General features: G+C 40.4%; 1 protein-coding gene across 1 annotated transcript; it reads right to left on the bottom strand.

The window, feature by feature from the left end:
- Positions 1-144,703: 144,703 nt before the first annotated feature.
- On the bottom strand, positions 144,704-391,022 carry SETBP1 (SET binding protein 1). The gene is made up of 6 exons (XM_062512763.1): positions 389,777-391,022; positions 355,917-356,000; positions 284,436-284,507; positions 219,134-222,611; positions 150,656-150,823; positions 144,704-145,260 (listed from the first exon to the last, which is right to left on the bottom strand). Exons 1-6 carry the CDS (start codon positions 390,266-390,268, stop codon positions 144,704-144,706), a joined length of 4,851 nt encoding a protein of 1,616 aa, XP_062368747.1. The 5' UTR covers positions 390,269-391,022.
- Positions 391,023-576,716: the final 185,694 nt, after the last annotated feature.

Genomic DNA, 576,716 nt, shown 5'->3' with positions numbered 1-576,716 from the left:
CTTCCTCTTTCCATCTTTTTTTTTCCCCCTTTGTAGCATAAAGGTGAGTTAACAGCCTTATGTGTTCTGCTGAACTCGAGCTGGATCCAGCTGAACTTCAATTCATCCCAGCAGCAAACTGTTTATTAAAGACCTGTCAAATGCCCATATTCTGTGGATCATCACAGGAGCTGACAGTGTGACAAAGGCTTGAAATCCAGTGCATATCACTGGAGGATGCCATTAAAATGAAAGTGAGACCAAAACCTCGCAGCTGTCAGTCATTATCTAGGACATTCTCACACAGTATATCTCACACACATCCCTTCATCTGGCATGGGTCTCCTCTTCACACTTCTCCATTTTTTTTTTGCTGTAATGAAGCAGCTTTTTAATAAGAAAAGGATTTTTGAAACTAAAAAAAAATTATCCATAAATCTCTACAAGAAGATGTGCATTTCTACTGCATTTGGACTTCTACTACATGCCCAGTTAACCACTGTATCTCTCTTTTTCGTCTCCTGCTGCTTATTTTATAGGCTGTTATAGTTTAGGACCTGAAACACAGCATAAATAAGAATGACTGAATTTCAGCCATTAAAATACACATTTTACAAGAAAAATTGTTCTCAGCCACTTGCCCTTATCTCAGAACAAGCCTGAACATTGTTCCACTTCAAGTGAGACCGGATCATAATGTTTCTGTCCTCATTATTTTTGGGGTTTTCTTTTGTTTTTCCAATTCTGGATCTGCCTGGGGATTTATTGGCTGTGATAGCTGGATCAAGGCTGTGTCAGTGCTGTCAGTGACCAGTCCTTAGTCAGGAGAAATGGCTGGTGTGAGCTCTATGGACCAAAAGTAGGAAACACCTGAAGTCTCATAAATGTGTTCTGAAAAGGCTTGATATCCAGCCTGTCACACCAATTCTACAGCCATGTATCTCTATCAACACCAGAGACACTATGCCAGAGCAAAAAATAATGGAGTGTTGACTCAGCCTTTTAAAATTTTAAAGTCATTCTTGATTTACTTTAGGATACAGCATATTTTATTGCCTCTTGTCTTCACTCTTGAACCCATGTCTCCTCATCACTAGACCAGTGGCTACAGAAATATCCAAATACAACACAAACTATGGCATAATTACTCAACTGCACTCTCATCACATGTCCTACATAATTATGAAATGGTTCCACTTTTTAGGTCTATAATTATTACGAACTCATATCAAAAGGAAGGTCATCCATATTAGCATAGCTTACAGATTTATTACACTACTCTGGCACTGCTTTGATGTAAAAGAGTTTGACAAATATATTTGGTATAAAAAAATATTAACGGTAATTATGTCATTTGCACATAGATTTTTATGATAAAAACATTTTAGAGGCTTAGTGCAGAACTTACCTTACACTGTAATTATTTAAAAATTTTATTTTACTTTATTATGTACAAAACAGCTACAAATATTGTCAGAATAATTCTAGTACAGCTCCAGGTTAAATTCTGTTTCATTAAGAACAGAGAATTAATAATGCCAGTCATACATTTCAACTTAGGGGTAATCATATGCGTTTAAAAATATATTCTAGGTGTAATTACAGTGGAATTACAGTAAAACAGCCATGCAATGAAAAACACTCTATTACCCAGAATACCTGAGGCGGGTGGAAACTTAACTAAATCAGATGACTTAGTATTTCAGCCAGGTACTTTGGAGATTTTTCAGGCATGTCAGTGAATAAACAACAGCAGAAAAAATACTGCAGTTAAACCTAATAGCACACAGCTGCAACAAAATTTTCATGACACAGGCAGTACAAAAAGGTGTAAGAAAATGACGATATTCAGACCACAGGTTTTAATTTTTTTGCCTCAAATTCTAAATGCAAATAAATAAACAGTTTTGTAGAGGAGTTGGACAGCAGTTTTTTAGACTGGAGAAAGAAGAGTGGGGTGGTATGAGGAAAACCTATGTAATGCTACCCAGAAGATGAAGTTCCTGCTAAAAGGATGTCTGGAAATGTGGAAGCCATTCTGGGCACCTCCTGCTTTGCTTAGGAAAATGAGTCATCCTTTCACATACTCTTTATGACTAAAAAGGATGGCACTCATGTATTGCTTGGCTACAGCAGCAATGTTGCCTCCTGACAGAACGGCCCTGGAGGCCCTAAATTCTGATTAATTGCTCATGACATAAGGAGTCATGTTAATATCAGCAGCAGGATCTGGCTCCTGGGGAGAGAAGTGGCAGACTGGTAATTCCTCTTGATCCAAAATGGAGTAAATAGTGGAAATATCATACAGAACGGAGAAACTAAAACAAAAACAAAAACAAGGGAGGAAGATGAAGCAAAAAGGTTTTGAAAGAATATCTGTAAGCATCCCTGAAAGAGCTTAGTGTTGAACTGTATTTGGATAATATAAAATAGTTCCTAGGACAAAAGCTACAAAAAGTCTGAACAGTCCCAGAACCTCTCTGGTAAAGGTCCCACTACTGTAACCTGGCAAGGCAGAGCAGGATGGTGCTGGAGAAAGTCATGGCCTGATCTGTTCCTGGTCCTGCCCAGGGTGTGCGGTGGCACGGGTTCAGGAAGCTGGAAACATCAACTTCTGCAAGAAAGGAGAGGCGTGCAGACCAGCATGTCTGGATGAGTCAGTGGAAGGGGAACGGGGCCAGTTGGAAGATTTGGTAAGACTGGGCACACATATCTTCCACATTGTCTGTAACCAACATCATCCTGGAACAGAAAGGCTGGATTATCCCAGCCTGAGCAACATAGAAGCCAGTTACTTTTGTGTAAGAAAACTCCCTGAGTTCTTGCTTCTGTTTTATTCTATGGTCCAAGTGAAAAACTTGGACACTAGATAAAAAGTGTGTGCGGTAGAAAGGGGAAGGACAGGGGCATTTCCAGGCAGCCAGCTGGATTAGCTCACCTTCAGTGGTACTGCAGCACTGTGTCCCTAGAAAAGAAGCTACATTACCCAAATTTGGTAGAAGCCCTTCGGTGTCGGATGGAAGGACTCCCCTCATCTTTCCAGAGCACACCCAAGAAGACCCCAGCTGAACCTGTAAAGAGCCTGTGGAGACTAATCCTGGCATGCCCAAACTCCACATCCTCAGAGCAGCTGAGGGTTGAAAAAGAACAGAGATCTTCTGGAAGTGGTAATTTAGGATCAGTATAAAGAGGCCTCAGGAGTTCCTTGGTGCAGGTGTATTAAAGAGGAAGGAAATGGGTCACCATCATGCTTGGCAACACATGGACACATGGCCTGACGGTATTGGGTAAGGGGATTTAACACAGCTCATAGAAATTCTGGGACTGACAGGAAGAGCTGTGGGACTTTGGTCTATGATTGAGGGAAACAGGCAACTGGAAAAAATAAAGATTGCAGGAACAAATTAATTAAACACTGACACAGACAAAAGAAACTTCAATCAGTCCAAGGCTGGACTGGACAGATCCTCACCGCTGCCCAGTGAGAGGGGAAAAATCTGTGTTCCAACATGGGAAGTGCAAAGCCCATCTGGGAATTTTACTAATAAATATAAAAATCTGTGAAGGACACAGGGATAACTGGACAAATTTTAAGGGTTGATTTTCATATGATTCTAGAGAAAATTGAGCCCAAACTCATCAGGGATGGAGAAGATTGGCAGGAAGGCTGGAAAAGACTCTGGAAGACTTGAATCCTGTGGTTATTGCAGAAGGCTGCCCACAGGAAAAAATAAACAGTTTGACTGTAATTTTGGTAGGAACTGAGATACAAGAGTAAGCAGCCAACAAATTCAATCTTTAAAAAATAATTTTAAAGAGAATAGTTAATTTTGAGGTATGACTTCTAAGTATTTAGGAATAATAATTGCCATAACCATGACAATGAAAACAATAACAACAGCAATAATAATACAACAATATGTCCTAAAATCATTCTGAATTAAATTCCAGACCTGTACTCTTGCTCTCAGTGAAAATACAGATGATGTTGATGAAGATGGAGTTTGGCACAACAGCACACATTGAGCAGCTACTCCATCATCTCACAGTGTGAAAAAGGATTGAACAAATCCCTGGGGAAAGCCATCAGCATAGTGTGAATTAGCCTTCAATCTGTCCTAAAATCTCACCCCTTTTTTGGCTAAAATGCATAGTGGAAACAGGTCTTCTTGGGAAGACAAAGGATGAAATGCTAGAATCTGCTTTATTTTCAGATAGATGTTGACCAGGATGCTCTAACTGGCCCATTGTCCTTGTGGACATATGTGTAGGGATGTGCAGTGGGAGCGTCAAACAAGGTGAGGAGTGCTGGACAACAGGATGACATCTAAGGCCATCCTGCTTCAAAGTTTTAAATGAGATTAGAGTGAAGCACACTGCAATTTCCCAAGGGTGAGTCACAGGGTCCCTGGGTTTATCAGGACTATGATGCAACTGGAGTGACTGGCTAAGGGGAGGGAATTCTTTGTGGGCTGAGTGCCATTAGGCTCAGAATTGAACCCCAGTTACTGCTTCTCCCCTTGCTTCCAAACTTTCAAGAAAGCTTGCAGACAGCAGTGCTTAGAAACTGGACCCAAGTTCAATGGACCTGGCATAGCAGTGCCATATGAAGAAAAGTTTCCCAAGAAAATATACTGGGCAAAAAACCCCTTTGCTGAAAAGGAAGTTCTGTCTGTGGTTAAATCTGTAAGACACTCTCACCATGGCCTGCAAGGCAGAATAGCTGTGGTCAGATCAGGCCATAGTTTCCTGCACTAGCTCTTTAATTCTGACATCCAGGGGAAACTTGCCAGGTGGTTGGAAAAATTGCCTTGTTTAGATTTCATGGTCATATTGAGGCCTGGGTGTGAAAGCACAGTAAGGCTGATGCTCTTCCAGATGGTGTTATTGGGAAGCTAATTGTAAACATTGTCTCATGCAGGAGTGGGAGGAACCAATTGCTCCAGAGAAGGCTCCTGTTTGGGAAATGTTGAATGTTTCTTTTTTTCTCCCACTTTTTTTCTGCTTAGTTTGAGAAAGTGGAGTGAGGCTGCAGAAAAGAACACTAGAAAAGAACTTCCAGAACCAAAACTTGCTATCAAAACGGAGGGACTAGAAAACTGTTTGGAAAAGAATCCTGAGCATCCAGAAACAGACTATTCCCTGTGTGCTGCTTCTCAATGCATGAGCAATCTCTCACCCTGGTCTGAAGATCCCAAAAAAATAAGATGGTCAAGGCACTGGGGACCATGTATGAAAACTAGGAGAGTTTTCTGGCCTACTGAGAAGAGGCTGTCAGGGAGCTGGATGCCCTGCCTCCTGTCACAAACCTTTCTGATTTATCCCTGGGATTCCCTGCAGTCTTCCTGCTGGTGGGTCTAGCAGTGGAAGATGCTGGATAGGCTCAGGCTGAGATGAAAGTAACACTTGTGAGTGCTTTGCTGTCTCTCTCTCTCTCTGCAGCCAGTAGACCAGGTGCAGAAATGCATATTAATGCCCTCACATATTTTACATCTGGACAGAGGGATAGAGGGAAAAATTAATTTGCTCAGGCAATGCACCCTTGTGAATTTTGCCTCTAGAAGAGGTATAGAGGTTCCCGTCTAGCAATGGTGGAGGAAAAGCTTACTGCTGAATCTCAGTTAAGGATATATTTAATTTTATTTTTTTCCCCAGGTTGTAAATTTAATGCTTAATTGATTTTCCAATTCTTACCAAGGTGGAGGCATCTCTGAGAGGAGCAAGAGAATTTCATTTCAGTAGCCATTTTCTTCTTGCTCCCAGTTCCCAATTCCTTCCCATGAAATATGTTTTACAACTTAGAGCATCAAATCTCAAGGATTCCTTTGGTAACATGTTGAAATTACTTCCTTTTATTGAATATATTTGTTCTTCTTTAATATAACTGTTTTTTTCCAACAAATGAACTATAATTTTTTTCAATTGCTTTTCCTTATGTTTTTTGGGGGGGGGGGGGGGGGGGGTTGTTTTGTTTTGGTTTTTTTTTAACCAAACATCATGCTTCCAGTGGCCACTGAAAATTAAGTAATGCCTTCTGTTTTTTCAACCCTCTTTGAATGAAAATCTATTTAATTTTAGATCACTGGCAGGCTTTATTTCATAATTTAAAACGTTCCTAAGTTAATGAACACTTTTGGTGTGGGTAGTAAAAAATAAGTCTCACAAACTCTTGCATAATTCACATGCACCAGTTCCCCAGGTCCACCCACAATTTAAAGGCAGAATTCAGTCTTTCTCAGGCCCCTTTAGTATCCTTCAAAACACATTTCTTTAAGCTGCACAAGAATGTCTTAGAGGCTGGTGCAACAGCCAGAAGACAAACCAGCACTGTTTTGGGAACAGAGCAGAAAGCATGCAGGCATTAAAACAATTTGGCATGACTAGCATTAATTTACTATACTGTTTATGATTAAAACTGTCCAAACAGTTATTCAGAGGGAGCTGAGTTTGCACAGCTTTGTCTGTATGTCTTGTCTTATTTAGGATCCAGACCTCTGAGGAGCAGGAATGCAGATGTGGAGATGCATTGTGGTACAAAAACACAGAGCAGATGAACTTGTTGGTGCTGGGTGGGTGACAAAATACTGGTTAAAACTCTCCAAGCTGCTTTTACCAAAGGCCATTGCATTAAATTTCAGTTTTACACTAGCCACCTCCTGTAGTTGTTCAAAGCTCTGCCCTACAGTGGGAAGAGAAACATTCCAGTGAGCTGCAGGGGTACAGGTGTTTGAGTTTACCAGCTCTCCAAGTGTTTTTCATTTCTTTTTCCTTCCTGAGATAGTTAAATGCACATTCCTCAGCTGTGTAAAAACAAATGGCTTACTCTCCCACTTGGGGTGGTGCATTTCAAATGAAAGCCAGGCTTCATTAGAGCTTTTGATGGCTTAAGACTTAATGTGTGCCCATTAAACACTAACCATCAATCCTTTACTCTCTGGCTATCAGTGGTCACAGCCAGGCCAATGTGGATTGTGGGACTGTGCTAGTGGGGACAATCTCAGGATCACCATGGCCAACTTGGGAGAGGCCAGTAGCGGACAACCGTTGTGAAGCTTGGGGAAACCTCTCCAGGTCAGAAACACTTGGGTGGTGATCTTTTTTTCTCAGATGGATTTACTGTGGTGTTTGAGCTTGTGGGGAGGTGGAGAAAAGCTCTTGGGGAGGTGGCTCTGGTGGCCAGCATCACTTGGCACTCTGCTGGCCAGCTCTTTGAACTCTGTGGGTCAGTGGTGACATGCACCTGGCAAGGGTCGTGGCTGCAGAGGATGGATTCCTACACTTGTCCCTGTGCAGGAAACACTGCCGGAATTATTGTTCCTATTTTATAGGATGGGGAAGCTGGGGATTAAATGAGTTGTCAAGGGCCACACAGAAAGCCAGGGGCAGAGCAGGCAGAATGCCACGAACCTTCACTGCACTCCGAGGCAGCTCCAGACCACACTGCATCTTGAAGGCAGACATTCAACAACCCTGCGGCTTGTATAGATGCTTAAATGGAAGATAAATTGCAGCATTTTTGCCTTTATTTGAACGGGTAACATCTGTCCAGACTCCTAAACCTGCACAATGACTGGTGAGTAATTCAGCAAAGAAGACATCTACCAGGCAAAATAGACATGCAACACACAGGGATTTATATGTTGAGCTTCCCTGCAAAAATCGCACTGACAGACTTGCAATAAATATATAATTTTATGGCCTATTTCTCAATCATATTCTGCTACATAATATCATGCTAAGAACTGTGAGCTACCTTGCCAATGGAAATATGCAGCTGGCAAGAGGTAAAGTCTCTCCAGAGCTGTTCAAGGAGTCATAAATGTAACAATATAAGCAAATAGATCATCAGCATATACCTTTATGCCTTTTTTCCCCTCTTCTTTTCCTCTCCACCTTCTTGCTCCTCATTTTCCCTTCTCACTTTCATGCATCTGCCCTTCTCCACCATCCCTCCCCCTCAGTCACTCTTCTATTAGTGTTTAGAAGATTTCACAGTTTTCTCCCAACCCTGGAAAGAATGTAAGTTGATGCTGCTGATTGCCTTTGAAAGCATTTGGAACAAATTATGTCTACTTTTGGAATCTGAATAAAAGAATGTGAGCCTCACTGGAGAAATATGAAATACAGGGTGGGATTCACAGAAGGTCTGTAGTATTTTTTCCCCTCTTTTCTTAAAAACAAAAGCCAACAACACTTTTAATTTTTTTTTCTTATTTTTGTTACTTCAGGTTGGAAAAACTTCATGTGGAAATAGTGAAGGGTCTAGAAAAGTGCTTTTTGTGAAGTGACATCTTCATCAGTTCTTTTGAAGGTGACAATGATGATTGGCATGAATCAATTGTTACCATGAACTCTGCAAACCCAATAGGCTTGATGAAGAAATGAAGCAAATTGTATTTTCTGTACCTCTTCAACTGAGGGACATTTTGGGTGACTAAAGTCTCTTCTTTTTTTGCCTTATTCTGCTTTTAGATAGTTTCCCTGCCTGCTGGCTGATGATATTCTGTGGTGTTGTGCAGTTACCTTCAGCAAAACAGGAGAGATCTCCTGGGGAAAGGTGTCGTAGGGACATTTAGGGCAAGTCACACATTTCCAGATTCAGGCTTTCCTACATGTAGAAGTACTTGCATCCAGGATTTTGTTTTGTCTTATTGCAGAAAATGGTGCCAACCACAAAGTTTGGTTCCAAATCATCCTACAAAGGGCTCAAATTTAGTGGAAGGGACTGTGAAGAAGGACTTTTTGTTTTTCTTTTTTTTTTTTTTTCTTAATTACTGCTGATTTGTTTTGGGTTCAGATTCATGCCTAGTGTAAGTGGAAAAACCTCATAGTGAAAAGATGGACAGCTTTTGCACTTCTGCACCAGCCTCTGTGAAATCATCAACTAGCCAAACCACAGCCACATATCTGGGTTTAAGAACATTTCATCCTTTGCTCTTGAGGCTTAATTAAGAGAAAATGAAGACAGAAACTTGCCCTGTAGAGGACCAGCCATCAGAAGCAGTGTTACTGATTCCCCTGGGCCACCATGGCCTGGCACTTCTGGGCTTAACCCTTCCCTGGGGAAATTTACAAACTGGGGATAAGTGACTCACGAGGGTTTTCGGCAGATATCTACTGAGATTCTGCAAAGTGTGCAAAATAAATGGAAAGTAGCGATGACCAAGACATTTTCCCATTTCTCTTCTGCTTTCCTGGAAGCTCTCCAGAGGAGTTGAGGCCTAGCCACACTTAAAAGCTGCTGCAGTTACTGAATTCAACCTGGTAAAAAATGAATATAAAGTGCTGTGAAGATCAAATAATCTTTCTTTCATTCTTTCCTTCTTTCCTTCTTCTTTCCTGTTTATTCTTTTAAGAGCAGATGAAAACTATTTTCTAAAATTTCGACTTTTTGTTTTGTTTCCTTGACTCATAAAGCTTTGGTGAATACTGCTTGTAATTGCCAGAGATGGCAATAGACGCCAAAGCCCTGGCAAGTTTGAATCTGTTCACATAAAACCTGTGGGTGTGAATTTGATTCTTTCCTGTGATTGTTTTGGAATGATTTGTTTTGATCTACTTTCTCTCCTTGCAAACTTTATCCAGGTTGGTTATTGTTTATACAGAGGGACCAAAGGCTATTTTATATGCTGGTATATTATTTCTGATAAATAAGTTAAGGGGAAAAAAAAAACCAGAAAGAAAATAGGTAAAACTCATTATAGGGGAAAAACAAGAGATTTTTGTCCAGACTAGAAAAGTCCCAATGCAAAGAAGAAGGTTGAGAGAGTGACTCCAGCAGTTTTGTCCCTCAGCACTTTAAAAGATAAACATAAGAATATTAGACAGCAGCTGGGAGAAAATCCTTTGTGGACTGGGGAAAAGAAGAGGGATCAGAGGCCAAAATCAAACCTTGTCACAAATTGAAGGGTTGAGAGGTGACCAGGAGAGGAAGGAAGGAAGGAAGGAAGGAAGGAAGGAAGGAAGGAAGGAAGGTCACCTGGAGGGAGTTTGGAGACCATTACCTGGTATTCCCTGATGGAACACAGTCAGTCAGTCACCAGCAGCTGGGCCATGGGGGAGTTTTTGGGAGACCCTCTCCTGGCTGCACTGACAGGCTGTTTGGGCTTGTCAGCACTACTGTAACAACAATAATAGGGATGCTTGGATTCCTGCTTCTTGGAGAGAGAATGTGCCCTACGGAGCTGGGGAGAGATAGGAATCAAGAAGATCATAAAAATGGGAAGGCAAGAGTTGAGGCAGGGAGTCATTAAAAGGAAGTTAATGCTGTTAGTGGGAGGTAGTCTAAGAAAATATATTAAAAGTGGAGATGTAAACTTGAAGGACAAATATAACCCTTTACATCTATGATTTTCAAGAAACTCCTACAGAGTGGCATGCCACAAATTTTTACTGGAAGCTTGACATCTGGTAGCTTTTTATGCCTCTGGTAATCAGCCTTCTCATATATGACAGCTGGGCTGGGAGCAAGTACTTTTCTCCCAGTGTTTGCTGACACTTTGGAGCACCACCATCACGGAGAACAAGACAAACCCTCCTTGTGCTTCCACCAGGGAACTCAGAAAAGATCATTAAGACTACTGGGTTCCCGTGAAACATAGCAGGGAAAGCATCCCTCTGTTAAGTCAGTCTTGAACAACAGTGAAAAAAGAATATAAAAAATGAAACAAAGTAAGAGTGTAAATATGTCTTCAACTCCAGATCTCCTGGACCTTAGGAAATCCACATGAGCATACAGTTCCACTCAGCTTAAAAGCTCACAGCTATGAAATATTACCAATAAAACATCATGAATAGATTTTCACATACAGTAATTGGAATGCGAAAGGTATTTAATCGTCAAGCAGGGCATGCATCATGTCTGAGGCTTGGAAAACCCTGAAAATAGCAGTATTTATAGCCTTTTGCATTTCCTGCATTTCAGTTCTGTGCAAGACAAAGAAATCATCTGCAGGGAAAGTATCAATCCTGTGGCAAAGGTTACAGATTAAACTGCTGCTCTGTAAATATGTATATACATCCACAATGTATGCATTATTCTGAAAGGAAGCCAGTCATCCAGACATTGATTTTTCTGCAAGAAATATAATTCACTGAAGCAGAGTGGCTGCTGCAGTTTAACAAGCACTGCTTCCTTCTCTCATATATGGATTTTTGCAACCAAAGGACATGGTTTGCTTATAAGTTTGTGCGTGTGTGCTGCAGAAGAGGGAAATCTTTACCTAGAAATCTTTATCTTTGCTGAATGCTACTTTTCAGCTAATGAGATTGCTGTCACCTAAATTTTCATTGTTTTAAGAGCAAGTGGCTGCCGACAGTTTCCTTTCAAGCTTGAATGATGAAAGGAAAACACCACGCTGCCTCATCTGGCTAGCTTGCTGTGAGCTAATGAGCCTGAGGCTGCACCCATCTTTGCTATACTAGTGTGACCTTATGTCTGCTAATGCACAGGGAAGGAGTGAAAAATGTACTGCTAGTTCCCTCCAACAGTTCCCTGGGGACATGCTGAATGTGCCAAACAATTTAGTAAATATATATAAGGTTACTGTGTTGAAACATATTCTAAAGTATTGCAACCTCAGGTATCTCAATCAAAAGATCATATTTTATTTTTGCTTATCTTCATACCCCCGTGTTCAACATTTGGTAATTTCTCTCTGAACGGGATATATTTTCTTGGTAATTTTTATGCCTTTCAAAATAACTTTCAAGTAGTGATTAGTTTTGTAATAGGCTATCTGAAAATTTTTAACTGTATTTTTGGTTGGATGTATTTTGTGTTTTGCTTGTCCTTTTCCTTTTCCTCTTCCTTTTCCTTTTCCCAGGTAAATAGAAGTTGATTTTACAAATGATTTACAAAGTGGGTGTGCTATCAGATCTCTCACAGAATGCTTTGTGTTGGAAGGGACCTTAGAGATCACCTCACTCCACCCCCTGCTATGGGCCGGGACACCTTCCACAGCCCCAGGTTGCTCCAAGCTCCATCCAGCCTGGCCTTGGACACTCCCAGGGCTCCAGAGACAGCCCCAGCTGCTCTGGGAAACCTGTGCCAGGGCTTTTCCCTTCTCACAATCAAGGTGTTACTTACTCCAGAAGAAATGATTTATCAGCTGCTGGCAGCAGTACCCTCTGTAGTTTGTTGATTTATGAAGTTTATACACCTCTACACAGAGAAGCAGAATACATGTTTACAGCTATTCCACCCACCCCACAGTTCCCATCTGACTGTTCTCCAGTCAAGTCTCTGTGTCCTCAAAAAACAAATTTCCACCATTTCCCTCTGGAACAGACTTGGCAATGGAAGAAGTGCTTATCTTTTGGGAAGTCACTTCCTTATAGTGAAAGAAAGGTGCTTTTCAAAAGGCAGTCCTGACCCCAGGCAAACTAAAAATGGGGAGAAGGCTGTGCTTTCCCCATTCTGAGGGCAGAGGATGCTAAGAAGGATGATAAGGTTCTTAGCCCTGTGTGGCACAGGAATGACCATGTTTGCCTCCAGCACTGCACTGCCTGCCAGGGCTGTCTCTGCCTTGTGCAAGGAAGCAGCTCTGGGCACAGACCTCCTGCCCTGTGCCTTTGTAATGGGCTGTTTTGTTTTATTTTGTCTGCGGCTGCCAACCAGCATTTTCTCCTCTGCTGCTGGAACAGCAGAAGTGTTGGCTTGTTGGCACAGAAGCTGCTTTTCCCTCTCCCTAAGCCTGTCTGAGTTATTATTGCACTGCAGTCACCCCATCCTTTTTTGCTTTCTGTGGCATCAGCATTTCCCTGCAATAGCAGTTGCAGCGTGCTGTAACCCTGCGGATGTGCTCCATAAGCCCTGAGTCTCAAATCACAGGAGCAATGTTTTCCCCTCTGTGGTCCCTGCCTTCATTTTAAATAAGTATTAGGTCTGAAACACAGGATCCTGTATTTGATTCCCTTTATTTGCTTCCATCCACACCTTCCTGAACTGCTGCGGTAAATCCTTTATGCTAATTATTATCCTTCAAGACTCACAGAACAGCAAATGCTTATACACTGTTTAAAATACAGAGATAGAGCATGGCAGTTATCCAAAAGCTACAATCCAACCAGGACAGGATTAAGTATATTCAAGGCAAACACACCCACAATCTAATCAAGACAAAAGAGGAAATCTTGGCTCAGTTTGAGTCAATGGGAATTTTGCCACTGACTTCAGTGAGGTTAGGATTGCAACCAAGATAAACAAGTATGAGACAAGACAAAATAAAATAGTTTAGAAGTGGGAAGGTTTGTGAATGAGTCATGGGAGAGTAGGGCAAGGGATATTTACTTTCTGGGGGAAATGAAGATGAGGCAAAAATGAATATGTTTATTTATATGTGCTGGAGTGCAGTGAAGGAGAAGCGAGGGGTCTGTATGTGCAGAGCCCACACCTTTCTGACAGCTGCAGGATGGTCACAAGTGGGGTTCCCCAGGGCTCAGTACTGGAGCCAGCCCTGTTTAATATCTTTAGGGATGATCTGGGTGAGAAGATTGAGCGCACTCTCAGCAAATTTTACAAATTTACAAATTTACAAATTTGGTTGGGAGTGTCAGCCTGCTGGAGGGTAGGAGGGCTCTGCAGAGGGTGCTGAAATGTGGCCATGTGGCTCATCCTGCTGGCTCTCTGCTGATGAGAGGCTGACACCACAGACTAGGCAGCAAGACAAATGTCTTCACCAAAACCTCACCAATTATATTTTTCCTCATTGCAGTTTTTCCCTACTGCAAAAATCCTGGAGGGTTCTTTACCAGGCTTTATTTTTCATTTTGTATATGAGAGAGCAATAATAAATGTACTAAATCTAAAAGAACCAAAGAAACTCCTTTAATTAAAATCTAATAGAAATATAATATTTTTTGAAAATAAAACAATCTTTGGGTTTTTGGTTTTTTAATTTTTTTTTGTTCTTTTCCTAATGTATATAGCTTAGCATGCAAATTTTAACTAAAATTATTTTATTTTAAATAAATTTATTTTGGAGGGAAGTGTTTCTTCATGACAGTGTGACTTTATGTTTCATAACTGGGAGAGAACATGATATCTCACTCTTGGTCTTGCTCTTAATAGAAAGTGAAGAGAGGTGATGGTCTTTTGTTAGAAAATTCTGCCTGGCCTCAGCCTCAGGGTACCTGCCACTCTCAGGACCTGTTGCTGGGGACAGGAGCTACCAGTGCCTCATGCCTACCTTCACCTTTTGCTGGGGTGAAATGGTGTCCTAAAGTGGGAAAAAGCCTGTGGCAAACATCAGGAGTCTTGCTGAGGCTGCCATCTGTCTGCAGGGAAAGCTGTGCTGACCCTGATGATGCTTCTCAGAGACACCAGGTCTGAATCACCGTCTGTGAGAATCTGCTGCTACCTCTTGTTGCAATCAGCAGCACAAAGCCCAGAGGGAGACCAGGTGCCCCTGGGAAACAAGAGTGCCAATACTGGGGCCAGCATTATTTAATAACTTCACTGATGCACTGAGAAATAGGACTTAGAAGTCTGGAGAAGGAACCAAACTGAGATACACAGAGATTGGGTGTGGGTGTGGCACTACTGGGAGCATCGGATGGGTCTGCAGGAATCCAGAGAAGCTTAGAAAAGGGAAGTGACAATTCCCTCCCTGGGGAGAAATAACCCCAGGCACTCCACCCCTGGAGATGCTCAAAACCTGACTGGACACAGCCCTGGACATCCTGCTCAGTCTGACCAAGAATGAACAGAAGTTGTACTAGAAAATCTCCAGAAATCCCTTCCAGAGTCAGCTGTTCTGTGTGCTCCCCACAGGACAGTCAGAAGTTTTTTACCAAAATAGGGTAAAGTTAGTCTGTGTATGTACCTGACATGAACAAGATGACTATGTCTAAGTCCTGTGTGTTTGGATAAATAAAAATTTCTTTAACAAATCTGTCTTTGCAACAGAGATACAGAAGAAACCAAAACCAGTAGTCCAAGAAAAGGTCTAAAGACAGCAGAAAGCTCAATAAATGTGGAAAATATTTTCTGTGCTTTTCCATTCTTTCAAGCTGCCTTTCTTTAAAGTGCCCCTGTGTGGTCACACCCACTGCCTTGTACTAAGGAGGAAAAAGTTTGTGGTCAGACCTCATTTCAGAAAGTTCCTGAAAAATTCTTTTTTTCATGTAAAATACATCCTGTTTCCCCTGCCCAAAAACATCACATTCCTGACTACGTCTGGTTATCTGTTACTGAAACCACAACACGGTCATGAAATCCAAACTCACCCTCATGCTGGAGGCATGCCAACATCTCCAAAACTTTTACAACCAGAGTTTTGATCAAGTTATTCATCCACCTAATCAAAAAAAGCTAATAATATATACAATTTTAGGACTTCAAATATGTTTTCTTCTACGCTGGAATACAAACGAAAACACAGTTTTCTTAACACTGGTGATAGCTGACAGCAGCTATTTGATAAAATAACCTCTGCTTGACTCAAATGAAACATACCTCTGTTTGGAAAGTAGAACCATAAGGAAAAATCTAGGTTAAATGGAGAGAATGAAGCAAGATTCAGAGCCCAAATATAAGGGTAGGCATAGCTGTTGCTGTCATATATTAAAAAAAACCAAAACAAAACAAAAACAAAAACCCCAAGGGGTTAACCCAGAGAGATTTCTGTGTTCTGGTCTGAAAACATAGTGCTTGGGGCAAAACTAGAAAAAGCTAAGAAAGCTGATGAAAAAGTCCCTCAACATCCTCATTAAGCCATATTCTGTATTCAGTTCCAAGACTACCTTGGCTGGTTTCTTAAGTAAATGATTCATTCAGATAAAATGAAATCAAGCAAGAGTTGGTGTTCCTAAATTAATTTGGAAATGTTACGCTAATTAATTACTACTTCACATTGGGATGGAAATTGAGGGAGGATTCTAGGAAGCCAGCAATGTTTTCCCCTGTTACATGAAAGAAAATGGAACAAAACCTGGATGCAAATTCCAGCTTTTATTTATTATAGCTTTAGGTTTTAAGGCATGTCAAGTATTTTAGGCAATAACAGTCTGCAGTGTCCTGAATGACAAAATAAGATAGTCTGCTTAATGTGATGAGAGATTCAAGAAAGAGTGAGATTGGTGAACCATTTCTGGATGAGATCCATGAGGAATGGAATTTTAAAAACCTCCTAAAGTACTGGAGGTTATTTTGGAAAGTGCAAATTGACAAAACAATCTTGTTGCATCACTGCTGTTGAGTCTGAAAGCAGGACAAATAAGAACAATCAAAAATGATAACGAGCAAGGGGTGAAAATAAAAAGGTCTAAGCACAGCACAGAAGAATGAGACATCCTCCACCCCTTCTCAAATGGACTTGAAGAAGTTATTGAAATGGACCAGCTGCTTTGGAAACAGAAGGAAAACATCTAGTGAATAGGGGGGCATGTTACTACCTGAATTACAGATGTAAACAGCTGATAGTAGAGAGCATTCATAGTTTGCCCTTCTACTACCACCTTTTCTACTAACAATCTTTTTCCATCAGTTTAGTTTGACTGAGCAGGATTATATACGTATTTTAATTAAATATCCTAACTCAGCAACACATTTCTGCCTTTCCACATTGAAGCTTTATATCAGTTTGTAAAGAAATCTTTCAGGGAAATTGTTTGGAGGAAAATGTCTCCCTCTGCCAGAGGAGAATTTGAAAAGAAAGAATTCCCCCCAATGGAGGAAACCCTCATTTGTGAGGTTAGAACTGTTGCAAGTTTTGTAGGCATATGGAAAAGATCAGGAGATCTTTATTCAGTATAATCCTTACTTGATCACCATGGAGCTATCTCTACTAAAAGCTCATGGTTGAAGTGAGCAGTTATATTTTTCTTACAGTAGATGATACAAACAGCTGGCATAGCAGATGAAAACATTTCAGATGGGAAAAGCATTAAGAATTCTGTGTCCTCAACTACAGCATCAAAGTCTATGTCAGGCATTGAAAAAGATGGGATAGGTTAACATAACTGGGAATTGCAGGATTATACAAGATTATCCCCCTGGAATTATTTAAACAGCATTGCTCTGCTTGTAAAAAGGGTTTTCCCTATGGTTAATCACATTTATTGTTGCTGTTATTAATACTTCTTCCTTCTAAGCTTCCAAAGTCCCAGTGGGATAAAAGCTAATCAGTGGAGACAAGCACAGGGACCACGATGTGAGATTCATAATTAAACTCCTGGACTGCCACCAGACCAAGGCACTAGATGCCATGTCATATGTGATCCCCAGAAAGGGAGAACATCAGCCTTTTGGAGTGACTCCAGAGGAGAACACCAAGTTGATCAGAGGGATGAGTGGCTCTGCTATGAGGAAAGGCTGAGAGAATTGGAATTGTTCAACCTGCAGAAGAGAAGGCTTTGGTGCGACCTAATTGTGGCCTTCCAGTACCTAAAGGGAACCAACAAGATGGCAAGAGATTATTTAGGAGTGCCTAGAGTGAAAGGATGGGGGAATGCCTTCAGACTTGAAGACAATAGGTCCAGGTTAGATATCAGGAAAAAAAAAATTCCCTCTGAGGATGGTAAGGACCTGTCACAGGTAGCCCCCAAGAAAGTTGGCTGTCCCACCCCTGGATGTTTCAAGGCTAGTTTAGGAACAATGTTCTTACCCATGGCAGGGGGTTGAAACTAGAAAAGCTTTAAAGTCCCTTTCAACCCAAACCATTCAGTGATTCTATGAATCTCTGATGAGTATGATTGGCCCATTCATCTGGTCATGCAAAAAAAAAAAACAAAGCCACTTGGTATGTTGTTTAGTAGCTGCTTATAGAATAGAGTGGAACAGAATGGAACTGGATTGAGTAGAAATGAATAGAATAGAATAGAATAGAATAGAATAGAATAGAATAGAATAGAATAGAATAGAATAGAACTTTCAGCTGAAAGTGACACACAATAATCATCTTGTTCAATTGTTTATGGTGTGCTAACCTGGCTACTTGCAGATTGTGGAATTTCACATGGTAGTTTTGTGGTCATGTGTACAGATACAGAAGCCTGTATACTCTCAAAACAGACCTTCAAAAAGCAGAGCAGAGCCTAGAGTCTAATAAACCAAAACATCCTGTTTCATGCTGCCCTGGCATTTTCCTTTAGGAGGCCACTCAAACACATACCAGCGTCTATCCTGCTTGCTGTCCAAAGAGGGGCCAACGGACCAGTCCCTGGTACCTTGTATAACCATTCACACTTGTGAAAGGTCACAGTAAAAGCACAACACAACAGAGCTGTGCTGCTTAACACCCACTGTGTACAGATGTAAATGGCTCACCACTGTGGAAAGCAGCTGAGAGCAGATCCAATATGCTACACTAATTAAATGTCTGACTGGGCACAACGAGAGGAAAACCAGACAAGAAAGAGAACTTAGTTTTTTATTTGTTAACACAAACATTTGGACAACTTTTGTGGCCACAAAGCATATTTACGCTTTCTATAAACTTGAAATAAACAAAACAACAACAAAAAGTTACTGGAATTCTAATTACTTCAGCAGATGTATCAGAATTACTGCGTCCTTAGAATCACAGTTTGGGTTGGAAGGGACCTTAAAGATCATCATGTTCCCTGCCACAGGCAGGGACACCTTCTAGTAGGCCAGGTTTCTCCTAGCTCCATCCAACAAACCCTCTTCCTGATGTTCTGTAAAAAGCAAGCACACTTTTGGCATTGCCTCCATCAGCATATTAAATAAATTATGTTTCTCCTTAGTGCCAAACTCTCAGTTTTCAGATGGTTTAAGAACTTACTTGGTAAAGATGTGTTCACAGAACAGATTGTGCCAGACTGTTCCAATAAATGTCTGGTTTTCCAGAAAAACATAACTGATTTTCTAGGTATAAGAGGCATGAAAATACTCATTTGTTAGGATATTTATACAGCTTTTGATAAAGTGCTACCCAAGACATGAAGAACCAACAGGAAGGGGTAGCACTGAAAGTTGAGTTATTATTCTAGAGTGGCAGTGCTGTTGATCTACATTTTGTTTTTCTGCTCCTGCTGTCATAGGGCAATATTTTTGAGTGATAGTACAGAGGAACATCAAAAAGTGTTATAGACATGACATGAGATTGGAAAGTTGATTAAGAATATCATCATATATCATATCATATCATATCATCATATCATATCATATCAATCATATCATCATATCATATCATATCATATCATATCAATCATATCATCATATCATGCCATATCATATATCACATAAGACAATATCTTGTTGAAGTTGTGGGTGCCTCCTCCCTGAAAGTGCTCCAAGCAAGATTGGATGGAATCCTGAGCAACCTGCTCTGGTGGGAAGTGTCCTTTCCCATGGCAGAGGATTTGAATGAAATTATTTATATTTATCATTTATCATCATCATTTATTTTAACATTTTAATGGTTGTCCTTTCCAGTGAACACCATTCTATGATTCCATGATTCTATATCATTCAACAACAAGGTGCAAAAATCACAAACCCTGAGGGAAAGTATATCAAAATTCAGATATAATGATAATTTGAGAGCTTATCCCTTGGAATGGCAAAGGAAGAGATGGTCCAGAGGCTGTAGCTGATCACAAACAGAAGTTGTAAAATGACAAGTATGATCTAATAGTTTACAAATTAGACTGCAATTTCTAGAGAAAATAAAGTGTTTCTGGTGAGAAGTCCTCTTGAAGATATGTTCAAGTGCTCAAGAAATTGTAGCGCAATAAAATAAAAGAATTCTTGCAAATGTAAGGTAAAACCCAAGCTCATTTAAGATATTTCCTTTTTTGAAGTTTATTAAGTTTATGGAGTGAACTATAGGAGACATTTGTGGTAGTCAAGGCTAAATTCAGTGCTATCCATCTATAGGCACATAATAATTTGTTTCCAAGTTACCTGCTATTGACATTGTCCTAGGTTATGATGTAAAGGTGTGCCCAAAAGTATGTATTCTATCACCATCTGTTGAAACCAGGTGGTGCAGTGATCCTTATCTCTGTAGGAGATATATTTTGTTAATGGGCTACCTGTTAAAAACCAGTGGGGCAGTGTTCTTTGTCTTTTCCACTATCCATTCTTCCTCCAGGAAGATATCTCCTGTTAATGGGCCATTGAGTCCCACAGTATGACTGATAAAATTACATCACCCATTGGGAGATGCTCCACCCAGGGGGAGGAACCAAACCTCCTACCAAATAAAAACTGAGATTTGGAGCACCAAGGTAGCCCTTACCCACTGGTTTCTGGAGAGCTACCAGATCTTTCTACAGGATCACTAATTCAACAAGACCACTTCATCTGGACTGCTACCACCAACCTAACTAGCAGAGTGTCAGATTGTATTCTGACTTTGTCAGTGGTTTTCTTTTGTAAAAGAAAATCTATTGCATATATTTTATTTTTTCTCTCTTCTCTCCTTCCCACCCCCCCCCCCTCCTCCCCCCCCCCCCCCCCATTAAATTGTATTTCTGACTTGGAGTCTCTGACTGGTTTTGCTTTCAAACCATTAGAGACATAAATGGCATTTTTTGCTTAGATGCCCTATCCTTTTCCACCTAATACCTGTTCCTAGTCCCTTTTACTTTAGTAGACTAAAAACTTATACGCTTTTTAGAGCATTCACCTGGTAAGATGGGCAAAAAGTGAAATGACTTCTTGCACAGGTGGTGTATTGCACAGCTCCATTTTAAAGTCTCCTCATGGCAGAACAGTGCCAGCCCCTCCAGCACAATTAATTCCTATACTACCAGCTGTTTAAACAACATGACGGCTTCTAGAGTGGGGCTGGTTCAGTTCTGGGGTGCTTAAAACACTTTCCCATCCAATTAGAGACCCACTCCCAAAAGCTGTGCCTTTCATTTAGGGACCAAAGAGTGGGTTAATTGAAGAGACCACTGAAGCAGGGGCTCTGCAAACACTTGGCCAAAAAAAAATGTGGTAAAAGTCAACGGAACTTATATGTTTGTATCAGGGAAAGTCATATTTTCTGGGAGGCTTGCTCATCAATTCTACGGAACTAGTGGCATGCGCATTTCTTATGTGATTTTTAGAAGACTCTTTGTGGTAATGTGCTGGGCATGTGTCTGAATTTCTTTTTCTTAAATATCAAACAAGAAAGTTTCAGTGGTACAGGTTTAGGGAAATTACTCAGAGAGAAAATTACTAGAGAGGTTGGCAAGAAAGGAATTCTACAGTTCAGCAATTCAGCCCATTAGGCAGTCAATGATTTTGCAGATTCTACCTGACCCAGTTCTGCTATAATTTTTATTTGATTATCTTGTAGACAATATGTCTGTGTCCCTATTAGTATAGCAAATGTTGGTGTAAGCTGAAAATTTCAGTTGTATTTTGAAATATCAAAGTATATTTCTTAATTACAGCATTTCTTTTCCACCTTAGAGTTTCAGTTTATTTTAAAAACTGCCTGCCTATAGTCAATTTTACAGTTAGTCTTCTAACCAACCTGGTTATAGACACAAAGAGCTAAAAGAAAAAAAAAAAAAAGAAAGAATACTAAAAAAGAAACACTGTGTGCTAAATATTCTCATAATTTCAGACCCTCTTTAGACAAAGTAGCTTTGAATTCATTCCTTATTTTCCAGCTCATCAGCTTTAATTGTAAACTCTTCATCATTACAGACTATGGCCAGCATGACATTTTTACCACTACAGAAGCTTTTTAAGCTCAACATACAAACCTTCTATGTAGGTTCTGAAGGGAAGATTTTTAACTGTTTGTGTCCAAATTGGTAACCAGTTCCTGGAACAAGGCTGTGGGAAGGTCTTTGAGATCTCGGGATGGAAAGAAATCCAGTTGGAAAATGTACAAAAACCATAGTTTATTTAAACATGTTTTGTCTGCTCTTTTCTGTAAAGAAAAGCTCTGCACCCTGAGAAGCAAAGAAGACATTTCACTTCTAAGAACTAATTGGCATCACTGCTAATGAACACATCAAAACCTGATGACATAAACACAAAAAAGGTGAGAAATTTTCTTCTTTCATTTAAATCTGTCAGCCTTGAAACTGAGATGGTGGTTCATCAGGCCAAAATAGACAGTTCCAGATTATTAAAGTTCTTATGACCACTCAGCCTACTTCCAAGAAAACATCTCTAGATGAAACCTGTCAGCTTTAGGAACCTATCAACTATGTTCTGTTTGACCATGCTACAAGAATAACCTTCATGAGAAATCTGCTGGCAACAGCAAGTTTGTTAATTTCTGTAGGTTTGTTTGCAGCAATTAAGTCCAGGAGTTTAATCAACTGAAACAATTATTTTATTAATGCTAAGAAATACCTGCTTCAGGGTAGACAGAAACGTTGTGTAGAAATCCTGACTAGAATAAAAGTTTTGGATCAGGGCTCAAGTAATTTTTAGTAAGGCAATGTTTGGTTGTGTTTTTTTTTTTGCCCACAGTCTTTCAAAACTAAGATTTTTTTTTTTTTTGTCTTAATCCCTGGGTTTGTTGACTAGGGCAAGGACAAGGTTAACTTCAACAAGCACAGCTGTAGGCAACAGGAGTGGCCTTCCATCAGTTTGTGGCCAAGGGCTGGGATATTTACCTATGCTGTGAAAAGTCCAGTCCAATTTCCTTTTCTGCTGCTGATGATTGGACTTGGAATATCCCAGGCCAGTGAATTAATGATGATGCCCTGTGGGTTGCCCAGTGGTGATACACTCCTCCCCACTGCCCAGCTCTCAGTCGTGGGTGCTGTTTTATTTTGTATAAATAGTTAATCACAGGTGCTGGGACAGGCTGGCAGACAGCATTGAACCACGGGGTCAGGGAGGGATTCAGAATTTCCCTGGCTCAATTCTTCTTTGAAACACAGCGCAGAGGTTCCAGCAGATGAGATGATGAAGGTCAGCCCTCCCCACAGCCCACAGCCTCTGATTAGGACATTCACTGCAAACTTAGGAGTCATTCATCCAAATCCTTGCTTTGAACTTTTTTCCCTGTTTTTTCATAAGTCTCTCACAGCCATCTTCTCTCAGATTTTTCTTGTGGGAAAAAAATTATGTGTCCCTAGCCCAAAATGCTGTAGGTTTCACAGGTGTTTAGATCGTGTAAGTATAATACAAAAAGCAAAATTAATTAATGGCATAGGTTATTATGTCCCATTGCAAGATGAACCCCCCTGGGGTTACCCAGGTAATCATTGCATGGCCATGCAAACCAGTGGGACAAACACGTGGTGTAACAGGATCCCACTATCATTTGTGAAGTTCCACATGGCCAGTGCTCTGTAAATCAATTCTGACAAGAAGGGTAATAATAATAACACACCATCCACTAGACTGTCTAGTCTTTCCTACCAGAAAGATCTTAATCAGTTATTAGAGATATTTAATGTGTGTTGTGGTTAGGGACAATTTGTGGGTTTCAAACAATGTCTGAAATCAAATGCAGAGGAAGATTCTACCCTCATGGTCCTGGTGATGCCTCAAGTTTTAGCTTTTATATTTTTCAGATACTGTACTGCATTGGTGTGTAACTCTGAACTCCATTTAGAGTAGTAGTGAGACCTCTTCACAGCTTGATCAGACAAAACAATCCTTTCCCAGATGGGAGCCAAGGTCATCATCTCAGCCTCAAGATCATAAATATAAACAAAAGTGAATTGGGAAGAGTAAACTGTAGGAATGTGATTTCCTTACCCAGAGCCATAATTGGACAATTAACCCCTGATATGCCAATAGACCAAGCTTATATCTATCCAAAAACACATGACTGTCATCCAGCTAGGGATCCTCTGAGGCTCCTGCACTGACCCTTTGAAGGCTTTCAACAAATGCCTACTTTATTTTATAACTCTGTCTAGCCTCTGTTCAAGGTAGCCTCTCTAAGACATCACTAGCTGCTGTGGGGTGCTGTAGCAGAGTGACTCAGGCTGTGCTGACTTGTGCTGGTTGAGAACACAGCCCATCATATTTAGAAACATGGTATTAAGAGTGGTTATGCTCTCAAACTTAATGAAATTACAAATTCAAATATCTCTAGTGAAATTAATGATCCAGAATATTACACTTGAGCAGAAGTCAGCCTTGTCTTGAATTTTGAAGGTCATTTGGAAACATAAAAATTCAGTTTTATGCTTTAGAGCTTTGCAACAATAATAATGTGAAGAGGACAGTTGACAATGAGGGGGGAGAAATATCTATTTCCCTTATATTATGACCAATTTGCTGGAAAAAATATGGAGAACTGCAGCCCCGAACAAACCCCACCAAATTCACAAAACCACGGTGACATTCAGAATAAGCTGGTGTTCATTATTTCTTTCAACTCGTCCTCGTGACAGGGCAGAAGAGTGTTCCAAAACAATGACCACATGGAGTAGGTGCCTCAGCACAGACATTTCATGTGGCCCTGTTGCCAACCTGACATACTTTTTCTTCTTCCTACAAACCCATGTTAAGAACCAGACAAATTATGTATTTAGGGAAAAATTAGGATGAATAATAAAATAGCTTGAGTCAAGCCAAGCAAAATAATTAGGTTTATTAAGTGGAATGAATAAAAACCACCCAAAGCCTAACTCAAACAAAAAAAGCCTCCCAGGAAAGCAAAAGGTTTTTTAGGGGGAAAAAAATATTTATTCAGCTTCTAAGCAGTTTTTCTGGTTTTAGAGAAAAAATTGGTTTAGATATTTTCCCTTTCCTCAATTTTGTCAACACCTTATTTTTCTTCTTTTTTTGATTTTTTTTAAAAAGAAAGAAGAAAAAATGTTGCTTCTGAATTGACTAATTTTAAGAAAAAGAACTTTCAATTTTTTGAAAACTTAATGCCTCATTTTGCAGCTTAAAGAATATTTTTTTAATGATAAAGAAGACTCCTGCACAGTCATATGTTAAATTTGAGCAAATTTCCAAATAATTGCTTAATTCACAGTAATATTTTCTCTAGCTTGACCCAAGGCCAACAGAGGGTGAACATATTATTAAGTCCTAAGAGAGAATAAGGATAAATGAGGAATGGACTACTCAAAAATATATTACTTCATAAGGGAGAGAAGATTTGTTGCAAGCAGGGGGAAGATAGGAGTGCATTAAAAAAAATAGCTGATCTTACTGCTCTTGGCCAAAAATATTTGAACAATTTTGGCAAGCTAGTCACAGAATAAAAGACCTTTCAGTAGGAATGCCTCATTCCTTGGTCCAAATCATACGTATAGTAGGGATTAAAGATGTCCCTCCCATGCCACATTTTTCATGTGTTATGTAGGAATAATAAATGTGCTACCTTGATGTCTTGAGAGTTCAGAGATGTGTATGGAGGTAGGGTGAAACCCTAAGCTAACTGAAATGCACAGCAGAATTTCCTCTGGCCTTGTGTTCTTCTCTTCTACTCCTGCTATTGTTCCTCTAGTTTCTCTTTCAGCCAAAAAACCTCAATTTTGAAAAAGTCAGAGTTTGTGCCCATTTCTGCTCTATCAGACCTTGTGCACACACAGAGAGAAATCTTTGCCTCAGATTCCTCACAGCTCCCACCAAAGCAGTGACTGGAGAAAAAGAGATATTTGCTCTTTAGCTTCCAAAGATTGTGGTTTACCTGCTGCCTTCTGGAAGTGAGTTCAGGCCTAGGAATTTGCCAGGAAAGCTTTTGTCCTGGCCCACAAAATCTGAGGTCCATCTAGAGATAGCAATATGCTTTCAGGCCTTTTTACTTTTTCTCACTCTCATGGAAAGAACATTAGTATAGTTAAATTTTTAGAAAAGGCAATATTAACGGAAATGGAAAAGGTAAAACTAAATCAATACAAGGTAATGTTCAAGACAAACTCTGCTGAAATATTATTTTGAAATTTTCAGCCCATGAAAATTTCCCTAGATTGACTTTTTATCTTCAATTTTGCAGGAAAAAGTGCTTTTATAGTCACATTTTCATGGGAAGGGTATATTGTTTTCCATGCAGCTGTATGCTTCAAGTTGACAGCTGCATTTTTCATGCATATGAACACTCAAGCTGAGGTTGTCACTCAAGCAGCTTGAGCTGAGCCCATACAGGGCTTTGAAAATGACCAGAACAACCCTGAAATTATCCTGAAGAGTCCCAGGACAACAAATGTTTCAGGGCCATGTTGCCATCCAGACCCTTTGCTCTGTTCTGAGCCCCAAAGAGCTTTGCATCACTAATTGTAGATTTCCTACATGAGACAAGACAGAATTCATGAATCCAAATCATTGACAGAAACCCAAATTGTTGGTACATGACAGGAGACAGGACTGGATCCTGTTTTTCCTGTGGGCTGTGGTTGCACACTGCTCCAAATCTTACAAATGTCAAAAGTCAGAATGAGAATGCCTTAGAGTTCTGAAAAGATGAGCTAAAAATCTCATGCCAACCCAAGTGTGAAGGCAGGACTGGCACAAGAACTTCTGTCCTTACAGGTTTTGGGTTTTTGCCCAAATGGCCAATTTTGAGAGCTCAGTTTCCATAGAATCCCAGAATAGATAAGGTTGGAAAGGACCAAAATGAGTCATTAGCCCAACCCCCTGCTCCAGCAGGGTCATCCCAGATCCAAAGGCACAGGATTGTGTCTAGATGGCTTTTGAATATCTTCAGTGAGGAAGACTTCACACCCTCTCTAGGTAACGAGTTCCTGTGGTGAGTCACTGAACAGTAAAGAACTTCTTCCTTGTGTTCAGCTGAAACTTCCTGTGCACCAGTTTCTGCCCATTGCCTGTACTGATCTGAAGGGACTCCTGGTTTTTGCTTATTTTCCCAGTTTTAAAATAAAAATTCATTTAATAGAATAAAATTTTAAAAAAAGAAGAGAAAAACTAAACCTAACCACCTTGTCTAATTGAGTCAATGACACCTAGAAGTCAATTGATAAAATTTGTATTGACAGCAAATTAAGGCAGGGATTATCTGGGGAAAAGGGGGACTTGCATTCTCCCTTGACATGCTCTTATGGAGGTCAAACCTACTTCTCTTCATGAAAACATGTGTATAAAGAGGGTTTCCATTTGAGGGTTTCCAAAATGAAAAAACAACTTTCCAAATCTTGTGCACCCTGCTAAGCTGAAGGCATGAAATGTGAGTCGGCCACAGGGTTGCAAGGCATTATAAGTAACCTACATGTGTAACCTGCTCCCTTTCAAATACCTCATCAATCTGGAAGCTACACTCCCCATATGTCTCTTCTGCCAATTCATTTTAACTGTCAAAGAGGCTGTTTTCAAAGGACTCAAGTGACAGGTCAGAAATCCATCTTGGTGGATTGGCAGGGCCTGGAAACTGTGTATCTGAACTGTATAGAGGTCAGATGTTTAATTTCATGCGGGTTCCCATGATTTATAAATGCCCCAGCTCTCGATAGAGAGCAGTCTGTGGTTCCTCTCTTTGCCAGGATGTAATGCCTGCCTAGGGATTTCTCCCTTCTGCATAGCGTGGACAGTTGCAAAGCACAATGTCAGTTCTAAAAGAGATAAACACACTAATATAAATATTAAATCAAAAGAGGAAGCAGGCAGGTGTCCTGTGAACAAAAAAAAAAAAAAAAAATGTGGTGAAAGATGTGTCTTGCTGGATTTTCTCTGGGCACCCCTCTGGATGGCAGTTTGAGCAGTGTTAATAGGCACAGGTGAAATCAGCCCTTGTTACAGGCACAGCAGCTTGTCTGGTAAGATGCACAACTGATAAGAAAGAAATTCACAAATCAGTTCTTGTGAGACAGAGCAGAGCCTTCAAATATTGTGATTCCAGTATGTTTATTTTCTGCACAAATATTGAAATTTTAGAAAGACACAGTGAGGTGGTTTGTCCAGTTTATGTAGCAAAAGACATAGGAAGGTTCTAAAGGATAGTTCCTTTAAAGGAGGGAACCAAGCCCATGACAGATGGGTTGGAACTAGATGACCTTAAATTCCCTTGTAACATGAACCATTCTATTATTCCTGAATTATCAGCTTTGCCTCACTCCAGAGAGTGGAGTCATTCCTATGTTGTTTCCCCCAGTCCTAGGAACAGTGAGCAGAGCTCAAAGTTGTCTTCCAAACGTGGTCTGGAAACACCAAAAGACCAAAAAAAGGTAGGATATGGTTTTGATTACTTTTGATATCAGCAGAATTATTCCACCCCAGAAATGCTCAGACGCTTGGGAAACTACAGAAGGAGAGAGTGTTGGTTTTGGTATTTTTTTTTTATTTTTTTTTTTGTTGGTTGCTTTTTTTTTTTTGGGTCTTCCTGTTTCTTTTTTCCTTAATCTTGCTCTCTGTGATCTTGTATGCTGGGCTACAACATGGGAGGCAGCCTGAACTGAATCTTGCAGAGTAAAAAAGCATCAGACTGAAAAAGCCTCACCAGCACCATCTCAGCAAAGCTCATACATCTCCTGTCTCTCTGTGCCTTGCAGAGCTGCAGCTCTGGTGGCATCAGCAGCCACCTCCTGGAGTGGGTCCATGCATTGAGTGATTATTCTCTCCAGCCCAGACTGATGGAAGGCTTCTTGCCTTGGCAAAATGACTAAGCAATCCGTATATTTCTACTCTTTTTATGACTTGGAAAGTTAAACTGCTTTCTGTCTCAATTATTTGTCTTTGAGTGACTTGTAAAAGAAAAGGCAATAACATAAATGGAACCAATGTGTTGAATTTCAACTCTACTTGATTTCACAACTATTATTTCCCTATTAGTACCAGGCTTTTTTTTTTTTTAACTTGCCTAGCTTGCCCCATTGCTTGGGTGTGATGGAAGAGGAGAGTCAATAAATATAAAATACATTCTTATTTCCTTAAATACCTCTGGTGCTTGTACCAGATCAAGGAGAAATGAGCCAGCCCAGACAATATTCAATATTTGCTTTGTGATGCAGGCAAGTCATGTGTGCACTGCCAAAGACAAACCTTCTCTTGGCTTTTCCTTAAGCTCTCAGTGATTTGGAGGCTCCAGATGAATTTTCTGCTAGCCAAAGTAACCCAGTCAGCAGAAGCATAAACATCTCACAGCAACTGTTTGCACAAGGTGGTTGATAGATCATAAATACAGTCTCATCAATCTCATGGGTCCTTCTGCATCATGGCTGTCTGTGCTGACTTCCCAGGATATTGGGACATATGGCTCTTGGGGAGCTCTCTCTGAGCACCCATCAGCAGCTTGATACCAGCATAGGATGATGAGACCAGTTTTAATTTCTCTTTTGGTGTCTGAACATCACTATCAGGTAAGGACTAGCCAGAAGTGAGCCCAGATCCCCACAGATGTGGGTGCACTCATCTTTGTTATGCCCAAGTATCTGCTCTGCATAGCTGACTTCTGTGACACTGCACAAAGAAGGAGGAATTCAGCTTCTGTCTCCTGCTTTCATCTCTCTCCCAGGGATTGCTGAGTGGGTTGCAAACAGCACCTGCACCAAAAGGTGGTGCTCTGGGTAAATGGTTGTTACTGTTATGGTTCTGGTTGGGACGCTGTGGAGTGAGCCCTGACTTCATGGATTTGCCCTGCTCTTGTGCACCCTCTCAAGTCAGTAACTACAGCAGTGTCAGCACTCAGCAAATGACACCAAACATTTATGTTTGTGAGCAACCATGGCCATTTTCACTCCGTTCAACTCCAAGCATTTCCTTTCCTCCTTTGTAGGTGGTCCAAGTACAGCTTTATATGTGTTTTAACAATCCAAGAGCATCTGCAAAACGTTTATACCATGCTTGGAAACAGAGGAAAGAAGAAGCCTTAAAAAGAATGAGTTCTCATACCATTTTAGGATGTACTGTAAAGAGCCCTCAATATCCTTTCAGGATACCCTGTATTTCATCAGAGGCTCCTGAGTTTTCTTTGAAAGGTTTAGCAGATTAACCACCCTACACCAGAGTTTATCCCAGCACAGAGAAATATTCCTGAAAACAGCTTACTCCTGTGCATGGTGTCAGATTCAAAATTATAGACAGGAAACTTCCTTCCCCTGTGTTCTTGGCACAGAAGCAGGTCATAGCTCTTCAAAGATTAAGTCCAAGATGAAGAACAAAGTTGACTTAGGCAGTGTCCCATTTTACTCTGAGAGCTCACCCTGTGCAAGGCAGATTGATTCCTTGCTGTCTTGGGAGATGTGATTGTGAACCAAAAGAATAAACAAGGGAGCTATGCCTAATACAGCTTTTAATATAGTACTTCACCAGAGTGATCAATTAAATAAGGAATAAGCTACCATTCTCTTAGCTCATGTATTCTCAGTGTAGGGGTACCCTACATAAGTGTTACGGCTACACAGGTTTACATAAAGATTCCATACAGTTTACTGTTTCAAAACAGTGTATTCTGCATTTCCCCTGCACTGAACAACATATTTCCATTTCAGCTGGACATGAAGCTTTCAGAGTCCACACCACACCTGTGTAATTCTCCTGCATTCCCCAAGCAGCATGCCACGTTGCAGAGACACAAACAGTATGCAATCCTTCCCCCAAAGTGCCACAAGCTGGTAAATCTTTCTCTTAAAATAAATGAAAGAGACCTCCACCAACTTTTGTAAATGGCAGCCTCCCATCAAAATCAGAGACTGGGGAAAGGCCAGAAGATGCTTCCCACTTTGTTCTTCTCAACACAGGTAAAATTAAGTCAATGGAGACAGTTTAATCCTTTTAACCATTCTGAGCATAAAACAGCAAGGAACAAATGCAAGAGTATGGAAAATACAAATTTACGGGTTTATTCACACTGAGAGGCATTTTATGGTCAAAATTTGAAAAATTAATCTACAGCAAACAACCACAAAGCAGAATGAGCTATATAGACCAGGATTACTCAGCAGCTGGAAATTTGACTTTTGTTTATGGAAACAATATCTTATAGGAATTACCCAAATCCACAGAGTTCACAATTATTATTACTGGCATTAAGCAATACATTCTGTTACATTGTAGATTTTAAAATTGGCCCTTCACCAACCAGTTACCTAGTGGAACACTCATTAGAACACAGAATTAATTCAGTTCTTTGGAAAAGTGCTCAGGCAAGTGAGTTTTCAGACAGCAGGATAAAAAAAATAAATGGATTGCATTAAGCAAAATGTTTCTGTTTATCCAAAGCAAGCAATATTTTTTATTCCTTTGGATTCCTACAGCTGAAAAGTAAGGGAAAATGTGGTTTAGGGCTCAGCCTAATTTGGGAGGTAGTCCACAAACTGTCAAGAAAACACTACATCACAGCAAAACGTCCAAGTCTGCTTTCTTTCTCTCTTTAAATTGCATTATAGATTTTGTGTTTCTGAAAGAAGATTACAGATGGAGGCAAAAAGCTGTCCTAAAACCCCCAGTCCCACAGAAGAAAATAAAGTAAAACCCCTTGTTATTTTTCTCTCAAAACCCATGGACATGGGCTCACAACTCCTAAATGTGGTTGGGCAGAAATTGAGTCCACACAGAAGAGACCCAGGAGCCCAGAAACAAGGGCCAGCCCTGTCAGTGCCTCATGGTGCTGATGTCTCTTAGGCCATCCCCTGCCCTGCTCAGCAGTGCCAGATTCCAGTTGTTTTCCAGTAAGATCAGACAATCAATTACACAAAAAGATAATGCGGTCTGCCTGCCCATTCCAGCTGGGATCACTCTCCTTGTGTTACCACTTCAGACAAGTGCTGAATCTCTCCAAGAAAAAGTTTTAATACAACAAAGTGGCAGAGTGGCTTAAATTCACCTCTCAGTGGGTGAATGTCTCAACTGGAGGGCACAAACTCTTGAAGCAGTGGTGGCTTTCACAGGGGCCCTCAGTTTCATTGTTTTTGTCCTTCCCACATTCCTTTGCCTCTGATGCCTGCCCTGTCTACCTTGCCCTGTGGGAATCATATTTTCCTATGTGTCCCTGCAAAGTGCCTCACAGTCTGCTGGTGACTCAATTTGTAAACTGCAGTGACCTTTAGGCCACCAGAATATTCAGCACAATCCTATTTACATTAATGCTAAATAATGTGTACAAAAGCAAAAGGAACACTGTATGTAGCATCACTTTTTTTTTTCTTTTTCTTCCTCAGAAGGTTAAATTAGTACACATGCTATGGAATCTCCACAGTTTTCACTTTATCTGCTACAGACCATGAACTTTAGTCTTTAGGTTCAAAGGGAGAAAAATCAATAGGATCATACTGGTACGCAGGAAACTTTATTAAAGCAGCCATGGGCATCTCCACAACCTTACCCTATCAAGCTGGCTTGCTAATTGGTTTGCAATAGTGTGGCAGCCATGAAAATTACCCAGGTCTCTCTTGTGAAAATCTGGCTCTATCAGCATCAAGAACACAAACAGCCAGGGAAGTGGGCAAAGGTCGCTTTCTTGTTGCAGTGAATGGAAAATGAAGCTTGTTAACATTCTGCTGCTGCTTCTTCTAGGGAGGGAAAAAAAAACCCCACATCAGTGCTGCGGGGAGCTTTCCTCTAGAGGATTGAACAAAGATGATCAAGCTTCTCTCTGCTCACTTCCACTCACCCATCAGGTTTTCACTGACAGGGAAGCCTGAAAAAACCTGCCAGACATGTCATTTCATACCTGCCTGAAGTCTTTAGTTTGGAGTGCTTCTCTTATTTGTCCATCACAACACAGTCTCTCTTCCTTTTTACACCTCGTCTCTTCTCTTTGCTGAGCCCTGGCTTGTCGCTGTGCTAAACCAAAGCCAAATTCAAAATGGCCTGAGAGACAGCAGAGTATCAGCAAGAAAGAATTAAAATGTTGTAAAGCTTTTGTAAGAAATGCCAATTATAAATGGAAGAGGAGAGATGCACTCTCACAATACCCCCTTCAACCAAGCTCCAATCCGGAAAAAACTTTGGCTGGCTTCAGGAGTTTACAGTTGTGCCTGTAAGGCAAAAATGTGACTTTAAGGGTGGTATTGCCTCACTGAATCTGTACCAGCAAGAACCTGGAGAAGATCCCAATGCACCTATGTAAGGAGTGACCAGTGCTGATTAACCTCAATTCACATCAGGTGTGTTAATCATGCAACATCAGCACAGAGTTGCTCTTGATTTTGTACCAGAGTTTCTCCACAGGATTATGTGATAGAAAGCCTCTGACATCTTTCTCAATCCATCATCCATAATTTCATCTGAGAGGCCAGATGAACAGTAGAAGATCTTCAAACCTTTTTTTTTTCCCCTTTCAAATCTTTAATTCAGTATGAATTAAAATAAATGAGTCCATTTTACCCCTTAATGATGATGAGGAACTTCAACATAATGCTGAAGCAAGTGAATATGGGGCTCTCCTTGTCTCCAAGAAGTTGAGACCTAAGTAAGCTTTTGTGACCTATGCAATGCTCTGTAAAGACAACTTTTTTGGAGCATGCCACAATTCAGACATAGACTATTAATCCATGTCCTAAAACTTATCCATTGCAATTTCAAATACACAGAAGTTAAATATGGTTTACAGCCAGTTTTGGTCCCTGTTCAATCTCCTGATCATCTTATCCCAGTGATAGGTTCTTCACACTTGGAAACATTCCCTGTTTCTGTGAACATGAAAGAGCTGACAGCACCTCTCTCCCAGGAAAGTGATTTAGGAACCTGGATGTTCACAACAGCTCCCTGTTAACCACATATCCCCAGACAGGAGATCTCAAAGTTAAACTGCCTTTAGGACTCATGTGTGGCCATCCTGCATGTAAGATCTAGCTCATGATCTTAAATCCACCTGACTGCTTATGCCTGAGTAGGACCTTGAAGGCTAACTCAAAAATTTCTATATGTTTTGTTGATGTTGATGTTAAAAAAAGATAATGCAGAGAATTTGTTGCACAAAACATATGTAGTAATCATAGAATGACTAATGCCAAAATGGAATTTTTTTTATCAGTTTACTATGAAGATATTTTTAATTTCTCCAGCCAGGTCCCTGGGGATGATTTCAGCTTTCCCATATGGCAGTGGATGGAAATTAATTTAAGGATCTGCTATGCAAAATCTTCTGTCCTGGCTGGTCCAAAGTATTAAAATCTAAGGAGTCAGTGAATAAGGGAGAAAAAAAACAACTAAGAATGTATGAAATATGGCTTCAGGAACAAGGTTTGAAAGAAATGGAGGATTTCAGTATGAAGTTTGATGTATAATTTTTTTTCTCAATATGGAGTGGTTGTGTCAAAGTACAAAAGCCTCATCTTGTCCTATTCACTTTTCCATTAGCCTACTGACACCGATAGATCATCTTGAATTTCCAGAAAAAAAGAAGAAAGATGAATTTCCTGTCATCATTAAAAGAATTAATACCTCTTTTCAAGGGGAAAAGCAGATTTTTTGTTTTCAGGTGGAGCAGGGGACCCTGGACAAGAAAACAAATTGATTCAGAAGGCCATTGAACTCCCTGAATGGTTCGAACCTCTTCAAATTAATAAGAATTTGCAATAGTTTGTTATTATGCTACCAGAGTCCGCTGAAATGTTTCCTCCAGTACCTCACATACAGATGAACACACTTTAAATACAATATTAAAGATACCCTCGACTAGTAAAGATCCTGTCAAACTATGCTGATTGAATCCAGCTTTGATTTCATGCTTACTTTTCTGCTCATCCCAATTGTAAAGTTAAGCTGTAATTAATACATAAGAGGCTGGTGATTATACAGTATTAGGCTGAACATATAGAGTGAACATACAGCATTCGAGTACAATTCAATAGATCAGACACTGTCAAGAAATAAGATCAACTCACAAGGTCTGGTATTAGCAGGCTGCTAACTTATCTGGGTGAAAATCTTGAGTTCTTGCACTGATCTCCGGCTACAGGTAACATCTTCTGCTCTTTCCCCATTATTGTTTTTTTTAATTTGTAGATTAAAAGAGTTGTTAGATATTTTTTTTGAAAGACACCCACAAACATTATTGAGTCCAACTACTGGCCCTACACAGGGCTGAAGAATCCCATTATATGCCTGAGAGCATTGTCCGAAATATTTCTTAAACTCTGACGGGCTTGGATCTGTGACCACTTCCCTGGGCAGCCTGCTGTGGTGCCTGACTATCCTCTGGGGTTATGTCACCCAGGGAACCATTAATATTTATTTGGAAATGGGTCTGATTGGTGACTGCCGTGGCAGAATGTGTGTCCCTCCAGCAAACAGAGATGGAAGCTGTGCTTCCTCCCTGCCTGCCTGCTCAGAAGAAGGGGAAGAACATGTAAAGGAATAAACCAGCATTAGCCAGCACCCTCCTGTCAAAGAGTACATGAAAACCAGAGCAGTCCCTTCAGACATCTTGTCAAAGACCTGCTAGGATCTTCTTTGCATCCCTCCGCCAGCAGAGGAAAAAAAAAAAAAAAAAAAAAAAAAGAGTTTTCCATAGTTTGAAATACTTAAAACTAGAAGAAAGGACATATAACTCCAAGAAAAACCCTGGGAATCATCATTCAGCTTTATAGCATAGGAAATCACACTAACTGCAATAAATAGTGAATAGCAGTGATGAGGAAAAAGTAGCCCCTTATGATCGTGAGCCTACTTGTTCTTTCTCTGGAGTACATCCGGAGCAATTGCAGTAAAAAGAAACAACAGAGGTCCAGATGCTCAAAGTCAACTTGGCACCATAAAAGTTTAAGGAGTTCATCCTTTGAAGAGCCCTGTGGCTCAAAACATTTTATTAAAAGAAAAGAAAAAAAAAAAAAGGCAGGGAAAGGAAGGTTCTATTGCAAAGAGAGGTTTATTGTGTATGCAGGGACTGACTGCCTTCGGCTGCAGAACCACACCAGAGCCCTGCTGCCACTGCTGTGGCATCCCATCTCCCTGCACCGTAACGAGATCGCATGTGAAAGCCTAAATTATGCAAATGAAAAGGCTCCACTAATACTGTTGAAATATTCCTGGAGTGTACACTTGACAACCTCAAAGTACATTTCACACCACTAATGACTTCATCACTAACACAATTGTCATGAGTCAAGCAGTTTCCATAGCAACGCCCTAGTACAGCTGTTTACCCATATAAAGTACTGCACCTACTTAGTTCCATATACAGACAGATCACTAGATTCCTAGGTACTGAAATTGAAATAATTCAATTTTCAGTGTCTCTCTTTATGAAGTGATTCTGCCAGCTATTGGTATTAGCATATCAATGTGACTTTGACAGGGTCTGCTGCAAAAGACATATTTTGCAGGCACTTCATGTCAATTAGAGCCCTAACTGTTTCATGGAATAATCATTCCTGCCAGATTAAGGTCAGGCTGCAAGGTAATTTAATTGGTGCCATTATATCTAGGGGGAAAAATGCTCTAATAAAGTGCACACACTGTAGCTGCCATAGTCTGAGGATGTGCTATGCGACATGAAAGGGATTGCCTTCCTAAAATGTGTGGGCAAACCATTTAGAGAGGAGGAAATAAGATGGAAACATCTTCAGATGCTTTGTTTCCAACAAAATTCCAGTGTATTTGACCAAAGGGGGCATTTTATTTTACTTGAAGTGTACTATTCATAAGGGAGGAAACACTGAAGAAAAATAAATAAGGAAACTAAAAGGATCCCATCGCTCTCTGCACTTCTTATCTCCTGTGGAATGCTAAACACTGTAATTAAAAATATGAAAAAAATCAAAACAAAGCCTCTTTTTCCTAAGGCTGTGATGTCTGGGATGTAGCAAGCAAGGCAGGAACCTCCCTGGCCTCCCCCTGGGGAGCAGAACTGTGGGATTACTCTTTCCTGCCACAGAAACTTTGAGCCAACAACTTGTTTCAGGAGCAGCATGAATCCAGTTTCCTATGGAGTCAGGTAGATTATCCCCTAGATTTCCCCTACATATCTATAATTCCACTTCCTACAGTTTTTCAAGAGGGTCCCTCCTCCCTGCAACAGCCAGGTCCAGGGACACCCAATGAAGGAGTCACGACATGACTGTGTGTTAATATGGGTTGGGAAAGTCAATGTAGGCATAGTCATTATGGTCTGCTTTCTTCCTCCCTGAAAGCAACAGTAATTCAGATCTTTTTTGGTTCTCCAAGTCTTGATTTCCCCAGAATTCTATTTGATTTTCCTTGAAGCATGTGTTTTGTTTACTGTCTAAAGCCAACTAAATCTTTCAGGGCACTGGCAGATGGGTGGTACAGAGGGTTCTCCAATATGACAGGCTTATAATGTGGGAAGGTGAAGAGAGAATAAGATTTTTAGTTCTGTATCCACATCCCATGATGACTTATCTAATTCAACAAACTGGAGCTGTCCTGGCCAGGGCCAGGAGTTGGACTTTGATGATCCCAGTGGATCCCTTCCAACTCAGGATACTTAAACACCAATACATAAAAGATAAAGCAAACTGAAGGATGTATAGCACTCATCAAAGGCTCGAGGCCTGTTTCTCAGTTATCTCAACTGTCTCATTTTCACAGACTTCATCTAGGCTGCAATGACTTAAATATAGTTGAGGATATTAATAGAATGTTGTGACAGGGTCAAGAACAGCAGAGAAAAGTTGATTTTGATTCTTTATAACACAAAGGGTTTACAAGTCTTTGTCAGGATACTGCAGTCTGAAGCTTTTATGTAGCATTGTTTTATTTTTTTTAAGAAAAAAAACCCCATGTTTCTAAACTGTAATTTCAGACTGGTAAGTTTTACATCCCTAAAATACTTGTGTTTATGACTTAGAGTTGTGCCTAGGATGTTGTGCTGTGAAAATTGATCGTGAGCAACTTAAACTCAAAAACAGAGATGAGAATTTGAGAATAAAAATCTTATTATTTTTTGACTGACAAAAAAATTTTCTGTATCTATCTATATCTATCTATATCTATATCTATCTATATATCTATATCTATATCTATATCTATATCTATATCTATATCTATATCTATATATCTATATATCTATATCTATATCTATATCTATATCATTATATATCTGATCTATATCCATATCATCTATCTATATCTATATCATCATATATATCTATATCATAATCAATTTTACATATATATATATATAATCTATATCTACATAAATGTCTCAGGACATTCTGCCAAAACAGAAAAATTTTGCAAAATTAAAACAATGGAGAAAGATCAGATTCTGAACCCTTTGAATTTCTCTATGAATATTTCAACTCTCTATTCATTATTACTATTTCCTTTTTGCATCCACTCAGGCTTACAGTGGATCTATTTAAGAAAGATATAAGAAGGATTATTTTCTGCTATGAATATTGCATAAAGTAACTGATTAAGGTCAAGCAAAGGTAGATTATAAATGGAAATGAAAGTTTTTGTCATTATTATTTTCCTTTAAATGTCTGCTAGAACATTTTGGTTTGGCATCCCATTCGAATGCATTTGATCAGCCATAAATTATCCATTAAAATCTCCATTAATCCCATTATAGATGTAGTCTATCTTCCTTCATTTGGTTCACCCTTGGTCATGAATGCAGGAACATGGCTAATGGGGTGAAAGATGGCTCTGGGTTTGAGGGCTCAGCAGCTCAAAGAACTTCAAAGTTCTTAGACCATTTTTTTTTTAATCAAAATGAAGGGCTTCATGTTTTTGGGGTGATGTAGTCACAATCAAATAAATTGTAGAACCATTTAGTATAGAAAAGACCTTCAAGATCATCAAGTTCCACCATAAATTTAACACTTCAAGCCCACCACTAACCCATTTCCACAAGTGCCACCTCCACATGACTTTTAAATGCCTCCAGGGGTGGGGATTCCACCACTGCTCTGGGCAACATGTTCTTATGTTTAATAAAGACTCTTGGTGAAGAAATCTGCCCCAATTTCCAATCTAAACCTCCCCTGGCCCAGCCTGAGGCCGTTCCCTCTCCTCCTGTCCCTGGTCCCTGGGATAAGATCCCAAATCCCCCCCAGCTGTCCCCTCCTGTCAGGGAGTTGTGCAGAGCCACAGGGTCCCCCCTGAGCCTCCTCTTCTTAGAAGAGTAAGGTTTAGTGACAGCAAGCACAGATTTAGAAACTTGAACCTGCTTTAACTATGGGGGATCGCCCTTACTCTCACTCTCTACTTATCAAAAATAATAGAAGAGTATAAATAAGTACAGAAGTAGAGTCATCATGTCTTCCATGTTTCCCACATTCCTCTCAACACAGACACTTGGACTATGCTTAATAAAGTGCAAAGTGTAGAAGCAAAATCTAGACCACAGAAAGTCAAGATGCAAAATCCACTGTAGACAACCAGTCACACTGTCAAAAATCTGAAACTGTAAGATGCTCTCTGGTAGAAACTTAAGTTTTGCACTCTAAAAAATATAAAAACAGTTGAAAGTCTGTACGGTTGTCACTGCATCAGCATTGTCATCAATCTTTCTGTTGCAACTGAGAAAAGAAACACAGACTCAGCCTATTTAACAAGAATATTTGATTTGAACTCATGGGACTGACCTGGAGCTTTTCCCTCACCTGAAAGAAAGAAGGATTTGCTTTTAAAGAATCAGACATTGCCTCAGCAGTATAGCAGCAGTGAAATGAGCTGTCTGCTGTGGTCTGGGTGTTGAGCTTCTGCTCTTTTCATGGACAATTTGTCCACATTTATTATGTAACTGCTTTCACCACTGGACCGTGTTCATATGAATGTAGCTTGTGGAAAACATCTTGCTCTTCATTAGAAGATCCTCATGACGGGCTCTGCACTACCGGGTAGGTCAAATGCAGTTCTGCTGTGGCTTTGGCTCCCGTTTTCAAAATTCCATTGTTATGCTGTCTACAGCTTCCAGGTACAGCCATACACCTGCCTGGGGCTGGAGGAGATGAACACAGTCTTGCTGAGATTTTACACTTGCACATACTTTTGCTGGTGAGGCCAATTCCACCCTGCAGGAGCCTCTGGGTAGTGGCTGGCCAGTGATGTGGGAGCTAACAGTGTACAAACAAATTGATTTTCTGCTTGCTTTATGAAGTGTTACAGTTTTTCCTCTTTTCCCTCTTTTTCAGTCTTTTTCTTCAATATTACCTTCCTCTTCAGCTGCTTGTCATAGGAATAAACTTTTTTCTTGAGTCCAGGAAACCTCTGTTTAATGCAAAGATTTAAAGACTATGAAAACCTCTAGATCACATAACTCTTTCTTCCCTTTGTTTTCTTTTTAAATAATTTTTTGAATGACATGGAAAACAGGCAATGGAAAGTTTTCACATTTGTGTAAACATCTTATTTCAAAAGTTGTCAGACAACAAATAAACTAAACAGATGACAAAAGCTGATGAAAACTGGGAAAATATTGTCATAAACAGAATTCATTCAAAAGCACATTTCCATCTGGATGAAATCCCCTTTCATTCTTTTCTTCTAAATTTATTTTGAATGAAATAATTATTTAACAAAATTCTCAGCAGATCTGGAGATATCCCTCTGATACAAAGACCTGGCCTCTTAACTGCCATTGACTTTCTCTTCTTCAGGTGAAGCAAACCAGATGAGTTTGGCCAAGGATATCTTATTTGCCATGAGAAGACCCTTTAAGAAGCAGGCAACATTATTTTGTCTGTACTGTGTTTACAGCCTGAAACAGCCTTTTTTAACCATCAAAGAAACCCATTACCAGAAAAAGACACTTCAGATTTTGACTGCTTGCTTACAGCTGCTATGATGCTTTAAAGAGAGAAAGCAGCTCAGAACACATGCAAAGGAAAAATATATTAAGTTGTAAATTAAGGGAATAAAAAAACCTGAAAAAGGCTTTCATGCCTGATTTATTTTTTACTTTTTACAAAAGGAAGACAACTTGCAAATGTATATCTGTGGAAAAAAGAGGTGGCAGTGGACAAGGACAGTGCATTTCCCAGTAGGAGATGAGTAAGCTGAGGGATAGCTGCAGGATGCCAAGATGTACTCTGCTGTCACAAAGATTTTACACATAGGCTGGACAACCTGTTAAATAAATCAACATGTATCTATCTCTTTTTTTTTTTTTTTTTCCTAGACAACTATGTGGAAACTCGCAGCTGCATTTTAATGTGTGCAGAGTGTTTGTCAACTTGGCATAGCCTTTTCATCATTTCCATCCCTATGCTACCTCTGGGGGGGAGTGAATCATCATTATGTAACAGCACACATGGTACCATGTGATGATCCTCGTCCTTGCTGAGGAAGGAACAAAAAGAAACTGAAAAACCACAGGGCAATATTAATACAGAGGTACACACACGTCCTAGTTATCATAAACAGGATAGACTGGCTGCTGTGTATGTTTTTCTCACCTCTCAAAAACACTTATTGATTTGAGTGGGAAATGTTCTTTCCTAGCTAGTACAGACTCAGGTCTCTGGCGTAATTAAAGGTGATTTTTTTTTTTTAAATCGGCTTTTGCATTGAAAGGAGGAATTTCAGCCTACTCCAGTAGTCAGAGCAGACTTACAATAACCTTTTCCTCATCCTTGTCTTACCCTCTTATGCACTGCACCAATTCATCTCAGAACACAAAATAAAATGAATTTTGGAGATAAGAAGTGTGTTGTAAAGCTGAAGAAGGTCAACTTGTTGGCTGATCTTCTTGTGCAATATAAAAGGAAAGAGTGAGATTGTTGCATAGGGGCAATTATAAACAAAACAGAACAAGACCGAACTTAAAAATTATAAACAGAAACCAAACAAGAAACTGGCTAAAGCAGAGACAAAGTGACTGACTGTTCCATTGCACTAGTAATAGAAAACATCAAGGTTAAAATGCTTAGTAATGAGCAGAAGTTTCCACTGTAACTCAAGCAAATCCAAAAGTGGGCACCTCTGCTGTACCTGTGAAATGTAACCAACAGCCAAAGTGCATTGGAAACTGTCAGACTGGGAGAGAAGGATCAGGATATATGCCTATTTATAACTGAATGGTTTGTTCTCTTGTAAAGACAGACTCAGACATCATGAACTTCTCATGAACTGAGCACTTAATTAATATTTCAAGAAATAATGTCATTTACAGTGGAAACCAACATGATCACCACTGCCACAGGTGACAGCATCGAAATCCTGCCTCAGAAAGCAACAGTAGAACCTGAGATGGAAAATAACAGCATTTCCACTACTGTTGCAAAATAGCTTCAAATATCATAAAACTGTCTCCCCCAGGTTTGAGAAGAGAAAGAAGAAAAACATCCTATCAAGTCCTGATCTTAATATTCAAACTTCCTCAAGAACTTTCAGAAGGTTTAATTTTCTGTAGATGTCTTTGGAACCTCTTATATTCAACAGTTTGCCTTGTCTTGCTGTTTCATGTTTTGTTTTGCAGGTGGACTAACCAAGCTGCTAGCAACCAAAGAACAACATAAAGCACCTTGAGAAAGGAAGAACTGGAAATGGCTAATATGGAATCACAGAATGGTTTGGGTTGGAAGGAGCCTTAAAGGTCATCCAGTTGTCATGGATAGCAACATCTTCCACTAGACCAGGTTTTTTCAAGCCCCATACAACCTGGCCTTGGACACTTCCAGGGATGGGCCACTCCCAACCTCTCTAGGCAGTCTAATATACATATATTTTTTGAAAAATAGTATTGATTTTCATCAAAATGCTGTATTATATCTGACAGTACAAAAACAGGGAGAGGGCCGAAAAGTACATTGCTTCTCTGGTTTACTAAATCAACATGGGATTAAATAGAGACACTGAATTAAAATTTGACTAATTGTCATTCTATTTCTGTCTGGTGTTTACAGTCAAAAATTCTTTCACACAGATTCTTTTAACATTTTTATCAAACTATCACTATGAATTAAAAGAAGGCATGGACACTGATGGAAGTTTTATCTGTCAAAAATGTCATCCTCTAAGTCCACCACTCACCATGTATACAATAGGGAAAAGGAGGGGAAAAGTACCTGCCAAGTTTTCACAACATATTTTCAGACAGTAGGAGTATCACTTAGGTTCGAAAGAATATCAAAATAGGGTATTGCAACGTGTCCAAATACTTCTACATTCCAATATTTAATATTTAAAGAAACAGAAGGAAAAAGTGATTTGCCATGTTTCAGTGGATCAGTTCAGTGGACCAGAGTCATGGAGCTAGTAAACATATTAATATCAGACACAAGACAGTGTGATGCAATGAGCCACATAGAAAATCATGGGATGGTTTTGGTTGAAAGGCATTTTAGAGATCATCTCATTCCAACCCCACTGGCATGGGCAGGCACACATTCCACTAGGCAGGGATGCTCCCTTGCCCTTCTTCCCACACTGTTGAAGGTACAGCTCAGGACACAGAGAGTTTCTGGGCTGTGAGGGCATGTGGCTGGCTCATATTCAGCCTCCCATCAACCAACATCTTCAAATTCTTCTCCCCATTGTAGTTCTCAACCCATTCCCTGCTCAGCCTCTATCTGTGCTGGGCATTGCCCCAAACCACGTGCACTTTGCACTCAGCTATGCTGAACAACTTCAGGTTTGCACATTCTCACCTCTCCATCCTGCCCATGTCCCTCTGGATGCCTCATGACATCCTTTTGTCTCCAGGATGTGGCCTCACCTCACAGCTTGGTGCTCTTGGCAATCATGCTGAGGGTGAATTGATCCCACTGCCCATGTCACCAACAGAGCTGTTGAACAGCACCAGTCCCAATCCCAACCCCTGGAAATGCCACTGACTACTGGCCTCCTCTTGGACATCAAGCTGTTGACTTCAGCTCTTTAAGTGACACCATGCAGCCAGCTCCTTATGCCCTTGATTAATCTGTCAAATCCATGTCTCTCTAGTTTAGGGACAAGGATTTCATGTGAAATCACGTCAATGCTTTGCAGAAGTCCAAGTTGATGCCAAGTCAGATGCCCTTCCATCATCCCCTAACAGTGTAACCACAACAGAGAAGGCCTCTGAATGTGCCAGGCACAATCTGCCCTTAGTGGAACCACGATGGCTGTCACCAGTCACCTCCTTACGTTCCACCTGCTTTAGCACAGTTTCCAGGAAAAGCTGCTCTGTGGTCCTGCCAGACACCTAGGTAAAGACTGACTGGTCTGTAGTTCCTTGGGTCTTCCCAACACCCTTGGGTCTTCTCCCATTTTTATAATGAGGGTTATGTTTTCCCTTTTCTTGTCAGTGCAGATTTCATCACATCACTTCTACATCTATCACCATGATGGATAGTGCCTTAGTAACTCAGTATTCTCCGTATCCACTCTAAACTTACCCTCTGTCAGTTTGAAGCTGTTCCCCCTTGTCCTGTCATACCAGGCCCTTGTAAATAATCCTTCTCCAACAGGCAGGTACAGGAAGGCCACATTTAGGTCACTCCAAAGCCACCTCTTTTTCAGGCTGAACAATCCCAATTCCCTCAGCCTTTCCTCACAGCAGAGCTGTTCCATCCCTCTGATTCATCCTGGTGCCCTCCTCTGGACTGGCTCCAGCAGCTCCACGTCCTTGTGCTGTTGGAGCCCAGGGCTGGAGGCAGCTCTGCAGGTGAGGTCTCACCTGAGCACAGGGGCAGAGGGGCAGAATCCCCCCTGCCCTGCTGCCCACCTGGGGGATCAGCCCAGGATGCCACCCAGGCTGTCTTTGAGCTTCACATTCCTCACCAGCATATCCTTGCTGAGATCCAGAATAAGGAAAATGTATATAAAGGCATGCATGTGTAATAAGACAAACAAATTGGATGTATAGTGTGTTTGCTCAGGGGCACCTTTACAAAAACAACTTAAAATTAAACATAGACAGTGTACAGAAATAGAACTATTGCAAATGAGTGTTCTGAGGGTAGGGGGGACCACATGGCATCGGACCAGGATTTACGGGGGGAGTCAGAGCATTTACAGGCTGGGTTCTTCCTGAGCTGCAGGGAGAGAAATAGCAACTGAACAGCACTGATGTTCTAGAGGAAGTTTCAGAGGTTGAGCTGGGAGTTACTCTATTTTTTTTTTCTAGAAGAAATCTAAAGCATTCTCAATTATCCGAGCATGACCTTAGAATATAATTATGAAAGTTTAAACTCAAATCTTTTTTATAAAAGGTCCATTGTTTCTGAAAGGGTTTTTTTTTTTAATATCATTTTCTTTATGTTTTAATGACGAGCTTTTTTTTTATCTTGTTTTGACTTCATTTGCTAACTTTTGTGCATGAAAAGACAGGTATTGATGATCTATTGTATGCACAGTGTGTTGTCTGAATTTCTTTTTCCAGAAGATAGATTAAACCAAACAATTTTTAGAGAGATACCTTAAAGATTCCAAATAGCAACTAGTAGAAAATATGGTGTAATTTCAGGTTTTAATTTCTCTTACTTTTAATTCCTGAACATTCTTATAAATTGGGTCATGAAAATTAGAATACCCACTTCTGCCTGTTCTGCTGCTATATAATTTCCCCACGTGTCACTAGCCATAAATGCTACTAAAACCACATGGAAAGCCTTTTTTCCCTAACAAAAATAGATAATACTTGCTGTCCATCTGCTTTCCTTTTCTTACTCCATTTTATTTCAAGAAGCCACAGGAAATTTCATAGCTTTTCTAACAATGCTGAATAATGATCAGAGATGAATGAGTGTTTTTTGAATGGGTACTTTAGTTAGGACAAAAATCCCAGCAAACCCATCAAGAAAATATGGCTCCAGAGGGATGTGTGTTATTCATGAAGTGTGGTCAAAATCAACATAAATTTTGTGGCCAAGAGAGCTGAAAGAACATTTGAAAATATCTACTATTTTGTATTTACAGGTTTTGAGGGAGAAATTGCCAATATTCTTTCCAAGTGTCATTTTGTCTGAAAAGTTGGAAAATATTTCCTTGAAAAAGAATTCTGTAATTATAACAGTGACACTATTGAGTATTTTTCATCCTATTTCCTTCCTGGTGTGTTTTGAGACCATATGTATTCAAATATCAATCCTAAATCCCATATTGAGACAGATATTGTCTTATATTTCCTACCTTTGAAATTAATTTCCACTTGGTCTTCTTTATCACTTGTCTTCTATCTTATAAATTTGATCCATAGTTTCTGTTGATGAGTGTTGCACATTTTGTTTTACTCTAGCAGATGTTGAACCTCTGGTCAGGCATTTCACTCATTACTGCACTCATTACTGCTCAACTTAAAACCATTGTGGCATTTTCAGATTCTGCTGGTAAAGATTTATCTCATTGATAGAAATGCTGAAGCGAGCTGGATTAAGTTCCTAATCCCTTGAAGACTGCATTAGCAGCAACTCAACGCATGGATTTCTACATATTAAAAACTCTGTTTCAAGACCTGTCAGACAGGGAGTTTTAATCCATCTAATGTGTGCCCTGTTAATTCAATAAAATGTGCCAGTTTTTAATCTAAAAGTCATGACATACTAAATCAAATTCATTGGAGAAATTCAAGTATGTTATTCAAGTATGTCAACACCATTTATTTTGTTAACCAGACCTTCAACACTGTCAAAAAAAAAAAAAAAAAAGATATTTGTCCATATCTACTTCCATGCAAACATGTTGACTAGTATTAATTATATTTTCAGCCTCTAGTTATTTCTTGGCTGAGTCCTAAATTAGATGTTTCTGTAGTTTGGTCAGACTGACATCTGACTAACCAGTTTACCAAGTCATTTCTTCTGATCTCACTAGCAGGGATTTCACTAACAACCATCTAATCTTTAGGAAATGTCCTCAACTTTTCAAAAACTTGTTAAAATCTGGTTTGGACTGCTACTTCCTTTTGGGTCACCATAACACATATACATCTCTTGTTTAACTTTGTATTTTCCTCTGTACCAGATGGCCTCCACTCTATTGCTGCTTTATCTGTCAAGTTCATTCTCCTGCTTCACATCACGCACAGGACAGAACTACGTGTTTTTATATGACTTTTTATAATTTGATCATTGCTAATATATGATAAAAAACATTTTATAGCATCACTGCATGCACATTGAATAATGAATAAAAAACACTTAAGTTTTTTTTCCCCTGTTGCATTATATAATTGCATTTTTTTATATTTTCATGTGTTAACCTTTCCACATTATGCTGTTTTGGTTTTATTTTTTTCTCGCATGTCCTATAACTTATTTCACACCCTTTTTTAGTAGATATCTCAATACCATATTTTAGATGTCACCAGATTATGAAAAGTATTTCTCAAAATAGAAGACATTAACCAATTCATGAGCAAGGTGGAGAATGGGTTTCTTTTCCTTGTTTCCTGATTTGTGTCTTGTTAAATTTCATTGCATCTTCATCAAACATGGGCGATTTAACTGTAATTTTGCTTCTTTTCTCACAAATAAAACAGATTTCTCAGGCAATAGTATCCAACTTGCAAATTTTCAGGACCTCTTTATTGTTATTAAAAAAATCTAAATCCCCAACCCTATCTGTAACACAGAAAGGTAATTCCATGCCACATTTTTTCAATCACTTCACCAACACTTCTCATTAACTTTTTAAAATTCTCTCTTGATAAGCATGCCAAGAATTTGTGTTTCACCATCACTGTAAGAAAGAGTTCTGTACTCGGGGAAAAGAAGTAATGAAAATTGTATTGTGAGAAAAGACAGAATATGCTGCCATCAAGGTCACAGCCCACACACTCAAAAGAAAGAAGTTGCCAAGGGCCAATTTGCACATTATTGTTTAAATTCTTAAGGAAGGAGAAGATTTGGCCCTAGACTAGCATTTTGTGATCAAATCAATACGCTCAAGTTTGCATGGCTAGTTTAAGAAAAAACAAAATATGTGTCCTATTTCTCTAAAATTAATTCTGTAAGGAAAAAGAGCCTTTTTAGAGTAAGTCAGGTCTCTAAGGTTTGGTGAATCAGAGTACACCAGTTAATGGGAAAACACAGAATGATACAGGTCTTCTACTTTCTGATCGTGGTCCTTGGGACATTATCTGTGGAGCCATCACAGGTCTTGGACTCCCTGGTCTTGAAAATGTTTTGTTCCCACTTTCTTAGGAGGAGTGAAAGGTGATTGTGCCTTTGAAAAGCTGACCCTGCTCCTTCTTACCTGGAACATTTCATTCTCCCAGGCCTTATCTTAGAGGTCTAAAAACTAAAAAGCAGGAGAGTATGGTTTCAATTTGAGGTGATGCATGAATTATATTATTTAACTGATAAAATTATACCTCTTAATATCATGTGTCATAGGGAGTTTTGTTTGCTCATATCCTGGTGAAAAGGCAAAATATCGAAAATATCAAAATATCACCCCGAAATATCAAAAAAACTGAGGGGTGGCATGGACAACTTGTTGGACATAACAGAAGACAAACCAGAAAAAGTGGGGTCCTCTGGGCAAGTCAATGCACAGTGTAGGTATTGACTGAATCTTGGAAGCTGAGCTCTTAACCCAAGACATTGAGTACAAGAACACTGAATCTCCTCTAATACCCTGCAAAAGTGATTCTGAATTCAACACTTCAGCAAAGTTCTAATCTCAACACCAAGAAACTGTCAATTTTATCTCTCTGTCATCCTGCAAAGATCTGTTCAAGATGTACACTTACAATAAATATAGAAATAATAAATCTTCTCTCTGAAGCAGTTTGACTAGCAGTTCATTACTGCCTTCAACAACCTTTATATTGCCTTTCACTATGGTATCTTATCTAGAAAGGAGGTTAAAGTGCCCAGAGCCTGGTTAGAGAAAATGAAAGAAGGAGATATGTTCTTACATGCCTCCTATTTTCATTTCCCCTTTCCTACGGTTATGAGCAAACTTCTCTTCAGTCCATTTCTGTAGATTACTTCCATTTAATCTTTTGTTCCTCTTTACAAGAATACATCTTCACAGTCAATTCAAGCTCTAATACATGACAATTACCAAGGAAGTAAAATACTATTAGCCCACACCTTCAAGGATTTTGGACATATTCTTCTTGGCTTTTCTATTTCCAATATCTAAAGTGCAGAGCTCCTCCAGTGCCCTTGAAGAAGTACTTGTTACATTGCACATTATTTCTTAGCAGCAGAAGGGATAAAAATATCATCTTCAATTTATGAATCATTCTTATCTTTACTTTTCACCTTTAGTTCTCTTTGTGCTTTCTTCTCTCATAGTCTCCTAAATTATTTCTGGAAAACTAGTGTCACTAAATTGGAACACTTTATTTTGCTACTGCTTTTATCCATGTTTTTACTCCTGCCATCTTGAGAAGTTCAGCCTCACTCTTTTGGCACTCAACAACCTTATACCAGAAACCTATTTTTCTCACCCACTGTGGGGTTGTATATTTACTTTAAAAAAAACAAAAAAAAATTTCTCTGTGCCAATGCTTTTTTCTAAACACATTTCTGAACTAAGGTACATTGGCCTTTACTAGAATCACATAGTTGTCTGGCTCTGATTTCCTCAAAAGCTGCATCATGGAGGTATAACCAAAGGACATAATTCACAAGAGACTCTCTTATCTACATAAGAAATGATTGTCAGAGATGCCTGTAGAATGAAATAATAGGGTAGAATTTTAATGTTCTCTAAAGAAGACAAAGATCTATTGATATTAATTTTGTGTATTACTAAACAAGACAAATGTGCAAGCACTCAGCTTGGCCTCAGTGGCAAACTTAAGTGGCAGTTGGACATTTTTCCAATGGACATTGCAAACTTACTAATACAGCCCAGACATATGAAAAAAGGGGATTAATACTGTGAGATGAATATTAAAACACATGGAAATATGAAGGTTACAAAACAAGACAAGAGGCTGGGGCTGACACACTGGACTTCATGAACTGTGTGGGCAAACAGTTTCTTCAAAACCCAAAACCTGAGCAACCTCTGCAAAGACTAGACGTGTTGCAGCTCCCCATCCAGCAGCAGATATAAAATGTGCAGGCTGGCTTCCCCTAGGGAAGATGTGCACACCAAAACAATGAGAGATCAGCCCCTCAGAGCACTCACACAGACAAGATAGAATAGCTGGGCACATTTTCAGTAACATTCTCTGTTTTTATAGCATGTTTCCACTTTGGACAGCTCTCCAAAATGTTAACCAGAACCACATGGCTGACAAGTCACAGATATGAGAGCCACAGTAACCCCCACAAATGCCCCTCTAATACCTCTATTGTATTCTCCTGGAGTATGATAAGATTTCTCAGCATGGACTGAAGCTGTATTAATTCCAAATTGAGTTTCAGAAGGACCTTGCAGGAAGAAGGTAAGTTGCAGTCATGACTTGATATTTCTCTTTTCCTGAGCATTTTGGTGCTACTATGCAAATTCAGAGTCAGTTTTTAAGTCTGATGCATTTATTTCAAAAGTTAGAACATACTTAAGGAATTTTGAGCCACACTGAGCTGCCCACAACTTTCAGCAGTAGAAGCACATTGCTTCTCTCTATCCCAACACAGTATCTGTTGAAGTCAGATGTAATAAAGACCCTACACATGGGAAATGGCCTGAAAGTTCACCAGGGAAGGTTCACATGAAGCACTAGGAAACATGTCCAGGACAATGGTGAAGCCACCATAACTGGAAGCATTAAAAAAATATGTGAATGCACCACTTGAGGATATGGTTTACTGGTGAGAATGATGCTGGGTTGTTGGCTGAGCTTGGTGATCCAAGAGTTCTTTTCCAACCTTAATGATTCTATGATTCCATGGAGCAGGGTGGTGGTCTGCAGCCATACAACCTCTGGTCTGTAAGAGAGCTTATAAACCAGCACAGATTAACCCTGTTCTGTAAATTCTCCAGAACTAACGATGTGGAGCTCCTGGTGCAGTCTTACAACTGTGGTACACACTGGAGTTCTGGAAGGTAGAGTTGCAAGGAAGGAAAAGACAGCAATCCCCATTTTAACACAAAAATCCCAATTTTCATTCAGCAATTCTCATTTTACTTGGAAAACTGGGGCACAAAGAGGCAAACAACCATAAAGCTGACTGCAAAAATATTTCTAAAAATCTTTGAGGATCCACATTGGACTGGTTTGCCTGTGGTCACTCCTAAATGTTGTGGTAGCAAATTTTCCCAACCCTGGAGAAATGAAGTGCCAGTCACAGAAATAGGGTGTTATAATTAATTTTCTCAGTTTTTCAACCTTATTTCTCATTTCATTTCAAATGTACATTTAAACAGCTTTTTGGCAGCTTTAGGAAGGGAAGAAATTGAGAATGATGGAAAAGCAAAGAAACAAGAACAAAATAAATTAAATGGTGAGTGCTGACTCACATATTTTTAAGACATAGATCCCTGTTCATTCAAGGCCAGTGCTGGGTGGGTCACTGAGCAACCTGATGTAATGAGAGATGTCCCTGTCCGTGGCAGAGAGTTGGAATGAAATGAGTGTTAAGATCCCTTCCAGCCCAAACTGTTCTAGGATTCTACAATCTTTGCTGAAAGATGATTCTATAACATGCAAAACTAATGGCTTGGAACTTTACTAGATTTCTAGTGAATATTTTAATATTCTTGTTGATTTAAGCAAACATTTTCAGGCTTGCAGATTGATAAAATGCTCAGAAAAGAAGGAATTATCAAAGCTCTCTGGCAAACCACCTTGAGGAATACTTTGTGGCAAGACTCCACAAATGTGTACCTCAGTTTTAACATGTAGGTTCTTACAATGTGTTGCCCTGTGCTGAGCATATATATGTATGTGTGCATGGCAGATGCAAAAAGCATTTGAAATATTCTTGGAGGAAGACAGTCTCAGAGCTGTTGGATAACAGTTGTGGAAATGAAATGACCCACCGAGTGCAACGACTGCAGAAGATAAGTCTGTGATAAGAAGCAAGATGTAAAAAATGAAATGGCTAGGAAATGAAAAATGTAGATGTTTAAGGATATCAGCTCTGTGTGGGAATGAACAGGTTGGAAAATTAAGAATCAAGGCTAGACATCCTTAAGCTTTGTAACGCTGTGCTGTCAGCACAATACTCATCCTATCTGGATTAATGCAGAGAAGAGCCCCTGATGGTGGAGTTACTCCTAATTTACACCATCATGGTGGTGCTTGAAGTCTCCTGCCTGTAAATGAGAAAGCTGTCAGCACATGTTTGCCTGGTGCTATTTCCAGGTGAAACTAGTGAGGACTTCGTGTTAATGAGGTGTGTGCTAAAGTGGCCAGGGAAAAATCAGACCACTTTTGTTTAAAAAAAAATAAATAAATAAAAAGGGAATAAAATAAGATAATCAAGGTTTGTGTAACTATGTGTATGTGAGAAAAAGTTCTGGTAAGAGAGAGAGAAGTGTGAGGGCAGACGATTTGCTCAAATCGGATAGCATTACTAATACATAACGACCCTGCCAGCGAGGCACTGCGCAGCTGGAATTAATCTGAGAGAATGTGTGCTGCTGCACAGACAAGCGCAGAAAACTTTCCCCATGTGAAGGCAGCGTGAAGCCCTGCCCTGTGGCTTGGAAGCAGTTCATCAGGCCCTGACAGCACCGACATCTTCTTTAGGCCATCAGTTTGGGAAGGGGGGAGAAATGCTCCCTGCCCTGCTCAGAACAACACCCAGGAGGAGGTTTTATTTTGTGATATTGAGCAGTACACCACTGTGTCTCCCCTCCTTGCTTTATCTTTTTTTTTTTTTTTTTTTTTTTAATTACCTGGTTAGTTTTGTTCTTCTCTTGCCTTATTGCATTGGCTCTGAACCCAGCTGAAAAACTGCCATGGGTTATTTACACTGAGCATCTATTCAGGCCAAAAGCAGCTGCTCCATTTAGCCAAGCACCTCTGTGCTACCCAGTTTCTCTCCTTGTTATAATAAGGAGCTTTCTTTTAAACCCACACCGTGAGGAGGTAGTAGTGAAATGTATGCAGCAGATGACTGCTCTCTCTGAAGGAGAGATTTGAAAACTCGGTGAGCCCAGGGTCATTATTAATAAACAATTCCCCAGTAAAAGACAACTCCATCCAGAAATGCACAACAACCACAGATGGTTTTAAGCAGATTCATACATATGTGTGGTTTCTTGCCTCCAAGCCCCTTTTTACTCCAATGTGGACCTGGGAGGTCTCTGATTTGCATCAGTAAGTGATTTACCCTGAAGATTTCAGCTTGCCAGTGTGACCCAGTCCCCCTTTGTCATGTAGCAGAGCTCCTTTGCTGCAAAAATGTAGCCATGAGGAATTGAGGGAAATAAAAAAAGTGCTTTGAAAGGGAAATGATGTGGGTTTAGTGAAGAAAATGAGACAAAATAGGGCTTCTGCAAGGAAAAATATGACTTTGAGGGGAAAGTTTTGTCCTGTTTTTGGTGAAAGCAAGGGCAGACTTGCTTGTTCATATGCACACATATAGCTTAGCTTGAAAACATTGATTTAATTTTCATTTCACCCTTAATTATCCTCCTAATAGCTATCAAAAGTCTCACATAGTCACCAAATTGAAAATAACTTCCTGTGTGCCACTTCCAGTGACTGCAGGAATTATGGCTTTATTGCCATTCTTAACCTTCCCCAGCTATAATGTATGCCTGGCCTTGAGCTACCCCAATGTAGGGGCCAGTGACTCCTGCATAGTTTGTAAAATTATTCTCTTGGATTTTACTTCTCTCCAGATCTTCATCCCAGTCTGACTCTCCAGCCTCACCCCCTAAGTATTGTTTCTACATTTAACACCACTCCTCTTCCAACTTCCACTTTTTCTTGATTGCTGTAAAATTTTCCTGCGTTTCTTTGAGACTTCCCACCATTCCCAGGATCTTGACCTAATCCTTTGGTTCCTCAGTTTCTGGTCAAAGATTTCCCAAGTCTCAGAAGATTCCTTCAGGTATTATACATCCAGCATATCTATCTCTAAAAACACTTGTTCCAATTCATTGGATTGGGGTCTTGCCAGGGCCATCCCAGATAGGAAAGAGCTGCTGGAAAAGCCAGAGGTTGACTGCAGGAGCCAGCAGAAAGTCACAGACCTCCACCAGGCACTTCCACAGATCTCACCATGCACTTCTGTGAGATAACTGAGCCAAGCTGCGGAACTGGTGTTTGCCTTAGTGAATAATTTGTGTTTGCCTGTAGTCTAAAATGAGCTGATGGTGGAGTCAGTGCTAGATTGACTTTTCTGGCTGAAAAAACCCCAGGAAATAAGCAAACAAATGAGTTAAAAATCCCACCCCCTCCCCCAAATAAACACAAAAAAATCCCTGCCAATCTCAAATTCTGTGCCTGATTTCTCATTTGAGTTTACCAAGCTTCAGCTTCTAGGCTAGTTAAACCTTTCTCATAGCTTTTTAAGAGTTTTGGTAGTTTTCTTTTTTTTTTTTCTTCCAGAGGTACTCAATTAACTCCATATAGTCTCTTTGAAAAGTTAAGCAGATTGTAAACCCAAAGTCTCTGAGTAGGAGGCACTTTTGCTAACTCTTAAGTAATTGAGTGACTTTCTTCTGTAATTCCAGCATTTCAACACACAGTTTTTCATGTAGAAACATAAGTGTCTGATGTCTGTATGGGATCTCAGTTTTACTATAAAAATACATAAATCATGAAGCCATGGGGAAGGAAGAAGACCTACAATCCTTTTCCCACCAAGGTGTCCCACACCTGCCTTGATCACTCATCTTTACAACTTATCATCATGTTTCCTACTATTTGTCTCATGGCCTGTTTGGTTTCTTCTGTGATTCCCATATACTGACAGTAAAGTCAGGATTGCTCTTACCTCACCTTTGGTGCAAAAAACGAGAGTTTGTCCTCTTTGATATCAAGAGGCAGACCCTGATAAAAAGGCATTCAGCATTTATTGGGTATCCACTTCTTTTGCCACTGATCACAGTTTTAGGTAGCTATTTATCCCCCTGGATGTACCCACTAGATATCTATCACATATTAGACTGTATATTCTGGGCTGGGAACCAGATTCCTCACCCTGTTATTGAGGATAATATCAAACACTTGATATAGCAATGCCAAACACATATTTCTTGATTATGAGAAGCTTAAGGAGAACAAGCTGATTAAAGCTCTGCTTCAAAGGATATTGAATCTCTAGGTGAGGCTGCACAGGGCTTCAAGGTCAGGTTGGATGGAACTGAGCAACCTGGTCTAGTGTAAGGTGTCCCTGGCCATGGCAGCGAGTTGGACTAGATGGCCTTTAAAAGGGTCATTCTAACCCGAACTGTTCCATGATTTCAATATGCAATACAACCACTATCAGTGTGCAGTTGGAGTGTGTGGTTTTACTGCAGTGTAGTTGAGGCAGGCAAGTAGGCAAGGGTGTAGGAATGTCTTGGCTAGGACTGGTTGCTGTAGGACAGGGAGATTACAGGACATGGTGGACGTGGCTGCATGGCTGCACAGCCTCTCCAGAATAGAATATTGTCGTGCACAGCCCTGCACGTTGAGATTCTGAGTAATGGTTCTCTACTCACAAGGGTTTTAAAGACCATGGGATGGAAGAAGAATGATTAATAACAGTAATTTGCAAAGGTTATGTTTGCATATCATCATTTATTTGAAGGCTCCAAATGGCAGCTGATCTCTCTAAATGGGAACTGAAGTGGGGAGTCTTAAAAGGATTTTAGCCAAAAGTTTCATCATGGACTTGAGGGCTTGTGGGATTTCACTGCCAGTGGAATGACCAAAAGTTCCAGAGATTTTTCCAGCAATACAAAGCACCATGCATTTCTGGAAGTCCTGTACTAAGGGTTATTTTCCCATAAATAGCACAGCATATCACCACACCCACCAGTTCTCCTGGGAAGACAAGACCGAATTTTAAAGATGCCTGAAGGCTTTTTTTTGGTGCTTTTTCATGTATTTTGTCTTCCCTTGCAATGGATGCAGAAGAAAAACTCCAAGCAATTCTTAAAAAGCATTTATATATTTATAAGCACATAAGCAAATGAGAGGGCTTGTAGAGAGAGTGATCTGCTCCTGAAATGCAGTTGTAAATCAGGTGGACTGTGGCTACTAATAAGAAGCTAAAGACAATGTATGCAATAATTGAAGCTGGCAAATCAAGAAAAAGAATGCGATTTCGAACTGCAAGAAGAGAACCTGCAGAACCCCTTTATAGAGGTTCCATTACTTCTTCTCTGTATTCAATTTTGAGGACACTTCACTGCAAGTCTACAGTCAATAAAACCTCCTCTTGGGTTGCAGAATCATTGCTAGGGTCACAGTACTGCAGGTACAACATTTTCACTGGATTTACTGTAGATATATTTTAGAAAACCAAATCTAACATTCCTCTGCACTGTACTTTTTGTTAGGGGTTGCATTAGCCACTCTAATGATACTGCGCTTACACCAAACTGCTTTGAGATAATCAAAGATGCTCTCTACAAACACACATCTGCTTGCAATGGGTTCTCTCCTTCATTCTCCTTCCCTGAGGTTCCTCTCCCATCAGCTGGTTCATCACCAAAGCACAGAAAGTTGGTTTTGTGGGAAACACATTGATTCAATTTCTTATCTGTGAAATCAAAGTGTATAATGAATCAGTCTGCAAGCAGTGCTCCCTGACAAACAGCATCCCTGCCAAACACAAGAACTGGCCAGAAATCAAATTTCTAGGTGTTACTGTTTACTAAGCAAAATCATCAGATTGTCTTTATTCCCACAAGAGTCTATAAAGCCCCAGTTTGATTTCTACTTAATAAAAACAAGATGTTGTGGTAAGGGGGAAATAATTCAAATCTTCTAATGTTGTTTGGGCTTACTGTCGTTGAATGGAATTAATTTAATATTATGGATTTTCATCTTTGCCCCTCATTTGATACAATACATTAGGAAACAAACACTAGATACTAATTTATTCATGCTGTTAAACATATTTTTAATTGTCAAATGGTCAAACAATATTTGGTCAGCTAGCTTAAAAAAAGGCTTCTATGTAAATAAATGCAACCAATTCTATCTTTTTAGATATATAAAGGATTTTTTTACCATTGCTGTTACTATTTACTCCCCTAAGCTTCTTACATGCATTAAATGTACACTTTTCTAATCTGACACTGCAACAAAAGAGTACAGAAGAAATATTCTCCATATTTTAACTGTTGGAAACAAAAGCTCAAACAGGTTGTAGCCTAGAGCCTCAAGACAACTTTGGTAGTTAAATCCCTAAGTTTTCAACAGAAATCTTAGAAGGTTGAGGATCTGGGTTCAGGTGATTTATGCAGCCATAGAGGAAATATATGGTGCAGAAGCAGATGAGCTGTAGAACTGAACTGTAGACCTGAACCAACCTTAGATCTGCAGCCATTTTCTAATCCAGGATGATCCTTTTCCTGTCTGTTGAATAGTGTTTTCTTCTCAAGGGGCAAAATCACAATGGAGGCAAGAATTTTTCTTATTCCTAAAAATAACTTTGGTTTGGATATTCATAAATGGAAAAATACCAAATGTTGTCAATACTTTTTTCAGGTCTCTTTTTTTCAGTTCTTAGAAGAGGAATTTGAAGGTGGTCATAACCAAAGGCAACAGGAGACACTGTATTTCCTGGGCTATGAGTATACTTCCAGATCTGGGCCTTCTGTCACAAGTGTCATGAGAGTAATCTGCATGATTAAGGAGCAACAGAAGTAATTTAATTTTTATTTATTTATTTATTTATTGTATTCCTGCCACCTCTGTAACCGTAGAGTGTCCTGATTCAGAAGGGACCCACAAGGTCCATCCAGTCCAGCCCCTGTCCCTGCACAGACACCCCAACAATCCCAGCCTGTGCATCCCTGGGAGCAGTGTCCAAAATCTCCTGGAGCTCTGGCAGAGTCCAGCCCCTGTCCCTGCACAGACACCCCAACAATCCCAGCCTGTGCATCCCTGGGAGCAGTGTCCAAACTCTCCTGGAGCTCTGGCAGCCTCAGGGCTGTGCCCATTCCCTGGGGAGCCTGGGCAGTGCCTGACCACTCCCTGGGGAAACAACATTTTCCTGATGTCCAGCCTAACCCTTCCCTGACACAGGTCCAGCCGTTCACTCGGTTTCTCTCACTGGTCACCAGAGAGGAGCAACTGGTGCTGCCATTCCTCTTCCCCTCACGAGGATTTTGAAGATCACAATGAGGTCCCCTCTCAGTCTCCTCTTCTCCAGGCTGAACAGACCAAGTGCCCTCAGCCACTCCTTGTGTGGCTTCCCCTCCAGACCCTCCACCAACATTCAAGCACTGTAATCTGTAAGAACATGTATTTTTTCAATAATGCCCTTTGGAAGACACCTAGAAATCTTGGGACAGCTTTGAAATCCATGGATTTGAAGGCTTTTGTCCTTTTGGGGTACAAAGCCCAAAGACTAATTACCAGGAATCAGCTGCTGGGCTCCTCCAGCAGCGTGGGCTCTCTTCACAGTGCCAGGCTGGACACAGAGCATGCAGGTAACTTAGAGGGAAAGATCAGCTACAGCACAAATCATGTTAGAAAGGATCTCAGGCACTTCAGGTTCTTTAAGAACTATTCCATTTCTGCTATGGCCCTCAAAAGCACAGAAAGAAATAGATGTGGTTTAATGGCAGGACTAAGGGATGCTGAAGGACTGTGTGTGCTCAACAGGCTGCTTCTCAAAGAGCTCATCTCCTTGTACTGCCTGTTAATGGCAGAATCGTTCTTCATCAGCTCAATCCCACAAAATCTTTAGTATGTGCTTAACTTTCTGAACTCTGAGCAGTCCCTCTGACTTCAGCACAGCTACCCCAGTGCAAAATTAAGTGCAGACATAAATCATTGCAGGACTGAGCCTGGAGTGTTGCATGGTGAATAGTTTCTCTTCAGGAAAGCATTTATTTCCTGAAAGCACTGTTTCAGCTTGAAGTTTTCATGTATTTGGTTTATACTTCAGTTGGGAAGTAGAATTAAAGGACAACTAGAAATGTACAAAATATACATTATTAAATATAATATTTTCAAGCTGGAGTGACAGGCTCACAAAGGAATTCAGATGCCACAACAGTCTCAAAAAGAAGTGTCAAAGAAATTTGTACTTTTTTATCTTAGCTCAAATGACTAGGGGTAATCGTCTGGGAAGAAGAAGGTTGAAGTTTAAATTTCCTCTTTGCTGGAAAGTATGATTGTGAATTTAAGTTTCCAACACCCTGAGGAAATTATATCTTAAACAATGAACTGTGGAATCTGGAAAGGTTGCATAAGGCCAGGTTTGTGAATCCAGTCCTCCTGTGACTTTAGCGGCCACTTGCAAATGTGAAATATATGTTGAAAGTTACTAATTTAAAAAGAGAGAGAGAAAAAAGGAAAAAAAGGAAGAAATGGGAGTGGGGGGGGGGAGGGAATTAAAAAGTTAGAAAGAAGAAAACAGTGCCATATTGCCAGAGTGTTTAAAAGCAAGGTCATATCACATCTTGTGCTATGGCTGGAGCAAACAATAAGATATTTTTCCCAAAGTTCTAGCTATTACAGTGGTGACTCCCAGTCAGGACTTTAAGGTACTCTCAGTGTCTCAATGTTAAATATTTATCATAGTTCTGTAAAGTTTCACATTCATTGTGCTGCTTGCTTGTTTTACCTGGACCTCAAGGGACAAAGAGAATTCTGTAGTTGCTTCCCCTTTCAAGCACATCAAATAGCTTTTTTTCATAATAGCCCTATTAAACCATGCCTCCCCAGTTTCTCATAGATTGTCACTGAGTCATGTCAGTGTCAGTGCAGAAACCCCAGCTGAGTCTCACTGATGTCTGTCAGAAAAGGGATGGAAATAAAATTACCAAACCCTAGAATTTTTATAATTGCTGGAGTCAGCAAGACAGTCCTTAGTCAAGTTGCTCATGCTGAATTGTAACTTCCTTTTCTGCATTTGCATGTTGATTGTCAATGCTTTCTTATCTGTATAGTGTCATGCTTATTGCCAGCATGACACAAATAAACGAGCTAATGAATAAATAATGGCAATCAATAGAAACAAACATAAGACTGACTAACCTCCTCATTGTTCTCACTGAAAGAGATGCCAAAAGTAATCAGGCAGCATAAATTATAAAATAGAAGTTCAGCATAAGAAAGTTTCAATGTTTTAAGGAAAAGTGTGGTGTGAATAAGGCAATGTACTGCCTACAAACATTTCCCCAGGTTTGTTTTGCTTTCAGCAAATGTCCATTTCTTCTCTCACTGAAGTAAAAAACAAGTTTCCTGGTGCAGAACAGCTTCCAAAATCTTTCAAAATGGTTTCTAAGAAATTAAGTGCTTATATTTTTTTTTTTTTATGGTGAAATTTCCTCCTGTGAGGGATTGGTGTGTTACTGAAAATAATTTTTATCCATTTTGCCAAGGACCTGAGGACTTAAGGCACATTTGTCAGCAGACACTCTCTGCAAGTGGTGAGTAGTGAAATATTCTTATGGAAATAGTTATTCTTGAAATAACATTGAAATAACTGCTATCAACAGAGGCACTACTTCTTCTACTATGTTCTTTTAAGTATTCCCACTCCTCTTGAATCTTTACATCACCCTTTTCTTTTGTCCTTTTCATACAAATACACAGAGAACCCCTGTTTTGATGTGCATTGCCTGCTACAAGCCAGCTCTAACTCAGTGACAATGCTACTTCTCACAGTTTCTGTAATTTCTTCCTATCACTAATGACCCATTGGTCATATATTTACATGCAAGGAGAAACCCCACTGAGAAGCACAAGAGCAGTGAAAGATTTTTGCATCAATCCAGCACAAGGGAGCCATGATGCCCAGACTTACCGTGACAGATATACATTTAAAAAAACACAGCAAGAAAACGAACAAACAAAATTTAAAAATATACTCAGCAAATAAACAAACAACAACAAAAAAAACCAAACCCCAAAAATAAATTCTCCAAGCACAAAGAACTGTATTAATAAAGTGCCTTGAACCTCCCCTTCACCACTGGATGGAAAATTGTGCTCTATTAGCCAAAGAGGGCTGTAGAAGACAAAACCCAAAAGACTACAAAGGCCCATGTTGCAGCCATGTTCTGTAGTGCCATATGATAATTTACAGTCCGTGTGTATTCAGATAATGCCACGGGGTATTTTTCTCCAGTAGAATGCATATCTATTGTTAAGTAACTGATGACAAAGGCTGGCACATTATTAAAGGCTGGACTGAGTTCAGAATTTGAAATTCCCCTCACATTTCAAGCAATTTTCAATGTCCACAACTGTCATCCAACATTGTTTCCAAGTGGCAATTCAGTGGGAGAAAAATAGCAATCCATGTAGGGCTTCACAGTGACACATCTGTTATGTTATTTATCTTAAGTGTGAAGACAGGAATGAACCAACTTCCAGCCTCATGAATCAAAACCCAACATAATAGAAATTAAAAGGAGAAGAGAAAGGGACAGCATCTTTGTGTGAATGTAGGTTAATGGAATATCATGTGAAACTGCTTTTCCAGAATTACTCTCTCTGATTGCTTCCAAGTCTACTTATCATGATGTAAATCAGGAGGAGCTTCATTAAGTGAATTAACTCACTTTGGCGCAAACAACTGTAAAAGAGGTCTAAAAGAGGCACAGTATCACTGCAAGGGGTGAGTTGTCCAAAGACTTTCCACAACTAAAACGGCGAGACAAGCACTTTAACCTTTCAGATCTGAAATATATTTGTCTTCCAAGGCATCTGCCCAACACTGTATTTAAAAAAAAAACATTTCCTTCTTTACACTTCTGTATTTTGGGGCTTGCCCTTCCCACCCCTTGCCCGCAGTCCCCGCACACAATTTCATGGAACTTCCAAATATTTCCTGCGGAGAAAAAAACCCCAAACTTTCTGAACTCTATTTTGCTTTGGGGCATCTAATCTTGAAAGTTATGTGTGCTGTTAAAAATTGGCTTTCAAATCATGGAACGAGGAGGCCCTTAGGGATACTTTCTTTATCTTTTCTTCACCTTCCCCCCCCCTCCCCCACCCGCTCTTCATAAGAAGTTTCAGAGCTGCAGAGCCTCAAGCCAAAAGAAATAGTTGTACAGGCAAGTTTTCTACAGAACAAGAGGCATGCTGGGGTGCTTGCTGGAGGCTGTTTTACCCTCCTGCATTCACATGCCTCCCACAAGGATCCATGTAGCAGATATGAAAATGAGAACATGAACTCTTGGGTGAACTTTTAGGTTGGCCTCACTTCCTCCTCTCATCTTGGCCATTTCACAGATTTATGGAATAATTTTGGTTGGAAGGGATTTTAAAGACCTCATTCCAGCCCTCCTGACATGGCAGGGACACCTTCCACTATCCCAGGCTGCTCCAAGCCCCAATGTCCAACCTGTCCTTGGACTCTCCCAGGGATCCAGGGACAGCCACAGCTGCTCTGGGCACCCTGTGCCAGGGCCTGCCCACCCTCACAGGGAAGGATTTCTTCCTAATATCCAATCTAAACCTACTCTATGGCAGTGGGAAGCCATTCCCCCTTGTCCTGTAACTCCATGCCCATGTAGAGTCTCTCTCTATCTTTTTTGTCAGCTCCCTTCAGGTACTGGAAGAGCAGAATTAGGTCACCCTGAAGCTTCCCTTCTATAGCCTGTGTTGGCATTATCATTTTCATCTAAGCAGGATGGGACTTATTCAGAATATATTGATTTGGTTTTTTGTTTTTTTTTTTTTAATTAAGGTATTGCAGTTTCTGGTGTGGTTTAGCCTAGCAGTTAATGCCCCACAGATTCTTGCTGTCTTCTTCCCTCTCAATGGGGTGGTGGACAGAGTTGCGGGGGGAAAAAAAAGCAGTATAATTTGTGTGTTGAGATAAGGGTAGCAGTTCATTAAAGCAGAGAAGGAAAAGGTAATAATAATGATGATGATGACATAATAATTATAGTAATAATAGTAATAACAACAACAACAAAAAAGACATACAGAAAAAGTTATTACATTTTTCACTACCTGCCATCTCCTTACTGATATGTATTTAGAAAACAGAATTCTTACCCACAAATTATCAGATCATTAATTGTTTTTTGTGTTATATTCGATAGAGAGAAGGCTGTGTTAGAATTTTTTTTTTTTTTTTTTTACAGAAGACACTATGCATATTCTCTTTCCTACAGCTTAGGGCCAGAAGAGATTACTATTTTTCTCTGGCGTGACCTCCTCTGACATTGAAAATAAAGCCTTTAAATTTTGCTCTGCAGCCCTGAAATGGCAAAATTTAATTGAAGAAGATGAATGAATGCTGTTCAGATTTCTCGTTAAAAATGGCTTTTCAATGATCCGTGCACAAAGGGAAATGCTTAATTAAGTGTTTCACACACCAAACAGGATGTTAGATGGAAGACTTTTATTTTGGTCCTATTATTATTATTATTATTATTATTATTATTACTACTACTATTAATTATTATTATTTATTGTTCATTACAGCTCTGCCCCCAGTACTGCCGTTGTAATAAAAGACAGATTCTCTTTCCCTCTCCCTCCCTGACTCTGAGTGATTGCAAACAAAGGCTCTGACCATGCCAAGCTTCACACCCATGGTGAATCTCACACACAGCATGTTTCCTCTGAAAACCATCACTGTATACAGACCAAGGCAGATGATGTCACAACTATGTGTTTGTGCCCACAAAAGCACAATTGTACAGTTGGTGGGAAATGTTAAGTACTTGCTCATGTCTTTCTATACTATTTTTACATGGAATGCAAAAAATATTTTTCTGATACTTAAACCAGGGAAATTCTTTGGTCAACAGAGTTCACAGCCTTCACTGATCTGAATACTGGAAGGCAGGTATGGGGGTCAGGTGTGAGATGTTTCTGTTTCCCCATCCCAATAACGCATAGGGACCGAAGATAAACTTTCTTTCATACATTGATGAGCTCTGGCACAGTGCAAATGCATTTCTTGCCCCCAAACTGCCAGCTAGCAACACAGCAACTGGAAAAATGCGTTTCTTCACCTCCTGGGGTCACACTGCTTGCATGGTGGCCTGTCCTGCGTGAGTGAACCAGAGTACAAATATGCCTTTTTTTTCCCTGTGTGTTGATCTCTCATTTAGCTTACCTACACAGAAGGTTTTTCAAATGCACTTAAAGGGTATTAACTTGTAGTTTCCTTACAACTCTCCAGTCAGGCTGCTGAGCAATTAATCGCATACTTTCTTTTCAGAAACTCAGACAGGGACTCCAAGGACTAAATCAACCTAAAGTGCAGAAATTTGTTCTACCACAGCTAATTATCCAATGAAAACTCTCAGTTCAGCAATATACTGAAAACAGAGTGCTTGGACAGCCAACCTAGTATTTCAGTCTATTTATAATATAAAGCTTCACTATAGCCAACATTGTTAAGGGGTTTTTATGGTATATAACATGAAGTTTTGGTCTTTAATTACTCCTTTAATCTTTGCTGGGCTTGTTCCTGAGAACAAGTTACTCCTGCTTTTTACAGGATAAACAGCTTCCAGGAATGCATCAGACTGCCACAGGGGTCAGAGAGTGCATTTATTGAACACCACTCTATTTCAGCCTAAATACTGACTGATTTGTTTTTTTTTTTTAGTGGAAGTGTAATTAATATAACAAATTAATGACTGAGTGTTGACCGCCCCAATTTTTTTTTCTTTTTTCCTTTTTTTCTTTTTTTTTTTTCAGGGTATGGTTACACATCCTCGTTTCTTTCGTGTGGTTCCTCTTCCACCTGGACAGGTCAGCTGTTTGGGGGATTGTTAAATCCCTTAAGTTAATTTGAAAATTATGCTAAATAATGCTAAATATATGTTAATATGGGGATTAAATTAAATTTTAAAAACATACTGATACTGCCTATTTGTTGTCAGATGCGTGTCTCATAGGACTACAGCATTTATTTTATTTTATTACACTTTCAAACCACAAACAGGGGTCCGGGTGACTCTTCGACTACTGGAACAAACTCACATGAGGTTCTCAAATATAAGGTTTTTTGTCTACAGTCCTGCAGTATGACAGGGAGACAGATGATTTCACAGTGATATGATATGTTCCCAGCTTCTGGTAAGCCATGGAGCAACAACTCTACTTTTTTTCTGGATACCGCTCAAAACTGGTTTGAGATTCTGAGTAAGGAGAGAATGAGGCCTTGTTGCAATTATAGAGCTTCCAATAAGAAGAGAACTCTTTTATTTACCATGTATCCCCAAGTCATTATTAGCCAAAGACAAACATCAAAGGAAAAAGGGATATTTACTACATTTTTTACATTTGATTCTGAAACAAATACTCTGAGTGACAATTGTCTACATCTTTGTTCCCTCCATCGCAGCTTCCATTCTCAAGCAAAAAGGTGCATGAATTGCCTTGTGGAAGAGGGTTCTGATCTGGAAATCCCTTGCTGACTTAACTTCTCCTTGGGACTCAAATATTCTCCTCTGGGAGCACTTCTCAGGACTACAGAAATGCCAGCAACACTTGAGCACAGCAAATCAGAGAAATCCCCTTGCCTGCAACACAGTTGTTGGAAACTCTGTCACCCATTGGAAGGAAACACGGTTTTTCTTGCCAGAAGGTCAATCATTCATGCATAACTTTTGTTTTCTCAAAATCCCTATTTCATATATAGTGATGGTTGACCTATATTCATGTGTTCAAGTGACACTTCATGCGTGTGGTTAGCTCTTAATTCTTGGACAAGATTCTTGGGCTCAGCTGTAGCTGGATAAGGATTTGACAGTTTTCTGGAGTGCTGACACCTCATCCTGCTTTGACCAATGTCTGTCTGTTGTAAAGTCATTGTGCAGCACTGGAAACTCACTGGTTGGTCACCAAAGGCACATGGACCACATCAGTTCACCACACTGCATTGGATTAGAATTTAGAGTAGTGCACAGTCACCACACTGGTTTTCTGGAAACTGCTGAACATCACAGAGAAAGAAAGGAAGAGTTGTGAAGAAGTAGTTAGAGCTCTTATTAGAGGCAGCATATGATGGATGGATGGATGGATGGATGGATGGATGGATGGATGGATGGATGGATGGATGGATGGATGGACTCAGAAGAACATTACTGACATCATTCCATACAAAGCTGTGGACTTGTACTGAAGAATTATTGATTGTGACTAATAAAATAGGATTGAGAAAATGAGTTAGAGGAAATAAAAGCAGAAATGCAAGTCATGGAAGCACATAAAACAAAAGTGTATGCTAATAGTTGATAATTAATTGATTGGTTTGATAGCCGTAAAGGTAAAATCTGCTAAACCATGAGCACTAGTAGACCATACTTGATGCAATGATTCTGCAGTAGTATTCCTCTGACCACAAATCCACAAGAGTTCTGGAAGCACATGACAAATGGTCTGTGCAACTGCACTAAAGAATAAAATGTATTATGTTTTTCTTTTATAGCTGTACAAGTTGCCTGTGATCAGCTTATTTAAATTGCTGAGGCTAACCGAGCTCATGCATGATTTGTATGTTTGTCCAAATGGGTTTTTAACTCCAAGAGTAGCCTCCCCCTCAGAGTAGTCTGAATGGTGGCCATCAATACTTTGTGTAGGTACTTTTATTCTTAGAAATTGTTTGCAACACAGTATTGATTTTTGAAAATTGATTCATTTATATACATTCACTAAGCAGCTTTGACCAACAGTTTCTGAAGTATGAGGCATCCATGAATGGCACCTGCTCACTTTGAAATGTACATTACATGTCATGTTTTATTTCAATCATAGGGTACTGTCCCCAGACTGGTCAGTTTAAATGCAATTAATGACTGGATGGCTAAAGAATTAAGGCCCATTTTGAATCATGAATGACATATAAATATTCAGAAAAGCTTCTTTTGGGGAACACAAGGGACCTGAAAACAGACTCAGAACAGACTCTGGTCATTCGTGTGCTCATAAATAATGTTATGAGACCTCAGAGGAGCAGAGGAGTATATCCATATAATAATATGTGCCTAACCTCATTTTATTATTCCAAGGACTGTAATCTAACTCATACGGATATCATTTACATGAAAGAATCATTAGATAAAGTGTATAAACAGCCTTTGAAAGAGAGATTAACACACATCTACCTCCTTCCCAAAGCTGGCATCTGACACGGTAAATTTGAGAGCTCTACAGTCAATTGATGTCTCTTTCAGACTAAAAAAAAAGAAAAAAGTCTTGAATAATTTCTTCATCAGCTTCACCATTTCCACCAAAAAAAGAAAAAAAGGTGCCAAGTTTAATGTAGTATAATCTGGTGCCTGCGGAGCTCCATGTAGGAGTCACAAGGTCTATTTTGAATCTGTTAAGGTAAACATGAACTCAGACCTAGGCTTCACATAGAGCCCCATGCTTCAAATATTACTGCTAGCTTCATTTATAAAGGATGTGCAATATCAGTAGCTTTTCATCTACCTACCTTGCAAAGAAAGAAAGGATTCTCATGTTATAAAACCTTACTGTATTTTAGAACACTTGCAGGAAAAAAAAAATTAGATACAGAGATCACTGTGGGGTTTTCTTCCTAAAGAAGTCATTGATGGAGTTCACATTTATTCAATATTAGCTGGCACTTCAGATAATATTTTCAGAGTTGAAATTTTGAGGAAAGGTACTGCTCAGTATGATTGAGCAGGTTCTATCGAAACAAAGTGATACAGTCAGGGATACAGTCAGCATTCAGCTGATTGCAAATGATATTTCTGTCTAGATACCTGTGAAAAATGGCAGTGCACAGAAACAAATCTTTAAAAAATCAGAGTCCTGACAAGTGGAGACAATTGAGAACCATAATATGCGGTCATCTGTTGAATAATTTCCAAAGCTGTTCTTTGACTCACCAGAGGCAATTGAGGGTTAAATGTTAACTTCCTTATCAAATTGTGAAATATTAATTAAAAAAAACAACCATAAAAAAACCTAATAACCAACAAACCCAACACACATCACAGCACTTTCGGGGCCAAACTTCCCAAGGGTTGTGATGATAAGATTATGATAAGGATATACAGAAAAGAAATAATCCAAACTAATGAGATTAAGCAGGGTGAGATCATCCATTGATGAATTTATCCCATGACTGAGAACAATGTAATGGGATTAATGACAAGGATTTTTGATCATAATAAGACGTGGGCTGATGCCTGAGCAAAAGTTCAGTGGTGGTAACAACTGCAGCAAGCCCCATGTGTAAAGACAATGCAGTAAACCTTAATTGGCAAAACACCTTGTGGTAAAGTGACACCTTTGCTGCTGTTTTATGGGGAAGTTCTACAGGATTTAACAGAAAACTGCAATCTTTCTTTATTTTTTCTCCTTTCTGGCAGGATCATCTAAGTGAAATGGAAAATCTGTATCCATGTCAAAGATTTCTATAAAGCTAAAGCATCCTCCCAAGTCACCTTACTGGATAGAGGCTTTGGACAGACTCTACCATTTCTCGGTGAGACTGACACAAACTTCATCACCTGGGGACATTTCCAGCAGATATTCCTTGGGGAACACCTAAAGACTGTGTGATACAGGGAAGTCCAGCATGATCAGGACTGTGCTGGTCTCAGTCAGAGTCTTCATCTCACCTAGACATGAGCTGGTCAGCCCAGGTTTTCATTGTGGTGGATGAAGAGGAACAGGGCATGCTGTCGAAGTTAATTTGACCAATGTAAGAAGATTGATTTACGATGGTATAATTTGTCTTTGAAAAGATCCATCTTTTCAACCACAAAGTGGAAACAGAGGAACTAATTCAAGAAGACAGGTGTATTTGTTCAGGTGATAATGAAGGATTGTTCTGTGACTTGCCTCTTTTTCTCTAATATATGAGATAAACTTGATCAATGTGATTAGTACTGTTAGTGAAACTAGAAGGATACAATGGAAAAAAAAACAAAAAAGAAACAAAAACAAACAAACAAAAAAAACCAAAAAAAACCCCAACCATCAAATCTTAGGTTTCTGATTGTAAAATCTGTGAAATGAGACAGTCTCACAAAAGTCCAGTATTTGATAAAAAAAGAAAGACACCGTTTTGCTCTAGGAAAAGAACAACCGAGAAAAAATTGTAACACTGTTATATTATTAGCTGAACTCAGAGAGATCCTGTGACATAATTGTCCTACTTTATTAATGGGTAAACACAGATGTCAAAAGATGACATGGGGAGCACTTTGAAATTATTGGGAATAATTTTCAGGAAGTTCTTCTTTAGGGACACATCACTTAGAAGAGCATCAACATGTGAAATATAACTACACCCTCTCCAAAGCAGGATTGCAGACTCCTAAAATATCCATTTTAATGGACTTCATTCAAAAAAAAGGCACAGTAACAAGTAGCAATCAGTGAGTGCATACAGCTACGTAGACAGCAAAAGGAAAAAAATGTCTTGGCTTGTATGTGTTTTGAAGTTTTCCATATAACTACATTTTCATAAAGAGAGGCCACACAGGCTCTATTGAACCCAAATGACATGTCTGAAACAGCCCATGTACTGAGAGCTTTCAGGGAATGTGTTTTGCCAATATCATATTTATGTTTATGATACATTTAAAAGTCAGCATCTTTTTTTAGTTTTCTTTGCTTGATTTAGACCAAACACAGTTCTTCAAATAATTACCGTCTTTACAGCTCCGAAATCCTGTATGCATACTTGCCTCTGGATTTCAGCCTAATAATATCCGAAATAATCTTATTAATAATACCAAAGTATTTGCTAACGCTACCATGCATTAACTTTTTATGGCATGTAAACACTTCATGTTTTACTGACATATTCAGAAAACATGTACAGAGGGACTAACTAGGTATGGGAGCAAGGGAGTTATCCTAATTGATAATTTCCTGTTGTTGTAAATTATACCTTCTCTGCATCTTTACGGCCTCCTTCTATCTCGAAATGTTATTACCCTGCTCTTCTGTTAACTTATGCACCTTAAATGTTGTAAAAGTATCTTTAAAGTCAGTAAAATATACAATAGCACTGCCTCAATCAACCCAATGGAGGAATCTCTACTGAGCAAACAAGCTAAAACAAAACTGCACCGTGTTGGGATTCATTGAAGATATGGATCAGAAAAATAAAAGTTTGTTTTTATTTTTTCCCTCCAATCTTAGTTATTACCAGCAACTTAATTTATAGAGGAGTTACTTTGATGTTATCTCTAGTCCTGTAAAGATGCTGCCAGTGCAAGAAGTGATAATGTCTTGTGTTGTACTGGTAACACATGGGCTACCCATGATTATCCTAAATGCACAACAGAACAGACATTGCCACAAAATAAGTCCACTTTTATTTATGAGAAAACATAGGTAAGAATGTGGGTTTTTGTTTGTCTGTTTGAAATTTTTTTATTATCTATTTGCTTTATTTTTGTCTGTGTCTGTTTTGTGGGGGGTTTTTGTTATTTCTGGGGTGTTTTTGCACTTATTTTGTGTGTGCTTTTAGTGTTTTTTGTTTGGTTTTGTATTTGTTTTTGGTTTTTAACTGTTTGGTTTTTTTTTTTTCTCCCAGGGGGAAGAGCATAACAGCTTTGACAAGAGGGGAAGCCTAAAGTCATCTCTCCGCACTACAATCTAGGTGACTTCTCTCAGGAACCTGTTGGCCCAGAGCTTCACCACTTTAACAATCTTTGTTATGTTTTTTGTCTCTGCATTTCTGTGGTCTCTTCATGGACCCAGTCTAGATTTCATCTGACCTGTCAAGCAAATAACTCACAGCAAACTGTGTTGATTTCAGCCCCGATTATAAATTCACATTTGAAGGTAGAATTTTATAGAGAAGGCAAAATTTGGAAAGTTCCTCACAGGAGCACCAGAATGGATCAGAATCAGAGCAGAGAGGAAGCCAGCTTCTCAGTGATGTGGACATCAAAGAGTAGAGATTGGAAAATTTCAGGGCCAGTGTGGGTATTTGTTTTTTTTCTTCTCCATTGAATTTTGTTATATATGTCTGGGAATAAAATAACTTCTACAAGAATCCAGAGTCCAATTTACCATTTTAGTAAATATGGTAATTTGATCCTAAGATAATCCTAACACATAGCACATAAATAAGCAATCATAAACTATGTCATCATAAATAAAAGCGTAATTGAGCTCAGGCAATGAAAACCAATCAATAGAGGACACTCATCCCCAGTGAAAGCAGCTGCTAATGCTCTGTGGTTCCTGGTGGATACTCTGTCATTGTGTTTTAAAACCACAAGGAATTCTCTGTGTCATCAGCAATGACCACTTTATTGCTGGTGAATTAGGAAATTAGGAGGGCTAAGGGTGCATCTGAAATCCAGGGGCTCATTCATTTAGCCCATCTTCCAATGTGGGAGATCACATGGATTTCTCATGGATTTGGACAGGTTCAGAGTAGCAAATTTGGATCTTCCTGTAGTTTCAATGTACACGTGATACCAGAGAGAATGGTGGAGCTTGTTCTTCCAAACACAAGAAGGAAATAAGGAACTGATTATCCGTGAAAAAAAAAAAATATATATATATTTTGCTGATTAGCAGTCACATTTTTATTCCTCTGGTTATTTCAGTCAAAAAATGAATCATCAAGGAAAACTTTCCTAAATTTTCTAGAAGCATTACTCTTCTTAACATTAAGTAGATTGAATATACCCTTTTTAAAGAGCAAATTTTTCTGTTTCAAAGTAGCTCTATTCATTTTTCATGAGACGAGCTTTTTGAACATGAAGAGTTCCAACTTGAAATGAATAATTTTATCTATATTTAAAAAAGCTATTTCATTCAACTTGAAACCCCATATAACACCCCAAACCCCCTCAACCCCAGTATGTTTTTTATAGAATGAAATATTTTTAATGAATAAGAAGTTTCAGCAAATGGAATAATATATATGATAATTGGGCATTTCTACTATTTGTCCCATGATGAATACTATGCGACTACTATCAAATGCATTAAATCAAGCTTATTTAGACCAAAAGTGATCAAACTTCATTTAAACAATGCAATTCCTTTTGAAAGTATTAGAGGGGAGAAGAACAACAAATTCAAATCATTCATTTCTCTCTTGCTTAATGAATTATTGATTTGTGCTTCCTTTTTGAATGATAGTGCTCTGATGTGATAAACATTGATTTGAATCTTTATACAAATATTGTATATCATCAGCATGTTATGGCAACAGAATAATACATAGTCAAATAGAGCTGAAGGGATGGAATACCATGAAAAAAAAAACCATCATGAGCTGCCACAGCTGTGTGTATATATATGTGTGAGGGTGCACATGTAAAATAGCAACCGGAAACGAAAGCAATAAATAAATAAATGAAAAAGTAATAAATAAATAATAAGTAAATGAAACCTGGAGAGGTGGGCAGGGGGTTTGATAATGATGCAGAATTATAGAAAGTTTACATTTGGGTTAACACTGAACAGACAACCTTGGAAATGAAAAATAATTACTTTGTAGTACTAGTAATTCTTCTAACTTGACATTTCCTGCAATCACGAGTGCAGAGCTGTCACAGGTTTAAAGGGAGAGCCCTCTCATACCCTGCTTGTGTTCAGCAGTTTCGCTTCATGCTCAGCTATTCACACCAACGGGAGCTACACAGTCAAAAGACAAAAGAAAAGTGCTGAGAGCGGTAAACACATAGATAATCCTGTCCACCAAACAATTTTGCATTTCCTTTATGCACCATTTATTTCAGACAAAAAAGCTGCTGAGAGATTTACGCCAAAGTGATTTCCACAGCTCAGCTGCTCAAGTCTGGGGAGATGATTGAAGTGCTGAGCTGCACTTTCCTGGGGACCATTGCATCCCCCTGCCCTGCCCTGCTCTTCCTCAGGCAAGTTAATTTCCAGCATCAGCTGGGTGGTTTTTGGCAGCCTGGATGAATGGAAGGATCCTGTGACTACTGAGACATGAAGGAACAAATCTCTGTTTTCTCTTGGAGAGCAGTGGATCTCCAACACTTGTTGTTCCTCCTGCCACACCCTAGGTGGGCAGGCTGGGAAGGTGTTCCTTGTCCTGAGTCTTCTGCAACGTAGAGAGCATCCCTCTCACATCTGTGCGGGAGATAGCTGTGGCTGGGGCTCACAAAGGCCCAAAACATTCAGGCTTTTCATAACACAACACAAAACATCCATATCTCAATGGAACATATTAATGCCAAAACCCTCAAATGAGCATGGCTGCAATGGGGCAATGAGTGTTTGTGCTGTCATACACTTTCACAGTGAATTAGTCTTGCAACAAATGATCTATAACTATTACCCACCAGGGCAGCATTGAGATTCTTTTCCTACAAGGCTACAAAGGGTGAGAACTAAACCAGCATTCAGGGACTAACCAGATGCAATCCCATCTCAACAGATTGCAAAGTGGGACCAGGGAGCCATGGAAGCTGAGCTCCTTCTCTCTGTCACATCACAAGTATCACACCCAGTGTGGGTACTGTCATTTATCCTGCTGTATGACAACAGCAGGATACGATTCCTTAGGGTAGGAAACAATCTGGCTTTCCTGTGACCACCCTCAAAGGCAATATGGATAATTTACTTGAAAATCCTGGCTTAATGAAATACTTCTTGGTATAAGCTACAAAAAGGTAAATGAGACTAGGGAAAGTGTTCAAATAAACATGTCCAAATTAATTTGTAAATAATATATTTAACATTTTTTTTCCCTGTACACATGTTTTAGTGCATGGTTCTGCTCTTTTAAAGCTTCCCTCAATGGACTCAACAGAATAAGACCCCCCTGAAAATTTGTGCATGAGATAGCTCCCAAGGAGCAGGTGGCTAAGTCAGAGTTGCCTTTTGCTTTTTCTAGTCTCTATAAAATCAGGCATCTTATTTCTATCACTCAATAAAAATTAGTTCTCCTTTCCCAGAAAATGGTTCCTGTATTAATTCGGAGAATTAAACACTTTTTTTGGTGGTTATCAGTAAAAAAACCCAAACAGTCCATTTAAAACCTATTAGAAAGCATAAGAGGGCTAAAGAAGGCATAATTAACGTACTTCCCCCCCCCCCCCCCCTTTCCACATATTTAACAGTGTTTTGGAACACGATCCTTAACATACACAGCTCTGATTGTAAGGAGTTAGATCAACATCCTGCCCCAATGCTCTTACATATGGAGTGGGAAAATGAAACTTGAACCTTCAGTTTACAAGTAGCAGGGGAAAAAATACAGATCACAGGGTTGAAAACTTGCAATTATTATGGCATTTGCATTATGAAAAATTAAAAACTGATATTCTAGGTTATGGACAGTGCTATAAAGCTGATATTCTACACTGTGTATTGCAAGCTCATTTGAAATGTACTCTTCCACGCCATGATGAGAACACAAATTATAATTAGGGAAGTAACCCAAGCAGAAAATTAGTCTGGAAGACTAGTCTGAATGTGCTCCTGCAGACAAAGCCATCCTGTGTCCTAACTTTACTGTCTCAGTGTAGGGAGAGATTGATGCAGAAGATAAAGAGAGATATGGCTTTCCGGGAGGGGGAGAAAAATAAAAGGCTTTGCAAGTATGATCCATGGTGTTTCAGTTGTGCAAGCACACACAAAGGGAAGCCCCAGCAGATCCTGTCTTTGCTGAGTTACCCAGAGCCCAGGCTGCCACAGCTGCACCCTACAGGTCTGTACCTGGAGTTTTGTTCCCATAACCTCATTCATAGGCAAAACCCCACATTTATCAGCACAGATAAGGTCTGCTGACCCCATCCTGAACCCAGAGCCTACTTGCACAAGTAAATGTACCTCACATTTGTAACCAACAAAGGATTAGCTGTAAAGGTAATGATCTGAGAAAAAAAAAAAAAAAAACATGGTTCAAAATTACATTATTAAACAAAAGAACTCATAACCCTCCTATCCCCCACCCTCCCCACCTCCCAAAAAAATGAAAGTGTCAAAAGTTCTTACTACTGCTAAGTAATAAACCATATAAATAATTTTGAAAAGACTTAAAGGCAAACAAGACACACATCTGAAAACATTTGCATTTGAAGTTTTCTTTTCTGTAAATGTTTTGTGGGGTTTAAAACCCAAATGGTTTTCTACAAATCAGTTGGCATCTCTGTCCTTTTTCTAGATGGGCTGCAACAAAACCATTCTTGGGAAAATTATACCTACCTTTCACATGTCTTCGTGTGGTAAGGGGACCTGTATACTAGACACTGGTTACATTGCACTCAAAGGAAAGGTTCATAATTTTCTATTAAATCTTTCTTTGTATTTTCTGTGAGGGTTAGTTTTCTTGAGGTAACTCTTGCTACTTCATTTTAAGGGCACCCATGACTTCCCTATACCTTACAGGGAAGATTATTCCTTTTTTAGAAAAGGACCAAAAGGAAAGCAAAAAATTCTACTGAGACAAGGAACCAGATCAACAGTTGCCATTAGAAAAAAAATTAACAAACTAAACAAAACAAGAGGAACAGATGTTGTAGGTGAGACAAAAGAAAACCTCTTAGGGAAGAATTTCCCACCTCCTTTTGGTGAGACAGAAGTTACTTGATATTTAGTATATCAGTAAATCAGCATTTAAAATATATCCCACCAACCCAGACTTAGATTCAAATCCATCACCTTGACTCTGCAAAAACCAAGATCATCTGCAGCAGCTCCTGATGGTAACTGGGGCTCTGCCACATTTATCTACTCAGTACATTTTCTTTACTCTCATACTTACCAGAGACTCTCACTTCAATGGTGGAATGGTGCAGAGATTTAGTCTCAGGTTGGTGACAATGATAAAAAATCCAAACCAGGAAAAAGCTCCAGGAGGAGTTTCTTGGACCTGAATGAAAGAAGGTTGATTAAGGTTAGTTTTTCTTCTCACTTAAAGGCTGTGGTGAATTTTAGTTTACTCGTTTCAGATTATTTCATATGTAAATTTCAAAAATATTGGTCTGCATCCCTTATGTCCAAGAGCTCAGGAAAATGGAATTATGATTTCACATACAATAATGCATGTTCTGAAACAGGGTGTGTATGAGTTTTGTGTGTATTTGAATCTGCTCCTGGTCAGAATATTTCCCAGGAGCAATGTTTAGTACAGGTTTCAATAATGTGTTTCTGTTCATTTGGGCGTGATTTAAAACCATGTCTGGAGTAAGCACATGTTTATTAACTGTTGTTTGGGGCACAGATATTTCCTGAATTAGGCTATAGAAGAAACCAGAATTTTTCAAAACCAAAAGCAAAACTCAAAGTAATTGCTTATATTTGAAAAGCAAATAAACACACCTGAGGTCAAATCTCCTCCTTTAAACTTCATCACTGGGGTATGTGTTGAGAATTTGCAGTGCCCATTTTGAAAACTTTTAGGCATAGTATTTTTTTTTTAATATTCAAAATGTGAAAAACCTTTATAGGAGAGCACCTCTATAATGAAAAAATTGGGAAAAGGTTTACAAATTCATATTCATTGCTTGTCAGAGCACTCATGCAGGATTTAGTTTTAGTGAAAAGGAAGAAATACGCAGTCTTCAAAAACAAAACCAGCAATGATGATGTAGAATATTTAGGCAACTTAAAGTTTCATTGTTTGTTACTGATTCCTGAATTTTCATTCTTCCTCTATATTTTTTCAGAGAATCTACTTATAGAAAGGAGCTATGTATTATGAGCTAATTCAGTTTTAAAACTCTAGTTTGGTGACACTTACAGGATATTTAACACTTTCCCAAACTGTGACAGAATTTATATTCATGGACATCGTTTCAGGAACCTAATTTTAAGTTTAAAAATACTGACTCATAGGTTTCTTGAGAAATGTCCTACAGAACATTCATAAGATGATAAGAAGAATAAAGGTGTTGGCTTAAAAAAAATACCTGGAGAAATAAAAATCCACCAGGAAAAGCATTAATTGCCTCATGTGAAACTGCCCTGAGCAGCCTGAAACCTCCTTAGGTGAGGTTTCTAGCCAAAGCGTGTCTTCATTTGTACAGATTTTTTGAGCTGGAACTTATAAAGTCTGACTTAACAAGCCCTCAGTTGAGGGTGCACTAGCTAGGATGTAAGCCAGCAGAAGGGAAAGTTGGTTATTAAGATTTTGTTATTGAACCAGGCAATATTTGTAAAAGTTTTGGAGCTCCCTGAGTCTCAGAAGCAGGATAAATATTCCCCATGAAAAGAGTTTTGCATGTAGGCAGCATTTAAGGTACCTGGTGTTGTCATATTGACCTGGATTCAGGTGATAACACAATATCTGATTTTATTATGAACCAGAACCCCAAATAAAACTCAGACAAAAATATGTTCAGTACTAATAATAATGGCTGAAAGTTAAAAAAAACCAAAAAATAACCAGAAATAAAACCAAAAAAACCCTAAGTAAAATATTTATTGAGCAGCCCTTACAGTTGTGTTTGCAGAGAGCAAGACAGAACCAAACCTGTTTTTTGCCAAAAAAAGCTGCTTATCATCTGAACAGCTTTGAGTATTTTAGAAATTACTGGGTTACTCAGTAGATTTCTGAAAGCTTGAGAAATCATACCACAACATATTTTTTGGCAAATTTTCCATCACTTGGTTAGATTGAAGAAAATAGAAATTCTGCTTTCCTGGGGTTTCAGCCCCTCCTCCTTGCAGTCCCCCTACAGACGAAAAATGGCATGATACAGCAAGACTGCCCAGGAGAAAGAAAGTACAGAAATGTGTTTCAGAGCTCATGCTTTCAAACTCCAAAAGACGGGGATGAAATCTCCAGACTCAAGTGCAGCTGTGCTGTTAGAAAACATAGCCCCAAGATTGTGTGTAATGCCCACCTGAAAACTCTCCCCTTCAATTTGAAACTCCCAAGCTCCTCGCTTCTGCCTTCCCCTTGCTGCCCAAGTCCCCCAGTTTTAATTAATGGCACAATTATGTACCTCCACCCCAATTTAAGAGACCTTGTCAGGCGCTGTGCAGGAGCACTTGGAAGGAGACCTCCAGACAAATGAGAACTGAGATTGCTCTTCCTCTGTTAACCCTTCCCTAAAATGTATGTGGACATATAGAATATAGACATATTGCAGATTTCTCAAGTGAAATCTGTACCTGCACTAATGGTTTTCAACAGCTGACATAGGTTGAAGAGGAGTAAGCACAAAAAAAGCTCAGATTAATTTCTGCCTTTGGAGTACACCCTTTCCGATCCAGCTTCTACGTACAGATCCTTCCCTGCCTTTCCATGGGGACAATTCAGAAATCCCAGTGAGTTACCAGTGGCCAAAATCATGTATCTGAATAGAATTTAATTGTATTGCCCTTCATAACTTTCTTTTCCCCTAATGATTTGTTTTAGTTTTCAGTACCCCTAAGATGGTCAGGCAGTCAGATTAAATGGTCAGTGGAGGTCCCTTGCAACAGAAATCTCTCCTCTCCTCTCCTCTCCTCTCCTCTCCTCTCCTCTCCTCTCCTCTCCTCTCCTCTCCTCTCCTCTCCTCTCCTCTCCTCTCCTCTCCTCTCCTCTCCTCTCCTCTCCTCTCCTCTCCTCTCCTCTCCTCTCCTCTCCTCTCCTCTCCTCTCCTCTCCTCTCCTCTCCTCTCCTCTCCTCTCCTCTCCTCTCCTCTCCTCTCCTCTCCTCTCCTCTCCTCTCCTCTCCTCTCCTCTCCTCTCCTCTCCTCTCCTCTCCTCTCCTCTCCTCTCCTCTCCTCTCCTCTTCCTCTCCCTCTCCATTGCCATCCCCAAATTCAGATCAGTACCTTATCAAAAGCTTCCTGTCTACCTCTGAAGCTTCTTGCCTCTAAGGACAGTTCTGGGAATGCAGCTTTAAGAGCCAGGCATTGACAGGGTGAGGGTGAGATGCCCCAGCCTGATCTGGGAGGTTTTCTTGACATCCATCTAATGTTGTTCCTTATCTCCATCTCCTGTACCGACAGATAGGTCCTGCTACATCATTTCTGTCCCTGACCACTATCAGTAGACTTCGATTTACTGATTGCCTTATCTTTGCCACAGCTTCATTTTACTCAATACACCCTGCAAGTTTTCAACCTCTGCTGGTCCCACAAGTTTCTCAAGACAGCATGTGCCAATAAAATGTCCGTGTGAAGCTGAAATGCCCCAGAGATATAGGAAAAGGTTGGTTCTCTGGCCTGTGACACAATGTTATATCAAAGCGTCATTACTCATAGGTAAATTCCCTTTTGCTTTACTGCACATAAACCTCTGTCAGAGTAAAACTAAGCTATTTTTTCTCTAAAGGAAAATATGGGAAGGATGCATGTAAACAGTTTTACTCTGCCTGTTCATTCACCATCACTGTTAATCAGACACATCACTGTTAATCAGACACTTTTAACTGAAAGAAGCCCAAAAGTATCATCACTGTGGCCATAACAGCAGAGAAGTGAGGTAAGGGAATCTACAACACCACTCATGGATTATCACAGATCAAAGAAGATCTTTCTTTCTTTCTTTCTTTCTTTCTTTCTTTCTTTCTTTCTTTCTTTCTTTCTTTCTTTCTTTCTTTCTTTCTTTCTTTCTTTCTTTCTTTCTTTCTTTCTTTCTTTCTTTCTTTCTTTCTTTCTTTCTTTCTTTCTTTCTTCCTTTCTTTCTTTCTTCCTTTCTTTTTCTTCCTTCCTTTCTTTCTTTCTTTCTTTCTTTCTTTCTTTCTTTCTTTCTTTCTTTCTTTCTTTCTTTCTTTTCTTTCTTTCTTTCTTTCTTTCTTTCTTTCTTTCTTCCTTTCTTTCTTTCTTTCTTCCTTTCTTTTTCTTTCTTTCTTTCTTTCTTTCTTTCTTTCTTTCTTTCTTTCTTTCTTTCTTTCTTTCTTTCTTTCTTTCTTTCTTTCTATGTTAGCTCAGTATTCAGGTGCAAGAGGCAAATAAATAGAAGATCCTTACTGCAGCATAAAATGAGAGAGTGAGGAGTGAAAAGAAAGAGAGAAACATCTCTAGTCCTGTTTTATTTAACAGTGATTTCCAACATGCTGCAAATCTACTCATGTCCCTTTAAGAATACTCTTAGTTTATAAAAGCTAACAGCATTAAAAATACAGTAATTAACATGTTCATAATGTAAATGCTAATAATTTAACATGTCAAGCATCCTCATCCCCTCCTGAATCAATATGAATTATTAAAACCGACTCTTTAAGACCTTTAAAATCAGCTCTCAAAGCATGCACCAACAATTACACCGCTTGCATACAGGAGCACCAAGTTACAAATTCATGTGTAAGACTGTCTGACGCACTTGTTCTCTTTGATGCAAAAAAAAAAAAGCCAAAAAAGCCTCTCCTCAAATTCTTATGTTTGGAACTTCATAATCTGCATGTGTAAGTAAAATTTTGGGCGTTTTTTTCTCTGAGATTTTCTAAGCTTCTTAGACATAAACCTTATTGAGAGGTTATGGAGTAATTTTTTCCATTACAAAGTCATGTGACAATCAAAAATGTTCCTGAATCAATAAGGAGCAGAAAGATAATTTAAAAATAAACTAGTCTAATAAAGTAAAAGTTCCTAGATTTAGATGAGTTTCTCTCAAGGTTGTTGGTCATGAAGAAGACATTTTGAGTTTCTCTCAAGGTTGTTGGTCATGAAGAAGACATTTAGAAATTGATTTTATAAATTTTAAATTTTATATATATAAATAAAATTTTATAAATAAAGAGTAACCCTTAACATTTGTTCCCATGTTTACTGAATAAAATAAAAGAATAAGTTGGGGTTTTTTTCAAACATCTGTGAAATAAAGATGGAATTATTAGATGGATGCATCTTACCTCACAGCCTGCTCGAGACACTTTGGGAAAGGCTCACAAAGCCTCCTTTGTGTTTATATATGGAGACACAGCCAAATGCCTGCAGGAGATGGTTGTTTCCTGGTCAGCCCATTGAAAGAAGATGGCAGATATGATCTCTTTTTTCATTTGTTACAGATACAAAATACAGTTTTGCAATTGAGTACAAAACCCATCACATCAACTGTGGCTTTCAAACGCTTATCCTATCAAATTGTGCAATGCTCATGTTAATGTCTTGCTCCACTTGAACAATCAGATAATGGACTGGAGGCCAATAGGCCAGAGGTTGTTCTTCCTTTGGGAGAACGTTCTGTGCCCAGGAAGTTCACTGGTAGCTGTTTTTCACAATGCCATGGTCCCCCACTACAGCCACACCAGAGTTGCAGCCCCCTTCAGACCAGAGCACAGTCCCTCTGCACTCCATAAGCCTGGATTGACTCAGACCAGCTGGGAATCCAGCCTTAGTTCCTTTTGATCCTCCCAATCGCTGTTGAAAGTTCTACAACAGGCATTGCTAAACCCCCTCTTTACTGTAAGAAAGGAGGAAACTAATTTCAGAGAGGTTAAAATTTTACAAAGTTTGTGTACTCAGGAATAGTTTGTGAGGGATTTTTTGTCTGATAGGAGATAAGAGCTCATGAACCTTTGTTTCCTAGCATGAGAAAAAGGTCTTAACCTCCTACCGCCCCTCTCCAAAAGAAAATAAAAACCAAAACGACTGACCAGCCTGGAAAATTCAGTACACTTCCTCAGATGCTTTGAGATTAGAAAAACTTACAGGCAAACAGGAGATGGAGGATTCCACATCTGGGTCAACTGCAGTTAGGGAGGTTTTCTGTGGCTGTTGAGAGGATAATAATTTAATATTGAGGGACATGTATTTCTTCCAGTCCCTAGTGTATAGTAAAAACCTTTCACAATAGGATGAAGAGCACGCATGAGATGTGAGTACAGTGCCACACTTTGTGATCTCTTAAACCATTCCAGCTGCACTTAAATTATTTTTGAGTACTCAGAAGTATCATTATGGCAAGACCTTGTCTGAATTCCTATTTCAATTTCCCAGTTTCTTAAGGCTACACAGTAATCAGCTAGACAGGAGCACTTGATGATCTAATAACTGCTTCTGGAGATAAACACAAGACACACTTCAAAGTTCTGCAAAAGATGGGAAAGCTGAAACAAAACTCTTTCTATATTGCCCTAGTTTATCTTCTCACTACCTAAATGTGAGATAACTTTTCTTTCCTTTTTGTCCTTTTTTTCCTTTTTTTTTTAGAATTTATAAACCTTCAATTAACATTCCTGAAGATAAGAGATACAGAGCCAAAAGATCCACATAAATGCAAACAGAACTGCAGAAAGGCAAATCACAAACAAAAAAGAATTACGAGGACATTAATTTTTGCAGGATATTATTTATTTTGCTCTTTCACACCACAATGCACATAAGGAGCAAGCATTAGGGCACAAGTTTACTTAAGCAGTCAGGGAAAACACATTAAAGCAAGAAACCAAGCACCAGGGGGAAAGTTTGGGAATAAAAGTGAACCTCCTTAGCCTTGAGCAGTACCAAGAAGTATGAGCCAACTGGATTTTCATTTATACCACTGAAGGGAATAATTTTCCCAGACAGAGAGTGAAGGTTGGAGCCATGAAGAATGGGAAGGGACAAGAGGGACAAATGAGGGAGATGCTACAGGTGAGGGGGATGCTCTTTGGAAGGGAAAGCTGAGTTGGTGACTGTAGGTACAACCAAATAGCATGATTTTAAGCCACTCCTGGACTGTAATTATGTAATGGAAATAACAGTCCTGAAGGAGAGCAGAGAGCAGAAATCCCTCAATAAGGATAAAGCACAGATGCTAGAAACAAGAATCTTCTGTAATGCACTTCAGATCCTACAAAAAGAGGAGATCCTAGAGCCTGCCAGTATAAAACTCATCAGTAGATATGTGGGAATATGAGATTAAATACAAAATGGCAGTTCAGTGGATTTATTTGCTATTTCTAAGATTCCTGATACTGTGAGTTGTTGTCTATGACTGACCCTCCCAGGAGCTTGCACTGCACTGAAGTTGTCTTGCACTTGATGATTTGCTATGATTTAATTCTGCAGAGATGCAAATGGGCACAGCAGTATCAGAACGTGATAAAAGGATTATCATCTGGAAAAGCTCACACTAGTGACAAGGGAAGTAGGACAGAAAACAAGGAAATGTACAGTAGAATTCTGATGAGATTACTTGATCATTTATAAACCCAAACTGAGTCTCTCTAACATAAGGAATTTTTCTTTAGGGAAAGAAGCATGGAGCAACAGAACATACTGTTTGTTTAAAGTCCATAACTTCCCCCCTGCCCAAGATCTAGTTTTTAAGATTACATTTTTTTGTTCCATAATGATGGTAGTTTTTTCATTACCACATGAGGAAATCAGTGATGAAGTACAACCTTAAGTAGGCATGGCTATAATTTAAACAAATACAGTATCAAGGGAAGGTATCAGCATAACATAACAGCTTGGTAATGTTCAAGTATTTGCACATTTGCAAAGAAGGAACTAGGAAAAAATGCTAAAACTTGCCTTATGATTTTCTGTCAGCTTTAAGTATCTACTGACTTAGCAGAGGTATGGCCAATAGTTTGTCATTTCCACAGAAGAGTTACTGTGAGTGACATTTCTATTAGGCATGCAGACATGGTGAGCTATACCACATCTCCAGTGACAAACTGACTGCTGAGAAGAAAAATCAGGTGGTTGTCATGCATATCTGATCCTGTAATTACACATGTAGATTTAGACACTGTTGAAAGAAGGGGCTTCTCTGAGACACAATTCTTCCAGCAGTACTGCACTTGCAAACCTCTGTCCGTTTCAGGGTATGAAGACAAATCTTAAAAGATTTGTTAGCAGAATAGTCTGGTATTCTCAGATAGAGGAATTAAAGATAGAAACAGAAAGGAAATGAAGTAAAACAGCAGCATGTTTAGAAGACATGGATAAAGGCCAATGTCCTTTGAAGGTATCCAGAAGTCTGAAATGGATTAGCACAATGGGGCAAAACCTAGAAGTTTGCAAATTTGACTTTCAGCTGAATTACTTTTAGCTATAGCAGACTTTCAGTGTCACCTACCTTAAAATTTACCATCAGCTAAAGAGGACCTGTCACCTCTGAAAGTCAACTTGTCTTATTCCATTATTCCCTTCAAGACTGCACACAAATTTAACATATCAGGTAAGTTAACTGACTGCAGAGTGCAGACATATACCAAACTTAAATTCAAGCTGTATACTTCTTGTGATTCTTCTGCTACAGTGAACAAAAGAATCAGAACCTTCATCTCACCTGTAAGTTTTATACACAAAATATTCATTTTTTATTGCACACCAGTAAAAATCTAGGTCATAAATACTGGGATGGAGGAACAGAGAAGGAAGAATAAACTTCAGCAGAGTTATGTGACATCGTTCCACATTTCCTGAAAAGCTTTCATTGACCACCATCATCCTCATGAGTTGTGATGGTCACTTTTCCAGCATGTGACATAAAAAGCAGACTCATTCCAGCATCTGATGCAGTTAGGACTGTGAAAAGAAATATGAACAAAACCTTGCTATTACCCCTCCTAACTGATGAAAAGGAAAATGTTTTTTACACCATTTTTGGAAACTGCTGCATGCTGCTGTTAGAGAGCTTGGGAGTGAAAGACTGCCAAAGCAGTCACTGCATTTACACATTGGGAAAATGAAACATGGAGAAATTTCTAAATGTCTGCTGGAGTAAAAAGAGAGGGAATCATTCTTCCTGAGCTGAGGCTTGCCTGGGATTCCTTAGAGCCCTTCCCAAACATCATGTCTTTAGAACTTGTCTATGTGAAAAGGTGACTGAAATCCTTCCTGTTCTCTTTGATTCTTTCCAATGAATCACAGGAACTCTAGGTGCCACACTGTCATCAGCAAGAGTTCAGTACTCAATACTTGCAGGCAGGCCAGCCTGTAAAGCTCATTCTTTCTCCTCTCTGGTCCATTCTAACAAGAAGCCAAGTGCGCCAAGCCAGGAGAAATTGCAAGATGAGCTCCAGAGAGTTGGAGACTTTGAGGAGAGTTTTCAGAGCAGATCAGCAATACTTCAGGACTTGTGCATATGTGCTAGTCTGAACTACTGGACTGTCATGATCTTGATCTTGTCCAAATCCACCACAGTCAGGTCTGTAGCTGCAGATAAAGGAGTAGAGGAAGCCAAGCAAGATGAATCTCACTGAATGAGGTTGGAAGGCTGGTCCTGGGATGTTCAATTTGTTGGAAACACCTGATGGCAGAGAAAAGAAACAAAGCACACACAGAGATGTTTGGGCTGTCACTGCATCAAAGATGTTGAGAGGCTGGTGAAGGGTCTAGGAGGGGACACCTTCTTGCCTTCTAAGACTGTCTGACAGGAGGTTGTATCCAGGTGTGGGTGGGTCTATTCTGCCAGGCAACAAGTGACAGAACCAGTGGAAATGGCCTCAAGTTATCGCAGGGAAAGTTTAGGGTATTAGGAGAAATTTCTTGTCAAGATCTGGAGAAGACTTCCCAGGGCACTGTTGGAGCCACCATCCCTGGAAGTGTTCAAAAGCAGGTGGATGTGGCACTTGGGGACATGGTTTAGTGGTGAGCATGGTGGTGCTGGGTTAATGGCTGGACTGGATGATCTAAATTATTCTGTGATTCTTTCCCACACCTTTTTTGGCCAAATGTGGTGTCAGTGAGAGAGCGTGGGTACAAGATACCAGAAAGCAGAAAAAGTCATAGGCTTTTCAAATTTCTAGAGTACCAACAGGAAGCGTGGCAGCTCAGAACTGGAGGAAATGTACCAAACTGGTTTTCCTCTGCCTCCTGTGAGCCAGATTCCTTTATTCCATATGAAACAAATGTTTTTGGTGGGATCAGTTAGCAGAGTAAGGACACATTAAATATGTGCTCCTGCTTGCCAGCAACACTAGCCCAACAAAGAGAGATCATCTCAAAATCACTCCTCCTCCTACAAGGAAATTTTTTTGTTTGTTTTGTTTTTTGTTTTTTTTTTTCCTGTAGAAATGATGCTATTTCAAGAAGAGGAGCCTGCATTAAATAATTTGTTGTGTTCTTGCCATGACAGAGTTTTATTTACCTATCTTGCTATTTTCCATGCAAGCTTTCTGGCTGGCCTGTGTTTAAAGGTGTATCACACCCCTTAACATAAGCCTCACACCTCTGTAGGTAGTAGACAAAATGTAAGAAAACAGTTACTGCATCTCTGACTGTAACCGGTTCCATCCTGACTCACCTTCCCCTACAATTTCACTTTCGTCACCAAATCCTCTGCTGAAATATGAGCCTTAAGGACTCAGAGCTGTAACACAGCTGTAACACAGCTGTAACTCACACTGTAACACAAAAACAGTGTACTTGGCCGTGACCAGAATGGCCATGTGTGACCATTCTGGTGTTTCACTTGGTCATTTTTCAGCTAAAAATATTAGGTAAAATGATGTCAGTGTATTCAGGATTTGATGTCTCCCACAAATAATTTTCAAAAACATTTTAAATTTTCTTCAAGGAAAATATTTTTTTCAAAATTAAAAAAAAAAAAAACCACTTTCTTTTCCATCGAAACTGTCAACGTGAATGCTATTGCCGTATAAGACATCGGTATAAATGAAATGTGTACAGTGATCGAGTAGGCTTTGCTAGAACATAGCAATGAACTAAATTCCCTCAGCTGTCTGCAGTTTTGTTGAAAAGTTTAATTTCATTTTGGTTTTCTTAAAGTCATAGAACAGTTTGGGTTGGAAGGGACCCTAAAGACCATCCAGTTTCATCCCCCCTTTCCAGAAAACAGGCACAACTTTCACAAAACAGGAACACCTTCCTCAAATCCAGGTTTCTCCTAGTCCCATCCAACCTAGCCTTATTCAGAAAAATGTCTCTTTCTCTTTTACCTCTGCATTTAGCCTTACATAGTACCAGCACAATACACATGCACAGATAGATGATTCCAAGGAACAAAATTTTTAGAGCTTAATGACAGTTTTTAATCAAAGACCTACTGAGATTTATAAGTCCTACCCACATTTAGCTGAATTTTTCTCCTATCTACCCCAGCTGCATGGCAGGGAGTCTGGCACCAGCAGGGTTTTATTTTTCTGCTCAGCTTCCAGAAAAATTCTTCTCTTGACTATTTTAACAGTTTTGTCTTCAGGGAGTGCCGTATTGTTTTTGACTCTGAGGAAGATTGGGCAACTTACAGCAGAAAGGCCCAGGGGATGTGTGTTTGTACCTTTGCTGTATCACAAACACTGCTTGTGTGGATGCTGATATGAGGGGTAGCTTCCCTCTGTCTGCACCTCTTCTCTCTGAAAAAGCAGACATGCAGCTGTCATCATTAAGCTGCAGAAGAGCTATCAATTAGAGTAACTCATGAAATCTGTACAAGTACCTCAAAGAAAGCAAGAACAAGCACATTTCTTACTATTTGCCATTCTGTTTCCATGTCCACTAACTACAGGGGCTACTGAGAAAAACAGAAACACAACTGTCTCCTCACTTCAAGTGAGATCATTCATGTCAGAAGGTAAAGGAAATAAACAGCTGACAGAGCACTGAGGTGGAGGTGTGTTTTTCCTTTGGAACTGCTGTTTAAAATGTGTACTCTGTGGAACATGCTTATTTACTGCCTTTGGAATAGCTCTTGCACTCAGAGTGAATTTTACTGTGTTGTCCTCAGAGAACAGCAGGGAGCACATACGTTTTTCATACAAAACTTTTTGAGATGCCTCTTGAGATTCAGGCCTTCTTTAGCAGCTCCTCTCCATCTCTTGGGTGCAAAAGGACATGTGTAACCACCTTCCTCTCCCTGAAGTCTGTAAATTTAGTGAATTAAGAGAATTCTTTTTTTTTCTTTCTTTCTTTCTTTTTTTTTTTTTTTAAAGAATAGTAGATAACAGATAAATGGCTTTAGGCAGCAGTGCAAAATAGAACACTTCATGCAGAGCTCTCACAAGTGCATTCTCTCATCCACCTCCCTCCAAGTGTCTTTGGCTTCAAGTGCACATGGCTTTTCAAACATCTTTGCTGGCACTTTCTGCTCTATTTTGCACCTTTTTGGGGACCACCAGGGCACACCAGAAGCACTTTGATTAATTTTTAAACCCATGTAATCATATGGGGCCATGAGACATGTATAACTCATAAATGTGGAGCAATAGGGAATCTGGGATGTGCCTCTGAGAACACCAAATGTGCTTTACCAATTTATCAATTCCCTGCCTGGTCCTCCAGCTTGTCTTTGAGCAGTTGGGACACGGGAATATTTTGAGATGACTTGGGACAAGCTGTTTGACTGATTTCTTACTCTTTACAACAACGTATTTGACTAATTGCTCCAGCAACTCTCCAAGTGGAGATTTTAGATGATCCTGTAGATACCCCAGCTCAAAGAGTCCCTGATGGGCCCAGACCAATTCACAGACACCACTTGTATGCATCTTTACATAAATGTGTCAGTATTGTGGATTGCCAATGTAATCTGTCCTACAGACACAGAAGTTGTCACATAGTACAGGGTTTTTCACTTATTTTGGAGTCATGGTGTACATATTTTCAGCAATTCAAGAGCAATGGGTCTGGTGTGAACATGTAGGACCATTGGCTGGCTGTTTATAAGGACAGAGGAGAGCAGAAATCTGGTGACTAAACTGCTCATCAGGGTCATAATTCCTGCAACTTTTAGTGTCACTCTTAAAAACATAAAAGGGGATTTCCCCTTTTAGCTTTAGAAGATGGCATGCCACCAAACACCTTTATCCACCGCCAGGTCACTTTATCCAACATTATCTTGAATAATGTAAGTATTATTTTTCTGTGAGTGCTTTAGAAAGTAGGAAAGAAGTCTGAAGAACTTCAGCCCCTAAGACTCAAGTTATTTGCTAGGTACTGTGGAATTAAACATGAATTGCCTGAAGCACCTTGTATGTTCAAGAAGTTCTGTATTATCTCATGGAAAAGTGAAGCACTAACACATGTGTAGGTATGTCTGTGTGTGAGAGCAATGAATGGGAGATATTACTGATATATATGAGCAAAAAGAGAGAAAGGGGATTCTTTTTTCCTAAAAAATAAGACTCTGCATTTGCTCAGTGAAGTGCTATTCCATCTCAGAACTAGTTCCAGAAGACGAATTTACTGAAAAGCCTTTTATTCTTTTTTTTTTTCCCTTGGCCTGGAACCTTTCAAGAGTGTTTGGGAAATGCCATGAAGGAATTTGCATGCACAGAGCTCTCCAAAAAGTGAAAAATGATGCTTCACATTCCCATGTGAAGAAATCTGACTATATCTGTTCTAGGGGAGATGGAATATGTAACACATACGTTCCTGTAGCAGAGGAAATTCATTTTAATTAATGGAGACCTCAGAAATCAAGTGCCAAAGACATTAATCAGTTAAGTATCTTTCCATGGTGTTGGTTTTACCAACCAACCTGTGCTCCTTAATGACTCCATTTAGTGTGTGCAACATTTAACAGCTGGGACAGTATCAGAACTCAAGTTAGGAAACTGCTGCCAATAGAAGGTGCTGGATCCTGTCATTAAATCAAAGCATTGGTTCCCTTCCTATTACCCAGAGGATGATAAAGGATCCTTTTCTTTTTTATTTTTGACAGGGAAATATACGTAAAATAAATAAACTGTCAGGACTGACTTCTTTCCTTCATGACTTGTGTTAATACATGGAAGCAAGATGGAATTAAATGGAAATATGGCTGAGACATGACACTCTGCTTCTATGTCAGTCACCAGTAATGTACGATGTATCATCCTTATGAAAATATCACAGAGTTTAAGATGAATGGGGAATAATTTGAGCATCAAAATCCATGAATTCAAAATGTTTTTTTTTTCTCTCCTGCCCACTGGGTTAAGTAATGCATAATGCTGAATGCATGCCTTCCTAGACACCAGAGAATCCACAAAATCCCCTTGAATGAGCAAAGGCCTCTTTGCTGTGTTGAGTTTAAAGTATTTCTGATTTTACCTTTCTTCTTAAAAATATATTTTTATCTCTGGATATTTAATTTGTTGATTTATTTTTTTCTTCTTTTTGGGGGAATTAATCCAGTGTTTTCCACCAGGCAGTTGATTCTTACCAAGGGGACTTTGTATCTCAGCATCACTTACTCTGTCAGATCTGCAGCTGATGAATGGATCCAGCAGTTATTAAATGGGACTGACAGGCACAAGGATCATTCAAGCCTCATTTCCTGAAGAAACCAGGCTAAAAATTGTTCAGTAATTATCCTTAATTGTCCAGGATGCATCTCCACTATTCAGTGAGGAACATTTAATATGGTATTTATGTTTTGGCGCTTTTCTACCTACAAAAATAAAGCAACCTTTTATCTTCGCCTCACATCTTCCCAGTTGTTCCTCCAAAAACCTCCTCAGACAGCCATCTTTTGCATTTCTCTATTCAGATTCCTCCAACATGAATATTTAGGGTTCTCTTAAAAGCAAGATAATCTTGAACTAGAAAATAACTCCTGAACAATTTCCTCAGGCAGTTGACATAACAGAGTAACTGAGACTTCTAACAATCCAAGTGAGAATGGACTTGAATTCTCAAAGTCAGCAGTACCTGAAAGTTGATGGAATCAACTTTATCAATTCTTAAACAAGCTGAAACCATCCACCCAAAAGTCTTGAGTGTCTCATTCTTAATTAGACCACTCTTTATTTAGGCCATGAGAAACTAACAAATTTCTCACGTGTCAACAACTCAGATTTACTGGGATGTAAAGCAGCAAGAACAGCTCTGTTTTTGAGAAATGTTGTCTTAATAAGTCAGGAAATCATAGAATCAAGTTTGGATTGGAAGGGACCTTAAAGTTCATCTCCTTCCACCCTCTACCATGAGCAAGGACATCTTCCACTATCCCAGGCTGCTCCAAGCCCCAATGTCCAACCTGTCCTTGGGCACTGCCAGGGATCCAGGGACAGCCACAGCTGCTCTGGGCACCCTGTGCCAGGGCCTGCCCACCCTCCCAGCCAGCAATTCCCAATTCCCAATATCTCATCCATCCCTGCCCTCTGCCAGTGGGAAGCCATTGTCTGTGTCCTGTCCCTCAAGGCCCTTGCCCAAAGTCCCTCTCCTTGGAGCCCCTTGGATAGGGAAGAGGAATATGCTCAAAGTTCTCCTCAGAGCCTTCTCATTTGTAGGATGAACAAGCCAATATAGCACTGAATGCAATCCGAGCATATTTAGATGCCCACTTCCAACTGAGATTCAGTCCTGGTCTCCAGTGAGTTCCAGACATGGATTACAGGATCCGTTGCAAAGTTTCTGTGTATATTTGTACATTTAAATGTACTCAAATTGTCATTTATGATGTGGAATTCAGTTGCAGTTAAGCAGTTAACATCAGTTGCACATTTCTGTGCATTGCAAGTGTTTTTTATAGAGTAGGGGAAAAAAAAGAGCCCCAATAACAACAAGAACAAGGTCTTGTAATTTCAACATCTGAACCACATGACTTCATTGAGAATTCAGCTTCAAATTTAAAAGAGAACAGAATGAAATTTCCCAGTCCTGTCATTTCCATTTAAATTGTTAATGGGCACACATCCAGTGATGGGGAGGAGCAGGAAAGAGGGATGGTTCTTCCTGCATGTGAAAGGGAAGACAGGATCTTTCTGTGGGGAGCACTGCTGCATGAGTACACCTCAACTCTGAAAAATAAGTTTCAAAAGAGGGCTTTGGGATAAACTGTAGTCTTTATTTAAATTTAGCCCATCTTTTCACAGCTACTGGCACATAAATATTTCATGCTACAAAGATATGACATGGCTTGATTGCACTCTAAATAGGACCCTAAAAGTAGTTTTCTGATATTCTGGCATGTAAATTTAAAGAACTTCAAATAATTATTTCCTTGGGGAAATGTGAGGGGAAACAGAGGGGTTAGAGATATTTATGTGGTGAATAAAGAGAGATCAGAACAGTGTCTTCCAAAGGGGCGAGGTAGCAGCACTTCACTGGAGTCAAACAGAAATAACCAGGACTGCAAAGACCATGTGGGAAAGATTTAGAGAAAAAAATATTTATACTTTTGGTTTTGCAAAGGAGAATTCATGGCAGGGAATAATGGGGTGAAATAGCAAGGAATTAGAGAGAAATTTCTTTTTGTGAGTTCTTGTTTCAGTTATTCAGTTCATTACAAGGCCAATGTTTCCAGGACAGGATTCCCATCTATGACAAAATTATATTTTATCGTAGTCTTTGGATTTCAGCCTGGCTCAAAGGGAGCAAAAGTGCTGAATATAGAAGAGAAATACATATTTTAAGTATAATTTTACCATTTCTATATTTCTTTATTTCTAAAAAGATAAGAGTCCTACAAGTAACCTATTATTTTCTTTGAGAGACTTGGCTTATGACATTTTCAAATAACTCAAAATTTTAAACATATGTCTCTAATTAAGTAGCATTTTTCTACTAAGAACAACGATTACAGTGTCTGAAAGTGCTGTTATGTAGATATGATTCATATCTCCCTCCTAAGAAGCTTTTCTTATGTCCTGAAATTTGAGATTTGCAAATCCTTTAGCTAAACATTTATATCTGCTAGGATTGTGCAGGTGCTTAACTTTGCAATGTTTTGCTGAGGTTGATCTGTAAATGCATAACAGACGTCTAAGTGTTCTGCAAGCCTGGGAACTTTTCTGTCAAGGCTTTTCCAGTTTCAGGTAATGTATTGAGTTCTGTCTCCTGTGCCATACATTTTACACTTAAAAAAAAAAAAAAGTCTCACGTGAAAAATTACTTTCCTGCACTGACTGCCAACTACTTTCCTCAAATTATAAAATAAGCAAAGAAAGATGTTTGATTGAAAACAACAAAAAGTACAAAAAGTACAAAAAGAAAAATTGTTTCTTTAAATTTTAATTTTAGGTAAGTATTAAGGTCTCTTGGTCTGACTTTGGTAGTTTTTGTCACTTAATAAGAAGTACCTTTTCCTGTATTTTTCGTGTATATATGTATACACTTTTTATGTGTATGTGTATGTGTATGTGTATGTGTATGTACACACATACATATATATATATTTTCCTATATTGCCACAGAATCATAGAATAAGCTGAATTGGAATTGCACCATGAGAATCATTGAGTCCAACTCATGGTCCTGCACAGCACCATCCCCAGGAGTCACTCCATGTTCTTGACAGTATTGTCCAAGTACTTTTGAACTCCATCAGGTTTGGTGCTGTGACCATTCCCTGGGGCTTGTTCCAGAGGCCCTCCAGACCCTTCACCGTCTTTGTTGCCCTCCTTTGGACACTCTCTAATGGCTTGAGACCTTTCTTACATTGAGGCGCCCAAAACTGCTCCCAGTATTCGAGGTGAGGCAGCCCCAGGTCAGAGCAGAGTGGGACAATCCCCTCCCGTGCCCGGCTGGCCGTGCTGTGCCTGGTGTCCCCCAGGACAGGGATGTCCCTCCTGGCTGCCAGGGCACTGCTGGCTCACGTTCAGCTTGACACTCACCAGGACTCCCAGATTCCTCTCCATGGCACTGCTTTCCAGCACCTCATTCCCAGTCTGTCCATACATCCACGGTTGCCCCATTCCAGGTGCATATTCTGTGAACCTGTGAGAATTTAGGATCTTCTCAGCAGACAGAATTTCCTGTCCCTGGAGCCTAAGGGGTTGAGTTAATGACTCAGTTTGAATTTGATATAGGGTTTTTCTGGTCAAATATTTAAACACTATCAAAATAGCATTTTTGGACACACAGAGAAAATAAATATTTGGAATTTCACTAACTCATATTTTTACGTTGAAATTTGAATATATTTGTAGTTTAAAACAATGTAAGAGAAGGTAAAATTTTGAAGCTGTTATAATAAAATTTTTTATTTGGGGTGCACTCATATATTTTTCACTTCAATTTGCAAATGTATTTGGGGTTTTAAGATTTAATCCCTCATTGGAATGAAAATGGAGAACGAAATAGCATTCATGCAGTTTCTCATGACGTCTCTGCATGACACATTACTGAAGAGTAATTCACCTGAAGTATTTTTGCTTTGTACAAAAAAAAAAAAGCTATTTGTTTGTTTGGTTGGTTTTGTTTTTTTTATGAAAGGATTTATCTTGAATGGATTTTTTCACCCTCTGGTGTACATTATTTTGCTGCCTTCTTCAAGACTGATAGATAACAAACACATTCTCCTCCAGGACCTTCAGGAAGGCATGCACTCTGAGTGAACTCAAGTAAGGGATGAGTTCAGGTGAAGAATAATTCTTTAATATGTGGTGTTTTCCAGTTTTATGACCTTGCTGTAACTTTAGGCCTGTCTTCTTTCTCCATGTAATTATTTTTCAAAAAGAGAAAGGGAGAGAAAAAAGATACCCCCTAGGCATTGGTTTATAATCTAAACAACAACATTGCAATATTTAATATGGTGAGTTGCAAAGGAATAAATTTCCTCCATAGAATGTAAATGTTGAAGAGGAAAGACTTAGAAGTGTTTCAGAACTGACCCCACCTGATGCAGATTCAGAAATGAGTTTGGTATCTGTAGCAATTGCTGAAAACCAGATCTCCTCTAAACTTTTTGACATATTTAGTCTCAAACTTTGAAAGTCATCTTTTTGGTTTAAATCAAACTGATCATTTAGGCAAAACTAAGAGACATTGAGGCAAGTATCAATCATGAAAATTATCCTCTCCCTCAGAAGGATAAGGCTAAGAGGTAGAAATCTGAACTATAAAAGTAGTTGATGACATTTTAGGCTCAGTAACTTCCCTGCACTTACTTAAGTGTGACCGTTTCAATGTGACCATGCTCTAATGTGATTATTGCCATTTACGTTGGTCTGGTGCACTTACAAGGAGCCTAAGTGTCTTCAGTGCTGTTCTCTTTTGGCCCTACCAACTGCTGACCCATATCAAAGCCTTGAGCATGGGTGCCAAAAGCTCCAGATGTGATGAAGTGTATGTGGAAAATATGCAAATCATCGTCAAGAAAAATTTCCATTTCTGTACCAGTAGTTTGCAGTTTTATCCTTACGTCTTGAAGATTTCATTTCCTTGGAAGAAGGGGGAGGAAGGGGAAGGATAATCATTCTCTAGTTCCATTTCTGTTGTTGCAGAACCCTGATACTGAGATCCCATTTCTCAAGAGTTTTTGACTTTGATAAAAGCCTGTGATGAGCTGAATTTGCTCTCACTTTAAGTATAGCTATAGAATTATGGATTTCCTGACAAAATGATTAATATTTCCACGTCTTGCTTTCTCTTTATGTATGTGTGGGAACCCAATAAGTTCACTTATAAAGTGTTTTAATGCAACTTCTATCCAAAAACACTAGAATTCTTTTTGTCTCATAAACTTCCAGGAGAAATGGCTCAGATAATCTCTGCCTTGCTCCACTAGACACAAGTAATACAACTCAATCTAATTAGTGTTCTTGCTGTATTTGATGACAATAGTTCATCTTGAATAGGAAAGAAAAAAATTGCTTTATTTGCCTTCCTGCATTTATTATATTCTTTATCATAATTTGAAAATCTATTGCAACGAAATACTTTATGTTCTGGATACAAAAAACATTTAGTTGGAAACAAAATTGTTCTGTAGCTGGGGAATGGTCCAGTCATTTTAGTGACTTAGAAACTGGGGCCAAACTTTTAAAGATGCATGGGAAAGCTACGGTAAAGCCAAGAAATGTACCTCCTGGTGAAATTCTATGAAACAGACATTTAAGGAACATAACACAATTTTACAATTTTCCGTGGGTCAGCTGCACTGTGGTTATTATTGTCGTGTTCACTTCTAGTCTACACTCTTAAAATGTAATGAAGGTTACCTTAATGACCTTAATTATTGATTAAGACAAGACAGAGGATCCCACACCAGCACCAGACCAAGAGTTCACAAGGGTTGCCTCTGTATGATAACTCTGTAAGCCATGGAATACTGGTTTGATGTTTGACTTCTCAGTCTGGGGAGAAGAGCATGAACCTGCTTCTTCTTTCTTTTACCAGGCACCCCCAAAATTGAGCTCCTAACTCCGGTGTTGTCATCACTTCTCAAAGTAGGGAAAGGTATCCTGAGGGCTGCTGACCCATGTGCAAAATGAAATCTAAACTGATATTTCAACAGTGAAGAGTCAAGGGTTTTCAGTAGTCACTCTGGGTCAGTGCTCATGTTTTCCAAGCATGGACATGCTGTCTTTCAGGACTTCCCCTTCCCTTTCCTTACACACTCAGGAAAACTTTAGACATATGATGATTTCATTGAATAGAATAACATAAAAAAATTAGATGCAGAAATTCCAGAGAAAGGAATATCAATAAAAATTTATTATACAGAGGCAATCTTTTTACCTCGAAGAACTTTCGTTTTCCTCAAAGATCCAAATTTCAGTGCTTAAGGCAGAAAGGGTAATAATGTGCTCAGTCCATCTGTTTCTCACAATTACACAAGCAGGAAAACAAGGACAATGAAGAAGAATTGTGCCATGTTAAGGAAAACAGAATATTTCATGCTTTTCCTGGGGAACTGATTTCCCAGTATTTCTACCTCTCTAGCACCCAGACATCATTTCTCATGCCATGTCAGATCTCCACATTCAGCTAGGTTGTCTTTCCTCTGCACTGTCAGATATCTCTGTAGGGTGAACAAACCACAGCAAATGCTCTGACCTACACTGCCTGATCCCTTCCTCATTGCCTTTTATCTGCTGGAGTGCCTTCTGTTTATTTATTCATTTATTTCTTTCCTGAGACCCTTTGGAGATTTGTGGTTGATGATGACTTGTTTGATACAAAAGCCTTTTACAATGGGGTCCTGGAGTAAATTTTATGTCACCAAGAGAATGAAAGAATAGAATGAAGTCAGTGCTAAAAGAAGCCAAAGGCTTCTTTAGAAAAGTTACAGCTTTCTGTTCTATGGCTATAGATTTTCAACAGAAAAACAGGCACCATTAAACCAATGAACCAAAAAATAATCATTTTGAAGAAGACTTAAAAAATAAAACATTTCCTCAACAATAGTTTATATAATTTAAGCGTAACAGTTAACTTTACTGAAGATTTATTTGTTGAAGATTTATTAATGTTAGTAATAACTGGATTGAACAATACCTCTGTACTAGATAAAATCCATAATGATTTTATTAATATAAGATGATATAACTCCTGAAGCCCAGCTCTAAAATATTACCCTCACAACAATGGCAGAACTCTATTTCATGTTGATTTTATATTCTGAGTTTAAGGGGGCAGTTATATATTTGAAAACATCAGAAAGTAGCTATGTAGGAGGAAGAAACTGTAACTAACTCTACTCCCTGTGGCTCCCATTATAGAACTGGGAACTTCCCAAGCTGTGCAGAGTTAGGTCCTCTTCACATCTAAGACACATTTCTCTGAAAGTTCATAAAATCATAGAATGGTTTAGTTTGAAAGGGATCTTATTCTCACTCCAAGCCCCTGCCATGGGCAAGGACACCTTCCAATAGACCAGATTGCTCAAAGCACTGTCCATCCTGGCCTTGGAGGGTTGCTTTTAACCTCCTCGGTATCAAAGACTCATCCACTATACCCTGCAGTAGGGTTGAGTGTGAACTTCTGCGACAGCAAGATGCCTCCTGGATGGGTTCTTATTGGAGAGCTTTAAGGAAGTTTAAAGACACAAAAGAGTTCTTCTCTTTTAATGTCCTGCTCATTGTGTCTCCTGGGAGGGTGCATTTCATTAATTTGTAGTCCCTACTGTTTTGTCTCTGGTTTGGTGGGAACAAAGTAATTGGAGGTGCAATTGAATGACATAATCTTTCTGCCCATGATATGTTAGAAGGTTCAGGTTGTATCACTTCAAACACTTTAGCTTGCTTCACAATATGTGGCTTGTCCTGGGGGAACTAAGTCATCCTTAACAAAATTTCCAGCTATAGGCATTGCAAAGCCTCTACAATTCAATATTGAGATTTGGACCAGGTTTCTGTCAAAGACTTCCTTGAGCTCATTTATGAGCAACCTAGAAATTTGATCTGTCAAACTCATGGCTTAAGTATGAAGATGTGGTGTGGCCAAATTCCCACTCTCATATAATTAACAAAAGTCACAGGCAGAAAGCTAGGATCGCAGTCTGAATTTAAATGTCTTGTGATACTTTGATTTCTGAACTACTACCTGGCTTGCCTTATTCCAGTAGTTCTGTCAAGCAGCTCATCTCTTCCCTGGATGTTCAAGTATGAATATATTTCTAATAGCTTGGAATGAAATGGTCTCTTCTGTGTCCTGCTTCTTTTTATCTCCTGCAAGGATTTACACTTAAGGTGTCTCTTTGCCTGCTCAGCTTTTTCCCTAGCGCCTCTCATGCTGACCAGGTTCCTGATGTCCTTGGCCATATTTAGCCAGGATACTGGTTTGGTAGGGTTGTTTTTTGTCCTGTTTTGCACTCCCAAGACAGCCTGTGATCATGTTGTGATCATGGTGTTATAATTCAACTGACTACTTCTGCAATGGTACTGTGTGTCCTTTATTCACATATCACAATGCTTCCAGCATTTCTGAGAGCTGACTTGGCCTTCTTCTGTGTGACTGTCAGCTCTAACAGAAGAGTGCATTGACAGCTGGATGTATTTCTTGGTAGATAATAATAATATCTTTCACATGCAAGCCAGCTTGGCGGAGAATTTGCATATCTTTTCATGTTTTCTTTAGTTTCCCCCAGTTGAGAATCTCGTATGCTAGTTTATTTTCATATTTCCAATGTGTAAAGTTGTCTAGATGAGGAAGCAACTTTATACGTCTCATTTCATTACACATGACACTGCAGACTCAGTAGCATACATTGAATTCACGCTGAAAATGGCTTTTAGCCATGCTGTGAAATTACAGAATGGTTTGGATTGGGAGGGGCCTTAAAGCTCACCCTATTCCACACCCTGACATGAGCAGGGACACCTTCCAGCAGACTGGGTTGCTCAAGGTCCTATCCAACCGGGCCTTAGACACTTCCAGGGAATTGTTTTTTCGTTTCCCCTCATGTGTTTTGAAACATCATTTAGGTGAACCAAGTAGCTCTTTCATGTAACATATTTATTACTATTTATGTTGACATAACAAGGATTCAAAGACATTGAATGAGTTTAGGAGATGCTCACTTAAAAAATCCTAAAACTAATAATAAAATAAAATCATTTCTGAGGAGGTATTTACAGTAAAAATTCCATACTTGAGGGGTGTCTGGGAAGCCATTGGAGCAGATGAAGCTTTCAATCCCTCATACCTCAACCAGTTGCAATCTTGTCTCAATTTTGTTTGTATTAAATTTCAAATGTATTCAGCGAGTTGAGAACAGATGGGGTTGTGATTGTGACCTGCCACAGCTTCTGTCACACTGCCTCAGTGGGTTATGCAGGGATGTAGGTGGATTTACATACATACATAAGTGCTGAGCTGGAGACAGTGATGAGTGACTCAAAGCAACTCTCAGACAGGGCTCCCACTGCCTGTTTTCCTGTGGAAACAAGCAGGGACTAACCTGTTGTGGAAGACTAACGGAGGTATGGCAACATGTCCCTGGTAAGGGAAAGGTAAAGAGGTAAAAGTCATTGAAGCCGTTGTCAAAGACTTTGAGGAGGACCAATCTGCAACACTGGATATAGCCTTGCAGCACTCCCACCATGAATGTAAGAATGCATTTGCTTCTTGAACCCTCCAGCACTGCTTTTTAGTGAGGTGACATCCTGTTTTTTTTCTCCCAGACAAAAGAAGACAATAAGAATAAGAACTGAAACATACCCTGAAGGAGAGCTTTAGAATAAGAAAAATTGAAGTGGATCCTGAACCTGAGGAGCCAAGACCAGTCCCAAACAAATCAAGGCACAGAAGATGAAAACAAAAACCTTGACCTGTGCCTGCTTAAATCTGCAAATAAGGTGCACAAGAATGAGCTGTTAAAGGAGATGAGAAAGAAAAAATACAAGGAGGTTTACAAGCACAGAGAGGAAACAGGACTGTCAAATTCAATACTACATTCTGAAAGAGTTTAGAAGTCAGAGAATGGTGGTATCAATGCTGTTTTGAATAAGGACAAGGCTATATATTTGCTGCACTGTTCTGAAAAAGTGAAAATCTGTGAACTGAATCCAATCTTAAATAATCAGTTACAGTGAGAATTATTGGAACCTTGGGTTTTTCATGCAAGTGGGACTTGCACAAGGAGGAACATTTAAGCCTTGCAACAAGATATCATTCTGATCCACTGATGTGTGAGTCATGGCCACAGTACAAGTAATAAAGGACAATAAAGAAAATGTGTGAGTGTCTATATCTGGGGTTTTGGAAAATACAATTTGCATTCCTGCTGTCTAATTTATTTATTTAGAAAGAAATTGTGAGATATGGGCATTGAAGAAGAGAGGAGTAATTAGGCTAGAACAAAATAATTAAGACTGCTCAAAAATCAGCAAAAAGGTGAAATGCTTGCTCTGGATTGAAAAAAAAAGGTCTAACAAAAAAAAGAGAAAAAAATTGGCATGATTATCTACTCTTTTACCTAATGAAGGGAACAAAATTAATATTTTCAATGTGAAAAACTTTAGATTTGCTGAAAAACTGATTTTCCACAAGGGAACAATAATTAGAAAATTTGAAAATTGATATAATTCTTCAGGATAGTTCTGATATTTCCTTCTCTCTGTACAGGTAATTTTTTGAAGAGTATTTCCATAAAATTAAAAAAGGACATTGTGGTTTGGTACTTTTCCAACACTGCTTTGGGAAACTCTCTTTCTCTCTAAAAAAGTTGACGCTAAAAATTTTGGTCTTGGAGGAAAAATAAAACAAACCCAAGAACCCATTTTCTCAAACAGTTTCACTGGCCAGTAATTTTGTCATTCTACTTTTTCAGTGCTGTCATATGACAAGTATAGCATAATTTATAATTATAAAGTCCTACTGCTGGGGAAGGAACAGTTCAACTCCCCCAGTTCATAATGTTCCCTGCATGTGACATGTCCTGTCCCTTGCCTTCTCTACAGCAGTTTTGAATAGGTTATTTTTAGTCTTATTATATTTTTTCTTGCTCTCTGTGCTTTCAAGCTTCCCTCTGACTTTAATTAAAGTGTCCTTAGGCTTGTGCATGTAAAAAGCGAACAAGTTCACCCAGTCAAGATCTCTCCTAATTATAATGCAAAGTAGGAGTTCAAGTGAGGAGAACATCAAACAGTTTTTATGTGACATATGAGAGCTTGACACTGTATTTTGACAGGCCTGTTGCAGAATACACGATGTCACTGAAATACATTTTAAAAGTAATATCCCAGCTTACACATCATCCACAAAACAAGCCTTTGGTGCAGAGAGCAAGCTGTACAACATGCTGCATAGAGCAAAAGACAGTGTTTGGTGTGTTATTGATGTGTTATATAAACAGTGTTAAGATCCAAAATGCGACGACTTCAGGGTTTGCTTCCTAAATACAGTGACACTTAAAGATGCACCAAGTCCATGGGCCAGTTCTTCAAATGTTGATGCCTGCAATGCAGCTGCTTAATGAAAATTGGTACAGCGGACCTTCCCCATCACACAACAAACACAGCCTGCTACAGCTGAGATAAACTGTGCAGCTTCTCTGGGAGGGAATAAGGGAAAACCACATTTTTGGTAGGTGTGGCACAGACAGAAGACACAATAGAACCCCAGTAGTGTAGGATTCTATGCACAAAAAGCAGATTACTTTCATCACAAATGCCTTTAGATAATCATAAAGCCATCAAGGTTTCAAAAGACCTTTGAGATCATCAAGTCCATCACCCAGCACCCAACTTGTTCACTACTAACCCACATCCTCAAGTACCTCATCCACACAGCTTTTCAATTCCTTTGGAGGGGGGGGGGGGGACTACACCACTGCCCTGGGCAGCCTGTGCAAGTGCTTGACAACCTGTTCCATGAGGAAATTTGCCCAAATAACCAATTTGAACCTCCCCTGGCACAGTTTGGCGCTGTTTCTTCTCCTCCTGACCCTGTTCCCTGGGAGCAGATCAACACATCTTGACCCCAGCTGTCCCCTCCTGTCAGGGAGTTGTGCAGAGCCACAAGGTCCCCCCTGATCCTCCTTTTCTCCAGGCTCAGCCCCTTTCCCAGCTCCCTCAGCCTCTCCTGGGGCTCCAGCCCCTTCCCCAGCTCCGTTCCCTTCCCTGGACACGCTCCAGCCCCTCGCTGTCTCTCTTGTCCTGAGGGTCCCAGAGCTGTCCCCAGCACTGGAGGTGTCCCAGCAGTGCCAGCACACGAGCCACTGACCTCCTTGGTCACATGCGTACCCTTCCATCCATGACCACAGTAATTATTATCACAATAACCTGTAGGTTTCACTCTACTTAGAGTTTTAGACATGCTTAGAGGCTGTGAACCAAGCATACTGGTTTCATTTTAGGCTGCACTTCATACACTGTAGACTGAGACTAATCATGCCAAGTTGTTTAATTTTTTCCCACTGGTTGGAAGAGGAGTCAGAGGTGAATATCTGATATATCAGTGTTACAGACATAAAACCACAGAATTATAGTTTGGGTTGGAAGAGACCTTGGAGATAATTTCATAATTACAGAATATAAACTAGTTGTGGAAGAGAAACTGAGAACTGGAGAAAGGAAGAAGGAGGATGATTATGTTTAGTGTGTATTATTAGAGCCAAAGCAGACACATTTTTACTGAGAGTTTTCTCCTTTCCATGGAATGTTTGCTGCTGTTGCTAAAATTGGAATTTTCTTGGAAAAATATATGGTTTGGTTGAAGACTTGAGTTACTGCAAATAAGATTGAGAAACAAACTGAGACGTGTGAAGAAAAAATCAGTCAGAATCATGAGGGGTTCATTTCCTGACATTAGCTTTAGTCATAACTCACCACCATCAGCAGTGTCGTGATTGCCCTGCAGTCAGAGCAGACACGACAAGAGCAGGAGTGGGTGAGTCAAACCTGTGGGTGTGCAGATGATTGTTCAGTACTCCAGCATGACAAGCACCTTTCATCCCACCAGTCATGGTGCCACTCAGCACTCAGCAGTGACTTCTGCAGTTGCAGGATCAATATCCCGAGTGAGAATGGAAAAATGCAAGAGAAAGAAGGAGCAGCAATGCACAGAGTACCAGGCAAAGGAAAGAATGAGATCTGCAGCGTGAAAAATAATGAGTTGGTTTTTTATAAGTTGTACAGAGGTAACCATATATCCTTTTGGTCAAGGGTGACTTTCCTCTGAGATTCTCACAGTACTTCATCTGCAGTTCCTACATGCCACTGTCAATATGAGAGTGATGGTAAAAAGATTATTTCACGCACTATATTGAAGCTTAAATACTTGGCACCTTAATTTCAGAGCACCCAAACTGCCAAGCAGTCACTTCTTTGAGAAAAATTTAGGGCAGGGCAGCAGAAGTGCTCTGTACTGCCTCACAGTTCAGGCCAAAAGGAGGCAATAACCACCAAATGTTGCTTTCTGCTCAACCCTGTCTGAGAAAAGCAATGATCTCTTCAGAATCAAATTGAAGTACAAAATATGCTCAGAGGCAAAATAATGTGCAGAGACTGGAAACACAGTGTCTCATATCTTAGAACACCTTAGGTACCCGCTTATTAGAGCTGCATTTACCTAAATGTATTTCAGTGTGGATTGTCTTGTAAGGAGGGGATGTCGACAGCACTGCAGTGATTGTAACAGCCACAGGGCCTCCCCAAATGGCACAGCACAACATACTGTACTTAATGTTGACACTGTTCACTGAAACAATTATTACAATCAATTTGACTTCTAATGTGACTTCTCTTGTAAATCTCTGGGTCATTAACCTTAACAACATCAATGTACTGTCAGTATCCAATTCCACCAAATTAGTGTCCGAGGTAATAGGAGAAGGAATGTATTAATGTGTTATCGGTGACTAATAAAGACAGCAATCCTCTAATGTGCTATGAAGAACAGCTGAAGCATGCAAGGGAAGAGGAAATACACAAAGTCAGGGCAGCAGACACCTTTGGTGGTGTATGTCAGATCCTCAGATTAAGTGGCAAACAGATTGACCTCATTACCACTGAATCAACAGGAGCAGCGATAGGGATGGTCCATGGCAGATGGTTTAAGGCCAATTTTATGAGGTTCAACAAGGCCAAGTGTTGGAATCTGATGGGTCGCACCAACCCCTGCAGCTCCAGCTGGGGCAGAGGGGCTGAAAAGGGCCCTTTGGGAAAGGCCCTGGGGGTGCTGGGGACAGTGGATGGACAGGAGCCCAGGGTGCCCAGGTGGGCAAGAGGCCAGTGGCCCCTGGGCTGTCCCAGGCAGGGTGTGACACAGCCCCAGGGCAGTGCCCGTCCCCTGGGCTGGCACTGCTGGGACACCTCCAGTGCTGGGGACAGCTCTGGGACCCTCAGGACAAGAGAGACAGCGAGGGGCTGGAGCGTGTCCAGGGAAGGGAACGGAGCTGGGGAAGGGGCTGGAGCCCCAGGAGAGGCTGAGGGAGCTGGGAAAGGGGCTGAGCCTGGAGAAAAGGAGGATCAGGGGGGACCTTGTGGCTCTGCACAGCTCCCTGGCAGGAGGGGACAGCTGGGGGAAAGTCTGCAGCCAGGGGAGCTCTCCACCTAGGTAAGAGGTGAAAAGGCAAGAGGCTTCAATTTGCACCATGGGGGTTTAGATTGGATATTATTATTTTTATTATTATTATTAATGGAAAATAATAATTTTGTCAAGTATTGGAAAGGCCTGCCCAGAGCAATGGTGTAGTCTCTACAGGGATTGAAAAGATGTGTGGAAGTGGCACTTGGGGACAGGGGTTAGTGTTGGTCTTGACAGTGCTAGTGGAACAGTTGGATTTGATGATATTAGAGGGTTTATCTAAACTTATTTTTTGTGTCATTCTACATTTCTATACGACAAATGAAAAGTGCATTTCATTTTGGAGTGGTTACAAGACATTTTCTTCACAGCTTTATTTCATATTCCAGTAGATGAGAAGCTGCACCATAAAAAATCATCTGGTTGTACTAGAATGAAAGGGAAAACACCTATCTATGATGGTATTAGATTTTTAGCCTCCATCATAAACCATGAGGTAGCTTGCACTTCAGAGAACTGAAGTTACTCTAGACTGATAAAAATAGACTTTCCATCAGTGCCATCCAATTTCTCTTCCAGCTGGAAGGCTCTAAGTGACCTGTCCTGGTATTTTTTGAGACTGCTCTTTACTGAGATGAGAGGTGTCACAGCCCATGACATCTAGCACTACGAAGGAGCTCTGAGTGCTCACAACCCAGCAGGAAAGTGAGCACCAAGGCTCTGGAGGGAGTTGGGAATCCACTGACAGGAAGGAACACCCTGTTTTAGGGTGACTCCTGCCAGCTTGAATTAGCAACAAGTAGTGGGTGAATGTGACATGACACAGGCATGATTTGGATCCTCTCTGATGCCCTGAAATATCAGTCTTTACCTGTAATTGCAGATGGCTAATACATTCCTCTTCCTTTAAAATCAATCTTTCAAAGCAGAAGAAAGGGGCATGAAGAACTTATAACAAGTTTAATTATGAAGGCAATATTTCTTGAACAAAATAAATTAGGCACTTTATTTGGGGATTGTCAGGATCATCAGGTTAATATCTTTTCCTATTAAAAAAGTGCTACAGGATTTTAAATTGTATCCTATAATTAGGATTCTTGTCTTCAGGCTGAAAAACTGTCTCCTGGTAGGGCACTTCCCCTGATGCTTAAACTCTATTCTGTAAATCCATACACAAAGGTAAAGAAAAATCAATAGCAATAATAAAATGATTCTTATATTTTGGTGAAGCTGATACTAAATATATAAAAATGCAAACAAATAACTAAACCAAGTTTTATATTTCTAAAAACTTTTGTCCTGCACTGTTGGTCAAACCACATGGCTATTTATTTGCTAAAAATTCCAATTTTCTTCTACCATGGACACTTGATGAAACATGTAATTGAAAACTCATAATGAGTGAAATTTTTAACCACCTCTATGCTCAAAAAGACAAAAAAATCCACCTCTGCTGTGATAGGCTGATGCCAAAAGTATTGATGAAATGCATGTGAGGCTTTTTGCTTGCAGTTAAGCTTACAATTAGTCTCATCAAATGTGATTAGTTTAATCTGACCAGTCATCTAAGTGATAGTGACTAAACTGAGATATCTAAATAATCATCTTCTATAACCAGCAGCTTTAGATAAATCCCCTTAGGTGCAGTGAGGGGCAGAAAGAGTTGCTGTTATCTGAGGTAGGTAAAGTTTAAGGAAAAGGACCATGTATTTCTATAGATTCATGGAGGATGGAACTGAGATACCTACTTTAAACTGATTAAAACTTTCACTTTAATATGACTACATGCACCTGTGAGAAGAGTCATACTTCTGGTCAATTACCTTGTGAGGTGGGCCAGTAGCATGCCACAGAATGCTCTGGTGGCAGTTACAGAAAATATGCGTACATAATTAAAAATAATATAGAAAGGGTGGTTTCATCATTATGGTGCACATTCTTTTGTTTTATTGTGCTGCATATGCTATAATTTTGGTTTTCTCTCTCTCCTGGATGCTGAATTCACCCAACCTTCGTATTTCCTTCCTTGCATTTTTAAATTCTACAAGAACATGGATTTTGACACTCATACTGTTTTGCCTTGGGCTCTGTCTGTGAGAGGAGTGGAGGCAACAGCTCTACTATCAGCGATGTGTAGGCTAAAAACTGGGTTTATTTGGGAGGATCTGATGATGTAGAATGTTGGGTGTTTTTCTAGGCCATGTTCATGGCATGGGCTAGTGTTAACAGTAAGAGTGACTACTGCACATTTGAGAATGTGTTACTGCATAAGATCCAGTAGTGGGGAGACAGGGAGGATGATACTCAGTTTTAAATCACATGAAGAAACAGTGAATTTTAAGCATGTGTACAGACTATCATTTTGATTTGTGCTTCTGTTTTTGTCACTTGGGGAAAACAATTCTGTTCTGTTTCATGGAAACTTATGTATGGATTAATTGGTATGCCAAATGTTGTTAGTAATACCCAGTGCATGATAGTAGTTTCCTTCAATATAATAATTTATGAACACTGGGTGGTATTGCTTCTTGAGATTCAGCCTCTTTGCAGCACTCAGCTTCAAAAAAACCCCTGAAATCACTAGAAACAACCAAACAACACAAACCAGCAGGTTCGTGTATGCTAATCTGAAATAGCATAAACCAACATTGCTGTTGAAAAATCTCCCATCATTTATCCCTACCCAGGCCCTGCAATCCAGCCAACAAAAACCCCAAGCACTGAACTGATTTAATTTTAATCGTCTGCCTTAACCTGTTGGGTGTGCGGTTGTACAGTGCTTGTGTTGGCAGGTGGAAGGAGGTGCCACAGGGACATGGGAGGGTGAGGATCACTCCCAAATTCCTGCAGAGGCTCCTGAACCAATAGTGAGCATTGCACTCTCAACTCTACCGTGGGGCTGTGCCTGGAGGAACAGGTGCAAGGGAGATCTTCTCCCACCCTGAATATTGGCCAAGCTGCAATTTGCTGTCTGCTCAGAAGAGAAGTGGACTCTACCAGCACTGAACCTTCAAAGCCAAGAAGGGCTGCTCTAGTGAAATAACTCTGTTAGTTAAACACAAATTAGTGGGCTCCATGCAGCAGCAACCGAATACAATTTTTATTGCCTGCCTTATGCCAGAGGTCAGACTCAATGAGATAATCCTCTTTTATGGCCTTAAAGTGTATAAAACCAGATAAAATTAATCCAGAGGACACTCTTGTGCCTGTTGATGCCTAGCAAGATATCTGCTCTATCTGACTTTTAGTATTTGGGGTCATTTTAATTCTCAAGCTTTTATTTTTCTTCCATTATTGGATTTTCTGTCCTTGCTGCTCTCAGCCTTTATGGCTCATAGGCAGAAGTAATGAGTGAGAAATGTGAGCAGCATCTTTCTTTGCACTCTCTGCCAACCTGGAAGGCAGCCACAGGCTCCTCAGTTTTAAAGAGTTTTAATTTTCTACATCCATGAGGAAAGTCAGAACAATTCCTGGGCGGAATACAAACTACAACACACAGGTCAAGGGCCATTACTCTAACACACAGCTTCTCTGGAAGAAGGATCCCACATAGGTATTGGGCCCAGCTTTCCTGTTTTGGATTAATATAAAAGCAAGACTTTTCATCTCTGTCATTGTCAAAAGTTTGTTCAATGATAAAATGTTGGTTTTTTTTTTTTTTTTTTTTAATGTGGACTGAACACGATATTTTGTTGTATACTTGCAGCTCATCACAGTAGCATATGAATAATAATGCTTCTTGACAGGTATTAGTTATTTTTCCTTTCAGCTCTCAGCAGACATGAACAAGTGCTACTTTTTGTTGTTGTTTGTTTCTTTTTTTTATTGTTTGTTTGTTTGTTTGTTTTTACAGAAAGTGTGCTGGTTTTACCTTGAAAGCACCTGAGGGGAGGGCACACCGGGAAGTTTTTCTCCATGAGAACTTCCTCTGTGAATTGATGGGACCAATTGGAATCTGGTTTAGTTGTTGACAGCCTGAGAAACCAACTGGAGAAGTCGGTTCGCTCCGTGAATGCCATTTGAAGCAAGCAAACCCCGGGAAAGCTCTCTTGCATTTCCAGCCTTTCCCGAGGTAACGCCGACCTGGCCCGGGCCCCGGGGCAGGCAGGGCTGGGCTCTGGAGGCTGCCGGGCCCCGTTTTTAACCGGGGGCCCCGATAACCAAAAAGAAGCCGAGCCCATGGCCGAGACCCTCGCCGTCCCCGCCGTGGCCGTGGCTCGGGGGGCCCTGCCCTGCCCCGGCTCGGAGCAGCCCTGGGGTGGCCGAGCCCGCCCGGCCGCCCTCACGGGCTGGGGGGAGGCAGCCGGGCCCGGTTCGGGAGAGCCCCCAGGGCTTTGTGTGCTGGGCAGGGCAGAGGGAGAACCCCCGGGCTGCGGCTGGAGCTGGGGGCGGGCAGCGCCGGGGGAACCGTGGAGACACAGCCTTGGCACCCATTTCTCCTCTGGATGCGCTTTGCAGTTTTCATCCGGCCCTTTCGGCGTGGCCTGGGCACCCTGAGATCCTGACACAGCTCCGGCACGGCCTGGCACAGCCCCTGCAACTTCTGGGTGAGATTTTAACTTTTCCAAATGCTCAGATAAGACTTACAGACCTTCCATCCTTCCTTGGGTGAGAGGCAGAAGAACAGAAAGGATGCGCCAAAGTCAATGAAGTAAAGGCTGAGTTTTAGATGGAAGGAGAATGAGGAGACCGTGAAGGTTGGCTGAAATATCTTTTTGTAAGCTACAGGGGTGGACTGTACTACACGAAAAAATTCCTGTAAACCATGAAAAAGAAAAAAATTACACTGGGGGCAGGGAGTGAAGTGTAAAGAGTGTAAAGTGTTTGGAAGATCTTTGTCCCGAGGGAAAAAGGGGAGATCTCTGTTCCTGGGAATGAAGAATGAACAGACAGAAGTGTGCTAAAGAGAACTTTTGCCTTTGAGCAGCTCATCCTTAAAAGTAATACCCCCTGACTTTACCATGGCCCACAAACACAGCTCTGGGAAGGCTGTGAAGGTGGGAGGAGATTCATGATGGCAGATCCCGGGCAGCTGTTAATCATGGAAAAGTGGAGTCAGGAGAGAACTGGTTATTTCCTCTCTTGAAAAGATCCTTATAGCTAAACAAGATGAAACTCCTCTCCCTAAAGTGAACTGAAAAAGATTATTTAAATAAGGAATTGACTGAAGTGTCTCTGTGTGTTGTTAAGGTGTGACAAAGGGGAAAAAGGAAGTGGTCTGAAAATCTGTTCTGAATTTATTATTACTTTCCTTTGTGTTGTTAATAAAGTTTTTCTTTATCCCCTGTTAAATTTTGAACCTGCTTTGCTTTTACTCTTAATTCTATTTCACTACAAAAGGTAAATATGTTACAATTGGCAAACCCAAACTATGACAGAAATCAAGGTGCAAGTATCTTGCCTTATAATAACACTTTAATTCATTCACAAGAGTTGGGAACCAGACATACCTGAACTTGACTCCCTGTCTGGATCTGTAATCAAAGCACCAACCGTCAGTAAATTAAAACCTCAATACAACAAATGAATGTGAAAAACACACAAATCATCAAATAGATGAAATCTTTCTGGAAGTTTCCACAATACATTTTTTTAAAATTTATTTTTAGTTTTAGATCTTTCCACTAGAAATGCATGACCCATTTCCCAAGTACAAAAAGAAATGTGGACAGTCAAAGAATACCAACTCGTGGAAATAAATGAGAGGGGAGCCTTGGCTCTCAATTACACATATCCTTTGTCACAGCTCAAGTGTGTTCTTTTGGCCTGCGAATGAGATGGTTTTCTTACTAAGTCAGGCACTGGCAGAGTTTTTATCTTCATCATTTTAATGGAGCATGTCCATTATTCGATGAGTTAATTTCAGAAAGGGGGCCAAGTTTGGAAAGATTAAGTGCCAGCTAAAGAAATAAACCTATATTGCTTGGGGAGGGATTTGTGGGGAGGAAATTGGTGCAGCTTTCTATGCATGTGCTCTTTTCCAAGTGCCTTCATAAGACATGATGTGACAAAGGCTGTCAAGTATTTAGCACAATAAATGAAACCACATTTTAAACTTAATAAAAACCCAATGAAATCAGCTGCTTTTAAAGCCACCCATCTTTAGCACAGCACATTAGAGACTTTTTAATAGAAAAGCAAAATAAAAGAATAAAAGGCATTTATACATATATATATATATAAAATCTCAAGCATCTATACAGGCTTGCAAGCACAGGGTCATTAGTGGAAATAAAAAAAACAACAACAACAACAAAAACCAGATTTAAAGTTACTGCTTAAAAGGTGGTAGTAAAAGAAGATGTGTGCTCAAGGGAAGAAATCTCCATGGTAGAGCTAAAGATGTAGGGAAAAGCAGGCAACACCTGATGGTGTGAGCTTTACCCCTAAAGAAACATGGAAGGTCAGACTGGTCTTCATCTCCTTGGGAAACAAAGCCAGTATTAAATGGTTATGAAATTTTTGTCTGCAACTAGGAGAAAGATTCTCCCTCTGGCCACTCATTGTCTGGTCCAGTGTAGCTTAGCAAAGGAAATGGTTGTGGACCAGAGAAAAAGAGCTGTGAGGATGATTCAGAGATGCTGTTTGATTTGAGACTGCACAAATACCTTATCTTCCAATAGAACCAGCATACAGATGGGATAAAAGGTGAGGGCCATGGGAGAAGAAGAATGAGGGGAAGGGAGCAGATTCATTTCTGTGGTGCCCACTGACAGGATAAGAGCAGTGGGCAGAAACTGTAAGACAGGAAAAGCTTCTTCACTGTGAAGGTTCCTAGCATGAGAACGGGCTGCCCAGAGAAGTGGTGGAGTCTTCTTTTCTGGACATACTCAAATCCTGTCTGGGCATGATCCTGCTCTAGATGAGTCTGCTTTACACAGGGGAGATGGGGCTGGATGTCCTCCAGAGGCCACTTCCAGCATCAACCACTCTGTCATCTGTGTCCTTGGAGAAAACCTTTCTGTGCTCCATATTCCTGTAGGTCCCCAGCGCAGAGAAACAACATTCCTCATGATCATAATTTCCCCCCTAAATTGAGGGACAGGAAATTCCCAAAGCTGTGGTGGAATACACATATTGAAGGGTTTCCTTATGTGTTTATGTCCAGGTCAGGTTACCTGATCACCAAGCTGAGATGCTAGAAATTCTGAAACTGAAGACTGGTAAGTATATTACTGAGAGGGTTTTTTATGTTACTGGTTCAGACAGAAAAGAAGACATTCCAATTCTGTTAAAGTAAGTGTTTTCAGTTTAAATGTCTGTATATGTGTATATTTAGAAACAGGCATGATTGATACACTTCTCTGGTCTTACCTTCAGCTATAGGGGAAGAAAAGATTCTGCTGGAAGCAGTACATTTGTCTTTATCTTCTACCAGTAAAAGGTTTCTCTGAGAAACTTATAAACAATTCTGCAGGTTAAAAGGGCTCCAGGGTACATCTAACATAACACTGATGGCCCAGACTGGAGAGCCATAAATGACTTCTCCCTTTCTTCCACATGTCCAAAATGAAGTGCAGAAAAGTGTGATGCACCTATAAAAGCTTTGAAATGTGTGTGGCTTCTGAAAAGAAGTATTTCTTCAGAATTCATCATAGAGTTGCATGGTGAAGAAACAGCTCCATACATTCATAGTATGGAATGGAAAAGTTTTTAAAGGTCCTGCCTTCTCTGCTCCTCCCTCCCAAGGGGTACAAGAAGGAAAAATAGGCCAGTGCGTGTAATCTGGCACCCTCTTTCCGTAATTTCTTTCTAATACTGACTTCAGGGCTCAGAGAGCAGAGGAAAGTCTTTTTCTATTCAAATCACAGAATCATAGAATGGCCTGTGGTGGAAAGCAGGATGATCTTATTCCATCCCCTGCCCTGGCCAGGGACACTTTCCACCAGTTCAGGTTGTCCCATCCAACGTGGCCTGGGACACTTCCTGAAATGGGACATCCTCAAATTCCCTGGGCAACCAGGGCTTCATAAAGCGTCATAGTAAATAATTTTTTCCCAATATATCCATGCCATTGGTGTTGTACCATTTGCAAAAGGTATTAGTCAAATAAAATATAACTAACCAGAAGATCATGTTGATGATGATGCTACCTCCTTCTTTAAGATTTTTTTATTTTTTACTTTTATATAATATCTTATTTTTGTGTGGCCTGATGGAAATACTAAGTAGTTAGGTCTCCACAGAAACTTTCAATGTGTCAGAAGTTTCCAGACTGACAGGATCCTTCAGCCACACTCCTTTTGGTTTAGTGAAAATGACATTTTCTGTTGTTGTTTGAGGTAACTTCAGCTTTATATTTTTCAGAAGAACCAGTTTCTTGGAAAGGACTGGATTGAATGTAAATCAGTGTCCTGAAGCAGCCTGCAAATTTTCCAGACATCTAGTCTGACATTTTTAGGTTCCCAGGTGTCATCTTACGGGAATAAAAACAGCAATAAAGATGCTTGTAGTTTGTAAACAATGGCAAGAAGAACATCCTGACAGGAGGCTGTAATGTGATATTTTTCTCTTAGTTATTTACTTGCTGAAGAGTGAGGTTTTTTCCTCCAGTCCCTTCCATGATGATAGGATCCTGTTCCGTGCACCACAAAAATATTCAATATTTGCCTGCATGAAGCAAGCAAAGAGAAGCCTTGGGGCTCCTGCCTTGGCAACCTCCCCTGAAAATGGGACCTGCAGAGACACAGTCCCCTGTAGCAGAATTTGGTGTTTCCCCACTATTTCAATGTTGTAGCAGCATTGCACATCCAGATCTCAGAGTCCCAAAGATAATAGGGCCCTTTCCAAAATGTGGTAACTATAACAAGTCCATCGATGATCTAGTCATAGCCAGGAAGTAAACAAATCAGACAGTGATGGGTTCATTCAACATGTGGAAGGAAACAAAGTGTAGAGACATTCTCAGTGCTGGAGACAGTTGTGTGTGTGGCCTTGGTGTTTGTCAGGGGGATCCCAGCACTGACTGTGCCATGTAATTCTGCCTTCAGATGGTATAGAAGGACAACATCAGCTTGTGCCTTCAGATGGAAGATGTATGGATGCAAAGACACAGCCTGATACATCACAAACCATGCTCATTGCAGGTGTATTGGACTAGATGGTCCTAAATGGCTCCTTCCAGCCTAAACCACATTGTGACTCTATGATTCCATGCTTCTTTGATTCTCTGATTCAATTAAATGTGCTTCTTTGCAAAGTCTAATGAGTTTTTTTGAGTTGCTGCAGAAGCTATGCCTTCAGCTTTCAGCCATTATCTTTAACTAGATTTAACAGACCAGGGATTTTGCTTACAAATATTTCAACATAAGGCTTTTCAGTTGTTATGAAATGAGTCAAATGTGACTAGATAGAGCCAGCTGTCATGCAAGCTTCTCCCCATGCTTTTGCCAGGCTGTCGCTGAGTGCAGTACCTATAAACCACCATACAACATCTTGGCTGTTACAGCTTTGTACAGCAAGGCTGAAGATACAAGCTGGCCCTGAATGTTTTCAGTCTTAAAGAGCTGTATTATAGAGCTCCAAATATAACAGATGCAAACCAATTGTCACCTTAAAGAAGACATGTTGCACTGGTAAGCCAATGGCATTACTAACAGCTCTGGGAGAAATTAGACCTTCCCCTTCTCTGTGTTATCTATCTGTTTAAATCCCTGGGAGATCCTCATCATACAGATTCACAGATAATATTTTAGAGCAACCAATTCAGCACTATAAGTCTGGTAATGTTGTAACTTTCATGATCCCAAATTCACAAATGGTGCGATTTCAACATTAGGAGTGACAGATTCGCAAATAGTGAGATTTGTTGTTTGCTGCAAGAGAGTGAAGTTCAGAAACTGCCATTGATACATACGCTGATATCAGAATACATAAGCAATAGTATTACCAGAGAAAAAAACTTACCCAGTTGGCATCTTTGTGGGATAGGAGATGGGGACAGCCCACCAGCCATCCCAGAAGTCTCTTCTAAGATCCCTTCCCCCTTTAGCTTTACCTATATTGTTGAGTGTGGGGGAAAGATAAAATTTCAGCTGATGTAATTTCATGTTTAGGTAGAGATTTTACTTTGTTAGTATGTGCAAGGATGTAAAAGATAATATGTATTTTTCAGTTAATGAAACAACGTATGGTCACTGGTTAGTCCATTCCTTTGGCTTAGTTCCCAAAAGTTCCACAGTTGAAACTGAGCATGACTGCAACACCTCTGTGCCATTCCATCCTTTGTCTCATTCCTTTCTCAGGGAAGTACAACAAACTTCCTGTGTTCCTCTTCTTCAAGTTGCAGACAATTTGTTTCTACTGAACTGTTGCCAGCATGGACTTCTCCTTGAGCTTTGTCTTACAGTATTTTTCCACAAGTGCGAATTTAGTTAATGGAAACAAACATGCACATTTTCTTAAGGAGGTTAAGGAACCATCACATTATATCACTTTGGAGAATTTTTACAGACATGTCATTTGGGGAACCTCACAGACAAATATGTGGGGTGATCAGCAAAAAGCAACCTCATCTGCCCAAAACCTAGACTTTCTTTAATTGGTCTTATTTTTAACTGTGTCTTCTTCTCTGTTATTTTCTGAGTCTGTAAATTCAGGTTCCATCTATGCTAAAATCCACTATCATAGATGCTTCACTTTTGAAAAAGGGATTGGTAGAAACAAAAAAGTTTGATTTTTAGGGTGTCACCACTTGTATCATCAAATGGTGAAACAGCATAAAGACCTGGTGCACTAAGGCTATAACCCTGTCATAGAAGCTCACCAAATTTGTCAGGCATGATTTTGCCTTTGTTGATTGTTGCCAATCGCATCTTTGTTTTCCATGTGTATAATTTCCAAGAGAATCTGCTCTGTGATCTGCCTGGCACAGAGGTGAGATTGACTAGCATGTAGTTCCCAGGATCTTCTACTTTCTCCTTGTTAAAGAATTGGAGCTATATCTCCCTTTTTCCAGTCATGAGGGAATTCACCTGGCTGACACTATTTTTCAAAAATGATGTTCTGCTCTCTCAGGACACACAGATGAATCTCATCAGGTCCCACAGACTTGTGCCCCTTCAGGATCCTTAGATGGTCTCAAACCTGATCCTCTCTGAGTGGGTTTAGGGTCTTCATTCCCCCAGTCCCTGCATTTGCCTTGTTGGACCTTGTTGGGTGGTATGGCTGTAGCACTTGCCATTGAAAACTGAGGCATGGAGGTCGTTGGAAACCTTGGATTTCTCTTTGCCCAAGGCAGCCAGGTCTCCTGTTTCCTTACTGAGAGACCCCACATTATCCCTAATTTTTATCTTGCTTGCAACATATCCTTAGAAGCCCTTCCTGTTTTCCTTAATATCTCTGCTCAGACTCGGTCCTAGCTGGGCTGTGACTTCCCTAAACTTGTCCCTAACTTCCCACACGATTTCACTGTAGTCCTCCCTGGACACTTCTCCTTCTTTCCACTTCCTGAGAGCTTCTTTTTTCTCTCCAAGTTTGCACAGCAGCTCCATATCCTTGGAGATCTCATGGCATTTTCATGCAATTTCCTCATATTTTAGGCGCGTTGGTACTGAGCTTGGAGGAGGGTATCCTTTAAAGTCAGCCACATTTTTGGGCCTCTCTGCTCTCCAGGGTTCTACCCTATGGGATGCTAACCAGTATGTCCTTGAAGAGACCAAAGTTTACTCTCCTGAAGTCCAGGGCAGAGAGCTCACTGCAAGCCCTTCTTGCTGCCCTGAGGATAAGTTAGGTAAATTCAGGACTTCAAGTTCCAGAGCTTCAGTGGAGCAGTTTTCATCAGCACAGAACAAAACTCCTTGCTTCCCTCACTTGCCACTTGCCAATGAACCTCTGAAGGATGCTGAAACTTTTATAGCAGCTTCCTGCTTGATCCTGAAAACCAGAACTACACTTCATGCACTGTTCAGGTGGAATGGGCCAAATCCCCGGCTGTTGTAAACCAGAGGCAATACTTTACATTACTCTACATTTATATTAACCTCTAGGAGCTTTCTCCAGCAGGAGACATGGCCCTTTAGCCTTGACATCTTTTAAAGTACACATATTGAAGAAAATAAAACAACAGCATCAGGGCAGTGCACGTAGAATTGCAGATTTAAAATATTTTCATACTTACCCCAAACAGAGCACAAAAGGAAAGATAAATGACAATTTGTTGCAAGCGGGGAACAGTTGATAAAAGTGTAGGGCTCATGATCTAGTGTAAGACATTTTCTTTTACTTTGCCTGGGGAAAATAAAATAAAATAGATCCAGATAACTAACAGCTCAGCCGTTTTCCTCCATAGCCAGCTGCCCTCACCTGATTGCATCATGAAAAGACTGACTCACATGAGGAGAACTGCCCATTCCCAGGCTCAGCTTCCTCGCAGGAGGGCAGGTTGAAGATGCTGCTTTTTTCTTTTCTTCCCCTCTGACGCGCCTTCTTCTGGTGTGTCATCTTGGTGCTGCTCTTTTTGTGTATGTGGGATTTCATCTCCCTGCTCTGTGCTCCCTGTTAGATGTCTCTAATGAGATAATTTGGACTTTGGTTTCAGCTGACTCTGGTGACCCCCAGGCTCAAACGTCTGAAGAAAAAATGTGGGATATATTAATATTTTAATTTTTCCTCTTCCTCTCCTCCCCTCCCCACTTTTGCTTGCTTTGTTGAGACCTTTATATATGTTTTTTTGTTTGTTTGTTTGCTTGTGGGGATTTTGGGAGGGTTGATCTTTGTTGTTGTTTTGAGGGAAAAAGGACTAAGGAAAAATATAAAAAGAAAATTAGTGTATTTTCATATGAGATTGAAAACTTGGCTTAACTGAAACCTTCAAGAACTTAGGGCATGGTTTATTTTAGAAATCAGAGTTGGACTTTTCACTTAGTCATTGGAATACCATCTTGGTATTTCTTTCCAGTTCACATTTTATACTGCCTTTCTTTCTCATTCTTTCCTTTCCAAGCCACAAGAAATTTCTTTTTGGAGAAGGGTCTGGGGAAATTAATGGTACTCATCCTCTCTAAGGAGTGGTGGGATGCTCCCTCCTCCCCATTCCTCCCCATTCCTCCCCATTCCTTTGGTTCCAGACCTGTTAGAGAGTTTCTGTAAGTCATTATTGACTAATGTCAGTCTGGTTTGTCCTTGAGCATAATATATTGGTGAGTGAATAAAGTCGTCATCCTAGTCCCCAGTTTACAATGAGCCCATCCTGGAAGAGGAGGTGATAATTAGCTGCTCTGCTGGCATTCTTAGAAGAAGAAGTAGGGATTGATTGGGCTCTGTAGCCCAAATTACCTCCTTGCCTCTAAAAGAAAGATCTGAGCATTGTTTCAGAATAATGTAAGAGGCTGGTGCTGCTCCCATTCAGGCAGAGTGGAGTGAGATAGATCTTGTGTGGTGCAAGCAAGCAATGGTCCATTGAAGAGAAATTCAATAGGTGATCTTGTCTGGTACAAAGGTTTGTTTCAGCTCATGAATTATGCACGAGGCTCACTCATTTTGAAGACCATTTCATGCTCCCTTCTCAGCATGGCTCAGCCAGCCATGTCACAGGGCAAGGACGTGCCAATGTGACAGCATGCAGCATTGTGTGACCCCAGACTCAAGCCCAGCCCGAAGATGCTGCCTTTCCCAGAAAGTCCCTCCCTATCACCACGTGCATTGGGTGCAAATATAAATCAGACACTACAGGATTAAATGGCTGTGGTGCCAGTTTGGTGCTTTCCATGAACAACAAAATCACCACAAAATTTAAATATATAATAAACTAGTGTAGGTAAAAGACCGAATGTTTGTTTGTTTGCTTTTTTCTTAATAAAATTCTACTTTTCATGTTGTACCTAATAGAATTCTTAGCTTTTACCCCCAGAATATTTGTAGGTAAGGTTTATTTCCTGCCAGCTAGCAGTAATGGCTACAACAACAATATTGCAGGAAAATAGTACAAACCACAATGGAACATCCAAAAGCTTGGCTTGTTTTAGCCTGTTTTCTGCACAGCAGGCCCTGTCTTTAATATTGCATCTTAACAGAGAACAATTTTTCTGGGAAAAGCAATAATCATGCAATTTGCTCACTGTGCCTCTGTATAGTTGCAGGTTCTCAATGGGAAAGGAGAAAAATAATTTGGATGTCTGTTTTAATTGGATGTAGCACTGAAAGAAAGAGACACTGGTGAGACCTTCAGATGTGTTCATCTTATATTTGGTTGTGGACCAACCTCCTTTTCCTCAGAGACACCTCAAGTTAATGGTTAAAGTTCTTAAATGTGCAGTGTGGGAAAGGAGATAAAACCAGATTTTTTCCTCAAGAATCCTTTGTCAAAGCCAAAGGTGAAAGTAGTAAGGCAGGAATGCTCACAAGGCAATTTGCATGTCATGCAGGTAACAGAAAACAACTTGTGCCAAATGGTCTCTCTGATAAGGTAGCTGAGGTAATTGCCTGTACTGGTGCACAGGTTGATGCTGATTTGGGCAGTGTAGGCAAAACCTTTCAGTCTCTTCCCAATAATTCACCCCCCTGGTGTCTGGCATTGTACTGTGTCCTTCAGTGATCACCCAGGAGATTTTATCCATCCCAAACTTCTCTGCCTTATAAATCCCACTTCCATTCTGACAGCTCACTACCATTCCTGTGATTATATGTTTTCAAGACTATTCAAGCACAGTGAAGAAACAGAAAATCACCCTTGGGAGCACCTAGTTGCTCAGCACTGCTGGATGTTTGTGCTGTAAGTGGCATCTCATTGCCTCCAGCACTGGGACCATCTGGCTGCAGCTCCTGTGACCACCCAGGGCTGTAGACTCTCACAGAGACATCCAGAGATAGAAGGGGAGCACCCATGGAGGCAGAAATATTGGAGGAAGAGTGAGACCAACAGATGTGGTTAATTACAGTCAAAAAATTCCAGATCCTCACTACATGCTAAAACACTGATTAAACCTTGCCTTATAATTTACTTTCTCCTTTTAAAGTGTGAATTTAGTGCTGTGTAAAGTGCCTGAGTGGTAGATCTGAGGAGCTGAGGCCAGTGTCCCTAGGACAGAGGGAAGAAACTGAGCAAGCTTTTCTTCACACAAGCCTGCAAAGGTGTTCCATCTCCAGCCTTGCAGCTGGCCCAGGAGCAACGGGGAGCAGGAGCCGTTCGAAGGGGAATCCCATGGCTATTCTGGATCATGGAATCACAGAATAATTTGGATTGGAAGAGATCCGAAAGCTCATCTCCACCCCCTGCCATAGGCAGGGACATGTCCCTCTTATCCCAGGTTGCTCCAAGTCCCATCCAGCTTGGCCCTGGACATTTCCAGGGATGGGGCAGACACTGCTGATCTGGGAAACCTGTGCCAGGGCCTCCCAGGGAAGAATTCCTTCCCAATATCCCACCTAACACTGCTCTGTCAGCATGAAGCCTTTCCCCCTTTTCCTGTCCCTCAAATCTCCTGTCCAAAGTCGCTCTCCTGTAACCCCTGTACATGTAGGAAGGTAGCAATAAAATTATTCTGAAGCCTTCTCTTCTTCACACTGAATGATCTCAATTCTTTCAGCCTTTCCTCATAGGAGAATTGCTCTAATCATCTTTGTGGATACGCAGAGCCAGCAGTGTAGGTGAGCAGTTGAGCACAAATTAAAGTGCAAAATAGTTTAACTGCGAGGTTAGCTGTTTTTCCAAGTCAGGAATAACAAGCTGGCTACATTTCACACCCCTGGTTCTGATGGGTGGCTGAGCAGTGTTGGCTGTAGTAGGTCCTACAGGGAGGTTTACAAGGATCCTTCTAGACCCTCATGATTTCATGGTACCCTGAGGGCTTGTTTCACACTAGTGTTACTTCCACTGGTGCAAAAATCGGTTTAATTTGGGGTTGAAACATGAAGCTGATGCATTTCTTTTTCCAACACGGCTTATCACTTGTTTATTAGGTCCTGCAGCTGCAAGAGTTGGGCTGGATAGCAGCTCCTGTCATCCTGGACAGAGCGTTATCATTCTGCTATGGGCCTCTCTCCTCCCAGCCCTGCCAGCATCAGTCACTGCCACCCTCCCACCCCTCTATGTGTCTCAGGATGGATCTTTGAGTGCTGCCAGCTTTTCCTCCCAGCAATGTCTGTGAAGCCCTGGCTGCTCAGGCCTGAGCAACAGCCCCATGCCGAGCCCTGAAGGGCCACATGCAGCTCAGCAGCCGTGCCCTTGGCTCCGGAGCTGGGGAGCTGGCGCATGGTTCACATCAAATTCCTGTGTTTTATTTTCCCTGGTTGTTTTATTAATGGCTGTCTCTAAGTAGACTTCCTGAGCTGCTTTCACAATGCACTTGCTAGTTTTAAACTCCAGTGTGTTCACACCTCCAGCTGCTTACATGGATACTGCATTTCCATGCCTTAGTTGTCCCTGGGTCTGTTTTTTGCTGACTGGAAGACTGTATTTATCTCAAATTTCCACCAGAACCACTGAGGAGTTGTATGAACACAAGAAAGCAGCTGCCAAAGTGGTGTCACAGTGTCACAGTGTTGTTTTAATAAAAACAAAATTAAAATAAGGTTTTATTTATTATCCAATATAATTTTTGCAAAACAAAGTTATTTCCCAGTGCTTGAATACACCCTGTGTTTTTCTGCTACCTTTTGTTTAATTTTTCCTTTTGAGATCAATTACTATTTCCTTAGATCTTTTACTAAATTGAGCAGCTGCTTTACTTTCTAATTGGGATATCAAGTAGAGGTTTTCAGAGCAGTGGGCAGCTTTGGCTAAGGACAGCACTTTGCCCTTTGGAGATGAGGCAATATATTTTAACATTTCCATGTAACTAAGACCTTTCTTTAAATCATGGAGAGGACTGGGAAATCAGCCATAATATGTTAGATCCACATCTAATAATGTCGAATCATGGAAACATAGAATACTATTCTAGGATCATAGAATAATTTTGGTTGGAAGTGACCTTAAGGATCATCCCATTCCAATACCTTGCCATGGGCAGGGACACCTTCCCCTAGACCAGGTTGCTCAGAGAATGGCTCTTACAACTGGATGTTATCATACATTGCCCAAATAATATGCAGCCCTGAAAATACTGGTGGACTCAGTTATTATTTTATGATGCCTGACCCCTTTGAACTTTAAAGCTTGCAGTCTGTGGAAATTGGTGTCTGAGGAGATTCATGTCTAGTACCCAGAGTGGTGGCTCCTTGAATTCTGATGTGTAGTCTGCTTGTCTCCAGTCCAAAAGTTTGTTTTAAGTAAAAGTAGAACTTTATAAGTGTTTTTTTAATGCTGGATGGTTTTATAGCAGTTGGCATGCAGACATTCCAGTGACTGAGAAAGGTAGACATTCTATCAGGTTCATGATGCAGAGGGGAAATGCCTCTATAGAAATGTATTTGCATTTTTGTGACACATCAGGATCATTATTCTTAATTATGAATTCCTTAGAACAAAATGGGAGAAATTCACCAGACAATATTTACTTACCCTTTCCTGTTCTAAAATAATTAATTTCAAGTCCAAGCAGAACGGTGGGGTTCATCTTCTTTTTGCTACCACAGAATGTGGAATTATTCAGAATTTCCTACACCAAGCTCTGCTATCAAAACCTTGACAAAATACTCAAAAGGTTAGGAAAAAAATATCTCCTCTATTCTGGGCAAGGTATTCCAGTGGTTAATTACCTATACATGCTGTGGGTAGAAACTGACCTTTTTAAGAAGTGAAAATGCTGTAAGAGTCAAATTTTTAACTGCATTTTCCCATTCATTTGTTACAGAGTCTTTTGAAGGGGAATTTCATGTTAATTTAGTCTTGCGTAAATTTAATACTTGGGGAAAATAGGAAGTTAATAGCACTGATTTCTTCCAGGTGTACAACGAAAATGGATTTGCAACATTAATTATGCTGCTAGTGTGCAGTGTTTTAGAAATTTGCTTCATTTACCATTAAAATGAATATTTTAGCGGCAGAGGTGAGCACAAAAGTATGTCTGAGCAGGGCAGCACATAAAATGGAAGGTTTACATCATCATCTACTGTCAATGACTGCTGTTCCACACTGGACACCAAGGTGAGAGTCAGACAAAATCATCATTAGGAAGAGAAGCGCTAAGAGCGGTTTTCAAAAATATGTAGATGGAAATCATTGTGCAAATAGTAAAAGATATTAAAAATATCAAAGCAAAACAATAACAACAACAACAACAAACAACAAAAACCAAACAGGAAAGCACAGAACAAAATTTAAATCATAATGAAGAAAAGTATCTGAAATAACCAACAATCCCCTTGCAAGCAGGAGGGTGAAGAATTGGTAAATTATTAAAGTACCTTGCACTATTCTTCCTGAAGTAAAATGCTGTTTAGCTTTTCTACCACCAGATAGCTGGTTTTGTTGTGCATAGAAATGAATCTACATCATATCTTTGCCTAGGCTACTACACTTGAATGAGGTCTGATAACTATGCTAATTGCATCTCGAAAACAAAGGATGTGACATTCAGGCAAAGCCACTTCTGTTTCTACAGTCCAAATGAGCAAGTATCTAATCAGAGCTGGTTAGTAGGCAACATTTTCAGACTGAAAATTAATTTTTAAACCAGAGCATGTTCTTTGCATGATCTTTATTACTTATCCTCTACTGAAATTGCAAGTTGAAAAATCAGTTTATTTTGGAAACTACACAGGTGCCACATTAAGAAATGCATAGTCTGAGAAAAGCAGTTTACAAATCCATATGGTCTATTTGGATATTGAATAAACCACTAATTATCCTGCAAGTTGTATTACCAGCAGATGCCTAAGGAAAAAAAAATGTAGGAAAAAGCCCCATTCAGCTTCCTAAGGTACTTTTTGAGCCAGACATTGAATTGACATTAGTTTGTTCAGTAATTATAAATGGGCCTGGGAAAACACATAAATAATTTGGACAATTTATCTGAAAATATCTTCTTTTACACATCTATGAATTAATATCTTTGGGCTACTGATAGAAGAGCAGAAATTGTATGGAAATTATTAAACATAACATCAAATCCTATGATTAATAATTATTTTTGAATATTAAATAGGAGACACCAAATAATAAGATGAAGCCAGCAAAGTAATGCAGTTAAGGAAAGTACACGAGACACACTGATGAATAGGACAAGAGATACATCTTGAAAAGGAAGCACATAAAATCTCCTGGAGAACATGTACAACATGTAGAACTGATCATGGCCAGGAACATAAAAGATTTCTTAGAAGACAAGGTTTTCTCGGAACTCATTTAGATAATGTGCTAAACCATAAAATTAACGCCAGCTCTGCTATACATTTCACTAGGAGAGCAGGAAATGTTCCAGTAAAAATCATTCAAGACATCTTTGAAACAGCCATGTCAGTCTGTAATTGTGTCAAAGTTGTTAATCCTTGAGTGGAATGAAGTTTTTCATCTTCCAAAGGCTGATGCTGTTCATAAGACCTCAGCTGTGTCTGCCTAAATCACCATGACACGCTGGGATGTGACAGGTATGAGGTGTGATTGTATCTTTGGCACTAAGTTTTAAAAAGGCAACTAAGGATTCAAAGTCTAAATTAAATTTCTGTGAAGTGAGCAACAAAAACTTAACCAAAGTTTTATTGCCGATGAAGTTCTGTGGAGATATATTCAGTACTGTAGCAGTTTAAGCAATTAATTGAAGTATAAAAGAGTAGATCTACCTGCTAAGATTGAAAATGATGTGAAAGTAAAAAGAAATCAAGGATGCAAGACCCCCTGGGGTTTAGAATTCAAGCTGATCTCATAAAAACTGGTGTAACTGAGGAGAAAGGACACATTTCAGGCAAAAGAGTAGGGAACAGCTGTACAAAAAAAATAATCCATAAAATTTCTCAATGGAGAATGACTAGTCCAACCCTGCAGAAAATACCTGTCACAGGAAATAGGAAGCTGAACAAATTCAACACAATTATTGGTGATTAAAAAGAAAAAAAGGTATTACCTTACTGGGATGCGTAAATAAAAGAAATGAGGCTGCCTCATGAGCATTGTAGGAACGTTAACAAATGGACATCACTGATCAGTTTTGATCCTTATGAATGGAGGAAGTTTGGAACCAAGTGGAGGCTGGAAGAAATTCAGGATACGGTAACAAAAATGGTCTGGGGTTTAGAGACTGGAACATCTGGGAAAAATTGAAACAACTATAGTTATTTAATTTATAAAGAGACCAGGAGTAGACATCATAACAATTTTCAAGCACATAAAAAATATTGTGTTAGGAGGAAGAAGTAAAGCAAAAACTGTTGTCCTTTTTTTCCGAGGTGTAGGATGAGTAATAATGGGCTGAAATTGCAGCAGGATTTTTCATAGTCTAATATCAGTGAGGGATTTATTATTGTATTATATTACCTAGGGATATTGAGAAAGTCTTCAATAAGATGTTAGGAAAACATCTGCATGGATGACATAATCGATTCAGTTCTGTTTAAGGCATGGGAATGACCTATACAGTCTGTGATGCTCCTTTTTTTTTTTTAACTCTCAACCATATAATTATAATGGAAAGGGAAAATCAGGCATTCTGCAAGAGAGAGAAAGTTGACAATTTCAATGAGTCGTAAGATCAAAGATGGATATCCTACATCTTAGAAGCTGAGTATGATCCAGGACTTTATGCATATTGCTTGTCACCCTACTATATTTTGGGGATGTGATGTGGTTAGGGAAGAAAAATAGTGCATACATTAATAGGAGAGTCAAGAATGGTGTCAGAAAATACTCAGACCTCACAATGAAAAGGTTTTTTTATAAAAATGCATATTCAAACTCTCTAGAATTTATGAATGCTACCGAAGTATAATAGCTCAGCGAAAAAAACCCATTGCCAAGTTCTTAATTGAACTAATAGCTGAAAAAGTGGCAGTAGTGGCAATTAATCATAAAGGTTTTTTCTCATACTTCTAGTTTTTTTCAAGGGAAACAAGAGTTCCATGAGGTCAAATCTCCAACAAAACTACTTTTGTTGGGGAAATGTAGCAAGACCATTTGTCAACATTGAGAATGCTCATTTTGGCTGAAACCAAATTACCTAGGGATCCAAAGAATGATAAATTTACAGATGGTTGATGTCAAGGCAAGTTGCCAGATTCTTTTCCCTGGCCTTTTCTCTGGGAACAAAACAATGTTGAATTGATACCTCGAGCACCTTTTCTCTTCTTTCCTCAATGCATCTAACAAATAACAGGCAAATAAAATAACATATGGTCAATATAACTAAATAACAAATTAAACTGATATACAACTCGGTATGTGCACATTTCCCATTATAAGTTTTAATAGTCATTTTTAGAGATGGTATGTTTTGCCTGTGTGTGATTAATTATAAAATAATTATCCTCATCTCTGAGAATGGGAAACAGTAATTGGGCCATAAAATCTAAACAAACACAGAAGCTGTTGCCATTTCTTTAAATCACAACTAAAAATATTTACTGCAGTGGTAAAAGGGATCCTGAACCAGCCTGCACAGTTGGTCAAAGTAAGCTAGCAATTATAACACCAAACACTGCTGAGTAAGAGGTGTGCTGGCATCTTAACCCCTTATGTTTCTATTTTTGGTAGATCTTGCATTAACCTAACAAATAAAATAACTGGAAAAAAAAGAGAAAAGTTCTTTCTCTCCCCAGCATGACTGTGTGGAAAACAGTCAGTGAATGAGCACTGCTTCTGCCTGCTGAGGGACTATCCAGGACTAATTTTTTCTGACTGCACACTTACCCTGTATTTATTTCTCTATGTTCTTACATATCAACATTGAATCATAACATGGTTTGAGTTGGAAGGGATCTTAAATACCATCTTGTTCCACCTCCTATAATGGACAGGGACACCTTTCATTATCATAAGTTGCTCCAAGCCCTGTCCAACCTGGCCTTAGACACTTCCAGGGGTGTGGAAAGCTTCTCTGGGCATGATGTGCCAGGGCTGCACTACCTTCTGAGTAATGAGCTTCTCCCTGATATTCTCTATAAGAAAATATCCCCCAAACTGGTGATATTTCACTCACTGACATTGATGAAAATCTTAAAATCAGAACAGAAATACAATGGCCACAAGTGTAACCCTCTGGTGTGAGAGTGTTGACACAACTGATTAGTTCTCACTGAGAAGATTATGGTCTTCTCCATTCACAGGACATTCCTGAAACCCTTGGGGTTGGCCCGTATAATTACCAAGCTTGCCTTGAATCTGGACTGCTTTTTTTTCCCATCTAGATCACAAAAGTCTATTAAATCATCCACTGGAAGGATGTGTATAAACATTGACAGGACTCAGTACGTAACATGAGCACTTAAAAATTGCTAGAATGTGAATTATTGCATACAGACACTCAAAATGTCTTGTTACAAGTCAATCCATTCCAGCCATTGGTATTTCTGGATAAAACAAGAATTCAAGTGTAATTTTCCAGTAAGATTTTGGGAAGGTAAAATCCTCTTTTTTTTTTTTTTTTTCCCCATACAATGTCTGTTTTCTGTCTTGAGTACTGGACAAGTGTGAGTGCAGGTGTGTATGTATGTGTCTTTTTTACTGGAGGTAACAGCTTTTACTGTTGGGGGTAAGAAGGCTTGTGTTTCAAAGATAATTTTCATATTTAAATTCAGTTTCCACCATGAGGAAACTCTACTGCTTCCAAGTACAAAATCTGGTGAAAGACCTTTTAATGAAACCAAGTGTGTGGGTCCTACAAAGTTTCATTCTCTCTCCTCTCTTATACTAGCTTTATAAAAAAAAATAAATAAAAAGCCACCCAAAAAAAAAATCAAAACCCAAACCAAAACAAACCCCAAAACATGATTAAAGAAACCTCTTTGCACTCAGAAAGGAAGCTCACAAGGTGAAGATATTTATGCACAGTCAATATCTCTAATGGCAGGCAAATCTCATACACTGTGTGTATAAACTCTTTTGAATTTGTCCGAGCCTGTCACCTAAAAAAACCCTTTCCTAATGAAAAATCAGATAAAACCTCCCCAAAGAAATACTAATTTCCTGGTGTTCCCTCTTCTCAGAGCTGTGTCAGGAACATTGGAAGTTATCTTTATTAGGTTTGCTTCAAGCCTCTACGATGTCCAGGGTGTCCCTCTGTTAACTCATCTTCTATCCTTCACAGTGCAATCAACAAATTACAGGCAGAAAATGGATAGAGGATTAGGTGTGTGTTATGAAAGTGATTATTTTTTACCATGTCCTTACTTGGAACAAAATGGATTGAAGTGAGCTGATTTTCATGGAAAATATCAAGTCCAGCACAGAGATCAGTTTTGATCATGACAGCAATTATCAATGACCTTCAGAATTAGCCCTGCTCTCATTTTTTCTTATTTGGGCCTCATTTTACAGCTGGTCTCTTTCCAGTTGCTCCTATTGATCTTGCTAGCACTTGAAACTTATTACAGCTGGGAGCAAAATAAATGTTCTTATTCCCTAGAACATCACAGCCTACTTCTGTGGGCAAGCCTTTGTTATCCTTCTTTTGCTCCAGACATGCAATACTCTGAAAACACCACTTCTGCCTTCAAAACTGAACCCAGGTGTCTTTATTGAACCCACTTGACCAAACTCCTTTACACCTCCAATTTTAATTGAAAAAGCAGTGCCTCACTATTCCAAGACCACAATGCAGTTTTTCTCCTAAAGCTTATAACTGAACATTTCTTTCTGTTCCCCTGTTCTGAAAGCCTAGTGTCAAGATGACCCAATAAAGACCCTGTGAACAATGTGGTTCAGAGGATATTCCACAGTGAATGGGTGGATATGAACTTTCGAGTGGGAGGTGTGTAGCCTACATAGGCACAGAACAGCACAGAAAAACAAGCTCTGCTGCTTAGTTCTCCCTTCACCAGTTTTAATGCCTTGCCCTCGAACCTCAGCCCTCTTATCTGCTTTTACAGCTTCTCACATTGCCCCTGTCAGTTCCACTGAATAAATGATGTCATCCCTGTCTGCTTGAATGTTTACTTCTTTCTGCACTGCCTTTGGCACACAATACTCTTCCCAAAACTAATCCATCCTGAAAGCCATTTTTCTTTTCCTTCCGATCTACCCTCGAGCCCTGTGGTAAAATGGCAACTGCAAGTGGCTAAGCAGATGCTAAGAACGCAAAAGCTTTTTTTGAAGTATCTGCCTGCCAAAGCCAGCTCTGTAACCTCAAAGGGAGCACCTGAACTCCCAGTGCAGGAAGGGGAATACCTAGGAAAGTCGAGATAGGTCTGGCTGCAGAAGGCAGAGAGGAGAGATGATTAGTGCTAGCTGCTGAGCAGACAGCTTTGGAACCTGCTCTGGGCTGGTGAGCATGACTGAGAAAACACTACAGACTTCACACCTTGGTTATCTCATCCCCAGCTTCAGGGACATATTCCCCACCGTGCCCTGATCAAAGTCCACAACCCCCCATGAAAAGAAGCCAAGGAAACTGCTTTGCTGGACAATGGAAGGAAGCGACAGCAGCAGCTGAGGCTGATGCCATGTGTTTGTGCACCAGCTCTCTGGCTGGGCTCTTCCGCCAGCAGAGAGAAGGGAAGGACCTGCTCTCGGGTTTCTTGGCACGCCAGGAACATCCAAGCCTTTGTCATGCTTTGAAAGAAACAAGTAGGGAAAACTTCCTCTGGCAGTCATATGCCACAACATACGTGAAATACAAGCCATCCCCCTCTAACAAACTTGCCAGGAGGAAAACCTGTGAGCTTCTAAAACAGAAAAAATCCGTTAGATATTTGGGGTGAGGTGTTGACTTGGAAGGGTGTACCTTGCCAGGGATTGAAGTCACAAGATTACTCCAGTTTTCTCGAGGATTATATAATTTGAAAAAAATGGAGGTTACCAAGGTTTCCAGCATACCATTTCCTCAGTCTTTCTGCCTTAACGTGCAATTACTCACTATTTGTAAGTTTACTACTGCTCTTTTGAAGACTATGTATTTATACATTGTCCAGTATAATGAGACGGTCACTAAGTGTTTTGGGAAGGATTAATATAAATTATATTAATAATAATATGAGAAATGGAAAAAGCTATGAATTTGGATAAAAAAAATCCCTGCTTCTGTCCTGAGTACTTGTTCCTTCTTTATGAGTTCTGCTTCGTATGAGTTCTGTGTGATTCTGTGCAAGGTTCTCTGTGTGTTCTTCATATGACACAGCATAACCTGAAATAAAAAATTAAAAAGCATTTTCTCTTTATCTTCTTACTTACATGTACCAAAAAGCCACCAAGTGAGCCATTCAAATAAAGTATACTACTTACCCTTAATTGAATTTACTAGTTTCGATATAATTGCAGATTCAGCACCATTATTTAATTTCAGGATTTAATGAATGTTGTCAGATCTCCTGAAGGGATACACATGAGGCTGATGAACTGATTCCTGGTTCAGTTATGCTGTGTAGTCTCAAATTTCATTTAACTAAAGAAAGGTTTCTTTCTTTGACCTATATGACACTTCTCTGAACATCTTTGTGTGTTGCACCTGTAGCAAAGGGGTCCCTTGCACATGCAGCCCCCTTACACATTCAGGGTAATTGCCAGCCTCTTATTCTTCCTTGCAGCTTCTGTTCATCATCACAGAAGCAGAAGAAAACACGTTCTGCCTGGATTCAATTTGTCCACTGTTTCCAGGTGTATCTGCGTGATTGGGACATCACCCAAGCCTGCTGGGTTTGGTGTGGCAATACAGCGCAGCTCCTATTCCCACATGGAGGCATTCCATGACTTATCAGTGCAATCATTCAAAGCCTCCCTGCTCTCCCACCTTCCCCATTATCACATCTCCACTGTGCTGGTTCATGGCACAGTTTTGGGAGGTGATAAGGGCATGTGATGTATGGAAACTCACAGTACTGCTGCACAGGACAGGCATGGATGTACTGCTGAATGCCATAATAAAGGTAGTTAACAAAGACTAATGAGAAAATGGTTTTGAGCTGTATCATGGGACTATTCCCCATTTTTTAAAAGAACACTTTATTATAAGTTTAGACATCAAATAAATTTTGTAAAAAACTTTTTGGAGTTCTGGTGGTAGTTGAAGCTTGGCTCACTATCATCTCTATGACCAACTAAACCAGTCAGTGTCTCAGAACACAGATATGAGTTTTTGTTCCTCCTTCCCTTTGAAACCATAAGCATCCTATTTTATATATATAAAAATTATTTTTCCTTTAAAAAACAAGAAAGAATATAAAATAAAGAAAATAAATTATTTTCCCAAAATATTAAGTTTTTTCATATAACAATGCTATTAAGAACCTAACCTCCTTAAAGAAGTGAAAGATAATAACCTAATGAAAGAAAGTCTGGATCAACTATGGCAAATGAATTACTTTTTTAAAGTACACTGAGCACAAATTATGATACAGAATGAGGGAGCAACACATTTCTCTTCATCTTTGCATAATGTTACACCAATACTAAAGAAAAATGGTTTAAATAAGAAATTAGAACTAGTAAAAGAGATGAAAAGGAGGGGAAGAAATACTGATAAAAGTTGATATGTGGAATAAATATAAGCAAGAGGTAAGGAAAGAAAAAAAGGGTATAGGAGAACAATCATACATATGTCACGTTGCTTCTAAGGCCAATTCAATCTTACAGATAAATTAAGAGAAGATATGGCTGTAAATATGCTTGGAAGTTTTAAATGTTATGTTCATTGAACAAAATCTCCAAGGCAGTGCCAACCTAAGTACCCCTTGGTGTGGAGATATTAGTTTAGATGACAACAATACAACCAGACTTCATGACTCTGTCCCTTAGGTGAGGTAATTAAATACATAATTACACCATTTCTGATTTCAGAGCTGGCTCTCTTGATGCATATATAGCCTGCAGTCATTTCACCAAGCTATTTATGCAGATAACTAGATCATGTTGGACATATCTGCTGTCCATTTCACTGGGATTACTTGGAACTGATTGAAAATCAGAACCTTTTAATGAAGAGTTCAGAAATTTAGCAGTAAGAGCTTGCTACCATAGTGAGCTTTTACTCTAATAATAAAAGAGGTTAACAAATATCTATGAGAGCTCAGGGGAAAGCAGGGATTTATTTACCCTTCAGTCAGCCTATGAAAACAAGAAGGAGTTTGTGTAGAGCAAGCACAATTTTGCTGTGTGGCTTCCATTTGATCACACACTCCTAGTTACTCAACAATTGAGCCAGCTACAAAATAATTTAGAATTAAAGACGTCTGCTTTTAATAGGTTAATGTCAACGAGTTAAAAAGATCGGCAGTAACTACTGGTCATAGTTCATGTTCAAAGAATATCCTGAGTTGAAAGGAGTTCACAAGGATGATCAAGTCCAGCCCCTGTCCCTGCACAGACACCCCAACAATCCCAGCCTGTGCATCCCTGGGAGCAGTGTCCAAACTCTCCTGGAGCTCTGGCAGCCTCAGGGCTGTGCCCATTCCCTGGGGAGCCTGGGCAGTGCCCAGCACCCTCTGGGGAAAGAAACTTCCCTGTCAGCCAAACTAAACTCCCCTGACAAAACTCTAGCTGTTCCCTGGCATCCTGTCACTTGTCACCTGAGAGATCAGTGACTGTCCCTCCAATTCCCTTCACGGGGAAACTTCAGACCATGATGAGGCTTTCCCTTATCCTCAGTCTGAATTGCTGCTTTTGTTAAAGAACATGTCCATCTTCCCTTCAATTGTTTTCCAGATGGAATATATTTGAGAATCACAGGAAATCCAAATATGTGAGGAAGATCAGAAAACTTTTATAAATAAAAAGAATAAAAATTACTGAGCAGAACCTTACTGTTATCTAAAACATCTTGCCCCTCCTGTTTTAATCACGGCCACACAGTCTAGCACTGCCAGCAATAGTGTGTTGGATGCTATCATCTCACCTTCTTGGAAGCACTGGACAGATGTGTTTTCTGAGGCACTGTCTCAGCCCAGTCGTATGCACTTTTGCAAAGATTTTAAAATGACTCTTTTTTTTGGATGAAAGGAGCGCTGATTGTCTCTTTCTCTCATCTATAGCTGTCAGTCTGTAATGATCACAGCTGAAGGCACTTCCCTGCCAGGGAATTTGTTTAAATTTAAAATTAAACTTTAGCTATGATGTTCCAAATATGAGATCCAAACTATGAGATCCAAAGCTGATGCTGATGAACTGTTTTGATGCTGCCACTCCATCATTCAAGTATGATATATGTTGCCTTTGTACTGTCTTTCTCCAAACCATGTTCTACTCGAGCATCAACCCTGTCTCTGACTACAAGTAAGGAATTTTTCTTTTCTTGCATCAGGTATTTTCCTGTAATTGCATATCCTTCTCTCATCAGTGACAAGCCTTTTCTCAAGAAGATGCCTGCCTTGAACATCCCTAGGAAGGATCTTTGTGTGGATTTGCAAACAGAGTGCTGTTAACCATTGTTTTCTCACAGAAACTGCTTTGAGTGTTGGGTTTAGTGTCTCTGACACTCTGATCTATCCCACAGGAAACATGAAAATGTCATTTTGGGTAAAGTACACTGCAATTTCTTTACAGGAAGCTTTCTATGCTAGGTTTTTCTATTGTTACCAAAGAAAAGGAATTGAAACACCTCCCCTCCTCCTACCTCTCCCCTTCCCCCCCACCTTGGGCTTGATTTTGTTTCTGAAACTTGCTCTAAAAATTTCCAGTAAAACAATGTAATGGAATTAAGGACCACAGACCCATTAAAGAACCTGGATTCTCTGCTGATATATGATGTCACTGATATACAGTGTCATTGCTCCTGGGACTCTTCTTCACCTTGGTGGTATTTTTGCTGCTTCTGACCTGCGGCTGCCTCTCTTCTCCAAATTAGAATGTAATGTGCCCCAGAAGCTTCACTGAGTGTCTCCTGTCACAGGCTACGTCAGTATTAAGTTGGATAACAGAATAATAAACAAACAAGACTGTTGAGTTTTTACATATTTTTGTGTCTCATCTGACCCTGAGTAAATGCAGTTTCTCTAATCATAACTTGACCATGAGCAGTCCCATCTGTTTCTCTAAAGCCTGAAAGAGAGGAGTTGGAGATCACAGACAGAAGCAGAAAATAGGAATAAACCCAGAAACCACCAGAGTGCAGAGATGGAACTGCAAACAAAGAGTCTATTAGGTCCTGTACTTCTACTACTCTTCCAGTGCAGCTGCTTTTTATCCTCCTATACCTCCAAAGAATCATATATTGCAATGTCACTGCATGAGAAACAACACTGTACTGCTTGCTTGACCTGGGGTCCCTTTTTCTGCTTTTACAACAGTCAGAGATTAATGCTGTGGTTGGTGGCTGGGTGCTGTGTGTGGTGGCATCCAGCTGGGGGCTGCTCCAGAATTTCCTCCTCCTCTCTCTCAATCCTTCTGATGTATTACAATTAAAATCTGGGTGTTTATTCCAAGTCATCAGACCGTGTCATTTAACAGTGTTTGGCAAGTTTTATTTACTATTTTTTTTCCAACAAAAGCCCGTAAGGCAACAGAAAAGTAAAGCGTAAAATACATTTGACTTAATTGGCAGCAGCAGACTGCATGCGTCAGAAGGAATTAACCTCCAATAAAGCAGGATGTGCAGGAAACACAATGTACTAGTTTGATATGGTCTTTCAAAGCTACCACTTCCTGAAACAGAGGCAGAAACACAGGTTGGCTAAGCCTGCAAAAGGCCTTTGGGTTGATGTGTGTGCAACAGTTCTCAAAGGTCCCACACGTACCTCTCTAGAAACCTAGTGAGATGGAATTCAGGATTCTCTAGCCATGTCAGGGATTTCATACCCTTTTTCACATTCAGTGTTTGAATCCAAGGCAGATGGAACAACATTTATGCTTCCCCTCCTGTGATTCAGCCTCAATATCCTTGCCCAGTCTATCATCTGAATATGGAAGCAGCAGGAGCAGACAGATATAATTTCTGGGACACCCTCATCAGTGAAGACACAAAGAGATGGCTGATCCAAAACTGCACAGCTTGCATCTTCAGAAATCCACCCAGTGTGAACAGGGTGTCTTGAGGACTGTTTATAGAAAGGAAATTATTTCATGGGGGTTTTGGATTTTTTTTTTAAGTTAATGAAGGATGGACAGAAACATATGGCTGCAGTAAAAAAGGACAAGGAAACCTGTGGCCTGGTTTAAAGATTCATTTTCACTTTGCTGTGTAAATGACATGGACCCATTTTTCATGGTTAAAAGAAATAAGGAAAGAAGCTGACTTGGAGACAATGCGCTGTCATTAAAGTCCTGATAAGGATGGTCTCTAACAAGTTGCACATCTCCAGCAAGGAAGTCACATCATTTTGGTAATGTTAGCAAATAGTCCTTCATGGTATGCAAAGACTACTCATGGTAAACTGAGGCCCAGGGCTAGGAACTGTGAGATTGTTTGAAACAGAAGTCTATTGATTCCTATTTCCACTCGATAAAATAATTGAATTTAATCTTGGATGATGGGACTAGGTGTTGGAACTGAAAACCAGGTTCATTCTTGTAAGAGCAGTTAATAATCTACTTAATGTGTTTATATCATGTTGATATTAGTGGGACTAAACCAAAGGTTAAACATACATTCATGTTTATACTTCATCCCGAATTTCCATGAGCATGACAATGGGATTTTCAAAATTAAGATGACAGTGGTTCAGATCTCAGAGAAGTTGTGCCTCTTTGCTCCCCCTTTTCTTCATTAAGAAAAGCAAAATCATTCTTGGCTGAATGACCCTCAGGGTCACCATGGCAATTCTGGAGATGACATTCTGATGAAGCACCATTTGAAAGCAAAGCAAAACAAAAATTCTTCTCATGATACCTTGAGCAAAAACATAATAACTGGCTCACAGCCAAATTCTTAAATTTTTATTTTATTCAGACTTTTACAAAAATCACCAAGATACAAGTTTTGGAAAGCTTGGACCTAATAAGCTGCTCCATTAAAACCATGGGCTTTTGGTATATTTAGAAAACACAGAGGCATATGTGGATCTTTAAAATGGAAGCACCCAATGGCACTGTGAAATCTGGATGATGTGGACAGTGTTTCTCTTGCCTTCTCTAACATATGGGATGCTGTAGTGGTTGTTCTTGGGCACAAAGTTCTTTCCATCCCTATGGGAAGATATGATAATGAGACACCTTCACAGGTGCAGGTGTGTGATCCTCAGGTTATTTGGGGCAGGTGTTCAATTTGCCCATGAGAATCATGGAATGGTTTAGGTTGGAAGAGACCATAAAAATGATTTAATTCCAACTCCCCTGTCCCGGGACAGGGATGCCTTCCACTAAACCAGAAGCTACGGGATCAACCTAAACATTATCTATATTATCTCTGCAGTAAATGAGGCTCAGAGATGCCTCATTTAATCAGAGATGGCATCCCCCTGAGTTCTCATCTTTGCAGGCAGGCTTCTGAACAACTGCTGTCTTTACTGTCAGACCTTTGCTGTTATTTGCTGATCCTGGACCAGAATTTTGGGAAACTGCAACTATCAATAATTCAAGCAAAGACACTTTTACTTCTTGCAGCAGTTATCTTCAGTTTAAAGAGGGAGAGAATTGAGGCCTAATGGTCACTAACTATGCCCTGATGGTAGCTGTTTAATGAGGATAAATGGCTAGTGCTGTGTCAGCTTAGAACACTGGCAGTAATCTTCTGTCTCAAGATCCATTTTTATACTCTCTCCATGACCTAGATCTTCATATCCTCCATCCTCTCCCTCATTTCAGTGAGTGCCCTTTTGTGTTCCTGAATGCCTTTCTTCCCCTTCAAGTGGTGCTGTCTTATTTTTTCCTGTCTTCAAGAAAACTAAGCAGTGCGCTCCTTTGCCACTGGCTTCATTACAGCTCTGCCACATTATAATTTGCTTCCTTAAGAGATCTCTCACTTTTTATCCCTTCTTTAATTGTGTTCTTGCAATGCTCTGAAAAGGCCCAACACAGATGCTTTTCTCATGCTCTCTTCCTTGCCTTTACCTTGAAGGAATTTTTATGGTTCTCTCCTCTAATCTAATTTTGTGCTTGATGTGCTTGCTCTCTGAGAATATAAACTGGATGTCAGGACAGGCAAGGGTTGTTAGGGTCCCCACATAGTATTGTGGCACAGCAAATGAGGGAGAGGTGGTGGGAGTTTTGCTCCATTTGAGGAAAAAAAATCTTAATTTGATTGGAGCCTTATTTGCCAACAATATTTTTTGTGACAGTTTGAGAACTACCAGATATGGTCATGTTTTAGAGTGGGATGGAGACAGGTAAGAAATTTTGCTGCCTCATGGAAGATGCTCAGGGACAACCAATTATACCTGTGATTTTTTTCTGGAGCCAGTAACCTGGAAAAGTATAGAGAGAATAAGGTCCCTGCTCTGTGATTTCCAACACTGCCTGGGGGATGTCCACAAGAGGATAAATCCTGTAAGGAAAACAGGTGCCATAAAAGCTGCACCTATTTCAAGCATTGTAGAAGAAAAACTGGGCTTCCTATATATCTGACTCATGCAGGACTGAGGCATTCATGATTTTTAGGACATGGAATTCTTTTTTTTCTGTTTATTTTTGTAGTACAACAAAGTCATGAGAAGTAGATATTGATACTTAAATTAACCTCCTGGTGCAGAGAACACTCTTTCATCTTTCTCCCAAGGACTCTCCACTTCTTTTGTCCTCTTCCTTCCACCACAGCACTAATGAAACTGTGATGAGTTGGCTACTCAAGCTCCTGAACCAGTTTCCAAACACTTGAATCTTTAACAAAGACCCATTTTCTCAATATGACACTTCTTATGGGCAACAAACAAGAGTTTATATTGCATCCTGCTACTAGTAGCACTCCAAAGCCACTTTGGGATGAATAGTTTCCACAAATAAAATGAAAGCAGGTCTTTTGCTCCTGTAAGCTGATTTAAAACAATTGAAACTGATAGCACTGCTCTGCATAAGCTCAGTGTGTGAACCAGCGTGTCTTGCTCTGTGTTACAAAGAAAGTTGGTTGTCATAATGAAATGACTTATGATTGCACTAACATTTTGTCAAAGTCCTCCTACAACTCTGGTGGTGCTTTCACACCAGTTTTTCCTGCAGCTCCCAGTTTGATATGCCACACTTTATTGTAATTTCAATACTTGCTATTAGCTCTTAACCCCCTACATAAGCGCACCAGTGACGTAGTTCATAAATTGTTCATAAAAGACCACACTTTTTTTTTTATGTTGACATCTATGCTTCCCTTTGCTTTCTAGAGCTTGCCAGATGGTATCTGCTGAAGGGCTTTAAGTAGGGTCCTGTCACCGAACCACTCAAGGTCACTGGAACTTTTCTTCTACTCAGTCAGTAACAGTACCATTGTTCTAAAATTATGTGCATGCATTGTGTTACAGAAAACCAAATAATGTTGTCATGGGCTCACACAACTTGCACACAAGCTGCAAGCATCTCCACCAACCAAGCTTTTCTTGACACAAAATAAATTCAACATATGAGATAGCTCAGGAACTTGGTGGGGAATGGTACTATGAGAATGAGGGGGAGAAGGTTGAGGTTTGCCTTGTCTCTGCCAGAGGAGAATGAGTTTCCACCTTGGAAAAGCTTCTTATCCCAGGCCACACAAACATTCTCTGCTATCAAAAGTGAATTAAGATTATGCTTTGCCTCAAGAGGTAGCACTCATCTCATCCATACCTCAAGGGTGGAGTGTGAAATTCCCTCATAAATTCAAACTCCTATAATATGGAGGATGGTCAAAGAAGGTTTGGGCAGATCTTCACAACTTTTATGAGCAAAGGAGGCTCAGAAAAAAAAGGACAATATTTATAAAACAATACTATTTCTCCATCACTCTTGATGTTTTCATTATTTGTAATTATTTCAGGGCAGAGATTAATAGTGAAAGTATTGTAATTTGAAAAACATTGAACTCTGGAAAACTGAGACAAGATAACAATATCTCACAGAATGGGCAAGATTGGAAGGGACCACTGGAGGACATCTGGTCCAAGCCCCTTCTCAAGCAATTTCCCTAGAGCATTCTGCTTAGGATTGAGACAGGGAAGAAGACTTCAATATCATTAAACAAAAAGTGCCTAGAAAAAGTTACACCCTATCAGAGCTTGTGAATATCCTGTACTTTGTTTCTAAGGCTTCCTAAATTTTTTCTCAGAGATGCTGTAATCCATAGGACCAGACAGAGCTGAAGTAGTTACAGATGAAACACTGGCAGAGGGATCCTAGATAAAGTGTGATCCTTAGGCAGCAGTCTGGGGTGATGACCAGAGGATCTTCTCTGCCCAGGAGGAGACTGGTGAGGAGTGTGGTCTTCTGACACTACATGCTGCCAGCCTTGTGGAAAAAAAAGAGCCCAGAGGCAAGAAAGCATGAACACCTCACAGATGAAGTATCTCATGCCCTTGCCTGATCCAGTGACAGAAACTCAACATCCCCAACTTTGTTCCACAACCCATCGCTACTCCATGGCTGTGAGGTGGCACCACCAAAGCACAGTGGAGTTGTGGTGATGAGAGGTAAACCTCAAAAAAGAGTTGTCAGGAGGAGAGAACAGTCCTGAGATGCTGCAGCAGCAAACACAAAACTTGGCAGTTCACAGATGCTTCCTAAGGAGCTTTACCACAGACCTTACTGAAATGTGGTGAGAGTTGGAGACCAGTAGCTTATACATCACATAAAAAACTGACTGAAAATGTCAGCACTTCTTCAAACTGTTGTCAAAAGCTGGGGCTATGCATATCTTAAAGAGAAAGAAAGGGAAAGAAGAGAAAGAAAATAAGCTCCATCATATTTGAGATCTTTGGAGCAGATCTACTTCAGTAACAGGAAGCAACATAAAACAGCAGCCAGAGGGGTTGTCTTTACAGTTGGATGATTTGCTTCCACCAAGGCAATCTATCCCACAAAGCTTGAGAAGGGAAGAATGAGAGAGGACCTTAAGTTATCTATCCTGCCTGGACATCACTAACTTCTCCAGGAGGTGAGATTTAATTTCCACAAGGTTGCTGAGCTGTTAGGGAAGGTGGTGAACTCTCTCTGAGGAGGAAAAAGATGAAACCTGGCATCCTCCTGTTGAAGAACTCGTGGATGTTGAGGCTGACTGTCTACAATGGCAGCAAGACCACTCTCAGCAGCAATTTGGAAAGGAAACTTAAAACCATACAACAAGCAGTGCCCTGTGCCATTGTCACAGCTTGAGGCTCCAATGAATGGAAAATACCCCTTGGCCTTCAGCCCTTCCTCTCTGATGCTCAGTGAGGAGAGAGTTGGCTTCTGTCACCCCCTTGTTGACAGCCCAGCCCCTGGGACTGCCTTCCCTGCAGGGATCTGGAGAGGGATGCTCCATCTGCTTCTGGAATGGAAATCCCACCTGGGTGGCAAGTTCCACTCTACTGGTGCCTGAGGACACAATTTGGACCAGAGAAGTTTCTATCCACTTAGTGATAGGCACAGCACTAAAATGCGAATCCCCTTTCTGCCCATGGGGCCCGTGGCACAGTCCATTTTTAACTTTTAAGGATATTCTGGGAAAAAAAAAATGAGAGAGAGAGAGAAAGAAAATAAAAAAGAACAGAACCAAAGCATGTTTTTCTCCATTACCATAAAGAGGGCTTGTGAATGCATGGTATTAGTATCCCAAAAGCTATTAAACTCCTTAGTGATGGGAAACAGATGGAAAATAAGACAAAAGAATTCACAACTCATGTTAGACTGAATTGAATTCCTTTAATTTCACACAATGAATAACATATGAATAGGATTAACATTTTTTTTTCTTTTTTTTTTTAGTTAAGTGCTCTATACTGTGCTAACCTGATTTGGTAGCGAAAAGACTGAGCTTTGTTTTAGAAAAAAATGTTTAAAAACCAACATCTAAGATCATGAAGGAGCATGACATTAAAGCATGCCAGATGTATCTAAGCCTCAAAGAACATCAAGTCCATATCCATTTTTAAATGTACAAAAATGCTTCATGAATAAAAACTGTTACAAAAAGAACATTTCAAACAATGTACAAGTTTTTTTCTTGCCTCTATATTCAATAAAATACAAATACATTTTTTTGCTCTAAAATATGTTTACATACAATCAAAGTAGAACATGCAAATTACACTTTAAAAAAGGCTTTTAAAAACCACTTATGAATACAAACTAAAAATTAGCCAGCACGACTTATAGAACAATCTTGTGCCCCATTTGTTTGATTTTTTAATTTTTTTTGAAATACAGTATATACATATTTAACACTTCATGTGCATTTATTATTTAAGAAATAGCTTAAAAAAATAAAGAAAAAGAAAAGTAAAACAAAACAACATGGGATTGAACTGCTTCCCCATGTTGTCCAATTGGCAGCTCTTTTCATGTTTTTATATTTTTTTCTTTTTCTTTTTTTTTCTATGTAGTGTTTTATGCAACCTAGGCAGGCATCTTAAGGAGATCTCCAATATGTGTCCTTTGTTGAAATGTGCTTCTAATTATCTCAGAACTGCTGCACCCCAGTTTTTGGATGTTATGGAAAGAAGAGGCATTAAAAAGGTAAGATATTTATTTTTTTCAATTTAGAAAACCATCCTGGTTTTGTTTTTTTAGATTTTTGTTTTGTTTTGTTTCCCTTTTCTCTATATTCTTTTAGTTGTTCTTCAAACCCTTCAGGATGCTCCATAGATATGCTTAAATGCAGTCCTGAATCAGGGCCTGTAAAATAAAGAGTTAGGGAAATCCTTGTGTTTGGAACAGTGATTTCTGTGTATTTGGTGCATTATTGTAGTGCTCAGAATCCCTCGTGATGCACCAGCACCCCATTGCACCAGATACAACCCAAATATCCACATATCCACAATTAGAATATTGTATGTTCCACAACATTTCTGCCAAATGGGCCATGTAGGATACCTGGGTAGCTGGTGATTATTTTCACCTCTTTTTAATTTATTTTTTCCATTTTTTTTAAGTGATCCAAAAACATGAAAGGTGCTTCACAGAAAATTTAATATTGAAGGGCTCAAGAAACTGGCAGCATGAAGGTCTTGGAGACACAAGTGGTAATGTTTTTTCTTTTTTCCGTTTTTTTTTTTTTTTTTTTTTTTTTTTTTTTCCTCTCTCCCTGAATATTTATCCCCATTTCTGGTTTTACACTGGATTGAGGAATAAAAGACCCACAGAGTGGATGCAAACCCGTGGCCTCATTTCATATGGCTCACAGCCACATGATACTGTTTTTTGTTTTTATTGAAGCATGCTCAGATGAGTGCTAATCTGTGACACAGTGGAGGTGTTTGAAAGGTTTTTTTGGTCTTAGTAAGCAAAAGGGCTTTCACCCTCATTTTATACAGTATTTGGAAATGTGTGGAGAGAATCTAGAGAGTTCCTCAGTAAATCTTCCTTGTGGTAAGGGAAAAAAATAAAAAAGCTCATTACTAGAATATTGTTGGGTAATAAATGGCAGGAGTGGGATTTTAGCCTTAAGCCCTAAAACTAAATCCTTTATGATCTGCATGTAGTACATCGCCTTAAAATATTATTCTGTCAGCAACTTGCTTATCATCTTTATAGACTATGCAACATGCAGAACACAAATTCTGAGTGCCATCTAACAGTATTTTCAGTCTGCTTTTTATGACATTAGGAAGCTACTCTTCCTGTCAGCCCAGGACCAGCTGCATGAGGATGTTGTGTGGACAAACAGCCAAAGCTGTGCCACAGCACCACGCTTCACCAGCACCTTCTTGCGTTGAAAAAACAAACCTTGAGTTTCTGGATAGGGCCCATAACATGCTGAGAGCTTTTAGCTACCAAGTCCTGAACTTAGCTTCTCTAGGACAAACTGGACCTCTTCATGGTTTTGCTCAGTGAAGGGTCTGTGGGGTTGTTGCCTCCAAGTGGATGCTCTCCTTAAACACTGTGCCTCTAGCAGATTTGTGGATAGCACTTTTTGGAAGGATAAGAGTGTTCCTTTCCCAAAGCTCAGGGGCATGGGAGGCAGCAGCCACTCAATTATCCTTCCTTGGGGCAGTTTTATCCCAGTGTGTCCAGAAAGGTCCAGCCCAAGTACAGCTCTTATGGGCACTCTGATCCTCTTGAAGCCATGATGGCTGTTCGATGACAGAATCTGTTGCCTTCAGACCTTTCTTTCACTTGCTACACACTTAAATGTCCTTCAGTGCTAGGAAAGACATCACTGGAGATAAAATTAAGGATAAATTGTTGTCTGGCTTAATTTCAGCTACCTGGAATACCACACTTACGATTTTTTTCTGTCATTTTAAGTGACTGTCACATATTTTCAAGCCCAAAGGAGATTGGATAAAAAAGAATTATAAATTAACTAAACCTCAATCCAATGTTTTTTAAGGAAGAAGAGAGGAGTTCTATGAGGTTTAGGGTTTTTATTCTGCAGGCCTACAACTTCAGTCAATAACACTGTGCTAATTCAAGAGAGCTGAAAAGCAAAATTGGTTTTAACAGAACGAGCAACCAGCCAATTTATTTCTAAGCTGCATTAATTGGAAAACAAAAAGCACAAATAGGTATGATGAATGATGCAAAACAAATTGGAAACAAAATTCTGCGATCCCTCTTATCAGTTTTAAGGAGTTAGGACCTCAAAATTTGTTCCAGTCTTAAAAAATAAAAAAATAATACATCCCCTCTTCCAGCTCCCCGACGCAATCCTATCCCCATATGCGTTCAGTTTTAATAAGCTAAGGTGCTATCACAGAAGAAAAATCAGTCTCTAAAAAACAACGAGTTGTATGTTTACAGTGTTCCTCTAACACCATAGTCTTGATATGATTTTTGTAAATAAATAACAGAATAGAAACACAATATTTTTTGTGGGGACTTTTTGTTGGGTTTATTGTTTTGTTTTTTTGGTGGGATTTTCTTGTGGTTCTTTTTTTCTTTCTTTTTTTTTTTTTTTTTTTTTTTTTTAAGTGTCGTGCTATATGAAGCTTCCTTGGCAATAAACCAATTCAAGATTTCTCAAGAAAGGGAATAGCATTTGGCTTGTAAGCCATTAAGTAATTCCAATCCCCCCTCCCTTGGTGGAATCTTCCCTCCCCATTCCCATTTTAATATCCATCTTGCCATGCTAGGTGTTAAGTGCATCGCAGGATTTAAAAAGAAAGGAAATAAAGTTGAAAGTACCTATTTCAAATTTCAACAATTGACTTTTTTTTTTTTTTAAAAGCATTGACACTGCAATGGAACAGCTTTTTTCAGTCTTTGTTTTAGCTAAAGATTTTAATTGGGCTGTGGAAATGGAGCTTGGGTATTTTACCCAAGTTCAATCAATGGCTAATGGACAACTCGAATGAGAAATGTACAATTTGAACTGACCATTTAAAGAGACGATTTGTCACACACAGTTTGCATCCATGCAGACTGAGAGCTTTATAATTACATTATGTACAAAAAAAAAAATTGTTTTTAGTTTATTAAGGCAACCACAACTTGGAGAACGTGTCCAAAGTGGCATTAATACAATTGCAGTGGTGATACCCTTTGAACATTTTTATTTCTATTTTCAGATAAGAACACTTATTCCTTTTCTTTTTTTTTTTCCAGAAATAATTGCCAAGAAAGGATCTATTATCCATAGGGTTTGTTCTATAGTTTTTAAAACAATCTACTTCATCTATTTTCTTTAAAAGATAATATCAAGGCATTGCTACCCAATGCAAATTCTTAATATTCTGGTTTTCCTGTTAATTTCACTGGGAATTGCAGATGGTAAAAAGTTGGTAGGTTTGGGCCCTGTTTTATATTCTATTTTTTTGTGTCCTATTTTTTTTTTCTTTTATCTTTTTGTATTCTTTTTTTGGTGATTTTTTTTCTCCATGTTTACTATAACTATTCCCCAGAAGTGTCTTGCTGTTCTCTACTCATATGTACCGAGCATCAAAACAACTTGGCTGATGGATGACCCCTTTTTTCACATGCCATTGCCAAGTTGCTTCATATAAACATGCTATTATAACCGAAAATCCATGTATACCTTATTTTAAATGCTGTGATATTCCATTGTTTCTTGGGATAGCACTCGGAATGAGTGTGCACGCGTATAAGGCTCTAATTTTCTATTGCCTATATTGCAGCTAGTTGTAACTAGGCAAGTAAATGATAAAGAAATACATAGTTCTAGCAGGCATTTTGGCTTATGCTGTCCCAAAGCCTGGTAGGTATATAAAACTGGAGGAAAAAGAAAATCAAATAGGTTATACCAATATCACAGTTGAGAAAGTTACACTAGTTTTTTGTTGGGTGTTTTTCTTCGTTTCTTTCTTTGTTTCTTTCTTTGTTTCTTTTTTTTTTCTTTTTTTCTTTTTTTTTTTTTTCCTTTTTTTACAGTGATTTCTATTATGGTAAAGTTATTCTTCGTTTCACCTGGCCCACCAAACAGAATCAGAGTCGAGCATGCACCCTTAGTGACAACATTCAGCTCTTTGCGAGGATGACTTCCCGCCTTTGGGTACAATATGAGAACAGCAGTGCTGAGATTCAGATTAGTTTTGGATACTTGGCAGAGTTCATGCTTTTTCCAACTTTGACACACATCCTCCTCCCCTGTATCCCCCACTTTTCCCGCACCCTTCCCCCCTCTTTTCTGGGGGGTGGGCTTGGATCAAAGCGATGAAGAGGAAAGATGCGAGCCCCAGCTGGCACAGCGCTCTGCAATGAGTTCTGGCTGCTGAAAGGACAGGTCAGTCTGGTGCTGCCAAAGGGGTGAGGCGGACTGTGCACCTCCTGTCCCCCAGTCCTGGCGTGCTCCACTGTGGGCACCCAACATCTGACGAGTTGCACTGGCCTTAGGGAAGACCTTCACTTTCGCTCCCTCTGCCTTTCCGGTGCCGCTTCACTTTCACATCCTCCTCTTCCTCCTGTGGAGACTTGTTTTTCCTTTTTCCAACCCGGGGTGCCCGGGGTAGAGGGAGAGGGAGTGGAGGGGATGGAGGAGGCAGAGGAGGCGGCAGTGGGGGCGTCTCTCGAGCCATGTGTATGACAGCCTCGATGGTGGCCATGATTGTATCTTGAGCGGCTGCTTGCTCCAATACTAAAGGGTTGAGTGTTGGTCTCTGACCTCTTTTGCTCGGAAGGTCAACGCATTTTTCCAGAACGGGCATTTGGTCTCTGGAGTCTTCGTCAAAGGAAAGGGGTTGCTTCCGAGGACGCCCCCTCCTCTTCTTCACGAAGTTATTGCCTGTCTTTGATTGTCTCTGCAGCCGCTTGGCTTTCAGGATCTTGTTCACATGATCCAGGTTCTTCTTTGTGGACAGGATCTTGGTGTAGTTGCACATCTTGCGCACCTCGCACTGGATTGCTTCAATTTCACGGCGCTTAAACCTTTTCTTCAGTGGTGAGCTGGCTGTTGGGAGACAAGGAGAGAAACAGGGGTAGGTCAAACAACAGTGACTGGAAACTCTTCTCTGACTCCTTCCAGCATAATGAAGAGCAGATGAAAAGACAACTTTGATATAAGCAATTTTCAGAGATTTCTCTCTGGCTGTTCCCTCTTCTAAAGCAACAAAGCTTTTGCTGCAGCATGGGTTCGCTTCATTCTCATTTTTCAACCTTTAACAGGAGAGAAGGAAGCTTAGCATAGCTGTCATATTGGCCTAACTTTACCTTTAAACCTTCTGTACCCCAAAGATATAATCCTGATGTCTTCAATTCAGCCTTTAATTCTTGTAATGAATGCCAGTTAGTATGAAAAGTGTTTGTTGCTGAAACTAGTGGGCAGAGACAAGATTTGTGGGTTACTTCATCTGTGGCAAATTCATTTCCCCTGCCTGAGTTTCTGTACTATCATCTTTTCAGATACTAGCTGAAACTACTCAGTCATATAATTGACTTTAATGGCCCCCAAAGTAAGCTTACCCCTGGTACAGATCACTTACTTCAGATCTGGACCAAGTCCAGAGTAGTTAAAGTCTCTTGCCAAGGTCACGTTGTGAGTCATTGTCAGAGCTGGGAAGAGTACCCAGAATTTCTTGGCTCCTTGTCCTTTGCTTAGGACACGAGACCTTGCTTGTTTTGCCTAAATTGTCTCATTGTCCTTTCCTGAACATGGCATCTGTTCAGAGTTCAGGATCTGCACACAGATTAGAAGTAACTACCCCTTTGTGAGGAAAGCAGAATGTATTAATTCTGCTATTGCAATAACTGCTGCTCCCTTTCACTCCTAACATATTTGTTCTGTGCTGCTGGGAAAGAAATGATGGAGCTCAGAATTTCTTTTTTTTTTGGGTAAGAATAAAACATCCCACTAAATTAACCTCGGCCCACATCTACTTGCAAACTTAATTTACACCTGTCTGTCAAGCAGTCATGGGTTTGAGATCCTTGAAGTTTCCCAAGCAGGCAAGATTTTGAGAAAGGTTCATTTGGGGGTTATCTCTGCCTTCATGGCTAACAGGCTAATACTCCAGCAGTAGTTTAAATAAAGTTGCTATTGTAGCATTTTCTGTAGATAACCAGGAGCTGTCAAGTTGTAGAATCTCCACTTGTTCTCTATGGGCTGTGACAGATTCAGCATATAAACCTCATTCACTGGCCTCCCCTCTTGGAGAACATAAATTATTTGCTTTTATACCACCATGTTGCTTGGATTCAGAAGAAGAACTTGCATAAACAAACCCAAGTTACAATGTAAGAAGTAGGAATGAGTCATAAACAAAACACAGACATATGCTCTCTTATAAATAAAGACCTGGAATGGCCAACTTCCCAAAGTCTGGTTTTCATTAATTACAAAACAAAATACATTTTCCATATGTAACTCACTCCCCACACCAAAAAGAAAAAATAAAACCCATTTGCTGTTTGTGGTTCACAAAGGACAAAAGAAAAGAGGAATGTAGTCATTTTGGTACCAAAGGAAAAGAGAAAGGAAATGAAATATCCAAGTTGTTCAGGAGAAGCTAATTAGTTGCACAAAATTCCTCCCAAGTAGGTCACCCCTAAAAACTGTGGATTCAAGATCCCTCAAGGCAAATGGCAACAAGCTATTTCCCAGAAATTTGATCAAAAAAAGGTTAAGTCCCTGTCACAGAAAATGATTATTCTCATCTGCCCTCACTGGTGATTGACATAAGTAGTTCCAATAACTTCAGCCTTAAGCAGCCAAATCCTTAGAGTCCCTCCCTCCCATATCCTGAGAGTAGCTTCAGGTCAGAAGATCTAAAAAATCAAACATTTGGCACACTCTTCAAATTCATTGTCCACCTCTTGACTTTTATTTCTGTTGTTAAGGTACATTTTCAAGTCCTATGGTTTTTTCCTAAATTCCAATATTTGAGGTGCTTTTTAAATTTTTTTAATTTTTTTTAAATGAAAAGCTGAAATTTTTCAGTTGGTGATTGACAATGGAAAATTTAACAGAAATACAGGAAAGCTAGCAAGGTATCATGATGATACCAGGTAATTTGGCTTTACTCTCAATTTTCTTTAGAAAGAAAGTAAGCCAAGGAACTGAAGAAAAAAAAAATTGAAATAAAGCATTAGCCAAACACCTGCAAAGATTTTATGTCTTTACAGAGATTTATGTGTAGCCAGTTTTTTTTTCTGCAGATTGGTGTTACCACCTGAACATGGTCAATGGAGACGTGGTGTGTACACCTGGTAGAGGATGACCTTTGCTTCTAAACTCTGAAATGGGAATTCAGTGCAATTCAAGATGACCTTGCAAATTGTTTTGATGTAGTGGTACTGGATAAGAAGCACACAGTGCTCCTGTCCATCCTGAAACCCAGTGAATGTCCCAGGCACTCAGGCTGAGAATCCTGAGTGGAGCCTGAATCTGAGTAGACACTGTCTGAATGCAGCAAAGGTTGTCACCTGCCTTCTGCCAAACTGCCCAGTTCCCCAAAAATTGACTGATATGCAGGTAATTATGGGTAGGCTTCTGCTCCTGCATATAAATGTACAAGCTGAACACCACTTGCAGTGCCTTCTTTCAAGTTCAGATACTCTTTTTGCCCTTAGAAAACTTTGCAAGCTCAGAAGTCTGTTCATTTCTGTGCTGAAACGCATTTTCACGTTTACTAAAAAACAAACTTCTGTGCTGTTCTGTGCTGACTTACTGCACTAATTTTTCCTTGGTAAATGCTTTGGGGTGTTTATGGCTTTCTTAGGGAGCTTGTTAGAAAATACTAATAGTTCTTTTACTTTCTTCCTAGCAAGCCTCTGAACTTGCAGGCTCTAGAAATCATTTGAGTTGTTACACAGTCTGCCAGTAGTCAATGCATGTACTGACTAAGTACATATGTTTTCAGGTCAGGCTTTTAAAATGAGATATTAGGAAACCCTACATTATTTTGATTATTTAATGTCAAGGACATCTGATTCTACACTTGGTGCAGGAAGACTGCGGAAAGAGTCTGATGGGTCTGCAGGGGGAAACTTTGATGAGGTGTGCCTATGATAAAATGTCAGGGAAATCTGCCAAAGTAAACTACTATTGAAGTGAGAGCCATTAGGTGTTATCAACTCATCTGGAAGCTCTTGGTGAGCAATCTTTGATATAAAAGATTTTCCTGTATTGCCATGTGATATACTGCTCTGCTGAGAGACAAAGCTAAGTATTAAAATTTTCCATTTTATCCAGACAGACGCTGCCCAGCCCTGGACCCAAATTGATCTATGTTGGTCTTAGTTTTTTAGATTTTTTTTCTGTTCCTGCACGTTTTTTGGTATTTGCATGTGGGAATCTTGCTTTGGGGGGAAGACTTCTGCCTTGATCTATTTGGTGGAATTCCTTTAGAAGGGGTTGAAGAGGCGGAGGATAACAGTAACTTTATGTCTGCCTGTAGGCATATGGAAGAGTGAATATGCTCTCATGGAGGTATTGCAACATGTGGTAGTCCCCAGGCACCAGAGATGCACAGGGAGATAATTTTTTACCTGGGCATATTGATCTCCCTCCACCTTCCCACACGCTGCCTCCATGAAGACAAAATCCAACCCCAAATGAAGAGAAACTAGAAATGCACAATGCAGCACAAGCTTTTATACTTTTGCTTCATCCTTTCCCCACTCTCCAAACAACCTCATCTCTAGCTGCACCAAAACAAGCAAGAAACAGTTTTAGCCTTAAACCACAGCTTTACACATTTCAATTAAGGCACATGGAGGTCTGGTGTTTCTCCCATCCCCAGGGTCCACAGGTGCAGCAAGGCTCAGTCCCACAAATTGAAATGGCTGCAGGCCATGCTGGGAGGCCATGCAGGAATGATATGATGCTGGAAACATCTGAAGCAAAGACAGCCATTCCAACCAAAAATATATATTTCCAGAGGTAGCTTAGAGGAGGCTGAAAGACCCACTCCAGCACAGTGACGATGAATAAGGAGGTGAGACCAGGAAGATCAGATCCCTTGAATGTTCTTCATTGGTCCCATAAGTATATTCTGGATGTCTCTATTATGTGTGAAGCCCTAAAATCTTTCTTGCTGCCTGTCATTCTACATCCCTCAGAGGTGCCTGAGGCCACTTGCAAGAACATGGCACATAGGAGTCTGCTCAAAGCTGGGGTCAATTTGTTGGCTTGATTTGAATGGATGAATTTTCAAAGACCTTCCTATTAATTACAGGAAACCCATAGCACTGTCCTGTTATCCCATTAACACTGTTTCTTTTGGTTTTCAGTTAAATTATTTCAACATCTGGGCTACAGATAAACCAACAATTTAATTAGACTTCTGAAAATGGAAAGAATGAACTATGCAGTCAAGCATACACTTTCATCTTGAAACAGATCATAAAATATTTGTGTGCTTTCCTTCTCTGCTGCTTTAAAAATCTGTCCTTGGTTTATATATAGGAAAGTATTAAAGGCAAAACAGACAATCCTGATTTTTTAATATAAAAATATATCTTTACAGAGGCTAATTTGCAGCATTAAACCCTTGTTTTCACTGTTTATTCAGGAAGTGAAAGGGAGATAAAAATAAGTGCATTGAAACAGTACTTTCAGTTGAATGATTAAATATGCAATAATTCTGTAAATCAGCGATACAAATATGTTTTTTGTGAATGTGGCATCAAAAGTTTGACAAGACTATGAAACTCCTAATAGGTGCATTAGGAGTAGGGCAATGAACTGTGGATTCTCCATTCGCTGGAAATTAAGACAAAATGCAATATTAACTTCTCTATCCATGCCCAAGAAAAGTCATGATGATGCCTGGATGACTTGGCTCAATTTTCAACAGTATAAAGATATCACCTTTCTGATCTGATTCAAAATAGAGGCACAAAATATAAGTTGATAGAAAAGCATGCTATTCTGACTTATTTATTCTGGTATTTTAAATCACTGTTCATTGCCCCAGACAATTTTGCATTTGCAAGACAGAACATTACGCTAAAATCACTGAAGTATGCAGTAAGAAATCTCATCTGCTCCTCAGCTATTCACTGTATATTTGGTTTGCTCATGCTACAGGGATGAGAGTATTTAAAAGACATGAAGAATGGGGCTGAAGAAGGTATCCAGGAGTCTTGCTAGACCATACAGGCTGGTGCTACTTGTGTCCTCATTATTGCACAAGTGGTGGTGTGTGAAAAAAATAGATTTGATTTGCCAAGATATACAATCATGGTAAGAAAATGTTGGAAATGCTACAACCTGATTATCACATTAGATATTCACATTTGCAGTTACTTCTCCAATCAGGAAGAGAATTAAGTTAACATATTTATGGCTCCAGAAGGAAGAAGATAGGGAAGAAACAGAGGGGGTGGAGTGAAAACAGCATTACCTGCTTCAGATGTTGCTGATGATGAAGGTAGGAGAGATAATACTGGACTTGGCATTGCAACACTGTCAACAGCTGCTGGTTTCCTTCTGGTCATCACATTACAGGCAGAACTTTCCATTTTACCATGAAGTGAAGTCTGGTCTACTTTTAAGTGGGCACCTGCAATTCCTGGGGAAACAAAATTTGGATGAGTGTTAGTACTGTAAAATGTCTGGGGATATATCTGGGGAAAAAAAAAAAAAAAAAAAGAAGTTGGTTGCTGTCCTTGCTACATTGATATATTTCCATATTTTTGATAATCCTGCTGAAGCATGTACCATCAGTGGTCTCTATAAAAAATGGTAAACCAACAAACAGTCCACATTAGTACTTTTTCTTCTAAAAAAAATACATACACTCTGGTACATGTAGAAAGACAGATATCCTTCATAACTCTATTTAGTGGGAATGCCTATGTATCATTTCCTGTGTAGTTCATTCTCCACACATTGTTACATACTTCTCTGCTATAAACACTTGACTTAGTGGGTGTTTCATCTGAGTAAGGAGCAGGCATCATGAGCAACCTCAATATGCAATTCCCATCCAAAGCACATTACTTTTATTTTTCAGGAATTCCCTTCCTAATTAAATTTGCCTTGCAGCTCATCAAAGGGAAGTGAGTTAAAAAAAGAAAGAGTTCTTTGTCATATATCTTTCTACCTACAGATTACAATGCAGAATAAATGAGCGGTAAAAAAATGCCAAAGAGTTTAAATCTTCCAGAAAAATAAAAGTTACATACTTATGGTTGGAAAATTCCTCCACCAACAGTATTTCTCAAATGCTCATATGTTTTGTAACCATTTTGTTTGCTTGTAAATATGTGAAAGTTAAACTGCTGGCATGGAAACTTGAAAACCTCTACTAGTCTCAGTGATGTTTGGCTTCAACAGCATTAGGGCAGATATTAATTTATCAGAGATAATCCTTCATAAATTCCTTCTTTTTTTCCAGATCTCAACCTGCACATGAGCCTCAGATAAAATGCATCAGATTTTGGCAACTAAATTATACAATTACTCAAAAAATCACAGAGCAGTTGAGATTGAAAAGCTCCTCTTGAGACCACCTTGCCCACTTACTCAAGCAGGGTCATACAGAGAAAGCTGCCCTGGACTACATCTGGCCGTATAAGAATTTCCCCAAGGAGGGAGAATCCACAATCTCTCTACAACCTGTTTATGCCCTCAGTAAATCTGCACTGCTCACTGTGTTTCAGCTTGTGCCCATTGAACTCTTGTCCTGCCACTGGGCAGTATTGAGAACAATCTGGATCCATCCTCTCTAATATTTTCCATCAAACATTTGCATATGTGGAAAAATCCCCCTGAGCCTGCTCTTCTCCAGGTGGAACATCCCATCTCTCTGAGCCTTTCCAAATGAGAGATATCCCAGATTCTTAATAATCTTTGTGGCCTCTGACTGGACCCTCTCCCATATGTCCTTGTTCCTCTGGCATATCAGCCACTCCTCTGAGTTCTGAAATTCTCCAGATTTTTTGAGGATGTTTTCTATCCCATCACCCTTCTCATTAATTGACATATTAAACGTTTTTAGTCCCCATATCGTGGAGTGCAGCTCTACTGAGTAGTCTCTAAGTGGATTTTGTACTACTCATCACAACCCTCTGAGACCAGCCAGTTTTCAGTCTGACACAGTGTTCATTCATCCTGCCTGTGTTTCATCATTTTGTCTATAACAAGCTGAGAGAACTCAGTGACAGAACTCTTGCTAAAGTCAAGATAAAAAAATGTCAGACTGGTGAAATATGATTCCCCCTTTACAGGTCTGTGATAACTACTCTTGGTCATCTTTTCCTCCTTCATATCTTTGGAAATCCTCATCACAATTCTGTCCATCAATTCACTCCATCAGATTCTAGAGATTGAAGTAAGACTGAATGGCCTTGCTGCTTCCTTGCTTTTTCTTCTTGACTTTATTTGACTGATATTTCCTTTCTTCTAGTCGTCAGAAACCTCTCCTGGTTGCCACAACCTTCAAAAACTCAAGAGTAGCCTCACAGTTATGCCAGACAGATTCCTCAGCACCTTTGGGTACATCCTGCCAAATCCCATGGATTTATGCATGTCCAGACCATTTAACTGTGCCCTAATCAGATCTTCCTCCAAGAGCAGGTTTACTTTCCACAACAGTCTTACAGTCCTGGGATTCTCAAAGGTCAGTCTTACCAGCAGAGATCAAGGCAAAGAGGACAGTCAGTCTGGTGCTGATCTTTTTCAGCCAGGATCCTTGTTTCATTCAACAAGGGGCCTCTATATTCCACAGGCTATTTTTGGCTGCTTTATGTACCTGTCAAAACATTGGTTGCTGATTTCTTGTTCTGCCCTAGATTCAACTCCAGATGGACTTTGCCATCTAAGCCCATTCATGCATGCTTGAACATTGTAGCTCTGGTTCTCTAGGTTGCCTGCTTCCATGTCTCTTTTGCTTCCCTTTTGTGCCTGACATCACTCAGGAGCTTCTTGGTCAGTCATGAAAATCCCCGGACATCTTTGCCGAGTTTGATTTGCCACTCTGATCTGGTTTTGCATATCTCCACAATGTTCCTGATCCAGGCCAGCAGCAAACCTCCTGGCACAGCAGGTCAGATCAGCAAGTGGGGTCCTTTATCCCCTGAAGCACTGAATCCCCTTTACACCCCTGGCTACACCTGGAGAGCACCTGGTGGTTGCTCAAAGACTTTGCACAGGTGCTCTGACACCTACAATCACAGAATCACCAAGCCTGGGGAAGCTCCCTAAGACCATCAAGTCCCACTGCCCCCCCACCACTGCCAAGGCCACCACTGAACCATGCTCCCAAGTGCCACATCCACAAGGCTTTTAAACCCCTCCAGGGGATGGGAGCTCCAACACTGCCCCCAGAAGCCTGCGTCAGAACTGGACAGCCTTTTCTATGAAGAAATTTTGTTAATATACAATTTAAACCTTCCCTGGCATAGCTTACCTCTTGTTCCATCCCTTGTTCCCTGGGAGTAGAGTCCAGTCCCCACCTGGCTGCACTCTCCAGTCAGGGAACTGTAGAGAATGATAAACTTCCCCCTGAGCCTCTTTGACCCCAGCCTGAGCCCCCTGGCTCAATCAGCTGCTCCTGGTGCTACAGACCCTTTTCCCTTTTGTGTGTCTCTACTGTGCTCAGCTTCTCCATACAACAGCCAAAAAATCCTTATATTTGCTATTTGGAGCTGCTATGAACCATCTCTATGAACTTTCATTTCTGGCACAAAAAAAAAGGAGAAATATCAGCAGATCTGTGCACTGTCTCAGAAATTGTGGAAGAGACCCCTATCAGATTCAGGCACAGAAATGCTACAGTGAGAGGAGCCTGGAAAATGGGGCCAGTTTGGGATAGGAGTCCTGATGAAACCGTGAGCTGATATCAGCTAGTGAATTTAAGGGAGGCAAGAAAGGGCAGAAATGGTCATAAGTGAGACAGTGTTACAGGTCACAGCTTGGTGGAGATAAACAGAGCAGTCTCTACCTATTAGACCACACATCTTTCCAAAGCCTCAAATCTAGTATTAAGCATCTCAAATTGTATCCATTAAACTTCAATCTCTCTCTGCTCTGCTTCTCTAGTGCAAATGAGAACAATAATATACCCCTCATCTCAAGAGCAGTCCTGTGAAAATAAAATTATCAACATTCATGAAACATTCATCTATTCATACCAAGGCTTAGAAATGTGGAATAAATGAGACATGATGTCACGCACTGAATAGCAAAAGGAAAATCCAGCTTTCAAATAGCTGTTCATTAGGTGAGCTCAGTGCATTAAATAAAGCAGTGTCCCATAGAATAACTGAGATATTTGACTAGGTGATTACCCTTTGGAACTGTGTGTATCCACACCTGAGGTTTCACCACTACACAGTGCTTGGGTTTGTGCCTTAACAATATTTATTAATGAGTGTAGTGGGTGCACAAGAAAAGTGCACATGTGGGTGCATGTATCAATACACACACACATATATGCATGTGCATATGGTACATAATAATGCTAACAACCTCATAAATTCAACATCTGGTTCTAATTAAACTGAAGGGCCTATATAAAGAGCCGTATGAAAACATGCAGCTGTAACCTGTTGACCTCTATTGATAAAAAAAGAAAAAAAGTCTGTGAAGCTGTGTTTCAACATATCAAGGGACAATCATTCATTTTTTCAAAGGTAATCCCCCACAAACCACTTATCCTCTCAAATCTCTACCTGCACACAGTGTTTGCATTAGGGACCTTGATTTATGGATCCCCACTCCTTGGATGGAGAGGCCAACTTCCTGTTGCCGTGGTTACTTAGATCTTGGTTCAAGGTTAAACTACTCCCAAATCAAAATCAGTGGCAGGCACAGCATCTAACAGCCAAGTTATTGACTACCCTAGGATGCTTAAAGGTCAAAGACCAAAGTGCTGCTCACTGCCTTTGGGGTGAGTCAATATTTTCAATATTTTTATTCTGTTTCTTCTGAAGAAGTAGTTGCTGCTCAATTACCACCTATCTGGGTTTAGCAAGGTCATACAAATCATTGAGGAAAGTCCTCCCCCTACAGAAGGGATACAAATATAATGAATTACTTCAAAGTCTACATGGCCCAATTGCAGCTCATCACCACTGAATCATGGATTCAGACATCTGTCTCTTGTTTTAGGAACTTGGTTTCTTCTGCCTGTATCCCTCACTTCACTGAAAACCTCATCTATATTGAGGAAGAAGAGCAATTTGTGGATTTGGAGCAGACAGTAAGGGAGAACCATCAGTTTTCTTTCATGGATACCAGAATGCAGAGTTTCAGAGGCATTGCTGGAAACTCTGAGGTGCAGCAGTTTTCTCACAAGGCGTTGATGCATGCTGCAGTAGTGAAATGTTTGCCCTTTAGTGGATAGACCTGCTGGTGTGGTATCATCACCTCTCACTGGACTTTTTTTTTTGCATTTGGAGTGCTCTGTTCAGAAGGCCTTGGGTAAGAGAAGGTCCTAGTTCAACCCATCTATGAATCAGGTGAAAATAAATATTTGGCAACACCATCCCAGGGCAGTAAGAGTTTAAAATTCACTCATTCATCGAATCAGTATATTTTAGCCTTTGGCACTGTCCTGGAAATCAAGAAGATTCTGTGGGAGCTGGAGCACCTTTGCTATGGAGACAAGCTGTGAAGAGATGAGAGTTGTTCAGACTGGAGAGGAGAAGGCCCTGGGAAAACCATAGAGCTCCTTCCACTATTTGAAGAGAGCTTAAAAAAAATCTGAAAGGCGACTTTTTTTGCACAACCAGATAATGATAGGACAAAGAGGAACTGATTTAAATTCCAAGGGGGGAGTTTTAGGTATTATAAATAAAGACTTCCCTCTGAGGGGGGCAAGCCTTGGCACAGGGTCCCTAGAGAAGCCAGGTTGGACAGGGCTTGGAACAACATGGGCTAGTGGAAGGTGTCTCTGACCATTGCAGGGCAGTTGAAACAAGATACTATTTAAGGTTCCTTCCAATCCAAACCATTCTAAGATTCTATGATGTACAGTCATGGCCTGATTCTGACCTTATTTATCACCTTTTGTTAATTTTTGTGCATTTCCTCCAAATTGGAGCCCTTTTCATCCCATACCTTAACTTCCCTGAGTCCTACTGGTAGCACAGATAGCACCACATGCAAGTGAACAATGGGCAGCAAAGCAGGAAGGGAATCAATTATTATGTATATAATGAGAAAAGGCACAGGGAAAGGATAGCTTCAAAGGCAGAGGCAGACACGAAGAAGTTTATCAAGAGCTTAAAGCAGTGTTGGCATGATTACAAAGAAATAATCACCACAATCATAAGTAAAAAGGTGATTCAGCAGAAGCACGATTCCAGTTCAGGGCAAACTGGCAGAAAGCTTGTGTAGGAGGGTAGGAAATGTAGACTTGAAATTGGCCTTTCTGTAAAGATTTAAACCATTTTTCATCCACAGGCTAAGCAATTTGTGAGCTCCAACTGATATTAATACATTAATTTTAAAGACCTGGTAATTATTGTCATTGTTATTAAGTGCTAACTTTTCAAGCAATGTGGTCCAACTGCATTGTGCTGGGCTCTGTACAGATGGATTAATTTATTTGCCTTGCTTTAATGTTAAATCATGATCACCCTGCTTATTGCATTCATCTGTTTTCTCTCATCGTGTACTTGTCTAAGAAAGACTCTTGGACAGCATGCACCTTTTCTTCTTTAATCTGTGCACAGAATCTAGCACAACATGCACCCAGCCTGGAACTCAAAGTGCCAGTCCAAAAAAGATAATAAATGTTAATTTGTCATTGGAAAACAGAGAAAATCAGCTGATAAAAATTGATCTTAGTGAAGTTTCTGCTAGGAAAGATTTTTCTTTAGAGAGTTCATTGGATAGGGTTTGTATTCCCCACAGATTTCTGGAAATACACAGCTATACTTAAATTGTTTATATGTCTGACCATTGTTATTGGAAAACTCTTGCAGATGTTTTTTTTTTCCTCCCAGTGTCTTTGCACAATGAAGCTACGCAATGCAGCTGTACAGGAATGCACGTTTAAACATGTAGTTAGTCACAGTATTTGCATTTTGATAACTCCTCAGTTTGGAATAAAGAACCAGAAGAAACCTCATATCTTAGTGAATCTTTTCTTAAGGTTGGTTTTAAATAAATCAGTCAAAAGTTTGGCATTGCATCATATTCCAGAAGGAAGAACTGAATTACTATGTGATAAATGTAGTTAAGGAAAGTAATTATTCTTCTTAAAGTAATATTATTACCTTTTTAACTTATGGAAGTAATTTCCCTGGATTCTATTTGACATGTATTATCATTTAAAATAACTGTATTTTCAATGTAAAGCACTGCTTTATGACTTTAAGTCCTTTTATCTTCTTCCCTTTTCCACCACCACATTAAAAAATTCAAATTCCACCTTTTTTAAGAGGGATTTTCTATTTTGCAGAATGTGTCCCCCTGAATAAAACCAAATGCCTGTGGAATAATAATACAAAAAAATTACTCCCATTGCCAACAGGCAAAATTTTAGGAGATGAAGTCTGCTTTATTTCATTCTAGCTATTTTCCTACTATTTTTTTTTTGTCAGAATAGCTTTAGAGAAGGAAAGAGGGAGACTGAGAAAGCCATCATTAGATAGATCTTCTGATCTTTATCTCCAATAGCACAGTCAGAAGAGCTAATACTATGATGATAGCTTTGAAATCTCTTAGGAATTGAATAAAAAGAAGTGATAGTGATGAACTCCCAGCTAATAAACACAGAGTGCTTATTTCTGCAGAATGATCAATTTCCAGATGTCCTGAGGCTTGTCTGATACAGTTGATTTACTCATTCTCCCTCACTTCACTAATAAAGCTCAAGTCCTACATCAGATTAGAGAAGAGCCAGATTTCTTAAAGGGGCAGGAGGAGGGCTGGCATTATGGCACACAAATGCTGGGAGACACACTAATCTCTTCTGCCTCCTCCTATAACCACCAATCTGTCTTAAACAGCTGCCTTCCTCTGCTGAAATCATACACTTTATCCGCTTTGGGTTAGTACAGTAATGCAGACAATTAATTTGTTATCTTGTTAGTGGAAATTTAATGCAATGATCTAAAAGAACTCTTACATATTGTGATAAACTTTAGTGCCTCCAGGGCGCTTCTCCTCCATAGGACTCATTTCACATCCCATCCATTATGTAAATGAGATGTGGAAATAGTTTAGTTCCCCTAATGTATTTGTACACTGATGGATTGCACAAAGTCAGCCCTACTGAAACTAATGAGGTTAAATGCATCTTGCCATTCCTTTCTACTTGGGTGAATCTGTGCCTGTGTTCAAGAAATGCACTTCCTCTTCCCTTCCTTATGAAGATAATTGTGTTTCCTGACAGGGAGCACAGTGGCAACTGCTGCAATACCTGAAGCCTGGCAAGGCATCTCTTCAGGAGCAGAGCAACTGCTGTGGCTCTGTGCAGACGTGTGGTTGTCTGGGGAGGCTTCAGATCCTCTTCCAGTTTGGGGACAAGGATCTCAGGGCCACGTGTAGCTGCATGCAGTGACATGCAGTATTTGATAACTACGTAGTTGTCAGCATCATCAGTGACAGGATTAGACTCCAGGAGAATAGGGTAAGAAAGGATTCTTTTTCTGATCATCAGGATGAGTATCAAGACTCCATTGCTCAGCCATAACATATAAGTAAGGATTTCTTCCAAATGTCTAGGCTTACCCTGCACTCTGTCAGTGTGAGGCCATTCCATCCATATCTTGTGGTGGACCTTTCCAAAATCCTTCTCCAGCTCTTCTGGAGCACCTTTAGGTACTGGAAAGGCCTCTAAGGTATCCCTTGATCCTTCTCTTCTTTGACTGAACACCCCCTTCCCTCCCAGCCTGGCTCCAGAACAGAGGGGCTCTAGCCCTCTGAGCACTTTCATGGACTCCTTTGGACTTCTCCTAACAGGTCCATATTTTTCTAGTGTTGGGGGCTCCGGAGTTGGACACATCACTGCAGGTGGGGTCTCATCACCGGAGAGTAGTGATGGTGAATCCCTAACTTCATCCTGCTGCCCATGCTCCTGGGACTGCAGCCTAAGAGGATGATCAACTGCAACTTGAATTTAAAAAGACCAGTCTCCTGTCTTTTTCATATTTGTGGTGAATTAGACCTCCCAGCAGATGAAGTCTTGCTCTTCTTTGCCCTTTAGTTTTGCTTTGGATTTCCTCTTTCCTGTACCAGTACAGGAAGAGCTGCAGACCTTCTTCCTCCTCTGCATACTGCCAGGGTGAGTCAGGAGACTGAGGGATAAGGAACATGCAGCCCAAGTCACTGGAGATGAAGTCTGTGTGTCTGGAAACTCAGTTTTTAGTGAATTCCAAGACAGACACTTGATAGAGCTGGTGGGAGCAGTTCATAGTCCAGGGTAGAACAAGGCAGTCATGCAAGATAACTGTAAAAGTGCTCCTGCCCTGTCCAGCCCCACTGTGCATCCTTCCCAGGCCACAGCCCTTCAAAAGCAGAGTGGGACTGGAATTCCAAAATGTCATGGAAGAGACCATCAATATTTTATTTTATTTTATTTATTTTATTTTATTTTATTTTATTTTATTTTATTTTATTTTATTTTATTTTATTTCATTTTATCTTTTTTTTAATGCTGGGAAGTAATGAAAATGGGAAATTAGGATTTTTAGTGGAAGCTGGATCAAAGTAGAAGAACACAGCAGTAATATGCAGGTGACAGCAATAAATAAGTTTAATGAAAGGAAAACTCAAGGGATCAAAAGACTAATTCACAGTCAAAGACTCTGGGTTCCCAGGCCTTGTGAACATAGTTTTAAGGTAAAGGGTTCAGAATCAAAAGCTTTTCCTGCTCAGAGACTGAAAATTTAAGTTGAACAGAAAATTACAATTTACAGTTGTTGAAGACTGGCAGAATCAAAAGGGAAAAACAGAGACCGACAGCATTGTAGAAATTAAATTTGCTGTTAAATATCTCAGCAAATAAATTGAATACACAGTGATGAAGAACTAAATTCTCCCACAGAGGGCAAAAATTAAAATCTGTGAAAGAGGTGAAATGAAAAAGCATTGTCTGAGGGAGGATGGTTAGGTGGAAAAGTGAGACAAAGGGCTCTTTTTTAAAAAATATGAAATGCCATTATGTGCACTGAGGGGCAGAAATTAAAAGATCACCAGGTAGGATCAAGGAACAACCTAGAAGAAGTAGTCATTCCAAGATGAGCTGTCACAGTGGATGAGGATTTGCTCACTGGGAAGAAGGAAAACAGAAGACAGGATTTCTTTCTCAAGAACACAGAAGAGGAAAGACAGATGGGGAAGTTTCAGTCTGAAAGTAATGAGAAAAGTCAAGGGTGGTTTTTTGAGTTGTTCTTCTAAACAACAGGAATGATCATTTTAAAATGTGGCAGATAAGCTGATACCCCCTAGGCAAGTAGGGTTGGGAGCAGCTTGTTTTTATCACAGATTAAATGGGACACTGGCAGCTCTGGTAGGAGAGTCCTGGCATGAAGCTGCCAGTGCATCCTCCCCAGTGCAGGGGTGGATGAATGATGCACAAGGGCTGGGCTGGTGTAATGATGGGAGTAATTTTTCAGGCACATCCATAGTATAAAATGTGATAAAAACGAAGAGAAGTTATCTACATAATTAGCAAAAATCTTGCTGAACAAGTTCAGCTGAGATGTTCACTAAGGAAACACTGTGTTCCTCCAGAAATGGCTTCATTTTCTCTATGTACGCATTAGTAAAAGAAAATATATGTTTACTGCATGAAATCAGCCAATATATTTCTGTTGCTAACATAGATGTTATATTTGCACTATACCGACAAGCAGTCCTGTGGTGACATATATATTAGAGGATTAAACTGTGTCAGGGATGTTGCTCAAACCCAGAAATCCTGGTTTCAAAAAAGGAGAAGAAGAGAACCAGGGGAGCACATCCATCGTGGAACTTAGTTCTGTAATATTTGAACTGATCCCCCAAGGGGTCCACACCTCCCTACTCACTGCAGCTGCAGGTGAGGGTGTCTAAGAAACTACAAAGGAACTTGGGAACAGGTGGGGTGAGGACAGGCAGAAAGTCACAGGGCTGACAAAAGCATCCAAAGCTGCTGATTTCTAAGTTAATATTTTCCCTGCTGGGCAGGGCAGCAGAGCAATTTCATTTTTCTTCTTTGTCTGTAATAAGCTGTGCCACAGTTCATACAATCAGAAATACTCTGAGTATGACATGCATTTGAAGTGAAATCTCAGCACTTAATACAGGTCTCCATAGACCCTGCAATCTAGAAGAGGTAAAACTCCACTGTATCAGAGGTGTTTTTATTATTAGAAGGTTTAATGTTGGCTTTATTTAAAAATCTGAGCCCAGTCATCCCACTTTAATGCTGATTTATCATTGAATGAGTTCTTTCTTTATCAGCAACGGAGATGAAAAATAATGCGCACTTAAAATGCATCTATTATTTTTCTTCTTTTTTCTTCTTTATTTCAGATCAATAGATAAGGGGTGTTTTCTCACTTTTCATGAGGAAAACTACAGTAATTGACTTTATTAGGAAAACTGAAATCTGTTTAAACAGATGCATAGGAAAGCTTGTGTTATTGACTATTAAACTCAGCACCCAATAAGTTAAACAGCATTTGAAGACTACTAAAAAGTGAAAATTTTCAAGTACAGTACAATGTTTGGCTTTATTTAAATAGCTCATATTTATTTAAATAGCTATGAATGGAGAAAAGACAGTCAGATAGGGAAATCAGAATTTTCCTTGAAAAACTGGCTTTTATCCAGTTAAAAAACCCAGTGACACACTATTGTTGTAATATAAACTTTAGCATAAAATCTTCAGTTTTACATTCTTTTAAAAGGAAAATTCTGAAGGAAATACCTTACTCAGAGTGTTTTTCATTAAAATTCTTGCTGGAGACTGCTTCCTACAACAGTGGAAGAAGGATGGCAGAGAGACCATGTATAATAAGGTCAGAGAGTGCCTCTATGGAGCAGAGACACAAGAAGGGATATGACTGATGAAGAAAAGGTTAAAGAGGTGAAGAGTGAGAAGTGGAATGAAATAGGAAAATAGATGGAAGTAGGAGACAAAGAATAGATTGGAAAGAAGTTGGAGGAGGGAAATCACTTATTACAGACATGTGTGAAAAGCAGATTGACAAGAACCAGAAGAAAGAGCATACATGGAAAAACCTAAATGTGCTTAACCACCGACATTTGGAGTTATGCTATCAACTTTAAGGTTGCACATCTATGCTTGAGTCACTCTAAATTTGCAGAGAGCTTTTCTTCATGGCTTTGGTGCAAGCTTGTCTTCAGTTTTCACATTTACTGGAGCCAAAACAGAGTATTTTAGGTTCTCCAAGCAGTGAACTGCTCTCCCCATAGCCTTATACACTTATTTTATAGCACTAGGCAGACAAAATACAGACTGGTGGATCAGGGTAGGAATATGTTCCCTTTAAGCATCTTCTCTGAGAGAGCATCATGATGAAGCAAAGATTATACAAGCAAAGATTTTTATTTATTTATTTATTTTAAATTATGACTGCTTTCCTGGGGTGGCAGAGATTTATTGTACAAACGCAAAGATGGAACAGAGACAAAATCTGCTGAAATTCTGGCCCTGACTGAGAGTTTGGTCAGGTCATAGCCCTATGGAAAAAACTACGAATGTCAGGAAACTGACAAGCACAAGCTCTCCAACCTTTATGCCTAAAATTAGGTTAGTAGTGTACTTTCTTTGTTCAGGACTCTGTGTACAGATTGTACTCAGTACAGATTGACACAAGGATAGGTCTCAGTTTCAGACAACTGTCTGTAGAAGCTGGCTTTGGTAAGTTTTGCAGAAAATATAGAATTCTGGAAAGAAGAAATCGAAAGGGACTTTATTTAGCCGTTTGGGTGTAAAATGGAACTCAGGCCTTGTTTGTTCCTACTGGGACTTGTGTCCAGCAAAACAGCTCAATCAGATTAATTGTTTTGAATTTTTTCTTCATAGACATATCTATGGATTTGTATTTAACACCCTCCTGACAGTGTTTTCTTTTAATAACAAAGAGAACAGTGGGTTCATCTCACTTTAGGTGGCAGCAACTCATGTTTCTACATGAGAGCTAAGTATTTAAGGCTACAAAGATGAAATTAGTGCACTCAGAAGAGTGGAGTGGGCGTTTCAGCTGAAAAAGTGGGGCCTACTTTAGTGCAAGATTATTTATGCTTCAGGCTCCTTTAGCTAAACTTTCACAAACCATAATGAAAACTGAGAAATCTAACTCAGGCAGCAATCTTGTGCTGTGGTTATCCACTTTTGGGTGAGAGCAGCCATCCTCCTCCTGAAGCTTTGTGGCCAAATCACCACTCAAGTGTAAATTCCTCCCACTCAAAAGGAGAGGCTCAAACGTGGGTGGTGCATCTCTGGGCCAGGAGTCTGAAGTCTATGCAGGCACCTGGTTGTATTTGAAATGCCCTGAGGTATTTGAAACATCCGAGGGAGGCTGGCAGATATGATAAAGGGTTTGAGACAAGACCTCTGCCCTTCTGCAAGAGCAGCTGGAGGCCAGGCAGGATATTCTAGGCATCTCAAATGACAGTTGACAGCTATGTGTGGGCAAGTGAATCAAGTCCTGTGCCTTCATTCTTGCCTGTCCCAAAGTCTCTTGTGGGTAGGGAAGTATCTCATCACTGTAAATATCCTCTTGACACCTATGAGGGAGCAGCACAAACATGTCCTGTCAACCCTTCCCTGAGCAGGAGGTAAAATGGCTGTGATGCAAGGCATCAAGGTGTATGGGCAGGAAATTTTAACCATGAAAATGTCCTCTGATCCTTTAGGATGGATTTGTTACCCAGGCTGAAAATCAGGAATTTTTCATCCTGCTGCAAGATCTTTGGCTTCACATTATAAAGAAACAAGCATATATTTCTATTTCCAGCAAGCAGAGCATAAAATTTGATAATAATGATAATGATAATAATAATAATAATAAAAAATTCTGTCAAATCATAATTTTAAAATTTCAGGTGAGAGAAAAACACAGGAATTTACAGGATCCAGCTCTACAATTGCTGTTCTGCACAGAAGAAATCAATGAAACAAATATAATCTATCCAGCTGATAGAAGAACAAGCCATTCCTAAGTGCATAATTTGCTTCATCTGTGTTTGAAACTACCTCAGAGCAAAAAAAGGCAATATGTCTCAGAGTGATGAGACAACTAACTAAGCTTAACATTTCCTCTCCCTTCTTGTTTATCCATTCTTTATTGTTCATTTGGTGTTGGTAAAATACTCTGGAAGCAAAACGATCATGATGACTTACTCACATGTATCAATTAAATCCAGCTCAACCTCTCTCTCACAAGAAAAAAAAAAAAAAGCCTCTCAAGGCAGCCTAAGTTCCTAAGTTATGGTTCTGTCTTAAGTTGGGTTTTTCCACAGGAATTTCTCTCCTTCCCACAAACAAAAGAGCCATTTCATATAGAGCTGTGAATCCTCAGAGACAGAAAAAAATCCCCCATGTAATGCCAAAGACGCATGCGTAAAATATCTTCATTGATGAAGATTAACTGTTTAAATGAAGAAAAAAGTGTAGAGCAACTGGTGGGCATTTCCAGGGCTTGCTGTGCTATTTCTGGATTACTGTGTGGCTGTTTCTCATTCCAAGCGTTAAAGGGGGGAGGGGGGGGAAATCTTCTGGTTTTTTAAACTATCTGGAACTTCTGAAGTGTTTAGCACAGACTTACAAAAACATCATTGACATTTATCAGCCTAGGCCCAAAATCTACTAGCCTGCCTTGTATCATCAGTCATCATGCTAATGAAAATACTAATGGCATTTCAATTGTGTTTCAAGAAAAATGAGTTGTTTTGACTGAACAGGAATTAGGAAAAAAATTTACAAAGAGTATATCACTCTCCCTTTTTATTATTATTATTAATTAGATGAAGCCTTTGGCTTCAGTGAAGGCTGGGTCCCCAACTGTGTAAGCAACACAGACATCCAAAATGAGAAAGGAGCCACATCACAGAGAAAGGAAGATAGAGTTAAGAACAAAAAACAGAATAGGAAACAGAAGCACACAAAATGCTTTCAAATCACTCAGTGGTGTCTGAGTTAAGTTATTTTAGTATTTCAGATGATCAACAGAGAGAAGGAGACATCTCCAGAGGTCGAGTCTTGCCACTTGATCTAGATGCCTGTGTTGGAGTACAATTAACTGTCCCTGCGTTACCCACACTGGCTGGTTCAAACCCACACAAACTTTCAGAAGTCAACATATGAATAGCAGGCAAACAATCTCACCACCACCTGACATCAAGTCAGCAAAACATACAACTTGGTGATAGAACAAGAGGAAATGCCCTCAAGATCCATGAGAGATTTAGATTGAATGTTGGGAAAAATTTCTTCATTTGAAGGGTTGTCAAGACCTGGCACCATGGTCCAGCTGCCCAGGGCAGTGGTGGAGTCCCCATCCCTGGAGGGATTCAAAAGCTGTGTGGATCTGGCACTCGGGGACATGGGTCCACCTAAATGATTGTGTGATTTTATGTGCTACACTCCTGCTCCCCAGCCCAATTCCCTAACACAGGCTCCACCTCAGGGTTATTGCTAAGATGGGTGCAAGCAATGCCTCTCCTCTGGAGCACAGGGATGGAGAAAGAGATGGCTCAGATCTCCAGGTGGCACCACACAGCCTGATCTAGCACTGTCAGGATGGAGCAGGATGGAGGTACCCAGCAGATGAAGGTGTCAGTAGATGGTGCTGATGACCAAGGGGTGCAAGCCCAGGTTTCACTGCAGCAGTGCACCTAGATCACGTGCCGTATTTGTTCCCTCCTTGCAGCTCACATTTTCTCTGGACATCTGACACATTCATCATGTCATCTTCACAAATTGACAATGTCTAGTGAAAATTTTGACTACTAACTTTTTACAATTGCCATCTTTTTCACTTTTTTAAAAAATCCCCGTCTTGTTGAAGTGGGAGTGACAGCACAGCTGAGTGGGTGCAAGGCAGGTGACCAAGTCAACACAGCACAGATGGGCACAGGGAGGGAGTGCCCTTAGGAGGTCTTGTAATGGATGTATGTGGGTGCCTCAGTGTGGCGAGAAGCTGGGACTGGTGTGAGAAAGAAAGGGGCACTTGCTCCCAGGATTGGTTTCTGTGTGGCCTGGGAAAAGCACCAGTGGGTGAGCAGACTTGGCAGCCCAAGTCTGATCCTAGACCAAATGCTCTACATTTTGGAAATCTTGAGGAAAAATGATGAAGGGGTGGGAAATGCAATGCTTTGCCTTGAAAACAAAACAAAAGAAAACAAAAATTTTAGAGAATGGTGACAGTGGAAAACTGAAACAGTTCCTATGTTCTGATCTGTCCTGCCGTGAAACCAGAACAAATAGGCTGCGGCAGAGTTTTAAGAGTCGATTATAAAACACCCCATCAGAACATAAACATCCCACATTGACAAAGTAATCTCTGTGGATCTCAGTGGGCCTGACCTGGTGCTGCCCTCTTCCTTGTATAGCCATGAATACAAATGCAAGGTGAATGCTGGCTGCCTTCTGATCGGGTGACATTCTACACCCATGTTACTGATGTCAACAACTGCATGAGGGAGCAGAGAATCAAACTCAGGATAACCACTTGCAAAAAATAGAAGAGCAAGCTGAAGGCATGTTTCCAAGCAGTCTAGGCATTTCAGGACTGACACTTTACATGGCTAAGTCAATCCCTTTTGCACTCCCACATTTACTTAGGGAAAAGATTTGTGCTTTATGTTGTGCTATAGTACATTGCTTGAGCAAAGGCTGCCCTATCTCAACAGGAGAGCTGTTCTCTGCTCCTGCCATCTCACTTTGTGAGTACTAAATCAGTGAGAAGGAATACCCCAGCAAAACAACTCAGATATCTCTGAGATCAAAGCCTGCAACCTTTGTCTCTGGTATGCAAAGGGAGAAAAATTATGGTTTGTCTCTCATTCTGTTCCAACAGTCCTTTTACTTTTCATGCAAACAAATAAACAGAAAATGCCCTATTCCCACCTGGAGTTACTGCAATGCTGTGTTTGAGGCTTTAAAAGCGTAAAAGTCAAACCATTCAAAATTATGGGTCCCGTAGCTAATGTAACATGGTCCCAGGGGTACCTATGTAGTGTATGGTATTGCTACACATGGTATTAACTTTTATGCCTTCATCTATATATGCAATGTGGCTCATTTATGGTTGCTCTGGGAACCACTATGTTTACATAAATTTTAATTTCCTGCCTTTTGTTTGTTCTCTTTATCATCTTTCTAAAACAAAATTTTCCTTGTGAATTTTAGTGCTCAACCAATTATCTGCAGATGGAGGCACAGGTGAATTGACATCCTCTGATTTTTCCATGTGGGCCTGGCAGTGCACCTCTGCTTTGGTTTGGTCCCACTAGAAATGGTGGAGCTCCAGCAGCGATACTGTATTCCTACCAGAGAGCAGGCCTGTTCCCAAGGGTCATGGCAATTTCGGTCCTGTGTTTCCTGGGATCTGGCCAAAACCTTCCCGCTGACCTGACTTGCCCATATTTACTATATCATAACTCATTTTCCTAGTTTTGTTTTTCCTTTTAAATTAATGCAGCTCGTGAATTGAATGAATCTGGTAGCTGACTTTAGACATCCACATGTGAGTTATTTGCATTCATATTTTGGTGTGAAAGCCCTTTGTCACCTGCTCTGACAACTAAAACATCTGCTTGAAATACGTCTTTCACTGGTGCTTCCAAAACTAGTGCCTTGGTCAGAGCAGATCTTCTTGTAAAACATCACTATAAATGATTGAAACTGTAGAGATGCCAGCTGCACAGGAACAAAATCCATGATGGTCCAGCTACAGATTAATGCAGTGATCTTAATGAACTTGTAATTAAAATTCAGTGTTGACAGGACCAAGTCCTGCTACTATATTTTGGGGAAACAAAGAGTAACAGATAAAGCTAAATTATAATAGGTCGATGCAGCAAGTACTAGAAAAATATGGCAGTTCTCAGCAGCTGTGATAGGAATCCTTCCTCTTCTTGAATAATAAAGGCTTTTGCTAATTTTAACCAGAGCTGAATCTGAATAACCTGCAGTCACATGTGACTCACAGAGCCCCAAGGGAAAGGGAGGTGGGGGAAGATATGTGTGTGTGGATGTCTGTGTGTATAATCTAACAGTGCCCAGAGCTTTTGAGATCCTGGACCACTTCAATCGCACAGGCCAGATTCATTAAAAACCCTGGCTACATTCCAGCAGTTAAAATTGAAGCGGCATATTTATTGCATTTTGCTCAAATAAATCTGAAAACGTGTGAATCATATCCCTCTGAGAGATGGAGGGAAGGAGTAAACAGTCTCAGGCTGGTGCTCAGGAGCAGGGCACAGGCAAGGAACAAAGATGTGGGAGGGTCATGGTCCCAAGGCGCTGCAGGATGCTCCAGGAGCCAGAGGGTTTGGGAGGCTGAGTCCTCCCTCAGTCGCCATTTTCTGCAACTGAGAGGCTGCTGTGCTGGCTTCAAACACTCTGATTATTTTTTCCTGTTTTTTTTTTTTTTTTTTTTTTTTTTGTACCCACGCGCGCGCACACACACACACACACACACACACACACACACACACACACACACACACATTTTAAGGAGCTCCTCATTTTATTCAACTCCACTCTGCAGCCCTCTGTGGTTTTCCAGATGCTGTTCATGATGTTGGCACCTCACCCCACTTGCAGCTGCATTCAGCTGGGATTCAATTACAGCCTGTCTTGCAAAGGCAGATTGGTTTTTCAAAGATAACATATTTTGGGGAGGAACTTTTTTTCCTTCCCTCCAAACAAGCCATTTTTACTAGGAGGGGAGAGGCATGCCTTGTAGATTGATCTTGCCAGGTGCTTAAGAGCTACAGACAGGTCCTTAGCTCCCTCAGTATTGTTTTACTTCAGCACTTAGAGAACATGCAATACCCCACAGGTTTCAATTCTGTGAGAAAAGAGTGCTGGCAGAGAAGAATTCAAGCTGCTCCCACGGGGAAGCTATCAGAAACAGCACTCAGATAACCATTTTTATCACACTGATTTTACAATCAGTAATCAGCTTAAAATTAGGAAGCTTAAGTATCGATTTTTCTTTTTCTTTTTTTTTTCTTTTTTTGAAAGAATTTTTATAGGAAGGGAGTTAGTTAGGTGTTGCAAAAACAGGAGGTGGTTAGATAGTCCTCCAAAGTCCAACATGAACCTTCATGTTCAGGCAATGTGTGTCTGTTCCCAGAATGATGCTGTGCAGAGGGTGGTCCCATGTCTTGGCAGCAGGGTGGGAGGGAAAGGGCAGGTTTGTAAGGGACTAAGAGAACTCTGAGGAGCACACAGGCTGGGATGATTGTTTTCAGCTTTTAAGTCCATGTTTTCAATTAATCACATCTTCCTATTCAATCATTAGTTGCACTAACGAATGCAAATTAAGAATGTTACTGGTTTTTTTTTCAAGCCTTGGATAGTGCTCAGAGGCTGAACACAGCAAGGGAATGCAGGACAGAGACACCACTGCTTCTAAAGAGCCTTAAGAAATCAAACAGAGCAATTTTATACATCACTTGTACATGAGACTATGCAAGCAGCCTGATTTTTGGGGAAGCCAAGTGTTTGCCCATGTTTTCTGGTGGAATGCTTGGGAGTAGCCAGTAGCAGCAACCTTGGCAACACAGGTGGAGAAAGCATGGCATTTTGATGACTAGTGTTGTACAGACACTTTGGCAAGTTGGTCTACTCTCTCCTGCCTCAGTTTCCCCTATCTGTAACAGGAGCAGAAAACACCTTATCTTATCTGAGGGCTGGCAAATATTGTGTGCTTTATGAAGATGAAATAAAATTGCTTGCTCTAGAGAATGTATGACGTCTCTTAAATGAAAATATGCAAAGGCTGTTCGCTGTTTTTTGGATCATACAGACAAACAATAATAGACTTATTTATTAGATTAGTACAACCCTAGCTTTCCTCAGTCCTCCTATGTATGTATTAGTTGCATGCTGTTAAACCCAAATGCTATTTTTCAAAGACTTACTAGAGCCTGTTAGTTGCAGAGGAAGCAGCTTTAGCACGAAGGAAGAGAACAGACTCGGGAAATAGGGCTGCATGACTTTGATGAAGGAATTTCTTCGAATTATATTAAAGATGGAATAGCTAAGGCAGGGACAGCAGCAAGGAGGGCAATGCAGGCATGGTGCAGCAGCAAAGCCCCTCAGTGTGTGTCCTCTTCTTGCCACTGAAAGGCTGATGGAGCACTGAGCTTTCTCGGGTCTCTCCCTGCCTGTTTGATGCATTTAACTGCAGAGGGAAAGCTTGCAGGGGTCATGAAGGAACCATGCTGCACTATAGGGATGCAGGAGTGGTCTGTGGCTGAGAACAGCTCAGCACAGCTCCCCCAAGCCCACCTGGGGAGCTCCTTCTGCCAAAGGGCCTGGGCACAGAGAGAGGTTAGAGATGGGGCCAGGGTTTGTTTTTCTGAACTTCCCTGCTCTGGGTTTGGTTTTGGAAAAGAGCATCCAGAGGTGGTTCAGACTGAGCCCCTGTTTGATCTAAATCCCAGAGGTTAATGACAGCTTTGCATGTGTCTCATAATGCCATTTGCTGGAGTAGTGCAAAGGGGTTTTTTATTATATATTAACACATGTGGTTACCCAGGACCCCTGGAGGTGAGAAACATGACCCCTATTTCTAGTGGGTGCAGTCCCATTGACTTTGTATCATGGTTTCTCTTGAGTTTTAAGGGGAAGGCAAACACTGCGTCTTAAAGGCAGAGTATCTGTATCATGCCAGTCGTACTTCCAGGATGAAGACAGAATGTTTAATTCCCTAATTAATCTTTCTTTTTCCAATTGGTGAGTTTGAAGACACAAACAGCAATTGGAGGTCCTCTCCATAGGTCTTAAGGGACCATCACCATCACAGTAGGGGGACTCTGGCAGTGGGGTGGTATCATAGGGACTGTGAAATAAATGAGGGATTTGATCCATGGAGGACAACACTGAGGGCGTTCAGCATCTCCAGAGTTCATTCTATGTAGTAAAACGAACAGCCATTGATAACTATTTTAATGACCTTATCCTCAAGTATACTAAATAAAACATAGTGAAAAGAGGGAAAAGGGAGGTCATTTGCCCTTCCCATAGAGGGCACTTATAGCCTGCAGTTCTCTATGTCCTGTGTCTGTTATCCCCACCTGCATATTGCTGACTGCCTAGTGGGCTGCTGAAAGTGTCTTGGTTGCTGCATGTTTTTTTCACATCAGAACATGTACCTCAACAGTTTTATTTTGTAAAAATTATATTAAAAAAAGAAGAAGAAAAAAAAATAAAATTCCCAACCCCCAAAAAACCACCTAAAACAACAACAACAACAACAACATCAAACCAACCAAAAATAAATCATTACAAAAAAAAAACCAAAAAAACAAACAACCAAACAAAAAATTCCCCTTCAACCAAAAACACAGGGTGTAAGTTCTTGCTTGTGTTGACAGAGAGGAATTCAGGGTCGGTAAGGAAATGTTGTCTAAATATTAGCCCATCTGACTACTGGAATGTGTTTAATAAAGGCGTTTTTCATGATAGCATGGTACAGTGTCCACTAAAGCCTTGACTGGATTTCTATTGACTGCAGTGTGCTTTGGATTGGTCCAAATTCAAAATTAAATGACATAATGTAATATAATGTAACATAAACATCTATTTTGTCAATTTGATGAATGTGTATTTAGTTGAAAGATTTCCACAAAATGGAGTGAGAATTGTGAAGCTGTATCTCCAGCCCCTGACTTTAAAGATTTGGCTGGAGAAACATATTTATTAAGGCTAAACAGGACTTCAGCAAACACAGTTTAAAAGTAAAAGCATGGGCCTTGAAATGCAGCGCCAGCTCCCTGCTAATTCCCTCTCCCCTCAGCACATATATTTTCCTTTAAGGAAAAACAAGGAGCTTGCAGACCACTTGTGTGGTGTGTTATTTGCCGCCTGCGAATAGAAACAGGCATGTGGCTGGCCTCCGAAAAATGCAGTTTGTAACTGTAAGACCAACTGACCCTCAACTGCAGCAGCACTTTGTGGCCCCCACATGAAAACAATCATCTATTCATTCCCGAGGCATCCAGCTTCAAACCCGCCCTTGTTTTCCAGAGACCTCCAGTTGCAGGAAAGACACTGTCCTGGCTAATTCCCCCCACTGCCCGCGGGCTGCTCGGTATTTCTGCTGCTCGCTTGAAGTGTTATCAAAATAACAACGGCTTGCAAAGCAGAATTATTGAATGTTGGTTTTTCACTGTTTCAGAGTAGAGGCGATGAACTCTTGGCCGCACAAATGGGCTTTTATTGCCGCCCTTTTGGCACATCTGCCAGAAGGAATATTGAGGAATATGATATGGGAAATATACAGCACCAGGAGGAGGGATGGAGTAGATCAACCACTACTGCAGTGTTTCCCAGGGCAAATTTCAGTGAATCAAAGGCCATCAAGGAAAGCTGCTTAAGCCTCTGTGTTCTCTATAAGCACATTACTCTATGTTTGCCATGAACAAATCTGTTTTATGGGCTATAGGGAAGACAGGGAGGGACCTTAAAAAATGAGACTGGAAAAGTAAATGCCCTTGAATCATATTTCAGATCTTTGTCCTCACAGCAAAAACCTGCATTTCCATCGCCTCCTTCAATAAAAGTTGGAATTATTTAGATTACTTTAATGTGTCAGTAAGCTGAGGGTGTGAGGTGCACAACAGTTTGGCAGCACATACCACACCTCTTCACCAGCCATTTGGTATGGTCTGTGATCATAACGCAGAATTAGGGAATTATTAGGGCTGGAAAAGCTCTCTAAGTTCATCAGCTCCAGCCGTTAACCAGCACTGCCAATTATACACCAAAATAATACTTTTTCTTGGAGAAGGTGGTGTAGTCTGTGATGGGCAGGGACAAAGCCAGTGACTGCACTCCCTCCAGGCCAATGCAGCAGCTCCTCTAGTCTAAACAGAAAGGATTTGTGTTTTCACTGGTACATTTAGGTAGATTGATATCAACTAACTGGAAGTGCCTGATGGGTATGGTCAGAGCCTGTGACTCAGCTTGGAGATGTGTATCTTAGGATGGAGATTCCATTGACTCCTCTCCACTGACTATAATTACTGACTTCTCCACTTCTTATTGCCCTCCCTCATCCCAGATGAAACAGTCCTTAATCTCTACTACTCAGTGAGACCCTGGTGGAAGATGGTGCAATATTTTTAGTGTGAATCATTCCAGCAACCCAGAGCACTGTCCAAGCACAGTCTCTGGGGAAGATGCAGGGTCCACTGAATCTCTAACAACAGGAGTCACAGCCCTCACTCTCTCCTGGCATTTATTCCAGGTAATTATGGGGCTTCACCATTTTACTAAGCATGAGACAAAATAAACACACAGACACAAAAAAAAAAAACCAAAAACCCAAAAACAAGAACAAACAACAAAAAAAACCACTTTGGTTTATGAGGCTTGTGTAGAAGAGCTAACAGGTGAACCCTAAAGGAGAGCACCTCATAGGCTAGGGAGATATTAATTGCTATTTAGGGACTTGAACTTCTTAACTGTTGAATATCTCCCAGTATTTCCAGGGAAGGTTTGTGGTAGAGAATGGTTGCCCTTACTTTCCCCTGAAAGAGGCAACATGTTCACAAGAAAAACAAACAACACAGTCTAAGGCAGAGGAGCTGTGGCTGCATACAAAGCAAGAGTCATGAGGGAATTTCCTTTTTTGTACGAATTTTACTGTATTAAAAGCAACTGGACAAAACTTGTAAGGGAAGTCTGGGTGGTAATCTGAGCATCCTGTTCTGACCAGCATGCAGAAAGACTATGGGAAGGGAGAAGTCACACAGACAAATCCTGCCAGTTGCTGCAGCCATAACAGCTTGTTATTTGATTGCAACATATTTTTCTTAAAAGTGGAAGCTTCACAAAATGAGTGATGAGTGCATGTCAGATGCCTTTAAAAAAATTAAAAATACCCCAAGAAAACACACACAAAAAAAAAGGCAGGATGAAGCCTTCCTCTGTTGGGGACAAGAAAAAATAACTTACAACTCTCCGCAAGTACATGAAGCAACAAGTTGAACACAACTGGAAACGATTTCATATTTGTAAATATTGAGAAAAATTGAGTCATTCCCCAAATTGCTCTAGTCTGAGAGCATTAGAATCTTTTGGGGTGTTACAGTATTGTTAGAATATTGGGATCATGTCTCCAGATGATAATTCAAGAATAAGAAGATGACTCACTGAATGTTTTAATGGGAGGCTGTGGAAGCAATCAGTGCTGAACTTAACCAATGCTGAAGTTTTATTTTTATGGGGTTTTGACAGCCTCAAACAAGTGGTTACAGAGAAGGTACATACACAATGATTTCTTAGCTCAGCAACTCAAAAAGTAGACTTTTGCAGATTTTGAATGATGTATAGGCAGGTCTTGTCCAGTGTGACAGATATCACCCCATTGAACAAAAACATAGTTTAAAAACTCTTAGATGAATACTTTACTACTTTCCCCTAAGGGCTTTCCAGGGCCTATCCTTATTCTTCTGCCTGGATTTTGTATCTCAAAGTAAAACTACACTCCAGGACTGACTGGTCTTCGTTAGTTTCCAAAGGGAGCAATTACTGAGACTTTCAGTTCATTTCCCACATTTCACATCCCCTTGCTCTTTTGCCCTATAGGAAATGAAGTAGAGAATACAGGCTGTGACCAGCATTACACATTGCAAAGGATAAATCAGGTTCCAGTCTACAAAATCATAGCTTTCCCCTAAGAACATCTTTCTCACTCCTTATCATTCCTGCAATCATTGACTGACTTATATTGAAGGGTTATTATGCCAAATCTCTGATACTGGATCTCTGCTCAAGATGCAGTTTTTGATGGGGGAATGTCTGTGTAATTGCTTGTTCCAGTAATCCTACAGAACTTTTTTTTTTTTTTTCCCGTGAAAGAATCCCATCTCATTCCAGTAGTTAACCTAAAAAAAAATTGTGTACTTAGTTTATTTTCCAAGCGCAACTTTCAGATGGGGAGGATGATGAAACTGTTACAACAGATATTACTCAAAGAATTTGCTTTACAGAAACTGAAATGAAAAATAGTATATATCTCTCTTTGTATACAATATAGTTATACATATATATACACATATATATATGTACACATATGCACCCACTCTTAGAATCATGCATATCATTATATCCTTAACAATTACTATGAAAATTAAGTAATACTTTATTTATTTAGACTCCACAGGCCATGGCATGTGGGAGGGAAAAACAAGTGATGTCTGAACATTAATATGTGTGTTTCCAACTCAAAGTTTATTTTTCCTTCTCAGAGTGATATTTTCCGTTTACTTAAAACCCAAACCATAACAAGGTGCACATTGATCTTCCAGTACATTTTTCCTTCACTGTGCCTTCCATAGTCTCCTCCTTCCTTTAACTGTTTCCCAAGTTCCTAAACTAGATTACATCACTTCAGGAGCAGGAGTCCTGAGTCTTTTCTGCTTTTGGAGAGCAAAATGACTTAGCATAAAACTTGGAGAGGGAAGAAGACAAAAAGCCACAACTGAATGTCCAGGGAACCTGCGGTTATGACTTGTCTGCCTACTAAAAATGCTGTTCCTCATTTTCTGGTATGTTCCTTGAAAGCACGTCTGCCTGCGTTGGTGGGTCTCGACTGTCCAAGTTTAGGTCTGATATATTGGAAATGGAAAAGCCATATTAGCTTAGCTAGCCCATCCTTCCAGCTGTCCCAGAATAGGTCAGTTCATTCATCCTTAAGTGACTGGGCTTCCCCAGCTTCCCTGGGGAACACTATTTCAAAGTCTGATAGGTTTTCCTTCTACAAGCCTCTCCTGATGTTAGATTAATTTCGTTTTGGATACTGAAGGGAAGGACTTAAAAACTGTCTTCTGATGTGGGAAGGACAGTGCTGTGAGTGCTTAATTTAAAATAAGAGATCTTTCAAGCTTCCAAGCATCTGCAGAAAAGGGTTTTTAAAGGATCCTCAGCTGGCTGAGCAAGGCACAAGTAAATTTTAAAAGGATTATTTTGCATATGGATATCAATAGATGGATAAGCATATGTGAATATATACACATGTATATAATAGAAAAATCAAGAGTTATTAAAAGCTGGTGCCAGATCAGAGCTTGTTGAAATCTCTTTCTGAAAGCTTTCTGAGGGGTCATCTCACTGGTCCTTCTGCCACAGGCTTATGGCTGCTTCCAGGGACAGATGAACTAGTGTTTTAAGTAGAATGGAACATGACCCTTGCTGTAAGCAAATATGTTACATGACTTCTTTTTATTCAGTATGGCTTAGCAGTGGAAAGAGCTCTTCACAGCTGTGATGAGCCCTCTTCCAGGCTGTACATATGTGATGTGTTAACCTAGACTGTCTAACCCTGGTCTGTGTATGAGAATAAGACCTTTAATAATAATGGTACAAAAGCCATCCTCAGGCTGTGCAGCACTTGCTGCAGTGACAGCAGACATGCTCCTCTGGCTGGGAACATGCTGGAGGAAGCATGAGGAATGGTCTGGCTCTGGCACAGCACCATTCAGAGTGACAGCCTTTTAGGGTGGTTTGTGCTGAAGCCAGTTCAGCAGTATTGCCCACATTACCACTGTTTGTCTTTCTCTGCAGGCACTCCTTGCTGTTACTCCCTTGTCCTGGCTCCAACATGCATTACTCACTGACCTCTTTTCAGTCTCTGTGGCTCTCTTCAACATTGGCTTTGCTAGCTTTAAGAATTAGGGTTCTAATTTCTCTTACTGGCCTTGACAAAAGAACTGGCAGTTCATCTCCATTTTTTATCTGACCTGGGTCTTATGTGTTACCTTCTCTCCAGATATTTGCCTCTTCCTATCTACCAATTAAGCAGCTAATTTACCCTGTGGCCACAGCAATAATAATTATTTTTAAAAAGCTTTTCTGGCCAAACAGATGTTATTGTCCTTCAGTAGAGGCAGGGATATAGGAAAATGTTTGGGCATAAATGTACTGCCACTAAATTTTTGAATTGAGACACTGAGGCTGCATATAGGCTGAGAAGGAAGGGAGGTTAGGGAGACAACACATGCACAGCATCCCAACATATTTCAAGGCACTGAGGGTCAGAGTCCATGATTCATCCAGCATGGCTAATGGATATTCCAGCTGGCCTGGTCAACAAACACTTGCCAAAGGCAATGAATACATGTTGGAGGTGGCCACACTGGCTCTGCACCTGCTTAACAGAAGCCCTAAATTGCCTGAGCTAAGGATGTCTCTGGTACCTTCCTTTAGAAAATTTTCTGGGAAAGTAATCAGAGAAAAACAAGCATAAAAAGCATTCCTGGAAATTTAGTTGAGGTCTTTTTGTTAGTCTTTCTGTCATCCTTTTGTCTTCAAAGTTTGCGAGGTTTTGAGAAAGATTAAGTAGATGTGCATGAACTACAAGGGAAAGGCAGAAGAGAAACATTGTCCTTGGCCCTCGTGTAATAAGGGAAAAAACAGGTTCTTGGGTGCAAATTAGGTGTTTTTCTATCCTCTTTTTATCCATTAGGGATTCACTGAAGTGGCATGAGAAACTGCAAAGCATTAGAGGGAGAGGGCAAATAGCAACTCCCTCCAAATGAGCAGGATTTGAGTCCCTGGAGCTGTGGAGCACTTAAATTTTTTGCTGCCTTCTAGTAAACAGAGATATTAGTCCACTGAGCAGACAATAAGGTGACACAGCCTGTGGCTGTGATATTGTTGCAGTTTAAATAGATCAAAAATGGGCCACCATGACCTCAGTGAGCAGACAATGGGAGAGGTGTGGATGTGAGAACAGACAGGCAGATAAATGGGCAGGGAGAAAGAGCAACAAGTAGCACCCTCTAATCCTAAACTAGAAATGAAAAGTCACAAGGATGGCTTTGCCCTCCTGCACAAGTTCATCCTGAGGAAATCACCAAATCTCCCCTTTTTTCACCACAAATGCAGGGCAGAATCTGCAATGATGAGCACATAGGCAGCTGGCAAAGTTATCCTCTGGAAATCATAAAATGCTGAAGCTTTTTTTTTTTTTTTTCCCAGCCATATGATTTCTGCTGATGGGAGACCTACAAAGAAACAGGCCAGCACCAGAAGAATGCCTGAGGCTGCTGCAGATGGCCAGGTCCCTCAGGATCTCAAAACCAGCCGAACAAACAGGCTGTGGCACTCCAAAAAGTTCACAGCATCTCTATATCCTGAGCCACACTGATCTTAATACCAACCCCTGATCATCAGAAATGCCCTCAGCACCCCAGGATCAGCTTAAACCCAAACATATGCAGCTCTCTGTGTGATCTTTCCACAAACAAGTGTTAAGATTATCCTGAGACCCCATGTGTTCAGCAGACTCCCTGCTCCTATGGATGAACCAAACTCGAAACTGTTAATTTTACAGATGCTGCTAAGCCAGAATCTGAGTTATGAGAATCTCTAAACATTAGCACAGCTGTATGCTTTTGCCCAGTCTTTGCAAATAGCCCTTCTCTTTTTAATAGACTAGTAGGGGGTTCAGAGCCCAAACTCAAGTCAGGGATCTCAGCAGGATGCCAGACTATTTTGTGTATAAAGGACTTAAATGATACAATATGGTTCCTTGGTCAGGTTTGTTTTTTTTTTCCTTCATGTAATTTCTTTCCAGCCTGGATCCTCTGGTCTGGGTCGCACACAGACTTTTCCAGACACTTTTCCTCTCACTTGAGCATTTACTTACATGTGTTTAGAATATACTGATAGCTTTTGAAACAGAAAATGTAATCAAAACCAACCATAACCAATAGTAGCAAAAATCAAGTATCTTTAGCTTAAATATTTGCTTCCACAAAATAATGTCGGGAAAAACAGCTCTTGGATTTTCAAGTCGCTGGTGGAGAATTGCCACCTACTACAGCACAGGGGAAGAGTTATAACATATCTAATATATTATTCCCAGTCCAGCATTATATGCCTAATTAGTTGGATCACAAACAGCTGAAGATAAAATGCCAAAGACAGACTTTGACTGCATAACTGTGAGTTCAAACCCCATTGCCATATTTCAAAGAGCTTTGAAGCAATAAGCATTGAAACAACACAAGCACTTTGTTGCCCTAAAGATAATGGGGTGGCGAAGAAAAAGACCTGAGATTACAACCTTGAAGTTAACCTGTTTTCAGAATTTGTAACATATTGGTAAGCCTCCTGATATCAGTAAAGTGTTGCTGATTAAAGGATCAACAGATACATCTAAAGTGCAAGCCAACTGTTCATTAAACAGAAGCTGGGTTTATCCAAACCCTGGATTCAAAGCTAGGCTGCCCTCTCTCCATTTAAAAGCAAGCAGAGACTCCTTTTTATTGAGAAAGCTACACAACTTTATGATAGCACTAAACAGATACAACTGTCTTCTTATCTTATAGAAGAAAGGGTGCCTGCTGAAATAACTACATTATTGGATAGCTACTGTGTTCCCACAGCACAATAAACTCAAAGTTCAGACCAGTGCCATGCCAATAATGAGTCAATAGTGGTCATATAGGAGCAGAGATAATCAGGAGAGAAGGCAGACAGATAACGCTAAACTTTTATGGCACTCTTCACTCAGATATAGGGGAAACTGCAGTGACTACAAAGAATCACATTAATGGCTCAAGAAAAGAATAGGAAGCCCTTAGCTGCTCCAGGGGTTTTGCCTAAGCTCTGGAGTATCCCTGCTCCTACAGCAAATCACTCTGCCTCTGTGCCTCGGTTTCCCTCCTGCAGCAGGGTGCACCAAGGACAATGCTTTAGTGATGTTTGGCTCCTTCTGTAGGATCTTTCTCCAGGAAAACCCCCGAGGATGGGTCAGGAAAACTTCTTTGATACGGTGACACTGATCCCTACCCTCAGATGCTCTGTGGGACTTGATGCTCCCACACTGCCTTGTCCCTCTGTGATACCTTGTTGAGTGCCAAGAAAAGAATCTTTGAGACTTGAGCCCACCCTCTACTTGTTAGCCAGGAGACAATGGGAGAAAAACTCCATTTTGACCCATCCACTCCTTTGCCCATTTCAAAGCCTGTTTGGTGCCTATCAGGTCAGCTCACATTCCCCCATGAATACACAGGAAGCTTACTCCTGATACTACAGCATTTACCCAGAAAAATAGGAAATGTGAGTTTAACCCATCCTCACTCTCTGGGGAACCCAAACCTCCAGCTCCCAGGAGAGTCTCAGAACACTGCCAGCACTCAAAGGCAGCCTGAGGGGGACCAGCTCAGAAAGTTTTAGTGCTGTGGTGAGCAGCCTGCCAACACAACTCATTTATCACCCAGGGAGGACAGACCTGCCTTGAAAACATCTGTCCCTTGCTGTCTGCTCCCAGGAACTGGGGCTCATCAGACTGAACACAGTTTAGTGGAAACACTGATAGCTGAGCAAGTCCTTTATCGGTAGCAGAAACTGGTCATTACAGCCAACAGAGTTTAAGGGGCAACTCAGTCCAATCTTAAGTGGATGATTTTGGATGGATAATGTCACTGCTGCACTGATTCCTTCCTCATCCACTGTTTTCAGCCCATGCTGGGCTGATTTAGCCAGTCCATCACCTGTGGCATCAGCAGAAATGTGTAATGCAATGAATTATCCAGAATGCTATACCCTTTCACCTGAAATTGTGCAGGACTCTCAACCATGCCAGCTACAAATGTACAGCTGGGACAAGATAGTCTCTGTTATCCCCTTCCCCTACCCTGAGCCCATTGAATGTGTGCTTTGTGCCTCACATTCCCTGTAGGCAGCAGAAAAGACAAGGGCCTGGGATATGCCACAACAGGCTGCAAAAATGTCTTTCTTCTTTAAACATGCTCAGTGCAGAAAGAGGACCTGATTCTGATCACCACCATGGAGTAACATCCTTGCAACTGGCGGGGATGAGATGAAAATGAACCTGGAAGACAAGGACTGAAGGCTTGATTGATTTATTGCATCAAAATTTAAGCTTTCAAAGCTTTTTTTTTTTTTTTTTTTACCTGCTAAAGGGTAGTCACTTCAGTCTAAAATAATCATAATCATAATAAAAGGAGTCAAGCTGCTTTTCCTCTAAATGAGTTGATTTTTTTCATGCCTCTCTTATAGCAGGAGGATTGAAGTAAGGCAGATAAAAGCTGGAGGTTGCAAATAGAGAGGGTAAAGCCACCCACACATTGTAATAACAACCCGTATTTTAAATCTGGCACTACCTTTGGAAACATTTACGGTCTTAAAACATAATTATAAAGATAGTGAGGTTGAGAGGATGGTGGGAAAAAAGACACATACTGAAAAGAAGAGAAATGAGTGAAACAACTGTTTAATTTCTTGCTGTCATTAATACCAGAATATTAAATAAAATCTCTCAGATGAATAAAATGACTCTGCTGTTACAAAAACAAAATTCCATTGGACTGGGCCTGGTTTTTGCAAATAGCAATATGTGTATGCAAAGGAATTCCTTGTCCCTGAAAATGTTTACAACTTAGAAATAATTGAAATCAGAAGCCAATCCTTTCCACAAAAGAAAAAAAAAGGGTTTTTTTTTTGTTTTGTTTTGTTTTTTTTTTTTAATTATTTCCCTTTCCTTTTCTTTCTCCTTTTCTCCCTCTCCATTTCTGGAGGTAAGACTCCCTGTAATTTTAACCACTTCCTGCTCAGATAAAAGCAAAACAAAAATTGCTTTAATGATGTACCAGGCTTTGCCTTGGTGATTTTAACATTAGCCAACCTTTCTGCCTAGGCCATGGTCACAGAAGACAATGTGGCACAGGTGAGGCAAATAACTTATTTTTTTTGTTATTTTTTGTTTTTCAGACAAAGACTGAAAAACAGTTTCAGAATTTTAGTGAGTCAAACCTCAAGGGGCCTCTGAAAGAGGCTTAAGTATCTACATTACCCAGTTGTTTTATTCACCTCTTAAGAGATCAGAATTAGGAATTATTGAAGGGTCTGTAGAGAAACAAATTTATTAGATGAAAAAATGTCTCAGCTACTCCTGTTTTGCCTGCTTTCCACAACATAAGGACTGTGCAGCACAAATTCCTCTAATTCCCCTACCTGTTCCTTCAAGTGCACCTTCAGTTAAACCAGTAGGCTGTGAGTGCAATTGGTATTTAATTTTTCTTTAAATTTAGTTTATTACTTCCATTACTCTGTTTAGTCATACATGCTTCCTATCAGAAACAGCAAATTAAGCTTCAGGGTGTGGGGTTTTTTTTTGTGTGTGTGTGGTTTGTTTGGTTTTTTTTTGTTTGTTTTGGTTTGCTTTTTTAAAAAATTTTTAATGGAAAGATTTCCATTTCAGACATAGAAACCTAATATGCAGAATGGTACTTGGGCCAGCAGTAGGGTCTAGGAGATTTCCTGAAGGACGAGCTGCTCTAGTTACTAGGCTGTTTTGATATATTCCTAAGAAGACCATGGCCTGTTTTCTTTATTTAAAGTTATGTCACAAGAAATAGAGTAGTTTATGTTAATTTTGATGCAACCTGAAGCTTTCAGCTTTCTCAATGGGGGGAGGGAGAGCTAGCTGTAGACAATTACCTCTATATAAATTCCAAAGGTTCTTGAAAGGAAAAAGCAAACCTGGGCAGCTGAATATGTTTTATTCTCTTTCTCCCTTGAAAACACCCAAAAATATAACATCAGCTGTGGTCCCGTTGTGTTTTGGAAGATGACATTAGGAGGAGCTGAGTTTTCAACCTTGGAGATACCTTGGAAACTCTTCCCATCACATTGTTTCTCCAACATCCAGGTGATCACCAAAGGGTTTTTTGCTAAAGATGGAATCACAGAATCATTTAGGTTGGAAAAGATCTCCTAAGATCATTGAGTCCAATCATTAATCCAGTACTACCAAGACTACCACTAACCCTTGTCCCCAGGGGCCACAGCTACAAGTCACCAGGAATGGTGACTCCACCACTTCCCTGGTCAGCCTGTTGCAATGCCTGATAACCCTTTCAATGCAGAAATTGTTCGTAAGATCAATTTAAACCTTCCCTGGTTCAACTGAGGCTTTGATTTCTCAAGAAGAGGAAGTCCTTCTCACTAATCATGTCAAACAAATCAATGCTCACACCCTAACTTGGCTCTCACAGATAACAGGGCAAAGGCATGCTGCTATCACTGGATTCAACTTCATGAAGAAGTACTTGAACATTTTAGTTTTGAATATTTTTTTTCAGAGTTTTGCAACTTACATGTGGCCCTCTTTTTACATCTGAGAAGACTGCAATGAACCTTTGTGGTCTTTTTCTCACTACTCATTTAAACACAAATTATAGTAATCATTCAATGAAAACAGCTTGTTTGGAAGTGCATAAGAAGGGGAAAGGGCACTGGTGCTTCTTTCCTCCTAATTCACACAAAAACATTTTTTTGTTTTGTCCAAAATGGGATCCATTTCCCATTTTCAATTACCACTGGAACCTCATCTGTCCTGTCTACAAACCACCCAGGTATGGTCTTGACAGGCAAGAAGAAAGTCTGGGTAATAAGGAGGGCAGTCCTATACCTGTGCATGGCATTGGGCCAAGCTCACAGCCCCAAGGAAAGCAGGTAGGGATTGGTGGGGGTGTCAGAGATCTCTTTGACAATCTGCACACACACAGCTAAAAAGCCAGAGGGTCCAACAAAGAATCCAAGATGTCAGAGTTACTGAGTCACTTGTAGGGTATTTTAACTAATTAGTAAATTCATTAGTGATCTCAAAACAGTGTCAGCTGGAAAGGGATATTGTGTAAGCACAAACTAGACCGTGATTTGTTCCAATTCAGTTTGGTTTCAGGGCATATGAGATTTTCCAATAAGATCAGGTCATGCGTGTCTTTGTCCATGAAGATGGAGAGTGGCAGCGCAGCAGCAAGGCAGCAATCTCTTGTAAGATCAGTGTGTGAATCTCTCTCATAAGATTGTACTGAAAACTGCCTAGGATGAGGTGAATTTGTAGTGAAAAGACACAAAACCAGAGGTCTGTTAATTTATTTCACTGTATTCAACATTGCTGACTGCCTACCCTGAAATTACTACATGCAACTGAACAGAGACTGTACCTACCATCATCTTTTTAGTGTCGTTAACATATAAACATTATGCAGCAATTTCAGTCTGTTAAACAGGCCTGGGATTGGCAAAGATGCTGGTATGGAGATTGCTTCCTGTTTCTGAAAGTGAAATGATGCTAATGACACCCAAAACAGCTGTGGAAAATGTATGCTACTGTATGACACGGTCACCAATAGACAGGAATGACCTTCAGAGGTAATGATTGTAATATTTAAGTGCCTAGATTTCCCCAGATGCTTGCTCCAAATAACAACAGGCATTAAGACAAGGTCAAAATGGGCTGAATTGCAAAAGCACCATATTTAACATACAGTCTTGAGGCACGTGTGTGGCATTCCAGCTGAATCTGATAATACCTGGCTCAGTTCTGTGTGCAGCCTCTTAGGTCTGCAAAAATCCTTATCTAATGTCCCTTTAGGTAGCATTTGGTGCTGAACTGCCTCTTACTTCCTCCGAAATGTGGTGCTAATTAACGTGAACTAAGTTACAATATGTGCTAAAGATTCCAGCTTTGTTGCTTATTTAATGAGCTTTGTAGGATTTGAACATGAGGCTCAAAGTAGCAGGGGAAACCTCATAATTAGTTTCAATTAGAAGAAGTTCCTACACATTACAACTATTTGATGAACTGCAGAGAACTACTGAACAGATACAAATCACTAGTGTTGTTTCATTTGTTATACTTATTTTCTTCTTAATTAGTGCTGATTGGCTTATGATCCTAATTAATGCAAAGAAATTTGGAATGGTATACAATGGTATGGTTTAGAAGATGCCAGAGTGTACAACTGCTAAATTATTGCTAATTGTTATTTACATGAGGACAGGAAGACTAAGCAATGTGCTGCCTAATTAGCATTAAAGATATGCTTTCCATTTCCAAATTAAATGAAGGCAAATGGGATAAAATCATTACAGTTACAAAAAATATCCTCATCCTTCTCTCTAAAAGTCAATAGTTGACTGCCAACAATGAAAAAAAACCAAACCAAAAACAAACAAAAAATCCAATAACCCAAACTAGCCAAGAAATAAAAGACCTTCAAGAAAATGTACACCCGTAATCCAAAGTGGACACTGTTAAAACCTTTTCAGCTGCCACTTCAAAATGTTCAATGCTATATCCATTACAAGGATATATTATGAGCAGCAAGCACTGTGCCAAACGTAATTAGGGAAGACTGCAGTGATTTTAGCAGCCAGAACAGGTGTACCCAGCCTACAGAATTGCTCTGCTTCAGTGGTTACAAAGACCTGGTGTCTTCAGTTACTCCCTCCAGAGCTGAGTGGGAAAGAGTCCAACCCTGAAACAACAAAAAACACTGGACCAAACTCCTGAATTGTATCCTGGTTTGTCCACTGACTCACCAGCTGGCATTTATATTCACCTTTGCTTCATCTTCCTCAGGGGCTGCAAGACTCTTTGGTCAATCCATTGGCACTGGCAAAGCACTCATCTATACAGATTTACATATTCTTGCCAAGGTCTCTGTAAGAACCACTGGATTCTTTAATACATAAAAGTGTTGTGCTGTGTCAGTGTCATGGTAATTGGCTCCCCCATTTTTTTACTTTTTTTTTTTTTTTTAAATCACTCAACATTGGAATCAAGATAAAAAAATCTCAACATCATGGTTTATGGAAAACATGTTATGTGAGAAAAAAAAAGCCCAAGGCATTTTAAAGAAAGCTCCAAAGTATCTTTTCTTTCTTTATATCAGTTTTGACGGGTCTCAAACAACATAATGTGCAGTGGCTGTCGTAGGACTTCTGTTTGCACTGTGATATTTGAAAGAATAGACATTTCATAGCAGACATTTCATAGCTTTAACTCTTTTTTTTTTTTTTGCTTGTTTGCTTCTTTTCCTGCTCTCCTGTATCTCTGTGCCAAGAGAATAGCCAGGATGATCTAATAGGTCTTTTTTTTATCTCTGACTTCTATGATTCTGCACACTTCTCAGCCCCATAAACAAACATTTCGCTTGGCCACTGGTCTATGTTTAAGGATGTCATTCTCAGGGCTTCTGAAAGTTACACTTTTATACATACATAGGCAAGCATATATTTGGTCTGTAGTGCCTCCAATTTTCTGGTTTTGAAAACGTTTGAAATTAAAAAAAAAAAAATCACACAAAACACCTTAAAGTTGGGAGATTGTAGATATTGGATATTTTCTGACCAAATACTTTTTTACACTAACACATCTATGTTATAAACATACAATTGCATACAACACAGCACTGCCAGTGCTTGTCTGAGTTGTCTTGTTCCAATTTGCTTCAGGGCTCAGGGAGTTTGTGCTTTGCTGCCAGCAAGGGGCCTTTCATTTACCAGATCAATGCAGATAGCTCAGCACAGCCCTGCAGTGCTGCTGAATGGAGATGCAGGATTGTGCATGAAAAAAACACAGCTTTCCTGGAGAAAAATGAGCCCTGGAATCTGAGCAACAGACATTTTTGTGACCAGCCTGTACTGAAGGCTCCAATCCAGCAACACAGATCAAGTTCACTTGGACTTCTTCCTTACTTACATGCAGTCCACTTTTAAATTATAAAAGTGGATTTTTTTCTCTGCTAGGGTTTTAGCCTGCCAAATCTACCAAAACAGGACTTGCTGGAAGAGGGAACTCAGCCCACAGACTTGACTGATGCCATTTGCTTTCCTGAAGCTGATTTTGTTCCTTGCTGAAGCCTGAAGGCCTCTGAAAGGTTTTATTTTTATCTTGAATGCTGCTCACTTCTTTCATTCTCACTGTAACCCATCCCTTCCCTCTGCTCTGTATGAACAGCTCCATTACTCCTCCCAGGCCCCTTCAGCACCCTCTAACACCAGGAACACAGCCTTGGTGGCACTGCACTGGTGGGTGACATGAGAATGAGGACCCATTTAGAAAATGTCAGCTCTATTCCCTGCTGTACTTTTCCCTGGACTATCATCTCCCATTTGAACAATGTTTTCCCTAGATGAACCATTCTAAAATGCTACAGAACTGCATCATGCTGGGCGGCCCCACCCCTGGAAGGGTCCAAAGCCAGGTGGATGTGACTTGGAGCAACCTGGTCTAGTGGAAGGTGAGCCTGTCCATGGCAGGGGAAGTGGAATGAGATGATCTTTAAGTTTTCTTCCAATACAAACCATTCTGTGTTTCTCTGGTCTTACAGCTTTCAGGTTTTATGTCTTCTACATGTCCCCTCTGGCTTACCTCTCTGTCTGCAGACTCACATATTTCAACCTCTCTTGTCTCTGGGACTCCCCAGGCACAACTGGCTCTTGCACTTTGCCTTGCAAGCAACCTCAGAAACCTTTCTTTGCTTCACTGTGGAGCTGAGGACTGCCAGCCATCCTCTGCCCTGCTGCAAAAATTCACCAGCTTTCAGCTCTCACCCTGAACACCCCTGTGCCCTGACCTCCACTCCCTCACTGAAGCTTCAGGGTCTTGCAAGAAGAGAGCACTGTGAGAGACACAAAAATGTGAGAAGCCTTGAGGGGAAACCACACAAGGAGCATCTGAAGGCACTTGTTCTGTTCAGCCTGGAGAAGAGAAGACTGAGGGGGGAGACCTTGTAGCTGCCTATGATTTCCTCATCAGGGGAAGATGAGGGACACCACTAAATGCTTCTCTCTGATGACCAGTGACTGAACCCAAGGGAATGGCTTGAAGCTGAGTCAGGGGACACTTAGTTTGGGTATTAGGAAAAAGTTTTTCACGCAGAGGGTGATTATGCACAGACACTGTGAAGAGACACTGCCCAAAGAAGTGGTCGCAGCCCCAAACCTGGCAGAATTCTAGACCGTGGGGCAGTTCCACACATGATGGGATTCGTGGGGAAGTTCTGTGCAGGGCAGCAGTAGGACTCAATGTGGCACAGGCACAATGGAAAGTGGCAGCAGGGCTCCTTGCCTTGGCAGTCTCACAGGTGAGATCCAACACGTTTCCAATTTCCATTAAATTGTGTTAACGTCGTGGCTATGGAACAACCAGATTTTATTTATCTCAATGGGTTTTACCAAGTTAGAAGCCTTTTATAGTCTGGTTTGAAGCATAATCTGTCTGCAAGTGAAATCAATGGCAGCTGCATTATTCATTTCACTTGAAGCAAAAACAGGTCTATTTACCCAGAACCTGGTACTAGCAGTTACCACAGGAGTATCTGAGAGGCATTGTAGTCCTGTACCTGTTAACTTTTGTTCAACTGACCAACATTAAGAAGCAAAAGAGGAAAAATACTCTATGTTCTTCGTTTATAGTTTGGTGGTAGAGAAAGAAAAAGCCTCAGGAGCGATGCAGATTAAAGGAGACATTCAAATTTGGAAGACATTTCCTAAACCTTATAAGAAATTTAGATAAGGTCACATTGAAGATCTCTTTGACTATGTATCTTTCAAATAATTTGTACTTCTCCAATTGTCAGACTGACAATATTAATAAAAATCAGAGACTGAACTAAAATCTGTGCCTGCCTCAAAGTTACACATTTTCAATTCACAGAGCACTGCATGCAGATATCTTGCTGGACTCAATGCCTTAAGCTAAAAATCAGCTTCACATTCTCCCTCCCAGCTGCTGCAGTTATCATAAAGTTGTTCCCATCCAATGGCTACAAAGCAGCCTCTGTAAAATGAGAATATTGCCATTCCTGTTGCTAGTGAAGATGATCCTGTTACAAGAACAGCATGAAACAGGCACTAATTCTTTGAACTACTTTCTGAGACCTTGATGTAAGGGTTGAGGAAGGCCGGCTGTGGAACACTGTGGATATTTGCTCTGTTATGGATTTACTGTCCTTGCTAAAGGGAAGGAAAGATATTTTTCTGACAATATTGCATCCAGTACTTTTCTTGTAATTATTAAGCTCAATTATCTTTTCACTAAACACACAGGAGAGCCTTGGAGGGGGGCCATTTGAATTTGTGCTTAGCAATTTATCTTGGGTAGATTTGTAAATAGATTAAGCAGTATTTATATTTTATCAAACACTGTGATTTTAGAAAAAAAAAAAACAAGCATCATGAAAGTACTCTGTTTCTGCCTGATTTTAATTGGGATTTGTTAACCTTGTGTTTAGCAAGCCTTGAGGACTTACTTCACTGCTGTGACCATGTCACATTGGCAACTTTCCACTGCTCAGGAAACAGTGAAACCCACCCACCAAGGCACAAGGCAAGGATGACTCGGTTGGAAACCCTCTGATCATAGGATGACAGAATCATTAAGGTTGGAAGGGCCTTCTAATGTTGAGCCTAATCATTAAACCAGCTCTGCCAGGTCCATCAATAAACCATGCAACCTCTGTATATCCATTGTCTAGGCAAACCCCCAAAATATTTCCCCGGAGAAAACATCTCTGATAAAAGTACCAGACAAAGAATGTCCTGATTTGTCCTAATACATAATTAGAAACAATAAGTAATTTAGGAGGAAGGCAACTGCAATGAAATAATATATACAACACACACATGTGCAGAGGTGATGCTTTTAAGAGCTACATAAAAAGATGTAGAAATATGAAGAATGCATGCTGTTCTTCACTCTTAATGCACAAAGGCCTTGAGATCTATGCAGGAAAATATCTACAGTAGAAAAATGTCTCTTTTTATTACCACAATTATTGATCCAATGAGTGCTTTTTTTAGAACATCACATGGCCATTTTCCTTATCTTTTACTGGCAACCAAATCTCCCTCCTCCCTCTTACCCTCAGTTTTACTGTTATTGGCTTTAAATTAAGTCAGCAAACGTTGGAATTTTTTCACAGTCTAACCAGTAAAATGGCGAAGTATAAAAAGAATGGTGTCAAATCATATCCTCAAAGCTGATTAAAAGTAATCCTGCAGATGCTAAATATGGATTACTACAGCAATTACTGAAAATTCATAACCTTTCTAAAAAGGCATTCTAATGGAGTTCTGCAGTACACTGTAGTGAAGGGCTATTTGCTTTTTTTAAAAACAATTTGCAGTAAAACGTGTGGAAGTGTGGTATCATGCAAGCTCCATCCAGTTCTGAATCAAAAATTGTTTATGGTTGTCAAGAGCTCTCCTGTGGTATTTGAAACAACCACAAACAGTGCTTTGACTGTCTCTATCTGCTCTTGGACCAACTTTGACCCACATTATGTCCTCATTATGCCTCTTTTACAGTTTAAAAAGGCTTGAAATCTATTTCGTTCTTAATTTAAGGCCATTTCATACTATAAGTTGCTCTAGGATAAAGACTCTTATTGCATTAAGGTCTGTATGTTCAAGTCTGTCTATTACACAGACTTTGTTTAAAGCATCATTACACCCTATCACAGATGATAAACTAATTTACAAGAATCTGGCCGTTTTAAAATCACAGTCATTAAATAATACATGTGAACATAGTAATTATGAAAACCTTTTCATATCCACTCTTTAATATAGATTTAGCATTATTTTCAGTGACAGCTAAATCTGTGCTGAGATTCAATGAATTTTTATATTGGCAACTCCACTACAGCTGTCATTTGCACCAAATAACAATGGTAAAAATTGCCTTTTCCATGGCTGAGTTCAGATGGCAAGAGAAGGTCATCTCCCAGCTTCAGAATTGTGGAGAAAACTCAGAAATATGGATATGTGGATATTTTGGCAACATTTCTGGCAACGCAACTCTGTTAACAGCAGCAGAGAACCAGGAATGTAACTGTAATAGACTGTTGCTGACTTCCTGAAATTATTTTTTTCTAGACTGAAATTTTTTGACTTTATTAACAAAAAAAAATAGATAAATTTGGGTTTCCTTCTGTTTTTTTTCTAACTGATTTAATTTCCTATTGATTTTTTTATGCAATACATGAGGAGATGCTAGAGCTGTAGGGTTTTTTTCCCCTCACTTAAACAGCAAAAATTAGTAAGAATAACCTACACATGGAAAAAAACCCAAAACAAACAAACTAAAAAAACAAACAAAAACCTCCACCTGCTTAAGCTTTTGCAATTTACAGCATTCCTAGATGAGAACATGGTAGAATGTAAGCACAGGGATGAAATAATTTGATCTAAAGTTTGTTTAAGGTTAACACATTCTTCTTCCTAGTGACTTGGAGGCAGATGGGATATATTTGCAAGTTTTGAAATCAGATGCCTCAATTACTTTCCCATTCCTCGATAAGGGAAATGTTGCTCTGCACATGGGGGAATCTGATTACGAATGTTCAAATACTTTGCCCTTATCTAGCATCAGACCATGGATGTCACATCGAAACGTGATCCTTCTACTTAGGTTTGATAATATCAAAGCAAACAAGAAAGAAATATGTTTCAGCTGATAAAACCATCTTCCCTGTAACAACCAATTAACTTCATGAACCATATATTTAAGAAATAAAGAAAAGAAAGAAAGAAAGTGAGAGAGAGTCTAAGTATTTCTTTTCACACTTGCTGCAGTCTCCTACTCCCCACTGGCTACAATTATGTGCTCCCAGCTAATCAGGTGGTGGTGGTCCCAGTCCCACCAACAACCATCATGATAAATAAGCTATTTCCTTGCTTCCTTGCTTCCACCAGCTCATATTCCCAAGGAGACTGGGCACTAATGAGAACTTGAAACCCAGGCTTTAGGGAGAGAAGACCCAAAATTGCCCTGCTTAAGAAAGATCTTTGCTTCTCTCTACTCTCTTCCAAAGGCAATTGCCAATTTGAGACTTACTACTATTGGACTGTAGGACTTACATCCTACTCTTTTCAGTCTCTGTTCAGTCTCCATGAAACAGAAGATGCAAGGCTACTGAAGTAGAAAAGTTAACTTAGAATTTTTCCAGACTGCTGTGTATTGCCTAGAAGAGCTGTCTCTTCTGTGCCTGTGTTGATGGAAGAGAAAAGGCTTTTATTTTATCTGTACAGGATTAGCCTCATCTCTGCAGAAGGGCTCTTGACATTTTTGAAGTCTAGGCATCTTCTGTTGCACTAGCAGTGGAGTGTGTATGATAGAAAGAGAGTGTTGCCTTCCCAGGTTGGTAAAATGACCTATGCTGCTAATGGCAAAGACCTCAAAGCTTTCTGTTTAGCAGGATCCTACACAAATACAGATCAATAGCTTCAATTTGATTCTCACCAGTCCATCTGTAAAAACAGTATCATTCATATGTCTGCTGTCAACACAATCACTCTCTCTGATCCAAACAATTTGCTGTTTCTATTTGTTTAGAAAGGAAAATCCTCTAAACATTCCAATTAATTTGAAAAAGCTTCTCCTTTTCAGCTACTATATGCCTCTTACTACTTTAGCACTATCTTCTATGCATTAGAGAACAGTTAGCACACATAAATTACATTATTCTTCACTTAAAAACAAAAACAAAAAACAAACAGACAAAAAAAAATAGGAGTCTTCCTATCATTCTTTCACTAATACACTAATCATAATTTAAACTAAATAGCAGATAGATTTTAATATAAGACACAGGTACTTCTTCTGGATGGTAAGAGAGCTGTTTACCATGATGGAGATAACTTCGGAATGCTTTTTGTTGTCTAAGGATAAACTAGCATTGGCAAAAGAATGGAACTTTTGATTTGCTGGGAAATACTACATGAATCACTGCACCCTAAGTAAATGATGACTAAAGATACAAGGGATAACAATCTGCAGGTGTTTGATGGATGCAAACATAGAGGAAGAGATTTTCTTAGGGTCATCCAAAGGGTAAAAGTAGCAGCAATGCTAGATGGCCAAGCTAAATTAATGTTTTTCTCTACCTCTAATACCAATGATTCTGTTATATTAAAACAGAGGAAAAGCTACAGGGAAATTCTGAAGCCATTTCTAATCCAGACCCTAACCGATGGATTAAATAGTACAGTAAATTGCAATTTCTTCTTCTGTAGTCAAATGTTAATTAGATTCCTTGCAGCTGTCTGTATATCCTGAGTTGGCTGATGAACACACTAACAATGTGAGCTGATTCAAGAGTAAAACAAAACTTCCTTGAGAAGGATAATGACACATTTGAAACACAGACTGGTGCCACCAAAACACAAACCCCACCAGGGCACAGTGGCTCTGCTGCATATTTAGACCATGTGCAAATGGTTCTGCTGCTCTGGCAAGGTCCAAAAAAATCTAATTTCACCCTCTCCACTAAGGCAGATATACTTTAAAAACACCAGAGGAATTGGAAGTGAATAAATAATTTTTTCCATCTTTTGCAAACATAGAAGCCAGTCAAATCACCTGACACTTCTAAGCATTCCTCACATATCTGTAAAAGGAGGAAACATTATTTCTCTTAGTTTATTTTTGGTAAGACCTCATGGAGTCCTTGCCTGAAGAGCACTGACATGCAAACTATCATGCCACTATATCAGTTTCAGTACCATTAACTACCAGGCATTTTTTTCATCTTCCTGGAACTTTAGCCTAGTGTTTAACTGATGATGGGGGACTCTGTCCTGTTTCCTAAAATTGTGTTGAAAATTATTCCTTCACAGTCAGTTTTGTTTCAATTATTCTCAAGTTAAGAATTAAAGTTCAAATTTGAAACAAATCAATCAAAGGAATACTTCTTAGAGAGAAACAAATAGAATACAAAGAAAGTGAATCTATTTCAACTTTGGGTTCCTACTTTTAGATAAATTGAGATCACTGCTTAAACATGCAATTTATCCATGTAATTCCTAAGGCAAGGCTTTTGGCACACACTTTTCTACTAAAATGAATAAAACGTCAAAAGTAGTATTTCACTTGGCTTTAAAAATTCCATCTTTTATTTTAAAACCTGACTGAATATTTACACAACAGACTGAAACAGCATAACTTTTAAAACATCTTCTACTACATCTTCATAAATTAGGGCAGATAGGTGAGTTGATCTCTACATGCCATATTTCCACTTGCAGTTTATTTGACAGCAATTTTGTGGGCACTGCCTAAAAGTATCCTTAGAAGGGAAATATTGCAGCAATTACATTATTTTCTGTAAGTCTGATATTTTGTCCTTTTGAAATAATGGAATTAAACCTCAGGTCTGAAAAACAATTTTGTAATGGAAGGGGAGTGGAATATATGATCTAATCAAGTCCTATGATTGCTACTTATGATATAATTACCAGTCAAATATAAATTCTTTAAAATAAAATTTCACTACATCAAAAGTACTGTTTGAAATGTGACAGTACAAGAGGAAAAAAAATTATTTTTTTGTGCTTTACCGATGCGGCCTCCATTTGAGCACTGCTCTTGTGATAACCACATAAAGCATTCCTGTCCAAAGGTTCTGTTATTGTCAAGGAGATAAATTATAAAGCAACTTTATATTGTGCAATCTGCAGATTTTATTGACAAAGTTGTCAGGAGCAGAAGAACTGGGAGTCTCTCTGCTTGTCATGGGATAAATAAGAGGATCTACAGAGCTCTCAGCTTCATTCAATTTGTTTAGATACAAGTTGACTGGGAGCATTGATTCGATGCGAGACCAGTTATGGATTTTTAGGTAGGAATACGCACAGTGGGAAGTAATAGATGGCTCTAAAGTGAGTACAGGGCTGCAATTCACTTGGGAGGCTGCAGAGATTGTGCAAGCCCAGCTCTATAAACATGCTAGATCAAGGGCAGATGGGTCTGATCCTCCCACAGAAGTGTTTTCTCCACCTTCCCCAGCAGCAAAGTATTGCTTGACCTCTTCTCCCATGGGGGAGCACCATGACAGGTTAGTGATATTTGTGTGCTAGGCAGTCTTGATTCATAGCCCCCTCATTATTTAAAGCTTATTTTCCCACCCATACTGCCACAAATGGAAAAAGTCTCAACTGCTGAGTAATGGAAACACCAAATTCCAGCTAATTTGCTGGTTAAGACATGCCAGGGCATGAAAATAGTGCTATATTTTGCCTTCCAATCTGTTAAAATGTACCTACTTGCTGAAGGTGTCCTTCAAAGGCAGTGCAGCTAATGTGATGACCTAATAAACCCCATGATCCTATGCTCCTCTCCCATATCATCATAATTTAACCTAGTCCTGAAACCTCTTTTTTCCTCCAGGTGGGAATACCTGAGGAGTCAACCCATTGGAAGTCCAACCCCAATGTGGGTTTCCATAGACAAAGGAAAACATAAAAATCAAAGGGGAATAAAAGGCTTGAGGGGTGGCTTGAAGGAGAAGATCAAATTCTAACAGAACATACAACATCAGCTGATGTTTTTGTAACAGTGGAAATTCCCCTCTATTCCTCTGCCAGCTGAGCTTAAGAAACATTTCTGCATTGGGTACCTCCAATGGTGCTGTTGTAAAGATGGATGGTGCTCAGGGCAGGAGATGAAGAAAGAGGCAAGGGAGGGTGGGATTTATCTCATATTCCAGCCACCTAAAAGTTATATATCTAATCTTAACCAGTCATCTAGTCTGCTCCATAAGGACAGGAAACTGTCATGTTGATTCAAATCTTTGGTTGTATCTCCAAGAGGATCTTCACTGCAAACCAACTCATTTCAGGCTGAAAATCCATTACATTGCAATTTTCACTGAGTTTCAAGCTAGATGGGATTTAATCTGAAATCTCTGGAATAAGGGATTGCTTCCTTAGGCTTTTCAGTCATGTAGGTACCATTTATTTTATCAGCTATCAGGTTCTGACATTTCAGAACCCATGAAAGACAGTTCAGACTTGTGTTTTGCTGCTCTGCATGCTCCTGAAGTAATTAAAAATGGAAAATGCTCTGAAGCCTTTTGCTGGTAATTGTACTGTAAACATAAAAGGTCTCCCTTATCTTTGTTGAAACTATTTATTTTGTGCTAGTATAAATTACTTGTTCAACAACAGTGTAATTTTTGTTTTAATATAGCACTGGAGATAGAACAATGCATTTAGGAGGATTTTTTTTCCTCAGAAGTTATTTTCTTTCAGTCAGATCTCTAGGTAATTTTGTTTACTTTTCAATTCCCAGCGTTGGTGAGAAACCTGTAATGTTTTGATCTTTCAAATATTCTTCGCAAAATGCTCCAAGGTCTTTATCTGACAGATAAATCTCTTCTTCTGCTTTATTATTTGTTCAGGCAGAGTTATTCCAAACTAAGAACTTAAACATTGTGTTCCTTACCACAAGTTTAAGCTGAAAGAGAAAGGCAAAACTCAATTTTTCCTTAATGGGGTGAGCCATCACAATAAAAATATAAAATAGAAATTAAATTAAAAATATATGATCCATTGAATGTAACTTCATTGTCTGTTTTCAAGTATTCTGACAAATTTCCAACATAATTCCATTTTAAATAACAGATCGTTAAAACAAAGCTGCAAGAATGTTATCAGTTGATTTCTAAAGAACAGTGATTTAAGAGATCTGGCTCCTATTGCTAGATATAATCCAAGTTTGGGAAAGACACTTAGCATCTCTGAATCTTGCCAGAGTTTCATAGAAGGATGTTGAAGAACTCCAGCCTGGACCACTGCCTGCTTCCCAGCATCAGCAGCTCTCAGTCACTGGAAATGCTGAAGGACTACCCATGACGAATGGAAACACAGAACAGCAATAAATCATAGTGCAGTGATGCTCAGATTTTAAGGATAGGGATCACATTTCACTGAGTATCTTTCCGTCAAGCCAAGAGATTTGTCTGTGAATATAAAATAGCAGGCAGTCTTGAACTGCAATCTTTCAGAAGTGAAGCATCCACACTGTGGTAATCACAGTCATGCCTTCATTATTATCCTGGCTTTCTTTTGTGTTCCTCACAGACTGCCCATATTCAGATGTCTGGGATTGGACCTGAATCCTAATCCTTCTCTTCACATTGACATCCCATCAAAAAATCAGAGAATCACTGAATGGTGGAATGGTTTGTTTTGGAAAGGACCTTAACTATCATCTAGATCTATGGACAAGGAACACCTTCCACTTATCCCAGGGTGCTCCAAGCCCTTTCCAACCCGGACACATCCAGGGATGGGGCAGCCACAGCTTCCTTAGGTGACCTATGCCAGAGCCTTACCACCCTCACAATTAAGAATTTCTTTCTACATCTACTCTAACCCTGCCCTGTGTCAATTTGAAGCCATTCCCCCCAGTCCTGTCATTCCAGACTCCCATAAATAGTCTCTCTCCATCCTTATTTCAGTCTCCCTCCAGGTACTGGAAGGCCACAATGAGGTCACCCCAAAGAGATGGTCACCCCATCTCTTCTCCAGGCTGAGCAATCCCAGTTCTATCAGCCTTCAGCAGGGTAACATCCCTCATTGTCTATGCAGATGGTGGCTGCCTGTGATTAATCTGTCACAATGTTTTCCATCAGCCTTCCACATAATTCTCAAATTAAACACTTCTGCACTATCTCCCATGGCATTTTTTGCACTCCAATGAGGTTTCATCTAATCACCCATTGAGTTATCCCACTGCTTGCCTTCTAATTATCTGTTTCTGTAGAGGTACCTAAAAAAACCCTTTCAGTCACACCAGTGTTTTTGCTGTCAAACTCACCAATACGTTCCCATTGCTCCTACACCAACTTTTGCCCTTTTTCCTTTTCTTCATAATTAGATTACAGAAGGGTTTGATTCCTGACCCGGCCTTGTTCTTGTGGGCTAATGATGATAATACAAACCCCAGTGTCTACAAGCAAGTGTCAATGCTCATAAGTTGTCCCTGGTTGGCAAAACTTCCATAAGAGCTGGAGGCCAGGTCAGGTTAGCCTTCCCATTACAGACACTGCTGGAGTGGGATGCCAAATGCCTGGGACACACAGAGAATTGAATTTGCAAGATGTGACCTGTGTTTAATCCTAAATGCAGAACAAGAATTCAGGGCTGTAGCCCAGCCACTAGTACAGGAACTCTAGGAACAACATACTGAGGTTTTCACTTCAAAAATCCACAGTGCCTTTGAGTTGCACTGATAACAGGAGTACAGCTCTTGCAAGACAGAGCACATCACTGGAGAGTTTCAGTCTCTCTTCCTCTCCCATCTTCCTTTTGCAATAATGAACTGCAAGTGTATTTGTGGGAGGAAAGGGCTAATTTGGTTAAGGGCATAAAATTTATAAACTCCGCCCCTTATGAAAATATCCTGTGATTTCTAATAGTCATTAAATCCCCAAAGGATCTAATTTCTCAGGATTTAACTCAGAGGACTTGTTCTGCCTGTAGTAAAAGGCCAAGTACTCAATAGATCTGCATTAGTTTGGTAATGATCCTTCTGGCATTTGAAATGATGGCCAGACTGATCTGTGGCATATGGCTTAAGATGCTAAGCCATTGCCTGTTGTCTCTGTTTTTCATTTGACTTGGTAGCTTCCTGAGGTCCTGAATTCATCCTTGAGGATAATGTGAGCTTTTCCTGGCATTGAGTGAGCTGTCACAACTTACCTACATGATATTTAAGAGGGGTAAAGAAGGATTACTCTAAATGCCTGACTAAACCAAATTAAAGTTTGACCCATCACAAGATATTTCAGTCTTTTTCACATGTGTGATTTAGTTATTTGGACATTGCGGACTGTTTTCTTTAGAAAGTTTCAGATATTGAAAAAGAGCTAACCTTTAGCCCAAGATTAACATAAACAACAAACAAGGATAGTCCTAGTCTTGAAGCAGCCTACTGACTGATTTTGCAGTGGTTTTGGTAGCAATTTTAAAAACGAATTTAAGCAAGTGTAGGCATGAGAAACAAAGAAAAAAAGAAAAAAGATCCACCTTTTAACAAAAAGAAACTGCCATGCATTGCTTTAAAATAATTACTTTATACTGACTGCCCTGAATTGGGGTGAAGCACAGGAAAAGAGGGTCTGGCTTCTGATAAAATGGTTGATAGCATATACTTATTGCCAGGGGTAAAGAAGCAAAGTGCAATTCTCTTTACAGCTCTAACATTCCAGTTTTTCCCTCCTAGGCAGTGATATGATGCTCCAGAGAAATAATGGCCTTTGAGTCACAGGGCTCCAGCCTACTGCCTGCACTGCCTTCCTGTACAGCATCACATCAGACTTCATGGGCTGCAGCAGGAGACCTCGCACCTTTCTTTCATTAATAGAGATGTTGCTGGACTTCTCAGACGTTGAACAGATCAGCAGCAAGATGTGCTGTCAGTCAGGAGCTGGGGCCTCCTATGCATCCTCCAAAATCCCCCAACAGTGCATTGTCCCTCTTCAGGTCATCCTACAAGGCATCTACTGGGGTAGGTCAATTTTCTGCTCATCACAGCAGTGACCATTTCAGCAGAGATGTGTCATTAATTACATCAGGGGCCAAAGAAACCCTGGTGAGGAAAGGGAAATCTTCCCAGGGTCACTCCTGTAAATGATAGTACTCTTTTTCTCTCCTGGGAAAGGCACAGGATGGCTGTGTATCCCACAGGCTGCAAAGCCTTCCCCTGTCAGAGCAGCCCTGATAAGCACTGCTCAGCAGATCATGGCAGCCACTTAGGTTAACTTCACGGGTTACACAACACACACACTCATGCAGATGTTGTTTGCTGAATCCTGGAGAAGATGCCAGCCAGACACTTGGCACCAAGACCAGATCTGGGAGACGAGGAGCTTTCGAGGCTCATTCCTAGCATTCATTATTCTCATATTTAATAAGAAAACTGATGAAACACATCAGGGAGATTGGTCAGTCAGCTAGTATGGAAACTATTAGTGCAGAAAAAATGAATAGCCTGGCAGTTAAATGTTTGCAACGCCCACACACTCCCTGGAAAAAACTTAGGGTTATTAATCTGAATTTATCTCATGGTCCCTGGGTATCATAGCAGTGGTTGAAAGTGCCTGAAATTTTTGCACTACTTGTTGTTCCATCTGGGTTCTCTGTGGTGCACAGTGAGAATGTTTAAGGTGGAGTTGTCCCAAGTCTTCAAATCCAAGAGGCAGATCTCAGAAAATTTTCAGGAACACTTGTGTGACACAGGGTGTTTCCCTGGAAGCAGAGTGCAGACCCTCTGGATATCAGTTTCCAAATGACAGCTTCAAGGGGTGTCCATGAGGTGACAGGTTTTAAAAAGCCATTTAGGTACAGTGGGTCCTGGAAATCTTTCTTTACAAATGCTGTTTTCCATAGCCACTGTTAGTCACTTTCTAGCAGCAACATCAAGAAGAGCCTTTGAAATTTTAACTTTTTTTCCCCACTGCCTCTTGGGCTATATCTACAGCAGTAAATAAAATGGGCTGGAACACACTGCCCCTGAAAAAAAGAAAAAATGGAATGGCTTGTTTTACTAGGATTAAAATTCCAACCTGAAACATGATCACCTCATCTGTGCCTTGCTGCCTGAAACCGTCCCTGGGTCTTGCTGCCCACTGAGTCATGCTCAGGTATTTTTTGGAGAGACTTGCCAGCCACAAGCCAAAACACACCTGAGACAGGCTAACATCTGCTCAGGAAAATCACCCCCTGTCCCCCTTCCAGTCACCAGCACAGATGGGTAGATGCTTTTCAGTCTGACACTCAACTGATCAGTTCAACACCATTAAGACCAGAGGGTATTGAAGAGATTTGCAGTCATGTTCATGAAAATAAAATTTTCCCTCAACTCTTAGGATGGGATGAGTCACCTTCTCCAAGTTGCTTTGTCCCTCCATTGACTGTAGGAGGAGCTCAGATGACAAGTTTCCACAGGTTGACTGGTTTTTGGGTGGCTAGAATTTAGTGGAAATCCCATGCTAAAGGATAAAGAACTTCCTCCATTTTTTTAAAATCTGAATGATATTAAAACCAACCTCTACTTTGCAGAGAATGAAGAAGTTCTACTTAGAACATATGCAGCTCAGTTCTTTCCTGTGAAGTTGCCATATGGCAGGGGAGTGATGGGAAGAAGAAAAATATTGACAGTGATGATATATCTTATTACAGAGCATACGGACCAAATTTTCCTCTCAGTTACACTAGTGAAAATCTGGAGTGAACAGCCTTGTCTTGATAGGAAAATCAGATCAGTCAGTGGATATACAAAGCCAATTATGAGAATGAAACAAAAGCAAACTTGGGAAACATTATGGTATAGTAAAGAAGACGTGGTAGGATGCCAGAAGACAGGAAGTCATTGAGCCCAGCACACTTACTCTTCCTTTGAAAAAGTCATCCCATCTACAGTAACCACAAGCAGTCAGGATCTTGTTTTATGCCTGAACTTGGCAAACGGAATGAAAACTGCCCAAAAAACATCTGTTCTGGGTTCCAAACATTTATATAGCTCTTTGCTAGAGTACTGAAGATGGCATCGCATCAACCGAAGGGAAGAATTGCAGAAGAAAGCAGTTCAAGGATTCTACAGGGAAAAATCCAAGATTAACACAAGACCTGTAATGTTTTACACACCAATAACTATCACTTATGTCTTGCTGAACATCCAGCTGATTAAAACCTCAAACTGTACTTGAGAGACAAAACCAGAAACTGGTCCAAGGAGAGAGATCATGGAGCACTCCTATTCCATCCTATTTAGAATTTAGTATGCCATTCAAAATTATTTAGAATTCGTTGTGGGCAATTTAACAGCAAAAGATGCAGCAATATTCCTGTTTCTCTGCTACATTACAAAGAAATAAAGGCAAATACACAGCTGAGGAGACTTCTGGATATATAATCTATATTTAGCAAATAATAGTTGAGTTATTTGAAACTTAATTTTGCAACCACCTAGTGAAAGAACTGTTTGATTTTCAGAATCTTTTCCAGACTGTGTAAGATAATCAGAAAGGTGAGACTTTTTGGCCCTAAATGGCAGGATGATAGCATTTATGCAAACTAGAAGAGGTAAACAGTGCATGAAACTCAGCCAGATAAAGTGAAAAAATTAAAAACTGAACTCAAATTGCCACCTGTAATTTAGCACACAAAAGAGCTAAACAGCAATTTGATAAATAAACTATTTTTATTTTTTTTGGAGGCCTCTGAAGACTGAATTCTTGCAAATGAGTTCAAAGACAAACTATAGCCAACTCAACGTCCACAGCTTCTTTGGAGCCGGAATGGAACATTTGGCCAGTAAAAAAACAGTGCCAGCTACCCAGTGCAAAGCCTATACTTTAATTTGCAAAAGCAAAAAGCTGTGATTTATACCTCTGAAAGGAAGAAGTTAAAAAAACCAAAAAGGATATAACAGTATGTTCTGTGTAGGTTTATTATTTTGCCAACAGTTTGTGGGTTGGATGATGAGGTACGTTCCTGAAGATTACACATCACCATTTTTTTAAACAAACAAAACAGCAGGCAAGATCAAAATTCCCCTAAAGCAGAGGCAGTCCTTGTGAAAGTTCAAGGCTGTTGTGGCTCTCCCTCGGCTCCTTTTAACAAAATAGGAAATTCATCAACGAATAGCATTAATCAGCTTTGGCTCAGAGGTGGAATTTTTGCCTCCAGTTGTGGACAATTAGAGGCACAGTGTCAACTGGTCATTAATTAGGTAGTGTAAAGCTCTGTGGATACACATTACTTTTTGTGACACCAAAAAATTCCCATGAAGAATGAGACTGTAACAGAGACACATCCTGGTTTCTTCTTCTTTTAAACCAGTTTCCTAGTCCAGAGGAGAAGGTGTAGAATAAATGGGCAATGGAAGTAAGGAGTGTGATTCCACTGACAAAACCAGCAGACAACTGAAAATCAAGTAGAGTCGATGTGGTGTTAATTCATGTGTTCAAATATGGTAGCATGGCTAAGGAAAGAGCATCTTGATCACCACAAATGAAATTTAAATAATTTTTCACTCATGAAATTTAAAACTAAGATTTATGAAAGTATTGCCATCATAAGCCTGTCCAACAGGATTTCTTCTGGATTCCTAAATTATCAAAACCATCTTAGTGCTGGTCTTTAGTAGGTGATTGATAAATCTCTTCATGATAGAGCCTCAAGGTATCATTCAATAGTTAAACATGGCATATCGTTTCTCAGAGACAAATCTTTTTCACTGTCATGACTTCCCCTAGCCACCAAAGTGCTGTTCTAAGGCTGCAAATTAAAAGTTCCAATAAATATATTATCATTGTGCAATAAAATAGCTCTGCCAAACAGAAAAAAAAAAAAGGCAGCAGCACATGAAATCCCAAGGGATGTCATTCTTTAGCCTGAAAAATATCACTTCTTGATGAGAAGAAAGGCTGTCATAAATTGCACATTGTTGGATGGTTCTTATGGGTTTCTTGGCAGTCAGTCCAGAAAATCTATTTCTTCAATATAAATATACAGATATATATATATATATATACACATATATAATCTTACTTAGAACAACATAAATTAGCGAAGCAAAAACCTGACAGAGCAATTCCAGATATCTTTTCTAGTGCTAGGCAAAGTCTTCCAAACCTAAAATAAGTGTGGGACTTAACACCACCACACAACTGTTGCTCTCTTCCTGAGATGTGGCTGCCCATTAATAAATAAATTAATTTTGTTCGTAAACTTCATCTCTTTTGGCAATACCCATGGCTCAAGGCATTCAGGAAATACAAAGCTTTTTCAAAAGTTTTTTCAAAGTTTAACTTACAATAAATGAAGATATATCCTTATTAAAATCTCAGCTCTGCTCATGGTTTTCTCTGCTAAGCTTCATACTTCATGAATCACTGCTATTACTCTCAAATTGGTTTACATGAGAAACCAGTGGTCTCTCTTCTTTAATGTTTTTGTTCCTAATAGAACAGTCACATTTCAGCTTCTGCTTCCTGGGGAAGAATTTTGAAAAAGTATTATGAAAACAGAAAATGCCCCATGAGTTTCCAAAGTGTAGGTAGCAAGAGTATTTATTATTATGCTGGGAGAGAAACAAAAGTGATAAGAAACAAAAGGGATAAAAAAAAGTAATTCACAAGGACAAAAACCAATCTGTTATTCAGGGGGAGGAGGAAAAGCTGCGTTCCATGGACACATCATGCTATTTTTTATTTCTATATGTCTTCTCTTCCATATTCTTTGGGTGGGATACCCGATGAGGTAAATGCAGTACAGAAATATTAGGTTCTTCTGAAAGATGGCAACAAAATGAAAGAGAGAAGTGTAGCACACCAAAATGACATGTGTTTATAGAAATACATGCAGCTGACCAGTCTTCATGGCAACTGGATTTTTCTTATTTGTGTGAACTTCACCAATTGCATCTTCTACCTTCATTTTTTTTTCTTTGTTTTCTTTTGTTTTGTTTTGGTTTTTCCCCCTAATCGATTTTGTACTGTTTTCTGGGACGTTTTAAACCAATATTATGCCCCACTGACAAATTTTCCTATAGGAATGTGATAGTCATCAAAAGAACAATATCATTTGGATGAAATAAGACTCCCTTAAGAGCTAGAAAACCTATAAACTTCCTACTGAAAGGTAACCAACTTGTGATTTTGTCTTTTAAAGTAAAATATTAGGGATGCTTTATAGATTTGAAGCATTTCTCATTATGGGAAAGAAAGGATCGCTGTCTTCCTAGGCTATCAATATATATTTGTGAGGCAGCAATAATTCTTCCAGGGAATTTCATGTTCCCATTGAAATGTCTTCACTTTTGTTTGATCAAAGCAAGAATTTCAGAATGATACTATGTGGATGAGATCTAAAAATAAAGTCTCTTGGCAATTGTGTAAAAATAAGTATTGCTACTAGCTTGATGTAAATAGGAGGAGAACCATTTCCTAAAAATTACTTCTGTTGCCTCTGGGCATAATCACTCAGGTGGAGAAATGGCACCTGCTCTTCTTTAAGTAATTTATCACTTCTGTGGAGAAAAAAAAAAAACACATCCTGGAAAGCACATCTTTATCTGTAGAGAAGAGGTCAGTACTGCTCTATTCCTGTCTTTGGTATGCCTGCATAGCTTTGTGGTTGATGGTGCAATAAGAATTATTATAAATAAAAATGATGACACTCATGGACAATGATGCATTTAAGTCTGTTGCAATTAGCTGTTTCCCCTTCTGACACCAAACTTCTGGCATTAGACCTCCCTGCACCTTGGTTTATCCACCCATGAAAAGAGGAGAAAGATACTGACCTCTCTTGTAAAGCTAGTCTGAGATTTACTGCTGAAAAGCACCTACCTACAAATTAGGCAGAATATTTAACAGCACATGTAAGAAGAGTACAAACTCCACTGACTTGTAAATTCTCACTGGGAGATGCACTCTTGTGACATTCACCCTGTCTGAACTCAACTAAAGTGGTCATTTTACCTGAGACTCCACTGACTGCCAGACAACTTAAAATTTAACTTGGTTTTCAGGACATCTCTTTTTCCCTGAATTACATACTGCCCCTGGGGGCAATGCAAGTTCTACTTTGAGAATGTTATAAGACAAAAGGATGATAATCACAAAATCATAGAATTGCATTGGTTGGAAGGGACCTTAAGGCTCATCCAGTGCCACTCCCTGCCATGGGCAGGGACACCTTCCACTGTCCCAGGGTGCTCCAAGCCCCAATGTCCAGCCTGGCCTTGGACACTGCCAGGGATCCAGGGGCAGCCACAGCTCCTCTGGGATAATAACAAAAAGTATGTTGCTTTCTAGTTAGTAAAAGATGTTGGAAGAATGAGTATCCTTCTGTGTGAAGGATCAATACAGAAGGGTCCTTTACTGGGTCCAGTTTAGTGGACAGAACTTTGCCAGGACAAATGCCTGAGGGCCAGACAGCAATGCTGGAATTCCTGTTGCACATTGTCAGGAGCAAAAATGTCTGGCAAAACCACATTATGCACAAGAAAAAAACGTGTCCTTGGCTCAGCAGATCTACTGGAGTGTAGATCACTCCAGCCATCAGGATGGCCTCTCAGCCACCTCTTTCTGAGGACATTTCTTCCGGATGGCCAGCGGAGTGACAGCATCCCTTGGATGTTTAGTGACACCACCTGCAGTTACACAGTTTAATTGCAGATGCTTCCACCCCTGTCTTTACCCCGTAGCCTTTACCTGTGTTTCATACAGCAGTGGAGGCGACATGCTTGGTGAGTAAGTTTATGATATTTTTTCATTAAGAATTTACATATAGGTCGAATATGACTGGGAACCTAATGAGCTACTTCGTAATTTGATGAAATTGTGTGACCTGCCAAGGGACTTAGCCCAAGGAGTTTTATGTGCTAATCTGATGCTAAGCACAAGGAGGGCTTCAGGGATATCAGCTTCTCCTGGGTGTCTTGACCATCGTTGCAACTGCATGGCTATAATTAATATCAATTATGCCAGAGAAATGGAAGACCAAAAGCTACCTGGGGGACTACAGTGCTGAGAATGAGAACCTCTGCTAGCCAACACTGTCACTGGGGAGTAATTAGGTCCTCTGCAAATCCTAGTAGTAGTCTCACACCTCCAGCTACATTCTGGCACACCTTTCTTAAACACTAAGTACAAGCTGACTGAGGACTCCACTAGAGATGGTTTAATACTGAGAGTTAATAAAAAGGGAGAGCTGCCAGCACTTTGGACAACATTCTTGGAGTGAGAATGAATCCCTCTTCCCTGTAACATTTAACTAGTGTGAATACATCACTACCATCCACATTTTAAGTATTCTTCTTTATGATTCATGATGAATTAGAGGATGCAGCCGCCCTGTGTTCTGCTCAGGTATAGTGTGAAAGTGAAGTAGAAAGTACCATCAAGCCATAATAATACACTTGGTTTGTAAACCCTGTTTCATTCCGTATGTTTCAAAGCCTTACCAGTATTAATTAATTAAAACCTTGCCACAGCTCTATGAGTTGGGCAAGGACTATTTTCTTATTCTATCAGCCAGCGAACATGGAGACCTTGGAGGCCAGATTGAGTCTGTCTGCTTTAGGCACTCAATTTATTCATTGCAACATCTAAAATAAAATAGGTGCTTGGCTCCAGCAGAATGATTCAGATCTCTTAGGGCAGGTGCCTGTGCAAACCAAACAGGCAAGGCAGTGACAGATGCCTCTGAAGTAGGACCCAAGTGATGTTCATACATTTCTCCATCAACACAACAGAGAGCTGTAGGCCCTTCATGGGATGATTCAATGTGGTTGCAAGCAGCCACTCCAGGCATAAGCACTAGGAAGTATTATTCTTACAAGTGTGGCTGGGTAATGGCTTAATTCAAGGCTCAACATTGTCCAAACCTGCTTATGTGGGAATCAAAAATATAAATTCCCCTCTGAATGGCAAGCACCTGGATTGTTTGATAAGTGGGAGGAAGCACAAGATATTAATGATTTTAGCACTTATCCTTAAAATAGACACATAGAGATCTAAGCTGTTCAGAGCAAGTGGGTCTGTCCCCAGCACTTCCCATCGCTCCAGCTATTCCAGGAGACAGGTAAGGCTGGAATGGAGGCACTAAAGTCTACCAGTCAAAAACCAGGAGCATGGGATGCAGAAATTAGAGATACCAACCCAATAAACTGGAAGGTCTTTTGCTTGTAAAGATTCTACTACAGAGCTCTATCAGATAAATGGCATAAATTGAGTTAGTCTGGGGAGCAGGCCTTCCCTGGTGACCCAGACTTAGCTGCTACTTAGGAATGCCTGGGTGCTTCCACACTGCCATACTGGCATGTCTGGCATGTCTCCTCTATCCTGGTACCCAGGCCCTCCACACTCTGCTGTTATTAGCTGGCCATTAGGGAGCCATTTGTTCCATCTGAGAGGAAAGCTGGGCATGGTAAAGATGACCTGTGTGCTGCAGGTTCTGTTCCAGGCACAGCCTGGACAACCACCACACAGTTTTGTCTCTTTACCTGGCACAATATTGCAGTGATAGCCTGAAGCCTCAAACGCCATTACCCTAACAACCCTCCTGTCACTCCCCAGAATGCACAGGAAGCGCATGGCTGCAGGAAAAACAAAACAAAACAAAACAAAAAAATAAAACAAACAAACAAACAAACACCCACCCCACCCCGACATTTTGGCATCTGTATTAGGAAACAAACAAACAAAAAAGAAACACAACCCTCCAGAAATACTTGGAATTTTGTACCAGGTCTACAGGGAGATGTTTTCCAGTGGAGATCAGGATCAAGTTCTGTGCAGTGTGGATGATCTGCCTGCTCCAGCTGCTAGCAGCTCTTAGCTGTGTGAAAACAAACCAGCCCTGCATCCAGCACCTCAGAGACACAGACTGTCTTTCTGCTTTGCACCACATAAAGAGTATGAACATGCTCCATATTTCTCTTGGTGAAGTTCTCTGTGCTAGCTCAGTATCACCTAAAAGTGGTGGGTTTGGTCAAATTGTGGCCTAATGAGGTGGATCCTTTACAACACCTTGGGAGATATTAGCAGCCTCTTACCCACTTGTGAGTCATGATGGACAGTCACAAATTGTCAGTCACTGAACACAAATGAAACCATATGCTTATGTGTTTTAAGTTCCTCTTAGATCTAAAGCACACTGTCCAGATTTACAAGTAACACTCAGTTTCTCTGGGAGGTAGATTCCTCTTCAGATGAAACAGGCTGAGCCATGCCCTGGGACTTAGACACATCTAGTTCATTCTCACAGGGACTTAAGTTGATTCATGAATGGTCTAAAGAACATTCACTGACTTCAAGCTATGCAGTATCTCAGGAACAGAGCTGAGAAAACGACTCTCATGAGTTCTGAACCTGGGTTTGAGCCTGATTTATTACCATTTTTACCTGCTAGGGGTTTCTTTGATCTCAGCAAGACTCTTCACTGATTAGCAACAGAGAAGGGGAATTTGGGTTAATGCATGCTCTACCCACTCTTTAACATAAGAGTGGCTCCTATTAGCTCTTTAGCAGTTTGTCTTTTTGTGCTAGAACTTGCACAGCTGACTTGGCTAAACTTTTAATGGGTGCGCTTCTCATGTGGGAGGAAATGTTAAGCACTGCTTATTGTTACTTAGACTTACACACCCAAATGCCATAACTCCATCCAGAGTTCCCAGGCTACACTACTATATCACAAATAAGATCTTCCTCACCGCCTAAAGTAATGTCATGATGCACTGTAGTAGCCAAGGAATGCTGGGTTTGCAAAACACATACATTGCTTCAGATTGCAATGAATTCATTTAAGAGGAGATCAGGCAGCAAACCATTAATTTTAGTGCAATATATTTCCGTGCTCTTCTTATTTACTGAGATGTTGTCTCAGTAGATCAAATCAGTGAAATTACAGCAGTGCACGGACAGCAGCCGATATCTGCCTAGTATCTTGGGGAGGCATCCCATTATCAACTGCTTCCAGTTTTTGCCTGACACATCTCTGCTGTTCTGTCTGCTCTGCTGGAAATAGGAAAGTTAAAGTTTTCCAGTGTAACTGGCTGAGTCAGGAGCTCCTGTGGGCACACATACTGACTGCCCTGTGAGCAGTAAACTCAGCCCCACTGTGCCAGAGGAGGTGTGCTGCTCTCCCTGGGTGCACTTCTGGAGGCCACGTGTAGGGTGTACACAACTCCACCCTCAACTGAACTGGGAAACTTGTTCAAAGTGGTTTTGAGGTTTTATTAAGAAGCAAAACAGGAAATCTGCATGAATCTGGAGTTTAACTATTTTTTTTAACTTGTTGCTCTCCAAGACTTTTTATTTTTTCTTAACAATAAATAAAGATCTGGATGACAAACTTTCTGCAACTGATCTCATCCCTATTTTTTACTGGTGCAGATGAAACTTCAGGCAGCAAAGATATCCTAGCGTAGTCAAGGGATCTTTTTTTCTTTCCTTTTTTTAGCAAACCAAGCAACTCAAAGGCTGTGTCAACTCACTTAAGTTCTCTTTATGCCAACTAATCGCAGCTGGCACAACAAAACAATGCTGACTATTTCTCCCTTTCCTGCCTACAGTGGAGGCAGTGAAGGTCAGAGACACTGAGCTGTAATGGCAAGTCTGTGCCATCTGGAGAAATTCGGCATCCTCAGCTCAGCTGCTTGGGACCAGAGGAAGGAGCACTGGATTTCCTCCAAAAATCAATGAAGAGGACACCACCAGAGGGGTAAAAAGCACCAGAATAAGCCTTCCTGAGCCAACATGCTGACCCATATACCCAGTAGCATTACCACTGCTGAGGGCATCTGGTGGCCCTGTCCCTTCCTTCCTCAACCTTCCCTCTGGTAACCATGAAAACCACAAGAGCAGGTTTAACAGCCTGCAGTAATGTGCCGCCCTCAGAGCCCTGAGAAAGATAAGATGAAACCAACAAGTCTCCTGGCGAGATGGGGATGGGAATGTTGTTACTACTGACCTTGATGTAGGACCTAACCACAATAAAAACTCAATCAGCAGCACCACAAGCTACTGGGCTTTGTGGTACATTGTTGGTTCACATTCTGATACTCTTTGCTGAGCAAGGCTACCCAGGTGTCTCCACAAGTGTGCTTTCTGTTCTCTGTAAGGCTGAGTTTGGGTCACATTCTCTGAAGAGATATTCGGTTGTCATTCACAAGTAGCTGCTCTAAGACAAGTGAGTTACTGACAGGTGTAACACAAATTGGCTGTGCTGTATTTTGCAGCTGGGGTCCCAACAAGCTCCTCACAGTTTTCTCCCAGTTTATTTAAGCTGCCTCTGAGTGCTGCATAAGGCACCAGCAAATGCTTTCTGCTCCAGCATCACTCTGACGTCAGCACTTGGATTTGATTTTCTGTCACTGCTCTTACAGATTAAATTTCAACCAGTGACCCACAGCTTGATAGCTCATTAGCAAATCCCTTCGAGCCATCCAGTCCTGCCCTTGCTTGACAGTTAACTCTGCACTGCACATAGTCCTGAAGCCTCCTGAAGGCTGCACTGTGCCATGAGAAAGCTTGGTCAGACTCAGTGCAGCTGCAAAAGCCTATGGGGATCCATGCACAGGTGCATGTTTTAAATGACAAATCACTAATGATTCCTATTATGAGTCCTTGGGTCTTTTCAAGTCATTGAGGTTGTATAAAGGCTCCTCCATGGACAGTCAAAGATCTCCTTTCCCACCCCTCCCCTCAGCCCTTGATCTGCAGGGGAATTATTCCAACTTCCTAGTTGTTGAGACATTAAAACAGGACATTCTTTCTCCTTTTGTTGTTCAGCATCATTATTGCAATGATATGACTGAACCCTTTTAAGTTTTCTCTTGCTGTGACACATAAAACTCCTGGAAGTCAGTGGGAATGGAAGAGCAGCCTCAGATCATGTTCTGGAGGTCAGACCCCAACTCTCACTTTTGCAGCTGAGTAGGACAGGATGCAGGTTGCTCTGAGTGCGTCAGGATCCTTCTCACTGACAGATGCCTTAAACTCAGATTTTCCTATGCCCAGCTTTGAGTCACACTGATCAGCAGGTTTGTAGAGCAGGTACAGCCATTGTTCTGTTTTACCTCCTCCGTACATCCAAACTGACCTCTTGCCTTGCACCTACATTATCAGTGCCAAGAAACAGCATTGTGTACAGTCCAGAGCTAAAGCAAACACTCTTCCCTCTAACTGTTCTTAAACTGCCACTTACAAAAATAACCAGGCTAGTACCATCAAAGTCTTAACAGACCCACTCCCTCTAAGCTAAGAAAATGTTATAAATGCTGAACCAAGGCTGTTTTCAGCACCTGGCAGGATGAACGCTGGCAAAAGGATCCTGGCATGCCCAGTGTCCTACTCCGGTGCACCTCTGGAGCCATGGATGGAACTTCCCAGTCCCACACTGTCCTTTTGCCTCAGCAGACACTTCACTCCTGAAGTCAACCTCACTAATTTCAATGGGGAGACGTTTGATTTATGCTGGGCTGAGATGAAAATCTGGCCGTGATTCTTTATCGCCTTTTAAAGCCAAGAGCCCAGCAGAGGCCAATTGTGTCTGACGTGAAGCAGCTGCACACCCAATGTGGAATCTGCACAACTTCATAAACTAGCAGTGGCCTGAATAAAAACTTCAAACAAGATGTTCTGGCATTGGCCAGAGAGAGTGAAGATAAATAGCTGGGAGACGCCAAGTTGCAAAGGAAGAACTGCTTTATTGTTGGACAGAGAGCAAAGTAAGAAGCAGAAATTAGGCAGGATGCTGGGAGGCTTGTAACACTCCCAAAAAGCAAAAGGGTCACAGAATTTAATTTGATTAATTCATCATTGGTCTAAAAGACTTTGTACTGAGCCTCAGGCAGTGCAATAAACATACAATCATTAAGAGAGGAAATAAAAGTTAAGTTAGGTGATAAATAGTCCCTGCTTCCTCTCCCACTCTAGCTTCCCTCCTGTTTCTTCTCTCTTTGGTCAGTGAAGACATTGGAAGCAACACAGTAAATCAAGAGGTAGCTTTTAAACAACAACAATAACAAAACTCACTGTATTTAAATTGCTTTCGTCAAAACATTTTCAGGGAAAGCTGAAAACTTTCTCAATCTCCACGTTCTCAATCAGCAGCACATCCCTTTAGGACACAACATAGGCAGAAAGGATCAACAGGCTTGGTCTCCTCTCCACAGGACTGATAGAAACTTAATGGAAGACGAGAAGGACATTTATTCTAAAGGGGCCAGATAATGCTTTTGGAAGTAGTCTCAGTAGTTTGGGTTTGTTTGGTTTCCTGAACATTCAGGGTCCTAAACAGCTGTTTTCGACCAATGTAACTGTATTTAAAAGTAATGGTTTTTGTTTTCTTTTTCTTTTTTTTTTTTTTTAAAGTTCTGATGGTAACTTTTATGAACCAGATGGCACAAACACTCACCCCATAACTGTACAGCGCTTGTCCCTCCCCACAGGGCACAGGGGGAGGGAAAAATCCCTGACTAAAACTGGGCTTGGAAATCTTATACAGCTGCTGGAAGCTATGTAGGAGCCTGGAGTGTCCAAGGAAACACCAGCAGAGACAGAGCTGGGGACAGGGAGGGTGACTGAGAGCCCATAATCCTCTTCAGAGCTTCAGTCAGTGAAGTTCTTACCAGGCTTTTCTCCATCCTCTTCAAGCACTACCATGGGTCTAATGCTGCATTCAGTGGGCATTGGTGAGTATCAGAGCTCACTGTGGCACTGCATGGCAGGAAACTGCTTTTGTCCCCTTCATCCACTCAAACACTGAAGTAAACTGCAATTAGGATATTTTATTTACAGTTACATGAGAAAACTAAGATATGGAAGATGGTGCTGTAAATCCTAGACCTTTTATCAGTCCATCTCTGAATTCATGCACACAGTGCCATACAAAACACAGGTTCTGTTGAGTCAAGTCTTTGCTATTGAAGAAAGCCAGGTGACTTATTTATGTGTTTTGCTGGGTATCTATTCAACTTCCTGCATCACCTGATACTCACGTCTCCTCTCGTTTCAGTGTGGAAAGGTTCACCCACAAGCATACATTCAAGACCCAGCCAGAAACAGGTATTCATTTCATGTCTTCAAGCTGGTCAGATGAGAGAATGTTCATCACACATCATGTTCATAGAAACACAGAAGCATTAAAGCTGGAGAAGGCTTCTAAGATCACCAAGTCAAATCATTCCCCCAGCACTAAAAAGATCCATCACTAAATCACCACTCTTTACATGTTTTTGGACACTTCCATGGACAATGACTCCACCACTTCACTGGGCAGCCTGTTCCAATTCTTAACAACATTTTCAGTGAAGAAGTTTTCCCTAATATCCAATCTAAACATCCTCTGGAGTAACTTGAGGCCATTTCCTCTTTTCCTATTGTTTATTATGTGAGAGGAGAACAGCCCCCACCTGGCTGCCCGCTCCTGTCAGAGTTGTGGAGAGGCTGATGATTCCCCCTGAGCCTCCTTTTCTACAGACTGAGCCCCTTTCCCATCTCCCTCAGCCCCCACTCATCAGAACTTGTACTCCAGACACTTATCCAGGTCTGTTGTGTTTCTCTAGACACACTCCATCGCCTCAACATCCTTCTTAACCATAAGGTACCCAAAACAGTGGTCAAATTCTGTGGTCCTACTGTTTCCACTATCACTAAAACAGTGTGTTCACTGAAGAATAATGAACCAACATTGTGATTCCAGGCCTATGTAAAATAATAAATTATTTGTGGAAAATACTATTATATGAAATCTCAGCAAAGTGTATTTATAAGGCAATTGACTAACACTATTTACCTACATCTGCCACATACATTTAGAACAAATATGCTTATCCACTACCGAGGTACTGATCCCTACTCAGTGTAAAACTGTGACTGATCAGGGCTAAAGCTCATACTGATTCCTTCAAGAGTAAAACCAGCACCATACAAAATAAGTGAGGAGGAAAGATCAAGTCAGAAATTCAAGTCAGAAGAAATTCAGCTTGTAGCACTGCTGGACAAGGTGAGGGAAAGGCCTGGGAGGATTGCAGGTATGTTAAACATTAATTTATAAAGCATGTTTATCATGATAGCTATCCAGCATTCAGAGACTGATGATTACTGCATTCCTAATAGCTGCATATGATTAACTTTATATTCCTGTAAATATACTATGCGTGGTGTCTGTGCTGTATCTGATTAAACCAATGTATTTCCTAGCTGATCTTTGAGCCATGATACCCAACGCAAGCAAGGCAATCTTTGTTCATATAATCATTGTTCAAAAAAAAAACCAAAAAAACACAGGAGGCAGAAATTGTGTGACAGTAAGGTAGCACAGACCTTGATTAGTCTCACTGCAAAGAAAAGCAGAACTGTAGCCCTGCATATAGCAGCTCTCAACCTCTGCTGCACCACCAGCTACATCCTGGCCTGCAGAGATTGTAACTAGGACATAATCTGGCAGGTTGTACATGCAAATTGCCATTTTATCTATTCACCTTAAAAGGTTAAATGTGCTTATCCTCATAATGCCACCTAAGGAAAAAGGTAAGAGAAAAACAATCTTGCTTTTGTCCTGTGGCACAAGCTATGTCATTGAGACTGCTCATCAGCAATGGAAGTTTCTTATCCAGCATCATGAAACAGGCAGACACATGACAAGGAGATGTGGAGTTTGCCATGTGGGCCTCTTTAAAGCAGCTCTACTGTCAGTCTCCCCAGCCCAGCTGCAGCACCAATCTGTGACCTCTCCCTGGGTCCCTCACCTGGGGCTTTACTAATACCTGGAAAGTGGATTAAAGGCTCAGCCATCCAGCTGTGCACAGTGCCTCAGGTCACACAGTGCCAGAGGGAATCCAAGACTTCTGCAAGCATGTTGAGGTATACCTCTGACGGTGCGAAGGAAGGAGTCAGCTGAGCCAATGCTTAGTGCACACAACTTGGCAGTTCAGTGTAGTGCCCAAGTATCAGTGGCAAGCAGGATCTGAAACACTTTCTGCCATATTCTTGCCTGTAGGCCAGGCTAATGCCACTGGAATAGTCTTTGGCTAAATAGAAAAGCATTGTTAAATTAGTTTTGATTAATTAGTCTTTCTAAATGCGGGAGGGTTAGATGAGCACAAGAAATTTAGCAAAAATAATAATTTTAGAGAATGGTATCAGGATGAAAGTGGTCATGAGGAGTAGATGGGAAGAGTTATTAACTTGTCATTATGGAAGGAACACCAGCTTCTCCAGAACAGTGGTGTGGAAACAGTCAGGCCACTGGGAAATTAGCTATATGCGCTTACATTGCACATTTAACTCAAAGTGGTCCCAAAAGATCTACACCGACTGAAAGCTCACAAGGTCTCCACTAAAGAATGGCCAGTGATAGTCCTGATTGGTGCAGAACAAGAAATTGACTTTTGTTGTGACCAACCAAAGTAACTGGTGACACTCCCTCAATGGATCTGTTCACCTCAGGCACAGATTTCTACATGAGATCACAGAATCATGGAATGGTTTGGTTGGAAGGGACCTTTAAAGGTAATCTATTTCCAAACTTCTTGGGTTGAGCTGGGATACCTTCCACTAGCCCAAGTATTCAAGCCTAAACCTAGACCATGAACAATTCCAGGAATGGGGTGTCCATAATTTCTCTGGGCAACCTATGACAGCTCTTCCCTTTATGGCCTATATCCTTCTGGATAGTAAAATCATACGTAGGCTCAAAAATATACAACAGGACTGTTATCTACCATAAGTGGGACCACTACCTATCACCAAGGATCACCAAATTTCTCAAAAATGGCTAAGTACTGTCACAACACAGACAAAACCATGAATTAACAACAATACAATGACACCTGCAGCTTCACACCACACTGAAACAAATTGCAGTGTCTGAGTCACCAATGAACAATAAATTCTCTCATTTCTCTCATCACAGGTGTATCCACTGAGTGTGGGTAGGTTATGATATGTATTTTATCTCCAAAAGAATGCAATGAAGTTGCAAATGGCAGTACAGAGCACACCAAAATGCCAATGCAGTAGAAATAACACTGAAATGGTGATATAAATCTAATTTCATCTTTCATCAGAATATTCAGGATTTCTCCTCTTATCTTTGTTATATATTATTTTTAAGTTGCAAAAGATTACAAATATTGAAAGGAAAAAGCAGTCAGGCTATGGAAGCCTCCTGGGACAGACATATATGTTATCATACAGCTTTTTTTTTTTGCTTTTTATTTTACCATACTTTTTTTTTTTTTTTCCTGATTAGTCAATCCTTGTTTAACCTCCCCAGGGAGAAGCATGGTGAGTTAGGAGGATGAAGGTGAAGGTTATCATGGAAGAGAATAATCCTCCCTCTGTTGGAACTGGTTAAATAGTTATGGCTAGACTTAAGTGCAGACCTCTGCTGGGAATCCCAGCGAAGGTCAAAGGCAGAGAGGAAAAAAGCTGCACTGAGATCTTAGGCAGCCATAAGCAGACAGATGTTCCTGGCTTTAATGAGCAGTCTTGGCTCCAGGCCTTTCTTGGCAGAGTTTAGTTTCAGTATTTTTCCTTGTAGTGCAAGGTATGGCTCTGGTTATCTGGCTTTGCTTAGCTAACTGCTGATGATTTTTCCATCCAAATAATAGCATGACAATGAAGAAATAAATTAATAATCTGAGAGTTGATGGACTAGGTCATATGGGATGCTGTGTGGCTGTAATCATGAAGAACAAAAATAAATTTAAAAAATAACTTCAGTTTAAAGAAGTAGTTAAAAAAGTTTAAACTGAAAATCTAATGGCACTCCCATAGCAAGTTCCTCCATTTTATATTTTTATTGTCATGGGGAATAAACAGAAGGAAAATAACATGAAATCTACTTTTTCTTTACTAACTCCATTTTCAGGTCAGCCTGATGGGCATCATGCTCCTACTTTGAAACTAATTTGAGTTCAACACTCTTGGGAATTTTGACAATTTGCTATGCCTTAGTAAAATATATTGAAAATTACAGATTTAGCAAATATCTTTTGTTCAAAGAGAAAAAAGGCTACAAATGCAAAGGCTGTTATCAAACTGTGAAAACTGTGAAAACTCTGAACTTTCATTTTACAAAAATAAAAATAAGCTTGTTGAACATTTTGAAGCCTTTTAATCCTGTGTACAAGGACGCAACTTCCTTAACAGAATAGCCACTGCACGTGGTGGAGAATACCTTTGATCTTTGTTAGGCATGTTGCAACCTTGATGCTCAGAGGCTTATTTCAACCTCTTATATTTTTGGGTGTATCATTTTTGATGTCACAACTGGTCTAATATAATATGATATTATGAATGAGAATGTTTTCATGAGGTAATCTGTCATTTCAGACCACTTTTCAATACTGTATTTCAGATTTTGGTCTTGGTGAAGGAAAGGGAAAAGTTTAGGTGGTTTAAGCATGAGCAGTCTTTGGAACTCGATCAGTCACAACTCAGTAAAGAGCCTTACATTGGCAAGTTATACAAATTCTCCACTCCTGTGTTCTCAGTTAATTTTCTTTTAATTTTGAAAGCTATCAGCTAGTTTTCCTTGAAGCTCTTTTTTAGCATAGCAGAATCTCATCCACCACTGGTTGGTTCAGCAAAGCTCACCCCTTTCCAGAACTAAGTGTGAAATCTGCTTTGTGATAAATATCTGATGGTGTAGAAGCACTGGGCTTGCTCCCAAGCTAAATTCATTTATAATGCACCAAAACACCTGCCTCTGTGTCATCACAAAAGCAGCTCCCTATTGTAAAGTACAATTCAGTCTCTCAGGCAAGATTCAGATTCCCTTTTTCCCCATTCTGCAAGAGAGGAACAGATGTCCTTAGCAGCTGAAAGAAGCTTCCTCCCTTGTAATATATAGCTTATATTTCCAAGTCATGAGACCTAAAACTCTTCAGAGACCATTGGTAAGGGTTTGTTTCCAGGACACTGTTCCTTCCCATAGCCACTCAATGGTCAGGAAAATTATTTTACATGACACCTGCAGCTAGAGGTGACAGATTTACATTAGGACTATACACAGGATCTCCAAATATTCAGCCCAGCCATCACTCATAGTGAGTGACCCTGGATCAGCAGTAGAACACATTAATGGGACACTGACACAACTTCACACCTTCCTATGTGTCTGGTCCACCCCATCAACAAATGGGTTTCGGTCACTTAATGGGTCAGAGCAGACCCTCTCTGCTCTTCTCCCAAAGGCTGGACAGTGACTTTGATCATGTGATGTTAGACACTGATTAGAGAGATGACCACCTTGCCAACAGGTATTACAATGGCTACTGTTGCAGAATGCAATGGTCAGATTTTAGAAAGAACTGCAATAACCCATGAGAGATAGGTGAAGGCAGGACAAATATTTATAAAAGCACTGTGTAACAACTAGAAGACTTTTAAAACTTTGGGCTTAAGATATGGCTTAACATTCTGTTGATCTCCCCTAAGTTTGGATGAAGAACCAGTCAGTTACAAAAGCCAGAGAAGTTATTAACGCATACATGTATTTGCTGTAAATAGGGAGTCCCTCTTTGTTCAGCATTGAAATTTTAATGCAGTAAATAGTAAAAGTAAAATAGAATAAAACAAAGCTTACCTGAAGAGGCTGAAGAATCAAAAGTACTTCTGTCCTTCCTGTTTGTCTTGAAGGGCTGAATGTCCTTTTCCCTGTAAGTTCCAAAGCCTTCAAAGCTTCTTCTTTTATTCCCACTTGCATCATTGTCCCGCTTCTCACTTGAGGAATTCATTTCACCAAACATGTCCAGGGACTCCGACCTTCCATTACTCTCAGTATTACCAGAGTATCTCTTTGTGCAAGAGTCAATGGGATCACTGCTTGAGTCACTTTTATCTTTACTTTGTGACCACTGCTGGGCATCAGAAAGTGACAGTGTAGACAGCGTATCCACTTCAAAGTTACTCTTTGAGCCTTTGTGCCCGGTTTCACAATGCTGGTGCTTCTGCTTCTCCTTATGCTTGCTCTTCTCGTTGAGCAAGGACAGGTCTTTGTCTGAGCCACTCAGCCTCTCACTGATGGTGTGGCTGGAGAAGCTGGTGGACTTGCTTGCAAAGAGACCACTCAGATCTTCGTGAGTCCCCAATATCCGCTCATCCTTATGCTTGTGCTTATGTTTGTGTTTCCTTTTGTGAAGTCGGCCACTTGAAAGGCTTGTTCCTCCAACCTTTGGAGGAGCCAAAGAGGACTGCATGTCTCCAAGGCCCATTCCCACAGGGGTTTGTAGGTGCACTCCGTGTTTTGCTTTGTGTTTGGCAGTGGTGGACATCTTCATATGAGAGCTTGCATGGAATTGGGGTGGGGGCACGGTAGGTCTCATAAATGGGGAAGCCGCTCCAAGCGTGTGAGACAGGTACAAAGGAGCTGGATACTGACCATAGTAACCAAGATTCATCATAGGCATTGATGTGTAAGGCATTCCATAGGGTGCATAGTAACTCCCACTGGGAATAGGGTAACCGAACCCTTGTAAAAAAGGCACCTTTGTCATGGTGTCATTGGTTTTGGCAGGTCTACCACGCTTCTTCTTAGACTTCATATCAGAGGTCCTGCGAAGATAGAGCAATGGGTCATACTGGATATATGGCACAGGGTAGTAGTGATCAAAATTAATCCTGAAGATGCTGGGATATGGGTTTTCATGATAAAATGTATAACTTCTATGGGAAATCCTGAACACTTGAAACTTATTGATGAGTTCCTCAAGGTCTGCCAGAAACTGGAGGTCATCTCTGTTCTGCAGGCTTTTCCTTTTCCTCTTGTGCTTTGGCTTTTTAATACTTTCATGAGAGAGAAAGTTATCCACAATGAGATGCTTCTGCCGGTGACCATGCCTGTTCTTTGTGCTGGTGTCAGATGGTATAGCCTCTGGATTGTCCAGGGTGCAGAAATCAAAGGAGTATCTCCGGCGGGATTCTGAGCTTTTCTCGGCTTGGTCAGAGGTGCTGTTGTTGTCTGTACCTATCCCACTGTCGCTGGGTATGGTTTCCTCGCTGTGAGACTCACTCACTGGCGACAGCGTGACTTCTTTCAGAGAACCTATTTCACAGAGGTGAGAAGGTGAATTAGCCATTAGCCTTGGTGGAGACAGCTTCCAAGTTCCACTGTGCATTCCTTTCTGGGTTTTTGTAGGAAGAGCACTGATAGGTTGAAGATTTGGCATAGTTTTTAACTCTGAAAAATTAGTTTCAGTGCTTGCAGGGCTGAGGTTGCCGTTGATCCCCACTAATTGTGTTGAAAGCGGATGAATAGCTGCTGGTGACGATGCCACAAGTGACTGCAGGTTGGAAGGCACTGCTGGGTTTTCTGGCTGGCTGGAAACAGGCCTTGAATGCTTGATGGCTGTCTTAGGTTCTTCTGGCTGAGGCTGCAGCTCTGCCCTTGGCTTTCTGCCCCGTTTTTTACCAATGTAGATAGTCCCCCTCTTGCTGACATTGATCTGCTTCCCTAGCCTGGCATCAATGGTGGTTGGCCCAGCACTAGATGGAGGCTGGACTTTTGCTTTCAGAGCTATGCTGCTGGAGCAGGAGGACAAGATCTGATTGAGAATGTTCTTCCTCTTGAGGGTTTTCATTTTATTAATGGTCTTGATGGTCTTCTTATCCAAGACCCCAAGTTTCCCCACCTTTTTGTGAAATTTGAGTTCACTGATGGGCTTGTCCTCTCCTGGAACCATCTGGGCAAATTTGGCCAGATTCCTTCTTCTCTTCCTTTTCTTTGTTCCTGGAAATTCACGACTGATTGGACTCACTGGGCTGGTGGAGGTCCCCTCATGAATGGTTTCAACAGTGAGCAAAGGCTGTTTCTTTGGTCGTCCTCTTTTTTTCTTGACAGGTGTGATCACAGTAAGACTGTCTGTGTTGGTATACAGAGGGCTGGATGGTGTGATGGGATAGGCTGAAGGAGGCTCCACCATTAGCTTCTCAGATGTCGTCATGGAAGTCTCCCGAAGAATAGATTTAGGTTTGCTGCAGGTCCACCGACGCTTAGCTGCATGTTTGGGGTGCTGGACGTCAGGTAATTTGCCAGCTGTGGAAAGATTGCTGGGTAGGAGAGTGGATGTCACAGGTAGAGGTTTTCTGAGTCGGGCAGCACTATTGGGGGACGCTTTGTCCATGAACACACCACTGTCAAGAGCTGCTAAGGGGGACTCATTTTCAATCACTTTCCCTGGCTTTGTGGCTCGAAGATCTTTTTTACTCCCCTCTGATTGAGAGCTGGTGGTCCTGTTTGCTATTTCACTGCTCAAAGCAAGCACGGAGGGCAGGCTTTTCTCCTGGATAGTTTTCTCTATGGAGGATTTCATGGATTGCCTCTTTTTTCTTTTGTGGCCAGATGCATCTGTTGTTGGAGACTTTATTGGGATAGTAATTCGTACGTGATTGGTGTCACTTTCACAAGTGCTGGCAGAAATGGGATTCTGCTTCGAGGGTGATGTATCCATCATGCTGTCCATTGAGTAAGACTCCTTTTTCCCTTCCATGCTGTCATGGGATTTGCTGTCAAATGCTTTCTGAGCATTCTTTACCCACTCAATATCTGTGGTTTGGATGGTTTGACTCATCAAGTCCTTTTTGCTGGACTTCTTCTTCGTACTTCCAGAGGGCTGATCAGGGGCCTCCAGCTGCACACCTCCCTCTTGATCTCCAAGAGGCAAAAGCCCATTGCACTCAGAGGCATTGCTTGGCTGGGCAGCCGTGCTGATGCCACTGGGTGATGGGACTGAGCTGCAAATTGCCAGCTCTTTACTACTGACCGACAGCTGCCCCCACGTGCTGCTGCTGCTGCTGCTGCAGGACTTCTTGGCCTGGGATTTGCTGTAGGAAACTCCTGGCTCCAGAGCAGAGACCTTGGTGGCACTAGTTGCTTCTCTACTGGGCTCTGTGTTGATGAAGCAACTCTGAGAAGCGGGTGCAGTGTCGGAGTTCGCTGACCAGTCAATGTGGTGCTGGTTGCTACTTTTCTGCTGGTGCTTTGATTTTAAGGTGTCACTGGTGAAGTCTTGTTGGAGGCCTGGATCATAGTGCAGAGCAGAATGTTTTTGTGGTCTGTCATAAACCTGGAATGGAGCAGAAAATAAACAGGAAAAAAAAATTAGTTTAGCAGTCCATTCATAACCACTAGTTGCAGCTCTTTATTTATGCAGTGAATAATAACAATGTCATTGTAAGAATTAGGAACCTTTATAAAATCTTCCTATACTTGAGCCAAATTTGCATTTAGATTTCATGCACAGTAAACAAGTTTTGTTTGGTTTCCCTGCTCTAAAAACAGTGGAAATATTTCTATAAATGTAAAATTGCTAAGGGAACATATTCTATTGATTTTTAATTTAAAACACAAGTGAAATATTCTCTTTCAATGGATGAATGGTGCAACTCAGCCTCCTGGTGAGAATGCCTTTTTCCTGAAAAATAATTGCTCACAGAACTTCAGGCTCAACAGCAGCAATTAAACTCGTTATTGTAAAACAAGAAAACTGAAAAATTATCTTGGAAGTTGTAACAAACAAGAGGAAAACCCAAGGGTCCACTTCCTTATGAAGACAAATTTTGCAAAGATTTACTTGAATTTCACAGATTTTGCAAAGATTTACTTGAATTTCCACATGGAAACCATCTCTGCATACTTAGTGCTTAAAATCATATGCATAGCATCAAGTGTGTGAGGCACACTTGGCAGGTTCAAGATTTGCTTTACTCCCTTTCCATTTTAAAACTCTGCTATTTGCAATGTTGGTGAGAGATATTTTCAACATGATTTCTACTCTGACAGGAGCTCTTCAAGCCGCAGAGGTTACAGCAAGGGCAGAATTGTGCTGAAGACTCTTACAGGTCTTATACAGCAAAAGAGACTCTACTGTTTTTCTCTTGGTGGGCCTCCAGTTAACAAAATTTTGTTTACTTCAGCTGCAACTTTTTCCTTTTAAAGCAAAAAATATCTATTTGTTTTTTACTTTCTTTGGTTGATCTGATTTTTCTTTTTTTTTTCTTTTTTTCTTTTCTACTTTATTTTGTAAAGCTCTGGGTCAGACTGTGCAAAGACTTTTGTACACCTAATACTGCAGGCAGTACTAGGTGTACAAACTACTGACCCTGTTGTGAATGTTAAATAAATTATGAGACTTAAAATAAAAACATACCCAAGGAAAGAAAAGTAAATTAGAACTGTTGTGTGTCTTGTGCTCCTGCAAACATCCTGTTATAATTAAGTTTCTATCAGTAGCCCATTAGATCTCCCTTTGGGGTGCTTGCAACAGAAATTTTGGGGCAAGCAGGCAAAAAGGAATAAGAGGGAAATGAGGTGTCCCTAGTTCTGAGCAACTTCAGAGAACTTTGAAGAGGACTAGACAACCCCAAGCCCATGGCACATTATCCAGTGGCCACATTATTGACAAATTGATGCTGAGCTATCTTTCATGCCCATAGAAATATAGACATGTGGCTTTCCTGGAACAGGCAATAATGATGAAGTTGTTCTGGTCCATTGTCTGAGCAGCAATCGGGGACTCTTAAATCCTGTGGATAGTTCAGCTGTCGTGCACATGGTCCAGCCATGCTCGGGGAAAACAGAGATTTCCAGGAATTGTGGAGTGAGAGAACGAAAGCATGCAGCTGTGGTGGAGCTGCAGATGTCGTGGGTGAGTGACACCCAGTTTCCTCAGCCTGAGAAAAGAGCTGAAAGCATAAACAGCCCTTGGGGAAGGAATCCTTCTTCTCCTCTTCCTCACAGTGGCTTCCAACACACGAGCCCTGCAGTACACAGAGGATACAACCCACAGTGGTGCCCTCCTTCAGAAAAGGGGGCCCATCCATGCCCATATCTTGGGATGGGTCCAAGGAAGGGAAACCGGCATCATCTGCACTGGAGTTTTACAGCTTGTTTTGTTTTATCTTATTTTAAACTGATCCCAAAGCTCCTGAGATCTATTTTGCCTGGGCCATTGGGGCTTTTCCTGCTGCCAGTCATTAGGCTGGCTGTCCTGGCACATGGAGATGGGCAGGTCATCCCTTAGTGATGTCCCAGGGGGAGATGGGTGTGCTTCACTCCAGCCTCACATAAAACTTCATCTTCCTGCGGTACCACAATCTGTGATGTGAAGAAGCCCTGGAAATGCTGAGCTGAGGCCCTCTTGGGCCCCAGCACCCACCTCACACTGAGGCAGGGCCAGGCTGTCTCTGAACAGATCCCAGACTGTTGGCTGCAACCAAACCAGCTTATTACACCCACGTTACTTCCAAGTGCTGAGCCGTGAAACTAAATGACCTGAAATATTTCATTTGGAAGAGATAAAAAAAAAAAAAAGGAAAACAAAAAGAAAAAAAAAAAAGAAGAAAAAAAGAAAAAAAAAAAAAGAAAAAGAGATAAAAATAAGAAGGAGGGTTACAGCAGGGAACAAAACCATCACATTCTGGCAACACTCTGGTCCCTCCATATCTATCACATACATGGAGAGCCATGGTCTAGAAGGAGCAATAATCTCTGATCTGTATTTTAAGACAGTTAATAAGGGCTCAGAATGGAGAGGCCAGCTATAGTGATGAATGCTGATATATGGCTTGACTCCTCCAGCCTCATTTCCTTGGCCTGTACATTGCATAGTGATGTTGCAACTCCCAACACATCCCTGAGTAGTCCTATCATTGCTCCAGCAGCACAGGCCACCATCACATTGATCTTAAAATTCATGAGAAAGTTTTGCCTATGTCATCAAAGGTGACAGATCTGGAGGCATTTAATCACACAGATAAGCACTGCAATTTCAACAGGCCTTCAGAAAATGACCAGTCTGCAGGATTGGAGACTCCATTTCCTAAGCGGGATGTCAGAGCTATATATCTGCCCAAGCACATCACAGTCTGCTGGGTTTCCCCATGAAACTACTTCCAGTGTAACATTTATTTGCTTTACCTTGCCAGACACATCCATACCACCCAAAAATAATTCTTCTGCAGCACAGTCACTAAGGATGATTCGGCTGCAGCAGGTTGGTTTTCAGTGGCTGCAGTGGATATGTGAGGACTGTTTACGCAAAAGCACCACTAAATCTGTTGAAATGCTGCCAAGTGTATTTTATTCCCCATATATTCATCTGGGTTGCTGTTTGGTCCTATTGGTCCTAAAGTTTAGGCTTCAGTTTTCCCTGCTGCATAAGCACCATCCCAAAAAGCCAGTGAGGCCTAGCTCAGCTAAGCCAAGACTCTGCTCATCTGACAGAAATGGAAATATCAGATGTCGGACCTGTCAGGATGGTGAGGGAATCTTAAGAAACCTGCACCTTTCACCCAAATTCTTTACTTTATTTGTCAGTAAGTATGTAATATACTCCAGCTCCATGGGGCTATTGAATAGAGTTCCTATGGCAGCCAGCTGAGACCAACATACTGGATAGAATGGGCTTTTTCCATGAAAACAGAAGGATTTATCTTTATTTACTTTTCAGTTTATGATACCCTAAAAATGCTTCAAACTTCAGTACCAGCCTCTGCTTGTCATTTGCCCTTTAATTAAATAGGACTTTCTTCCACAGCCAACTATTCTGCATGGAGAATCTGCTCCTTCTTCTTTTGTGGAAGTAGAAGTGTAAATTAACTAATGTAATTTTACTACAACTCTGCATACTTGGTCAGTAGTTCTCTTCATATACAGTTTACTGGATGTTTTTAGTAGGCTAAATAATCCCAACTTTCCTTTAAAGAAAACAGAATACACATAAAGAAGATGATAGCTTATGTAACTGCAAAAAGGCTTGAGCAACCTGATCCAGCACATGCTAAACTTTAGACTGTAAGATTAGAATCCTCTTATTATTTTTAATATTTGAATGACAAACTCATGAGTTTATGCTGTATGTTTACACTTGTGTCTCCAGTCCTGTGTAGCCTTGCACCTGCAGATGTGATTACTCCCCCAAACAGTTTTAGTCTGGCATGCAACCCTTGCAGCTGAGGAGATGACATTGTACCACTCCCATGAGGGGCAGCACCCTACTCTGCAGGTAGCACCCAGCAGCAGAATCCAACCCTCAGGAACTCTTTTTTGGATGCTTCAGACTCCATACTCATTCTCTTGACTGAGCTTCCATCTAAACCCACATACTGCTTCCAGTACAAATGCAAAAATTGGGAGGATATGACAGCAACAGAATAAACAGCCTAGTAAAATAATAACAATGATTTTTTTTTAATCTAAAAAAAAAAAAACTTAAAAAAATAATTGTGATAAAATATATATTTAGAGAAATCCAATGCCTGAAAAAAAAAAATCTGTGTGCTTAAAGGGTTGGTTTCCTCCTACTCCAAATGCACCTTTTTTAGGAGGTAACACACATAAAGCTTGTCAAGAATCTGGCTTGCAAATCAAAGTTAATACTACAACGCCCCCTCTTTAAATCATTTGCAGATCCATCTGTGTAATGGCTCCTCAAGTGTAATTCCCTATTAAGAGGCTTTATCTGGAGAGATAAGCAGCTGGTTCCCATGTCACTAATTGCTGTCTGCTGTGATTTTAAAACATCTGCACCATTGTGCTCTTCATTTTCATATTCTAATCACCCTGAAACTTGAAAAAGGTACATCATTGATTGTTTCTGTGGGTTAATTAGTACACAGTCTCCTTGTAGAGACAATTTAAAGGCAGTCAGAACCTCAATCAGCAAGTTTGTTTTAAAAAATTAATAACATCAGGAGCGTCTGTGGGGATTGGCATCCACAGTGACACATCAGTGTGCTCTGGGGACATACCATCCTTTGTTATCTACTTCATAGGGATGGAAACAAAACTGAAAAAAAAACGAAATTAAAAAAAAAGAAAAAGAGGAGTCTTCCCTAAACACATAAAGTCACTTAAAATCAGGGTATTGGGAAGTGCTTTCTCTTATGTCAGGGCCACCCCTGCCTCATCAGCAAGAGCAAATCTCATCAAAACAACATATAAATCTCTGCGTGGTCTACGTACTCGTAATCATTTTTTGGTACCAATTTTGCCACCTAGGAGCTGGCAAAAAAATCCATGGGGTGAAGCTGTGATGTATGAGGGCACTTGCTCTGTTTTGTCTCCTGAGCAGGCAAGGTTCTGGATCCCCAGGTGCTGTCTCCTAACCATGCAGAGGATGGTATCAGCTCAGGCACAGAAGTCTGCTGTGGCAGAGAGACTTCATGAATAGTGAACCTTCCTGTACCCAGCCAGCTCAGAGGGAAGGCAGGCCTGAATTTGAGACCTGCTTAGCTGGGGTTTATACCCAAAAAGTCCTTCAGACAGTCCTTCTTTCTGTTTCTCATAACAGAACTTTGGTGTCTAGCAAACTGTCAGCCTGAGATGGTCCAGGCTGAATGAATAAATCTGCAGGCACTGACTGAAAATGCAGTGGACACTTGCCTTCTGAAAAATCAGTCTCTGTTCTTGTCCTGGGTTACTAAAAACTGGAGAATCGCCAAACTATTTGTTCCCCTTGAAAAAGCTTCCTCTTTAGTTTCTGCTTCCTAGACACGCATGAACACATGTTACTAGAGAAAAAAAAAAACTCTTTGAAAGAAAGGAAAGAAAGGGAGATTTCTAGCTCCAACACATGAATAAATAATCCTGGCTCAGCTCATACTTTTGCTCAAAATTGAGCATTTCCCCTTGTGTCCCAATGGGATGGCTGTAAACTGCTCACTTGCAGGCTCTAATCAGAGCTTCAGGTTGGAGATATTTCATGCTTTTTGGTGAGCACACTGAGCTTTCCCAGGGCAGAATTACTCTGTAAATAAAAGATGCCAAGTGGAAGAGACAGCAGGCTCAGGCAAATATAACTTTGGCCTGATGACTCCGGTTGAGCAGTCATGGACATGAGGTGTGAGGAGCCTGTGATCAAGTCAAGTCAGTTCATAATCACAAGCCTCTGAAACAGTTTTAGGACTTTCTTCAGGTCCTCAGTGACTCTAGCCATGGATGAGGGATACAAACCAGAAAACGACACTTGCTGAAAGTACAAGCAGTGGTGTCTTCTGAAGAACTCCACTGAATCTAGTACAGAACTGATGTAGCAGGGGCTTTAATTAAAAGTGAAACACCAGTAGAAAGCACATCAGCAACACTAACATAAAATTAATTGCTATGGCTCCAAAAGAGGGGATTTTCCAGAGTACTATTACAAATTTATCATTCCCAGAGTTTATTCTTCTACAGACCCCTGGGTCTCAAAGAGCACAAAGCCCAGACACACATCATGCTGCACAGGAGTTTGGATCACAGAATCATAGAATGGTTTGGGTTAGAAAGGAACTTAAAGATAGCCTAGTTCCAACCCCTGGACATTCATCTGACATACAAAGAGAGGCAGGAATTAACACAGAAATGCCAATGAGAGCACAACACAGCATGGGGTGGGAGTGGGTTAATTAAAAGCCAAGCAACATCTCTTTGCATTCATTCTCCAAACTAAACATCACAGACTGTGGACTGCGTTTGTGGGATTTTATCAATACAGAGAAGCTGAAATTCTGGCTTTGGCATCCTGATTGTTTTGAGAATACCTTGTCTAAAGCACTTATCCAAGGAAAAGACAGATCAATGCAGAGGCTCCTGAACAGTCCAAAGATGCTCACATGGTTGTGAATTGTAATTTTCCATGCATTCCTGGTAAAGCATCTTGATTTTCTATACAATACAGAAATTCCAAAGTTATTCCAAATTCATTTTGCTACCAGATTTAAACTGAATAATTTGCACACTGTTTCAATCTTTTCCTGCTTTTCAGGCACTTTTTTCCACACAGAGGGATTGAGGATTTTATTTTGTCAAATTGCAACAACATGTTGAATTTATGAAGGTAGGATTTGGCGCTGTGGGCTGATCTGCTCCTTACTGGTGGAATAGACCCATTGCTGCACATATTTTCTTTATCAAATGTTTAAACAACCCTGTTCTTTTCAGAGCTTTGTATTAAGCACCGAGTCTGGGAAAACTCTAAACAATGGGATTTTTCTGTCATTTCCAACAAAGAACCCATCATCACCCACATAACAATGTGGTTTAAATATCGTGTTTAACCGTAACACTGTTTGCTGCCTTGGTTTAGGCAGCTGGGAGAGAACAACTAGGCACCATCTAAGGTGGACTACAACGAGACTCATACAATTTTCTCCATTCAGCTGCTGAGATAACCCTGGTTTGGTCCTTGTTTGGCCTCAAGCCAGATCAAGGATTTTTAGGCAAATGTTTCAGACATTACATCCACAAAGCCATCACTTGCTGGGCAGGGTACCTTTGCTGAGCTGAGTGCTTTCATTTGTTCAAAGCCCTTGCTAATGAACTTAGCTGCAAGAGTGATATTCAGGCAATATTATTAATATATAAAAAAATACTTCCATCCCTTCAGGAATGGTTAATTCTGTGGAACTCAACCTGGTCTCACCAGTGAGTAACTATGACATTGCTTGTCCAAGTTTCTATCTCATCTTGCTCTTCCAGTTTCCTCTGTAATTTCAAGTTGTAGAGGTCAATGCACATTTATACAATGGCTCAGCCAAAACAAAACAGCAGAAGGATCCCAAGACAGACTGGGACCTGCAGAAATGGGAACAGTAAGGGGAATTAATCTCTGAAAGACTTGTGATGTTTTCTGGGATGTTAATCCCAGAATTCCAAAATGACAGAATAGGGTGAGTAGGGAGGGACTCACAAAGATCACTGAGTCCAACTCCTGCCTCTCCACAGGACACCCCAACAATCCCCCCCCCGTGCCTGTGAGCATTGTCAAAACTCTTCTTGAGCTCTGTCAGGTTTCCTGCTGTGCCCATTCCCTGGGGAGCCTGTTCCAGAGCCCAGACACCCTCCGGGTGAAGAACTTTTCCCCACACCCAACCTAAGCCTCCCCTAGCACAGCCTCAGGCCAATCCCTCAGATCCTGTCACTGTCACCACAAAGCAGAGATCAGTGCCTGCCCTTCCCCTTCCCTTTATGAGGAAGCTGTAACTGCAATGGATTCTCACCTCAGTCTCCTCCAGCTAACCAGACCAAGTGATTTCAGATGATCCCCATGTGGCTTCCCCTCAAAGCCTTTCACCATCTTAGTTGCCCTCAGCATGTCTGAGATTACTAAATTGGAAATAAGGATGCTAACAGCTGTGCACTTTAAGTTTCTGCTATAATTTTTTTAAAGCCCTCAGTTCTTAATTTGCATTGAAAGGTTTCTCTTATACTTCATTTAATATAGGAATTGCAGCATTATCTTGAATACTCTTTTTCTCTTTTGAGGGATGGGAGAAATATAAAAGGCTTTTCCATTGAGGCCAGTGATTCTTTCCACTAGAGTTAAATAATTTGATTATAAATTGAGTCCTTAAATGTCAAGGAGATGCTGAATTCACCTGAAAACAGGCATTTAAGGAAGCTCATAAAAGCTGTGAGCTGCAGTCAGTTAGGTCATCATTCTTTTAGCATGCACTTCATTTAGCAGTTACTGACCACCAGATTAATTCTTTCAAAGCATTCTGATTGCAGCTAAGGTCTAGCATGTAGTACTAAATGTGCAAAAGCATTAGCAAAAGGTCCAGAAATCTGTCAGAACATCTATCAGGCACAGCTGGGTTATAAACCCTTTGGAAATTTGCAGGACAGGTCAAATACACAGTGTCTTCTGATTTCACTGAATGAAGATCTGAGTCCTGTCCTATGAATTCAGTGAGAGCTCTACTTGTGCCTTCAGCAAATTCACTGCGAAATGGTAAACTCCAGCGATCCGAACCAAAATGTGGGAGGTTTGCTCCCTCTGCAAAATCTGCCCAGGGAGGTCATAGGTGGTGAATCTCTGGCTCCACTGGGCACACACCAAAGGGCCACCACACTTTGTGCAAAGCCAGTGGGTGCTGTGGGCTGCACACATCCAGAGACAGGATGTGGTCTGGGATCTCCCAAAAAGCTGGTCTCAGATCAGACTGCAAAGTGGGATTCTGCTTTGTTTCCACCTGTAAAATAGTACCTTTCTGACAGATGGGAATAGGAACACTGTCATTCTCCCTTGCACACCAAGTGCATGCCTTATAATAGTCCAAGCAGGCAAGCAGTGGAACCTGTTCCCTTTGCAAAAGGCAACAGGACTAGTGGGGCTTCAGGAGATTCATGCTCCAGTTTCTCCATAACATATGACTATTTTTCACCATTGTTACCATATTAAAAAAGTGACCTCTCTCCCTTTTTCCCTAGAACCAGCAGCAACCCCAGGAATGGAAAGCTGGGGAAATTTCCTTGCACACCTTGAAGAGGCCAAAGTGTGGCAGATTAGAGACAATGCCCCTGTGACACAGTTGTAGAAGATTTTTGTCTTCAATCCATATTTTAAATCCATAGGATCTTTAAGGAATATTGGAAGACAGGTTTGGAGAAGGTTGCCCAACACTGCACTGGGACCCCAGGGGCATGGACATGTTTTGTCAGAACAAAAATTCTCAGCTGCAAGTCCTCTTTCAAAACCAGAGAAGGGATAATTTTCTGCAGCTTCAAAATCACAAGCTGCTCTGGCTAAATCTGACTGCTCTTCTATAAGAACTAATTTTACCATCCCCAGGATTTGGCTCCCTGCAGATAACCCTTCCACATAGATGTTTTTCAGGTTCCTCACCACACCCATAGCCAAGTCTTTCCCAGTGGGAGAAATTAACCAGGTTTGTAATAATGTGTTGGAGCAACAAAAAGAACAAAATGGTGATATAAAATGTCTCTCTGGTGGTGCTAGGGGATGTGATGATGATAGCCAGTGCATTTTTGGGACATTGCTGTGCTTGTCCTGAATGACACCTATCTCTGCTTTCATATTCGTCCCTCATCTCTTCTTCCTCTCCTCCCTCCCCAGCTATGACAAAATCACCTTTACTAATAAACCTCCAGCTCAAATAGCAGGTTTTATTTAGTGTGCTATAAAAACAGTCATTTCTCAGATCATAAAAAGGGCTCAACTGGACTGGATCATTTTGCTGAAGTGAGTTTTCTGGTGGAGTGATTCTCTCTTCTAAATGCCACAATCCCCCACTACCAGTATTTATGTACCGAAATAAAATGCAATTTTCTGTATTTTATTAAGTGTGAATCTCCAGTGCAAATCCATTTAGGAGCTGATCCCAAGATTTAATTGTCATTTGCTTTTACACTTTCAAGATATTTTCAAGAGTTTTCACAATATCACCAGGCTAAATACAGTTTTATTAAGGTACAACACCGTTACTTTAAGGTCTTGACCAAGTTTAGCTTTGTCTTCTACACATATACATCCATAGCAGCACAGACCAGAAAAAAAAAAGGGCAGGGAGAAGAAGTGGTCTAGGCAAGAAGATTGCAAAAGTACCTTGAGCACAGCTTAGTGCTTAAATGACCTCCCAAGCTTCTCTAGCTTCTCACCCAACAAATCAGGTGTAAAATGGAGTCCTGAGTCCCCCACCCATGAGGCTGAATATGTAGTGTTTTAATGTAAATTCAGACCTGAGATGAGCTTCCAGAACAGAACTAGCATCAGGAGAGCATCTAGGTAGGGAGTGTTCTATCCCATGCTGAGAATCTGCTCTGGAGAAACCCTTACAGTCCTGAACCTGTGCAGAAATGTAGGGATTTCTATGCACACTCTCCACTTGGGATTGAGGTCAGACCAGACAGAGCCATGATGTGGTTCCACCTCAGAGCATTGCCCTTCTAATTGCCTTTGTTTCAGTAGCTCAGTTAAGTGCATTTCTTTTCTCTATCCATGTTGACGAAGCAAAACCATTCCCAACCCTGCTATTGCTTCCTCTTAAATGCTGACTGTGTGCTTGAGTTGAGTAAGTCTATTAAAATATTGGCACTGAAGGTACAGTCTCCTACCCAAGGAGCTTCGCAAATGGGGTAAATCACAAGCAGCAGGATCATTTTAGATATCAAAGTGCACTTGCCCATTGCTAAGGGGGGAAAGCTATTCCTATTTCTTTTCAAAATGTACTTATTTTGAAGGATTTGAATTGGAAGAATTGGCAGAATATAAGTATTTCCATGAGCTGGTTGAGGACAGAGCGAGATTGGCTAAAGTAGAGGTGAACCTGGTGTTGTAAGCATCTGAGATACAGATCAAAGTGAATAAAAATACATGGGGATAGCAGTGCCAGAGAAGGTCCTTAGTTAAGCATATACACAGGGTTTGGAGTTAGAAAAACTGACATGAAAACCTGTCTCATACTTTAAGAGGGTGTGTAAATAATCATGAGAACACCTTATCACAGAAATCCATGGGTTCTCTAGAGCTAGGAGTTTCTTTTAAAACTAGGCTGACAGCTATTGGACTTGGAGCAGGAATACATTTAGGCAAATCCCTTGGTATGAGTCATGCAGGAGGTTTGACTAAGTGGTTCTTTCTAGCCTTAAAAATCTGTGACTATATAACCTCTCTAAATACTCCAGTGTTTTGTCCAACCTGGTGTTAAGCAATTCCAGCAATGTGTCTTCAGACCCTTCTTCTGGGAGTTTATATCCCAGCACAATAAATCTCACTGTTCAGAGTCTCTTCTCCCTTCCCCTGGAACCATTTCCTTCCCTAGACATATCTCAGTTCTGGATTCATCCCAACAATTCCTCCTCATCCTTGGACCAAAAAGAATATTTCACGTTTTTAAACTATTAATTTTGCTTGCCATATTCCCTGCTGCTGTAAAGCAGTGTCTCCCATGAGTAAGACAGAGTTGATTTACTAGGAAGGGCCTTTCTGTCTTGGCAAACCCATTGAGATGTGGTTCCCTCTGGAAAACAAAGATGGGCAGTGTTGTACCACACTTGGTCCTGCAATGATGAGAGATGCCAAAATCTACCAGTTCAACACACTGAGGCTACCAACCTCGCACAGGGAAAGCTGCCGTGATTTCTGTTGCCATTCCTCTGATCTGGCTGAGCATGGACTTTCAAGAGGCAAATCTGTGTGAAATATTCCTCCAGACTTGCTCTGTCCTTGCCAAAATAGCTGAGTTTTGGCTCTGAACTTTAAAAGGAGGCACTAAGTATCACCTGATCTGGATCTAAGCCTCAAAGATGTCTCCAAAACCCTGCTAACCCAAAACATTTTTTTCTTTTTTTTTATCTCCCTGGCCCCCCCCCCCCCCCCAAGTTTTAAATGTAGAAGAACATATTGATTTGGTCTTTCCAGGTTTAAATTTCTCTGCTGTTCTGTATGCTGCATCACAGACTCAAAACATGAGCCCAAATACAGAACTCTGAACAGTTGGAGACCTCTGTCTCAATCCAAATGTCACAGTTGGTATTCTGAAGGGTGGTTTGGGGAGTTTTTTTGAGAGTGCAGGGAGAAAAAAGAGCAAAAGCTAAATCCCAAACCTCTGTACAAAAGTGATGCATTTGTTGAAGTCACAGATGCAATAACTATTCAGCGACTGCTTTAAACATCCCCAGAAAAAAAAATCTATTTCTTCCTAAGTATTTACCTAATGCCAAGTAGCTATTATCTTTCTTTCTCTGTTTTTTCCCCATTAGTTTTGTTTTCCACAAGGCAAACACAAAGTTCTGCATGATCCTGTTTTAAGGATTTCTCCCCAGGATACACAGATATCTATTTCCTGGTACCTGACACTACAGCCTTGTAAAATCAAGGAAGATTCATCACCCATCCTGCACACGACCTTATCAGCAGTTGCTATGGGTGGCCCCCGTGGAATACTGTGGAAAGGGCAAAGCTGGGAAATGTGCACTTTAAAGTGCTATAGTATTTAGTTCAGTGGGCAACACTTGTAATTTCTGCTGCTGCAGACTGCTCAGCTTGTTCGGGATATCTGAGAATTCACTTTGTCCCTGACTAATTTTTTTTTTGTGCCCCCCCCCCCCCCCCCCTTTATTTTTCTTCTTTTCTTCTGGAATAGGTAAGGGATAATTGAGGGTGTCAGCTTTCTTGCATATGTAATATCTCCAGAGATGAAGAGAGAAGAGAAATAGAGGTTCCTGACACTTCTTTCTCCATGTGTAACATATTTTGCATTTACTGCATTTACTTTTATTGACAAAGGGGATATTTAAAGAGAAGGCAGTGCTGTCCTAGGTTTTGGTGCAAGAGGTATGGCAAAAAAATTGACTGACAAACACTCAGATGGATAGACTGCAGCAGCAGATATTAAAAATTAAGTTCCTACTTTTCTCATCATCTATATTCCCATCTGGTGACATCTATTACTAAATATATCCAGACCACGTTTTGTTTTGTTCTTTTTTGTTTTGTTTTGTTTTGTTTTCCTATTCATTTGCATGTTGTTCTGTATACAGAGACATGGATATACTTTTTGTAAAAAATATTACTTCAGTGAGTAAAATCAGTGTTCTAGTATATTCATGTGGAGCAGATGGCTACAAACCAATGAGAAAACGAGTAACAAAAGTTTATTATATCTCTGCATCATTCACACAAAGCAAAAATACCTGGTTGGTACCTAAAGTCAATCTTAAATAAATATCAAACCACTTAATGGAAGAAGTAGCAGTCATTATCCCCCTACAGATGGAAATACCAAGGCTCAGTGATTTACCCAAAATACTTCATATTCCTTGACCTGTACAAAAGGCAGAATTTATTGAGTATTCCTCATACTCATTTTTGCTGATATCCATGAAGATTCCCATGACCAAGGCCACATGTTCATGTTTCCAAGGCATTCTACAATCTAGATGAACACAACTTTGAAACAATGGATATCTGGCTGGAGTGCAAATAAACTGATACCTTGCTGTATGGGTCTGAACGTGCCATCTAAAGTATTAGATGATTATTACAGATACAGCTGTAATCCCTGTTTGTGAGAGGAGGAATAGCATGGATCTGTGTTTCAGCACAGCAGCACCTTTTCACAGCCTGTCAGCTGGGATTCCAGGAAGTCTCCTACCTACAAGGCTATGATTTCTGTGCTGCAAACCCACGAGAGTGCTCTTTTCAGAGACTTTTAGCTTTGTGAAGATAGTGAAATGGATTATCCATGCACCTGCTGCTGCAGCAGACCTGCAGTTCTCTACCTGCCGCCGTGTGTGCGTGCGAATGAGTGTGTGGGTGGGCATTTAATTTTAAACAGTGCGTTTTAGTCTCACTGAATGAAACCTGGGGAAGATCCCCAGTCACCCACTCTTCAGGTAATTATACCAGGAAAAGCTATCAGGCCTGTCATCTTCTCACCAAGCAGAAGATACTGTGGCAGGCAAAATGTGACCTTGTGTCTTTAATGCTCAACCTCCCAGCAATGTACAGCAACTTAAATTAGAACATGTGCAATATAATTAGGTTTTCTTCCCTTGCAGACTTGCTGCGCATCTCCTGTCTGAAAAGGAGGGGCCTCTTCAGGCAGAGGCTTCAGCCCAGCAGGGCTGTCTGCTGCTCACCAGGCTTTGCTTTTAGCAAGATAGAGGAAAGGCTGAGATAAAAGCAAAAACTTCATGCTTTTGGGGCTCCTTCTCTCCAGAAACAGATTTTTAACTCAGGAACCAGAGCAAGTGAGTCATAGAGTTGAAGGAAAAGTAGGAAATTCAGGTTGGCATTCAAATCTAAGTTTCCTTTGTGTGATTGAGTTGTTTGTTACCAAGATTTAGTTTGAAGCACCCTGGTCAGGTATGGAATGATACTTGACTGTGGTCAGGTTTGGAATGGCAGCTGTTAAAATGTTGCACAAATTGTCCCTCCATCCCCATCTGTAGAAAAGCTTGGTGCAGCTCGTTAGTTGGAGCAGAGAATTCTCAGAGTGTGGCTCTGCCACCAAAATGTCACCAGCACCTGGTCTAGGAGCTTGGCTTCCCCCTACAGCCCATGAGGCCTCCAGAGTGGACATCAGGCATGCTAACTCACTCTGCTGGCTATCTGGGTCACCTGAGAAGCTAATTTAGGCACCCAAATTAGACATCCAATGGGAGGTAGGATGCAAAAAGACTCACTGACCTCAGTGTCTTGTAGTAGACTTTTAATCCCTTTCCTGCTGCAGTTTGTCAGACTCAAATGGGCTGAACTACACCCTTAAAATGTTTTTAGGAAGCATTTCCTGAGCAATAAAATGTACAAAGGCTCAACCTGTTTATGGTAAAGGACTGAAGTTTTCAAACTTTTTTTTTTTTTTTGCATAGAGATCCTTGAAGTTTTTTGAAAACACATTTTGATCAAAATTGTGCTTTATTATGGGGTTGTCTAACATCATCCCTCCTATGTGAAGCAGAGAATTTTTCATTCACCATTAGCTCATAATATCACAGTCTTAATATGAATTGGTCTTCTTGTTTTCATTTCTTGAGACAAACCAAGGAAGACCAGAGATAATACTGGATGCAGCTCAGTCTCTGTGCCTTTCTTCACTGCTACTAGACAAGGAAGTATTTTGAAAACTAATCCAAAGAACAAAGCTATGCACACAATTGCATTTAAACTCAGTCTTTTTTTTTGCAAATGTCACATTTCCTTGCAGTCCCTCTGAAAATGCCACATTGTATGAACAGGAATTTTGGAAACAGAACAAATCTATTACCAGGATTCAAACTGATCACACTGTTCAGATGACCACACTTCTGTCTTCTTGTTCAAACCTTTGCTCAGTGTTTTGAGCTTTGCTCATCAGCAAAATCTCAAGTTATGGGTATTCTATTAACCACAGGGTAGGAAAGCTGACCACAGGAAGAATGCAGCTCAAACAGCTTCCTTCTGCCCACAGAGCAGCACCACCACGTGCCTCTGGGCACCATTTCCTTCTGCTTCTTCAGTAGGTTATTTCCCACAAGAGCATCTATGGCCTATTTGTGGTGCTACCAGAGAGGCCTCATCCCATCACCACACCTTTAATGAGCAGTTCATTACTCAATCCTCTAAGAAAAGTGCAGATGAGGGCTGTGAGATTAGAAAAGCTTTTGTCTGCTGAGATTAAATGTGGTTTGAGATATTGTTTGCTGTAGACATATATTTCGACTCTTGGTCCATCTTCCCCTGTCTTATGGGTTCAGCAGAGGGGAAAAAGAAACAATTTATGACTATGAAAATTTCTAGGAAGCACATGTGGCTGATGTCAGACATCTAGTCATGGGGAGCAGGAGTCTCCCCACACATGTGGCCAGTGGATTTTGACCACACTGATGCTGGACCAAGTTCGGCCCTTGCTCAGGCATCTTTTAGAGGAGCAACATGCCCTCTTCTTTCTTTCCATCACCAATTTACCATTTTTCTCACTTCTTTCTATTTTACCAGGAAAACATCTCAGGACTGTGGTAGTCAGCGTGGTCTAACTGAACTAAGATTTTGGAGATCATTGTTGTGTTCTTGTCTCTGCCTCTGATTCCAGCATTCCCTGGTCTTTGATGAGTCCACTGACAGTTTTCCTCAGCCATTGGGCAACACCGAACCACAAATTTGGCACAGCCTTCTATTAGCATTATATAAGTCATGATTTTGGTAAAGAGGATGTTTCAGAGAGTTTGTTTCATAGTGTTTTCCCACTCTAGAGGAGGCCCTTCTGAAGTGAGGACTCCCTCAAAGGAATGCATACTGGAAAACGTTAAGAACAAAACTTTGGATGAAACTCATTAAATTTTGACCATCTCAGCTCACCATCTCCTCCAAAGACCCTGTCTAACTGCTAAAAAAAAAAAAAAAAAAGAACACATTTCCTATGAAGTAAGGGGACCTCCTTTAAGCTCCAGTGATCTCATTTCCAGTCCTATCAGGGCATCAACCTCAGGACACAGATGAGAAATCTCTCCCCCACTGGCAGGTTAGGTAAGCAGCAGGCAATATGCAAAATTTACCTGCAGTGTGTGCTACACCAGCTTGTTTGTTGGGCAGGCAGCAACACCTAACACAACAGTACTTTTTTTTTTTTTTTTTTTTTTGAGTGAACTGAAGAAAATAGCTAAATTTTTTCCCTTCCAACCAATTAATCCTAAGAGTAAAGATTTAAAGTGTGGCCATTCAGGAGAGCAAGGATTAACACAGGTGTTAGAGGTATCAGAGCAGCACAAAATCCTTTCTGCAGCACACAGGAAGGGTCACAGGTGCCTGTTTAAATATTCTGCCCATGCTACAGTAACAGGAGTGGCAAACAAAGCCAGGCTGCTTTCTAACAATCCTGTCCTGGGAGCAGGAATGGTTTGGGGAATATCGTTGCAGAGCTTTGGTGTAACTCAAATGAAAACATAAGGGTTACTAGGGATACAGGGAGACTCATGGAGTAATTAAATAACTCCCAGGCACACACACCCACACACACAGCCCTCATTTACTCAAAATCCTGACAGTTGTTTATTGAGAAGTAGGTGTTGATGGGTCACTTGTCTTGGATGGATTTCTCCCGGAATAAACACCAGGGCTTTCAAAGTGCCTGATCCCATTTTCTTGTAAAAGAAGTTAAAAAAATAGAAAAAAAAAAAAAAAAAGACCTTTAAAATGTCCTACAAACACTATATGCAGCACGGGTATCGTTACTGGTGTGCGGTGTACAGAGGAGACTCCATGTATGGGAAAAGATTGAGCTACAAGAGTGTTTTGGAAAAAGAAGAGTTATTTCGCAATAGGCCGTGACATCTCCCTTGGAGAAAACTTGCCCAGATTCTGCAGATTGCTTTGCAGATGGAAAAGGGACAATGTCTGATTGCAATATACTCTCAGATAAAGTCAGTTTTGGCTTGATCTAGAATTTTTTCCTCCCCAGGAGGCCAACACTGAACTCTGAAGGCATTTATCCTTCTTTAAGCTAATCTTTATATTCAAGTGTAAGTGCAATCAATAACATCAGTGCAATCTCCATAGCAAAACAGAGCCACTGAATGCCAAAAGGCTGAGCAAAATCTTTCTTCTCAGTCCCAGGTCTGTGCTATCAACATCTGAAGAAATGGCTGGCTCTTCACAATGCAAATAGGAGAAAAGGGATGAGAAGATACAAAAGGAAGTTCATACTTAATATTAGAACCTGATGACAGCAAGATGCATAAAGTTACAGGGCAGCCCACAAATGAAACAGGAAACCCACTTTTTGAACAGTTAAGAGTAGAAAAAAATATTAGAGAATGGAGAAAGTGCTACGGAGAGCAATTGTGTAATGATAGGAAGGGAGGCATAAAGGTTATCTATTTAGATCTTTCCCGTTCTTCCCTCCCATGTTTCAACCATATTCCCTGATAGTTTTATTTCAATCCCAATACAGAATTTTACTGTATATAGTGGAAACAAGGCTACTCTGACACAGGTTTGAGAAATCTCTCATGGTCAGAATAGCCAAGTCAAGGATGCTGAGCAAGGGTGATTTTCAGTAACTGCACTGAGCTGCACTTCAGTGTGTGTATGAGTTCACATCTACAAAGTCACAAGCAGTGGCAAGTGCTTATAAAAGTCTGTTAATGAACTTCCTTGCATTAGAAATGTAGGCATGTTACTCCAGGATATCGTATATGTTTGCATTATCAAGCCTGTAAATTAACACAACTGGTTTGGGTTGGAAGGGACGTCAAAGCTCATCTACATTTCCAATCTTCTGCCATGAGCAGAGACACCTTCCACTAGAGCAGGTTGCTCAGAGCCCTATCCAGCCTGGCCTTGAACACTTCCAAGGATAGGACCAATCCATGTGATTCTTCTCTCCTTATTCTCTTAGTTAACTGCATATGCTTTAAAAATCACTCTTACCCATGCATAATTTTTTTGGGACATTGCACTGGCAAACCCATCTGAAGATACTTCATTTGAAAGAAAAATTCAAAACTGTCACAGGGTAAAATTTGATTTTGGGGGTCTGAAACCACTTTGCAGGGATGCTGCTGGGTTTGCCACACTCCCTGACTCACCAGTAAAAGCAATCAAGCAAATAACCCATCTCACACACATGCTTAAATAATCCTTACACACTTGCTGTGTGCATTCTCCAGGGGACCTTTAGAGGCTGTTTTGTCCACAGTGCAGCATGAGATTTCAGTGGTGTAAAATAAAATGATTGGTGCCACGGCAAAAGTTCCAAACACAGGGAAAGTGACTCAAGATGCATAAATAATTAAACAGTGTGCATTTAAAACATGAACCATTAAAACAGCCTTTGTGAGGGGAAAGAAAATAAAAACCAAAACAAAGCCAAAACTCTAGGATGCAAATTAATCTTTCATAAGGCAAACCTTCAGATGGTTGCTTCTTCACGGGCACTTCATAGTGCTCTTTTTCCTTTTGAACCCATTCATACAAAAAAGCGTTTTGACAATCCCACTAGGATGCTCATCCTCTGTGTTCAGAGAGAGATTTATAAAGATCACAAGACAGGATTGTGAATATAATGATCCCAGGGATTAGCCTTTCTTCCAGCTATGGTAGGGCAGTCCTCTGGATCTATCTGAAATCAGAGAAGGGGCTCTTGACTGTGAGCCAGCGTGCAGCTTTCTTCTCACTGCCATTGTCCCCTCCCCTCCTACTCTCATTTGCTTGCAATACTTTAAATGCTTAAAAGTTTAAAACAGTTGCATGTTAGCTTTCACCCTCCTTGTCAAGGGAAAATGAAGGAACCTCCATTTAAAAATAAGTGAACTGTTGCTCTCCGACAGAGTGGATCTACTACTGGCAAGGCCTGTTTAAGTATTGATAAAGGAGATTATTTAACTTACTGGAAAATCAAGCCCAAAGGATAAGGAAAAGCTTATTCAGAGGAAAGAAGATTTTGTGATTAAGACACTGGATAGATATTTAGAAAACCTTTTGTTTCCTCTTATTCTCTTGCACCCTCTTTGACTTTGAGCAGGGAACTTTATCATTACCAGCCAAAACACCAGAAGAGATCATCTCCTACTTAGGCATTTAGAAATGGATTTAATAGGAGCTGGGCTCACTCCCTAGTCAAGATGCCTGATCCAGGAACATAGTCAATAGCTGTTGAGAGTCATTTCAGTGGTTGGCAAGACAGAAAAAGAGACTTATGATGATGATTAGGCCGATGCAAAATCTAATTTGTTCTCTCAACGTCCAAGGACTATAGTTGTATTACAAGGATAAAATCTGTTCTCCGAAGAAGATAAAACTTTACAGAATGTTGTCCCAAATTCTGTGGCTTTCTGTCTGAAGAGGACAGAAATAATAATCCTTCACCTCTCCTGTTGCATAGCTCTGTTTATGCTTTAGCCTATAAGCTCTGAGGAACAAGACCTGTCTCTCATAGTGCCTGCCACAACGTGGGTCAGGTTTAGTCCAGACCTTTTTAGACTGCATACAGCAGAGATTCACACATTTAACTGAATTGACTGCTTTATCCCCTTGCATCCAAGGCCTAAAGGAAAGGGCAATAACATTATAAAAGTAGCTGAAGTAGTATCACTTATATAAGAAGAGAAAAGCAATGTGCAGGAGGAACTGTGCATTACCTATAATTATATCCCCAAATTTTTATTCATGTGAACTTTTAAGTAATTACACTGGTTTACAGAACATTATAATATGTATATATAATAAGTGACTTAAGAGCCTGTCATAAAAACATTACACATCGTAAAGACAAGAACCTGAAAAGTCTCATGACTTGTTGAGTTTGTGAGCATGGCCTCAAATCAAATCCAGTCCATTTCTGCAAACAGATTAATGGTACAGGCTTTAATTACATGCTCGCATACTGCTCTTTTCTGCAAGGCCCCAGCTTCACCAAGTGCCTATGAGAGGTTTTAATTCCTGTAACTTTATAGCACATTAATCATGGGTGATGAGGCCATGAATCAGTTATGCAAGTCATCCCAAATACATACTGATGAAATCTGTAAGCCATCACCACCCACCACTCATATTCTGATTATCCACCTCTGTTATCGATGAACTATTTTGGGATTGTTTGAAACAGTTCTAAGGACATTCAGAGCTTTTTGAGTAGCACAGGGATAGCTGACCCACCATCCCCATAATATCATGTGCCTCAGTTTACATGTGGTCATTTATTGAGGATCTCAGTAAGGAAAAATAATGGTCCAACATTTGATGCCTTCAAGTCATGACTTAGGGCAACATTCTGCTTGGAAAAATACTTACCATAATGCCTTTAAACACACTTTATAAATGCTTTGTAATTAACCCTTTATGTGGTGTTACAAAATCCCTTTGTGATTCATTTAAAAAAGATAAGCTCTGTCACAGTGTAATATGGTTGAAAAAAATTTCCTTTGTACAAGGCAGAATGTTGCTCGTTGCAGTGTACAAAAGAGATGGTCAAGATCTGAAGTTTGGTTGGTTTGTTTTATTTTTTTGATGCTTGGTACTGGGTGTTTCCCTCAGAACAGGGAAGTAGATGAAGTAGGTATGAAGGCAAAGGCAAGTAGATTTACTGCGTTTGATTTCTATTTGTCATGCAGAGAAATGTGTACAGGTTGTTCCAACTATTGGTGTTATCCTTTTTTGGTAGTGGATTTGAATCTACCACTCACCAAGCCATAAATATTACACTTGGAGAGACCTTTCAGGCCATTCAAGTAACCCTCTTGCAGTAAGTACAAGGGTCCCTGCTAAATATTCACAAGCATAATTCAATTTTGTCATCAGAAGGATCATTTGCCTCCTAATTACCATGGAAATAATGCAACAGACCACTAGGTCTTCACCACAACACATACATTATTTCCCAGTATGCTCCAATATATGGACACATAAATTGTACTTGCCTGTTTAGTTCACTGCCAAAGTAATCCCAGCCACGAGTATGTTGTCCAATAAACCCCACAGCTGACAAAAATCTCAAATCAAAAATCCATTTTTGTGTTTTAAAGTAAAATTTCAAAGTTCTTCACAGAGCAAACAGCAGCTTTTCTTTCAAGACTACTGATAGTTAAAATAATTTCCTCTCAAAAATTCTGTTGCTCTAGCATTTTAGGACGAAATAGGAAACAATGGCTTTGAAGTAATTATTCCAAAGAAAGAAATTAGATCAGGGTTCATATTTTACAGTGATTTACATCTTGTGCAACCCCATTACATTTAATGGGACTACTGAAGGTCTGTGTCAACATGGAATGTGACTCTTCAGGCTTAAGTACTGTGATTCATGGACTGGGTTACAGTGAGAGCTTTTTTTAGGATAAAACTTTATCTCCCAGGACTACTGATAGAGATTTTAGTTTTATTTAGAGGGCGGGAGGGTCCTAAGTTTTCTCTTTCTTTGCTTCTTTATGAATATTCAAGGGGTTTAGCGAGTTCATCAGATGCCCATATTTTGTGTCTTTTGCTGTCATACTTATTCTAATGGGAGTACCTGGACTCGTGGCATGCATAGTGTCCTGTTATTTGATGGCACAACTCTTTATTGTAGATCATACAGAATATAAAACATTCAGAAGGGATCAGAACTGCCTGGAAGTGGAAACTATAGACCAAGGCCAAGAGAGGCAGTATTTTATAAATACCTATGGTGTTATTCCCCCTCTTAACTTCTATTAGCTTTCTTCCTTTTTTTTTTTTTTTTTTTTGTAAATCGTACAAGGGCCTGAAATGAGAATATATTTCTCTCTTTCCCATAAAGATTTATAATATTGAGTTACTACTGAAGATGAACCAGAATTGCTACAAAACTTTTGACAATGTTGAAACAATAGACTGCAGGCATAAATCCAAAGCACTGCTGAATGAAATAATTTTGATGCCTTTTGCCATTAACCAGGAGGGTTGTAATAGTATAATGAATATTTAACTTTTCTATTTTTATTAGAGTTTGTAGCACCTTATAAACTACAAGAAGCACTTACTGCTTTGTTCCATATATAAATTTCCTGTCTTCGAGTGTAAACTGCTAAAGACACCATTTAGAAACCATTTTTAAAATGGAAGAACACTTCAGCAATACTTCAGATGAAATATATAAATATTGCTATGGGATATTTAGTAACTGCAATTTCAAAGGAGTACTACGAGCACAGTTTTCACCTGAAATGCAGCGTACAAGGCCCACTCCTACTCAGGAGTTTCCATAGGAAAGGAAGGAAAAATAAAGCTACAAAGTCACTTGTGTTTCATACAGAAACTAATGTGTATAGGAAACAGACATTTAACTCTCCACCAGTGTATTTTGTAGGGCCTGGTGGATTTACAATGGAATATTCCAAGGGAAACTGCATTCAGGGCATGCTGGCGCAGAAGCATTTTCTGTTTGACACTACCCTGGCAGCTGCTGTGCCATGTCCTTTCTCTAGGTGTACACTCTATGCAGGAGTGGGAAGAAATCTAATCTGGGAAGCTCTAAATTACACTTTGTGCTTCGCCTAGGCTCTTAAACATTTTTTTTTTTGGACCAGTTATGACTATTGCAATGCAAAATCTTACTTCACAGAAGTTTATTTGCATTTTGAACTTGCAGTTCCTTCTGCAGAATAGGATTTGAAGGTTGTACTCAACGATCTTGTTTTGGTTTTTTTCCAACATAAATGATTCTGTGATATACAGACAAATATTACCTTTCTGGTGTACCACTACAGGAGATTGTGGGTACCCCCTCACTTGTGGTACCTGAGTGCTGATTCACAGCAGAAACCTGATACTAGAGGTGGTGTGGAAAGACTTTTTCTCCCTCAGACTGGATACCTGCTCAATAAAGTCAGGCAAAAGAACCCCCAAACCACACAGAATGACTTGAAGCCTTGTTCAGTGCCTTCCTGTTTCAAATGAATGCTTTTGATCATGCCACACCATTTATCCCTAAATACACACCAAAACATCTTCAAGGCTCAGCTTGAATCTCCTGCCCTCTGCCTGCTGCCACTCTGCACTTTGCTGCACTCACCCTTTATTGATGGTTTCCCTTTCTCCCTGGTGGTATCTCCCAGTGTGAGCACAGAACCCCTGGAAGCTCCATGACCTTTGCAGAGTGGGGAACGAGAGGAGATGAGAGCTTAGATGTGGGGTTTGATCTACCCCACAAACACTGACCACACTGTGAAACAAACAGCTGCAAGAGGAGACAAAGAAGGTCTGAGAACGGAAACCAATATATTCTGAAAGCTGTGGGAGTGATTAAACACGATGAAGAGCCACAGCAGCTGACGGGGAGGGAGCTGGGAGCTGGAGGAGGGAGCGCTCTGTCACATGCGCTCGGCAGATTATCATTTTTCAATACTCACATTAAGAACAAGAAAACTACAAAGTTTCATAACTTGTCATTTAGCTTAAGTGGGGGGACAGGGTAGGGGGAGGGGAGAAGAAAGGAAAAAAAAATAATAATAATAAAAAACCACCCAAGGTTAAAAGAGGAATAATAAAAACATATCTGAACCACAGAGAATTTCAAGGTGACCTTCAGACAAAATCTGGGGTGAGCAACCCAGCTCTTGCCTTCAGATGTCATTCATTTCCTAACTTGCTCATTGCAAAGGAAGGACAAAAGGAGCTTCTCGAGTAATCTGCAGGAAGATGAACTGAACAAGGACTTTCTGTTTGTACTTCTGTGTTCCTCTTTTTAAAATAATAACAAAGAATAGTATGATCTGAAGTGTCTGCCTGGGGAATTTTAGTCTTTCTGTTTTTAGAGCACATCTCTCTGCGCTGACTGAAGGATACATGCAAATAAATGGAGGGTTTGCACTGAAGGGACTGCATGGGGAGAACCGCCAAATTGATTGAAGACCCATCAGTTCACACAAAAGCACTGCCAAAGGCCTGGAGTACACAATCCAAAAAAGACAACAGCACATTGTGTTCCCTTGCACTGGTTTAACTTGTCTCTATCATAATCGCTTCTTTTAATAATTGCTCCTATTTAAGATACAAATTTGATTTTTAACATAATCTTCCCTTGCCCTTTTGTAACAGTTTTAGTTCCTAGATCTCAGGAACCTCATAAGTGTTAAGGTCTTTGGTGGTATTTAGCTGTTGAAATGGAGGTGCTCTTGGAAATTATGAAAATGATGACAAATTTTTCATCAAATGATAACAAATGTGTCATTTGGTTTGTGTCAACCTTCCTGTGAGGGAATAATGCTGAAACCTCATTCAGACCTCCCAAACTCTAGTCCCTTTTTTCAAAAACTGCTGTCACTTTAAAATATGTTTGTATAATAAAATATAAACTGTCATGTCTCAGGGTATAAGCCAAACACTGAGCACAGACCATGGATAAATGCTACTTTTCTTATGACCAAATTATTATTTTCTACTATGTGGTTTCTTGCATGCTCCTTTGAAATATATGGTATTGGCTACAGTCAGTAATTGGAAATGTGTAATAAGACAATTATAAGACTTCGGTGTAACAGTTCTTATGATCTAGTGTTTAATAAACCTCAAGAGTTAAAAAAACAACAGCTCGTTTACTCAGTATTAGGATCTAGGAAGCTTTCCTGAGTGAATGAAGGCCAGTTCTTATTGCATTAAAGCTCTCATCAATAACACAAAAAAGGTTTCAGTCATCACATGCTTATAATAAACATTAGTTAATGTTTATTGTCTGAGTATGAATCCATTCATTTAGTGGTGAAATAAAATTCTCTGACACTATCCCAGCTCTGTCTCCCAGGTGCAGCAGAGGCCCTGGACATAAGGCAGACTGCTGAAAACTTTGCATCTCCAAGACTATGGAAAATGTTCTGTGTCTTCTGAGATGTCTCTGCAGTTCTCAGACAGATGCACCATCATGGGATAAAGGCTATTATTACCTCTTAGAAGAGGTTCCCAAAGTAGGGGTGATGCGTCTGAGTCAGAGAAGCAGTGAGCAATGAGAGAGCATCTGGAGTGGTGAGGAAGTGTGAGTGGTGTGCAAGATGTACACACGTGGATCTCAGGGACCTGGCAGTGTTAGGTTCGTGGTTGAACTCAAGGGTCCACCCAAACAATCCAGTGATTCTTAGACATCAACTTCTTGATCTGTTCCTTGAATACATTGAATTTTTTCATATCCTCAAGCCAGCTAATGGATCTCATTAACTTTTTTCAGTGGTCCCTTTTGCTGGAAGACGGTACAATCTCGGTGACTAGAAACATGAATGATCCCAGTTTAAAAACAAAACTCCAAAAACCAACACTTTACAGAAAAAAAAACAAACAAAAAACAAACCAACAAACAAACCTTTGCATTTTAGCATTATCAGTTATAAAGAGATTCCTGCACTGCCCACAATCTATCAGACCACAGTGAGATCTGGCAAAGTGGGAAAAATACATACCTCTTCAGAGCCAAGGCTTCATATGTCATCCTAAGAGCTATAGCTCTTTTTTTCCAACTGGAGAGACTCCCTAGGTGTTTTGTATACCTTTGGTGCCAGTGAAGCTCCTGTTGGCATCATCAGGAGTGTGTCATGCAGACGAGAAAACTGCAGTATGGTGTCTCTTCTTAATGGGACAGTGAATTTTTACAAGCTGAAAGCATGCATGAGCTCCAAAAGTACAAAGATTCCTCTGCACACACAGCTGAGGTCAATGTACCGCAAATTTCCTCCAGGCAACCTTTGCACAGAAAAGCCCTCACCACAAGGTCTGTGCCTTTGAAGGAAGCAGCAGGTTAACACTCACCTCAACCACCCTATTGACATGGGCACCCTGTGAATGCTGTTGCAGCAGGCAGAAAACTCACCATGGGCAGAGGCAACACACACTATATCAGAAATAGCTGCATGTGGCAAGAGTGTCACATTCCTCATAATGGGAAAGGATCGGATTTCTTTGCTGTGCAGGAATGGTTAAACAGCCTGTGGGACCCTACAAATTGCATGGACAAGGATTCAAAGAAGAGCTGCCTGATTATGACAGTCCCAAACCCTCTCATGCCATCTGGTTGCACCATTCCTGCTCTGCACATCAGGCTGTGCATGCACAGTGATAGAGACAGCATGTTGGTGTCCTTGGGATCGGTGGGGCAGACACCCAATCTGGGCATGGCGTCTGCAGCCACACATGTCCACACTGCCCCTCTGCTTCACAGACCTGCTGAAACACAGATTAATCCAAACCACCGAGATATGCCAGGCTTGCTCTGCCATTGCTTAGGTGGACAGCAGCAGCTGGTGGACACTTAAGAGTAACTATCCAGGAAGAAAACAGACTGGGAAAACAGACCTGACTGGTAACAGGGACAACTGGCAGGGACCAGAACCTGCTGTATGGTCATACTTGACATCTCTGCAATTATATAAAGAGTGATAAAATTCCTCTGCCTCGGGAATCCTCAGATACACTCCAAAGCTTCCTAGCTAATATGTGATGCAAGATCAGCCAACACCAACAGCTGAAGCCTTCTTGTATTGCAGGCATGGCTGGAGTATCTAGGACACATATCCTCCCTGTGGTCCACGTAAAAAGAACTGACTTCCCTGTGCTGTGGAGCCTGCCAGAGGTCCTCCCTCCTTTCCTTGATAATGGAGGGTGTTTGGGATGGTTAAGCCCCTATGTTGAGCACCACAGTTGCTCTCCTCAGACATGGGCTGAGCACAGCTCTGAGCAGCTCGGAGCACACCTCCAGTGTGATGACAGGTTCATCATCTTGAGTGACTGGGCTAGACTTGAGGAATTTGGATATGCTGCACAGGAATCCACTATTAGCGGGATATGCAAGAGGGCACAGGTCTAAACCAAGTAACACCAAGTGATGAAGTGCATTTGGAGCAGTGCCAGGAAGGCTACAGGACAGGAAGAAATGAAAGATGAAAGTGTTTTTAACACTGTCTCCACATGCTCAACAAGGATTTTCCAAAGTTTTTGCTTTAAAAATGCTCTGTGATATATAGCATTCTTCCCAGAGCTGGCCTTTATCATCTGATGAGCAGAAAGAACCAAATTGCTGTGGCAGTTGGAATAATCCTCTCTAAATGGCTCATTTCTGATTTTATTCCTAAAACGTAAAGCATGGTAATTCCACTAAAATCTGTGAAACTGCTGGGACTTTATACTAGAGTAACAACAGCATTTGGTCCACCCTTACCTACATCTGTGCCCCCAAAGAAATGAGAAGGATGTTCTTAGGTCCTCCTTTCAAAACATGGAATGCTTCAACAATGACTCCCCCAGTAACTGACTCATAAAGGATGCAAGGAAAGTACTACCACAAAACAGGTCTCTGCCCTATAAATTAAGGCTTGCTGTTCCACAACTTCTAGATATCTTGCAAAGGGACACATCTTTCCTTGTGCATCTGAAAATGAGATGCTGGATGTGAACAAATTGCCATAGGCTTCCTTGATAGTCAGTGAGGAGGAACAGGTACCCCAGAGAATAATTTGCATCACACTCAAAGAATCATCCAAGGCAGGTCAAATGGATTGCTCCCTGGAGATACCTATTTCTTACTGTTGACTAAAAAGGGAGCCCAGAGTGACCAGTTCAAACTTAGGCATCTAACTTCAGACATCTAAAGCTGTGTGAGATGAATCACACATGTAGAGGCACTAGTAGATCATCTATCTTTTATACGTCATAGAATTATGATTTTTACCCAGCTCCTCTTTTGTTGAGTCCAATAAGTTTTTGTTTAAAACATTTCTTCTAGAGAGGCCTTTAATCTCAAAGACATAAAAAGATGAGGAATTCTTCACTTCCACTGGCCCCATTTTTTAGTGATTAACCACTATCATTGGCAAAAATTGGAACTACTGGTTACAATTTTCCCTTGGTTAATATTTTGCTTCCCTTTGCTGTATTGAAAAGATTGCTGTATTTTCTCTCTGGAAGTGCAGATGTAGTTTCAGATTGCCAAGTCTGAAGGCCAAGTGGTCCAGCCTTTTTTCCCTTTCAAAATTTTAGACCTTTGTACAAACTTCCACCCACCTAGCAGAAGCATTGCTTCATCTTCATGTTTAACTCGGACATGCTTTAATATGACCAATGTCTTTGAATGTCCCAACTTTCCAGAGACCTGAAAGGAGACTGCAAATATTAATAAATTATTATCTCAGCATCTTTTAAAATAAATATTGCCTTCAAAACCCTTCAGAAGCACAGAAACTGGAGGGCACAGGAGGCAAGTAACTGATTCAGTTCTGGAGAGTAAGTGGGAGATGTCCTCTTACCTGAATTATAACAATGTCTTTTAAGCACTAGATTTCAAATAACAATTTGACACCTCTAGTCACATCTTTTTTCTCTTCTACTGCTGGAGGACAAGAATGTATTTGAGATATTTTATCTTCAGTGTTTGATTTCCAGTATCTAAGAAGCAACTTTTTGTTCTCTTTCTATTACTTCAAAAAAAAGAAGGTATCTGACGTGTGCTCCATGGCATTGCAATATATATTTTAGCATAAATAACAATATACATTGCCAAAAAGTTTCAATCATCATCTGATATTGTTTTGGATGGAGTTCACTTAAATTTACCTCTGAATCAGTAACCACACCAAATCTCAAACAAATCCCTGCATTTGCAGATAGAAACTGGACAGTGAGGAGGGCAGTTACTCAAATCACTAAAAAACAAACAAACAAACAAAAAAACCAAACCAAAACAAAAAACCAACCAAAAAAGGGCATGTGTGAACACGAAACATGCTAGAAATAGCTATCTGGCACAGGTGTTAATTCCCTTTATTCAATTGCCATTATTTATACTATCATGGATGAGGAGCCTATTGCACATTGCATTGCACAATAACAGAAGGGAATAGTCGAGGTTTTTATTTTCATGAGCTCCATCTAACACAGCCAAAGTGTGAAAATATCACTGAAAACATCTCCATATAAAAGCCCCCACAGCTATATATAGATGCTAGATAAAGCTAATCATATCATGATGATAATGTTTCTATGATCAGTTTCCAAACACACCTAGTAACAACCAGGTTCCTGCCAATTTTAAGTCATTTTATAATGGATATGAGCAGGAGTATCCAAAAATGTAAACACTTCTCATCTTCAGTTCTGTTGTCTCTGTCTTACAAAACTCTCTTCAACTCATATTTATTGCAATGTGTGTGCAATTATTTTTTCCCACTTCAAACTGAATATTTTTCTTGAAGAACCCAGCTTTTAACAAATTTTGTTGTCAGTGTGCTGGTCTACAGCAGACTGTACTGCTATAAATGGTCCCCACCCTTCATTTGGATAATATATTCATCTAAGAACTCTGATCAGAGTCATATTCTACCAAATACTACTACCACTACTAGTTGTAATTGCATCATCACCATCATCATCATCATTGTCAATCATCATCACCATCTTTAGTATTAGTATTAGTATTAGTATTAGTATTAGTATTAGTATTAGTATTAGTATTGCATTTTTTGTTATATGTACTTTAGCACATTTAGCTTTTAAGGAACTGTCTTAAATAGATGAAAAAGTTGTTAAGCACCTGCAAGCAGAGTTGGAATCTCACTGGGCTTGCATTTACTACAACCAGGCCAGAGCCTGACCCTCAAACCCACTGTGAAATACTTTTATCCAAACTGTCCAACCAAAACACAGATTTAGAAATGTCCACATATTTTCCCAGAGTATCTAGTGCTTTAGAAGGTTATAATAAAAGTAGTAGTTTTATTATTCCACAGTTTCAGCAGATGGTTTGAACTATTAAGAGTCAATTTGAGCCTATTAAAAATGTCATCTATTCTATTTCCAGACAATATTGCAGTGGTTCAACCTCATTACTTATCTGTCACTATAAAGAGCAGATAAACCTTCATCCATCACATCAAGTGACTTTTTGCCCAGAAATCTTCATTTTTTTTCTCTTTGCTAAATTATTCCTCTGCTCCCAGCTCCACAGCAATGCAAGCATCCATTCCCTATACCCCCACACAAATATATACACTACAAGAATATTTAGTCTTTGTGTAGCACATTTTCCAAAGAATCTCAAAGGACATCACAAAGTACAATTCATCTTTATGCCCATTACTCAAATGAGACATCTGAGGTATGGGGACATCTGTCTCCACAATTAAAAAAAAAAACAACAACAAAACAAAACAAAAAAAAAAGTGTAGTGTCTTAAGGTAAATCAGTGCTGACAAATCACAAGCTCCCCTTTTGAAAACACAGAATCCCAGAAGCTGAAGAAGTACTGTCTGCTCTTTTTTCTTTCAGTTGTTGCTCTGGTTCCTTAAATCTATCAATCAATCCATCAATCAATCATTCTTTAAAATATTTCACAAATACTTATGTCCCATTTTTGCCTTGGTTTTAAGCTGGTTTTGCTTGGAAAAGACTAACAATATTTTTTCAAGTCCTGATTTCAAATCTACACAAGTAAAACTTTAGAACATATATTTTACTTTATCCAAGGAATGAATGGTGTTTTACACTGCATATTGATTAGCAAAGTCATTAGCAACTTATTCCCAAAATTTTAAAAAAGCAGCCTGATCTTTGGAGACCCTGTTTTGAAGATTAAGATCCATATAAAAATATACATATCTCTCTTTTACTTCTTTCATAAAATTAGCCACAGGCTAAGTAATTGAAATTTGAATGATTTAAAACTTACAGAGATATTTGGAGACATTCATTTTCTCAATTATGTTTATGCAATGCTTAATTATGGCCAACTTGTTGAAACAAAGGATCATTGACAGCCATGACTACCACTTTTATTCATGTTTATGGACACATGAGAAACAATCACTTAAGGTAAAGCAATCCAGTATATTACTCTGTGTCTACAGCTGTGATATACTTTATTGTATGAATTGAGGGGGGGGAAGGAAAATTTTTACTGCCATAACTCAATCACATTAAGAGAAAAAAAAAAGTGATGCATGTCATCTATCTATTTTTATATGACAACATATAAAGAAGCACTTCAAAAAAAAAGTGATGCTTTGAGTTCATTAAAGAGATATATTTTCTGATATGTAATACAACTGGCACTTTAGGGGAATATGACTTTTTTCCCATCACAGAGAATATCTGAAACATGATAAGCATCAATCAATACCTGCAGTTCCTTGAGAGGCAGCATTAAACAAGAGAAAAGATAACTTCCTTTTTCTGCTGTGTTCTGCTATGTGTATCCACACTGAAGGTCTGTGTTCCAGCCAAAGCAATTAATGATTAATGAAAACAGACATAGCTGTTTTGGGAAAGAGGGGAACCCACGGAACTGAGCAGTGCATGATGGCTTCATTAAAAAGAAGAAGTCTGAGCACCAGCTTCGTGGGGCGGGGGAAGAAGTCAAGAGCCTTTTCCTGCACTCTTTGTACTTCCACCTAGGAAGATGCTGAACCTCTTTCCTATGGTGTTTCATGGACTACATGGGAGAAAACGCGTTCACCAGGTAGAACCTGCAGTGAAATTGTCCATCTATGGTTCAGGTTCCAGCTAGTCCATCATCAGCATCATTGGCACACTGTGACAGGGCTGTGCCATGCACTGGAGGAGGTGTCTCCCAACTTGACAGCTGCTCCTACTGCTTGTACGATCTTGAGAGCTGCAACTGTTTGACTAATATTTACTCTACTTCAGTTTGTGGGCTGGATTTTGTCTTTTGTAGCCAGCTGGAGGGGCGCTTTTCCAGTGGAAAGCACAGGGGAAATTTGGTCTGGCTTGGCCAGGATTCCGCCTGTGATCCCCTGAGGAGAAGACGTTGCCATGGCAGCTTTGCTGTTCCTTCAACTGGTGTAATAGCTGCTGTTGCCACATTAAGCCAGCTCTGCTGGTGTGTGAAGGTGAGCTGCCTCTCCGGGTAATTACAAACATACCTGCTTCCCCATGTGCTTCTGCTGCTTGTCCCTCCATCTGCCTGAGATACACAAATACTCTGTTATCCCTTCTGCAGGAGGTGACCTACCACGGCTGTCATGCTGTTCATCTCTCTGGATTTCAGCAGACAGCTCTGCCATGTGATGGGCTGCAGCTTTTGCTGAGGGACCAGCAATGGGAGGGTGATGTCAATTAATTTCAGTTCTGAGCTCTGCAGAGTCATTCACCCTCTCCTAGATTGTTTTGTGCTTTTTCTTGTGCCTGTGGCATATGAAGGTAAAAAAAACCACAAAAACCTGATGAAAGGCTGCACTGCTCAGGAAGGATGGATGCAGCCTGAGCAACGAGGATCTCAGCCTTTCATTTGGAGAACTGAGCGAGGCTGACCACTTTGCAAACACAGGGCTGTCCCCTCGCAAACCTCACCTCTTACACAAGGCTGGATCGCACAGATGAGCCAGAGTTAAAGCTCTTTGTCTCCCAAATCCACATCTCACACCTCACTGCAGAAAGCCCTAAGGCCACTGATGACTCTGAGCAGCAGACATTCACCCGTCTAGCCTGCTGAAACTGTGCCAGATTAAATCAATGGGATCGTAAGCATTTAAACAGGAATTACTCCTGCTCAACCAGCTAAAAACGTCCTTTAATAGCCAACAGTCTCACTCGCACCCCTCTGCCTGAGCTATAAACAAAGCACATCAAGCTGGAGGCTGCACAGTGGAGGTAGGAGCCTGCTCAAGGTAACAGCCCTTGCAGAAGAGGAAAGGAAGGGGTGTGCTTTTTTACACACGGATTCTGCAGTTCTGGAAATGATACAGCTACTGTACCCATATCACAGGGCCGCTCTGAGAAATGAACACATGATTAAGAGCTTTGAGAGCTCCGCGCTGAAAAGAGACACAGCAATGTTGCTGTGATTTAATTCGTGCATGCATGCACTTCAACCCAGAACAATTCCCCAGGGTTAAAATGAAATAGTTTAAATCTAACAAGGGTAGAAACTCATAACCAATTCCTGTGTTCTCAAAGAGAATATCAAATGACATGAAATTCTTAATTGCCCTGAATGAGACACAGACATCTGAAATGGAGTTATGCGTCTCCTATCTAACAAAACAAACAAAACAAAACAAAAACAAAAAAATACAAAAACCCAAACAAAACAAAAACAAAACAACCCCAAACAAACCAAAAACCAAACCTTAAATTAATTCTTTATCTTCCCTCCACCCCTAGAAAATGAAACTTTTTCAGGCATAAAAATAAACCAAGCTTTACTAAGACCAAGTGAAGATTTAAGCACCTACTTTAAAAGGACAAACTTCTTGCACAACTGATATGATATTATGAAACTTCAGACATCTCTTTCACAACTGACAAGGAACTGAATGCATTAGACAGGCCTGTTTCACATCTGAAGCCACAAAGGCTCCCAAGACCGTATGCCTCTGGATTTTTCTCTGAACTCCATTGTTTGTGGTTGAAACACCAAAAGGGTCTGACCCATTTTAAAAGAAGGAAATCATATTTCTTAGTCTGCAAATGATACTCACTGCTAGCAGAAAAACAACTGAAGCTTAATCCTCCTGAAGAAAGGAAATGTCCCAGGTCAAAGTCACAGCACATAATCCCCCCCAGAAAGTAAGTGAAAAAATAAAATACACCAGGTCCAGGCTGGTCATGCAGAACCACACAGCTTTGGCAAAGTTTACAAATCACTGTCAAACACAGCTGATTTTCATCTAAAAAACCAGTGATGTTTTGGTGGAAGGTTAGCATTACTTTCTTGGCAGAGCAGAATTGTACCTTTATTCTGAAATATCACTTCATGGTGAGAAGTGCTACACACAGTAATGAAAAACAATAATCTGTCTTCAAAGTCCTTTTGAAAGGTCTAGCTCATTCCAGTTCCTCGGGGCAAAGCAGGACAAAGTGAAGTGGAATTGTTTCCATTTCACAGATGGGAGAGATGAGGCAACAAAGAAAAGGATTAAATTGGAGGAGGGTTGGTTTTGGGATGTTCAGATTGCAGTCTCAGGCAACCATCTTTTTACATTTACATTCGACTACAGGGTAAACATTTCTGTGCTTTTCACCAATGAAGTACATGAGATCACTACATCTGCAACTCATTGTGCAGCCTGAGTGCACCAATTGGCCTGAACATCAGTGAAGTAAGCCCACAAGTTTGGATGAATCTCTGGCCTCTCGACAAGCATGCAGAGATCTTGTTTCTTAGAATAATTACTGAATTAAACTCTTTGCAGGGAGAAGAGGAAATGGTAGGAGCCAATTTTTTTGCCAAGCCTTAGCAGAAGAACTCAGGACATCCTGAGTTTCTTGCCTGCTCAGATCACTGAGTTTCCTCTATGTTCTAGCAAATCCCCGTGTACATGGATTTAGCAACACGGAAGGCACATACCCAAGCAGGCAGTTTGATCCCACTGCTGAAGAGAAGAGAGACAAAGACTCTTAGCATGACTGCATACAATCGAGCACTGAACTTGTGGACTGCTCATTTTCCCTCGGAAATTCAAACTAATCACTTTCGCTTTTCTTGACACTCTGCAAGGAGCTGCTCTCCAAGGCTGACCCCGTTATTACTAACTACCAAGTTTAACACTTATTATCATGATAAGTCTCATTGTTTAAAGCAGCCTTTCCTAATGGTTTTCACATACACTTTATACCTGGCTTAATTCAATGCTGCCTCGTTGCAGTGCGGGGATGGGGGAAGCAGTGAAAAAGAGATGCCTAGCTTGCAAAGTACATTTTCTATAGGGCCCATGCTTGCAAGATGTAGGTCAATGTTCACCAGGACCCCAGCTTGTGTGGGCCAAGCTGAGGCTGACAGAACACTGAAATGAGTCTCTGTGTGAATCACAGATTTGAAAAGTGAGAGAGACTTCATCTATCCTTACCACCTGTAGATTAGACACCACACTAGCCCTGCATCATAGAATCATAAAGTCACAGAGTGGTTTGGGTTGGGAGGAACCTTAAAGCTCATCCACCTCTAGCCTCTGCCATGGGCAGAGACATCTTCCACTATCCCAGGGTACTTCAAACCCCATCCAGCCTGGTCTGGGACACTTCCAAGGAATGGTGCAGCCACAGCTGCTTTGGGCAAACCATGTGGGCTCCTCACCACTCTCACATCCAAGAATTTTTTCCTCCTCTCTAACCTAAACCCACTTTCTCTCAGTGTGAAGCCATCCCCCTTGTCCTCTCACTCCAACTCCTGTAAATTGTCCCTCTCCTTTCTTGTTGGTTCCCTCCAGGTACTAGAAGGCTGCAATTGGATCACTCCAAAGCCTTCTCTTTTGCAGTCTGAACAGTCCCAATTCTCTCAGCATTTCCCCACAGCAGAGCTGCTCCATCCCTTTGATTTTCTTGGTGCCTCCTCTGGACTGGCTCCAGCAGCTCCAGGTCTTTCCTGTGTTGGGGACCCCAGGGCTGGAGGCAGCTCTGCAAGTGGGGTTTCATCTGAATGGGGCAGAGGAACAGAAAAACCTCTTTCAAGCCTAATAGAGTTTAAATAAATCACATATCCTTCAAAAAATCTATCATGTCCCAAGACAACCAGTCTCTGGGAACCATCTTGGTTTAATCTGTTAAACCTTTATTGTAACTTGTGCTGTTTTAAACTTCTGGTCAGTGGGTTTGTTCTGTTTTTCTCATTGTGGTGGTTACTTTCCATGGGTAATTTTTCTTATATAGAACTCCAGGACTTGCATTTTATTGTGTGTAACTATGAGCTGGCTGGCAGGTTAATCTGTTTCAGTGTCTGTCGTCATGAACAACCAATTTGTCCAGAGAAGGAATTACAAAAAGGATGTGAAATCATGACAGTCCGGGTAATTTCCTTTCCAACTATAACTCTGTTGACATTAAGTACAACATTAGCAGCTATGAATAAGGTTTGTCATGTCCACTCCATGAAAAGAAGAAAACAAATGGAAAAGTTAAATATTTACTCTCTGACAGCTTATTTTTTTGCATGTGTGTTTTTTTAACTAAAGTTATCCAAAGCCTTCCCAAACCATTTTGCCAAGCGAACTGCTGCTTGCAGGATCAGGAGATTGTGTTTGCTTAAGCACATCTGTGGAGCCAAAAGAAAATAAATTTAAAAAAATTTAAAAACTTCTTTCACCCATTCCTCATCCATTATTTTATTAACCACAATTGTAAGGTTAGAAAAATACCCTCTCCATTAGCTTCTAGGGCATGAGACACAGGATTCCAAAGTCCATTCTGTACTCAGTTCTGCTGAATTTCAGCATCTACTGATACTGTGATCACACAAAGTCAACTGGACTGTGAATTTTTTAAATGGCAACTTCGTCAATTCATACTTTTGGTTATTAACAAATACCATACACGAGGGTCAGCGCAAACTTTCCACTACATGCTCAAGGTGACTGAATGATAAACAAACCATCAGTGGGAAATTTTGATGCTGGCATATGCTGTCTGATTAGCTTTTAGAAGGAGGAAGTGAGAAGATCTGTGGTTGATTTGCTCAAGTAGTTTAAAATAAAAGAAAAATATTTGAAAAAGAAAAAAAAAACCCCTGCAGTCCTTCTGTCTTCATTTTTTTATGCAAATACCTATAATCAGACTTTTATTGTACAGAGAGATGCCAAAATAAACAGGACTTGCTCTCAGGAGCATCCATTAACTTCAATTTGGGTACTTGGTGTGCTAAGTCTCTCTCTAAGAAAGTTTACTTTTAAGTGCCTAAAAAGGATTGAAGTGTCTGGCTAAGAAACAACCATCCTGATTTGGACATTTCTGGCAAGGCAAAAAGCATGAGGATAATGGGGTGTCTGAAATTGATTCATTTCCTGACTGGATCAAATTCCTGACTGATTCAATAAAAGTGGCCAAAGCACAGAGAAAAGAACTAATGTAGGACTGTTTGCTATGGGTAGCATAAGAAATAATGTAATTAAACAGAGGTGGGGGAAATGTAGATGAGACATTTAAGGAAACAAGCAAAAGGTAAGAAGAGCTACATGTTGGTGCAGGATGCTGAAGGACTCAGCATTGCTGGACCTACAGAGGAGCAAATCGGACAAATGAGTTTGGGATAGACCTGTCCCTGCCTTAAGGAGGATGGATTCAGTGACCTCCTGAGCCTCGTCTGGCAATAATTCTGACATGAACAGATCTAGAGAGAAAGCATCTTGAGGTGACAAGCACCTGTACCAGACCTATGCTTCATTCTCCAGTTGACCATACCTTTGGTACTGCTGTGACCTGATGCACCTTGTAGGTGAGGATGGGATGTGTTGGACCTAAATTAGAAAACTCTGTGGAGAGGAGAGGAGAGGAGAGGAGAGGAGAGGAGAGGAGAGGAGAGGAGAGGAGAGGAGAGGAGAGGAGAGGAGAGGAGAGGAGAGGAGAGGAGAGGAGAGGAGAGGAGAGGAGAGGAGAGGAGAGGAGAGGAGAGGAGAGGAGAGGAGAGGAGAGGAGAGGAGAGGAGAGGAGAGGAGAGGAGAGGAGAGGAGAGGAGAGGAGAGGAGAGGAGAGGAGAGGAGAGGAGAGGAGAGGAGAGGAGAGGAGAGGAGAGGAGAGGAGAGGAGAGGAGAGGAGAGGAGAGGAGAGGAGAGGAGAGGAGAGGAGAGGAGAGGAGAGGAGAGGAGAGGAGAGGAGAGGAGAGGAGAGGAGAGGAGAGGAGAGGAGAGGAGAGGAGAGGTGTCTTCTGTCCACTGTGTGAGGACTGCTTTATAAAGAGACAATGAAAGACAAATAAATATCATCTTTCTCTGTACAGTTATATGGCATCTTTCATATCAAGATCTCATAGCACTTTAAATTAAATCCAGGAATTAAAGGGGATGCCATTAATCTTCTCATTTATAAAATCCAAAGGAAGCTAAAAATGTGAGATGTTTTGTCCACAGGCTGCAATGGCAGAACAGGAGCAGAGAAGAAAGTACAACCTTGGGGCCAAATTCTATCTAAAGTCAGGTTCTTCCTCCTCCAAAAGCATTGGAAACAGGACACTGGTAATTCAAGGAAATTTGATTCCCAGCATATTGCTGTAACATGACAAAGGATCCTATAGCCTCACGGTTTTCAAACGCCCTTTGAATCTCTTTCTTCTCTAGTCTCACTGCTGTTTGTGCCCAATTCAACACTGAACCACCCAAAGGAAAAATCAGAATAAAGCAAAGATCTCTGGATAGTGAAACATGTCTGTCACACACATAGGCAAACACTCACAGAACACCACAGTGGTCATGGAGCTGTGCATGAACTGCAGGACACATTGGTTATTCTAGACACCAGGTGTCTGGGGCATAATGACCTCTTAATTAATGGCTAAGTAATGACCATTAACAATCAAGCTGTCAGAAGACAGAAGAAAGAATAATGGTAAGTACAATTCCAGTTCCCTGTTTACCACAGAAGCACCTCTCATTTCTTATGCCCTGTGCTCAGTCCTTAAACACCTTTCTTGTCCATATAGTCTGTGGACATATGTCTTGTTTTTCTTGAATGAAAAAGAAACATAGTTTCAGTCCAAAAGAAGCCTTCCTCAAGTTGGGAAATTAAGAAATTAGAAATATCTCTTTCCACATTCAACTGGGGGAGCACAATGGGAAGAAAAGCCTGCCTGAAATTTTAACAACATCTGTGGAAATACCCACATATGAGTTCTAGACCCTTGCTTTTTTCAGCTGTAGCAAGGTTTCCCTGCTGGGAAACCCTTGGACCTGTCCATCTGCCATACAGTATGGTGAATACTACTACAATGGCACTTTAACAATAACTGTGCTCTTTTGAACCTCCCCATTCAAGTCACTCCATTGATTACTCAGAAGAATGCAGACTCTTGTGTTATTTGATCGGCACATATACTCTGAGCATTTAATCCCCTCAAATATTTTTCAATAACTTCCTTTAATTACAAGGAAAACACGTCGAATGATGCATGCATTGAAGATCTTCCCCTCATGTGTCTCTCTCTCTCTTTTTTTTTTTTTTCCTGTTTAATGAAGAATTTGAATCACTTTTCAACTTCTTAATCCTATAATCCTGGAAGGAATTTGCTCTCTTCCAAACCCTGGGGGCGGTAGGCTTATGCTTAGTACAGTACACCCTGGAGATCTGTCAACAGGGTCTTTCTAGAGGAGTCCCAAATACCTTCATTCCTCAGCTGTGTGGTCACCATGTAACTCAACCTCACCAAAAACACCTCGCCTCAGTGGTTCAAGGATCGACGTTTTCATGGAAAGTGCATGGATAACATGGCACAGTAGACAAAAAGTGTGCAGAGAACAAAGTTTTGCCAAAAGGAATGGGGGGCTGGTGCCAAGAAGGATAGTTTTAACAACACATTTATTCCCTTCAATGAATCTATTCTTCTGGAAAAAAAAGAAAAAGCCAGGAGAAGGGTGACTTTGCTAATGTTACGTCTTTTCACCTTGTTGCCTCCCATACCTTGGGGGGAATACTGGGGAATGATAGACAAGCCAGTACACTGGTCTTGTTGGGAGGGTTGGACTGAGCCTGTTGGCTGCACAGTCTTTGCCTTGAAGGGCACTGGGTGCTCTTGCAGCACACAACATTCTCCCCTGTGAGCGCGGTGAACTCACTGCACAACAACTTCAGACTTGTCTGCCTTTATTTCAAGAAAAGCCCTCGTTGTCACAGCAAGACATCTCTTTTTGCAATGAACCCAAAGTCCGTCATTTTCCTCCTCCTGGCTTTCCTGTAGGATCAAGGAACTCTAATGAATGTGCTCCAAAGCACAGATTTTCCACCTTGTCTTTCCGGGCTGTTAGTTCTCAAGGGGTGGCCTGTGGATCTTTAGGGACCCGTAAAATGGGGAAAAAATGGTGCATGGAACAACTGTAAAAGAGTAAATCCACAGTAACAACCTAAAACATTCCCTTGTAATTCTGTATGTGCCAGCAACCAGACAGGGTGTAAAAAGGGCTGTAAATACACTCTCGAAGTTTTGAAGCTTTTTAGCTGTTTGTAAATCAAACACCTTGGGGCTCCATTGACCAGAGCAAAACTTAGCTTACTCTCCAAATGTCTGAGCATTCTTTCACTACAAGCAGCAGCAAAACACTGTGCAAAGGCATCTGTTATTCACTCTTCTCCCATTCTAGGTCATGCTCCTCAGTTCTTTCTTTTTCTCATGCTTGTTAGTTCAAGTAACCATTGTTTTGTCAGTGGTTAGTTATCTAATCCCATTACATATAACTGTTGTCATTGTGTTTTGAGCTAAAGTAACAACACTGAGAAACGGGTTGGGAAACCTGAACAGCCCAAAGTGCCTCTGTCTCTGTCCTTGTTGAGATAAAATGCCATCAGAGGCCTCAGCTGAAGGGTGTCTGCATGAAGAGGAGCACACAGGATGCCTTGATGTTAACATGGACACAGCATGGACACATTGCACACAGTAAGGACATGTGGGGAACAGGGGTGTTTGCACATCATCTTCCTCCATTTGAGGGAAATAAAACTTGCAGGCAAATTCAGTGCTGGATCAGTCTGAAAGCCTGGCCTGTTTTCAAAGCTTGCACATTTTAGTGCAGCTCCAGTGATCAGTTTTATGATCTGACAATTGACAAACCTGCTAGCATGTTAATCACAACTCAGCTGGCAGAAGATGATGAAAAATTATGTCATACTATGATGTATGACTGCTGCTTTCCATTGCTGTGATATACTCCAGCACCTACTTCATACCCAAATAGTCCATCTCATGTTTCTCCCACTGCGGGGGCAATGACTTCCCTGCTTGCCTGGCTGAAGCATCGGGTAATAGGCAGAAGCATGAATTAGACACCTGTCATTGATGCAAAGAAACTGTCTTCTATTTTCCAAAATTCTCAAGCTATTTCACCATCAACTTTCATTAAGGGAATACATATCTTCAGAGGACTTCTGACACAAAAAGCTGAGTGAAGGAATGCACCTCCAGGAATACTTTTCAGCATATATAGCAAACTGTCTGTACACGACAGTAGCAGTTGGGTTGCACACTGATGTCCTCTTTAGAAAAGAAGTCTCATTAGAGCAGACAGGACTGACAATTTCTATCCAGACTAGCATGTATGTAGTGCCACCCTCACCTCCAGCTTGGTGAAGAGCTGGGCAGGTTTAATGAACAAAACCCATTAAACCCCCAGGTTTGCAGAAGGGTGAGCCAAGTTACACAGAAATTATCACTTGCTGCAGGTCACATGTCAATTCCAGGCTGGATCTAATGACAGAATCTAGGAAAAGAACTGAAGGAACAGTGTATTTTTGTAGGGGTGAAATCTACATAAAATACCTCAGGAAGTGTTTTTCTCATGATCTGGGAGAAGAAAGAAAAAGCCCAATGCTTTTTATCTTCTCATTTATGTTTCCTCTCTTTCATCCTTCTTTTCCTCTCCATCTGTCTCAATGTATGCCTTTCAGTAAGAAAACTACATTTTTTAAATTTTATTTTTATTTTTTTCAGGTTTCTGCTCTCTAATTTTGGAGCCAAAATTGTTGGATGAATTTAGTCTCAGTGTGGGACCATTTATTTGAGAAACACTTTTTTTTTTCACAGATTTTTTGGTAAAAATAGAAAAAACCTAGAAAAAATATCACCAATTCTCACTAGGAAAGCATATACCCATGCCTTTCTAGCACTCTCACTGCCTTTGTTCTTGTAACAGTTGTATTATCATCCATGACTCCAACACCTACATGCACTTCAAAGCCTGGTAAGGACTATTAACCCCTCTCAAAAACTAGAAGAAAATGAAATTTGCTACAACAGGGAACTGGGAACTGGCAAGCTTGTGGTGGGACAAAATACACTCTCTGGAGAGAGAGCCCTGGGGACATGGCTCACTTCCAGCAGCATGGACCAAAGGCTTTTCTGCAGCAAGGGGATATTTTTTTTTTCTCTCAAAGAGCTGCACCCAGCAAAGTCAACCCAAGAAAGTTGCTAAGTAATAATAATACTCTTAATAATAAATCTGACAATTCTCATAAACACTTCTTTGTTGCTGTTGTTTATTATTTAAGATGAAATGCAAGGATTTTTTCCCTGGACTACAGCAGAGTCTCCATGAGCAGAGGAGAAGCAGCAAAGCCCAAGGGTGCTGGCAGGGCATAGCAGTCAGTGTGTCACTGTGATAATCTGCTTAAAGGATGAGGCCAAGGCATCATTAAATAGCCTGGCCTGAAGTCCTAATGGAGCAGCTGGAAGATCTGGTGGTGTCTCCATAATAAGCTGTAGCTCATGTATTACTGCTTTGCATATACATCTAGAAAGGAGTTCAGCCCCAAGCCCTGACCCACACCATTTTCTATCACCAGAGACATCAACCTCCTCTTCTTAAGTTATTGTTGCAAAGATGACACCAACTTTTTTATCTACATTTGACAAGTCACAAATCTAAACGAGCAGTTGTCACACGTTTTTTCCTCTGGCAGCCAAAACAACACGCACGGCAAAATCTCCAAAAAAAAAAAAAAAAATTGCAAAAAACCCCATTCATATGAAAAAGCCCAAAACAACAACAACAACCAACAACAACAACAACGATAACAAAACAAACAAACAAAAAACCCCACCAAACTAAAAATAGGAGAGTAGGCCTTTTTAAAACAGACTTTTCTATTATATTATTTTGAAATTATTGGGGAGGATGCTTTGAGTTTCCAAACATTTTTTAGCACTTCAGCAGGCTGAAGAGCAACCAGCTGGAAGTCATGCAGCAGATGTCCACTGGGATCCTCAAAAGATAGGAAGCCAAGTGAGCTTGGCTTGTATGAGACCAACAAGAAAGACATACTTTCAACCTGGAAATCCAGCTGGGACTAGATGTTCCCAACTAGAAGTTCCTATGGTTTAGACAGGTAATGGTTGGGTATTAATCACTTCCTTTACAATCCTTGTTTTCTCCACATACTCTTCCTCATTGTCCTGAATTTGACTGGCTTTGTTCATTCATTAGCACCAGCTATTTTTGGCTCTTTTAGAAGGTGGAATTGAATTTCTTGCTGAAGTTCATCAAATACTCTCACTTCCACCTGGATTTTCTCATGCTTTTTTCAGTTTAATTAAAATGTGCCTGGATGCCTTATCCCTCCAAGACCATTCCATGTACTCATTTTTGCAGCATGCAAGAGGTCTGTATTTCAAATGGCAATTGTTCATCAATTAGAATGGGTAAACTTAAAGGCTTCCTGCAAGAATGCTGTTTTTATGGAGATAAAGAAAAAAAAAAAAAACATCTAATGAAGAAACTCTCCTTGAAAGCAGGCAATATTTTCTTCTAACAAAAATTTTATTTTTGCTAGTAAGACAAATTAAATTGGCCTCAAAGACCTTATGCGGGCTTTGGATTTTTTGTAAAGGGTTTTTGTGGTTTTTTTGGTGTGTTTGTTTTGTTTTCTTCTTCTTTCTAACTGACGAAGGTAGCCACAAGGTAAATAAAGTACTAAGTTTCAGGGGGCTGGAATTTGGGATGGAACAGACACTTAAACAGTGGCAGTGGCATTCACCTTTAACGTTCAGATGCCAAGCTGTCAGCCAGCAACTTCAACACCACCCTTATCTCTCTTCTTTTCTATTTATACAATTACACAAAGCTATTTTTTTCCTGGGTTTAATTGCACATCAAAGAAGCAACTGAACGGATCTGTTTCAGAGGTTGCTGATAGCAGCGCTGGGGAATCCTGCAAATGGAAGTTTAAAATTTCAGTTCTTTCCAGTGCTGTATTAGATAATATGGGGAAAGCCAGTGAAACATTCAGCTAAAAGCACCCTGGCTGTGTTTCTATTATTTGCAAGTTCAAGCTGGACATAGAGAAAATTAAACAAATAATTATTATATTAACTCGCTCCCTATAACCACAGGTTTCCTGACAAAGGACACACTGATGGCAATGATTATTTCAGTTTTTCCGAGGTAGTGGCAGATCTCTGAAAACACTCGTGTCTCAGAGTCCATGAACACATCCTTAAAATGGTGTATAGCCTCTTATTCATTCAGGGATTAAAAAAAAAAAAAAAAAGGAATCTCCCAGTTCCCTTTAGGCCAAATATATTTGCCTTGGCAAATATGGATTTTGAAGGACTGCCCCAGGATTATAGGAACACAAAAATCACAACACTAAAATTGATTATATTGGACATAGTATCAGACTGAGGGTTTCACTGACTTGTTAAGTAAATGGAAATGCCTGTGCCTCTACGTTCCTGTTGTAAAATGGATGTGAGCACCACAAAGTACTTCAGCTGGCTTAAAACCATTTCCCCATCACCAAGCCTGTCTCCTCTAAGCTTTATGCACAAGAAAGGTAAACAAGCAGAGCTCCAGTCAAAGTTGAACAGCCTTTTTTGACATGTTGACTTGATTATTTCTGTCTACTTCCCCAAGCTTTCCAGCTCATACTGACTTAGTTTCTCAGATGAAACCTCTGGCAAAACTGCCTCTTGTGTTTCAAGATCCTTAAAACTCACTCCTTTTGTCTGTCTCAATGTCAATTATTGCTTATTTATGAAAGGAAAAGGAAAAACAAAACACGCCAGCTCAGACACACAAAATAATGAATAGACAAAGTTCCACATTCATAAATAAAACAACGTACTTCCTATAGCTCTTACATAATCTTAAGGGGTTGTTTTGTTTTAAATCTGGCACCATTTTAGTATGTCTTTTTGTTCTGCTACTTTGTGCTAATTTTAAGTAGGACAGGTACTTGACAAGTGAATCTTCAGTGACAGGGACTGCACTTTTATTGACTTTTTAAAAAATATTGAGCTAACTTGGAATTACTGAAGTAAACAACACTTGTGAATATAAACTAAAACAATAGGTGACTGGTACACATTGTGTGAGAATTTATTTAATTTTCAACCCGATGGAGACTGATTGCCATACCTAGACACACTTTAATCCTGTTCAAAAACATTTTTTCTTCCCTGGGATGGACATAATTCACCTCTAGGCTTGATCCCATGCCAACATATAAGTATAATTTACCATAGTAATTTGGTGCATTAATTTGTAATCAGGCTGGTTTCCTTAAGCTGTTTCTGTTCACTTGAGGAAATATGACTTTATAGAGAGCACAGCTATAAAAGGAGATGGACATGTATTTGGGGTGAGGTGGAAGAGCTGGAAGACAGCTCAGCCTTGATTGGCAGTGTTTCCTCATGCCACACAGCTTGGGCCAGTCCCAAAGAGCTAGAGAGAACGTACCTGTTTGCAGATATAACAAACTAATTACATGGAGGCAAACCTCAATGGAAATAATAATAATAAGAATTAAAATGTTCCAAACAGTACTCATCTGGGAATCTCAATTAGCTCCACAAACAGTAATTAATTTAGCTTCTTAGCTCTCTGCAAGATAGAGAATTACTAATCTTCCCATTTTATGGATGGGGATATACACATGCAGACATGTCAATGAGACTTTAGCTGGATTTAGACAGCCCATCTTCTTCCAACCTGTTCTCTACCTTGTGCTCTCTCCTGCCGTATAGCTGTTATTGTCCCTTTCTTTTTGAGCAAAATTATATTCTGCTGGTTTGGACCAAAGAAGAAATCACTCCGAAGTCTCCAAGGGCTTAACATAACTGAAGTCTGCTGTACTCACCATAAGGGTTGCATTAAATACCCTGTGCTGTGATAGAAAACATATCCAGTGGGACCCCACCGGATTTTTATTTAGCAGCCCAACAGTGAAGTTTCCCTAATGAGGCTGATGACAAATTTGGTTTTATTTCTTTTACTTAATATTGCTAAAACCCAGGAGATGATCCCATAAAAAAGTCAGATTAAACACCAGGAGAGAGACCTGCCTTTGACCTCAAATGAAGGGCAGGAATTGTTGGTGCTCTGAGGGCAGATCTCCAACACAGTGAGATAATAGATCCTTCCCTAAAATAAACACCAAGCCAGCCATATCAACAGAGCAGCCTCTAGTTTTATAATCCCTTTGCTAGTTTAAATCTCCAGATGAGTTATTATATTGCAACACATAAACAATAAGTATGTCATGACCTTACAACAGTACTCTGTAAGAATACAGAGGACTAGAAAAAATAAAGAAAAATGTTAGTGGCTTTTCAGTATTAAGTGAACTTGATTTGACTGCATTCTGACAAAGAAAATATTTGGGTAGTTTCAAAATCTGAAAGAGTATTTTATTTTTTTAGACCTTCTTACTCTATGAAATTACCTGAAAGGAGGTGGTAGCCAGGTGGGGGTTGATCTATTCTCCCAGCAATAAGACAAGAGGAAAGGTCTCAGGCTGCACCAGGAAAAGTCCAGGTTGGACAACAGGAAAAATTTCTCCACAGGAAGGGTTGCTAAACATTAGAAGGGGCTGCCCAGGGAGGTAATGGAGTCACTATCCCTGGAGGTCAAGGAAGTGTGACTATGGTTTAGTTGACATGGTGGTATTCAGTCAAAGGTTGGACTTGATGATCTTGGGAGATTTTTTCTAGCATCAACAATTCTTTGAGTTTGTTTTATGATTGTTTTAGTTCAGGATTTACTGGATATGGTATGGATTTAGTGTTGTGTGTTGCTCTGTGTAACATTCACACATAAACTATCTTTGAATGCAAGGCAATCCTTGAAGTGAGACAGGAGACAGGAGATGGTCTCATGTATTTTTATGTATTTCTCAAAGTAGGTTTGTGACTTGGAAAAGTTATTTTTCATTGTGTCTTGGTGTCCCACAAAGAAAACAAAACTTGCGGCCGGTGTCTATGGCAGCTGTGCTACTGTGAATACAGAGTGAACAAGAAATTTTAATTTCGGACTGTGTAAGGGGAGATTTCAGCCTCATTCACATTTCTCAGCTTTTGTTGACTGCAGTTTTTGTAAACTGCATGGGCATGTGGTCCATTGCAGTGACACTGGTGTCAAAAGGAACCACATCTGAGTGTGTTCATCTCCTAGAGCCAAAGTCAGCCTTAAAGTTCTCAGTTTAGGGTTACTAAATATTTCCCCCGCAAACTCCCTTTGCCACATTTCTCTGACACTAGGCAGCAGCTTGTCTGTTTTGTGTCTATTTGTTGCTGATATGAACTGTGACACGTCCAGGGGATCTTTTACAATTCCTGGTGACAAGGAAGGCTGTGAGCAGCAAAGTGTGTCACATGTATTAGTCAGCAGGGTATGAATAAAGCTGATAGCTTCATCTCTAGCTGATACTTCATGTGGCAGACTGTGTTTCTGGGGACTCCTCTGCTTGCCCCAGGGATGGATAGAAAAAAGTCCTGCTGCATCCTGGTGAAAATGTGCTCATGGTACTCGGGGCAGGCTCAGATTAGACATTAGGAAAGATGGCAGCAAGGCTGGTATGTGCAAAATGCACCAGCAGTAGGGTTCTGGAGATGGCAATAGCTGCCATGGGAGGGTGAAAGGGAGACAAAGACATTACTCAACTTAGAAGTCAAATCACCTCTTGGCATCTCTTGAAGGAGGATTGAGGAAATGTCATCCCACCCTCCCCAGTCTGAACCTAACTGAAAAGCAAATTAAACCAGCTTTTAAAATCTCTGGAAAATATTGCAGCACATTACATTGAAGCTGCCAGTCAGGCAGATGCATTCCTTTAATGCCCAGGATTAGTGCTCTTCCCCAATTAGAAGGAAAAGAATCACAGCTCTAGTGAAAAGTGGCTATGGGGACACCCAATAATTTCCATGGACTTGAAAATAAACTCCAATGAAAAACTCCAGCTAACTTTCCAGGGAGACTCATTGTGGGTATGCACAGTCCTTGTGTGCCTTTATCACAAGGTCCCTCTTTCCATCCCTGAGATAAAAACAATCAGCTTCAGAGCCACCAGTGCCATCCAATCCTGACAGCCCAGTCCTTGAAAAGCTCCTTGACGTGGGAGGGTTTTTTGCTTTCTAAACTCAGTGCTAGAAGGAGAATGAGAGGATGATCTCTGCATCTACAAAGTAGTTGGGAACAACAGCAACATCTCTTGCTCCCAAGAAACTTGTCACCATTTTAAGATACTCCACCCCATCTGGCAGGGGGAGAGGGAAGAGGATTATTCTGTTCTCTGAGATGGGCCCAAGCAAAAGAGAAAACACCAGGGGAAAAAAGAGAGAAGAGGTCTGCAGATGAACAGTCAGCATAGACAAAGTGTTATCAGCCCAGGCAATAAGCTGAAGCATGACTGCACTAAACAAATCACAGTGGAATCAGCAACTGGCAAAGTAATTGGCGTTATTACAGCTGATGGAAAATTTCTGATGCCGCCCATGTTCACTTTCGAAACACTGCTCAGACATTTAATTGGCTCAGTTCACATTTACATGATTGCTCTTTTTGTCCTTCTGGAGTGTATCAGGCCTGTATTTGCACACAGAAACTTTTGGACGTGCCTCCCTGGCTCTGTCCATCAGCTGTGAGACAGGGAATGATGTTTTGCACAAATCAGGCAAGGTAAGGGAAATATGGAGAAGAATGGGTATCACCTAAATAATTTCAATCTCTCTGTTATCCTAGTTCTTTTTAAATTCAACTGTGGAACTACCAAATAGTCCTGTGCTTGTAGCACCTAAGATACTGTGAGTTAAATGCAAGGGAAAAAACTACATGTGTTGATGTCCAAAAAGGGTGAGTTTGGTGCTTTAGTCACAATATAGGTAAAATTGCTTTCTCTGTCACATAGAAATAAATGTTCCTGTGAGCCCCCTCTGGCCTATTAATCACACCACTTATTGTAATCACAGGATGGTTTTGGTAGGAATCACAGGATGGTTTTGGATGATTCAAGATCATCTCATTTCTACCTTTCTGCCATGGGCAGGGCCACCTTCCACTAGGTCAGGCAGGTTGGAGCACCATCCCACCATTCATCCTGGCTTAGAACACTGTCAGGGTTGGTAGTAAAATATTAATAATGGCTGAGTGTCTGTGCTCAGAAAGCTCTTCTCCTTCAACTTGCTGGACTTTCTTGCCAAACTGTCCTCATCCTATGAACCATTGTCTAGAAGACCAATTCCTTCCTGCAGGTCAGGCTGTGTGGACAGGGAAGGGAAATTTCAGCCAGAGCCATCCTAGTTTTCCCCAGTGTTTTATAAAAGCCTCACAAAATCATTAACCTGTAGGCAGCAGCCAGGATCTTGAGGTATATGAAATTGGGGAATGGTGCTTTTTTAAACTTTCATGAGAAAAAGTAGCTTGGCTGAGTCACAGATTCCTCCACTCCCTAGGCCTATTCTTGGCCAATTGATCTGCCCATCACAGGACAACCAAGTTTGGGAATAACAAGCTGTTTCCTTGGCCAGAAAATATGTCTGTAGGGTGGACAAGGCTGTGGAGGAAGGAAGTTATTGTCCACTTCCCTCCTTTTCTCTTTGAGTGTGTTGAGAGCTGCATGACCACAGGCTGTCTGCAGACAGCAGTGGCTCTGCAGATGTGTGGAGGGATGGTGCCTCAATTATCAGGGAGTAATTTCTGAGTTCTTCCTGGAAGCAGAGGGAATATTTCTGAACTTGATTGATTCGTTCACCAGATGATATCTCTAGGGTATAAACCATTTAGGTTTACAGCTTTTTTCCAAGGAGGAGGGAGACCAGAGAGGCTCATTTGTCACATCTCCTCACATTGCAAACCAGGAGCAGTGCCATGCTGGGAGACTCACAGTGCCAAAGGGCATTTGGCAGCATGGATCCCAGAAATTTCTGGAGCTTCTTGACATCAGTCTTCCTGTTCTGCTTGAATAGAAAAGAACCCTCACTTCGAAATGATGTGGCATGTGATAGCAAAGAACAGGCCAGAGGATTTGAAGGGACACAGTAGCAGTTCAACAGCAAATGTGTTTGTTCCAAAAATGTGTCTCCTCAAAGCCTGCAGTAAGGCTACCTGGAATACAAAAACCCAATTTGGGAATGCCATGGGTTCCCAACTCAGAGCCCAGAAGGAAGGCTTCAGGATTAAATCCTTGTCCCAGGAATTTAATCCCTGCAGGATGCCCACAGAAGCACAGAGTTGAAGAACTGGACTATTTTAAACAAGCAGGTGCTTTCCCTCCTCCAAAAATTGGCTAATTATGCGTCAGCTACTGCTACAGTTAGATTTTGCAGGGACTTCCAGTTTTTGCCCTCATGACTCTGGGCCTCCCAAGTGGCAGCTGCTGCTGCTGCTCACAGACACCAACACAGGACCTGGTGAGTTCTACAGAGCCTCAGAACCCAAGAAGACTGAACCCAAGCTGCTCTCAAAGCAAATTTGAGAATGAACAAACAGGAAGCACAGAGGAGGTCAGATCATTGCTTCTCTATGCCAAACAGGACTTACAGAAAATCCCACTAGAAAGGGCCAGCTGACAATGGCCAGTGGCAAAAATGGAAGGAAAACACAGGCAGCCTCATGCTATTTGGTTTATCTACCAAGCTGAATATTTTCCCTTCCACTGCTTCAGAATTCTTGACTCTAAAAGAAAGTCTGGAGACAAGCAATCCAGCACCACAGAAAGCCAAAGGAGACCTGTCCATGCCCTTAATCAAAGTTTGGTGCAAGCCTTTGGCTCTCATCCCATGTGACACTGTCTACTCATGGGTAAATCTTCCTATGGGTCATGCAATGCACCCCTGGCATTTAGAAAATCAAGATCTATTCTGCTCTGCGGCTGCAATGGAATCACCTTACTCAGGTTGTTGTTTTTTGGGTTTTTTTTCCTGTTTTCTGAAAAAGGAATAATGTTATGCTCTGTTTACTGAGACACTGAAATTTATGTATGAAAAGCACAGCATCAAAAGTAAGTATTGTCACTCAAAGCAAAATGAAGGTGTACAAAAAACCCTAAGTAATATGTCTGCAATTGAAATCCTGACACCAGATGCCAGAAGTGTGTTGAATTTGCTGAGGTACTCCTGCTGTTCTTTTTCATCAGGCATAGGGAAATACTGCTTTGCAGATAAACATTGTGAAATGGTGAATGTCCAGAACTTAATGAAGTCCATTATAACAGATGAAAATGAAGCTTTCATTGGTTTATGAATGCCTTATTCATTTTAGTTTTGGGTTGTTTTTAAAAAAAAAAAATCGAGAAAGAATGTTTTCCCTAAGCAAGTGCCAAGTAAGAGAGTAAACATCTTCTGCTCTTACACCTCCATCTCCTCCTCAAGACTGTCACTCCTGCAAGGAAAGGCTCTCATTATGCCAGCATTGCCCACAATCCTGTTGCAAACCTCTCCCAGTGAGATGCAACTCACTAGCATCAGCTGGCCACAGCTGGCTGCACAATGGGCTCTGCAGAGCCTTTTCCCACTCCTGCCTCCCTCTGGGGTGTTCTTCACCTTTTATTGCCACACACACTTTGGGCCAAGAAAATAATATATTTGCTTTATGATGCTCTGGCCATGACAGGGATTTTATAGACTGCCACAATATCATCTTCATAACTGTGGCCATACTGCTGATTAAAAGGGTCACACTGGCACAAGGGAATCTCTAATGTCTTTATTTGTTCACAGGAAGGATACACCAGGAGTTCAAGTTTCTCTGTTCAGCTTTGGACTCTTGGTGCTTTGATCCTGATCACCTTTGAGAATAAAAGGGGAATTTAGCTCTTAAATATGGTTTTGTCACTGGTGTCTCAGTTAACACCACCCATAAAAGGGTCATTTTTGTTGTTACACAGGACAAGGCTGAGACCACAGACTTGAAATAGGAGTAGAATGATAAAAACTGTATATTTTTAGCTAAAAAGAGACAATCATTAATCATGTAAATAAATAAGCGACTACACAGTTTAAGTAACACAGTCCATTTTGTTGTTCTTTCATGAAGAGGAGTGAAGAAAAAAGATTTCAAGGCTTAAGAAAGATTTCTGCTTTTTTTTAGTTGTAGAATTATGCATCCTGGTATTTCAGCACTACAGACACCTGCTGACAGTATGATTGCAAAACAGGACATTCTTGAGGTTGCAAGAAAACAGTCACAAAAATGAGAATCCTACTATCAAGTAAAATATCTGAAGACTGTGGGTTTGAGTGTGTGCATTTTTTCTCTGACTTCTAAAAGCATTCACATCCTCAAATTCAAACAAGCAGATGGCTGCCAGAACCACTCTGAAACCAGAAAGCTGCTTGCCTTGGGCACATTATTTTGGTGTCTTGGCCCCTTGACTCTCTCATGGATTTTTATTTAATTTAAATTTGATCCAAGGCGATTAGAGAAGATTTTCAAATCACTGATAACCTCTGAACTTCAATGATGACATTTCAGGACATTTTATCTTAAAGAAGAGATAAGGGCAGAAATGGCCAAACACTCACCATTCAATAGGAGCAGAAAATACAATGACATAACTTATGGTTTCAGTCACAGCTGAAGTAAGCTGCTGAGGCTGTACAAAGAAGAGGTGATACTGGTGTGGTGGGGGGGAGAAATATTTTGCAAGTTGCAACCATGACACCACTTCCTTTTGCTGACACTACACAGCTGCAGATGATCACAACTTCAGCCCTACCTCCATGTTCTTAAGAAGCACCCCTAAGTCATACCTGCTCCTGGCTGGGTGTCTGAATTTTACTTTCTGTCCTCAGGAAGAGTGCAGAAATGTAATCTTTGATATGAAGCTGGGTCTTAGGAATTGCCAATAGATAAAGAGCCTTGCATTCATTTCCCCTGCAACTCTGACTGCTCTTCAATCCTGACCTTGATTGCTCCCAGTGAGAGATAATACAAATCTCATTCCTCATGTAGACTTCCCAAGATGTTGTCTTGAGCTTCATCTCACAGGTGCTAAATGGCTTTTCATGCAGGAGATAAGCTGAAGTTCTCTGATGAAGGATAAGGCTGATAAATTTGCTCCCTGGGAGCCAGGGGACAATGTGGGTAAAGGTCACTTGGGAGAGAGAACTAAGCTGGTAGCACAGCGGGTCAGGATGACACTGAATCATGATCAGGCCACCATCTCAAGGAGATGAGCAAGGCATTGCAGAGAGTACAATTTCTTCTGATGCTCTCTTCCTAAGTAATGTGAAAGGAAAGATTTCTTTTTTTCCTCCCTTACCCTCTCAGGGCTTCTCATGGACTCCTTCCAGCCATCTGAGGCTCTTGTTTTTACACTTCCACCAACCTCCTGCACCTTTATCCAGTCATCGTGTCATGGTGTGACCATTCCCTCTCAATTTTCCTACTTCACCCACGTATCCTCACCAAGATAATGCTTTACTCATATCCAGGTTTCTTATTTGTCATCATTCTTATTGAACTACAGGCATTTATTTAAAAAAATGGGAGCATCATCTAGTGCAGCTGCTGCTCAAACATAAAGGACCAAAAAAACTACAGCATTCCTTTATAAAGAGATCAGTGAGAACTAATTTTGGTGGTACACAGATAAAATACTGATTTAATTTATCTGGATCTAGTAAAATCTGAAAAGAGCTTATAAGAAATCATGCCTATACCTCAGTTAATGAAATTCTGGGCTGCTTCTGGGAAGGCTGACAATTGTAAAACCAGTCTGCCAAACTTTCATTCACAGCTTCATTGCAAAGTCATTACAGATATGACAAAACCCACCAAACTCACAGAGGTGTGTGCGAACCCCCATGTGAGAATAGGGAGCACCACATTTTCTCCCTCCCCAGGCAACCTGGCAGCTCAAAGGGGGAGAGGAGATCAAGGAACAGATGCTCCTAATGTTGCCAGCAATACTCAATGATGCAAGACCATTTTTTTTCCCCAAGAACTTGAATCTGAAATCACCTCTGCAAGAAAATCATATGAGCTTTCACTGCTGATGGTGCTCCCAGATCCTCTCCCATATGAAGAGGGCTGCCAGAGGTCTCAGGATCCATCCACACCCTTCCCACAGCACCACAGAAGGATTTGAGTTGAAAGCGACCTTAAAGATCATTTATTCCAGCCCCTCTGCCATGGGCAGGGACAGTTCCCACTAGACTAAGGTGTTCTAAGCCTTGTCCAATCTGGGAACATTTCCAGGGATGGGGTAGCCACATCTGCTCTGGCCACCCTGTGCCAGAGCCTCACCACCCTCACAGCCAAGAATTCCTTCCCAATATCCCATCTAACCTCTGCCTCTGGCAGTGGGAAGCCATTCCCTGTGTCCTGTCACTCTTGCCCTTGTCCAAAGTCCCTGTCCAGCTCTCCTGGAGCCCCTTTAGGAAATAAAAGGGGTTCTAAGGTCCAGGACACTGATAATTTTGGCCAGCCAAGCTGTCTGCCATGCCCTCAGAGCTGGGCACGCGGGTTGATGCAGATTGTTTTCAATGGTGTTCTTTGCATCTGGTTTGCTGCACCCAGAAAACACAGAAGACTGAAATAAATCCATATGCACCCTACCAACCTATCTGCAGGTCATCTGTGCCCCAATCCCCTTGTGTTTATATTTGTGCTTGTTATGACACAGGGAATGAGGGTGAGCATAAAAACATTACTCCCTGGGGAATAGTGATTTTCAAGCTGTTACTATGCAGGTAAAACACAGGGTGCTGGCATGTAATGCCTGCAAAGTTTGATGCCTTGATTTCTGTTGTTGTGGATCAATATTAATAGCAATATTATATTTCCAGAGCTGGCAGAACTATTGATTATTTGGTATGTAGCAGTTCATGTATACTTGAGAGCAAACTGGGACACTGAAACAACAAATGTGTAGCTGTTAACAAGCAACACAGGACATTGAGTTTCAGTGACACAACTGGGATATCACTTCCTTTGTCTAAAATGGAACATCTTTAACATGTGAAAAGTATAATTTACTTATCTGACTTAGTGCTGTACCTGTGGAAAATGCCTTTTTCCCCCTGAAACCTGCAGATTAAGGTCATGTTTCCAAATATGTGCCAAATAAAATCAATAATTTCATCCTCACTGTGACCAAACACTTAAGGTATTCTTGAAGGGAAAATGTTTTGTTTGGTATGTTTAAACAAGTATTAAATCAGATCACCTTGTGCATGAGAAGATTTCAATGAAAGGAAAGATAATTAAACATTGCATTTTGGTTATAGGACATGAGCCAGAGTTATTTCTTTTCAATGAGATTTTTGACTCAGTGAGAAAAAATAAATACCTGTATCTATATATATGTGTAAATATATTTTGATATAGTGAACTCAAAATAAAACCTTCTATGTCAAACAAAGGGCTTACCTAGATTTGAAAGACATAATGCTGTATCCTTCCTTGAGCTTCTTTATTATATATAAGTCTACAATTGTCTCCTAGGGATACATTTAACTATCAAGGACCAAACTGTTGAAAGCAAATTATACAGAACACCTATCTTTTGGCTGAAATTTATTGAAAAAGGAACCCCCTCATGGTAATGGGGAAAAAAATTAATAGGTGACATTCCCTGTTGCAGCAAATAGCACCTCAATGACTTAATAATCTTTACATGAGCTTGAAGAGTCTGCGGAGGTGGCTAGTAAATATAGTAAATGTACTACACATTGCATTTTTGGGGATAATATAGCCTTTCCTCTGCTATCAGCATGTTCAACCCTGCAGGCTTAGCTGCCTTAGTAACTGCCTACAATTTGGACAGGTCAGGATCAAGGGAGACTGAATCAGCTTCTGGTGGTGGGTCCCCTCTCCCAGTGCTGACAAATGGAGTTTAGAGTGAAGGAGTCCAGTTTCTCACTTGGGCCTGAGCCTCTTCAGCCAGTAATAATAAAATGTGCCCAGAAATATTCCCGGGCATGGAGGCCAACTGGCACAGAGAGGTTTGTACCTCTGCTCACAGCCATGTCTTAGCTTTCCTAGCACAGCAGCTAAATGCAAACAGTTCACAGGGATGAATCCTGATCCATGCTTAAGGATGATTTAGGAGCCTGCTAGTTGGACCAAAAGTGTGGCGAGAACTGGTTAAGTACTTTGAGTATACCCAGTTACACTCCCCTGAGCATTCCCAGATACCGTTTAGCTTGCTTAAGTTATTGTTATGACATATTTCTTTTCCTGATCAAGATAACTTCTTTCCAGCCAGAAGGGAATTGTATGGCTGTAAATTTGGTTATGACAATAATCCTTTTGCTGGTCCATGAAATCACTCTTACTCAACAGGACGCGTGTTTACTGCTGTCTGCAATCTAAGAATATTTGCAAGGAACCAGATGTGGTGTGTTTAAAGTGAAAAAATGTAATGTGTGGACAGATGAACTTCACAAACAAACTTCTGCCCTCCTTATCCCATTGCACATCACTGACATCTGTCTGATACTACAGTTTCAAAGTTTGATACTTTAAATTGCTTACTCTCAAAAAACATCCTAGCTCAAGTACTTGCCATATGCTCTAACTGTGCTGTATTGGTGTTCTAGTTTTGTCTGGGACAGGGTTGTTTTCTTCCCAGGGGCTGTTACTGGGCCATGTTTTGGGTTTGTGCTGAACACAGGGTGGATAACACAGAGATATTCTTGTTATTGCTGAACAGGGTTTGCACAGAGCCAAGGCCTTTGCTGCTTTTTGCACTGCCAGGCTGGGGAGGGCATGGGGGTAATTGGTAGATTAGGAGGAGACACAGCCAGGATAGGTGATCCCAAGTGATCAAAGTGATGTTCCAGACCATGTGGCATCATGGTCAGTGTACAAAGTAGGGGGGAAGAAAGAGGAAGGGGGAATGTTTGGAGTGATGTATTTGTTTTCCCCAGTCACTGTTACTTGTGATGGGTTGCAGCTCTTTGGAGGTGGCTGAACACTGAATCAATTCCCTTTTTTGCTTTGCTTGTACTCATGGCTTTTGCTGTGCCTATTAAACTGCCTTTATCTCAAACCATGAGTTTGCCAGCTTTTACTCTTCCAATTCTCTCCCTGACCCTGCTGGTGGGGGAGTGAGTGAGGGGCTATGAGGGGCACGTAGGGGTTAAACCATGACAACTAGGATACCATTAGATGTCCCACAGTAACTTTCTGTCCTGACCTCCAAAAGGCAGAGCAAGTCTGTTCTCATGGATTTCTCTGAGCTACAAGAAGCTGAATGCAAGCTCTTTACTTCAAGAAGAATTGATTTTTTCAAGGCAAGGCCATTGGCAGAAGGTAGAGCAGGATTAATGCAATCCCAAACCAAGAGGGAAAATCCTGGTACTGTGTCACCCAAACCTTGGCACCCTCCTACACTCCAGAGGGACTCATGGCAGAGCAGGGAGGCACCTCTCTTCACCATGCACACCACAAAGCCTTCCAAGTGAAAAAGTTTCAAAGTTGGCATCAGGAACTCTTACTCTGATATGGGAGCTGTTCAGAGGAACACATTCCTTTGAATGGTTTAGCTCATGACACTTCTAACAACCACCTGTGCAGCAACCTACTCATGGTTTGCAGACAGAGCTTGGGAGGGAGCTCCTTATCCTGGTGAGCTGGCTGTATTTCAGCAATGCACTTTCTTTGTGGACAGCACCAAGGCTGCCATCCAGCTTTTGCAATTTTGACTGTTTTTCCCAAGGTAAAATTGGTGCAGACCTCTGTCAGGAGTTGGTGTCACCTCCCATCTCCTGTTGGGACACATTTTGGCCCTGGAAGAAGCAGCTGAAAGGCACCATGTAGATGTAGGCTCACAGCCTTGATATTTCACGGTGGTTTCCTGACTCAGTAAGCAACAATGCCAGGAGGATGGCAGATTCCTTCATGCCAGCAGAATCTAATGCCTTATGATCCTGTGATCTAGCGCAAAAGGCAGGAGGAGTGGGAAGCCCAGCAGGCACCTGATTGAAGAGGCTGGGGGAGATGAGAGGAGATGGTGTCCTGCTGTGTGCTTCTCCCACCTCCATAACCTCCTTATTTTCAAAGAGCATCCACAGGGCTGTGGTAGCAATTGTTCTCCACACTCGCTGCATCATCATCTCCACTACACTGACAGTTTGGGATTCTCACACTGCCAGCCCTTCTTCTTCCTGACACTGAAATGAGCAGCCTGTTTGGCTTCGGGAGGAAGAAAAAAGTCTGCAACTCAGGCACCCCTGTGCTAACAATGCACAGGATGATGCTGCATAGCCCATAACCAGAATGGGTTGCCCAGGCATACAATCATGTTTAGACAGATCCAGGGACATTCCACTTCCATGTCTTCCTATTTTCCTTCCAAAAGTGACCACAGTGCCTGGTCAAGGTTTGGCACAACTACTATTGATGTGCAGAGCCAGCAGTGAAATAGTGGTTTTTTTTAATGTTTGATTTTCAAGGAGGCTGCAGATTTCCCTTGGTCATTAAGATGAAAAGAAGGCTAATACAAAGCTAGAGCAAAGTTTAAGGAGCAATTCTACACAGGCAGGTAAGATAAAGTAAAAGTTGTTATTTTCTGTTTGGCCCTGTAAAATGAGAAATACTATCAGGGCTGTGAATTTTTTGAAACCAGCATTTTTTCTTTTTTCCTTGGAAGGGCTGAAATAGATTCAAGCAACACTATTATTATCTCTAAAATGACAGAGACATTTTCATGTGAGTTTCCCCTCACAGTCTGATATCCATATTCACCATGTGCATTCCTTTGATTTGGGGACTGCAGCTCCCCTGTGGTCCAAGAACTCAAGGTTCATTTTGTGTTGCTCTTTCTGCCAAAATGGGATTATAAGAGACAGAAAAAAATCGCAAGGTCACCCACTGCCTTGATAGAAAGAGGAGGGTAGGAGAATATTAGGAAGAAATTATTAGCTCTAATATCCAGCTGCATTTGGCAAACCTGAGTGTATTTGGATTGCCTATACCAGCATTTCACTCTCCTGCTTCCAAATTATTGCCCTGGCCCCAGTGATTAACCACCTGAATACCCCCAAGTAGGATATTCACAGAAAAGATCTCATAGATCTCATGATGAAAAGGCTATTCCTGGCCTTCTTTCCATCACATCATAATCTGTTCACTAATATGGCTTGAGATCTCAGCTGATCAAAAGGTCATAAGATGCTACTGCTAAGTATCACTCTGTCTCTGTTCAGCCAAAGGCATTTTTTTACTCCATTCAACAGGCAGGGAAATGTAATAGCAAAGCCTCCAAATCTGTTTGTATAATAGATGCAGTCTTTTCTTTATGGCATTATTCATCCTTCAGGGAATGACACCTGATAAATAAATCTCTAGCTCCCAGAATTTAAATAAAACAAAGGCAAATCGTATCCCTGTGCACTATAAATATAACACTGCACATAGCATAAGACTTCCCAGTCTTCCACCATCTCCTTTGCTAAAAAGCCTATAAAGAGCTGACCATCCTCAGATTCTGCCAAAATCAAGGAAGCCCAAATCTCTGAGGAAATTACAAAAAGCATGACAATATTAACAGAGGAAGGATTTAAAGATACATAACTCACTTAGTCTAATGAAATGGTAAAACTTGTACCATTTTGTCTTCATGCTAGTAAAAACCAGCAAGGTAAGAAAGAGGGGTTATCAACACATTGATAGCAGTAATGGAGTGAAAACAGGGGGAAATCTAATAAATGGGTCAATGTGTTTCCCAGGGAATAACACCAGGGGAGACAATTTCCAAGCATCCTGAGATTAATAAAATAGTGAAACACATCCTACTCAACAACATGACTTGGCCCAGGTGGTTGCCATTGCACTGGTGGTAACTGGTCCATGTGATGCCAGTCATTGACTCCAACAGCAACTGCATCCACTTCTCTGGCTATCCTTCTCCAAGCCTCTGAACATGGGCAAGGATCACTGCTCAAAACAGCAAGGAGAGAGGGCACCACTGACAAGAGTCACCTGTCACCTGAAGGCTGTGTCTAGCAGGTCTGCAGAGGTACTTCCTGTGAGCAATGCCACTGGGAAACTGTTTTGTGTTTCCAGCACACCTGAAGTTTGTGTTGTCGTAAACAAATTAAACACCTCAGCACTTCCCAGACTATCCGCTCACTCTTTGGCTTTCCAGAGCTCTAAACCAGGACCAACAGACAGTTTCTTTAACTGCAACTGGCAGTCATTTTGCTCCTCTCCATGCTTTCAAAGCTGAGAGCCATCAAAGATTAGGAGAAAAAAATCATGACTCTTTTTCCCTAAGAAGCAGAACTGGTAATAGGCTTCAGGAAAAATCCTTCTAAATGCAAGTGATAAGCGTAGACTGTGTGAAGGCTGACAGGTCTGATTATAATTATCACTGCGAGGGGACTAGCACTAACCTCCCTTCTGGAAGGCAATGACAGTTCCTGGAAGGGAACATGCAAGTGAATTATCATAAACAAAATCATTGCAGGTAGAGTTGTCTTTCACTGGGAAACTAAACAAGATCCAGACTGGGGGGCGAAAAAAAACAAAAACCCAAGCCCTAAGAATTTACTAAAGTTTATCCTGATAGAAAATGACACTTAATCATGCATTTAAGTTTTTCTGACTTTAGAATAATGGGATTAAAAGAATCAAGTGGGACACCTGAAGTGTAAGATGGAGCCAGGCATGCAAGAGATGTTTGGAAATAAAAGATACATTCTGAAAGTACACTTGAAGAACATTTAAACATATACAAGCAGTCCCTGGGAGGATGTTGGTTCAGACTGAGGTAAATATTCAAAACTAAGGAAAAGCCCAAGCCACCTTGCACCAACCTTTCCCCCTTCCTCACATCCTAGCAGGAAGAAAGCCAAACAAAACCAACACAAATCTCTTCAAATTGCTTCTATCCATAGACATCCTTTCTTTGCATCTATACATTAACTGAAATATAATGGAATCAGATTTCAGCAGGTTGTGAGGTAGATAGGATAGGTAGTAGTCCCTCAAGATCATCCTGCCCTGATCTTTCCACTTTCTTTGATGGCATTCTATTTTTCTTAGTCTGCATGTTTTTTTCACATTTCTTCACTCCATTTCCATTGGAAACTTGGAAAGAGAGAAGCTTGGGCAATCTGGACTGAAACTAGCAGTATCCTAGCTGTTTTTCTTTTTTTCCCAAAAGGGAAACAGATATTATCTTAACAGGGACTACAACTGCATAGGACATGAAGAGCCTCAGAGTCAAAAGCAGTTCTAGGAGTTTCATTCTCATTATATCTCAATGGAGTGGAGCAAATAAACTGTGCAAGGAGACATATGGAAGCTCACTACGTAAATGGCCTATTTAAGGCTCTTACTTCCTAATTAGGTCCTGGTGTCAGGAGGTTGGTAACAATTATTCACACACATAGATCATTTAGATACAATGCAAACTGTTCTAAAACCCAAACCAACATAATGGCATGCATTAAAAGAACCCCAAGTTAACATTTTAGACTAATTTTGTTAGTGGTTGGACTATCAGTTTCTGTGATACTCATACCTAAATTTTGTGCAAAACATTGCAAAATTGTGTTTGGAAAGGGAAAAGAAGGAAACAAAAACTATCACAGCCATATCCCCTTGCTCTTACCTTGTTCACAGATTTCGTCACTGGACTCTGCACCGGGAACCCACAATCTCTTCCCAAATTCTTCATTTGACTCTGATGTTTTCCAGAGCAAAGAGAAAAAAAAAAAAAAAAGAAATCCTTGATTGTAGGGATGACTATGTAAAAAATTGTCACAAACATCCTAGTTTTGCTCTGCCCTTTCGATTTCCTTACATGTTTCAGTATGACCACTATCACCATTTGCCAGCTGGGGCCCTGTGAGCACCCAGTGCTCACCCTCAGATCCCTCAGTGTTCTGTACAGCCCCCCAAACTTCCCCTTACCCCACACAGATGTGTAAACTTCCCCTCCCAGGTGTCCCCTGTGAGCATGCTGGAATTACAGAGCCACCACAGCTCTGTCCAGCAGCCATGAGGCACAAAATGAACTGTGATCTCAGGGAGTGATGCCATGGATTCCTCCGACAACCTGTGCTGGAAAATCTTGGGAAGAGAGCAGGAAGGTGTCTCAAGGAGACAACCCACCTGGTTTGTACAGAGTTAAAGTAGGGAGCTGGAGCCAAGGATTACCACATTGCAAAACCATTTAAAACAGAGTAAGGGCTCATGATTCAACAATGTGACAACAGCAAACCTGATCTGCACTGCGCTGTGGTACTTCTGGTATGAAAATGAGGTCTTCTTCTCTCCTTCCTCCCCTCCCAACTCCTCTCCGGCCCTTCACACAAAGGTGAAATATTTTACATTTTCACCTGTGGTGATGCAGATCAGAGAGTGTTTGCTTTGCTATTCTTTGCTTTTCACTGATTTTGCCAAAGACATCCTTTTAAGCATCAGTCTGTGCAAAGATAATAGGTGACACAATTCTCTGTAACTGGAATCAGCAACAAATCAGCCATCTGCCACTCCAGGGGTCTGAGATTAACCCAGCTACTGGACCGTGACTGCAAAGCATTTGCACATTTAGATTACAGAAATATGAGGTTACAGGTCCAAAAAAATAAGACTGGGAGTGGAGAAAGTGTGGGGAGACAGAGTGGAAGACAGCCCTAGGGAGAGACCTTTAGATTAACCCTTACAGACACAAGTCACCTCATAACAGCTCCAAGTAGACAATGTTTCTCATAATAAAGTGCTAAAAGGATGAAGGATTTGAAGGAAGCAACTTGACACACATTAGACATCATGTTTCTGGAGCATACATCTAAAGACACTTCTTTTAGACAGAGAGAAATAAAGACAAAATGCATACAGCTGCTTTTTCAGAACCTTCTCTTCTTGGGAAGCATGACCAAGCTGCCCAGAGGACTCACTTGACCACATGAAAAGAACAAGAGTAGCATTTTTGCCCCGAGATGGACAAGATGCATTCCACAATCTCCCCTATGGTCAAGATTTCGAGAAATGAAAGATGTCTGCCTACTGAAATAACAGGGTTTGTGAAGATCTCTTAATTTGTTGCTCCCTTCTTGAATAACGAACACTATTTTGCTGCTGTGCACATATGGATGCTGTCACTCCACATTAATACCTTTCCATGTCTTTAGGATCCTCTTTATAAACCTGCTGGGAATTGTTGTTTGATAACTGAAGTATTTGAAAACTGAAGAAGTTTAAACCAGTAGTAAACACAATCTGGGTCCAGACCTAAAAGCATGAGAGATGGTCTGTAGAGTGCTTGGTGTGTCAGGACAAGAACCAGAGTCTCCTCTGGTCATGCTGATAGGTTTCAACCCCCACTTTCTCTTGCAGGTTAGAATTCTGCAGATCTCTGAGATTCCCATCCTCAAAGATCTCAGGTTAAAAAGAGGAGGTTCTGCCCAGAGGAACGGGTGTAGCTGTAGCCAAAAGTGTCAGCAAGAATGTCTAGAAAATTCTGTAACATCTCACCTACAAGGAAAGACTGAAGCATTGCAATTGTTCTGTCTGGAGGAGAGAGGAGTCCAGGGAAATCTTGAGCATTTGCCCATGCCTAAAAAGGCTCCAGGAGAGTTGGAGAAGAACTTGGGGCAAGGACATGAAATGACAGGACAAGGGGTAATGGCTTCCCACTGCCAGAGGGCAGGGATAGATGTGATATTGGGAAGGAATTTTTGGCTGGGAGAAGCCCTGGCACAGGTTGCCCAGAGAAGCTGTGGCTGCCACATCCCTGGAAGTGTTCTAAGGCTGGATGGGGCTTGGAGCAACCTGGTGTAGTGGGAGGTGTCCCTGCCCATGACAGGGGGAGGAACTGCATCAGCTTGAAGGTTCATTCAAACCCAAACCATGCAAGGGTTATGTGATTCTATGAAATTCAGGCAAGGTCTGCACGGCGTGTGCCCTGGGTGGGGATGGTATTTCAAATAGCTCAACTTACAACATCCAAAGAGACAACTGAAAACCAAGCAGCATGCACATGTGTTTACAGTAAACCTATGTGTTTTATACATGTCCTTTATTCAGAGAAAGCAGGTAGGATCAGGTGGAAGGTACAAGAACACACTCCAGGTTCTTTGGCCAACCCTCTTTTTGATATTTCTATCATGAAGAAACCAAGCTTTTCCTGGGCCAAGCACTGCACACCCTGCAGTCACAACAAAGGAAAAGAGAAAGAATAAATGGCAGCACCTTCTCTGCACAAGCCCAAGTTGAACTGCAGCAAATACAGGGTACAAAGCACAGCTGAGAGGTGAGGAAGACCAAGGATCAGCTGCTTTATTCATCCTGTTCCATAAAAAATCTGCTGGTGTCCACTTAGAAATGAGTGCCACTCCCAACAGTGTTAATTTGGAGCACTTGATCCTCCACAGAGGAAGGACTATTGATCTGTGAGGAGCTGTGAGAAGAGGGTGAGGGGAACATGCTAGACAACACCTTTAAGTCTGCCTGAACTCCCCCCTATTTATCACAGTACTTCCAAAAGCCTTTCCTGGGCAGGGGTATGTGCTCCCAAACCAGGTCTACATGTCTGAGACCAAAGGTGAGGTTTGAAGTGGTTTGAATGTGTACTAGGGCATGGTTTTCAGGTGAGAAAGAGGTCATGGGGATCATCCCATGCCTGAGACTACAAAATGGGCCAAGCTAACAACCCAATAATCCACAAGCTTCTGAGATGCAGCAAGCTAATGAGGCTCTGTTCGTGCTTTAGAAAGGTCTCCTTGAACTTGACCTGCTGACTATGTGAGGGCTAAAACTGCTGTTCTAACAGGATCTAGACCTGTTTTCAAAACCAGACACTGGGGTTTTCCCTTTCTCCAGTCCCTAGTTTCTGTAATAACAACCCGAAACTTGAAATACAAATTCCTGAATGATCTGAAAAGGGTAGGGGGAAATATCTTTGCACTTAAATTTAACTACTGAACAAGTGCAAAGTAATATTTTTTAAAATGTTAAACATACATACATACATACATATATATATATATATATATATATATATATATATATATATATATAATTTGAAACTCTGTTTTAAAAAAGTGCAGTGGTTTGGTTTGGTTTGGTTTGGTTTGGTTTGGTTTGGCTTGGTTTGGCTTGGCTTGATTTTTCCCCTGCCTGTGAATGGAATGTCAAGGGGATCAGCACAGGACAAAACCTTTTTTTTTCAGACAGAAATCACCACAAAATTCCAGTCCTTGCAAACTCCAGTTTCTTGCAAATTAACCAATATCACAAAATGATGCAGTTTCAGCCCTATATGATTGTTTGTTTTTCCCAGACTTTTGCAGGAAGGGGGCTTTTGCAACCCAGACAGTGCCGCTGCATCAACCAGGAGCTGAGCTGAGCTGTGGAGCTGCTTGGAACTTGTCCCTTCTCCCAGCAAATGAGGGAAACACCGACGCAGGCGATGCTGCACCTTGCAGCAGAGACTCCTGTGTCCTACAAGTAACCTTGCATCAAGACACAGAGCCGCAGCAGTAGCAGCCTTACGGGTGCAGTGAGGATGAGGAGGAGGACAGTGTCTAGGAGGGGAAGGGCAACAGGAAAACAGAAAAAACTCCCTGAGAGTCTGTTATTCTTCATCAGGAAAAAAAAAAAAAAAAATCCTTCCTGATACGGAAATGGAAGCACGGGATGAGCCACTTTACACTCCATGTCCCCGGCAAAGATTCCCCTCCCTTTCCCAAATATCACTGAGGGGTGGGGGGAAGCTGGAGGAGAAAAGGGTCACATTGAAAAGGCGAAGGGGAAGCAGGGAGGAGGGAGGACACTCCTGAGCCCGGCCAGTGGCCCCACGGTCTCAGGCATTCTCATTCCTGACACGTTTCCCTGCTCTCCAGCACAGCCCAGCTTCGAAATATTAGCGTGGCGCAGAGTGCCATTTTCGAGTCGCTGCAGCTCCTTCTTGGCACCGGTTCAGCTTTTTGTCTTGCCTTCTCCTCCGAGCGCCCAGCGGAGGGAGGAGGAAAGAAAGGAAGAAAATAAAGCCCCGCTGGTTCTCTGCCGGGGCTGTCAGACTCCCCGCAGCATCCCCAGCCCTGCCCGCGGCACCCCGCGCCCTCCCAGCCCGCTCCCAAACAAGCCACCCGGCAAACATAAATCTCCTTCCACCTCCACGGCGGCCAGCTCACAGCCTCCTTCCCCCTCTCCGCCGCCACCCCTTTTCATCGCCCTCTCCTTTGTACTCATCTAAATTTTTCCAGCCAAGCGTTACAACCTTCCACCCTCCCTTTCTCCTCCACCCCCAGCCCTCCCACCTCCTCCTCTCGCATCGGCAGAAAGGATCGTGCCATGGTTGCCAATGCCCTGGCATCTCCCTGGACTGGGGAGCCCCTGCACCCCCAAGGCAGGTCCGGTCCAGCTCGGAGCTGCCCAAGCGCTGTGCTCACAGGCACGTGTGACAGGGTAGGACATGCTCTGCATCCCTTGGCACTGCTGCAAACACAAGCCTGAGTTTGGCAGCCGAGTCCCTCCTCCTGCTTGTGGGTCCGGGAGGAAAGCAGAGGCAGAATAACAAGGGAGGGACCCTGTATTTTTTTAAGCAACCCAAACATGGCACTGAGAGCTTCCACCAACAACTTCTCAGCCTGCTGTGCTGGCAACCAGCTGCTGGTTCCAGCCTGGCACCAGCTTTGATTTGTTTTTCTCTCCTCTTAAATGCCCTCCTCCCAAATATTTATTCTTTTTTTTTTCCTCTTAGGTTTTTTGTTTTGTTTTGTTTTTCCCCTATTTGCCTCTTAGCTTTTCCATAGACACAAGGCTTGTCCATTTGCTTGCTTGCTACCTTCCCTCTGGTGACAGAAGCTGTGTCAGAGGAGGTATAGATTGGATATTAGGAGAAGGTTTTCTTCCCCAGAGTGTGTTCAGGCCCTACGAACAGGCACTCTAGGACACTCAAGGCACCAAGGCTGCCAGAGCATTTGGACAACACTCTCAGGTACATGGTGGGATTCTTGGAGCTGGACTGTTTAACCCTAGTGAGTCCCTACTATCTCTTAATATAGTATGATTCCATGATTCTGGGGGGACTCCCTAAACCCAAAGTAGTATGTGTGGGAGGGGCACCAAAGGAAGTGATACATGATGTAACACTCAATGGACCAAGAACAGGAAACCCCCCACCCCCCCAAAAAAAAAACCAAAACAAACCAACCAACCAAACAAACAAACAAAAAAAACCCCACAACAACAAAAACAAACAGACAAACAAACAAACAAAACTCATATGTACATGCAAGAATAACATTCTGTTCTCTGAGGAAGAGGAGGAGAGACTGAGAGATGCCCTAAAAGCAGGCAGAGCAACCCTTGGGCATGCCAGGATGTGTTAACCCCACATCCCTCCTCAGGGGAGGGAGGAGTCAATTTTTGTTGGAAGCTAGAGAAAGACTGAAGAAAAATGCATGTTCTTCATGGAAAGGACCTGAGAGAGCCAACTTCCAGCCAGTGATGTGAGTCACATCACTTCTATTAAACCAGAGTTTCAGACACTGACATATGCATGACAGAGATAAAGTGCTATCAAATACACCTTGTCTGGTGCCTGGTGGAAAGAGATTTGGAGGAAAATCATATAACAGTGCTGATTCTGGGGATGGCTTGGGAAGGACATGGAGGGAGGAGAGATGTGCTGAGGATTTTATCATGGAAGCATGAGTGTATTAATCTGAAAACCTGGCTGGAGACCCAGGGCAGGGGACAGCCCCATAGCAGCCACTGGTGTCCCTGGAGCTTTTAATGAGACTGCCTGGATGGCTTTGTCCACTGAGAAACATCAGGGCTCCTTAGAAAACACAGGACTTGAAGGATGTTGAAACAGATGGGTACTCCCTCCCTGTGGCGAATCCCTCAGGAGACCCAGCAGCAGTGCCAAAAAAAGGCTGTTTCTTGCTGAACATGTTCAAGCCACCTCAGGGAATAGCAAAACAACCATCTTGATGTGGGGGTCACAGAGGCAGAGTGGGAGGCAGGCAGGCAGGCAGACAACATGCTCGGGGTGGTACAGACAAAACAGCAGTGTCCTGAGCAGCTGCCTAATATGTATCTTGGCAAAATCTCTCCTGGCTGTGGATGAAGCAAAAATCGTGGGCTGGATTTGTAAACCCATCAGCTTGGCCTGACTTTTGCCTCCCCAGCCTGCAGGGATAGCACAGGAGGGGAGCAGAGGGGTGGGTGACACCTCTCCAGGTGCCAGGAGCCACTTGGAAGAGCTGGTCCTCTGGCCACTGCCAGCTGCTGAGTGGGGACCAGCTGATGGGCAGGTGCTGAGGTGGACTTAAAATAAGAAGAACGCCCTGCTATGGCTGTGCTCACTAAAGAGTGTGTGAGTTTGAGGATTTAAACCCAGCTAGCCCCCTTGGGAGCATCTCCACCCCTGGGATGTGTGCCCTATGTAGGCTACCTGTTGGAATTTCTCCAGGCCACCACAATATGGCTGGATCTGGTTAGGTTGGGTGGAGTATTATCCAGGTAGGGCCACCAAATGCCCTCTTCTGAGCTGTGGTTTAACTGTCCCATGCTCTTTGCATAAGGATATTATCCAGCACTGGCAATATTTCCTCCCAGTTTCTGCTTCCAAAGCCAGCTAGTGACCATCTTAATGCTCTCTCCCACACAGTTTATGTCTGTTTTCTATGTTTGCTATCCTTGAGGCTTGGGGCAGATTTCTGCCCTTCACTCCAGCCCTTACTGCCAAGTGTTGGCATTTGGCAAGTCAGAAAGGGTCCCTTACATGTGTCCATGGTAAAGAAGGCCCTGACAGCTCAGCTGGAGTCATCTGCAGAGAAAAACCCCTGCCTGCAGGTATCATTGAAGTGACTCCCAGAGAGAGGCACTTTCAGATCCTTTGAGTCAAAAAGTGCTATAAATAAAAGATATTACAGGCTAGCAAGTTCTCAGTTGCAAAATGGAGTGGGAAGGAATATTTTAGCATCCTTTTTCTGAGCACATTAACTCTTGGCAGACGTGATCATTCAGGTCTTCACAGCTGAAAACTTCACACCGTGTGCAGCATGTTGAGTCCACACACTCCATTTCCATTTTCAGCAGCTCTGAAATCCACGCTGCCCCAATGCACTATCACTGTCTGAGTGCAGAGAGCACCCAAATATTGCATCACTTTGGGGGTGATGACACTGAATACACACTCCATGGTCATCTTTCCTAGGATTTGTTGCTATAAGCTCACAATAGAGGATGCCTAAAGATTTTTATCAACTGGCTTCTGATGCTTCCCTTTCCAGGGTGAGCTGGCACTCTGTATCAATCTGGCTTGCTTTAGTGCAGTGACCCAGCGCTGTGCTCTGCTGCTGAAAGTTCAGGTCCCAGCTGAGGGGCTAAACTCTTGCTGACACTGTGATGATTTCTCTGTCTCTGTCACCCATGCTGCCAGGGGAGGGGGAAGGACATGTTGGACTTTTACAGGCAGGAAAAAAAGAAAAGGAAATAGTTGTGTAAAACATGGAGAAGATGTGGCAAAGGGGAAGGGGGAAGAAAACAATCCTGGTGTGTGCAGTGAGGCTGAGGAGAGGAAATCCTCTGGGCAGCACAAGGCACTTCGATCATATTCTTCTTCCTTCACGGAGGAGGAAATCTTGGCCAGAGGCAATTAAATTGTTACAGGCAAAAGAAAAGCTTTTAGGATGCCTTGATGAACTTGTGTATGTGTGTGAACAACATCACAGAGAGATGCAGAGAAGGAAATCAGTATTAGTGATGGGTGAACTACAAAAGTTTGGGTGGTTTGTTTCGGATAAAGATCCCCATATGCAGACACTTATCTAAAGCCCTCAGCCTTCAGAGCAGGGCTAGAAGTCTCTTAAGAACACACTCTTCTTGCATGACTTCCAGTATCTCTGAAAGCCTTTGTCCATGCCAAAAATACAGCAGAACCACCTTGCTTTCTTCTTTTTTTATGCAGTATTTTGGCTCATCTGCCTCTGGTTCCAAGAAAAATACCTTATCAAAAAGTTTTTAATTTGAAGGCTGAATTGTGCCACTTTAATTTCAAACCATCCTTGTTCTCATGACTCCACAGGTATAAGGAAAATAAAGAAAAAAGTTTCTGTGATTCTATGGCAAACTTTCAAAGACAAGAATGCCTAAAGATCAGCAGAAAACCAAGCTAGTTTCCCTAAGAAAAGACTACAAGCCTTGAGTTCTCCCTTAAGCAGACTACTTATCTGTAAACTGGCTATTCTGCCATTGAATAACAGAAGGGATCACAGCATTCCCAGTTCAAATGAGCCTGTTAGTCTAGGGTGGTTAGTCTATCTATTAGTCATGAAATATTATTGAATCAATACAAAAAAAGAAAGAACAAAAAAGAACTTTGAAGAGACTCTTATTTCCCCACTCAATTTTCAGTAGCCCTGATTTGACAGAGAAGAGCGAAAGAAAACAGTCTGAACATGATCCACTGCCCTCTAGTATTCAGAAATCCAAGTGTGACTGAGGTAAATTAGCTTGGTGCTGTTGCAATTAAGGCTGAATGCTGCTGTTTTGATGAAGCCCTCTGGACAAACAGGGCTGCTGCAGGGCTGGGTTTAACCTCTGACTGGATTTACACCAGAGTATCTGAGTTAATGCTATTCAGTGTGTACGGCTGGTTGAAACCAGGCTAGTGTGCCTCTAAGGATGCTTCCACATATCCTATTCTCCTGAGCCATTCACCTCATGAAGGTTTAAAGCACACAGATTTACTTCACAATGCAGTGAAGATTTTGCTGTTAGAGACCAGATGATGCTCTTTCCAAATGATTTCTTGTTGTCTTTTTCTCTGCCTTCCCTATTATTTATGAAACACTGATCAAGCAATGATCTTCAGCTCACCCAAGTGGCTTCGAGAGCAAGGCTCATCTTTCTAGCTGGTCCAAAGATGAATAACTTAATCCAGATCAACAGGAGCAATGGAAAAAGTCAGAGGAAAAGCTCTGACCAAAATTTTAAACCACAGAGGCTTCCAAAACAAGGACACAGGATTCTAGAAAACACAATACAAAGAGGCTAAGTATTTTCTCACTGAAGGTTATGGGCACTTCTTTTGGGTGACCAAGACAGGTGCAGGAGGCCAAAGTTCCCACTGATGTCCCCATCTATGAATGGGGAGCAGCTCAATTACCTGTCACAAGATTTGCTCTTAGTAAAATCTGCCCACTGTATCCTGCTGAATGCTGCAGGATGCTGGGGTTTTTTTTTTGGGTTTTTTTTCCCAAAACTTGGCTCTTGTGCAGCTTCTTAGTTTACACAGTGGGAGACAAGGCTTTTTTGGCTTGACAGTAAAAAATCTGGACTCTTTCAAGAGTGCTGAAATCCGGCCGTGAGCTTTTTAGAAAAAAGTGACCCAGTCAATCCAGTTATTACACCATTCTCTGGCCTGTGACTAACACATGGATTGGTATTTACTTGCAGGAAATGTTGGCAAGAGTAGGGGGTTCCCATTGACTCGTGCTGTTTGCTGCTCCCCAAGGAGCACCGGCCACAGCGACGATGGAGCGGCCGCTTCACAGGTGCACGGTTTATTGGCCAAAATGGATTGTAAATCAGAGCAGAAGAAGAAAGGGCTGGAACCATGCTGGTTTGTAGAAGCAGCCATCTGAAAGGGATGTTAACCATGCTCATTTTGCATGTTTCCTCCCCTAAGTCTACGCGTGCTCACACTGCACCAGAGGGATCGGGTCCCAGGTCGGAAATCCAAGGAGCATGCCAATAATTTGGCGGAGATTACACATGGGATTAACTTGTCCCTGATCTCCGTTATTGGTTCAAAACCAGGAATTCTCATAGCTTTTTGGACAGATGGCTTGTCCTATTACTTCTTGTGTTAGATTTCCCACTGAGGCTGAAAGCAAATCCACATCCAAGCTGAAAGTAAACAACCTGTGAATTCAAAAGGCATTAACTCAAACTGCCAAAGCATTTGCTGTGTATGCTGCAGATGTCAAACAGACAGTTTCCCACAGCCCTGAGCCTAGACACATAGCTAAGTTACACAGGAAAACCTTCCATCCAGCCCAAAAATCCATCCTGTGCAAAATTCGCTCTCCTTGCTGGCATTTTAAGGGCTGGAGCTCAGCTGGAATGAATTAATGTAGCTGCTCTGATTTGAATAGAGCTATGCCAATTTATACCAGATGAGGATTTCACCCTTTGGAAGCCAAGTGGGAAATGGCTATTCACTACTTTTTTTTTTTTTTTTCTTTTTTAACAGTGTGGTTTGGGGCAGAAAAACATAAAATATGGTGTTTCTTAAGGAGTGAAAGAGCACTAAGTTAGTTTCTTTCCATTACAGTGAATCATTTTTGAAGGAACCTTTTAGAGAGGGTGGCTTTAAAAAAGCAGGCTTTGCAGAAAAATGCACACAAATAACATAACTTATAAGTAGAAAGAGCACAAGTTAGCTACCTTACTCCTATTCTTGATACCTTCCAAAATGCCAACAAAAAGTTACGTAGGAACCCAAGCATGATATTGCTGTGGCATTGCAGGAAATTCAGAAAGTGGGAAGAACTAAATAAAATGGTCTGGTTTTCCTGCCAGGGCTGTATGAAGAGGAAAAAAAAAAGCCTCAAAACTAAACCACACAAACAAAAAAATCCACCCATATGCTTTGAAATGCTCTAAACTTTGCAACCATGGTGTTCTCCTTGGCCACAAAGAGGTGCAAGGTAGTTTTTTCTGACATATTTTAGTTCAATTAAACATCACAATTGAAGTCACCTGCTGTAAAACAAGACTCATTCCATTTAAAGCAATACAACCTCATGGTACATATTCAGGAGTGATTACTTGAATTAAGCCTTTGATTTATTCTTTACCATAGGAGGCCCCACTTGCAGAATCCTATTTTCCCCAAAGTAAACAGGAGGTCAAATATTGCACCAACATAAATGAATGGAGATTTCTCAGATGATAGTAATATAAAATCAAACATTAAACTGTTTAACCTTCAGCCACTAGACCGATTCAGCTTACCAGAAGATTCAGAACCTCTTTCCTCAACCATCTTTGTTTTCACTTTACAATTCAGTATAAGCTGACAATTAGTAATACTTTGCCTGTTTATAGAGCCTTACATCTGAGGATCTAGAAACACTTTGTAAACACTAATGAATTAAGCTTCTTAACACCCCCTGTGAGACAGATACTGCTATCTCATTTGCACAGCTCTGAGAAGTGCAGGTTTGCTGAGGGCTGGAGCCAGTCAGCACCAGAAACCACTGCACTGGGAAACCACTGCAGGCCCTTAGCCTCACCTTCAGCTCAATATCACAAAGTTTTCCATGGATGTGGGGATGTGCCTGGAAGCTTCAGGAACTTATCAGTATCTCCTGGAGCTACCAGCATGCCCTGATGTCTGTCAGACTGAAAACATAGAGGACTGAACTTCTACTCATAGAGACAACTTAAGACCCTTTAGAGGAACACCATGAAAATGCCATCTGTCCTCTCCATAAACAGCCCTTCACACTTATGATCCTCTGATGTGTCAGACAGGGGAAAAACTTGGGATTTCATTTGTCCTTACTAAGTTTTTAATAACAACACTGACCCTGGTCTTATTATTAAAAACTTAATGCAATACAAAAGTTCAGGAGGATTATTTCCCTTCCTTTTTAATTTCTCATTGCCCATACATTTTTCTCTTATAAGGATAAGGTAAAATATCCAAACTTGCTTTCCAGTCATGGTGACAAGAGGAACTTAAAGGTGTTTTAAAGAAAACTTGAAGGTTTTACTTCTAACACTATCAGGATTATTTAGATCCTAAGAAAGCCTTTGGACAGAATAGGCATTGGTGAGATGAGTTTGGTTATTTGTTTCTGGTTTTTTTTTTGTTTTTCTTTTCCAAAGCACAATCTCATTTATTGAACATCAGCTAAAGTCTGGTACCTATTTGAAGTGTTTTCAACATGGCCCTTCTCCAAATGCATGGCAATTGGACAATTTCCATGATTATTCTTCTGTCTAAAAATACACACCTTCCCCTCTTTTCAATTTATCATTGAGTCAGTTGGCCTGTTTATTGTTGAAGTTTTTCCTGTTTAATAGTGCACTTAGAAGAGCTTAATACAAACATTGACCAATTCATCGCTGTCACAAAAAGAAAAGCCTTAGAAGTAATTAATCTAAACAGGAGTCAAGAGCAAGAGTCTCTTATTTAGAGATCAGTCAATAAGAGACTATGTTATGGAAGCTATTTTAAAGAAAACAAATTTTTTTAGATTTTTTTTAAACATCCCTATTCTTCCACGGATTGAAACTGAGGAGAAGAGCAAATAAAATATTTGGGTTTGCTTTCAAAATTTGTTCATGACCTTAAATCCCTGGAATGGGAACAGACAGGCATTTGACATATTCAGTGTGTTGATTTGTGAACTACTGGCAGATTGCTGTTTGCCTAAGAATACGTATTTGAAATTCTTTTCTAAAAACTCTTCTTGATCTTTTCCCAGTTCACAGGCTGCTAAATGTCTGCATGACACGGTGGGGTTTGTCTCCTGAACAGAGGGACATTACAATCTCTGGAAGCAGGTTTTCAGTGGGAATATTAAAGGCACTATTCAGGAATATTCTCCAGTATTTACAGCCTCCACAAACAGTTCCGCGTGCAAACATGTTTGCTGGGATATTTGTCAAGAACAAACATGACAGGATGGTGGGAGAAAGTGTACAAAGTCTAACCAAGCTTATAAAAACCCAACAGCTAATGAATACTTTGTGGAAAACGTCTTATGGCATTTCCTCAGTGATGGATGCTTATTAGGAAACCCTATAAAGCTAAAACTATTTTGCTGCCTATATTCTCCTGTACTCCAGAAGTGAAAGACACTTCCATGGCTCACTTTGTCATCTTCATCCATTACTCTGCTGGATACCGAAGCATTTTTTAATTTTTTTTTGCGGGTATCAAATGGACAGAGGCCCAGAAATCCATTTTATGTAAGCATCTTGATGTTTCAAAGGTTTTCTCTAACAAACAAACAAAAAAAAAACAAAAAACCCCAAACAAATGCAAAAACACACAAAAATACCCCAACCAAAGAACAACAAATAAACCCAAAAAACAAAATGACAAAAAACAAAATTACAAAAAACAAAACAAAAACAAACAAACAAACAAAAACCCCTAACAAACATAAAATAACAGATATGAAGATATATGTAGATTGATGTAGATTGGCCAATACATCTTATTGACCAGTAAGGTACCACCACAATGTTATATGGCACTATGGATCCTCTTTTCAGGCCTCTTCCTTCAGTGACAGGACTGCTTTTGGATTGGCTCTTTTCCCATAAAAAAACAGCAGGTAGCCAAATAAACATAGCAGACTCCTGTGGACATTGGCTCAAAAGTACATGGCAGGGAGCAAGGCAGATTTGAAAAGAAAGTCAGTGTACACCCTCAGGTTTACATGCCTGGGTGCTTGGGAATGGTGGATTATGGACTCACCTGAGCCAAAACAGACATGTAAGGAAGTGGGCATTCATGGCTGAGAAAATCACCTCTTACTAAAAAATAAAAAAAAAAAAAAAAAAAATAGCCCAAGGCATTGAGATCCAATATTTTTAGTCAACAACAACCAGAGGAAGCATTTGGGATATGCAGGAGTGGGACACAGCATGAGGGTAACATGAACTTGCAGATTGAAAAACCTATCTGGGGAGATATTTCTTCTTCTTAGCCTATTAGTCACATTTTAAAGCTCCGGACCAAATTTTGCTTCTAAAGGGAAGCCTAAATAGAGTGGGACTACTAACCCCCTCTGGACAAGATTAGGTTACAGATTCGGTTACAGTCAGGGCAAGGCTGAATCTGTACCTGTGCTCCTCAAAATAATCTAGCAGTGTCAGAGCTCACCATAAACTCTTGAAATTCACCACTGTATGTTTTCTAGTCAAGCATGGCACTTCCTTTTTCACCTGACTAATACTGATCCCCTCAGTATGTTTTCTGAGCAGGAGTTTACTGAAAATGATCTTCGTTCTGCTGTGAATACAGACAACTCAAAAAGTAACATGATAGAGTTCATTCTTCTAAAAAAACTGCAAATCTTAGTTCACTAAAAATAGAGTCTTATTTTGCTAATTCTGACTATTAATTGAATAAATCATTCCTTATGCTCTCCTCACCTGAAAGGGAAAGTGATGGAGCATCCAGAATTTTTCCATTCTTTCCCCTCTGTTCATGCATTGTTAGAGATTATACTGTATAATGCATGACTTACCTGCAAAGACATTGGAGGAGTAATGAAATAAGCAGATGCTCTGTCAGCAGGCTTTTAAAACATTGGTATTGCAATCTGAGATGCAGTCAGCTATCACATGCATATGTCCTTTATTTATGGAGCTGATAAAGGCTCTATGCCAGGAGCATCGAGCTACCTTTTTACTTCCTGCTTTTCTTCACATTTATGAAAGTTGCTGTCTGGGTATTTTATTTTCATGAAAGCTCCAGATGTGGGAGGAAAAAGATTTGCCTCCTATTGCATCCATTAAAAATAGAGATCTGAAAACCAAACAAGTGCTTCAAAACAATTAATTGGAGATTCTTCATTGTGAACTCTCTCTAAATATGTGTATCTCCCTGGAGTTACCTATTTCTCCTCATCGGTAGAGAAGGGGACCCCAGAACCACTAACACAGCTACACCACAGATCACAGCACCAGAAAGAGAGTCAGAACAGCAGAAATACTCAAACTACCAGAAAAAGAGTAGGTTAAAATTAGATACTGAAAAAAAATATTCTTTACTGTGGGGATGGTGAGGCCTTGGTACAGGTTTCCTAGAGAAGCTGTGGCTGCCCCTGAATCCCTGGAAGTATCCAAGGCCAGGCTGGATGGAGCTTGGAGCAACCTAGGATAGTGGAAGGTGCCCCTGCCCATGGCAGTGGTGAAAGGAAATGAGCTTTAATGTCCCTACTAACCAGGCCATACTATGACTCTCTGATTTGCATGTTTTCATTCATCTATAAACTCAATTTTGCATAGTTTTCTATAGTCACTGTTGTTCTAGATCATTTCATGACATTATAAATCATATTTTCCCCCAAACTGTATTCCAAGCAGCAATGACAATTTAGAAATCAGGGGGCAAGCAGGCACAAATCTAAGGAAAAGGTGTCATTCACATTAACAGCCACCATAGGAGGAGTATTTTGCATTATAAATAAAATAGTGTTGCTCAGCTGCATGAGGAGTGAGTTTCTGAAGTCACTGAGCTGCATGGCTGTGGCTCAGGGGAAGGTTTTAGTTCATGCTCAGCGCTGTGCTTGATTACTGGTACATCACCCAAAGGCTCACAGCAAAACAGATGATGGGACACAGAAAAGCTCTTCTTCCTAACAGAGCAAAGAGAGCTGCTGCTTGCTGACTGACAGCTCCCCAGCCAGCTTATGTGAATCTAATTACCCAGCCACAACCCAAATCAAAATGCCCCATTGCAGCTGGTGTCTCACTTAATCCATTCATAACACGAGCTAATTAGCATTGATGTTTTTGGGCAAGTTTATTCCAAATGTGGTCAAGTCCCAGGCTTTCAGCTTGGTTGCTAGGACCCATTGAGGATCCTGGGAGAGGCTGTGTTTCTGCCCAGAAGGCATTTTTCTGTCTTGGTGATGGAGAGATTTAGGAGTGTTTCAGGGGAAGATGTTGGGCTGGACTGAAATGAGTATTGGCATATAAGCAGTGCTCTTAAGCTGCTCTCCCTGCTACACCCTGGCTCAGTGCAGGAGAGTTTGTAGCAGAATCACAGTATTTTGCAGTTTTGCATTGTGACTGAATTCAAACATCCTAACTGGCGGGGAGGAGGGGGGTGGGAAAGAATATAAAAGAAAAGGAAAAAAGGAGAGAAGAAAGGAAAAGAACAAGTGAAAATAAAAGAAAAGGGAACAGGAATAACAAGAAGAGGGAAAAAAAGGGAAAAAAAAGAAGAAAAAGAAGAAGAGTAACAAAAACAGAAAAGAAAAGGGGGATGGGGGAAGAAAAAGTAAAAGAAAAAAAGAAAAAAAAAAAAAAGAGGTTGGAAAATGGGAAAAGTCATGAAACAATTCTCTATTTTATGGTATTCTTTGTGAGTAGAGCTGAGAAAAGAGGCCAGTTACTAGAGCTTTGCATTTCCTTTTCAACCTATGGGATTAGAAGATGAGAGCAGGTGCTAATGGGAATTTTGCCCATGGCAGAAAATCAGAATCCTAAATCTTCATCTCTGGAAATCACAAAAACCCTTAGCAATGATCTGTAGTGGCTGCACTTGGAAATTAGTGATATAAGGAATTGTCACTTGGCAGAAAACCGACTTTCTGCTCCTTCAGCACACCACAATTTCAGTTTAATTTGTAACAGGATGCAAGTGTAAATGAACTGACAACAGAGCTATCAGCTATTCTGTTGGTAACACTTGGAGCAATAGTTTCGATTTGACTAGACACAGCTGTCCACTGCATGGAACGACCTTTAGCCCCATCCTTGGAGAAATTCAATTCTCTCCATGTCTGACTCCGTCCATGGGGACTTGAGTAGCGGAGCTGCCAGAATAATCAGTGCATTGCTTAATGACAGGCACTCCAACAAGCAACGCAGCCGTGCATTGTCAGAAACGGAGTACACAGCTCCGGGGAAGGGGCGGGGAAGCGGGGAAAGCCCCTTCTTATTCAAAAGGAAATAAAAACTCTTGTATGGGAGCAAATGCAGATACTCCTGTAGCCGCCCCGGCTACAGGACAAGCGTCCCCAGTGCGCTGGCACCTCGTGTGTGTATTCAAATGTGGAGTTTTCTTGTGTGTTTGTCAGCAAATATGGATTTTTATTAGGTTTTCCGAAAAAAAAAAAAAAAAAAAAAAAAAAAAAAAAACCTAGGATTCTGCTGCTGCTTTGCATTGTACTACTGCTGAAAAAAAAAGAAAAAAAACACTTTTTTTTTTTTTTTTCTAAGTCTAAACATGAATACAACCCATATGGTGATGCTTGCATGCTCATCCAGCATGTGCACACGTATGTGTATAGATGTACACAATTTCCCTGTGTTTACTACACTGGCCACTGCAAAAAGAGATACGTTTACCCAGAAAATGTCAAAAAACAGGAATTTCACAACTTTCACAGCTATTTGTGCGAACTTATTTTCTGCTTGAGTGAGTGCCTCTCCAGCAACATGAGCAAAGCACTCCCTCACACATGACAGGAAAGACAGGTCACCATGGGATTAACATTCATGTGCCCCAGCCAACACCATGGTTGGCCCCACGGGGACGAAGACAACACTTTTGCTGTTTGATTCAGCAGCCTGAACACAGTATGCTCTGTCCAAGAGCAGACCCATCCTTCCCTTCATCCCTTCACACTGCTTGGGTTGGCAAGATTTGCCACAACCGCTGCTAATGGGAAATTGCAGCGGGTGATGCACCAACTCCACCTGCCCCACGAGCCCTGAGGGATTTCTCTTGTTGCTATTTTTGCTTTGGCTGTTTTTTTTTTTTTTTTTTCCTCTGGGCCCAGGTCTGTGGACGATTCATGTTCAGTTATGATTCTGACCTGCTGCCAATTTTTTCCTGAGAAATACAAGGCAGAAATGGGGAATGTTGATCTTACACAGCTCATAACTCAGCCAGAACAGAGGGGAGGTTCATGGGAGCAGGGAAAAGCATATCTTCTGCTGCAGGGCTTTTGTTTCTGCCAAAATTCAAAGGTTCTGTTTCAAACAATAGAGATATTATTGCTTGTTAAAAAAAAAAATCCAGAGAAATAAAGAACCTATGAGAAAGCAAAGTAAAACTGCTGGTCTTTATCAATAAGAAAACAAGGTGGTCTCCAAAATTTATGAAATCATATTACAGTAGGGGGTATTAATTTACACAAATAGAGAGTCACTGCCACTTCCCTGCCACTCTCACCCTACCAACTTCTACTGCTATTTATTCAGGAAAAGGAAAACCAAGGAATGGCCTGGGTAGAAAGAAACATAAAAAAAAATCATCCAGCTCCACCCCCTGCTGTTAGCAGGGACACCTTTCATGACACCAGGTCGCTCTGAGCTCCATGCAACCTGAACTTGCACACTTCCAGGAATGGGTCAGCCACAGCTTCTCTGGGCAACCCATGCCAGTGACTTACATCCCTCACAGCCAGGAAAGAATGTCGTCGTAATATCCAGTCTAAACCTATTCTCTGTCAGTATGAAGGCATTCACCCTTTACTTGTCACTCCAAGCCCTTGTAAATAGTCTCCATTTTTGTTGTAGGCTTCCTTCAGGTATCTGAAGACCTGAATTTGGTCAACCCAAAGCCTTTTCTTTTGAAGGCTGAAGAATCCCAATTCTCTCAACCTTTCCTCATAGCAGAGCTGCTCCATCCCTCTGGTCATCTTGATAGCCTCCTCTAGACTTGCTCCAGCACCTCCATGCCCTTCCTGTCCTGGAAAATTATTCTCCTCAGGTAAATCCATCCAACTCTTTAGGCAGATATGGCTGCACACAGTTTGATCTACTTTTTACCACAGGGTTTCTCTTCCCCATTCCTGTTTACTCCTCCCTGGCCCTCTCCTTGATCACCCCTGTCTCAACCACACTGACACTTTTTCACCATCCCCCTAGTGACCTTTAATGGCCACGTCCTCTCTGGCACCTGCCTTGGGCTTATAATATCTTTCTTGCTGAAAAACTAAAGATATTTTACACCCTTCCTTCTTGTTTCTCCTTCACTCATTTCATGCAGGTTTTCTCTGTTCACCCTTTTAAACTCATTTAATTTTTGATGACTCCACAAACCTGAATGCTTGGCAGAGATGTTATTCCAGTTCTTGAGCACATACTGCTTTTCATTAACTTAAAGCCAGATATTTTTTGCTCAAAGTCCTCAGTTATTAATGCAAAAATGAGACCAACTCAGATATCCATAATATATCTATCCTGGTTTCCAGCAGGGTGACATGCATACAACAGAAAACAAGTATTTTCTTGCATGTTTATTCAAAATCTTAATTTCTTCATTTTAATACCCAGTCTTTGTTCAGTCTTCAACTAAACTCAAATAGGCAAAGCAGAAGACAAAAGCTGTGAAATAACTGGTAGATAAACCAAACTCCTAATGAACAGTTTCCCCCTTTTTCCTCCATTATCATATTAATTTAAGCATTTGAAATAGTGTATTTCTGTAGGTCCTACTAAAACAACATGTTGTAGAACAGATAGAAAGTCTCTCAGCAGTTTAGGAAAACATATTTTTTACAGCCCGGAGAACTAGAATATCAAATTTATCCTTATCTCTTCAAGTAGGTTATTGGAAAAAGTAATGTAATAGCAAAAAATGGAAAGTAATCACCATCACAGTGAAATGAAAGGGCATTTCCCAAGCCTGCTGCCAATCTCAGTGGCCTAGAACCCCTCCTGGAAACTCCACAATGTGCAACCGTACAAAGCTCCACATGAGCACACCAGAAAAGTATTAATAACTATGTAATACATGTGGGACTCCAGAAATTGGGTTAAGTAGGCAGGAATTGATGCTTCCATCACTGAAGAAGGAGCAGGAAAAGAAATTATTCTAGTTCTGAGAGAGAGAGAGAGAGAGAGAGAGAGTGGGGGAAATTGCATGGACATCTCTGCTCGTCTCCAACCACCTTCTTCAAAACAAATGTTCTTCACCATTCTCTGGCTCCTTCAACTTTGCTTCACACTCAACAGTCATAGAAAAGATTCAAGGCCACAGTAATAGTCATACTCTCTGGGGAAAAGCAGGGAACAGGACAAAGTCACTCTACGTTCCAGTCCGTCACATTCACCAAAAGTCCACGTCTCCAGCTACTCTCTTTCAGAAAATCCTCACCCATCCCTGAGAGCTGGAAATGTGCACTCATTTACTCACAAACAGGGAACTCTGCCAGCAGCCTCACAACCTGCAGATTTTGATTGCATTAAATTGTTCCAAAGCAGGTTTTCCTCTTGAGCCTGGAGTAGAAGGCAATTAATTAAGACCCATTTCTCCCCTCCATCAGATTAAAGCAGATTAGATGGCAGCAGTAGGACAACCTTGCCCGGGATAGGGATTCTTGGAGAAGCAGGGCTTTCTCTCTCTGTCTGCACAGGAAGATGATACTATTACTTTGCTCATCTGAGCTTGGATCACCTCTAAAATGTGCCCAAAGTGTTATCTTGCAAGTCTGGGAAGTGCCATTGCCATTTCCCAGACACAGAAGTCAAAATACAAAACAGCATGAAAAATTTCTGCTTATCCACTTCCACTGGAGATAGAGAACACAGTGCTGGGAATTGAATGAAAGCAGCATCATATATGGAAAAATCTCCTTAACCTGTGTGTGACTGCCATGTTAAAGTACCGAGACCCACCAGTCCTTTCTTCACTTCACTGGGGAGGGAGACAAGGGATTATGGGACAACCCTCTGAGATGCCACATCTCCTGGAAACACCCCTGGTATATGGTCCCTGTTGGTGTGAAACAGTCGTAGATGAGTGTTAGGTAATTTCAGGGAAATTAGAGATAGGTAAATTGATCATCTAAGTGAGAGCACCAAATGTACACTGGTTTAATCTACTCTTTAGAAAGGATTAGAAAAAAATTTATTTCACCCAGAGACTTTGCCAACATTTTCGATTGTATTCTCTAATTCCCCATCAGGAAATCAAACCCAAACTGCTTAAATTCACCCAGGTCCTTAATTCTGCACAGATTGAAGACTACAGTGATACTTCAACACAGATATATCTTACAGCTTCCAAACACTTCCTGCATTACCTGGAAGTTTGGCTCATTTCCCACAGTGGGAATTTAAACTGGTTGAAGTGGAAATCAGAGGAAATCCTCTGCCAGTGTCTTCTATTTGGACTTGTAACGTGCTAAAATAGGGAACCACATTCAGGGTCAACCCATCAGCTCAAGCAGTCTTTATCCTGGCAGTGTCACAACTGTCTTTGCTGCCACTGCCACAGGACTGCAGGCTCAGGAAAATGGTCAAGGTGATGAAATACTGCTTGCTTGTTTTCAAGGGATGCAGAAAAAAGTGGAAACAACAGCAAAAAATATTCTCCTTCTAACTGAAAACATAGTACCACTTAATGGTCTTTGAATTGAGTGTGTGTATGTGTGTGTTTTGTGGGGGAAGGGGGAGAAATGGATCGCTGTAACCAACACCCCAAAGGACTATAAATCAAACAGCATACAGCTGTTGGTATCAAATATAACTCCTTTTGCACTACATCAAAAAGCTTTAATTAACAACTAATTTATTCAAGTGAAAAAAAAATCCCTTTCACTAAATAATTGTATTATAACTGGGGGACTACTCTGTATTTCCCCCATCTCAAAAGTATGACAGGAGAGGAAATTGAGTCTTTAGAGAACAGCAAAATAGAAAAATGGATCAAAGATTCAGGGGGCTTGTTGATTGGCTTTTTGAGTCAGCAGAGAACAAATCAAGCTCATTTAATGAAAAAGCCACACTGTGAGGTCTGTTTGCTCCAGGACCTATTTTAATAAAAATGTTTATAAAGATAAATGGCAGTGGCTCAAACCAGGCGTTGTGTGGACAGGTGCTGCTCAACCCTGTCCACACAACAGTGTCACTTCTTCTCCTTGCCTCTGTTTTGTTATCCTTTGAGAGATCCCATGGCACAGATGACAAGAGAAGTTTCAGCCATGTTGGGCTCTAGATAGAGCAGCCAAATATCTGCAGGGTGGCCTTCAGTGGTCCCTGAGGAGGCTCACTAGGGAGCTGCTCCACATTTGATCCCCAAATGTGAAAGGTCAGGCTGGACAAATCAATTATTTCCTTTCCCTGTTGTTGAGAATTGTAGAGACATGTCATGTCCTACATTGGAGTGATCCAAAAGGATCTTAAAGCAAAACTGAAGACATGTGCTGGTGCAGCCCAGGGTTTGCACATGCCCAAGAATGCTGCTCTTGCAGACCAAGAACCCATGCATGAGCATCCCTGCCCTCCAGAACCAGCCCGGCCACCAGAACCATGTGGCACGACCCAGATCCCATCCTCACCTGCTACCAGCAGCACTAAGGCAAGAATTCAATGGATGTTCCTTTTTTTATTATTTTTTTTCCTCCTTTTTCCTTTTTTTTTTCCCTCCATAACTTTTTGCTAGTGACGACTGACTAATCTCTGTCGAGGTAAGGTAAGTACCATTATCCTGCTTTAATGGCTAATGAAGCTGAAGCAGAGTAAGTAGTTTACTGGTTGTCTCATCTTCAGGGTCCCATCATGCATGTTTTACTGTTCCTCAGAGTGCACTGAAGTTCCACATTAATGCTGCCATTGATTACAGTGTACAGTCTTCAGGGCAGGGACTGTGATTTTCTTTTCATTTGCTTAATGAAAAGCACACTGCCTTTTAATTCCTCTGGATTCTGTTGCCTAGGTTTTAGGTGGGAGCCCCCAGTGATGGGAGCAGTGGGGGGACAGAAGTGAGGCTGTGCCACGTGGTGTCCATGGCCAGCAGAGGCTAAAACAGAACCAGGCTGCAGCCTTAGCACCTTTCTTTATATTCAGCCCCACCTCTGAATCAGTGCCTGGATAGTGCTGGCCCACTACCAGCCACAAGCAATTCTGAAGACTCCTTAAGTCTATATATATATATGTCATCAGGTTGTGACACAAATAATTTTCAGTAATAAAATGGTTAAAGGGAAGCATTGGGTTTGCTGCTGTGAACATCAAACTGAGTTGGCAGGTGCAACCTGTAAACATTATCCAATCCATAGGATAACAATAATTTCAACACGATTAATTGATTAGTTTATGGAAAAAATTAAATAACTGGGTACATTATTCTAATGATATATTGTGCCATGAGAATGATTTGAAAGGTGGGCAAGATTTATTTTGCTTTTGTGACAGCTTTATCCTGTTAGACATCAAAAGTAAAAATAATGTTAAAAAAAATCCCTATAATTCATAAAACACTCCAAAGAGCTTAAAAAGAGCTTAAAAATTGAGCAGCTTTAATCTTTCTGATATATTTCAAAGGTACATGTATATGCTAAAGTAAATTTCAGAGGTAATCTTCAGAAATGCATTGTTCAGGCTTTTAAACAGAAATCTAAAGTGTTTACACATATAAAGCTCTGAAAAGATGTATATGTAAGTTACTCCTAAAGAGATTTGGGTTAGTTTAACTTGGTAACCCTCAGCCCTAAGCATCAAGGGCATGAGCAGGATAGCTTTACACACAAAACTGAGTATTGTGGTCCTCATCTACCTCCAGTGAGTAATCACACCCTTAAGGACTAACCAAGAATGTATTTGGTAAGTCTCCAGCCACAGAGAACAGGTTTCAGTATTCATACTGACCTGCACTGCAGAAAGGAAAACCAGAGAACAGGATTCATGTTCAAACAATTCATGGCTCCAGGGAGAGAATTTCTGGATGACCTGATGGTCAAGATACCCACCTAGGCTCAGGTCCTGCCTCTGTCAGTGGCTACAAAGATGAAAACTGCTTCATCTTTTGAGTCCTTCTTTATAAAATAAGATCTTAATCTCTGTGAGAAATTCAGTGGGTTGTGATGCTGAGGTTCCTTTGAGCATCACAAATTACAGAACAAAAAAAAAGAAAAACAATAAATTTTCAAGAACAATCTTCCTACTTGCTTCAATCAATGATGAATTTAAGGCAAGTGCATAAAATCTGACAATTCTATGTTTGGCTTAAGTATCTTTTATTGTCGGCCATAAATTGTCAACTTCCTTATAAATCTGGGCACAGAATATAAATATAGTTGGTAAATGGCTCCTTGAAATTAAGTAAAAATTACAGCACACAACAGCAAGAACCAAGCTAAAAGAAAACCTGCTGGCATGCAGAAGACTTTTTATTTATTATGAAAACTCAATGTTAAATCCGTGTTGCACCTAAACCTAAGAATCCCCTTCTCCCTCCTACTGACCAATTTGGGATGAGCAGAACTTCAAACTTCCGAATGCCCAGGAGGAGATATGGGGAGGAAAGGTCACCCTGGGTGGTTAAAGCTAGGGGTACTCTAAGCACAGCAGCATCCTGCATTCTTCAAGGGCCCTTTTGCTTTTTGTACACTCCTCTGTTTCCTGTTTCACCTCATCCGTTCCCATCCTTACCCCCTAAACAATAAAAGCTCAATGGGAATGCAAATGCAACTCTCCATTTAAAATCCCAGCCGAGAAAGCAGTGTGTCACCCATATTTATGAGCTCTAAATGGCTTTTATCAAAGTGAGGTCGTACTAAATCACCCCCAAGCTGTCATAAATACAAATGACTCGACATAGTCTGCAACAAGCCTTCGGGGGAAAATTATATGATCTGCTGTTGCAGTTATGCTATATCACACAACGAGCTCATATATTTCCACTGGCAAGGTAACCTGATCCTTCAGAGGACACTAATAGGTGAAAGGGGGACGAGAGGAATAGTGAATCAAGCAGTGCGTGCCGGCACGTCTGCACACACGTCTGTGCTTGCATCTCCCAGCTAAAACTCAGCCTCCTCTCCCTGTGTGGAAGAGGAGGTTCTTGTGGTTTTGGAGAATGAGATTTCTTTGGCTGCCGTAATGGAGACAGGAAGCTGCCAGCCAAGAGAGTAAGATCCAGGGGCTCACCAGGGTATTTCCTATTTTTAAAATTCATGCAAAGACATGAAAATTATTAAGATATGAACCAGAGCTATCCAGACTCCAAAGACTGGACCACTTCCAAGCAAATTAAAGAAGCCATTCCTCAATCTCAGCTGGTGAAATCCAGTATTATAACAAAGTCTACTGCAGGATAAAGAGGAAACATTATAAAGGAGGCTTGAATTGGGAAGTGAAAAAAATCAGCATAGGCTCCTGAGATAAGGAACACTAATTATTTCCTGTTCATTTACCTGCTTTTTATTTATGTGCAAACATAGAAAGACATACACAAAGAAGGAGAAATTCTGATCAGATGCCATAGACAGTGACAGCAGTTTGGGAGAGCCTCTAGAGACAGATTTTGGGACAGCCTGCTGAGCATCCTCCCCACTCAGCTCTTTGCAGGCAGCCTGGCCATGATTCAGTGTGGTACTGTGGGGGCTCAGAATCCACACTTCTCCCTGTGGTCACACTGGGGTTTTTGTCACCTTACATGCAAAGTAAGTCAATTCCAATGACCGCTTTTCTTTTGTTTGTTTTTGTTTTGTTTGGTTTGGTTTGTTTTTTGTTTTTTTTTTTTTTTTATGCATCTGGGATGAAGACAGTGCCTCTGTCTGCTTGGCAAATGGTTACAGCAATAAGTCAGATTGGCTTTGCTATCTCTAACGTAACAGAGGCACTATGCCAACTTTCAGCAATCCAGGTCGGATGTGGGCATTTATAATGGTACCCTTCTTGGAGAATGAGGTCTCTAACATTAAATTATGCATTTTAATTAAAAGCTGAACTTACTGAGCTTGTGCTACTAAACTTGATTTTCAGCTGCCATGAGCCTGATGGGAAGCCAGTTGGACGGCAGTGCCATTTCCAGTGTTGAGCTTTTCATACGCACTCTGCACAGGAAACCTCCTGAGTCAGGAGCTGAAGAGACAGCCTGGTGAAATGCATGTTTGAGCCATTCATCATCAAAGAGGACGATAAGAGCAAAGCCATCAGAAATCTTGTTCTGAACTCCTTCTGTTGCAATGCAGCACACTCCTTCCCCCAGGTGCATCATCTCCTGCCAGTGCCAGGGAACAGGCAGCCTTTCCTGGAGCTAGGGGCTGGGGGTTATCAGCTCTGCCCTGCCTGCTGGGAGGTCCACACTGTCAGATAGGAGGAAACCAAGGAGCAAGCAAGCTCAAGAGACTGCCTGAACAAGCTCCTTGCACTTCGAGATCTCCACCAGCTCCCACAGCTGGTCTGTTGGCAGAAGCTGCCAGTGCTCAGGAAGAGAAGCAGGGAACACACAATCCTTAGAAAACAACAAAGTGGTGGCAGGCTGACCTGTACTGATGGTCAAGCAGGGAGGCTCACCATCTGAGAAAGGCCACCTGGAAACCAGCCAGCTGGCTGTCTAAAGTGATTAAAGACAAAATATGAAATACTTCAGAAGTGGGAGAAATAGGATCGCAGGTCTGGGTTGCATAATCTCATACATTTGTGAAACCAGCCTAAATAGAGCATGTGAGCTGACCAGATGTTTTTCATTTCAGTGTACAACACTGTGGAGAAAATCAGAGACCAACAAGTGCCAAACACAACGGTGGCTTTGCCAGCACTGTTGTAATCAGAGCTCAACAAAAGGCACTGTCAACCCCAATCTCTGTGCTGACAGGTCAATCTCCTGGCTGGGTAAAGAAGACAGACTGTTCTTTACACCAAGTACCTATATCTGAGCTAAATATCAGTAGTAGCTGGTAAACATGGGGTTGGTTCTCAGTCATTGAGCCAAACATCAGCAGAAAAAGAGCCAGCAAGATTGTGTGTATGTTTTGGTCCACTGTTGGAGTGATCGATAATGTAATATATATTTATTTAGACAGAGCTGGATACTGACTTTCTGAACAAAACCAGCCACTGTGAAAATATAGAAGAAAAATAATACACACCCTCATTTATGATTATAGCATCATTTTGGTCTGGAAACAGAGCTCCACTCAAGAACCAGTACTCTAGGACTGTACAAAGAAGATACACTGCTGCAATGCTCTGGTGGAGTGATAAATTTTTGCTTTGTTAGGGGCCATTTTTATTCCAATTATCATTTTTATCCAGATTAGTATACACAGATCTGTGATGAAACATTAAACCTTAAGCAGATGCAATCTGGATCTATAGTTGCACGTGTGCCTTACACACACACCTCTCCCACAATATCCTTGGTGGAAATATCCACTGATCACCAAAACTCTTTGGCACCAGTTAAACAACATGCTCTTGTCCTAACATTGCCTTGGGACAGCAGTTGATAATCTCTGCCTCAAATTAACATAGGTAAGGATTAGTTACCACAAGGTTACGCTGCTTTTACTACATGGACAGCATTATACAGAAGTAACAATGCTTCTAGACTTCAGCTATGTAAGAATAAGGGGAAAAAATATCTCTAAAGGCATCCTAATTCTCAGAACTGTGTGTGATCTAGGTGTCATATGATTTATTATTGTTACAGTGATAAAACATGAGGTGTTGTCCTGACATAAAATCTGTACTGGTTTGTACAGACCAACACTTCAAGTGTTGCATGTGAAAAACAATGTAGCACATATTCCAAGTAAAATTGAAGACTGGTAGCTAACGATTTGTTTAAAGCTAAGTTGACTTTTCTGAATTCTCTGTTTTCTCTTTTATTTCTAACTATCACATTGAAGTGAATATGAAGCCAAGTTTGAAAGTCCGGAGGCTGAAATCATCTCCCAGGTTTCAGCAGGTGGTACAGCACAGCTGTGTAAGCCACAGGGTGCTTCCCTACTTTCAACTTGAGCAGCTCCAGCAGCAAGGGAGCAAGCCTTCTCTCATTCCAGACAAAATAGAAGTATATCCAGATTTTAAAATTGTGCTCACTGGGACAGTGAGAGCAGGAGGAACCAGGCTCTGAGTCCCACCTCTAAGCAAAGCAACAGGCACAACACCAAGGAGGAATGCTCCACCATTAACACTGACATACAACTCACAGAATCCTACAATGCCTTAGGTTGGAAGGGAACCTCAAAGCTCATTTTGTTCCAACACACTGCCATGGGCATGGACACCTTCCGCTAAACCAGGTTGCTCAGTTGGTGCCATGCCTGACTGTGTTCTAATACAAATTGTCCCTCAACAACATGACTTTACTCACAAAAGTAATAAAATAAAGAAAGGCTTGTCTGGATCGTCAAAGTTCCCAATGGCACCACAGCTGGAGAGTTTCTGTAAGCTCTGATTTTGTATCTGCAGCTCAACAGCATTTCAGTTGTGCAAAATAAGGATTAATTGGATATTTTGTAAGCAAGAATGGGTTATCACACCAAAGATAAATGAAACAATTGAATTAATATGCTTGTGCAAGCTTCAAAACAGGCTAAGTGCAGTGTAATGTTAAGTATTACCATCTATTGCTTCTTTTAATGCCACTGCATCCCAATACAAAATTATTATAATGTTTATTCTAGACACAAGCCCTGTTTGTTCATGTTTCCTTTTCATGCTTATCTCCTTTGTGCTTATCTTAGGGGCTAGAACAACCAACCCAGGAACGAATTATACCAATGTTTGTTTTGTGTGAGTGATCAAAATGTTATATATGAAACTGCTCCAGGGATACCTCTCTGTTTATTTCCTTCTTGAGGTGGTAAGAAAAATACTTTCTACCAAGCCAATTTAACTACAGTTGTAGCAACAGAAATATTTTCAGTAAATGGTTGGAGGGTGACAATGGCAATGATTATAACAAATGGATCAAGCTGACTTTTGAGTCTTCTACTTGCTAAAATATCAGGAGAGGATTTTTATTTTAAACAGCCTTATAGTGGCTGCTGCCTCTAGAAAAGCCTTGGTAGCAGATGATCAGACCATTTTTTGGACCAAAAGAGAGCAGACAATGTGATGACCTTATGGTTGACAAAATTCTGACCAGAGCCATCACAGAAGATCAACCTTCAGTTTGGGATCTGATCAAAAGCAGCTTCCAGGTAGTTTGGACTTTCACTGCGTTAATTAGTTCATTCATTTACCAAAGACTTATAGTTTTAGAAATCTGTGTACTGCACTGGCACAAGTGAATGTCACTGTTATTGTGTCACAGTAGTGTGATGATAGGGTATTCTTACACCTCTGGGCCCCTGAGAAATTCAACCTAGTGGGTGGCATCCCAGACTATAGTGCAGAGGTTTAAAATGAATGATTTTTAAGGTCCCTTCCCATCCAAAATGTGTGATTCTGTGTTTCTGTTCTGTAAAATCAGTAACCCAGGTGAATTGCCCAGGCCTATTCAGTCAGTCTGCAGCTTCCTCACAAGAGGAAGAGGAGGGGCAGACACTCTTCTCCCTGGTTACCAGGACACAAGTAAATGGCATGAACTTGTGTCAGGGGAGGTTTAGCATCAGGAAAAGGTTCCTCTCCCAGAGGGTGGTCTGGCCCTGGGCAGTGGTCACAGCCCTAAGCCTTAAAGAGTTCAAGAAGCATTTGGACAATGCTCTCAGACACATGATTGTGACTCTGGAGGTTATCCTGTGCAGAGCCAGAGCTGGACTTTGATTGTCATTGTGGGTCTCTTTCAGCTTGAGATATTCTATGATTTTATGAATTCTTCACATTGGGAGGTCTCATTTTCCGTTTCATAATTATGTGTTATGATGGAAAAGTTATCTAGCTCAAATATGAAATCCTTACTTACATGAGCAGCAAGTTTTTCATCAGCACCTGAAACAAAACAGCTTTATGGGTACAGGCTCTGAGCTGACAGAGGCTTTACCCCTCGGCTCTTTAGGTGGCCCTGATAATGCAAGCTTTGAAAAGATTTGGTCACCCCAGATGAGTACAATAGAAAACTCATAAAGTTAAAAAAAAAAATCAGAAACTTATCAAAATAGTACAGGAAAAGAGAGGCCAAATCAGAGCAAGATGCAATCACAGCAAGAAGCTGCTTCAAGAGCACAAGGCTGTGATTCTCTTTTGGTTGGGATTCATGAAACTGGTTGTAACCAGAGCCATTGATGGAAGAACATTCAGAGAAATACCTGATGACTGTCTACCTGGGGTACGTAAGATATCACACAAGACTCTTCAGCAAATTCAGAGTAATTCTCAGATTCATAGTTCTTAAGGCCAGTAGAGACCTGAGTGGATGGACAGACAATTTTTTTGGCTGAATCAGACATGAGGAAGGAGTTGCTGCTACCAATCCATGTCCGGCTGGCTCTTCTGGACAGGGATTGCTGCAAGCCCAGTTTTGTTGGCTGTCTGTCCATCTGAGCAATCTGAGCAGGTCCTAACCCACAACCTCTCTCCAACAAGTCCAGACTTCTTTTGGATGAACAGCTAAACTGAGAGAACCAAGGGAGTGACCTCCTGAAACTTCAAGGATGGAGAAGGCATGGGAACAAACTGCCCAGAGCATGACCTAGACATCCCAGGTACGCTACAGAGAATGATTTATCTGACATTTCATTTGAGTTGTCCAAGATGACCACTCAGTTTGCCCATCTATGCCCTGACTCACTGTCAGAAATTGCCTGGCTCAATGCATCCTTCAGATTACACTACCTTGCCTGGAGATACCAGAAGATGAAGAGAGCCTGCCACAAGTTTGGCTCAAACAATCACATTGCCCTCACTCGTCAAAATGTGTTTACCAACCCTGATGCAGCCTGACTGGTTATAGATTCAATTTGTTCCTGCACCAGGTCTGTCCCAGGCAACACAGAAGAAGATCCAAGAAACAAGCTGCCTGTTACCATAAAACCAAGAGGTCTCACTGCTATATGCAGTTCCCTAGAAGAAATGAATGTTTGAAACATCCAGAAGGCACAAGAAGAAAAGGAAAAAAGACACACACACACACACACACACACACACACATGCTGTTGTTGCAGTCTTCCCCCACAGACGTCCTTTGTCCCTGTAGCTGCCATCACCCCCCATAGCCTATGCTCCCCTCTGTCCTCCTGACCCCTCCTCTCCCTCCATTCATTCTTCCAGAATTTATCCCGCTTCTTTGACTCGGCATGTGTCTGGGCAGATGTCCAAAAAACCTCCCTTCAGCAACCGGGGGGGAGGAAATTCCTCCAATTCAGCCCAGGCTCTTTCCCCCCATCCTGCTTCCCGCCTTCTCTCTCCCTCTTTTTCTTGCTCCTTCTTCCCTTTTAACGTGTTGAATGATTGATAACACTCTCCTTGCCTCTCTGCTGCCTGTTCCAGCCCTTTCTGCCCAGCATCTGCAGCCCAGTAGGGAAACAAGCTCTCCAAGGCGATGGGATGTTGGGGACCCCCTTTGGCTCTTTTCAAAAATTCAATAAATAAAAGGAAACAGGAGAGAAGCACAGGGAGTCTGGAAGGTCTGGGGAGGCGGGGGAGGAAGGGAACAGCTAGGAAAAGCCCTTGATTAGGACGAGTCCAAAACAAACAAACAAATTAAAACCAAATGCTTTACATGTCCCCTATTCTCCCTTTGCCATGGAAAAGTGAGTAGAAAGCTTTGTTCTTTGTGTTGTTTTGCATTTTCAGGCGCAAACTTTAGGTTTACACAGAACTTCTAACTTCTTGTTATGCTGTAATTTTGAATGAGTTTGTTGCCTTAAATTCACACTTTCTGGAGACTTTCATTTGCTTGAAGATCTTGAACCTCATGTAAAAACAAAACTGTGTTTGTCTTTCCAGGGGCAGAAGGAGGTTTGTATAACCCCTGATATAACACCTTATACATCAGAATCAAAAAACATAATTTTTATGAGTCATGCCACTGTGCCTTATGTTTGTACATCTATGCAGGCATCCTGTCTTCATAGTTCTCAAATACCACAGGATGCCATGCTAATACCTAGATTTTTATTAGATGTTCATGTTCACTTTATAATTCACATTTCAGGCATTGAACTCATTGAAACTGATATTCAGGCTGTGTTATTTTAGCACTCTACACAGCACATGTTTAATAGAGATGTAAAATACAGAATCACAGAAAGGCTTGGTTTGAAATGGACCTTAAAGATAATTTCATTCTACTCTCCTCTCCCTGCCATGGACAAGGTTGATATACACCTATTACATGCAGCCAACTCCCATTAGTGACTTAAAAAATTATAATTATTATTGCTATTATTTTCTGTTGTTGTTGCTATTATCTGAAATGCAAGTGAGAACTTATGGCCTGTGCCAGAATCAGCACTGGGCAGCATTTGCTGCAGCAACAAAGCCCTGAGGCAGTTTGAGAAGCATGGGTAAAAAAGAAAGATTTCTATGCCCATTTAACTGAGGGAATCTAGAGATGGACGAAATTGTGAAGAGTTTTTTTATCTACCTTAGACATCCAAGTGTAACCTGATTCCAGGCTCCATTTATGGAGAACAAACCAGCATCTCCAGAATTCTCCTAGGAAGCCTTGAGTGACTCTCAAATATGATATGACTACAATATGTGGAGAGTTATGTCTTTTTAATCCAGCCAATAACACCCAGAAAGTCTCCAGCAGAGTTGAGATTTCTGCCCACATATCTCACTCCCTAGTCCAATGCCTGAGCAAAGAGAGAGAGAAAAAATATCTATTTTTCTTAGTAATGCTACCTGTCTTCTCAGTAGTAGAAAAATTGTTCCTTCAAACCAGGAGAAACAGATAGCATAAACTCTTCATATTTTATTAATCAAGGTTCTGAGTTTTGAGGCTTCTGCCTGAAAATGAAAGGTAAGTTTCTGTGACATGTTAATTCAAAGTTAAATAAACAACTCACTGGTGTTTATAAGAAGTTACATTTAAACCTTAATAAGACAGAAAACAAAACATAATAATCAGCAAGATTTTTTTTTTCTTATTTTTAAATTGAGGCAAAAACCCCTCATGTCAGTTACATCTGGGGGAACTCTGTGTTGAATATTTATTCCATGGTAGCTCATAAACTCTCATCATCCTTGCTGTAAGTGATCTCCCTCTCCTGGGCCTGGAGGATACCTGTCATTTCTGTGTAGGTAGCAATCTGTCTACCTGATGCAAGCTGCTGACTAGCTCAACAGGATCTGGGGAAGAGAAGCCTTCATTTATTTATTTGAAACAACTCTAAAGTGCTGTTGGGAAATATCAGATGTATTTCCTTGTCAGATGTGTCCACATTGAAGGTCTCCTAATGAAAAGCTGGTAATTACCAAGGGTGAAAAATCCAGCACAAACACCCAACCTACCAACCCAGCACTCACCCAGCATCACCGAATGACACATCCCACAAAAATATTATCAGTAATAATCAATTTCTCAAAGAAATTTCCTGACAGAAAGCTTGCTTCTCTTGAAGGCAACTGTTAATGGTGTCCTACAAATTCAACATGACCTTCACAAATAATTCATTGGTATCTGCAGCCTGAACATGCAAAGACTGGGAAACTGAATTGTTTTCAGAGAAAATAGTTAGCTCTTGATTTCTGAACTCTGCAAAGATGACTCAGAAGCCTGGGAGGAAGAAATTACATTTAAGCTCCCCAAAATATCATAGACATAGAACCGTTCATGTCCTTGCTCAAAACATTAGGTGGTGTCATCTGTCAGTTACTTTATTTCTTTTTCTTCACCTATTCCTGCATTTATAATATGGCCTTTCCAGTTTTAAATTTTGAAAAATTATAGGTATGAAAAGTGAGATGCAGCTGTTTGCTGCCTGATGAAACCTTCCCAGTGAGAGGTGCCACTGGGAAACCCTGGAAGCCCAAACCAGACCTGGCAGCCTCTCATCCCCCTCAAGCAATTGCATGGTGGGCTCAGCTTCAGGGATAGGAGCTCCCAGGGGTGCCAGTGTGAGGAATTTGTCCCTGCTGGGTCCTGAATGGAGGACTGATAAATGACAGGCACATACTTTGTGTTGAGAGATGAAACCTCCCCAGTGTGTCTGAGGCAGCAATTCTTATCTGGTGTCCTCTTTCCAGACCTCTGGCTGATCTTGAATGTGAGGCCACTGCAAATGATGTCAAGTCACATATTTGAAAGCAATATGGGTTTATAGTTCCACAGATGTCTTTTTTTTTCCCCACTTGAATAGTACCTGTTAAGTATGTGTTTCAGTACTATCCCTGCAATAAAGCCCAAGCAATTCAATTTTTTCTTGGATGAGAGACATGACCTAAGTTCTTTGCACTGAGGTGAGAGCTGTCCCCTTTTTGTGTGGCCAAGTATGCAACTAAGTCCCCATCTTTGACTTAGATTTAGGTGCAAATTCAGCTAAAATACCACAGGAGATCAGCCAAACTCTCTGTAACACTACTTCCCCTGTGCACCTCATCCTTACCTCATAAAAACAACTCCAAGGATCAACCCAGAATCCCACTGGCATTGCTCTGCTCTGTGCAGCCATGGCAGGAACCATGTTTCATTGCCCTGACTCAGCAGCCCAGTGTTCCTCTGACCTACTAGAGGATGAAGTAGAGAAGTGAGCGCAAATACATCGCTGTCAATTCTCTTTCCTCTCCTCTCTCATACAGCAGACAACTATTTACATCTATGAGCCAAAATTTCATGTAGTTTCTTTTTTGTTTTGTTTTCTTTTTTCCTCTATTTTTTTTAAGTCTATGGGATTGCTAGAATTTCCAAAGAAAATAATGTAGCTATCAAAATCTATGACCATAGTAGCAATTGCAGGCTTTGCTCTGAATGGACCCAGTAGGTTTTAAACCATTTTGCAACCATTAGCAGCTAAGGACCCAAAATGTCAATCTCATTTGTCATGGGTGCAGAGAGGAATAAATGTCCATTACCAATGATTTTTTTATGATTCCACAGAGAGTGCAAACCAGAACAAAAAAATATGGGATGGGCAGTTATTTCTTCCCACTTTATTCAGTAGCTTTGATTTTGAGCAAAATGTAATTGGTCATTGGTATGTAGCAGCAGGACTACAAGGCAAAGGGAAAAGAAGGTGGCAATGAATCGGAAAGATTTACATAGAGAGAACGTGATGGGGCAGAAAAGAGTCTATAATAAACAGGGAAGGCAGCAAATCTAATTAATAATTAGTATAATGACATCAGCTGTAGGCCTTGCTCTGGTGTGCCAATAAATCAGACTCTAAGCCCTGTGAACCTCAAGCCTTTGGCTTCTGGTTGTACTGTACTGGGACACAGTAAAATGGATACAGGTATCTTTAGCTATATATACAATTATATATTTATCTTTATATCTATTATTTATAATCATATCATATGCTATGCCTATACTATTCTATCTCCATCTTGATCTGTAGTTCTATCTCTCACTCCATCTGTATCTCTATCTCAATGTCCACCTTTGTCTAATGTAGGACAAACATTTTTACTTAAAATTTACAGAACACAGAGAATGGCTGCCTGCAGGGTAGCACAGAAATTTAGAGGAGAAAAACACACACCACAAAAAGAAACAAATGAAAAATTATACATCCCTGAATTGTCCTCTTCAAAAGAAATTTTTAAATGATTGTTTATGTCCAAACTTTGTCTGCATCCTTCTGGTCCTGGGTAGAGTTTAAACTCCTTGTTTTCCCTATGTAATGTATGAATTTAACCTGAAGGGCAACATTATCATTTGACCCGTGAGAGTGTAAGCCCCAAAGATCATCAATTCCCTTAAATTGGTGGCCCAGTCACTCATTTAATGCCTCCATGTCAGCTTGAAATAAGACTTACAGTTTGATAGGTCAAAGTGAAAATGGGAGGATGAGAGGGAAAAGAAAAAAAAAAAAGACTGACTGAGATTGCCATGGCAAAAAAAATAAAAATAAAACTTAAAAACAGGACAAAAAAACCGATGTTTTTTTAAGAGGAAACACTCCTCAGTGAAAGCATTGTCAAAAAAAAAAATATATATATGGGGAGGAGCAGTTTTACAACCTCCTGTAACCCAGTGGTCCTGAGGTATTGCCTTTCACCGTCTACCCAGGAACAGGCCTCTGAGAGGTTGTAAAAACACCATCTATTATTCCAGAGACCCAGGCAGCGTCTGAAGGGGCTGTCTAGTATGGAGTGGCTTTGCTTTCCCCCCACACACAGGGCCCAAACTGAGAGCAAAACCACAGAGAGTGTGAGTGGGGTGGGAGTCCTCCAGCTCCTGCCCTGGGAGTCCTCCAGAGCCCTCCAGCCCTTGCAGGTGCTGCCAGAGTGTTTTGTGGATCCAGCTGCAGTCCTCACTTCTGCCTGCATCCTTGTATTTGGATGCAAAATACACCCAGGCTCTCACTCATCCCCTCTCTGAACTCACTGTCTCTTCTAGATTTGTTTGTCCTTGCCCCATGTCCCTGGTCATTGCTTTTCCTCCCTAATTCTTAATGGTCCATGTTGATTTTCCCATATTTATTTTGTTTTTGAGGTTTTTTCTCCTTTCTTTACCCCCTACTAGTAATTTTTTTTTCCTGACTTTTTTTTTCTTTCCTGAACAACCTGGCAGAATTAAACAGACCAAGAGAAATTTTCTTACAAAATGTGCCAAAGAAACTCTCGGAGGCTGTATGACCAACCAGGCTGGTTTATATAGACAAAATAATAAAAAATCAGCAAGGACACCAGTTCTGGAAACCAAATCAAACCATTTACATCGCCACAGAGACAAGATAATAAAAATATATGCACTGAGATAGTTTTCCTTTAATAAGGACCCCAAGGAAGTGGTGAACTAGTGGTTCATCCAGAAATCTGACCACAGCAAGCTTGCACTGACCTGGCCCTTCTCCCCCCTCTTCCTTCACTGTAAGATGCTATCAGTTTCCACCATCACAAAGCTCATATTTCAGGTGGGGTTTTTTTTAAATTGTTTTTGGGTTGTTTGTTTTTTTTTTTTTTGTATGTTTGCTAGTTTTATCCAACACTGTACTCATGATGGAACGAAAAATTTAGTTGCAGGGTTGGTGACTGGGACAGGGTCAAAGCAGGACAATGGTTTCACCTGCATTCCCTGTGTCCTGTGTTTGAACCACACTCAGGATTCATCTTTACATATGAATTTTCCCCCTAGCTTCCAAGCCCACAGGCCAAGGTGTGTACAAACCCATTGCACCTTCCCCATCACTCAGTGTCTCCATTTTAATGGGATTGCTTTCAAAAAGGCACACAATCAATCCTAAACAGACTCTGAAAAAAGCAAAGCTTGGCTACCATGAATGTCACCTTCTAGGTCACCCTTCTCCTTTTGTTTTCCAAAAATGTACATCCAAGGAAGGACAAAGGTCATGCCATGGGTGACAGCCCTCCTACAGATGTATCTTTGCAATTGGGTAGTGATCTGAGACTTAGAGATTTTTTAAGAATTATTGTAAAATCCTCAAGTGTAGCAAGTTTTCAAGTGTGTGCAGCCAGCTACAGTCTCTGCTGCTGGAAGCCAGTTGAGGTCTTCAGTAACTGAATCCATCAGCTTTTCTTCCCTGGACATGGAGGGGCCATGGCCACAGGATCTCAGTCACAGTACAAGTACCTTGAGCCACCCTGGAATTTCAGAAATGTGATGGAAAGTGATAGCACTTATTTTAGTTTTTGCTCATGTTCAAGTACCTCTTGCAGAATTGATGTCCTCTGTCCTCTGGCCCCTGGGGTGGATTAAGCCAGCTGGCCCCACGCCTTGGGTCAGAGGTGGGGGAAGAGGGAAGACCCAACTCCCATGAGCCTGTTTATGTAGTAATGGAAACTTCCTACCCATGTCCAGTGTAAAAAGTGTTCCATGATCAAATGTGGCCTTGGCACTCTACCAGGCACTTAAGTGTGACCAAGCATTCAGCCTCCTGCTCCAGGAGATGGGCCAGATTTACAGCCCCTCCCACAGACAGGGACCTTGGAGGAAAAGGCAGCTGCTCATTCCTGGAGCACAGGGTACCCCTTGCTTTCTGTCCTGATCAATGGCCAGATGATTCTGGGCAGAACACAGCCCAGCACAGCCCTTTGAGTAGCACCCCAGACACACAGCACCAGCTCAAACACAGATCTGGCATTAAGGAGGAGGAGGGATGGGGAACAGAACATGGAGACACAAACTCCATGACAAAGTGATGGAGAGAGGCATCAGTGTCAGATGGGATGGGACCTGGAGCAACCTGATCTAGCAGGTGGCATTTAGTGGGTGATTCTGTGATCTTGCTGGCATCTCCTAAACTTCTTCTCAGTGACTGTTTTGTTGCCACTTGCCAAGAAGGTGATCAAAAGTAAGAAAGATTAAAAAAACCTCTGAACTCATGCTTTCTTCTAAAATTGCAGTGATCTGAATGCAGTGATTTGGAGTGGGGCTGCAACAAGGTGCATGAGAGACATGGTAGGATCTCCACCCCTCTTCTCTTTCCCTGGGGAAATACAGCAAAGGGATGAACCCTGTACAGCCCAGGGTGAGAGCAGATGAAATGATGCTCTTCCCCTCCCTTTACCAGACATCGACCAGGATGCTGTGTCTCACTTGCTCTGCAAAGTGCCTCCAGCAACTTTCTTCCCTCTGCTCTGCACAAAAGCTATATCCAGCATGAAATTATTTCATCACAGCTCTTTAATTTGTTTGCTTAGGCAGCAAATTTGGTATTCTTTTCTGAAGATGAGAACACCACTCATCTGTTTTCTTGTACTATTTAATCCTAAATTTCACCTCCACTACATGTGGCCAAATCTATTAAAATATATTTGTGAAGTTTGATTAAATAATCAATTTATAAATATCAGTATCTTTAAGATTCAAGAACAACATAAACATAGCAACCAATAGGCTTCTTGAGAGTTATCTGGTCTGATGAGGGTTTTCTATAACAAAGCATCATGTAAAAGCATCTAGAGAGTCTTTTTCCTGAAGCTCTTTTTATGCAAACCTGTATCATCATCCAGCCAAGGCATCACTATTTACACATGACTGCTGGCAGAGTTCCCAAAACATAAACTCAAGAAGAGCCATTTTGTCACATTCACCCACACAAAATGCTCAGTTCAAGTAATCTTGAAATCAGTAGAGGATAAGTACTGAGGTATTTATTAGTACAAAGAATTCATGAGTACAAAGAACTACAGAACCATAGGACATCTTGGGTTGGAAGGGACCTTACCCTTCCAACTTATGGAATGGTGGATCCAGTTCCACCCCCTGACATGGTCAGGGACACCTTCCATTAGACCAAGCTGTCCAAAAAAACTTCCAGGAATGCAGCATTCACAACCTGAAAATCTGTCTTTCTCCAGCTCTTCATATCTATTTCTGCTCTACAAGGCATTGATGACTGGGAACAATTCCCACAAACTGAAACAAGTCAAACAGGGAAAACAAACAAAGAAAGAAACAACCTGGGACAGTTGAATCATAATAAAATTTGTCTCAAGGAACTCTTCCTGTCCCCAAAAATAATTAAATTTCAAAACACAGAAGTCCTTTCCTTTGTAATTTTCCATTAGACCTTGGTGAATAAAAGATGGGGAGGCAATCAAAAGAATAAAAGAGCATGCTAAGCATACGTGTCTAAGCACCCACACTTGCATTTCAGGGAAAAAAAACAAACAAAAACCAAAACAAACAAACAAAAAAAAACCCCAGAAGAAACATCCTCAAAAGAAAATATAAATACTTAATAAAAGCAGAAATAGTTTTAGAGGTTTAATTGCATAATTGTAAGTGCATGCACAATTCCCATTTCTGAACAGACTAAAAAAAAGAAAATCTGCTAGGAAAATACTCATCTTCACGGACATATATTGCATTGTCCAAGCTTATCTGGATTGCCCTCTTGTTAAGCAATTCTATCAAGTACTCTTATGTTTTCGTTCTGCCCAGCAGCTTCCTCTTTAACCCATAAATATGGTATAAAAATAAAAGCACTGAAATATCTAAGTAAACATTTTACAGTGCATAGTCATGTGAAATAATTTGAATGATACTACTCTTACAAGAGAAACCACATTGGATATCTGATAGCAACCAAAAGCCAACATGGCATTAATACTAATAGTATTAATAATAGCAATAGGAGTACGAGCCTGATTGTTACTACTGTTGTTACTATTATTAGTGTTAAATTCCCGTCCTATCATTAACAAAATCACTAAATCACAAGTTCATTTATGGATGCTTTCATTAGATACACAATACCATGACACAACCCCAGCAATCTCAGACAAAGAGGAATTGCAGATCTAGATTTAGGGGAATACTTTTCACCTTGAACCCATCTCAGAAACTTCTGTGTCTTATGAGGTATCCTGGATAAATAATCACAGGCTTGACAGACCAGTAAACAGGACTGGGGCTGCTTTTCACTGCAATGAGAGACTGCTGCTTCTGATGAAACCCATTTATGAGTTCGGCACCTACCAATGATGCCCACGAAGCAAGATGAACTTTTGGGAAAGCAAGAGTTGTTGTTCATTATGAGGGGAGGAAATAAAGCTTGAATCTCAAAGCTGTTGACTCTGAAAAATCTCTCTTTTCTTAAGGTGAGTTCAAGGCAGCAAACTCATACATCCAAGACCACACTGGGCACGATTTCATATTGATGAGAGAGGCTGCAGGGCTGATTTCAGATTTACATCTCATACAGGATTTTTCAGTGACAACTTTGCTTCAGAAAAACTGTTTCACTCCCAAGTACATGCCAAAAAAAACATGGTCCAAGTCATCTGGCCACTATATTTGATCACCCACCTCCCTTTTTAACTAATGGGCTAACAAACAGCCTCCGCTGCTGACTAAAGGGCATTCAGCTTAGAAAACACTAATGCGTGAAAACGTCTGCAGGCTGACTACGTGAACAGCAATATACATTTTTAATTTGAATAATATGCAGTGTTTACCATAATTAGACAGCACATTAACATGATTAAACCAGCGCTGCAGATCAAAGTGGCAAGGCACCCGTCTTGAATCCGAAGCCTTTATTGCTGGGAGAACTGTGTTGTGCTTGTCCATTGAGTGACTGCTTGCCCTGCCCTTTTGCAGTGTGAGTTTGAAGCTGTCATTGCAGGGGGGCAAAATTTTCCCTGACAAGCAAACAAATCCATTAACATGTTAACAGGTCTTGCATGTACGTGTGGAAAATATTGAGGATGCCAACACACCAGCATGGTTAGGAGGGTAGCATTAATTCCAAAACAACAAAACTCTCAAGTTTTACTATGGGAGGCAATATGCTTTTACCTATCCTGAAAGGCTGGAGAGGAATTGATCCTCAACAGCAGTTAAAATAACAGGACTAGGAATCAGAAGAACTTACTGTTATTTTTATCTGGTGGTTGATGATCTCTAACTTTAGCATCCATCAAATGGCCGCAATTATATTGCTATGTGTGATTGCTTTGTGTACACCCTCCAAGTACTCCAAATCACAGTCTGCTCTCCTACTCATTTGCTGGGAGCTTTGCCATTGATTTTAATCAGGCCAGAACTTCACCCTTGTTTCAGCCAGCAGAAATCCTGGCAGCAGACTTTTTCTCTGAAGCAAGCCAAATGTGATGGAAAATGGAAATGATGGCAAATGGGCACAAAGGCTGCCCACACATTTAAAAGTGGGACTGTCCAGTTGTGGAGCTTTTAACGGTGTCGGCTGCTTTTATTTGATTCTGTGTGTTACAGGAGTGTGAACATGGATTGCTTTAGAGATGGCACATAGAGATGTGTCTATAGACACAGAAACAAAAAAGATAATGATCAAGCTTTAAGTAAAAGTAGATGGTGATTCATAAATCCTTTCAGGTCATACTTTCAGTTGCAATATTTTTTTTCCCCATTATGCCAGATAAGCACCCTTGCTTTTACACATAAAGGAATTTGGCAACAGGAGTTATTCCAAAATACAGCAGCTGCAGTGCATTAAAGAGTGCTCTAACCATTAAAGGGCATCTGGAACATCTCAAAATTAGTATTGCATCAGGCCACAGGCCACAGAGATTTCAATATAACGGGCACACTTCAATTCATTCCAGCTTTAACTGTGTTACAGCACAATGTCCTGTGCTTAAGACTGGGGAAGCCCTTGCAAGCTGCACCAGTTTTGTGACTGTCAGGGAATGATTTTCCGCATGTAATCTTCAAAGCAAAATGGAGTAACCCACAACACAGCAGCAAGATCATATCTTAATTTTTACAAATGCTTTGCTTTTAATGTGAGTGCCTAAAGTCAATAAAATGTCCTTATGAGCAAGGTGTGATAAAAACTTGCAGGGCACCTTACAGAGTGTGAGGTCCAAATGCCTGGAGCAAGCAGAAGGTGGGACTGACAAGGAGTATAGAAGTAGAAAGAGCACAGTGACAGCTGTAGATATTGTTTCTCCCTGACATCTTGGTCCGATACAGCCTAGTTTAACAGTGGGGTCATCAGGGGAGGTGAGGGTTGAACACAAGGAGAGGATGAGGTCATGGAGAGCAGGCAACACCAGCTCTTCTATCTTCTGCCATGGCTTGGGGCTAGGGGAATCTGCGTGAATGGATATGGAAGGGGAAAGGAAAAAAAGTATATGTGTGTGCTGCTAGGTATAGAAGAGTGTGTAACTAAGAGGTTTACACAGTCAGTGTTGTGGTGAAGTATATTGATGCAAGGTAAGAAATCTGTATTAGATAATCTCACCTAGTAATTGGGTTTTGGAAGCAGAAAGATGAGAATGGGATATTTAGGAGTGTCTTGCATGAACCCATACCCACTACCAGGAAAGATGGGTGGTTCACCAAGTTCTTCAGCAGTGAAATACAATACTTAACCCTTCAAATAATCTCACTCCCTGCATACTGGAGAAAAACAACACTTAGAAGACCAGAAAAAAAAAAACATAGTGGCTTATGTGAGCCTTAAATCTTTTCTGTCATTCCTAGGAAACCAAATGTAACCCTTCCACGGGAATTCAAGGGGATACGAGTGCTGAGCTCTGCTGGTCTCTTTTGAAGCCCTTTGATAAAAGGATGATAAGAGCAATATAAGAGAGATAGGCAAAGAAATACAGATCACAAGATAAGCACAGTTTCAGCAAGGAAAGGACTCTTGATAATATTTTCTGGTGTCTCAGGGCTTTTGACAAGAGGAACTAACAAATACTAGTAAAAAAACCCCAAAATTTAACCTCATTTTCTCTCCATTTCCTGCTTTAACTGGTGTTTTTCTTGCTTCCAAGATGAAGAATGAAGCTAATCCAGACGTTATATGTGTGCTCCTACAGTTTACTGGGCTGGGCCATGCAAGGGTCAGTCCTGATGCAACTTGATGCTTGCAAGGGCCAAATATTTCAGCAGGAGAAGATTCTGGATACTCCATGTTCAACACAGGGGACACTGTCAGTCCCCAGAGGATTAAATGTGCACTGGAGGACATAAAGGCACCTCCCCATCATAGCACAGAACTTGCTCACTCCTGGAAGTCTAAGTACAGAGAAACAGGGCTTCCCCAAGCCTGACTTCAGCATTTGGAGGCAGAACAGGAAGAGGAAGGGTGGATTTATTCCTCTGAACTGAATGGCTGCAGCTCCACTTTTGGCATTTCAAAGCCTGTCACACTGGAGCTGACTGTGCAGATACAAAAAAAATTACAAAGTGAAATGGCTTCATTTGTGAGGCTAAGCTGCAGGTCCAGCCATGGCAGTAGAGCTGGCAGTGACACTCTACAGTGTTGAGCCAAGGATGGCACACATCTTGCATGGGTGAAGCTCCTAGTCCCTTTCCATGGCACTGAAATCACATTAGCTGGTAGCAACACTGCTGCAGAAGACACAGAACCAGATGTGTCTCCTTACGGTTGTAAAAGTCTCTTGTATTGAGGAGGGAATGTTGTTGAAGGGATCAGTAGTGCCCGTGGGACTTGAAACTATCAGTCCCTGCTGTTGGAGCAGCATCAGCCACCTAGATATGAGATCCCTGCCGTTCACCCTCTCCCTATCCTATGGTGAGATGCTATTGCTTAACGACAGACTCAGATCAGCACCACCTTCACAGTCCAGGGTGACTCGAGGTGTAATACAATATATATTCCATGTTTGTCCTGCAGGTCTCGGAAGTATAGATCATTTTTAAAGTGGCTAAGGGTCGTGACCTATCTCCTGGACTATAAATCTGAGAGGACAATGTACTCACTCTGCTTCCCTCCTCATACTCTAAACACAAAACATATTGTCCAAAGACTGAACAGGAGGGGAGTGTGCAGTTTTATTCCACAGGCTATTAAAAGCAGGTATCAAAAATGTACAATGTGTAATTATCAGAGCCTTGAAAAGGGGGTCTAATAAGAGTTTACCAAATTGAATAATGTGTTCAGTCCTTTCCTACATAGCCTGGGTTTGCTGGGTTGTTAATATTTTCAGTGAATTTGGAAGGACTAAAAAATGAGAAAACAAGGCACAATATTCTAGGGTTCATACAGATTATAAAGGAGAAGGCAATAGAATCTGATAAATTGGATCAATCACTGCCTTGTGTTAATGTAGGGTTTCTTATGACCACAAAGCCTTTAAACTATTTCTCATAAAAAATACCGGTTCATGTAGACCATTGCACATATGAGCAGATGATTCTCTCTAGCTCTGGCCTTAATGTTTTGTGCAGCCATAAACCACCTGGGATACCACACAGGTCCTGTCTGTGCACATTAGCTGGATTTAAATCTACAGGATCAAATGCAGTGAGGGAAAAGTGCATGCTCCTTTTCTCCCAAAGAATCACAAATCTGGTGCTTTTGGACTATCAAGCCTGTTTAACTTCAAAACTGTCACTTCCTATGATACAAGAGCCTTGGGCTTTCCCTCCCAGAAAGGAAAATACAGAAGACTGTCTGAACTTCTGGGCACTTTGGGCATTGCCTTCAGCATCCCCGTGGCTTGCCAGGTCTTCAGAGTTCTTTAACACCTCTGCACTGAGCTGCCGTGCACCCTGTGATGCTCCTCTATAAAGCCTGTCAGGTTAAGTACACCTCTTTCAATACCAGTGCTCTCCCAGCTTAAAAATAGCAGTAAAGGGTTGGAGGCAGGGAGAAAAAAATGATTAAAATCCAATTTCCTAGAAAGGGTCCATCCTCATTCGAGCAAGAGAAAGAACAGGCTCCTTTCTAGCTTTTCCAGCCCCAAAGAATCAAGACAAAATGTCAGAGATGATCTCTCCATGCTCCTTCTGCATTGAAGGTTAGTGGAGGGACAGACTCTCCTGTTGAGTGTACAGATGTGGCACACATGGAGCATTTTTTCCAGTCCAGATTGGGAAAAGGCTTTTGAGGAATGTTTACTGGATATGCAGGTTTTGCCTTCAAAAGCAAAACTTCAGGGAGGTGTGAGTTCAGAAGGGGGTCTCCCATCACAAATTCAAACAGCACAAAAGCACAACTAGATGGGAAAGAGGGTGAAGAAGAGGGATTAAGAATGGAAATAGAGGAAGGCCAGGGCAAAACCTTTAAGGTATAACTATTCCTTGTAGGTTTTTTTAGCTGCTGATGTCAGGCCCTTACCACATATAAATCAACACAATCCCATTGATTTGGGGAAGCCCTGCCAACAGGTCCCTACAGGAGATGTGTCCAAATCCAGACTAGGACCACATCTTCCCTTGGAGCCAGACCCACAGCCCTGGCTGGCCAGGGGCAAGATGCCCATGGGAGTTGTGGCACTGAGGGAAAGAGCCCAGCAGAGCTGCCTGACCTAAAAGGAGCATCTGCACAGGAGAGTGTCCATTTGTCTGTCTGTTGAGCAGCACATTCTGTCCTGGCTGTCAGACACAGCCCTGTGTACATTGCTGCTTGATCTATATTTAGCCCCTGATGTAACCAAAGTCAATAATATTCCATTAGGGCAGCTGCTCCCAACTCCTGAATAGGCTTTCCTACGGAGGCTCCACCTACGCATGTCAAAAATCTGGACATATACAGCAACTAAACCTTCCTGTGTTTATATACACAGTGCTGCAGTTTTGAATAGAAAATATACGACCGTTAGCATAGTTTAATCGCCTGCTCTATAACAGTAGCAGAGCTGTTTTGTTTTGTTTTGTTTTGTTTTGTTTTTGTTTTTTTTTGTTTTTTTTTTTTTTTTACAAGAGACATTGATTCCCCTTGTCCAGGGTGTGAGTTTAAAGGGCTTAAGCTTTGCTGCAAGTCAATATTGGCCTTTCCCTTTTTAGGGTATGTTTCTGCATTGGAGCATTCCTTATCTCTGCTGCCTATGACGGATTTGGTGAAGGGTTTTGTGGTGTTTTCTGGGAAGGAAGACGTGCTCATGAAAAAGAAGAATCACTTTCCAAATCCCACACTTAAGCCTGTAAGAAGTTTACATCTGGTATTTTGTGTTACTTAAATAAGGGCCTGAGCCAGGCAGTGCATGAATATTCCTGTATGATTGCTTTTCCAATGGAAAATTCCAATTTAAACATTCTGGTTTTCCTTTTACGTTTGCTATGCAATGCTACAGAAGGAATTGCAAAGCAAAGCACTAGAGAAATTCAGTTCTTTTCCATAGCCCAGGAAAGTATAGGAATTATGGGGATTACCAAAATAAAGGAAAAGTTAAAGCGAGAGGCCTGAGATCACAAATAGGAAGTTGGGGGGGGGGGGGGGGAATTCATATAGGCTCTGCAAAAAGATCCATATACCCTTCTACATGATGTATATAGTGAAAATACATAAAAAGTAAAAAAAAAAAAAAAAAAAAAAGGAAAAAGAGTAAAATAATATTCAAGAAATACAACTTCTTGATCCAAAGATAGTACTGCCAGTGTTCAAGCCATTTACCTTCATCCTGTGTGCTAGAAGGGCACAGGCAACCTCTGTTGGCACTACTGAGCAAATATAAATATTTCTTCCACTAGCAAGGCACATTTGGGAATACAAACTGATGACTTGAGAGTCTGCAGACATGTTGCCATTTAGATCAGTGGTTAAAGCCAAGCCAACCATTTATTAAACAAAGTCTATTCCCAACAGATAGCTAATAGTTTTTAGGAAATGAACAAATGCTTCTTCATTTTGAAAGCTATAAGTTTAGATTAGACATTATAAAGGGCACAAATTAACCAGTATTTTTGTGCCTCCAGAGAGATTTGGGTGTAATGGAAAAGTTTCTTTAACCATGCACTGCAGAATTTGAAAAATCCACTAACATCTCTGGTCACATGGGGACCTACAGTGAAGTGACACCTAAAAGGGCACCTGGATATTCACATGTGCTCCCTGGAGCCATGCATGAGACTACAGGGCTGGGATGACACAGGCCCTACTTGTTTTTGGATGCCACTGATGAACTACAGAAATGGTCCCATCTCTGAAGACCCAGACCTCAGCAGGGGCAGCAGCCTGGGGAGTAATACTTTAGTAAAATCAACCACAACCTGTCTGAAGAGTCATTTTTCAGAATCACAGAATGGTTTATTTTCAAACCTCTGGCATAGAGATTTTATAATTATAAAGAATTTACTTTCTCTGTCTACCCACAGAGAGCAGAGGCACTAATGGCAATGGCAGAGAGAAGCCACCTGCTAAGACAGATACCTGGCTGTGAATCTCCATACCTGGGAATCAGCTGTGTACCATCCTCCCAGGAAACAGCATGGGATTTGTAACATCCTTCTGCTCTCAAGAGCCATGCTGCTGCCCAGGTGGTCACTGGATGTGTCTCCACTTGTGATGTGGACTGACCCCCAGATTACCCACCTGGGAGCTCAGACAGTGGGGTGACACTAGAAATACTTGTCATGAAACAGCAAGACATGAATTATCTCAGCCAGATCAGCTAAAGAAAAAAAAAATCACTTTGTACTTCTCAGAATTATTTCTCTAGAAATTCCTTAGCATGGACTAAGCCCCTTGTGATGAGGGTGGTCTCTGAAGGAGGAGGTCAGCATTAAAATATGGGAAATCTGTAATTTTCTGGCAATCTATTCACTTGGTTTTCAGAAAGTAGATACTTAGAGATGTGTAAATTCTGGGAAATGTATTCCAGTGCACAATGGCATTGCTCACATTTAGTAGGGGAAAGAAAAATGTTTTCTAATCCTTTTAGAAATGTAAAATTTCCAGGTTTAAAAATTCAGGATCAAAGTAAGTGCTTCTGGTGATGCTTGCAGCAGAACAATAGACCAGAACAGAAGAGAGACTCTATTTTCTTTTTTTCAGGTAAGAACCTCATTAAAAATCAATAGGCCTAATTTATCCCTGATAACATTCTGTTGAAGTCTGTACATTTACCCTAGGGATTAATTTAGCCTAATGGGTCTTCATGCGCAAACAACACACGCAAGGCTTGATTCTTGGAAGTTACTGCATAGCAAATGCTACTGCAGGACTTGATGCTCTCACTGGAGAAGACAGAGAGGGTTGAGGAGTCTAATAGGCTCAAAGCCCTTGAATAATGTCCAAATACAGCCTGTGGTGAATAAATGTTTTAGGGCCACTCATATATCAATGTGAATCAACTTTTTAATGGATGCTGCTAATCACAAAATTATAGAAGTGGGATCAATTTATACATTTCAAAGGGAAAAAAAAATAAATTAAAAAAAAAAAAAAAAGAGATGTGTGATCTTCCATCCCTTGTGGACATGGGCAAAAGTGAGTCATCCTGACCTGCCATGATCCTTGGGAGGAGATATTCCTCTCCAGCCCTAAAAAATGAGCATTTGCCTTGTAAGGATCTCCTCTAGTAAAAAAGAAAACAAAAAACAAAACAAAACAAAACAAAAAAACCCAAACAAACAAAAAAGAAAACAAAAAAAAACCCAAACAAAAATCCAACAAAAACCAGACACTAAAGAGCCTGGTTTCACTGAGAATACGTGACAGTGAATTAGTGGCCCTCAGGTGTTGGTATACAGGCCAGTGAATTAAATTAAGCTCTTTGCTGCTGTTCTAATGTAGCAGAACTAATGCAGTCACGGCTCAGCACTACAGCTTCTTAAATGTGGGCACTGCTGCTGCCATGGGGAAGGGAACCTGCTTTCCATCCCCTGGGGAGGCTGGCTGGAGTCAGAGAGCAACCCCAGGAGCTGTGACATAATGTCTGAAGACATGGGCAGGAGGAGCACCAGGCAACAGAGGCAGCTCCAGTTCCAGCCCTAACACCATTAGGGAGGAAATCAAGTACAGTGGCTTTTAAGAACAGTCTGAGGGAGCGTCACGCTAGGAGACTGGAAAAAGAGTCTCCAACAGCAAAATCCCAACAGGGCAGCAGTAACCTTTTCACCTCCTCAGGGAGAAAGAGGCATTTCTTGGAGAGTCACAAAAAAACCTTTCCCATATGGCTGCAGCTGCTATGATGATGATCTAAGGAGGGTTTGTCTTGAGAAAATGGAGATGAACTCTTTAGAACTGCTTGTGCCAGAACAAGGGAAGGAGAGAAGGGGAAGGGGAAGGGGAAGGGGAAGGGGAAGGGGAAGGGGAAGGGGAAGGGGAAGGGGAAGGGGAAGGGGAAGGGGAAGGGGAAGGGGAAGGGGAAGGGGAAGGGGAAGGGGAAGGGGAAAAGAGTGTTTCTCAAGACTTTGTGTTCCCACATATTTTGTGCTTTCCTGACTGTATCTTTCACTTTCCTGCTCCTGCCCCTCCCTTCACCCTCACTGCACAGTAGCAAGCTGGGTAAATATTAACTAAGATAAGAAATGATTAATGAATTATCAATTGCAATCAAATTGCATAATGCAAAGAGCTGGATGGCAAGGAAAAATACTGGCTGCTGTGTCTTTGGTATTATACTGGAGAGAAGGTGGAGGCAGAGAGAAAGTTAGGAGGCTGCTACATCTGCTGCAGATCCTGAAACATATCTTGTACTCTGGCTATGCCAGGTAACTCCATGGGAAGTTGAGCACAGATACCCATGCAAAAACTGTGTTTGATTTGCATGTAGCAGCCACTAAGACGGTGCTTTAAAAAATCCCATGTTTGCCTATGCAAATGGAAGAGGAGAGCCACCGATGGCAGCTACTTGTGCACAGCTGGGCTGTAATGGCACGTGCCTGGAGAAGAGCAGAGCTCCTTGGGCAGGAGGCTCAGCCTTGATCCACTTTCACCAACAGTATTTCCAGCTGGTTAATGAACAAATAAACACTCTGAAAGCTCCTCATGAGGTAGTCAAGATATTTTCCCTGAGAAAAGTCAAAGTCTCATGATATCAAGAGCTGCCCTAACAAGTTCCTCCAAGGGTAAACTGAAACTAAGTGGTGATAAGGTCAATATTTTCCAGTGGTGTTGCTTAAAATATACAGCAAAGTCAATAATAATGAAGACAACTGCTAATTTGGATTACTGCATTGAGGTGTAACTGCCTGACATGAAACTTTCATGTTTGAAAACACAGGTCTGAACCATTTGCTTGTGGTTAAATAATGGGTAAGGAGCAGACCTGTTCTGGCTTTAGGACTTGACCACTAAAACAAGGCATGGAAAAGGCTGAAAAAGCAGCATGGGCACAAGAACTTGTCTATGTAATTCCCTGAGAGCGAGCCATTCCCTGGAGAAGAGCTGATCAGAGAAACAAGGAAATTCTTCTGTGGTCCAGGTGCTCCCATTTGGCTCTGAAAAAGAGAAGTTTGCCACTTGTCCCTTCTCACTCCCTCTGGAAGCACAAGTGCCAGCAGCTCAGCCGCTGACTTCTTTTGCATTTGGACATGGATGACATTGAGTGGCATATCTTTAACAGCTCTTGCTTTTCTAGTTAAGCATTAATGTTTAACGAGATCAGCCTGCAGTTGCTCGTTAGTGTGCAGTGCTCCAGCTAATTAATACATCACTGGGAGAGCCAGTCTGGGAAAAGAGAGAGAGCAAGTGCATTCCTGAGGCATTTCTCAGTCTTTAGAAAAGAAGGGGAAAAAAACTGGGCAAAGGGTTCTTCAGAGAGAATGAATAAAAGGAATTGAACCCTCCCAATGCTTGTGCAGCAATGCTGAGCTGACTTTCTGTGAATAGGATGTCTCTCACCACCCCACATCCTCCTGATAAAAGATGAGTATGTAGTCCACAAGGAGCAGTGCTGGAGAGGCAGCTCGAGTGTCACAAAAACACATCGGCCCTGACAGCCACACACATTTTCCAAGCAAGAAGAAATAAACAAACCATCTTCTCGTCCCTCCACATCCCTGCTAATTCCTCTTACCAGCTCACCTCCCACAACAGGGGTCACAGGGAGATCAGGAAATTCTTGTCAGCACCTGGCTTGAGGCTGTTCGATGCCCTTGGTGGGGCTGATGCCTGCTCAGCAGGCAGGGCTTTTTTTTTGTTTTGTTTTTTTCTTTAAAGAAATCATATGACTGCTGCTAATTCCCACAAATGTAATTCTCACAATTTTCAATTTATTGCATTTACAGTCCCCTTGCCTGCGCCAGGAGATGATTTTTCAGCCTCACTGCTGAAGATAACATCTTTAAAATGCAACTGCAGTACTTTCTACTGTTTCTGAATTCTGCAGGAAAATTGAAAGACCCTTTTGTGCTTACCTCAATTCAAATGTCAGCATAATTTTCAAACTAGAGAAGTACATTTGGAGCTGCTGGATGAAAAAAACTTTAAAAATCTGAGGTCACTTTTACTTCAAATTGTATCTTAGACAGTGGTGTTCAGGGGTTTTTTTTAATAGCTATTTTAGAATGTGAGAATGGAAAATGGAATTTTCTCTATCTGTAGGAAAAGACAGCTACATGGTGCAAACTCCCTATTTGTATGCAATAAAAAAGATCAGGTGGGGTCATCAGAACCACTAAGCAGAAAGTTTTGTTTTTAAACGTTTGGTCTTGGGAGTATTGGAAGGAAGCAGAGAAATGGGTCAATGTATGTATCTCAGATTTAGGAAGAGAACCCAGCTTTGAAAAAGGAAGATCTTGCAGCTGCTGACATGGAAGAGAGAGTTATTTGCTTCTGAAACATACATGATTTAGGATTAAAAATCATACCTATATGTAAGCCACTACCAGCAGCATTATAACTAGAGCTGCAAATACTGCTAAATTCAAAATGTTTGAGAATTGTGGATCAGGCTCCTTAAAAACTGAATTAAAACCTGGTAAATTAAATTCTATTTATGTGCATTCTGTGTTTCAGGGACTTTATAATTTAAGCCTCATCACTCACTGACACTGATGCAGAAATAATAAAATTTAAAAAAGGTGTGTGGGGGGAGAAAAATATCAATCCCTGCACACCTCATATCATAATATTCTTAAAAATCACAGGAGCTGGCAATGGACATCCCAAACAAAAACTCATCCCATGCAAAACAATTGTTCTTCCACCTCTGGATCCAGATGAGTGCTAAGTGGATAACATCTGTAGGATGTAAATATTTGAAAGTTGATGCTTGGGCAAACAGAAATAAATAGGGAAAATCAGAAACTTTGGCAGAGCAAGCATGGAAAGGTTTTCATTGCTACATATTAAGCGCAGAAACCAAATGGAAACTGTGTTCCACCACCTTTTTCATTACTGGTTAACTGTTGGTGGGTACAAAAGGAGAATTTGCTACTGTCAGTGGAGGTGAAGAGAAGGAGGGAATTGAGAAAGGAAGAGAGGTCCACATCTCCAACTGGGGACAGCTGGGAACAAGGCTAAATGGATTCTTTGGTACAAGAGACCATCTTCACTTACGCTCTGCTGTGAGCATCCTTTCCACAGCAGTAAGTAAAACACCAGTGAATGAAAATTCTAATACCCATTGGACAACTACATCATTCAAGAGAAAAATGTAAGTTCATTCACTTTTAGTCTTAAATCTCAAAGACAAAATCACTTATGTACATAGATATGTCAATGGAAGCTTTGTTTTCAATAGCTATAAGGCCCAAGTTGTCGGAATAACTGGAATCCCTTATCATGATTGCTAATGGATTTCTCCTGGCACCAGTCTCTGAGATTAGGAAGTCCCTCTACTGCCTGTTATCAGATGAGGAACTTGGAGCCAAGATCCAAGATGACTCAGCAAGACTGGAGAGAAATAGAGTTCAAAATTATTTTCAGTGGGACAGCAAATGCCAGATTTAAGCAGGAAATTATTTGGCTCATCATCTTGAGTAGATAAGGAAAAGTGAAAATGAGTATGGAACAAATAACCTCATTATTGTTACAGAAGAATACAAAGGGCCCTTGTTCAACTGAAATGCCACTGTACAAGGTCTGGAGAAATACAGGTCAAGAGACTTGGAGGAACTGAAAAACGGAAATAGTAATTTATATTTTGAGTAAATTACTGTTTACTTATAATGCCCAGCAACTAAGTGTAACTTCTGTAACACCCAGATGGTGTTTACACAGGGTCGGAATCAGAGAAAACATCACTGCTGCCATCAAAACCTGATTAATGACCATATTCAGACTGCTGTTCAGACACTGATAATTTCTGGAATCACTGTACCTATCCATGGAGCCAGTGACTTTCTCTTCTGGCAATTGGTTGATAATGAATCAACAGTAGCAGTATGAGTACTGAACAAAGCACAAGAACTTTCATGTAATCCTACACACATTAAAACCCAACCAACCAACCAACCACAAACAAACAAAACAAACAAACAAACAAGCAAAAACAGCAAGACAAATGGATAACTTACTCTTTCAGAAAATTCTTTCACAACAATGCTTTATCATCACTTGACATTGCTGGAACATAAGGGAAAACCTAAACACATCCCTGGGAGGACATGACCACAACCTCTGATTGTGTCTACCAACAGTGCAACACACAAAATCTTCAGGACCTCTGATGTTCTAAAATTGTAACTATCTTGCTGCCTCCCTTACTAATTTGGTTGTTTTTGTTTTTGGTTTTTTTTCCCATTATATTGCTGTTGCTGGAATGATCACAGAATGATTAAGATTGTGCTTTACTTTCAGCTCATCTTTCAGCTCATGCTGACACAGACCATTATACAGAGGGAGTCATAGAAACATTTAGGTTGGAAAAGATCTCTAAGAGCATTGGGTCCAACTAGCACTGGCAAGGCCACCACTAACCCATTTTCTCAAGTGCCGCATCTACATAGTTTTTAAATTTCTCCAGGGATGGGGAACCCCTTATGGCCCTGGGCAGCCTGTGTGGGCAGAGCAAAGATTTCAGGGAACTTTTTTTTTTTTCCTAATATCTGACCTAAGCCTCTCTTTTTGCAACTTGAGGCCATTTCTTCTTGCCTTGTCATTTGTTCCCTGGGAGAAGAACCTAACCCCCACCTGACTACCACCTCCTTTCAGGTAAAGAGCAATGAGCTCTCCCCTGATCCTTCTTTTCTCCAGGATAAGGACAGCTGGACTGCTGCTGTTTCTCAGGGAAACTTTGTGCTAGGGAGGAATGGAGGCAGCACCCTGGGTAGAGCCCAGCATGTGGGAACACTTCATCTCACAGCTTACCCTCACTTTTAAGGACTAGTGTGCAACAGCACACCTGGAATGAGCTTTTTATAGGCTTTTTAAAGATTGAAAGATGAAAATCTTCCCAAGTGATAAAAGCCAGCATGGTTTTAGCAGGGCGCTGAAAATCCCCCTCCTCTGAAATGAGCTCCGTGGGAGTCTGACGTGCAGAAGAGGAGGCTTCAGCTCCAACACTGGGGGTTGCCACAGCCCAAACAATAAAACGAGGGACTTATCATAGGAAGTGACAGGGAGCCTCAGCTATAAGAGAGGTCATCAGCTCCATCTAAACGCTTTCTTTGAAATATATCTGCAAGGGAATAAAAACAGGATGGCAAATTATTCAAGACTAAATACTCCGACATATCCTGCAATACCCTTTGCACTCTCTTTTTGACTCTAGGAAAAGCCAGGAAGCTGAGTAGCAGCCCCGTTTCCGTTCCTTTTTCACCTCCCCTCAAGAAGAGTGACTTTTAACCCTGTTATTTATATTACCCTTGCATCTGCAATTAGGTGCTGCACAAACACGCGATCTGAGGGAAGTACCTGCCCCAAGAAGCCCAGAGATGGGCAGAGGCAGGGGACTAAAATTTTAGATGGGATGACAATCCCACGAGACAGCCAGTTGTACTGGGCAGAGGTTTGCTGGGTGACACCAAACCCCTCCTGGGTGACACGGAGTAGACACGCGTCCATCTCCGCATTGCCAGCAGCATCTGCCCGTGGTGGCCATCACCCATCTGGCTTCCCAGCCGAGGGAGGCCAAGCATAGAGGAGGTGAGCAGATCCTCTCTGGAAGCATCCCTTTCTGCCGGGGGTGGATGCAATTAGCTGGAGTCGCTAGAGCTGCCTCCATGCCTTTGTTAGAGGCATCACTACTCCCATGAAGCCCATTCTGTGCATGATGGGCTTGCTCTGCTTCATCAGGGTTTTACCCAGACCAGCTTCTCAGTGGGGACTTGGTAAAATGAAGATCAAATACAACCTGAGCAGTAGCTCTAAGATTCTTTCTTCCCCCTGCAATTTCAGCCTTTTTATCTCTCCTCTATTTCCTCCTTTTGTAGACATCCATCCTGGGGGCCCACAGGCTGAGAACCTTTCATCCCTTTGCAGCTAGAAAGCAGAGAGATGTTTATTTTCTTCCTCTATTCTCAGACTTAATGAAAGCTTTTAAACCCAAATGGCTGGAGATTCACACCTCTTCCAGAGTATATCTGAATTCACTAAAAGCTCTTAGGTTTCCTGTCACCCTGTGAGCATAAACAAAGTGCACAAACAGCCACACCTCCCTCGGAAACTGAAAAAAAACAGAGAGCTAAAACCAACATGGAAGACCTTTGGCTAACAGGTTGAGAAACAAACACACACACGTGTACACACACACACACGTGTACACACACACACACGTGTACACACACACACACACACACACACACACACACACACACACACACACACACCAACTCCTCTCTACCTTGTTGGAGATTGAGTCCCTGCATTGGAATGTGTAATACAAGCACAGCAGCTGCCTATAGCACTAATCTAAGGAAAAGGTCAAGGAAAGGTATGTATCCAGCATTCATTTTGAAATATTCTATAAGGAGAATGTGTTGTTTTGGGATTTTTCTCCTTTCTAATGCCTTTCCCATACTTCTCCATGGCCTTTTCACATTCATTAAACCAAGATAATCAGAGTTCTCTCTGGTATTAAAGATCATGTTCTGAACTGTGCTGGTTTTGAGTTTTTTTCAAGGAGGAGAGAAGGTCTTGCTCTGGACAGAGAGTTGCTTAACTATTAAGCAGTGAAATGCAGTTGCAGTTTCTACTTGGGAAGAATAGTGGTGATCTTGAACAAGGAACAGATGAAAATTTTGATGCCTTGAAGTCAAAAGAAGTCTGCTAATGGATTTGAGTAACAAGGGGAAAAAATTGAAATTTTAAAATTACATTCAAGGAAAAGAAATCTAGATTGGTGCTGTACATGGATAACCTTCTCTATGGACACTGCCTCACTCTGAGACAACATTTATCAAAAACTAGAAGAATTCTCTAAAGGACAAAATCCTCTATCAATAATGTTGGAATGCAGCTTTTCTCTTCTTTAGTTTCTTTAGGAATGTGAAAGGAAAATAGCAATCTTCATAATTCATGTATTGATAGTAAAATGTTTAACATTGCAACCCTAAGAAGAGTAAATTCACAGGAATTACTCAGCAAATTGGCCTAAAAAGGATTCCTTCTCCACCCCTACTATTATTATTTTTTGGTGGTAGATTATTTTTCTAATAGGATTCATGTTACCCTCTTGGCTTCTGTGCAAATGGGTGAGTTCACCTTGCCATAAGCTGTTTTAGTGCGAACAAAGAGAGTTCTCAAGTCCTTGAAGTATTTTTTAAATAAGTAGTCTCCTGATCGCCTATTCTTCCTACAAAAAGAGACATGTTCATTCATTCATTCATTCATTCATTCATTCATTCATTCATTCACTCATATTGACTTATTTCATGATGGAAAGATTCTCAATAAAGGCTGTCTCAGATCCAACCAGTGAAACTTCAAGGTAAGGTCTTGGAAGAACTTCATGGACGACAAAGCTTTTGCCATGTTATAGAAAAGGAAAGGCACACACTCAAGGCTCAACACTGCTAAAATCTGCCCAGATGGACTAGCAAAACCTCCCTTGCTTTCCCTTCATTCTTTCTGCCTGGCAAACCTGTCCCACTTATTTTCACTCCTGTCCTGTTGTTGGGGTTGATGCCTTTACATAACCCAGCTCTATCAGAAAAGTCTCCTTTCAGTGATGAGAGGAACTCAGAGGAGTACTTCAGGATGAAATGTAAAAAAAGGCAACTTATTCCATCAACCTAAAGTTCCTCCAGAGGAGGTAGGCCATTTGCATGCCATTTGGGTTCACTGGGAGAGACACCTTCCTTTTTCTTCCATTCCTGCCTCTCAGTCCATGAGTGAACATGGGTCTGAAGAGAAAAGTCTGCATTACACTCCAAATGCATTAAGGATCCCAGCACATTGCTATAGGCCATCAGAATAAACCTGGCAGTGCTTTGAAGTCTGTAAACTGATTCCTAGATAACTGCTTAGAGTTTCTCCCCTCCCCATGCCCCAAACAGCTCTTCATTTGATGTTCTGGCACAGAGCTAATCTGAGAAAGGATCAGAAACTCGAAGCTATTGACAGTAGTGACAGGAGTGTCTCAGTGTGACAGCTGATTGAGCCCCTCTCACATTTCACTGACAAATTCAATTGCTCCAGTAAATCGAGTGAAAGTCAATACAGGCAGCTCCTCCTCAAGCTCTGGGTACATCCCCCCTCCCTGAGCCCTCCTGGGGGCCCCTTGTTGCTGCCAGCACTTGTAGGACCCATCTCAGAGCTCATCCCCATGTGAAATGGAGACATGGACCTGTTACTCAGGTTTTGAGGGCAGCAGTGTAGTGTTTACCCTACTGATATAAAGCTTGGTTTGTTTTACTTCTTCCCCTTCACCATTTTCCTTTTCTTTCTGTTGTTTTTTTAATAGAGACCTCTCCTGGAAAATTGAATTTCACCCAGGCAGACACCATAAGAGTCAGGCAATGTTGGAAGTGTGGGAGAGTGTTGTCTGCATGTCCAGCCTTCCCCAAGCAATGTGGCAGTGCACATTGGGGTTAAACACAGGAAACACAGGTCTTTCTCTGCTGGCTTTTTCTGCTGTAAATCGGCAATAAAAGCCAGCTGCAAGGAGTAAAATCTTATAAAGGTAGAGGAGGTGGGAGAAGAGGCTCAAGACTTTTGCAGATGGCAACCTTGTGTTATTCCTGAGTAACCAGGCAATTAAATCAGTGACTTAACAGGCTTTTTCCACGCTTTAATTGTGAAGCAAGGGTGTCTGTGGCCCAGAGCAAGCAAACCACAAAACAGACTTAGCAACATGCATGGGGAACCTGAATTTTCACAGAATAAGGCACAGGAAGAGGGGGTACATGGTAAGGAACATATGCAGACTACTGTTTGCAAATGGAAATCAAATAGGCTGACATTACCAATAATGAAGTGTGAGGTTGGCATGGTTTCTCTCTCAGATTTCAGCACGGTTTATTTTTATAGAGGCAGCTTCCTCGTGCAAAGTGTTGGCAAACAGGCTGCTGGCAGGGAGGTTGGGAGAGGGGCAGCAGGACAGATAAGGCTTCTTGGGGAGGACACAGGACATTCCCTACCTGCTGGGATGGAGCACTGAGCAGCAGAGATGGAGCTCCAAGAGAAAAAAAAGTGTCATTTCTCAGACACAAAGGGCCCAGATACTGATGTTGGCTGGTGAGAGGGAGGAGGTTGGAGCAGGAGGAGGAGAAAATAAAATGGTGCTGAGCAGGTATCAGGTGCTGAGAGGGCAAGGGTTAAACATGACAAGCTCGAAGATAGAGCTGGACAAACAAAATAACAGGCTCTCTGTTGCATGAAGTCATACGAACAAGTAACCAAAGACAGCCCTACCTAAATATACTCCTCTGTCCCCAGGTTGTTAGAGCACTTCAAGCTTTGCCTCTACTTACCGCATCCAGCAAACAGCTGAGGACACAAAAGCTACACTGTGCTGCCTGCCTTAAGAAGAAATCACCTCGAACATTACAACACCTCCATCCCAGAGTCATGCTCTGACGCCAGGATCAACACACAGATGGTCTGCCCACCCTGCTCCCACTGCTGCACCCTGGCAGCTCCACACCTTGGAGCATCCTGCAGGCTTCCCTGCCTTCTGGCTCTGCATGGACACGTGTGCGCCCAACCAAATGACCTCATCTGGACTGCATTGAACCTTCTAAGTAAAAATAAATACAGCACATAGGAACTGGCAGTGATTTTCAAAGATTTAAGTTGGGTGCTTCTCAATTTTCACTCAGCACTCCATACATTTTTTTTTTCTGCTACAAAATTGGGGGCATTTTATATTCCCTGATCCAATACATATTTTATAAACCTGCTTCTTATGCAGTTAATATTTTGGTTCCGAAGTTAACTGGTTAAAACACACATTAATAGATTTGGGATGGAAAAAAAAAATAAGAAAAAGAAGAAAAAAGGGTAGGTGAAAGAAATGCTGGGGGAAGAAAAATAGCAGTGGTGTTTAGAATGGCTCTGGAGCCAAGACAGCAAACCTGGTCTTTTTAATGGGACCACCCAAGTGAGAAAGACCTTAAGCTCTTACTCACGTGTGCTATGTTCACTGCAGTGCAATTCAAAGTCCAGAGGGGAGCTAGAAAAAGTAATAGTGGGGTTTATTAAGGGCTTAGCAGATGGGACAAAGTGCTGGGTTCTCACCAGAGGCCATTCCCAAATTTGCCAGAAGAATATAATGTGATCTCAAGTCTGGTTCAAGAAACAAAGTAGCAGGAAGACTGTGCTGCTGGAACAACCTGTCACTGCCCCCCTGGACTTTGCAGAAGTCAGCCGTGGTTCAGCAGCTTTTCCTGAATATATGAGTTGGGATTTTTCCAGAGGTGAGTAACTTCACCTCCTCTAAACTAATTTTTGAGCTCCAAACCAAAAAAAACCCCAACAAACTCCAGCACCCCTTCTGAAAGTCTCTAAACAGAACAGCATTTGAGGTTGTGGTATTTTGTCCAAACAACAACTTATACAGGAATCTTAATTATTTTAAAATAATTACTTAATTCACCAAACTTTTATATGCAATGGATTGTTGGGTTGGCTGAGTCAGGTCTAAGGTTCATTTCCAGGTCATAATTAAATATTACCAGCGACAAAAAATGTTTATGATGCCATAAGTGCAAAGATAAGACAAACTGAGAAGTAATAAAGGAAAGAGACGTTTAGAAAGGCTCTTTCAAAAGAGAAATGCATAGAGATAAAACGGATCTCCTAGCAATGGCAAAGCTGGGTTCTTAGATTACTTGCCCCTATTGCTTTCTCTAGCCCAGCTGAAACACTCCCATCAACAAAATCCTGTCATTAGATTTAGCGATGGCATCTCAAAGGACAGAGCAACAGCCATGTGCAGGATTGGCTGGATCAGTATCCCTCCTCTCTGGGATTACACTGTTTGTATCCTAGCCTCTAGGAAAGAGGGTGATTGATGTATAGCAGTAGAGGAAGGAGGAAGGGGTCTATAAGGAGGGGCAGAAAATGGCAAAATCTGGTGCCCAACATGAAACATTTAAGCCCTAAACTTCTGGGGGATATGATCCTACCCTACAGTGTTGCTATTTTTTTTCTTTTTTTTTTTTTCTTTGCCACAGAATTAAAAGGAAGGACTTTTCCTGGTGTCACTGCAGGCCACGAGGATAAATCCAAATGACAGGGCTTAAGTTATGAATATGGGGAATTAGAGATGAGAAGTAAAGCAGCTTATAATGACTCTCCCATTTGCTCTTTGGATCACAAACCAGTATTTATTTTGAAATGCCCTGTCTTCATCGTAACAGCTTCTTGAAAATGCAGCTTGAGAGTTTCTTCACCTTGCAGCCTCTTCAGCATGATTTGATAATGATAAAAAGAGAACATAAAAGCTTTTGCATCAGGTGTTACGATATTAATTCATTCCATTGTTTTCTAAGCACAACCACTGACCTGCTGGGAAGGTGTTGACAGATTTCAATTAACTTCCTTATGAGGATAGCCAGTGTTCCAATTCAGAGTCTCCCTTCCCAACAGTGTCAGTGCAGGGAGAAAGACATGGGTGCCTTGACAACACCTCATTCAGCCAGTAGTCTAAAGTCCAGCCACAGGAGTGGCCTGCAAAAATCCTGCAACAGCTCTGACCTCACAGCACCAGATCATGCAAAGTTTGTGGAAAGTGATTACCACCCCCTTGTCATCTTGTTCACAACGATATTCAGGCAGTCTCAGGATACGCACAAGTCTTGCCCCACAACACTAAAGACAACACAAGTATCCGTATCCAAATGGAAACTTTTGTTTTCCCCTGACCAACACATGACATGGTAAAAGATCGAGCAGCTCAGTGAGTACTGAGAAGCACATAGGGTTAGCATAGTTAATTTTATCATCTGTTCTGACCCCAGCTTTGAGGTGAGGCAAACACATTTCCCACTCAGTTTCAAAACATTTTGAGCTCTTTTTAAAGTGCTTAACATCTACTACCAAAATAGCCACGATGGGCATCTTTGGTGGGACAAAACACCTGGCCACATCCCTCACAGCTTCTTCCTGCTTGCTCTCAGTGTTGTGCAGGTGGAGTCTAACTCATCCCAAAAAGGAAGTGAAATAACTACCCTGTCAAATAACTCACCTCCTTGGAGAGATAAGGCTGAGAAGGAAAACTAAGGTGTAATAACTTGGCTGTGTTTGTACAGGAGATCAGTGCTGGAGAATGAGAGTCAATTTCCTGGCCTCCTACTCCAATACTCAGTGGCTAGATTGATCCTGCTGTCTTCCAAAAATGAACTTCAGTACTCAAGGACAGACAGTGAGGTTTCCTGTGGATTTTCACTTTCCTCTCTGTGTTTTTCCTCAACAAAAGAAAAGCCATTAATATTCAATCATTCCTGCATGTAAGATGCAGTTGCTAAAATGGTTTTGCACTTAACAGCCTCCAGTTGTAGACTAAATTGATGACACTTAAAACATGCCCAGGAGCCATAGCAGAATGATCCTATTACAGCAGTGCCTTAGTAATGTTGTGTTAGTTAAGGTTATGTTGGCTGGTTCTGAGGGTTTATAACCCAGCTGTGAATATATTCTCCAGGCTGGGACCAGTTGCCAAGGGGATTTATTCCTGCAGCGAATCATATGGCTTTTTGGGTTGTTCTTTTTCTTTTCCAGCTACTTTAGATCACAATTTTGTCTGTTTCTTTTTAAGATACAACATGAAAAGGAAAAGAATAAAATATCCCTCTGTCAGGAGGCTAGTAGGAGCTGTAGTATATTCCAAGCTAGAGTTAACCTACCTCAGGCAATCCCTACCCCATGCCAATACCCAAGTACTCCCCACTTTAACATGAAGGATATTGGTGCTGCTTTCACTGCTTTCTTTATAAGAGAGCTGAGGTTTTGCAGGAATTAAATCATGATTTGTTGAGTGGGAAACCTGTGACAGACTGAGCATCTCTGAAGGGTGAGCTGACTCCATAGGTGCTGAACCTCTTCTTTTTCCACCAGCTTTAAAGACTTCTAAACTACAGCTTGAATGATTTCTCCCCTGCATGAAAGATTTTTTTTCTTCTTCTACAGAGGCCACTTTGGCTTCAGTTCTATTTGACAGAGCTTTCTGAGTGGTTTCCAGGAGGTAATGTTTTAAAAACTGATTTGGCCTATATAAGGAGACTTTAAACCCAAGGTACACATGTATCTACTCTCATTTACCAAACCAGATTCATGTACAAGAATAAGAAACCCAGGAAGTGGGATATAGTAGGGAGTAAAAGGACATGAGGAACAAAGGCCTATTTGGATAGAGCAATACAGAATGTTACTGTCACCATGGTCAACTCAACAGCAGAACAAGCTCCCCAAGAGCCCAAGCTGATGGAAAATTTAACTGAATACACTTCCCATGTATAACCAGTGTCAGAACCAAATATTTGCTGAATGCAAAGCAAACATATTGGGTACAATTCCAGACAGATGACCTGCTGAAATATAGGACCTGAATTTCATCGTCTTGACATTGACTGTGGTGGTACAATGTCAGTAAAAGGAGGGTGCAACCTGCCACCATTCTGCTTGGGTTGCATTTTGCACCCATGCTGACTGAGACAGGCGTGAAGTGCTCCACAAAGGTTCGAGCATGACACTCCAACCCACAAAGGCAGGTCCTGCTCTCCATCTGCCACCCTCCACAAAGCCTTTGCACTTCCCTTGCACCTCACAGCTCCCAGCAGCTCTGAGTAGGCTGCTCAGTTTGCATGAACATCAGAGGAGATGGGATCCAGATTCACATGGCATCTGTTGTCTAAAAGGTGGCTGACTGAGGCTGACCCTGCCTTGGTGTCTTCACATGCTGGCATCTGCTAAGGGGAAATGGGAACAGGACAGAGTTGGAAAGGCAGCAGAGGTGGGGCTGCTCTTTCAGGAGAAGAGAAGGTTGCATGGAGACCTCATAGCAACATTCCAGCATGTGGGGGAAGGCCAGAGAGAGGCTGGACAGGGGCTCCTCATCAGGAGCTGCAGTGATAGGACTAGAAGTAAAGGGTACAAGGAAAAAGGAGAAATTTAGGTTAGATATCAGGAAGAAAATTTTTACTGCAACGTTGGTAAGACACTGGCACAGGTTGCAAAGAGATGTGGATTCCCCAGCCCTGGCAGTTCTCAAAACCATGTTGGATAAGGGTTTGAGCAGCCTAGTCTGGTGGGAGGTGACCCTGCCCATGGCAGGAAGGGGCTGGGACTACATGGTCTCTAAGATCCATTCCAACCCCTTAACATTCTGCGATTCTGTGATTCCATGAGAGGCAGCCAGAATATCAGAGAATAATGAGGAAAATGGTCCTTTCTGTATCATTATCAAGTGGACAAGTCCAAATCTTCACTCAGGCTTTTTCCTCTGCATATTGTTGTAAGTCTTCTCACATCAGGTAAGCTGCTAAGGCAGAGGGTATGGGATTACTCTTTCCCTCCCCATCCATGCAGAGAGATCAGTGAAAACAACAAAATAGTTGTTAATTCTCCCTGGGATTTCAAAGCCTAAGTTCCACAACACTGCATTCTCTTCAGCTGCTTTAGCTCTCTTTTAACACGCTGGTACATGTTTGCCTTTGAGAAGCATGAATGACACTTTCAAATTCAGCATTTGAGGCCAGGAATGACAATTGATAACAATAATATTTTTCACATGAGCAACACTTTTCATTCAGAGGGTTCTCAAATTGCTTTAAAAACAGTATGGCTTCCCTTCATCCAGCACCAAAATGAACCTATCTCCCAGGTGGAACAAAGGACCAATCAATGCAAGGTGGCAGTACACACCAATTTAGGGCAGGAAGTCAAGAATTATGTGTCCCACTTGAAGGCAGAGGGTCAAGTAAAGCTGGCAGAAAGCATATCCTGAATGAGAGCCTGGACAAAACATCATCACCAGCTCCAACTCAGGAGGGAAAGTGCCATGGGATCATCACTCACTAGAAAAGGTCAGAGCCCCAGTCTTTACGTCTTGAACAGGGGCAGGGCACTGTGTTAATGCACACATTCAGAAGTGCCTCAAAAGAGAAAGAAAAAGGGCAGTTTGCTGACTACACTTCTGAAACCTTTGCTGCAACAAAAAGAAAGAGTACTATGAGTTTTTTGGTCTCCCTTTTCCTGTAGAAAGGAAAGGTTCTATTGAACTTCAGTCTGCACTGTGATATGCTTTACAGGAAGCCCAACCCACTCTGAAATTAATATGAACAGTAAGAGAAGACCACAAGGTGGAAAACTCTTGAAGTGAGTACAAGACTATTCATAAAATGAGTGAGAAAAGGAAATAGGTGATTATAAAAGGTCATTAGAAATGTCAGCTTGCAAATGGCATTGTGTGAAGGGAGGCGTAACACATTGCAAGACAAATCTACCACAGCTGAACTTGCAGAGGACACCCATAACCCCAATCTATCTTTTTCAGAGGTTTACATTTAGGTTATTTCTTTCATAATACTATCACTCCAAAACTTACACAAATCCAAAGAGTGGGGACTAATTCAACCAAGTTTCCATTTCACAACTGCTTCAATTCCTCCCAAGAGATGAATGAAGCTAAAAGACTTTCCCAGCCACCAGGAATATAGATGCTCAGCAGCAGATCCAACTGGGCACAACTGCTGTATGAAATTGAGAGGTCCTGAGAAAAGGCATCCGGGGTATCTGTTATACAAGCACCTCTTGTCCCAACACAGATCCCACTGAGAGGATTCCAGCTTTTATAAAACTTTTCTGAGATTAAATTTTCTGCAGCATTTGGTTAACCAAGTGAAATTTCTTTCCCTTTTACAGCACCACCAGCAAGTGAACGGATAAGAAAATGTGATTCATCTTTCTAAGTACAACACCTCTCTTATGAAAGGGTGAAACATTCTGATGTGGCAGGAAGAACAAGATGCACAAGTATTACATATGTATTTTGAACAATAAAATTTTAATTGGTTAGATAAGCAAAATGACAGAGGTATAAGGATTGCTTTTAATAGACACCAGAACCAACAGGGATGTGTTTATCAGCAGTGCTATATATAACACTTCTATGAGTTCTCAATGACTGGAACACTTTCCTACAGTTCCAAGTTCTTTGTATGATATTCTAACCCAATTTATTAAATCAGCAAAGTATTTTTAAGAGCCCTTTACTGTCAGATACCTCAGACATTTAACAGCTTCTCTCTATGAATTTTACTTTTTGTTTTAGGTCTTTATAACCTGTGCAGAATCCAATGATTTTTTTTCAAGCAGAGATTAAAAATCTGCCATAAATGTGGGCAAAGGAGATGGTGGACAATATACCCTCACCCTACAATTCTCTCCTCCTGCTTCATTCCGCCCATGTAATTCTAAGTTATCCAGTGCCTTCACCTATCTTTATTACTCTTATTTCTTTTAGCACAGAGAAACATTAACCGAGGGGGTGTGATCCAGATTTGCTCAGATGAAGTGCAGGAGCCTTTGCACTCCTTCATTTCATGCCTCAGTGCATTTCTTGCTAACAAGTGGAAAAATGCAAGGGACAGCCAGTCAGGCTAAGGCAGATTCTCCAAAATTTGGTCTCAGTCCCCTGCTACAACCTCGGCAGATATAACAGTGCTGGCTGCCAAAGGAATTTAGCTCTGACACAATTCAGCCCAGGCCAGTTAGCTATTTAAAGGGTGGGTTTATTTATATAGTTTTTACCCTCCTTCCCTACAAACTCACACCCTGTTTTTGTTTTTTCTAAGGTGGGAAATTATCAGGAGCCCAGAACATGTAAAATTTGACAGCAGCATACCAGACAATGTGTATTGGTCCCTTCATCTTTGCTGTTACTTTTATTCTTCTATAAATTCCTTCAACCATTAAACACTGTTATTCCCACAATTTTGGCAATGATCAAAATAGTGTGGCATTTGCTCAATTTTCTGCTGCTATCAGCCAGGTAGTGGAAGAGCTAGATGGAGACAAAAGATACTTTTCTTTCCTTTTTGTCCTGAAGGATTTTGTCCTGAAATTCCACACAGTCAGTGAAAACATTTTAAGAAGTAATTAAGGTGGACTTTGTGGGGTGGGAAGGTTGTGGAGATTGGTTTCAGACCAGTACTTAAGTCACTGTGGTTTTGCTAAAACAATGACAACATCAATGGTTAGAACTGCCTAACCTTTTTAAAAGGTTACGGAAACCAGAGAAATTATGAATTAAAATATTATTTACTCTCAGCAGATCTCTGGTGACAGAAAGCTCTGTTCTGACATATATATGTATACATATAGAAGTCTGCAAACCCCAGTCCAGTGACTTGGAGAGAGAAGTTTGACTTCTCACAACTGTTTTCCACAAGATGAACATCACTGCATGCCTCACCTAAACAATGCAGTGTTTTCTTCATGTAATCCATAAATCCTCAAACAGGGTGCTTGATTTAGGCTCTGCTTGGTGCAACTGAAGTCTCAGGGAGATAAACTCCTGGTTAGTCTGTTGAATACTGCTGCAACCAGGATCTTAGAATGGATTTAAAATCCTATCCTTGCAAGGATTGCATATGGATTAGATTATACTGGAATCTACTTCAGTTTGAAAAGAAAAACAAATTAGCAGATAAACAAAAAAATCTGAGAGAGATTATTTAATCCCTAACACTTAGTTCAACCTCTGGAAAGAGTCAAAATCTCGTGAGGCTTCAGGGGAAAGGAGGACACTCAGATGAGGCCGAATTAGCCCACAGGGGAAGCTGCCTATTTCATTTCTGGAACACGGGCCATGTGCCTCTATTTTTAGCTTGAACTGAGTTCCTCTGCCTCCTGCCAGAAGTCCTGAGCCCTGTGCTGGTGCAATGAAAGCAGTGGCTCAGCCATTCTCTAATAGCTTTTACTTCTTAATAAAGAGCAGCACTTAGGCAAAGGATGAGGTTACTGTCGGAGGGGTCATGATTAATAATGATTAATCTGATCCTTGCCAACATGAATTGGATCCACCATTCACTAAATAATTACTCTGCAGCATGGATACCATTTCCAGAGGAGGCATACGCTTTTCATATTAAAACCAAGACCAAACATACAGCAGGAAAAGGGCATCTGACTTCTCACTAACACTTGATCTCATAAGAACCACCAGAAAAGTTAGGCAAAGAAGGAGAAAAGTAAAAAGAGAAAAAACCTACAACAACAACTGCAAATCAAAGGATAAGAACAGTAAAACACTGATGTATCACCCACCTTTTGGGAGAAGCAATGGAAAGCAAATAAAACTAAACCCTCAGAAGGCAGAGCTGCACATGCTGAGGATATGGAGCACTCTTCTACTTCTGGCTCTTAACCTTATGCATAACTCTAATATGCACATTATTTGCCCACCCACACATTTCCCTCCTGTTCTTAAATTACATTTTTGTTTTCCTCAGAAAGCTCACAAATGAAATTGCTCCCTGGGAAACATCTTTTCTTCTTTGTGTTAGTATGCTACTTTGCACAAGGAAATTCTAGTCCAGGATTGTCACTCTTAAAATAGCAATGCACCTCAAATAATAAGCAACATTATAACTTTATAGCATTATGGGGAAGCATAAACTAATGGGAATTTAATAAGCACTCTGAAGGGCATATATGAACCTTACAATTACAGAAAGATGCTTGTGGTGCAGAGACTTGGTTCTGAGCCTCATAGAGTGGATAAATTTTACTCTCACAAAGCACACAAACAACAAGCAATGGCGCCAAAGGCAGACAAGGACATGGAGGTTTTGCTGGCAAGAGGTGGTCTTATCTGGTGACTCTTCTCAGTCATCCTGCTTCACTGACCCTAAGTTTCCTTGAGACCATCCATGGGGGATGCTGCTCTAGTTCTTCAGTGCACTCAGCTCTATTCCCTTCAAGGTTTACAAAGCTTTTCTTACATTGCATTCTTTACCCTTCCATGTCATCATGCAGGGTTTGATTTGGACTGGGAGGCCACAGAACACAGACCACCAGTCCCTCTCCTACTCAGGTGCAAACCCAACAGGAAGGTTGGGTTCCTTGAGCCTGTTTGGACTTCTTCCCTTGACAAGTCCAGATTTTACACACTGGTGACCTGCACCATGGAAAATACTATGCAGAGAGTTGATGTTTTTGACTGCCAAACTCAGGGTAGCATGGCTCAGGTCAAGGAATTGCCATTGCTACTAGAGGCATCCTGAAGAATAACAGAATATTCTGAGTTGGGAGGGACCCACTAAGATCATCAAGTGTAATTCCTGGCCCTGCACAGACACCTCAACAATCCTACCCTGTGCATCCCTGAGAGCCATGTCCAAATGCTCCTGGAGCTCTGGCAGGCTTGGTGCTGTGACCAATCCCTAGGGAGCCTTTTCAGTGCCTACCATCCTCTGGGGAAAAACCTTTTCCTGATATCCAGCCTAAACCTCCTGTGATTCAGTTTCATGCTGTTTCCTCAAGTCCTGTGTGCTCATGACAGTGAAGAGTGTCTGTCCCTCCTCTTCTCGTCACAAGGAAGTTGTAACTGCAATGAAGTCTCCTCTCAGGATCCTCTTCTCCAGGCTGAAGTAAGAAATGCTGCTAACTTAAATCCTTGGCAATGAGATTATGATTTGGTTTAGCTGGGGATTTTCCTAGTGGGGTAGTATGTTTAAGATTTTTTGCCAGTTTCCAAATTGACTTGAAGGAATGAAAAAAAAATAAACTCTTTGCAGAGCAATCATCTTTCACAAAAATTTCAGCTGAAAAGTAGTTGGTGACTTTAACACCAAACCTTTAAATACCTAATGGTATAGAAACCACATACCTATTTATGCATATATTCATGCAAATTAAAACTGAGTTGCATTTTCACAAAACTTTACAGAGATACCAGAGTGAACCACAAAGCAAGGTAGGGGAAAAAAAAAAGGCCCCAGCAACAATAACAATAATGAAAGTAAATCTTTAAAATCTGAAACAAGGTCGTAGAGCTCAGCAGACAAAACTAAATCCAGTGCACTGTTTGTTTTTTTTCGTTCACAAAGTGAAAAAAGCTGCTCCTAAAATAATGCTTCCTTGGTCTTCTGGCAATTAGTGTCCTGGAGGATTAGCCTACAATCATCAGCAAGTGTTTGCCTTTCCCAGCCGATGTCACCATAGAAGTCTGTGTTTATCTACAAGGCCCAGGGGATAATTTATAAGCTGTGCTGAGGTCCTGCATTCACGAACAAATGTTCCACACTGCCACCCACCCTCCTGTACTAGTTTTCTCCCCATCTACCTCCTATCCCCTGAAATATAGACAGGACCCTGCCAGGGGCATGACAAATGAGCATTACAGCCTCTGAAGCAAGCATTTACCAAATAATTTATGTTGATACAGCAAATAAAAGGTACTGATATGGTCAACACATCATCAGGCATCAAAAATTAGATTTCAGGAAGTAATTGAATGCAAAAATATTTTATCACTGTTCCAGAAAAAAATCCAAGAGAATGGGATACTTTTTCCTCTTTGAAGATTGTTGCCTATACTCTAACTGAAATATTGTCATTTATGGGTTTGAGGTCTACTACCCAGGTTTTGTTGGAGATACTGCTTTTTAAAACCTCTCAGTCATCCAACTTTATTTCTAATCTATGCTACCAGTGTTTTAACAGTGTTCTGGTCACCTTGTAAACTAAAAGAGATTCAATCAGAGTCCACCAAAATATAAAAGACTAAGGTTAGTAGGAGTGTTTATTTCTAAATTAATTTTCCCCTGATGTGTCAGAAAGTCAAAACGAGAATATTAGGCTTGCATTTGAGAGAATGGGTAGCTAGTATTTTAAAGAAAAGTAATATAAATCTTTGTCTTGATGGTAAACTGACAATATAACTCATGACAATTAATTTGTTAATTTGAAAATTCTGATAAAAGCACCCAAGCAAAACAAAGCAAATCAATGAAAGACTCAATTCTAGAAAGAATTTATAAGTGTAACAAAAATTACTTACAACAGAGAATAGTGCAGGACATGGATGGATGGATAGGTTTATAGATAAGATAGATCTGTTCTCAGATCTCAGACTTTAATAAAACAAGGCTTGGAGACATTGTAATTAATTAAATTTTATGAACATGCATGTTGAAGGTGAAAACACCTTTTTTTTTTTTTTTCCCCTGAGAATCATCTCTTTTCTCTTCAGGAAACTACCAGGAGCATTCTGGAGCACCATGGACTCAGTTTGAATCTGCCTCAGGTCTAAACCCAGTCACAGGTTGTCCACAAGGTACATTAGAGAGCAAAGTTGTTTGGTAATTTGTTAATTGAGACCAACTGCTTCACTCTTCCACACTTAACATTGGGTGACCTGATTTTATAAAATGTTTATGCTCAAATCAAATTTTGTTTCATATTTGGAAAGAATGATCTCCAGATTCAAACCTATCTTTAGCTACAAAGACAGGAGCCCATAAGAACAACAACAACAAAAAAATTGTCAGGAATGAACCTGGCTTGTCTGAATTAGTGCCAAGTGGCAGGGGGAAGGAAGAGTCCGCCAGCTGGCTGTTTTTCCAAGCACAACCCATCTCACTTGCAATTACTGAACTCTACCAGCAATCCCATCAATGCCAATTTGACCAATTTTAGAATAAGGGGCCATTCATCCCAAGTAATGAATATTGAAACCTGGCCATCAGTTTGTGAACAAGTTTTTGCATGTCTGTCATGAGGAACCCCAATAAAGAATGTCCTTTTGATGGTGTCACTTCAGAAGAAAAGCATGCAATGAACTACCACCCATCCAGGCAGCTACAGTAGGAGACCAAAGGTTGCATGCATTTTGCCAGCAAGGAAATGCAATATTCTTTAAGAAAAGCATTGCCTGGAGTGGATTTTAGAAAGAAAAAGAATTCATGAATAAATAAACCAGATGGGAATAAGCCAGGCTAGGGCATTAACATCTCCTAGTGCAATGAATCCCCAGTCTTGCTTGAGGGTTTTTCTACAAATAACAAACACAAAAACATTAATGTTGTACCATTGTCAATCCTGCCTAGGACTCTGTCTGTGTCCAGGAACTCTGATATGGCACAACACAGATTAAATCCACCAGATGTTAAGACATTCTTAGATTTCACCAGTTAAGGTACATATTGACTGACCTGATCTGAGTCTTTCACTTGAGAATTTTTCCCTTTTCTGCAACCACAACTCATAAGCAGTTTTGCATCTCCAATAACTTTTCCCTATAAGAGATAAGGAAGGAAAAACATCAGCACAATCTGAACACTGAAGACCAGGAGGCTTGTATTTGTGATCAGAAGCAGAGGAAAAAAGGGCATTAAAGAAGCCTGTGGACTCTTCTTGTGTTGCTGGAAGGTTCACTTTCAGAGAGGGATCTCCCAAACTGCCAAGAAGACTTCCCCAAAGGACAATAACAACAACATTAGGGAAGTCACACAGAGGAAGAAGGAAAACAAGGTGTGTAGAAAAAGACAATAGGAAAGCAAAGCTGAAAAGAAACATATTATTTTAACACATGGTTTTCATACACTTGCATGAACAGGAACATGTCTAGCATGCTCAGACAGTACAAATACCAAACTGCAGTGACTTGAGGAAAAGTTCATACACTACTTTTTTCTGTTCACCTTTATCAAGTTAATGCCTACTTGCTTCTAATGTGCCCAGATTTGGTGAAACAAAGTCTTCGGGAGAGACTTGCTCTCAGTAGAACAATGGATCCACATCATCTCTGGTAAACCCATGCCAGGTATCCAGGAGCATACTCTCACCTAACACTGCTGGTACAGATTCTGCAATGACTGTAACATAGAATCAGAAAATCATAGAATGTTTGGGTTGGAAGGGACCTTAGATATCTCCCAGTTCCACCCCATGCTGTGGGCAACGACATATTCCCCTAGAACAAGTTGTTCCAAGCCCTGTCTCACCTGACCTTGGACACTTCAGGGGAATGATGCTCAAACCAACAGAGATTTGCAAAGAAACAGAGTCTAACCCTTTTACCTGTAACCAACAGTCTGAGAGGGAAGCTGAGCTCAGACATCTTTATTTTTGTTGAAAACCCATCAGACTGACTGTGATCCAAGCAGCAAGATTCCTCATGTTAACAGGGCTCTTATTCTGGGGGTTATTTCACTCATTTTAGTTCTTCACCAAAGTATTTTTGTTGCTTATCAAACCTGGACATATTAATAAATAACCACCACAGAAAGGAGCTAGGATTCCAGACTTGGTCAAAACGCTGCTTGAATTTAAACTGAATGAAGTCAAAAAGAGCCAGTGGAGTCCCCACAAGCATATCATAATTACTTGTTTTTACATAGGCATGCACACAAAGACATTGCTTACTTTCAGGATTTTGCTGTCCACAGTTGAAAACTAAACTCTTGGCCTCTGCTGGGGAACAGAGGGAAAATCTGCTCATGTGCAGCCATGAGCATTTCAGCTGGATTAATTTATACAGAAAAGGAGATCCCAACACAGTTAGTGAGTTTAGCCAAGTGGAAGTGCTCTGCCCTAAATGATGAGGAAGGGAAAGGGCACAATTAAAAGGAATTGCAGCCACTGCTCAATGTCAGGGCACAGCAGAGTGATGACCCTTGGTGGCGGGAGTTGAAAAAAATGCAGATAAACTTTTGGTCACCTTGGGAGAGCTTGTAACCTGCCAGATGTGGGGACATTTCTTACTTGGTCAGCTCAGCATCTCACAAATCCCAGCAAGGTCAGATAATGTGCAGAAATTATTTCTTTCTTTCCTTCCAAAACAGAAGCTGGGAAAAACTAAGACTCTGAAAAGGTTGTATTGATACCTAATCTGGTAACTACAAAAAATGCCTCATGTTTGGGCTGCTGATTACAAACTGCCAAATTCTGAGGTTTTCAGGAGACTACTTCCAACTCACCTTCTCTGCCTGTGATTCCCATCTGTCAAAGGTGTTTCACTCTTGCCCCATTACTTCAATCCTTCAACAACTGGTCTGTAATCTATTAAAGTTTTTGGTTTTTTGCCTTTTTTTTTTCTCAGAAAGAAGTGATTGAACTGTAAGTTAAAGGAAGTGTATTAAAGTACTGTGTTAGAGACAGGAAACTCAGGCACAGGGGAGAGAACATTTTTTCTCACCACAGAGTACCTTCTAGACACCCCACAGCATATGAGACAAGTTGAAGCTATAAAAAGACCTAGGAGAGACTCACACATTTCCCAAAAGGTGACTGGATACCTTGGGGTGGCTACAGCATTAACATACAGTTGTGGTTAGGAAACTATAGTAGCTTATGTCTCGTTGATGCTCAGCTTGTCCCACCGTCCATTGCAAAGTTGTTACAACAAAGAAGGTAATCCAACCCTTTTTTAACTACAAGACAAGGAGAAAAACTCCCATTTTTAGACCCTTCTATGACTCTAATGCCACCTGAGCTATTGGCAAACCATGACCATGTTCTCCTGTCCAAACAGAAGTATTACCAGTTTTATTTAAGAAAGAGAAATCACAAGATGTTTCCCATAACCACCTGGAAAATCAAGAGTGCAAGGGAAATATGAACCCAAAACTTGAGTTTTTTTCTTTTCCTCTGACAGTACGAGAATGAAGGGACTCTTGAATTCCCTAAGAAAACCCAAAATCCAATACACTGGATAAATACACCTCCTTTTCCAGCTGCAAGTGCACCTCTCTTAATGTGCATTGGATGAATGAGTTACTACCTCCACCTTATTTTAGGAAAGCTCCTTATGAGCAGATGCTTAATTTGCAGATAGGTGTCTACCATTAGGCAGCTAAGTTGAAAGGCAAAAGGGAAAAAAAAAAAAGCATATGGACAACATTTGCAGCCAGTCGCAACTCTGTTCCAGAGCAGATGGAGGCCTTGTCATTCAGGGGTTTCCTCACATACACCAAACAGTTCAGTGGGGATAGGGAAAGGGGCTTCTGTTTAGATGCTTCTGTCTGGAACCAGATTAGAGGAAAGCACACTTTTCTACAGCACACGCCTTGTGTTACATTAAACATGCATGTGCAACTTCAGCTTTTATTCAGCGATCTGAAACAGAGCCCTCCAGGGTGCTAAGGGTTAGTGAGTTTTTGTTTGTTTATCTGTGTGTTATTTTACAGTTTCTAGTGCCCAAGGAGTTTGTTAAGAAATTAAAACACCTCTCTGAGGCTATCCTGCTGTGGTTGTTACCTCCTAATATTTACCTCCTTTCTTCAATCAGCTTGATGCTTACAGGGGAAGGAGAGAACACCACAAAGAGAGGAGTTTCATCTGACTGGGTATAGATGCTTTGTCTTAATTAATGGAGAATAATTTCTATGTTTCCTGGCCTTTTAATAGCATGAGGTGCTATTGTATAGAAGCAGGTAGGCAAAAGATTTTCCAACAGGGAAGATTGCTTTGCCTTCTGCTGGTTCACACCTACTGCCAGACATCATCCTTCCCAAGGCAAAAGAGCAAGAAGGCTCCTTGACATATGTCCTATTATCCCACCTCTTACAGGGAGTCTGGCTGGCCTCACCCACCTCCTTGCACCACGGGCTCCAGCAGTTGGCCAATTTTTTGCAGAAAAATAAGAAAAACCATAATAATAGTAACAGGCTTAATTATCTCAGCTGCACGGGTGACAGGAGCTGAGCAGCTGCCAGTTTTAACAGCCTGTGGTCGAGAAAGACTGAACTGCATCACCCAGAAGTCAAATGAGGGTCGGTCACAACTCGCTTCACGCCAGCAGCTCCAGGGGAGGCACAGGGCACACACAAATCACTGTGGCATTGCCCAGAGCCATCCCGTGTGGAGCTGCCAGCCCCGTTTAAAGGAGTCAGACATGAGGCACATGGCACCAGCCAGCCTCCAGGGAGCTGCCAGGCTCTGTGCTCTGGAGTTGCTGGCTGGGATTAATGGTAAGATTCTGTCGTCCAAGTCTGTGGCTGGAAAGCTCAGCTCCAGAGGTGGGTTTGGCTTAGCACTGTGCCAAGCACCTTGCAGAAGCTGGTGGTCCAGCTGGGCTCTAACCTGCTTGGTTTTCATTAGCCTTTCTCTCTTTTGAGCAACAGCAACTGAAAATACTGGAAGCAACTTTTCCCCCAGGGAGCTGGCACAACCACTCAGAGGGTGGTCAGGCACTGGAACCACCCCAGGGAAGGCCTCAAGTCTGCCAGAGTCCAAAAAGCATTTGGACAAGGTTCTCAGGCACACACTGTGATCACTGGGGCTGTCCCGTGCAGGGCCAGGAGCTGGACTCAATGATCCGTGTGAGTCCCTTCCAACATGGTATATCATTCTTTGAGTCCATGTATAGCACTGCAACAGCAAACTCAAAAAATCCCCATGGCTGCATAAATGCCATTAGGAAGAGCAACACATTCAGTGTTTGTTATGTTTTTTTTTTGCTGTTCAGTCAGGGTGATCCACACATTTTGAAGAACCACTACCCAAGTGCCTACAGTGGTAGAGTGGGAGAGAAGGGGGGAGAGGAAGGGAAACAAGAACTGAATCCAAGGTGGAGGCAAGCAGCAGTACAACAGACAGCTGGTGTTTGGGTGGTGGTAAATCACCCTGAAATGAGCCTCTTCCCTCAGCTCAATGAGGCCTAAACAACAAAGGAAGGCACAGCTTGCAGCCGGACAGCCTGCTAGCCAACCACAGACACACATGACAGCTTCATTCAGGAGCCCGGAGTCAATACAAAAGCTCCGAAATCAATCCGACATCCTGCGACCTCAAACAATGCGCCAAATCTTCTCAGAATTGGAGCCCCAAATGAGGGGGAGCAGCATTCAAGGGAGATCAAAACGCAGGGCTGGCATTGAAAGGGACTAAAAAGGAGAAGAATGTTCCCAGTTTATTAATGGTGAGGTCTGGCCGGCTGCATCCCAGCCACCATAGGTTACGTTCATTAAAGAGCAGCGCTTTGCACGTATTATGCAGAGCGCCCGGAGAGTATGTGTTGTGTGCGTGTGTCCGCCAGTGTGCCCCTCACTTGCTAGAGATCAGGATGTGCCTTTCTGCTTAGCACTGTTGTCTCCATCAGAAATTCCTCCTGTGTGAACTGCAAACGGGGTTTTTTCCCACTTGAACAACTGTATGGGCACAGACGCTCACACGTACACACGCTCTCTCTCATCCCTGAGCCTGAAAAGCATAAAGGAACTCAGACAGACTCTTTCCAACTTAAAAAAAAAAAAAAAAATTCACATTCCCTCCCGGCCATACTTTCAGCTCACACACACAAAATCTGTTACAAAAGACCAAAGCATTATGTGATTGCCGCTACTGCTGATGGAGTTGATTGCTCCATAAACCCCACTCCTACATGCCATAAAGGACCTGGTCCCACAGCACAACAAATTCACAAAGGAGAGCAATGGAAAAAAAAAAGGAGAAAACCTGCTTCAGTCCCTGGAGTTGTCCCCTCTGGGCAGGATTGTCCCTGCTGGGGTAGTTTCACTTGCAGATCTGTCTTGCAGCACTACACAAAAATGGCACCCTTCCCCCATCAGCAACAAAAAGGCCAAGCAAATCCTTTTTATCAGCTTCCCTTTGAAGGCAGGTGGAAAAGTATAATATAGACATACACAGGGAAAAAAAAAATACCATTTGCAAAAGTACTGTTTGGATTTGCCTGTCCTAATTATCTTTTCAATGGTCACATTTGAAAGAATCAGACCTTGAAAGTTTTCTCCTTCCCAGATGCACAGCCCAAGACGAAGGGCTTGCTAGAGGAGGTCAGACTTGAAAAATATTTCTTTTTTTTTGTGCTGAAATGTTAGTAGATGAAGAGAAAGGACTGAAATTTTCAAAGCTGTCTATGGGTCTTGATGCACATTTCCCATGAGTTTTTACTGAAGATGTGTCAAAGCTTAATCGCCTTTGCTTTTCATGTGTCACAGTGATCTGATATTCAAAACAGACATGGCTGAGCAAGCTCCCTCAAATTTGGAGAATCTTATAACAAACAGAAACTGAAACCATTAAGTACTCCTTAGGATGGAGCAAGTCCCATGTATTTTATCACAAAATGAGGGAAAAGAATTAGAAAAAAATGTGCAGGCTCCATCCCTGGAAGTGTTCAAGGCCATGTTGGATGGAACTTTGAGCAACCCAGTCTAGTGGAAGGTGTCCCTGCCTGTGTGATGATCTTTAAGGTCCCTTCCAACCCAAATTGTTCTGTGATACTATGAAATGAATGCCAAGGGTCCACAAAAAAAGTCTTCATGCCTATTCACACTTTCTTCACACTGTCACGAGTTTCAACTGTTATTGCGTCCACTCTGGACCACAAGCATGGTCTCTATGTACTCCTTTGAGAAAACATCTCTAATTTTACTTTGTGGTAGTCTCATACAGATGCTAGAGGGAAAGCGGGCAAAGCCAAGTGTAGTGGATGCAAACAAGCTTTTTCAAGGCAGGATGGAAGGTTTCCTACAAGGGCAGGAAAAGATGAGGTGATGTCCAAACCCCAGGCAGGAAGACTGGAGCAGTCCTCACCTGGTTATCAACAGTAAGTCAAAAAAATCTCTCCAATAGCCTGCGTAGAAAGAGGAAAACTGCTGGGTGAGTGAGCAAATACATGCTAGATGAGTGGTAAAAAATGATGGAGGCTGCAACAATTCCTAGCACTACAGATGAAACAGAATCTACAGGGATCAAACAACAAAAGATTCAAGATTAGGTTTTTTGTGAGCATAATAAAGTGAAAACTTTTTTTCAGATAATTAGTGAGTCTAAACGTACAGTTTTCAAATTCAGGAAAACTGAGCTTTTATTTGGATCTGCTGCCTTTTTGTTTTGTTTTATCTTGTCTGCTTTAAACTCTGCTATTTAAATAATTTAACAATCTATCTTAAATATTTCACCAATAAATCACAGGCTTGTGTTTCTATTTCATGTTAAAACTAATCAGTGGAGGAGTGCCTGAGCTGCAAGTTAAAATTCTGCTCCACCAAGCCAGTGATGCATAATCATTTTGCTACAGAATTTCTAGTGAATAAAAACTTCTCTGCAGAATTAATGCCATATATAAAGTTCTTTGTGCATGTTTAGAGTGCAACTTCAGCTTAGGATCATCTGCATCCTGCCAACAGGATCAGATTTTCCGGAACTAAATGGTGTGTAGAGTTTTCCCACCCTGGCAACCACCAAGCATGGTGCTCACAGCTGAATCTCAGACATGGGTGCATCGAGATGGAGTCCCATCCACTAGTCAGGATGCTGATAACATGCAGAGCTCCAAATGGTACACATGTGTGATGACTGTATTGGGATTTCCTGCTTGTTCTCATCAAAGAGGAGCAAACAGAACAAAATTATGATGTTGTTGGCCAAAATGGGTGATTTTTAAGAAAGCCTGTAGGATGAAGGTGTTGAGAGCCTGTACCAAGGAACACCAAACCCGCTGAGCATCAGGAGGGATAAGACTTCTCAAATTGCTAAATTGTGTAGCCATTTTAAACTACATTCCAATTAGCCTGAGATTCAAAAGCAACACATTCACAAAAAGCAAGAAAAGTACACCTACCTGTCCTCACTGTCTCCCAAAGTCTGAGTACATCAAAACAAAGCCAGGAAGCCTCACACATCTATAATTTACTGAAATTCACTCTAATTTTCTCCTAAAATATTGAGACACATTTAAGGCAAGACTCCCTTTGGTCTCAGTCTGCAAAATCCAAAACGCAATGAACGATGTGAATAGATAGCCAGAAGCTGATGGCTCACATATTGAATCCAAAAAGCAAATAGAGACAGAGAAAAATGAAGGCCAAAACAGAAGGGAAAGGGAAAGGAGAAACACTGTCATCTTCATTGTTATTAAGCTGCCTTAATTTTGTTTTGTGTCAACTTTTTACTTTGTTTTGTTTCACAACTTAAAAAGTCATGGCTTTTGCTTCAAAGGACTGTTTAGTGGGTGATCTCACTTTGATGCCCATAGGAGCAAAACATACACAATCCTATTTGCAAAGAAAATAGGGCAGCATGACTCCTCTTCTGTAGCTGGGCAAAAACCTCCACATCCCAGATCCTAAACATGGCTGGAGCTTGCCTGGGACAGGGGGGGTGAGATGGAAATCAGAGACATGTCCTCCTCTTTCTTGTTCTAGGCAGACATCCCCATCTCTCCTTCCCCGTGTGCAGCCAACAAGACTTCCTGCACCAACTGACACGGAAACAGCTAATTTACTGCTTCATGTCAGGAATGCAGCCAAGGTTTCAGTCCCCTGTGCCCTGGATTCCTCTCAGCTGGGCTGCTTCATCTCAAAAAGGGTCTTCCCTTCCTCCTGCCCCTCCCCTCCAAAACACACTCCTCCTCCTCTTCTGCTTTTGTAACTTATCTCCCTGCAAACCACTTCCCAACAGGAGTTGAAATTAAACAGGCTGCCCATATGCCATGGCTCACTTGTTGTCTGTTCTCCTCACTGCCATCTGGCCTATTTGCTCAGCCAAAGAGAAAAACAAAAATAGTGAAAAAAAAGAAGGAAAGAAAAGAAAATAAAAGAAAAAGGGGGGGGGGGGGGGGGGCGGGGGGGTTGGGGATAAGGAAGAAAAAAAAGGGACAAATCCAGACACAATAAAGACGATGAGGGAGGTGATGATGCTGTCTCTCACATCTGGTCCTTGGCCAGGCTCCCAGATAGATCAGTAATGGAGAGAAGTAGAACCAGTGACAATTAACCCAAACATAGTCCTGTTTATTTAACCTGTTCACAGAGATCAACCCATGTGCTGCTTCCCTGGCAAGGAGGCACCACACTCCAGTGAGGAGATTCCCACTGAGAGACTTCCAGCCAGAGGAAGAAAAGGGAGATCCTCATCTCCTGAACTGGGCTGGCAGATTCTTCAGGACATGATGGCTATGATGCTGGGCTAAGATTTTCTTTAAACTCTCTAAGTCACCTTATTTTTTTTCTTGTAGTAGCACAGGTTAGAGCAAGGAGAGGTTTGACTATGGGGCGGAGGGGGGAGGGTGTTGTATTAGATTTTGATGTACCCTAATTTCGAAAGCTGCTAACCCTGCAAAAACAGAGGGAAAAATAATGAAATGGCAATAAAGACAACAGAAGAGAAAAAAACCCCGTTTCCTAAAACACACCATTATTTCCACACTGTATCTTTAAAAAAATTTCATCCCTGGAAAGTGCAGACAGCAGAGAATTTTGTTGTTTTCTTCTTGAAAAGGGAAAAAAGAGGCTGGCTCAAGGAACTGCATGGCTCACTGTCACTAAATATTTATGGCAGGGTGGGAGCAAATCTGTGTGTATAACAGACATTATGTTTGTTTTTCAAGCTGAAATGAAAACTTCAAGGTTAAAAAAAAATAGACTAACCTGAAAAATAGTTTTTTACACCAGACAACTGCTGCTGTTTAAACAGCAGATTGAAAAAGGGAGTAAGAAAACTACTTTTCAACAACTTTTACTGTTGCTTTTTACTTTTTTTTTTCTTTTCTTTTTTAACTTGCCATGAGATATTGTATACCTGCACATATGGGTGCCAAAAGCCATTCATTGGTTCCTCTGGAGGCAAACCCCACTGACACATGAGAAGATGATAATTACCACTAGGGCTGCATAAGACCATGCAGGGGAATCCCCTGCAGGGAGAGGTGCCTGGGGATGAAGAGCAGACCTCCTCTTTCCAGCTGTTGTATTTGGGCACAGATGCTGCCCAGAATGAAAGGTGTCACACAGACTGCTGGGGAAGGAGCACTTCCATTAGCCATGCCCTACATCTGAGTCCTTCCCAAACAGAGAAGAGAAGATAATCCTCCTGAAGGCAGTACGTTCTGATTCAAGGTTGTGTTTTTGCATTGCAGCCTGACTCAACCACAGAACAAAACTGAAGGAATTGAATGTTTTCACTCATGATCGTTTCTCTACTTGCAAGCAGTGATCTACAACAGCATTATCTGTCCTAAGACCCCCATTTATCTACATCTGCATCTGTACATGTAGGGAAGCAACATGCAAGTGTGGAAAGCATTGCCCCAAAGGAAAGGTTGCATTAAGTTTTCCAGCTGTTGGTATTGTGGTCCTTAATACAGAATCAGAAGAACATAGAATGTTCTGAATTGGAAGGGATCAGCTACACGGATCATCGAGTCCAACTCCTGGCCCTTCACAGAACAACCACAAGGCTCACCCCAAGATTCACACCATGTGTCTGGTACTAGAGAATGACTCTTTCTCCAGACGAACTGCCCACTTGCCATCAGAAAGAAGGAAGTGCTTCATGATTGCAAAATACTTTGTAAGAGTGGAAACAGAAACCAGAAATTCACTACAATCAAAACATGACAACATTTCCATCTTTAACACTGCTGCAGTCACCCTGCAGAGGTGCCTCCAGATTTGGGAACCAATAAAAGCAGGAACATCCAGGGAGAAGTCCTCTGTGAGGAGATAAATCTCACCACAGATTTTGGCTGACATCACCAGCCCAACCTTGCTCCACTGTTGTAGTTTATGATCTCACCATGAAGCACCTCTGTGGAGTCATTCCCTCCTATCTCACTGCAGCCCATCCATTATCCTCTGCCTAATTACTTCCATAGTGCTGCTGCAACCCAGATATTTCCTACAGCTGAACATTTGTATTCCCAAGAGCTGGCACCTGCCAGGTCAAGTTCCTCAGTCTTTACATTTGATGTTACTACTGCAGGAAGGTGTTCCAGAGAACAGAAAAGTACACAAATACAGCAATCAATCTGATTCCTCCGTTTGGATATTTCTTAAAAAAAAAAATAAAAAAAGGATTTGCTGTAGATCATATTACATTATTCTACAGAAATAGGGTGGAAGGAAAGAGGAATTGTGCTGACTACAGTCTGTCCAACACTCCATTAAATCAGAATTCTCTCATTAGGAATAACAATGAACTGCAATAAAATCAATGGGAAGGCGGTGCAGCATGGAAAACTGGGAAGGGGAGGGTTATTTTTTCTTGTACTTTCACTTTGAGATGTGGGAGCTGGGAGCAATCAACACTGAGCTAATGGCATCCAAGCTGACTCCTTAAAGCTGCATCTCCTCTGAGGTCAGAGTTTTTCACAAAACAAACCAGGTCATCATGTGAAGGGAATAAGGACCCTGGGCATTTTTGATGGACGCACAGAGAAAGCTCCAGAAGATCCTCTAATGTGTCCGCTCACAGGATGCCACTTGTGGCAGGACAAGGAGCAGCAAGTACCAACTTTCACCTCTCTAACTGGAGCTTTTGAGCATGAAGCTATCCCAGAAACACATAATTTCACATTTACATTCTGTAGCAAGGTTTCAAAATACTCTGCATCTGTATTTGTGACAAGGGAAGTTGTACTCTCATGACTATGCTATTAGTATGACACTGAGAAATTTTGGGGTTCTTGACTTGCCTTCCATCTGAGAGGTTTTGTATTTTAAAAACCACTTTCACTATCTCTGATTCCTTCCTTTCTCTCATGTTTAATAACAAGAAATCTTTTCATTATAGGAGGGCCTGAGACTAGTTTTTCAAACCAATAGTAGGATCATCTCTAAACTACCATACCAGAGGTGTTCAGCTGTGACTCCTTGATTTATACAACAGAACTGAACACCTTCAAAGCTCTCACATCCAAACATTGGATTAATACAGCCATATGGAATCTTTCTAGACCTGACTAATTCACCTCCAGCAGCTACAAGAACACTAGCAGTGAAATTTAAGGGACCGTGTTTGCCAATCTTGGCCTCACAAGGACCAAAGGACAATTGTCACCTTTATAGAGGAGCTCCCTCAGTGCCATATCATACCTAAACATGTGGACAAAAGGAGCAACACACTCAGGGACTATTTCTGTGACAAGCTGCCATTAATTGGCCAAGGAAGGCCAACCACATCATCAATATGAAGGGTCAAAGATACGAGAGGAGTCTGAAGTCTCCCTGGTGATCCATGACAGGACCCAAGAGAATCAAATGAAGCTGTGTCAGGTGAGGTTTAGGCTGGATATCAGGAAAAGGTTCTTTCCCCTGAGGGTGGTTGGGCCCTGGAACAGGATCCCCAGGGCAGTGGTCACAGCACCATCCTGGCAGAGCTCAAGAAGCATTTAGACAATGCTCTCAGGCACTTGGTATGATTTTTGGGGGTGTCCTGTGGAGGGCCAGGAGCTGGACTCAATGATCTTTGTGGATCCCTTCCACTTCAGGGTATTCTATGATTCTATGAAGACCTGAGTCCCCCATATCTCCCTGCCATGAAGCCTATGGGTTCAAGGCTGCCAGGCTTGTCTTAATGAGTGGGTCTTATCAGATTCTCACCTTTAGGGCTGCTTTAAGGCCATCTGCCATCCCCAGCTTCCCATATCAACTGTCTCAGCATCTGTGTTGGAAGTTCAAAAAAACCCAAGACTGAGTCACAGTGAGCCACAAATCCACTGTGTAAGACTGGACCTAAACCTATGCTTTTCTGCTGCTGCTAGACTTGGATCTAAAACTACAGGAAACAGAATGGTCACATGCAAATCAGTGGCAAGCATGGGGAGATAGCCAGCTGCTGGCCAGGCAGCCTATTCTGCCTCAAAGGAGACAAAAGGCAACCAAAAAACCCCTTAATTCCCAGCAGAGGCTGGGGCCAGCCCAGGCAGAGCAGCGGAGTGCTGGCAGACACAGCTCCACCCTCCTCCCTGGCCTGCCTGGGGCTTCAAAGGCCTGAACCAAAGCAGCAGGAGGAACTCAAATGCTTAGAAATCTTCTGTTTGGACTTGCTTTTACAATGCTGTCAACGAATAAATAAATAAATAAATAAATAAATAAATAAATAAATAAATAAATAAATAACTACATAAATACCCAATGACTTCTCTTATCTAGCCAAATGCGGCAAAAACCCCGCTTATTTATTTTCATTATGTTCCCTATGGGCAATGTAGGATTTTCTGAGGATGCCTGAAGTCCAAAAAAAACCACTCAAATTTCTATGCATTTTCATTCTTTGACAGAAAAATTGCGTTTTTCGGGAGGGGAAGGACTGCTTTGTTTTCATTCGAAGTCTGAGGGAGATCTTTCCAACCAAACTTCTCAAGTTTATCAGCTCCCATCCACGTTACTTCACCATCTTTCTAACATTTGGTGTTCACTTTTCCCCAGGCTTGGTTGTTGTATTTTCTTGGGGTGTTACAAGCAAAATCAGTGGGGGAAGGATGAAGTATATTTGCAATTCCTAAATTAATTCCAAACAAGCGAAGTGTCTTGTAGGAGGCACGGATGATCTGAGCTTCTTTTCTAGTTGTAAAATGTTACAACAGGGCAAACAACTGAACAATGAATGACATCAAGATATTGATAGCCCTTACTGCAAAATACCATCCCTCCCTTTAGCCCCAGATGTTAGGAACTGCATTGCTTTGAACTGTTATTACCCATTCCTCCCACCCAATCCTCTGAGAAGATAAAAATCAAGGTCTGGGCTGCTGAGTCAGATTACAAACACCCAAACAAGACATTTACTCAGACACAGTTGTGTTTTGGTCCCTACTTCACTGAAACTCTGTGTCACAGGGCTTGTAGAAGGCTTATTTAACCTCTTTCAGAGAAATTAGTTGCTGAGAACTAGAAGTCACACACAGGGGAAAAAAAAAAAGCAAAAACAAAAACAAACCAATAAATAAATTTATTTTGTGAAGAAGGCAAATTTCTAAACTTCTGGTCAGTAACTGCTTCTTCTTGATATAAAGTCCTAACCAACTGAGTAGACAATCTTGCAGAAATATTAAGGCCTAGAAGATAAAGCACTAGCCTGGAAACTGTGAAATATAAGCTTTTAGGAACAGCAGCACCATGTATGAATAACCTGTGGCAACTCAGGTTACAGCTGTGAGCCTCAGTTTCCCCTGAAAACTGATATCCAAGTGGTCTGGCTCTCCCTAAAAAAACAAAACAAAACAAAACCAACCAACCAACAAACAAACAAACGCAAATAAGACAAATCAAACCACCCAATCAACCAAAACAAATCAAATCAAAAAGCCAAACCAATAACAACAGCAGCAAAACACCCTTCTGTAGTAAGAGGTTGCTATTATGTGAATTATTTTAGAAATTGGAACTTTTGAAATGACCAGACTCATCAGTCCCCTGAGAGAAGCTCTTCTCTTTTTGTTGGATGAAAAAGTACAATTTCTCACTCTTGGGTGAACCCAGCTTTCAGGTCATTACAACTGAAGACACCCCAGCAAAGTTTTGATTTTCCATTTCTCTTGGGCTTCTTCAAGTCTCATTTTTAGTTTCAGTTTATATTTCCTGTCTCGCTGCCCTTACATTTTTAGGGTTTCAGATTAAAAAAAAAACAAAAAAAAAAAAAAATAAACCAAAACAAATAAAAACCATAAAAGCAGCGCTGACTCAAGATCTTTTTGTGTTTCTCTCATTTTGACTAGAAACCAGAACAGACCAAATAAAATGAATGATATCACTCTGGGGTTCAAAGTTCTTTGTAGATCTAACTCTTTTCTCACAGAGGATGGCGTGTGCTGTCATATCCTTTATTTGAAGGGAGGGAGATCAAAACAGAGGAAGTTTAACTTTCATTTTAAGCACAAAACCCATGTTTCCAATTCTTTGGCTTGCATGCTGGATACACCTGGGTTTTGAGGTTCAAAACTCTTTGGAATCTGAACCCCAAACCTTCATATGAATATGAAGCAACACATGTGCTGAAAATATTAATGATTAAATAAAACCAAACCTTCCTTGCTCAACACAGAAGGGATAAACTTCCCTTTTGGAGGTGAAGAGGGGCTTGTGGCTGAGAACCATGGTCCTTGCTGCAAGACACTGTTTTGTTGCAAGACATAGTTTTGTGTTGGTCTCAGATGCACTGGCCTCTTAACATCCCCAAAACAAATAAGCAATGACAAGTTTTTAACTGAAATTGATTGACTTCTCATCCTCTTAGCTTTTTTTAGTTTGGTTTGGGTTTTTTTTGTTTTTTGGGTTTTTTTTGTTTTTCTTCTGGCAGGGTAACAAATGAAGGATCAGCTCTTTAGAGACTGAAGTTAAAGCTGTTAAAGCTCCTTGCTCCTTGTACTGTGAGGAGTGCAGAGGATGAGTGCTCACATCTTTCTCCTAATTTCAGCACCTGGGAATTATTTCCCTTATCCTGCAATTTTGACCTCTTTTCCTTTCAGTGCCACTTGCAGTCAGAAAGCAAAAATCTAGTCCCAGGGGAATATATGGGATGTTTTACATCCAAGAACAACACTTCAACACTTTGTTTTGGGACTGCAAAACGAGGCAAGACAATCACCTGCTTGAGTGAGCTCTTTGGATGAGGCAAACAAGTGTCACTTTGTTCTCCCTTGTGCAACCCAGGCACAGACTGAGGGGGTAAGGGAAGGTCAAGACAGACCCTGATTTAAAGGCAGGAGGGTGGTTTGATGACTGAATGAGTCAGGGGCTTCATTTTCAGCTCATTCTGACACAGAGCATTATGCAGACGGAGGCACAGAGTCATGGAGTCTTTTAGGTTGGAAAATACCTCCAGGATCATGGAGTCCAACCATTCCCCCAGCTTTGCCAAGGCCACCACTGACTCATGTCCCCAAATGCCACAGCCACATGGCTTTTAAATCCCTCATGGGGTGGTGATGTAGCCCTGTGGTGAAGAAAAATATTATATTCAGTCTAAACCTCCCCTGGCCCAGCCTGAGGCCGTTCCCTCTCCTCCTGTCCCTGTTCCCTGGGATAAGATCCCAAATCCCCCCCTGGCTGTCCCCTCCTGTCAGGGAGTTGTGCAGAGCCACAAGGTCCCCCCTGAGCCTCCTTTTCTCCAGGCTCAGCCCCTTTCCCAGCTCCCTCAGCCTCTCCTGGGGCTCCAGCCCCTTCCCCAGCTCCGTTCCTTTCTCTGGACACGATCTCTGCTAGTGCCTCAGTTTCCCCACTGTAAGGTGTTGACTGTGCTGCTTTATTCCCATCACAGACCTCCTGAATCAAGGCAGAAATCTGCAGTGCTGAGCAACCAACACACCAGCTGCTTCACAGCCATAGGCTGTGAAAAAAATAATTTCTTGCTTTACTCCAGCAGCAGGAATATTGCCCCAACAGTGTCAAGTGCTTTCCAGGAGCAACTGTGGTGCAAGGCCAGCAGAATGGAACCCTGGCAGCCCTCAGCATGCCTCACTGGAAGCTGATCCACAAAACTAGGCAAGCTTTCCTTCTTTTTGCTCAACAACAAAGTTTTGGAGCTGTTGATAAATGCTAAAGCTTTAACCAAGCTCATATTGTGTATTAGGAATCTCTTGACTGCCTCTTGGGCATCTTTAAGGAGCACATGAGATTCCAAGAGCCCAAATGCAACACAATTTGCTGGCCACAAACTGGGTACACTCCTGCCAAAACCTTCCTCTGGTGCAGTTATGGCATGCTCCAGAAAACATTTTATAATTCAGCCTCCCAGCTTTATGACAAGAGCATTTAGAAGGGAATGTAAACTTTGCTGACCCTCATGCTGTTTTTTGGCTTAAAGAGCTGTTTCTTTTTACATCTTTCTTCCCTTCTCCCTGACTCCTTAACTAAGACCATATTTCTGAGAAAGAAGGAAATTGCATTAATTGAAACCTTCTCAGTACATTATCAGCTTTTGTAGGAGCATTTGGGGAAGGGGAAAGAAGAAGTCTTAAGGCAGAGGGTATTTGAAGGATTAAATGATCCCTTGCAGGAAGATGTCAGGGTGTGAAAGGCCAGCGAACTGCTTTTGACCACAACAACCTGGAATTTCCTCCTCACAAGTGACACCAGAGCTTCCCACCCACATCCAAGAGCAAGCAAGGAATGCCAGGGGGCTGGCTCAAAGCAGAAATCAGTGCAGCCAACCTGTCATGCACCAGACAAACACAATTTCTCTCCCTGTACTTCCATGATGACTGTAATAACCCTGTCCAGGCACAAGAGCACCATGCATTACACAGGCTTGAAACACAGGGGAGTCTTATTACTGTTAAAGCAAATAAAAATCAAGGGTTGAGTAGTTGTCATGTTTTATCAATACACCATCAAATCTCAAAAATCTCTGTCCAGCAAATGGGAGATGGATCCTCACATCTGGATTTTCCACAGCAGTACCTCCATGCCATAAGCTAAACTTGCAAAGAAAGGTTTGACAGGGCTTGGAGCAACCTGGTCAGGTGGAAGATGTCCCTGACCATGTCATGGGCTTGGAACAAGATGATCTTGAAGGTTCTTTCCAACCCAAACATTTCTACAATTCAATGAAAGGAAAACTTCTATAACTGCAAAAACATCAAGAATTGGTCAAATTCTGCTTGTGAGGCATGTCAAGTTCAGAGGGGCAGCATTTCAGCTCTGCAGTTGTATGGGAAAAATGACCAAGCAAAAGGTAAGCCCCAGGCTCCAGGGATTTCTGCAAGAATAAATGCAAAGCTTTTGGAAAGAGGTTTAGTGGGAACAGTGTTTTTATTAAAGTCCTCCCATCCTTCCCTCCCTGGCTGGCTGACTTTCCCTGCCTTGATCTGCAGCCTGCCTGAATACCACCCAAAATATTTTCTCAATTAGAGGAGAAAACAGGAATTTGCCACTTGTCTGCCTCTATTCTGCTGCCTGTCAGCATTCAGCAAATATTTCAATCGTAGCCCTTTGCATGCTGCTAGCCCTGCTCATTTAACCTTTGGCCCTTCCCTAGGCTAATCCATCAGCCTTTACCTTCAAACCTTTACAGCCAGGGGCTGGCCACAGGATGGGCCAGCAGAGAGGGGAGGATGAAAGTGGTGTTGAGTGATAAGTTATAGGATGAGTTATATATAAGTTTAGGGATGGTGAGCAGAGGATGGAAATTTCTGACCCTGTTCCTCAAAGAATTCAACTGCCAGCTACTGAGATTTGCACTTCCACATTTGGGTGATGGTAAGGAAAATTAAAAAAAAAAAAAAAAATAAGGAAACAAAGGGAAGGAAAACCTCTGTCATCTCTCCTGCATGTGGCTGGCAGCATCCTGAGTCAGGTACCTAATTGCCCATGGAGCCTTTGCTCTGCTGCCTCACCCACTCTCCTCCCTGACTCACATGTTGCTGAGATTAGTAGCTAACAGTTCCGCTGTCAAAACTGCATGTGATGAAAATAATGCCCAGAGCGCTGCCTGTCAGCCTCAGAAATGCCTGCTCAGCTTTGATGGTGGAGGACCCCAAAATCTCTGCCCACCTGGCCTCCCGCTCAGCCAAGCATCCACTGTGGCTCTCCAGGGGCTGTGCCCAGCCACCTTCTCTATGAGAAATCGCTGACCCTTCTATCACATGGAGGCTTTAATTGTTCACATCAGTATTTTGTTTCTCTCTACTGTAGACAGTTTGCTGTCAGTTATCTGTCCTTCATATGTAATTAATTGTGCTGTCTCCTGGCTCATTAGAAACAAACTCTTCTCCTCCACTTCCCCCTCTCCCCCAGCCAAGTCACAGTGTGCATTATTTAGGTTAAATCATGTTTAAGTAACTACACAAATAGTAGGTCGAGTTTGCCTTTTGTCTAGGCTGAGACTGTTGCTTGGCTCCTTTCTCAACGTGCCAGGAAAGCCCTTATCCCTGGAAGCTCTCGAAGGGAAATCCTCACTGGGCAGAGCTGCTGTGCCACCCCAGGAGCAGGGGAAGGTCCTCCGAGCAGAAGGCTCATCCAGTAGGTAACAAGATGGAGTTGCCAAACTTTAATAAGGCAGGCATAAAAGTCAGCACTGCAGAGCAAAAATTCTGCCAAAGGGGATGTTCTTCGTCTAGCAAGAGATAACAATGAGAGGAAGGTGAAAATTGTTTTATTTTTTATCCTCCACAGATTATTGCAGCCAGTAAGATGCACCTCAAGAAACATCATGTCACACATAATGGGTCACCACTACCACCTTACAACTACAGCACTGAAACTCAGGTGCTGCAATGCACATGAAGGACTTCTGAGCATTCATTCAATTAAGAACAAAATGAGAGTTTCTGAAGTGGGTTCACTCAGCGCATCAGTTAACAAAAAAAAAAAAAATATTGCGGATGTGGGTATACAGGTTCGATCAATCTAAAAACCAAGATGAATCACCTCCTTGAACTCAAACACAACCTGCACTGAACTGTCTTGTAGGGTTACAGTAGTAAAAGTGAAACCTTTAAAGTTCATTTGCTTATTTTCCTGGGCCAAATCTTAATGTCCTTGAAAACCACCTTCCTTTGCCAATGTACTGCTAATATCACCTGATGCAAAGATTTGAGGATTTAAATATCTGTTTCTATCTGGGAATAACCACTGACAGAATGAGCATGATAATGCTTGTTTCCTCGAGATTTCCAGCTTAGCTTAAGAGATTTAATCATCTGGAGGAGCTTCGGGTGAATCACCTGAACTTTTGGATACCGACTGCAGCCAAGACCTCCCATCTTCCTTGTGTGTGCACATCCTTGTTAATAGACCTGGGCTAGCCAAATGCTTTAACTGATTGGACCAGACTCAGCTTTGCTGCATTGCCTGCACAAAGGCTGTGAAGGGCTTCTGTGAAGACTTCCAAATGAAAAGGACTGCAGACATTTCCAGTGGTGTTATTCGAAACTAAATTACTGCTCAGGGAAGCTGTTTATACCATCAGTGTGAGGCAATGTAGTTGTCTCTCCCTACCACAATCCGGGCACTGATGATGGCAGAACAAAAGCTTTCCGGGCTGTCTGTGACCAACAAATCTGACCAGTGACATGGGAAGACCACCACAAAGAGCCAGGGCTAGTTCAGTTTTTCAGTATATCTACAGCTGGTCTTTTCCTCCACAAGGGCTTTGAAAGGATGGGGGTTCACTAAAATTATTTTATCAGAGACCTTCAACCTAAACTTGCTGGCTGAGCTCAATACAGCTGCTGGTCTGACAGGGAAATGTGCTGCAGTTGATCTGAACCCCATAAAATGGCAGTCTGGCTTCTCAGCTCACCCTGCTAACTCTGCTTTGTGCTGCTTCAGGACACAGTCCCCTCACCGCTTTATCTGATTTTAGACAAACAAAAATATAAACTAGCCACAGCTTGGTTCATCAGAAACACACCCAGCTTTTAGATGATGCTATATGATTAATAATATATGCTTTAAGAAAATAAAAAATGTTCTCAAGAAGGAAAGGGGAAAGGAAGGAAGAAAGAAAAACATGCATGAGTGGGGGAAGGGGGAAAAAGGACAACAATCTGAGACTTTCAATGGGAATGTCCAAAAATAACACAAACAGGATCTCCCTGCCATCTGCTTCGATCCTTTTTGAATGGCTTTCAAAGCAAAAAGCCTTGCCAAAACCTGACAAACAAAGCACTGAGCATCAGTTTTAATGGAATACCAACACTGTGTTCTCTTTTTCCCCCTTTTTGCTTCATAGAAACACACCTTCCACAGCCCTCCAGCTGCCAAATAAATGACACTATGCAAAAAAATTTGCTTCGGTTACGAAGCTGAATAAACAAGAAATAATTTTGCAAGTGGTCCCATATGTCTCCGCTTCTCTGCTTACAATGGACACTAATAAGATTTGCCATAACTAATTCTTTCTTTCACACCACTACCCTATTCTCTAACTTTAAAAAAAAATAAATAAATAAATTCTGCATATCCCATGTGCATTCTTCTGCAACTTTCACACAGTTGAAACACAAGGGTTTCAATGGCAAAGCCCACCCTTCACAGCACAGACATTTTCAACTTAGTTTAGGCCTTTCAATGAGGCTTAAATGTTTTACTTCAACTTAAAATGGACAGAAGAATGTTTGTCACTTGTTTTGTTTGATTTTCTATTCTCTTAAAAAAAAAAAAAGAGATGTCTAATGGGGTAGATGGAGAACGGGGAGGCATAGGAGAGCTGCAATCTTAACGCCAAAGGCAGTGTGTTAGTGCACATGAAGTAGAAAATCTTGATTCCAAAAGCAATGTGCTAGCACATATAAAACAAAATTCATTGGCTGCAAAAGCCAGCAGCTCCCCTATGCTTGCTCTCAGCTCAGTTAAGAAGGCTAAATTTCTTTCCTGCTTTTTTATTTCTTTTTTCTTTTTTTTCTTCCTCAGTTGTTTAGTTTTTTGTTTGTTTGTTTGTTTTTTGTTATTGCTTGGGCTCCTTCCAAGATTCACCTCTCACCTGGCAAACTCAAGGAGCAAATGCAAAATGCTTAAATCCACACTGCTTTGCTGCACTTTGCTCCCTCTGCTCTCGGGATATTTTTTACACACCAGGAGCACACCTTTGCCAGCACCGACCAAACAACTATTTTGCTTCCCTCTCTCTCAAAAAAAACCAAAAAACAAAAAACAACAAAACCCACAAAACAACAACAAATAAACCAAACAAACCAAAACAGCATCTGAGGCCTAAATTACTTGAACAAACAAAGGAGATTTCCCTCCCTCTGTCTCCCGCTGCCAGCTCCCCCCTCAGCACTGGGCCTACCCCTCCTCCTCCAGCGCACAAATGGCCTCACACCAGACGGGATGGAGGGAGGGCTGGCTCCCAATTACACCTCTCTATTAACGAGGGGCCACGCCGGCGAAGGAAGGCAGGGCAGCAGCGTGGGGTGCAGCCACGGGCTGGCTCCTTCCTGTCCCCCAAAGCGGGGAGCAGAGGTCAGGGGTAATCTGCTGGGAAGGAGCCCGAGTGCCGGAGCTTTGGCCCACCTGCTGCCCACGGTGGGTGGGCATTGCTGGTCTGCCAGCACCGACACGTCTGGGGAAGAAAGGGTGGCAGGAAAAGCCTGCAGGGAGCCCTGTTGTTCCTTACAGCATGTGGACAAGGAGATCTGGGGCATGGTGGGGGCATGACCCATCCAGCCAAGCCATGGGGTGGGAGCAGGGTCCTTGCTGCAGCTGGGGTAGTGGGTGGTGGGATGCCTTCCCCAATGGCCCTGGATGAGACACCTCTGTCTGCCTCAATTTTCTGCTTCGAAACCTCCAGAAAGACCTGAAAACCTGTGTTCTTTTGTAGCATTCAGAGGTGACACAGTCTAAAGTTGTCTTTACCTGTGGTAAAGAGTTTCTAATCCAAATAATTCTATGATCTATAACAGTTACAGGGCACTGCCTTCAATTTTCTGTAAGTATGATCCATCATCTAAGTCCTTTTCCCCTGTCTTTGTGGTGATTCATTTTCTTGTTCTACTAGAAAAGACAGGAAGGTGTTCTTTGATGGTCAAAATCAAAACCCTTTCTTTCTTTGATGTTTCAGCCTCAGGACACCTTTCACATTCACCCATCAATGCTGTGGTATCACACCTGATGGTAAACTTTCTGAGCCCCTTGGGTCTCCTATTTACCCATCAGACTCTCTCCAGCACTGCCTGCATGACTGTCTCCATCTGGCAGAGCCCAAATACTCCTTTCTCCTTACCTCACTCTTTAAATTCCTCTCCCACTGGGCTGCTGGCTTTTCCTTAGGAACAAAGTACAGGCCCCTTGAGCAAACACTTTCACCTATCTGTGTCCAACAGCTATGACAAGAACTACTTCCCATGTCCTAAAGGTCTCCACAGTTTACCCCCAGACCTCATAACACACTTGGCCTTTCTGACTCCCACCCTACTGTCAAAAATATATTTGGTCACTTTGCCCAGGCTTTAGGCTTATTTATTTACAGACCTTCATGCTACCTGTGATCCTTGTTGAGTCTCTTTGGTGTCAACCTGCATCTGTTTTCACACAAGTGGCAAGTCTGTGAGCAGGCAGAGAAGATGCAGAGAGAAAAGGGAGCTATAAGGGGAGCATAAAGCATTGCTACTTTTTCTAACCAGGGATTAACACATGGTTTTTAAACAAGGGGACTCCCTTCCCAGCTGACAGCAGCAGCTGCAGCTTCTGACTTGCTCACAGAGTGGCAGGGAATCGAATCAAAGAGAAAAGAAGAAAGAGGACAACCCTTCCTTGGGGAGTAGGAAACACAATACAAGCTATTCTAAAATCCCTGAAAATACTGGCTTGGTTTTAGGTCAGGCTCTCCTTCCTCCTTCTGTCCTGCGTGCCCCCACCCCCTCACACACACCCCACTCAACAAAGGGAAATTGGTATTTTTCAAAATTCTTCTGAAAGCCAATCCGGCAGATGGTTCTTTCCATGCCGGGGAGGAACAAAAAGAAAAACCTGCCAGGATACACATCACTGAGATGTGACAAATATGGGCATGGTGGTTGGCCTTTGACCCAGGTATTTCATAGGCCTATTAAACCGTGTGGCCAAGATGGACTGAGTTGACTTCTATCTCCAGCATGCAGCTGCTGTACCCCATGGGCTTGTGCTGATTCTATTAGATTAAGTGAGGTCAGATAAAACTGAAAAAGTCATGGTTTCCATCTCCCACCTTTTCAACACCGCAGGAAATCCTCAACACCAGCATCTAAGCATGTTAAAGTGAAATTCAGTGGCCAAAAAAACATGTAGATAGTAAAATATTTATTTAGAGAATAATTTGCAACAGTCCTACTATACCAAAGTCTTGCATATATATCAGTGATATGAGCTCCAGAAAATGCAGAAAGCCAAGGGTAAATCACTGCCAGCCATTCTACCACACTCAAATGCCTCAAGTTGAGCATCTGGTTGTGTTTTACAAGCTGCCTTCCTTTTTCTTTAAAACATCCTCCAGATAACATGAAGGTCCAAATTCCCACTCTTTTTTACAGCCCAGAACTCCACATCCCAAGTACCCAAGCAAGCTCCAAGGATGAAACATGGCTTGGTTATGCACTGCGGGTGCCAGCCAAAGCACGGGGAGCAGCAAAGGATGTGCTGCCCTCCAGCAGAGCCACCTTATTCTTCACAGATTCCCAAGGAGCAGGCTGGCAGTCTCCGTCCCCCAGTGACTACGAGCAGCTCCTGCCCACACCCAGAGCTGGTGACCTAAGGACAGTCCCTCCCCATCACCCTCTCCCCATTTCCTCCTATGATGGCTGTGCTGTAGGCACAGAAGCAAATAGGCTTTCCCACACCCTCCCCCCCTTCAAATCAGGAATATAGTTACAAGTGGTGCAATGGAATTAAGACCAGAGAGAGAGCAGGCTGGAGGGTATTTGTCCTGCTAATTACATAAATTATTGAAGAAAAGTATCCCATGGAAAGCAAGAGGCTGTCTTTGGGAAGAGAACTTCACCAGCTGTGGGCTGGTGGACACAATGTCAGAAAATGGACAGGACAAATTAATGATCCCCATCTAACCTGCACACAGCGTGGGATATAAGAACCAGAATACCTTGTAAATCCAACAGCATCAGTTCCCAGGAGAAGATGCAATAAAGAAGTGCCTTCAAGCTCCCTGTTAATGTGGATTAACCAGGTGACTAATGCTGGGACTGTTCCTGCAGATGAATAGACTTTGGTGAGAGGCAGAAATGAGGGCTGATCAAGACCCTGTTAGTGCTGCTGCTCCCCAGCAAAAAAAAAAGAAATCTGTTTCAGGTCTACTTTTCTTAGTCTTAAGGCGACCTTTCATCAAATTACCCACCCGAGAATACAGCAGGTAAAATTTTGGTGAAGCTACCCAGGCCAGCACAATGTTCTACTGAGGAGCAGGGGAGACTACTGATAAAAGTCTATTTAGTAACCCCAGTGTAAGCTCTACCTCGGAGGTATGAGGAAACTATTTCCTACACATCCTCCTAGGAAATGTTTGCCATACAGAAGTGCCTTCTCACAGAAGCACCAGCTGGGGAAGCAGTGACTCGCCCTGTGATGAGGCGAGGGTGTGATCCTGGTGACTCATGGAAGTCCAGAGCTTGGTCCTCTCCTTGTCAGAGTCCTCAGCATGGAGAGAGGGGGGCCATGTCCTCTGGCTCATTTGCTTGTGCCACCACATTCCTTCTGAAAGGGAGAGCATTGGGCAAGTCAGAATTACCCACAAATGCCCTCAGGGCTGATTTTCATCTTTTAGCCATGTGGAGGGAGAGCTGCTCACATGAAGTTAGAATGCTGCAGAGTACTGAAATTCCTCAATGAACCACCCAAGTTTATAGTGGTAGAGTTTTTGTAACACCCAATGTCAATAAAAAGATATAATCTCTCTCTGCAGACCTTGCCACCCAGTGAGAGAGAGCCATGAGAAACTGATGAGAAGATAATGAGTCCTCCAGTAGACATTCCTCTTTCAACTCTTACCACATTTTAGGGTTTACAGACCATAAGGGATTATTAAGGGCATCTAGGTCAACCAATTGCATGCTGGCCCCAAAACTCCACCCCCTTATTTCTGCATCCAGCCCTAGCTCTTCCCTGAGATGAGTTTTATTTTTAAGTGAGCAGTGAAGATGCAGGGAGTTAACCATTTTGAAACAAATTGGTCTGTTTAAATGACAGCTAGAAGAGGACTAGTTTCTATAAGGGCTCTGCACTCAATGCTTGGAGATCAGGCCAACCCTGGGAGACTCAACTGTGTCATGGTTAAGCAACCACAGCTCACTGAAAAAAGTTTGAGCACTAACCCAGACTTTGACAGGTTCCTTGAGTGAGTCACTTAATCTCATTGCTTTATTTCACATTCTGTACTAAGAGACAGGATGGCTCCACTTATCCTGCTTTCTACAGAACTTGTGAAATTCCTGCAGGAAGACAGGCTCTCCTGATGCCTTCCTTTGTGCAGGACCTGCCAACAGCAGACATAGATGCACAGCAGCAGCATGGGACAGCACCTTAAAACCCCATTTGGTTCTGAAAACACAGCTGTGATTGACTGTCTATCTTGAATGACCATGTCCTCATCTTCAGCTAACCTGTCTTGGCCACAGCCCAAGCCAGATCTCAGGTATACAATCCCATTTGCAACCTGTAGTAAGACACCTTGGCCCTCACTGCTAGCCCATGGTTCCAGGGAAAAAATTAAAATAGTAAGAAGATCTTTGGACAGATACTACTCTGCCCAGTCTGGAGAAGTAGATTTTGCTGTCCATCCTACACTGAGGCAGTGTCATGCTATTGGTACACACACCATGGCTTGAGAATTCCTTTCCTCATAGAAACCACCTGTAGCTCAGGGTCCACATATGTAGAAATAGCACTTTATGTCCTGAAATGAAGAAGCCAACAGCCACTGGCCTAACTCCTGCTAGAACTAATGGCAAGAAATGGAAAATAATGCTCTTATTAAAACACAGTTAACTGGACTCATTCTCGAGGGTCACATCTGAAATGGAAGCATATTAAAATCCAACAGTTGGAAAAGTCTCAGCATTAGAAATCAAAACAATTTGTGTTTATTCTGGATATTTTTAGACCAGTTTCCTAAGGAAACAAGGCTAATATGGTCTCACTGTGTTTGTGTGTATATGAATGCACACACAAAGTTCTTGCCTGCCTGCACAGTCCTCTCTCCTCAATATTTATTATTTTGTCCAGTTTTGATCAAATGTGATGCAAAATCACAGTTTGTGGAATACCATATTCTAACATGTTTTATTCAAATTGTTCTCCAGCTAGAAGAAAGGGAATCATCGGAGGTTCCCAAAAAGGACTTGGCTAAAAAGTTCATTCATCACTAGACACTAGAGAAGTCACATAGGAGGAAAGTGGCCAGAAACCAACCTTCACAACTCTCTCCTCTCTTAGAAAAAGCTAAAGAAAAGATAAGCTGAGGGTACCAGGTAAAGACAGGCTTTCCGTTGAAATGAACTAAAATGGGCCCAGCTGTCTGGGCAGGAGAATGGGGCCAGCAAGAAGCCCATCTGGGAATGAAACATGGGAAGAATTAGACCTGACCTAAGGGGGCTAGCTGTGTGTGTTGTGTGTTTGTATTTATGTGAAAAAGGAAGTAAAGGTGAAAAGTCTGCAGGTAAATCAGAAGGTATCTGTGGTCAGGCACGCCTGGAAGGGGAGGAAAGGAAGCGCTGCAGGCAAAAGCTAATGCTGGAAGAACATGATATGTGCATGAAGGACTGACACCCCAAAACCTCTGCAAATGAAAACATAACCAGTTTGCAGCCCTGGGTGTCAGTGCCAGCATGAAACATCCCCATCTCTGTTAGCCTGGAGGCCATGGTGCTTTTGGAACAGCACACATGCAACTTGGCCAAGGGTTTGCCCCCTCTCCTCCTGCAGTTTGGTGACTGGGGCTAAGGACCTCCAGCCGGATCCTCAGTTTCCTGCACTTGTCCCAGTTGCTTCCTTGCAGCACCTCCTCAATCCTAATACCATGTCTTTAGATATTTTGTCATGGTTTGAAGAGGAAGACACAGCACAAATAAACAAGGAAATGTCACAGAAGGCCATCGAAACTCAGCTGTGGGAGGGAGAGACTGCTGCAAAACAAAACCTGTCCTCTACGCAGACAGCCTCCCCAAGCCCTGGTCATATGGCAGCTAATCAAGTACTCCAAGTCTTCCAGGTTTGGCAGTCTGACTGTGTTCAGCAGAAAAAGCCTGCTTACATTTCCTCAGCCCATCCCTTCACAGACAGATGTTTGCTCCTTTAGCACCCACTTGACTAGATGAAAAAAAAAAAAAAAATCACTGTTCTTTGGGAGCAGTCAGAACTGAGGGATGGGTATCAGCTGGCTCAGGCAGAGCACTGAGCTGGAAAAGACACTCTGCCTTATTCCTGTCACAAGATATCCAGATATCCAGGACATTATGCAAGATAGACACTTCTCCAGAAGGAGAGGGGAAGGAAGGGTTAAAAGCTGGGACTGAGCCCTCCAGCTCTTCATGGAGAGGCTTTGAACCACCTTCAGGTGAGACCAGCCTCCTCCAGATGGCTATGTGGGGGATCAAGATGACTCAGCTCCCAGTGTGAGCATCTCAGGTGCCTTCATCGACCAAGATGAACCTAAGTGGTTCTCAGTTCCTGGAAAAACCGGTTTCTTAAGTGAAGAAATTAATGTTTTCACAAAAAAAAAAAAAAAAAAGAAAACAACAAAAAAGAGCAAGCAAACAAACAAAAAAAAAGAAATCCAAACCAAACAAATATTAATTCTTGTTCTTTTTTTTTGCAGTGCACCTAAGATACCTGAGGTGGGAGACCACCAAACTGCAGCTGTTTTATTTGTGCTTTCAACAGTGTAGTAGAAAGAAAAACTAGCCTGCAGGAAACCTGGGATGCCTATCAAAGAGCTGAGTTTGTGTAGCTTTGCACCCATGCATTTGTGCAGAAAGACTGAGAGTGCCAGGAGCCTGGTGCCTTCTAGAGTAGCTCTGCATTGATCTCTCAGCTGTTCAAGAGCCATTTTCACCTTGGAAGCACTCCTCCACTGTGTTGGCACTTCTGGGGTTCTTCCACTATGTCTTAACCAGGGAGGGGGCTGAGCAGGGACTAAACCAGCACAGAAACAGGTCCAAGCTGAAGGGACTGTGGATGTTCCCCCCTTTGGGGGGGGGGGGGGGGAACTGAGGACAGTGAGAGGAAGAAAAAGATAAAACAGCTGTAAATCAAGCCCTACCATTTCAACCAGGTACGATTAACACACAGGTGCCTTCCTTTCCTCAGGAGCAAGCACTCAACCCCAGATCAAAACTGGAAGAGCTGACTCAGATGATATCTTGCACAGAGATGCCCCTAGCAAAGAGGGATAAGCATGCATGGTGAGCAATTGGATGATCATGCACAAAAATCACCGGGGAGATGAGTCCAGCACAGGGGTAATCCAGCAAGAGCTGTGGATGCACATGAGAACCTGGAGGGAAAGTGCAATGTGCAGTCATCAATAAAAAGAAGCGGGAAGGAGAGGAGGGGGAGCACTTGTGATCTTCTGTGGAAAAAGGAGGCGTGAAATGATGCCTTTTCACTGGTCCTAAAATCACGAGCCAGACACAGTTAGGTGATCAAAAGGGTTTACCTTTACCAGGACCCTTAGGTGCACAATTTGCCAGGTTGAAAACACCGAAGATGGACCCATAGCTTAACACATACACAATTTTTATATGTTTAGCAAATTAGCATATCTGACAAAATTCCGCAGTTAGAGACATCAGTGGTGAGGTAATTCCCTCCCATTTCAACCTTCTTTCAATTCTGCCTCTTTTGGATAGGAACTAAACTTTGTTTATGGAAATGTGCCTGGGACAGCTAGTTTCAACCTTGGCTTCCCCAAGGATATAACCTTGGACTTCTGGCTTGGAGACACTAGGGAATTTATTTTGTCTTTCTGTCTAATAGAGTAGGTAAAATGCTAACTATAATTACTATCATAGGTATATATAAATATAATGAAGGAATATAAAAGAATAAAAAGGCAAAAATCAATTTGGCATCAGCAATGGTGAAAGCATGTGAATGAGATAGTCTTCAAGGAAAGGTGAATCACCAGAAGAAGTTGCATATGTGGGGCAGTGAAAAGGAAGACTGTGAATTGAATTTCAAGGGGGAAGTGTTGGAACTGCTTCCTGCAGAAAAATGGCAAACACCTACAGAAACTCAAAGGGAAAAAAAAGGAAACAAAAAAAAATTGCTAGAAAATCCAGAGATAGAGTTTCCTCTGACTACACACAAGGAAGCTTTATTTCCAATTGACTTGCTGCTGTGCTTATCTCTCAGCAATAAAATGCCTTCACCCATCTCAAGCTCTCAAATAACTCTAGTGCAGTAATAATTACAAAATCACAAGCTTACATCCTCTGAAGGACATTATGCATATGATGAAAGCTGCAAAGAACCTTTGTCAGGCTGTGCCTAAAGAAACAGGGGGTGGAAAATGAAGTGTTTAGAGACATAAGAGAATGGAAAAAAAAAAAAGAAAACCCAAAAACAAATGCAGGGAATGGACAAGAAAAAGGAAATAAAACCAGAGAAATAACTGTTCATCTGGGACTTGTTAAATTCTACATGGCAGGCAGGGAATGCTGATGGGTTGCTTCTTTGCCTTTGGTGCTACATTTCCAGTATTCTTCCAGGCTGATAACAAGTCTCCTTATCTGAAGGAAAAAGCACCTTTACTGTTGCTGAGGTGGTTGACTCAACCCTACTGCAGGTGAGAGAGCAGCTGCTGCAGGGCTTGCCAGCACGCCAGCAGCACATCCTCTGGGGTTCTGGCTTTTTTCTTCCCTCCCTCTCCAATCAGACTAAATGAAATGGAGCTATTTGTGGGTTTAGAAGTGGCAACGATTCAGCCCACTCCATCCCCAGGTGCCAAAGGGTTGAAACAAGAGAAAACTCTTACAGAACATTTGTGCACTTTCCAGTTGCCACACAAGCAGCCAGAGAAATAGCTCTAGCTAGGATTCAGCTTCTGAGCAGCCCCAGGAAAAGGGTTAGGAAACTACCCTTACTCTTTTTTTTCAAGTAAGGGAAGCCGATGTGAAACTTGGCATGGTTTGTACTTAAAAGAAACCCCAAAAGTTGTTGGGTTGCAGCCAGGCATTCAAGCCAGCAGAGCAGAAGTTCCCATTGCTTGTACTCTCTCCTCTGCCTCTCTCCCCACTCCGGGGCATCAGCAACTGCACCCAGCAAGATCCTCTCTTGAATTCCCTCCCCTCCCATTCAGGATCACATAACATCCCTGGGGCGATTGCTTACATGGGAAAAGCAACATGAGGAAAGTATTTAATGCATGTTTATGTCTTTTAATATAGTGTAGCAGCTGGAATCAAAGGCAAAAACCCCAGGCCTCAGCACATGAGCATCGTGGCTCTCCACAGAGTCCCCTTCTAATCACTGCTGCTCTCTGGACCACAGCTTTAGAAATCAGGCACTAACCCCTATTGCCTAATTAGCAGAGCAGTGTAAAGCTTAGAAACAGGCATATCTTCTTCCTCCCTAAGTGGCCTCTGAATAAATGCTATATCCCCAGTTCACAGTCCCTTTTTACATTGCTGGAATTACCAGTCCTTTGTGTACCCACATGCTGTTACTTAAATTGCTTCCATGTTTTCATTACTTGCTTTCTGTGCTGAGTGTATTGAAACTCCTGCAAGAATGCTTAAGTGGTATTTCAAAGCACTGGGGACTGCTGGAGATGTACCTGGAAATATTATGCAACAAGCTAAGGGGATTTTTCAAGTGCTGATAGAGTTTACACTTCCTCAGGGGAAAAATAAATTTGGGTGCTACTCCATGATGCTCAGGGTAACCACTCCCACCCACCAGAGGCACTAGAATGGCACTTGCAGCTCAGCCTGTGTATATTCTCTGCATCCACGAGCAAGGTGGTAAACCTAAATAATACTCGCGTGTGCAAGGAAAATGTATACATTGGGCCAAATTCTCCTGGCAAAAATCCTTAAAGGACAGCGAATTGATGCCAGCTGAAGGTCTGTCCTGTTCTTTAAATGTGTTGTTCCCTCATTCTGCTGCAAGGAGCTGCTTTTCTGGAGCTTGTGCAGATTAAAGCAACAGGCAATCAAAACAGCCTAACACTGAAATTTCAAAACCGCCAAAACCATTTAAATGTGACAAATCACTTTTTCCCTCCCCTCCCACAACCATGACTGCAGCTCTCAATGGTTCTGCAAGTAAACGCAGAGGGTTCCTGCATGCTCTGCTCTTCCAGGGGAACACACAGATAGACCAGAGAGCTACATCTTCATGCAAGTTTCAGCTTGCTGTTTCCTCCTGGTTATCTCCACCACAAAAAATTCTCTACCTATTACAAGATAGACACTGGCCATAGAAGAAATCATCTGCCAGCACTGGAACTTTTCTCCCACTCACTCCCAGCCTCTCTTTGTGTAATGCCTTTGATCACCCCTTGATGCAAGGTGCTCCCAGCCTGATCCTGGAACCCCACGCACCGAAGGGCAGGCAAGTGTGAAACCCCCCAGCTTCAGGGACTCAGGTCATCCCCCACCCTGGTGATGCAAGCTGTAGGTCTCCATCACACCCCTTGAGATCACAGCACTGGGGTCTTCCAGAGCCCTGCTGGGGACATCTCTGCCGCAGCTGCAGCTCAGCAGCTGCTGCACGGCAGCCGTTGGGTGTTATGCTAATAGAGCACCGGGGCAGCAGCCTTCTCCCCATCTGCTCAGAGCACCCACCTGCTGGGTGCTGAGGTGGTTTTTTCTTTTTTTTTTTTTTTCTTTTGGTTGGTTGGTTGTTTTCTTTTTGTTTGTTTGTTTTAATGGTGAGATTAGACCAGTGTTGACCCAAAGTGCTCCCAGCTTGACAGCAGGGTGTGTGTGTGTGTGTGAGCACAGCCCCAGCCAGCTCGGACCTTGCAACACAGGTTCAAGCTGGATGCAGCCGTGTCTGAGCCTTGATCTGCTTCTTTCAAACTCCTTATCCTCCTGCATTTAAAGTCATCACCCTGAGCATAACCATGTTACAAGGTGCCTATTTTTAAGCTATTGTTCCCGCTGGGTTTGTTTGGTTTTTGTTTGGTTTTTTTTTTTGCACGTAACTTCCTTATGCTTAGCTTTATATATTCAACCTTTTGGATGACCACACTGAAAAGAGCACACCTTCCATGCCCATCAGACTGGGTGATAAATAGAAATGAAGGCTGTGATTTTGTGCAGTCGTATTCTCCACAGTCCATGCATGGTAGGTAGGGATTTGCAGTTATTTTTTTCCCCTCTACATTGCTATGGAAGGATTGCTTGTAACACCTATGCTGCCACTGAGCATATTCTCATAAAACTGCTGTTTGTGCAGAGACCTCTACAAGCATTAAGGGTGGACAGGAAAGTGGAAATTAGACATTTTTGGTGCTAAGAAGGCAGTCCATCCTTTACAATAGGTGGGAAAATCTCTTCTCAAAGAGTTATAGGGCCAAATCTCTTCTATGTTAAAGAGAGCTGCCTCTTTCATGCCCATGCACTATGTCATTTAAAGCATTATGAACAAAAAAAAAACAACAAAAAAAACCAAACAAACAAAAAAAACCCTACATTTTTTTTTAAATTGGTTTGTGTTCAAGTTCAGCTTGCAAGAAAAGTATTCCAAAAGTGAGTGATGTTAATCTCCCTGGGCTTTGCCTTGAGTCAGTGGGAAATATCAGGGCTTAAAAAAGTGAAAATTTTGCTCTACATCAGTCTGCTGAGGAGGATTTCTCCAGGAAGAGGAGGCAATTATCCTCCTCAAGGCTTCACATAGCCCTTTGAGCACCCATCATGTGTATAAGGTATGGGAGAAGAAAGATCAAAGCTGCATGAGCAATAAAACCAAGCCACGACCCAAGCCCTGATCAGTGGGCACCTACATCCCAGAACAATTTGTCCAGGATTTGTAGACAATTGTGCATCTTTTAGCAAATCTGGGTTCTGTCTGAACTCATCATGAAGCCCATGTGTTACTAAGGAGGCAGAGGTCAGGTATTTTGACTATGACATTACCAAACATACTTGGCTAAGGCTTAGGACAGAAAATATCACTAATCCAAAAATTTGTGACCCCAGCAGTGCCGCTTAGTATACTAAATTTGGTCCATGTACTAAGTGTAGGTGACACTACAGAAAAATCAAGCCAACAGCAAATCAGAAGGGTGTTCCTTAAAACAACTCATATGAAGAAAGGATTTTCTTTATTTTCTCATCCCTGAATAAGTGAAAAAACAGAAAAAAAGTTCAATTTTCACCCATACTTAAAGTACCAAAAATTTATTTGCAGAAGGATATCTCAAGAAAATTATAAGCATCTGAAAGAAAATGAGACTTATAAAGGAAGCATTTTCTGTAGCATAACTATAGTGCTACTCACACAATGCTGTAATCAAGAATAATGGAGCCCATCACCCAGAATATAGGAATGAATTCAATTGTTCACTATGCACATACCTCTATTTTAAAAATGCAGTTGAATGCTTTAACTGCCAAAAGGCTTGAGCATTAGTGCTCAGGCACAAAGCAGTTTAGAAGTGGGTTCCTTAATTTCACACTCATGTAATCATTAATCTCAAAACTGAATTACATACAAAAATAGAAGAGGCCTGGTTGAACTTTTGCTCTCTTCTGAATTGGTTCATCTGAAGGATAGTTCAAGATCATTCCAGATACATATGTGGCACTACAGGATGATACTTGCCCTGTGCCACTCCAAGGCTAAATCTTGCACAGGCTGTGCCTTTGTTTGAGATTGAGAAGATTCATTCCTTCCCTCTCCCTCTGCTTCTGGAAGAAACTGGAAATATGTAAAAGAATGGGACCTACCTTCTTTTTGGAGTGAGATCTGTCCTCCTCTTTAGCTGCTTTGCTATTTTTCCCAGTTCTGGAAAGCTTCTGCTCCCCAGACTGTTTGATGGTGATTTTGATCTCGGGAGGGCAAATATAGTTCTCCAAGTTCTTTGGGGGCTTCTTTGCTCTCTTGGTGGTCTGGATCTTTAGTTTTAAACTCCCCTCTGTGAAGTTAGCCTCCTTGATGGAAAACTCCTGCTCCTCCAGGCCGTCTCCCGCCACCCATTTCTCACTGTCTGCATTGGAAGTAGAATCCACATCTCTTCCAGAACCCAGTTCATCCTCTTCCTCGGGCTCCAGCCTCTCACTGCTCACCGGGATCCCTTTCCCCGTGCCTGACGAAGACAGCATCGTCTCCCCTGCGCAGCCCGAGACAGGCGAAGGCTTCGTAGAGGTGACAGCAGCTGGCAGAAAGTCTGCTTCACCTCCCCTTTGCCGGGAGCTGCTCAAAGTCTCTCTGGGCTCCATGGCAATACCACAACTCCCTGGAGTTTGGCCGGAGGTTAGGGGAGTACAGGAGGGGATGAAGGAAGCAAGGGCAGATATGATGCCAGGGAGTGAATGGCAACTGTCCACCAAATTCAATGTCCCAGTCACCCAGAGGCTGCAAGATGCTCAGAAGAGACCAAATGTGCCACTGTCAAAAGAAAGGAGAAGAAAAAGAGGAAGTTAGCATGTACGTACATATATCAAACGATAGTGCAGATGACTGAAACAGGGCATAGGGCACATTCAGGCTTCCCCTGCAGCATCTCAAGGACTTTCCTTGAAGCCAAGTGGGAACCGAGGCTCACCAGCATTTCTGAGGGCTAGATCTGACATCACAAAGCAATGAACAATAGCCGTGTGTATTGTTAAATTGATGACAATGAACATATACTAAAAAAATAAAAAAACAAAACCAAAAAACACCCAAATTGTTGTCTAAATGCAAACACCTTCAACTCAACTTTTGCAATAAATGAGGGGACAGCCAGCTCTCCACACCAATGAACCTCCTCATTACCTCCACATGCTCACTGTCACAGAGTTTCCAGCGGGGAAAAAAGTAAACTCAGACACTTGCCTTGGGTTAAACAATAACCCAGTGATCAGAGCACAGAAAACATGGTGCTGCTCTCTGAATCAGCAGCAGAGTTTCAAACTCTCTATTTCCTCACTTCCCAGGTATGAGCGATACATGCCCTTGGTTGCCAGTTATTCTGAAGGCAATCCTGCTTGGATGAATACTTCATTAGGGACCAACTGCAGCCCAAGATGCTCTGTGGGGTAGTGGATTTGTAGGAGGATACACCTGGGCTTCTTTCAGGGCATACCAGTGTCCCAAGCATTGAGAAATGTGCATTGTGCATGGAGAAAAGCTAAACTCAAGGTTTTCCAGAGTTCCTCATGCCCTTAAGTATTACTGTTCTTTGGAAAAGCCTTGAGTTGGATGATACACAGACTGTGCTCTCAACCTTGAAAATTTTATCTATTTTTCTTTAGAACATCAGAGATGGAACCCTTAGAGGTGGTAACACTCCTGCTTGTTACCTTGCAAAGCCTCAGCTAAAGGGAGAAGATGTGACTGTTCAGCTGAAGAAAAAGCTGTATCACCCAAGGACATCTAGTTAAAAGTAATACTTATGGGGTGCTTTAAAAAGTATTGAGGTGCTTTCACTCACCTTCCCTAAAACTCCCCTATTGCCACACCACACACACCCCATGGCAAGTACATTTCAGCCACAAAATTAGCAGTAGAATCCACGAAAATGTAAATCTACAAAACTAGTAGAGAGAAATAAATATATTTTTCCACTACTTTAGAAGAAACAACTCCCCAGTGGATCAGAAGAGTAGCACTTCTGGCAAATGGAGTAGGAAACTGGAAGGCACTGCCAAGAGTAGGTGCTGGGGGTGCAGACTGGCTGTTTCAGGAGTTGCTCCCTGCTAGATTAGCTCAGCTACACTTGACCAACTGCCATCAAGATCTGAGCACAGCCAGGGATTTCCCAGGTCACTCTTGGCAGTCATATACCATAAAGAAAAAAAATAAAAACAAAAATTTTCTTGCTACTTATCACCAAATCGGAACAACAGTGCTAGTGTACACTACTGTAAAGCACAGCTCACCTAGCAGAAACACATATCCTCGTACCACTGGCTCCTTTTGGCATTTTAAAGGTACTTTGCAGGAGCTTGAAATTCAACAGGAAGTAATAACAAGTGCTTTTTATTATAGATCTACATTTGCATTGGAGTGTGGCTGTGTGTCACCTGTCTGACCTGGGCATGTATGGCTACTAGTAGAAAACCCTAAGTATCCTAGAGCTCCATCCAGGTCCCAGCAGACACAAATTCAAATAAAATTCCCATAAATAGCACAAGCTGATGACCCAAGCAGAAAGGAAAAAAAAAAAAAAAAAGAAAAAAATAAAAAGATTAAAAAAAAAGCAAAAGAGAGAACTCGGAGCTGACATCTGGCCTTAGGAATGGTTTCTGTAGCTGACAGGAGATAGAAATACACCACAAAAACACTTCTACTTGAGGTGCATATCTCCTGGCATAGTGGAGAGTCTTGTTTCCCAGAGCTGGTGTCAGTGGTCTCATTTGAGATTATCTTGAGGAGCTAACAGATCCAAGGTCTCATGGATGCCTGCCCTGACTCACCCTGTGGTCAGCTAGTCTCTCCAGTTCAGCTCTGGGAAGCAAGGATACATCCTTCAAACCCATTGCAGAATTGCCTAATTAATGCCCTTACATAGTTTCGAACACAAACCATGTGGTAGTTGCTAATCACTAACACAATTAGTACACGAAAGCCACCCAATTGTGGGGAGCTGCTCCACCTAATTGACTGACTTTGAACCTTGCCTCTCCTTGTTTCTATGGAGGTGATGGGAGTCAGAGACACCTTCCTCTTCCAACCAATCACTAAAACAAAAACAAAACAAAAAAAAAAAAAAAACAAACAAAAAAAAAAGCAAAAAACAAAACAAAAAAAAGCCAAAAAAAAAAAAGCTCTCTTATTTATCTACCGTTTTACATTGTTAATCTACGGGGAGAGGGACACAATGTACACACTCTCCTGGGCTGCCACACAAACACAAGGTGGTAAAAGCTCGGCGGTGCAGCATTCCAGGGAGTTACCGCTCTGGTATGCACGCATGTACAATGGGCACTCTGTGCCGGCCTCCGCCCACAGGATTTTAACCTCTCGCACTGCTGACTGCAAAGAGCAGGCTCTGGAGCACCTCAGCAGGATGACCCTGCAGCCCCCAAGGGTGCAAGGAAGGGACAGCTGCCAGTGCCATAATGAACCCATCTTCTTGGGACCCTCAGCTGAATGGGAGCTTAAATGCAGCTCATGGCTGTGGGACAGGACGTGTCGTTCAGGTTTTGGGCCATTGGGTAATGTTTTATGGAGGGTGAATAAAAAGCCATGTTTGTGCTCCAAAGTCTGGTTGTGGGACCCAGATGCTGGGTCATAATGTCCAAATGCTCATCCCTGCTCGGCTGTGTGCTTCCAGCTCAGCATAAACAAGCGACAGATAAATAAAGTCATAGCATTACACCCAGATGAATTAAAACCAAAGCCACCTTAAAACCCAGCTTAAACAGATTGGCCTCCTGTTCTGCCAAGAGTCTGGAGATGATATCACCAGACCCACAGGTAGCAACAAATAACCTTGCACTCCAATGCTGCACCCAGAATTAACTGGATCATTGTTTTAGATATCTCCTTACTCTCCTTCAGGGTTAATAGTTAAATGACTTGGGTGCAGGGACATCATACTCGTCTTTCTAGTTTGGGCAGGCTACCTGTGCTTTGACTAATTAGAAACCTCACTTCAGGAGGCCTCTGAACGTGTAACCTCTGCTGGAAACCTCCCCTCTCCAGAATGCCTTCGAGCAGAATCACAGAATCATAGAATGGTTTGTGTTGGAATGGACGCTAAAGCTCATCCAGTGCCATGGACAGGGACTGTCCCTGTCCAGCCTGACCTTGGACACTTCCAAGGATGGGGCAGCCACAGCTTCTCAGGGAAACCTGTGCCAGGGCCTCCCCACCCTCACAGGGAAGAAGTTCTTCCCAACATCCAATTTAAACCAGCTGTTGGTTTAAAGAAATTCACGCTTGTCCTATTGCTAGAAGAGCTCTATTTCTATTTTAAATACTCAGGACATGAGATATGTCTAAACTTCTAAGTGCTGACCCAAACTGCCCTTACAGGCCTCCAATGCTCACCAGCATCAAGTCTTGCTCAATAAACAGCTACAGAGGTGTTTTACCATCCAAATTAAGCTCACGGAGGAAAGTATTACTGCTAGCAGGCTTCCTGCAGTCAAGTTAAATTTGAGGAGGATAATTCACAGGTGAATGACAATAAATTTCACAGAAGTTGGCATTAGCTCTTAATTAGGGAGAGATTCACACTTCCTCTGATAAGTACTGAGAAATAATCAAACACCTGCTTGCTCAGTCTTGTTATCAGTGCTCACATTTCTTATCAGCTCCTCCGGGCACCCCAAACACTCTTCTGGCAGCAAAAGCCTTCAAATACAAGACCTCCCTTTGGGTCATACTGGATGTCTCCTATTAAGGGTTCTGAATATGCTCCCTTCTTCTGCCTCAGGCAACCTGGTGCTTGTGAGCATTCAGATGCCACAGCTATAAAGTGATTAAAGTGAAAATTTGCCCAGGACAGAAACAGAGGTAAGAGTCAATAGGAGGGAGGAGCAATCCACCTGCTTGGGATTCTCTGTGAAATGAAACTTGGCATAGTGTTTCCCTTAAACTTGGATTGGATGATCTTGAGGGTCTTTTTCAACTTTAGTGGTTCTATGATTTTCTGATTCTGAGTGTGACAGCAACCACATTAAGAGCAAGCAAACACTGTTTTGACACCTGCAAGCAAGTCAGGCTCAGCTGTCCAGTGCCTCTGCAGTTCCTCTGAACTGCTCAAGCACTAGGAACACCAGTAGGGAGTTGGGAGTGATATTAAGAGGTGCTGCCCAAATCACTGCTATACTAATACCACTGTAACTACTGAGAGTACTTTTAATGTAATTAATAGAATCCAAAATGAATGGATGAAAAAGAAAAAAAAAATCTGTTAAACAGGTTCGAATGAGGGGAAACTAAGGCACAAGTCTGAGGCTCGCAGGGGATGAAAAGTAGAGGTCACAACTTTTTATACTCTATGTCTGTCAGGTTGCCTTTGGATCTTCCATTCTCCCATGGGACATTGCATTAAATCCCTAATCTCTGCAAAATACCAGGAATCCTGCAACCCTCTTTATATTCCATTCTTCTAAAACCATTTTCCACAAAGCACTGGAGACTATGCATCACAGTTTAATGATGAGATTTCACCTTTCACATCAAAGACTCCCAGATTGCTTCCATGGTTGTATATGACACTGTGGAAATGCAGCTGCCTCTGGGCCAGAGGCCAATGGACAACCCTTGTACCAGCCAAGGGCAAATTTTGGTCAGAAACCTGCTTTCATAAGCAGTGTCTGTGAAACACTTTGTCACAATTTGTCATGGCTCTTAAAAACCCAACATCCCAGCATGTGACAATCTGCACTGTACCCAGTTAACCCGTATTGGAGTATTAAAATGGCCCAGACTATTCCTTTGTTAATGTTTTGCAAAAAGAAGTTAGAACTTCGTGCTTGGTTGTGGTCTCTGTCCATGCACTGTCAGATAGCCAGCAGCATGACTTTGATGCTGATGAGGAACAGGCATCTGATCACACTTCTGTGGAATGGGCAAGCACACAATATGAGGCTTAAAATTTTCTTCATGATGACTTAAAGGCAGTTCCAGAGGATGGGAAAATTTGTAAGCCATAAAGCCAGCATGGTGCAGGCAAGTGACATAATGTGATACAATACAAAGTCTTCTTGGATAAAATTAAATCACTGCAATTCTTTTTTTTTTTTTTTTTTTTTTTGAGAAAATTTGAACCAGTATGAGTTTATACTGGATCAGTATCATGCACCAGGACTGTGTTTAATCCATGGCTCAGAGCCCTGGGGCTAGATTTGTAGCAACTTTGGACCACAGCCTCTTGTACTTCCCAAGGCCATGATCCTCTGCAAGAACAGCCCAAGTTTTGCAGGAAGCTCATATAGTGACTGTAGCAGTTGTTTTCTGTCCACATTATGGATCACATAGGAAACACCCTCTCCCTGTCACCTCCTTTGTGCCTTATAACTAAGGTATGTAATTCATTAATAGGGTGAATTAGAAGAAGAAATGTGACTCTTCTTGACATCATCCCTTTGCCTCCAACTCTGCTTTTGTTCAAATCCTTCTAACTCTGCCTCTGACTTTGCATGGATTATGCGAGGACTTTCTGCAAAGGGACAGGATCCAGAACTGGGTTATCCACATGAAAACAAGGAGCAATAGTTAATGGCAGTTGCCAGAGATAAAATCTTCACTTGTTTCCATCAGATTGTGCTGTGTCCAAGAGCTACCATCCCTCTGCACCTCCTGAGCAGCACTGACTGATGGCTGTGCCTCAGTGTGCCCAAGTCTGGCATAGAAAGCCAGGAAAAGTTGCATTGGAGGGAAAAAGGCATGGCAAACCAAATATCTGTCACAGCCAGATGAAGCTGCAAGCATCCTGCCCAAGACAAAGAGGCAGAAATAAATGAAAATCCAAGCACATCTGTAATTACAGAGGCATGTAAGTTTGCACATTACACACATGCACGTATCTGTCTTCTAAACATAGACACATTTAGAGTAGATTATGGAATAATATCTGACTCCATAATTAGGTTTGAGACTTTATAATTAGATCAGATAGTCACCTTTCCATATAAGTAACTAACTATCATACAGGGCTTGCAGGAGGGCCAACTGAATGATTAAACAACTGACATGGCCATAAATCACTAGGACAATAAAAGCAATACTGCCCAAGGTACAGCTGTGGCAACAACCAGTGTAGCAAAACACCCATCTGCAGGAGCAGGAGAGGTGTCCAGCATGCTGCCCAAGGACTTTTACAAACTCCTGCTGAGAACTCTACCAAGGTTTTGTAAATCTACTCACTCATACCCTAAAGCTGTATCAGAGTGTTGGGAAAGAGGGTGCAGTCATCAGACCTGTGAACACCTCCTCACAGAGGCTTCTGGACTCTAAAATGATCAAACTCCTCCTACTTGTTCCCTCTGAGGTAGGCAACAAAAATTTGTTTTGTGTTGGAAGGGACCTTAACAACCATCTTGTTTCAACCCCCTGCCATGGGCAAGGACACTTTCCACTAGACCAGGCTGCTCCAACCCCAAGTCCAACCAGGCCTGGAACACTTCCAAGAGTTTACAACTTCTGTAGGAAATCAAGATGTAGTATTAGAGCCTAATGACATCAAGAGCTGGCATGTGTTTTTTGCCAATTTTCCTTGTGAAAATGAGGGCTCCAGGACACTGAAAAGCAGAAAGAGATGCCAACTGTTCCTCAGCTCATTACAACGCAAAAAGTCAAGCAGGTTGATTTGCCTAAACCAGGTCAACACAAGGTTGCTGAACTCCCAGACCAATCATCATCACTGCCAGCGTGCTGTGCAATCAGAGGTGACTGCTGGGATTACCCAAGAGACCACCCCAAGCACTCTGCTGGACACAAAGATAAACCTTATTCCATTAACAACAGCCATAAAGCTTTTTGGGAGGAAGTGTCAGTGTGCACAGAAGGGGACTTAAAAAATACTTACTAAGTTCCAGCCAGCTCTTGCCAAGCACACCATCCTGGAGGTAGTGGCAGCTACTCCAGGCTACAAATGGAAAGTTTTATGGGTATTTAGGGAAAGGTTATTGGCACAGAGATCAGCCACAGAAAGCAAAACACTGTACAATTCCATCATCTGTGTTACCAAACTTTCCTAGATTGACTCTGCTCTTGGACAGCTGCCATCATACACAGTAGCCTCCTCCTAACACCATCATGGCAGGGCAATAATCTCTTCTTCTCCCTCTGATCAAACATTTCCCTCTGCACCACAGAATGTGTGGAAAATTATTTCTTTGTATAAATCATTAATGAGAGTTTTGTTTATATTTATGGCTGCTGCCACAGGACTCCTTCTTCTGCCTTTTTCTTTTTTTCCCTTCTCCATTATTTCATTTTTGCTTGCACATGTACTAAATAGACCAGCTTCCTCTTCCTTCAGGAAAAAACAAATAAATAAATAAAATCTAACAACATATCTGATAGGGAATGCAACACTTCTTGGCTCAGCATGCATTCCTCAGAGCCATAAGTGATGGCACTAAAAGGCTTTAGTCCAAGGTCTATCCCTTGCCCAGTCTGGAGTCTGTACAAACAGTACATCCCATATTATTCCATTCTGTATGCTTCAAATGATGCTGGGAGTAAGGAAGGTTTCTTTTTCTATCCAGGACACTGCAATGTATGTTTCCATGCTGAGTAATCAGTGGTGTCTTGCTTGGTGCTGTATAATACACTGAGCATCTCCAACATCAAGAGGAGACTGTGAGAAAATGGGGTGTCTAAAGGGCATGCAAGAAGAATAGAAATAATTTGAGGTATTTAAAGGAAAGCATTGGGACTGCTTTGTCCTGCAGAGTGCATGAGTCTTTTGGGGAAAGAGAGTGTCAGGGCCAGAAATACAAGAAATTCCCTTAAAGCCTTATAGATAAAGAAGAAAAATCAGGAGGCAAAAGCAGCACAGGACACAAGTGGATGCAGCTGGATGCACACGGGACAAACAGCAGCCCACAGTGCTGAGACAGTGATGTCAAGAGGCACAAAAACATTAGTTGGAAGCATGCTGATGGAAAGACCTGAGGCCAGGAATAAAGGCGAGATAACTGACAGCTGCTGTGGGCAAAGAGAAGGAGCACCTTTGCCTCTGATGAGGCTGAAAAGGAAGTGGTTACAGAAGTGCTGTGTGAAGTTGAGTCAGAAGGAGATAAAAGTCTGCTGAGTATCCACAGGCCTGAAAGGCCTCTCAACCTCAATTACTTTGCTGTGCTCTTTGCACACCTCAGGATCCCTCCAAGACAGCACAGAGTCAGGGGCCCCAGACTCACCACTCAAATCCCTGTTGAAGCAGGACCAGTGCTTTGGATTCTTACTCCCTTAGACTCATAGAGTCATGAAGGTTGGAAAAGCCCTCTAAGATCATGGACTCCAACCATTCTCCCAGCACTGCCAAAGCCATGCCATGTCCCCAAGTACCACATCCTCACTTTTTTTTTTTTTTATTTTTTTGACACTTCAAGCATGGTGATTCTAAGACTTCCCTGGGCAGCCTGTTCCAATGCCTGACCAACCCTCCAGGAAACAATTTATTCCTGTTATCTAATCTAAACCTCCCCTGGAGCAACATGAAGCCATTTCCTCTCATTCTGTCACTTGTAATACTTCTAACACCATGAGGATGTTAAAGGTTGGGATGGGATCAACACCTGGGGAGGAATCCAATGTCAAGTCAGTCATGAGTATCATCTCTCTTCATCAATGGCCCATGGATTGCTGTCTCTTAATCTGAATCCTTCACTTAGCTCCCAACCAAACAAACAGGTCTGTGGACTTTCTTTGGCCAAGAGAACCCTGAACTGAGATGTTTGTGCTGCTGCTCCCCATCAGGAGATGGCTGTGGGTTTGAATAAGTCCTCAGTTCCTACCTAAAAGCATGCTACAGTTTACTGTAATTTTAATTTTTACTCACACTACGTTTTTCTTTTTAATGTTTTCCTTAAGGGCTTTGGGAGGTCTGTTTGCTGAGCTAAGGGTGAAGAAAATGTTCTGTCCTAAAAGTCACACCTAGAAGACAGCACATTTTAAGAGCAAATGAAACTTCAATGCTGGTGGTAGATGTGGAGGAGCAGGACTCATACTCCTGTGAGTACTTCCTATGACACAGAACTCTAATCTAATGTAACAAACATCTATGAAAAAAACGCCATTTATGATTCCTATCCAACAGGATTTGTTGGTCCAATGCCCTTCTCTTTAAGGCAACAGACTGCAAGAATACCATTGACTTCAGGATGTCTACACTCTAATTTGTCATGGCACCAGAAACCATGGCCTCCAATTTTTGTCTCACTCAAACACAAAAGATGGCAGAGGCCATCAAGAGCCCCTGTACCCATAAAATAGAGACTGCTGTCCTCTGTAAAAGCATGCAGTTAGAATAATTTTAAAAAGGGAAAGTGTTTCCTTTTTTCCACTCTCACTTTTTCTGAATAAACTGAAAACAAAAGTGATAGCTGGAGACGCTTACTCAACTTTTCAGGAAGAAAATTGTCATGAATCAAAGAGAAAGCGTGCAATTTTTCAGCCTATTGGTTGAAGATTTATGGAAGTTACAAGGATGTGAATGTGTGGGTTAATATTTTAGACTGATTTTCAACCTTAGGAACAATGAATATGTATAGTAACACTTTGCCCAGATACCTGCTATAACACTTTACATGTGTACAGTCCTGTTTTAACACTTACTGAACTCCCCCAGTTAAGCTTTGTGTCTCTGATCCCTTCTGAAAAAGAACTGAGGAATTCAGCAGAGAATTATTCCCGATACAGAATTTCATTGAATCCCCACTATAGAGTTCCATAAGAAAGCTTCAGAGAGAGAAAAAGAAAAAAAAAGAAAAAATAAAAAAAAAGGAAAAAAAAGAAAATAATTCTCTGCAGGAAGGGTTTCCTCATCTAGGAAACTAATAGGATTTCAGAGGACCTCCACTGGAAACCCCACTGTATTCTCCAAAGCCATGTATTTAGCAAGTCTTGAGGAGAGGTAGACATGGATCATAGCATCATTCCAGAATACAGTGGGTATGGAAACACAGGGGGAAGTTAGGCCAGTGTCCAAATCTTAAAAATCAAATCAGTATGACATTCAGGATGTGTAGTTTGATACGGAGGGAAGACGTGCCTGTAATGCCTTGCAGTTTGACCTCTGGTTTGAGTATCATCATTTTCTCCCTTCCATCTTAAAACTGGCTTTTCCATCTGCTAAAATGCCAGGACAGAAAGAGAGTGATTCATTGTATACATATATATCTCATTTTTAAAGGTTAAGGTTAACAAAAATTTCAAAGTGACTTAAAACCTCAGACTTCCGATCTTTAACCCATCTCTAATTTTGAGGTATTTGAGTGAGTCCTGGGTTACCCCATGCTTGCCTACCACACATTCTTCTGAAAAGATTTCCCAAACACTCTAACAAGTTATCCCATACTACAGTACAGGAAACTTTGTTCTCATTGCTGCCATCCTCACAGAGCCCTTATCTGCCCAGGACTGCACAGCAACTTTTGCAGAATCAGGAATTTCAGAGGCACTGAGAAGACGAATAAGTCACCTCACAACAGTATTTAGCCACAATCCCAGCTCCTTCCATTATATTGCAGAGCCAAGTCTCGGGCCACCTCGTGCTCTGGTGCTCACCATGGCAGGTCAGAGCCAGTCACCACCCTATGACCTCACATTTTTGCATGGAAATTGACCTCCTCTTGCATGGCTTTTCCACACATTGTGCTTGCTTTCAAAGAGGTGCCTCAGATTAAACAGCCGTACACAGGAAAGGTAACTCAGGCTCATCCTCAGCACCTGCACAGCTCCTATATTCCCTGAAAACCCCTGTGCTGGGTGGACAAGCACACAAGCCCCACCAGAGTGCCTACTCATGAGCAAGAGTAAACCTGACCTGGGGATGTGCGAGCAGCACCAGGGTCTGAATTCCCAGAGTGTTTCTCTGGCCACCTTTCCTTTTTTGTCACCTGCACTTCAATTGTTCTACTTGGTCTTTTGGAGAGACATAGAAGACAACAAAACCCTAAATGAAATAATGTCAGAAGATTTCATACCCAGTCATCCCAAACCTTACTGAAAATCTCATCTTGCCTTTGGACAATCTCTCCTCCAAAGTAAATCCAGTTCCAAAACAGCAAAATAGCTCCCAACTCTGCTCTTTTTCAAGAGATAATAAATAGAAATTAGCTACTTCCTTCACTCATTTCCTCAGCTCTGAAAGATAATCGGTATTATCCTCTGACTGTTTTTATTCAATTTAAGAAATTATTTTGTCTTCCCTTATTCTCCCAGCTGTTTATTCCCTTAACTTTGTACTCTCTGCAACCAGGCAAACCTGAATTCAGAACCCAGGTGCCTGTGTCAGAGCTGTGCTTGGTCCCGGAATCCAGCAGACGTCTAAACAGGTCCAATAATGCAATGAGCTTTTGAAGGCACATCACATGAAGCCTTCTCAAAGGGAGGAGAGAGAAACAATCTCCAAGTGTTGCTACCACACACACTTGCAAATTGATTTCATGTCTGTATCAAAAGGGAAAAAGAGTCCCAATATCAAATGTTTGCAAATCTCTTTCAGATCTGACAGTCCCCCCAGGCTCAAACACTGAATTGAGGGATTTTGAAGTCCATCTTTAATCAAGGTGGCAATTTCCTAAAAGTGTAAGTCATTTTATTTCCTCATCAAGAATAACGGGAAAGGAAACTCTTTCCTATCAAGCTGTAAAGAAAGAAATGAGAACAAAACCTACAATAACAGCAGAACCAGTCCCAGGAGAAACCACAAGCCCTGCAGCAAAACACTGGGAACCTTCTCCACTAAGTTTCTCCCACAGAGTCTCACCTTCCTCACTTTGGACTAGCTCTGCTCTAAACTTTGGATTTATGCTGCCCTAAGGTTGCCTAGACTTCCCAGCAACGAGGCTAGACCTTACCATGGATTTCCTCTGACTACTTATTGTTTAATAGGTCACCTATATTAGAAACATATTCCTCCCTGTGAGGGTGGGCAGACCCTGGCACAGGTTGCCCAGAGCAGCTGTGGCTGCCCCATGCCTGTGGGAGCTCAAGACCAGGCTGGACAGGGTTTGGAACAACCTGGGGCAGTGTAAGGTGTTCCTGCCTGTGGCAGGGGGTGGAATGAGGTGATGTTTAAAGTCCCTTCCAACAAAAATCACTCTGTAATTCTATGATTCTTTGCTGCCCTCATCTCATCACCAAATTTAAACATAGTGCTTACAAATCTAAAACCCTGCATGCCTACGTGCTATGGTAGGCAAAACTGGTCCTGCATTTTCTGAACACGGCTTAAAATCTGTCCCTCCGTGCTTCATGGAACGCATTTGGGCAGTTATTAATTCTGCCTTTCAACATTGTTGCAGACCCACAGATCACAGATACTCCAGAGATGGGTAGTTAACAGGGCACAAGGAAAAACACCTAGGCATATGGTTAAACAAATCAGTCATCAGTTCACTGGGATGCCTTTCATTTCCATCACAGGAATCTGTTGGATCCCAGAACTGTTTTTACGTGGTTCATTAGACAATAGCCTTTCTTGCTACTAGTTAGGTCAAGAGTCAAAATTGCTGTGTAATTGCAAGTCTCAGGGCACAAGGCAAGAGTTTTTCAGTCCTGGAGGGTGTTGTCCAAAGGGGAAAGAAAACAGAAGGGAAAGATTATGTGTGAGCAATTGAGCCCTACTGAGAGGGGGGAAAAAGTCACTGAAACTGGGATTAAGCAAATCTGGTAATGGAAAACAAGAGTCCTGTTGGTAAATTGGCACTTGCACCTAAAAGATGTGTGTGGTGAGAAAAAGGAGCTCAAAGGATGGGTCAAAAAGAGCAGAAGAGGAGATTAAGCAGCCTCTGAAGCCAAAAAATTATGGTTGTACCTTTTTGAACATTTAATTCCTTGAATTAATTAAGCACATGGCAATAGCAGTTGTTAAACAAGAACAGTTCCCAACTTAATCAAAGTACATTATTGAAAAAAATGCAGAGCAACCTCAGTAGGGAAACCAGTATATATCAAATCAAGCTAAATAGCTCAGTTATGATCATTATTAATAATAAATCATGGCCACTGTTTCTTTTGTTTGCCAACAACCAGCATAGTTTATGGCTCGGCGCAAACCTAACACAACATTTTATAGCATTTCAAAAAGTGCATCCTCCTAAAATGATAATGTGTTAATAATCTATGCTGGGCTTTTTGGCAGGAATCAAAAAGCTCAAACGACTTGAAATAACATCAGCTAAAAATTATTTATTCCCCATCCCTAGTTGCAGAGAAAACAGAGGTTTTCTTGGCTCAGTTACTTCTCAATAGACTTCTGGTTTCAATTAAAACTTTGAGTCTGAGAAGTTAAAAAAAAAAAAAAAATTGAAGCCAGTAAGAGATGGAAGAGAAGTCTCCATTCACTGAGTGTTTCTGCTTTTGTTTTTTTTTTCCTTATTTTTACATAACCCTTCTGAGCTAAGAGCACAGATTAAAGTACAAGTCCATTGTGTGGATGGGGTTTTTTTCTCCTTTCAGTTAAAAAACAAATGGAGATGAAAAAAAGCTTTTTCTTAGAGTGGAAAAGGTTTATGATGAGAGGTGTTATCTCAGCAAAGGCTGAGGAAGTGCAGAAAGCTATGCATGAAGCAGACACTTGCACCTTTTCTCATGAACATGTCCAGTCCCTGAAAGTGTTCAAGACAAGGCTGGATGGGGCTTGGTGCAACCTGGTCTAGAGGAAGGTATCCCTACCTTGAGGGAAGATGGAGCTGGAATGAGATCAGCTTTAACATTCCTTCCAACCAAAACATTCTATGATTCTGTGATTCCCTGATAGGGATATATTTTTGCTGTCCATGATAAAGAGTCCACTTGTTTCCTCAGGTTCATGTTGTTACTACCTGTCTATGAACACTTGATAATACCATTTCTGTAGCCTGCACCAAGTGAATCCTGATGCAGGGACTTTCAGATCAGGAATCATTCCCATTTGGGACCATAATATTCCACACAGGACTGGATTTTCCAGCAACCCTTCCCTCCTGGAACAATTCAATCCTTACCAGGAGGCTCGGATGCTCTCCCTGACAGCGGAGCACTGACCAGTTCTGCACTCTCCTCTCCCCACTCCTCTGCATCCTTTGCCGTGTGACACACGGATATAGAAGGACACACCAAGGGTTCCCCCCACTCCAGAGCGGGCCGGTGGTTAATGAAACACCTCTGTACACCGGGGCAACAGCCTTCCAGGCTCCCCTGCCCTCCTCCCTTCATCCTCCCACTCCTCCCATAGCCGGGCTGGGTTAGCCCGGCTAGCGGCAGCCGCGGGGACACCGCCACCCCACGGTACCGGAATGGGTGGGTACTCCCCTCGCATCTCGCCTCGCATCCCCCGTGCGCATCCCCCAGGCACGAAGCCCCTCTCACCACCCCTCCCGAGGCCACGGGAGCCTTCCCACCGGGGTGTCCGAGTTCGGGTGTGCTCCGTCTCCCCCCCGCCTCCCCGGGTTGGGATCCCGGTGGCCAAGTGCCCTTTGAGCATCAGGCGTCAGGCCCGGGATTATCGGGGCCGTTTATTTGAAGCGGAAACGAATCGGAAATCCTTCTCTCAACTGCCTTTCGGAGACATAAATACAGCAGGCAGGGCAGCGCGGGGAGCGCCGTGCCCGGTGGGGCGGTGGGATGTTGGGATGCAAACACACGGACACGCTGGCACACACACACACACACACACACACAAAAACACACTCGCTCGCTCACTCTGACACACGCTCACACCAACGCGGGGTGCGGGGGACCCGCAGGAGGAGCCCGGCGAGGAAGGGGTGTGAGTGTGAGTGCGGGTGCGAGTGCCCGGCTCTGGGCAGGAGCCTTGCGCCAGGGCTGGGGTTGACAATAGCCGCCCGCGGCTGCGAGCTGCGTGTTACCCCCCTCTTCCCCAAACCACCCCCAGCTCGCCGATATCGGCGGCATTCAGCCTGTCCATAGCTGAACTCCGCTTCCACCGGTTGTGGGGGCACAAGGGGCCACCAGGGTCCCGGGGGCGGCAATCACCGGCTTATTTAAGGACCATTATCCAGCCACAGAGTGTGGTGGGGGTGGTGACGGGGGGGGGAATGTCCCGCTTTGCTAATTACTCCCCCCCCCACCCCGTCCTCCCACTCCGTTGTTCCCCAAAATCTCAGCTTTTCGGGACTGCGTGTCCTTTTCAATGTCAAAGCACGGCGGGGCCACCCCGGGGCAGCGGCGCCCCCCGGTTCACCCGCGGAGCCCCGCGCACACACACGCTCACACTCACACTCACACACACAAATCCCCATAAGGTTACAGTGCTGCTCTCTAGCTCCACTTAACCTGCAATTTACGAACCGGGGGTGGGGGGGGTCGTGTTCCCCCCCCCCCCCCAAATTTCCACAGGCACACACATAGCTGCCACCTACACATATAAACACATATAAGGCTACCAAAGCGGGGGCCAGGAGAAGGGGTATAAAGCGGGAGTGGGAGGTGGGGGGGAAATAAATACATTATTTAAACTCCTAAAAAAAAATTCCAACCCTTTCCCAGTAGCACGGTCTTACACACACCACCAGTACCCCCCCACCCCACGACAACCACACACGGACACACACATGCCCCCTACACAGACACAAAGCGTGGGGAGGGAAGGGGTCGGAGGGGATGGGGAGGAGGATTCGCATGCAATGCATAGAGGAGAAATAGTCCCCCCTCCCAAAAAAATAAATAAAGCCCTTTTCCGCGCCTTTGTAAAGTCACAACAGTGGGGGGGGGGGGGGGGGTGTGGAAATGGAAAGGGACGACATTAACTTTTGCATGCAGAAGGAAGAAAAAAAAAAAAAGGGGGGGAAAGGAAAAGGAGAGAGGCGTACGATCCTCCTGCAATCCCGATCATCAAGGCAGACCTTTCCTCGATGCCTCAGAATTTTTGTTTTTTTGTTTTTTTTTTTTTTTTCTTTTTTTCCCCCCGCATTTACTAACCCATATCCCCAAAACGGCAGCGGGGGCTTCTTAGTAGCTTCCTCTTCTTCTTCTTCTTCTTTCTTCCTCCTCCTCCTCGGATTTCCCTCCTTCTTGTCTCTTCTCTTTTAGATCCCGGTTTCAATCCCTCGCCACAGCCCCCAAAGGTGCTTTTGCTTGTGTTGCGGCAAACCCATGGCGGTGTTCATCTGTCAGATGGGGATGAGGGGAGCGCCCGGCCGCGCAGCGCACGCAGAGCGCAGAGGGAGGAGGGCGGGGGGAGGAGGAAGGTACCGGGGAGAGGGAGGTGGACGGACAGACAGACGGAGAGATAGCTCGAGAGATAAAAGATAGATAGAGAGGGATAAATAGAACGAGATAGAGCGAGAAAGGGGGGAAAATGGCGTCTTGGAAAGCCGGAATCCCGGAGTAAATCAAATTAACACGCAACACCCAGAGCAGTCCCGGCTAATTTTAGCAGGATCCAAAATAAAATGAAAAGGAAAAAAGGGGGGTGAATAGGAGGCGGAGGGGGGGGATAGGGGGGCGGGGGGTGAAAGAAAGGAGGAGGGGGTAAGAAGGGAAAAAAAAATAGATTAAAAAAAAAAAAGCCCCTCAATGCGCTGGATAAAATCCTAGATTTTAAATCGATGGAGCTGGTGTCCAGCTCTCTCGCTTTTTCTTTTATTCCTTCTTTTAATTTTTTTTTTTTTAGAGGGGGGTCTCTTTTGCTCTCTGCTTGTTGTTGTTGGTTGGTTGGGAGCCTTTTGCAGGGGGGCGAAGCTGCGGGGAAGCGTTTTCGGTTTTGCTTTTCCCGGCGAGGAGTTTCAAAAATATTAAAAAGGGGGGGGGGGGGGGGGGGGAAGAAAAAAAATGGAAGAAAAAGAAAAAGAAAGGAAAAACGAAAGGGGAAAAAAAAAAAGAAAAAAAGAAAGAAAGAAAAAGAGGAAAACCCCGCCAGGAGAAAAGGGCTGCTTGGCGGCGGCGAGGAAGCTTCCCTTTATCCCTGCTCTCCCTGGGCTCCGGAGCGGGTGCCGGAGCTCCGGCGGGCTGCGGGGCTGCGCCGCCCGCCCCGCTCCGCTCCCCGCTCCCCCCGCGCCGCCCCGCGCCGGGCCGGGGGAGGGCGAAGGGAAGGCGGAGGGAAAACACCCCCTTCTCCTGATGGGGCCGGAGTCGGTGCTCGCACACTCGCACAACACACACACACACACACCCGCATCCCCTTCCCCGCTGAGAAGGGGTGCGCCTGGGGGCGGCTTTTTGCTCTCCCTCTGGATTTTTTTTCTTTTCTCTGTCTTTTATTTTGTCTTTTCGGTCTGGCTCTTCCCCCCCCTTCCTCCCTGCAAGGGGCGGCGATTTGGTTAAGCAGATCTGGGGGTCTGATGTCTCTCTCTTTCCTCTGTTTCTATCCCTCGCTCCCGGAGTCCTGCAGCACTGGGGGCGGGGGAAGGGGGGCGAAGTGTGGGGAATAAATGGTAATGATCAGGCACACACACACACACACACACACACACACACACACACACACACACACGCACACACACACACACACACACACACACACACTCTCTCACGAGCAGACACGCACTCGGTGTGGCTGCAATCCTCAGCTCTGGGTTAATGTACTCAACAGTGCCACTACCTGACACAACTGCAGCACTGATGGGGGCAGGGGAGAAGAGGCAGAGGAGGTGAGATTCAGGGCAGGGCTATTTATCCCACTCCAAGCTCAATCTCTCCCACGCCCTCCCACCCGCTCCGCCGCCAGCCCCCCATACGCTTTTCACTGCGGGCTCGTGACCTGTGTGAGACATTTTCCGGGTGCGGTGGCTTCTGCTCAGGCCACACTGAGAATTCCCTCTCTGGGGCTTGGGGAGATAAGCAAAGACTCTCAACCCTTAATTTAAGGACTAAATTCACATTCCCCCCCCCGTCACGACGCACCTTTCAGAATAGACCAGTAACTGCGCAAAACGCAACACAAACTGAGCTGAAGGCCAGTGGAGCTGTGCAAAATCCAAATTGCTGGGCTTTTCCCACTCTTACTCTGCCAGCAGTCTGGATGATGATGCCTTTTGGGCTGCCAGCTAGGCAAACCTTTACTCACACGAGTAAATTTTTGGCTTGCCTGAGTAATCACTCAGAGATGATGAGGAGGAACTCTCAGGGGAAGGAAGGCTTGTGGAACGGAGCTGTGGAACTGTGCTTATGGATGAAGATACCATTCCAGGGACAGGAGGGGGACTGTAGGGGGTACCCCACTGTATTCCTCTGAATATTCATCATATATATCATTCCTCTTGCCTCATCCCTTGCAAAGATAGTACCGCAGCGTTCCCTGTCCCAGAGTGCTGCAGCAGGCTCAAAGGGCACCAAGTCTCTCCCCTTTGCTCTGGGACAGATGGTAGCTTCAGGCTATCATCCTGAGTGACCTGAATTCAGTGTGCAGCTGATGCAAGGGTTGACCCTCAGCTGCCATGGAGTCTTATTCATGTGCCATTATCCCTTATGTCATAGTATCATAGAGTTATGTGGCTTGGAAGGGACCTTAAAGATCTTGTCCCATCCCCTGCCATGGGCAGGGACACATCCTGCAAAGTTTGCTTCTGCAAACTCCCATCTCACCTGGATTTGGACACTCCCAGGGATGGGGCAGCCACCGCTTCTCTGAGCAACTGTGCCAGGGTCTCACCACCCTCACAGCCTAGAATTTCTTCCTAATACTCGATCTAAACCTTCCGTCTTTCATTCTGAAGCCATTCTCCATTGTCCTGTCCCTACAAGCCCCTGTAAAAGTTCTTCTCCAGCTCTCTTGGAGTGCCTTTAGGCCCTGGAAGGGGCTCTAAGTTCTCCCTTAGAAAAATCTTCTCCTCTCCAAACTGGAAAACTGCAGCTCTCTCACCTTGTCCGTTTAGGACAAGCAACAGATCTACAGCACAGGTCTTAGTCTAACAGCAAATGGGTAGAAGAAATTTGTGGGGCCAGGAGATGCCAGCAGAGCCCTCACCAACCCTCAGCAGACACAGCTCCCTGGGTCAGTGTGTGGTCTCAGCCCCACTGTGTTCCTGGGAAAAATTCCTGGGTAAAAGCCACATCAAAGCATTGTTTCCCTTTGGATGTCCCCATGTGACTGACATCTGCAAAGGTACCTGCAAATCCCAAACACCTGAGCTGAGGGGCAGCAGGCTGTGCCTGTCCTTCTCTCATGCTCCTTTCCTCAGGCTTCTCTCCAGTAGGAGAAAACAAATGAATCAATAAAATACACAAGAAGCCTCCCAAATGACAACCAAGAGACCAACCCCATCTCCATCCCAAACAAACACACAACTCACAAACTTTCAATTCAGAAATGTCACACTGAAAATGTTGACGTTTCTGATTGAAACCAAACAGGGATTGTCATTTCCAATCAGCTCTTTGACATGGAAGTGAGGCTTGCGTGTTTGAATTAAATCACCCAACTGGAGCTACATTTTGTCATTTTGTATCTAAACAACAGAAGAAAAAAAAAGAAACAGTTTCAACATTTCTTGGCAGAACCGGTGGAGAAATTTCCTGTGACGAATTCTGGTTTTGAAGTAAAAGCTTTTGGCAGGTGAATTCTGTGTCAAAAGAGCTCCACTGACCATCATCTTCCTCCTTGGAATATGGTGACACATGGTTATGAAATAATTGGCTTGATTAAATTGACACATGAAACCAAACTATGGAATCAAGTATATATATATATATGAAAAGAAAAAAAATCTGGTTTGCTTCCCCTTTACTAGAAAATGTTATTTAGACTATATTCAATAAATTTAGAATAAAAATTGTTTTGTGACCTTTTGAGCCTCTTCTCTTTTAATCTTGTCTTTATTTTCTTCTGGAAAGGATACGTATAGATAAACAAATACATTTAAGCAGCCCCACAAAAATAATTTCAAAGTGAGTTCAGTTTAGAAAGTAATAGTGATAATGGCTTATTTAATTCTCACTTTGAAAACATGGCAGAGTTTAAAGAAACAAAAATAAGAAAGACTCAGACCTCATAAAGGAAGTTTGTGATTCACCGAAAGTTATTTTTAGGCCTGTCATATGTATAACTGAAAGAAAAAAAAAAATCACACCTGGTTACTTTTACTTGTAGACATCAAACTCTGTCAGGATAAATTTCATAAACAGAAAAAGACCCATCCCTTTGAGTGGTCACCGTGTAAGACACGTGTGCGTAAATCACTGTGAATCAGTGCTGACATCAAAGGTTTTCTGACCCATGGGTTTGTCTTCTAGATCTAGAAAATATTCCCTCTTTTAAACAACCTCCTCCCTCTGTGTCTGCTGTGTGTCAAGGGGTTCGATCTAAGTGGATAATCTTAAAAAGGAAGTTTTCTCCTCTTTGTTCTTTTCACAAAAAAAAAAAATAAAAAAATATAAAAATATGATGGCATTCATAAAGTTAGTTTGGTTCTGCAGCAGACCTGAGATGAGTTTCCTATTTGTGCCTAACAGTCTACACATAATCTTGACTGCAGAAGACAGATGTTTTGTAATGAAGGCCATGAGCCTGTTACTTTTATATAAATAACATATTGAGTAAAAAATATATATATATAACTCCCCCTAAGCTCAAGGTATGAATTAAAATTATGCAGAATTATTGGGTGATTTTTAAGTCAATGTGAAAAATAGTAAAACAGTGGTAACTTTATAAGATACAAAAATACTATCAGATCATTAAAAGTATATATTTACTATTAAAACTGTTTAAAACAAATACTTTCCTTGCAGGCTTTGGCTTATCAGATGTTTAGCACATTTCTGAGATTAATGTAGAAGATAATCTATCTATCTATCTATCTATCTATCTATCTGTCTATCCACCTTTCATCTTATGATAATTTATCTATTTATATGTATCTAAACACAACCAAAATTTCAAATACAGTTTCCAACTTCTTGTATCCTACTGCAAACATATTTCAAGACAAGCGAAAAAAGGGGGAATTGTGAACATATTTCAATCATCTTTTTTTTCTTTCTTTCTTTCTTTTTCTTTTTCTTTTTCTTTTTCTTTTTCTTTTTCTTTTTCTTTTTCTTTTTCTTTTTCTTTTTCTTTTTCTTTTTCTTTTTCTTTTTCTTTTTCCCCCAACAGAAAATGGTAATTCAATTGTTTCGACAAATTAGAAATAACAGTGATTTTTAAAGTTACCCTCTTATTTTATAAATCTTTCTGATATCTGGTATCAAGTTTCAACATTGTTGTGTGAACAGTGACAGGCAAGAATCAAAATTCAGGGCCAAGGGGTTGGAAACCAAGTGCAAAACAAATTTTGGAAGACATAACTCCCCTATTTTGTTGATCCTCCATGGTTTTAGGGCATTTATGCCCACAGTACCCTCAAACCATTTCCCTTGCACATTATTTTGATAACTCAGAACTGACACTCTTGTCTCAGCATCTTCATGACACTGACAAAGGCAGTGTTGTGTTGGTTACTGTCCAAAATCAGAGGATTTTGTCTCCAATTCCTCCACCAGGACAATCAGGAGAAAACTTTGGTAGCTTAACAACCAGGGAGATGACCACATGGGAGGCTGAGGTTCAAACACAGGTTTTCTTATCTTCTTAGGAGGTGGTGTCTAAACATTTCTCTGCACACAAAAGTTGTAATGCTCAGTGATGCAGCATTTGCTGACACACCAGCAGAGCACCCGGCCCTGCCCTTTGCTCAGGCTGCTCAGACACTCATGTCCTTTTGAAACCCTCTGAATATTTGCTCTTTCAACATCCATCAGTTTGCCACTGCTCTCATTGTGTGTTGATGTTTCTCAGTCTTCCCCGAGCAAATGAGTGACTCTGGTCTCATAAATCCTTTCCTTCATAAAGAAAAAAAACCTCTTCAACGATGCTGATTATCAATGAGCATTAAAACCCATCCTGGATTCTCATGTGCACTGTTGCCTTATGATGGCATGGATTTCATCACAGTTTTCATACAGATTACAGATTTGCATCTATAGGTACATATAACCTTCAATATATGTACTTATGTGTACCTAAGGTTTATAAACTAGCATAGGAGCAGCAACATGAATAAGAAACACAAAATATCAGCAGAAATGTAACATCAGTCAAGGAAGCACAAGACAGGCAGGAGGTAATTGAAAGCTATATAATTTAGGATAGGGAGTGAATGGAAATACTGGATCTATTTGGAAATTTTGGCTATAAAGAATTGTTTAATCTAGTTGTGGAAGTAATAAAAAAGAATTGATAACTAGAAGTGGGATTCAGAGAAAATATCACATTGAAATGAAGATGTACGAGGTTCATAGCAATTAATCACTTCAGAAGCTTAACAGAAAGATACGTAAAAATCACCATCTCATGACATTTTCAGCTTGGAGAGTGGATGGCTTCTGAGAAGATATGTTTTAGCCAAGCAAAAGTAATTGGGTTCAGGACAGGAGCAGACATGAAATGAGTTAAGAACTGCCTAACTGACAGATCTCTGAAAGCAATTGTCAATGCAGAATTATGGCCAAAGAAGAGTGTTACTAGGGTTTCCTCTTAAGCTATTCATCAGTGATCTGGAAGTAAATATAAAACTACTCCTGATGACATTTGTAGATGACATTATGGCCACTGAGATAGCAAAGAATGAGAGTCCAGGGTGGCCTGATGTAGCAAACACTGCCTGGCTTGGGCAAAAAAATGTGTTTTATTGTACTAAGATGCTTCCTACAAACCCAAAACAAAAGCCTGGACAAGCCTGGCACTGCCAGTTTTAGTTGGAATCTCAAATCTGAAAGTGCTGTTGTGAGTCTTGGGTTTTAATTTTAGAGACTGTCCATGTTACAGCCACATTTTAGGACATGTGGTGGCAAAACTGGAGAGGGTATAGAAAAGAGCAACAAAATAATTACTTGGGGAAAATGGAAAAAAAATATTTAAGGGCAAGGGTTGAAGAACTGTGCTCAGTCATCAGAAATATCAGAGATTGAGAGAGGTTTGTAAGTGAGAAAATTAAATTACATCAAGGGACTGGACATAGGTACCTAAATTCTCAAGGAAGACGGCTGGGACCATTCTTCTCTTCAACATTTCCTAAATAACAGTTTAGTTGACTCCTTTTCATTGTAAATTCAAATAATTTCTCACTCTATTTCTCACTAGAACATCCACACACTGCAGTTGGAAGACTTCACTCAAACATTTGGGGTCCACTTTGGGGCTGAGGGTTACATCACCAAGGTGTGATTCTGGACTTGATCTGAGACACCTTTCTGAAAATGAAGTCTAACTGAACAAAATAAAACTATCCTTTAGCCTAAGTCATGCTGAAACCCTGATCACCCTGACAGGCTGGAGACAGCCTGGGTGGCCTGCATGGTCCTTTCTGACTTGGCAGCCTGGAAAATGAATTTAAAGAATTGTGTCTTGAACGTTGCCTGACAACAACGTGCATACAGTGCATTTCTTGTGGGAGCTGCCACGTAGCAGCGAGCAAATCTTACTACTTCAAGGAGAAAGAAGACATCCAATGACTGAAGAAACACTACCAAAACATTAGGTAAAATCATGACTTTTCCTAAGAAGTTGTTGAACCCCTGAAACTGGAGGGTTTTACTTTGGCTCTGAAAACTGGCTCAGAAAATTTCTCCAGCCCAAGATGGATTTCTTGATGCAGAAAGGGACACAGCCTTGCCCTCATGGTTAGATCTCACTGGTGATGTGTGATTTCATTTGCAACCTGTTAAATCAGAGCAGATACCCAAACCTTTTTTTCCAGGCCACTGCTCCAAGAATGACACAGCTGGCTGTTCTTGGGTGAATCTGCCACTGTATTTTATTAGGCTGTTCTTTTAGGCATGGATAACATTAATTGAATCAGAAATTATTGATTTATCTTGTCCAAGTATGTTCTCATTCCATGGAGAGACTAACCATTTTTGTTTCTCATGAAATATCACAAAATAGCCTTGGCTTTATTGAAGTATGTGTACCTCATCCTCTCTAAAAATAACCAAGAAAGCCCTCACCAACAATATTGAAAGAATAAGTAACCATTTGTCTGTATGGTTTTCTTGGCCCAGTCACACAGCAGGTGACACAGGCCACATGATAAAATCAGCAGTAAGAGGGTGAGCTGAGGTTGGCCTCAAAAATTATTTGGAGGAAAAAATAAAAAGAACATATTCACATGCTATTAGTAATGTGTAAGATCCTTCAGATAGCAATGGATGATATCCCTACGTATATCCATCCACAGATAATATAGATATTAAAAACAACCTGTTCTCAATACCTATGCACCTTCTTTATTTAAAATTTAAATCATCTTAGCCTTTCCTTCCCTCCCAAGGTTTTGCAAAACTTGACACATGGATGCTTTATATGCTTAAATTATTTATCTTTGTTGTGGGACATCTGAAACTTTTGGAGATGGAAACATGAGGAACGAGGGGGATCTCATTTCAGCGTGGAGCTCCATCTGAACAGCAGTTTGCAAACATTCTTCAGAGTGTTTGGCACCACGTGCCTGGACCAACCCCTGCCAGCCCCTGCACAGAGGGAACAAGATCCCTCAAGGCCAGAGTGCAATATCTGACAAGAATAACTGCTCGTATTAAGCATCTGTCATCTGTGCTGGATCTCATCTCAGGAGCAGCACTGCTCCCAGCCAGGCAGGGCAGGCATCAGGTGGGTCAGTGCACAGGGGAGATGTTTGAGCCTTTACCACGGCGAGCTGCAGCACACTGTGTGAAAAGCAGATTATATTTATCAGGTCCAGGTCTGCAGCAGAGCCTCTGGATACCTAAACTTGCCTTTTCTCCCTTTTCCTTGTCCATGAGCATTTCCTGACACTCCCAGGGTGACATCCAGCCTTGGCATGGGGTGACACAGAGATGCCCAGATTCGGAGGGGTTTGACCTGGCTCTCCATCCCAAGTGAAAACCAGGCAAGGAATTCCAGGTCTGCAAAACCAGCAGCTGATTGATACCCCAAGTGCAGCACAACTTCTTAGCTCACATCTTGGTCATTTATCAGTGTTTTCTTAACACAGTTTCTTTACCACCATTGCAAATTTTGAAAACAAAACAAAACAGAAAAAAAAACAAAACAAAACAAACAAACAAACAAACACCCACAAAAACAAAACCCCCGAAAAAAATAACAAACAACCCAAACCTACAAGTGTGCGTGGGGCTGAGTCGGGTGGGACCTGCCTCAAAGCTACAGTACTGCCTTGCTTGCTTTTCCTGCCCTTTTCCGCGCCAGCCTGTGTAATTCGCGAAGTTTTGGGTGGTTTTGGTTGAATAGCCATGAAGCATTGCCCTCTGCCGGCAGGTCGCACACCTGGCTGCGAGCAGTTCCTGCAGCTCCCGGGATTGGGAAGGGATTGAAATTTCAAGCATTTTATATAAGGTGGTTTTTGTTTTTTTTTGTTTTTTTTTTTTGTTTTTTTTTGTTTTGTTTTGTTTTGTTTTGTTTTTTTTTTAATTTTGGCAAAGAAAAGAAGGCAAAGCCAAAGAGAAAAAAAAAAAAAAAAGCATCAGCACCGAAAGGATCACTGGTGTCATCACTTGTAACTCCTTACAGTTTAAAAGATAAATAAATTTTTTATGTTTGGGTTTTTTTTTTTTTAAATATTTTATTTTGGTTGTGTTTTAAAATAACAACTGACAAAGCATTTCTTGCTACAGCTGCACAACTCTGTGCTCATGCAGCAGCATGTGAGTTTGAGAGAGACTCATGATGCAGCCGCAGACTAAAAACATGAATGTCAAAAAGTCACTGCCAATAAAAGAATTGTCAGAGAATGCGGATACCCTTGGTGCTGATTTGGCCCTTGCTTGCAGCAGGGCCTGAGCAGTTCACAGTCTCCTGGAAAAAACATTTATCCTCACAGTCTGCAGGACTTGAGGAGGATGCCAGTGCTCCTATTTTACCAACAAGGAGGCAAGACATAAAACAAAAAAAAAGTTATTTACCTTGCGTTTTAATGGGAGCCTTGAGAAGGAGGGCTTCAATTCATATTTCTCACACCTTTCTAGTCCATACATGAGCTTTCCTTGCTCTGAAGTTTGCATCAACTATGTCCAGTTTAACCTGTGAAGAGTTTAGGAAACAGGATATATTTTTAACTTTTTTTCACTTTGCTGAAACTCTGCATCTTAAATAAATTATATAATATAGAGCAGGAAACTTCTACTGAGAGCAAGCTAAAAATATAAGGTTTTTTTTCCTTTTTTTTTTTCTCTCCATCACAGCTCCCGTTCCCAAATTACACTTGCCTTGCTCAGTCTTAGAAAGTTGACACAGAACAAATTGTCCTATGTAAATTGCAAGTTTCCCTTCTGATTGACAGCAATCCGCAAAGTGGATTAATTCCAGAGGAAGTCAAGCAAAGACTGTATCATAACTATTAACCCAATTATAAAGATGTCCCAGATTGCTGTGGAGCTGCCAGCACATCCTTCATGTGATGCCTCACATAAATTTGAAGGAGAGGAGCCAGACAGAGCACAGGTGAGGGGGATGAAATGAGCTATGTGTTGCATGTGTGCCGTTTTGCTGCCTTGGCTGCCTCAGCCTTTCTGAGGAGGGACAACCCTTCACTCTCTCCTGGAGACTTTGATCCTGAAGACCTGCAGTGGGCAGCCAAGCATATGACCTGTTACATTCTTTCTGCTTGTTTTGGCTGCTTTTGTCCTTAAACCAAAACAAGCCATTAAGGGAGCAAGGACAATTATTCTTTGAGATTTGTCTAAAGGACAGGGAGTGAGAACAGGGGCTGCTGTGAGATTGGTATTGTCACACAACTGATGTGATTGTGCCACTCCTAACTGCAGAGCCGTGACTGAGTTTATCAAGGTCTCCTTTTGAAAGTGATAATAAACCTAATAGCTGCCCACAACTTAATATTTTTTCTTGCACCACATATGTTCACTTTTGGTCTTGGATTATTTTTTTTTTTCTCCAGTCTCCATCTGTTCTTTTGCCTTGGAGGTACTTTAGTTACCATGGAAATGACAACATCATCTGGATGGGTGGAGCTCCGTGCAGTGTAAAGTTGGTTTCCCTACATAAAGTGTTTAGCAAGGTATGGGGGTGGCTGACAAAATTACAGATTTCATGTAATAGCTTTTCATGCTTTTGGTGTGCAGCAGAGAGATACCTATGTGTGCCCCTGAATACACCAGGCCTGTTCCAGGAGGGGGGATGTTGCTCATTTTTGATCTGCCAGAAGAAATCTTTCACTTGAGTCCTTCATGTCTGATTTCTTCTTACCTTTAGTTGCAAGTTGGATTTAATTTGTCAGGATCCAGCTGTAAGACAGTTTCTGAGTTCTGTGATTGTCAGATGGGTCAGGCAAGGAGGAGAGTTCATTGCCTGGAGATGTGTACCTTTTGTCAACATTGCCACAGAGGAGAATAGGAACAGTTAATTCACTGGGTGGTGGTTACACAGGTTTTGTTGTTTGGTGATGTGTGTGGCATTGACTCCTTGGCCTCTGTGAGGTGTCTTGTGCCGTCACGAGGTTCACATGACAAATAATCTGTGCTTAATATGATCCAGAGATCACATGAAGCAGCTGTACATGGGCATCACGAGTTTCATCTCAGCAAATCTGGTGAATCCAAGGCAAATCCCTTGCTTGTACCAAATCAGACCTTATTTCACTAGTCAATCTTTGGACTTTAATACTGAGCTAGAAGCTATTATCCGCTATTAGCCCCTGCAGCACCTGGAAATATTGATTATACAGCCTTGTGGAGATGAAGGTATTTAGGATGAATAACGATTTTTGGCAAAGGGCATGAAGAGCAGGGCTGAATATGTCAGAAAGATGAGAACTTGGCCCATGAAACTCAATATTAAGGTCTGTACAGTCTCCAAAATGCTTTTAGGCTAGTTCATATATTCTGTGGATGTCTCTTAAAGAATCTGAAGTGCTCTCTCCTTGTCTAATCAGGTATGTGGATGGGGCCAGGGGACACATCATAGAAAAGGTTTTAAAAAAATTCCCACTGAGACCAAGGGAACAGTAAAGTGCTAATACATCAAAGTGTGTGCAAACACAGGGTTCTGGTGGAGTCTCTCAAACACAGGCAGTTCTGGCTGGCTCAGCATTCAGTTCTTAGAACTTTTGGTGGGAGAGGTTGAGAAACTCAAAGAGAATCATGGTGTCCCCTGCAAAGTCTATGACTTTGGTCAGTGCTCTGTGTCTGCTCAGGAGGACATTCCAAGGTTAAATCTTGGATCTTTTATCCTAAACTTACTTCATCATGTGGTGAGAGTGGTAGTATTTATTTATTTCTATTATAGTTATTTTTAGGCGCTATAACTCCAGCTGCAGCCATTTCTTGCTACAAAAATCCTTTCAAGAAACATCTTCCCCAGCAACACTGAAAATCTTTTCAGCAGAAAAAAAAACCAAAACCAGAAACTAACAAAATCTAACCAACTCAGCAGTCAGCAATAGAAATCATTCTCAAAGGCACATCACAGAAACGAATAAACTCACAGTTCTCAGAAAGCTCAGAAACCACTGGTGATGATGGGAATTTTTGCAGCAATTTATGAAAATCGATTATTTGGTCTGGGTGCCAAACTGCAGGGCTGGGAAGCCTTCAGCAGTCTCCTTTGATTTTTTTTTTTTTTTTAAAATTTTATTTTTATGACTATGCTGTGGAAAGCTGGGGTATTCTTGTGTCAGGCACCACCCTGGCTAAAACATGAGCAATTTCTCCAGCAAACTCTGGAGCGAAGAGTGTGACCTGTAATAATTGGTGCCAAGAGCTTCTAGCCAGGCGTGACAGACCTGCCCTTGGTGTGAAGGGAGCACAGGAGTACTCATCAGACAGACTCATCAGGAGAAAGTGAGGGCTCAGGGGAGAAAAAAGGCTGATCTCAACCTTCCTAGGGATGGGAATGTCGGAAGCCACACCTCTGCAAATGCTGCAGGCAGCTGGGGACTCTTCTAGCCTTGCAGTGTGATGCTCCTGACAGGACAAACTGCTTAATAAGCCAGCAGATGCTCCTAACATCAGTTTGTCTCTGGAGAAGTTTGTATCTGAGCTCAGTGTGAAGCATGTTTGAGTTACAGGTAAACAAAGGGAGAGAGACTCAGAGACTCAGAGGGAGGGCAAGTGGTCACGAGCACAGCCTCCAGCACTGTCTGACATGGACTATGGGGAAAACACCAGAGTCAACAGGACAGATTTCAAACCTCTTGGACAGACACAAGCAAGACCAAGGAGTACAAACAAAAAGCCATTTCTTGCTATAATATAGCAAGCAAAGAGCATGTGGGTGTTCAGCAGCGGATGGCCTCCAGGCATCTCAATGGTGAAATTAAATTCTTTTTTTCTGCTCAGCTTTCCTTCAGCTCAGACTTAAACTTGATTTTTCTGGGGTTGCTTCAGCAGTCTTCAATCACTTTTTTTTTCCCAAGGGGTCAGTTCTCCCAAAGTCTCCCTAGAAGGCTGCAGAAACTGCTGCCAGGTCCTTTGTCAGGATTCTTGACCAGCACACATGGCCCTCATCTGTGGCAATGATCCTCACAAGAATGTGGAGTTTTTCAAGGGAAGGGAAGAGGTATTTATCACTTAAGAGTTCAGTAATCTCCTGGGCAATGTGCACAAGATACAGATGAAAAGGGGGATTGGATATGAGAAGACATGAACTCATCCTAGATGTGCAAATGTGTATTTCTTAGATTAAAGGTAGGGTTGTAACAACCTGGTTTCCAGTTGTCTTCTTCCCTTGAGTTGGTTGACAGTGGGAATTCAGCAGCTAAAAGGGAGATAATCCAAATACAGAGACCAAGACTGAGGGGTTTTTTTGTCATCTGCTGAGCAGGGGAAGCCACAGTGAGGTAAGCAGATCTCTTATTTCATAACAGGTTTTCTTTTCACACTTTGTAAGAGGCATTTTACAGTTCAGAGGTAGCAAGAAGAAAAGCATGGTGATTTTTTTTCTCATATAACCTTTATAAGGAAATGAATGCAAAAAGTTTAAAAACTTGTTTGTCTTTAAGGTATCTGTTTTGTAATGAACTGTTTGTGTTCTACATTTGCATTATAGCTTGGTGAGCAATCAACTTCTTGAGTAAAAGCTCTCAAAATAACATTTTTTTTTATGTTATTCAGGTTGGGTATTATTCCTTGTTCTTTTTCCCACCAAAATTGTAGACTGGGCAGGGTGGGGAGGAGGAACATGTTGAATTCAATGTGTTTATTTTTGTTAAAACTTCCTAATTTTAGCTAATTATGGGACTTAGAGAATGTGAAAATAAGGTATTTTGACTGGAAGAGATAAACCTTTGATGACCAAATTAAACAAAACAGTTAAATTAATGAAATGTGTGTTCATGCATAATTTCCAAAGATCTTAATCTGGGGGTGTGGGGGAGTTTTCGGTGTTTATGAAGAGGAAACACATACTACTTTGCAAAGTGTCACCACAATCTTATAAAGATGAAGATATTAAACTGCTGTTGAAAAGTTGGGTGGTAGGTCTGGTTCATGGGCTTTATGTGTTCAGGGTTTCTTCACCCCAGCAGGAAGTGGGGAGAAGTGGTTTGCATCAGCTGCACGCTTTACATTGTTTTCTCATTCATCACCAAATGCCAGGAGCTGCAGTAATCCATCTTGGAAGTGACAAACGTATGATACCCTGTGGCCTGATCCTGTGGGAGGAAGGGTGGAATTTCCTATGGGTGCAGATGCCTCAAGAAAAAGTACTTTTTAAAATCCTGGAGTTTTTTCCTGGATGTCCTGTGTTAGTGACAAATGGACCACAATTTCAGGGCTTCATACCATTTCATCAGTCTTCTCTAGCAAGTTCTACTGTTTTTTTGTAAGTATTTCTCTTCTAATTCCATAGGCACCATGATGGGTTTGGGCTGTGGAAGGAATAATTCCCATATAAACAAATAATACATTTTAGGGTTTTTTTTCTCCCTTAATTTACTGATTAGGTATTAGGTGCATCTGTTATTTGTGCCCTCATTTCTCACAATCCTGTATTGGTCAGAATAAATTCTGACCTTTAGCAATGGGGAAAAAAATAATCTTATAAAAGGATTTACAATGAAAATGTGTACTTGTTTGATGAAAGCTGCTGGAATGGCAGCTATCCTCTTAAGGGCAGGATTAAGGTTACAAAGGCAGATGGAACATTATTTTTCCCTGATCTGGTGAGTATTGGACAGTCCAGCCTGTTATTTCACATCTTATATTATTTATCTATAACTGTGAATTCAGGGAACTATTCAGGGCCAGGTTGGACAGAGCTTGGAGCAAACTGGTCTGGTGGAAGATGTCCCAGACCATACAGGTGGAATTGGACTAAATTAGTTTTAAGGTCCCTTCCATTATAAATAATTCTGTGATTCTATGGTGAAAAAAATAAATCAAAAAACCAAAAAACAAACAAACAAACAAAACGAAACTGTTAGCTGGGATTCTTCAACAGATGTTCATTGTCCAGATAAGCTTTGTGGTTTCCGTGGCATGTGCCAATCTTTCTTCTCCTTCCTCACACCCCTTTACAATGTCGAAGAATGAGATATTTGGATATTTGGGGCAGAAAGACGTGTTCATCAGCTCTGAGATCCTGCTGGTGAGCACTGCTGTGGGAACTGAAGTAGCTATAGATTAGCTGCTGCACATTCATAGGCAGAGACATGCAGTTACCCCAGTCCATGGGTGTTTAATGATGTGCCAGTGCTAACTTTACATCTGGGGAAAACCTTGCTGAAATTGGTTTTGCCCTTTCTGTGTTGGCTGTGAGATTAGAAGAGCCTTGGGTTGCCTGTCACATTTTGCTGTGCAATCTATGATGCTGCTAAGCCTTTATCTTCTCCTGGAGTTTGGCTGATCTGCTTTGGGTGTCGTCTTTCAACACACGGACAATGCCAAAGCTCTTTTGGTGGGGATGGAAAGTGTCTACTGCATAAAACACAAGTGTTTTGCCTGGACTATTGACAGACCATTGTGCCTCTGCACCACCAGCTCACCCCTGTCAGGAGTGACACTGTGCAGGTCACAACAACATATCCTCAGGCTGAAGAAGGGATGCAGCTTCTTGAGAAGCAGAAAACAACAGTGCCAGAGCAAAAAGTTTCCCATTTCCATCACTCTGAGGACTGACTCCCCATAAGCCTTGCATCTTTTGATTGGAATTCTGGATACTGTCTCTGGATCATCTTTCTCTTTTCATCACAGGAGCACCTGTGGTATATAAACCCACAACAAAATCCCTTAATCTAGTCTGGCATTTTGCATTCTGGAACTTTGGCTGTTTTTCTTGAGCAAAATGGTTTCCTACACCCATCAGTAGCTTTATACTCAACAGAGCTCATATAAGGATTTTTCAAATATATTCTGTCCAGGAAGAAATTAATAAAATTGTATTTTTTCTTCCAAATTTGTTCTGATTCAAAATTGACCTTATAGAAATATTCCCATGGAATAAAAAGCGTGGTTAAAGCAATCCCATCCCACACACATTAAAATGTTCCAAATAAAAGGATTTGCACGAGGTTTACACGGTATTATTTTTATTGCAAAAGTTATGTAGCAGTGATCCAGATTCAGTTACCCACCTAAATGAATTTCTAATATTCTTCATAAGTCAAGGAGTATGTTGTATTCCTCCAGGGGCCTGAAGAAGTCTTTTGCCCCTCTGGAACAGCTCATAAAAATTTAGTGGAATACTCCAGGCCATCTCAGATGCCAACAAACACCTGTGTATGAGTAACAAAACTGAGCTCTGAAGTCATGCAGATCCTAATTTGGGGTCTGTGGGCTCAGAACCGTCTCTGTCTGCCTTTTTGCTGAAGTTTGTTCTAGTTAGTCTTACTTGGTTGTTGGCATTATGGTGATTTCAGTGCAGGTCTAAGAGATGGCACACTAAACTTTCAGCATCCCTGTGTTTCCTAACTTTGGTGGAAACCTAAGAAGGCCATCTGAGTGCTTAGTGTGGGTCTCAGAGCGTATATCTAAGTGAAACTTGGCTTAAGCTTAGTAAATTTTTCTCTGTAACACCACTGTAACACTGGCAGCTCTTGTGTCACACCAGAAAAATTCTATTTACACCATGTTTCCCAAAACTTTGCAAAGCCTGTCCCCAGTTTTGAGTGTACACACCCCAGTATCATTTCCAACAAGCAGGGGAAAAAAGAGGAACATCAAAAAGAATAGAGCAAATTAAAATAAACTGGACTACAGATGCTGGGCTTGTTTTTGTTCAGTCGAGCTCATCAACAGCACTGCCTTGATTGAGCTCCCCTTCCCCCATTTGACCTCCTCCTTTAGGCCAAGCTGTGACCTTGGGTGACCCAGCTCACTTTACACCTTGGCCTAATTACATCCAGAGGAGCAGGGGTTGGAATATGGCAACTGTCCACATCTTTATCATTGGTGGAAAGAGGCAGTGTGATCATTTAGGGTGGCTGAAATAGGTAAGGCTGGGAGTAATGAGATGGAAAGTTTAGATTGAATATCGAGATAAAATTACCCACAATACATTATTTTAGGCAAGAGGGTGTATTAAGTCTCAATTAGTGTCAGTATGATCTAATAGCACCACATCTCCTGACAGCATTATGGTCCCATGGCCTATTAAATCATCTTTCAAAGAAACCCATGGAAAGCTGAACTGGGAAAACCACCAGTAACTGTAATATAAAGACTAATCCCATGATGGAGCCAGAGTGGAATAAATAGGCAATTTCCATGTCACTCATGAGAAGATATTAAACCAGGTCATGATATCCACCAAGACCTCTGACTGTGATACTTGGTAGCCCTTTAAAATCTGTCTGAGTGACTTAGGAATCACTATTTTATTTTGAAAACCAGGATGGTAATTTAGGCATACAAAGCCTATTGTATCACCTAGTGAGAATGTGTTTTATTAGGCTCCCTCTTTAAATAGTACTTGGATTTGAAATGTCCACCTAGTTCATATGTGGGTGGAGTATTTCAGTCTTGCTCTGCCTCTTGTCTGGAATGAAGGACTAGCAGAAAGTATCTTGATACAAGATAAATTAGGCTCCTATGTATTTTTTTTTCCTTCTTGTTTTTAGTACACAAAGGTAGCTTACTTGCAATTAGCTGTGCAAGCAAACCCTAATCAATGATGAAATTGGGATGAAGTCTCCCAAAGTCCCATTTTGTGAGATGTTTCTTTCCAAATGCATGTTCTGGTGACACACGTACTACATGAATCAGTGAATGTCACCACCAAATGTAATTCACCTTTGAACAGACACAAGCTAGAGGAGGATGAACATCCAGCTCTGAATTGTCATGTCATTGCCACAAGCGTGAATACTATAGAAATCCAGAGCATCAAGGGTATTATTGCAATTTGCATAAGTAGAAAACACGGTGATTAAAAGTTATCAAAGAAAGCTATCTCTCAGTTGTCAGCTCCACAAGCAGATTCCAGTGATGACTTTCCAGCTCCTTCATAATAATCTCCATAAGTTCTTGCTAAGAGATGCATTAAAGTAACCTGTCATTTACTCTGTCTTTCACCAATTTAGCTCAAAGAGATGTGCCAGCTGTGATCACTTGGAGTCAGAGCTGCTGTGTTGCAAAGCACTGCTACAGCTGCAGGCAAAACATACAATTTGGATATCTACTGAACTCAAAAGTCATGGAAAAAGTAGAGCTATAGCACCCACAGCACCATCGTGGCAGGCAATGAACCTCCTTGGGAGAGGAGAGCTCAGTCCCAAGTGTGTTTTTGAACGTGATGAATCAGGGCAATATGCAGGAAGGTATTCCTTGGTCTGAGTGTCATCTTGTCTTCTTTTCCTGTGGTTTCTGCTGGCCTCTGCTGTGGAAGCAGGGTGAGAAAAATGTGGAAAACACAGGTCACACCTTGTGGATCTGGAAGATCTCTTGTTTTGTTGATGGTGGGTAAGTGCTCATCCAAATCAGTTTCCACAATATGCACTGCTGAGTGCCACAAAACCAAGGAGGTGTTGTAAAGTTCCCTCAGGCAAGATGATGTCATTTCCAGCCTACATTTGCTTTGAAAGGATTAAAAATGACATTATCAGTCAAACATGACCTTTCAAGGTAGAAAGTGAGACTGAAGCATAGACTGCTCTTCCCATGGCCTCATTTCTCTACCCTAGATACACATGCTCTCAGATGCCTGGACTTCAGTATTCCAAACTCCAAATATTCTCTCCCTCTCCCTCTCCCTCTCCCTCTCCCTCTCCCTCTCCCTCTCCCTCTCCCTCTCCCTCTCCCTCTCCCTCTCCCTCTCCCTCTCCCTCTCCCTCACGGTTGAATGGGTGCCAAATGGTTGAATTCTTCCTCAGCAGGGAAACTCCTATTAGTCTGGAACCAGGCAGATATGTGGAAAAGGCATGGGGCATAAGCGGGAAAAATGAAATAAAGGTTCATGGACTTTTTTCTCCAGAGTTGTATTTCCTGACTAGTGGCCCAAGTTACAGTTCAAACCATGTTTATCATGGCACACCTCATCTCAGGACAGCTTGAGTATGATGAGGATCTGGTTCAGCATAGTTAACCTGCAGAACTTGATTTAGTTTGTTATATTGCTAATCTCCAAACCAGAATATTTTTGGATTTAATTTACCAAGTGATTTGTGACAGAGAAAAGCAACAAAGGAAGGAGAAAAAAAAATCAAATAAAAAGAGAATTCCAAGCTTTTGAGGACCAGAAGTATGTGAGACCTCTTAGTGGGAGTTAATCTGAGTGGGTTTCTCCATATAATTGTGATGGGACATAAGTCTCTTGAAGTCTGGAAAAGCATGTGGCCAGACTTGCATTCTCATCTCAAAGCCTGAGGGACTTCTCTGTGCTCTCTGATGGCAATACCTGAGCACCTTGGATTTTGTATTTAAACAGATGCAGATAACTGTATTATTTCCAGATGAAATATGTAGGCACAGAGAGCAATATAATCTCCATTGGATTTACCCATATCCGATAGCAAATCTGTGAAGAGACAGAAAATAAGCCTGAAGCTTACCTGGCCCAGAGAGGCCAGGTTCTTCTCATCTGTAGTTCATCTTTCTGTGCTCAGCCCAGTATTTTGAAGGTTCAAGCAGTTCAAGCAGTGCATGCAAAAATCTGCCTCTCTTTACAAATGAAACAGCATTACCCTGATTCCTTCCAGGGAAGGGTCAACACTTGGTGGTTCTGAGATTCATTCTGAGATTGAACTCAATTTTTCGGTAGTTCTGGATTGGACCTTCAGGACTGAAGAACCTTCACAATTCTTGCACAGCAACATTCACATGGAACTGCCCACAAGCCCAGCATGGGACTCTGACCAGCTTCCCAGTGACCCTGGCCCTGACATGGATTTGCAGCCCAGCCCAAGGGAACCTGGCTCCTGCTCTCCTTCCTAGCTGCTTCCCACGCCTCCTGTGTATACTCTGGCAGTGGATGCCTTCAGTGCCCACATCTCGTAAAACCTACAGGTGGTCCCAAACCACATAACTTGGTTTTGGATCAAGATTCATATTTCCAATCACGTCTGAGTCCAGGATTTCTATTATTTGGCATTCCACAGGCATGAAGTCACTGTAGAAATGTACATTTGGAAAACAGGCAATTTCCAATCATTCAAGAGAGGTTTGGCATTCGTGGATACATCCATTTCTGCATCTAGTACCTACACTGACGTTCCAATATTCCACTAATGGCTGTAATTACAATGGGGTTACAAGAGCACTAGCAGGACTGAGGCCCCTTATACTCTGAGTTAAGATATCTTAAGTAATAATAATAAAAAAGGAGATATTCTTAAGGAGAAAACACGTTTCTGTATTACAGGAAAGTTTGCTAACATTTTCAAGGTTATAAGACAATCTGTTTCAAAGCTGAGAACAGGAATGTATAAATCTAATATTCCTTTAAGAGGGTGGAACATGTTGAAAGAACAGAGGATACTCTCTGTTGCAACTGCTGTGAACCAATTTATTCCTGGGTACACGTCCATGCAAAATTGGGCTAACTTTCCTCTTTGTCAAATGTAATACATAAGGTTCTGGCAGCATCTGTTTTGCTTCATGTGCTAGAGCCTAGAGTCCCATAGGTCTATAAGGTCTCTCCAATTCAAAGAATAAAAGCTCACAGGAAAGCGAGCCAGGAGCCCCTGTTTTTAAGATAGATTGCTTGGCTCGTTGTGATCCTTTCTGCCAAACTTTTTTTCCTCAGAGTCTGAGCACACTGTGTGAATACCAAATGCACGAGTTTTGATTAGCAGCTTCTCTTGGAAGTCTCCTTCTATGAGCTCTTATTTGATTTAATCTTGTCTCAGGTAAATAAAAGGAGTGAAGTGGAAATAGCCTTTGACCTCCTAATTAATCACATGCCTCTGTTAACTGTTCCTCCATCAATGATATTAAGTGGCAGCATCTGAGTGTAAATAGGCAACCATGTAAAGAGGCTTAAGTGCCATGTGGCCTTACCTGCTAAGGTTAATTTGTCCTTTGGAATTGATCCCTCAGATTTATTTTTTTAATTTTTTAATTTTTTTTTTTAAATTATTTTTTGTCAGTTTTGTGTTGGTTCGTGTTTTGTTTAAATATTAGGAAGAGATTTGCATGCAAATATGGTACATTGGCCCAATTCAGCCCCATCTCCAGGGCTGTTTGAAGAAACTCAGCAATTTTGAGGAAGTGTGGTTACGGGTGCACAGTTTACTTCATGGTGATCAGGGTACCTAAGGCAGCAATTGCTGTCACATGCAGAGCAGTGGTGGCTAGCAATAGGTCATGTGTGTGTTCAATATTATCAGGGAAGTATTTACTCATAAAACCCTGATGAGGACTTGCACTAAATTATAAATACTCCTTCCAAGAACAAGAATGCTACCTTGTAGGACTCATTGTGCTGGACCAGTCAGAAACAGGGTGTTAAGTCTAATTCATTACCTACCTCGGGCATATATTTTGTCCTGTGCAAACAATCAGGTCATAGAATCACAGACATACAGAATGATTTGGGTTGGAGGTGACCTGATAGATCTTCTGATTCCAAACCCCTGCCATAGACAGGGATACCTTCCTCTACACCATGTTTTCAACCTAGGTTCCATTTAAGTGGAACAACACAGCTAAGGAAGGTAAATTCTGTTGATCTCTGACACGTGGGTGAACTGCTCCTACATGACCTGAAGGATGGGAAATATAGCTAGTGATTGCAAGTGCTTTTGCATAATGATTGTACCCTCGTTCATACAGATAGCAGTACCCTACTCCCAATTTTGTGATCCTGCTATACCTGGATGCATGTTTCTATCAGGTGGCTTGACACAACCTTATTCTTTGTGCTTCCAGGTAATGTGTAAGGCTATACTTTTAGGCAACCTGTTAAGATAAACTAAGCAAGTTCTCTGCTTCTGCAGAATGAAAGACTAAATTAGGCGGTGTGCAAGACTGCACAGAATAAATCTCAGAGTTCAGAGAGGCCGGTGGGAATGCTTTGTGTTTTGCATTGCTCATAACTTCATCTCCTCAAAAAAAGCGCAGCTGAACAAGATCCCGGCAGCCTTCATGTCTGCTGGTGACTGTGGGAGTACTGACACTGCTCAGATTTTAGGTTTATGGGCTCCTATGATTTGAGATTAACTGGGCCCGTGTATTGTAAATCGAGTCATAAACCAAGTGTTTTTATAGCCTTGAGGCCGGATTTGTTTTTGAGATCAATTCTATTTACTGGAAATCCTTGCAGAGGTACAACCATCACTGCCTCTTTGCCACAAGCTATCCACAAATGTGGGTGGGCTGTTTGAAATCTGTGTGTTCACAGTGCAGAACCAAAAGGTATTGCTATTGGTGGAGTTTCACAGCCTGGTAAAATGACCCCTTAATAAAATTGGCCAAAGTCAGTGGAATTGCAGTAATATAATTGAGGTTACAGCCAGGCTACCAAGGCAGAGTCCTTCCCTCTACTTTAACGCATCAGAGAGCAGAACCCGGCCCTGAGCCTGTAATCAGTTTGAACAGTCTGTCAGGTGCTCTGGGATTTGGAGGTGAAAGGTGCTGTGTAAATGTCAGGCATCATTTACTGGGGCACTACATCCAGGCTGAGAAGCACAGCATGCCAGAGACTCTTCAACATGGTGTTAGGAGTGATCTTGGGAAACATATTGCACAGGATATATGGATGTTGAGCACAGTCATGTAATTTTAGTTACTCTAAATCACCCAATGCATTTTCCTTTATCTCCCTATTTCATCTAATTTTCTCCCCAGTTTTCTTTATTATTAGAATAAATCAAACCAAATAGCCATGTACTAAGATATTTATTTATACAAAAGAGGTGTGATCCCAGCTCCCTAAAGCTGCTCATATAAAATATCAGATCCGAGTGAATCATTTAAGCTGGAAGGTTTATTTGGTTGTGGGTTGCTCTTTTTGGGTTCATGAAATGTTGATGAGCCAATCACAACATTCTCACATCTATTTGTTATTGCAAACAACCTACAAAGTAATGAATAGCTTGCACTAGGCTGGGGAGGACATTCACTGCTGAGGCTCCAAAACACACATTCTATTATTTACTCTAGTCACCTGGTTGTCTCACTGCTTCCTGATGGCATTACTCAATTAATTAGGCAGCAGAGTATGAATTTGGAATACTGCACATGCATTCACATATATACATATGTGGGTTGATGGCTGCTCTCAGGGATTTTCAGTTCTTCAGGAGGCTTGAATCCAGTCCCAGATAAACAAGTCAGTTCCAGGAGAGGGGGTGTGCTATGAACAGCCTCTCCTATGGATGTCATTTTTCCTTCAGTGGTTACTTGTGACTTTATCTTTCAGGTTTGCTTTTCAACAGGGTAAATCGCCAGAAAGTGAGTGTAGGAAGAAGGAAAGGACTCTTTTCCTATTTGATTCCTCTGTGACACAAAACACTTTTCCAGATGAGAAATTGAACTTTTTTTATCTGAATACCTGCAGAATACTTTTTGAGCCATATGGCATCAATAAAGGACTGCCCTTTCCTTTTCTGGAGCAAAGTAGGATGTAGAAGAGGGAGCTGGCTGGCTGCACAGAAAGAGGCAGCGGGACTGGGATGAGAGATATTTTCTACTTCAAGTCCCAAAACCTTGGGAAAGTGGCTGTAGATCAGGAGAGGTTTCTCTCCCAGACTGTCCCTGGGTTCTGTATCCAGCACAGTTCCCCACAAAGGGAAATCTAGAGCTCTATTGACACTGTCTTCAGGGGGGCTCTGGGAAAAAAAAAAAAACAAAAAACCAACAGCCTCAAGACAGCCTCTGGGAAGACCTTTACCCCTCTCACTATTCCTCCTTTGCTGGTCCACTCAGTTATTGATTTCCATTTCCTTTTTTTCCATTTTAGTTTCTACTTTAGCAAAATCAAACTTAGGAGTTGTCTTTTCCACTTCAGTTTTGATGTAAAGTCCTTTCACTTGTGACATACAAATCCAAGTTTTTGCTTAGATAAGAGGATGTTTTTAGAATAATTTAATTTCAGTATCTCTAAAGTGATGGGCTTTTTTTCCTCCACTATATCTTTAGGTGTTTGCACATGCAAACAGCATCCAGTGACTAAGCACTGCAGAGGTAAAGTTATCAGCAACATCATGTGGGGATATAACAACCTGTAAGTATCAATCTAAATTTTGTATATTTTAATGTGTGTTTGTGTGCCAACAGAACATGTTTGTCTTTTATAAGTTAAAAAAAAAAAAAGACATGAATCTTGCAAGCTAGGAAAGAAAGGAGATACAGGATATAGAGGCTATTTATGGAGTGTGTTTTTTTTTTCTCAAAGCAGAGTTGTTTTGGTTTGATTTATTAAATAGGAAGGTCAAGAAAGGCAAGAGAAAAAAAAGAAAATTGATCTATAAGAGAGTTGTGTTGTTGGAAGGGTAAGAGATAGAAGTTATTACTAAAAAAAGGAATATCTTCAATTTTGCATGTACTATGGATTCTAGAAAACTATTTTTCCACTTAGAGACTGAAAAATAAATTGCTTTTTGGACACCTCTAAATTACTTCCTTTTCTTTTTTTTCCCCCAACACTTTTTGAATAAAAATTCAACTTTTCAACCTTGTCAAAAGGGCTAAAAAGCTTTTATTTTTCTAAACGGAAGAAAATATAATCCTAGAAAAATTAGAATATTTAGGTTACTCAGTAAAGGCAAATGCTTTAAAATATCTTCTGGATATAAAACAATAATTTAAAAATTAGATTAAGATTATCCTTCCACTCACTAATTTTTTGTTCCAGCATTTACCATATAATGACAAGTTTAGAGAGTGAACCTAGCAGCAGAGACCTTCATGAAATGGTAGACTTTATGAGACATACTTACAGTTTGTCCTCATAAACAGTTTCATGTCTCCTTAAAAAGATATTAAGGATGGTGATCACTTTGAGAAATGTATAAAAAAAGTTGAAAAAGAAAATTTTTATAAATACAATGTAACTTGTTAAAAAAAGGTTAATTTAAAGGAAATTAGTAATGAATTATTTAGTACTTCAAAGTTTGGATGCAACCATATGTTAGCTAAAATATCCCAAAATAAAGTCATATTTTGGAAATGTCTCAAAACTTCCCTTTTCACACAAACATGAACTCATAAATTATCCATGGTTTTAGCTGAATATCCTGCACACATAAATATGATTTTGTGTCACAACTACATGGTCTAAATTTGTATTATTCATATTAGAAGGATGAAGCCAAAGGAGCTAAAGGGGCTCCAGGAGAGCTGGACAGGGACTGGGGACAAGGCATGCAGGGACAGGACACGGGCAATGGCTTCCACTGGCAGAGGGCAGGGATGGATGGGATATTGGGAATTGGGAATTGCTGGCTGGGAGGGTGGGCAGGCCCTGGCACAGGGTGCCCAGAGCTGCTGGGGCTGTCCCTGGATCCCTGGCAGTGTCCAAGGACAGGCTGGATGGGGCTGGGAGCCATCTGGGATAGTGGAAGGTGTCTAACTAAGCCATAATGATATAAAATACCTTGGGTTAACCTTCCACATGTAGCTCCTAGGGCCACAGAGCACCTGGATCAATGTTTGAAGGCATCTTTATCACTGTGTTGTTGGAGTTCTGGAATTTCCAGACCTGTTTGTGAGATCATCATGCAGCACTCAGGATTGCATCTGCTCTTGATTTGGGAAACTTAGAGATGGGGCTGATGTTACAGAACCAAAGAAAGTATGTCTACTTTCTTCCTTCTTTTCCAGACCTCTCTTCCCTAGAAATAAATGTCCCTTGGTAAGTGTGAAAAGTTTGATTATCACCTTTTTAAGGGCTGTGTGTTGAGCAGCACAGTCCCACAGAGACTATATGAGAATTAGTTTCAGCATAAACCTTAGTATTTTTGCAGTTCCTACTAAAGTCAGTATTTGGACATCTAGATAGAGAAGATGGAAAGTCAGATAAAACATTGACTTGCTTGTCAGTAAAAGGCAGCAATAAATCAATAATCCTGCTCTATGATGCTGGTAGTGGGGTTTGAATGACCCTTGTGTGCATCATCCTCTAGATGAGTTATACTTGTTAAGCAAACCTCACTTTTTTTTTTTTTTTCTCTACCTGTCAGAACTTATATTTATTAGAGATCTGGTTGCCGTTGACATTTTCATCTTAAGTCCATAAAACCAAAATCATAATATTACTCTGTGCAAAGCACTAATATTATATTGAGATGGGTATCTTTCCCTTTTCCCAGTGATTGGTCTAAACAGCCATTCTATCAATGTAAATTATTTTTTTATTATTATTTATTTGATTACTTTTTTCTTCATGGTTATGCAGCTTCTAATTAAATATTACCTGAAGTTTCAGAGGCTGCTTACCCCTAAACTTTTATGTAAGGGTTAGTACAGATCATCTCTTTGATGAAACACATTCAGGAAGTCCTCTTAAAAAACCCTGATAGTGTTTAATTGTTGTTGGTATTTTGATGATCTGAGATGTGGAAACCTCTCTGCAGTCTCAGCTGAGCCTTCCTGTCTTTTATATCTTTTTCATAGGCTAAAAAGGAGTGTTCAGGCTGCTTCTTTCCTGGGGCAAGTAATAGAGCATCCAGTGTTTTGCACCTTTACTGGCTAGGAAAAGAGGTGATAAAAGAATGCAGTCTGTTCCTTAGGATCTTATGGTGTCATTTCAATGAAGTTTAGATGTTAACTACTTGCATGAAACACTTTTTAATGGAACAAGTTTTTGCCAGATGGGAGAAAATATATGCTGCTTGCTGCTATTTTATTTTTCTGCGTTTCCCTCCGGCTCCATTTATATAACAGCCATAACCCAATCTTCAAACTCAACTGCAACGAGGTTGCCATCTTACCCCAGCAACATTTCCTGAGCTAAAGGGGTCTAGCCATGTTTCTGAAACAAGGCAGGATGTTAGAGGATGCCTTAACACCACTTGCATTTCAAACAGTTAGCAAGATCAAAAGGAATTTGTTAGCACTGCATAAGTCCTCCAGGTTCAATCATGTTGAACCTTGTTTTCTGGCTGTAGTTATTTGTATTTTAATGCAGGTTTTGAGTTCAGATCTTTCAACATGCAGCTGTATGGGCAACTATGATCAAGTGTGCAGCAATCCTTGATGATGGGAGCTGATAATACAAACTGCAGGATCAAGGGTCCAGCAAGAATACTCTTGGTTTTTGTCACTCTTCCCACTTTGAAGGAGACAAAGCTGTGCTGGAAGCCCAACTTATGAACCCTTAAACAGCTCCAGATTTTGGCAAAAGTGGGTTCATGAAATTTTCACCTCCAGTCAACAGAATCTCCTGAGATTAGGCAGGTCTCTGCTTAAATTGGCTCCTGGATCTGGGATATGGGAAAGGTTTAATGAGAGAGTCATGAGTTTAATGCCACACATTTCAGATCATTCTTGGTTGTGGCTTGCAGTGCCAACAAGAATATGACTGCAAAGACTCAGAACGGACTTGACTATCAGTATTTATTGCTTCCTGCAGTTAAATCTGCAGAAATATATGCCAAGTGCTTAGGAGCCTGAGCCCTAAAAGGATTCTACCTTTCCTAGCTTTTCATTGCCCAAGGCAACACAGTTGCTTAGAAATAGTTAATGGTGCTGCTTGCAAAGCCCCATTCTCCTTTAAGGGTCATCATTATCTCCATTTTAAGGCTGAACTGAGATTTAAATATAACTTTACATTATTGAGATGCAAATCACCTTGGTCTCATAACTATTATATGTCTAAATCATATTTTTCATCATGAAAACCTCTCTATCTCTTTTTAAAGTGTTTCCCTTTAAGTACATTTTTCCATTAAAATAAATATATGTTTAATTTTTTTTTCTCTTCCAAAGGCAAGGTCCTTTCAATTCATGCCAGTGTTATTATTTCTCAAAACGAGTTTCATCTTGATCCATAAACATTTTATGCCAAGAATAATGCTGTTTTAAAGACAATAAGTGCCTATTTCTGCCTGAGGCCATCGGAAACCCCGTAAAGGAGGCAGTAGGAATTAAAGACACTTAATCACATTTCCCCATTTTTAACTGCTATTTTTTTTACACTCTGAGGCAGTTTTTCTATCCTTGCTGAGTCCTATTGAATACCATAAATCTTAATTAAAGATGTACTTTTTTCTTTTTTATGAAATCTGAGCTGGAAAGCTCATCTCTTACTTTTAAGACTAGCACTGTGTGTAGGCTCATAAAGCAAACAAGACTTTTACACTCTCAGGGTTTCAAAACCAGTTATTGCTGTTATTATGTCGAATCAGTACCATATTATTATTATTGCTTGGTTTGGTGTTTTTATGATTATTGCTAATGCTTGAGCTTTGCATTTTCTTTGCAGAAGACATCGTGGGGAAAGGAATAGCTTGCACTAAGTGCATATCTGTATGCAATATAGAGGAAAGCTTGCAGAAATATGCCCATCAGCACAGGAATCTGGACTTCACATTTTCATTTTAACCTTTAGTGATTTTTGTTGGTGTGTTTGGTGTTGTTTTGGTTGTTTTTAATTTTTTTTCCTGGTTTTGGTGGCTTTTTTGGAATGCAAAAGCTTTTTCTGTCAGGTAGGCTTAAATAACCACGTTTTTGGTGTAAACATGCATTATTTTATTGAAACCAAGAGAATTACATTTCTTCGTACTGCAAAAACTGCAATCTCTCATAATGCTATTTTCCCACTGCTCCACATAATTTTGCTGTTGAGACGAAGGAGTGGAACAAGGTTCCATTGTCTTATTTGTATTGGTGGAAAGAAATAGATATTCCACACCTCTCAAGACAAGACTTGAGTGTGTGTAGTATCTCCCTGCAGATGAAACGGAAAACACTGCAAAGAAGTTTGATCTGAAGTCTGGTAAATTCCACAAGAAGATTTGTGTTGGCTCTTGGCAACAACCAATATTTGCTCTCTTTTAATGGCACCTGCTAGAAATACATCACCTGATAGCCTTGTTCTGAGCCCTGGGTAATTTTAACAGCCTGCTCAAAAGTCAAGGAAAATCAACATGAATTTTCCCAATAATTTCAATACTGGTTTTTTTTTGAGTTGCTTTATAGGCTGATGGAGGCTGACACCATTTCAAGGAGCTTCATTAGTAGGAAGCACTGTGCACCAGGCTGTGATGGTTTTCCCAACACTTCTTACCACTCATGACATCAGAGAGGATATCTTTACACTTAACCAAGTACCCAGCACTCCTGATGTGTAGAAAGGAGCAGCACAGACACATCCAGGAGTGTAGCCCATCTATTCACAGCTTCCAACCTGACAGGTGCTTAGAAAGCCCTTTGGCTTTCCATGGCATAATTTCAAATTTCACATTAAGGTTAGTTAGGCATTTACATCCGGAATGCTCACAGTCTTGCTGGTGGGTAATGAATTGTCCATTTAAATTTGGCTCTTGTACATGGAATTTCTCCAGTTTAACACTAGTACTTTTCTGTGCTTTGGAAAAGAGAACAAAATAAAAGGTGGAAGGGAAAAAAAACAGGCCGAGGTTTTGGTTTAAGGTTTGAGTGAGTGTACCAAAATACAATTCTTCAGTCACTATTAGGCACATGAATAAAGTTTCTCCCGTGAGTAATGTTGCTGAGTCCACAATGAAGCATTCATGGGGATAAGCCTAACTATGGCTCAGGCTTTGTGAGGGTGCAGCCTTGTGCTCTCACCTTCTGCTTCTGCAAGGTCACCCTGTTTCCACAGCTGCCAAATCAACCAACAAGACACCAGTGGCTTTTATTGGATACTCACAGTTACTGTTCCTTAACATAACATGACCTTCCTCAATGAAGCCTGAATCAAAAGGGCATTGATTTACTGGCTGTGAAGTGATGTCTCTTCACTGGCATCTAATAATTTATTTAAGGAAGGGTTTTGCCAGGAAAGAATCTCATTATTTTAGAATCATCTTTCCTCTTCCAAAGGCATTTTGGAAGATAGCAAAAATGCAAAGAAAATATGTTTTCCATCACACACCACTCATAGAATTTATTTTGGGTAGTTTTCATGCCTGCAGCTACAGTATCTCACTTCTTCATGGGCACTAAGTTTTGGAGAAAAGCAGGAAACATTTATTTTGCATCTCAAATCAGTTGCTGTATTTGGTAGTTTCCATTTCATTCACGGTAGTAATTACGTGGTTACAGTTATTCTGAATCTTCCTAGTGAAGGATCATAATTTTCATGCTTCCTCTAATTTATAAAGGATAAAAAAAAAACCTGAACCAATCAGTAGATTATTTTTTTTCCAAGATAGTATAATTTTGGGGGCAAAGTTGATAAAAGAAAAATGAAATTTTATTTTGAGTATACCCTGATGAGCACAAGTAAGAGGAAAGACCAGAAGCATTGCTGGATCATGGATGGGGCTAAAAAAAGGTTCCATGTGTTTAGACAAGCTAGTCTGAGGACAGGAGAGATCAATACCTCCCAAGCTTCAAAAATCCAGATAAAGTAATATTTTTGGACAAAACAACAAAATTTAAGAGAAAAAAAAAGACCCAACAAAAAACCCAACATATCTAAGGATAACCTTGTGCAGCATTACTGAAACAGACTCTATTTAGATAGAAACTTTTAAGGAAGAGGGTTTGACATTGAGCATTCAGTCTTTTTTTCTTTTTTCTTTTTTTTTCTTTCTTTTTTCTTTTTTCTTTTCTTTTTTTTTATTGTAATTACTATTTGTTTGTTTGTGTTTTGAGTTTTCATGAGGTCTCTCAAGTTTGTTTGTTTGGGGAGTTTCGTGTGTGTTTATTTTTATTTTGTTCATGGGTTTTCCGTTCTTTTGGTTTGTTTTGCATTTTGTTACTCCCTTCTTGCCCCGCTTTCCTGGGAATTCACTCCTGTGTGATCTTTCAAGGATTTTGGCAGCCATTTCACAGGCCCCATTCTGACACCTTCCAGACACTCAGTCCTTACACTGTTCTATGAGAAACACAAAGCAGGACGATTTCTCCAGGCTCCAGCTGGCTTTATTTGCTATAAAACTGTGATCTTGCAAGTTCTTGGGTTTACAAGAAATTTAATGTAGGTGAGCAGGGGACTGACACAGGTCATTTTGGGCTATTTTAGCTTAATTTAATTTTTCAGTTCATGACATCTCTTGTTGAAAGCTGATTAACTCTGTTTGTGATTGACTGTTGTAACACCTTTCTTTTTTATTTTTATTTAACAGCCATGAATAGAATGCCTACAAAAATAATAATATTAACAAAATCTCCTTCCACGACCTGTGGCAAAGGTTAATAAAATTTTTATATGTTTTTTGGTCTTTTGTTTTGTTTTGTCAGTTGTGCACATGAGCATATACACGCTCACACACATATGCATACATGTACATACATCTACAGGTATGTATGGGTGTACACATACACATATGTATGTGCATCTATATATAAAAATACATATATATATATATATTTTTAAATTTTCTTATTCAATTGTTGAAGTTAACTGATGGGTACTGAGTTAAAGTATTATTAAACTAATATTTCGAGGGAATTTTAAAGATGGTTTTTCCATATGAACACTTGAGTACAGGTCACATGTTGAGAGGTTAAATACAACCTGGATTGGTACAGAAATGTACTTTATCCCAAAGCACTGTTGCAGCAATTCCATTGTCACCAGATGGCTGTTCTATATCTGAAGGATGGTCAAATGTTTCTGATGAGTGCCTGCAGCTGATGAGGTTAGCTCTCCTCCTGGCAGTCTGGTAAGGAAATCAGTAGGACTTTTTTTTTGTGCATGTGTGTGTGCTTTGCCGTTGTTGTGTGGGGGGTTTTTGTTGTTGTTCTTGTTATTTGGGGTTTTTTTGCGTGTTTTTGGTTTTTTTTCCCCAGTAAAACCTCTTTTCCTTTGCACCTGGTACTACTAACCAAATGGGAAGAGAGTATTCCTGTTTTCAGTGGGGGTCAGGGACAGCCTCAAAACTGGGATATGTGGACAGGTCTGGGAAGGCCTTTGCTTTTCTTCTATTCTATGATTTAAAAGAAATTTAATATTCCATATTCTGTATCAGATGTCTTCCAATAGTCACCGGCACTTTAAAAAGTGAACCATGGTTTAAGTATGTGCTTAATACATAAAAATTTCCCCTAGTCTCTTCTAGGTGTCAGAATTACTTATTAGATTATAAAAATCTCCTCCATTGTGAACTCAGAAGAAATTCAGAAGAATAGACAATGCTGGACTTAAATTATAAAAGCAAAGTCTCAAAACATCAGACTTTACAGATGATGGGACTCAAATTTGCTATAATAGTTGAGGTTTGTGGCTCAGGTACTTCTTTATAATGATATTATGTTAACTTTTAAAAAGACTTCCCAGCAATCTAATAGAAAAATTATAGCAAATAATTATCAGATCTCAGCCTCTTTTTTATTTAGTGGGTATAAAGAATGAGAGTACTTGAATTACATGGTTATTTATGCAAGGGCATCTTTCTCAAAGATAATTTTTTAAATAAAGGAACAACACTTTTTCATGATGATTAAATAATCCATGAATAAAATTATGCATTCATGCAGAGAAATGACATGTCTGCCTTGAAGAGATGCAGAAACCTTTTCATGAGACTGCGAGATGTTTGTCTGCACATGTGAACACCAGAAATTCTACTTCTGGATGAACCAAAGGTCAACTTTACCCCACTCACAAGGCAACGGGAGGAGTTGCTGAAATAACAAACAAAGCCACAAACCTATAGGGATCTAACTAAATACGTAGATCTAAGTTGTGCAGAAAAGACCTCCATTCTAAGAAAAATGCAGATATTCGTCCTTCTTGCTTTCACTTTTTTCACCATCATTTCCTTGCCACTTGTAGTTTTTTTTTTATGCTGTCAATTAATTTCTTAAGCTCTTTCTTGATTTCAAATGATATCTCCTGGACAACACCATTTCAAAATAAATGAAATAAAAAATCAGAATATTATGGAAATAGTGTACTCATGAAGTGTACACACACACACATAAATATATAGGTGTATATTACATTCTTACTTTTCCTATATATAAGTCAAATACAAAATTCTATTTCATTAAAAGTTAATACTTTGATGTCCCAACTAAGATATTTTTGAAGTCCTGTGCATTTCAATTTATACATATATATATACATACATATACATATACATATACATATACATATACATATACATATACATATACATATACATATACATATACATATACATATACATATACACATACACATACACATACATATATACATACATATATATATATATATATTTGTGTGACTCTGAAGAGAGACAAGAAAAAGGTTTTTTTTTTGGGGGGGGGGGATTATTTGTATCTTTAAATGCTCTTCCTTTCACAGACTCACCTTCACACCCATGCTCATGATGACCTTTCAGTAGCCTGGCAGAGGAGATGTGTCCTGGACAGAGAGCAGGATGCTCTTTTGGTCCTGTTGCAGCCTGACTTTGGACAGTGAGTCCCAGTTCCCCTGCAACAAATTGCATTTGTAATCCACTATATAACCTGGATGAAAGGTTTAAACTTCTGGCAGCAGAAAAGACACCGGTGGCACTCATATTGGTAAGAAAACAGACATCACCTGTCTCCAGAGCCATGTGACAGCACAAATTGTGCCTTTTGGGACTGTGGATGTGACAGAAAAACACATAGTTGGGTTGAGACTTTGGCCATTGAGCTGGGGAAGTTGCTGTACTCAGAAATGTTGTAATGGTGGTTTTGGTTTTTTTGGTGTTTTTTTTTCTTTTTTTTTTGGTTTGGTGTTGTTCTTTTTGGTGGTTGCAACCATCCACATCACACAGTGTGCCACACTGCACTTTGAAGGCAGCAAGGCTTGTGCTCGTGACAGGAAATTGTCACAGATGTAATTACTCCAGCAATATTGCCAAATTCCAGTGCAATATGTATTGCCACCCATCAGTTACAATAATCACTGTACAGATACAATCTATTCCCTGATAAAACACAGAGGTTTGCATTGCAGTGCACTTTGAATTCACAGAGAAAATCCTGCCTGGGTCTCCAAGCCCTTTATCCACTCTAACTGTTATTACCTGTAGTTGTGTGGTACCTGGGGATAATTATTCTCACATTGTATGGTCTGAAAGAGCAGAAGCCATTCAGGTAGCTGAATTGGTAAAATGAAAGCTAACAATCTGGACTGGGGAACATGTTGTCCTGGACAGGTTCTTCTTACTATTCACAGGTGGCTTAAAGGCCACTTGTGAGTTGGATCACAGAACAATTCAGTTAAAAGGGACTGCTGAGGGACATCTACCCCCAGCTGTCCCATTCCTTGAATAGTAGAATGGTTTTGGTTGGAAGAAAACCAAAACCCCATCTCATTCCAACCCCCCCTGCTATGGGCTGGGACACATTCCACTATTCCAGGCTTCTCCAAGCCTTGTCCAACCTGGCCTTGGACACTTCCAAGGATGGGGCAGCCACAGATTCTCTGGGCAAACTGTGCCAGGGCCTCACCAGCCTCACAGGGAAGAATTTCTTCTCATCATCTAATCTCAATCTCTCCTCTTTTAGTTTAATACTGTTCCCTCTTTTTCTATCACTAAGTGCCTGTGTCAAAAGCTGTTCAACCCTGTTTAATGAGGTCAATTTTTCCCAGATACTGGACTCTGGGAGATTCCAGTTTCTGCTAGACAATTTCTCCAGGTCACATAAATCCTCTTAATCTTCCAGTGTGTCCATTCCAACCTGATGTGCTCTACAAATTTGATGAGAAGGTGCCTCATCCCCTTTTCCAGGCTCTTAATAAAGAACATGGACTCTGGTTCTACAATCCAGTTAGTTTTCCACACTCCTCACATCACAGAATATTTATTCAGTTTATAAATTGGCAGTTTTTTACATTCTGGTAAACCGTGTCAAAATCTTTGCTTGAGTCAAGGTGTGTAACACCCACTGGTCTCTCCCCATCCCCAGAGCCATGATTCAAATCTCAGTCACAAAATACCATGTTACCTGTGTGGAGTGGGAAATTGAAGCACGGGTAATAGAATATCCCACTGGCCCCTAGCCTAGCAGTAAAGGATATTAAGAAGGTAGATAGAGTTTCTTCGAGGGCTTTGGAAGGTTTGTGACTTTTGTAGTGATAAGGAAGGTTTTCTACATCTTGGTAAGAGGAGAAACAGTACAGCTGCTTGTTTACAGAGGGCTGGATCTCAACAGCACACACCAATCTGTCTGAGTGTGATATATCATTTTAATTATCCTGGGTTTACTTTCTTTATAGGCATCCCTTCCATTATTTAAAATTAGCCCTCCGTGTGTCACCCCACTGGAATGGAAGAAGAATCCCAACCAGAAATATTGCCCTAATTCAACTAGATCAGGGGCACAACATATTTTTCAGTTAAACAAAGGCAACTCAATATTTAGATCATCTTTCTTGTTCCAGCTGCTGCCCCTTGTGTGGTGTATAAATTAAGAGCTCTTGTGCTAACCATTGATTTTTCTTCCCAGGATCCCAAGGGGACACATCCTGCTAGGTTTATTCTTGAGGAAGCCCATTCCACTGCTGTACAAATCTGGCATTGTCAAGAAGATTTAACTTCTGATGACAAAACATCTTTCATTGTGAATTCTACTCATCATAAGGAGCTTACAAATCCTAAATCACAGTGGGGCCACCCTTTCTTTTGCTCTCAGTGCACCATCATAACTCTTCCACCCTAACTATCAGAGGAATGCTGTCTATGCCTCTTATCAGTCCTGGGTCAAAGGTGAATATCTGAGCTTCTTGGTTGCAGTGACACCAAGTGCTGTGAAATATGATAATAACCATCTTTCAGGAATCTCTGAGGCCATTCTGTAAACCCAAGTGGGTGTGTGTGACTCTGCTTTTTGTCTTCCATTGCAGATGTGATGCTACCTTGAAAGAAGAGGCTAAAAATCCCCCTGAAAGCAGCTTCTGTGTTTGGGGTGGTGAGGGGGAGAGGGCTGGGGTTTAGCCATCTCTTATTTCCTATGAGAAAACAGCTGAGAGGAGGTTTGTGGAACTATCTCTGGTCTGTGAGCTCAGCAATGCAGATCACCATTGCAAATAGACACTGATAACTCCTAGAGACATTCTGTAACCTTTCAGCACTCCTTCTTAAAATAGACTTCTTTGTTCTTGGGAGAGATGAACAAAATGGAACAACAGTCTCATCCATGAGCTGAAATCTTCCAATTATCAATTACCCCTCCTTGAGAAAAGGCTTTTCCCCCCTTCTTGCTGGACATCTGGCTTCCAGTCTAGTCCCTACAAGTTTTCTTTAGATAAGGAAAAGGGAAGGTGAGATATAGAGTCATGGAATAATTTAGGTTTAAAAAAAACCCTGCGAGATCATCGAGTCCAACAATTAATCCACATAAAATATTTTTCAGTTTTTTTGGAGCATGAACACACCTTGGGTGAGGAACATCCAGGTAAATGACGATGAGGAATAGATGAGATTCCCTGAGCTGGTGACAGGCAGCAGGGGAAAAGTGGAGGTTCTGTTCAACAAAGTGCTCTTTATTCTGCAGGGCACAGGGAGCTGTGTCTGTGTGGGGTGATTAGAGCAGAAAGGCCAGCCACTGCCAGTGTTTTCTGAACCTGTAATAATCACAACAGAAATAAAAAACTCTGTGAGATGGAGCATGATTTCTTATTTCTGGGCGCACAGAAAGAACAGGGAGGCTCACTCACCTCTTGCTGCAGAGATTAGAAGGCACAAAAGAGACTTTTCCTCTGTGCATTTAGGTAATGGGCAGAATCTAAACAGACTCTATTCTGTAGACAGTCCTATTGAAGCAGTTGAAGGTCTCTCCCACAAAGACCTGTTCCATTTCCCTAACCCTTAAAAGAATTAAAATAAAAATGTCCTTCTCTCTAGTGCAGCAAATGTGTTGTAATAATACTGTGGGGCTAAATTTAGCATTTATTCAGTAACAGATTGCACTGCCATCATCACAGAATACCCTGAGCTGAAGGGACACATAAGGGTCATGCCCTGTGCCTGGAAGTGATATCCAAACACTTCTTGAGCTCTGCTGGGCTGGTGCTGTGACCACTGCCCTGGGGAGCCTGTTCCAGTGCCCAACCACCCTCTGGGTGAAGAAAATTTACCAAATATCTAACCTAAGCCACCTCTGCCACAGCTTAAGGCCATTCCTTTGGGTCCTGTCACTGGTCACCAGAGAGAAGAGAGGAAGCTGCAGACCACAGTGAGGTCTCCCCTCAGACATATTCTGCTCCAAGACCCCTTTTGGCCTCACCACTGCTCTCCTTGCCCCTCACACTCCCTCTCTCAGGTCATCTCTGACTCCTCCTCCCATGTGCTTAATTAGCCAGGAACCTGGTCACTAATTACTGTGGTGAAGATTTGCAACCTGTCTGGCAGTGCCAGGAAGTGGGGCACAGCTTTTGCAAGTGTGGAGAGATCAATCAGTCTCAAGTCAAAACAGAGTGTTTCCACCTAATTCTGAGGGTTGATGACGACAAGCACCATTGAGCATGGACGTTTGGCTGTCAAGTGTGCAATACATTTGGGAACTCACCCCATGGGAAGGGCAATGGGATTTTTCTGTTTTACTTTTATCTTCTGTACTCAACTCATTTGATCACACACACCAAGAGAAAAAGGAAAAAAAAAAAAAAAAAAGGAAAAACGTGGTGGTGGTGGGGAAGCTGTCCATGAAGAATTTTCAAGTCTGTTTTCAATCAGACTGATATATCTTTTCCCAAGGTTGGTGTTCCTGCCACTCTCTGGCCCGGCTTTCTCTGCCCCTTTTCTGAGCACTACCATGAAGTTATTTTTCTAAAGTTATTTTTCTAAGGGTTGTGTAGAGACTTTGCAGACTTCAGATTTTTGATATCCTATGGTGCATTGGGTATATGAGAAATATGAGGACTAAAGGAAAGTAAACGTCTCAGGCCTGGCTGCCTTCATAATACCTTTTGACTGGATAGTAATTCCATCAGTATTATTAAACAATATTGTAGTAGTAATGAAGTATAATAGCCAAATGTTAGAGATTTAGTATGCTATGTAGAAAAGAAAAATAGATTCTGTGTTAATTGAATAGTCAGGAAAATGTGAGAATGAATCCAAGTTTTCATTTACAGTTCTGACAGAACCAGAAAACAACAGATTTTGAGACCAGAAATAGACCTTAAACTATCTGCTTTTTCAACCTCCTATGTAACAAAGCTATATATCATCCAATTTTTCAAAGCAGAAATAGTAGTTTAATTTCTCTTTCCTCCTTGTTATGTTTTTTAAAAAGGGGGAGGAAAACAAAAGCGTGAAAAAAATTGATGCAATTTTTAACCCCAAGTTGGAATTTAGAGGTACAAGACTTGTGTGTTTGGACCACACTCATGTGTATCTAACCACCAGAAACAGGACAACAGTCTGATCCTTGTTATGCATCACAGAAGACTACAGGAGAGAAGATCTGTTATGTGGAACTGGCAAGAGGTCATTCCTTGTCCTAATACAAGCATGGCGAGAGCTTGTGGAGGGGTTCCCATTTGCTTTTGCACATCACATCAAAGAAAAAAATCAAGTTCTACCTCTTTATTCACCCTTCTTGCAGAGCAGAGGCATTGTGGATACTTGTTTCAAATACTGTGGATGGATGACCCAAAACCCACTTGTGTAAAGAACAAGTGAAATGGTTTTTAGCTGGTGACCTAACTGTGGGTGTTCCCCCTGTACTCCGTATGAGAATTTCTATATACATGCATTACTTTTTCCTTATGTTAATAATACTGACAATTGTATGAGAAGGAGAGTGATATGTTCTTAAACTGACTGTGACATTGGATTTACCTAAATCTTGGGGGATGTTCTGAGAAAAACAAATCCCCTGGATATTGGAGGAGTTATTGCAAAGGCAGTGAATATTTTTCACATTTAACTAGGTTGTTTAACCTGTCTAAATAACTGCTGCTGCATCTTGTTTCCAGTCACAAGTAAGGGCAAAGTGATCTTGCTATGAGAAATAACAAATTATTATTTCCCTATAAATTGCTGTGTATAGTATTTCGTATATAGAGAAACACATTGAGTCATAGAGATGATAGAGGAGAGAAATCAAGTATCATTTTTTGACTTAAAAAGTGTTAATTTGTGCTTTAGGAAGCTGTCTTTCATACTTAAATGCAGGTATAAAAGGGTCTTTATTTGAGCTTCTTAAGCTAATTAATAAATCCAATGAAAAATTGTGTGTCATCAACTGTAATACTTTCTACAATATGTGTCTTATGAAAAGCAAAATTATCAAGTGCATGCAGTTAGTGGCAGACAGGAATTACAGGAAGATACAGTTTGGAGGAACCTCTGCAAGTCAGCTCAAAGGACAACTTGATCAGATCAGATCAAATCAGATCAGATCAGACAAACCAAATCTTTACTGAAGCAATGAACAAAACAGTAAGTTTTTTTCCCTTAAATTGCCTTAATTTACAGATTATTCCTGAACTTGAATCTTCCACTACTTGCTAGGTGCCATTATAACAGACCCTGCTAAAATGTTTGTCTTCTTTATTGTAGGTCCCTTTTATATACTGAAAGGACACAGTAAAATCTGTCTCTGTATAAGCCTACACTAGGTTCTCCTATACCGGGGAGAAAGGTAAATGCAGATGCATGAACTTAGGTGATTTATTCAATTTTCAGTGCCTGGATTTGATTTAGTATTTTCCAGCCTGTATATCTTGAACACTGTTGATATGTGGGCAAAATATACTTGTGGGTTGACTCAAGATGAAAATGAAAAAGTCTCTCAGAAAACTCATAATTTGGCTGAGGTGGGAAACTCTTAACAGTTGCCAATTTTTTTTTTTTCACTTTCTAGCCCTTAAAAATTGTCGTTTCTTTTGCTAACTCTAACATTCAGATATAATATATATTATATCTGAATATAAAGATATAAATCAGTTTCTTACTCTTGTTCTCTAGAAATATAAAGGGCTCTGGAGAACATAATGCCTGCTCCTTTCCTTGTATTGTCCTCACTAGTGACCAAGGTGATATAATTTCAAAGAAAGGGAGAACACGGCAGCTGCATTCAGTAGTTCTGGCAGCAGTAGCCCTGAGGACTATTTCCTTCTCAACTCCAAATGCTCAAAAGATTAGTTTAAGCCATGAGGCAGGAAGGATTGCTTTGGTATGATAATAGGAGAATTCCACAGGATTCCCTTCTGAGTATAATGGTTTTGAATTTAAGAAAAAAGAAAAAAAAATAATTTCACGTCAAAACAAAATGAGATAAAAAAGCACATTAATAAGATTGAAACGATGAGATTCTGGCTCTCAAACCTGCTCAAAAAATTGAAGTTACTTTAAATTATAGAGTATTATAGGATGCTGATAAATTTCACTTCCTGTTGAAAGAAAACAGAGGTCAAAGATGAGACATTTTAAAATAAAGTCTTGAAATGTATTTTCATTCCATGAAAGTTAATTTTCTCAGCAGTTGCTTTCTCTTGAGCTCATTGGGCTTTATTTGTGACTGCAGAATTGCTTATGATAATGAAAAAACAATTGTGAAAAGAACACACCAGAAAAAACCTGCTGTTTAAAAGATATTCAAGATGTTTAGTAATTTCTTAATAATCTGTGTGACTTTTGTATGAACAGGTAAGCATCTGCTAGAGTGGAATTTCATTGAGCAGCTTAATTAGCTCTTCATGCTATTTAATGTTATGTTAAATGACTTACTAGAAGTTATTAATTAAAGTATTAAAATCTCATTATTAGTTAGTAATGGGAAGAGGGAAAAGAATAGGACTTTATTATTAACACATTTCAGGGAACACTGAGTAAATTGGATAAACAGAGGAAATATACATCTGCTATTTCCACTTGTTGTATAAAACATCTAATAGTTTATACTTGTTGCAGGAATCCTATAAATACTTGTGCATGTCCAAATATGTTAAACTACTAGCACTGCTGGCTGGTAGTTTAAATAAACCTTTCCACGACCAAAGTTTAGGAAGTCAGGGCTTCCTCAAATGGAGTTCTCAGCTCCTTAGAGAACATCTGTCTGTATTTAGCCATACATTAAACCCACAGTGAGAATGGATGTTTCAATTTAACCTACTTTTTTAATAGTGGACATAGCAATTGGTTTGCTTGTTACTGGGCAGATTAAATGTTGTGTCACATGGTGACAGAAGAAGATCAACCTCATTATCTTCCTTGTCTACCACTTCCTCTCTTATGACTTCATGGCACGTTCCACTTTTCCATCGAAGTCTTCAGAGTCCCATGAGTTTCCAAGAGGTGAGCCTTTTCTTGGACACCAGGGTTGCAGTTGCTCTCTCCTGTCTATATTGCATGTGTGTCTGACCTGGGAGAAATATGAACTTGAGGGTGTGATTCAGCTCATCAGAAATTATGCCTAATTTCTTTCAACCATAGTGGGAGCACAAATAGATTTTACATGTAGATATTGATACCACAGATGTCTTCAGTCATGGTATAGGAATCTCACCGCAGCCTTTATTTGCCTGTGTTTTCCTTTGATGTGATCAATGTAAATGCAATGTAAATCTGGGTTGATTCAGAGTGCAATGAAAATAACCCAATCCATCAGTTATGAAGGTTTGAATCTCTCTGTCCAGTTCACACTCTGGAAAAAAGCTTGCTTCAATGGAGGAAAATATCCATGTTGCATAATTCTGCAGCTTGTATATTAAAAAAAAAAACAAACAAAAAACAAATAGACAACAAAACAAACCAGAGTCTGTATTCTTTTTAGTATTCAATCAGTTTTTTTCAGAAGACTTTCCCATGGAGATCTTCTTATCTTTTGTGAGTGGTGTCCCATTTAAAGCTCTGTTTAAGGATGCAGCTCAGAAATCATTAACTTACTTCTCTCAAAAGTCAAAAACAACTATGGTTGTGTAGAGTGCCTGTGGGGCCAGTAAACGGTTTAGAACTTCCAGCTGGACTTCTAAGGAGTGTGAAAGAGACAGGAGGAGACAGAATACCTCAGGACTCTAATGGTACCCACTGTTAGAATTAAATTAATAAGCAGATCTCCAAGGGATTGCATAGTTTCTGCATTTTTCACAGAAAATCTGAACAGATAGACTCAAGCTGAAGCTCACAGCAGGTCTGAATGTGACCTTGAAAATTTTTCCTAATGAGCAGCAGTCATAAAGACTTAATCAAATGAGTCAGCACAGATTTTGGTCTTTGTCCTAAAAGAGAGAGAGATGACTGTATGATGCTGTTTCAACAATGGGATGAGGAGGAGAATTCTGGTCCTGTTGGACATTTGCACCTCACAATATTACAACAACTTTGGGGGGAAAAAAAATACTAACAAGAACAACGGATTGAATGCATTGACATGTGAAAAATTTCACAGGGTTTATGCTCTGGGTTTACATTTTGCTTAATTATGCAGCACAGAACATGGAGGAATATTGTGTTCAGCTGTGGAAATATTTCTGGTCACTGGAAAATATTTTGGCTAGGTGTCCTCCCCACACTCAAAGTGCCCTGTGCCAAATTGAAACTCTCAATTGGTTGATAAATTCCAAGTATATGCAAGTGGAGAGAAAAAATAGTGCATACTAAAAGCATGAATTTGAAGCAATACTTAGGAAAAACATCATCAGTTGTGTATAAAACTTAATTAATAATATTTAGTGTAATAAAATAATAAAATAATAAAAGTGGGGAAAAAACGTGAATAAAAATGCTAAAAGTTACCAGGGAAAATCAAACAAGGAAACTAGAAATAGCAGTTATTTTATAGGTTCATGGATTGTCTATATTTAAAATTATATTTAAAATATACATGGGCAAATAATACAAAAAGTACGATGTTGAAGACTGAACTCCATGATGAGGTGCATGGCTGTGGTTATAACAGCCTCAATATTAGATGACCAGGGTTGTTGATGATGTGCAGAAACTCATGAATGTTTTATGGAGAAAATACATAGGAAATAATAATTAGTGCTTTCACAGTTAAGAAATAATTATCAGAGGGCATTGGATGAAATTTTCAGGCAGAACTTTTAATGCAAATCTGATGATGAATTACTTTGTAATGAAATGCATAGTTAAACTATTAACTCATTGCCAGAACATATTGTGGAGGTCAGTCATTAATTATTAAATTTAGTCATTGAGAAACAAGCTGCATCTTGGAAAGTTCATAAGATGGTGGAACAGGGAGGTTATACCAAGAGCAGGGTGCTATTCTATTACCTCATTACTCAGATCTAAGTCATTTTCCTGAGCATCTGCCATTAATGCTGTTACAGATAACAAGCTAAATGTGCCTATGATATGAACACTTATCCTTACCTTTGGCATTATATTCTTATATATACGTGTCTCTTTAGATGGTTGCACAGGAATGATCATAACAGAGTGGTTAAAGTGACAAGAATGTGTTTGACTGAGGAAGAGGGTCAGTAGGAGCACACAGAGCAAATAAAAGACAGAACATTTATCTCAGAAGTTATTTTTATTATTTCTGTGTGTTTTAATATACTTACTCAGAGGAGACAAAATGCACCAAATGGTTGTTTTTTTACCAATCCAAAGAGAGCTCTTAAACAGTTAATCTGGTTTAGGAAGTACACCACATCTCTGTAGATATTTTGGACAAACAGCATGGCTAAGAAAGCCAGTGGCCCCTGGGCTGTCCCAGGCAGGGTGTGACACAGCCCCAGGGCAGTGCCCGTCCCCTGGGCTGGCACTGCTGGGACACCTCCAGTGCTGGGGACAGCTCTGGGACCCTCAGGACAAGAGAGACAGCGAGGGGCTGGAGCGTGTCCAGGGAAGGGAACGGAGCTGGGGAAGGGGCTGGAGCCCCAGGAGAGGCTGAGGGAGCTGGGAAAGGGGCACGTACACCTTCCACTAGACCAGGGTGCTCCACACCCTGTCCAACCTGGCCTTGAACCCTTCCAGGGATGGGGCAGCCACAACTTCTCTGGCTAACCTGTGTCAGGGTCTCAGCACTCTCTTAATAAATAATTCCTTCCCAATATCCCATCTAACTCTGCCCTCTGTCACTGTGAAGCCTAGCTTTCCATGTCCTTGCCCAAAGTCCCTCTCTAGCTCTCATGGCACTGGAAGGGGTCTAAGGTCTCCCTCATGGGAGACTAAGGTTTCCATTAGCTTATCTTCCTATATAAATGCCCTAATTTTCTTCTTGCTTCTATAATGTATGGAGGTAGAGGGTACATGCTGAGGGTGGTGGAGACTACTTTATAAAAAGTTGAGACAAATCCCAGAGAAACTGTAAATTGCGCTAAATGCAAAGTATCTATGCAGCCTGATCTGAAAGGGTGTGTGCTTCTGGTTATCTGTGGCCAAAGGAGACTGTTCAACTGAGAAACTGAAGGAGAGGAGGCCCTCAGGACAAGCAGAGGGACCGGAGGAGCTCTCAGGAAAAGGAGCTACTGAACTGAGATGAAATCTCATGGGATTGCTCTTCCCAGTGAAGACAAAGTTGGCAGGGAAATTTCTGCAGTCTCTTGGGAGCAAAGAATGAGGACTTCAAGGACAGCAGTCACTCAGGGAATTAATATGAGCTGTCTACAAATAAATTTTAACTGGAAACAATGGGAATAACAGATAAGAAAAGGAGTTTAGCAGTGCCCTCTAACAGGAGAAGGATGAGACCCCCAACCCCTCAGAACAGACTTGCTGAGATGATTGCTGGCATTATAAAAATCATTTGCTTCATGACCAAGAATGTCTAGTCTGGTCTTTGGGTGCACAACACAGCACATCTGGCACTTCAGCAATGTGAGCACTATGCACCCAATTTACACCAATCTCACTGCTGGCATCTCTTCCTGCTCTGTCCTCCAACCATCCCAGTTTAGAGAGGTCTTTGGGTTTGAGATTGTTTCCTTAGGTATTTAGCCAGCATCTTTTGTGACTCCAGCCAGTTTTTCTTGCTTTAAGTACTATATTAAATGACTGCAGTCAATACTGCAATGAATAATGAATACACTGAACTCAATAAAAAATTTGCATGAAAACCTTCCATATGAATTTCTCTGATCTCTTGTGCAAATTATTTTCAAGTTTTAAATTATAAGTCTTCACATTTTGCTTTCTTTTTTTCCTTTGTTTTAATTCAGTTTACTACACCCGACAATTGCTCTTTTTTATACAGAGACTTGGAAAATGCAGATAACATTTCTTTTCTGAATGAGGAAAATTTGGTTTCCTGCACTGAGATGCAATTTATATCTTCTTTGTGTAGACATTTGTGCTCAAATAGAGAATAGGAGGAGCCTGCAAGAGCAGCCCTGCACTCATTTTCAAGGAGTTTTATTACATTCCCGCTGGAGGTTCTTCTTTCTGTCTTAGGTGATGTGGGGATAAGGAGCAGCACAAGGCAACCTCAGTGGTCACATACTCACTGCTGATGTGCCTGCATTCAGAGACAACTTTATTGACCATATGTAATGACTGGTATGAAACCCAGAGGGTTCCTAGGGGAATATACCTGTGCCCAGGAGGAGATTCTCCCCTATCTCTTCATTCACAGGTGGCTGTTCTGACACTGAGCTGCTGCTGCTGAGCCTCCACTGGAAGAAGAGGCCCAAAAGTTATTTAGTTCCCCTCAAAAAAGGACCATATGACAAAACCTATATGGAAATAAGTTTATAAACAATGTGCAATTCTAAGCAGCCAGCTAGAAAAAGTAATTAAAGAGGACATCTAAATCACAATAAAGTGCACAGTATTTTAAATAACCTGTCTAAATACATCCCTGCCCTGCAGCTAAGTCATTTGCAATCAACTTGTTGATTCTTTTAACTACACATTAAAACCTATCTCTTTTACAGAATAAGCTTGCACACAAACACAGAGATAAAATCCATTCTCCCTAAACTTTTTGGTTTAAATTTTTTGATGGGAGCAGTCTGCAAATAACTAAGCTGCAGCTTGACTTTCCTTCCTAGCAGATGTATTGCTGGGCACAGAGTCTTCAGGATCTGCAGGGATGAAGGGTCTTTTTGTTATTATCAGGGATAATTTCCTGCTGTGAAAGAGCAGTCTCTGAAACAGTTACTAAGTCCTCCCATCCTCTACCTGGCCACACAGATTACATGAAGGTAACCTGTGGACTTAGTAATGCAGGCAGCCAGTGGTGTATGGAACTTTTTGGTGTGCATGGGAGCTGCCTGCTGGGCTCTTCTGTTCTCAAAATGGAAGGGTTTTACCTTGAGAACTGCCACAGTGATGTGCACAGGGCAATTGCACTATCAGCAGGGTAATGCTCAAATTATAAATTTCCCTCTCATTTAGCAATGCCACACTGTCCCACAGCCTCATAGAATCACAGAATAATTGAGGTTAGAAAAGCCCTTCTAAGGTCATCAAGTCCAACCATTAACTCAGCACTGCCAAGGTCACCACTAACACAAGTGACACCTCCACCTGGATTTTAACTCCCTCCAGGGATGGGGACTCCATCATTTACCCAAGCTTCTTGTTCCAATTCTTGACAAACCCTTCTGTGAAAAATTAATGCTTAAAATTCAATCTAAACCTCCCCTGGCACAACTTGAGGCCATTCCCTCTTGTTCTGTCCCTGTTCCTTGGGAGAAGAACCCGATCAACCACCACCCCCAGCCCCCCACTCAGGTCAGGGAGTTGTGCAGAGCCACAAGGTCCCCCCTGATCCTCCTTTTCTCCAGGCTGAGCCCCTTTCCCAGCTCCCTCAGCTGCTCCTGGTGCTCCACTCACGAGGAATTAACTGATGTGTTGGATTGAACTACTCTGATTAACAAAGCAGTAAGTCAGAAAACTTGTGTGAGCATCCATTCCTCTGAAGGACTCCAAGAAGACAAGTTGTTATCAATTCCTCTCCCTCATGCACTTGTCCTTGTTTTACTTTTATTTACAATTTTGCCTGACCTGTTGCGCTGGTAGCCTTAATTTTGCATTAATTGGCTCTATGCTTCATACCCATACACTGACACCCTCTTAACCTAGTGAGGTTTTCTCTGCTTTGGCAAATTAAGGGTTAAGTTGGGATGTTTTGGTGAGGCCACAATTGCCTCAAAGCCTTCCCTAAACTTTGCAGACATGGAACTGATATTTTTACTGTCAGCACTGAGTCACTGCTAGTCATAATCCACAGGAATGCACCTGGACGCAATTGTGCTTGGATAACTAAACCCGAGTGATGTGTTTCATTTAGTGGGGACTCCACTGGCTTCGTTGTAAAGATTAGAGAGTGATTCAGCATTCATGAGAAAAATGTAGCAAAAAAAAAGGTTATTTGAACAGTGCTAGAAGTGGAGCCATATTGGGAGCAATTGAAGGAGGAAATGGTCTGGATTTATTGTCTGCATTAAAGATATTGTGGGTCCCATGGATACCAAGAGTGTCATGGAGACGCAGCTAATAGGATTTTTATTGGATTATTGTCCGGCTTCTGCACCTGCTTCTGAAGGGACAGTGCAGTGGGTTTTCTGGCACAGCACTTGAACAGGGATCAGAAAGGAGTTGTGGGAACTGGAAGCTCCAATGTAAATTTTCAAGCAAACTTTTACAGTTGCCTCAAAGCCATTTCCAGCAAGGCAGCAGCCAGTGGGTTGTACCCTACTTCCTCTTTTCAAAATGTTCAAATATAGAAAATATGTTGCTGGACTAAAGACACCAAGGACCTAGCTCCCACACTTCTACTCTTTGCAGCCCAGATGTAGGTAATTTTTTATTTGAATTGATTTGAGGGAAGATTTTTTATTTGAATTGACTTGAGGGACAACTAAAATTTTTATTATTTTTAAAATAGAAATTTTGGTTGTTGTTTTTGTTGGTTCTTTTGTGTGTTTTTGTTGGTTTCTTGTGTTTGTTTGTTTTTTTTTCCACAGTGACAGAGAATGATAGGATCATTAGCACTTAAAAAGATGTCTAAGGTCTCTGAGCCCAACCACTATCCTAATCACATCCCCAATTTCCACACCTACATGTTTTTTCAACACTATCTGGAATGTTAACTCCACCACTCTGCTGGGCAACCTGTTCCAATGCTTGACCACCACTTCAGTGAAAAATTTTTTCCTAACATCCAGTCTAAATCTTCCCTGGCACAATTCAAGGCCATTTCCTCTCATTCTACTGGTCTCTCATTTTCCCTGTCTCTTGTGCATTAGGTTGCAATAATTTCGTCCTCTGTAGCCCAAATCAAAGCTTCTTCACCTGTATCTAAATTTTGCTAAAAGTTTCAGATGCAAGCCCTTTCTGGTCATTTCCATCCTTGAAGATCTCACACAGGGTTTGCCTCTCTGTTGCATGCTCAACAAAGCATTTCCCAACTCCACTTTAGTCCTTTGTTTCACAACAGAGGAATGTACTGAGGGGAAAAAAAAATGTGAGTTTTCATCAACAGTTCATTATAATTTTTACTCCTGATTTCTACTGAAGCTGAACATTACGGAAACTTGGAAGCCATTGAAATTCAGTCTCAAGCTAAACACTTCTAGCATTGATTTAAGAGAGTCTTACAAGATTTTAAGTAGGCTTGGATGAATAATTTGTAACAAGTGATTTCATGAATTGCATCTCATTTTTTTGTTCATTAATTACTTAGAAAGGGTTTCAAATTATTCTATCCAGGATCTATTCTAAAACTTTCTGGAGTAAATGGAAGGACATAAATGCATTCTGGATTAAGACATATAGATATTTTATTGAATTTCTAAGATCCTTCAGAGAAGGAGTGCTTTAATATGTGTATCTAACACAAGAAATAGTTCTTATCCAGGCATAAAAGTACTGTGATTTTTTTTTTGTCTATATTTTCTTGACAAAGACAGCATCTCCTGAAATGTCCTACTAGTGTAGTGTGAATTATTTACATTTTTTGCTTTACTTTAACAGTATTGTTTTAGAAAACATTTTTGCCAGTTAATGTAAGTAGAAAACTGAGATCGTTAATTTACAAAGTAATCTGCTTAATCCCAATATCTCATTTTCAGGTAATATTGTCATCAAGGATTACAGTCAGTGGTTTCTAACAACTAGCAAAAAACATTGCAGGGCACGGTCTCAAGCTGCACCAGAGGACATTTAGGTTGGACATTAGGAAGAATTTCTTCACAGAAGGAGTGATTAGGTATGGGAATGGGCTGCTCTGGGTGGTGGAATCAACATCCCTGGAGGTTTTTAAGGAAAGCGTGGATGTGGCAGTCAGTGCTTAAGTCCAGTTAACAAAGTGGTGTTTGGTCATAGGTTGCACTCAATGATCTCAGAGGTATTTTCCAATCTAACTGTACCTTTTTTTCCCTCTTTCTCTCTTTAGTCTTTTCCCTCAGTGACATTATTTATTTGCCTCTATACTAGTCTCTTATTCCGGGAATTTGGATAACTCTGAGGATGTTTATATCTACGTCTAGTGGTGTTTTATGTCTTATTTATTCACTTGAAATTACTAATATTTTAAATTGAATCAACTACTTTCTCAGTTTTATTTATTTATTTATTTATTTATTTATTTATTTATTTATCTATTAGTCTTTTGGGCAATCACATTATACTCATTTTCAGTAACCATTTCTCCAGTTCACATATTTTTGTTCCCTTATTTCCATTTACTTCACATATTATTAGACCAGCAGTCAGCATCATAGGATACTCTGTCCCTCAAGCATGACTAATTCCTGGTTTTGATAATAAATTTAAAGGAAAGTTGTTTGATTAAAAATGTATTTTTTGTTGAAAGAGATATGATTTTGATTCCAGAATTTATTGTATCTTATCTTTGTGATCAGTTCCCCATCTCCAAGAAATATGCCACTAACAGTAGTTCTGTCTTGGAGATGAAATTTAAAAATTCAAATTGATAGTGAAAAGATATACAAATAATTAATTTAGATAATGCAAATTCTTCAAAAATACTGCTAGCATTTTAAATTGCCAACAATTCTGTTCCTTTTCTATGGCTAATAAAAAAAAAAAAAACCCAACAATTTCTAAAGCTATCCCACCTACTTTGTAATTTATCTTGGCTTAATCCAAACAGATGTACACACTTCAAGATGTATTTCAGGAGTATGTTTTTGTACCTAAATAATGGTGATGGCTAAAATTTAACAGAAAGACTTCAGATAATGAATTACCTACCTTTGAAATATTGTCAAGGAATATAAGCTATCACTTCAGTCACACACTTGTTTTGGTGACACTTTTATTTACATACAGTAGAGGTGTGCATTTACACTCTGATGAAAATAGATTTTTGTAAATAGAAGTGAGGGTAAAATTCATGTCACTGTAAGGTGGGTTGAATAATTGCTTTCAGCAACTTCTTATGACTGTAAAAGTGGTTTGGAATTACTCAGGGGTCTAACTCTGAGACTTCTAAAGCTAGATAAGGCATGACCTTAACATTTTTCTGCCTCAGTTCTTCTACCTGGAAAATGCAGAGAATCTGAAATCTGTATTCATTATCTCGCTAACATGCTTAAAATATTTAAGGGATAAGCTTGAAGATGTGATTGTAGAAGGCAGTTCAGAGATAATTAGCCAGGCAAGAAACCTGTTTTCAGGGGAACGGGGGATGACTGGATGAAGTGAAGAGGGCAAGGTACTGAACTATCCTGCAAGCATCCTGTCTGCTTGGACTATGAGATTACTAGGATATGGATTACATCTTTAAACATGCCTCCTAACTAATGCAGAGCAGAAGAAGTGTAGAAGCTGCCTGCATTTATACTGAAAATTCTAAAACACATCTGTAATCATTCAATTAGACAGTTCTGGGACAACTCTCAGGGTTATTTTACCCCCAAGGATGGGATTTCTGAGGTTGGCATTGGTGTGGAAGTGTCTGAATTTTATTCCAAATATTCATGTGCGTATGCCCTGTGTGCCTCCAGCCACTCTCTCAAGGTGGGTAGTACCAGAAAAACTGAAAAGGTGAGGAGAGAGATGTGTGCCACAATCATGGAAACTTGGTTCAAATTATTTGAAAAGAGGGGCTGTTACTCCATGCACTGACCTAGTTCAGATTGTGTGTGAAGTTACTGCCTGTAAAACCTGCCAGTTTAATATCTCTAGAGAATAATTATTTTTATTTATTGGCCATTCTGAAAATTACTGCAAAAAAGTCATGAGAATCATGCCAAAATGTCACCTCTGGCCAGGGCCACAACATCATAAACTGAAAGCAGAGTATTGAGGACACACATATTGTGAACAACACATCACATTGTATTGAAATAAACAAACGTAAAAAGAAAAGTTTACTTTAGGTTAAAACTTTTCCTCTTGGCTTACTATTTGCTTAGCTGGATTTTTGACGGTTTAATTTCTGTAATTCCAAATATAAATAGCAAGGCTACTACTAGAAATCATTGACTCATAATACTCAGTAATATTGCTCCTAGGAGAATAGTAGGGTCATTAACAAAACACAGTCATCACATCTATGGTCCTCAATGGCATCAGCCCAAGCTTTGTAAAAGAGTGTTCCTCCCACAGGGGTTGTGAGCTCATTCAGAGTTTTGCCAGTTTCCAGGATCAAACCCATGAGTTCAAAGGACTTGCCTTGACAATTGGCTGCTGGTTCCAGTGTTTCACTTCCTATGTAGGAAAGGCCAAAAATCTCACTGCTGTCAGACATGATGTAGGATATACTTCCAGGCTCAATACTAATAACAGAAAGAAATTCGAGGGAAAAACTGTCCTATATAAAAATGAGACATTTATAGAGCAGTTTACTACACCCCAGCAAGATTTCTGAGTGAGTTCTGATGTTTTTCCTTCATGACAGCAGAGGAAGCTGAGATGGCAGGCTCTGGATTAGACAAGCAGATACTGAATACAAAGTTTGGTGAGATGAATCCTGGTCTCTAAGAAATATGCCACATAGCTACTGGAGTGGAATCAGAAGTTTGTTCCATATATCTTCTATATTTATTTGTTTTGCAAAACACTGAATTTAAGTGAATTTAGGTGTCCACCTGCTATTTGAAATAGCAAGACAAAGGTTCTTGGTGATCTTCATGAGTGTGTTGTATCATATCATGGATCCAGAATTCTATCTAAAGATGAAAAAATGTAAAAAAAAAAAAAAGTGGTCAGTACAATCACTGCCCCCCCCCACTCCCCACCCCAGAACAGTGAACTTTGTGATGAGATTAGGTTTGCTGAAAGATTAAAACATGTTCATGAACATTTCAATAAATATATGGAAAGTATTCACAGAGCTCAGCTCAAATTTTTGAGTAGCAAATACCACTTCTTTTGAAAACAAAAGTCATGGATACAGCTAATGAGGGATGGTTTACAAATATGCTTTGAGAGGCATCCATATTTTCTCATAATTTTGTTATAGAAGTCACAACTATTTTTTGGTTGCTTTAATTTTGGTATCTTTAGCTTGTTTCACACATGAATTTTAGATGGTGTGCCTGACTCACAGACAATATGAAAGAGACATACAGAGATGACTTTTAAGAAAGAAAAACATAAACTCTATTAGGTTTGAGTAAATCTCCAAACTTTCAATCATGTAATTAACTTTAAATTATTCAGCAGTGTCTCTGACATGTATTTTATCTTTTGCATATGATTAAAAATTTCATGTTACTGTGTTTGTTAACATGGATCCTGAGTGTAGTCTTAAAAATAAGAATCTCTCAGTGCACATAGTGACAGTTTATTCAATTGCTATTAAAAAGTAAAATTGAAACATTATTTTTAAGCCATCTTACTCTGGTCTAAAGGGTCAAGAAAGCACTAGTTTGCATAATATCTAAGGAAAAAAGAATTGACTGATTCAAGGAAATAGGACTGATGATAAAATTTTTGCCTATCTGAAATGGACACTCAGATTCTCTGAATTTGCAAAAGGTCAGTTGTATATTTTTAAAGTAATGACACAAAATACCAGCCTTCAAAATATGAACAATCTTGTTAAGAGTTGCTTAAACTGCAGAGTAGTATCTGACATATAACTTATTTCACTGGAGACATCATTATTGCTTCGTAAGTGACTTTTTGACAAATAGAGCGAGAACTATTTAAGTGGCTAAACATTTCAGGGCATACTTTTAGATCAAATCCCTTGAATTTTATCAGTAGGTTTATTCATGGAATAGTTTGAGATGTTCTATAGTAAAGTCTTTTTTTGGAGCAGTAGATTAAATGGTTCAAATGAACAAAGAATTTGTCTGGTTTTGGTTTTTATTTTTGATGTTTATTTGTTTGTTCCTTTGTTTGTTTTATATCAAGTCAGTGTCCATGAAGTGAATTTCAGGTTTTAAAAGGTTTGGTTGAGTCATCCTTCCTCCTTAGCTCACCATTATTTTTCATTTCATTCAGCTTCTAGTTGTAGGAAAGACTACAAACACATGCATAAATGAAGACTCTAAAAGTTTTTCAGGCTGCATATTCTCTTAGAAAACAGGATTTTCATCCTTATTTTGAAAAATTGAAAGGCTCAGCTAGATGAGGTTTTACTCCATATCAGTGCCTTTTGCCAGACATTAATTTATTCTACCTTGAGCTTGCTTAAAGAAAGAACTACCCACAGGGTGGTTTTCTTTCCCAAAATACAAATTTTTGCTGAGATCTCATCTTTTTCCATCTCTAATTATGAGCAGTGGATATGAGTTTAACTCTGTAGCAATGTCTTTATGAGCACGTGCACATTTACACGCTCTCATTGCAAAATGTGCTTTGACAGCCTCCAGCTAAGGCTTTTCCCAGATTAAGGAATCATAAGCAGCTTTGGACCACTTGACCCTGCTGATTCATCATTTATGATGTTCAAAAACACGTGCATGGCCAATTTGAGTTTATCTAAACACTTAAGAAGAAGCTCTTTGATTAAAGATCATACTAAGTGGCACTGACAGTAACCCTCTAACCAATATGGTGCAGCTAAATCAACACTAGATGCTGGGAAAAGTCGTCTTCAAAAAACCAAAACAAAATAAAACAAAACAAAAAACAAAATAAACCCTAAACACAAAAACAAAGCATCAATCAAAAAAACCACCCCAAAACCAAACAAAAACAAACAAGAAAAAACAAAAACAAAACAAACAAAAAAAAGGAGAATGATTTTTGGAGCAGCTCTTTCTCAGAAGTAATTTTTTCACAATCTTCAAAAAAAAAAGTGAGCTACTATCAAATGATCCAGGAAGACTTCACTGCAGAGTTTTGTTCAGGATACAATTTCCAAATGTGTGAAAAAAAATAATATTTTTATATAAGAAGGAATGGTGCCACGTTTTTTTTCTGTAACAATCACACACAGTGATTTATCATTTTAGTAAATGATGCCATATAATCTTTGTGTCACATCAAGCAACAAAGCAATAAATTCACTGGGTAGCACTTACAAGGGTATCCAGGTTGAATTGAGTTGTCTTCTAGTCCTTTCCCTAAACTGTCACATTTATTGCCTGCTGGAGAAAGAGGAAACCACCAATTGATTTCTAATTCTGCAAACCCCAGGGTGTAAATGTGATTAGCGGTAATTGGAGAAGTTCAGCAACTGTTAATTTCTCCTCTCTTTGTTGTTTTTCCTATTTAAAATATTAACGAAATGTGTGTGTAGACCAAAACTGGCTCTGATGCAGCTGAACAAATGATACATATTTAATCAGAGCTGTGGGACCCCAAAGCAGTTGTCTGAAACAAATGTGACATGTGCTCCCTCAAAAAAAAAAAAAAAAAAAAAAAAAAAAAAAAGTAAAAAAAAAAAGTGAGGCAGCTAATAAACAGCACCAGTATTTTGTTGTAACATTCATTGTCTACATGATGTCGGGTTTAATGGCATTACACTATGTAAAAAAGCCAGAAGTACACTGCTAAATTTGTCTTTCCCAGTTGGTTGTCCCTGAGGAGATTATAATGTGAGCGGTGTCTTTGTTTGTTGCATGCATAAGTGTGCACAAATTCCTAAGTTTTCAGCTGTACAGTCAGGGGGCCAGAAGAGATGTTAACCCCTGCATGGCTGAATGTCTCCTTGGAAAGAAGGAGTTTCACAGGTGAATCCAGAATTGTGGAAAATAAAAAAAAAATATTTGCATTTTGCTCTCTAACTTCATAATATCTCACTTGATTTTTTTTCCTAGTTGAGATTATCCCTCATCTACAGCTACAAAACTAATATTTTTAACCAAGGAAATGGTTCTTATTTTTCAGCACTTGAAAGGAATCTATGTTTACCTTTATTCCCTAGCATTGAATCATTTTCTTCAGTAACTTAGACCCAAGAAGGTCATGTGCAGAGCAGCATGTAGTTCTATTTAAAATGGTTTAAATATCTCAGGAAGCCATCTGGAAGCTGGTTAGCTTGGCATCTAGACTTCACTCTGAAAGGCTAAAGCTCACCTAGGTGTAATTATTTTAAGCAAGAATCTTAGAATCATAGACTGGACTAGATTGGATGGAATCATGGTTGGACTTGGTATTTTTCAGCCTTAAAAATTCCATGATTCTACATCCAGTCCAAACATTCCTGCAGCACTGCCAAGGCCATCACTGACCCATGTTCCCATGTGCCACATCCTCACAGATTTTAAATCCCTTCAGGGATGAGGACTCCACCACTACCCTGGGCAGCTGTGCCAGGGCTTAACAACCCTTTCAATGAAGAATTTTTCCCTAATATCCAACTTAAACACTTAAGACATTTGGATGTTGAACTGCAGAAATATTGATGCCACAGACAAACTTCCATTTTGGGCTTATCTTTTCCTCTTGGACTGACTTATATGCAATTTATTGAATAGCACCCTGCAAGTTTTATTTCTGCCTGATATCTGTTGTCTGTTCTGTTCTGTTGAGAGCTGAGGAAACTTTTGAGATAAAGCACAGATACCACCCTAAGCTCAGGGAGGGTGGCCACAGTAATATGAAGATTCAATTGACAAAGGAAGGGACACAGAAAATAGACCTGCATTGCATTTTGAGATGCAACAGATATCTCTAGACTTAAGTTCTGTGACCTCCTGTTAATTTATAAATTAATTTTATATTTTTATTATTTTATTCTGCATACTGTTTATTTTATTATTTTATATTATTTTATTCTGCATTTCTTTCACTGGGAAACACAGCGTTGACTTCTTTTGCAAACAAATGACAAGAAACTGTGTCTTTTTTTCACATTTGATTGCAAGCAAGGTCAAAAGCATCCCAAATATCATAAGGACAGGAATGTTCTGTCTTTCAGTATTTTAATTGTGCTTGGCCTTGTTTGTCCATTTTCTTTTGACTAAACAACCTTGGCTTTAAAATAGGTACCTATTGCTAAAACATTTTAATGTATTTTGAAATATATTAATATATTATTATTTTACATACTACACATAAAATTGTAAATTGGTTTTTGTTGAAAGGGACCCTAAGGATCAACTTGTTCCAAAACCTTCCATGGACAGGAGCACATCCTTCTAGCAAGAATACTGTATTTTTTATGTACAATCATTATATGCACAGTATGCGTTTATATGTTTTTTAAATTTAATTTAATAAATATGTTATTTATATACACATACATATAAAACCAGACATGGACACTCTTTACAGAACTAATGGTGACCTTGGGAACTAAATAACTACTGGTGGGACTTCTTTTCCTTCTCTAGCAAAATGTAATTCTTCCTGCTGTTTACGTAATGAATAATACTTCTAAGACACCTTTTTAAGTGTATTACAGCATTTTCTTCCTCTGTTTTCCCTGGATTGCATCCCAGATACATGGAGGCACCATCATTCTGAAAGTCAGAAAGTTGAAACATGACTCTTTGTTTCATCTGTTATGAAGCAAGATGAAGCTGTCTGAGAGTTTTGCTTCTTCTTATTTCTGCTGTTAAATTTTTTTTTGAATGAGGAGTTTTTCTCTAATAACATGCTGTAGTCTACACATGAGAATCCTGTGTAGATGCTCTTCTGGCTTCAGAAGAGCATTTCAGATACTAGTGGGCACTTCTTTCCCTGTTGTGCACAATTCCCCAGGCCCCCCCAAATGCTTATACCATGCCCATTTCAAAAACACACATTTCTCTCTGGTGATGACCAGGATGTCTATATCTAATATATCATAACAAAATGAATCAAGGCTCTTGACCTGCAGCTGCCAGAGGAATAAATATATTCTTAATCCCCCTCTGAACAATTGCTCCCTAAAACTCCCTGGCAGGTTGGTACAGCCAGGTGGGACTCAGGCTCTTTTCCCAAGTAACAAGAGACAGGACAAGAGAAAACAGCCTCCAGTTCCACCACAGAGGTCTTAGATTTGACATTAGGGTAACTTTCTTTATGGAAAATGTTGGTAAGTCCTGGAACAGGCTGTTCAGGGCAGTGGAGGAATCACTGTCCACTGGAAGTGTTGAAAAAGCTGGTAGGTGTGACACCTGGGGACACAGTTTAATGATGGGTTTGCTGTGCTGGACTCAGGTTGGAGGGCTTTTCTATACTTCATGATTCCATGATTCCATGATTCTGCAGCTATGGTAGATCTCCTCCCAGAAACACCTTCCAGAAAAAGTGTTAACACTGACTCCAAAAGTGGAACCATTTATATCTCCAAAGGTCTTAAAGGTCATGCTGGACCTCCAAACATGAAGTAAAAGAGATAAGCACCTTCAAATCAAATTATAGGGCTCCAAATATCTTTCTGATTTCCTCTACATCCATCAGGGAAGCCTATGAAAAAGAGACGTTGGACTCTGGTTTAGCTCAGATGCCTAAATCACCTGTAGGTGGTTTTTTTTTGCCATGGGTTTAATCCTCCTAGTTTGCACAGATAACTGGAGGAAAACTTGGGAGTACAGTCAATGACGTAATTACTCGTCTCATGAAAGACACTGCAAGCTCCATGGACTGCATGAACTACATCTCTGGGATGATTGACTAAGATGTGAACATCTACATGATAGACGACTGAGATGGGAGAGAGGAATTTGGTAAAAAGATCCCAAATTAATTTTTTGCTGACTAGAACTCTTTGTCATGAACTTTATTTAAACTACATTCCTTTAAATAAAATTTAAAATAATAAATATGAAAAAAATTTTGCTTACAATTTTATTTTGTTTGCTTGTTTGGTTTTTTTGTTTTGTCTTGTTTATTTTTTTTAGTTTGAGTAGAATGAAACAAGAAAGAGAACTTGCTGTAAAAAAAAATGAAGAATTTTTTCATAGAAGGACTTGAAAGAAAGAAGAGTCAAACCTCTTCTTTGATCAGGAGGAAAATATAGCTCTTCACTGGATACAGTAGTGATGAAGTAAATGAACCCTAACAAAGTGAAATTATAATAAATCCCACTCTTTGTAGAACAGCATCCCAATAGAAAATATATAGATATGCCAAATGAAATGTTGGCCTTGTTACATTCCCAAGAACACATTGATAAACAGTTCCCAGAATCAGAGGTTTGATTCTTTTTCTACTATGTTCTTTTATGTATCCCTCTCTCCTCATCCCCATCTCTGACACTGCACTTCTCCACTCAGTTCCCTGCCTTGTACTGCTGTGCCTCCCTTTCAGCGAGTCCCCTGCCAAAGCCTTTTTACTGTGGCAACCTTTAGTTTGAAAGACATTTCTCATAGAAACACTTCTTTCTCTGGCAGGAAAAGATATTTCTCAGTTTTTTCTAAACAGAAAAACGTGTGCAAGAAGATTAAGGGAGATGTTGAAATTCGCACCTGAGTGAGTCATTGATACCTCTGTACCTCAGAACAAAAGAAGTCAAATACCCGTTCCTGGCCCAGGGGCTATGGCAGTGGTTCACACCCACTGCTGCTTGGAGATCTCAGACTTGCGAAGTGCTCTTGGACTTAGCTCATTGCCTTGGCCCAAGACTGAGTCAAAAGAGATTTGCCAATCTAGTGGCTTTAGCCCTTACACTTTCTTCTTAATTTATTTCATAGTAAAGGTGGGCCCTGTGGCTTTTACTCAAGTTGGATGTTGAGAATGAAGAATCACAGAATGGGTAAGTTTGGAAGGAGTATTTTCTGGTTCAACCTCCCTGCTCCAACAGGGTCACTCTAGAGTGAAGAATATAATGGATTTTTTAAATATAGATCATAGAGATGAACATCACTTGGTTAAAATACTCTCCACTGGTCATAATAGTAAGTCTGAAAACACCTTCTTCCCCATATATCACTAACATACTGTTATTTCTGCTTTTAGGCAGCTGCTTAGGTACTGTGAATATAAACACTATGTAGCTGTGTACGCAAATAGTTTTAGAAAAAAATTGTGCTTGTGCAAGTATTTGGCTCATTTTTTGGTTTGAGTGTTCACAAAAATGTTGGGCTCCGAAGATGGGTGGGAAAAAAAAGTATTCAGCCACAAAGTCTTGGTGGAAAATAATTGCTGTGGGTTTTATACAAGATTAATGAGATCAGAGGAAACTTTTACTTTAGAGCGCTCCAGAGCTTGTTACAACTAGTCTGTGTCTTTATTTCTCAATTTGCCTATTTTCTCTCTTCTTAATCTCTGCTCCACCCACATTTTCTCCCTAGAATAACCGTAAAATTGCATTTACAGCTGATTTGTAATGCTCAGAAATGCAATTTGGATTCCTTAAGTGAGGCTGTCTCCTTCTAAAAAGAAAGGTCTCTCACTGTTTCTTTTTTTTACCTGGCATACATCTAACCCTGCTCCTCCAGAATGGCAAGTATGATAAATGTGTCAAAAACATTCACATCAAAAACATGTGATATGAGTTGTTATTTTGACTTTTGTTGACACCTCTTGTTCTCTTTCACCCAGATGTTACCATAAAGAAGCTCAATTACATTTTTCTTTTTTCCCTCCCTCTGACAGGAGAAACAGACAAATCAGTTTCTAGTGAAACTGAAAGTCTTTCCTTTATTGATTACTTGGTGTGCAGGTGCTTTTGCGCAGATGAATATATCTTTACTGGAACTATCTTTAAAATGTGGGAAGGATTTCTTTGATAAAACATAGCTTTGATTCACAATGAACCAGTTATTCAGTTCATGCAAACTTTTATGTACACTTGCAGCTATTTAACTTGAAGAGATTGCTCCCACAAAGAAAATCAGATTATCACAAGATAAAAAAATCAGTGGTTTTTTTGGCCAACAGGTGCATTTTTGTGTTTTCTAAGTCAGAGTGTTAAAGGTGTCTAGACATCTAACTACTATTGAAGTTACTGGCTTTCAAACCTGCAAAAAGCTATTTCTATGATTTTTTGGCTTAAAAGTTCAAAACAACAACAGTTATCCAAGGCTCTGTGCCTTGTGAGGCATCCAGCCATGACTTGGAAACTCGGGATTCTTCTAAAAGGTTTTGAAGAAAGATATCCCATCCCTGGAAGCATTCAAGGCCAGGTTGGATGGAGCTTGAAGCAACCTGGTGGAAAGTGTCCCTGCCCATGGCAGTGGGGTTAAGGTCCCTTCCGACCCAAACATTCTTCGATGGTTCAATGTAAGTTGCCTTTGCCCCTAGCAGTGAGATGCCTAAAGTAGCCACAATGAATGCCCAGAAAAGGAGTTAGAGCTGCACTTAAGGACAGGTAAATAGCCAGGCATCAAACTGTGGACTTGAAAATAAAGTTTATTTGTATTCAGATTTTTTTCTGACATGATCCTCTCCTAAAGTCAAAGTGCCACACTGCACACCTGGACTGCCCTTAGGTTTACTAAATTAGGTACAGACCAGGAAGCTCCTCTAGAATTTGAACTTGTTTCAGTCCGTGCCTGTACCTGACCTGAAAACAAGCCTGGAATATTTTGGTCTTTTCTCTTAGTGAAGTGTCTTATTTATGAAGACAGTTAAAGTCTGGGACATATCCACTTCTCTTCTCCCTGTCCTCCACATTCATGTTGTCTGTGAAAGGATGTGTCCTAAAATTTGTCTTGTGAATATTTTCTTAGTCTTAAGACTAGGGGGATCTTTGCAACAACCTTGTTAAACCAGAATATTTTACCCAGTGTTTCCTGTGTTAAAACCTATGCCCTAAATTAGGGCAATCACACTTAGAAGGAAAGACAGACTCAATTTAAGGACTAGCATGAGTGGTAAATCCACCACATCCATCCGTAAAAAGCTGTTCCTTTGATTAATTGCCCTCACTGTTAAAAAATTTACATCTTGCTTCCTGTTTAATTTTTCCAGTACTACTTCGATTGTTTCAGTCAGAAGTTTCTTAGCTTCTAGATTCTGTCCACAACAGGAAACAGAAGTGCCAACATACCATGAAAAAGAATATTTTTGTCTTGTTTTTCCTCCCTCAGAAGGAGGAAGGAATGAAACTGTGAAAAAGAAACTAGAGATTTACTTGGTCTGAACACTTCTTCACCACTAATCAGAGTCTGCAGAGGCATTATTTAAGCTAAATTCTAGTTATCATATCTGTCTCTGCAGTTTTTCTCCCAAGTTTCTGAATCAAAGATATCCACTAGATAAAGGAGCTCATCCCATCTGAATCACTGAGACTGGGATTCAAACGGCTTTAACAACTCTATAAATTCTTGTGTGCTTTTCCACTAGTGCTGAAAAATTTGGCAAGTCTCAGAAGGCTGGGATTAATCAGGATTCCAGCACTCCTTGGTTTGGGCCTTTTTGATGTACCTTGCAGTTTTACAGTGTTTAGCTGTGAATTCACTGACTTTCTTCCCATGGGATTGCAGAGAAGCTAACTCCACTCTGGGCATATTATTCTGTGGTTTCTGACTTTCTGTCTGTGTGTTTCTGTACAGCAGCTGGCAGGAAAATATGAATAGAGGGCACTTAGTGCACCCAGGCAGAGTGAAGCATGTGTTTACATCTCTTCCTGAGCCAGGGTCAGAGCAGTGGTACTGGACCAAATTGTTTTATACTGACTCCTTAACATCAGGATCTGACTTGAGTTTCTCCTCCAAGAAATGTTTTTATGTCAGCTTCCATTAGAGGGTAAAAATCTGGTTACATGTGACATCAGGCACAATATTTGAATTGTTAGTGAGATGAAAATTCTTGAGGTTTCTTATGACTTTCTTTGTTCATTCCTTTCCTTTTAATGTGCTGCTTTAATAGCAGGATGAATGTATGTTATGCATTTCAGTTTACACATGGTTCTGCCATTAAGCACCTGGATTTGAAGCAGTTTCTTCCCTGAGGATTTCAGCAAAGGCTTTGCCCCAGTTTAAGGATCCAGGTTGCTACGGGTTAGCCATGTGCCACAGCAATATTAGCTCAGAGAACACTCTAGCTGTTTGCACAGCATAAGCAGCTCTCCTGGCGGCCATAATGAAAGAAATCAGCTTGCATTTCTTTAATGACAAAGCCTCCCTGTGTATTAATTTGGTTCTACATTACTATACATCTTGTCAGAGCAGGCCGACAAATGTGAAAACATAGACTAAGAAAATTGTCAGTAAAGTAATTTATGACCTTTTGTTCAGTGTTGCAAGGCTTTACTCCTGTTTAGGAGCATGGGAAGGCTTCCTAGAAAGGAATACGTTTATAAAATAACTTCTTGGCAATGTCAGTTCTAAAATAAACTCAGATTTCCAGTGCCTTTTACAAAATATAATCTATTACTCATAGTAATACATAGACTTTGATTCTTGGGCCAAATACCTGCTTTCATTTTTGATTTAGATTCATTGTATGACAGACCTGGGATGTGTACCCTGAGGGAATGTATTCCTCTTAGTTATTTGAAAAGACTTTTAAAATTAATCTATAAATGTTTTGATAGCCTAGTACAGCAAAGAAAGGCGCAGTAAACTGGACACTGAAATTATAATAACATCAAATGGAAATAAAAAATGGAATTTGGGCTGGGATCTGACATTCAGTTTGGAATTGAGATTAGTCTAAATTACTGTAACAGTGCCATTTGCCAAAAAGATTAGTTCATGTCCTTTCACTTCACTGGTTCTTTTTTGTAAGATATGCCATACTGACAAGTTAACAATTTCTTTTTGGTTTTTCCAAAACATATGAGAAGAAATAATTTTGTCTAATCCAGGAATCTCTGGGCAATGTTATAGAATATTATATGTTCTAGAATATTATGTGTACTAGAATTTTAGATTATAATATAGAATAGAATATTATAGAGTAGAATGCTATAGAGTAGATTTGAATGTTATAGAAAACTATATAGTTGGGTAAGTGTATGCCATGGGTTGATATTAATGATTATAATAGCTTTTTTGGCCTAAAATCCTAACAAATTTAATGTTATTGTTTTAATTTACTTTACATGAGATGTGCTGGAATATATCCTTTGAACAGGTTTCGCATATAGGAAAATGTGTAGCAAGTGATCTGGCAACTCTGCTGCTGAAGAAAATGCTTTTAACATCTCATTCTTTTGAATAGAGATGATTCATCCGGGATCGTTGGCAAATCCTGGGGAGATGCAAAGTGGTGCCTTTGAGTAAGATAAAGCAAATAAAAAACCAGAGTGCTAGTGCTTGTCAGCTTGCTGCTTATAAATGTTTCTATTCTGAAGATTGGATTTTGAAGATTAAAAGAAAAAAAAAAAGAAAGAAAAAAAAAAAGAAACAAACAAAAAAACGCAAAAGCAAAACCCAAAAAATCCCCTTGGCACTGCAATAACGAGTGTGACTTCAAGAATGAGCTCTGTTGTCAGGTTGAAAACAGACTGCGACTGAAAGGTGGGGCTATCCCAGGAGCAGCTGAGCTGCACAGACACCTTTTCCACCTCTGTATTTCTTATGGAGCAGGTTCATGTTGTGTGGCTTGATGGCTTCAGCCAACAGGTTTTCCGTATAATCCACTTCACCAGCTCTTGGCTCACAGAGATCCTAAACTCAAAATATCTATCCAACCTAAAATATCCATTAGTCCCACTCAGTCTTTATTTTTAATTCCTGTTTGCCTAAATTTATGCATGAACTGAAGTGTTTCAAGGGAATGTGGCTAAATTATCCATGGTTCCTTGCCTGTGGTTTCTTGCCTCAGTAAGCTGTGGTATTTCAGACACATCTTGATGTTCAAAAGTGACCTTGAAGGGAAAGATAAAATCTTGGTTGCTGACATTGATTTGGCTTTAAAAACAGTAATTAAACAAATATCACAATTGTATAGCCAGAGACAAATATCCAAATGAGAAGTGAATCCCTTCCATTCCTTTTCTCTAGCCCTTTGGCCCTGGAAAACCTGATGGCTGCTCTGCAGCTCAGGCACTGTCAGCAATTCCATCACTGCATTCTGACTGTAAGAACCCACTTGTGGGAAATTTCAAGCCATGCTTGTTTGGTTTTCCTCTTCCTGTTTGACTTGTATTTTTAAATAATATGGTTACTTCACAACAGCTTGTTTTTTGGGGCACAGGGCATATTTTTCTAGCAGATAAAAAAACTTCCCACAATTTGCTTTGTGTTATTTCCCCTTTCGAAGGCAAAGCTGATAAATTCAGGGTAATATGTAATAGATGCCTTCCTGTTTTTACTTATTGCTCTGTCAGGCTTGTCAGCCAGAAATTTATTAGCTAGTTTTGTGGCTGTAACATTTAAAAAAGAAAGACTAAACAGTACACTTAGCCTGAAGAGCAAGTGTAAGTAACAGTGCTTATGCTGTATCCTGCTCCAAAGACTAGCCTTGGTGAGGTATGGTAGGTTTTTCTATATCAGTAAGACCTTACTTATATAGCTACCTTAATTTTTAATATTTATTCCTTCATTTCTACTCTGTGCTAATCTCACTTTTTGAGCAATTGACAAGAAGAGGATAGGAATATGTGCTGGTTTTAATTTCATCCACCCAAAAGTGATTTGACCTGACTGAAAAATCGCTGATCTTCTGTAACCAGTAGAGTCAGAAAATCTCCATGAGCTGATCTACTGTACTTATGCATTTATTATGGATAGGATATGTTATTCTCTTCATCCTCTTGTCTCCTTATTGCATGCAGGGAATGCCCATTGGATTAAATAACCACAACTGAAGTGCCAAAATTCAAGAAGATGAATGCCTCGCTTCATGAGTGGAAAGAAGGAAAATTCCATGTGCTGAGATTTTGTCTTCCACATTATCTTAGCAGAAGTCCTGATATTTATGTATCTTTCCTCTACCTTTTCCTGCTTATTCTACTGTTCAGTGTCTGATGGACATATCACCTTCTGACCAAAACTGACCCCACCTGTGGGATCAGTGCCACGAGCCCTCTGCTCTTCAACAAAAGCTTAAATTACCCAAAGTGAACAGCTCAGATCTGGTAAAGGGATGGGTGCTTGGTTGTTTGATTTGTTTTTTTTATTTATTTATGAACTTCTCTGGAACCTAATTTCTTTTCTTTTTTTTTTTTTGAGGGAGGATATGCATAAGTATTTCCTGGGTTGGGAGCTGATGAGATGGTGGGTTGGAGAAAAGGAAAGAGAGCAGTTTTGTGTAGCACACAAGCTACATACCACACTAAAGGGTGATGGGAGAGGTAAAGAGCACTTCAAATCTCTTCACAGTGGTGAACCAGCTTCTGCATACTATACAGAGAACTGACTGCTAAAATTCTGGAGAGGTGTTAGAGAGCGGACTGAACATGGAAGAAAATCTGCCTTGCTGAGCTGAGCAGTTAGGAATATTGCAAGTATAAGAAGCATTTGAGTTTAATTTTTCCCTTTTACCCAAACATGGGGGGAAATGCTAGTGTCCCCTGGCACCTCACAACAGCAATTAAAATGCTTACTTTTCTGGGGTTTCTGAGTCACTTCAGGTTGCTGCAGGCAGTAGGCAGGAGGAAGCACTGGTCCTGTAGAGCAGCTGTGCAGAAGGCACTGGTCTGCCTCGGATTCTTCCCTGCTGGAACAGTGTCAGTAGAGACAGAAACCTGGCCAGGATAATCGTTCTGCCAGCTGTCCCAATACAGTGATGTTTTGGGCATTTTCTCTAGTTGGAAAACACCCTGTTTTCTGTGCTACTCAAATGACACCCAGATGGGGCTCCAGAGCTTGCATGCTGCATGTAAATCAACTTTCTTCTACTGATTTTGCAGGACAGGATTGTGCCCTATTAATGCAAGCTGTCAAACATAGCCCTTTCTTCTTTCCTGTTGACCAACAGAGCAGTCACACAATCTATAAACTGCACAGCTCACAAAAATTGTGTGGCACTTTTGAGACAAAAAGGGATAAAGAGGAAGCAAATCATAATGTTCACACTGAGTTAAGTCAAAGGTCTCTTGTTATTGGTCCCTTTACTTTAGCATTTAGTAGTAGCAAATGATAAGTAAAAGTATAAAAGCAGTGGGCCCCCAGAGACTTTCTACAGTGATTTTTCCTCGTGTCATCTGAGATCTAATTTTGGACTACATAAATCAGTCTTAGGCTCCAAAAACCAAAGTAGGAACTGGGCAAAAATATTGCTGGAACACTATTCTGAATCCATAATATATGTGATTCCTCCAATTCAAATGTCTGTCTACCCATGGCATCACACCATTTTGGAAACAAAGGCCTTTTTCTTCCATTGCTCCTCTGTGTGAAGGAGTACATTCAGACTGAAGGTAATTTGTTGTCATTGTGCAGCACCTGCTGCTGTTTTGAGTGAAATCAATTTAGGCACTTCATTTCTTCCACTTTGTTTTCTGTGGGTCCCAACAGTACTAACCCTGAATGAAACATGCAGAGTGAGGCAAACATTTGTACTCTTTCTTAGAACTTCATGAAAATCCAGGCAGTATAATTTGTTTCACCCTTTTCCATAATCAATGGCTACTGTGTTCCCTGTGACATTTTTGTACTGGCCAGGATGTCATTGCCCTCAGATTTTCTAAGGTAAAGAATCCCAGTTTTAAAAAATAAGCCATTTATGAATATGCATTTATGAACTACTTTATAATCCAAACATATATTTATAGGAAAAAAGTGATTATCCCTTTATTCTGGAAAGAGTATGAGGAAATGGAAGCACAGTTTTGCAGTGTTACAGGAGGAACCTCCATGGTATCACTATAACAAACTTCAAAGTATGTTAGAATTTAATTTCCACCTCTACACCCAGACACAAAGTCTATACATTCTGTCACTACACACTTAAAATGAAAACAATTTCCAATCCAAAGTAGAAAATAGCTTTACTCCTTGTTCAGCAATTAAAAGGCTCAGTTATGGAAACATCGTGTGTTCTTCAATTTGAAAAGGACCTGGTTTCTTCTGGTTCCTGACATTATTAAATCCACATTAAAAGGACACAGCTTAGAGAAACAGTGAAGTCATGCATCTGAATGGAATATCATCATAATCCATTTTTATCACATGTTGTGTTTTCCACATTACAGCTCTTCATAGTTGTAGATTGACGGTTGTATTTCTCTATTTAGCTAACAGAAAATAACTTCTACTGATTTTCCACCAGTAGTTCATAAATCATCATAAACAGAGGAGCTTATCTAGAGGTTTGTGAATGCCTACTTTTTCAATTTGGTGCCCAAGAGAAAAACAGCAAAACAAAACACTCAGTTTTTGGTCTAAAATAAATGTTTCACATGACCCAAACTGTATAATTTCCTTTTTTCCCCCATCTCTTTAGTGACAATATCCTATTTTGAGGTATGCAAACATTCTGTTTTGAAAGTATTGAATGTTTTTATGCAGAAGCATACAATTTTCCACACTGAATTCTGTATTCCAAAACCATAGAGGAATTTATCAGGATGCTATCAGGGTCTTTCAGGAAGAGGCATCGTGCTTGCATTTCAGGCAATGACCATGAACTAAGCAGGCAAGGTACTGGCTTGGTAGAAATAAAATATTTCTCATTAAAGGACAGTGAAATGTTGGAAGTCCCCCAAAGAGTTTGTGAAATCTTGGCCCTTGGAAATTTATTAACATCAAACTGGAATAAACCCCAAGGGACTGGGTTGAATTAAACCTTGACCCTGCCTTGAAGGTGGACTAGAGGTTTGATGAAGTTCTTTATAACCTAAAGCATCCAATGATTTTGTGCATTGGCCAGAAACAAGTAATTTTGACTAATCCCAATCTGTCTTGTTCAGGAAATAACCTATATTTTTTTTTTCCCAAGAACATCCCTTTTAAAGCTGATCAGCTACTTCAGCTCAAAGTATAACAAGGGACATTTTAATGAATTTGACTGTTGGTGACAAGAGAGGACAAGATTTAATGTCAGAATTGTTAGGATTGAATTTGCTACTCTAATTTCCCCTTTGTTACAGAATTCTCATTTTAAGGAGTCTTCAGCAACATTTAGGTGAGAACTGGTCTCATATGCAGGGTTCATATTTCTCTTCCAGGAAAGGGCTGTTATTTTTAGATATTTGAACTGGAATACGTTGAAGCTTTAACGTGAGTAGTCTTTTCTTGTATATGATTAAAGAATGGAGTCACTCTTTTGTTCTCAAGAACAATTATTCCTGTACTTGTTGCAATTACATTTGTAATTATTGTGAAGAACACTTTCTGAAACATTGTTCTTCCCTGGCAGATTGTTACTGAAATAGATTGATGCACATTTTTGTGTTTTACCGCACAGAAAAAGAGTTCAGACTGGAGAAAAGATGGCTCTAGAGAGACCTCATTGTGGTCTTTCAGTACTTAGATATTTGGAACACATCCTTCACTCAAAGGAGAATGAGGCCTTGGTACATAGAAGCTGTGGCTGCCCCATTCCTGGAAGTGTCCAAGGCCAGCCTGGACAGGGCTTGGAGCCCCCTGGGATAGTGGAAAAGTATCCCTGCCTGTGGCAGGAATTTGGAATGAGAGGTACCTTCCAACCCAAGCCATTCTGTGACTCTGTGATGCCACGATTCTAAATGGATTTTGGAATGTCCAAAATGTTTTCCCATAACATTTTGGAATGGTCACAGTTTACATGGGCAACTTTGTTTACCAAGTCTGGAAATGAAGTTACATAACAAACATTTGATAGAGAGCATCCCCCAGTCAAAGCATGTTGAGAATGGAGGTCTCAGATTTCCCTTTGATCAAATCTTCAGTGATACCATCAGGTCCTGGACTGGTCCAGTTACATGAGGCAAACTACATCCTGATGGTTTCTTCCTCCTTCAGCTCCAACACGATGATTTGGAAAATGATGAGGTTTTCAATACTTTGATTCCACTGAAGAACACAAGAAAATTTTAGTTTCATAAAATTAATTCCATGCTGTAGGAGACTGAAAAGTAGCTTAAATGGCTTAAACACTCTTAAGATCATCAGAGAAATTTTTGTTCACTGTAGCAAACTGTACAAAGAGCAGCTGCTCATCTGCAACCATGGAAAGCCCACTCCTCTGGTCAGTGCTGATTTGGATTCAACCATGACAAGATGATGTCCTCTTTTTTAAATTTTAAGCCCTATAAAGTGAGCACGAACCCTTTCCTACCTCTTGTGCATCCTCTGTGTGCTTTGTATACTGAGTTATTTGGCTTCATTGTGTGCTTAGACCATGATGATTCTTTGAGACGGTGCTAAGACCATTCTGTATATTTTGGTGGAAGTAAAAAACCTAATAAAAACATAGGGAAGACAAGGTCAGAATCTCTAGGCCAAGGAGCTAGAGAAAACATGTAATCAAGAAGGATGTTACAGGAGTAGTGAATTACTTTGCATTATTCTGATGCTTTTTCATTATTTCCTGCAGTGCAATATGTCTGGATGAGTCATCACAGCAGCAAGGACTAAATTTAGGATATATTTGAAGTAATGATTCTTCACTGCCTACACTAAATGGCCTCTGTTTTCTACCTAAAAGACTACTGATTCAAACTGTGAAAGGACAGGGACTTTAACTTCTTGCCTAATTCAGGGTCATCAAGATGAAATCATGACATTTAGGAAACAACCGTTGACTTGTGCCCTTTGGCATTATTATTATAATCCACACAGTATTTTGGTGCTCTTCCAAGTTCTGAAACAAATGTAGCAGCAATCATTTTTCTTCATGTATTCCTCTAACAGTAAACTAATTATTATGGACAATAATTTCAATGATAGGGTCAGTTACAGTTGTCATCCCTGTATTTTCACTAGCTAGCATGCATTCAATAATGTTCCCAGCCACTGGCATTGCACATATGAGAAATTGGAGATCTCAGAGGAATCACCTGCATGCAAATCCTGCACAGAGCCAAAAATTAAAGTAGTTTTCTTTTTCACTCTCCATCTACATCCTCATGCACCTACTTGTGTGAAGAGGGAGGCCAAAGTTATATTTTAATGATGGGGAGTTATACCTGGCAGCCAAGCATCTGTGGAGCTGGAAAGACCAGAAGAATCTGTGAAGGAAAGCTGGCATTTGGCAAATTATGTCAGCCACTAAGAATCTTACAAGGCATATGATCAGAGTTCCCTGACTGTGAGCCAGTGATTCCTGAAAAAGACCAGCTGTCTGCCATGAAAAGGAGAGTGGCTCCTGGAATGATGACTGAGAGCTAAAAACTGCAGCAGTCTTGGGAGAGGCAGACCTTGGAGCCTTGTATTTCTCCAGCACCTGCAGAACAGCATCAAAGAGAAAGGAAGAAAAAATGAGGAAAGAAAAAAAAAATAAAACGAGAAAAAAACCCACTAAAAGAATATTAAACAAGATTGTTAGGACTTGCCTGGGGCTTGTGGAACGCAAAATATCTTCCAGAATGGATAACTGTGATAATGAAACTTTAGAACCCGATTAAAGTTCACAGCAGTGGGGAAAGGCAGCTCCATCAGCTCACAGCTGTGGCTGAGCCTGGGAGGAAGGAGAGCTCTGCCTTAAAATCCACCCAGGGAGAACACAATTTTGGGAACATCTGGTACACTGGAGGAATTTAAAGGGTCAGCTAGAGTGGTAAGTAGGAGAATGCACCTGGCAAGGTCCAAGTGGAATTAGGTCAAAGCAACATACAGCATGTACCCAGATGCACTGCAGGTCCAGTCCCCTTCAGACTGTGGGTCCACAGAGCAGATGTAGAAGGAAAAAAGAATTTTCATGGGTATGACTAGGAGGAAAGAGAGAAGTCTAAAACCAATTTTTTTTTTTTTCCACAACAAGTACTTCACAGGAACAAGAACTCCACAAAGTCAAATTCAAATTATTGTTATGCAAAATACGTGCTAAGGAAATTAGGAATAATGAAACTTAGAAAGTGATTTTAAATTATATTTCCTGAGGAAAATAAAAGCATATGTCCCCTTGGAAAGTGTGTGCGTGTGTGCAGGAGGATAAAAGAAGTCCAGAGAGAAATGGCACTCAGTCTTTTCTTCCTCTGTTTTGTATTTTTTTCTTTTTTTTGTGTTGCATGTCAGAATCCTTGCAAAACTCCTGTCTTTTTGAGGGAAGACACAAAGAAGAACTGCAGGTAAATTGAATTATTTATGGGGGTTTCTGAGACACATTTAGAATTTTCAGGAAACTGCAGATTCAGAGAAATAGATGAGATTCTGTCCTTATTGAATCCAGAGATGCCACATTGACTCTTTGGTCCCGACATAAGAGCAATTGCAAGCAAAAGACAAGAAGAGAGGGGTGGCCATGAGTATGCCTTCTGAAAAGAGGTATGAATAAGCATTTGTGTTTATGTATCAGATCAGTTCAGGCTGTTTAGAAAGACTGTGGACACATTTAGGTCTCATTAAGTCCATAACCCAGGTAACAAAGGATCCAGGTTGAAACTTCCTCTTTGATAATTGAAAAAATTAAAATCCTAAGCTGAGAATCTCAGTGAAATCTCAGGATGGCTTTCAACACCTTATTTTTTTGTGAATAGCCAAAGTTGGAGAACCTTGAAAAGGCAGCAGTCACTCACAGAATTTAGTTAATTTAGAGCAAAGCTCAGTTGGTCCAGACAGAAACTTTTTTAGAAGTTTGGAATACAGTTTTACTCTCCTGTTCTATAAAGCCAGTCCAATGGTAGATGGTGGTAAGGCAAACTGTTGGGAAAGGCAGTTTTGTGTAAGAGAAAAGCTTCCCCCAGACTGCTGTAGGAACCTGGGCCTTAGGGCCTCTGTTTTCCTCCCTCCACCCTACCTAGGAACTTTATACAGTTGAAATCTAAACAATTGCAGGGAGATTTTGCTGGGAATGCTAAGAGCTGGCAAGGCCCTGCTCCCTCCCTAGCTGCAGTCATTTATGATCATTAAAGCCAGTCTCTCTAGGAAAAAAAAAAAAAAAAAAAAAAAAAAGACAAAATGTGGAAGTGCATGAATCATACATTCCAAGCAGTAAAAACATAAAATTATAGAAGTTAGACTGTATGATTTTCCTGTCCCTCCCCCACTTCGCCTCCATTCCCTGACTTAAAATAGAAGAAAGCTGCAGAGAAGTGAGACCAAGGATTAAGTCAGTCAGGAAAGGAATCAGCAGAGCTGCTCTGAGACCTGCAGGCAAAGGACTGAGCAGCAAAATAAATAAATATACCAGTATGTAGGGAAAAAGAAATAAAGGCAAATTAGAAGACTCACAATGGAATTAGGAAATTTTATTTAGGGTCTATTTGTTTTTCTGACCTTGAAATAATATTAGGATATCATATATACATTGCAAGAAAGAATTCCTCATTTTTCAGTCTAAGCATACAAAAGAGAAGGAAATGGACAGGAAAAACACAAATAGCAAACACATTTGTGGTTGTCCACTGTTTAGGTGACAGAACAGCCTGAAGCCCTACATGGGGTGAAAATTCAATTTTGAAAATACAGTGTCATATTTATATGATAGATCACTGAATTGACCAGTGCAGTCTCCACGCACAAGTGCTCTAACTTCCCAGAGTTACACATCACCAGAAAAAGTGTATTAAATAATACCTTTGTCACATTTTCCTTTCTGTATCTGTGTTATTCTAATTTGTGTCTCAGTCAGTTGGGTTAGAATTGAGTTAAATTCAAGAGTAACCACAATTTCAGGGATGGCTCTTAGCTCTGTTTTAACAATTTGTCATCGTGTTTTCTGGAGGACGTTTTTGCTACAGCTGATGACATTTAGGTCTGAAAGACTTTGTGAAATGAAAAAAAACCAAGCACAGCCAACGCAAAAAAATAAAAGGACAAGCATTTTTGCTCATTTTACTTTCAACATTTCTTTCCCTATTTGGAAAAATCCACTCACCAATCTGACTGAAACCTTATCTGCAGTTGGCACAAGCCATCATGGATTCAGTGACATGAATTGAGTTGACACCTGCTGTGGATCCAACTCAGTGACCACAAACCTATGAAACCTTACACTAAGTAGAAAAGAGGGCAAAGTAGGGTAGCCCCTGTCCCAGGGAATGCACACGTGTTCTTACAGAGTGAAGAAAAATTAGTTTCCCCTCAGAGGAAAGTGGAGGGGGTTTGACTAAGCAATGCTGATGAAGAAAGCCAAGAATCTGCCAAAGCTAGGAAGAAGACGTGAAAAAGAAGTCAACATATTAATGATGTTTTTTGTGTTTTCTTGTCACTTTTGGAACTCAGCACAAATCCCTCTGCTATTTAATAGAGAGGATTCACTCAATTAGAAGGCTGATGATGTTCCTATCAGCTTTTCATTAAATCAAAATGACTTTGGAAGCTGATTTTGACTAAACCCTTAGGTTAGAAGAGGCAATTGAGCCTGATGAAGGGGGAAATTTTAGAGTCAGAAAAGCCTAATAAAGCAGAGAACGTTGGCTTTTTACAAGGCCTAGTACAGCTCTGCTGTGTGATCCTGAGATAGCTTTACATCTATACTTCAAATTATCTGTTTAGTGGTACTTTGTACCAGGAGTTTTGTTAAAAAACCTTTTTTTTTTTTTCTTTTCCCAAAGGAGAGCAAAGTCTCATAGGAGATATCTGGGTAATCTGTAAACAAAGGATGTCCACGCCCAAAACAACAGTCAGCGTCTGAACTGTTATGACAAACTCAAGGTTAATTTTCCTGTTCTGGGAACAAGAAAATCTAAATGTTCAGTGACTCATCCAAAAATAGGGTGATAGCATACTGGGATAACTGCCTGCAGCATACCCACTTTGGGACTCACAGAAGAGAGTAATAACCAGCTCCTATGTTGACTGACAGCTGAAATCAGGATAGAACTGGTGGTCATAGATAAAACATGGTGGAACTTTTGATAGCTTCCCTGTGGGGACCTGAGAGTCTCTTGGAAGATAAGGACACATGAACAAGGAAGAATTTTTGGGACATCTGGAAACACAAGTTGCAGCAAGCAAAGACACTTTTGATCCATGGCAGGATGCCTATTTTGACACTCCCTGAAACATCCATTTTCCTATCAAGTCCCATCTTTCTCTTCATTGAAATAGTGGAGTTCAGGTCCAGCAGTGAGGATCGTGAGACAATGTAAAGATGAGCATCATTGAATTGTGTTAACCAGAGAATAGTATCATAGAATCACAGAATGGGTTGGATTTAAAGGGAGATTAAAGATCATCTAGTTCTAGCTCTGCATGGTCAAAAAGGCAGGAGCAGCTTGTGTGCAACAGCTAGGAGAGTTTGATGAGATGGGGAATGGGGAAAGTCACTAAGATGTCAAAGAAAATTGACAAATATCAGCAAATAAAATACTGACACTAACAAACACTAACACTAACAAACACTATCACTATCACTAACACTAATACTAATACTAACACTGACATTGCATTTCTTCCCCATAGATTCCCTTTTAGCCTTCTACTGAAACTACCAGCCTTCGATTATTTGCTGACAAATAACTGCTAATTGCTGACAAATAACTGCTGACAGGAGGATGAGGCAAAGGTCCCACCACAGTTTTCCTGTTCAGAGTGCACTAATGTGGCACAGCTTGGACTCACCTACTAGCACAGATGTAACTCACAAACCTGTGAGGCACTTTGGTCATTCAGCATTGTTTTGTTTACAACTGTACAGCACTAGTGAGAAAAATAAAATATTAGCCAGAATTGTAAAGGCTAATGCCAGACAAATTATTAAACCATCAGTAATTCTTTCTTTTTCAAAACAACCCTTTGATGCCTCTTTAATCAATGGCTAGTTAGTCCTGTATGTCTTCTGACAAACAATTTCCTGTGCCAATAATATAGAGTGCTCTGATATGCACATTAAATCTAAATTAGTGTATTAAATGTGTTAAACTGCATGCAACTGTCAGCTAATCTGACATTTATCTCATGCACCTGATACACTGCCACCCACGTCTTCAGCAGAATCTCAATTTTGTTATACTTGAAGCAAGGGAAACAATGTGTGCTTGACACAAGGTGTTATCAGAATTCTTACATTCTAAACACATATGACTGGAGTTGGATACACCACAGGTGCTGTAGTTGCATTCAGAATGATCAGCTGATCATTCAGCTGAGGTTGCCTGGTTTTCTGATGTGTATCTGCTGTGGATCTTTGACACTTACTGCTTGGGTCTGAGGCTACATATTCCAGCCTAAAAGCACAGATTTATTGAGAGGTAAGGGCATAGCTATGGAAAACTCCACCTCTGCAGACCTGACTCTACATCAGGTAGCCTAAAGTCCTTCAGTCCAATGCAGCAAAAAGATTTCATTGTACCCAACTGCACTTGCCAAATTATATCTCTTAACTAATGGAAATTTGAGCCATCATGGAAATTATTCAAAATAGCACTAAAATAAACTGACAACCACAAGCCAAATAAGAACTAATTTCTGTAACTGGATTAGTTTGACTTGAGCTGTGACAAAATTGAATTTTAGAGAACCACATTGAAGTATTAGGCAGGTAGTGCTGAGCACTGACGTACAGTTGGGAAGATCTTCAGCTGTTGAAGGATGTGGCCTAAGGGAAAGAACAGATTACTTCTAATGACATTATCCTGTAGGTTTAGCATCCATTTTGTTTCCCCATTTAAAGAATATTATGTTATCACTTGCTGTAAGTCACCTTGAAATAAATTTTTAAAATATGCTGTAAAAAATCTCGAATGAGGATTACTACAGCTTTTATAGACTACAGATCATGTGAATACCAGCTGGATACAGATCATTCTGCAAACTTCAGGACAGCATCTCTTCAGGGTTTCTCTACCCATTCTGTACCAGGTAGAAATTCAGTAGCACTACCGTCAAAATATCATAGAAGGGTTTCAATTGGAAAGGATCTTAAAGACCATCTTATTCCAACCCCCCTGCCATGGTGAGGGACAGCTTCCACTAGATAAGGTTGTTTTGGGCCCCATATAACCTACCTACATGTCTCAGCACCAAGAAAATTACTGGAAGACCAAAGACTAGGAATGTCTGCTTACAAACACCACTTACATAACATTGTTCGACCACCATACATAGGTTAGAGAACATTGCAGAAGTAAGGAATTTTCCCAGATTGATATAGAAACTTCAACAGTTAATTCTTTCAGTTAAAACCCATAATTTATTGTAGCCTGAAAAGTGGATCTGAGTTTTCCAGGAATTTTTCTTGCAGTAGCAAAGGAACATGAATCACAACTGCTGAATAAGTAGTGGGAAGACATGTTCACTGGGATGGTGCCAGTGGATAGTTTCAGCCTGTCTCTGCTGACAACCATGGCATAGACTATCCATGCACAAAATCTGGGTACTCCCTTTCCTAGACAAAAACAAAACAAAACAAAACAAAACAAAACAAAACAAAACAAAACAAAACAAAACAAAACAAAACAACCTAACTCCGCCCCCCCAAAAAAAACCCACACCACCAACAACAACAAAAACAAAAAACCCAAAGCAAAACAAAAAAAAAAAACCACACACACCCTCCAAAAAACATAAAGAGACACAGCTCTTTTGACACACTCTCTCTCTCTGCTTGGTAATACATCTTTCCTTGGCTTTTACAACAGAACTGCCTTCCAGTTTGAGAGATAGTACCAAGGGTAAAACTGCCAGTCCTGTGACACACTATAAGATTTATGGATTGTCCAATTTAGTAATCCAGCTCTTCCCACAACCCTCACCTGTGCTTGAAGAGGTCCTCTGAGGGTATTGGAAGTTGGAGGGAGCCCTATCACAGCTCCAAAATCTACTTTGGGTTTTGGGCTTTGGAAATACCCAGCAAAGGAAGGGAGCAACAATAGTACTTCTTGTGAAGTGTCACCTCTCCATTTCATAGCACCTATGTTTCAGAGTGTTCCTTGGTAACTGTCAATTTTTTGGTCCCCCAGTTAATTGTGGCATGAGGGATGTGAGGAGCACAGCTCACTCAGAGCTGTGTGAAGTGGATTCCATCATTACCCAAACACATGGGAGTTTTATTCATCCAGGCTTTTGTTTGCAAAGAAAAAGTTTTCCTGGACAGTCTGGACCCTGTAACTCCTAATTTTCAATATGACAAAAGAGTTTCAACTCAATTTCTCCATGAGCAGTGATCTCAAATCTTCTAAAGCATTTTCCAAATGACAGGGACTACACAATGTGCCATTAATCACTGCTGACAAGTTCTCCTGAACAGCCCCTGATTGATCCTGATGTTGTCAAACTTTCTTTTTCTTTTGACATCTTTCTGATTGGCATCTCTGTTTAGTGACCTTTCTGCTGTATTGATCCACACAAATCACAGGGAAGTGAGCAGTTTCATGAAGGGGGAAAGTTGATAAGAAAAGGTCAAATGGTTACTGGGACCTCCACACACCTCCATTGTAATGATTGATTAGTGGGAGAGCAGAACAAGTGCCAAGGACACCAAAATTAAGAAATGACAGGGACTCTATACGGAGGTCCTTGTAGTCTCTTTTTATGGCTCCTATTGAAGCCTCTTATCTTGTAGGATTGATTAGCAATGTGAACAGACTCCTGTTGCACTTGGAGATAATTTATAAAACAGATTATTGAGAAATTTAGCAGTGATTTTGGTGGTGCCAGCTCTGTGGAAACAGGTCTTGGCACCAGAAACTGTCCTTCCTCCTCTTCCAGGTCAGGTGGGAGTGAGGTGGGGGTCCCCAGTGTAAGGGAAAATGATTGCTCCCCAGTTTTGGGATTGGTACTGTGTGCAGCTGCACACCTTCTGAGTATCTGACAGGACACCATAGCAGAACTGATGGGTGGGGAATGGTCTCCAGCACAAAACTTCCTCAGATCCAGATGTGCTCAGACACACAGTAAGTTAGCAAAATCTTCAGACAGATTGATTATGTCCACTACAAACACACAGACTGGAATGTGGGAGTGCAGAACAGGGTGATCCAGGGAGAGGGCTGGATGCAGCTGAATGACAAAATCCCCAAACAAAAGCAAATACTCCACAAAGTCAGCTGTTGCAGCACAGAAAATCTTGTTTTATTCCATTTCCTCCTTTTCCTCTCATGCATCACTGCTAAGAACTTGCTGTTCAGGAGGATATGTTAAACAAGGAGAACAGGCTAGCTGAGAAAATAATTTTCAAGCTGGGTATCTGAATACTCAGTTTTTAATCATTCTTTCACTTCAAAGCCCTGTGCATTTCATATGGAGAACATGCATGTGAATGTGCATTTGAGTGCGTCCCTTTCCTGAAAAGTATACTATATTTTATTAGAAATGGCCATGACTGTTAGTTTCTATGATAAACCTGCTGTTGATATAAAATATTTTTAATTCTGTTGTGGAGGCATTGACATTGGTTTATAATGAGAATAAATATAGGTCAAGTGCAAGGACATATAGCACTTAGAAAAGAAATTAGAGTCTTTCAAAATGGGAAGGATATGTTTTCTTTAATCCATCTTAGCCTTCTTTGTTGTCTAACACTGATCAATACTTTTCAGAGTGTGGTTGTGGTCCATATTTAGATATCAAGCAACTTAGCTGTACTGTATTTTGTATTGAGATAGCTGGTTCTTAAATTCTCTCTCTCTTTTTTTTTCTTTTTTTTTACCCCACTGCACAATTTCAAGAAACTAAACTATTATATCATGGGAAGACCTGAAAATTCTGAGGAAAACAAAAATCAAGATTACTGAAAAGGAACATTTTGTTCATGTAATATCTTCTACCCTAAGACTTCTTGCTGTCAGATGTAAATGTTTATTTTAAATTTTGTCACCAAAGTCCAATCAAAACCTAATAAAATATACCTCAATAGGAATGTAAATGAAATCATCACAGATTTGCAAAAAGTGTTGCATTTACTCAGAAAATATTTCCATCAGGAAGTATGCTGATGCTTTTTAGACCATCTCTTGAAATTTGTTTTTCTTGGGGAGCATATTTATGTCATTAATCCTCTTAGAATGGTAAAGCTACAACTTGGTAATCTAATAGTGGTGACAGGAAAGCCCATCCTTTCTTTCTTTTCCTATGATATCTTAAACTGGTATTTTTATTTTTATTTTACTTTGTACAGGTTTTTACTTACTTTCTTGCACAGATATAAGACCTGCAATTGTCATCCTCACATTGTGAGGTGGATGCAAAGGACCCTCTACCCCACCTAAGGCGTGAGGACACAGACTCACAATTTACTGGACTGTTCTGGTTTGTGTTTTTCAGTATGCTCTGTAGAGTTTAACGATATGAGATGACATTTGCAACACAACCCAATGTCCTGAGGCAGAGAAAGTTCCAGAGTCAGAGGAGTGCAATGGTTTATTTAAGATTTATGGCCTGAGATTTAAAGAGTAGTAAAGAGCAATGTAATAATACGTGGCACTCAGAAGCATGAAAGAAAAACTGCTCTGATGTCTGTACTAGCACTCCTAATTATATTCTACTATTAAGTCAGGAAGTTAATAATCTGTACCATAGCTAAAAGAGTTTGGGGTTTTTCTTCTTTACTGTTTTAATTTATTTAATCTTCTGATTTACCGCTTCTTTTGGTAACATATTCCTCTTACTTTAGATTTTGGGTAGCACTGTGCTACCCAAGGCAAGGCATTTTGGTGCATCACCAGAAGTGACAGAAATCTCCAGTGACCTGCAGGATCACAACACATCTGAATATCCCAGCTGCAGCACAGCATTGGTTTGTTTCTAGCTCTGGTTTTAACAAAGGGATCCAGTTGTTCAAGAATATGGACTTCACTGACATTTTATGACAGTTTTAAATATTCTTCTGCTTAATTGCTCTGAGGAGACTGTTTTGGTACTAATCATTTAAATGCACCATGCCAGTCTCCTGTAACAGTAGATTCTACTTTTCTTTCTAAATTTTGTGGTAACACCAATATTTTACATATGTTTATGCATGAAAAATGCACAAGAATTTCAGTGCTTATATAGAATTACCAATTTTTTTCTTTTTTTCTTTTTTTTTTGTTTTGTTTTGTTTTCACCTAAAAGTATTTTTTAAAATGTAGCAGCTCAAATTAGTAATAAACATAATAATTTGTGAGAAGCAGAAGAAAAAAAAATCATTGTCTTTTCTCAAATTTTGTTGATCTGTGCAGGACACTCATAATTTCAGCTATTAGTTATAACATACCCTTTTTTCACCCTCCTTTTGAAGAGAATTAATTTCTCATAAATTAATACATTTCCATATATTCAAACCAAAGAACTAATTTCAAGATATACAGTATTATCTGTACTGAAAAAAAAAGCAAGGCTTTGGGATCTACTGGGCTGTGAGAACATATTGAGATGGAACCACACTTCAGAAATATTCCATTTTAGGATTTTGAGTTTTAGTAATGAATAACTCGGATAGCCTGGAAATGACCAAGAGTAATCACTGAGCCTGAAGAGGGCTCTGGAAAGCTCTGAAAGAAGATCTGTGTGCCTACAAACTGGCTCATTTTTTCTTGACTATATGAATTACTCCAACTAAAATTTTGTAAAGATGGGCCATATTTTCAGCAGTCTCTCCAATCCTGGGCTCCAGGGTTCTAGGGTTGACCCAGGGCAGGCTCAGGGAAGGTTAAACAATGGATTTAGCCCAGGCAGTGAAGCAGTCACTGCAGTGGCACTGGAGCTGGGCCAAGGAAAATTTGGATGTTTTTGGCTTACGCAGCATTAGTGTAAAATGCTGAAACCCAACATGGTTTCATCATGCCAGAGCTCTTTCCTATGTGCTGAGGATGAGGAGTACATTATCCAAGGAGGTCCCAAAATAACTTTTAAAACCCTTTTATTACAGAGAAGAGCCTTGAAAATTTTGGAAAGTCTGTCTTCCAGCTATAAACATGGAATCATAGAAATCTTAAGGTTGGGAAAGATCTCCAAGACCAATAAGTGCAACTTTTGACCATCTACCACCACGTCAACCAGACTATGGCACTAAATGCTACATCCGGTTGTTTCTTGAGCACCTTCAGGGATGGCTACTCCACCACATCCCTGGGTAGCCCATTCCAATCCTTAGCAACCATTTCTGTCAACATATGGTTCCTGATATTCAACTTGAACCTCCCCTGGTACAGCTTTAGACTGCGCCCTGTCCCTCTCCCTCTCCCTGTTCCCTGGCAGGAGACCCTGACCCCTCCCCTGGCTGTCCCCTCCTGTCAGGGAGTTGTGCAGAGCCAGAAGGTCCCCTTGAGTCTCCTTTTCTCCAGACTGAGCCTCACCAGCTCCATCAGCCACCCCTCATCAGATTTACTCTCTAAACCTACATCACCCCCTGGATTTTTAAATGAACTTTTTTGGGCTGTTGTGAGTAGGTCAAAGAATAAGACATTTCAAATTATTTGAGTAAGGAAGATGCAGGGGAGACAGGGAGTAGAAATCAGTCCTTTAAGATATGAATGGTGAAATGCTGGCCTCTGTTAAGGGATCTGTAAATCTTCATCATTACTTGTCACAGTGGGGTGTGAAGAGGAGAGGAGCTGCCAAGGCTGTGTGCCCTCTGCTTCCTTCTGAATTCTGAACTCTTTGGGGCAAAGGTTAATAGGATTCAGGATCTGCAGAACACTACCTTAAGCACTATCAATATTCTAAAAAATATTTGAGAGTCAGAGTCTTCAGAGGTTCTTTGATTTGAGTTCCCCTACATTCAGAATATCAGCTAAATCCAGGCAAATGATGTTAAGCTCCTCTGCATGAGTTCAGTGTATTGTAAAAATTCAGAGGGTTCAGAAATCATCTCTTCTGTTACATTCTGTCTACATCAATCAGTCCCCTGTGCTATGTTTGGAGAAAAGAATCAGTCTTCAGACTAGCTCATTTTCCCCAAGCACAATTACAGAGTTTTTTCCATCTTCAAAACATCTGAATTTGATTTTCCCTCATTAGTTGGGAAAAGTTTATTGAAATTATTTAAACTCAGTAGAACAATATGACTCTTCCACTCTTTTCTGCCATCAAAACAGGAATGAAGATGTTAGTTGAGGGAGCAATCAGGCAATCTAAATTATTCAGATCTGAAAGTTTAAGTTAGAACAGTTTTTCAAATTCATTTATATTTGGATTGCAACAGTCTCAACCCATGTCTGTCTAATGAAGCTCCTGCTGAAAATCTCAGCTGGAAATTCAGGGTATCAAGTCTATCCACCATCTCAAAGTCATAATTATTTCATAAGCAAGACTCAGTGTTCAGTCAAGTCTTTAACTCATCATTTGAGTTACCATAGTTTAACCATACAGGCATCTTTTAGGAGAACTCATGCTGAACATTACTTGATGAAGATAAATCCCATTAGCAGAACAAACAGTACAGAAGTCTGTGTCCTGACACTACAATAAGGTATCCTTAAATATTCATAAAGGATACAGGTGCAGATCTCTCATCACATACTGGAGCACATCCAAAGCCTCTAGGAAGAATATTAATAGCTCTTTCTCTGGCATTTCTGTTGAAGGAATAGCTCAATTAGTCTCAGTCTGCTGTCTTTCCCTTATCTATTATACATTTGAGCAGTTACATTTTGCTTCTGGAAACACACATGGAAAGATATGCATTAACAAGCAAGGGTGCACAGGAGAGCACATGAGAAACCTATCCAAGCTTCTTGAGCTGAGGAAGACCTCTGCCCACCTATCTGTGCTCTTTGCTCTTCTGCCCTTTCCCCACATTGCTTTGCACACCAAGAACTGTCAAAGACCTTTGTGTGGTATATGCTATGGGTGGAAGGAAAGAAAAACCTAATACAAAGAAGGCTTTAAATGGTTAAAGGAATGGGAGACCTGAAATGGAGAGACAGGGTGTTGATAAGGAGAGCAAGCAATGTGTGAGACTGCAGTTCCAGGGGGAAAAAAAAGCAGAGGTGGGAAGGCAGAGATGGTTAAATCTAACAGGAGGCACAGAGAGAGGTCACTTATTTTTGAAATGTGCCCTGAAAAAATGTATTTATTGTAATATATCTGTGGGTCTGTAAAAAAAAAAAAAAAAGTAGCCTTCTAGCCTTTTGCCTCTTGATTTCTATTTCTACTGAGTCATGAAGAAGACTTGGATGATTAACGATGTAGAATCATAATTTGTGGTATATGCACATTCCCAAAAACCTTCTAGAGTTCAGTGAACAGGTCAATTAATAACACCTATCACCCTTTAAAAGTAGGTTAATCATCTATGGGGGATAATTCTCTACATCTTTCAAACTGTAATAACATAACTGGATGCTCTAACAAGGTTCATTTTCTGTCATGCCATCCACCATAAACCTATCCCATGTGATGTACAACATGATTGGACTTTTGAAAATCTTATAGACTACCATTATCTCCTAGGATACACATTAAAAAAAAAAAAAGACTAGAACACATGTAAAATATCTAAAGAATGTAATTTAAGCTGGCCAGATATATTCAGTTAATAAATGATGGCTTAAGTTAAAAAATAATCATTATAGCTGTCAGTAAAGGTTTATTGAGTTCTGCATTAAAATAGTGTAGAATTTCCTAGGCAGCAAAATTACATCTTACTTTCGTCTTGGGGGAAAAAAAAAAAAGGAAAAGAACCAACAAAACTTCACAACTTTGTGGTTTACAGAAATAACACTACAAAACTTTTCCTCCAAAAAAAAAAAAAAGAGACTACTCAAGAGAAAAAAAATTACCACCATCTGTTATCAGTATAGAGCATATAACACAAGCAAGGAATTCTGTTTCTAGGCAGAAGGAAGGATACCATGTATTGCAATAATAATAAAAAAATCACTATACTCACTGGGACTGAATATTCTTAATATTCTAAATATTCTGTTTGAGGTAGCTCTGGTATGAGGCTAGGAGTATGCCTTGAGTCATCTCTCATTCGTCTTCAGAAAATACATTGCTAGGAAGTAGAGCAGTCTGAAATGATACTGAGACTGCTTGCAGAGGGGATTGAGTCATATTTGTGCTCTTTTCTAGCAATTTCTCAGTCAGAACACTGGACTGAGCGTGTGAATTTATGATTTTTCTCTCAGCGTGGCTTGGCTTTAAGATTGCGGCTCTCTTAAGGCAACTCCTTTACCAAGGCTCCTGAGCTAGATAGACCTAACTCTCTTAATTATTAATCTAGAGCTCTTCTAGGTAGATAGTTCTTTAATACCAGCAAAAGAACTTCCCATTCCCACACACATACTCATCCCAGTGTTTTATGGATTGAAAAAGTCTTACAAACTCCTTGTAGCATTAACAACTTAAATTCTTAAATGTGTTTCTTTTCTTTCAAGGGAGAATGCTTTAACCTTTAGGCTTCTTCTGGGCCAAAAATTTCTGTTTTGTTGGCTGGAAACACACCTCTGCTCAGAACAGTTAGCAGATGCCAGGGAAATCTATCTCCAAGAGCAGGCTGGATATGGGCAGAAGGGGGACTGAGCCTGGGATTTCCCCCTTCTCACTTTGAGAGTCTCTAATGCATGAGAGGAGACAGGTATTTTATTCAAATATTTGTTTGAAAGAGAGATTACAGACATCTCCCTGAAGAAGAACACTGAACTGAAACTTCCCTGTGAGCACAAATATAATATAGTTCCTCAAATATAGAGAAAAACATCTGAGACAGACTGAGATTTGTTACCTGCTCAAGGTGTAGAAACACCATAGGGAAAATCTTGGCGACTCTTGTTCATCTTGCTAGCTGACTTAAAATCTCCTTCTAAATTGTCTTACCTCTCCTTCTTCCCTGTGCATTGAACACTGGGACCTTATTCTAAGATATAAGTCTGGGTCTACAGAAAATTAAATCTGACATTAATATTCAGGAGCAGGAGGAGAACAAGAGGAATTGATTTGACTTTAATTGATCCCTTCTAATATTTTCTTATCTCCTGGTGCTGTGATGAAGACAAACATACATACTGTACCATACTAATAACAACCATGTAAGTACCCACAATTATTAAAGAGGTTTCACTTTAAAAGTGCAGGTGAAATACATTAATGGAATCCTAGAATGGTTTGGGTGGGAGAGGTGACCTCCAAGACAATCTCCTTCCCCTAGATCAAGTTACTCCAAGCCCTGCTCAGCCTGGACTTGAACAGTTCCTGGGATAGGATTTTGTGTGGCGATGAGAAGAGGATCACAACTTCCGTGCTGTTGCTAAGGAATGATAACAGGAAATTTTAGACCCCTTGCACTTGTGCAAAATCTACCAAATCCATGACAACATCTCAGGGATGTATTCTAAGTTATATAAAATGGGCTTGGACAAAACTGGCAGATGAATTAAGTTTCAGGTCATCTCCACTGACACTAATGGTATCCATGTGGCAAATATGTTAGAAATTGTATTTGACACTTAATATGCACATAAATGCAAACTCAGCTGACTTGACCGAGAAACATGGAAAGTGTATGGCCCAATAAGAGCTATACTCCATTCACCAGGGATGTAAAGCACTGGAAAGGAGGGTTCTGTCATGCCACCACCACCTAGCAGTAGCAAAAATGAGTGGTTCTTGAGTTAATAACTCACACTATTTCATTGGCTGATGTTATCAGACTAGGCATAACAACAGGGGTTTTTTTATGGTGAAGGTGGGAAAGCACTGGCACAGGTTGCTCAGAGAGGTGGTGGATGATCCATCCTTTGAAACATTCAAGGCTGGTTTAGACAGGGCTCTGAGCAAACTGGTCTAGTGGAAGGTGTCCATATTCATGGAAGGAGTTTGATGTAGATGTTTTTTTAAGGTGTTTCCCAGACCAAATCAACCAATGGTTTTGTCATTTTATCTTAAGACCATAATAAATAAGGTAGTTAGAATGTTAATACAACAATGATAAGGCATGGTGGATGACATCATTAAAATTAATGGAAAATGGTTTTGTAGCAACTCAAAATGCAACACTTACATGGAAGAATTAATTTAATGTGTTAGGTTACTTGTGTAAGTAATTACTTATTGTTGAAGAAATAATACCTGATTAAAAAATAATCTTACAATGGAACAGACTTTGATGTGCATCTTCTTCAGGATTATTACCCAAGAAAATATTTATGCTTTGAGTTCCTAAAATGGAACAAAGTAATTCACATGTCTGAGGAATATTCTTGTACCAGAGCAGGGTGTAAAACCCTTTGGATAGAATATAAGAGTAAAAAAGAAAAAGTCTATCATCTTTATGATAGAGAGTGCAGTGGTTTCCATAATAATTAGACTAACACTTAGTGGGAGTGGAAATATTTTTTGCTGGTATGGAAATCAAAATTAGCCATGTCGAGAAGCAGGGCATCTTCATCTGACAAAATCACACTTTCCCTGAGCATTTTGGTTTGATCTTCAGGGCAACAATGGAGTGAATTGCACACCTGCACTACCTGGAAACATCTTAAGTGCCGGTCAACATTAAGTGCAGAACACCCTCCCTGCAAGGGATCCTAAGAGGTAAACAGACTGGATCAAATAGGCTGAATCCAAGCTGCTGAACAGCTTGCTTTGACATGCAGGGTCCTTCACTGTGAAAAGAAGATTGCTATTGAAATTGTTGACAGTTTTCAAGTATCTCTAGTGCCTCTCTGCTCAGGGAGGGTACTTAACCTTTGAATTTCTGTGACATCTCAAGAAAAAAGGCTCTGAAACTGGAAGGAGAGATCAGAACAGACAATAAGCCACTTATGTCAGTAAAAATGGCTGAGTAGAAGAGAGGAAAAAATTGTAATCTTTGGGGGAAAACAGAACAAAACAAAAAGAACTTGAGCATATGGCTCCAAATCTGTGAGCACGCACATATTCTTATCTCTGCACTAGCACATTGTCTTATTTGCACCCAAGGATGCTGCTGTACACAGCACCTTTGCAGATCTGGGTCTAGCTTGTAATGTTATGGTATGGCTCAGGTCAGAGCCCATGAGCCATTTGTATGAGCTAACACAACATGTCTCTTTTTTTGTTGGTTTTCTTTAAAGATATTTAAACTGCTCCATTTCTTTCTTCTAACGTTCCATTTGTACCCTATAATGTTATAGTTGTACCTTGTCTTTACTGTAGGGTCCAGAGTGGAAAACTAAACCTTTGTGATTTCAAATATCTATTAATCTTACTTTACTCTATGTTTATAGGTATACTTTCAATTTTCTCAAAGAAGTAAATTCCCAATTTTCTTTGGAAGTCCACTTTTTCTTCTGTGATATGAAATTCTGATATTTTTCTATCGGGAAGATTTCATAGGTGAAAAAATCTAGTCCTTGCACTTTGAGTACAGATGATTAAAAAAAAAAAAAAGTGAGTATATATACACACACATACACAGACATTCATGCCTGTCTGGACAACACTCAAAATTAGCTTTTCAACTTGCAGGCAGTTTCTAGCTGCACCTGGTACAGATTTTGTAGATTTTGATAACCCCACGACAAAACAGAAGTGGCACTTCTTGAATCCTCCAGCATATAAGGAGATCTGAGGCAGATCCACCAGTCTGTAGGCTGTTCATGCAATGTGCTTCTTCACACAGACTGTAAAACTGGGGACAGTGTGTTTGGGAAGATGATGTGGTCCAAAAAATTGAAATAAAACAGAAATATAGAAAACACAGTTTAAAAATTTAAAAATGAAAAAAAAAATGAAAAAAAAATAATAAAAGAAGTATTCCTGAAAAGAAAAAAAAGTTAAAATGAGGTTCTGAAAGAAGGTGGAGATTCTGGTGGAAGCACAGGTCCACAAAACCAGCAAGTGGGCATGAGAGGTAATAGATTAATGCCAAAAGGATATCTCTCTGGTTCTTTATATACTCTGTGGTCTAGATTCTTTATAGGTTGTCACTCATTCCATCTCCATAGCAGGAGGGAGACCATGATCCCGACTGTGATTCCTTGATTCCTTGGCAATCAGATAATCAGACCCTATCAAATCAGTGCTTAAAAGCTGTGGAGTTCATGAAAATTACAGCCCTGGGAAATTAATGGGGAGGTGGGAAGAATTACATTATCAAGAAATATTTTATTTGATAGATTAGTAGTTGTGAAGGTCAGAAAATGTGTAATGTGGTTGAGCTGGGGAGGGGTCTACAGCACAAATCTGATGAGGAGCAGCTGAGGGAGCTGGGAAAGGGGCTGAGCCTGGAGAAAAGGAGGCTCAGGGGGGACCTTGTGGCTCTGCACAACTCCCTGACAGAAGGAGACAGCTGGGGGGGATTTGGGATCTTATCCCAGGGAACAGGGACAGGAGGAGAGGGAACGGCCTCAGGCTGGGCAAGGGAAGGTTTAGACTGGATATTAGAGAAAATTTCTCCATGGGAAGGGCTGTCCAACCCTGGCACAGCTGCCCAGGGCAGTGGTGGATTCCCCATGCCTGGAGGGATTTGAAAGCCATATGGATGTGGCACTTGGGGACTTGGGATAGAGTTGGGCTGGGCAGTGGTAGGTTAATGGTAAAGGGCTTTTCCAGCTGTCCTGGTCTGAAGGACAGGTGTTTGCCAAGGAAAGCAGAAGCTTCCCCTTGGACTGAAAGAAAATGTGATTCTTCCGATTATTATAATTTTGGAATTAAAGAGAGCTCTCAGGCAAAGATATGGGGGTAGGAATAACAGTTTATTACTAGTACATTTAGCAAGACAAACAAGAACAACACCAGCTATGAAATTACCCACAAACAGAACAGTGACTCAGTCCCAGTGTTTTTTGGCTGCAGGCACCTTTTCCCTGAGCTGCAGTTCCCGGTGCTGGGGGCGGGCGGGTCCCGCAGAGTCGCAGGAGGGCTGGGGGTGATGGCAGAGCTGTCCCAGGGGGAGAGAGAGATGGAGAGAGAGCTCTCCCCTCACGGTGTCGGTCCCGGTGATCAGCAGAGTGCTGGATGGTGGTAGTTCACAGCGAGAAGACAGCCGGGCAGGGTCCCATGGTGGTTTCCCGACGCTGGGATGGGACACAGACGGCGATCGTCCTTCTCGTCCGAACTCCGCGGGGGAAATGGGCCGAGACCCAGCCTTCCGCTTCCTCTTCTGGCTGTTTGAATCTCGCGGGGCTTGCTTCTTCCCTCCCGTCCCCTCCCCCTTGTCACCAGGGCCCAGTCAACAGGTATCTTAGCATGACAATGGGGAAAATTCCACAGAGGGAAAAAAAAAGAAAGAACTAACCCTCAACACCAGCCTAGATGATTCTATGATTCCATGACTAAAAGAGGCTTCAGGTTTTCCTTTTTGCTATACTTCCATAGCATGGTTTTATAAATAACCAGTAAAGGGACAGAAGGGTGACAATATCTCTGATTAGTTCCCTTCCACAATCCCCAAAAATATCTACACTGTAAACTTACACAGCAGCTGAACACAACCTGAGTTCAGCTGATTTAAAGCCCTGCTAGATTTTACTAACCACAAACTGGTTCTTTCTACAGTCAATGGTTGTGTAGGACAAACCAAGCTTTAGAGGGCTTGCAGCTTCCAGTGAGATGCTGGTTAAAATGCAGCTAAAGTAGTCACAGGACTTATACATGTCCTCTGATAAATCTGAGGAAGTCTGTAGAAAAGGAACAGTAGTAGTCTACAGGTCTAAAAAATGGGCAGCCAAACTTAGGGCTGAAAATTAGGTCAGGTATGTGACCAGCCCAGCCTCTTGTCATCCAGAAAAAAAGAAAACATAATTATATTTGGCTTTTTTATGTTACATCCACCCCATGATTCCAATGGTTATACAGAATTATTTATCTTTTCCTTTACTCCTCTGTTCCTCACTGTTTCATGTGACACCATATTGATTAGATTTCCAGAACATACCACTCCAAACATATTTATATGGCTGTTTCAAATGATTTACAATAACTAATCTTGTAACACAAACATAATTTTGGAAATATAATACCAGTCAATACCATTAAATTTTCTGCTAATGGCCAGGACTCCCTGTGCCATGGGAATAAGTTGCCTCTAACAATTTATCACCTGAAGGCGGTATCTTCAAGTTAATGTATGCTGGCATGGGACCAAATTTCAGTGCTCAGTGGAGCTCTACAGAGTTATCTCAGCTGAAAGTCTACACATCCTAATTACTTTGATAGTGAAGCTGGATTAAGGACCCTGTAAATGGCAAACTCGTGTGAAGCTTTTCTAGGTGTAGGAAACCTATGTTCCTGGTTTCTCTTTTGCCAGGGAATTCCTCCTGACTACAGAAACATTTTAGATCAGCAAGTATTATTTATTTCTCTAAAAGACAGGCCTTCAAAAGGAGAGAAGGAGAAGAGTTTGCTTTAATCTAATGTAAATATACATTTTCCAGAAAGCTTTGAAATTTTTTAAGAAGGCAAATATCTCTATTAGTATTCTGCTGCTGTAATTCTTGCATTATCTAGACATAGAAAAGACACTAATGACTTTAGGTTTGCAAAAGACTTCTCAGAAGAAAAAATATTATAGGTTTAGGATTATCCAAGTTAATGGAGGGATTTCATACCAGAACCTGGAATAGCATACATATCCAATTCTTTTACTAAGAAGTGTTTCTCCATTTGGGGACACTGGAGTAAAAAAGAGTAATTTCATAAGTTGATTGTTAAGGTTCTATCTATGACACCAGCGTGATGACAAGAAGTACATAATTTCTACCTGAATAGCACCTAATTTGTAAATATCAAGGACTTTTTTTTTTCCCCTACATAAAACTGTGATTTCTAGCTTGCAAAATTCACAAGAATGGAAGAAGTCTAAACAAACTCTACAGTCTGTCAGAAGAACAAGGGATCAAAGCATTGTTTTGTAGGCTGGTGATTTTACTAATAGAAAAAAATGTTCCAAACAACCCTTCAGTGATAATAGGATGGAGTGTCTTTATCTCCAGATCCATTTGTGGTTCTGTTTATGAACTCTCAGTAAATTCTTTAGGAGTTGTAGAAAAGGCATCTTTGTTTTCCATGTTGAGGAGAGCCTCTGCATTTTGTAGGGTGTTTTGGTTGCCTAAAAGGGTTTTTTGCACAAAAGACAAACCCCTCAGACAGCACTCTGAAGTGTTTGTAGAATTTCAGTGGTTCAAGAGCTTTGACTCCACAAATGTAGCATGCAAATGCTATGTAAAGATCTGGTGAAATACCAAGTTTCTGCAGAAAAATTGCATCAACAGTAAGTCCATGTAAAGCAGTATTGTTCAGGGAATCATCTTTCAAAAACATCTTCTTGTTTTTATAAGTTTTCCCATCCTGAACAAGTTAACCTGGTTGATTTTAATATTGATAACTATAAAGTCTCTCTTAAAGTTCCAAATTAATTTTTTGCTGTCATTGGGTTAAAGAACAGGATGCATTTGGTAACAATTAACTACTTTAGGAAGACTAAAATGCTACCTGAGTGTCTTATATATTTAAACAGTACTGCACTGATTGAAAAAATTTGAAATTAGGAGGCTCCAGATTTTCACGAGAATGTAAGAAATGAAGAAACTTTTGAGATCTGCAATGTGTTAAAGACTAGTTTAATAAAGCATGCTTCTATTCAGGGTGTGAAATTTGTAATTACAAATTTAAGATCAGATTTTAGATCAGATCCCCCCAAGGGGAGACAGACAGACAGACAGACAGACAGACAGACAGACAGATAGATAGATAGATAGATAGATATTCTCTTTTTGATTTAATTTTTAAAAAAATCTATTTTAAAAATGCATCATATAGCCAGAACAAAAATATTTTTCAGAGGGAAAAATGGAGGCAAAAAAAAAAAAAAAGCCAAATATTCCAAGATAAGCATTCTGAAATGCAAGTAAAATTCGAGTAATGCAAAATATCATATATAATGTTTAAAAGTATTTAAAAGTATATTTACAAATATTTAAAAGTAGTGAATGTTTTTTAGATATAGTTTCACTTATTTGTAAAACAATTCCAGCTTAGGAAAGGACCAAAGAGAGTGTGCACACACAGAGACACAGAGTGCATGTTGAGAAATAAAGATTTCAGGAGCAATGCATGAAGGAGTTGAAAAGATCAGTTCAGCACCCAAAAGAGGTTACAGCACCTCTGCTCTTCAAAACAGCTACAGGCTGTGACCAGAACACTCCTACTAGTGGATATTGTATGACTGAAGAATTTGCACACAAATCATAGTGATGTGACCAAACTTACTTGATTTTGCACGATTTATTCACAGATGAAAGACCTGATGATATTGAATAAGCATTAAAAAAAAAATAGCAACACATAGTGACAAAATATAATTAATACGTGAGTCTCTGATATGATGAACATTGAGGTAGAACCAAACCATAATCAAATAGATAAGATACATAGAGAGAAGTTTAAGTTAGAAGCAATATTAAATTAAATAAAAATGAAACAAGTCAGTAAGCCAAATTCCTTTTAGGAGCATAATATTAAGGAAAAAGCTGAGAAAGAAATAAGGTAGAGTAAGTTTCTTTCATTTTAATATCATTTTTAATGTTATTTCTGTAAAAAATACAGTTTCTAGAAAAATGTATACTTTTGATATGTAAAAAAGATTGGATTGGTTATTTTACATTAAAAGTTTCTGAGGTTTTTTTTGTTGTTGTTTGTTTGTATTTTTTGTGTGTGTTTTCCTCCATTTCCACAAATTTTATTCTCACATGTATTCCAGACACCATGGTTTTGGGGTATTAGTTTGGAATATTAGGGGAAAAAAAGAATGTGACTAAATCTCCCAATATATTAATAAATTTCATTAACCAAAACAATTATTTTTTCACTACAAATGAAAATTTAGTTTTGAATTCAATTAAATTATACTTTTAACTAAAGTGCAAGAAAATTGTTAATTTTAGGGAATATTTGGAGAGAATTGGGAGTGAGGTGTGGTGAATTAATTATTTTTAAGAAAATTCAAAATTAAGAAAAGAGAAGAAAGTCAAAGGTTTTAAATTTCTTTGAGAATTATTTTTGAGGAAAAGATATATTGTGTGCTATTTATTCTAATAGACTTATCATGTCATATGCAGAAAGAGACTTTTGTTCTCTCCTCCTTTGCCGTCTGTTGAAATATAAGAGGAAATTCATAATCCTCTTAAAATGTTTTCAAATAAGGGCTGGAAAATAAAGTAGCAGGACATTGTCCATTCCAAATGCTGTTGGCAAAAATCTCCAAAGTAATCTTAGAATTTCCAGTATGAAGGCTGAAGACATGTTCATTTAGATAATTTAGTAACATTCTCTCCTCTCACAGCAAGAAAGAAAGAAAGAAAGAAAAAGAAAGGAAAAGAAAGGAAAAGAAAGAAAGAAAGAAAGAAAGAAAGAAAGAAAGAAAGAGAAAGGAAAAGAAAGGGAAAGAAAGAAAGAAAGAAAGAAAAAGAAAGGAAAAGAAAGGAAAAGAAAGAAAGAAAGAGAAAGAGAAAAAAAGAAAAAAAAAAAAAGAAAGAAAAAGGGCCTTGTCCAGACCTACTAAAATCTTTGGAATCTTTTGAATCTTTTTACTAATGTCAACGTATTTGCCGTCAGATCTCTAAAGTTTCAACACAAATTCTTAGATATTTGACCATTTAAAAGAAATTAAACATTGTAAGGATAGTTCAGGAAGGGAAGTCAATAGTTTTAATTGTTTTCCTAATGCAAAGGGAGGGAGAACTGCTGAGATTGGCTTTTGCCAAACACAGCACATAGTTAGCTTGCATCCCACAACACTAAGGACTTGCAGATGCAATGTATAACCTAATTTTGACAGAGCACTTTTCATCAAGATATCTCAAAAGGGCTTTAAAAATGATATAACATCATCCATTCCACTGCTAGAAATAGAGGCACAGGGAAGTGAAGTGACTCACAATGCACAGAAGCCCTGGAAGAAAATCAAGATTTCCTTTTCATCCAGCCAGTGTCCAATCATGTAGGTTGTACTGCTTCCCCCAGAAAACATGCGCCATTTCTTAAGAAATCAGGAGAAAATGAGAATCAAATATAAGGAGAGACTAAAATAAATAAGCAGGGCAGACGCTGTAGCTGTTTGCAAGGCAGCTGCTGAAAGGCTGTTTCCAAATACAAAGGGCCCATTCCCTCTCTGGAAAAACCCAACACTGCAGCAAAGTGCAAGCTTCCCTATGGACAGCAAGTCTTTCTGGGGATTGTGAGTGTCTACTACCTATGTTCAGCCTGTATCAGAGTGTCACACTAAAGGTTATACTTTAAAGGGTCTTGGTCAGACAGTTTAATGTCTACTGTAAACCTCAGGCTTAGCCAGAAGATAATAGAGACACATCTATGAATTCAAAGGTTTAATTAACGTCCCTCATTTAAGAGTCTCCCCATCAGCCAGGTACAGAGCTGTAGCTGGGAGTCAGCTTGGGTATGTTTTTGTGCCTTTAGTGATCTTTTCTAAATAGGAAATGTACAGATACTGACCTTATCTCTGGAAACAGAGATGGGCTGATTCAAGTCCTGAGGAACTCAACCAGAAGGGAATTACCTGGCTCTTCATAGCCTCAGCTTCAAGCTGCATGTAAAACTGTGCATACAAGTGATCTAATTATGCATGCAAATACCTCAGCTCCAGCTGATTATTTGCCTGTGTAATTCCTGCAGTAAAGAAGAACATACTATAACCAGGCATTTTTTATACACACAACTCTAAAAGGCTGAAGCTCATCAAGAAACAATTTCTTCTCCAAGGACAATAAAACTGTGGAACAGCAGAAGCAGCAGCTGTATGATCATCCAGAGGGGGCCAAAGCCACCTGCTCTGAAAGGCCAGAAACCTTACAATTAAGGCAAAGTCTGCTCAGAAGGGCAGAAAAGTTTATTCTTGAGTCTCAGTAGCTAAAAGCTTGTACACACAAAGGAGCACAAGAGCTTTGACCCTTCCAGAACTCTGAATATTTTATATAAGTGTGTGCCAGACCCTTTGCAATCCTCTGAAACTCTTGCCTTTAATAACAGACTAGGGAATTATTGCCACCAATTTCAGAGCATGATATGGAAATACGCTTTCTTTAACATATTTTAGATTCTAAGTCCACCTATGGTGGATATTCCCTTAATCTCATATTAAATAGGAAAGTCAAGTGGACAGGCAGGCAAAGACCCAAATCGTCTCTATTTACATTTTTGCAGAATGTTTAGAAAATATACAGCTTTGATCCTATTTCAGGAGTCTACATGTTAATTATCACCCTGATTCATGCCTGAAGGTTATATTTTCAACTTAGAAAAGAGGTGCATGGAGATATATAGTTTGCACAGACACACTTTCAGCTCAATTTCCTTCAGATTGCTTCAATAAACATTGCAAAGATTAAATTCTTTTAATTATTTCTCAGATTGATTTTTACTGAGGTTCAGTGGAAAGGATTGTTCTGTATTATTCATCTTTACAAATGGGCAAGTAATAATAAAATAAACAATAAAATGCTTATTTGTCACAGTTTTTGTGTTGTTTATCACATTGTTTTTTTCACCTAGCACAGATTTGGTATCATTAATTCATGTCTGAATGAAAGCACTTGTGTAAAAGTTTATGCAGCTCATGTTATGAGCAATAGATCACATTTTAAGCATCATTAGAGTCTCTCTTCTTATTTCATGATCTGATTCTTATCTTCATTTCAATGAAAAAGATTTTTTTTTCAAAAGCCACACACCTTGGCCAGTTCAAATGACACAGCTCATGAAGGAGAGCATAATTCAAGCACAAATACCTTACAGGATTTGCAAAGGGATCATGTGTATAAATCAAAAGGCTAAACAAACACTTTCAAAAAAGTTGCAGCATTTTAGGAGATGAATTCCCATTTTGTGGAATTAGACACTTGATGATGTACAAGGCTCAAGTTTCATTCCCTGGACACCTGGAGAAATGTTCAAAACCTGGAATTTGATCAGTGTAGCTACTGTACACAGATTTACTGAAGGAGATGTTCAATATATGGATTTTAAGATAACATGATCTGCATTGTGTAGCCTGACTCTTATCACACAGAGCATTTATATCATGGCCAAGAGTCACCTATAGAGTTCATGGTAGAGTTAGGTCCTTTAATACTGTATGCAGTGACTGCATGAAGGGAAAGAGAAGCAGACTCCCCTCGATGCCAGTACTGGGCCAGGAGCAGGTCACAGGTGCCAGTTCTGGGCTAGCAGGTGACTCTGTCCCTCTGCTCTGGGTTCAGAGCTCATTTTTCAAGGGTGGGCGTTTATGTGTCTTGCAAAGACCTGAGTGAAAATAGGGCTTTTCTTTGTTCAAAGCCAGGTTGGACAGGGCTTGGAGCAAGTTGGTCAAGTGGAAGGTGTCCTACCTCTATGTACCTCTAGGCTTTTTCCAGTTTACACCATTCTGTGATTCTATGATTCTGTGATTTTAAGACAGACTCCTAGAGAATGTAGTGCAAACTGCTCCCTTGGCTATTGATGTCAAAGATCACCAAGACAGGAATAGATCACAATTTTGCATCTGTGGACTGAAGTGACAGGTTGCCAGCCCTTTATCTCAAGAGAATGAACTAAAAAACTTTGAATGAACTAACTGAAACTGAAATGAAAGGACATGAAGGACGATAAAGATTCTGTGAGGGATGGAGCACCTCTGCTATGGAGACAGGCTGAGAGTAGGCATGGTTCAGGCTGGAGAAGAGAATGCTCTGAGGAGACATTGTTGTGCCCATCCTCCAATAAAGGGGGCTTATGAGAAGGAGGGAGAGGGACATTTTACACAGGCATATTGTGATGGGACAAGAGACAACATTTTTAGACTGAAAGAGGACAGGTTTAGATTAAATGTTATGAAGAAATTCATTACTCAGAGAGTGGTGAGGCTCTAGCACAGGTTGCCCAGAGAAGCTGTGGATGCCCCATCCCTGGATGTGTCCAAGGACAGGTTGGATGGGCCCTAAGCATTCTGGTCTAGTGAGTGGCATCCTTGCCCATGGCAGGAGAGTTGGATTCAAATGTTCTTTTTTGTCCTTTACAATGGAAACCATTCTATGATTCTATTATTTTGTGACTCAGTGTCTCAATGACTCTGTGGTTCTATGATTCTATGGTTCTCTGGTTCTCTGGTTCTCTGATTCCATGACACTAGACACTCATGATCAAGAAGGAGAAGAGGAACTCAAACAGGAGTAAGTGCATGAACAAATTTGCTCTATTTCCTATCTTATACACCTATCTGATTTTCTAATGTGCTCTTGGAAAGGAGAATGTGCGGAAAAATAAAGAACACCCCAGAAATGAGCCCAGTGTTTAGAAGGAGATAGATTTGTGCCTGAAACTGAAAGCAGGATGGTTGTATTCATTAGAAACTACATCTTGCCAAAAGATCACAGTGCTCACACAATATTAGCAAATATTGGTGATTATCATCTATGCAAACATGCACACACCCTGCGTAATGCTAACTGATGAAGAACTGTGGGAAACAAAGTCTATTTAGATCAAGTGTGTGATGGCACTATTTCAAATTCATCGGCTTCAGAGGTTTCAACTTTTTTTTTTTTCAACTTCTCTTTTTCAGATTTGCTGAAGCTTTTGCAGAATTGCTGGTAGGACTCCCGATCTCAGCAGAAAACTGAAAAAAAAAAAAAAGCTAGCAAGTCTAATAATCTGCAGAGGCCTTGGTTCTCCTGCAGGTGATAGCTCATATGCAATGTCCTGATAACAATAAAAGTGATACATTGCCTTGGAAAACAGAATGGTCTATATTGATAGTGGAGATTTGGACTTAAGAAATTTGAACATACATTTTGTTTTTATATTTGAAGTGGATACATACAGTAATGATGATCAAATTCCATGGTATCCATGGCACTTTGCAGCTACCACATAAAAAACATGTATCAATCCAAGTATCTCAGATATCATATTTTAAAAAAAACCCTTTATTTTTAAAAAATATGTCAAAACAAATACTATCTGCTTGCAAAATAGAAAACTGAGGCACAGTGAGGCATGTTCATCCACAAGCTCAAAGACACCAGGACTGTTTGACAGAGATGGGAACAGAATAGTTTTTCCAAGTCTAAACCAAACACATTCAAGATTATCCTTGTTGGTTTTTTTTTTTTCCCCCTATGTCTTCATTTCTACGCTTCTTATTAAAAATAAATGGGTTTGGGTCTGCTTTCCATATTATTTAACATAAGCAGTACCTCAGTAAATTTTTTCTAAGACCACCTACAGCGCAGAGGTTTATGTTTGCCATTCCTTTCAATCAAGTTGCTGGTATGCTTCAGCAGAATGCAAAACTGCTTAGACGTTAATTGGTGCACTTGTCTTTAGAGGAATTTTTGCCTTTTGTTTTATCTTTGTTTTGTTTCTGATGTTTTGAGTGTTTTCTGTCTGGCTTGCTGCCTTTTAGATTGTTCTTTGCTTCCCGTGGAAACTTCACGTACTTTGTTTATGTTCCTTTCTTTTCCTTCTTGTAATAAAAGGGTGTCTGAATAGTTCAGTGAGACTTTTCCAGGTCTCAATTTTATGTCACATATGAAATTAAAACTGCAGCTCTTCAAAATAATTAAATGTTATCTAGTCGTTGCTTCATTTCTAAGTAGGAATAAGCCCAGATGCACACATTTTTTAGGCCATGGCTTCCTGACAGCCATTAGGAGATGTTGCATGTAAGAGGAAAAGGTAACTACAATCCCTCCTGTCTAAATATGCGTTATGTCAAATCTACTACTTCCCCTGTGCACACAGAAATGATAAGAAGTCAGTTTATATTTATTAAAGGGGAATAAACTAAAAAGTCCATAATCTGTGGCTGAAATTGCCCAGTACTTTGTACAGAACAAGAAATAAATATTCAAGTCCTTGTGCTAAAGACAAACAGAAAATAAGTGCAAATTCTCTTTAGTCTGTGTTAGAAAAAATACTTCTTAAAAAACACTTGGGAAACTTTTGCTTCATCATAGATATATAAATATGAAGAAAGTGGCAAAGTTAATTTTATCTATTCTGGCAAGACTGGCAGAGATTTCTCTGGCACACTGGGGCCAAAGTATCTGATTCTTAGTGCGACACGTATGCTGAAGGCAAGAGATGTGTAGATGCCTCACAAAGAAAATATCTTTTATTTTTTGAAAGAATGTGCCATATCTATGAGTTTAAAAGAATTAATATTAGAGCAGAGTTTATGCATGTACATTTTAGACAAAATTATTTTCTGTGGCTTAAAGCAGATAAGATAATAGCCTGTCTCTAAGGCACCCATACAATTTTAATCTGCAAGAGGAAGATAAACAGACTTAAATATGCAATATTTTCCCTAACTTGACACTCAGGACTTGATTTAAATTTCAAGCCACAGTTTCTATTCTGGCTCATGGTTGAAGAACAGTCTGTGCTCCATATCCATAACTATGGCATAAATTCCATTTCAGTGTCATGCCATTTTATTAGGCCATGAAAGCTGTGGTAAGTGTTTCAGTCATGTGGAAATGTCAAAGATTACTACAGTAGCTAGTCAAAGAAAAATAGCAGCTAGTATTTGCAAATTGTGCTGGATTCCTGGATGGCTAGAGTGAGATTTCAGGACTATTTTAAAGAGAGTACCAAAAAAGGAAAAAAAATGGCAGGCCGTCTTTCTGATGAATTTTGATTTGAGGAAAGTATGTTTATTTTTCTGTGAAGTACTGTTGTGGACAATTGCCTCATACAAACCTTTTCAAACATTCAACAGGAGAGCTTCCTGTGGAGGCAAAAGTCACTCCAAACATAGTCCTACGTGCAGCTGCTTTCTTTCCCTGTGGAAAATAAAATATAGTGTCTTGGTATAGTTCAAAGGGTCTGAAGAATTTCTCTTGAAGACACTTTATTAAAAGTTTCCTTTATCCAATAAAACAGTTTTCATGACAGCAGAGCCACCTCCAATCCCTGCACTTGCCCACTTCTGGGATTACAACACTAAAGGAAAGTAGGTTGAGGAAAGATTGACTTAAACAGCTTCTCTGTGTGATTTGAGTGTCATGAGAAATAATTCCTTTGCAGCTGTAATTGTTTTGGCTTTTCCGTGCTTTACCTCAAAACCTTTGCCAGCACACAAAACTTTTCAAAACAGAGTATTTGTTTCTCCAGGACTTTCAGACAACTGAGAAGCCCCTGTCTAATCTCAGAAAATACAGTCAGGCAATTCAAACATCATTTCCCCAGTTGTGGCATGGCAGAATTTCTCCAGCTGTAGAGTGAGGAACAACAGTGCCATGTTATAATGCCTCCACTTTGAGGAGGTCAGTCAAACCAGAAAAAAGGAGAAAGAGAAAGAGAAAGAGAAAGAGAAAGAGAAAGAGAAAGAGAAAGAGAAAGAGAAAGAGAAAGAGAAAGAGAAAGAGAAAGAGAAAGAGAAAGGAAGAGAAAGAAAGAAAAAGAGAGAAAATGAGAAAAAGAAAAGGAGAAAGAAAAAGAAAAAAGAAAAAGACAAAGAAAAAAGAAAAAGAAAAAGAAAAAAGAAAAAAAGAAAAAGAAAAAGAAAAAGAAAAAGAAAAAGAAAAAGAAAAAGAAAAAGAAAAAGAAAAAGAAAAAGAAAAAGAAAAAAAGAAAAAGAAAAGAAAAAAAAAGAAAAAGAAAAAAGAAAAAGAAAAAGAAAAAGAAAAAGAAAAAGAAAAAGAAAAAGAAAAAGAAAAAGAAAAAGAAAAAGAAAAAGAAAAAGAAAAAGAAAAAGAAAAAGGAAGAAGACATCATACATGGTTGCTTTAATTGAAGCTGAGATTTACCACTGTTTCCAAAGCACTCTCTCCTCAGCAGAAGCTAACATTTCCCAGACTCTTGGATGTCACAACAAGCAGAAGTGTGTAGCAACCCCTGCCACCACAGCCAAGAGAAACAAATGTCTCAGACTACTTTTCATCAGGGTTTACAAACAACCTATGTTCATCCATATTGGAAAGATTTGCTCTGTGGACAAAACTTTTACCTAAGGTCATTTGCTTCTCTGGATTATACTTATAAATTGTTGATGAATCCTCATTCTTCCTCTTCTCTCTTTACCCCCAGGCTAGCTACTAGAGATTCCAGTTTCTACTCTTTGCCCAGGATGAGGATTTTATGCTGAGATGCAATTTTTATGCTGAGAGAAGTTCAGATAACTTGTTTTTCCTGACAGCTTTTTATCAAACATAGTTATTTCATCAAATAAGAACAAAAATATTTCCTCCTGTCTCCATGGGAAAAGAGTTTTCCATGAGTCAAATGCTAAGCTAGAGAAAGAAGTTTTTAAAATTCACTATAATTTACTTTTTCGCTTGATTTTTTTCTTTTTTTTCTTTTTTTTTTTTTTGTTTGTTTTGACATCACTTCCTGGTAGATAAACAGCAGCTCCAGTGCTGCTCATGGTGTCACTACGTGGCATACTGATAGCAGTTGTGTGCAAAAGGATTTGCCATGGCACTGTGTGTACTAATACAAGCAGGAAAGACTTGTGCTAACATGCTTGTTGTTGACTGAAAAATCTCATTTTTTAAGATTAGAAAAAAACCTGCTTGCATAAGAATTAAGCAGTGACACTCTGAACAAAAAAAAAAAAAAACAACCAAAACCAAAACCACAATCCCCCCCTCCCCCCCAAAAAAAAGAAAATCGAAAAAACGCAGACAAAACAAGAAACAATACATAACTTGTGTATTAATTAGGGAAATGGCTGTTTTTTATGTGCCTGATGAGGAGGCACAGCAGAGGACTTGGCAGATCCTGGCTGAGCATCTTAGGTGGTGAACCCTCCATTATACAACGGTTCCTGCTACAGCTCAAGGGAAGGAGTTGGAGCTGATTTATTAAACAAGCTTTTCATATTTTGTAATTTTTAATGCTTTGTAATTTTGACATTCCCATAATAAAATGAAATAAGTATTCTTGAAGCAGATGCTGGTCACTGGAGACTCCCTGAAAAGGGAGTTTTAAGTCACCTGGGACCCTGAGAGGTTTGTGTCTTCCTCTGTGTTGTGAGGAGATCCAATTTGCCCACTGTAACCATGTGTTTGAGAAACTTGGATGTAAAGAAGTGGAAGCATGTCTGGGTCTGTTGGGGGAGCTGGAGTGAAAATACTGCTGTTCTAATCCACAATGTGCATAGAGAGCACACTGATTTGAAAATACTTCTGGATTCTATTGTTTGGTGCTATAGAGGAAGGGAAGGTCTAACACCTGAATTTCCTTTAAAAACCCCTCTGAGTGATTCCCTTGTGGTCAGCAGGGGTTGTAATGATTGATAGGACAAGGAGTTGATCAGCTGTAGAAAATGTAAGCCAGCTGTGAGAGGAATATTTGAATTGCTGTTTTATTTAAACATCACTTAAATTCTTTGCAGGCTGGATACTTCTTTTCTTGGCTCATCTTGCAGAAACTCAAAAGTTTTGAGTCCAAACCAGAAGCAAACCAAAGTACTAAGTAAAAGTAGAAATTCTGCAATAGCCTTGCCCAACAATAATAGCAAGGCATCCTCTTCTTATCCAACACTCAGTTATGCTTTTTCAGAGTTTTTCAGGACTCCTAATTTTTGGAAAAGTGGGAAAATAACAACAGCATCTTTTTATACCCTTTCCTTTCTGCTGTTCCCTTTAATGCCAGAAAATTCTTAATATTCAGGATTTAGAGCCTCCCTAATTTGTCAGGCCTGGAAAGACCATGTGGGGATAAACATCCTGAATGGAGTCTCAAGGAGCCAATATTGTGGGGTCATCCCAAACTACCAAATAACTATTTATATGCATTTCTCTGCAGATTATACTGCAACCTCTTTGCACAAAGCAAACCTGCTGAACTCTTCACCTCTTGAGGGTAGGTGGAAAGGCAGTGCTGAAAACACCATTGCCAAAAGGATAGGTTGCAAATACCCCTTGGAAAACTCAATCTACTCAGAAGTGATTTATCTTTTAAATTAAGGACTGTCAAATAAGTTAGATACTGTGGTTGACTCTGCCATCTCAGTTGTCTGTGCCAGCTATCAGTAACAAGACGGTGAGTTCTGTGGAGAAGTGGAGGATGCAGTGGGTCTTTCAAGAGAAGTTTATGTGGTGGCTCTTATTTGGGTTATAGTTTCACCAAACATTTTACACAGTGGTCTTCCTGTGCTGTCTGTTCCTTCAGATGTACTAAGGCCCCTACCTCTTTCTTCCCTGCTGTGGTTTTTAAGGAATTTGAGGGAACAAATCCCCAGACTGTCTAAATATGTCTCCCGGATTGCAAAAATACTGAAACAATTACTGAAACTGTCTGGGAATCTTAAAATTACTCTTTTAAAATATAATGTCTGTTCTGTTCAGGAAGAAGTAAGAGAAAGGAAATACTTGCTTATAGTTATCCCAGTGAGAAAATGCCTTCCCACACTCTGCTCCCATCTCTGCCTCCCTCACATTCCCTCTTGGATAGTGACACATGGTAGGAACTAACAACTTGAGTTGCCATAAACTGTGGCAGTAACTTCTATCCACACACCTCATTAGGCCTTTAACACATTTTCCTTTGCCTTTCCCCATCACTAAGAAGTGGCACAACTGTAGAGTCGCCCTTTCACATCATAATTGGAAGCAGTCAGTTGTTTTTATGCTCTGTAACTCTGTAATTATATGGTCACTGGACTCTGGTCAGTCTGGTCATTTCAGGTTTTGGCTCTGTCCAGTAGTTGTTAATTATGAAGGAGCCCTCAACAGCCCAGATGCCTCCTCTGCCCACAGAATTACTTTATTTCTACATATAATTTTTTCCTTTTTTCTTTAACTTTTTTAGATGTGAATGGAGACACTATGACTTTTTCAGTGGAAACATTGATATTGCATCTTCTCATGAGCTCCGAAGACCTGGTTCTATACTTTGCCTCAGGTTTATGACACTGAAACTCTGCCACTTCCCATTTGGCATTATCCTGAATTTGCCTGTGTGTCCAAGCTAACACAACATGCTGTTGTTTACATGGCAGTTTTGGGGAATTTGTTCATAAGATTTAATGGGAGTTAGCAACTTGATTCCATTGAATTATATCAACAAGTTGGGTCCTGAGTTGTCCTTTAAATCCGCTGCATTTTCCTAATTGCTTATCAGCCACAGTAGTTTTAAGTTGTGGTTTTATTTCATAGAGATAATTCACTTTGCACACCTTTTCCCAAAGAATGGTCTCATGGGTTAAGCAAAAATTTTATAGTCAAATTTCTTTCTTTTTCATGCCATCGTAATTTTTCCAAGAAGCAGGGTACATCATTAGCCTATTCCTCATAAAAATATGACACTTAGTTTACTGATGAGGTACAGCTGGTAGCAATTGTATATGATGAATACAAAGAAAATTGGATACATAAAAATAGGAACGTAAGGATTTATTAAAGAAGTTGAGTAGTTAGACACTTTAGGAGCTAAATCAGTATAATCAAAGATGACTGTGGCAAGTATTTAATAAATATTGGACTTTGGAATATGTGAGTTAAACAATTAGAAAAAGGTTGAAAGGCTTAAAATCTGTGAAACTCCCACAAAGGCAAGTAGTGTGATAATGCTAATATTTATTTTTGGGACTGGGACTAGAGCTGTTTGGATTTCTAGGTACGGTTGATGCATAAATAGCAGTAATAAGTGTAATAAGAACCTATACACATAAATATCTTTTTTGAGAGATAATGTAGATTCTTTTTAAAAATGCAGATGTTTTTGTATTTTCCAGAAGAAGTGAAAACACAAAAAGATGAAAGCATAAGGGCAAATATACCAGCATGGAGTGTAGCACAGTACTCTTCCTGTAGGATGCCTAGCATTCTACCTCAATAAAGTGTTGAGCTAGATTAATTCTGTGAACTTCTGTGTCTGCAGATGGAAAAAACAGCTTAAGGATGACTTCAAATTAGTTATTACAGTGATGAAACCTAAGCCTTCCTTGTAAATCTTAAAGTAGTTTTCTTTGCTTAACAGTTCCCTGCACCTATTATAGAGCAAATGTTGCTGAAGTTTCTCCAGTGTGTTTTAAAGGCAAAGATGCGGGTGTTGACGGAAATAAATTTCGTTCTCTGAGTACAAAACTACTCAAATGATTTCAGCTCTACTCAGAAAAAGCAGTACGCATGTTATGGCAAAGAAAGAAAGACAGAAGCACAGGTCTCCTGTTGCACTGTCCATCTCTTCTCCTAATCTGGCCATGCCTCTAGCATGGGGATTCTGATGGCTGCTCAAGTCGACTACCATGGCGTCGGGTTTTTTTTCATGCTCTTTGTTTCAAGGAATTCTTTGCTTCAGAGCTGAATACCCAATAGTTCTGCTTTATCTGCCAAGCTTAATAGATCCACAGATGCTTCCATTCTCCTTTCTGTCACTTCCTTTAGGCCCTGGTTTAGAATCTTTTCTATTTTAGCAAAGTGTGAGTTTTTCTTGAGTCTTCTTTTAATTATAGAGATGAAAATGCCAAACTCTTGGCTAGTTTTCAGCAAGGCAGAGCAATGGATACCTGCAGGATCATGGAAGCTGAGAAATTGTGGTTGATCTGTTATGCTGCTCAAGAATAATTGAACTAGGTGGAGATTCTTCAGCTGTAAACATATGAGAAAACTCTAAAATATCTCCTTTTACTTGCAATTAAACAGAACTCTGCTGTTCCAAAATTGTGGCAAGAACCCCTACAATGCCTCAGGAAGGAACAAAGGATGTGGGAGGGCAGGTACTTGAGGTGTCACAGATCAGACCCATGCACATGACCAGAATGTTAAGCTGCAGTTTCAGCTTCTGTGTTAATTGGCGCTGGCAAAGCACAGCCCCTGTGCAATTAACTTTTCTGCAGTGGAAGAGGAAATATTTAAACCTTGTAAGTACCATGCCATGCAACTCCTCAAGGAATTCAGTTATTGCACAAAAATTGTATAGCTAACAATGCTGAATGAAATACAGAGGTCTGGAAGTTACAACAGGGAAATCAAGAGCTGATACTTTGAGATATACAGGTCACTGCAAACTGCAGTTTACGGAGCATGAATATCTACCGGCTTCAGTGAGATTTAATAGTCTTGTGCTCTTCAATGGATTTTGAATCAAAACCTAAATGAAGGAAAGGGAGTAATTTTGATGTATGTATATATATACATAATAGTTCATAACCCTTTCTAATGCAAAAGGAGGATATTTTTGATATAACTGAAAGGTAACAAAATTGGAAGAAAAGACAAATATTATTTTGTTATTCACTAACCTGTAAAGCTAAAAATTGCAACAATTGTCCAGGAAAATACCTTCTAGATATGCAGATAAATAAATATAGATAAAGAGACAGTAAACCAAGCCTGTGAAAGGAAGGAGAGGGAGAATAAAGTCACTGACAGAATATATTAGTTGCTTGTAATTATCTTGTGTGGACTTTCTTAATTATCTCATCCTGGACAGCATCAGAGAATTCTTAATGTAAAGGAAAACATCACCATTCAGTTGGGTACAGATGCAATTATTTAAAAACGTTTCATAAGAATAGACTCTGTAAAGAAAAGTGGAAATGTGAAGAACTGAGGTTGCAACATCTCCAACAATGCAGAAGATATTTCACTTTCTCCCTCTGGAAGCAGATGTGTGTCTCTGGGTATGATATGGTGCTAAAATTCTAGGATGACCTGCTGTGAATTACTGCACACATGAAAGCTGACTATGGCAATTGCACAGAGATGTTAACACAAATCAGGTGGGCTGCATCTTCCTCATATGTCTGCTTAATAACGTTGTTAGGAGAAATTAAGATGGCGGGGAATTAACTTTGAAGTTTTATTCTTTATTGTTATTATTATGGCTATTATTATTATACAATAGAGTTTATCAGTTTCAGGGAATGGAATGGAATAGAATAGAATAGAATAGAATAGAATAGAATAGAATAGAATAGAATAGAATAGAATAGAATAGAATAGAATAGAATAGAATAGAATAGAATAGAATAGAATAGAATAGAATAGAATAGAATAGTAGTCCCTTTCTGAGTTGAAAGGGACCCACAAGGATCATTGAAGTCCAGCTCTGGGACAACACCAAGAATCCTACAACGTGTCCTTAAGAGCATTGTCCAAACACTCTTTGAACTCTGTCAGGTTTGATGCTGTGACCCCTTCCCTGCAGATCCTGTTTTAGTGCCCAAATGCACTCTGGGTGATTTTTTTCCTAATACTCAACCCAAACATCTCTTGACACAACTTTGTCTTCATGTGTGTTTAACCCAAAGAAAGATATGAAAAGTAACTTAATACCTTCACAAAATTAGCTTCTCTGCGAGATCCTCCCTGTATAAGATGTCCTAGACAGACTGGACCCTCTATGGGGACACCTGGCTGACTCCAGACTCCACAAGGCAGGTCATTTTTGAAGTTAGAATTTTCTATGGTTAGGCCCAAATTCTGGGAATGGTATGGTGCAAGTTGTGTCTGCAACATTTACCAAATGTATTTTTTAGCACCGACATGGATAAAGATTCATAAGCATATACTTCACTGGTTGAAATTTTGTAATAGCTTGCAATATATTATATATATAATATATATATATATTATATATTTTATATTGATATACATAAATATATACATATATCAAAGAGGGGTCTTTTTTGCTCTCTATAATTACCAGAAAGGAGGTTGTATGTAGGTGGATATCTGTCTCTTCTCCCAGGTAAAAACTGACAGAATGAGATAAAATAGTGTCAAGTTGCACCAGGGGAAGTTTAGATTAGATTTTAGGAAAAGTGTTTTCACGGGAAGGGTTGTGCAGCATTGGCACAGGATTCCAGTGGAAATTTTGGAGTCACCATCCATGTAAGTGTTCAAAAAATGTGTGGATACTGCACTTCGGGACAGAGTCTCCTGGTAAGCATGGTTGTGATGGTGGATTGATGGTTGGACATGGTGTTTTTAGATGTCCTTTTCAACCTTAATAGTTCTGTGATTCTACAATTTTATATATTTTTGTGTGAGCATATATACACATATTTGGTTTCATTGATAGTCATTTTGTAGTAATAAAGAAATTCTGAGGCATCCAGGCTCTGTTACTTGTGTATCTGTTGCAGAATATTCCCACACCTATGGATGGGTAACCCTCAAAGCTCATGACCATGACTGCTGTAGCTGTTACCAGCAAGGATTACATACAGTGCCACTGTCACAAGACTGTGACAGTTTCAGCTGTAGATCTCTAATCAATTTACTGATGTGGCCATTATTACAATTCACATGTTTCAGGCAGGGGAAGAATTGTAACATGAAAATGATAACGAAATTACTTGTCCTGGCTGACTCCCTCACAGAGATGATAGCAGAGATCAGATCTTGGAAGTCTTAGGATGAGCTATGGTAATCACCAACTATCTAACTCCAAGCCAAACAACTTTTAACGGAATTCAGGTGGCACTGAATTGTGCACAATGAGGAAAGAAAGTTAATTTGCAATAATCACTGACAAACTTTTAGCTATTTTCCAAAATTAGCTTTTTAAAAGTTAAAGTCCCTTTCACGTCCTTTTAAAAATGCTTAGAATGAAACAAACTGTGGTTTTTTGTTTCTTTGATTGGTTGGTTGTTTTATTCTTTGGGGTTTGTTTTTTTTTTTTTTTTTTGGAGACCCAGAATTATAGAGTCTTTAAGGTGGAAAAGATCACTAAAATCTTAGATTCCATCTGATATGCTGGAAAAACCATGTTGATCACTACACCCTATCCCCAAGAGCCACATGACTTGGTTTTGGAACATTTTCAGGGATGATGATTCCATCACTTCCCTGGGCAAGTGGCTCCAATCCTTGTTTCAGTGAAGTCCTCTTGCTATCCTCTTCTTGGAACCTGGCTTTGAAATTCCTGCTGTCTGTTGATTTGACAATTTCATTTGGACAGCAAACATTTCCTGTCCAATGGAGGCTCTCAGAGGTGTTTCATTCAGTCCTATTTCTTCCCTTTGGTAACTCCCAGTGTGAGACCTGGGCTGTTTCACCAACAATAGCTGTTGTAGACAACCAAGGTATGACTGATACCTGAAATTCACACTCAGAAAGAGATAGAGACCTCAGGGAATTAGGTCTCATGGCTAAATGTCCCATTACTGTTAAAGCTTAAATGAAGTTGTGGTGATGAACAGCAGTTATGAGTACAAAATTATGTCCATACTTTGAAGTTCTACAGAAAGTTTTGAGACAGAGAGGAAATAGTTCCAAATACATTAGTCTGTTGAGGCTATTAATGCTCTTGAACTGAAAGAAAGGAAGCATTACAAACTAGGAAGTCAAATTGAAATCCAGTCTCCTGCTCCCTCATTCATTCTCCTTTCTGCTCTTTTCAGTCATAAAGGTTTGATTTCAATACATCTGGAGGGAAGACCATTGAACCAATAAATATTACTTCAGTTCCAGCTCATCTGTGACTGAAATTGTTTCAGTTTATTTCTAATTCACAAGTGTCAGAAACTGCTAACCTTGAACTAGTTATTCCTCTTGAAAAATGCATTCAAAAAGGAAAAGTCCATGTGGCAAAGGCATCCCTAAAGATCACAAATCCCACCAAGAGGGAACTTCAGGCTGCTTCTTTCTGGTCCTCTGTCACAGCCCAGACAAGGTTTGAGTTTCCAGTAGTGGCAACTATACCACTGCTGCTTTAATTTAAGGAATTCAAGAGAAACTGAGCTCTACAGTTCAGATCCCTGTTGTACCACAGCAAAATTAAAGACAGCAGGTGATGGAGGGTAAGGACTGAAGGAGGGTCACAGGCTTGCAGCTACATGCACCACTGAAAATATATTTAGCACAGCAGCAGAAGCACAAGGGTATTTCTACATAATGAGGTACATGAGGTTGGCTGAGAGGGAAAGAATACCAAAACCAGGCCTTCTACATTGTAGAATCACAGATCTTTTCAAGACCAAGCCTGGTAGTAGCAGCAGGTGGATTCGATTTTGTTTTGAACACATCCAGTTCTTTCTTAGGATTTACAAATAATTAAGCTCTGATGTGGGGAAAAATAAAGATTTGGATTTTTTTTTTAAATTGTGCTTAATTGCACCTTTTTTTCTGCTTTTGGGTGGAGCCTTCCTTGAGTTTGAGAGACAAAATTGAGAAAGGTCTTCCTGCACCAGGTGAAATCATTGAGAACAATTAGACATGCAAATTAAGACACTCAGCACCAAGCCCATTCTGTAGGATTTCTGAATCCTCAGCACACTGAGGATCTGTCCTCACACTGCTGCTTGATGCAATCTCACTAAGGAGGAAAGGACTTTCTCACCATGGCTGTGCCTCATGACAGCACATTATCCAGCTGTTCCACATCAAGTGTTTTAACCACGTGGCATCTCCGTCTCTTCTGCTCAGTGCTTTTCCACATTCTTCCACTTTTCATTTCCAACTTCCACAGCATTGTTTACTGCACTGAAAAAGCCAAATAGGATTAAACCTGATAAAGAGAAGCAGATGCATTACATCTGGCAGAAAACAAAAGATCAGCATTTGGCACAAGGGTTTATTGTTTGTGACAAGGCTTTGGAACGTAATTAATTTTGCAAAGCCGTGCCAGTGAATGCCATTCAAACTCACCAGATGTGCCAGGGAGGGAGATGCCAGCTCTTTTTCCAAGAGGACGGCTTGATGCCTGCTGACTCTCATTTGTGCAGCTCCATGGGTGTCAAATAAAATAATGTCTCTTTGGAAGGAAACAAAGAACAGGCTATTCTCTGCAGAGCTGCTGCATATGCAATGACAAAAGGGGCTTTTTGCTTGGTAATGGTGTAGTTTTTTCTGGGTGAATGTGTTTTTATTCCTTTATTTATTTATCTATGTGGAGTTTGTGTCAACAGTTAAATTCTGCACAAAACTAGCATTGCTCTGAAGTCATCAACAGTCAATAACATGGGCAAATGCAGTCTAAAGAAAACATATAACCACACAAATAATTTCTCATGCAGAATGGGGAACATGAGATAAAATGCAATTTCCTCAGAATATGGTTTTGTATCCAGTTTTTGCTCACTGGGAAAATTTCTCCAGATGCACATGTTGCTTCTGGCAACGGGAAAAGTGTGATATATATATATTTATTTTTCCCCCACTAAACTTCGCTGCAGCAAAGACAGAATAATACAGGACGCAATATGCCATAACAGGCAGCTGTTAGTGTTTCATTTTATTGGGATTTAAAGTTTCTGAAAAGCTGACAGCCGAGGTGACAGGCTTTTAATGGGGTAGGTAGTTTATTCCTGCCAACTGGAGGCTGCTGCTAACACAAAACCCATTCTCTGCACTTGGCCCCAGGTGTCTGTGGCAGAAGGCTGGAGGAGCCAGGTCAAGATGAAGGTGGCAGGAGAAAAAGGCTCACATACACAAAAAACTAGAGTCCAAGAAACCCAGTCCCCCATAATGCAAAGTGGTTACTTGCAAAAAAACCCAATTTTTGCACATTAGCATAATTTTTATAGCACAGCTGATGCTTCTGGCCTGCCAATCTTCTGCCTCCTGCACACAGCTCCTGCACACAGCTCCTGCTTTATGCTCCTGCACAGCGATGGTGAGCTTCTGCCAAAGGGATGTTTCACATAAGTGGAGACGGTGATGCAGAAGGGATGGCAAAACAGCTCTGTCCTTGCTTCTCTCCCCAGAGAGAAATATCTTAAGGACAGCTGATATTGAGTGTGAGAAGAGACGAGGCACTCATAGAAAAAAACCCCAGGCTGAGTAAATTAGTCTAGGGCACGAAAACTTCCCACAAAACTTGTGTATTACAGCCCTCCCCCAAAATCATCTTGCAGTAGCAGGTGCATGTCTCCACCTCATTACTCTCCACTGGGTTCAGACCTCATGGGTTGTTATTAGAACACTGAGTAGGTACACACAGGTTAGAGTTTAGGCCACATTAATATTACATAGGGAATTCTAGAGAATTAGGGGGAAAATAATTATTAAGAATTAAGAATTCCCCGCTCTAGAAAACACAGTGTTCAGAATTCAGAAGTGACAAGGCACAGGAAGCCAAGGTATCTTCCATCATTAACTGTATGCAAAATGAGCTGGGGATTTTTAACCTTCTGGAGATGACAGGGGAGACTAGCTCTTCAATTCCTTTTTGTTTGCACATGATGGCATTTTGGTAATTAAAGTTGTTTTCTTTCCTTGAGCACTTTTTAATTCAGCAGAAGTGATTGTACCAGTGTGATTTTGTTCCTAGTCTCCCACTGGCCCAGTACAGGTTCTTTCCAGTTCCTGCAAACCCTGCTTCAGCCTCCAGCCAAAACTTGGCAGCTCTGTTTTCTACAAGATGTGTTTTCCCCAGACTAATTTTCAGAGAGGCTTTATCAATTTTAATTAAAATGCTGCCATCTCTCTTGGTGTTTGCTGGTTGGACTACATGTAAACCACTAAACATAATTCACCTTTTGCAAGAAGGAAGTGTGAAGTGAAATCTCTTTCCTTGTTATGATGGTGATAATAAAGCAAACAATATCTGATAATTTCTTTGATGTTTTGTTTTAGAATCCATTTCTTTGATCTAGTTGTTTTTCTTTATTATTATTATTTTATTTGGGACTTGAAATATTTGGGACCTGAAAGGTTGATTTTGCTGAAGAAAATAGTCCATAGGAAATTAGTGACAAAGTCAGACCTACCCAAGAGGAGAAAGAAAGAAAGCATCACACAAAGAGTAGTCTCTTCCCCTGTGACTTTCAAATGGCATAAACCTTCAGCCATGGTACTGTCACCATTTTGGGGCCTTAGATTTTTGACTGAAGAGTAAAACAGGAGAAAATGAAGACGAGAGCTGTAGGAATGTCCTCAGATAAAAATCATGATCTCTCAGAAAAGATTGGTCATAGAATCATGGAATAGTTTTAGTTGTAAGAGACCTTAACATTATGCAACATCCATGTAGATGAGGATTCTGGTACAGGAAGGCAACTGCAGAAAAGAATTGTAAAATCCTCAAAATGTAGGGGAAAAGAAAATAAATTTAAAATAAAATAAGAATAAGCTATTTCCCATGTTTAATGAGGACAAGAGAGTCAGATTCATCTTAAGTCATAGGAAATGGGATATAGCTTGGAGATAAGGAAAGTATTTTCACTTAGGACAATGAACTCCAGGGAGTCTGTGGACCTTCTTTGCTCAGGGAAGTCACAAACTGATCAGCAAAATAGCTGTCAAATAGGTATGGAAATAATTGGACCAAATTCATAACCCCTTTAGACTTCTTCCAACCCATGGCTTTCCCCTGGATCCACCCAAATTCCAAACCTCATCATCAGAAGGTGGTAGAAATCAAAATATGCACTTCTTGTCATGGAATTATTTGTTACACAATGGCAATCTTTGGGGCAGAAAATAACTCAGTTTAGCCCAGCATCCTGCATCTGACAGTGACCAGTAAGAGATGCTTTGGGGAAGAATATAAGAAACATAACAACTGCTGAGTGGTTGCTTGACTGGTACAACTTCCCAGCTCTCAGCTGATGCTTAGGGACTTTTAGAGACAGAAGAAGCCCACAGAATCTGGAATCAGTGGTAAAAATAATCTGATATGTTCTATGCAAAACACTGCAGTAGTGACAATTAATATGAATAAATAAAATTGTGGGGGGGAGGAGAGAGGTTATGTTCCCATAAGCTTATATAAAGTTATCCCTGATTACCTCCTTGATTGCTTCTTCAGGAAAGGTTTTAATTTTACCATCAAGATTTTAAATATATTCCCATTCCCTGGTACTCTTCAGAAACCAGCTGGGAAACAGGAATTTTTTTACAGAGTAGTCAAAATATTGAGGAGAGATGGGAAAATGGCATTTAATGTGTAGAAATTGAAAAATATGATTTTCAACTTTATTCCTTCCACAGAATTCTGGACTTTGAGAGAGCATTCTGGAAGATGTACCTCAGCCCCTCCAACCTGTCAATTTAAGGCCTTTAAAGTTGAGTTTCAAATGGACTCAAACTCTTCATTCCAGGAAATCTTTTAATGACAGAGGCAGCTACATTTATATGTAAAATGCTGGTTTAGAAACGTGAAGCTTCACTCACAGAGGCTTAACTTTATGTCATTTTCTGTCTGTATCCTGGTTGTTCTCCAGCTGCCACATTAAGAAGGTGGTGGTTTCTGCACCATATCTGTGAGCTCTACATTGGTGTTCTCAAGTCCCTAAATTCTCTCACATGGTATTGTAGAATCACTTGTTCAGTGGACAGCTGGGCTGAGCCCAGAGCAAACGTCTCTTCCACGTTCCTGTGTAATGATTTTTTGTCCCTGCAGTCATGGGGACATCTGTTAGCACAGGGAAACTCTTGTGGTAATTTTCTTTGTGGTAATTTGCTGTAAGGAATCCCTCCTGGAAATATCACCTACTAAAGGGACAGATCAACTCAAAAATACTGAACTCACTCTCTTTAAGAAATTCAAACTGATGATTCTGGTGACACTACACGATGGCCTTATGTTTCTGAACCTTAGGTAAAACCTCATAATTTAGATACTTTCCTTGCCTTTAACTGTTTTGTGGTGCAGGGATTTAACAATTCTTCCAGGGCTCTCAGTGCTTGAGCTCTCAGCTGCATCAAATGTTGGTTAAGGTAAGAGACACACTGAGGGGATGTGAACCTGGGTCACAAAGTATATTTGTAGTAGAACTGAGGATTCAAAAAAAGTCTTTTTCTTCTTAGTCCCTTTAAGCCATGGGCCATACTGCCTCTCTGCAGGTAGCATTTTCCCCAGTAAATAGTCATGAAACTATTGAAGGAGGCAATTTTTGTGGAGGGTATTTCATGGTCTCAAGAACAGAAAAGAAAAGGAAAACAAAAAGCAAAAACAAATCAACCAAGCCCCCAATCCTCACCTTCCAGCTAATCTTTACAATGCCATTTTAACATTTTATAGTGTATAAACAACACCTTGATGTTATTGCTCTGCCAGAAGGCTTATTACGACAGAAGGCACTAATAGGCCACACATATGCCAAAGTCCACCTGCTTCTTCAGGTTTGTTTTTTTATAGAAGGACACATTTTCACATTTTTCTTTATTGACTCCCCCTGCACCCCTCCCTCAATGTGCCATTAAAGGAATGCCAACATAAAACTGGCTAAAAATAAAGCCAGTTCAGGCATTTTTTCATGTTATTGTAGGATAAATAAAGGTGTCTAAAGCAAGTATGCTATTAACCATGAATCATGGAGGGAAGCTCTTACTTGGCTAGTATTGGAAGGTTTAAAATATTCTTTAAAAACAACATTTCTGACCTTATTTTAGGAAATATATATATGTTTCCATATACATGATTTTACATCCAGGTACTTCCAGAAAAAAATAATAAATGCAATAGAAAAATAATAAATGCAATATAAAAGAAAATTGATATTAGATCCTGGGTCTACATCTCTGGGGTAAAAAAAAAAAAAACATAATAGTTTTTATAAACTGCTTTCTGAGTGTCCATCTGTGTCCTTTTGTCACTCCTGTCCTTTGTTTTCTTTCTTGTCATTAATTATATGACCCTGCTACTGGTTCTACAGCCTTCCAGCCAGACTCATAAAAGCAGGTAAGAAAGAACAATGTATGTTTAGGGCAGGGGTTAGAAGGAAGCATGGGTACAGAAACTCCAATATGAAGGGCCATTACATCTGACACTACCTTTTAAAAGCCTCGGAAGAATCTCCTGGTTGGTTTTGTCTCAGTGAGCATTAATCTGACCATGATAGCAGGAACTGAGATAGCTTTGGGAAGATGAGGTAAGAATGGGGATTTTTGCTGAGATACGTGGCTGTGTGAATGCTGTTGTCTTATTTTCCAGCTTTCCCAGATTCAGAAGGTGCCCAGCTGCTTTCACAGGGGTGAACTGCACACAGGAAGACAAACTCATTAATGAGTGCACAGGGTGAGCAATCCAGGTGGAACTGAAGAGACTCATGGAGCAGGTTTCCATGCCACATTTAGGAAAAAATAAATCCTAACACTAAATCTGGGTGATTAAAACTTGTGTGCCATTTAGTTACTGTGCCTGATCACTCAGAGTTCATAGAATTATAGGAAGGCTTGGGTCGGAAGAGACCTTAACTACCACCTCATTCTAAACACCTTGTCATGGGCAAGGACACCTTCCACTGTCTCAGGCTGCTCCAAGACCCACCTAACCTGGTCTTAAACACTCTCAGGGATAGCCCACCCACAGCTTCTCTGGGCAACCTGTACCTCACCCCCCTCAGAGGGAAGAATTTTTTTTTATATCCAGTTTGAACCTCTTTTCTCTCACTGTGAAGCCATTCCCTCTTGTCCTGTCACTGCCTTTGTAAATAATCCCTCTCCATCCCTCATGTAGGCTCCCTTCAGATACTGGAAGGCTGCAAATAGGTCACCCTGAATAACCAGAGTTGATGGATAATTGTTGATGGATATCCAATGAATCCAATTTAGATTAGAGAATGAGTCAGATGACACTGAACACTAATGCTTAGGTATTAGTCTTGTCCCTAGTAGGTTGGTCAAGAGTCCACTGTCCTCACAGATCTCCAGGGACCATGTGAATTGCTTATGCAGGCAGCTGATGCTATTTCAGAACCTCTAGGATGTCTTGCATGACCACCAAACGGCATTCTAGGAGGGCCTGGGTGCATGAAAGTCACTTGAAATATAGAGCAATGTCTTGCAGATATGTAGCACACAATAAGACAGCTAAAATAGTAATTGGAACCTGGATTTAATCAACTGAATCACTTCTTACGTAGAGGTATGATACATAACTGAGATGAAGTTATTTTTATAACAAGACTCCAAAACATGTTTTCCTGATTCTGTACCTGAATCCCACTTCTTATGCACGAGTTTATCTAAGGGACAGAAGGATGGCACCAACCCAGCCAATAAATCCTGTCAAACTGAGCTAAACTTGCATGGAAACAGAAATCAGATATGGTGAAACCAGTGAAAGAATGAAAAATATAAGATGTAGGACATGATGATAAGAAGTCAGGGTGGAGCTCTTGAGGACTGCTTATTAGCTGATTTCCAATACAATATTTGTGCCCTTTCCACCTGAGGGAGGCCTGAGTCCTACTTAGGCCTCAGCCTCATCATGTACATTTACATCTTCAGAACAAGGCCATGATATAAATTTAGGCAGCCACCAAGGTAATACTTGATTTTTACAGCAGCTTGAGAGCTTTCAGAATGAAAGCTCTGAAAACCGAAAGACACATGATCTTGTTTGAACATCTAAGAATAATTACAATTCTTCTCTCATTATGTAAATTTTTAATCCAAGTCTTTTCTCCTGTAGAAAAATACAGAGAAATAAATGGTTCCTCCAAATAGTAGGCTTTATTCAACTCTCAAGTCAGGCTCCTTCAGAATAATTCCTTAATCATCTTTGAGTACCTGAAAACTCAGGGTTTTATGGGCCTTTTCATAAGTGCTTTTTACTCAAAAGGTTATTGCTGTTAAAATGCATTGCTCAAATTTTCTTGACAGGCATCCCAAAATACACTTATGTGATCAGAGACATGAAGAGGTAGTGAAAATGTTCTGCTTCTAAAACACTCATAATTACACTAAAACACAGTAATCATAATCTAAAAGCAAAATTTGCAGATATTAGATACAGTCTAGTAACCAGAGTGTTTAAATAAACATCAATACTATCGTCATTAATTGTTAAGGTCTATAGACAAAGGGAATAACCCTTTACCCAAACCCCAACTGCTTTCATTTGTTTGTTTATTTTTCTTAAGCTCATTTTTTTTCCTGAAAAATCTCCCTTTGGATGTGAAATTCTGTATTCTTTGATGATTTACACAGTGACACATACATATAAAACAAATGCAAGTGATTAAGAAATATAAATTTTCATGCATACTAAAAATAAACTTTTTTTGTTGTTAATTTTTAATATTCCACTGAGTATCATATGAAATACAAGGTTGTTGTTTTTTTGTTGTTGTTTGTTTGGGGTTTTTTTGAGGGTTCTTTTTAGAAATTAACCTTCAGAAAGGTAATTTGAAAAAAAAGGAAACAAAAACAACCGAGGAAACTTATGAAAAAATTCACTTGTTAACAGTGGAATGTGAAAATAAGATCTTCAAAAAAGCCTAGAGCCAAACACCATTGTTTGACATAAAAGTCTAAGTTTAAGGTACGCTGATTTTTGTTTTTAATCTGTGCATATTAATAACTTTAGATGTTGAGGAGAATAAAAAAAAAATCTGAAATATGGGCAACATTTTTAGGGACTATGGGTGCTGAGGGTGCTTAACTCAGACACCGTTGGTGTCATAGTGTGTCTTGGTAGGGTTCTCCTCACCTAAATTTGATTGTCTGAGCATTAGAAATGTAAGCCTGAGCCAGATGCCCCAGGCTGGCTTTGAAGTGAATAGAGAGAAATTGGCATACCCAGCAGGTGATTCATGCTTCATCTCCTAAGATGCAATGAATCACTTTCTGAACATGACTATTTTCCTCCACTGAATGTAAATGGACCTGAGGGATCTTCTCACTGACTCTAAACACTTAACTTGTAACAGCTTAAGTAAAAGCAGACAAATCGTGCCTATTATCTCAGAGTTTGAGAAGGTGATGAGCAGCACAGGCTGCCTCCTCCTCAGCCCTGACAAAGCCTTGTTGTATCTACCGGTGATAGACAGGAGCAGTCTTACTGCCTGTATTGCCACCTGTAGAAGGATTTTTCTGCTTTTATTTCTCAGTTTTGCTTTTCTAAATTTATGCGGGTCTGGTGCGAATTTTATGAGAAATCTGATTTTGCCAAAACTCTCAATATTTCCTGTGGAATGTGGAAGAAAATTATTTTTTCCCTATTAATTTCATGCATTTGTATTTGTAGGACCATAAAATGATTTGGGTTGGAAGGGACCTTAAAGCTCATCTTGTTACAAACCCTTGCCACAAGTAGGGACATCTTCACTATCCCACATTGTTCCAAGCTTTGTTCAAACAGGCCTTGGACACTTCCAGGGCTGGGGAAAACACAGCTGGTGTGGGCAACCTGTGCCAGGGCCTCACCACCCTCACAGAGAAGAATTTCTTCCCAATATCACCTCTAACCCTGACATCTGTCTATTGAAGCCATTCCCCCTTGTTTTATATAGTCCAGGCATTTTCCCAAAGTGAGTTTAACAGCAAAAGTAGACAGTAACTCCCATGTTCTGTTATGAGGTTCCACTCATGCACTGCTGCTAAACTCACTGTCAGGGAATGAAGGAAAATATGTGGAAAATTGCATCCATTATCAATCCTTTTGATATCCTCTATCGTGTCCTAGGATCTAACCAGACTTGCAGTGTCCTGTGAAATATTTATTCCAACTTTTTTACCGGCTGTATTAGAATCACAGAATGGTTTGTGTTGGAAGGAACTTGCCAGATCATCTACTTCCAGCCCTCCTGGCATAGTCAGGGGCACCTTCCACTAGAATTGGAATTGAGACAACCTCTGGAACATGCCATCCAATATGGAGCATGAGAGATTCAGTGTTAATTTTCAACAAGTTAAAGATCAGTTGTACTCACTCCTAGCCATTGATATATTCCTGTCCTTTGAGGAATCTGTGGCGGAATTGTATTTTATTTAGCGTCTGTGATTCTGCAGGAACTTGATGAACAATAACCTTGATTAAAGAAACTTTTATCCATGCAATTAAAGATGAAAGTGAAATAAAAGTCCTTCAATGTGTCCCGCAAAATTGTCGTAAAAGGTGAGTCAGAGGTGGGACAATAATCAGATTTTTCTAAATTCTGTTGATGAGGCAGCTGTTGTTGACATACACCTGTGACAACACAGAGCTGCTTCTTCAGCTTCAGGCAGCCATGGACACCAGGAGCAGAATCACACTGCCAGGGAAAAAGTCCTGGTGATAATGCCTATTATAAGGAAGGCCTTGTTGAACTAAAAGTAAAGAAAGTAGTCACCTAAAAGGCAGTAAAGACAAATGTATATTTACAATTACTCTTTTGACACAAGGAAACTAGGTATTTTGCTTTTATGTTCCAGTTAATTGCAGGATTTTGAGATAATTGACGAAACTGTGGTTAAGAAATAAGGAAAGAAAATTACAATAATGGGGAGTGAAACTCAATTATGAACTCTTTTTCCTTTTTTCTTTAAAGATTCCTCAGTGTTCCATTTAAATAGTAAATACATGCCATAAACTCCTTCACTAGTGTAGAGAAAGCGAACATACAAACCTCTCAGACCATTGTACCATGATGAGTTCACCTCTGGGTGTGTCTGTTCCTTGATGACAAAGGTTGATTAACATGTAGATAGCTTACAGTAGAGCACTAATCCTAAAATTTGCATGATTAGCACTACAGCAAGTATATGAATTCCAAGCATTTGGGTTCATTTAAAAAAGTTTGAGATTTTTATTCACTTCAGTACTGGTACACTCAAAAATGCTTATTTCCCTGTTCCCTGGCTGTGTAACTTACTGTGTGATTGTTGTACTAGTACATATTGTTATGGAGAAAAAAGCAAAACAAAACCTAAGAACAGAACTTTTAGTGTTTCAGCAGCCAGTCCTGGTTTCACATCAGGGTCAAACAGGAAAAAAAGGAAAGTTCTTTAGATCCCTGGTCAAAAACAAAAAAAAATCTCATTCTTATGAACTTGTGAACTGCTTATCTCATCCTTGCATCATTGGGCACCCAGAGTTCAGAACATCTCTATCACTTATATAATAGGTTGGTGATAAGGCTGCCATAAATACTAAAGATACACACTTCTTGATCGCATGTTTTCCAAGATTTATTCCAAGGAAAACATCATCCAGCTGTTCCTGAAATAACCTGGCCACACTGATTATCCCAGTTGTTCAAGGACACTCTCATTTGGCACAGAGCTGTACATTTTCTAGGCACTTTAATGCACACACTATTAGAGTTGACTATTATCAGTCCAGTGGTTTCAGGGATCACAGCTAATTTAGTAAAGGGCAGTCCCCTAAAACTGAAAAGTATAGGGTTTTGGGTTTGTGGCTGCTTGGGTTTTTTTTTGTTTTTTTTTTTTTTTTTAATTCTAAATTCACTATCATCACTTGTGCATGCTTCTCAAGTGCCATGCAGCTCTGCCCATCAGCCAAAAGAAATTTGGCCTGAAAAGTTTTGTTGATTCCAGCAACTGCTTCACATTTTTGGGAGATTCTATTCATTGAATAAATGAAAACAACAATCAAAGTAAATTTTCCTAGATTTTTGTCACACAGTAAGAACTTATGGATACATCAGCCAAATCATCTGTGGTAGAGGTAAATTTTGTGCAGTTTTAGATATATGCACTGTATCTGTCCAGTATTAATGCAGTTAGTCTGTGCTTACATTACAACAAATGACAATGAAGATCAAGAAACTTGAACATATGCAAAAGATTAATTTTAAGATTGATTGCAGCTTTGGAAAAAACCTTATCAAAGTCTTTCATTCTCTACCAAGAAAAGCTGTAGAAAAGACTAGGCCTGAAATTCACACACAGTGAAAGAGCAGGGCACACCAAACTCCAGTTGCAACAAAGGACATTTCCACTGAATATTTAAAAAAATATTTCCCAGGGCAGTGGTTCACAAGAGGGACAGAAGCCCAGGGAGAAATCTGTGTTCCTGTCCATAAATGCATTTACAAGTCTCTTTCTTGACTGGACAAGTACTTAGGTTTTTATTGAATTAGCCGAGATTTAGGTAGGATTGTACCAAGTGATTTACACAGGTCTCTTCACATCTAAATTTCCACATGTTCAAGATAATTTTATCCCTAATATGAGGACTTCATGTCTGCATATTGTTATTTTAATTTGTTTTGCGCTTCTACAGTCATTTGCATTTATAACCACAAAAACTCATACCAATGTCTTGCACAACTGAACAATACAAACTTGTATTTCCAAAGTAATGAAAAAGAATCAGGAATAGAAATCCAAGAGTAAGTAAGGATATTTTAAATTTCCAGGCCTTGTAAAACTAGCCATGTATCATATAAAATTAGGCCTGAGTTTTAACCAGAATGTCATGTCTGTGCAGATATTTATCAGGTCTCTCAGAAATTTTCATCAGAGAATAATTCTGGGTTGGCAGGTGGAGGGTTCCATGAGTTAATGAATGCCTAGTATCTCTTATTGTCTAAAGGAAGTCACTGTATATGCATCTTTGGAAGACTACAATGCATATTCTCTGTTTACACTGATGATATTCTTGACCATTCACCTGATATGGGGAATCACAGTGAAGAAGGATAAACTAACGCTCATTTTTTCGTCCTTCAGTGCTCATTGCTTTTCACTGAACAGTCATTCTCAAGACAACCTCCACTACTTTGCCTGGAGGGAAAGTTTATAGCAGCAGCAAGAACTATCTCCAAAAAGTAATGAACGTCACTGAACTGCCCATCTCTTGAAAAACTATATAAACTAAATAACTAAATAATGGGTGCCTGGAGCAGTTAATACTTTTCACTTGTAACCATTTGGATGAGGAATAAACCAAAGAATGCTTTATTACAAAAAGAGGAAGCCAAATGTCACATTGGGAGTAAAAAGACCTTAGCGTGAATGAAAATCTCTAAATGCTCATAAACACACAACTGCAGTATCTTTGTTAAATAATGGTAATGTGGATGATTGTGACAGCTTGTAAATGAGAGACTAAATAGATCAGAAATTTTCTTCAAAAGGAGGCATATGAGGGGGCTTAAAAAAAAAACTTAAACAGAATTTATTGTTGACAAATGGAGCAAAGCTGTCAACTGAAACTGAATGAGTCTCTGCTATTTATTATAGGACAAGAACATGACGAAATACCTGTAAGTATAAAGAAAAAAAAATATATTGGAGGGTTGTTTTGTTTAGTTTGTTTTGTTTTGTTTTGTTTTGGGGGTGTTTGGTGGTTTGGTTTTTCAGACAGGATGCAAATGTACTTAGGGATCGAGTATTGTAGGATGTTGTAGAGGACAAAATCAAAACAGACAAATTTTTGGAAAACAAGCCCAGTGTTCACAATAAAATCATGGTGGAGATTATTTACCTAACTAAGGAACTTCTAACCAGAACTTCCCCCAATGGAAGGTAATTCAGTACCATCTTTCAAGTAATTTTTTTTCTGCATTTATTGCTAACTCTTGTTGCATCTGGTTTCTGCCTGAGCAGCATCTCAAACTGGTCAAACTAGGATTTTTGTTGTTTACTTTTTGTACATTTTCCATTATTTAGATTCTATGATTTTTTAAGATGAGTTCTAGAAAGGTACTTGCAGTATACTGAACATTTCAAATTGTTTTTGAAGAGTAAAAACAATATTTTTTGTAATTTCTTTGTTAAATTGCTAATTGGACACTCCTAGATCTTTGGAGAATTCCTAATACTTTAGTTGATTTCAAAGCAAAAATTATAGACATGTAAATCCTCTTTGTATTCATATTATCTTTCCACAGAGGACAGCAGAGATCCATACACTGAATCTTCAGGTTTGTCATATGGAAGCTTATAGGTTCCCAGGCCAACATGAAAATATGATTTTGTCAGGAACTGGTTGTCAGCCTTTCTTTAATCACCTTGTGACAAAAGGTTTGGAGGAAAAGCAGTAATGAAAAATTCTCTTTGGCTGTCAGATGTGTGAATACTGAAGCCCTTCTGGGTCTGGATTCTGACGAGCTCTCACAATTTTAATTTACTTTATTCAGTTCCAGAGAAATTTTTTGTTATAACTTAATTCAGAAATCATTGTAGTCAATATAAAAAAATGCACCAATTACCATAAAATTTGGCTCAAGCCCAGAATAAGAGGTTTTCTAATTTAGATCTCCAATTTTCATGAGAAGTTATTTAATAGCTGTCCATATATGCAAATTAAAATTGTGAGTGTTATGGATGTTGTTTATCCTGTTGAATGTTTACTCCAGGTAGTTCTCAAATTTCTTTAATAATTTGTGCTATTGCCCTCTAGAATTACAGAGAGAAATCTTTCATCTAATTGCTAGACTCTATATGCAAGTGCTGTCAGATTTAATTAGTGTTTTCCCCCTTGAAATGATGAACAAAGCTCAAGAAGTTTTAGATGGATCATGCTGTAGAGATATTACACTAGAATTCCAATGGTGTTCCACAAAGGATATTACAGCTGCATCACCCCAGAGTATTAACAAACATAGGCTTGGCCTGTAACGAGTCTGTTGGTGCACACACTTCAAAATGTCACACCTAAATGTTAGAGTGGAGGTTACTGAAATTTGTATCAGCATTCACCAGAATTGGTGGTCAACATGGTATGGCACAGAACTCTAATGAATTATGAGTTTAGCACCAGTACCCTCAATGGGATAGTTCAGGAGCAGAACTGCTGTCAACAGATTATGGCAGTCTGTAAATTATATGTGTGCATGTTTGTTTAAAATGAATCTGTATTATGTTCATAGACATATCAGGTGATCTGCTAATAAAACTTAATCTGGATTTTACACTCTTTACCATAGTTTCCATTTCCAAATGAAGTGGGAAGTGCAAGGTACATACTAGAAAATTATCTTTGCAAGTGCTCTGTTTCTTTGTATACTTAATGGGTTTAAAGAGGAATGAGGCCAAATATATTCTCATAGCATGCCACGAAGAGATCACAAATTGAATAGAAGTAAGGTGCTTCACTTTCCTTGTAGACTGCCCATCATGACACAAATCAGTCTTCTCTGGCTAAAGAATGGGGACTGACAGGTAAAGCTTCAAGTCCTGTCAGGATCCCATGGCCTTCCTTTCTTCAATCCTCTGTTGGCCCCTAACACACCCCTCTGTGCAGAGGCTCTCATGAACAGCAGATTTGTGTCCAGCCTCAGTGTTTCTTCTTTTGACATGGTACTACACAGGTATTTTCTTCTCAAGAGAGGAGTAAAGTTTAGATATCTCTGAAGGAACACTCAGCACACCTTCCAGTGATAAAAAGAACCAAGTAGACTTGTTAATTGCAAATGGTAAATTTTATATGTTTTAAATTCAGTAAGATTCCTTCCATCCAATCATTTTATATTCAGATATAGATTTGCTTTGAGTAAATTGAGTAGATTTACTTTCAGGCTGTATACAAGGAGATAGAACACCAACTTCTTGCCAAGAACTTCTTGCCAGCTTATCAGTTGGTAATGTACTGTGTTAGGTGCAAGAGTAATCCATGTCCTGATCCATTTTGATCGTGAAGTTTTCCTCAACAGTGTGTTTTTCAGACACTTACACTTTTGCTGATCTGGAATCAGAGCCTTCTGGGTTTGCAACCATTTAAGAAATCTGGCCCTAAGATTCAAGTTAGTGACACAGTTGCTCAATTTCAGGCACCAATTCCAGAGACACTGGCACGCTCACTGTATGTATCAATTCCAAAATAAATTCTATTGATTTCAAATAAATTTTAGCCTAGTTGCACAGTCACTTAATCCAAAGGGCTTGAAGAGCTGGAAACCTGACCTTTGAAGGGAAGTGTGTTATGAGTGAACCTGCACAGGTGTCCCAATGCATTGTTTATCCACAGATAAGCAGTAACTATTATTACAGCATATTTTTGATCTGAGCTGTGCTCAACCTCCCCTGATAAGCAGAGCTAGATGTTGGCAAGCTTCAAAGGTGAAGAGGCTGAGTTATCATTTCAGGCAAGGATGAAAGAATAAAACAAGTGAAATTTCTAATGTCCAAAGAAGAAAAGGATAAAATACAGTTACCTCAGCATGACTCCAGTTTCAGTATGTGCCTATAAAAACAATATTAATACTTGTCTATTAACACTAGCCTTTTGCACAGGTTGGAAAATACTTCTCAAAGAACCCATATCTGTAAAGGAGTCACAGTGCTCAGTAAAAATGAGTCATCCTAAAGATCATATTTATCACACACAGCCATGGGAAGTGTGTCCATATCACTTGGTTACCCACACGCTTGCAATATTGATCACAGCTTTCCAAACCCCAGCTAGATACATAAAAAAGGAAAATAATTTTTTAGACCAGGGCTGGATGGAGACAAAAAAAATATCAAAATAAAAACAAGTAATTATCCAGTCTGATTTAGAGTTTACTCCCTCAGGCTATAGCTCAATACCTCTGTACTGCAAAGGAACAAAAAAAATCATTTGTTCATCCTGGACAACGGTTTTATATTCTCATAACAAACTACTTTTCCAGCACTCCAAACACTTTCCTACTGGGAAACATTACCACCTGAAACAAATTTTGTTGCATGACTGTGAGTCAGACCTTCAAAGTTTTTCTTAGGTGACCCTGTAATGGGTTGAAAAAACAAAAGCTGACAGAGCAAGCAAGAAAGTACTCAACTTCCAGGTGAACAATCCACAAAAGGCGTATAAAAGAGGCAGTAACTAAAGACAAAACTAACAAACACAAAACCACTCACTCCAGACAGCCAAGGTTATTTTCAAGTGTTGTCTACACTGGAGAAATCAATTGGCTGTAATGTCCTTCAGCTGTTGGCAAGGGCTCTGGAGTCTGAACAGATTTGATCCAGTGAACTTTTCAGTGGCTATCACTGATATTTCTCCAGAATTTGAGTGTCTGGGAGACTTCACTCCACTGCTGGGGTAGATAATACACATCCTACTGTTTTGCCATCTGCAGCAGCAGAGTTAGCCCATCTCTCATCTATTTCTATTTTCTTAGCCTGGCTTGAAGCCATTTAACCACAGTCATGGTATCATGTGTTTTACAGAACCTATCTTGGGAGTTCTTTTCTTTTTTCTCAATAAACAAATCCTGGTACAGAAGTGCCACGGGGGTTTTTTTGGGTTTTTTTCCCCTTTTTCTTCTTTTTTTCTTCTTTTTTTTTTTCTCCACTTGTCAGAAGCCATTTAGTTCCTTCCAGCTATTTCTTCATCTCTAAGGGTTAAGAAGGGTTGCCAGTTCTTGTCCTGGAGAATAAGGCACCTCAGCTGTTTTAAGGAATATTGACTTTTTTTCTTCAGTGATTGGAAGTCAAAGGCTGAAGAGGCAAAAGACCTGGAGACAAAGCTACAGATTTCTGAAAACTTAGGAAAATTATAGTGGAAAAGGTATAAGAGACCATTTGTTTTCAATTCTTGTCTGAAAACCCATGATTGCTTGAAATCACACCACTAGTTCAACAGGCAGACAGCTTGTGATAACTGAAATGTAAAAATTAGAAATTTGTATGTAAGGAGTCCATTTACACAGATTTTTTTAAAAATTAATTTAAACTTATTAAAGCTACCTCTGTGTATCCAGTCTGAATTTTGCAGACTAAGATTTTTAAGAAATGTTCTTCTCTACGTGGTTTGTACGAGGTTCAAACAGAGGCCTGAATCTTCCCATTTCCATGGTTTTACTGAGGTTAGGAAATGGACCAGAGCACAGTGATAGATTATTTGTTGCACTGTGCTCATTTTTCAGTCATGGTTACTTAGATTTTTTTATAGGTAGCTGTAGAATAAATATGACTAAAAAAGGCCTTTTGAATTGTCACCTAGGAAAGTAGAAATCTGTTAAAAATATTTTATTATTATTATTATTATGATTATTTTAACTTCTTAAATGAACATCTGATTTTTCATAAAATCACAGAAAAACTTGGGTTGAATTGGACCCCAAAGCTCATCTTACTTCACCCCCTGTCATGAGCAGCGACACCTTCCCCTATCCAGGGTGTTCCAAGTTCAGCCTGGCCTTGAATGAACAATTACAGAGAAGGGGGAGCCACAGGTCCTCTTGGCAATCTGTGCAGGTCCTCAACCTTCACAGTAAAAAGTTTAATTCTAATATCTAATCTAAATCTATTCTCTTACAGTCCCCTCTTGTCCTATCACTACAACAGCTTCTCCACTTTTTCTTTTTGGGTTCTTTTCAGGTACTGGACAGTTGGCAATTTTCACAATAATTGTATAGGGCATATAGTAATTTCCATATACATTGAAGAATGACTGGAAATTGAGACATATTTTATCCCTGTGTATGTGGCCTTCCTACTGGCCCTATTGCTGATGTTATCAACACTAAATTCAGATGCATCTCTTATTTGTTGATGGAAGATACAATGGTGGCAATGCATAATCTTGGCACATCATCCTTTCTGTAAATGCCACTGCTGAGTCTTTGCAGCAATTCCCATGTAGTTTCCACAGGCAACATAATCCTCAGAACAATGCAGCCATCACCACCTTTTCCACGAGAGGAAAATGAGAACTGAAACTCTAATTGTTTTATCCACTGTCCTCAATATAATTTGAAAATCTTTAATACTTGGCAGACATTCATAATTGCAACTTGAGTTCTCTCATCTCAGTATGAACTCAAGCTGTCTTCTATACCATCTTAATACCAAACACAAAATGGGGTGGTTTTTTTGTGTAGTTGTTATTAATTTTAAGCTTCTCATGGCTTCCAGAAATGTGAATAGAAACTTGTAGCTCATGAGGTTCAGGGTAGCCTGTGCTTCAACCATATGCAGTATCTAGTGTGTTGTTAATTCATACACTAATCTAACTTCTCTATGTAGACAAGCTGTGAAAGAAAAAAAACTTCTAGGAAAGTATATGTGCATATGGCAGCACTGAACTGAGGCCAAACTGGATGCTTAGCACTTCAGGAAGCAGAGCACTTAAAAAATGTTAAGGTAGAGTACTTCAAAACCACTACATATACATATACATATACATATACATATACATATACATATACATATACATATACATATACATATACATACACACACATATATGCATACATGTCTGTGTGTGCATATGCAATTGGTTCCACTTTTAAACACCACAGACAATGGGGCTTGACAGCAAAAGACCCTCCCTAAGCATTAGCACCATGATTATAGTCAAATCAACCTGCATTATTTTTTATTATTTTTTTTTTTTATGTGAAGTTTCATGGTGGTGAAAGGGGAACTGAGCAGCTTTGCTTTTGATCCAAAGCAGATTTCCACATTGGTTATTCTTATTTTGAAGGGACAAGTTTTGATGCTACCAAACATAAGCATATCTTCCATATGTACAATTTTCCATCTTATGCTTTACCTCAGCAGTTAATCTTGGGTACCCTTGCTAAAAGAGTTGGTAATTTCATTCACATATAATATATATAATTTCCAAGACTTACATTGACTTAAGGGAAATTTTTCAGAAATACAATTTTAAAAAAGTGAGAAAAAGTGAACATGTGCCAAAAGATCACAGGTTTCTGCACTTTTTCTCTTTCCCTGTCTAATGATGATCATGGATCAGGGTTTCTGTTGTCCAGGCAAAAGATTTGGCACAGACAAAGCATTTTTTTTCTCTTGTTTTAAGGGAAAAAAATTGCTGCCCTCAACCTTGATGTATAAAATTAGGTGTAGCAGCTTATTGGCTCCAAGCCCAACCAACCTGTGCTTTCTAAATGAATGACTCTTGAAAGAAAAATCTCACCTCTTCATGCTTTGTTTTTTTTTCCTCACCACTTGCCACTGACACTGAAGAAATTGAGCTGAAGAAATATATTAACGACCATTGTCACTGAAATCAAATAGCACAAATTAGCTTTCTTTTAATTGTTATCTGGGGGAACCAGACTTAGCTATACATCCAGTGAATCTGACACAGAATCTGAATCAATAGCACTGTTTTTCAGACACAGGCTTACTTCTATCTTCTAACAGCTTAGATCCTAAATTTTTGATTTGTCGTTAGAAGATGTTTATTTCCATGGGGTTTGGAGAAGAGTATCAGCCTGTGCATTTTCCTTTCACAAATGCAGCCTTCAAAAGCCATTTGAGAGGTGTGAGTGAAGGTGGTGTGATGCCATGCAGTAAAGCTCAGATGATATTTGGATCTTAAACCTCCAGAAGAATGTGCAAAAAAAGAGTTACTTCCAAGGCAGTAACATGTGGCAGTGAGCAAAACAAATCAAACTTTATATTGTTGCACATGAATATAAAAAAATAAATAAATTGTAAGATTCATTTTTTTTCCCATTGAAATGGGAAAGAAGCAAAACATAAGCTGTGCCCTGTTCTTTGTCATTCTGGAAAGTGTTGACAACAGGTAGGAGTGGCTGAAGGAAATGAGCAGCTCCCCTGGTTGTCAAAAACTAGGTTTGCTGTTGGTGTTGATAGGGCTTGTAGATACAGAAACAAACTTGATGTCTAGAGATTTAAAAACTAGCAGGTGTAATCCTGCACTGGCTGAAATTACAGCGTCTTTTGTTACCAACTAAATATACAGAATTTTTCCCACAAAAGTAGTTGACCATTGTTTTTCCTTGATAGGTTTGTAATATCCTTCTGAAGGTGACCTGTAATGGACCAAATATCCTGGAAACCAGCCTGATCTCAGCTCAGCATTTCTGGGTTACACATGTGAGGATTAAACAGTATAAGATGATGAGTAGGAATTACCACTCAGCTTCTCCCTCATGTAGTGTGCTCAGCTAGTAAGTGCTGTAATTTCCGTTATTAAAGGCTTTTCCTTCATCCAGTATTAAATGCTTAAGCTCTGAGACTGCTCTCACCCACCCAATTAAATAATATTTTCTCTAGAATGAGATGATAAACTCCATTCAGACTGCAGTTTAAGGGTGTCATTTGTCCATATTGTACCTCTTCAGTTTCATCCTACCAGATGTCTTTGTTAGCATCTACCCTGTTTAACCACAGAGTGATTCATGCACCCTTTGCAAAGGTTAACAGAAAAAGGAGAAAGGGAATAAAGTTGATTTGACCAACTGGGATTACTCCTACTCCAGAGAAAACTCCTCCGCCATTGACAAGCTCCTCCAGCCTCAATGTAATTCAGCATAAATAGAGCATAACTGCAGTGCATATAGGCAATTGTGGTTACTAATGGTTTTCATCCTCAGACCTGCTCTTCTTCAGTTTTAATTAGGTGTATAAATTAGGGTGCTTACCTAAAGACAGACACAGTGCAAGTGATCAACAGTGTTTGAGATGTTCACCTGTTGGTGTTCAACTCTCATGAAGCACAAAACTGCTTGGAGAGATGAAAGCTAACATCAAAACTACCAGGAATGAATGATTTCACTTCCCATATAATTTCCAATAAACTTTTTTTCCATAAAACATTTTAAGATTTCATCTGTTTATTCAATTCAGGATGAATACATGCATGGAATCCAGTGATTCTGGTCCTCCCCTCTTACTGAGTTAGTGAAGAAAACATGCCTCACAGACATTTCTCAAAAACTTGAAGGAATTTATATTGACTCTGGTGGGCTTTCTCCAGACTTCAGCTGATGAAAATGAGGGCAAGTTTTGGCCCAATGGCTGAGTCTGACCATCCATCAGCAATTAAATATGCCAAACACTTGAAAAATTGTATCACCATCTGTGGTGACTCACACTGTTTGCTTTTGACATGAAAGATCTTTCACTATGGACTTCCAAAGCAAGCAGTATATTCTTATATATTCTTTCCAACTATTTCTCCAGTATTTGTGCAGTGTCAGGTCCTCAGCACCTCCTGTGACTTCTCATTTCACCCCTGTGACAGAAGAGTAACTTTCCCATGAGCAGAGTATTATATGTTTCTCAGAGATCACAAATTGCCATGTCTTCCCAAAGAGTTGGTTTGTTCTTTCCTCCACCTCCTTTCATAGTAAACAAAGCAAAGTCCACCCTCAGGAGGCTTTCTTGCAACCTCCCTTCATCTGGCAATGAGGTGCTTCCTCCTGGGGCAAGTGGCACTTCTATTTCAGCTGGATTGAGCTAGTCTTTCAGAATTTGGAGAAAAAAAAATAAATTAAATGCTTTAAATATTTTCAAGGATGTGGATTTACATTCTGGGACTACAAGACATCCTCTTACTGGGTGATGGCCTTTTTGTGCAAAGATGTGGAGGAATTCCTTTGGGTCAATGCTAATTACAAGATTTAGAAATTCTGTTTGGCCTGAAGAACTTTCAATGTTTTAACAGGACAAAGGAGAAGGCTGGAGGCAAGTCAGAGTCTATCTCTTATGGGTCCATAAAGGAGAGGATGTAAGAACAGTGAAGTTCTGACATCTACTGAGAAAGAAGGATTGAAGGCCAGGGGTACATGAGGGACCCCTGGTAGTTTGATCAGAAGAATTAAGGCCTCTTATTGTCCTCAGATTCCTGGCAAGTTACAGCAAAAAAAACAGTCATAAAACTACAGAATTGAAGAGTGACTGATGCCATCTACTTGGATTTATACAGAGCATTTGACTTTGTTCCACACCGCACTCTTATCTCTAAATTAGAAAGGCAAGATTTGGCAGATGGATCACATGGTGAATAAGGAATTGGCTGGGTGGCCACACTCAAAGAGGGAGAGCAGTGGCTGCAGAAGGACCTTTCACAAGGGCATGAAATGATAGGACAGGGGAAGGGTTAGATTAGATATTAGAAATAAATTCTTCGCTATGAGGCCAAGCCCAGAGAAGATGTAGCTGGCCCATTCCTTAAAAAACCCTTAAAATAAAAAAAAAAAAAAACTTAAAACTTCCCATTCCTGGAAGTTTTCAAAGTCAGCTTGAATGAGTCTCAGAGCTCTGGTATGGTGGAAGGTGTCCTTGCTCGTGGTAGGGGGTTGGAATGAGATGAGCTTTAATGTTCCTTTCAACCAAACCATTCTTTGAGCCTGTGATTCTATGTTCCTGATATTTGTGGACCCACTGTTAGTGTTGTGTAAGTCCAACCAAGAATCATCACATTTGTTCAACAACCCACCATTCCTAGGTTATCACACTTGAAGGAGTTCAGCAGCACACACACTAACAGTGCCTATCATTGGAAAAGAGTATCTCATTTATATATTTTTAGACACATGAAGGGAGTTTGCAAAGAATATGGAGTGAAAAAGAAAAGTACACAGGTTCAAAGTGCCATGCTAATTACTAGAATTAAATAAAGTCTTTATTTAAAGGGATTCCACTAACTTATTTGCCAGCTTGAGTAAGAATTCATATTTTAGTGTTTGAAAAAGACAAGACAACAGATATGAACAACTTAAGGAACTTGGAGGACTTAAGGAATTAATGGTAAATTCATGGAATCATAAATTTTATGCAGTTGTGCTCAGGTGATTAATACCTTAGCTAAAAATAATCATTGCACCACTGTTGACTTGAAATAATCAGGTGGATGCTCAGGTGAAGCAAAGAAAGTTTTGTTGTATTGTAGTCAATATAGCCACTCAAATTCAGATTAGTCTGTCCACAGACTACATTTACACTAATCATTTGATGATCCGTCATATCAACTGTAAAACGTAGGTGAATGATATCTAAGCAGGACCAAAACAATCAAAGGTTTCTCTTAGAAGATGTAGAAAAAAAAATGAAAAAAAAAACCAAAATAAACTACCAGTTTTCTGAAGAGCTACGAACTGTTTTCAGCAGGGAAAGACTGTATGAAGTAGAAGAATTTGCAGGTTGAAGGGAATAGTCCTGGTCAACAAGACTTGCCATTTGAAAGAAGGAAAACAAGGGTCTGGCCAGAAGCATGGAAGAAGTTATTATACTGCAAAATACCATCTAAATAGCTGTCTTGAGTTCTACAGAGAGTCACACCAGCTCTCTACAGACTTGGGGCACTTGGTGTCACTAGTTCTCAAGCTGATCCTTGCAGCTGTGACTTGCCACCCTTACTTGAGAGTTTAAAAATATGTTCTGAATGGTAGAGGCTCAGCGGGTGTCTCTGCTCTGTGCTATATGTTGATTGACTGCTTTCTGAGGAGACAGGACAGTTCCTGACATATACTCTTAAAACAACTAAATGTGATTTAAAGAACAGAAGAAATTGAGCCTGCTGTAGTAAAGTGCAGAATTAGACTTTGGATTGTTAAATTGGTAACAAGGTTAAAAAAAGAGAAAATATTTTCTACCAGAACACTATCTCTCTTCTGGGATTTCACTCATGATATTAGAACCTCACCAAACCATTCCCAAAAACGCCAATATTCACCCTCCTCATGGATGTCTCATAATGATGAGTCATAACGATGACTTGTTGGACTTACTGAGACATTAGTGCTGAGAATATAATTAATGAACAAACATAGAATCATAGAAAGGTTTGGTTTGGCTTGGAAGGGACCTTAAAGCTCATTCAGCGTCACCCATGGGCAGAGACACCTTCCGCTATCTCAGGTTACTCCAAGCCCTTTCCATCTTGGCCTTGAACACTGCCAGGGATGGGCCAGCCACAGCTGCTCTGCACAGCTTGTGCCAGTGACTCACCACCATTTTGAATAAAGAATTTTCTCCTAACATCTGACCTAAATCTCATTTTTCAGCTTAAATATTTCTGTTCTCTTATCTAGCTCATAATACAGAAGCAGTTACTCACAGTGTATTCACAAAAGTTACCAATTTTTTTTTGTTTTTTGTGGTTTGTTTCAGTATATGGACTCAATAGATGACACTTTGCTTCTTTCTATCTTTTTTTTAACTTTAGGAAATAGTGAATCTTTTAATTCAATTGGGAGGAGAATAATGAACTGTATATTATCAGAGAGATTACCTCTTCAGGGAAAAATAAAGAAATCTGAACAGCTCCTGTATGTTTTTCTAAGTGTCTCCAGGTGGGCCTACATGGCTTGTCCATTCCTAGTTTGTGGATTGTTCTATAAATGATCATGCAATTACTTTTAATAGCAACTTTTGACACTTTTTGAAAGTTATTTTTTGTGGTGTTCATTTGGTGTTTTGTTTAGTTGTTTTTTTTTTTTTATCAGACCAGAGAGAACACAAGATCTCACACAGCCACTTGGTGAACAAATCAGATAAAAGGAAATCTTACTTAAGATACAAACGTGATGAGCCTCCCATGGTGGAATTTATGAACCACATGATCAAAAATGCAGCAATTCTATTAATGACTAAGTAGTGTTAATATAGCACCCAGTATGAAGAAGAACAAAAAATTGTAAAATACAGCAACAACCCAATACCAAGAACACTGTGCAAGCAAAGGAGGAAGTTTAAGAGAATTTTTTTAAATTGTATAAGTAGGAAGGATAATAAAAAACTAAAACAGCACATGAATCAGTTATCAGATAGAACAGTTAGCATATTATAAGATAAAAAGCAAGGGAAAATTGAGGGACTGAAAAAATTAAAAAAATAATAATGAAAAAAATTTGTATTGTAGTTTAAATCAGCTTGCACCATGTTGATTCAGTGGTGCTATTCATTGTGATCTAACACAAAATATTCTCATTTGCAGAATGAGGAAATAGTTGTTCTGCTTATGTGGATTTTTGCTAAGCAACAGAAAACATGACAAAAAATAAATGAGATTGATAACTACATCATGTATACATCTTCTTCTGCTAAGAAGCCTAAGTGAGCATTTGTTTACAATAGGAGTAAAAGTTAGTTAATAGAAAGAAAATAATAAAAAAAAAATCCTGTATAGGATTTATCAACAGTTCAGGATTTGAATTTTACCATTGAATCCCTGATATTAGTGATGTGTATGATAGAATAAAGTCTGACTTCTAAATTATTGGATCAGAGACAGGTGGGAAAATCTTGATGCATTTTGATAGAAAGAAATTTTATTCAAATTGACCTGAATATATTAGGAAAATATTTTGAAACATATCTAGATTGAAATTCAGTAAGAAAAATAACTGTTAACATGTTTTGGGAGGTATAATCAGATACGAGGTAGAAATTATAGGCTTGATAGAAATTCTGTAGGACAGCATGAAGAGTTCATTAAGGACCACAAGCTAAACCCGAGCCAATGATTTTGTATAGATTTGGAGAACAAACATTGTATTAAGGTAAGTAACAAGGAATATAATACGACTTCTTGAATTTTCCAACACAGAAGTAGAAGCAAAAGGGAATATTTGTGAAAACCTGATCTGGATCACATTCCAACAGAAAATGCATCTAATTAAAAACTAATAACGTAAACCACAGACTTTAACACCGGTTTTATACGAGACAGCAAGCAGGAGAGGCAGTGTACAGCTGCGGATTTAAACATCCATGTGAGAGTGAGTGGAGCCATGGGCCAAATCCAAGGTGGAATGACCTTGGAAAGAATACACTCAAGGCAAAGGAAAGGAGGTCTAAGCGGTTAATGTTGCTCTGAGGAACATTTGAGGAACGAAATTTACATACCTGCACCAGGCCACCTAATAGACACACTCTTCATTTACATCTGTATCATTTTCTCATAAGCTCATCCATTAGTTTTAACCAAAAGAAACATCTGAATTATTATCATGACCAGAAGATCCCTGAGCTTATTTTATTTGCCTTCACCCACCTTCTTTCCCCCTCCTCTTTGTCTTTTTCTTTTTTTTTAAATAAGATATCTTCACTCGAGCATTGTTGACACGTAAAAAATGTCAGTGTGAGAAGGAAGAGTCCATGGGGGAGTCATATCCTATAGAGTACTTTCTCTTATTGCCAACTTTTATGTAGGACATAGTGTTAAAATAAAAATGTAACAGCTCTCCTGTCGAGGCTCACATTGGTAACCACAGCCTGTTAAAGAAGGCAAGCAGCCATCAGATAAACATCTAAGTGTTTATGGGCAGAGGGTTGAGAGTACAAACACTGCCCATCTTGGAGGGTTTTTTTTTTCATTAGGCTGATGCTTTTTCTACATGTGAAAGGACAAATCAATATTCTTGGTTGAAAACAGTTTAGACAGTCAAGCCTGAATTTTAAAGTAATTACCCATACTCAAATGTGTGTCTTGGTTTTTAAAGAAGAGCTTCAATTTTCAGATTTAAGTGAAACACAACTGATCTCAGAGAACAAAAAAAAATTTTCCAATGGCTGTATGAGCAAAATTGAGTAAATTTTATGCATAACATAATTGGGCATCTCAACCAGTAAACAGAAGTTAGATTTCATATCCTATAGCTTCTAGTATTCATGAGAGTTATTTTCTCTACTCACTGCGTCTCAAAAAGTACATAAAGGTAGAATTTTTCAGTTACCAGCATTATAAATGTCCTTGGAAGAGAGGAGTTTGATGAAAATATCAGATCTTAGAGTGGTAGAATTATTTGGGTTGGAAAAGACCCCAGACCATGGAGTCCAGCTGTGCTCAATGCCCACCTTGTCACCAGTCCAGGTCTTTTTTGGGTACCTCTAGGAATGGGGAAAACCTCCCTGGGCAGCACGTTCCAAAGTTTAACCACCCTTTACATGAATGAATTTTTCCTGATATCCAGCCTGGACCTCCCCTGGCACAGCTTGAGGGCCTTTCCCCTTTTTTTGTCACTTGTTTCCTGAGAAAAGAGACTGACCCCCAGCTGGCTCCACCCTCCAGTCAGGGTATTACAGAGTGATGAGGTCAGTCCTGAGCCTTCTTTTCTAGAGGTTAAACAATCCCATCTCCCTCTGCTGTTTCTCGTATGGGTGGTTTTATGTAGATTCTTTCTTTAATAATATGTCTTTATTTTTTTTATATACTCTAATTATGCATATAGCTTTTCTGTTTATTTATTTGTTATTTTATATAAAATTAAATATATAATTTGTAATTAAATAGGAGTGCATTTATGATACATTCTCAAGATTCTTTCCTCAAAAACAAGATCATCTTGCCTTGACTTGTCTTTCTGCCCATAGCCTCTATCCTGTCCTTCCTACAGAACCTCTCACATAATCTCATATTTCCAGGAGCTCAATTATGGAATGTTAGAGTGGTTTAGATCTGAAAGGACTGTAAAGTTCATATTGTTCCAACCTCCTGCCATGGGCAGGGACACCTTCCATTAGATCAGGTTCTCCAAGCCCCACCCAGCACAGCCTTCCACACTTCCAGGGATGGGGAATAGATGTCAGCCACTCTGAGATGCACTTGTGGTGATTGACACCACCAATCTCTCCCTAGATGTTAAGGTAGCACATAATTCAGTGTGGGCTTTATGTACTCAGTTTAGAGGTTTCCAAAACAGTGGTCATGATTTCTTCCTTGGTACCCAGCAAAAAAAAATTAAGAAAAAATGGTTTGACTCTATGAGATATAAGCAATTAATAATAATGTTAACCAATGTCAGAAGCAAAATCACATCTTCAGCTGTGTGCAATTTATTGCATAATATATCCCTGAAAGAGTTGGTTAGATAGAAATACATGGTACAATATTATTTGTGTTTCTATCTTCTGCACTCTCAGAAGGTATCTCAGTGCATGCTTCCTCTTTTGAAAATTGGAATGAAATATTTCCATGTTCCTGAGATCCTTGACATGTAATAATCCAGTGAATCAAGATTTAGGCTGCTGTTTTCTGTTAACACATACAGCAAAAGAAATAAAATGATCCTCGTAAATGTTTCCTATGTATAAACTCCTTGTAACTATTATTGAACCAGCAATTGGTTCTCCAATCTTCTATTAAAATATCAATAGTATTTTTCAGAGTTTAAATTGAGCAGTGATTTTATTTAAGGCTACACCTAGACACCACTTTTCTTCGAAGAAATCTCTTGTTGCTAAAAATGAAAGCCATTCAAACGAGTGTGATTGAAACAGGGACAGGGAAAGGGAAAAAAATCAATAGAACGTTTTCCAGGGTACTATATCTGCTTTTGAAAAGAGACCATTAATAACATGCTTACAGTAAAAGCAGCTGCTTGTTCAAAGTGCATTCAAGGGTGAGCTGAAAGGATGGCTCTCTCCACACAGCCTCCCTGGAGAGAGAGTTTGTAAAGACTTCAAAACCCAGCCTCAGACTATGAACAAAAGCCTTTCCTAGGAATTTTAAATATTCTCATCTAATGTTAAATTGTTGGAATGAAACATCTCCTAATATTTTTCTCTTTATGAAAGGCAATGTGGGTCAGTGAAAGAGCTATTGGTCTGGAAAGCGCTTTGCAGACAATGCACTGCAGGTTGTATTCAACCTCTGAGGACAGTGGGTGCCATGTAATGCCAATTGCTCCAGCCCTCAAGAAGAGTGGGCAGAACAATGGGACATTTACAGCAGGTCCTGCTGAAACAGAGCGCTGTCTCAGTCCATTCAGAAAAAAAAAATTATGGAATCATAGAGTGTCCTGAGCTGGAAGAAACTGATGAAAATGATTCAATACAACCCCTAGACCTGAACAGGGCAGCCCAAGAGTCACAACATGTGACTGAGAGTGCAGTCAATACTCATCTTGGATTCTGTCTGGCTTGATGCTGTGACCATTCCCTGGGGAGCCTGTTCCAGTACCCAACCACCCTCTGGGTGAAGAACCTTTTCCTGATATCCAGTATTTTCCCGATATCCTGTACGTTCTCTGGCACAACTTCAGGTCATTGCCTCAGGTAATGTCACTGGTCACCAGAGAGGAGGGATAGATGCCTTTCCCATCATGAGAAACCTGTAGACTATAGTGAGGTATTTCCTTGGTCTCCTCTTCTCTAGTAAACACTTATAGCATCATAAGGCTAATTAAAGTGTTGGGATAGGACTGAATCCTGCATCACTGCCTAATTTGCTTCTAGTGTTATGTATTCCATGTGCTTCAAGGTGTGCAGTGTTTTTTATGTGTGGTTTCAAATACATGAAAGGTCAACAGCTCAGTTCATCTGTAGGAGAACTGGTTAAGCAGAACTTATTTCTCTTGGGTGCAGTTGTGTAATCTCTCATTCTTTATCTAGATAGTTCAAGCAGATCTCTATGCTTAGTCCAAGCAGATTCTACATTTCAGGAACAATGAGGACAAAATACAAGGCACACCTGTATCAGTGAGCATGCCACAGGTATATGAAGACCTGAGCATCTACTTGTAATGACTTGCTAATTATAACTTATGTAGTATGGATGTAACTGTCTATGGGAGCAGCATTGTCAGTTGAAGAGCTTACAAACTTCAGGTGTGTGAATGTCCTTATCTTTCTTATCCTGCAGATTAATTTGGATTTGTCTAATCTCCATGATCCTATTTCCAGATCTAACTCCACTGAGGCTCTCGGCAGCTATTTCTCAATTAAGCTACTGCTTGTCTTTGGTCTTGTGGCATCACTGAGGAGTGAATGAGTCTACAGAGTACAAATCAGACCTTGGGTTATTACCAGATTCTACATTCTGTAAGGTTTTGATCAGAGATGTCTGGAGGGAATATCAGACTAAGGAGTTAGAGTTGCTCCTTTCTGCCTTTGCTTCTTCCTTCACTCACATTGAAGGAAGAAATATGTTTGGCTTAAAAATCTTCAATACTTTGAATGATAACACCAAACGAGATATTTGCCTTCAGAACCAGAGGGAGAAAGCTCAGCTTCTTTATCCATCTAACACTCAGATAACCAAGTTCTGTCAAGGGAGGAGGAGGCAATGTGGAAAGGACATGGTCACTTCTGACCTTGTTTGGGCCACAGACGCTCCTGCATCATGAAAAAACAACACGAAAAAGCAGAACTTCCTGAACATATGCTATAATGGTATATAGTACTCTTAAAACAGAGACCATCACCAAAATTTTCAATAAGTCCTAAATGCCTTTATTCCCAGTCTCAGCCCCGCTGACTACAATTCCATGGATTTTTTTAAGCGCTAATAATTTGGCATCCTTTATAGCAATGGATTCGTGTAGGCACTCAGCATGCCAGATCTCATTGATTATTACATCTCTGAGTTTCTATTCTAAGGAGATGCTACTCATATAATCTGCTGGGTTGATAGATGGGGAGTTAGCATTACTGCAACAGGCTGTCCACAGCCCCTTTTCATCATAGTTATAGCTACGGACTAGCAGGAGCCCCTCTGGAAATGAATGCTTGAAATCATAATGACACTTTGTGCGGTGCAGTTTTATTTAGGGAAATACTATTCAAGTGCAGAAAATAAGGAGATCCCATTAAAAAAACCCAAAAAACAACAAAACAGTCAAAAAACAAATGCCCGAACAACAACAAAAAAACCCCAGGTCCTTTAATATGATGGTTTCAATAAGGGTGGTTGTTGTTTTGAATAAGAATTCTGAGGGTCTTTTTATATTCTAGATTTTTACCTTCATTTGCTTCAATTTCATCTACAGATTAATATGAGATGCTCTTCAAAGAAAGAGATAACCGTGGTGATTAAAATCTCTTTTGTTATGTGCTAGCAGAAGAAGAACTTATGAATACTGAGAAATATATTATGAATGTCTCCCTTCTGCTCTGACTTCTCATGGAAGATATGCCTATAAAAACAAAATAGGATTTCCTGGAACACCATCATGATTAATTTCTTTTTTTTTTTCACCACTAGCTGTGAAAATGGTAATTTTCTAAGGTTTTTCTGATGGTCATTTTGTGCAAAGGAATAGTGTCCCATTTGAGAAAAAATCCCTGACTAGAAGGTTAGTAACACTTAATGATGAAGGGTTAGACCTCATTTGATGACAGGATTTTGGCTGACTCAAAATGCCTACAAAACATGCATTAATATCTGAAAAATATTATTTATTCTATGAACTTTCATTCTCCCTACTAGTAAGGGAAGTGCAGCTATCCCTATTTTATAAGGGGAGACTGAGACTTTGAATTATTTAATGGTTATTCAAGGAAGAGAAGGAGACTGAAATTTTCAACTGCTCATTAAACACCTCCACCCTGTCTGATTTTCAAGTGAACTTATGCACTGAGAGACCCTGAAAATATTACCACCTTTTTCAATGAATGAACAGGATATTAATTTGATTAAAAAAACCCCTCAAATCTGCTGATGTATAACAGAGTTTGTTTTTCATTCATGTCTGAAATTTTTCAGTTCAGCCCTTAAATTATACCCATTAGCCACTCTATGGCTGCTGTTGATGGTGATTGCGTACATCAACCATATGGACAAAATAATTGTTTTGTGCATGTAATATAAGTCAAATTAAATGAAAGTACACCAGAAATAGCAAGGTTTCCATTCTGAGGTAAATTTTTACTACTTGGATTTTGAGCCTGACTCAAAGTGAATTGTAGATGTTGAAGTGTCTTCAAGGGAACTGTCCAGAGCTTGCAACCTTGGTGAGTTTAGAACAGAATCAGAGAATCACAGAATGGTTTTGGTTAAAAATGACCTTATATCATTCAGTCTAACCTCCTGCCATGGGCAGGGACAGCTTCCACTACCCCAGGTTGCTCCACACCCCATCCAGCCTGGACTTGGACACTTCCAGGGAGGGTGGCCACAGCTGCTCTGGGCACTCTGTGCCAGGGCCTGCCCACCCTCACAGAGAAGTATTTCTTCCTACTTAGTTGATAACTTGACCTCATGATTAGAAACTTACAGCTAAAGGCCCTTCAGGGTTTCAGGCTGTGTTCATCAGATCAGTCAGGGGATCAAGTGTACCAGAAAGCAGGATTCCTGTTTTTGTTGTTCTCCACAAGGAGTTTGCCCAGAGCAGTATGCAGGATACAGAAAAAGTCTGCTAAACCCCAAATTTTTTAAGCCAAAGTAGTTAGAATCACAGTGGCTTTAATACAACTTTGTTTAGTAAAACAATTTATATAATCATAGGATCCTTTCGGTTAATAAAGCTCTCCAAAATTATTGAGTCCTGTCATTAACTCAGTACTGTCAAGCTTACCACTACACTATGTCCCCAGCTGCTACATCTACATGTTTTTTGAATACTTTGGAAGCTCCATTGATTTTCAATCATCAATCAGGAGGAGACACTGACTCTAATTCCAATGTGAAGTACTTAGCTATATTAATTACCTAAGAAACATATCATCTGTAAAAATAATAGTTTGTTTTACTGGAATGGTAATTCTGCAGCAAAAAAGAGAAAGTATAGAACTCACAGGGGATGTGAACAATGTCAGGAGATGGAAGAGAGCCTGAAGGCTTGGGATGCAAGGAAAAAAGAAAATATGGGAACTTTCTTTAGGAAGGGTCTTAGTCTGAGAGAATATATGGGAGGAAAAAGAAACTGATTAAAGGGTAGGAAAAAGTGAGGAAAATTGATGATAGAAATGTAGGAGGAGATTTAGAGAGGAGGAGAAAAAGGGTTAAAAGAAGAAGGGGAAAAGGAGGAAAAAGAGTAGAAAAAGAAAATCTTTCCTCTTCTTGGGAGGTTTTTGCACATCCCAGCAGCTGTAATTAGTCTTCAGTAACCATAACTGAGTATGTGTGTCATCTACATCACATATGAATGAAACTAAGTCACTTCACTGATGATGTCTCAGACTTTTCTTGAATGAAGAGAGTGTGATGTGAATTCAGCATGTATTTCACAAGCCATACAGTTTTCTTTATTTGTTGGATGAGTTTAGATTTCTCTGGCTATTGCCTGCTGAACTGAATACATCACCTTCAGTTTAAAATCACTTTATCTTACCAAGTTATTAAAAGAAGACAGAACTTCAGTACTCAGCAATCAGGATGCACACGATAGCATTCATCAAGTTAATTTCATTTAATTACCCCAGTGGTTTTTAAAGCAGACTCTAGTCATTTCTATGCACATGCATGTGTTAAAAATTAAAACAATAACAACAGAAACCAAATCCTCAGTGGTGAAAACTTCATGTGAAAATTAATCAGGTTCATTTCATTGCCATATATTTCTTCTCTAGTCTCAATTCCCTTGTGAGGAAACTGAGGAATATTACTAACTGCTTCAGATTTATTCTGTAAAGTGTTCTCAGATAAACCTGCATGTTTTTATGCATGATTGTATGCATGATCCTATTTGGGAGGATCATTCAGGAGCATCCACTCAAAAAGCTAGCTCTTTTTACTTTAGAAAATTTCTCTGTCACTGATATTACAGAACAGAACACTATTGTCTAAACCATAATAGATCTGAAGGATAGAACCAAAAAAACAAACAAAAAAATTGGTCTAGAAAAGTCTATGTAGTTCCACATAGCAGAAGGAAGTGGGTAACAGATAAGCTCTTTCATAATGCAACTTGACAAACAGGGAAATATTCTGAAAAAAAAAAAAAGAAAGAAATAGTTCCAATAACCTTCAGGAAAAGGTGTTATTCTGTTTAGATGTAATAGAAGAACACAATGCCCATTGTCTTAAAATGTGGAAAAGAGTGGTCTTGCATAAGTAGATTGAATGAGTCAATTAAATTCCCACTGTTTATTTCACCATTCTAAAGAGTCACACAAAAAAATGGGAAAGATATTAGAAGAAGCAACATCGAAAAAGCAAAATCCCCCCAAATTTAACCCTCCTTATTAACATATCTCACAGTCTTTTAGCAGAATAAACATTAAGGACTTGAGAAAATGTAGTAATTAACTGCCATATTCCTTACACTTTTGGCTCAGTAGCACTATGAATGAAAGATACTGCATAATTCACGTAACTTGAATTTTGTCTCTGTATATAACCCTTTCCAATAAACCCTCTGGTTCTGCATTTCACCTTCTGGTTAAATTACTTTTGTCAGTCAACCAGTATGACACTTGCACTAGAATATTACCGGACACACCACACCATGTTGTCAAACACCAACTTTGTAGGCAGCTTGAAAAAACATACCCTAGTTTGATTAATCTCTTATAAGAACTCTTGACACTAAATCTCCTTTATTACCCAGTGAACATCTAGTGAATTTGCAGTGTTAATTACTTGGATTACATCATGAAGAGTGACAATTTCCTTGTAAATACAAAAACTTTGTATTGTTCTCCCTTATATATTTGGGAAAAACAAAACAAAAAAAAAAAAAACCAAAAAGCTTACCATCATTTAACGAGCGATTTAGTTAGCTTTTTAGTTGTAAATCCTCATTAGTGAGGTGCCTCACTAAATGAGAGCTTGGTCAGAAATACATAAATCCCTCAGCTGCAGCCATCTCCAGGTTTCCATCCGATCTTTCTGACAATCACAGAATGATTTGCATTGGAAGGTACGTTAAAATTAAAGTTAAAGTTTGTCCTGTTCCACCTTCTTGCCATAGGCAGGGACACTTTCCACTATCCCAGGTTACTCCATGCCCTGTCCAGCCAGGCTTTGGACACTTGCAGGGATCCAGGGACTTCTCAGCTTCTCTGAGCAACCTGTGCCAGGGCCTCCTCACCCTCTTAGTAAAGAACTTCCTTACATCTAATCTGAATATTTCCTCTCTTGTTTTAAAACAAAACCAGTATTTGTCCCCTTGTCCCATCACCATCTGCTCATGTAAATGTTACTCTCCCTCTTTTTGACAAGCTACCTTCAAACAGCCTCTCTCAAGTATTTGCTCATCATGGTAGCATTCCTATAGCCTGCATTCAGGTTCTACCTTCCCCCATAAGACTGGATTTGGAAATCTGGGGGTGCTTTTTTGTGGCTGGGGAAGGAACTGAAGAGGTGAAAGTTCTAGTCATTCAAACCCAAGTGAAAATAATGTGATCCAGATGTGGTTGTCTGATTTTTGTCTCCTGTGGCCAGGGGACACATGCAGATGGATCCAGAGGAACCAAGGGGCAGATTTAAATATGATAAAAAATCATCCTATTTTTTTCCTCCATTGAGTGTATTTCTAGATGAGCCACTCTTAGGAAGCAAAAGTAGGACATAAATTGTGTTGACAATAATAAGCATGCATAAATCATTTAGTTCTCCAGCTACAAGTGGATGAGCTAAGAAAGGTTAAATGGTTGATTCAATAAAACTATTATTATTATTATTACTAATATTAATATTAATATTAAATTATTTGCAATATGCCAGAAGTCAAATACAAGAGTGTACCCTGTTAAAATAGCTGACCACCAGAATAAATTATGGAGGGAAGTGATGGATAGATTTTTTTCCCTGTAAATCAACAAAGGGACACTGTGTTCTGTACAGGGTGATAATTTAAGATGTGAACCATACAAGGTCAGACTAAAGATGCTGCTAATCTTTGCTGAACTGAGCATCTGTTAATTACACTCCTTGGAGCAGGTTATTTTTTGCAAATACTGATGACAATGGACCCCAAATAGGTCTTCAGTGACTATTCTGTTATTTCCTTCTAACATATTCCTGGTAGGAAGCAGACTCAATTAATGAAAAAAAAGGTCTTTCTTAAAAAAATTAAATTCACCCACAGAAAACTAAAGAAAACTAAATTTACTAATTAATGAGAAAAATTACTTTATAAAGGAGCCATAATATTATAACAGTGAAACTGCGTAAATGGTCAGAAGAACATTTTTTAGATTTTTTTTCTTATGTAATCAATCAGTTCCTCATGTAAGACTGAGGCTGCCTATAAACAAATCCACACTTAGATTGGTGTGATTCAAAAGAAAAATTTGCAACAGTTGTTGTGTGAATAGCACCATTCTGAGATTTGAGTTCCTAGTCTGATTGCAGGCGAACATCTGGAAAATTGAATTGAATCCAAATCCACTAAAAATTACTGTGCCTGTTAGTTTGTTGTGTTCACTTCAGGAAATGAGCAATTTCATCATAATTTAAGGAATTTCATTGCACAGTTGGTGGCATATACGTTGAAAGAATGAAGTAATCTCTATTTCTCTGCTATGGAGAAAATAATCTTTACAAAAGAGGAAACTGTCCCACTTCCATCTCCAAACATCACTGTGAGATCCTTCTTATGGAGTCTGGACAAACAAATAAAACCTGTGCTAACTGAAAAGTGAACTTAATTATGTACATAACTTAAATACTGATTTGTTTAGACCTTTAAATCAGTGAACTGATTTACTGCTTCTGAAGTTAAGGCGGGCTGAAGCCCACATAATGTACAAGGGATTGATTACTGCTCAAATATGAACACAGATTTTTACATCATGAAGCAAGAGAAAAACAATCTTTTGTTTTATTTTGAGATTTTTCTTTGCTTGGATTTTTTTTTTTAAACCCATTGACCTCATTCAAAACTTTCAATACTCAGACAACACATAGGACAATGTTTGTTCAAAAAGTTTGGTCTGAAAAAATTCTTAGTCATAGAGAAGGATGTCCCATTTCACTGGAGTTGCATCAGTGTCCTACCAAAAATATGAATACATTTACACCTTTCCCCCCCCAATTTATAATAGAATTTTAAATGAAGTTTAAAACAATTTTTCATTTAGTGCATGGTAATAACAACTTCCAAACAGTCCTCACGACAACAGGAGCATGAGCCAAAAAAGTTGAACTGCACCATCTGCCCAAATCATGAAGGAAGGAAGGAAAGAAGGAAGGGAGTGAGGGAGGAAGGAATGGAGGAAGGGAGAAAGGAAAAAAAAAAAAAAGAAAAAAGCAAGAAAGAAAAGAAAAAAAAGAAAAAGAAAAAGAAAAAAAAAGAAAAAGAAAAAGAAAAAGAAAAAGAAAAAGAAAAAGAAAAAGAAAAAGAAAAAGAAAAAGAAAAAGAAAAAGAAAAAGAAGAAAGGAAAAAGAGAAAAGAAAGAAAAAATAAGAAAGAGAAAAAAAAAAAGAAAAAGACAGTCCTTGCTATTACAGTTTCAGCTTAGATGACAGAAATAAAATGCTGGCCCTGAGATCTGCATGGAGTCATTCAAATGGCTTAATAACACAGGGGATAAATCACTATTATTATTATGAAACAGGAGACAGGGTTCTTTGGGACTGGGAACTGTGCAGCTCAGCTCCAACTGCTGTTCAACATTCAGAACTACCAACTTCATTTCCTCCTAGCACGTAATAAATAACACATCTACCCAACATAAAAGCATTTTTATAATAGCAGTAAAGGAACTGCAGAGAGTGTGATTATCATGAACTAATAACACCCCATAGAAGATATGCAGCACAGCTTGGAGATGAGCTGGAAATGAGACAGCAGTTCACGCTGCTGGTACCACACCTGACCAGACATTGTCCTGTATGGACCATGCTACCCAAAGTGCCACCACATATTAATATTCTCTCCCTCTGCTGTGGTGATTTACACAGAGTGAGCCCATTTATCATTGCTGGTTTCCTCTCTGTGTGATGGCTTCCAACACAAGAGCTGAAAAGAACGCTGTGCTTTCACCCACGGTGGTGTTCGTGCACCAGCTCTCACTGCCTGTAGTATTTTCACAGCATCACACATCTTAAGGAAACAGAAGGGAAGCTCAGCTGGTCTCTTTTTTGTGATACTATAGCTTTGCAGAGGTGATGACTGTACCCTCTAATGGGAGAGAAAGGGCTGCCTGGTGGTTAAAATATACAGCTGGCTATTAGCCAAATCAAATTTGCTCCTTACATTTGCATAGACTTGTGGGACCAGAGGCTTCATGCTTCACTTGTGCTGCCTGTGAAGTGGATCCCATCTCATTCTGCTGCATGTGTTTTACCAGGGACCCCAGCACACACCCCAGTACTGATGTTTGAATATCTGCTTGTAGCAGGGAAAATTCTTCTGGGTGGGTACTCCATGAGGAGCTCATTCATTCTGTCACAGGAGACATTTGTACATCCTATGTAACAATGAAAACTCAGGCCACTGGCCCCACATGTGGTATAAGAGTTAATGAAAGGGGACACTAGAACAATCCCTTAATAAAAGTCCATCCCTCAATTACAGCCCAACATAATATCCCTCAGACAAATTTTAGCAGTGTATGATAATTTCAGGAACTACATAATTTCACTTTAGCAAAGAGGCCAGTAAGGTTTTATTCTTATGGTTGAAGTATACTTTAATTGTATTCACCCTATAAATTATTTTATATCCTCTATGATGAGTGTTTGATGACCAGAAAATACCTGCAGTGATTCAAAGCAGTCTTGTCTGACAGGAGGTTTTAATCTTCAGATGAGGTTTAGTATCTCTATAAGCTGGTGAATTTTTCTGAAGACTGCTGTAGAGCAAGAAAATATTGGCAACTTTCATCTTAAAGTTTCTCAGTCTGAAATCCTACTTTTTATGGGATTTTACCAGATTTTTGAGGCATCTTGCATAATTTTATTATTACAGGTGTAAAATAATGCTGAGCAAAAAACAAGAGCAGTCACAGAGGCAAGAACCATCACACCTTGATGGGAAAATGCCAGGTCTGAACCCTGATCCTCCTTAGCCATCTATGGGCAGTGAGCAGAAGAGCAGTAAAGGTCTGTTCATTCATAATAAGAGTACTCTTCATCTTGCTTTACTCGGGAGTTGGATTAAAAACTGTAAAAAAGGGTGCTAAGTTTTTCAGCAAGGCCTTTTATTTTTAAAATTTTCTCACTAAAAGGAAATAAAATACAGGGTCTGGTTTGCACATTTGTTCCACTTGAATTAAGAAGTTTGATTTTTGAGGGAGAGAGGTGACTTAACTTATCTAAAGTGACTGCCAATCCAATTCTCCTGAATGTTACAATTTGGGCTATTTTAGCACAATTTTTAAAATGGAAAGGTGCAATAAGCAAGAATATATTTGCCTTATGCCAAACAGTTTTGAACATTGTCTGTAGACATTTTACAGTTTTGAATTAGAGCAAGCTGAATGTACATCAAAAACATAAAAAGTTCTTAATCTTTTCTTTTGATGTGATTAGACATTGTGGGGACTATTCAGATATCCATCAAAAAGAGTAGTGAATTTTCTTGGAAAGAGTGAAGAGACATAAGGAAGGCAGAACTACAGTAAGCTGAGGACTCAGATGAGCCTGAAAAGAAGTATGATATAATGTAAGAAACGAATAAGAGGGAAAGAAAAATGAAGTAAAATTATCTAATTCAGAGGTACAAGGCAATCCCAAACTCACTGCAGGAGGAACAGATTGTCAGTCCCTGAAGGAAGGAAGCAAAGGAAGAAACTATATGCAAATGAGCATGATCATTTATGCAAATTGTATTTACAATTGGTCACAGAATTTTTGTGGGCCCAGATGATTTCTATGAGAAGCAAAACAACAGGATCCTGGTTAAATTAATACACTAATCTTGCTAATCTAGTCAGAGGTTTTTGTGTTTGGTTTTTTTCCCCTCACAATATAGGCATGTAAGGTACAGGATCAGGACAGTTATTTATCAGGATGTTGTTTCAATAGAAGCTACAACAGATGCCCAGAACAGTGGGAAAAAAAAAAAAATAAAAAATCTTGGGATATGTGAAAAGGGCATTGGGATTCCCCTGGGACAACTTCCCAGCAGTATTACAGGGAGTGCTGAAGTGGAGGCCACAGATGGGCTGCTGTGTTTAACAGTTGCTCGATTTGAGGACTTCCATGGATGTCTATTCTCTTCTTTGAACCTGTGGATAGTTTTGTATTTCCTGGAAAATTCTGAGACAAAGCTTCACAGTTCAATTTGCAGCATGGGAAAACAATACCAAATGAAACACAAACCAAACCAAGAAAAACAAACAAACAAACAAAAAAAAAAATAAAAAACAAATGCAAAGTAGAAGAAAGAAAAATAAAGCTCAGCTTTTAAATTTTCTAATTTAACCATTTCCTTTGGAGTCCTTGGACTCTTTCCTTTGGAGTACTGCAAAAAAGTGAAATATTTCTGTTCCTTTCTTCACACCATTCCTCACTGTATAGGTCTCTGTTATATCCACCATAACAGTTTATTTTCTTTTTGTAGTGGGTGTTTTATGCCTTTAATTGTCTTTGTCACCTTCTCTCTATGTCTTCCAGTTCTACTGTACTCTTTGCAAGACAATGTGATAGTATATCCCATTCAGAATATATAAATGAAATACAGTGATACAAATCTTATTTAAAACCATAAATGAATATGTACAGTTAGGGTTATTTTTCCACATATGCGCTACTTTGCATTTGTAGAAATTAAATTTTCTCAAGATAATTCTGTGACCCTTTTCAGTCCGTATTAGATTTGACTGTCCTGTATAATTTTTGACACCTGCAAGTGCTGTTTCTTTTTCAGATTACATGTGGATACTGTGAAGAACAGTGGGCACAGTGTGTGTTACGGGGACACCATCTGTTAATTCTCCCCACTGCAAAACTAAATTATGTGCTCCCACTACTTTTTTCCTTATCTCTTAAGCACTGCTAAGTGTTGAAATTTTCAGCCTATGATAATGTACTCCACAAATGCCCTGGGCTGTCTGTGCCAGAGTTGGAAAATCTTTTTGTTGCAGAAATTTTTCTCAATATCAAGTCTAAGCCTCTCCTGGGGGGATTTCAAAAATATGTCAAAGTTACATTTGGGGGCATGGTTTAGTGGTGGACTTGGCAGTGCAGGGGAACGGGTGGACTCAGTGACTTAAAGGACTTTTCCAACCCAAATGATCTCATGATTCCATGACTTCTCTTGCCTCCAGCTAAGGCTAGCAGAGTTTGTTTACAGCTGCCTTTTTATCCTGTAGCCTTACCACAAATTGTTTATTTGTATGTACTTGTTAATGCATAAAATAATCCCTCTCACTCAAATGTAACTGGGTATTGATACAGGACAGAAATTGGTTGCCCCTGGTAAATTCCTGAAGTTATGCTTATTTTCATCTGATAAAGCTCAGGGTTGATTTGTTACCTTGACATTAAATCAACTTAAGTGAGGATGACTTTCAAGCCTCAAATTGCTCAAGTCTTCCAAGCCAGAAAACACATTTTAATAGTAAGTAAAATTGTTTAGTATGGTACTCCTTTTGTACCAGATCTTCAGGCTACCAGAGGGAGCTGAAACCACCCTGCAGGATATGGGGATTTGAGTTGGTTATGAGGAGATCCCACTGATTATCCCATTTGCAGGAGGGTCTGAGAACATGATCAAATGTACCTGGCTTTGGGCACAGATGTCTTCACCTCAATCACAACATAAGCTAATCCTCATAGATGCAATCAGTACCAAGAGTTTCAGTGACACATAAGAAGCATATTCTTAGATCCTGAATTCCTTAATATGTACTGTTTTCACATTACTGTACTTAAAATAGATGCACTACATAGGCCTTTTTCCTCCTGATTTTCATCTAGGTGGGTATTCTTTCTCATAAAAAAAAAGCAAAAAACAAAACACAAAACAAAAATAATACCAATCTCTTATGGTAGCAGTCACATGCTGGTGTAAGAGCAAGGAAAACAAGGCCAAAATATATCCTTGGCTGCATTTTACTTTTGAGGAGGAAGAATGTATTAGATCTTTACCACAAGATAAACAGACAAACAGCATCATGTTGACTGAAGCTACTCCTGATTTACACCAGGGAGGACAGCAAACAGCTGTTCACAGAACTGGCAAGGAGAAAGGTAAAGTACAAAATTGTTTGAGCTGACAACAGCAAGGCTTTGTTTCTGGTCAAGATCACCAGATAGTGACTGCTTTGGGCTGTATTGTCCTCTTCTGAAGGAAACACAGATAATTTGAATTTGTGAACTTCAACAGGTCCCAGCTAGCTGAACAGAGCAGCAGCAATTATTCTGGTCCCTCACTTTGGTGGCTGTTGATCCATGAGTGCTGATCTTACTCTGGGCTAATTACATCCATATTTCTGTATGCATCAGAAGCTGCTTGTGTTTAACATCTTCTCTAAATCTGGCTGTGCATATTTTCCTTGGTCTGTTCTGGTTGCCTTTGTGTAGAACGTGATGTAGAATTCTCTTCTCTGCCTGTATCACCTCAATGACCAGTTAAGTGACATTTGTGCATTCTCTCATTTTGAAAGTGCATGTAATGTCTATACCAGGCTTATGGCAGCAGGGACATACAATTCTACAGCTAAAATAAGCTAATAAAAATAAGCAGTAAATGTTACTTGAAAAAGACTTACTAATGAAAAGTTGCTTTGACTAAAATTAGCAAAATCTACTGTAGACAGAAGATGTTATCTTTCGCTGAGCATATTCTGTGTTTAAGTTAGTTACCTTTGAAATTTCTGAAAAATTATGGTTGGCAGATTGTGTGGTTTCCCCTTATTTATTTCTCCTCTATTTAGGAAAATAAAAGTAATTATAAATTTCCTTAAGTCCTTAAGGACTAATAACGAAATTGTGGCTGGAGATATAAAGGATGAGACAGTATTTCTCAGTTTTAGGACTTATAACTGCATTAGAACTGGTGGAAGATGAGATCATTGTCTCCTCACCTCTTCTACCCTCTAATACTGGTAGGTGACTATATTACTTTTTTGAGGCATGACAATATTCTGGTTGTCTCCTGTAGCTGGAAAAGGATGCAGAAGCATCACACAAAGGACAGGGGGCTGTGTGATGTCCACACCCAAGATAAGAAAAATAGTGCAGCTAGCTTTATTTCAATGATATTACAGTAATTTATCTTTTATTTTTTTGTCAATTATAAATGAACTCATGATGGACATTTTACAGTTGGGCTCCTAACTACCTGTCCCTTCCTTGTTCCAGCACAATGTTTAGAAATAATGTTTGGAAAGGAAGTTCTCTGAGGAAGAAAACAAAACTTAACATTGTGGGCTGTGGGTTTTACACATTTCTTGACATCATTAAGCTTGGCTTACTGCACTTGTTTCAAATAAATTCATGGTAATGATGATGGCCTTTAAGTCTAGGATAACCTATAACCTATGCAGGTAATGGAGCAACTTCTGTAGAGATGTCCTTATCAGAGCTTTATTAAGAACTCATCATGTTGTGGAGGCCTGTAGTGGGAGAGCTCCACCCAAAAGGGCCAAGGGAGAAATTCCAACAGCTCTGAAGGACACCATCCAGTGACTGTGCTGGCAGTCATTGCATAAGAGAAGGGAAAGGAATTGTAAAAAGAGCTTTTCATTTCACTGGTGACTGTCAGAAATGTGAGCTGGCTGAGACACAGGAAGAATTTACTCAATTTCATAATTTACTTGTTAATAATTCATTAGCTATGAGAGTGGCAGTTAAACCCCAGACTAGCTTTTTCTGCTCTTTAATCTTTCAGCCTTCAAAGATGGACTTTGGCTAATCCATTCCTAGAGCTCTTCTATCTAATTTTCATTTCTTTCCTCCTTTCATTCATTGCAGCTCTATTTCTACTTCCAATTGCATTCAATTCTTCACAGCTTCCTTTCCCATCCACACTGCTCTTTTATTTTCCAACGGGATCCTCCTTACACCTTTTTGACATTATCACCCACTTTGTTGCAAGAAGCCTGGCTCTTGCTCCATAACACTCTTAATTGGCTTTTGACCTTCCCATAACACTCTGCCCTGACCATTTGTAAGCCTGATCTCCAGTTTTCACATTCTACATTTCCTTCTGTTCAGTTGTTTTCTTTAAAATATTGCCTTCTTGGAATCCCTATTCTCAACTTAATCAAGGCTTTTTTTTTTTTTTTCTGTGTCTTTGTAGGTCTCATCCCTTCCACCTCTCCTTTTCAAAGCTAAAAGGGAGCATTGTACTGCAATAAAATGCAGTGTGTTTGCTGTGTTGTATTTTTGTGAATTTGTGTAATAGTCAGTCCTTAGGCCTCAGCCTAAAACCAGTTAATTTAGCTTAATACACAGTATTGTCTCAGAAGAGGATAATGTAACGTGTTGAAAGCATCAGTAAAACAAGGGAAATCATTAAGAGTGTAAAATATCTCTGAGTGTTTTTTCTGAAATTCGGAAATAATGCACATCTCTCTTGCACACAATTGTTTTTTTCTTCTATTTCCATTACTTACATTCAGACATAAAAGCTAATTTCATCTCTGCTGTGCTTTTTCTGTATCTCTTTATAACTAGAAATACAAACAAGTTGTAGTTCTTCCCTTGACTAAATCACACAGAAAACACTTGGGTGCTATCCCCAGCACCAGTGACACAGAGATATGTTTATTTATAACAGAGTTTTCTCTGACAGTGGGGAAAAAAATAATACTTTCACCTACTTCAAGCAAAACTGGACAATAACAGGTTCAGGAACTGCCTATTCTAGTTTTCCAGGACAGGATCTTCCTGTCTGGGTATTTATACAGCAGCTACCTCTGTGGTATCTAAACCCCCTATTGATTTATTAAAGTGCACTCATAAAGCATGCTGTATTTTTCTTTTCTTTCTCTGTTATTTTATGTGGTGTTATTGTGGGAAAGCGAGGTCAATGGAAGAATGTTTTGCATTTTGTTCTGAAGCTGCTGAGGTTTACAGCCATTCTGATATATTCCAGAAGCAACTTTCACAACGTTCACCAGTAGACAAAAACACCTTTGTCTACTCCTTTTGTGAGTTTCTTCTGGATTTTTTGTGAGGAGTGGAGCTTCCCTCTCCCATCTCTCTGATAATGTGGATAAAACAACCTAGGATTTTTGGAAACTGAGGAGAAAATACTGGATTTCATGTAATAAGTCATCAGTGTCAGTTCAAATACCAGTTTACCTCCAGCTGTTGATTGTTCAGGAGATGGATTGCTGTGTTTTCCATCAGGTTATGTGTATATACATATATATATATATGTATATATAAAATATTTTAAATCTTAAGAGACACATGTTTATTTCAGTTTGATGCAATCACCAAAGTCAGGGTGTGTGGGGCTGGGTAAGGAGGTGTGTCACTATTTGAAGATGCAGCCAGAGGTCACAAATTAAGGACAGTAGTAATGTGGTTGAGCCTGAGAGCATGCAAGGAGTATGAGGAAACACTTTCTCTTTAGGCATGTAAATAACAGCAGTAATCTTGAATGGAATGGGAATACCACTGGAAAGAAAGCATTGCACCTTCTTTCCTGGGTTCTATCAAAAAGAAAAAAAAAATTCTTCAATTCAATTGTTGAGTTGTTCTTTAACTGTGAAGCCAAGAGACTAAAAAAACTGGAGTATATTCTGAGAATGGCAATATTTTAATGAGGTGATCCAGGGCTAAAACCTGCTTGGTATTTCCAGCATTCTGGCCCATGACATCTCAGAATCTTCATTTCACAGGGAGGTTGGCCAGGATGAAGCTGAAGCCAGGGCCCAGAGGCAAGTGTACACAGTGACAGTCTCAAATAAAAGGGGCAAAGAGTAGTTACAGGTAGGTGTGAGACATGGCCAAGTCATGGTGTTACACTGTCTGAGGGAAGGCAGCAGAATCTCAGCTTTACTGTGCCCTGTAGGGGTGCTGACAATTGAATAATTTCAGATGGATGGATGGATGGATGGATGGATGGATGGATGATGGATGGATGGATGGATGGATGGATGGATGGATGGATGGATGATGGATGGATGGAAGTCAAGTCTTATGCTTTTCAGCACCACTGCTAATAGCAATCTCTAACCACAACAGAAACACTCCAAAAATCTGCAGTAAAATCCTGCCTGGCTCTACAATAAGGGATCCTGGTCCATGATGTGCCATAGGATGGGGAAAAATTTATGAAAGGCACAACTAGTTTCTGCAGACATTCCTAGACATCCTGAATCCTGTCTGTCTCGTAAACTCTCTGCCATGCTGGTAGGGATAGGATTAGGATTAGGATTAAGATTAGGATTAGGATTAGGATTAGGATAGGATAGGATAGGATAGGATAGGATAGGATAGGATAGGATAGGATAGGATAGGATAGGATAGGATAGGATAGGATAGGATAGGATAGGATAGGAATCTCCAGGGAAGGATTGTCACTACTGAGCAGTGCTAGTTAGTATAGCATTGCAAGAGGGCTCTGAGCTATATATGTCTACAAGACAAGACAAGACAAGACAAGGATTTTTTTGTAGACAGAAGTATCGTTCAGAATATTCTAGGGCATCTAGAATATATTTGCCTGAAACTTGCATACATAAAAAACAAAGCAAACCGGTGATATTTAAAATCAATAAATATTTTTGGGCATTTTAAAACAAATTCAAATTAAATTGGTACCTGATAAACCCAATATGTTGCAAATTAAAACCTCCATAAGCAAAAACTATGCCAATTTTTTTTTTTTTTTTTTTTTTTTTTTTGTGAATCAGTATGTATTAAGTGCAGCCAGCACTTGTTCATCACTGTGCTGTGATGATACTGGAACAGACATAAATATAATCAAATCCAGGTTTCTTTTTTTCTCTCCCCTTCATTTCTATTCTGACCAACACATTTTAATTCAGTCCATATGAATAAAGTTCAGCCATTAATTTTATATAACCTGATCTGTGCCACAGAATAAATAATACAGTATTTGTTGCCAAATTAGAACACTCCAACTGAAATAGATATGTGCATTTAGAGAAGCCAAGCCATAATTTATTTGAACCAATATTATTAAAGCAGCCGACATATGGGATTTTAACCCCAAAGTACATTTGTAGATGAGCTTTTATAATGCAAATAGATATACATTTTTCCAAAGCAGTGTATATTCAATAAAACCTACCAGCTTCCTGAGTGTCAGCTGACACAGCAGTGGATAACATGCTATCTTTCCTCTTTTCAATTTCATCTTTATTGAACCTCTTTCTATATTTAGTGTGATTTATTTTTTTCTTCTGGTAGAAACACTTTCAAAAGCAGAATTCTGGTCTGTGATTCCAGGTTCATTCTGAAATTTTTCAGTAGCAGTCTGTTGAGGGTTAGTTCTCTCCCTTTTTTCCCTCTGTGGAATTTTCCCCGTTGTCATGCTACGATACCTGTTGACTGGGCCCTGGTGACAAGGGGAGGGAAGAGGGGAACCCCGCGAGATTCAAACAGCCAGAAGAGGAAGAGGAAGGCTGGGTCTCGGCCCATTTCCCCCGCAGAGTTCGGACGAGAAGGACGATCGCCGTCTGTGTCCCATCCCAGCGTCGGGAAACCACCATGGGACCCTGCCCGGCTGTCTTCTCGCTGTGAACTACCACCATCCAGCACTCTGCTGAGCACTGGGACCGACACCGTGAGCGGAGAGCTCTCTCTCCATCTCTCTCTCTCCATCTCTCTCTCCCCCTGGGACAGCTCTGCCATCACCCCCAGCCCTCCTGCGGCTCTGCGGGACCCGCCCGCCCCCAGCACCGGGAACTGCAGCTCAGGGAAAAGGTGCCTGCAGCCAAAAAACACTGGGACTGAGTTACTGTTCTGTTTGTGGGTAATTTCATAGCTGGTGTTGTTCTTGTTTGTCTTGTTAGATATACTAGTAAAGAACTGTTATTCCTACCCCCATATCTTTGCCTGAGAGCTCTCTTAATTCCAAAATTATAATAATCGGAAGAATCACAATTTTTTTTCAGTCCAAGGGGAAGCTTCTGCTTTCCTTGGCAAACACCTGTCTTTCAAACCAAGACACAGTCCAAAGTTATAAATTAATCTGGAAGGGAAGGCAACTTTCCAATATATACCTGTAATTATTTTGCACTCCTCTCTGTCTCTGGCATTAGTGCATTCTGAAATAGTCATGGAATGGAACCACCCAAAGGAAAAGCTTTTAGAAAGGAGGTGCTGAGACATTTCTATCTGGTTGGACTGAATTTAGTAACTTATTTTGAACACTGATCTGCAGAAGAAAAACTGTTGTTATATTGGTTGAATATACCAATCCAGAAAAGTGTTTCTATCACTCACATTATCATCTGTTGAAAAGAGAGTTGTATTTGTGCATCCCTTGCAGGTTTTCCTACAAGTGTGGTTCACTGACACCAGAAATCTGTAGCTGATGGTAATTTTGGAGGAGGTGAGAATTAAAGTCAGTGATAATAAACTATGTAATTGCATGGCTGCATAGCAAAATTTCTTCCTAGCTCCAGGTGTGTTTCACTTACATGCCTGGTGAGAATAAATAGCCAGCCCTCCTTGCATACATATTATTGAGTCTGTAAAACCTGATCAGACACTTTGTGCTTGAAAACAGACCTTCTGAGTTTCAGGTTTCTGGATATATAACATCAGACAAAAATAAACACAGAGGGTTGACCACCAAAACCTTGGGCTGTTTCAGGACATTCCCCAAAAGTTCAGTGAAGGAAAACGTGAAGCCTCCAATGACTCCAACCAACATTGGCTCTTCCCCCAGATTTTGATGTCTGGCACGTGTTACAGCAGAGGTGGCTTATAGATAGAAGAGACCAAACCAAACAGAGCAGACAGAAATGCATTCCAGCTAAACCTCATTACATTTTTCTCACACTTTTGAATTATGTGAAGATTTATTTTCATTTCTAGGGTGTAAAACCTGATGGTATCTCTCATTAATTTTGCTGTCCAGAAAAGTTGAAGAGGTTATGTAACTTTAATTTTGACATAATAAAACTAGAAGTCTGTTGTGGATGACCTTGGTGCAGTTGCAAGATTATTGCCTCACTTTGCAGAGCTTGTTTGGAGGTAACTGCTGCTTTGGCAGTAAATAAATCAGTATAATTATACAAACAGAAAGGTGGGGACAGGCTGTTACAATCGGACAAGGGGTAATGGTGTTAACCTAAAAGCGAGTAGTTAGGTTAGATTTTTGCTACGAGGATGGTGAAGGGCTGGCAGAGGTTGCCCAAAGAGGTAGTGGATGTCCCATCCCCGGAAACAAGGAAGGCCATTTTGGACAGGGCTCTGAACAACCTGATCTATTTGAAGATGTCCCTGTTCATTGCAGGGGAGTTGGATTAAATAAATTTAATGTCCCTTCCAATTGCACGTGTGATTCCATCATTCTATGAAACTCCATCATGAATCTCTTCATCCGTGCTCTTAAAGGATGTTTATATGTTGCTCCACCACTTGAATTTTCCCATCATGATAATTGTTTTTACCCAAAACAACTCTGTACTTGGAGTACTGAGGGTTTAATTGCAGCCATCACAAGCTTAAACTGAGCACTGAACTGGAAACAACACAGAAGATCATTCAGTTATCTTTCATCTGTCCTTAATGCAAATGAGTCTAGTTACCAAACCATGTATGTTTGAATGGATGATAAATTGACCTACTTTCACATTTCTGCTCTGCCAATGTCTACATCTAAACTTAAATGTCTTAAATCCTTCTGTAATCAGTGGAGGCAGTCAATATGGATAACTTGGCTTAGAGATGCAGAATCACAGGACTTGCCTTAATGCAGATGATCTTATCTTGTCTTAGGATGAGAGGAGGCACATTTTCTTGACTATTAAATTTCTTTTTCACAGAGTTACTGAGAAATGAGACGAGCAAGGCAGGATAACTGGTATACTTGCTTGGAAAGATTGGGATGAAATCCAGACCTCATGGAAGATTCAGGTGAAATTCATGCTGATTTTAGTTCCCAGACATTCTTTAGTTCTCAGGAAGCATCAACTTTCTGACTGTTCTTGCTCAACAATGCTACACTGACACTGCTGGGACTGTGCCAGTATCCTCACGTGAGGGTTTGGCCCTGAATTACCCATTTATGACACAGGGACAAGTAGTAATAGTGCAGACCCACATGAAAGAAGGACATTTGTTTCTTATGAAATTAGTTAGCAGACACAAAACCCACTTGAAATTAATAGAAACTAATTGAAAGTAATGGAGAATTACCTGAAAATGTAGCATGAGATGAAATTAATTGAAGATAATTGATAGTGACTGGAATTAATAAAAAATTGAAACAAATTGGGCTTAATTGAAATTTATTGAAAATGAATTAAACTCAATAACTCAAAACCTATTAAATTTAATAGAATCTAATTCATATTAAATTTATGAAATGTTTAACAGTAACATAACATTCTTAAAAGGGATTTTTATTGGATGTTTTATTTGTGTAATATTTTTCTAATATAAGAGGAAGAATAAATTTTAATGGAAAAGAAAATGATGCAGGGCATAGAAACTTCAGACTCTTTTTACAATAGTATGGGAATCATACTATTGTATGTGTGATACTGATAACAAAAGTTCCTGACAGGATTTAGTAGGATTAAAATAAAGTCTTACAGATTTTATCTCATGGTTGAGACTTTATTATTAGAGTTTAATGAGAACATTCTGCCCATTAAGATGCTGGCTTTGATTTGATAAATAACTTTTTGACCAGATATGGAATCCAGCATGTCTTCTTTGTGAGTATACTGTGAGAACCCACGTTTTGTTTTCTTCAATGACTAAGCATTTTAAGTCTTACAGACTTGCTTTCAGATTTCCTTCTGTTGCATTACCAGCTTTTTTACCGACTATTTCCATGTCCCTCAATGTTTGTCAGATGAAAGAACTAAATACTTTCTCATATAAGCCCATTAATAGGCATATTCAGCTTAGTGTTTGAATTATACTCTTTGTGGATGTGTGTTCTTGAAGTAACTTTCAGGAAGCTGAAGGAAAATGTGAAATATTTTTGCTTTCTTTACTGAACTGGCACCAAGATCCTGTTATTTCAAGAATGCAAAAGACAAACCAGAAAAAATAGAAAAAAATAATAAAATAAAAGAACATAATGTATGCTGAGTATATATCAAACTAATAAAAACACTTAAGGTATTTTTAATTAGGACATAATATAAAAGTGTGCATGGAAGACCACTACCTCTTAGGAAAGCTGGAAAAGCAGATGTTGCTTTTGAAAAACAAACATATGTCACTTTTATAGTAAAAAAAACCCAACATATATATTATATATATATATGTATGTGTATATGTATATGTATATGTCTATGTCTATGTCTATGTCTATGTCTATGTCTATGTATTTTATAAACATTTATAAATGCTTAACAGGAGCCTGGAATTATTGGTAGTGGGAAACAAATCCAGATTTCCTATTTACACCTGTGCAAATTCATACTGTTTGTACATATCTGCCAATTTGCTGGAAAAGGCAAAAGTGGCAGAAGTCCTTTACTTCATTCATCTTTCTTTGTGGCATGTACACAACTCATGAAGTCTAATTCTAGTTTTAGTAGACTAACAAGTTGGGATTCAACTGACAGTCTTGGATACAAAAAGGCTGAATATCGCTTTACATAAACATGCTTCTGGCATCATTTTCACTGTAGCCATTGGAGGTCTATTCAGTAGAGTCAGGGGAGACATTCAGCTGTATAAATGTGAGATGATTGTCTTCTCTACATCAGGATGGCTAGATGTCTGCACCCACTGAACATTTTGGGGCTGGGTTCTGTCCTACACATAGCACTGACTGCCATTCAGAATGCGTTGGGTTCCAAGTTACCCTTAGCAAACATCAAGATCTACAGGGTGCTTTTGGTCAGCTGGAAATCATTCAAGATGCCTTAGGAATCTCAAAGATAATTCAGTTTTTGTGCCAAAGCTGGTGACTCATGTCCCTGTCCACAAGGATAATGCGCACACTGAGGTCACATTTAGCTATCTATATGCCAATCTCTAAATTTGTGTATTTTAACCAACAGGTTGAATCATACCACTAGTTGAACATGGTCATTAAAATCAGATTAGAAAGTACTCCATGCACTCCAGAAAGAATTTTGTTTTGGGAAATATGTTTGTTTATACTAAAGCAGAGGGATGCTTTCTGACAAGAAGGACAAATTAAAAAAAAAGGAAGAAGGTGGGAGAACTGAGGAAGGAAAGAAGAGGCACAAAGAAAAGAGCAAATAAAAATTGGAGACAAAAGAGGGATAAACAAAAGAAGATAGAAGGAATGAGAACTAGATGGATGGACTCTCTTTAATTGCCACCCTGTCTGTACAAAACAGTTTTCATGCGTTCTCAACAAATTATCAATAATTTGCTGTGACATCTCTAGCTGGTTGTGTATTGTGCTAGAGGTCTTATGCTAGCAGAAACCAGGCAAAACTGCCTCCACCTTAAAGCTCCCAGAGTATAAATAGCTTTAGTAGCAGTTTTCAGGGAAGTTCTGATGGGAAACAAAGCACATTGTGAAGCTCTGGAGAGTACCGTGAAATGTACCTCAGGAATGAAACCTGAAACTAAAATCCATCTATCCCCATTTGTCACTGTGAGTAAGTTAATGGCCTGCTCTGCCTTATGCAGTATAGGAGACAAAGCTTCTTTGATTTACTGATTATTTGGGTAATGTTTGAGCCACATGAACTGCTAGGTAACACTATGTATTCTCCCTGCCCGCTACAGCCTATTTACTGACTTCTGGCTTCCTGCTGAGACATGATTTTCTTTGCTTAAGCACTTCAGTTTAATTGTAAAATGGAAACAGCAACGTAAGACACGTAATCCTTTAGAGCCAAGAAAAAAGCACCAAGTATCTTTTGGATGGGAAAGGGCACATAAATTTATTTCCATGTCCTGTGTTCAACTAGAAGCATGTGGGATTGGTAAAGGGAAAGGAAAATAAATCAAATCCTTTGAGTATTTAAATTGGTCTGTGTAACCTCTTGCAGTGCTGCACTGCCTTCCCAACCACAGTCTGTGTTTATCTTCTGATCTGTTCCTCCTGGAAAGAGTTTGGGAACATCAGCTTGTTAAATCCCCTCAACAGATGTTGGATCCTCTCTCAACATATGTAAAGGTTGCTTATCCTTTGCCCATCAGATTAGACACTGGTTTAAATTTTTTAGGCCTTCCATGAAATTAAAAACTTCTTAAAATCAATGAATGGAGGATACATGAATGGACCTTTGAATGCAACACACACCAGAGATGTGGCTGATTAGAATTTGCACGAAAATAAGATAGATAGCCTAGAAAAACAATAACAAACAAGATTCTGCTGACAGAAAGGTTTGGTTTCCCCTCTTGCATTCTGTGAAGAAAACAAATTTATAAAACTTATAGCAGGTTTATCAGATCACAGAATCATTAGTTTCGGTTGGAAGGGACCTTAAAGTTCATCTCATTCCAACACCTTGACATGGGCAGGGACACCTTCCACTTGAGCAGGGTGCTCCAAGCCCCATCCAATTTGGCCAACCTGCCCCCAGGTATGGGGCAGCCACAGCTACTCTGGGAAACCTGTGTCAGGGTCTCACCACACTCACAGCCAAGAATTTCTTCCAAATACATCATGTAAACCAGCCCTCCCTTAGGTTAATTCCATTGCCTGTGTCCTGTCCCTGCATGCCTTGTCCCCAGTCCCTGTCCAGCTCTCCTGGAGCCCCTTCAGGCCCTGCCAGGGGCTCTGAGCTCTCCCTGGAGCCTTCTCTTGTGCAGCTGAGCACCCCCAGCTCTGCCAGGCTGGCTCCAGAGCAGAGGGGCTCCAGCCCTGGAGCATCTTTTTGATTTCCTTTCGACTTTCTTCAGCAGATCCACATCCTTCTGTTTTTGGGGGCCCCAGAACTGGAGGCAGCTTTGCAGATGGGGATCTCAAGAGAGTGGATTAGAGGAGCAGAATCTCCTCCCTTTAACTGCTTCTCACACTCCTTTGGGTATAGTTCAGGACATCATGGTTAGTTTCTAGAATTCCATTAACAGACCTTTAAGAACATTTGGGAGGAGGGAGAAACCTTGATGCAAGAATCATAAATGTGCTAAATCACCTAGAAACATATACTGCAACAGTTTTGTGAGCAATAAAAGCATGTTGCATATTTAATGTATATCTCAGTCCAGTCTGATTTTTTACCAAATGGCTTTGATTGACCAAGGAGATTTCTGAGATGGGTCGACTTCTGTGATTAGTTCTGCTCATTCAAAATTGCTGTTTAGATATTCTGAACTGTCACATTGCATTTCAGCATGAAAATACACTTTTGCCCTTTCCCATAAATCTTGAATTACATTATATGACAGCTCAACATTACTCAGTATCAGCTTCCTCCTCCTTGTTCTTCTTTTCCTTGTATTTATTTATTTATATCCTGATAATAACTTCCTTGGGGGCATTGTATAGGCAAGACATGTATTTTAACCTCCTTCTTTCCCCAGGAGTGCAATTGCCTTGTGGTAATTATAAGATGTCGTCTGTTATTATGAAGGCACCTTATTGCTCAAACACATCAGGGATATCTGATAATGTAATTACTTCACCTTATAAAGCTGTTATAAATCATGCATGGGGGACACTCTTTTCATATGAAAGCTGTCTGAAGAGTTATCACATTGCATGGAGTGGGGATATCATGGTATGGCTGGCACTGTGTTTTGTAGGCCCATGGTAGGCAACGACAGTATTAAAATATTTACCATGAAAAATTAAAGAAAACACATTCAGAAAGCATGGCTTCTTTATAAAGGTTTAGGAGAACAGATTATCATCTAAATGGGCATATTCCAACTTGTGTTTTCTGAGGCATGAATAATTGCTGTGGATTTGTGATTTTTCTTTGTTTTTTCTTTTCCTTGACTTTTCTCCTTCCTCCTCTAACTTCCCTGCTTCCCTGAGTGCAGTATAATTGTTATAAAAGCAAATCAATAAGCACTTGAAACACTGGCCATTGTGCAAAGAATTGTGTTCCTATTGGCCATCACTTTAATAACATCTAATGATTATTTCTCCCTCTTTCAGCTTTTGAGATTTCTCAGCAATTTATTGATTAGAGCCCATGACAGAGTTCAGATTATAATTAAAAATCATCAATGAGCAAACAGAATGCAGTTCTACTTAGCAATCAACTGAACAGATAATCACTAGGCAGGGTGATGTGACCACAAAATATTTCCAATAGATGCAGGTAGAGAATAATTGAAAGTCACTTGATGGGTCATAATTCAGTAGGGCTTCACTGAATCTCAGATAAAGGCTTTTGTATCCTAAGTAAATATAAAGTGTTGAATAGGTAAGTATCCTAAGTAAATAGGTAGGTCTAAATCAAACTCTCTCATAACCAGGGTTCTTGACTAGAAATATAATGGAATGGTTTGGGTTGGTGACTTAAACCTATCCACCCTCTTCCATGGTCAGCCAAAGGTCACCTTCCAATATCCCAAGTTTCTCCAAACCTTGTCCAACTTGGCCTTGGACAATTTCAGGTATGGAGGAGTCACAGCTTCACTGGGCAACCTGTGCCAGGGCCTCACCACCCTCACAGCAAAGATTATTTCCCAATATTTAAGATGCATTTCTCCCCTTTCAGTTTAACCTCTTCAATCCTTGTGCTGTCACTACAGTTCCTGATGAAGAATCCTTGTCTATGCCTCCTCCAGATACTGGAAGGTGTTTTCAGGTCTCCTCTCCTCTCCTCTCCTCTCCTCTCCTCTCCTCTCCTCTCCTCTCCTCTCCTCTCCTCTCCTCTCCTCTCCTCTCCTCTCCTCTCCTCTCCTCTCCTCTCCTCTCCTCTCCTCTCCTCTCCTCTCCTCTCCTCTCCTCTCCTCTCCTCTCCTCTCCTCTCCTCTCCTCTCCTCTCCTCTCCTCTCCTCTCCTCTCCTCTCCTCTCCCTCCCCTCCCCTCCCCCTCCCTAACCCCTCCCCCTCCCTCTCCCCCTCCCTCCCTCTCCCCCTCCCTCTCTCTCTTTCTTTCTCTTTCTCTTTCTCTTTCTCTTTCTCTTTCTCTTTCTCTTTCTCTTTCTCTCTTTTCTCTTTCTCTTTCTCTTTCTCTTTCTCTTTCTCTTTCTCTTTCTCTTTCTCTTTCTCTTTCTCTTTCTCTTTCTCTTTCTCTTCTCCAGACTGAACAGTCCCAACCTTCTCATCCTGTCAAATTCAGGACCTCCTTAGCAGGGTTTGCTCCAACAATTCCATGTCCTTCTTCTGTGTCACCAGATCTGAACACAGTACTCCAGGTGGGGCTTCACAGGAGCAAAATGGGAAAATCATCACTTCGTACCAGCTGTCTACACTCCTTTGGATGCAGCCCAGGATACATTTGGCTTTCTGGTCTCTGAGTGCAGCTGGCTCATGAGTTTTTCATCAACCATTATGCACGAGTTTTCCACTGAAGGACTGTGCTCAATAAACTGGTACATTGGTTGACCAAGTTTTGAGATTTTTGGTTTGAGGGTGGCATTATAATCCTCCAGGATTTGGTCCAAAAATGGAAGACTAGGTCTATTAATGAGAGAGGAAAGGACATAAAGCACTAAAACCAGGGAGAGAATCTCCTTTGGATGCACCTGGCAGTGTGTGTATGCTTCTGGTGGTCTGACCTTGAGGGCAGCTCAGCATTCACTTATTATCCGTATCCTGCTTGCATGTTACAGAAGCAGAAGTTGTTTTCATGAAGGGGCAAAGTGAAATGTCTGCTATTAAATTCTCCTGGGGTGCTAGGATAAAGTAAGGGGAACTAGGAAGAAAACTTGCAAGCCTGTGGTTGGATAGGGAGGACAAGAACCGGCATCAATTCAAGTACTTGGATTTGGAACATAAACACCTCAGAATGGTTCTGACAAAATTCAACTACAAATTTAGTTGTTAAATTGATATTTGCACTGTTAAGTATATGGAAGCAATTTAATTTAATGAGAAGGAGTAGCTAAAGAATCTAGAAACTTGAACTCTTTCATATCTGCTGCTTTATGATCTTTTTTCTCTGCCCTCACTTTTTCACAAAATAAGTACCCAGATCTGAAAGTTAAATCCTGAGTACCACAACATGTACTGGATCTTTTACACAAAACACTTGTTTTTCTTACCTATATTTCAAAGGCTGCATTTTAAGAGCTGTATTATTGCTTAATTGCTTATTGTCTGCCCTTTTATCCAACATTCCACATAACCTGTTTCATTAGATGCACTGGGAATTGCTGGATGGTTTCAGCTTTGTCATAATATGCCAAAAGTCTCATTTAGAATTCCTTAGGGTTGTTGTACTTGCACCAAGCTAAATTGTTAAACAAATATGAGGAAAGATCATGCTTTTAATATTATGGCCTGCCTATGGTACTCCATGTCCTCTCCAGCTCAGAGGATGCTCTAGGTAAATGTGTGGAAAGGGGCAGAGGAAATCCCATATTTCTCACAATGTATCCAAGCCCTCTGGGAAATCATGTTGGGTGCCTTTATGTGAATCAATCTTCAAACCAGTCACTTTGGTGTGGATTTCCTGTGTGCTTCATCTGAAAAACAAAACAAGATGTTTTCTTAAAAGGTAGGGCAGTTATCTTTTATTGTGAGGAAATCAAATATGTGTGACCCACTGTCAGTCTTCATATACCCTTTTATGAACTTGCATGAACTATTTACACACTCACTTCCAGGCACATTAAAATAATTAAATAGCCCACTTAACCTGCTTTATCCTTGCTCTTTCTTCATGCATTGTCTGGAATCAGTGGTTTGATATAATTTTCAACATCCTTTTTTATTTTTACCTTTAGTGTATCCAGAGGGGAATGCCACAGCCAGGAGCCATCCTGTGCCATCATCCCAGAAGCAGAGACTCCCTGACCTTCGAGGAGACTCTACATGTTCAAACTGTGAAAGTTTACTCTCCATCATTACCCTGATCATCAATAAATGGATGAAAAATGTTCATGTAGTGGTGACCTCACAGTAGGATACTTAGACCTTTTAACTGATATTTGTATTTTAAAAAGTACATTTATTGTCTCTTTTCTCATTTGCTGCATGATCATCTGCACACAATTTTTTCTTCTATTTTAGACTGATTAACACAGAATTAAGTATGAAGACGATTTTTTTCCTTTCTACAGCAACCTTGTGGAAGTGTTTCACTGAGGAATTTCTAGTCCTGGTAACTGGCATGTGTGCACATCTGGGCTTGAAATCTGCCTTCAGGGGCCTCCTCTTTGTCCAGGCACATTCTAAGAAGAGTAATGTGCAAGACCTCCTCAAATGGTTGCTGCACTCTGCTGGTCATCCTTGATGTGCCACAGAAAACTTGTGTTTATTTGGAAAGTAAGACAGTAAGGATAAGTGTGCAAATGCAAATGTAAGAATAAACAGCACCTGATCTTCCCCATATATGTTGTCATGAACCATTCAGCTTCAAGTGGACATTTTCTGTGAGGGTGTGGGGCTGAATCTGTGAGTCCATCTGATAAGGCTTATGCTTCCTGTCCCATGGGGATAGAAGGGGTGCCCCAGTAAGCAATGCTTCAGACAGAGCATCACACTTGCATCTATTCCAGATGAAGTCACAAAAAATGTCAAGAGAGGAGCACTCAATGCATGACCATTTGGGGTAGCTGATCACAGAATCACAGAATGGGCAAGGCTGGAAGGATGTCACTGGGTCACCTGCTCCTACCTCCTGGCTCCAGCAGGATCATCCCAGGGCACAGGCCACAGGATTCTGTCCAGAATGGTCTGGAATATCTCCTGAGAGGGAGGCTCCACATCCTTTCTCCATAATCTGTCCTAGTGCTTATTCACTGCCCAGATCAGAAGTTCTTTCTCATGTTCAGGTGGAACTTCCTGGACATAATTTTTCATTGTTGCCTCATCTCCTATTACTGGGCACTAAGGAGAAGGGGACTCAGTAGAGTAGTCTCATAGGAGAAACTGCCTCCCTGTTTATATATATGAAAAGAGAGAAACCCTGTAAGAGGGGAAAACATGAAACAAAACCCAGGTGATTTGTTTTACCAGAATAAATTCTAGCTTAATATCTTCCACAATAAACACCTCCATATTTCTTCAGGTAGTATTTAAGTGTTTGGAAAATTCTTCTCTTAACTGAAACCATGTCCTACCTGTTACATTACAGCTCGAGCTAGAAAATGCCAGTTGCACACATCTCATTGCGCTTTTATTTTTTGTGGCAAAGCTACACTCGACTGATGCAGAATTTTACCAATAGCTGACACAGTGCTATCAATTACCATTTACTGTGTCTATAGGCTCCTGCTGAGTTTAACATGTTGGCTGCTATGTTTGCTATGGAGCTGCTTGTCTCCAATTAGAATGCATGTTGAGAGGAAAAAAGTTTAAGTATAATGGGTCAGCAGTTGGTATTCCTCAACAGACTTCAAAATGCTGAACTGATTTAAGGCTGGACTACTGAACTGTCCCATGCCAATATTGTGTAGCCTTACACAGTGATAGTAAACAACTGTGGTCCACTGTCTACACTGCTGTCTTTTCTAAAGGGGGCATTTTTCATCTATCTGCTCTTCCTCTGCTCTGAGAAGGTCAGGTATGATCCTGGTCCAGTCCAAAATGAGCAAAGCTGCACTAGTCCTGCAGCAAAACTGAAGTGAAAAGAAAAGCTAGACAGACACCAGCGAGGACAGTTGATTGCTGATATCTTCTATCATTACCTTGAGACTAGTTTTTGTTAATATTTCCACTCCCAAAATTCTTCTGCACACATGCCGGAGTAGTACTTTGCATCTTTTTTATCTAGAAATAGCATTTTTCATGTTCTAGGCCAGACCAGATGATGTTAT

This window comes from Cinclus cinclus, chromosome Z (assembly GCF_963662255.1).
Source record: "Cinclus cinclus chromosome Z, bCinCin1.1, whole genome shotgun sequence".
In the NCBI taxonomy this organism is placed as follows: domain Eukaryota; kingdom Metazoa; phylum Chordata; class Aves; order Passeriformes; family Cinclidae; genus Cinclus; species Cinclus cinclus.
The sequence above is the reverse complement of the archived record's forward strand: the minus strand, read 5'-3'. Positions and strand labels throughout refer to the sequence as shown.

Bases quoted from the DNA above. Each gene is read 5' to 3' on its own strand.
- SETBP1 (XM_062512763.1), bottom strand. From the start codon at position 390,268: ATGGAGCCCAGAGAGACTTTGAGCAGCTCCCGGCAAAGGGGAGGTGAA. The intron at 284,508-355,916 runs GTCAGTCAATAT...GGAAAACATCAG, and splicing joins AAGTGAAAGACTCAGATCAG to AGTCAAATGAAGAATTTGGG. The intron at 150,824-219,133 runs GTAAGCTTTGTT...TTGTTTCCCCAG, and splicing joins TGATTCTTCAGCCTCTTCAG to GAATTGCAGGTGCCCACTTA.